The sequence below is a fragment of the Globicephala melas genome, chromosome 9, assembly GCF_963455315.2.
Source record: "Globicephala melas chromosome 9, mGloMel1.2, whole genome shotgun sequence".
Lineage (NCBI taxonomy): Eukaryota > Metazoa > Chordata > Mammalia > Artiodactyla > Delphinidae > Globicephala > Globicephala melas.
In genome coordinates, this window is record NC_083322.1 from 89958739 (window position 1) to 90448965 (window position 490227).

The 490227-nt window shown below is 41.4% G+C and overlaps 2 protein-coding genes across 21 annotated transcripts; both read right to left on the minus strand.

Moving 5' to 3' along the window:
* Positions 1 to 1017: 1017 nt before the first annotated feature.
* Positions 1018 to 112861, minus strand: LAMB4 (laminin subunit beta 4). The gene is given in 47 exon segments (XM_060305057.1): positions 1018 to 1157; positions 8405 to 8449; positions 8452 to 8554; positions 9869 to 10030; positions 12610 to 12748; positions 15681 to 15706; positions 15746 to 15928; positions 19651 to 19654; positions 20132 to 20271; positions 23268 to 23362; positions 23365 to 23425; positions 24401 to 24521; positions 24523 to 24564; positions 24566 to 24602; positions 27468 to 27619; positions 31420 to 31795; positions 36842 to 36962; positions 41389 to 41609; positions 42437 to 42459; positions 42461 to 42572; positions 42575 to 42647; position 43558; positions 44090 to 44254; positions 44697 to 44744; positions 44746 to 44867; positions 44870 to 44916; positions 46360 to 46503; positions 47976 to 48153; positions 53775 to 53898; positions 54691 to 54800; positions 57574 to 57768; positions 69064 to 69214; positions 70132 to 70212; positions 72578 to 72686; positions 75360 to 75431; positions 75434 to 75526; positions 94870 to 95058; positions 96362 to 96464; positions 96467 to 96484; positions 98030 to 98115; positions 98118 to 98243; positions 98422 to 98485; positions 99824 to 100012; positions 101340 to 101413; positions 103964 to 104099; positions 107200 to 107354; positions 112828 to 112861. Coding segments are annotated over 47 exon segments (5190 nt in total).
* Positions 112862 to 147098: 34237 nt separating this feature from the next.
* Positions 147099 to 467896, minus strand: NRCAM (neuronal cell adhesion molecule). 20 transcript variants are annotated; one of them, XM_060304818.1, is made up of 31 exons: positions 467717 to 467895; positions 398910 to 399048; positions 312552 to 312626; positions 240891 to 241094; positions 238462 to 238479; positions 235495 to 235600; positions 233398 to 233594; positions 225694 to 225816; positions 220849 to 221019; positions 220273 to 220329; positions 218355 to 218466; positions 216110 to 216294; positions 213876 to 214007; positions 204290 to 204433; positions 203003 to 203114; positions 201506 to 201672; positions 200951 to 201098; positions 199471 to 199595; positions 198997 to 199026; positions 197140 to 197241; positions 190576 to 190773; positions 190408 to 190478; positions 189179 to 189404; positions 188672 to 188787; positions 187128 to 187332; positions 177132 to 177254; positions 175682 to 175867; positions 174650 to 174685; positions 163311 to 163442; positions 162056 to 162134; positions 147099 to 151883 (listed from the first exon to the last, which is right to left on the minus strand). In XM_060304818.1, exons 4-31 carry the CDS (start codon positions 240997 to 240999, stop codon positions 151646 to 151648), a joined length of 3648 nt encoding a protein of 1215 aa, XP_060160801.1. In that variant the 5' UTR covers positions 241000 to 241094; positions 312552 to 312626; positions 398910 to 399048; positions 467717 to 467895; the 3' UTR covers positions 147099 to 151645. The 20 variants fall into 20 exon arrangements, with proteins under 20 accessions (XP_060160801.1, XP_060160804.1, XP_060160803.1 ...); XM_060304821.1 differs by having other exon boundaries at positions 175691 to 175867; positions 467717 to 467894; XM_060304820.1 differs by lacking the exon at positions 467717 to 467895 and adding an exon at positions 467080 to 467616.
* Between the last annotated feature and the right edge of the window lie 22331 nt (positions 467897 to 490227).

Below are 490227 nucleotides of genomic sequence, written 5' to 3' on the forward strand. Positions count from 1 at the left end.
ATTCCCTTAAAATAATCCCTCCAAAGGAGAGCGTTCAGTGTGCTCTGTCATACAACATACACGCAAGAAAAGTTAATACGAAATCATAGATCCATTTTGAAATGAAACAATCTGATCTTTTATACTAAACAATAGCAACATGATTGCTAGTCTTTTAAAAATGAGCAGATCTTACAGCAAAAATGCTTGCAGACAAATTATGAAAAGTAGCTCAATATTTATCTTCTTGTATATTGTTCTAGTGCCATTTGGGAAAAACAATCCTTTGCTTGAGAGAATGAATATGTAGGAGAGTGGGTGTAAAAATGAGTTATATTTTGAACTGTATGCATTTTATTCAGAACAGAATAAGAGTTTTACAGACAAAGCAAATCCAGATAGAAACTACAGAACAGTCTAGTATATCCCATCCATATTTATGCCATCCTAGTATTAGAAATATTGATTTATTTAAATTTGTTTAAATTTATTTTATTGTGGTAAGAACATTTAATGAGATTTACACTCAACGCTTAAGTGTACAATACATTAGCATTGACTATATGTATAACGTAAGGCAGATCTCTAGAACTTACTCATCTTGCTTAACTGAAACTTTACTCCCATTGATGAGAACTCCCTACTCCCCCCACCCCAGCTGCTAGTAACTTATTTAACACTTAGGTTCACTGGACTGAAATGAGTTTGAATACATACTTATTTGTAGATTTGTACTTGTTATATGTACATATGTCTGTATCTATTGTATGTCACATTTAGGCTATGAAAGGAAAGGAAGGCAAAAGGAAAGGTTTCCGAAACCAGAGATGATCCCTTTACTACTCCCTTTCTATTCCATATAAAGTGGCATTGCCTTAGCCAAGCTTCACTCCCCAGCTACACTGGGCAAGGAGAGGGCTCAGGGATGGAGGCAGAAGAGGCTGACCATCTGTGCGTCCCAACTTCAGCACTGCACCTCAGATTTGCTCATGAGAAGCCAGAAACGAAGGCACAGGTGATTTTGCACTTTAACTCCGCCTAACTGTAGCAGGTAGCATATTTATTTTCTTGCTCAATAATTTCTTTTTTAATGGCAATGACTTGATCTTCCAACTGTTTCAGCTGATCAGCTTTTTCTTGTCTACTTAGATTCAAAGCTTGGATCTTTGTTTCTAAATCTTAAAGAAGAAAATGGAGTAAATGTTTAATTAGGTCCCATTTGTTTATTTTTATTTTCATTACTCTAGGAGGTGGATCAAAAGAGATCCTGCTGCGATTTATGTCAGAGTGTTCTGCCTATGTTTTCCTCTAAGAGTTTTATAGTATTCAGTCTTACATTTAGGTCTTTAATCCATTTTGAGTTTATTTTTGTGTATAGTGTTAGAGAATGTTCTAATTTCATTCTTTTACATGTAGCTGTCCAGTTTTCCCAGCACCACTTATTGAAGAGAGTCTCTTTTCTCCATTGTATATTCTTGCCAACTTTGCCACAAATTAGGTGACCATAGGTGCGTGGGTTTATCTCTGGAGTTTCTATCCTGTTCCACTGATCTATATTTCTGGTTTTGTACCAGTACCATATTGTTTTGATTACTGTAGCTTTATAGTATAGTCTGAAGTCAGGGAACCTGATTCCTCCAGCTCCATTTCTCTTTCTCAAGATAGCTTTGGCTATTTGGGGTCTTCTGTGTGTCCATACAAATTAAAAACAGAGCTACCATATGATCCAGCAATTCCACTCCCAGGCATATATCCAGAGAAAACCATAACTTGAAAAGATACATGTACCCCAATATTCATTGCAGCACTATTTACAATAGCCAGGACATGGAAGCAACCTAAATGTCAATTGATGGATGAATGGATAAAGAAGATGTGGTACATATATATAATGGAATATTATTCAGCCATAAAAAGAACAAAATAATGCCATTTGCAGCAACGTGGATGGACCTAGAGATTGTCATGCTGAGTCAAGTAAGTCAGACAGAGAAAGACAAATAACATATGACATTGCTTATATGTGGAACTAAAAAATAGTACAAATGAACTTTTTTACAAAACAGAAATAGAGTCACCCATGTGGAAAACAAACTTACGGTTACCAAGGGGGGAAGGGGAGAAGGGATACACTGGGAGATTGGGATGCACATACACACACTACTAGGTATAAAATAGATAACTAATAAGGACCTACTGTATAGCACAGGAAACTCTACTCAATACTTTGTAATGACTTACAAGGGAAAAGAATCTACAAAAGAATGGTATATGTATATGTGTAACTGATTCACTTTGCTATACAGCAGAAACTAACATAACATTGTAAATCAACTGTACTCCAATAAAAATTAATTTAAAAAAAGTGGAGTAAATGATATCTATTTGATAGATTCCTCCTGGATACCCATGTTATACCAAACACAGGGATTTATATGTCAATTAAGGACATATTTAGTTTTCTGTTTTGATTCAATGGATAAAGCACTTATTTTCACCAGATTTCTCAAGGTTTTCACCTAAATCAGCAAATTGATATTTTTGTCTAAAGCTAGTTAGAATTCATTAGAAATGAAAAGACAGAGGACAAGCCTTGATTGGATTTGGTGAAGTGCTGTATTTTCAAAGATTTGTTCCTATATTCACTTTTTTTTAACATCTTTATTGGAGTATAATTGCTTTACAATGGTGTGTTAGTTTCTGCTTTATAACAAAGTGAATCAGTTATACATACACATATGTTCCCATATCTCTTCCCTCTTGCATCTCCCTCCCTCCCACCCTCCCTATCCCACCCCTCTAGGTGGTCACAAAGCACCAAGCTCATCTCCCTGTGCCATGTGGCTGCTTCCCACTAGCTAGCTATTTTATGTTTGGTAGTGTATATATGTCCATGCCACTCTCTCACTTTGTCACAGCTTACCCTTCCTCCTCCCCATATCCTCGAGTCCATTCTCTAGTAGGTCTGTGTCTTTATTCCTGTCTTGCCCCTAGGTTTTTTATGACCATTTTTTTCCTTAGATTCCATATATATGTGTTAGCATACGGTATTTGTTTTACTTTTTCTGACTTACTTCACTCTGTATGACGGACTCTGGGTCCATCCACCTCACTACAAACATCTCAATTTTGTTTCTTTTTATGGTTGAATAATATTCCATTGTATATATGTGCCACATCTTCTTTATCCATTCATCCGATGATGGACACTTAGGTTGCTTCCATGTCCTGGCTATTGTAAATAGAGCTGCAGTGAACATTTTGGTACATGAGTCTTTTTGAATTATGGTTTTCTCAGGGTATATGCCCAGTAGTGGGATTGCTGGGTCATATGGTAGTTCTAGTTTTAGTTTTTTAAGGAACCTCCATACTGTTCTCCATAGTGGCTGTATCAATTTACATTCCCACCGACAGTGCAAGAGTGTTCCCTTTCCTCCACAACCCCTCCAGCATTTATTGTTTCTAGATTTTTTGATGATGGCCATTCTGACTGGTGTGAGGTGATATCTCATTGTAGTTTTGATTTGCATTTCTCTAATGATTAATGATGTTGACCATTCTTTCATGTGTTTGTTGGCAATCTGTATATCTTCTTTGGAGAAATGTCTATTTAGGTCTTCTGCCCATTTCTGGATTGGGTTGTTTGTTATTTTGTTATTGAGCTGCATGAGCTGCTTGTAAATCTTGGAGATTAATCCTTTGTCAGTTGCTTCATTTGCAAATATTTTCTCCCATTCTGAGGGTTGTCTTTTGGTCTTGTTTATGGTTTCCTTTGCTGTGCAAAAGCTCTGAAGTTTCATTAGGTCCCATTTGTTTATTTTTGTTTTTATTTCCATTTCTCTAGGAGGTGGATCAAAAAGGATCTTGCTGTGATTTATGTCATAGAGTGTTCTGCCTGTTTTCCTCTAAGAGTTTGATAGTGTCTGGCCTTACATTTAGGTCTTTAATCCATTTTGAGTTTATTTTTGTGTATGGTGTTAGGGAGTGTTCTAATTTCATACTTTTACACGTACCTGTCTAGTTTTCCCAGCACCACTTACTGAAGAGGCCGTCTTTTCTCCACTGTATAGTCTTGCCTCCTTTATCAAAGATAAGGCGACCATATGTGCATGGGTTTATCTCTGGGCTTTCTATCCTGTAAGTGTCCATCACTTTAGGGCTTCCCAATCTTTCAGGAAATAGACTGAAGACACTTTTTTTAAAAGACATGTTCATTTCTTCATTCTTCTCTGCTGATATGGAAGTCCCTGAACAGTAAAAGCAAAGTGATGCTTTTCACTCTTATCCAACCATGCATCTGTCTATGAATCCATCCATGCATTTATCCATGAATCCATCCATGCATACATCCATGTGTCTATCCATGCATCCATCCACTCACTTATCCATTCTTCATCCAACAAATACCTGAGAATTATAGTAAACCCTAACCAGGAGCCCACAGAGTAGTGGATAGAAGAGGCACAGAGAGCTATAGTTAACAGTGTGAAGTGGCCTTTAGAAAAGAAACTGACCTTAGGTTGAAGTGGAACTTCTAAAGGAAGGAAGGTAAATGTTCCACTTCACTCGGTCATGTCACACCTGGATACTCAGTTGGTTTGGAATAACTGTCAGAATAGCATGTAGCATGTGTTTAGAGGAACAAGCTAGATTGCTGGAGAAATATGAAATTGTCTTGTGAACAAAAGTTGAATTAACTTTTGTGTTTACATTTCATACAGAGAAAGAAGATTCAGGGTGTGTGCTATAGCTATTTTCAAGTATTTGTGGCCAGAAAAGCAGAGTAAATGTGTTTTTGGTCATCCTGAGGACACAGAATAGAACACAGCAGGTGCAAGCTCCATGAAGGAGGATTTTTGTCTGAATACAGAGAACTTTCTAGTAGTCACAGCAGTTCAAAGACTAAGGAGCTGCTTTGGAAGGTGGTGAGCATTCTATCACCAGAAACTTTCAAATACGGGCTATCTGGGATTGAACAGGGGAGTCAGCATTGGAAGGGTATTTGTACGAAAAGAAAAATAGATCCTTGGGTTTCTACCAAGGAACTTAACAAGATCGTACTGGATACTTTCCATTTGCCCCACCAGATCCTTGACCCATCCTGCTCTGTGTCCTGGAGAGAAAGGCAGCCTCCACAGATGACATCACCTGGCTCCCTTGACCTCTGGCTTTTGTTCACACTTGGCCACTGGCCAGTTCTGAGAAGTGATCAGAGGGTGGCAAGAGCGAGCAGAATGCACCCTTGGTGAGCAGCAGGGTTCTGGCAGTCCTGCCCTCTCTCAAGTCCAGCTCCTGCAGGGTGGCCTCCTCCCTTCTGTCCTCGTACTCACAGTGCTGCTTCCCAGCACGCACACTCCTCCTTCCCATGGCTCATTCAGGTCCAGGGATGCTAATGGCTTCTCTGCTGGTCACCCAGGGCCTCCAAACCCTTGGTTGAGATTCCCTTAATTCCTGTGTTTGTTTTTTTTTTTTTTCTAGTTCCTTCCACCAAGAAATAGAGTCTATTTACCCTCTCTCCCCAAACCAGGTCCAGCTTTGCAAGTTGTTTTGACCAATATAAAGTGGAAGAAATGATGTTGCTGGACCTCAATCAAGAGCCTCGCGCCTTCTGCCCATTCTTACGGAACCCTGTAACCACCAGGCTCTAAAGCAGCCTGGAATGAAAGACCCTGTGGAGAGAGGCCCAGCAACTCTGCCAAGCCTGGGCCCTGGCAGACCTGCCAGCTGACCCATCAGACAATGCGGCTGCTTGAGTAACAGCCCAGGAGAGACCTGCACCACCCGGACAACCCCCCCACACACAGTGCACGCTTGTTGTTCTAAGCCATTACACTGGGGGAACAGTTTGTGATGCAGTAAATAGATAAGTGAGACAACTCCGCTTATAAACACACAATCCAGAATTACATCCAAGTGTGCTTTTTGTTTCTTGCTGGGATGCTGACTGACACAAAGCTCCACGGAGGGACCCTGGCTGCAGACTGGGGCCCACTCCCCACTCTCTCCGCTTTGACCTTGTCAAGTTAAGTCAGGGCTCCTTTCTGGAATCCCATGGGCATCTCTTCCTAACCACAGACCCTGTGGTTCAGCCTCTTCTTAAGTGGCAGAGTTGGGAAGATGGCCAAACCACTGTCTTAGTTTCCTATCTTGTTGAGTTGTGAAAACAGCCTTATGGTGAGAAGAAAAAAAAAGTACTAGAATGCATTACTTTTGACCTGAGAAGTCGCCTGACTCAAACTTCTCTTCCAACCTAATTTTTAGAACTGTGAAAGTTTTAGTCTATGGGGAAAAGTGGCAACAATGCAGACCCTGACATAAAATATAAGACAGAAAAGGTCCTCCCGATGTTTTTGTTCTCACAGGAAGGACCAAGGTCTGGGAATAATAGAAACTGATTTTTCATGGTATCGCCTATGGAGTGCAAGGTAAAAACAACATTTGTCTTTTTGAATCTTTCCTAGTATTTCCTTCTTTAAATTATTAAGAAAATACTGAAAGTGAAAAAAACTCACTACTTTTTACAACAATTCTGTAAATGTAAAAAGTAGTGTTTTCCTCTTCACCCTCCTTGCCCCCACAGATATCTAATGGTAACAGTTTGGTATGTATTTTTCCTGACTTTGGCCCACACTAATGTTGCGTTCTCATTTTTTTCATTTCATAACAATGATATAAATAGTTGTAGGGCCAATGACTCATTTTATAATAAAGTAGCATTTGTAAGTGAGAGTTGGTTTTTTTTGGCCCCGTCCTGCGGCATGTGGGATCTTACTTCCCCTACCAGGGATCGAACCCGTGCCTTCTGCATTGGGAGTGCAGAGTCTTAACTCCTGGACTGCCAGGGAAGTCCCTGGGTTATTTTAGCATTTTGAGAGTTACTTATATTCGAAATGAATATGGTTAATTTTAAAGTTGTGGGAGACAATAAATAAAACTGGAAGTAAAACTAGACCACTTATCATTCAATATTTCTTGATGATTTAGAGGTGGTTCAGGACATGATGATTGCCCAGAACAATCATGAGTATCAGCTGCGGAAAAAAACACTGATGACCTTTCTGATTGCACGTGTTCTATGTTTGCTACACTTTTAGTGCATCAAAATTTCCATTTTTTTCAAGAGTATGTTTCCTTTCTGGATTGCTACCTACAGACCCATGATAAATGACTTAGCACCCTAGAGTCTAGATCGTAACTCCAAAAAAGTAACTTGCAGGAGCAGAGAAAATGAGCAGCACAGCTTAGGACAGGGTTTTCCAACCTCGGCACCATTGATACTTCGGGCAGAATAATTGTTCATTATCAGGGGGATGTCCTGTGCGTTACAGGACATTTAGCAACATCCCTGGCCTCCGTCCACTAGAATGTTAGTTGCACCACTAGTTGTGACACGCAGAAATGTATTCAGACATTTTTATCCCCAGGGGAGGGGATAAAATCACCCCTGGTTGAGAAGTACCAAGTTAGGACAAGGGCATTTCAAAGTGACCATAGGCAATCTCAGTGTGTTCCAATTAATGCAGACAGAGCTCATCAGTACTTGTTGACATAAAATCAGGCACGAGGCATATTCCCTTACAGTCACAAACCCACCTCCTACTTCTCTCTCCTCGGTGGACTCAGAAGTGGTTAAACTGTGTCAACGATAAATTGAAATTGGTATATGTTCTACCAGAAAGGTGGAGTATTACGATGTTATTGTCCAACTGCGGGAGTGGGTAAAAGGATAGAGAGAACTACCACATGGTCCAGGAATCCCGGACTTGTGTATATATCTGAGAAAACCAAATCTGTTATCTCAAAGAGATATCTGTACTCCTGTGTTCACTGCAGCACTATTCACAAGAGCCAAGACGTGGAAACAACCTGAGGGTCTGTCAGTGGATGACTGGATAAGGAAAGTGTGAGAGGCATATATACACACATCAGATATATACACATGTATGTATAAATATAATTCATCATTACAAACAAGGAAATCCTGCCATTTGCAACAACATGAACGAACCTAGAGGACATTACGCTAAATGAAAGTAAGCCAGAGAAAGACAAATCTGTATGATATCACTTATATATGGAATCTAAAAAAAAAAAAGTTGAACTCATAGAATGAGTAGAATGGTGGTTGCCAGGGGTTGGGGGATGGGGAAATGGGGGGAGATGTTGGTCAGAGTACAGACTTCCAGTTATAAGATGAATGGGTTCTGGGGATCAATCAGATTGTATTGTATATGTGGGTAGATCTGAAGCATTCTCACCACATACACACAAAAAGTAAACATGTGAGGTGGTGGACGTGTTAACTGTGGTAGTCATTTCACAATGTACACGTCCATCAAATCATCACGGGGTACACTTTAAATACATACAATTCTATTTGTCAATTATACCTCAGTAAAGCTGGGAACGTCTAAAGAATAGATACCTGTTATTCTTCTTATCTTGTCCTCTGTATCTGCAGCCAGTTTGCTGCATCTCTTAGCTGTTTCACTTTCCCTAAGGTTTCCTTTGTCAGTCCTGGCGCGCTTGTCTTATGCTGAAGAATAGCTTATTGACATTGTAGCTCAACAAGCTCCTGTAACAAAGCAACACTCCCGTCATCAGAAAATATTTATAAAGCATGCACACGTGCGTGATGTTTGCCTGATAATGTTCATAAAAGGGATAAGCGGCGACCATCATCCAGTCAGTGACGCTTGAGTCACTCTGATATTTCCGACAGGGCTTTTATTTGCATGGTTTGGGTCATTTTTTTCAGGTTGAAAAAATGCTCAGCTTTAGTTAGTCACAAATAAAATGTTTCTGTTACAAAATATCAAGGCTTTTTTCACGTTAAGGCAATGATTTGTCCTGAACTATGTTAAGGTCAGAGATAATAGAGGACAGAACTGAGCCAGTTCTGCCCGTGACAAACATTTGGTTCAGTTGGGTCGAACAGCTGCAAGAGCAAGGTGAAGGTCAGAGAGAGTGGTGAAGGTTCAGAAGCAGCAAGGACACAGTATTTGGTTGGCACAAAGGTGAAAGGGGCATGAGGAAGGAAGGGAGGCAGGGAGGCAGGAGGGTATGAAGGGCTCCTCGCGTTTAGAAGGGAAATCTTCAGGGTCAGCCTGGGTGGTTGACAACTTGGAACGTTACATAGATGAATAACCACCAGACCCAGGAATGCACTATGGAAGTGGTAGAGGGTGGGCAGGAATCACCTTTCTCAACCTCTGTTCCATAGAAAATGCCCTCAACTCCCAAGTCAGTGGAAAATGTACCCAGCACGTTAGGAATTAAGAGCAAGAGAATACACCAGTTACAAGAACACTTCAACCTCTTTCTTTTGCTTAAGCTGCTATATTAATGTGACCAGCCAAAGATTTCCTGCTAAGAAAATGAGTTGATAGCTTCTTTCAGCAACCGAAATGAACAGGCCATTTTCCACAACTGTTTCATGAACTCACTCTGATTTTTGTAACTTGATCTATTCTCTTTGGTAGATGACTTTCACTTCTTTGTTTTGTGATTTAATTAGAGTAAAGGGATCAATCAGATTGTATTGTATATGTGGGCAGATCTGAATACATACAGTATAGACCCATGACATAAATTGTGAATGGTTGGAAGTTCAGGAAAAATTTGCCTAACATGTCACTAGTAATACGGGATGCGTAGATGGGGCTAAACACTCTAACGTAATCTGGCCAAAAACCTGTCTTCTTTGGAGACAGCACTCCACTTACAGAAGCATCTCCATGCCCAGCGGGGTCCCTACAAACATGCACTGCTGAGCATGGGCCAGCACTAAAGGAAATGCTGACCAATGGCACAAAAATCTGGGGTGAAGGGATTATCCTTCAAAGAAGCACGGTTGTCTGCTCTTAGTGGCAGGGGTAGGACCAGCGACCTCCTCAAGGCCCCCAGCCTGGCGCTGGGCCGATTCAGCCTGAGCTCCCACACGGACGGCCTCGTTCCTTTGCAACTTGGTCTGCAGCCCGGCAAGTCCACCCTCCAGCGCTGACTGTTGCTTTGCTGAAGCCAGCTCAGTCTCCCGGGCCTGATTTTCAGCCTGTTGTTGATTGAAAGACCAGGAAGGAGACAGTCTTTCTAAACAACAAACAAGAAAATACATGATGTAATGAGCCCTCTGAAGACAAGCTAGGTGTGAAGGGAAAGGAGATCATTCCTTTGCTTTTTCTGTTCCTTAAAAAAATGTTATAAAAAAATACTTCAGACAGACAAGAGGTTCTAGGAGAAGATGTGGCACGTATCCGTGTGCCCACCAGCTGGCTTAAGAATAAGTATTGCCAGTGAGCCAAGACCCTGGGTGTACCACCATCATCACCCCCTCCCCCGCAAAGGTCACCACTACTCTGAATCTGATATTTCTCATTCCATATACTTCTACATGCTTTGAACTCTATCGTATTTGGTATTTCTAACAATATACAGTATTTTCTACTTTTAAACTTTATGCAAATACATCATCCTGTGTATTTCTGCAGCTTGAATTTTTTAATTCAAAATTATTCTGGTACAGGTCACCTAAGTTAATTTGCATAACTCTTTTTATTCTTTTTTTATCCTTTATTTTTTAAATTCTTTACTCACTTTTACCAATTGAAAGTGTTCCATTGTTTGAATATACAAAAATTTATTCTTCTATTTTCCGATGGATGCGGGTGGCTTCTAATTTTTTTCTCCCTTATAAACAATAACGAACACCTTATACTTGTTTCTTATTTTGGCGACTATACTTGTCACGTCTAGAAGTCTGACAGGTCATTTGTTATCTCTTGTTCTTTGGTCAAACTTTCATGCCTTCTGTGATTTTTCTTAAGCGTAATAAACATTCTTATTTTGTACTGGATATCCAATAAAGGTAATACCCAAAGTCTCCTGCATTCTGACTCTGTTTACTGTTACTGATGGCCTCTTGCTTAAGGCAATTTGTTTCTTTATTGTGTGTTTTAAGGGAATCCTTTGAGGCTTGGTTTTAAGGTACATTCCTTTGGAAAGGATTTCTTATTGCCTCTGTCAGGCATCTGAGGGCCCTGACAACCCAGGAGCACTTTAAATGACATTTTCAGCTTGGTTTACCAGGGCCACACAGGTAGTACGAATTCTGGCCTCATCTCACCTGAGAGCCAGCTTGTTAATAATTCTTAGTGAAGACTCTCCCCCTCCATGCACAGGCTAATATCTTTACGGCCTCTTCCTCTCTCTGAAATAGTTTAACATTTCCTTGAGGGTTTGCCTTTTGGGGTCTCCTCTCTATGCGGGGGTCTCATCCCCTCCTTGCATGGGTTTCATTTTCTATTACTCATGGCAGCCAGGGAAACCAACAGCTTTAATACACCAGGGACTGACAGCTACCCTCCGCCTGCCATCAGGTTCATGCTTCATTATCTGTCTGGATCATGTTTTCCGGTCATTATTGGCCTCTGAAGATTTCCTCCATTTTTTACCAATGCAGCTATGCATTTAACAAATTGTTAAAACATCTAACCTTTTCAGGTTTTTTCCTACTAGATGGCTCCTTGATATACTGGTCCACCATGCTGTTAGAAATCGAAGCCCCTTCCTAGGCCCTTGGGCATAGGTGGGAGTTTTTCTAGAGCAGGAATCTTGAAGCTTTTTCTGTAAAGGGGCTGCTAGTAAATATTTTACACTTTGTGGTCCATAAAATCTCTGTTGCAACTATTCAACTCTGTGCCATTGTAGTGCAAAAGCATCCATGGACAATATGTGGCTGAATTCCAATAAAACGGTGTGACTTTGGATGCAACAGTTGGTGGGTCCCTGTGGCCCTTGGGCTGTATTTTGCCAACCCCTGTTCTAGAGTAGATGCCTAGAAGGGGAAAACCTGGAGACCGTCTTTATTTTTTGCTCCTGTATATATGCAACCTCTTCATATCTGAGCTTTTTATTTCCAGGTACATGACTTCCTGTGCTGGTGCCTTCTGCTTTTCTTTTCAGGATGCATGTACTTAGATATCTAAGACTCAGGGGAAGAACAGAGACTGAGAAGCTTGCAATCTGCTGGGAAGAGGATGTGCTGGAGAGAGATACATCACAGACTCTCAGTCTAGGTCCTGTTCTGTCCTCCAGCTGCCAGGCTTCCTCTTCTGGATCCATCCCCTGGGTGAAACCGTGGCTTTATTCCTGCCAAACAGTGGATGGAACCCTTTCTTTCAGGTAAGATAGTCTTTCAGTCTTAGGATACGCTGATGAGATTTCACGTATATTTTCTTATAAAAATCTGGCAACAATTAACTTAATTTCTTTGGTTGGTGAGCTCTCAGAAGTCCGTTACTTTCCCTGGTATCAGAAGGGATAAATACTGGCCTCACATCTACCATTAATTAGCTGCGAGACGTTAGGTAAGTGACTTAACCGCCGCGAGTCTTAGTTTCTTCATCTACAAGCTGATGGTAACAACACCTGCTTTGTCCCCCAGGCTTGGTCAACAGTGAGATGAAATAATGCCGGGATAACTCTGTAGAACGTTAATTAAACGCATAATACTATCATAATCTTATTTATCATCATAATAATTCCATCAGACAGGTAAGATGAGATATAAAAACTGTGCAGTCTTCACACTCAGTCTATTTCAGGTTAGTTTCAAGGAAGATAGAGAAATACCTGCAGTGCGTTCTTTTTTATTTTTGTCGTCTGGGCAGTCAGCTGTGTGATGGTAGAATCTGCCCGTACTTGAGTGATTTGAACTTGTTGCAACTTATTCAACATTTTGTCGAGATTTAATAGAACATTTGCTGCTTTTCTAAGATACTAACATATCAGATTAGATAAATATACAATTATTCATTTATTTCACCTTGAGAGTTCATTCGACTCAACAAAAACTTTACTGAATTATTCATAAAGTCAATTGAAATCACTCTTAAGCAAGGCAAAGTGCTGAAGTCTTCCTCTTGAGACATAGGTACATTTAGATGCCAGTAAAAGCACATACATATGCATGCACAGATACAGATTTTGCCAGGTATGGAAATCAAGGATACAGGTCTCGTTTCTTCTTAACTTGTCATAAGCAGAGAGGTTTGGGGGATAAAACTGCCAAGCTTGGAACAGAAAAAACTATCTTCGGCCAATTCCAGTTCTCTGATTTCTCAAACTTAAGTAAGTAACGCTCTTGAAATCCTGATTGGAGTAGGGGGCGGGGTAGTCAAGAGGCTCCAGAGGGAGCAGAAGAGAACGAAAGGCCCTGCGTTTTCAGGCTGTGTTTATTCAGGTTTATTTAAGCTTCGCTGACATTCCAGCTGCCCAGGGGCCCAGTCAGAGGTTACCATCACAAGCTTTCCAGGTGGTAGTCTATTTTACAGAAGTGAGCACACCTCAAGTCAACATTCACCAGATACTTAGGTCTGTGGGCTCAGAGGCACCTTTGCAAGAAGGTACAAAGTCAGGGAACTAGATCTTAGCAGAGGCATCATTAGAAATGCTTGTGTGAGAGCAAAAATAGCTAAATGGCAAAACCCCTTCCCCATCCAACCCAGCCTCTCCCCTTCCAGTGATAATCTTTCTCTCCGTTGAAAAGAAAAAAAAAAAAAAAACACAAAACTTTTTTTTTTTAAGAGCAGTTTAAGTTCACAGCACAATTGAGAGGAAGGTACAGGGATTTCCCACATACTCCCTGCCCTCACACATGCATAACCTGCCCAATTATCAACATCCTGCACCAGAGGGCCCATTTGTTACAAACGATGAACCTATACTGACACATCGTAAACACCCAAAGTCCAGTTTACTTTAAGGCTCACTCTTGGTGTTGTCCATTCTATGGGTCTGGACAAACATATAATGACATGTATTTATCATTATAGTATCAAACTGAGTATTTCCACTGTCTTAAAATTCCTGTGCTTGCCTATTCATCCTTCCCCTCAACCCCTGATCTTATTTTTACTGTGTCTCCATAGTTTTGCCTTTTCCAGAATGTCCTATAGTTGGAATCATATGGTATATTGCTCTCCCTTTCTATACTTTTTTTTCTCTACAATTACAGTGAGGGTTCTGGAGGCTTTCCTTCTCATAACTCCCCCCTCCCCCATATCTTTTTACTGAATTCTTTTTTTCCTTTAGATTTTCAATGTACTGCTCATTATAGTAAATTTAGAAAGTACCCCAATAAAAGAAGAAAGAAGAAAAAAATATCAGGGAGGGAAAATTTACCAGTAATCCTACCACCTGTTAAGATATTGGCACATGCTAGCATTTTTGTCCTAACAGTTTTTTTCTTTTCATGATTGAGATCCCCTTCTACATATAATCTGTTATATTCTTTTTTTTAATGAAGATTTCTTTTAACATCTTTATTGGGGTATAATTGCTTTACAATGGTGTGTTAGTTTCTGCTTTATAACAAAGTGAATCAGTTATACATATACATATGTTCCCATATCTCTTCCCTCTTGCGTCTCTCTCCCTCCCACCCTCCCTTATCCCACCCCTCCAGGCAGTCACAAAGCACCGAGCTGATATCCCTGTGCTCTTTTTACAAGCATTAACATTACACTGTAAGAATCTCTGCATGTTACTAAAAATCCTTCGTCAACATCATTTTTAATTGCTGCATGATTGTGTCCAGTTGCTTAATCTTCCTAGTTTGAAATATTAAAACCAGGAGGGGCTGGGCTTTCAGTGGAGTCTGATGCACTTCACTTGTAGAGGTGATGAGACAGTGAAGGCAGCTCAGGTATCAACTCTGCTTCTGGGGGTCCAAAATGGTGATGGGTGTTGATGATGGTACCATCATCCACTGACCCTATGACCTGGACTCACAGCACCCCATGATCATAAAAACATCAAGGTGGCTTTTCCTCTTTGCTTGGCTAAGTCGACAAGGGCAAAAGGAAGCAAGAGCTGTTGACTTTGTGTACCGTATGTATCATTCTACTCCTGTATTACTCCTGGGGCACTCGTGTTCATTTCTTCTCTGTCTCACCGTCATATTTTTAATGTGATATACTTTCTTTAATCTAGATTTTCGGAGTACTGATATTGTAGTAAATACAGAAAGAAACAAAAATAGGTATGCAAGACGTACAGAATGGACTTGAGGACACGGGGAGGGGGAAGGGTAAGCTGGGACGAAGTGAGAGAGTGGCATGGACATATATACACTACCAAATGTAAAATAGACAGCTAGTGGGAAGCAGCCGCATGGCACAGGGAGATCATCTCGGTGCTTTGTGACCACCTAAAGGGGTGGGAGGGAGACACAAGAGGGAGGAGGTATGGGGATACACATATATGTATAGCTGATTCACTCTGTAATACAGCAGAAACTAACACACCACTGTAAAGCAATTATACTCCAATAAAGATTTTTAAAAAAATAAATAGGTATGCAAGAAAGGAAGAATACACAGACAGTCCCACCACTTGTTAAGATATTGGCATATAATTAATACATGGCATTTATTGGTGTATATTGGTATAAGGAGGTAACAGACACTGGAAGGGCATTCAGAGACTAAGGAAAACGGGAAACCAGCATCTCTGCACAATGCCTCCCAGCTTCCCAGCTTTCTGGGGCACCTCCACAGACAGCTTAGCCCTCATTTTGGGCAATGAACTATCAGAGGGTCATTTCATTTGAACGTTATAGCTCCTTAGGCAAATATTTTTCAGATGGCCTTTTGGCAGATGGCCTGTTAAGACAAGGAGGAGAATATTAATACTGTACTTACTCAGCTGCTTTTGCCTTCACCAAAACCTTTCGGGCTCCATCTGCTGCTTTTGCCTTCACCAAAACCTTTCGGGCTCCATCTGCTGCTTTATGTAGCCTGTTCTCCTCTGTCCTGTAGTCCTCACAGAGTTGCAAAAGTTTCCGTATTTTGTCAAATTCATGGGTCAGATTTTGCGATGTTACTGGTAGGTGGATGTCAAGTACACGATTTGCAACCCTCTCTATGTCCTCTGGAGGCATGTTATCCTCCTAAATAAGAAGATGGGTTTTAGGTAATTGTGTCTCCTTATCATTCTACCTTGTAAATATCACCACAATGAATTCTAAGTTAATTTGCATTTGATGATGTGTCCCTAGAATACAGGGATTATTGTATATGTCTCACAGATGCTTCTTCATCCTCAATTTTCTCTTCTCTCTGAAAGAAATGCTGCTCATGTAAAGCTGAATTCATTCAATGCTTGTTGGAAAAACGAAAAATGACAGATTTGGAATACTGCGTGTGCTACAAAATGTCCTCACAAGAATTGCTTACTCTAAGTACAGATTCAAAAGCAATTAAAATGTTTAGATGTCATTAAGATTCAAACACAATGGCAAACTATCATATATAGGATGGATAAACAACAAGGTCCTACTGTATAGCACAGGGGACTATCTTCAATACCCTGTGATAAACCATAATGGAAAATACAAAAAAGAATGTACATATGTATAACTGAATCACTTTGCTATATAGCAGAAATTAACATTATAAATCAACTATACTTCAATTTAAAAAAAGAGATTCGGTCTTCCCTGGTGGCGCAGTGGTTGAGAGTCCGCCTGCCGATGCAGGGAACGCGGGTTCGTGCCCCGGTCCGGGAAGATCCCACATGCCGTGGAGTGGCTGGGCCCGTGAGCCATGGCCGCTGAGCCTGCACGTCCGGAGCCTGTACTCCGCAACGGGAGAGGCCGCAACAGTGAGAGGCCCGCGTACCACAATAAAAAAAAGAAAAGAAAAGAAAAAAGAGATTCAAATACCATGAATGAGACAATGGGGAAGCACTGGGTTTGGACTCAACAAAACTCTTCTCTAATCCTCCATGACATTAAAAAGGCTCACAGTTTTTGCTCACCAGCATAATTGGGTAATTATAACTGATGCTACTGCTCAAGGGCCTATTTTGAGAAGGGGATGCAACAAAACAGAGTAATTTACAGTATGATTAACGTATTATAAAGAAACTTTTAGAGAACTCCCTGGTGGTCCAGTGGTTGGCGCTCTGTGCTTCCCTGGCAGGGGTCATGGGTTCGATCTCTGATTGGGGATTGGGGAGCCCGCATGCCGCCAAGTGCAGCCCGGGGACGGGGGCGGGGGCGAAGAAACCTTTAAATACATCTATGTCCTGCTTTTCAGAAGAATAAAATTGGCCCCCTTTGAGAACTAAAGTGCGTAAGATGGACTCTTGGTATGTGGGGTAATAGCTCTTTGTCTCTCTCTGGCTCCTTATCGAGGCACAGATGCTGAGTGCCACGGGGGAAGTTAGAGATGAATCAGACACAGATCTGATCCTCAAGGGGTTCACCACCAAGTGGGGAATTATGAGTCACTTTAGATGATTACTGATCCTTTAAGAACAGAAGTGATAAACATAAGCCAGAATGATGTGGGGTTCAGAGGCAGGAGAAAATACTTCAGGAAGAACTTCAAGACAGCATTTAAACCCGGTCTTGGAGGCCCGCACAGATTACATTTGTGGAGACGTGCAGTGAGAAGAGGGGTAAGGGCATTCTCCGCCGAGGACAAGCTCAGGGTGGAACAGGTAACAGTGTGTGGATCACTCCCGGCTGGCCAGTGGGGGGCGGGGGGGTCTAAAAAAGTAACTAAAAAAGCAAAAAAGTGTCTAAAAAAGTTAAAAAAAAAAAAAAAAAAAGGAGTGGAAGTTCAGGAAGGCTGGGAGCAGATCACACATGCCCCTATATGTGAGGCTAAGGAAACTGGACTTCATTCAAGAGACAATGTGGGGACTTCCCTGGTGGTTCGGTGGTTAAGACTCCACGCTCCCAATGCAGGAGGCCGCGGTTTGATCCCTGGTCAGGAAACTAGATTCCGCATGCATGCCACAACTAAAACCCGGCACAGCTAAATAAATAAGTAAATAAATATTAAAAAAAAAAAAAAAAAAGGACAATGGGAGGCCTGGATAGCTGTTAGTATTTGAGTGACATGACCCCAGTATACATCTTCTTTGCACTCATTTCTGCCTTAGCTATTCTTGTTTAATATATAAAAGGAATATTTAACTTCCTTTTTTTTGGCCACACCCTGCGGCTTGTGGGATCTTAGCTCCCCGACCAGGGATTGAACCCAGGCCCTGGCAGTGAAAGCACAGAGTCCTAACCACTGGACCGCCAGGGAAGTCCCAAAAGGAATACTTTACTTCCTATAATGTTTTTGAAAAAAATGTGATGAGAATTTTCATGAATAAATTAACACCATATTTTAAACAGAATCACGGAGTTGGCTCTTTCTAGAAATAGTAACTTTTGTTAAAAAAAAAAGTTCTAATAAAAAGTGAATTGAATTTAACCCCGTATTCAGTCATTTCTTGGCATTTATTATGAGATTAAAAATTCATATTCAAGTGATTATAAATTCACTTTCAGGAGAAGTGACACATAACTCTGTTAATAAGGAATTCAGACCGTAAGGAAAATATTAAGATGGTAAAAGAAGACCTGAATAGTGTGGCCACCATAAATGTAATGATCATTTTATTTGGGCTTTATACCCAAGAAAAACAAAGAACTGGGTGGGTGAAGGGCACTGCTTCCTGGTGACCAAGAGTCTTGGACCCTGACCAGGAAAGTTCTTCTTATGGAATAGGATTTTTCTTGATGTCTAGTCTAATTTTTATTGTAATAATCTGAGTTTTTTTCCCCTAATTCCTTAGGCTAATTAAAGTGACATTTTTATTAGAAACTTATTTAGTAGCAATGAGAACTAGTATAGGAGTAGGCTCTGTGACCGTTGCTGGAACTGAGGACGCTGTGGCAGCTCTGATTTCATCTTAGTTTTGGCGTCTGAATTGACTTGTATCTGCAGAAAGAGCTACCGTGTTCCTCATACAGTTCCTGGATCTGTGTCTAGTTAATATCAGTCCGTCTAGCTCGCTCACTGAAAACTTGCTTTTGAACAAACAAAATGCCCAGTTGACTGATCCCACACCCAATCATTTTTACTGCTTATTTTGGTCATTTTTACTGATCATTTTTACTCTCTATTCTTTTCTAATTTTGAAAATCAGGACTAAAGCTGCTAATACAATTTCTAGAAACAGTGAGATGGAAAGAATACTTGGCCACAGGGGTCTCTTATAAATAAACAGGTTTAATAAAGTGATTGCAAAGATTGTAACCGACATCTCTACTGTCTATTAATTCATGTGGAGAATATTAAATTATTGAATTTGGAAGATGGCTATAGGAAAGAAAGCCTCCTCAGATCAATTCCACGTAGTGTTGTACCCAAACGACATTATTTACCGAGAGCGAGATTTCCCGTCAATTTCCAGCTGTACTATTTGATTTTTATCTTTAACTAATAGTTCTCTGGAGTTTAAAACAAACCTCTCCGAAAATAAGGCACAATGAAGGACACTAAGTTCATAATTATAATAATAATTCATAATAATAATGAATCCAATAGTTCCCCCTTTGGTCAGTCACAGAAAGCCAACATGAGTCTTGGAAAACAGTCAATAATATTTATCTAAAATAACCAATATTTTAGATGCCACCTCACTACAGTATTTGATACACTAACAAACAGCTGGCGTACCTTGATCTCACACACTCTGTCAGCAGAGAAAGTTGTGGAATCTGACAGAGTCTTCATGTTAGATTTTCCTTGTTTAAAAAAAAATAACTTTAAAGACCAAGTTCACTTCTTTGGAATTCTAACTAAATTCTAGGATGTATTACTAAACTAATCTTATACAGAGAGCCATATTATTTTTGATACGAAGTTAGTATTTTGGAATTGTTTCCATGAAGAAATTTAAAATCAAGGAGTATATCATGATTCTGATTTAGCCATGTCATTTCCACTTAACGTAATATGGAGTTGGTTGTGATGTTTGAGTATAAATTAAAAAAGGAAGAAAAAGGAGGAGGATGGGGAGAGAGAAGAGGAGGAAGAGTGTGGGAGGGACAGAAACTAGTCCTAATTTTTTTTTTTTTTTTGCAGTATGCGGGCCTCTCACTGTTGTGGCCATTCCCGCTGCGGAGCACAGGCTCCAGACGCGCAGGCTCAGCGGCCATGGCTCACGGGCCTAGACGCTCCGCGGCATGTGGGATCTTCCCGGACCGGGGCATGAACCCGTGTCCCCTGCATCAGCAGGCAGACTCACAACCACTGCGCCACCAGGGAAGCCCCAGTCCTAATATTAAAAAAAAAAATTACCTAACAAGAACATTTTCAGTTTCTTGATTAAAAGATTCATTTTTTCTTCTTCAGATTCACTTTGGTTTTTCATATTCCTCAGTTTCTCACTTAGCTGTAAGGCATTGTTTTTGGAGACTTCTGCCAGTTTACTTATATTTTTGATCTGGAATAAGAAAAAAACAACAATGAAGCAAACATAACAATTAGGCACATTCTGTGACGTTTCCTTACTTAGCTGGACCAAATAGAGGTCACTAAAAATATAACAGAAGTCTACATAATTAAACAATAGATTCATGTTAAAGGACTCTTTTAAAAGTTGATATTATCTGTTTTCATGACCATGTTTTCTTAATAATGTGAACTTATCTCTAAAAACATTATTAGTGATCAAAATTGTTATTTGAAAACAATTATTGGTGTAGGACTAATGACTTTTCCTGATACAAATCGAAAACACAAATTCTGTTTTAATGACATGTTAGCATTCTATCATATCAACAAATGTCACAGAAATTACTTACAGTGATCATTATGTTTACTAAGTTGAGAACATATTCTTTAATATAAGTTAAAATATTAAGTTTAAATAATAAGTTTAATATAAGTTAAAATACTCTTTTAAACATTCTTCTGATTCAGATAATGTACTTTCTTTGAGAGTAAAAACAAAGCATTCTTCCTTTTAATAAACGAGTTTGAACTCAGAGAAGGCTACAAAGATAAATTCCAGATACTGTGTACACTTGGTGGAGGAATGATAGAACTAAAATGTTTACAACCTAGAAGTGCAAATTCTTAACTGTGTGCTTTGAGATAGGTCACGGACTTTTTCTTGGAATTCCAACAAATGAGAGAAAGAGAAAAAACAAAGAGAAATAGGACAATATCATCTGCAAGTTGAGCTGTATTTAATAAATTAACTGTGACAGAAGCACGGCTAATTAGGATCAAACATAGTTAAGGAAAAAAGAAAATCTCACTTTATTTCCCCACAAAAATAGGCAGCCTAATTTAAGCAACATAGATTTTGTGGAGGATTTAATGGTAGTCACTGGCAAATGATGAAACAAAAAGAAATATTTACATGATTAAAAATATGTAATTTAATTTTTTGGAGTTGTTCCGTAATTCTCTAGAACTTTTTAAACTTTAAAATGGATAACGGTTGCTAAGAAAGATCTTAAAACTTCTCATCACAGGAAACAAAATGTAACTATGTGTGGTGATGAATGTTAACTAAATTTATTGTGCTAATCATTTTGCAATACATACATATATCAAATCATTATGTTGTATACCTAAAACGAATACAACATTCTATGTCAATTATATTTCAATAAAAAAATAAAAGGGAGAAGCAGTGAGTAAGAAGGCATAGAAGATGAGAATTCCAGAAATAAATACTCTGGACAGGAAGCACCAAATTATACACATGAAATCTCAGTGTACATTAGTCGATGCCATATTCAGAAAGAAAGAGATTGCTAAATTACTTCACTCTTAAAACATCTCTCTGCAATCCATCCTCTGTCATGACTCCTGAGAATTCTCTCATAATCTCTTCTGGCATGTTTCCCCCTTCTAATCAAGAGGAAAATAGCACATCATTTTATCAACATGACAACCCCCATTCTTTTCCAGTTCTCCATTTATGTGCTGATTAAGCCAGATTCTGCTATTATACACTTCAGGGATTATCTTTTAAAAGTAATAGCTTAACACGGGTCTTATTTAAATGGTGTGAGATTTCTGGTTTTTGAGAAGGGGCAATATAGTAGTTTAAAATTACATTAAACCATTAAGGATTGTTTTAACCACAGGGATGCAGGACCAGGATTTGCGTTTGTTCACTGCTGTATTCCCAGCATCTAGATACATGTCCAGCACGCAGTAGGAACTCAATGAATATTTGTTAAAGCAATGAAGAATAACATACAAGTGAAAAACTAGGTGGCAATATAGAACTATGACTATGTGAAAAAAATTTTTCAACATTTAGGATGTGTGGGGATGTTCTCTAACTTAATCAGAGACTTGCTCTGGAACTTGGATCCGGAGCCTGTGGAGCAAGCACGTAGTACCAGCCGGGGTTCGGATGCATGGAGGCGAGGCTCACGGAGCAAACTGGTGCTCTGCGTGTGCGCATGCGCAGGAGTGTGTCTCATCGCTGTGTTTCTCACGCCATTCCCAAGGCTGGCTCTCTATTCTCCTCTCACTTCTGAGACTCAGATGTCTTCCTTTTTGGTGAGGGGTTGGTTTCTCTTGCTTGAAAACAACAATGCTAACTGATATAATATTTACCTTATATTGGTAAAAAATTCAGCTCTTTTTTCTTCATCAAAGGCTGTATGTATACGTCCAAAAAAAAAAAGCAAACTAGGGAGCACATCATCATCTTGTTTTTAAGCTGAACACAATGTATTCACAAAACACCTAAAATTGTATTCATCCTTTCCAGATAAATATAATGTATTCACCAAAAAACCCTAAAGAAAGATAGGTAATTAAAAATTATACTCATTTATTAATATGACCAGAAAAGTAAATGAAACCATTTAAAATTATTAGAGATTCCATTATTGGGTACTTAAATATTAAAGCAACTTTATCATGTCTATCAACATAGGAAAGAGTTCAAGGCATTAAGAGTATATTCCCCTTAAAATATTTTCTAATATTAAATTAAACTCTAACATCAAAATTTGTCTATTTAGTAGAATTTCAAACACACCCTTGAATTTATGAAAAATATTCTTTACTTTGACAGCTCTATAGTTTGAAACCTTCAAGGCTAGGAGTTTACACATTTCTATGCAGTGTTTGCTATAAAGGAAACCTATCCACACAGTCTGTATATGTCCTACAAACATATACTTTGAGGTTTTTCTCTTCTTTCTCACCATATACACACATACACACTATACATATATATGAGAAAATATATGAAAAAATATATCAATATTCACAGCTACTTCTAAATCACCATTCATATCCACATCTATATTTTTATTCTATATTGTCAGGCACAAGAACATCTAACATCTAGAATCTACCCTTATCACTTAGGAGTTAAATGGAAATTTAAAAAATTCCAAATAGTTTGCTTTTTTAATTGCTACTAATTTTACAAATAAAGCATGAGAAGACATCGTTTACCTGATTTTTCAACCCTTGAACTTGGCTGTTCAAATTGCGAATCACGAACTCTGCTTCCTGAGCTTTGTGGAGGGTGTTCCTCGAGAGGGTCAGGAGCCGGGACAGCTCGGGCCACCACAGGACAAGAGCACACAGGGCGTGTTCCCTCCTCCATACACCTGACAGGAGAAAGTATCTATGCTAAAAAGCAACTTGTTGGGGCTTCCCTGGTGGTGCAGTGGTTAAGAATCCATCTGTCAACAGTGCAGGGGACACAGGTTCGATCCCTGGTCCGGGAAGATCCCACATGCTGTGGAGCAACTAAGCCCGCGTGCCACAACTACTGAGCCTGTGCTCTAGAGCCCGCGAGCCACAACTACTGACGCCCGCGTGCCACAACTACTGAAGCCCGTGCGCCTAGAGCCCGAGCTCTGCAACAAGAGAAGCCATGCAATGAGAAGCCCATGCACTGCAAAGAAGAGTAGCCCCTGCTCGCCACGACTAGAGGAGGCCTGCATGCAACAATGAACACCCAATGCAGGCAAAAATTTTTTAAAAATTAAAAAGAAAAAGCAACTTGTTGGCAGAGCTTTTTCTAACATCCTCCAGGCTCACCAAGGCAAGGCACTGCTCTATTCATATGTGTTTCTTCAATAGCTGTTCACACTTAGTACATGGATATGAGTGATTAAGTATTTCCTAGTTAACTGAATAAATATCTAACTTATTTGTTATCAGCATTTGGGCCAATCAATGTTGCTTTTACACTTATAGTTTTGGGGGAAATAGTCACATGTCTAGCATTTCCATGTTAATTTCATTATTTTTTAAAAATAAAAAGTACCTTTTACTTATGAGGCAGGAGGAGTAAATGTCCATAATCTGTACCGGTTGAGAAAAAGTAAATAGCATAAGATAATAAAATCAAGCCACAATCTTTACTCTTTTTTCTCAAACTTTGACTTAAGAAATAAAAAATAAAATATAAATATTTATATTATTTTTAGATTAAATATATATTATTTATAGATACTTTCTACACTTATAAAATATAAATTAAAAAATAAAATGTAAGACAGGGAAATACAATCAAAGAGGTCTGTATATCAAGTAGAAACCACAAACACTTTGACTATACTGTCATGAATATTTACCTTTTCATGCAATGTTTGAATATCTGGTATCTGGATCTGCTTTAATTTCTCCAATGACAAGTTTTCTTTTGAGGTTAGTGTATCTAAGATGGTAAGTAAGTCATTTCTGTTTTTTTCAGTTATCTATGATGGAAGTAGTTTCATTAGTTTTCTTTTCAGCAGATAGAGCTCTGTTAATACTTCTTGATGTTCTTTGAGGAATCTACATCAACACAAATTGAGGTAAGATAAATTTTGTGAAAACAAATGAAATTATACATGGGTTATCGAGATAATCATTCCCCAATTTGACTAGACTGTCTTGGTCTCAATGATCAATACAAAAATTCAACATCCTCTCCCTTGAATTTGCACTTAACAGGGAAGTAAAGAGTAAGGAATTGGGCTTCCCCGGTGGCGCAGTGGTTGAGAGTCCACCTGCCGATGCAGGGGACACGGGTTCGTGTCCCGGTCCGGGAAGATCTCACATGCCGTGGAGCGGCTAGGCCCATGAGCCATGGCCGCTGAGCCTGCACGTCCAGAGCCTGTGCTCTGCAACGGGCCACAGCAGTGAGAGGCCCACGTACCGCAAAAAAATAAATAAATAAAATAAATAAAGAGTAAGGAATTTGTTCTCATTCCTAATCTGGAAGAAGGTGCCCACTGAAAGAACTGAAAATCTGTCAGCTGTCACCCAAGACAGGCAGAAGAAAGCAAAAGTGCCCCATGCTGATTTTCTCAAACTTGCAGATGTCGCGTCATAGATATACATGTAATAGCTACAGAGCACTGAGGCTTAAGTTTGCAGACATGGGTTTGAATGCTGGCTTCTCCCTTTACTGTCTGGGTATGGCCTTGAGCAAATCCATTAAGTCTCTTAGATTGTGTTTCCTTATCTGTAAACTGATGATGATAATCTGTGGAGATTAAGTGAGATAATATAAAGACCCTCTGTGAAGTTCCCCAAATGTTATGTATTAATTTTGACCACCCATATGAATCCAATATGATGAAACAACTAAGTTCACCTCACTGTATAGAGCAGGAGTTGACAAAGTCATTCTACAGAAGGCCAGAGAATAAATGTTTTAGGCTTACCTGCCATCACATTGCTGTCACAACTACTCAGTGCTGCCACTGTAGAGTGACAGTAGCCACAGACACCACATAAATAAATAGGTGAGGTGGTGGTCTCCTGGTGAAACTTCATTTACAAAAACAGGCTGTGGGTAGGATTTGCGGGCAGACTGTAGTTTGCTGACCTCTGATGTTGAGGCTGATGACAACAGCTAACATGCTGAGTGCTTTCTATACGCCTGGCCTTCTCATCAGTTCTCATCCTTGATCTCCACAAAACACTGTCAGGCGGTTAGCACGACCACCACCATTTTACCAGTGAGAAATGGTGGCTCTGAGGATAGCAAGGTCTCACTGATAGTATGATGTGAAGCCAGGATTTGAAGCCAGGTAGTTGGACTCTAGAACCTGTGTTCTTAAACACTTCTCTGTATTTTCCATATTGTAATGAAAACACAAATCCCTGAAAGTAATGTGGGATGTTTTAATGTAAATGAGAGTATCTTAGGGCTTTAAACTGTTCTAGGAACCAAAGGCCCAGGGTTCTGATCTTTACTCTCATGTAGTCATAATCCAGGCATGACAACCACACTTTATCTTTTCAACATTCCTGGTTTTTACACTAATGGACTCACTATATTGTGATTTTCATTTATCATGAACCGCCTACCCCCCCCCCCCCCATCTCACACACACACAAACGAACAAAAAGCCATGTTTCTATTGCTTGGAATGATTTTCTGCCTTGATTTATCTGGCAAATTTATCTTTATTCTGAGAGGCCTTTTCTAACAGACCCAGGAAGAACTCATTCTCTCTACTCTGCTCCCGAAGTAGCTTGAAAACGTTCTGATAGAGTCTTTTCATTGTTTGGGGATTGTTTATATGTCTGTCTTCCCCCCACAAGACTGGGATGACTTCAGGGTGAGACTTACTGCCTGTCTCTGCTGTTCAGCACAGTGTCGGGCATCAACAAAAAGCCCAGTAATTGCTGTTGGACTGCAAGTTTGAGAGAATCAGCATGGGGCAGTTTTGCTCTCTTCTACCTGGCCTGGGTGGCTGCTGACGGAATTTCAGTTCTTTCAGTGGGCACCTTCTTCCAGATTAGGAATCAGAACAAATTCCTTACTCTTTATGTAGCATTTATTGAGCGTCATCAACAGTGATTTCATCAAATTTAGGCTTTCCTTTAGGGTCATTAATTGCCATCTATTTTTTTCTCTTTTAGCTCAAGATCAGATGACAAACAGGACCATAGACATAGGATGAGGAAAAGCAGACAATGTTTGTGCCTTGAGATAGGTTTCACGTATATTTTCCCTTATACCGCTCAACTAGATGGGTTTGGTGTGAATAAGTTCGGTGCTGCCTCTCCTGGTACTAACAAGCTGTCTGTCCATTTCCAAACATAACAAGGATCTCATGGGAGATCAGCAGATGAGCTAATTCAAGTTCTGCTTTAGAGTTCCATTTCTCCTCCAAGTTGATTTTGGCATAATTCCCGTTCATTTTTAAGAATTATGCAATATGAATTACAGGCTTCTAGTATGTTACATGTCTCCAAATTCCTACAAAGTTCTTAAGAGAAATTGTTCAGGTCCCTTTTGCCTCATATTCCTTTGCATTCGTGGTTGCTGGAAATGGAGTGGCTTGTACTCAGGAAGGCACAGAAACATGTCTCTCTCATTTCCTTACGGCCACAATAGAATTTCCAAGCTGCTGATTAAACGAGATCCTAGCATGGTTTGGCATCACAATACTTTGGGTTTCAGTATTTGTTTAGTATCGCAGATTGTTAGCGTTATTTTGTGCAAATGCTATCCGTCTCTGCAATGTTTTAAAAAGTTGAAATATTCCTGCACAAATAATACCTTTAAAGGGTGTGTTTTCACGTTCTAAAGTGCTCAGGTGCTGTGGCAATAGGCACAGGGAGATTCACTAATGGAATGCACTATGGATTTCATCAACTCCTGTCCAGAAACAGACATCTGAGGTGCATTTCCTCTCTTACCCATGATGCTTGCATTACGGGCACGGGAGTGCAAATCAATTTCTTCTTGAAGATCTTCAAGTAAGAGGTTCACTTTATTCCTCGTTCTTTCTTTCAGATCTTGAAATTCATACACTGTTTTCCTCTGGTCACTTAGTTGAATGATTTCTTTCCTGTAGGAGAAAATGAGAGAAAATGTAGCTAAGCTTATATTACATTCGACAGATTGTGAAAAAAACACAAGTAAAGAAATTGCCCTCGGACTTGCCTTGGTGGTGCAATGGTTAAGAATCCGCCTGCGGGGATTCCCTGGTGGCGCAGTGGTTGAGAGTCCGCCTGACGATGCAGGGGACATGGGTTCGTGCCCCGGTCCGGGAGGATCCCACGTGCCGCGGAGCGGCTGGGTCTGTGAGCCATGGCCGTTGAGCCTGCGCGTCCGGAGCCTGTGCTCCGCAAGGGGAGAAGCCACAACAGTGAGAGGCCCGCGTACTGCAAAAAAAAAAAAAAAAAAAAAAAGAATCCGCCTGCCAACGCATTGGACACTGGTTCGATCCTTGGTCTGGGAAGATCCCACATGCCACAGAGCAACTAAGCCTGTGCGCCACGACTACTGAGTCCATGCGCCACAACTACTGAGCCCACGTGCCACAACTGCTGAAGCCCTCACGCCTAGAGCCCGTACTCTGCAACGAGAAGCCACCGCAATGAGAAGCCCACGCACCGCACCAAAGAGTAGCCACTGCTCGCAGCAACTAGAGAAAGCCCACACACAGCAACAAAGACCCAACACAGCCAAAAATAAATAAATAAATAAATAAAATAATAATAATAAAAAGATTGCCCTCATTATTAGGTATCCTCATACTTAGGATGGATTTTTCCCCCCCAAATTTTCATTTGACAGTTTATGATTGTTTATGGCTTATCTCTTTCTTGTTAATTCCACTTCCTAGAGTAGTATTTCAGTGCTCATTTAAAATGGTTTCATAGCATAAAGGTTTTTGAATCTTTCAATTTCAGCTGTTTATACTCTGTCTCCCTTTACTTTGGTTTTCAAAAACACGTATTCAGACGTGGTTCATTTAAATCAGTCTAAGGGAGCCAACCTATATTAGGCTTTTAACAGAATCCCTCACACAGACAAGGATAAAAATCAGTACCTCATTTAGAATAAATCTGCTTCCAGCAAGGTTCCTTTTACTGTTACTTCTTACAGTGTCTTAAACTTTGAATTTCCACAAGTGACAGGTTTCCTTGCTGGCGAGTGTACATTTGGGTGTGTTCTTTCTACATCACCTTTGATGGTGTCACCTTTGTCCCACTTCAGTTGGCTGGGTTCAGCAAACACAGTTGGTTCAGGTGAATAATTAGAATATCCCTCATGAAGGGGAACTTGGGTACAAATCTTGAAGAGTACAGTTCAGGGAAGCTACAATACAAATTTATGGGACTAATTTATCTTGGTATGACTGCAAAGTATTAACCAATGCTTCCTAGCATTCTCTGCTCTCACTCTCCCTTCTAATCTACAGACTTTTCCTTCAAGCTCCAACTGTCAGCACTGTAATTCTTCTGGCTAATAACAATAACAGTACATACTATTATTATAGCTGGTACTCTTAAAGCACTTACTATGTGCCAGATACCATGCAAAGTGGCTTGTCTTGAGTGATTCTCACAAGAATCCCATGAAACAGAGACTTTAACCCTGCTTTTGATGAACTGAAGCTTGGAAAAGCTAAGTAACTTCTGAGGCCACACAGCAGCAGGTGGATTTGAACCACAGTAGTTTGACTTCTCAATCTATGCTTATGATATATCTTGGTTTCTCTGTCCTCCCCTTCCCCTTTGATTTGTAATTTACCCAACAAACATTTATTACTTAACTAAACCACGCCTGAAGAAAGGTACAGAGAAGGCAGCTTTGCCCAGAGGAGTCCCTCAGTGAGGCAATGGCTGAGCCGAAAAGACGTGGGAAGATGCAGAAGGAAACACATCCTCTCTCAGGAGGTCAGGGAAGGCTTCAGTGAGGGGGCGGTGTCTGGGTGCTTGTTGTAGAGAAATAGGAGTTTAGCAGGTGGACCAAGACGGGGCAGGCTTTCCTCACAGCTTCAGGCCTGGCCCCGGGACTCCGGCTCCTCCTGCTTTCTTCTCTCTGGTCCTGCTCGGGGCTCTTGCAGTATCTCTATCTACAGCATCTACTGTGGATTGGCTCCTTCTGCTTTCTCAGTTCCACTTCATCCGCCATATCCTATAACCACAAACCAGTGGTCCATGAGCCAAAACTCATTCTCAGACAAGTTTCTTTGGCCTCTACAGTGCTTTTTGAAAGCACTATTGGATTACCTGCCTCTATTTTAAAGTGGGGACATTTCCATAAAAATCTGGATGTCTGACATTGTTTAAAAAATGAGGAGATCTGGGAACCCGGGGCCACAGTCTTTACCAGGGCATAGCAGTGCCTGTCCTCACCTGCCAACTTGACTTGGCTATGTGACATCTCTGGGCCCTATAGCTTCATTTATGATGCAAGTGGCCCTTCCTCTGAAGTATCCAGGTGAGTTGTATCATCTTCCTTGTGTAACTTTTAAGCAGTTGCCATATACTTCAGGATTTTTTGTCTGGTGATAACGAACGGCCTTATATTTATGCTTGTGGGTTTTTGTATGTTTGTTTGTTTGTTTTTGGCTGCGTTGGGTCTTCGTTGCTGCGCTCAGGCTTTCTCTAGTTGCGGCGAGCCGGGTCTACCCTTTGTTGCGGTGCGTGGGCTTCTCATTGCAGTGGATTTTCTTGTTGTGGAGCACAGGCTCTAGCTGCGCAGTCTTCAGTAGTTGCAGCATGTGGGTTCAGTAGTCGTGGTGTACAGGCTTCAGTAGTTGTGGCTCGTGGGCTGTAGAGTGCAGGCTCAGTAGCTGTGGCGCAAGGGCTTAGTTGCTCCACGGCATGTGGGATCTTCCCGGACCAGGGCTTAAACACGTGTCCCCTGCATTGGCAGGTGGATTCTTAACCACTGCACCACCAGGGAAGCCCTGACAGGCAGATTCTTAATGACTGCACCACCAGGGAAGTCCCTACACTTGTGTTTCATGTAACGTAAAACTCTGCAGCTTCAACTATTCTTTAATCCAGGAGCTTTTCTGGGGGAGGAGGGATATTTTTCTATAGAACTATAATCTTTTTGGTTTCTTAGTAGATTATGTACTCCTAGAGGGGTGGAAACTATACCCCGCTCATCCTCGTTTTGCCCACAGCAGGTCAGCAAACTTTTTCTTTAAAGGGCCAGAGAGTAAATATTTTAGGCCTTGGGGGCACCATAGTGGCCCTGTCACAATCGCTCAACTCTGTCATTGTAGAGAGAAAGCAGCCACAGAGGATGTAAATAATGGGTGTGGCTGTGTTCCAATAAAACTTTATTTACAAAAAAATGTGATGGGTCAGATACTGCCTGTGGGCTACGGTTTCCTGACTCCTGGTCCAGAGCAATCACCATAATCTCTAGAAATATTTGATGAATGAAAAGAAGGACTCAATAATATATAATAAAAATGATACTGCATTTTGAAAGAATTACTGTACTCATTATATGACTCCACAGTAATGTGTGGGCTTATAAACAACTGAAGAATTTGGGAACATTTAGCATATTTCCCTGAGAGCATGGTCAAAAAAAAATTTTTGTATTAGAAACTTCCCCACTTCCAATTTTGTCTTTCAGCTCTGCTGGGTTTGGGTTTCTCAATTAACCTCATGATTGCCTTTTTGTTATAATCAATGACATCTCACAAAATCATGTCATTCTAAGTAGGTAAGAAAGAGACAACGATGATTCCCAGCCTGGTTATTAATGGAACAATGATTACTTCCCTAACATCAACAAAGGTTCATTTCTAAGTTGAAGGCTGCTAAAGTTCACAGGACTTAAGGTAAACCAGGAACTTGGCGATCTATTACTTGACTTGCACGCTAACCTTACCGAACAGAGTCATGATAATCCTTGACTTTTAAGAATTCCCCAGATGAGAAAACAGGATGTCTCCAAATCCTTTCTATTTCAGACATGTTCTCTCTGAGGCCTTTGAAGTCGGCCTCACAGATAGGCAGGGTCTCTCTTTTATCTTCCATGTTAGCAGCCAGCCTAATTAACCCTTGCACCGCTTTGGAGAGGGAAGAAATGGTGTGGTCCCATGGATCAAAGCACAAGTGACACCGAAGACAAGCAGGGAATTTCTGGCCATGACCCTGGGTGCAGTGATAACATCGTGGGCCGCTAACACCCTCTCAGCAGTGACACGTGCCCGTGTCCTGGTCACAGATGTGCTTCTGGGAATCTTTCCTGTTGCAGTCACATGCTGAAAAGGATGGGAGAAGGAGCGGAGAATGTCAGTCACCTGGCCTTTGGCTCATGACCAGCTCAAGAATAAAGTCCTCCCCTCTCCCCTGAGAATCTTCCCAACTCTCATTTCTAAGGTGAATGTTAAAAAGCAGGATAGGGCTTCCGTGGTGGCGCAGTGGTTGAGAGTCCACCTGCCAATGCAGGGGACACGGGTTTGTGCCCCGGTCCGGGAAGATCCCACATGCCGTGGAGCGGCTGGGCCCGTGAGCCATGGCCACTGAGCCTGCGTGTCCGGAGCCTGTGCTCTGCAATGGGAGAGGCCACAACAGTGAGAGGTCCGCCTACCGCAAATAAATAAATAAAAGCAGGATAATTTCAGAGATCTGTGCAATGGCCATTAAAACAGAGCATACCTCGTTTCATTCCACTGACCAATCAGCTCTCGGTTTTTTTGTTTTTTGTTTTTGGACACTCCACTGTGGCTTGCGGGATTAGTTCCCCAACCAGGGATCAAACCTGTCCCCCAGGCAGTGGAAGCGTGGAGTCCTAACCACTGGACAGCCAGGGAATTCCCAGCTCTTGTTTTTTATATGGACATTATTAGGTGTCACTTTTACTGCAAGTGTGAGTTGTTCCCATCTAGTTTCTTTACCTACGTGAGTGAAGAATATGGATCTAACGGATGACACACTTGTGACGGCTGCTACTGCCCCCCACCCCCACCCCAGGGTGGTTCAGGTGTGTCACAGATTCTCTAAGAAGGCCCATGATCACACTTTTTCTTGGTGAAACCCAGCCTGGGTGTGCTGTCTTCCATTACATAAGGAAAACTGTTCTGTTATCAAAAAAGGGGTGGGTGGGCGGATCGCTCTTTGGTATTTACCCAAAGGAGTTCAAAACATGCCCACATAAAAACCTGCACACGGGTGTTTTTAGCGACTTTATTCAGAATTGCCAACTTAGAAGTAACCAAGATGTCTATCAGTAGGTGAATGAATAAAGAAACCATGGTATATCCAGACAACTGAATATTACTCAGCACTAAAAAGAAATGAGTGTTGAGCCACAAAAAGACATGGAGGAACCTTAAATGCTTTTACTACTAAGTGAAAGAAGCCAGTCTGAAAAGGCTACATGTTGCATGATTCCTTTTCACATTCTGAAAAGGCAAAACTATGGAAACAATAAAAAGTATCAGTTGTTGCCAGGGGTAGGGTGGTGGGTAAGGATGAATAGGCAAAGCACAGAGGATTTTTAGGACAGTGGAAATACTCTGCGTGATACTATAACTATGGATACATGTCATTATTCATCTGTCTAAACCCACAGAATGGACAACACCAAGTGTCAACCCTAATGTAATATGAACCTTGGTGATTATGATGTATCAATATAGGTTCATGAATTGTAACAAGTGTACCACTCTTCTGGTGATGTTGATAATGGGGGAGGCCATGGTGGGGTCTGGGGGTATATGGAAAATATCTGTATCTTCCTCTCAATTTTGCTGTGAACCTAAAATTGCTCTTTAAAAAAGTCTTTTAAAAAATAGAGAACATTAAATTCATTTTGTCTTAACTAAAAAAAAAAAATCCGGATACTACATGCACTTCAAATGAATAGGTTTTTGATTAAGCCTGAGGACGAAGGATGGGAAGAGCTACTGAAGTTACAGCAATTTCCAAAAGGTCAGGGGATCACTAACCTATGCCATTGGCTTGACTACAAGGAACAAGTGATTTAAAAATGCATTTGGCCAGCTTGAGTGAAACTAACGCCAATTAGAAATAAAAACTGATTAACACACTAGGCTCCTCCAATAGACGTCACCTGTCTGGCACATTCCCTTTGGTCCAAAGGCCTCTGCAGAAACCCCTGGGGAGCTCTGTGCGCTTCACCAGCTGGAGGCCAAGGCTCCCCCTTATTACCTGCTCGTCCCCAGGAGCACTCGTGGGATCTGTGGCCTGAGTGGACTGTTTGCAAAGTTTCCTCTGTGAAAGATGAAAACATTTTTATAAAGTAAGATTATTAAAATATTAGAGGGGCACAGGAATAGAGGCTCTCTAAGACAGTTTTTCTAAGAGCCAACATTTCTCCCTGTTTTTTTTTTGTTTTTGTTTTTTTTGTGGTACGCGGGCCTCTCACTGCTGTGGCCTCTCCCGTCGCGGAGCACAGGCTCTGGACGTGCAGGCTCAGCGGCCATGGCTCACGGGCCCAGCCGCTCCGCGGCATGTGGGATCCTCCCAGACCAGGGCACGAACCCGTGTCCCCTGCATCGGCAGGCGGACTCTCAACCACTGCACCACCAGGGAAGCCCTCTCCCTGGTTTTTAAAGTAGCAATCCCATTTGGAAAATTGAGTATTTGAATGGGGCAAAAATCCAAAGGCATTTTTTTTAAGCCACAAAAGCACATTTATAAAGGAATGGAGAGGAGGAAAGAGAGTTACCGTATGTGGCTACATTGAGGTGACCACAATCATAAATCCATTACATCTGACATTTCTTCGGATTGATTTCTTTTGGAAACCGATTTCAAACAGAGATTCAAAGATCCCTCCTCCTAGAACCAACCCAGATTCTAAATCTGCACTGTTCGATATGGTAGCTACTAACCACATGTGCTATTTAAACGTAAATGGATTAAATGAAATAAACAATTGTTTTGCTCACATGCACGAGCCACATTGCAAGTGCTCAGTGGCTACATATGGCTGGTGGCCCCCGAACTGGACAGTGCAGATGTAGAATGTTTCCATTTCTGCAGAAAGTATCGAACAGCCCTCCTCTAAATCCTGTAACTATTGCTGAGGCATGGAATGAAAGACACTAGAACACAAACTCCATAGGTTGGGGGCCTTGCCTTATTTGTTCACTACCTAGAGTACCCAGTAGACACTCTGAATATTTTTAAATAAATAAGTGAATCTGTGATGGACCCCAAGTTATGAGAGCCACATTGAAAAAACATCCACTCTGCTGACTTCCTATGATCCATCTCCCAGCATGTACCTTAATCGAAAGTAGTTATTTTTGTCAGCATGTTTCCAAATAGCAGAAAATTGGCTACAAGTTACGATCTCAGAAATCTGTTCCATTTTAATGACTTTGAGGAATTTCAATATAGGCTAACATTCAATATAGCGTAAAGTTTTAATATAAGAGAAAAAAATGTATAGGGCTAAAACATTTCTTTTCAAAACTAGGATTAAAGTTTGTGGACTTTCAAATATAAGACATGACACCATAGAACTCCTAGAAAAGAACATAGGCAAAACATTTTCTGACATAAATCATATCAACGTTTTCTTAGGTCAGTCTCCCAAGGTAATAGAAATAAAAGCAAAAATAAATGAATGGGATCTAATCAAACTTACAAGCTTTTGCACAGCAAAGGAAACCATAAACAAAATGAAAAGACAACCTACAGACTGGGAGAAAATATCTGCAAATGATTCGACGGACAAGGGCTTCATTTCCAAAATATACAAACATCTCATACAACTCAATAACAAAAAACCAAACAATCCAATAAAAAAACCAAGCATATATATATACAATACCAAATGTCAAATAGATAGCTAGTGGGAAGCAGCCGCATAGCACAGGGAGATCAGCTCGGTGCATTGTGACCACCTAGAGGGGTGGGATAGGGAGGGTGGGAGGGAGACTCAAGAGGGAGGAGTTATGGGGATATATGTATATGTATAGCTGATTCACTTTGTTATAAAGCAGAAACTAACACACCATTGTAAACCAATTATACTCCAATAAAGATGTTAAAAAATATATATATATATTAGGATTGGGAAAAAATAAAGAAAATGCATAGATTTTTATGCATTTCTTGGAGCATTTTCATCAAATAAATTCTTGTGAAGGAAAAAAAAGAAAATGGGCAGAAGACCCAAATGGACATTTCTCCAAAGAAGACATACAGATGGCCAACAGGCACATGAAAAGATGCTCAACATCGCTAATTATTAGAGAAACACAAACCAAAACTACAATGAGATACCACCTCACACTGGTCAGAATGGCCATCATTAAAAAGTCTACAAATAACAAATGCTGGAGAGGGTGTGGAAAAAAGGGAACCCTCCTACACTGTTGGTGGGAATGTAAGCTGGTGCAGCCACTGTGGAAAACAGTATGGAGGTTCCTCAAAAAACTGAAAGTAGAGTTGCCATATGATACAGCAATCCCACTCCTGGGCATATATCCAGACAAAACTGTAATTCAAAAAAGAGGGGACTTCCCTGGCAGTCCAGTGGTTAAGACTTTGCCTTCCAATGCAGGGGGTGCGGGTTTGATCCCTGGTCAGGGAGCTAAGATCCCACGTGCCTCGGGGCCAAAAATCCAAAACATAAAGCAGAAGCAGTATTGTAAAAAATTCAGTAAAGATTTTAAAAATGGTCCACATCAAAAAAATCTTTAAAAACAAAAAAACACAAAGATACACACACCCGTATGTTCACAGCAGCACTATTCACAATAGCCAAGACACTGAAACAGCCTAGATGTCCATCGACAGATGAATGGATAAACAAGATGTAGTGTATATATACAATGGAACACTACCAGCCATAAAAGAGAATGAAATAATGCCATCTGCAGCAAAATGGGTGGACCTAGAGATTATCATACTACGCGAAGTGAGTCAGAAAGACAAATACCATATGATATCACTTACATATGGAATCTAAAATATGACACAAATGAACTTATCTACAAAACAGACTCACAGACATAGAGAACAGACTTGTGGTTGCCAAGGGGTGGGGAAGGACAGATTGGGAGTTTGGGATTAGCAGATGCAAACTATTATATATAGGCTGGATAAACAACAAGGTCCTACTGTATAGCAACAGGGAACTATATTCAATATCCTGTAACAGATCATAATGGAAAAGAAAAAAAACTAATTGGTTACACAGTTTTCATTTTATTAGTATTTTGTGGAAAATTTATTTTAAAGTTTGTGATTTTTCGACCAAACAAAGGAATTGAAAACTCAGTTGGTTCATAGCAAGCCCGTGGTAGGACCAGGCTGACTGTACTCACGTTTTCAGAATTACCAATACTCATGAATGCATCGCCCCAGGGGATCCCCATAATAATTTTCCTCACACTCACTGCAGCGTTTCCCATCATAGCCTAATCTACACGGACACTGGCCTGTAAGCTCAGTCATGGGTGAGAAACTGACAAGCTCTATGATCTAAAACAATAATGCATTTTAATACAAAACAGTTTTCCCTCCAGTGATTTAGAACATACAGCTGTGCAAAGGCCGAGGCAGGAGGATTCCCGCAGCCAGCAACCACCCCCGACAGCACCAAGGATCAGAAGTTAATGTTTTTTGCCTGAGGGCTCTTGAATATACCGCCTGCTTCCAGCTGTTCAGGGACAGGTGGCCCCAAATCAGGAAAGAGCCACAGACGCAAATGAAAACGAAACACATAATGGGAAACAGGCCACATTCACTCCCAGGTTCTGGGAGTTCTCCCCTACCAGAGGCAGACCCAAGACCTGGACTTAACCTCCATCAATTAATTTGGCAAATAATTGTTTCCATTATGCAATGTAAAGTGGAGTTTCTCCGAGTTGGGCTAATGTTTTTCTCCACAAAACATTTTTTGGAAATGAAGCTTAATCATTCAATGACAGTTATTTAACTGTGTTTTGGGGAGAGGGCTGAACGTTCCTGCATCCTCCCAACTGCGCTTTTTTTTTTTTTTTTTGGCTGCACTGCTTGTGGGATCTTAGTTCCCCGACCAGGGAGGGAACGAACCCATGCCCCCTGCAGTGTGGAAGTGAGGAGTCCTAACCACTGGATTACCAGGGAATTCCCCCAACTGGATTCTTGAAAAGCTTTTCTGAACACCAAGGAGACTGGAAAACTAACAGGAGAAAAATATAAAATCAAATCACTACTGTTGTGGTCCTAGGTTATACCTGACCAAAGCTGCTTACCCAACAACAACTCCAGAAGTAGCTGGATTCATACAGTGACTGGGTCTACTAAGCTTCTACCCATAACCACTGGCTTCTACTCAAATACAAGGAGTTATGGGAGCTTGCTGCCATATTGTCTTCGTTGGGCAATGCTGTCTTACGCTGATGCAGAATCTGCTCCTTGTAACTTGTTCCCATTGTTCTGAGTCCAGTATAAGGAAATTGCACAAAACAGGCAGCCTCCCTCTTCCCACTTACAGTCCATCTCCCAACTAGAGGTGGCCATCCTCAACTTGTATATGCTTCATTTAAGCCAAGCACCCCTAAGACTTCATCACGAAATACATGGTTCTATCCATTATCCTTGTTGTCTTCCTTTGGACACATACTAGTTTGTCAATACAATGTTTAAAATGTGATACTCAGAAATGAGAACAATGTTCCTGGAAGCCATCTGGCCCCATAGAAGACAATAGGACAACAGCCGCCCTGAAGCTGGGCACGGCACACCCAATCCCCTCTTTGGCAGCCCAGCCACACCACTGGCTCACTTGAAGCATGCAACCAAAATCCCCCAGATGTTTTTCTCACAAGCTAGCACCAACTTATTACTCCCATCCTGTATTTATGCAATGGATTTAAAAAACCCAATTGCAAAACTTTATTTTTAACCCATGGACACATCATCTTCTTGTTGCCAGCCAACAAGATAGGCTGTTAAAATATCTTGTCTCTTGTTTTGTCTTGATCACATTAACTTATAACTTTATAATATCTGCAAATTTGATAAGCATGTTTCCCCAACTCCATCTAAACTGTTGATGCAAATATTGGACAGCACATTCGGATCTCTCTGTGAGAATGCACTAGGGACCACCTACTGGCTGACAGAGACATTTATCAGTACTGGTTTAAACAGCTGGCAATCTAAATGTCCACATGTCTCTTCTATACTCCAATGAAAGTGTTTCCTGATTGTAAAGAGCAAACTTTCCCAAGGAATCCCCTATGGACCAGATGACCCCAAATGCCCTTGTCATAAGGGGGTCTTTGGTTAAACCAACACCATCTGCTTTCCAGTTTTGTAGATTTCCCTTAGCCTCCATGACTGAACTGTTGTCTCTGTCAAGTCCTGCTACAAATATGCTTCCCCAAAGGTCTAAGAAGTATGCCAGACAGTGATGTCATGAGCATTAGGAGTTCCTCATGAATGAGGAAGCCATGCAGTGTGTAGAGATCTACCAATTTGTTCCATGGTTGGTGGCTGCAGGTGTGAGGAGTGAAGAGAAGCATATAAATGAGGCACGGTCCTCTAGTGCCCAGATCTTGGTTTCTAATACCATTCTCCAATAAAAGGAACCAGCCCTCCTTAAAGAAATGGCTGATTCTAGGATGGGGCAGGAAATACACAAGATGAGCTTAGAGCACCTTGCAGTGCAGAAAGTAAGGAAGTACTTAAAAACAAACAAACAAAAAATAATATGTCAAATGCACACAGAAGCCAACTGAAAGAGCTCCCCATGACCAAAGCTGGAAAAACTTGAATAACAAAATTAAGGAGTGCTGGATTATAACTCAAAACATAGTACAAATATCCTGAGTCCACTGATATTAAAAAATGATTGAGGGACTTCACTGGTGGCACAGTGGTTATTAAAAAATGACTGAGGGACTTCCCTGGTGGCACAGTGGTTAAGAATCCACCTGCCAATGCAGGGGACATGGGTTCGATCCCTGGTCCGGGAAGATCCCACATACCCATGTGCCACAACTACTGAGCCTGCGCTCTAGAGCCCACGAATCACAACTACTGAGCCCCTGCGCCACAACTACCAAAGCCCACACGCCTACAGCTCAAGCTCCACAGCAAGAGAAGCCACTGCAAAGAGAAGCCTGCGCACCACAAAGAAGAGTAGCCACCACTCACGGCAACTAGAGAAAGCCCACGTGCAGCAATGAAGACCCAAAGCAGCCAAAAATAAATAAGTTCATTAAAAAAAATGATTGAAAAAAATGAAGAAATGGGGGACAACAGACAAAACTCCAGTGCAGAAGAATTCCAAATAATTTATGGAGATACTCTGCCCTCAAAGAGACAGAGCATAACTGTCCATTCCTTAAATGTGGACTGTGTTTAGTGACTTCCCCCCAAGGAGTACAGTATGAAAAGGAGAAGGGTTGCTTTACAGTAGAGAAATGACACACACTGCTTCAGCCAGTTGATCAAGATTCAGGTCAACAGTGATCAGTCGTGTAAATGGTATGTATCCTTGATGTGATGTGATGAGAATAGCGCTTTACCTCTACGGTCTTCTTCTCAAAACCCAAAATCCAAGTCTCATCATGAGGAAAACATCAGATAAATTTGCATTGAGGGACATTTTACAAAATACTCCTCAAAACTGTTAAGGTCATCAAAAATAAGGAAAGTCTAAGAAACTGTCACAACCAAGAGGAACTTGAGGAATCATGATGACTAAATGTAATGTGGTGTACTGGATGAGGTCTTGGAACAGAAAAAGGATATTAGGTAAAAAAACTAAGGACATCTGAATAAATTATGGACATTAGTTACTGATAATGTAGCAACACTGGTTCATTAAGGACAAATGTTCCACACTAATGTAAACATGAATAACAGAGGAAACTGGGTGTGGGGTACCTCTTCTCTATGTTCACAACTTTTCTGTAAATCTAAGTCTATTCTAATACAAACATTTATGAAGGGGAAAAAGGCCATTGTGTGCATTTGTGTGGGTATGGGTTGGAGCAGGGAGGGTTGGAGAGAGAAAGAAAAAGAGAAGGGAAAACACATTCAACATATAAGAACTACCTTCAAAAGTTGACTTGTACAAAATTTGGCCTTTGAATAAGTTGAACAGTGGAGCTGAAATTGGAGGTGAGCCATACTTATTAGTCAGGAAGATTCCAGCTTCTGAAATGAGCATTTTGATTCCAATTAAACCCTAATCCCTGTATTGTGGATTGGACTCTAAAATTTCTTGTCATTGTTTTACCCTTCTTCCTGCATCTCTACTAATGTAAAAGTGTTTCAAAGAATACATTTATAAAACCAAAAAAGCCTAATAATGACACTGTTTTCTCCATAAATAATGTTAATATTCTTTTAAAAAAATTTCATGCTCATTGTTTTGACTGAAAATCACATGTGCAGTTAAGTAGCGTTAACTGTAAATTAAACAATAAAGATTTGCTCCTAGGCTGCATTCTTTAGAAACAATTGCTGCTGGTCTGGTAACTATAAGATAAATAAGATAAATTAAATGAGAAGACATCTTATTTAACCACATGTAAAGCAATTGGTGAGCTGCAGGGAATAACAGCTTGATTTTTTTAAATGGAATTATGGATTCTGAAGGAACCCGTTAACTTTCATTCTGATTCATAATCAGTTCCGATTCATGATGGATTTCTAGGGGCCTGCCTATGCTTACACATATGAAACTGTGAAAGAGAGGGTGCTCTGTGTTTCATTCCTTGATAGATGCAGACTCTATCCCCATGTAAGTCCAATCCTATCTAAAAACACTGATTAACAGCAGTATGTAAAGAAAACATTCTTTACATATTTACAAAGCATGTCTCCCCATCACATCTCACTTTGACACCACAGGAAACTGAAAGTCTCTTGCCTGGTCACAGTGTCTACTGAGTGAGGTCCAGGGCTCACAATCCCATGGCTGACATCCTCTGCCGGGGATGACATTCCAGCATCCATCAGCACGATGGTCACAGGCCCGGCCTGTGACGTTGGGCATACAAGGGCATGTGCCGGTGTCAGGGTCACAGAGACAAGCTCCTCCACCAGGGGGACACTCAGAGGGACTCACGCCGGAAGGATGACAGGAACACCCTGGGAGCACAGAGCCGTCGTTGGGGGGTAAATCCGTGATAACGCTGGCATCAACAACCCCTGCAAACACCTTTCAAAGGCTCAAGAAAGAAACATCTTACAATAGAACAAGGAATCTAAGTAGGTTGAACCCATTCAACTGGTTTTGATCTCCCCAAAATGCAATTTCCTATGGTTCTACCTACTACTACATTCCAAGAGCTCACAATTAGGATAAATGAAAGTCTCACTTTTTCCTCACGCCACTCACCAAAGTTCCACTTATGTCAACACTCCAGAAACAAATTGACTTGGGTGAACTGAAATAATTAAAATATCTCCTAAAAATGAGGAGTATATTCCTCCTCTTTATCATGGAATTAAACCCTTGTCCTCTTCTACATCAGTGATTCTCCTATTTATACATTAAAGTCACTTGATGAGCCGGTTACAAGGCAGATACCTGGGCCCGGCTCCCAGAGATTCAATTCTGTAGGTCTGAGGCACAGCCCAGGAATCTGCATATTGATACCACACGCCCCCATCCCCAGGCGGCTCTGGTACAGTGCATGGTAGTCCACACTCTGAGAAACAAGGCTCCGAACCCACTAAGGCACGTGTTGAAGAAAACACTCACAAAAGGCAAACTAATAACACCAGTGAGTACTCTGCAGCTGCATGTGCGCTGAACCTGTTTCTGCTGCTGAGTTCAGGACATCAGCCCATCACCCCGTGGGCACTGGCACTACTGACCTAACTGAAATAAGTACGGGAGTTGCCACCACAGTTACGAGCTGCCACATCCTGCCCCCCGCCCCCCCGCCCCCCAGGGAGCTTTGCAGACTTCCTCCTACAGGTCTGATTGAGGGTCAAAGTAACCTGGCCTGCAGAGCTGGCAGCTGGGGCCTTGAGTGTTGTGCAGACATTTAAGGTCCTCCCCCGTGCCTGGGCTGCAGGACTCTGGATCAGTTACATCAATGTGCTGTTGCAGGCACAAGGTCTGCAGGGGGCTCCCGAAATTCTTGGATTTCCACAGAAACCAGCAGAGCATTCTCCACACTGCACACCAGAAAGAAGGGGAGAGGAAAAGGGAATGAGATGAGGGGTGTGTGTGCATGTGTATGTGCTTGGGGAGGGATACGGAGAGTGATATGGATAACTGGACTCCTCCGGGGTTAATGAGAGGTCACACATTTGGGATGAATAAGGAAAAGTGCTCTAAATTAAAACAAAACATTCATTTAAATTTATTACCCATTCAGAGAATAAAAAGATGATTTGGATTTTAAAAGTCCTTGGTGAAGAATGGACTCTTTCTTAAAAACTACAGACTTGTGAGTGCAGGATTCCTGGGTCATCATATAACCAGGATCACCCCAAAATGCCTCCAGACCCAAAGCTAATCTCAGCCCGTTTTCTGAGGCGGGGGCACCCTAACCCTCATCTGGTCCTAGAGGTGAAACAGCAGCAGCCTGAGATAATGTGCCTGGAAGTGAAGAGGGGTAATTGTCTTGATGTGTGGGCCCTCGAGGGTATTTTTGTACTAACCTTTATTAAGACACCTTGAGGGTGTCTCCATTAAGGATGATGGAGAAACCATTCCCATCTCTCCTACACTCTACTCTTTCAATCACCGGGCAACTGCCATTGTTTAGGTGCCCAAATCACGGGTCCAACTTCCATATTTTGGTTCATTCCATTTAGAAATGGTCTCATAGCCCAACTGTGGTCTCATTTCTTAACAACTGACCAACCAAGCCACAGTGCACATGGAGAAGAGGCTATAAGAATTAACTAGAGACACGTGTAACCTTAGAGGTAACAAATACGAAAAAAAAATGGCCATGTAATTTATCATGTTAATTATCACTGAAGAAAATAATAATGCCGTATTTTCTATTATGATTCAATCAAGTAGACTATAATTTTTTTCCTTGTTTGCACTACATGTTTATACTCATGCTTAAACTCTTCAAAATAAAATTTTTGATTGAGGGACAGACACAAATACTGAATTAATTTAGGCAGTATCTGTATAATGCCCAAACTGGTGTTTCAAAACATCTGAAAAAATCAATTATATCTGTGAAATATCAGTCAAATTGATTACTTGGAATTATATAAAGAAAGCATTTGACTGATTAATTCTTAACTTTTAAATTATGTTATATGTTTATATATACATATATCATTTAATCACATATGTATCTTACTTAATGAGCCATTATTTTATTTTAAAAAATTAATTTGATCTGAACTCATTTGGTCAGTTTTCTAGAACATTATTTAAAAACAATTATAGCTCAGTGAAATGATTTTTTGTCATTGGTTTTGAATCATTCAAATTCTTTATTCAGTAAAGTAGCAATTTACCAAATTGTGTCTTCTTACCATTAACTTATATCCTGTACCACTCATTTGTCCAAGGCAGATAAACTATGAACATGTCATCATTTTTTAGATAGCAATGTGGGATAAGAAAAAAACATCATGAACTATACTGCATACCTGCATAACCTTGAAGACAACTGCAGATTGCATCTGAGCTCCAAGGACTCTGATAACAGGAATGGGCAAAATACTGATTGCTTGGGGGAACATCTGGACACGGGCAAGGACGGCAGGACTGTCCTGAAGAAGGATTTCCATAGTAACCATTGATGCATCTGTCAAGGCAACTTTTTACTAAAATGTTACCAGGAACAGCTCACATTAGCCAATGTGGATTTGCTGTGCTTTAGGACAGCGCAACTCTCAAAATTCAATATTTTTAGAAGATGCTCATTTGCTCTGTAAAAGGGTTTTTTTGCTTCATGTTGAAAGTTCCATGGCTTAGTCATTAAACTCAATATAAAAGCACCTAATTTACATGCATATTTTAGGAATATAAAAAGCAAGGTGCCAGGCAAATGCCTGTTATTGATTACTTAGACACTGCTTGGCTCATAACAAGATTGTGAAGGATGATAAACTGATGCTCTATCTTTCTCGCCCATAGTCATCACTCTACACTTAAATACTGTTGCTTCTCTACTCAATGGTCCTTCAGATAATGTAGTGAAGTCAGAGCAAAAGAACAAAAAATAAGAGTGCATATGAATTCCGTACCTTTCACAGTTTCTCCCAGTTGTAAAACCTCTACAACTGAAGCACGACAGTGAACCCATTACAAAGGCAGGGGCGGCAGTTAGGAAATCCAAAATAGCCCTCAAGGCACCGATCACAGTAGCAGCCGGCTACCTCTCCATGGCAGGGGCATCATCCCGTTACCTGGTCACAGGACGTCCTGTTACAGTGTTCTCTGAGCTTTGAGGGTGGCAGTGACATGCTGGATAAAGCAAAGAGAAGCCTGTTGGGGTCGGAGTAGGGGCAGTGGTGTGCTGGTGAAAGAGTCACAGTTCTGATTTCACAATCTCTAATTTACTGTATCGACCCTATCAAGGTGAATAAACGGAATCTATACAGTGCTTAGAATAGAGCCTGGCATGTACAGAGAACCAGGTAAAAATATTTGTTAAATAAGAATCCACTGATTCAATCAACAGAATGTTGTGGACAACTGGTTTTTTTTTTTTTTTTGAGGTATAACTGACATACGACATTACATTAGTTTCAAGTGTACCACATAATGATTCAATATTTGTATATATTGCAAAATGGTCACCACTGTAAGTCTAGTTAACATCCATCACCATAGTTATAATTTTTTTTCTTCTGATGAGAACTTTTAAAATCTATTCTCTTAGCAACTTTCAAATATGCAATACAGTATTATTAACTATAATAGCCATGCTGTACATTACATCCCCATGACTTATTTATTCTGTAACTGGAAGTTTGTACCTTTTGACGCCCTTCACTCATTTCACTCACCGCCCCCCCCCCACGCTTGCCCTCGGCATACACCAGTCTATTGGTGCTCTATACCTATGGGCTTGTTTTTTTGTTTTTTGTTCATTTTAGATTCCACATATAAGTGAGATTATCCAGTATTTGTCTTTCTCTGACTTATTCACTTAGCATACTGCACTCAAGGCTCATCCATGTTGGCAATATCCTCTTCATTTTTATGGCTGAATAGTACTCCACTGCATGTGTATACCACATTTTCTGTAATCATTCATCTGTTGGTGGAAACTTAGATTGTTTCCATATCTTGGCTATTGTAAATAATGCTGCAATGAACATGATAGTGCAAATATCTTTTCGTGTTAGTGTTTTCATTTTCTTCAGATAAATACCCAGAAGCAAAACTGCTGGATCATATGGTAGTTCTTTTACATTTTTTGAGGAACCTCCATACTGTTTTCCATAGTGGCTGCACCAATTTACATTCCCACCAACAGTGTAGGAGGGTCCCCTTTTCTTCACATCCCAATCTCACTGTTTTAGCCTTTCCAGCCACTGGGCTTAGGCACCAGATGTTAAAGCCGGGTTTATACAGCCAACTCCATGGTGTCCTCACATCCTCACTGGACTACCATCTACCTGATACAAACTGAAAACTCCCTGAAACACGGACCATGTTTTTTTTTATCATCACTCATGTTTCTTAATAGAGCTCTGTACACAGTCAGTGCCCACTGAATGGAAGAATAAAGTATAGCGGAAAAACTTTCAGTATATTTTATCTACATAGACAAGACAATCTGAATAATGAAGCCAAATTCCTAATCCCTCCCCTTTCCAACTCCCCACAGTGATTTTCCTGCCTTTAAAACTCCAAGGTTGAGAACACGTGTGTTTCCCCCATCCGGCTTTTGCTACATACAGTGACAGCCGTGATGCCCCAAACTGTAGCTTCCTGTTGAGCACGTGTCACAGCAGTGGCCGGTCACACGAGGCTTACACTGGCACTGGCCTTCCAGTCAGCTGCAGTTGGGTCCCACTGAGCCCTGTGGGTGACAGTTGCAGGCTGCAGGGAACAAAACAAGTTAGAGGCAAAGGAAGTGACAGAGAAGCACTCCGTCCTATTAGCAGCGCTAGTTCATGTCTTTCTCATTAGTTACCTCTAATCGTTAACTCCCTCATCTGTTAACTGGGGATAACATATGATATACCTCCTGGGGATATAAGGATTGAAGACAGTCATGCCTGTGAAGTACTTAGAATAGTGTTTGGCACCTGTAAGTGCTCAATAAACACTACTTAACAAACATCACTTAGCAATGAACATTACTTAACAAGTTACTGAAAGGCTTAAAATAAATTGCTTCAATCATTAATTGTTCCAATGTAATTGTTATTTCTTCCATTCCTGATAACCATGTTGGTGCTGAACTATACCTTTCATTTCCCTTGTTCCGTATCTTTCATGAGATTGCAGGCATCCCAAAAGCCAGAGTCCTGCATGGAGAAAGCATCTGTCTGGAACTTGGGAAGCCCAGACTCTCATGGTGGCTGTCACGCTATAGCAGTGATTCTCAACTAGGGGGAGATTTTGCCCCCCAGGGGACATATGACAAAGTTTGGGGACATTTTTGGATGTCACAACTGAGGGGAGGGTGCTACTGGTATCAGGTGGGTAGAGGGGAGGGTTGGTGCTAAACATCCTACCATGCACAGGATAGCAACCCCTCCCCCAATGAACTATTACCCAGCCCTAAATTTTAAAAGTGCTGAGGGCGAGAAACCCACTCTATAGCTTAGCGAAATCTGCAAGTTACCTAATGTTTTGGACCCAACAGTCTCATTTATTAAATGAAGGTTTAGGGATGAAAGAAGGTGTTTAAAGTTCATTCCAGGTTTCCAAAGAAATATTTTAGGACCATTGTTCCAGGAATCTGGCATCCCCAAGCGACTGCCAGTCTCCTCTTTCATACAGTTCTTGTACTGCGAGTTATGATTCCAACACATGGACAGACTGCTCTGTGTACCTAATCATCGGGCAGCTGGTATCTACATTGGCTGGTAGGAGTAGATACTAAAATACATTAGATCATTTCACTCACGTTCCTAAAAGCCTTTGCAGAGATAGCGGCGATTCAGTGGAGCCCGTTAAACAGATACTCAGGGACTTCCCTGGTGGTGCAGTGGTTAAGATTCCACCTGCCAATGCAGGGACACGGGTTCGATCCCTGGTCTGGGAAGATCCCACATGCCGCGGAGCAACTAAGCCTGTGCGCCACAACTACTGAGCCCACGTGTTGCAACTACTGAAGCCCGCACGCCCTAGAACCCATGCATCACAACTACTGAGCCTGCAAGCCACAACTACTGAAGCCTGCAAGCCTAGAGCCCGTGCTCCGCAACAACAGAAGTCACCACAATGAGAAGCCCGCTCGCAGCAACGAAGACCCAACGCAGCTAAATACATAAATACATACATACATACATGCATACTAAGGCAATTTCTATTTAAATAAAAGATACCAAACAGACACTCACCCACAGCCCCGTTGTGCAGCCTGGCAGACAAACTGGCTATAAGCCTTTCACACACTCCAGGGAGCACCTGAGGTCCCATTGCCGAGGCAATTTCAACACAGTTGTGCAGGTGATATTCATCTAAATCCTGCTTGCTGCAGAAATTCTCCAATGAGTTGATTTGGGGAATAAGACGAACCTTTTGAAATAATGAGAAATAGAAGACTTACGTTCAAAACTGTCCCCTATTCAAGATTCCAGTTATAAAAAAAAAAAAAATAGATCTGTGAGAATCGTGGTTGAAAAGAGACTCAATTCCATCCTTTCAATTGCATATGACCGAAGACTTTAAGATTTTCAATTTAGTTAAGAAATCTTTAAATATTTACATTTATTGACTTATGGCAAAGAAAATAAGGTTTTACCTTTTTATTACTATATTTTTTACTTGTTAATCAATTTGTCTTAGATTTGAAGGAGTTTTAACTAGGCTACTTGTGATAGATTAAGAAATTATGGCTTACACATAGCACAGGGAGATCAGCTTGGTGCTTTGTGACCCCCTACAGGGGTGGGATAGGGAGGGTGGGAGGGAGACGCAAGAGGGAGGAGATATGGGGATATATGTATATGTATAGATAATTCACTTTGTTATAAAGCAGAAACTAACACCATTGTAAAGCAATTATACTCCAATAAAGAAAGAAATTATGGCTTAGACGTTGCATTCTGTAGTATTACTGTGGAACTCTAAAACTCTCCTTTAGAAAGTTTTATCTTTTTCAATTACATATGAACAGTGCTGTTCTACATCAAACTATCTGCCTCCTGGAGATTCACAGTACAGATTAACGTATTAAACCTCTGAGAAGTACTGCAAGAAAAACACTGTTGTTACTGAAGCATAGTTGATTTACAATGTGTTAGTTTCAGGTGTACAGCCCAGTGATTCAGTCTCCATTCTGCTACCCCCCCAACCTCTCAGCTCAGTGGTTCTCAATATGAGAGGTACTCACCCCCAGGGAGCATTTTAGAAATTCCAAGGGGTGTTTTTGGTTGTCATGGCTACTAGGTGAGGTGTGTTACTGGCATTTAGTGGGTGGGGATCAGACATGCTAGACATTCTCACAGTAAGGAAAATCATCGCATGCCTCTGACAGCTTTTGAATATTTCACTGAACATCCATGAAGGAGGATTCCGTGCTTATGATGATGAGTTGAAAACCTTACTCTGTGTTTTTAAAACACGATAAACATGTTTACAACACACCTGCTTGCATGGCTATCTCGTATGTAGTGAATCTATGTGTTTGAGCATCTCTGTACTTCAGTATGACTCCCGGTGTGTTCATGTTGGTACACGTATGTATTGAAGTACATATTATTTCCTCATAAATTACTTCCCTTTTATTGTGTTTGCACATTAACATTGATATTATTTGGAAGTTATGTGTGCAGGTAGGCTCTAATGCCTGTGAATTTCATTGCAGGGTAGGAAAGAGGGTTACAAACTAATCAATATTTGTAATAAAAAGGGAAGGTTGGGGCCGCTAGACTTCTGAGATGGCCCACAGTCTGTGGAGTGTTTCTCTCCCAGGGCCGCTCTCACTTTCCAAGACGACTCCATGCCCTGGGGCTGCTCTTGCCTTTTGAGATGGACTGCCTCCTGTCTATGGAATGTGTACCACTCTAAATAAATCTACTTCTAACCAATCACTTTGTCTCCCACTACATTCTTTCCGCAGAGACATGAAGAACCTGAGCTGCAGCAAGTCCTGAGACCAGGCGTGTGATCTCAATTACAAGAGAGTGGGTTCAAGGCGGGAGAAAAAAAAGGAAGGTTGTGTCAGATGACATTGAGAGCCACTGTCCGAGCCACACCAAATGACCTGTCACAGTTTCCAGTATCTGTCACACTGTGTTGTCATTTCCTGTGTAACTGCCTGCATCTCCCCTTTAGAGCATCAGCCCTGGCGGGGCAGGGAAGGTGTTGGTCTCGTTTACCCTGTGCCTGCCCAAGTGGTTAATTTACAGTAAATGCTTACTAAAAATTGTGCAGTAGGGCTTCCCTGGTGGCGCAGTGGTTGAGAGTCCACCTGCCGATGCAGGGGACACGGGTTTGTGACCCGGTCTGGGAAGATCCCACATGCCGCAGAGCGGCTGGGCCCGTGAGCCATGGCCGCTGAGCCTGCGCGTCCAGAGCCTGTGCTCCGCAACGGGAGAGGCCACAACAGTGAGAGGCCCGTGTACCACAAAAAAAAAAAAAAAAAAATTGTACAGTAAAGAAGTATACATACATTCCTAGTATTGTATCTTTGATACTAAAATGACTCTGCATTCTCCAAACACAAACCAAGCAGGGTGACATCTAGGAGGAAGCCAGATGGGCTAGGCTTGGTGGTGAGGGCAGGCAATCAGGGACAAATTGTTTACAGTTCTTGGTCTCAGCCGGTTTAGAGTTGGCCATTCCTGGCACCAAGACGACAGAGCAGATGACAAGAGTCCCTGTCTATCAGCGATAGGATTTTGTAATGCCATGACTCACTTCTCCTAGAAACTTTTAGGGGCTTCATGTTTACCAAGTGTCATCCAACCCACGGTTTAAAAGAAGAATGGCAGTTTTATGTTCTAGAATGCATAATTTATGTTTGACTCTCAGCACATTTTTATGGGCACACATATCATGTAATCAGGGCGACCGAAAATAAAAACCCAACCATCTCACTATGGCTGCCAAACAAAAGATACTTGTGCAGAAGGATGACAAAGCTTTCCTCTGGTCTTCTTCGTAATGCATCTCAGTCTCAGATGCAAATGTTAATCTGGCTGCAGAGAAGAATGAACTTTGAAAGGGTCAGTTCCAAACAATCAAGTATCTTCCCAAAGCAGCAAAACTGCTTTAGGCTGGAATCATAAAATGTGTAACGACTTTCTCCTACTGCCATCCTGGGTCAGGGACTCTAGGGTTCACTGCAGGTGCCCTGCCTGGATCCTCCCATCCACCAGCTGCTGTGGCACTGGCTGCTAAAAGCTCACAGCTGTCCCCTTCTCCAGAAAATTGGACCTAGCCAAGTGAGTGCGCTCTCTGGGGGTTTGGGTAGCTGATGATGATGTGGGCACACAAGGCCCCACCCCTTCGCCTCCAGGTGGAACCAACCCTGTGGTGCATTTCTTGCTCCAGGGCCCCCTGGAGACCACATCCTTGCCGGGCTCCGCCCCGCCCGCCCCCCCCCCCCCCCCCCCCCGCAAGCATGCCCTCAATAACCCAGGCCAACCTGAGTCCCTGCTTGTAGGAAATCTGACCTCAACTGCGGAGCTAGGGCCTCTTCTGGGAGTCTGGACAGTTTGACAAGATTGGGGTGCTCTCTTAATTTCTATTTTGGTTTCAGGGTTTTCATGGCTATATATAAGGAGAACGATTGCTTGATAATTGACCAAATGGACATATTTTAAGTTCATTTCAAATTATCCGTTTATATTCTGCAGCAAACATCACTGCAATGATTTTGTTTACATGCCTGTCTTCTGTGTCAGGCTGAGGACGCCTTGAGGGCAAGAACCAGATTTTACCCCCAATCCCCAGGAACCAGCACAGTGCCCGGCCCACATACCCTCAGAGAAGGGGTGATGAATGGACAATTTGGATGGATGCATCTAACACAGCATCCAGTGATTATCTCTGGAATTTACAAAGTTTAGAAATATTTAGGACATGGATTTAAAAAGAGGAGTACTTGGCTCTCATAAATTTGAGTTTCATGACTGTTATGATACAATAATAACATCGCTTGGTGATTAGGAATCCTTATTTTCTTCCTTTCCCTTTCTTTACTCTGCCTGGGTTTAGCTTTTTTTCCTGAATTAAACCTGTTGGATTTGAGTCTCGTTCTTTGGAACTCACACGTTGGTCATGAGCACAGTTCTATTTAAAGCTCCTCGGTAGAGAACATGAGTTATATGGACAGGGAAATCATGAGCGTTTACATTTCCCACTTTACATTTCTACTTTCCACTTCAATTCTATTGAATTTCAGAGAAACAATGAATAATTTTTTAGTATGTATAATGTAATATTTTAGGGCAGTATTTGGGACAGGGTACCCTGTATCTTTCTTTCCTCCCTCCCTCCCTTTCCTTCCTTCCTTTCCTATATCTTGCAACCTCACCTTTGGTAAAATCATCTTAAAACAATGGCTTTTTTTCATGTTATAAAAGCTGAACTTATTGAATAAAATCTAAGATATACCTGCCTCATACTAAATTCTATAGTAGATGTTGAAATTAAAAAGTTCTAGGGTATAAATTAAAAAGGTTCAATAGTTAAAAACTGAACTTTAAAGACACAATACACAAAATGTGGATATAGTTCATTAAATCAGGGGTTGACAAACTTCCTATAAAAGGCCAGAGAAGAAATATTTTGAGCTTTGCGGTCATAAGGTCTCTTGCAAATAGGTGTCTTTGCAGCTTGAAAGCAGTGTAGATAATATGTAAATGTATGGGCGTGGCTGTGTTCCAATGAAACTTCATAGGGCCGTAGTTTGCTTATTAAATCACAATATTAGAAGATTGTTACAAATGTTTAAAAATACAATTTTAACAAAGCAATTCCATTTTATCCACAAAAGTACTTTAGAAAAGTCCCACACAATTCTCTACAATTCTGCTAAAGGCGGAATGAAACCGGCACTTTCATAAATTATTGATGATCCTGAAAATTAACTGACATATAAATTAATTAATACCTTCCAGAAATTAATATGACACATTATTTCAAGAACCATAAAACCCTGGGTAAAGTAGGACTGTATTTTCAAATGTTTAAAAAATATACCAACTACACAGAGTAGAAAAAATAGAAGCAACTTAAATGACCACAAGTAGGGGAATAGATAAGTACATTAAGTAAATTTATTCAATGTCCAAACTCTGCCCAGGGACAGGCCTGGGCCTGAAGTTATGCACAGAGTGAGAGTTTGGAAGGAATGCCTGTGGCCCAAATTTGTGAGCCACAACTACTGAGCCTGCGTGCCACAACTACTGAAGCCCACGTGCCTAGAGCCGGTGCTCTGCAACAAGAGAAACCACCGCAATGAGAAGCCCACGCACCGCAACGAAGAGTAGCCCCCGCTCACTGCAACTAGAGAAAGCCCGAGCACAGCAACAAAGACCCAACACAGCCAAAAATAAATAAATAAATGAATTTTTAAAAAAGAAGCCACTTAAGGAAATACTATGCATGCTTCCTAAGAATGGTAAGATTACATAAGCATAATAAGAAAACACTGATGATATAATAGGAAGTGAAAAAAAGCCATGTACAATCTTGTCTAAGCACTCTGATTACAATGATATGAAAACATAATATGCAATAAATGGGAACTTGTAAGCTGATAATAATTAATGATTGTTGGAATTTCTCCCCAGACTTTCTGCAGTGCCAGGGCACAGCAGTGGCTCCAGGCAGGGATGTGTGAATCAGGCCTTCTGGCTCTGATTTCTCACTCCTCATTCACTAGCTTTGTGACTCTGTGCCTCGGTTCTGTCGTCTGTAAAATGGGAATAATGACAGTACTTAACTCATAGAGTAGATGTGAAGTCTAACTAACAGAATATGGAAAACACTTCAAACCATGGCCGGTACATACTATTCTGGACGATTTGCCATTGCTATTAGATGACCTTTATATAGAGTAGGTGATTTTTATAATGAAACAAATACTTTTCTATTTCTCATGAAACACTTCAAAGTACAAGCCTACTTTTAGAATTAGAATGGAGCTCATTTCAGAAGGAAGCACACCCAAGAGTCTGTTATACTTACAGAATCAATTCAATGTGTGAATGAGCCTGGAATTCTCCTTCCAAAGGCTGGGGAAAATAGACATCTATGGAATATTGTACATCTGGTTCTAAACAGATGGGTGTGGGAAGCGGCATGATTCTGTACTAAGAGAAATAAAGCAAAAATTCAGTGACAAAAGTACAGTTATATAAGCTAAGCGGCCATCATATTTGGTGTGTTTCACATGTGCCGTGAAGTGGGTGCCACTGTGGGATGGAGACCGGGTTGAGGTCCAGACCAGCTCAGGTGCATTGGGTGGACAGTCAGTTCACACTCAGATTCTCTGTGGCTCTTCCGTAGGGTTGTGCCAAACAGCAAACCTTTGGAAACTGGCCGTGATTTGTCATGACTACTCTGGGAAAAGGATGGAGCAAAGGTCCTTCATCCCATCTATCAGGCTAATATCAAGAGGGTCTCTGTTCTCGTCAGCCACAAATCTCCAATGCAAAATTAGTGGCCTCAAAACTAGACTCTCAGCTGTTGAGATAACTCAAGCTGAATACTGTCCTCTTATTCTCGTAGCATTTCATTTTCTCACATCTCCAGGCATCTGGGGAATGGGAAACAAACATTCAAGATCTAGGGTCAGGATATCTGGGCTGGAGCCCTGGTACTTCTACACATTAGCTATAAGACTTGGGCAAGTGCTCAGAGTGTTCTCGTTCTCAATTTCCTCCTCATCTGATGAAGACAAAACTACCTCCTTGAGTTGTTACCAAGATTCAACGCGGTATGAATGTAAAGCAGAGCATAGCACATAGTAAACACTTAATAAACATTGTGTCTCCTTTGATACATCTCTACTCTCACTTAGTTCCTGGATACAAATTCCTGATAGATGAACAACATTCTAAGAAACGTTCAACGTTTGAGGACACGCCTCCCGCATACCTGGAAGCTGCTGGTAAAGGCTGAGGCTTTGGCTGTGGGGTCTCGCGTGCACTGTGATCGCTCCCTCCGGCCAGGTTAACCACCATCTGGACAGTCCAGTCATCCGCAGACTAGACAGGCATCACGTAAGAGCACGTCCCTGCGAGGATGCATGCACCAACATATTCCTAATGGAGAGTGCATGGGATAAATTTGCAACCCACGGCCCACTCAGAAAACAGAATTTTGGAGTTGAGAGAAGAGGTTCGTTCTCAGGCTCAACTCTCTGGTGTTTGAATTGTGATCCAGATAGAAAGAATGTTGTTTCTGGCCATAGATGTAATTCCTGGGTCTAGAGAAAAACGCTGGCACTCCGACAGGTCTAATCTTTAACCTCTGTCTCCCAAAGAGTCGATTAAATCATCATGTTCCTGACTTCCTAACACCATACACAAAAATAAACTCAAAATGGATTAAAGACCTAAATGTAAGGCTAGACACTATAAAACTCTTAGAGGAAAACATAGGAAAAAACACTCTGACATAAATCACAGCAAGATCTTTGGGAACCACCTCCTAGAGTCATGGAAATAAAATAAAAAATGAACAAATGAGACCTAATGACACTTAAAAGCTTTTGCACAGCAAAGGAAACCGTAAACAAGATGAAAAGACAACCCTCAGAATGAGAGAAAACACTTGCAAATGAAGCAACTGACAAAGGATTAATCTCCAAAATGTATAACCAGATCATGTAGCTGCATATCAAAAAAACAACCCAATCCAAAACTGGGCAGAAGACCTAAATAGACATTTCTCCAAAGAAGACATACAGACTGCCAATAAACACATGAAAGGATGCTCAACATCACTGATCATTGGAGAAATGCAAATCAAATCTTCAATGAGGTATCACCTCACACCAGTCAGAATGGCCGTCATCGAAAAATCTACAAACAATAAATGCTGGAGAGGGTGTGGAGAAAAGGGAACCCTCTTGCATTGTTGGTGGGAATGCAAATTGATACAGCCACTATGGAGAATGGTATGGAGGTTCCTTAAAAAACTACAAAAAGAACTATCATATGACCCAGCAATCCCACTACTGGGCATATACCCTGAGAGAACCATAATTCAGAAAGAGTCATGAACCACAAGGTTCATTGCAGCTCTATTTACAATAGGCAGGACATGGAAGCAACCTAAATGCCCATCAACAGACGAATGGATAAATAAGATGTGGCACATATATACAATGGAATATTACTCAGCCATAAAAAAGAATGAAATTGAGTTATTTGTAATGAGGTGGATGGACCTAGAGTCTGTCATACAGAGTGAAGTAAAGTCAGAAAGAGAAGAACAAATACTGTATGCCAATGCACATATATGGAATCTAAAAAAACGGTACTGATGAACCTAGTAGCAGGGTAGGAATAAAGACGCAGATGTAGAGAATGGACTTGAGGACACAGGGAGGGGGAAGGGTAAGCTGGGACGAAGTGAGAGAGTGGCATCGACATATATACACTACCAAATGTAAAATAGATAGCTAGTGGGAAGCTGCCACATAGCACAGGGAGATCAGCTCGGTGCTTTGTGACCACCTAGAGGGGTGGGATAGGAAGGATGGGAGGGAGGCTCAAGAGGGAGGGAATACGGGGATATATGTATACTTATAGCTGATTCACTTTGTTGTACAACGGAAACTAACACAACTTTATAAAGCAATTATACTCCAATAAAGATATTTTTTAAAAAATCATGTTCCTGGATCACAGAAACAAAAAAATCCTTCACAAAAAGATATATTTCTTTCATTTTAGTTGCATATACATTATTATGTAAGTTTATATTATTTATTATATTATTAGATCTATTTATACGTATCTGTATAAATATATACATATATAGAGAGACATACACACACACATATATATAGATAGCGAGCGAGCGAGAGAGAGCATATGCTAATTACCTAAACTCTGGAAGCCTTACAATTAGGAAAAGCTTTTTAAAGCTATCAGAGATGTGTTCTCTCTATACAAAAATTAAATACATTTATGTGTATATACACATATGTAAAAAAAAAAAAAGACTTTGTCATACTCACCAGGTCAAAGTTCCCTGAAGTCCTTTGCCTTTCACGTGTAAGTGAGAAATTGAGAACAATGTCATGTTAAGAGTTTCAAGGCAGATCATCAGCTCTGGTCATACCACAGAAAGTGAGCCCTTCCAGAGTGTGGTCCCTAGAGAGACTCTGGGGGCTCTGAGGCCACCCCCAGCCATATACAATATTTTCCAGGGCAGATGGTCTGTGGGGTTTCAGATCATCAAAGAAAAGCTTATACAAAGAAAGGGTTAGGAGCCACTGCTCTAGCTCAAGTGTTTTTCTAATTTGGTTTCTCTTCCTCTTAGATATTTCTCAAAGGGGGGGAAGGCTAGAAAGGTAGCAGGCAAGAAGCGCAGGCTGCTTTTAGCTTTTCTCTTGTTTCCTGGTAAAATCCAAGTGCAAATAAATGCCTGTACTGCATCCCTGAGTCTGAATCTCTACACAGGTTTATTACATTTTTAGGAAAAAAAAGTCCCAGGAGGGCAGGATTTGCATTATTTTAGTTACTTATTGTCCTTATACAAACATTCCATCACCACTTCCCTAGAACTAGTATCTTAAATCTATAGCCCCAGCTTTAGCTTCTCTCCACAGAATAAGGCGTGTGTGCGTATGGCTGTGTTGCTTTAGTATCTTTAGGAAACCCTTTGGTTTATAACGCTCTCCAGATGTTCGACTTTTTGCAAATCCTGTTAAGATGAACACAGGCAAGACTGGAATGGAAACACTTAGCTAGAGAATGTATTTCAGTCAGCTCGGAACCACCACCGTGGAAGTGGAGTAAAGGGTACCTGAGCTTCATAGCGAATGGCAACAGCAAAATCCATGGGAATGGGGATGTTCCCCACAGCAAATCTCAAGCCGGGCCCAGCGAGAACCCTGGCAAATCCAGGTCCCATCCACGTAACAGGCACCCCAGGAACTGGCCCTCGGAGAACGACAGAAACAGCAGGCAGCTGGCCAGAGAGGAATAAACACAACTTTGCCTAGAGTGAAAGGCTGGAAGAGTTCACGGGGGAAAAAAACAAGAACAAAACCCACGGGTTTCTTTTTTTTTTCCCCACGGGTTTCTTGATGTGTATATGATCCATCTGAGTCCCGAATAAATTATTCCAACAAGGATACAGTCCAGCACACAGCGGAGAAAAACGTGCTGAATCTGCAGCTTTGGAACATATGTTACTGTATAGAAAAATCACTTGGAAAGCACTGCCACTGGCCAGTACATTATGTACTCCACGTGTCATGTACTGAGTGATTCCACATTGGTGACCTTGGCTTTTCTCAGATCTGACTGTGGAGTTCTGGCTAAAATACGGAGGGCAAGAAAATATTCCCATGCCTACACTTCATGGATTTTGCCTAATTGTGCATGACAATGATAAAACCCACCCAGATTTTTTTTTTTTTTAGATGTTTCTTCCATGCAAATATGAGAAATGATCTTCTCCCATCTGCTTGGGGGCACGTAAGTACAAAACTGCTCACACACTTGATCGATTAGCAGCCCTGCCGGTCTCATGCTGGATGTCAGCCTGGGGCCATCTGGACCCTATAGATAATACTTCCTTGATGACTTTTGCATCTGCCTCTCGACACTTCCAGCCTCCACCGGAACGCTGCCTCTTGTTACTTTCTGCCTGTATTGCTGCAACAGTCTCTTGGCTGTTCTCTCCGTGCTCGCTAGTCCAATACATACCGCACACTGCTGCCAACAAGCATTTCAAACGCTCTCTCACTGCCAAGAGCATCATGCCCAAATTACTTAGCCTGGAGTTCAAGTTGCTCTGTGATCTACCACAAACTGCTCTTCATTTGACAAATGTTCATTTAGTAACAATTCAACCCCCGCCTCTGAATCAGGAATGCATATACGAATAGGACAGATTCCCAGCCACAGAGGGGTTTAGAATCTTGCATGGGAGACAGAAAGGTAAATAAGAAATGAGACGGAGGTGTATGTAAACTCATCTCTATGCAACATTTTTCAAACTTTAAAAAAAGTACTCTGGAATTTGCAACAGACACTATAGGTACCCCCCCAACCCCGCCCACCCTGGGATCCCCCTTTCCTTGGTTTGTATACCTATCTCCCAGTTGCGTGTGTGCGTGTGTGTGGTTTCTAACAGCTCACAATTGCCCCCCTTCTCCGGAGAACTGCCCTCGCACACCCCAACTGCCTACTCCTACCCCTGGGGTAGCTCACAGCCAAAGACTACCTGATAGGAGGTTATGAAAGGCTGGCCCTGTCGTCTCAAGGGGCAGGACAAATTTATCTGCAGTTTATGTTTCTGACTTTCTCTGTGGATCAATCCAAGTTTTGTTTTACCTGAGACCACCTCTGACTCTTTCCTCTTCTCATGTTTCCTTCACTCTCTTAAAGAGTTTTCCCGAAGAACACTGCCTTCGTAAATTACATGCACCTGAATCCGGCCTTAGGCTCTGTTTCTAGGGCCGCTGACCTGAGACAGTTGGTAGCAGACAGTGTAGACTCTAAGATGGCTTCCTGGATGTGGAACATTTACTGTTCAGCTGGCAATGAGGAACCCAGTGGGTAACGTGTTGATGACCCTTGTGTAGCAGCAGAGCCGTTGCTAAAACAGTCATCTGTGGCCACCTGGGACAGGATAGAGGGCGAAGGGGAGGCACTGACTTGAGCAAGATTTCTGATACAGGGGAAAGAGTAGTTATAAGGACTGTGGACGTGGGTGGCTATTGTTGTACACCACTGACGCATTTGATGAAAGATGATGGCAGGCTCAGGGCAATCGATCAGCAACTTAGAGTCAAGGGTGAGAATCAGAAGGGCTCCCTGGCAGCATTTAAAGAAACTCATCTCCTTTAGTGAGAGGGCAGGAAGAACTAGAGACCAGGCACAAGACTTAATTGGAAGAGCTGCGGAACTTCAGGGAAGGCTGAGTTCTCAGCCTGGGTAAGTCACCTATGCCCAAGTCAGGCCCTCCCTTCACAGGGAAGCAGGGGCATCGTGAGGCATGGGTGATGCACATAAGAATCGTGAACCTTGAGGTTCTCCTGAGCACTCCTGGACTATAGAAGTAATCCACTCACACTTATTAGAAAATAGAGGCCCCCCCCTCCATCCTCACCCCCCCCCTTCATCCCTGCCACATTTGGAGACGAGGCAGAAATCTCAAATGATGCAGGTACCTTAAAAGAAAACGTGTGCATTCCTGAGGATCTGCCCCTCCTGACCACTTGCCTGATAATTAGGGTCACGTTGCAGCATGATCTGATGGGAAAGGGCTGCATCTCCGAGAAGGACCTGGTTAACACGAACAAGTAGCAACTGGGAGAGGATGGCTGGGCATGGATCGTGAGGGGTGCCAGATCAAGGGGACAGAATATGCAATCAGGTAAGGAGAGTTTGTTGGTTTGGGGTCACCGGTGATAAAGGATTTAGCAGCCTGGCAAGGGCCCTGGAGCCCTGCGAGATGCTTGGCGAAAGCTGTGGTCCAGAGTAATGAAGCGGAGCTGCCAGAACTGCTGTAGCAGGCTGGGGAGGATGGGTTATAAGGCTCAAAGAACCAGGCATGCTTGAATGGGTGTAAGACGCAAGGCTGGAAAACCCATCAGCTGACTATATTTCTTGTCCATTTTTCAAGACAGTGAGGAATGAACTGGTGAGGGGCCACCAGCATCACAGAGGATAGGGTACCCTCTGTAGGCTGGTAGCCTAAACCATTACAAAATTGAGCTCCTCAGTATCAGTGCAGTGGACAGGATCGCAGACTATCAAGGGTTGGGGAGCATTTAACTCTCAAAAGCAAGATGGGTATAATTATAATGGTCAGTGAGGTTGGAATAGGAGACAAGGGGGCCTGACCTACAGGAATCTTCTGTGGAGACGACTAATAGAACATGATGCTCCTAGTCGACAAAATATTGCCTAACATGTGTACTCCAAAGTGATCAAGTATGAACTGGCAGAAGGCTGAGTTCAGCCACCTCAACAGAAAGACATAATCCTTTCCCCAATTTATAGAGCTGAGCAAATTCTCAGACTCAGACCCCAGTGACTGAATGAGAGGCTGGGTCCCAAGGAGGAAAGACTCTTCAACACCACAGCAAGTGTTAATTCTCTCACTTCTCTCTCAAAGAGATCTATGTTTATTTACTAGTCTATTGGGGAAGCAGAAATGCCTAGATCTTTCGAGGGCTAATGGATACAGGATCTGAGTTGATACTGAGAACCATGTACCCAAAGTGTCATCATGGTCCCCGTTAGAACAGGGCATATGAGGGTCAGGTAGTAAATGGAGATCTGACTTAGGTTCTTTTCACGGTCAGTTCTCTGGGTTTACTGAACCACTGATTGTTTCCTCTAATTCTTGTATATGTATTGGAATGGACCTGCTTAGCAGTTGGCATTGATGTTAGTGCTCCTATCGTAGGAAAGGCCGAGTAAAACCTTGTGAAATGCCCACCCTCCATTGCCCTCCCCACCACCACCAAGCCAAGGTAGTAAATAAAAAGCAATATTGCAAATCAGAGGCATTCTCAAAGTGTCACTCTCAAGACTTGGTGGTGGGTCTCATATCATATCCCCATTACAAATTTTATACTAATATAACTAAGTTGTAGCCCCAATTGGCAGCTGTCCTGCTGGAAGGAGTATCATGACCAGAGCCGGTTACCACCACCCTGGTGCATGATACGCAGCTATTGAAATGCAAAATGTGTTTTCTTCCATCTCCATGAGGAAGAAGAAACAGAAGCAATTTGTATTCGCTTGGGATGGGCGGTCGAGTATATGTCGTCTTGCCCCAAGGCTATTAATTCTCCTGCTCTCTGTAACAGTATAGCCCCAAAGAATCTGGACCATCCAGATGTTCTACAAAATATGACACTGACTCCCTATACTGAAGGACAGTGAATTGGATCCCTTGGTCTAAGGCGATGTCATGTGGTGTCCCACAGTGAGAATCGGACACTCTATGGCCTTGGTCAGCACCACTCTGACAGCTCAAAGAGTGTCTAATTCGCCAATGTCGTACAACACAGCCTCCTCAGCCAAGGGATCCACTTTACAGTAAAAGAAGTGTATCAGTGGTCACGTGACTTTGGGATCCACTGTTCCTACACAAACCACGGCATCCAGAAGATGCTGACCTGAGATGGCAGTGGGATGGGGCCCCTAAAAGATGCATTAGTTTCACGAGCTTGGAAATGACACCCTGTGAGATGGGGCAGTTTTCTTCTAGATGTTATTTACTCCTTAAACCAATGGTCTTTATGTGATGCTGTGTCCCCAGCAGGGAAAAAGCATGGGTTTGGGAACCAAGTAGGAGTAGCCAAGCTCATTGTCACTCCCAGTGACCGTGAATTTCTTAGGTTTGCAGTTAAAATTGGCACTGCATGCTATAGAGATAAACAGTATAGTTCAGGTTAATAATTTAAATTTTTAATATTTCTTTAGAGTGACATTAAATAGCACATAAAAATATTTTGACAAGTTGAGAGAGACTATGGAGGAAAGTAAAAAGCTTTATACTTTACTATCTTCAAGGGCCCTTTCCCTAATTTCTGAATAAGGGGACCTGCATTTTAATTTTTATTTTGCCCTGGCCCTGCACATGGGTCCGAGCATGCCAGGAGTGAACTTGGGTCTGTGCTGTTAGTGTACTGCCTGGTCCCCTTGACTGGGCCACTCTATCACGCCACCAGCTCCTGGGATTGCTGGTCTCACCACTGCTCCCTTCTCTTGAGAACTGCCCTTGGCTGAGGTGAGCCACCTCACCTGGGCCGTGATCTCCATCTGCCCTGGCAGCCTACAGCCATGTCTGCCTGACATGAGAAGACAGCCCTAGGGCCTCAATGGGGGACAACTCTGTGGTGCAATTTCTGCTTCACAGCTTCCCCAGGGGATAAGGCAAGGCTAGACTCAGGCAAGGCCTAGCTGCCATCCTTGCCTCACTTTCCCCACTCCCCAGCCTACTGCCCTCCTCCCTGACAGGTTTCTCCTGATGAGTGCTTCCTCAGTAAAACACATGCACCCAGATCTCTGCTGTAATCTCTGATTGTAGAGAATCCAACCAAAGACAGTGACCCAGTGCGCGTGCACACACACACACACATTTATATAAAACTGAAATAAAAGTTTCACAAAAAAATGCTCGTTTTATATTCTTCTGTTGTACTAAACTGATCCAGTCAATTGATTTCATGACCTACTTACTAATAGGCATGACCTGTAGTATGAAAATTACTGACCTATGGGACTCCAGAGATAGAAACAATTAATTATATCCAGATGTCAGGGTAGGGAATGTCAGAGAAAGATAAATCTGAATTGGGTCTTAAGGGATGGCTAGAAGTTTTGCAAGTCAGTAATACAGAGGTGGTCATTTCAGGCAAGAGTCAGGAGAGGAGGCCGTGGATGCTCTGAGCAGTGTTTCTCCAAGTGCTGCCAGGGACCACTCGTATCACTTGGGGTGATCGGCAAACATGCAGATTTCTTTTCTCCCTCCAAATGATCCAAAATGTGTGGCTTTTTTTTTTTTAAAGCATTGTGCCAAACACCTCAAATATTTAAATCCAAATGAAGATCACAAAATGTAGCCATGTTTTCCTAAGTCTTTGATGGTTCCAATTTGAACCTCATTGCTCTAGAGCAATACTGCCTAACTGAACTTTCTACAATAATAAAAATGTTCTATATTTGCATTGCATTATCCAATACAATAGTCCCGTGTATAGAGTTACCTGAAAACACTTGACTAGTCTCACATTCCCTGATTCAGCATCTCAAGTGGAAGGCCCTAGCATCTGCATTCTAAACAATCTCCCTGGGCAATACTTATGCACAGTAAAATTTAGAGGTTCACTGATCATTGCCACAGCAAGCAAGGGCACTCCCTACTTTTCTCTTTCAGGTCGACTTCAGATTGAGATGCCTAGAGTCAGAGAAGGCTTCACGGGCATGTGGCATGGGAACAGAAACAAGTAGAATAAAGAGCAAAGCCTCTGTGACTTGGTGTACATGGGCCTGGAAGGAAGAACGCCATCTATGAAGCCTTCTCTTATCCTCAGTTGGAGGTGTTTCTCCTTAAGTGGAATCCGTATCACATTATGTACACCTCTTTATGATACCTACCCCACCCTGCCATGCATTCATTGTTTGTATACGTGGCTCATTTCCCCCACCATAATCTTAAGGGCAGGCTCTATGTCTAGGTATTTCCATTTTCATTCAACCAATCATTTCATCCACTCGAGAAAGTCTCTTATGAATAAAGAACTGTTTCAGCTGCTGGGTTTATGAACAAGACAGCTAACGTCAGCTTTCCTTTGCTTTTCCAACATGCCCCTTCGTGCATATGCACACAGGAGTGCTCAGTAAAGACCCCGGCATAACAAATGAACAAACAAACAAACAGGCCTAAAGTGGCCCTGACTTCAAGTGAATACTAGTTGGCTAGCTACAAGGTCTTCAGGTCTCCTCTGGCCTTCTAAAGCCATTGGAGGGAGGGCCCTGTGGAGGCGGCATCACCCTGGCACTCATGCCGGCAATGACCAACTACATCCATCTCAGATTCAAGGGCACAGTCACACACCACCCCCAGGGACATTAGCATGTCCTTTCTTCTCCAACTGGGAAGACAGCCATTCCTCAATACTGTATCTCTCCTTTCTAACATGATAAGAAAGTGTACATTCAGAGTCTGACTCTTCAACTCTCCAAAATCTTATTTTCCAGAAATTTTCATTTTGTAGAGAAATAAAGCTATTGAAGTTTTCCCCAGAGCCTCGAATTACTTTGAGCTGGCTTCTTCCTTTCCTTCATTCTACTCTTCAGGATAATAGGGCTTACACTGGCTGATCACTTACATGGGCCACGCATGGTTCTAAGTGCATTACCCGGGTTATTTGCTTATAGTACAACAGACAACGACCCTGAAGGAATGATTTACCTTACTCTGCTCATCTGCTCGAATGCTTTGCTTCTGATTTCTCTTCAGTATTATGCTTCCTTTGTCAGTTACGAAATCATCTCCTTGTTGCTGGAAATACACATCACATGTAGGCAGAGCTGTTGCTAGTACCTTAAAAAGAAACGGCTGTTTAAGTAACCAACAAAAGTTCCAATTTTACCAGAGTTCAAGAGTTTCAGACTATACTGTACTTTAAAAGGTAATCGTGATTCTCACTTAATAGCTTCAGGAAGAACACACAGAGGCAGCTTATAATTTTTTGTTTCTCTATGAAAAGGGGAAATTTTTAGTGATCCTAAAACTATGTGTTGGGTTTTCTTTTTAAGCGCTGCTCAACTAGTGCAATTCTAAACTTTGAAAACACTTCTTATTTTCTACTGGTTTTGTGGTGTTTCGAAAATTAACAATATGCATGATATACAGATTCAAAGATTATTAGATGTTGTAATTTTAACACTCTCCAGACCAATTTCTTTTAATTCTCATGGTTTGCAGAATCTGGTCTTAAACGTTCCCATGAGAGATTATACCGGGATAGCGAGATTCCACCAACCAAACTATTAAAACAGCAGAGTAGCATTCATGCAACTCCAGTTTCCTTAAAATCCTGGGTTTTATGGGACTCTGTTTTATATCATCTCCTTAGTCATTCAGCTGCCGACCCAGCTAGAATCTCCAATTGCTCGTTTCCAAATTCTCACTATACCCTAGACATCGATATTTGCTTGATGTTTCATTGTTGGTTTTACAGTCAAGGTTTTTAACTTCACAGGTGCCCTGGTGTTCATCGTGAGCAGGCAGGCTTGAGGTCAGCTGTAGTCAACTTCAGGAACCCTCATACTCTGTGGTTACTATTCAGACTCTCAGCCATGCTCTCCGACCAGCTCCTCAACCTGTGTGATGAGGACCCTTTGGACAGGCCACACTGGATTACGTTTATTTGTCCTCTTCATTTTTTTCCTCTCACCTATTGTGTTCATCTTGTAACACAAAATTATAAGCTATTTACCACTTTTATACAGAAAACATATTATGGAATTAACTTTATATTATACTACATTAAATGCCGTACCATGTTAAATTCAATCAATATTAACTTTTGTGACCACAGTTAGTTTCTATAACAAGCCAGTGTTTCCCAAACTGTGTACAAATCACCTGGGGATCTTGCTAACATGCAGACTGGATTCAATAGGTGTGGGTGGGGCCTGAGAGCCTCCAAGTCTAATGAACCCACAAGTGATGACACTATTGTTGGTCTACACACCACATTTTGAGTAGCAAGGATATTGCCATAGACTGAAGGTTTGTATCCCACTCCCCCTCTCCCCAATTCATATGTTGAAATAGAATCCGCAGTTGATGGTATTAGGAAGTGGGGTTTGGGGGAGGTGATTAGGATTAGTACCCTTATAAAAGAGGCCCAGAGAGCTCCCTTGTCATGTGAGGACTCAGTCATCTAAGAACCTGGAAGTGGGTCTCAGACATTGAATCTGCAGGCACCTTGACCTTAGACTTTCCAGTCTGCAGAACTGTGAGAAATAAGTTTATGTTGTTTATAAGCTACCCAGTCTATGGTATTTTTAGCAGCCCAGACTAAGAAAGATTAGATACATAGATAGGTAGGTAAATGATAGGTGAACAGATGGATGATAGATGACAGATAATAGGTAAACAGGTGATTGAGAGATGATAGATAGGTAGATGTAGATACAAATATAGATATCTTTCTGAAGACCCATCAAGAAAGTTAACCGTCATTCTTCTTAGCTCTCCTATTTGAATATTAAAACAATTATTTGAAAGCTAGGGTCTTGGATTCATGTCCTTTCATGTCTCCATCCCCATCTTCTCTCTTCTCCCTGAACCTTGCCCCTTTCTCCATCCCTGTCTGGACTGCATCCTGAGCCCCTCCGCCCCAGGCTCCACTTCTGCTGGATGGTGTCCGTAAGGGCACAGAGGACAATCTTCATCACGTCATGCCTTTGCTCAGAAGGTTTCAACGAGTTCTCATTGCCCCAAGAAGAAAATTTAGCCTCTTTAATAGGAGAATCTCATTTTCTCTTCCAGTACCTCTTTCCTATATAAACTTTCTGTTCTACCTGCAAATACACCTGCGTTGTTTCTCCTCTGAGCTGTTACTTAGAACTTTGCTGGTTGGACTGTCTTCTCCCCTCATCCACCAATGGAAACGCTCATGGCTTTCTAGTCTCAGGCAAATGATTCTACCCGCGTGTTAAGCCCATTCGTAAAGGATCAGTCGTGGCTCCAAAATCCTAACGCACTTATGGACTCTCCCCTTGTTCCATGGCACTGCTCCCATCCTGAGCTATCTATGAAAAATATCAGTTATGGTTAAAAACTTCTAGAGGGCAGAGACGCTAACTAATCCCTCTGTACGCCAGTCTTAGCCTGGAGCTCAGCATTATGCACCTGGCTATAAACTGGGGTTCCTGTGACCCCCTCCTTGAGTTCGATCATTTGCTAGAATGGCTCAGAGAACTCAGGGAAGCACTTATTTATATTTACTGGTTTGTTATATAATAAAGGATATGATGAAGGAGACAGATAAACACTCAGACGAAGATGTACATAGGACCGGAAGGATCCCACACACAGGAGCTTCTGTCCCTTTGTGGCTGGGATGCACCACCCTCCCAGCACACAGATACGGTCACCAACCTCGAAACTCTCTGAACCCAGTACTTTCGGGAATTGGATGGAGTCTTCAACCCACACGCAAGATGGATCATTACCTCAGCCTCCCTCACCTCTCCCCTTCCTGGACGCTGGTGGGTGGAAGCAAAAGTTTCAAGCTTCTAATCATGGCTTGGTCTTTCTGGTGACCAGCCACCATCCTGAAGCCATCCAAGAGCCCACCCAGAGTCACCTCATCAGAACAAATGACACTCTTATCACCCAGGAAAGTCCAAAGGATTTGGGAGCTCTGTGTCAGGAGCCAGGGGCCAAGATCACTATGTATATGCATATATTTTTTTCCTATTTCATGATAGTTTTAGCCTAAATATAAATATCAATATTCTTTTCCCAAAGCTTTTTTTTTTTTTTCAGTTACCATCATAAACCTGCAATACGAAAAGCAATGAAGAAGAATCTAGACATAGGATTGCTTTATCTTGACTCCACCCACCGCAGTTGTGAGTCTAGGTCAGGATAGTGCAAGCCTCCTTTTCTTGCCCTAATCTCAGTCAGTAAAAGAGCAAATTCCGGGCTTCCCTGGTGGCGCAGTGGTTGAAAGTCCGCCTGCCGATGCAGGGGACATGGGTTCGTGCCCCGGTCCGGGAAGATCCCACATGCCGCGGAGCGGCTGGGCCCGTGAGCCATGGCCGCTGAGCCTGTGCGTCCGGAGCCTGTGCTCCGCAACGGGAGAGGCCACAACAGTGAGAGGCCCGTGTACCGCAAAAAAAAAAAAAAAAAAAAAAAGCAGCAAATTCCAAGCCTCTTAAGGGGTATTTTCATCCCTCCCACCAGTCGTGTCCAGATAAGGAAGAGACCTCAGGAATAGACTTAGTCAATGCCTTCTCCCCTTGAAGTCGTTTGCCTCACATTGCCTTTTCCTTTGTCACATTCCTGCTTGTGGCTGGAGTGAAAGGCGTAAGAGTGTTATGGGAGGCTAACCTGTATTTTCTCTGATGGGTTCATATGCCTGGGTTTGCCCCCCTCATAAGACTTTGGGATAAATATTTTTAGGGAGCATCTCCCGCAGGACTGCTGACTTGTAGAGAATGAAGCAGACCAAGCGACATTTCCAATCACACACTGCTATGAACAGAACTGAGGACTGCTAATCCGAGACGAGCTTCAGGAGGCCAGTGAGCACATCTTACACTTAGCTCAGTACCGTATTCATTCATTCATTAGCAGAGATCCATGGCTTCCTACTATGCACCAGTCATAGGACTTGTCACTAGAGCAACAGTGGCGATGGGGTACACATCCTCCCTTCCCTCTTATGGTTTACAGTATTGTCAGGAAGACAGACCAGGAAATGCTCAATAAACACATTGATGGGTGTTTATCTGATGGGTACCTTGAAAGAGCAAAACTCAAGTCCATTTCATCACAACTTAATGCAATTCACACTTCTGTGCCAGGCTCTGTGCCAGAACAGGGATACAAAGATGAACAGAATGCAGACTCTGCCCTCAAGACTTCATAGAATCTGCAGTTCCATGATAGAATCGACTCTGCTGTGTTTGTGGGCAAAACCACTCTCTTCCGGGTAACTTACCCACGATCTCAAGGGTGTGTGTATTTACCCACACCGCTTCAAATGAAGTCTGTAAAGAGAGTCAATGAAATACGAACCAAAGGAGCCAGTCCCTGGAGTGGCGTGGCTTCCTCTGCCTCGCAGACGTAGAAATTCAAAGGAGCAAAGAAATAGCTGGGTGCTGGCTCAGTGTAGCTGCGACCTGTGACATGCGGACGACAATCACATTGCCCATCCTCCGGTGAGCACCTGAGGGAAAACAAACCCACCTCCTAAAAAAAGCATGGAGGAGGGACGGGTGTAAGATAAGCCTTGGGGGTGCTGGGCTAACTGCCCCTTGGGTTTGGGCCCATTCTTTGAAACCATCAATCAACCATTCTGGGGAGGATGTGGAGAAACAACGGATCTACAGGTCTGGTTTTTTGTTTGTTTTTTAAACTTTTTATTTTATATTGGAGTAGAGTTGATTAACAATGATGTGTTGGTTTCAGGTGTACAGCAAAGTGATTCAGTTATACACATACATGTATCTATTCTTTTTCAAATTCTTTTCCGATTTAGGTTGTTATGTAATATTGAGCAGAGTTCCCTGTGCTATACAGTAGGTCCTTGCTGGTTATCCATTTTAAACACAGCAGTGTGTCCATGTCAGTCCCAAACTCCCTAACTATCCGTACCCCTGACCGCACCACCACCACCTTCCCCCGCTAGTAACCATAAGTTTGTTCCCTCCATTCTACAGGTCTAGTCTTGACAAGCAAATCCAGATCAATGAAACCTTGGTTGCCACTTCTCTCCTCAGAGGCTCTCTGATCCTGCTCTAAAAACCGGGCAAAGGAGAGTGCAGGACCTCTCTTTACAGGCTGACAAAAAGTTGGAGTTTTAGGCAGGTCAGATCACACATTTGCAGGCATCTTTCATACCACCTCGGGATGACAGTTCTACTGCCTGGGTATCTCACCCGTGGAAATATCTGAAGTGAAAGAAATCAGTTGGGCTACCGTTAATGTCTCAAGATCATAGCTTTTCAATGCCCTTTGCTTGTCTTGGAAGGAACTCCTTCACCTATGACTATAAGCAGGTCCAAATGAAATGTGCTTTTGTTTATTTGATAGAAATGGAAGTGAGGAATAATGCCACAAAACTTATTCATTTTACTGACTTACACGTTGGAATAAGCACTTCAAATATCACAGTCACAGGGAGAACATCTGTGGAGGTGATTTTCCAGTCCCCAGTATCCAACCTACAAAGAGAAAATGCTCAGTTGATTCCAGCCTTCAAGACATCTGCTGCTCTGAAGGGTAATGTTAAAAGCACTGCAGTTCCATCGACGCATAGCAAACAGCCATACAGCCTGAACCATCACACAGTAGCTTGCTTGCCTACGCACTTGGTCATGATCTTCTAAAAACACACACCTCCCGTTTCTAGGACTTTAAATGAAGGGGACGGGGGTTTGTCTATGTATTGCTTTGAATGGAAATGCGATGGATAATCAAAAAGGACCTACCATATAGCACAGGGAACTCTACTTAGTATTCTGCAATAACCTAAATGAGAAAAAAATCTGAAAAAGAATAGATATATGTATATGTGTGACTGAATCACTTTGCTGTACACCTGATACTAATGCAACATTGTAAATTAACTATACTCCAATAAAAAAAAGAGAAAGAAATGCAGTGGAAATCTCACAGCTCCTCTGACAGCGTCAATGTTAGCTTCAAGCTGGGTTGTCTAAGGTCAGCCAGGAGAAATTCTTTGACTAGCAACTCTCTTCTTTGACTTGCAACTGCTTTCAGTCCCTTACCATGAAATCCCTAGGGATTTTTACTTACACACTATGGCAACGTTTGGGGCTAAAAAGAAAAATCATTCAGGCTGATTTTGACATCTTATACGAATATCACAGTTTAGTAGAATCACGTGCTTATAAATAATTGTTTTGGCTAACATACTCTCCCTGTGTGAGAGACTCAACTCTATTCAAGACTTTTGTCATCATTGCAACATCTTGACCTTTATTTGATATAAACAGCTGGTGAGATATAAACAGCTACTTCTTAAGTCTGACATTCACTGTAAATACTCAGAAAAAGACTTCCGCCTCAAATCTCCATTTAACAAACTCAGATAGAATTAACATCTTAGTAGGCACGGAACTCTCATTTGAAATTGGTTAAGTATCTGAATGCTTTTGGTTGTCATCTTGGAAAAATTTTGTGTCCACTTTACTCAAAAAGATTTATTTTAAATATCAAAAGTTGACATAATTTGTTACAAAACGCAGCAAAGGGCCTTTGATATGTTTCCCAAAACCAAACTTTAGTTTAGGCAAAAACAACGTGAACTGAGCTGCCTTATCCAGGATGGGGTTGTGAAAACCCCCTCTAGGCAGGGTACGCTGTCATGTTGGCCCCCCAGTGGACCATCCAGGGCACCATTGACACATGTGTGGTACCAAGCAGATGCCTCGGCTCAGCCATGACGGACAAGTTCCCCCATCACTGGCCCCTGCTCAGTTATTTTCCTTTTGCAGACACAATTAAGTACACAGTGGCAGTTCACAAGCCAACGAAAAAATTTAGGCCGTGTCTAAGGTTTGTCTGGAATGATCTGACCTGGTGTCTCCGTTGGTCTGTTCACCAGCTCTGCACTCTTTTTTTGTGGTGTCCACTCACGGTCATGGAGCTCGGCATGGCGCACCTTCCAACGTGAAACTTCTAGATTACTTGTCCCGTCGTACACAGAGTTCCCTCTACATATTTACTTCCTTGTTTTCTTTCCCCACCTCCTCTGCCCCATCCCCCACGTGTTTTCAGTAAAGCAACTTACAATATTAGCACAAAACTATGTCGTAACAGACATATGTTTCTTATTCATCAGCTACATTTCTTCAGACACATCAAGGTCACTGTTCTTTTATTAGGTTAAATTTTTGTTTTTTCTTTCTAAAATGTCATGGTGGGCTGCCAAGATCAGAGGACAAAGAAAAGAGCTGGGTTTTTAACTCCCTAAATGCGTGACACATTTCTTATGGAGTGAAAAATGTTTTATTTTGCTAATTTGAGACATACATGCTCATGTGGGTAGTGGAGTCTGTCAAAAATCCAAGGGTTTACTTCCCACAGGAATCTACAATACATTTAAACCTAAGGGTTGTTGTTTTTTTTTTTTAATGAGCTCATCCAAAATATTTTTAGGCATGGAGTGGTAAAGGTGGGAAAGAGACTGTGTATAAGAGACAGAAGAAAAGGCCCCATGATCTGGTGGGTTTAACAAGGGGGCCAGATAAATGCTCTTATATTCTACTGCTTGGTACTTCCAAGAGAACAGAGGATAAAACTATTGCTGTTGGTGCCTGGGTCGATTCAGTCCCAACTGGTACAAGTCACGGTGCTGGTAAATGTTTAACAACTAGCTCTCTGCAGAAACATGGGGGTTTATTTCCAGTGTTCGCTGATTCCTGTAGTGTAAATACTTTTACCACGGGAGTACCGAAATACAATAGGACAAGGAAAGCAATCAACAGGACCAAGTCTCTTCTAGGCAATGCCAGTAGAAGACTGCATCACTCCCTAAAGGCGAAATCAGAGACAAATACGTATAGTGCATTCCTCACAGTGTGGTCCAGTAGCAAGAGACTGACACAGGCATTGGCCTGTTTCCACATCACAGGTCAAGAGTGGCATAATCCTTAGGGGGTTACAGTCACAGGCTGAAAGCACAGCATACACAATTATTCTCATTTTGATTTCTCCACACTGGTAAATGTCCTTAACAGCTTACACTGAGCAAAACACGTGTCCACAAGAACACAGAGCAGCCCGCCCTGCCAAGTTCGTTGTCTGCCTGGCCGCACCATTACTGGACTGCATTTAACCCCGCACGGGAAATGCAGTGCCAGACACTTTTGCAGCCCTCGTGTGGTTCTACTGGATGGCAATTAGGAGGAGACAAGAGGTCATGCATGCTGCGGAGGTGGGCACAGCTCTGAATGATGCTGGCTGGGTCGGGCGGCTAGGGGAAGGGTTTCTGAGTGCTGCGGAGCTGGGCACAGCTCTGAATGATGCTGGCTGGGTCGGGCGACTAGGGGAAGGGTTTCTGAGTGTCACCGTTACTACCGACAGCTCCCTCTCTGGCAGATGCACCTATGATAACCCTTTCTCTCCTCTCTCTTTCTTAGCACCTCGTTACTTTTTTTTTTCCATTCCCTCTCTCCTCTTTCTCTCCCACCCACTGGCAATGCTAATCCTGCTTATGTTGTAAAGGCTAAGAAATTGTGCAACCAGAGCAAGATGTGTATTTCCCCTGCAGGAAAAGCCAATGTGCCCGGAAACAGCCCAAATGTCCGTCAACTGACGAGTAGATGAATTGTGGTATACCCATACAATGGAATATTATTTAGCAGTAAAAAGAAATGAAATACTGATATGTGCTACAACATGGATGAACCTTGAAAACATTATGGTAAGCAAAAGAAGTCAGACACAAAAGACCACATATTACATGACTCCACTTGTATGAAATGTCCAAGATAGGCAAATCTATAGAAACAGAAGCATATTAGTGCTTGCCTAGGGCTGGGGGGATAGGGAGGTGGCGGCTAAAGCATGGGGTTTCCTTTCTTTTCTTTTTTATGGTAAAATACCTATAACATAAAATTTACCATCTTCACCATTTTTAAGTGTACAGGTCAACAATGTTAAGTACACTCACACTGTTGTGCAGTCAATCTCCAGAACTCTCTTCCTCTTGCAAAACTGAAACTCTGTACCCATTAAATACCATCTCTCCCCATTCTTCCTCCCTCCCCCCAGCCCTTGGCCACCACCATTCTACATTCTGTTAATATGGATTTGAGGGCTTCCCTGGTGACGCAGTGGTTGAGAGTCCGCTTGCCGATGCAGGGGACGCGGGGTTTTGCCCCGATACGGGAAGATCCCACATGCCGCGGAGCGGCTGGGCCCGTGAGCCATGGCCGCTGAGCCTGTGCGTCCGGAGCCTGTGCTCCGCAACGGGAGAGGCCACAACAGTGAGAGGCCCACGTACCACAAAAAAAAAAAAAAAAAAAAAACACAAAAAAAATATGGATTTGACTACTCTGGATACTTCATATTAGTGGAATCATACAATACTTTTCCTTTGGGGTCTGGCTTACTTCACTTAGCATAATGTTTTCAAGGTCCATCCATGTTATAGACTGGATCAGGATTTCCTTCCTTTTTTAAGGCTGAATAATATTCCACTGTGTTTACCTACCACACTTTGTTTATCCATCCATTCACTGATGGATACTTGGGGTGCTTCCACCTTTTGACTGTTGTGAATAATGCTTCTTCACATTTCTTTCTGGGGTAATGAAAATATTCTAAAATTGACTGTAGTGATGGTTATACACTCTGAATATACTCAAAAATCACTTAATTGTACACTTCAAAAAGTGAACTGTGTGTGAATTATGTGTAACTGAAGCTCTTACAAAAGAAAAAACAAAGCAAAACAAAAAACCAACGTTTGGTCCATTTGCCGGAGGGCATAAGGTTAGTGAACCAGGGGAAATGCCAGGAGCACTAAAAGGTATAATAGGAAATTACATAATTCATTATGCTGAAATTTAATTTTGCATCAAGTCCAAAAAGAAGAGTTTTTTTTTTTTTTTTAACAGAATGATTCATCTTGCTGCTTTCTAAACATGCAAATAATCCAGTTCCTTATATGGGCAAAACCATAGAGCATGACACTATGACCAAAGGGAAATAATTAACCCAGATGCTCTGTGGAATTAGCAGCTCTGTGAGACCCCAGGCAGTCCTGAGTTTCTGTGATCCTAGAGCCAATGACCTCCCCATTTGGCCCCAGAAAACTCTGAGGTTATTTCTATTTTCCCACAGCCACTTCCCTTGCTTCTTTCTTTCCTTTTCTTTGACAGAGAACATAAGACAATACTAAAAGCAGTGTGAGAAGGAGAAAATAATTTAAAAAAATAAAAAGAAACCCCCCCACTTGAAAATTGCCTAAGAAGTCATCAACCTATGCAAAAATGTATAATGCAATTTAACAAATTTGTAGAGTAGACTCCTAGTGGAGGATTTTTTTTTTAAGTTTTCATAACTTGGCATTAAATTTCTTGGCATTTTCCCCTGTGTTTGCTCCAGCAGCGAAAATGTGAGCACCCCCTGTTGGTTCTTCATGATAAACTCAGCAAACCACCTAAAAAAGTTCTCCACTAACTTACTAAAATTTGTGGGAGGTTTGGTACACTTAAAAAAAAAAAATCCAGAGGCTGGTAGGACTCAGGTACTTACAATGACCAAATTTTAGACGTGACAGAGGCAGCTCCAAGCCTTAAATGCATTCAGGTTGGCGGCCCAGGCCCTGTTGACTTAACGCTGACAGCCCAGGGGGTTGGTGACGGTCAGTCCGTAGTTGTTGGTCTTGCATTGGTCGCACTCGGCTCCTTACACAGGCACTGGCCGGCCAAAGACCCCAAGTCAGGATCAGAGCGGCTCACACAAAGGCCACCCGAAATGGTCCCATCAGTGTCACATTCACAAGCTGGGGAGACAGACATGCATTATCTTAGTTAACTGCAAATGTGGGAACCTTGAAATATAAGCGTACCATTTTACCTTCACTATAACTATTTTAGTTTATTTAAATCAATAAATATGTTTAAATAATTAGACCGGAGAGCAAGGGCTGCTCAGAAATATCTCCCACATCTCTGGACTTGGAAAATACTGAATAATTCTGGGGAGACATATATATGTATAAAGTGACGGTAAAGGAAGAGGACCAGAAACAGTGTGCTATTATGAAAACAGCATGTTAAGAATAGATTGATGAAATAAAACAAGCAACCCTAAAATATGTATGGACCACAAACAACCTCAAATATCCAAAGTAATCTTAAGAAGAAAAAAGCTGGAGCCATCATGCTTCTTCATTTCAAACCATGTTATAGAGCTACAGTAATCAAAGGAGTACGGTACTGGCATAAAAACGGACATAACTCAGTGGAATAGAATAGAGAGCCCAGAGATAAACCCACACATGTATGGTCAATTAATTTATGACAAAGGAACCAAGAGTATAAAATGGAGAAAGGACAGTCTCTTCTATAAATGGTACTGGGAAAACTGGACAGCCACATGCAAAAGACTGAAACTGAACCATTATCTTACACCATATACAAAAATTAACTCAAAATGGTTAAAGACTTGCTTGTAAGATCTGAAACTATACAATTCCTAGAAGAAAACATATGCAGTAAACTACGTGACATTGGTCCTGGCAATGATTTTTAGATTTGACACCAAATGCAAAGGCAACAAAAGCAAAACTAACTGGGACTGAACTAAAAAGCTTCTGCACAGCAAAGGAAACCATCAACAAAATGAAAAGGCAACCTACCAAATATGATAAAATATTTGCAAATCATATATCTGGAAAGAGATTAATATCCAAGATATATAAAAAATTCATACAATTCAATAGCAAGACTCCAGCGTGGCTAACAGCACAGACCCCAGAGACGGACATGAGATGCTAAGGCTGCTGCTGCCGCCACCAAGAAGCCTGTGTGCGAGCACAGGTCACTATCCACACCCCCCTTCCGGGGAGTCTGTGCAGCCCGCCACCGCCAGGGTCCCGGAATCCAGGGACAACTTCCCCAGGAGAATGCATGGCGCGCCTCAGGCCGGTGCAACATCATGCCAGCCTCTGCCGCCGCAGGCTCGCCCTGCACTCCGTACCCCTCCCTCCCCGCGTACTGAGTGAGACAGAGTCCCTGAATCAGCGGCTCCTTTAACCCCGTCCTGTCTGAGCGAAGAACAGACGCCTCAGGTGACCTACACACAGAGGCGGTGCCAAATCCAAAGCTGAACCCTGGGAGCTGTGCAAACAAAGAAGAGAAACGGAAATCTCTCCCAGCAGCCTCAGGAGCAGCGGATTAAAGCTCCACAATCAACTTGATGTGCCCTGCATCTGTGGAATACATGAATAGACAACCAATCATCCCAAATTGAGGAGGTGGACTTTCAGAGCAAGATTTATTATTTTTTCCCTTTTTCCTCTTTCTGTGAGTGTGTATGTGTATGCTTCTGTGTGAGATTTTGTCTGTATAGCTTTGCTTTTACCATTTGTCCTAGGGTTCTATCCGTCCGGTTTTTTTTGTTTTGTTTGTTAACTTTTTTTAAAAAATATTTCTTAATAATTATTTTTTTATTTTAATAACTTTATTTTATTTTACCTTACTTTATTTTCTTTTATCCTCTTTCTTTCTACTTATTCTCCCTTTTATTCTGAACCGTGTGGATGAAAGGCTCTTGGTGCTGCAGCCAGGAGTCAGTGCTGTGCCTCTGAGGTGGGAGAGCCAACGTCAGGACACTGGTCCACAACAGACCTCCCAGCTCCACGTAATATCAAACGGCGAAACTCTCCCAGAGATCTCCATCTCAACACCAACACCCAGCTTCACTCAATGACCAGCAAGCTACAGTGCTGGACACCCTATGCCAAACAACTAGCAAGACAGGAACACAACCCCACCCATTAGCAGAGAGGCTGCCTAAAATCATAATAAGGCCACAGACACCCCAAAACACACCACCAGATGTGGACCTGCCCACCAGAAAGACAAGATCCAGCCTCATCCACCAGAACACAGGCACTAGTCCCCTCCACCAGGAAGCCTACACAACCCACTGAACCAACTTTAGCCACTGGGGACAGACACCAAAAACAATGGGAACTACAAACCTGCAGCCTGCAAAAAGGAGACCCCAAACACAGTAAGATAAGCAAAATGAGAAGACAGAGAAACACATAGCAGATGAAGGAGCAAGGTAAAAACCCACCAGACCTAACAAATGAAGAGGAAATAGGCAGTCTACCTGAAAAGAATTCAGAATAATGATAGTAAAGATGATCCAAAATCTTGGAAATAGAATAGAGAAAATGCAAGAAGCATTTAATAAGGAACTAGAAGAACTAAAGATGAAACAAGCAATGATGAACAACACAATAAATGAAATTAAAAATACTCTATATGGGATCAATACCAGAGTAACTGAGGCAGAAGAACGGATAAGTGACCTGGAAGATAAAATAGTGGAAATAACTACTGCAGAGCAGAGTAAAGAAAAAAGAATGAAAAGAATTGAGGACACTCTCAGAGACCTCTGGGACAACATTAAATGCACCAACATTCGAATTATAAGGGTTCCAGAAGAAGAGGAGGAAAAGAAAGGGACTGAGAAAATAGTTGAAGAGATTATAGTTGAAAACTTCCCTAATATGGGAAAGGAAATAGTTAATCAAGTCCAAGAAGCACAGAGAGTCCCATACAGGATAAATCCAAGGAAAAGACGCCAAGACACATGTTAATCAAACTTTCAAAAATTAAATACAAAGAAAACATATTAAAAGCAGCAAGGGAAAAACAACAAAAAACACACAGGGGAATCCCGATAAGGTTAACAGCTGATCTTTCAGCAGAAACTCTGCAAGCCAGAAGGGATTGGCAGAACATATTTAAAGTGCTGAAGGAGAAATACCTACAACCAAGATTACTCTACCCAGCAAGGTTATCAATCAGATTTGATGGAGAAATTAAAACCTTTACAGACAAGCAAAAGCTGAGAGAGTTCAGCACCACCAAACCAGCTTTAAAACAAATGCTAAAGTATCTTCTCCAGGCAAGAAACATAAGAGAAGGAAAAGATCTATAATAACAAACCCAAAACAATTAAAAAAATGGGAATAGGAACATACATATCGATAATTACCTTAAATGTAAATGGATTAAATGCCCCCACCAAAAGACACAGACTGGCTGAATGGATACAAAAACAAGACCCATCTATATGCTGTCTACAAGAACCCACTTCAGACCTAGAGACACATACAGACCGAAAGTGAGAGGATGGAAAAAGATATTCCATGAAAATGGAAACCAAAACAAAGCTGGAGTAGCAATTCTCATATCAGACAAAATAGACTTTAAACTAAAGACTATTAGAAGAGACAAAGAAGGACACTTCATAATGATCAAGGGATCGATCCAAGAAGAAGATATAACAATTGTAAATATTTATGCATCCAACAAAGGAGCACCTCAGTACATAAGGCAACTACTAACAGCCATAAAAGGGGAAATCGACAGTAACACATTCATAGTAGGGGACTTTAACACCCCACTTTCACCAATGGACAGATCATCCAAAATGAAAATAAAGAAGGAAACACAAGCTTTAAATGATACATTAAACAAGATGGACTTAATTGGTATTTATAGGACATTCCATCTAAAAACAACAGAATCCACATTTTCCTCAAGTGCTCATGGAACATTCTCCAGGATAGATCATATCTTGGGTCACAAGTCAAGCCTTGGTAAATTTAAGAAAACTGAAATTGTATCAAGTATCTTTTCTGACCACAATGCTATCAGACTAGATATCAATTACAGTAAAAGATCTGTAAAAAATACAAACACATGGAGGCTAAACAATACACTACTTAAAAATGGTTATCACTGAAGAAATCAAAGAGGAAATAAAAAAATACCTAGAAACAAATTACAATGCAGACACAATGACCCGAAACCTATGGGATGCAGCAAAAGCAGTTCTAAGAGGGAAGTTTATAGCAATACAATCCTACCTTAAGAAACAGGAAACATCTCGAATGAACAACCTAACCTTGCACCTAAAGCAATTAGAGAACGAAGAACAAAAAAACCCCAAAGTTAGCAGAAGGAAAGAAATCATAAAGATCAGATCAGAAATAAATGAAAAAGAAATGAATGAAATGATAGCAAAGATAAATAAAACTAAAAGCTGGTTGTTTGAGAAGATAAACAAAATTGATAAAGCATTAGCCAGACTCATCAAGAAAAAAAGGGAGAAGACTCAAATCAATAGAATTAGAAATGAAAAAGGAGAAGTAACAACTGACACTGCAGAAATACAAAGGATCATGAGAGATTACTACAAGCAACTCTATGCCAATAAAATGGACAACCTGGAAGAAATGGACAAATTCTTAGAAATGCACAACCTGCCAAGACTGAATCAGGAAGAAATAGAAAATATGAACAGACCAATCACAAGCACTGAAATTGAAACTGTGATTAAAAATCTTCCAACAGGGGCTTCCCTGGTGGCGCAGTGGTTGAGAGTCCGCCTGCCGATGCAGGGGACATGGGTTTGTGCTCCGGTCCGGGAAGATCCCACATGCCGCAGAGCAGCTGGGCCCGTGAGCCACGGCTTGCGGGGCCTGCGCGTCAGGAGGCTGTGCTCCGCAGCGGGAGAGGCCACGGCAGTGAGAGGTCCGCGTATTGCAAAAAAAAAAAATCTTGCAACAAACAAAAGCCCAGGACCAGATGGCTTCATAGGCGGATTCTATCAAACATTTAGAGAAGCGCTAACACCTATCCTTCTCAAACTCTTCTAAAATATAGCAGAGGGAGGAAAACTCCCAAACTCATTCTACGAGGCCACCATCACCATGATACCACAACCATACAAGGATGTCACAAAGAAAGAAAACTACAGGCCAATATCACTGATGAACATAGATGCAAAAATCCTCAACAAAATACTAGGAAACAGAATCCAACAACACATTAAAAGGATCATACACCATGATCAAGTGGGGTTTATTCCGGGAATGCAAGGATTCTTCAATATACACAAATCAATCAATGTGATAAACCATATCAACAAATTGAAGGAGAAAAACCATATGATCATCTCAATAGATGCAGAAAAAGCTTTCGACAAAATTCAACACCCATTTATGATAAAAACCCTCCAGAAAGTAGGCATAGAGGGAACTTTCCTCAACATAATAAAGGCCATATATGACAAACCCACAGCCAACATCGTCCTCAATGGTGAAAAACTGAAAGCATTTCCACTAAGATCAGGAACAAGACAAGGTTACCCACTCTCACCACTCTTTTTTTTTTTTTTTTTTTTTTTGTGGTACGCGGGCCTCTCACTGTTGTGGCCTCTCCTGCCGCGGAGCACAGGCTCCGGACGCGCAGGCTCAGCGGCCATGGCTCACGGGCCCAGCCGCTCCGCGGCATGTGGGATCTTCCCGGACCGGGGCATGAACCCGTGTCCCCTGCATCGGCAGGTGGACTCTCAACCACTGTGCCACCAGGGAAGCCCCATGATTCACTTTGTTATAAAGCAGAAACTAACACACCATTGTAAAGCAATTATACTCCAATAAAGATGTTAAATAAATGAATAAATAGCAAAACCCCACAAACAACGCAATTGAAAAAACGGGCAGAGGATCTGAACAGATATTTTTCCAAAGATGACATACAGATGGCCAACAGGTACATGAAAAGATGTTCAACATCACTCATCATCAGGGAAATGCAAATCAAAACCACAAGGATATACCACCTCACACCTGTTAGAATGGGTGTTATCAAAAAGACAAAAAATAACAAGTGTTGTCAAAGATGTAGGAAAAAGGGAACGCTTCGGCACTGGTGGTGGGAATGTAAACTGGTGCAGCCACTTTGGAAAACAGTATGGAGGTTTCTCAAAAAATTAAAAATAGAGCTACCACATGATCCAGCAATTTCACTTCTGGGTATTTATCAGAAGGGAATGAAAATACTAATTCAAAAAGACACATGCACCCCAACGTTCACCTCAGCACTATTTACAATAGCCAGGGCATGGCAGCAACCTAAGTGTCCATCAACAGATGAATGGATAAAGAAATGTGGTATATATACAAGGGAATATTATTCAGCCTAAAAGGAACAAAATCTTACCTTTTGCAACAACATGGATGAAACTTGAGGGCATTATGCTACATGAAATAAATCAGACAGAGAAAGACAAATATTGATACCGTATGATCTCACTTATATGTAGAATCTTAAGAAACCCTCCAAACCAAACTCATAAATGCAGAGAAAAGATTGCTGGTTTCCAGGGGTGGGGATGGGTGAAATGGGTCAACGGGGTCAAAAGGTACAAACTTCCAGTTATCAAATAAGTCACGGATGTAATATACAGCACAGTGATTACAGTTAATAACACTGTATTGTTTATTTGAAAGCTGCTAAGAAAATAGTTCTTAAAAGTTCTCATCACAAGGGAAAAAACTGTAACTATGTGTGATGATGGATGTTAACTAGCTTACCGTGGTGATTGTTTTGCAATGCATACAAATATGAATCATGTGGAATTCCCTGGCGGCACAGTGGTTAAGAATCCACAGCAAATGCCCTGGCCTGGGAAGACTCCACGTACCACAGAACAACAAAGCCAGTGTGCCACAACTACTGAGCCTGCTCTCTAGAGCCACAACTACTAAGCCCACGTGCCACAACTACTGAAACCCGTGCGCCTAGAGCCCATGCTCCATAACAAAGAGAAGCCACCACAATGAGAAGCCCGCACATCGCAACGAAAATCAAACCCTGCTCGCCCCAGCTAGAGAAAGCCCGCGCGCAGCAGCAAAGACCCAACGCAGCCGAAAATAAATTTATTTTAAAAATTAAAAAAGAAAAAATATGAATCATGTGAGACACCTGAAACTAATATAATGTGATATGTCAATTATATCTCAGTTTAAAAATTAGATTATTTGGGGGGTGATGAAAATGTTATGGAGCTAAGTCCATGTGGTGGGTGCAAAACACTGCCGGTGAATTGCTGTTCACTTTAAATGGTTAATTTTATGTTATGTGAATTTCACCTCCATTTTTAAAAGGCTCTAAAAAGTGAAAATAAGGTCAAGAGATAAGAGTGGGATGCTGTAATGAAATATGTATCATATATATTTGATCTCATTCACTATAAAGGCATCAACGAACATGACATAGAGGGAAAAACATCACATAAAATGTCGACCAAATCCCTGAAACATGGTTAATAAAGTAAAACTGTCCTTCCCCAGCACAGAAGAATATGTTGCAAGGGTAAGTGCTATCATTTTTTTTGATTCGTCTTGGAAGGAGCACCTACAAGAAAGAAAAAGGAATAAGAAATGTTCAAATCTTTATTTTTGGAAATCTGTTGGTGGGGCAAAAGCTTGGATGAAGAGATTCTGGAAAATGAGATAAACAGCCATCTGTAGCTAAGGTGTAACCACCTTCCCCACTTTTTTTTTTTCCCAGTAGAAACTCAAACACCTAAAAGAAGGAACGTCATATGAAAAAGGATGCTGATAGTACAAACAACTCCAGAGAGTAGAAGTTAGAAAAGGTAGAGCTTGACTGAGTATAAGGAAGGAATCTCTAACAGTTAAGGCTTCCCAATAGAGCAGTGACCCTCTCATCACTGGAGGCGTCCAGGCAGGGGCTGGCACAGCACTAGTTGTGGCTTTGGTATACAGGACAAGCGCATTGGTAGACGTTAGATGACCATCAAGGTCTCTTGTATCTTTTTGGTGCTGTGTTTCCAAGGGATTCCACTTTTAAGGAAAGAAATAAAGATGAAAAAAATAAATATCCTGATTCTAAGAAACAATTATGTAAGATTTATACATGTTCGCTTTGGACTAATAAAAACAAAACCCTCAAGTCTAAAGCAATGTTTACATAACCACCATTTAGGTTCTTAGTGAGTTTAGTGGAAAAAATCCAGTCTGGAAACACTGAAGCAAACAGTTGTCTGACAGAATCTTTTAATTTTCTTTCTTTATATATTTATTTTTGCTGCGTTAGGTCTTCACTGTTGCGCGCAGGCTTTCTCTAGTTGTGCTGAGCGGGGGCTACTCTTCATTGCAGTGTGCGTGGTTCTCATTGTGGTGGCTTCTCATCGTGGAGCATGGGCTGTAGGCATGCAGGCTTCAGTAATTGTGGCACGTGGGCTCAGTAGTGTGGCTCGCTGGTTCTAGAGTGCAGGCTCAGTAGTTGTGGCGCACGGGCTTAGTTGCTCTGTGGCATATGGGATCTTCCCGGACCAGGGTTCGAACCCATGTCCTCTGCATTGGCAGGTGGATTCTTAACCACTGAGCCACCAGGGAAGTCCTCTTTTGGTTTTCAATTGTTTGTTATTGGATTGTGACTGGTGACAAAAATCTTACTGTGGAAAACCAACACTGGGTTCTGTTAAGTTTGGGAAAAAAGCCCACAATTTTCTTCTAATCAAAGCCAGTTGCTTCTAGGAAGGAGCAACAAACTGAGTTTATTTTATAAGTAGCCAAAAGGGAAAAAGCTCAGCTTTATTTGGGAGACACTCCAAAGGGTCAGCAGTGAGTTCCAGAGTATAATTTAATTATACACAGAAATGTTCTTTGGGACATTTACTTTGAAATAACCCTATGTATGGACTTTAGAGTAGAAGTCCAATAATATGTCTTGGCGTCACGCAATTTAATTCCAGCAAACTTATACTATCAGTGGTGGAGTCTAATAAATATTTGTTTTTTCTGTGTCACATCTGACTGTGTCTTAAATCATAGAAGACTTAAAATTTGTCATCTCTTAGGCCTGGAATCTGATCATGTAAACATATAGGCTCAAACTAGGACAATTTAGAGAAAATTTATATGAGAACACTGGTCAGTCTTAACACACGTCATTTGTATACACACACACACACACACACACGTGTTTAGGTAAACTGGGAGAAACTGGGAAGTCTCATAATGGTCATTTTTACAAGCTCCTCATTTGCCTTTCCTCAAGAAATTCCTTACTTACAAAGGATGGTTTCTTAATTTCATATCAGAGGTACTAGTTTTCTTTCCTTGTTTTCCTCCAAAAGCACCATCAAGTTAATACTAAGTGGTTCTTAACGAACAAGACTCTGGTTGATGCATGTGAAATATTTGGTTTAGTTATTTCCAATCTCTTTCCAGACTCCTAAATTATCTGTTTCAAAACTGTATTTCCCTCGGACTTCTCTGGTGGTGCAGTGGTTAAGAATCCGCCTGCCAGTGCGAGGACACGGGTTCGAGCCTTAGTCTAGTCTAGAAAGATCCCACATGCCGTGGAGCAACTAAGCCCGTGCACCACAACTACTGAGCCTGTGCTCTAGAGCCCGCGTGCCTAGAGCCCATGCTCTGCAACAAGAGAAGCCACCGCAATGAGAAACCCAGGCACCGCAACTAGAGAAAGCCCGCACGCAGCAACGAAGAACCAACACAGCCAAAAATAAATTAATTTTAAAAACACCTATTTTCCTGATTCCATCTAAGAGAGAAATTTCATCTTCTTTTACAAATGCAGAGCTTTATAAACATTAATAAAGGTTGTAATGTATATGTGTGTGTGTGAGAGAGAGACAGAGTGAGAAACAGAGACACAGGGAGAGACAGAGGGAGTTTGATCACAGATTCTGGCAAAAAAAAAAATGACACTTAGGACACTGATTTAAAGAAATATATTTTCTGAGGATCCTGTATTATTTCAAACAGGTCACGTAAGGTAAACTTTTATACAATCAGCTACCTACTGAGTGATCTGAGCAAAAAAACCTTCATTTATACTTATTCCACATCATGAATATTGAACGTTTGAAATCTAGGACACTGCATGTATTTGGGTATCTACTGATTTACTTTTGCTCAAGACTTCAATTTATGTATTACGATTATATAAAGTTTGAAATTGGAGTCTCATAGCAAGTGCCGCCTGCCACCAATATAAAATAACATTATATTGACGATACAGCCTAAGAAGCAGGATTTCTGGATATCGGGAGAGGCCATCTACCATAGGTCCTGGGCATGTGAACACTGTTGCTGGTGTGTTAACAATGCAAGGCCCTGACGGCTCTTTGCTCAGGCCGTTTCTCCAGGTTGTGGTTGTAGTAAGCTACCTTGAGGGATGAGGTAACATTTTCCCCCAGAAAAAGAACGGGCTTGCTTCCACTTGCTATAAAAGCAATGAATTCTCCAAACTCAGTGCTCCTGGGCTGTGACGTAAGCTCATTAGCTGTGCAGGATCCAGATGGTATCCTCTGAGTTGCCCCATGGGCCGTGGGGACATGGGAACTCACACAGATACAAACATCTTGTTGCTTACTGTGTCATCAGCAATAAAGTCCTTTGTCTTTGATCCAGGAGTTTCATGTCTTCGCCCAGCATCCATGAAACAGTAACAAGCTAACCTGTTAGTTTGCCAGTAGGGTTAAGATCTCGGACCCAGTAACTCACACTGGGCATCTGAAGTCAGGTTGGAGTATATTTCTAAGCAACAATCTACAGCACTACTGGGGCGAGACTGAGGCAAGCGGGGTGCCCAGGGCACACAATGTAAGGAGGCACTCGCTGTCAGCCGTGTACTCACATGACTCAGAGTGACAGTGTCCTGAAATTTGGGGACCTAGGTGTTTTCTTGCCTCTCCCTAGTCTCAGTCCTGTAGGGAAAGGCAAATTAATGATGAGATACTATTTCGTTAGCAAAAATTAAGTGTGGAGGAGCTTCAGGATGGCGGAAGAGTAGACATGGAGATCACCTTCTTCCCCACAGATACACCAGAAATACATCTACACGTGGAACAACTCCTACAGAACACCTACTGAACGCTGGCAGAAGACCTCAGACCTCCCAAAAGGCAAGAAACTCCCCACGCACCTGGGTAGGGCAAAAGAAAAAAGAATAAATAGAGACAAAAGAACAGGGACAGGGCCTGCACCAGTGGGAGGGAGCCGTGAAGGAGGAAAGGTTTCCACACACTAGGAAGCCCCTTCGCGGGCGGAGACTGCGGGTGGCGGTGGGGGCAGCTTCGGGGCCGCGGAGGAGAGAACAGCAACACGGGTGCGGAAGGCAAAGCGGAGAGATTGCCGCACAGAGGATGAGGGCCGACCAGCACTCACCAGCCCGAGAAGCTTGTCTGCTCACCCGCCGGGCGAGCGGGGCTGGGAGCTGAGGCTCGGGCTTCGGTCGGAGCGCAGGGAGAGGACTGGGGTTGGCGGCGTGAACACTGCCTGCAGGGGGTTAGTGCGCCACGGCTGGCCGGGAGGGAGTCCGGGGAAAAGTCTGGACCTGCCGAAGAAGCAAGAGACATTTTCTTCCCTCTTTGTTTCCTGGTGCGCGAGGACAGGGGATTAAGAGCGCTGCTTTAAGGAGCTCCAAAGATGGGCGCAAGCCGCGGCTAAAAGCACGGACCCCAGAGACGTGCATGAGACGCTAAGGCTGCTGCTGCTGCCACCAAGAAGCCTGTGTGCGAGCACAGGTCACTATCTACACCTCCCCTCCCAGGAGCCTGTGCAGCCCGTCACGGCCAGGGCCCCGGGATCCAGGAACAGCCTCCCCAGGAGAACGCACGCCGGCCTCTGCTGTCGCAGGCTCGCCCCGCACTCCGTGCCCCTCCCTCCCTGCGGCCTGAGTGAGCCAGAGCCCCCGAATCAGCGGCTCCTTTAACCCCATCCTGTCTGAGCGAACAACAGACGCCCTCAGGCGACCTACACGCAGAGGCGGGGCCAAATCCAAAGCTGAACCCTGGGAGCTGTGTGAACAAAGAAGAGAAAGGGAAATCTCTCCCAGCAGCTTCAGGAGCAGCGGATTAAATCTCCACAATCAACTTGATGTACCCTGCATCTGTGGAATACCTGAACAGACAACCAATCATCCCAAATTGAGGAGGTGGACTTTGGGAGCAAAGCAATATATATATTTTTTGCCCTTTTTCTCTTTTTGTGAGTGTGTATGTGTATCCTTCTGTGTGTGATTTTGTCTGTATAGCTTTGCTTTTACCATTTGAACTAGGGTTTTGTCTGTCCATTTTGGTTTTTTTTAACTTCTAAAATTTTTTTTCTTAAAAATTATTTTTTATTTTAATAACTTTATTTTACTTTATTTCATTTTATTTTATCTTCTTTCTTTCTCTCGCTCTCCCTCTCTCCCTCTCTCTCTCCCTCTCTCTCTCTCTCTTCCTTTCTTTCTATTTCTTCTCCCTTTTATTCTGAGCCATGTGGATGACAGGCTCTTGGTGCTCCAGCCAGGTGTCAGGGCTGTGCTTCTGAGGTGGGAGAGCCCAGTTCAGGACACTGGTCCACAAGAGACCTCCCAGCTCCACGTAATATCAAACGGCGAAAATCTCCCAGAGATCTCCATCTCAACAGCAGCACCCAGGTTCACTCAACGACCAGAAAGCTACAGTGCAGGACACCCTATGCCAAACAACTAGCAAGACAGGAACACAACCCCACCCGATAGCAGAGAGGCTGCCTAAAATCATAATAAGTCCACAGACACCCTAAAACACACCACCAGATGTGGACCTGCCCACCAGAAAGACAAGATCAGTCTCATCCACCAGAACACAGGCACTAGTCCCCTCCACCAGGAAGCCTACACAACCCACTGAACCAAGCTTAGCCACTGGTGACAGACACCAAAAGCAACGGGAACTATGTGTTTGGAGACCCCAAACACAGTAAAATAAGCAAAATGAGAAGACAGAAAAACACAGAGCAAATGAACGAGCAAGGCAAACACCCACCAGACCTAACAAATGAACAGGAAATAGGCAGTCTACGTGAAAAGAATTCAGAATAATGATAGTAAAGATGATCCAAAATCTCGGAAATAGAGAAAATACAAGAAACATTTAACAAGGACCTAGAAGAAATAAAGAGCAAACAAACAGTGAGGAACAACACAACACATGAAATTAAAAATTCTCTAGAAGGGATCAATAGCATAATAACTGAGGCAGAAGAACGGATAAGTGACCTGCAAGATAAAATAGTGGAAATAACCACTGCAGAACAGAATAAAGAGAAAAGAATGAAAAGAACTGAGGACGGTCTCAGAGGCCTCTGGGACAACACTAAATGCACCAACATTTGAATTACAGGGGTTCCAGAAGAAGAGAAAAAGAAAGGGACTGAGAAAATATTTGAAGAGATTAAAGTTGAAAACTTCCCTAATACAGGAAAGGAAATAGTCAATCAAGTCTAGGAAGTGCAGAGTCCCATACAGGATAAATCCAAGAAGAAACACACCAAGGCACATATTAGTCAAACTCTCAAAAATTAAATACAAAGAAAAAATATTAAAAGCAGCAAGGGAAAAACAACGAATAACATACAAGGGAATCCCCATAAGGTTAACAGCTGATCTTTCAGCACAAACTCTGCGAGCCAGAAGGGAGTGGCAAGACATATTTAAAGTGATGGAAGGGAAAAACCTACAACCAAGATTACTCTACCCAGCAAGGATCTCATTCAGATTTGACAGAGAAATTAAAAGCTTTACAGACAAGCAAAAGCTAAGAGAATTCAGCACCACCAAACCAGCTTTACAACAAATGCTAAAGGAACTTCTCTAGACAGGAAACACAAGAGAAGGAAAAGACCTACAATAACAAACCCAAAACAATTATGAAAATGGTAATAGGGACATACATGTCGATAATTACCTTAAATATAAATGGATTAAATGCTCCAACCAAAAGACATAGACTGGCTGAATGGATACAAAAACAAGACCCGTATATATGCTGTCTACAAGAGACCCACTTCAGACCTAGGGACACATACAGACTGAAAGTAAGGGGACAGAAAAAGATATTCCATGAAAATGGAAGTCAAAAGCAAGATGGAGTAGCAATTCTCATATCAGACAAAATAGACTTTTAAATAAAGACTATTACAGGAGACAAAGAAGGACACTACATAATGATCAAGGGATCGATCCAAGAAGAAGATATAACAATTGTAAATATTTATGCACCCAACATAGGAGCACCTCAATACATAAGGCAAATACTAACAGCCATAAAAGGGGAAATCAACAGTAACACAGTCACAGTAGGGGACTTTTAACACCCAACTTTCACCAATGGACAGATCAGCCAAAATGAAAATAGAAGAAGGAAACACAAGCTTTAAATGATACATTAAACAAGATGGACTTAATTGATATTTATAGGACATTCCATCCAAAAACAACAGAATGCACTTTCTTCTCAAGTGGTCATGGAACATTCTCCAGGATAGATCATATCTTGGGTCACAAATCAAGCCTTGGTAAATTTAAGAAAATTGAAATTGTATCAAGTATCTTTTCCGACCACAACACTATGAGAATAGATATCAATTACAGGAAAATATCTGAAAAAATACAAACAGATGGAGGCTAAACAATACAGGACTAAATAACCAAGAGATCACTGAAGAAATCAAACAGGAAATCAGAAAATACCTAGAAACAAATGACAATGAAAACACGACGACCCAAAACCTATGGGATGCAGCAAAAGCAGTTCTAAGAGTGAAGCTCATAGCAATACAATCCTACCTTAAGAAACAAGAAACATCTCAAACAACCTAAACTTACACCTAAAGCAATGAGAGAAAGAAAAACAAAAAACCCTCAAAGTTAGCAGAAGGAAAGAAATCATAAAGATCAGATCAGAAATAAATGAAAAAGAAATAAGGAAACGACAGCAAAGGTCAATAAAAGTAAAAGCTGGTTCTTTGAGAAGATAAACAAAATTGATAAACCATTAGCCAGACTCATCAAGAAAAAAAGGGGGAAGACTCAAATCAATAGAATTAGAAATGAGAAAGGAGAAGTAACAACTGACACTGCAGAAATACAAAGGATCATGAGAGATTACTACAAGCAACTCTATGCCAACAAAATGGACAACTTGGAAGAAATAGACAAATTCTTAGAAATGCACAACTTTCTGAGTCTGAACCAGGAAGGAATAGAAAATACGAACAGACCAATCACAAGCACTGAAATGAAACTGTGATTTAAAATCTTGCAACAAACAAAAGCCCAGGACCAGATGGCTTCACAGGCAAATTCTATCAAACATTTAGAGAAGAGCTAACACCTATCCTTCTCAAACGCTTCCAAAATATACCAGAGGGAGGGACACTCCCAAACTCACTCATTCTATGAGGCCACCATCTCCCTGATACCAAAACCAGAGAAAGATGTGAGAAAGAAAACTACAGGCCAATATCACTGATGAAGATAGATGCAAAAATCCTCAACAAAATACTAGCAAACAGAATCCAACAGCACATGAAATGGATCATACACCATGATCAAGTGTGGTTTATTCCAGGAATGCAAGGATTCTTCATTATACACAAATCAATCAATGTGATACATCATATTAACAAATTGAAGGAAAAAAACCATATGATCATCCCAATAGATGCAGAGAAAGCTTCTGAGAAAATTCAACACCCATTTATGATAAAACCCTCCAGAAAGTAGGCATAGAGGGAACTTTCCTCAACATAATAAAGGCCATATATGACAAACCCACAGCCAACATCATCCTCAATGGTGAAAAACTGAAACCATTTCCACTAAGATCAGGAACAAGACAAGGTTGCCCACTCTCACCACTATTATTCAACATAGTTTTGGAAGTTTTAGCCACAGCAATCAGAGAAGAAAAAGAAATAAAAGCAATCCAAATTGGAAAAGAAGAAGTAAACCTGTCACTTTTCAGATGACATGATACTATACATAGAGAATCCTAAAGAGGCTACCAGAAGACTACTAGAGCTAATCAATGAATTTGGTAAAGTAGCAGGATACAAAATTTATGCACAGAAATCTCTAGCATTCCTATACACTAATGATGAAAAATCTGAAAGTGAAATTAAGAAAACACTCCCATTTACCACTGCAACAAAAAGAATAAAATATCTAGGAATAAACCTACCTAAGGAGACAAAAGACCTTTATGCAGAAAATTATAAGACAAAGATGAAAGAAATTAAAGATGATACAAATAGATGGAGAGATATACCATGTTCTTGGATTGGAAGAATCAACATTGTGAAAATGACTCTACTACCCAAAGCAATCTACAGATTCAATGCAATGCCTATCAAACTATCACTGGCATTTTTCACAGAACTAGAACAAAAAATTTCACAATTTGTATGGAAACACAAAAGACCCCAAGTAGCCAAAGCAATCTCGAGAAAGAAAAATGGAGCTGGAGGAATCAGGCTCCCTGACTTCAGACTATACTACAAAGCTACAGTAATCAAGACAGCATGGTACTGGCACAAAAGCAGAAATATAGATCAATGAAACAGGATAGTAAGCCCAGAGATAACCCCACGCACATATGGTCACCTTATCTTTGATAAAGGAGGCAAGAATATATAGTGGAGAAATGATAGCCTCTTCAATAAGTGGTGCTGGGAAAACTGGACAGTTACATGTCAAAGTATGAAATTAGAACACTCCCTAACACCATACTCAAAAATAAACTCAAAATGGATTAAAGACCTAAATGTAAGGCCAGACACTATCAAACTCTTAGAGGAAAACATAGGCAGAACACTATGACATAAATCACAGCAAGATCCTTTTTGACCCACCTCCTAGAGAAATAGAAATAAAAACAAAAATAAACAAATGGGACCTAATGAAACTTCAAAGCTTTTGCACAGCAAAGGAAACCATAAACAATATGAAAAGACAACCCCCAGAATGGGAGAAAATATTTGCAAATGAAGCAACTGATGAAGTATTAATCTCCAAAATTTACAAGCAGCTCATTCAGCTCAATATCAAAAAACAAACAACCCAATCCAAAAATGGGCAGAAGACCTAAACAGACATTTCTCCAAAGGAGATATACAGATTGCCAACACATGAAAGAATGCTCAACATCATCAATTATTAGAGAAATGCAAATCAAAACAATGAGATATCATCTCACACTGGTCAGAAAGGCCATCATCAAAAAATCTACAAACAACAAATGCTGGAGAGGGTGTGGAGAAAAGGGAATCCTCTTGCACTGTTCGTGGGAATGTAAATTGATACAGCCACTATGGGAAACAGTATGGAGGTTCCTTAAAAAGCTAAAAATAGAACTACCAGGGCTTCCCTGGTGGCACAGTGGTTAAGAGTCCGCCTGCAGATGCAGGGGACACGGGTTCGTGCCCCGGTCCAGAAAGATCCCGCATGCCGCGGGGCGGCTGGGCCCGTGGGCCATGGCTGCTGGACCTGCGCGTCCGGAGCCTGTGCTCCGCAACGGTAGAGGCCACAGCAGTGAGAGGTCGGCTTTCCGCAAAAAAAAATAAAATAAAATAAAATAATAAAAAAAGAACTACCATACGACTCAGCAATCCCACTACTGGGCATATACCCTGAGAAAACCATAATTCAAAAAGACTCATGTACCAAAATGTTCATTGCAGCTCTATTTACAATAGCCAGGACATGGAAGCAACCTAAGTGTCCATCGACAGATGAATGGATAAAGATGTGGCACATATATACAATGGAATATTATTCAGCCATAAAAAGAAACGAAATTGAGTTATTTGTAGTGAGGTGGATGGACTCAGAGTCTGTCATACAGAGTAAACTAAGTCAGAAAGAGAAAAACAAATACCGTATGCTAACACATATGTATAGAATCTAAGGAAAAAAGGTCATGAAAAACCTAGGGGCAAGACAAGAATAAAGACACAGACCTACTAGAGAATGGACTTGAGGATATGGGGAGGGGGAAGGGTGAGCTGTGACAAAGCGAGAGAGAGGAATGGACATATATACACTACCAAACGTAAGGTAGATAGCTAGTGGGAAGCAGCCACACAGCACAGGGAGATCAGCTCGGTGCTTTGTGACCACCTAGAGGGGTGGGATAGGGAGGGTGAGAGGGAGGGAGACACAAGAGGGAAGAGATATGGGGACATATGTATATGTATAACTGATTCACTTTGTTATAAAGTAGAAACTAACACACCATTGTAAAGCAATTATACTCCAATAAAGATGTTAAAAAAAAAATTAAGTGTGACAAAACCCACATTACCAAGAGTTAAAGTGTGACAAAACCCAGTGTTGGTCAGGAAATAAAGTAACAGGAACTCTCATACACTGTTGGTGTGGCTGTTAATTGTTATACCCACTTAAGGGACAGTTCACTATTATCTAATCAACTTGGAAAGGTTAACAGTCTATGGCCCAGTCATTCCACTCCTAGGTATGACTCTTAGGGACAGTCTCTGCATGTGCACAAGGCCACATGTACAAGAATGTTTACTGAAGCATCAAAAGAGAAATGGACAAATAGATTTTGTTACATATATAGGAAGGAAGAATTCTATGTAGAAATTAAAATGGGAGAACTAGGGGCTACATGATATGGACAAATCTCAAAAATACAATGTTGAATGAAATACTCAAGGGTACATACAGCATATCATCTATCTCAAGTTTGAAAACATGTCAACATGTATTGTTTGTGGATGAAGACATGTGAAAGTCTTAACACAAGCATGCTAATGATGATTGCCAAATATATGAGAGTTTATCCCTAGGAAGGAGGGTAGACCAAGGGGACAGGTGTGCAGCTGGGACATCCCATCCACAATGCTGTAGTGTTCTAGTAATAGCCTGAAGGTGAGAGGGTAAGATATTACATTTTCACAAAGCTAGTGGTGGCTCTGTTTTATTTATATTTTTATATATATATATATAATTCTGTATTATTTTGTCTATGAGTGAAATATTACCTTTGAAAAAGTTGACATTAAAGATAAAAGGAAAGATTTTTAAAGGTTAAAAAAAGAAAAATGAAACGAGGTAATAGCTTAGCAAAGTTGAATCATCTACAGCCAAATGCTGTAGCCAGTTTCTCTAGTTACTTCCTTGAGCTGACACTGCAGGTGCATGCGGCCTCTTCTGAAACCATCACCCCATCCTGGTTGAATTCAGAACAGTTTCCCGAATCATCAGTATCAGCCCCGGCTGCAAGACCACCAGGACGGACCTGGATTACCTGGCCCAACTTGTTCAGAGAGAGAAAAGCTCTCAGAACCGAAGCGATTTTGCAGTTCCCACCCCCAAGAGGGCAGTTTGGAGACGCCGCTGAACCCAGGGTGGGCTGACGGCCCCAGGGACACCAGCTCTGCTCAGATGAGGGGAGAGGATGGGTCAGAGGCTGGGAACTCACGAATGCACGCGTACGGATCCGAGATGGCCTTGAGGGGGTCCCTGGAGAAAAGGGGCCTGAAGCGATCGCAGTGCTGGCCCTCCGTGTTGTGCCGGCAGCCGTCACACACGTACCCTCTGCGACTCCCGCTCGCCAGGTACACCGTCTTGTCGAAGTGACAGCGGTCAGAGTGTCCGTTCCAGCGACAAGCTGAGAACCGAGTGGAGTTACGAGAGATTCGCCAAGGCCTCAGGGATGAGCACCCTCAGGATGGTGGCTCCACGCCCCATCACCCATTCTCCCCTCCTCCGCTTTCTTCAGGCACCCCGCCTTCTTTCACCAAATATACAAAGGCTTAAAATAGGTGCTTTCAAGGATCTTTCTAGTACTCCGATTCTGCTCATACACTCTCTGTAAAATGTGTTCCCGAAATGTTTAATATTTAGTTTGTTTTTTTTAAATCAAGCGAACAAATCTAAATCACGTGGGTGACCTAGAAGCCCTAGCATGCAGTATGTTTGTTGTCCTTCGGTAAAGAATACTTTGACTGACTCGGGCTTTGTAAATCTGAATTTTTTACATCATATACTCTGCAGTATGGTGCTACTGCATTCTCCAGATCGGATGCTAGAGCTGGGCCCAGCCAGCCTCTGCTTCTCTAGGGCAGAATTGCTGGAAGCGGGGCTGCAGGCTGTTTTCCTCCCATCAGGGGCTCAGCCAGAGTGTCGGAAGGAAAGGCAGTCTGTTTAGAGGGATTTGTGTGTCTTTGTGGTAATGTCTATGCTGTTCATCCTGTTGGGTTTTTCCCTGTAAAGAGCATAACCTCTGGCTACGTTTTGCTGGGTCTTATCCACTGTGACACTCACGGATGGGGCTTTCCATAAAAGCTCATCTGAGAACCTCTCCTTCGAATCCTGTTTTCCCCATATTTGGGAAAAGAAACTGGATAACAGGTTTATTTGGAAGTTCATCAAAATTCGGAGGCAGCAAACACATGACAAAACGCCCTATCTTATCAGCCTCAATAGTTTATAAAAAATACAATAGCCTGTCCAACTCCATTCTGGACCTCGTTTCTCATCTTAACTGACATATGGTTCAAGGTCACCTTCATTTGAGTGTGTGATAATTCAGGAAAACAGTGGGGATCTTTGTACCCATTCTAGGGGTCACCACATTCCTGGAGTGGCACTGTCCTCACAGATATTACCATTTCATGGCTATGCCCCCCCTCTGCAAAGGGGCCACACAACATGCATATTGTCTCGTTCTTCAAATTAATGTGAATTTTTGGTGTGAAGGTTTGAGAAGCTGGTGATTCTTCTATGTGAGATACTGGGAGACATGAGGCTATCACACATTTGGAGCTGTAAGCCACAGGGTTTCACCACCTGTGCTGCCTGCAGCTCCACAGACACAAACTAAATGTTCTCCAAAAGCAGGAAAAGCAGAGATCGTGTAAGGAGCTCACATAAGGAAACTCGGTGTATGCTGAGAGTGGAGGTCCACCCACCTCGGCAAGTGCTGTCCAGGGGGCCCACGGCTAGCCTCCAAGGAACGTCCTGGAAGAAGTCCTTGCACCTCTCACAGTTCGGGCCATCTGTACTGTGCTGACACAGATGCACCGACCATGAACCTGCATGTGTGAGGAACATAAACACAGGGCTTATCTTAGAGCTTTGAGGACGCTGGGGTTCTTTAAATGGAAAATGACATACCAGGCCACAGGGTCCCTTCTGGGTCTTAGTTTCCCATCTGTTAGTTACAATACCAGCCTTGACTATCTTTTATTATTTGCTTAACTAGCTATTAAATTTTAAAAAATTTAAGATGTTTAGTGAACACCTAAAATAAATGTTTTTGCATTTCTGAATTCTAATTTCAGGGAACACAGAACACACATTTTGCAGCCTTTGGCAAAATGAGGGCCAGGATGGGGAGTATGCGTGTGCACATGCGTGTGCACGTGCGTGTGCGTGTATGGGGTGATTTAGGAGCATCAAGGAAAAGAGGGAACTAGAAACCAGAAAGCACTAGAGAAAGGTATGTGATTCTCTTGTTTTTTTCACAAAATGCCCTCCGTGTCCACGTTCCCAGGGAAAAGTTCCATTTCCAGTGAAACACAGAGGTGTCTAGGTGGGAAGATGCAATAGCCTCAATCCAGCCTTGTCTGTTATGACCAATAGTTCAAAACTATTGAGTTAGACACACCCCCAGGACCCTGCAAAAAATGCCATTCTTCGGGGCTTCCCTGGTGGCGCAGTGGTTGAGAGTCCGCCTGCCGAGTCAGGGGACACGGGTTCGTGCCCTGGTCCGGGAAGATCCCACATGCCGCGGAGCGGCTGGGCCCGTGAGCCATGGCCGCTGAGCCTGCGCGTCCAGAGCCTGTGCTCCGCAACGGGAGAGGCCACAACAGTGAGAGGCCCACGTACGGCAAAAAAAAAAAAAAAAAAAAAAAACCATTCTTCTACTACATTACTCTTTTACGATTAGTCCCAGGAATGGAGAAGATCTGCACTGCTTAAGATAGTCATTTGTAGTGTAAGTGTTACTTGGGGTGACCATCTTCAAAGCATCAGATATCACTCAGACACCTTGGCACTGAGCACAGGCTCTCACATGATAGATCTTCAGTATGTTTTTGTGAGACAATGATGTGAACTTACAGGTCATCCCTAGCAAATCTCCATTCCCTAAAAAACCAATAAACAAAAGACAGCAGGGCTTCCCTGGTGGCGCAGTGGTTGGGAGTCCGCCTGCCAATGCAGGGGACGCGGGTTCGTGCCCCGGTCCGGGAGGATCCCACATGCCGCGGAGCGGCTGGGCCCGTGAGCCATGGCCGCTGAGCCTGCGCGTCCGGAGCCTGTGCTCCGCAACGGGAGAGGCCACAACAGTGAGAGGCCCACGTACCGCAAAAAAAAAAAAAAAAAAAAGACAGCAAAACGGACTATCTTGAAATCATAAATTATAAATTCTGCCCATTAGCTGAATGATGCCCACATGTGGCAGAATCCACAAGAACCTCTGTCCAGAGAACCGAAGGCCCCCAGAATGGCCTGACGGGCCAGGTTGAATGAAACAACATTGTTGATCCCCACATACAGAGTCTGATCTACATTCAGCACCAAGACAGTGAAGGGAAGATGGAAGAGCCAACCACGCTTTCAGGTTTGTAACTCACCATTCCGGGTGGGCTGAAAACGTCTCCGCGCAGCTTCTGTGTTGGGCCACGTTAGCTAGCATGGCCACTGCAAAAACATCTTCCCCAGCCACCATCTCATAAAGAGCATAGTAGTATTTATCAAGGGAATCATTTTGCCTCCTTCCAAGCAAAGTATCCCCGAGGGTATGGAGTTTGGTAAAGTTCATCCTCAGGTTTGTTAATGTCACAAGGTCTAGAGAAAGGAAAATAATGAAATTAACGAATCTAAGTGCATTTAGGTTGGATGGGTTCAATGCACCCTGCTTGACTGACATCTCCTTAATGTCCCCTAGACATGCAATAACAAGGAATTTCCCTAACGTGAAATTCTAGAAAAGGAGTTGGTGTGAAAAATATAAAGCAATTCATACCCTGGACGTAGGGGCTGTAAGGGTTTTCTATTTCAAAGCTGGGATCCAAAACTTCTAAAACAACCTGTAAAACAAAGGTAGGTTAATTTAGAGTATTTTACCCCAAAAACATAATTGTTAAATATACTCTTAAAGAAGAGATTCTGACCTTACAAGAAGGCTGAGCCACTGCTTCCCACCTGGTGTAAAACGCAGATTATCATTTGGGTTTGAGACAAGCTGGGACCTGGGACCGTTTGCTGCAGTGCTTGCACCTGAACACACCTCTCCTCCAGCATAAAAATACAGAGAAACTGCATGGGACTAAAAATAACTGCATGCATGCACAGTTGGGGCAAATTCTGGACCCGAAAGATACAAAGAGACCAAAAAACCCAACTGCCACTTTTGAAGAGCCTGGAGCACAAACAGGGTGTCAGGAGCAAAAGCAGGGTACTGCGCATGCCCCCTGCACGCAACACTACCTAAGAGGTGGGCAAAACACCTAAGCCACCCCTCTGGCCCGACCCCTGGACACAGCCTACCCTCACCCCCATAAGAAACAAGCTTGTCCCTCCCTCGGGGAGCGAGCAAGCAGGGGAAACTGTTGTTTGTTCTCGTTCCCCCCTGCTGCAGCAGGGGCCCCAATAAAGTCTTGCCTGAATTTCTTGTCTGGCCTCTAGTCAATTTTTATTGATGGGGGAAGGCCAAGAACCCTGGTCAGTAACAGGTTCTCATATGAATAAAAATACCAAGAATGAAAATGAAGGAAGGTTGTTAAACAGTCATTCTGGCTCTTTACGCACAAGTGGTCCATGTAGACGGAAGTGCTGATACCACTGGTGAAAGGGCTCCTCTGCTGGGTTGGGGTGGAGTGATGGGGTCACTATTCGGCAAGTCATCGTCAATTTAGATCTGGCGGGGGATTCTGGACCTGCCTTCTGCCACTCTTCCTTCTAGTCTAGCTGATAAGGTCATATCTCCCAAGCACACTCCTACCCCCTGACCCTTTGCCCATCACCAGCTTTGCTCTGAGGAAGTTCCTGGCAGATTCCACGTGGGTGGGGACTTACAGAGCACGGAGCTGAGACAACTAATCCAGGGCTGCCGCCAGCCTCTGTGGTTCCTTTACAAGGGTTAGAAAAAGATGTTCCTTCCTCTGGTGCCCAGGCTGCATTTTAGCCCTTGCTTACCTTCAGCACAGCACTCCTCTACAGGATGATTTCTTATAAGGTATTTATAATTTATCTGAATATAAGATGAATTCAGGACTCATTTCAATCCAGACACGTTCATTCTGAAACAACCAGCAGCTCAAGTTCAATTTCAGTAGACACTACCTAAATTGTTTGCATCTCAATTAACCACATTAACAAAAATATGTTTCATTTATGGCAAAGAAATCCAAGGAAGGAAATGCTACCTCACCACCAGTGGAGGGTTCAATATCCGAGTATTTGGAGTCACAAACAAGGTCTCCCACTCCGTGGGCCTGGCCAGATGTGATGTTGGGGAAGGAAGTAGCACAGTCTTTGGCAAAATACTTGAACACTCTCCAGGTGTGTCCATAGTCTGTGGAGCATTCAATTCACATTGCGGCAGGCCAAAAAGTCTAGGAGAAAAATGAGTTAAACTTGTCATACCTCACAAAAGTTGATTTTATTACTCACTCCAGATTGAATGTTTCCATTTTCAAATTCCATTTTTTAAAACTTTATTTGTATCTTTAAAAATCTATTCTACCGGGCTTCCCTGATGGCGCAGTGGTTAAGAATCCGCCTGCCAATGCGGTGAACACGGGTTCGAGCCCTGGTCCGGGAAGATCCCATATGCCATGGGGCAACTAAGCCTGTGCGCCACAACTACTGAGCCTGCTCTCTAGATCCCGCGAGCCACAACTAGGGAGCCTGCGACCCACAACTACTGAAGCCCGCGCACCTAGAGCCCATGCTCCGCAACAAAAGAAGCCACCACAGTGAGAAGCCCGCGCACCGCAATGAAGAGTAGCCCCCGCTCACCGCAACCAGAGAAAGCCCGCGCACAGCAACGAAGACCCAACACAGCCAAAAATAAATAAGTAAATAAAATACATTTACAAAACAAACAAACAAAAATATCTATTCTACCATGAAAACACCGAAATCTCTTTCTAACAAGCGGGCGAGTATTTATGAGCACATGCTTTGCCCCAGAATCGAATTCCACTTTTAAATTGTTTATGGTTCTGTGAATTATTAACTGAAGCAAGATAGCATACTCATTTTTTAAAAAGGCAGTGTAGCAGATATTTTACAGCAATTTGCATGTGGTTTTTCTTTGCCTAGAATGCTTTTCCTCTGGCAAACTCCTACACATCCTTCAAAATCCACCATGAAGTTTACCAACTCCCCAGAGCCATCTTACCCATGTCAATGAACCCCCCAACATTCTAATCATATATCTATTTCTGCACTTGTCACTTGGCATTATAATTTCAAATTTATATATGTATGTGTGTGTGTGTATATATATAATATATATATTATATATATGTTTGTATACATGACTAGACTGTGAGCTCTTTGAAGGCAAAGACTGGGTTCTTTTTAAAATTTTTAAAACATTTAGTTTTATGTTCCTTTTTTTTTGTGTGTGGTACACGGGCCTCTCACTGTTGTGGCCTCTCCCGTTGCGGAGCACAGGCTCCGGACGCGCGGGCTCAGCGGCCATGGCTCACGGGCCCAGCCGCTCCGCGGCATGTGGGATCCTCCCGGACCGGGGCACGAACCCGCGTCCCCTGCATTGGCAGGCGGACTCCCAACCACTGCGCCACCAGGGAAGCCCTGCTGTCTTTTGTTTAAACAGCTTTTTGTTCTCTGTAGGGAAGCAAGGAAGCAAAATTGTAGGTATGCCAAGCATTTGGTAAACAGATAAGGGGACAGCAGCCTACACATCTGTACCTTAAAGGTCAGAATAAGTTGACTGAACTGAAGTAATGCCTCTAGATCCAGTCTGATGCTGACATGATCAAGACCTAAAGGAAAAACCAGAAAGAAGAAAATCAGTGATTTTGAGAGACCCCTGTTTATCACGTTAATCCCTCACTGTGGCTTGTCTGTAACGAAACCCTTTGAAATCTCATGGCTGGTGATCAACACTCTTGCCTAGTCTGCTGGAGTGGTTTCCCAAGCCACCCATGCCCAGGAGAAGGTCCACGTGAGGGTAATACCCATTTTCCCCTGACTGTGCCCACATCCACCTTTTGGTGGCAATGCACACGGCCACTGTGTGGCAGCATTATGTACCACCAAGGGAGTTCCCGGACATTCCCCAGAGGTGGAAAGAGAAGGATCATTTCCATGACCTCAAATCTTGACTCAACATAAGCTAGCAGGCACAGCATGGCAAACACCCTTTCCTTCCAACAGCTGCAAGAAAGCATTTGAACTAGTTGTATTGTCACTTAGCAGAAAACCCAGCTTGGATTATTTCCCTGGGACTGAGGGTCTGTGGGCTCCTCTGTGGCCACCAATCATGTCCTTGTTCAATGGATGACATAGAAAGACAACCTCATAATATGCTTGCCCTAAATGACCTTATATATAATGACGATTCCCACACTCCCTTCTCATGATCTAGGATCTCCTAAGGGGGATATATTTAGGTGTCCAAAGAGAACACATGCACTGTAGCCCAAAGCATCCTGGCCAGGACTTTGCACTGAGATAGCTGCCATCCAGCTCTAGCACAGACACAGAGGATCAACTCCAATCCAGACGTGATAGAAGCCACTCTCGAGTGGAACTGTCCAATGGGAACATGAGTCCCACGTGTCATTTAAAATTTTCTAGCAGCCACATTTTAAAGTAAAAAGAAGCAGGAGGAATTATTTATCTTTATTAATAATAAATATAATAAACAATACTTTATTATATTTATTATAATTTATAATATATGTGATATATTGAATATTACTTATATATGTCATATGTGATATAATGTATTATTTATCATATATATTTATAATGTCATATATGATCTATATAATATACTTAATCCAATATATGAAAAATATTCTCATTTCAATATATAATCAACATTTTAAAAATTAGTAGTGCTTTATTACACATATTTTTCCCTAAATTAAGTCTTAGAAATCCAGGATGTTTTTACACTCATAGTGCATCTCAGTTTGGTTTTGCCGTGTTTTGCATGCTCAGGAGCCATGTGTGGAGCCACAGTATTGGACAGTCTAGTTCCAGAGAACAGTGGCTGCACCGTGGTGAGCTGGGGAGCAGCTTAGCATTCTAGGCTGAATGGCTTGGAGAAGGATTTGCTGCCGAGAGAGCAGCCACACTCCAGGCTCTGTGTCAAGGGCTCCTAGCTCTTTCTGGAAAGGACATCTCTCGTCCCCTGTCTAAAGTTCTTGGTTGAGAACCCATCTTCTGTGTAGTCAGCTTTGACCGAAGGGCATTCCTTCTGCAAGGAGACGTGGAACGAATGCTGGACGTGTGGGTCAAAGCAGCTGTGAAGCAAAAATGGCCGCATCCGTCAGTGTGGCAAAACCCACCAACATTCACTAAGGAGAGTCCAATGACAGACCAATCATTAGGATCCAAAATGAACCAGCATTTAATAGACACCAATCATGTCCCTGTCCAATGGGTGACATAAAAAAATAGCCTCATGTGATGCTTGCCCTAAATGATCTTACCTATTATGATTATTCCCACACTCCCCTCTCACGGTCTAGCATCCCCGAAGGGAAAGATGTTTAGGCATCTGAACACAAGAGAGGAATTGTAGCCCAAGGTGCAACACACAGAGATGTGGCAATGGAATCCTTTTCTGGGTTAAGGGCTCCAGACCAGTGTTGAAGAGGGCCCATCATTTAATATAGCCCAACCAGCTGCATTAAACACATAAGGCCCAAGGCTGGGGTGGGGAACAAGAAATCCCCGATCAGGTCCAAACTTACAGTGGTGTCTAGGAAATAAGGACGATCAGGGCCGGTGTGAGGTTCAGTATCACAGTTATTCATGAACAGGGAAGGGCATCAATCCAGGAAAGAAAGAACTGCAGTGAGTAGCCAACTCTCCTCTCAATTCAATTTTTACATTAAAATCTTTGGCTTACCGTAAGAAATAAAATGTCCTTTCTCTTTTTCCCTTCAGGAGTTGAAAAAGGAAAAAGCACATGGTATTAACTCTCAGACTTCCCCTGGGTTATTATTTCTGTTTACAGCAGTGTGTTTTATATATGGCTTAATTTACCAACACCTCATAACTTCTTTTTTTTTTTTTTAACAAAGAACAAGAGGATGCAGAGCTATGTTCCTTCCCACCACAGAAAAAGTGAAACATTCTGAGTTATGTGCTTAAAAAATACTTCGATTTCTCAAGAGGAAAATAATCTTTCTTAAAATAAAAATTAAATTTTGTTTTTTTACGGGGTTTCACATTCTCAGTGGATACTATTCCATTTCAGTATAACTCCTTGTTGTGATAGTGCCAAAATCATAGAGTGAAAGGTGCCTTACAAAAAATTTGAAGGAATAAAAAATTGGAATGGAACTTAATCATACCGTTTTCTGATTGCCACCATTTCTTTTCTCCATCTGGTTCATAACTTGGGATTGCATTCTCAGTGGTGTGGCTGTTGGGTTGGGCGTGCAGATCATATGGAAATCTGGAGTCACAGATGAGGCATTTTTGTTCCCCCTGGAAAACACATCATTAAAATTAAAAATAAAGAATCATCATTACTTATTGTTGATATGAATTTAAAAACAAGCTGTACTTACTATATTTTTCATTCAGTCTGGCTAAAAATACAAAGTAGGGGAAGTAACAAGACATCAATTTTTCCATCAATAGGCATTTAACTACAAAAATAAACAAAATTAAGATGTGACCTAGAAATTTTATAAATTTATACATTTGGGATAAAAATGCAGATTTATGTAGAACTATTAATTTTTCTCATACAAAGGGCAGAGGAACTGGAGGTTATTTTAAACTATAGGAAAATAATTAGGACATACTATTGAGTTGGTATGACTCTCTTTAGCCAAAAAAAGAATAATTAGGGACTCCCCTGGTGGCACAAGGGTTAAGAACCCACCTGCCAATGCAGGGGACATGGGTTCGAGCCCTGGTCCGGGAAGATCCCACAACTTTAGTTTAGATCCCGCAACTTTAGTTGCGGAGCAACTAAACCTGTGTCCCACAACTACTGAGCCTGCTCTCTAGAGCCCGCAAACCACAACTACTGAGCCCGCATGCCACAACTACTGAAGCCCTCGTGCCTAGAGCCTGAGCTCTGCAACAAGAGAAGCCACCACAATGAGAAGCCCACACACCGCAATGAAGAGTAGCCCCTGCTCACTGCAACTAGAGAAAGCCCATGTGTAGCAATGAAGACCCAACGCAGCCAACAATACATTAAAAAAAAAAATTCAAATAGCTATATAAAAAGAATTAGGAAGAAATTAATGAAATAATTGGCCATTAGTTTATCTGCAACCATCATCCTTTCCCTCTCAGACATTATTTTTGGCATAAAAGCTTCCAGGGCCAAAATCTTTACATCACACATGTGGATTTTATAAAAGATTTTCATTAAACTCACAACAGAGAGACCCACCCTCTTGTCTTGCAGACTAGAAGGTTTTAGTTAATTGGAACTAGTTTTGCTTGGGATGGATTTTCAAAGGTTGGCCTTTGAGTTTGCTTAATTTAATGCATCCACTTGTAGCTCTACTTACTTAAAACTCCTGGGGAAATCTCCCAAGATTTCCAAAGGACTGCCAATGGTCTGCACAGATGTTCCTGGCTAATATTTGCGGGACTCTGGAGGATCATTTTTGCAAAGCTTCCAGGAAGCAGGAGGTATTTCTTACATTTCCATATTGGAAATTGCCCACAACAGCAAATGTGCTGGTAGGTATTCAGCGAGTGTTTGATTTTATGTTTGATCATGGCTTACAAGGGCCTACACGATCTGACCGGGCCCACCTCTTTTGTTGAACAAATGCATGATGATTTTAATGACTATTTCAGCTAGAGTCTGTCAAAGTAAACCAGCCTTTCAAGAGATCTATAAAATCTTTTTAGAAGCATGGGCCACCATAAGCCTTATACTTGAAGAAAACCAAAATGCCCTTTGGAAATTAAGGACTCATACAAGCAACATCAGTTCTGCCTACAGGGAGGTTTGCCCCAGATCTGTCCTAAAAGGGCAGCAGGAACCCTGTGATTCCACTAAAAGGTGTCAAGACTTCATTTCAGTAATACTATGAAAATTATTGGGGAAAATGTCTAACTTCAAGGGCCATTTTGATTGTGGGTCATTTTTTTTTTTTCTGTAAACATTTTCGAAGCACAATCTTTGATGGAAATGGCTACAGAGGATGCTTAGTTGTGGCAACTACATATGGGAGGTCCAACTTAGGTAGCACTCTGAGTCAATGTTGACTTGAAGATTCGGAAGAGAATGTTTCACTTGATAGCTCTTTGCTAGACTATGGATGAAAAAAAATTATCTTCCATGCCAGGCAAATGTTTACGTAACCAGTACTTGTAGTCCCACCCGTAATACTTTGTCAGCCAGAAGCTATCTTGAGGTTTTTTTTCCAGTTTGAAGATGAAGATTTCTGTGATTACCTAGACCAAAGAAGCTCTGCAGTTTGATTTATTTCTATTTTTGGTGTAACTTTGCAATCCAGGAACATCAATTTCTAATTACCATCAGAGTATATTGGCTCATGACAACTTAAGCAAATGCCAATGGTGGAAGGACAAGAGGGGTGATGCCAGTGTTGGAAAGTTTCTAGTATTACAGTTGGGAGCTACTTCTTTGTCCAGAGGACCTGGACTTCGGGAAGTTACCTGAAGGGCCTTCCATCCCACCTGACCTAAAACTGAGCAAAACTATAGTGTCATTTCCTTGCACATGTAGAGGATTTGCCTTCTTATACAAGTACTTCCCAACCTTAAGGCCAGGGCTCAACATTCAGGTATTGTCTCCACTTATTTATAATCATCTTCTTTTTACTAGAAACCAATGAGAATACAAAGCCTTTCCCAGAGCCTCCGGGAGTTGCCTTAAACGAACAATACGTGGAAAAGCCTGGGCCACTAACATTAGGCTTACATCCAACTTCCTTCCTGAACATCCTCTCAGTTAAGGGGTTGACGTGATTGCCTTGGGCTTTTCAGCAGGTATGATACTCAGATGACCTTGCATGCTTGTTTCAGAGCCCAGGGAAGGAAAAAAAAGCAACTGGTCTTTTAATAAAATGGGTCTTTAAGAAAAAAAGGCACAAAAATATGTTCACTTCAGGATTTGATAGTCTCTAGGCAAGACAATTTCCAAGTAGCATGGAACTGTAGACAATTCCAAGTCTGCCCCAGCTCCATCTCCACCTGAAGCAGGGCAGTGAGAACTCACGTTCAGCATAATAGCCTTGCGGCCCTGAGGGATCTTCCATCTTCACCCAACTAGTCAATTAAGTCCACTCCATGAGAGTCACCAAGGCAGCCAAGCAGAACAGTATATTGTACAGTATTCCCTTCAAAGACTGAATCAAAAAAGGCTTTTCTGTCTAACTCTAAAGGTAACAAGAAATAGATGAAGCCCATTTTCCTTTTTCTCTGATCAGGGAAGGTTTCCCGGATGTTGAATTAAATCACTTGTGTCTCTGATGTTTGGGAAAGCGTGCTGTCTCCTCTTTACTGTTGTCTCGACGGCCCTATATGTACTTGGAAAAACCTACATCACTGACTAAATCATGTCCCCGCAAGTAAAGAATCAACCCACCTCAAGGTAGCTGAGGATGCAGTATTTCTGGGTCCCGCCCAGCCCACAGGTAGAAGCAGAGAGCTGCGCGCTTCAACCCACCAGGAGATTGCTGGTGGAGGGGCGACAACCACCTCCGTTGCATTCATCCTGAGCTTCCATGTAACTGAGCAACCCTTGATCATGACAGAAACAGGACAGAGGAGGCAGTCTAAGGGTAGCAGAAGGCTTAGAGAAGCAACTGGTTAAGTGGGAGAGTTAACAGTCTGTGTATTTTTAATACTAGTTCTGTGATTATTAAGATCCTGGTGGTGGATGCTGTTGGTGCCCTCAGCCTGATGGAAATCTCTTAGCCTGGGAGGTTAAGCCACCTGTGCTCATGTCCCCACCTGGCCCAGCCGGTAGCCAATGACTGATGGATACATATTTCCCAGCCATTGCCTCAGGCTGGGATCCACTCCGTGGTGCAAGTTATGCTCAGAAGCTCTCCTGGGCGGAGGTTGAAGCCAGACTCCTGCTGGGACCCCATCCTGCCTCCACCCCCCTCACTCTCCCTCCTCAGAGCACTCCCTCAATAAATCACTTTTGAGTCTCAGGTTCTGCTTCTGGGAGACCTGATCTGAGACAGCCTCCATTCGCTGGGAATTCTCTATGTGTTATTTTAGGGCAAATAACAAAGATGAATGCATAGACACGAGGAAGGAGAATCCTCATCCTGCCTCTTATACCTGTTGTCCAAACGTGGAGAAAATCAACTGGAGAATTTAAGAATTTCTTGGGAAATAACTTTCTCTTAAAATATATAAATTCAACTGACCCCTTTATAACCTGAATTGCTGGGTTCAGATACACCATGGACCAAATCATACCCCTTTGGGATAAAGGATGGGACAGGTGGGAGTTTCAGCCTGTATAGTACACTTAGCCATCGGTACCTGCCGTCCAACAGATCTGTCATGAAGGTTTCAGTCACAGGTGAGCTAGAGCATTAAAGGGCAGCTCTATCTCAACTGTCACCTCAGTTCTTTACTTTTCACGTGTAGCCTCTGAAATAGTATCTTTAAAGCTTGGTTTAAAAATGATTTTTAATGTTCTGCTTGTTTTAAAATGTTAAATTCTGAGTTAAGATCACTGTTAAATCTTTATACGTGAATGCGGGGTGGGTATGGTAATCCAAACTATTTCTTGCCTGCGTGGATCGCCTGCAGGGTTTACTCCGTTATGTTAAAGTCACACACTTGCATTGACAACAAGCTCATGATCCATAAAAAGAAAAATTGGTAAATTGGACCTCATCAAAATTAAAAACTTTGTGAAGAGGTAAAAAGGCAAGCTATAGACTGGGAGAATATAATTACGAATCACGTATCTGACAAAGCACTTGATCTAGAATATATAAAGGGCTCTCAAAACTCGACATTAAAAAACCAATCCAAGTAGAAAATGGCAAGCAGCATGAATAGACATTTCACTGTAGGAGACAGACAGATAGCCAGTAAGCACCTGAGAAGATGGTCAACATCATTAGCCATTAGGGAGACGCCAATCAAAACCACAATAGCACTACATACCTAACAGAATGGCTAAATAAAAAACAGTAATGACTCCAGCTGCTGGAGAGGATGGGGAAAACTGGATTACTCATACACTGCTGGTAGGAATGTAAAATGGAACAGCCACTCTGGGAAGACGTACGGTAGTTTCTTATAAAGCTAAGAATGCGCTTATCATACAACCTAGCAATTACACTCCTACGTAATTATCCCAGAGAGATTAAAATATCTACTCATAAAAAATCTGTATAGCATCTTTATAATGGCCCCAAACTGGCAACAATCCAGATGTCCTTCAGTGGGTGAATGGTTAGGTAAAGTGTGGTCTATCCTACTACTCAGCAATAAAAAGGAGGGAGTCGTTGACACATGCAACACTACGGATGGATCTTCAAGGAATGATGCTGAGTAAACAACACCAATCTCAAAAGGTTATATACTACACAATTCCATTTCTTGAATAACACAATTCTAGAGCTGGAAAACAGATTCATGGTGGCCGTGGGTGAGGGAGGGGGAGAGGTGGGTGTGGATATAAAAGAGTATTACTAGGAATCCTGGAAGTGATGGAACTGTTCTGTATCTTAACTGTGGTATGGTCTCATGAATCTATACACGTGATGAAATCGCATAGAATTAAATACACACACAAACAAGAGCATGTAAAACTGCAGAAATCTGAATAAGGTTAATGGATTATTTCAATGTCAGTTTCCTGGCTGTAATATTGTATTGTAGTTACACAAGATGCTACCATTGGGGAAAATTGGGTGAAATGGGATTTCTCTGTATTTTTTCTTTTTTTTTTTTTTTTTTTGCGGTACGCGGGCCTCTCACTGTTGTGGCCTCTCCCGTTGCGGAGCACAGGCTCTGGACGCGCAGGCTCAGTGGCCATGGCTCACGGGCCCAGCCGCTCCGCGGCATGTGGGATCTTCCCGGACCGGGGCACGAACCCGTGTCCCCTACATCGGCAGGCGGACTCTCACCCACTGCGCCACCAGGGAAGCTCTCTGTATTATTTCTTACAACTGCATGGGAACTTGCAATTATCTCAAAACAAAAAATTAAAAAAAAAAAAAACCCCAAACAACTCCCTCTCCCTTCAAAATCACCCCATCAGCCTCTGGATGGTGAATCATGTAAATCCCACACTCTAAAATAATACACACAGGACAGGTTCCAGCTGCTCCTATATACTTTTCCCTTCAGACATGAAAATTTATGCCAAGTCCTGATTTCAGCAAACAGGGGTGGGAGGGATGGGCCTAAAAGGAAAAATAATTACCATACTGTGGAATAAGCTTGGTTTCTCCTCAGTTTTTTCAACGATAAAAATATAAAGAATCTTCTATCATGGACTTGTTTTGAATGGATTTAATGGATTGCTTTCCTTCAAGCTGTCCTCCAAAAATACAGCCTATTGAAAAATAATGTTCTTTCCCTTGTGTGCACATTACCCACGTCTATTCTGCTAATATGGTCATTTTGTGATTATTATTAGGTGTTCAACATATATATAGATCACATTTCTATAGCTAAGAATGATCCACAATGTCTCCTTCCCCACAGATTACCAAAAGTCAGTTTGAATGGGGAATTTTCCACCTTCCATCTCATTGCAAAGATTATTATACTAAAACAGAGCATAATATTTCTTTCTCTTTCTTTGAGATGTGGTTAGGCCCCTCACACACTTTATTTCACTATATAATAGATGATCCTAGCTTGGTTAACCTGGATGTTTCTTTTTATTCACCCAACAATCCAAATCCAGATCTCCTTTTATTTCCTAGAATTGGCATCTAGGATAAATAACTAACCTAAAGTTTGGACTTCAACAGACAGAGGCTTTTTCAAAAAGGGCAGGTATAAAATCTCTGCTAATGCTACGTGTGGATTAGCTAAGATTCCCCTTCCAGGGCTTTATTCTTTTAGACAGGTTCCATCCTGAATTCTTTTATTGGAATTGTTGCCTTAGAGATTGAATATGTTTTTAGAACCTGACTTGGCCAAACATGTTTTAATCAAACATGTACTTTTCAGAAATAAAAGTATTCCAGGACTTTGGGAAATTGAACTATTATTCATGTAATATTCTACCAACAAATATGAACTTCTGGTCTAAAACACTTGGCAGAAAGTGGTGAAAAACCTTAAGCAGTTAAACCTTCATGCCTGAACGTAGATAGACGTAGCAATATCCTTCCTGGATTAAAGCTTTCAACTGCTGAGTTATTACATGAGCAATAGGTTGGAATTGATTTCGAGAATAATGTTTCTGTCTTTAGAAAATCAATGTATTGCTCAAAAATGACATAAAACTTGATGACAGGATCTTATTAAAAATGAATTTAGGAAAGCTGGTCATTTAAAGAAAATATACAGTAAATTTTCGGTAAAGTCAGAGTCATTTATAGATACAACCATTATTATATGATCTCAGTAATTTTGGATATTGTTATAATTTTCTTAAACACATGTGATGTTTTCATCTAGTTTAGACTTCATTTCAGAGTTTAGAGGCTATAAACACACATCCATTTATGTGGTCACACACATTATTTACTATGAGTGAGCAAACGTGCAAAGGATGCACGTTGGATAAGATTTGCATTTTGTATACAGTTCCCCAAACCTGGGGCCAATTTTATGATCCTTTCTCCTTATCTTCCTTAGTTAGAATACAAGACAGAGGGTTTAAATAGGCTTCAGTATTTATATAAATGCCTATGGTCGAACTATAAACCAGAAAATGCCCATGCAGATGAGGTGGGGCTAACCTGGTTAGTAGTTTGACCACAGGCTACCCTAGAGATTTGGGTTAGAGCAGGTCAAGCTTAGGTTTAGAAACCCAGGATCTGTTGCAGGGAGGCCTTTTCCACCCAAGCTAATTTAGTTTTGAAGGTTTTCCCTCCAGAGAGAAGGGTCTCCTGATTGAGGAGGCCTCTCTGAGGTTCTGTGGCATGGTTTAGAACTTTGGCAAGGTGTAAGTTATCCTATGGAGAGGCCGGGAAAAGATGCCATGACTGGTTGCTTCTGATTTTGAATACTGTTTTAGTCCCAAAGAGAACATCCAAAGAAGATATAGATGGGCACTTCCCTGGCCGTCCTGTGGTCAGGACTCCAGGCTTCCACTTCAGGAGGTGTGGGTTCGATCCCCAATCAGGGAACTAAGATCCCACATGCTGCGCAGTGTGGCCAAAACAAACAAACAAAACAAAAAACAAAGCAGATGTAGACAAGACTAACTCTTCTCTGACTCTTTGAGACCAGATCTAAGCTTCCTTAGTCCTGGGGGGGAAGCGCAGTCCAGTAAGTCTCCACTTCCATTGGCTGGCTTGTGGCTTGCCTCTGAGGCAGAAATTTTTCAACAAAGAACAAATGAGCCTTTACCACCTAGAGCGGTTCTTCTTTGTTCCATGACCAGCCAAGCTAACTGAGAATTTGCCTCAGGGTTTGGGAGTTGCCAAATTAAAAGAGGAGATTCTTAAAGTCTACTGCCATGAAGAAATTCAGCAGGAATATTTGAAGAGAAGGTTCTAAGCTATTTAGTTAGTACTCACCCAAAGCAGAGCTGTTATAGATACAGAAAAGCAGGATCAAAGAGAGTAATTTTTGGAAACATCTTCTCTATGACTAATATAAATGATTCTCAGCTTATTAAAGACAGCCCGGTCATGGAGAATTTGGCCGTTTAGTTCTGAGCTGCAGCTTACTCAGAAGAGGGAATTTTGCCTATAAATTCTTTATGAAACCTCATCACTGGGATAAGGGCTACATTCAAAGCAGAGCTATTTTTAAAAATTAAAATGCATTGTATGTGTAAATTAAGAATCTGAAAGTAGTTTGCTTTTTTTTAGTGTCTTATTTACCTGCTGCTGTTAATACTCCATTAAAGAGTGACAGAAATAGCTATGGGTGGATAATGGCCATGTTTGAATGGAACTTTCTAGTTGTTGACACAATTATACAACAGAAGAGTCATGCAAATATGTGTTAGTATAGAAAAAAGAGGTGGATATGTTTAAAACCTATCTCCACTAAATATTTTAGAACAATTCAATACAAGCAGAAAATGGATTTTGATAATACTCACCAAGGTGCAAAAAATAGGTCAGTTGAAATTGCATTCCTTGCAAGGATTCTTCAATATACACAAATTAATCAATGTGATACACCATATTAACAAATTGAATGAGAAAAACCATATGATCATCTCAATAGATGCAGAGAAAGCTTTCGACAAACTTCAACACCCATTTATGATAAAAACCCTGCAGAAAGTAGGCATAGAGGGAACTTTCCTCAACAAAATAAAGGCCATATATGACAAAAACACAGCCAACATTGTCCTCAATGGTGAAAAACTGGAACCATTTCCACTAAGATCAGGAACAAGACAAGGTTGCCCACTCTCACCACTATTATTCAGCATAGTTTTGGAAGTTTCAGCCACAGCAATCAGAGAAGAAGAAATAAAAGGAATCCAAATCAGAAAAGAAGTAGTAAGCTGTCACTGTTTGCAGATGACATGATACTATATATAGAGAATCCTAAAGATGTCACCAGAAAACTACTAGAGCTAATCAATGAATTTGGTAAAGTAGCAGGATACAAAATTAATGCACAGAAATCTCTTGCATTCCTATACACTAATGATGAAAAATGTGAAAATGAAATTGAGAAAACACTCCCATTTACCACTGCAACAAAAAGAATAAAATACCTAGGAATAAACCTACCTAAGGAGACAAAAGACCTGTATGCAGAAAATTATAAGACACTGAAGAAAGAATTTAAAGATGATACAAATAGATGGAGAGATATACCATGTTCTTGGATTGGAAGAATCAACATTGTGAAAATGACTCTACTACCCAAAGCAATCTACAGATTCAATGCAAGCCCTATCAAACTACCACTGGCATTTTTCTCAGAATGAGAACAAAAATTTTCACAATTTGTATAAAAACAAAAAAGACCCCAAATAGCCAAAGCAATCTTGAGAACGAAAAATGGAGCTGGAGGACTCAGGCTCCCTGACTTCACACTATATTACAAAGCTACAGTAATCAAGACAGTATGGTACTGGCACAAAAACAGAAATATAGATCAATGGAACAGGATACAAAGCCCAGAGATAAACCCATGCACATATGGTCACCATATCTTTGATAAAGGAGGTAAGAATATACAATGGAGAAAAGACAGCCTCTTCAATAAGTGGTGCTGGGAAAACGGGACAGCTACATGTAAAAGTATGAGATTAGATCACTCCCTAACACCATACTCAAAAATAAACTCAAAATGGATTAAAGACCTAAATGTAAGGCCAGACACTATCAAACCCTTAGAGGAAAACATAGGCAGAACACTCTATGACATAAATCACAGCAAGATCCCTTTTGACCCACCTCCTAGAGAAATGGAAATAAAAACAAAAATAAACAAATGGGACCTAATGAAACTTCAAAGCTTTTGCACAGCAAAGGAAACCATAAAGAAGAGTTTATGGTTTCCTTTGCTGACAACCCTCTGACAACCCTCAGAATGGGAGAAAATATTTGCAAATGAAGCAACTGACAAAGGATTAATCTCCAAAATTTACAAGCAGCTCATACAGCTCAATATCAAAAAACAAACAACCCAATATAAAGATGGGTAGAAGACCTAAATAGACATTTCTCCAAAGAAGATATACAGATTGCCAACGAACACATGAAAGGATGCTCAACATCATTAATCATTAGAGAAATGCAAATCAAAACTACAATGAGATATTATCTCAGACCGGTCAGAATGGCCATAACCAAAAAATCTACAAACAATAAATGCTGGAGAGGGTGTGGAGAAAAGGGAACCCTCTTGCTCTGTTGGTGGGAATGTAAATTGATACAGCCACTATGGCAAACAGTATGGAGGGTCCTTAAAAAACTAAAAATAGAACTACCATCCGACCCAGCAATTCCACTACTGGGCATATACCCTGAGAAAACCATAATTCAAAAAGAGTCATGTACTACAATGTTTATCGCAGCTCTACTTACAATAGCCAGGACATGGAAGCAACCTAAGTGTCCATCGACAGATGAATGGAAAAGGAAGATGTGGCGCATATATACAATGGCATATTACTCAGCCATAAAAAGAAACGAAATTGAGTTATTTGTAGTGAGGTGGATGGACCTAGAGTGTGTCATTCAGAGTGAAGTAAGTCAGAAAGAGAAAAACAAATACCGTATGCTAACACATATATAGGGAATCCAAAAAAAAGGTCATGAAGAGCCTACAGGCAAGATGGGAATAAAGATACGACCTACTAGAGAATGGAGTTGAGGACACGGGGAGGGGGAACGGTAAGCTGGGACAAAGTGAGAGAGTGGTAGCGTATATATGGACATATTTACACTAATGTCAAATAGATAGCTAGTGGGAAGCAGCCGCATAGCACAGGGAGATCAGCTCAGTGCTTTGTGTCTACCTAGAGGGGTGGGATAGGAAGGGTGGGAGGTAGATGCAAGAGGGAGGAGATATGGGAATATATGTTTATGTATAGCTGATTCACTTTGTTATAAAGCAGAAACTAACACACCATTGTAAAGCAATTATACTGCAATAAAGACGTTAAAAAAGAAGAAGAAATGCTTGTTAAACTCAAAAGCTTTTGCACAGCAAAGGAAACCATAAACAAAACAAAAAGACAACCCACGGATTGGGAGAAAATATTTGCAGATGATGTGACTGACGAGGGATTAGTCTCCAAAATTTACCAACAGCTCATGAGGCTTAATATCATCAAAACAAACAGCCCAATCAAAAAATGGGCAGAAGACCTAAATAGACATTTCTCCAAAGAAGATATACAGATGGGCAAGAGGCACATGGAAAGATGTTCAACATCGCTAATTATTAGAGAAATGCAAATCAAAACTACAATGAGGTATCACCTCACACCAGTTAGAATGGCCATCGTCAAACAATCCACAAACAATAAATGCTGGAGAGGATGTGGTGAGAAGGGAACCCTCATGACTGTTGGTGGGAATGTAAATTGATGCAGCCACTATGAAGAACAGTATGGAGGTTCCTTAAAAATCTAAAAATAGAACTACCATCTGATCCAGCAATCCCACTCCTGGGCATATACCCCGAGAAAAACATGGTCCAAAAGGATACTTGCACCCCGATGTTCACTGCAGCACTGTTTATAATAGCCAAGACCTGGAAGCAACCTAAATGTCCATCAACAGAGGAATGGATAAAGAAGATGTGATACATATATACAATGGAATATTGCTCACCCATTATAAAGAATGAAATAATGCCATTTGCAGCAACATGGATGGACCTACAGATTGTCATACAGAGTGAAGTCAGAGAAAGTGAAATATCATATGATATCCCTTATATGCAGAATCTAAAAAGAAATGATACAAATGAACTTATTTACAAAACAGAAACAGACTCACAGACTTACAGAATGAGCTTATGGTTCCCGGGGGAAGGACTGGGGAAAGGGATAGTCAGGGAGTTTGGGATTGACATGTACACACTGCTATATTCAAAACGGATAACAAACAAGGACCTACTATATAGCACAGGGAACTCTGCTCAATGTTATGTGGCAGCCTGGATGGGAGGGGAGTTTGAGGGAGAATGTATATATGTATATGTATGGCTGAGTCCCTTTGCCTTGCACCTGAAACTATCACAACGTTGTTAATTGACTATACTCCAATATAAAATAAAAAGTTAAAAAAAAAAGAAATTGCATTCTTTCCTCAGGAAATGATTAAATTCAATTCTGCTAGGTTTAAAAAAAGAAGGAGGTTGAAGTCAGTCACTGATAAAATCAATAACTGTCAACAATTTTAAGTGACTGATGCTTTTTTTTGGTACTTATTCTTCTAGTCTTTTTTTCTCCTCTTTTTAAAATTGTAGTTCATTTACGATGTTGTTTTAGTTTCAAGTGTGTCTGATGGCTCTTATACTTTTGAGACACAAAATACCCACAGTGCCCAATTCCTTAAAAAATGAGCGTATACAAGTTTTACAAATATTTGTTTTCTATTTTTTGAAGAAACAGAAGGCAATAGTTAATCTATTTTGTCCATTTTTATTTAGAAAACAATTTTAATTATATGATTAACATGTACTCATTGAAAAAATAGAAGTATCAGAAAACAAAATGAAGGAATTATTATCCGCTGAACTACCACCCAGAGAAAAGTGGTTAATATCTTGCTATATGTTCTTCCATGCTTTTTCCCTTGCATATAAATATTTTCCAAAAATGATACCGTACTGTATGCTTGTTTCAGTCTATACAACCCAGGCATCTTTCTGTACCAACAATAACATTTTTACATCAGGGAATTTCCACCCAGTGAAGGCCATTAGGACCACCTGGGGGCTTTCACAAATCCAAGCTGTGTCCCCCCGGTAGATCCAGCTATTCCTCTCTTGGTAGAGGGCCACCCCCAAGTCACTGTTGTAAGGGACCTTGATACAAATGGCAGTATACACACACCTCAGTGGTTTAGGAGGAGAGGAGGTGAGATGCTCTCCTGCACGAGTATTTATTCATTTTTTTAAGATTAAAATTTTTCTTTTTAATTTTTATTTTATATTGGAGTACAGTTGATTAACAATGTTGTATTAGTTTCAGGTGTACAGCACAGTGGCAGCAGTATTTTAAACGAGTGGATCGTATTCCTCTGAGTGTGGGGACCAGTATCTATTTAACGAAGGCCCTGTTGGTTGATGTGGACTTCCTTTCTTATATTTTCCTGTTATAAATATTTTTGCTAAATCTTTGTTCATATCCTTAATTATTCCCCAGGATATACTAAGGGGAGAGGAAATATGGGATCAAAGAGCATACGTATGCTTGTGTGTATATAAAATTTTGATGTTACTGTCAACAGCCGTATGGAAAGTTTGTCCCAATTTACACTTTCACCAACAGCCTATGGGAACAATCATTTAAAACTCTGTCAATTTAAAAAGCAAAAAATTATACCTCATCATTATTATTTTAGTGTTTTTGTTTGAAGAGCAGTGAATGTAAAATATTTTTCATGTACTTACAGATGAGAATTTTTTTCCAGTATGGTTTATTACGGTATATTGGATATAGCTCCCTGCGCTATGAATTTTTTTTTTTTTTTTTTTTTTTAACATTCTCACCTCCAGGGTTTTTCCGAGTTTTTGGTTTCTCCTACTAACCCCATATTCTCAATCCCTCTAATCTTTCATTCCCTGCCCTCTAGCATCAGTACACCATTTCCTGCTTTCTGAACCCTCTTCTCATGCTGTTTCCTTTGCCTTGAATGCCACCCTCCTAAACTTCAATGCCAGCTTCTTTATGAAGTCTTTTTAGGGTGTTTTGAAAAGCCTGATATAGGCAAATTTCCCATTCTGTCATCCAAGCTCTTTGCATCTCAAATGTCATAAGGAAATCACTCACTGAGAAATGGTCCCCCCTGCAGCATCCCCATCTGGAAATGAGCTCTATCTGTTATAAAAGTCCACAATTTGGGACTAATGACTTTACACAAAACCTTGCCAAGTCCTATAGGAGAATCCAGGATGGAGCCTTAGGAAGGTCCGTCACTAAACATTGCCCGAACCTGAGCACTTTTTCTATGTGGTGCTTTCTTGTTGCCTTTTCCTCAGTCAGAGCATGTGGCTTCGGTCAATTACCCAGCTACACTTTAGATAACATGAAATTTCCAATCCTGATATCCTGCTGGATTCAGAACTCCTGCCTGCATGCTCTTTCTGTCCAGAAACGCAGAATCATTAACCATGTGATTATCCTTTTCAGAAGAACAGGCAATATAAGCAAAGTTTGAAAGTATTATCCTCTATAACCAAAGAAAGCAAATTCAGTGAGATTATAACTTGTGTAAATAGCCTACTATTCAGGGCTTGAAATGATCTAGGCTCTCAATGGCTGAAGGTAATTAAAGTGCTGCATAGAAAATATAATGGCATTCCTGTTTCTTCCCCAATGGGGAATCCACTCACAGGGCAGATTCCAAACTGAAAGACTGCTTCCATCTACAGACCATGGGATAAAATCTCCCTCCTTTGGAAAGATGGGAGGGAGGCAGATTGCAGAATTCTACAGACTCAGATTTAGAGAGAAAGGAGGCAGAACTGTAGGGGCGACGGCAGGAGGAAAAGAAAGCATGAAATAATACCTTTTGCAGAGCATCTGGGAGGAACAAAGTTGCCTTCGTATCACAGTTCATCACATTTCTGCGATGAAAATGAACCTCTGGGAATTTTCTCAGTCCAAGGGTTATCTTCAAGCAATGATCAAGTCATGAGACGAAGAAATGCACTTCCCAGCCTAAATCAGCTGGGTTCAAGAATGACTTGCCCAAATGAAGAGGAGGAGCTAGAAGATCCAGACTGGACCAGAATAGGTGCCCTATTAATAACTGCTTACGGATTATCACCAGTTACTCAGTGAGGAAATAAATGACAGAGTCACAGGGCTTACCCATCATTCCCCTGCCTGCTGAGTGCCTCCACTTAGATCAGTGGGGCACAGCCCTGGCTACACCTTAGCAACACCTGGAGACATTACTTTTTAATGACTTCTCTTAAAGATACTTATTTATTTTATAATAAAATACCCATAACGTAAAATTTACCATCTCAACCATTTTAAAGTTTACAGTTCAGTAGTCCTAAGAAGATCTAAATAGATATTTCTCCAAAGAAGACATACAGATGGCCAAAAAGCACATAAAAAGATGCTCAACATCGCTCATTCATAGAGAAATGCAAATCAAAAGTAACGAGGTTATCACCTAGTACCCGACAGAATAACCATCATCAAAAAGTCTATAAACAATAAATGCTGGAGCGGGTGTGGAGAAAAGGGAACCCTCCTACACTGTTGGTGGGAATGTAAATTGATACAGCTACTACGGAGAACAGTATGGAGGTTCCTTAAACAACTAAAAATAGAGCTACCATATGATCCAGCAATCCCACTCCTGGACATATATCTGGAGAAAACCATAATTCGCAAATATATATGCACCGCAACGTTCATTGAAGCACTTGTTACAATAGCCAAGACATGGAAGCAACCTAAATGTCCATTGACAGATGAATGGATAAAGAAGATGTGGTACATATATACAAGGGAATATTACTCAGCCATAAAAAGAATGAAATAATGCCATTTTCAGCAACATGAATGGACCTAGAGATTATCATACTAAGTCAGATAAAGATAAAAATCATGTATCATTTATACGTGGAATCTAAAGAAAAAATGATACAAATGAACTTATCCACAAAAGAGAAATAGACTTTGAAAACAAACTTATGATTAACAAAGGAGAAACGGGGTGGCAGGGGGAGGGTTGAATTAGAAGTCTAGAATTAACATGTACATACCGCTATACATAAAATAGATTATCAGCAAGGACCTACAGGGAACTCCACTCAATATTCTGTAATAACCTATATGGGAAAAGGATCTGAAAAAGAATGGATATATGCATATGTACAACTGAATCACTTAGTTGTACACCTGAAACTGACACAACACTGTAAATCAACTACACTCCAATATAAAATAAAAATTAAATTTAAAATAACTTTAAAAAATCAGAATTATCTGGGGGGGAATATTGGCATCAGTTTTGTTTTTGTTTTGTAAGATTCCAGGTGATTCCAATATGCAGCAAAGTTTGGGACCCTCCCACTCCGCATTACCAGGGTCAATTTGCTTTAGACTAGAAACTTGAGGGTCATCCTTGATTCCTCCATGTCTCACCCTTCAAATCTAAACTGATCTTATCTGCTTAAACGGTGCTTCTCAAAGTGTGGTCCATGGATTTAATAAGGCGACCAATTCATCCCGGTTGTCCTGGGCTTTTTTGGTTTTAACATTGTAAGTCCCCAAATCCAGGGAATCCCCCTGAGTCCTGGGCCAACCCGGATGTTGGTCACCTACTGGATCAGCTGCGTCAGCATCACCTGGGGACTTGTTGCAAATGCGAATTATCAGGCCCCAGCCCAGGATCTACTGACTCAGAAATTCTCGAGACAGAGCCCAGCACTCTTGGCTTCTACAAGGCCTGCAGGTGAGTCTTATGTGTGCTCAGGCATGAGAACCACTGCCCTACGTAACTCCCAGGTCCACGCAGTGAAGATCAGAACTGCTGGTGCTCCTGGGGATGGCAGCTAACACTGAATGGGAATCTCAATGGAGGGTGTGTTCATAGCTATCTGTGTGGTCTGGGCAGGTCCTGGCTGCGGTGTTGGGGTGAGCAGAGCTATCTTACCTGGATCTGGCCCTGTCTGAATGTGCATGGTCTTCTCAGAGCTTGCTCAGTGAAGGGCTTCTTTTTCTAGCCCCTCAATATCACGAAATGATTTTCCCATTAGAACAGAAGCTTTGTAAGCCGCTTTTGGCAGCAAAGAGCTCCCTGCAGGAGGCCCCTTTTGTCTTGCCACTAACCTTAAACCAGGCACCCCCCATGTTCTACTCATCTCCGGCCCAAGCACACCTTTCAGATCTTTGGGTCACACAATACCTTGCCTAATCTGCTGGGTTTTTCCATAGATCAAAGAAGTAGAAATGAAGAATAATTAACAGATGACCAGATCTCTTCCCTAGCTTGTGAACAAACTGTGTGAACAAGATAGCATCTAGAGAAAGATCACAAGAAATCAACAAGCCTGCACACAGTAGGGGATGACTCTGACCCCCTATATCTCCATGGTTAACTGAGATTACTTCCCTTTTTCCCTTTAAAAATTTTCATGGCCAAGCGGAATCTTTTTTTTTTTTTTTTTCCCTGTACATGGGCCTCTCACTGTTGTGGCCTCTCCCGTTGCGGAGCACAAGCTCCGGACGCGCAGGCTCAGCGGCCACGGCTCACGGGCCCAGCCGCTCCACGGCACGTGGGATCTTCCCGGACCGGGGCACGAACCCATGTCCCCTGCATTGGCAGGCGGACTCTCAACCACTGCACCACCAGGGAAGCCCCCCAAGCGGAATCTTTAGAGGCGGTTCTGGGGGGACACTAAGTCCACTATCTTCCCGGACTGCCAGCATTCTCATTAAAAGCAACTTCCCTTTCTACCAACATTTGCAAGTATTGATTTTTGAGCGGCAAGCAGCCTGACCTGAGTCAGTAACAGCTTCTTATATTTTTAACACGCTTCTAGGGAGAAAACAGAAAAAAGTTTTCTTTCTTATATAAGGTCTCTCCTATGAAACGTCTTGTTTCTCTAAGTGGAGGTACCTTATCTCCATACCTCTTATTACCTCTTTTAAAGCATAAAGTGTATTTGGTTTTTTTTTTGGTGGCAGCTTTGCTGAGATAATACACATACCATAAAATTCACCCTTAAAGTGCTTTTTAAAGTATATTCACAGGGTTGTGCAACCATCACCAACCATCTACCTTTAAACATTGCAGGACCCCCAAAAGAAATCCCATACCCTTGGGCAGTCATCCCCTATCTGTCTCTTCCTGCAGCCCCTGGGAACTACGAATCTCTACTAATCTCTCTTTCTGTACATGTGCCTATTCTGCATTCTTCAAATAAATAAAATCATACAATTTGTGGTCCTTTGTGACTGGTTTCTTTCAATTAGCATGATATGTTCAAGGTCTATCCACGTTGTAGCATGAAACAGTATTGCATTCTTTTATGCTGAACATTCCATTATATGGATATACCATATTCTGTTTATCAGTTTGTAGACATTTGGGTTTTTTTCTACTTCTTGGCTACCACGAATAACGCTGCTATGAACACTTACCTACAAATTTTTGTATGGATGTGTATTTTCATTTCTCTTGGGTAGATACCTGGTAATGGAAACATTTTTTTTTTAAATTATGACCTTATCTAAACATTCCTAATAGACTGTAAGCCCTTGAAGGCAAACATTCATCTTTCAACCTCTCGAAGTACTTAGAAAAATATCAAAAACATTTGTTGACTTGAATTCATTGCAGCTTGCATTTCTTGGGTTAAAATATGTCAGTCTCTGACCTTGGCACTAAGTGACACATGGCATTTCTAGCTTTTAATTTACTGGCTATTCCACCAACTTCAGCTCCTCTGCCCTCACTTGAAGGCCTCAGCTGTGCCCTGGAGGTGCCCCTCCTGCTGGGGCTGCATTAGCCTCGGTTTCAAGATCTTTGTGTAAATTGCCAATCCTGGGTGTTCCCTGGCGCTGACCTTTTTCCTCCCTCTTCCTCCACAACCTCATTCTGTGGCTTCTAGCTCCTGATTTTCTCCATATATATATATATATATATATATATATATATATATATTGTTTTCCAGAGCCCCAGTGTGAAACTGGGGCTGTCTTTTAATCTGACGATTTAAATAGTGTAATAGGAAGCACGTGGAAGGTAAAAAGGCTATAGATGTATTACTCAGCAGTAGTGCTACCTGTTTTTATGTCATAGCTGGAAGACAGTCCTCGTCTTCATTTAGAACTGATCTTACAAGTGTACTTTGTGAAACAATCCTGAACCACATCCTGTGAAGGATTTAGAGCTTACAGGTCAGAAGAACTGGCCTGGGGCCTGAAGCATTCACCCTGTGGGGTTCTCCAGGGCCCAGTGGAATGATGGGTGGAAATGGGCTGGGGTTTCTGGCTTCCTTTCCTCCACCCAGATAATGGGACTGGCCCCAAAGGACTACCAACATTGGGGTTTAAAATCCTTCAGCTATCTCAGAAATCCCTGAGGCAGAGGTGAGTTAGTTCTGGTTAATTCAGGCTACTGAATATATTCTCCCTGAAATGGGCCAATAAAATGTGATAAACGGACTGAAATCATCCCTGATTCTCTTACTTCTCTGTGTCATCTATCAAGTGGACCCTGGACTTCCTGTTACCAACTGATTCCTTGTATTTCCCCCTCACTCAAGTTTACCTCCTAAAATTGAATCTCCTTACTTCTCAGTGAACATGGATGATGGCTGATCCTGTAATTACACTGAAATGCTTAGGCCCATAGCAGCTTGCCTGCTTCTCACGTGTGCAGTGGTTCTCACCACATTGGGTGTGCCCCGCAGAGAACATCTGGCAAGGTCTGCAGACATTTCCTTAGGTCACAGTAGGGGAGGGGGCTGCTACTGACATTTAGTAGGTAGAGGCCGGAGATGCTGCTAAATGAATATCCCAGAATGCAGTGGGCACCACCCCCAACTTCCCCTAACAAACAATTATCAGCCTCAGACACCAATAGCGCTGAGCTCTGAACCCCTGTAGTTGTCCCTAGTCAGAGCCCATCACCCCACCTTTGTTTCCCTAAGTGACTCAGCCCTGGTCTTACCCGCAGTTTCCTGTTTCCCATTTTAGGTGACTGGCCTCAAACTAGAAGAGCGTTATAGTAAGTCCGGCAGCTGTTAGAAATTCTGTTATCTGCAATCACCTATGCAGTCATTATAAACCCCCAGCTTCACATACAGCCCAGTTCCAGGCACTGTGGTCATCTCCTCCATACCTTCCTTCATCAAGCTACACATCTAATTGGTGCTGCTTTTCTGGTCGGTTTAATCAGTGCTGATATTTACGAAGCCTCATGGTGGCGTGAAATTTTTTCTCTTGCTAAATTTATCGGTGAGTTTAAGTGATCTATGTACAAGTAATCAGGATGAATCAACATAATGTTACCCCTTCTTTGGATGAAAAGCATGTCAGTATATTTACAAAGGAACTGGATGCATCCTGGTAATTGTTTCAGGAAAGCTGATAGATGATGCCGGTCTTAAAATAAGGAAGTGCTGCGATAAACAGTAAAACACATGAAACTGACAAGAACTAATTTTCTGGATGGCTGGTTGGTTTTCATTTACTGACTGTTCACTAACTTTACCTCATATGCCTTCCCTTGAAGGTTGTGCTCAGGCCCACATCTTGTCCAAGAGTTTCCTCTTTTTTGTCAAAAGAGTTTGGATAAATTAGATGAAGACACAGAAGGGCTTATCATGTCAAACTGCCCAGACTTAGGACCCACAGGTGCAAACAGTGTTCGGTAAGCAGCCTCTCCACAGAAAGGCCTGCATTCCACTCCTGCTTCTACTACTGTTCGTTTCTTTTGCAAATGGTACAGTAATATCTAACACAAATTGGGATAATTGCTATAAATTTATAACACTGTTATAATATTTTAACATTTATGTTAGTCCTTAATTCCTTGTCTGGCTCACCTCAGATGGGTTATTTTATACATTTAAAAATGACAGTTCCCATAGAAGTCTTATGCTTAACTTCCCCTTATTTGTGTAACACTTTTTTTTCACATTACATCAGGAATCATTAGCTATTTCAACTGTATTGCCTAAATGGCATCACCATGAGAAGTGCAACGCTCTAAAGCTTACTTTTCTTTCAATGACAGCAGACACCATGTTTTCCTTAACACTTATCATTTACACATACCTAGGATATTAACGTATTTTGAAGGACAGTTCTACAGAATTTGAAGTTTTCCTAAATTGTCACAAGTTAGATCGCCATGATAAAATAAATATTCCCCAAATACACAATTTAAAATTGTGCAGTTCAACACTACATCGTTTGAAGCTTTCTTCAAGGAACAGAAAAGCTCAGATCATTGGCTGCACCCCACTCTGCACTAGGCATCAACCACTCCACTGGATACTGCATTATGTCTACATGTCTTACATATAAATGTCATCGGATTAATTATCGTTCTGAAAAAGGAATGATTATCCTCTATGCTGGTCCCCCACCTACCCAACAACTTCTAAACTTGCTGCTGCCTTCCCTTAATCCAAAAAAGGCCAACTTGCTAGGGAGACCCAAGGTGAGACTTAACCGGTTTGAGAGTGTGCGTTGAGAGGCACAGGCAGCACACAGGGCGTGTAGAGCTCCACCTGAAAGTGAGACGCAATTTAAATAGAAAATGCTTTTCCCAAGGCACCTGAGGAAAAAAAGATGAGAGGTATTCCGAAACCTGCCAAAAAAGGTGATTTGCGAAGCTACTTGCCTTAGGTTTTCGAACACACACACACACCCCGTATACAGAGGGAAACAGAAATCGATTTTATGGCAAATGTTCATCTTCATTTAGGTGCCAAACTTCGGAAAGCAATGACTAGGAGTTGATACCAGGGCTACAGCAACAAACTGCAACATTCCTGCCAAATTTATAACTAAGTTCTTAGGTTACTTGTAGCTGCTGTGAAATTGAGGAAGATTCACCAAGAATCAGAGGCTTACACGTGCTCACAAAAGCAACGGAGTTGCCACGCCCGCTAGAGAAATAAATTGTTTGGGGGTGAGGGGATGCTCTAAATTTACTTGGATGAAAGGTAGGGGCCTATTCAAATAATTTTTATTTGCTACTTGCAATAATAATGGTTTACAAAGTAAACTGTGAACCTGGAAGAGAGCGGTTGATAAACGCAGATGTTTTCACCATTCACTAACTTGTGGTGTCTTTTACTTAAGCGTCCAACTTTGCCTTCAGAAACCAAGATTCTGGTGGCCTGGAGAAAAGCAGCTGTGTCTGATGAAACTTACAAAGAAAGAGTGACACAATCCATGGAATATTTTGGCTCCTAGAATTTGAGTAGTAAAGTTATCCTCTACAAATCAGACGTTAAGACAAAATTACCTAACCCATTTCACTGATTTATAGTGACGTGTGTCAAGAAGACGACTCAGCTCATTCTGAACAACAACAAAAAAAATTAAAACTCCAGAAGGCTAGCGCATGGCTGGGCCATGGTCTCTGCCGTCCTTGCCTGTAACTGCTGCCCCCAGCATAACGTGTGTTCATCCACAGGGAACCAAACGTCAGTCTTTCAGGATTTACTCAGCCTTGAAAGACTTCTCTCCATTTTTACCCTTGCGCAGAGGCTTTGGTAGTGCATGCTGTAATACAAAAGTTCTGGCAGTGACACTATTCAGTGCCTCTTATATTGGGAGTGATGGGTTTATGGCCCCATTATTTAACTGAATTTGAGTATATCAATGTCACCAAGCAAACAATGTTGTTGATATTTTCAGATACCAAAGAGGTGAAACAACCTTTTTTTTTTTTAACATCTTTATTGGAGTATAATTGCTTTACAGTGGTGTGTTAGTTTCTGCTTTATAACAAAGTGAATCAGCTATACATATACATATATCCCCATATCTCCTCCCTCTTGCGTCTCCCTCACACCCTCCCTATCCCACCCCTCTAGGTGGTCACAAAGCACTGAGCTGATCTCCCTGTGCTATGCGACTGCTTCCCACTAGCTATCTATTTTACATTTGGCAGTGTATATATGTCCATGCCACTCTCTTTGTCCCAGCTTACCCTTCCCTCCCCGTGTCCTCAAGTCCATTCTCTAGTAGGTCTGCATCTTTATTCCCATCTTGCCCCTAGGTTCTTCATGACTTTTTTTTTTGGATTCCATATATATGTGTTAGCATATGGTGTTTGTTTTTCTCTTTCTGACTTACTTCACTCTGTATGACAGACTCTAGTTCCATCCACCTCACTATAAATAACTCAATTTCGTTTCTTTTTATGGCTGAGTAATATTCCATTGTGTATATGTGCCACATCTTCTTTATCCATTCATCTGTCGATGGACATTTAGGTTGCTTCCATGTCCTGGCTATTGTAAATAGAGCTGCAATGAACATTGTAATATTCTTTTTCTACCTTCCCCATCAGTGTTGGTGTTTCCCCTGGGCTTTATCATCTGAGCATCTCCTTTCTCTTCCTGTGTGTATTCTTCAGACAGACTCACTGGGACAGTTTAATGGCTGAATCCACTTCTTTCTCTTCTCTAACCCACCTACTTCCTGAGGTTTAGCTCCATGTTTTCAACCACCGTGGACGTCTCTATCTGGACGACCCACCAGCACCTCAATCCCACAATACTCGCAGTTGAAGTCTTTTGTTCAAATCTATCCATCTTCTTCACTTCCATCTCAGTTAATGGCATCTTTCTCCACCCATTTGTTCAAGCCAGGAACCTCAGCTGTGCTTAATTTCCTTTCCCTTCCATTCTCCTGAGACACAGAGTCAAAATCTCTGAGCAGGGACTCCCTGAACGATGGATGGGGTCCACTGACAAACAGGGAAGCGGCCTTAGCTATTCCTCCGCTGTTTTTCCCCTTAGCCCAGCGTTATGGCTGCCCTGGGGCCTTGGCTTGCTGGCACTGGGATACTGCTCACGTCCTTTCAGAGGGAAGCTGTGGGGCTCAGACTGGGTCCCAGAGCATCACCCAACTGGAAGACTTAAAGGCACAGTCCATAGAGTGCTTCCTCCCTTGTTCTTGTCGGTTTGATCCTCACCATTTGTGCACCCCCAAGATCGTTAGTTAGAAAGTCTTACCTTTCACTGGCTCGTTTACTCAAAAGATCCTTTCACGAACGTTGTGGGGAGGGGCAAGGGGAGCTGGTTGTAGGGGGAGGCTAACTTATTGACTGAACTCTTTTATTTTGCTTAGAAAGACCAAATTTAGTATTTTGTTGGTCAGGTCTTAATGACAAAACAAAGTTATGTGTACCTCAGCAATTCAAAGCAGAAATTTGAAAACATTACATTGTCAGTATGACTCTTAGCTTTTCCCGAGAGGACATCATCAAATAATATTATGAAGGAAATTCCTTGATTTCCAAATGCTGTCAAGTCAGATTTTTTTTTTCCCTGCATTTTTTTCTTTCTTCTACAGACTTACGTCAATACGTTAGCTGGGGGCTGTCCTCACGCCTGTAACCCAGACTCCAGTTGCTTCCTAAATCTTATCCTTGGCCCCTTCTGGGCCATCATCCTCATCGTCACTAGAGAACAGACTTATACTCGTCACTTCTTGGCTTACAAAGCTTCATCGGTTTCCTTTTGCCATCAAGACCCGAGTTTCTTAGTGTGGCATAACAAAACATGTTCCCAAGCTGGTCCCAATGTCTCTTTCCACATTCCCTGCAGGAGCGCTATGTTCCACTCAGTCTGTCCCCAGTATGTCAGGCGCTTTTGACTTAGGCCTTTGCACGGGACACCATTCTGCCATCTCCATTTGTCCTTTAGCTTTCACCCTTTGCAAAGTCTTTTTGTCCCCTCCAGGCAGAGGTGGCTACTCCATCTCCTTCACGAGGAAATGACAGCCTTTCTATGGCGATGAAGTGTTGCTGTCTGTCTCCCCCTAATTACTCTAAGCAATGTGATGGCAAGGACCACAGCGAAGTCCTATCCTTGCTGCTCTTCCTCTGACTCCAGTAACTGAGCCGTTCACGTTTCCTGTGCCCAGAAGCCAAAGGCTCAGTTCTGGCAGGTAAACTCCTGTGTATCCTCTGATCATCATCCCCAGACTCATGGTCCAGGGCCCGAGGATCTAGTGCTAGGTGTTCTAGTGCCCACCAGGGGGCAGCACTCCTCACCCACCGAGCCGACTTTCTCTTCCCTTCCCATCCTGCAGGGTTGGGTTTCTGCCTAGGGTCCATTTCTTTCTAGCAGGTAGCCTGGCCCAATATTAGGAGTCTGTTTACCTTGAGCCCCCTCCTTTGACTGGGAACCTGGCACTTTGTTTTCTTGTTTGGGGTGAGTCCCCCTTTACGTCAGCCTCTTCCCATGGCTCTGCCACAGGGGACTGACCTTCAATATATATATATTTTTTAATTTATTTTTTTGGCTGCGTTGGGTCTTCCTTGCAGCACGCCGGCTTTCTCTAGTTGCAGTGAGCAGGGGCTACTCTTCATTGTGGCATGGTTTCTCATTGCAGTGGCTTCTCTTATTGCGGAGCACGGGCTCTAGGCACATAGGCTTCAGTAGTTGTGGCTCGCTGGCTCTAGAGCGCAGGCTCAGTAGTTGTGGCGCACAGGCTTAGTTGCTCTGCGGCATGTGGGATCTTCCCAGACCAGGGATCGAACCCATGTCCCCTGCATATTGGCAGGAGGATTCTTAACCACTGTACCACAAGGGAAGTCGCCAGATCTTCAATATTTTAACTCTCATGTATTCTCCACTGCTGGGTCTTGCCTAATCGCCACTGAGCTGACCATCAGCAGAATTTAGACGAATCTGGCCTATTCCTCTCCCCCATTCTCTAGTCCTGGAATGAACTGATTCTCCTTAAGAAGCTGCTCTCTTGGCCAGTTTTTGTAACTAAGACAGCTTGTCATCTACCCTTCTGTGATGAATTCACCTGGCCATGATCTTCTACCCCACGAGGTCTTTGGCCAAGGATATAACATATATCACACTGTATTCCCACACGCCAAGCTTAGTGCAGTGCACACAGTAGGCATTTTATTTTTGAATGGACTGATATTAAATTGCAGAAACCACCAAAAAAAATCATATGGAGAAATATGTATCAGAAAAATCTCAATTGCTAAATTTAGGTTTAGAACTTAGATTTTAAAATTTGGGGAGTGGGACTTGCCTGGTGTTGCAGTGATTAAGAATCCGCCTGCCAACGCAGGGGACACGGATTCGAGCCCTGGTCTGGGAAGATCCCACATGCTGCGGAGCAACTAAGCCCGTGCGCCACAACTACTGAGCCTGCATGCTACAACTACTGAAGCCTGTGCGCCTAGAGCCCTGCTCCGCAACGAGAAGCCACCAAAATGAGAAGCCTGTGCACCGCAATGAAGAGTAGCCCCCACTCACCACAACTAGAGAAAGCCCGCGTGCAGCAAAGACCCAGTGCAGCCAAAAATAAATAATAAATCAATTTACTAAAAAAAAATTGGGGGTCACGTGATTTGGCCTGCTTTGGGTTGGCTTTCATCAGGCCTAAGTTACCAAACAGAGTGAATGGACCTGGAAAGTAATCAAACGGAATTTCCAGGGAGTAAAGCATTCAAGACAAGAGGGACAATTTTCTTTAGTGTCACTAATTTACAACAGCTGGAAAATTCTCCTACATGTCCTAATAAGGCCCTGTGGTAATTTAAGCCAACTGTTATTTCCCTGTCAGTCACTGTCTTGCCTTTCTTCACAAAATGTAGTTTCTTTTTTTTTCCACCTCCATCTCTTAGACCTTCTTTGTTTTCTTCTCTTAGACCTTCTCATTTTCTCTTCTCGTTTCCCCTAAAGCCAATTTTAATTGCCAGGATAATGCAGGGATTTTTTTTCCCCTGTTTTACTCATTCATTTTTTTCTGGTTCATGCTTCAGTAATCATTTTCAGGTGGCTTGACGTTTATCACCTATAAAACGTGCTTAACTAGAGGAGCTTGTTTCATAGAAACAGGAGACCCTCAACCTACTTCCAGGGGGACAAAGTGGAATATTTTCTTCTTAGTTCTCAATACTCTGTCAAGTCCCAGCTGACTCGGTGTCATCTTAAATGTCTCACACATCTTCTGTTTGCCTTGTGATTCACCAAATATAACCAGTGAGGAACTGTAGATTTAAGGGGTTTGGGACTCCATGTGGTTTGGAATTCCATTGTCCTCCAAAGACGATTTATAGGATAGGAATGAAACTAAGGCAGATCTTAAATTTCACTCACCTGTCAGTATCTTACATTATCCATTTCAAACATCCTATGCAGTTTCAGTGGGTAAGTTTGTTGGTTTGTTGAAAGAACATATCTGGGATTCCTACAAGCTCATGGAGAATATCCTCATGGGAGAATAATGGTTGTGAACTAAACCAAAACTAGATGTTCATTTTTTCTACAACAGTGACAGATTAGAGAATAGATTCAACAAACGTTCCTCAAATACTTCTGTAGATCTTTAAGCTCTTTTCAGAAATGTTTTTCAAAGGTTCTTGTTATTTGTGTGTTTTTGTTTATTGCTATATTTTAAGTTGATGCCATTGTTGTTTTTAATTTTGTTCCCTAAAACAGGCCAGATGCACGTGTTGACTTCTGAAATACTGGAAAGAAAACTCCAAACACTGAAATTACATCTTTTCCATTTCAGGACTGAACAGAGAGGAAACTTGAAGTCAGTATCCACTGAACTAACTTGTTTCATTTCTTTTTACAAACCAACAACTCCCACAAAGCACCAGGGGGTAGGAGACTAGAGAGTAGCATTTGATTTTTAGGTAGAAACTGCCACAGGGGGTTTGAGTGAAATAAAAGGACTTTTCAGTTTGCTCATTTGATCGGTCTGTGATCTGTTTTATTAATCGAATACTATTTTTTCCCTTTAGTTTTTTAAATTTTTGTACAAAATATGAAACCCTAGACACTAAATATTGGTGTATATTTAAAAGTTATTCCAAACATTGGTATTCCATAAAAAGTGTTTCCTTTTGAAATATGTAAATTTAAAAGGTTTGCTTCATTCTCGGGTGATTTTACTGTATTTTGAAGGTTGTCGCCTGATATGCGTATCTCCAGTTTTAGAATGAAAATTGAAGTGACAGCACTGTTTACATTTCATAAATTTACCTTCAAATAACCACGCATAGGTGACTGTGGGCTGTTTTCCTGTAAATTGATGCCACGTTCTTAGAATATCTGCCTTCAGAATGGCTGAACTATTCACCTTTTAGGATTAAGGTTAGGGTTAGAGTGTTGTCAGACAGAAGGTATTTTCCAAAAAATAACTTGCCCAGGGGACAAAAAGGTCAGTCTATCAGGTAATCAGAAGCAGCCTCTCAGTATAGCTCTTCTTAATCAAAGGTCTTGGCTTCTCTCATTTTCTTTTCCACAAAGAAAACAGCTTTATTGCTTTTCCTGAAATATAATATACGCTCATTTACCCCGCATCACATAATATAAAGAAGTAGGAAGATGAAAATAAAAATCTCCTGGAAGCCCACAACCTTTCGGTGAAGATCCTTCCAGATTTCTCCCCACTTTTTTTTTTTTTTTGCGGTACGCGGGCCTCTCACTGTCGTGGCCTCTCTCGTTGCGGAACACAGGCTCCGGACGCGCAGGCTCAGCGGCCACGGCTCACGGGCCCAGCCGCTCCGCAGCATGTGGGATCTTCCCGGACCAGGGCACGAACCCGTGTCCCCTGCATCGGCAGGCGGACTCTCAACCACTGCGCCACCAGGGAAGCCCTGGCTTTTACATTTTAAGGTTAAAAAATAATAATATTTTGTGGCACATGACAACGATATGAAATACATATTTTAGTGTTCATAAATACAGTTTAGTTGAAACTAAATACAGTCTAGTTGAAACAGCCATGTTGACGATAGTTGATACCATCTACAGCTTCAGTGTCTACAATGACAGAGTTGAAGAGCTGTGGAAGAGAACATACCACCTGCAAAGCCAAAAATATTTACTACCCGGCTCTTTTCAGAAAAAGTTTGTCACCCATTGTCACGGTTACAATGGGTTCCCCCGAAATTCTTATGTGTATATCCTAAGCCCAAAGATGATGGTATTAGGAGGTGGGGCCTTTGGGAGGTGCTCGTGAGAGTGGAGCCCTTGTCAAGGGGATTAGTGCCTTTGTAAGAGAGACCCCACAGAGATCCCTTGCCCCTTCTATCAGGTGAGGACATGGCAGGAAGTCAGCAGTGTGGAACTGGGAAGAGGGTTTTCATCAGAACCCAATCATGCTGGCACTCTGATCTTGAACTTCCAGCCTCCAGAATTATGAAAAATAAATTTCTGTTCTCGGTAAGCCACCCAGTCTCTGGTACTCTGTGATAGCAGCCTGAATGGACTAAGACACCCATGATCTACTCTATGCCATGAATGTCTCAGCATCTCCTCCAGAACACATGCTAACTCTCCAGTCTGGGCTGGGCTGCCCCGCTGGGTGCATGTAACACCTGTACGTGTGTCTCCTGTAGCTGCTGTCATCTGTGTTGTGATAAGTGAGTCTCTCTTGCTGTCATTCCTCACCTGCAAACCCCTTGAGGACATGGACTGGATAACAAGTGTATTTGAATATCAGAGAACTCTGAGTATTTAATTATCAACCTGCTTTTATTTTTGGGGGGTTGTTGAAGGAACAATAAGACCCAAAATATTTTTAAAATAAAATGATGGGGGGAGGGATAAATTAGGAGTTTGGGATTCAAATATACACACTAGTATATGTAAAATACATCACCAACAAGGACCTACTGTATAGCACAGGGAACTCTACTCAATATCTTGTAATAAACTATCATGAAACAGTACATATATATACATACTGAATCACTTTGCTGTCTACCTGAAACAGTACTGTAAATTAACTATATTTCAATAAAAATTGTAAAAATATAAAATGACAGAAACCATTTATTTTAATCCCCCCCTGAAATGAAATGACATAGCAAGGAAGGTAGAAAGAGTGAAGACCAGCCTGTCATGGCCAAACACAGCGACTGAACTCTGAATGTGGGATGTGTCAGATGAGAGCACAGGCTTAGAAAGTCTTTGGAGGACTGACCAGCTTTAACCGACATCCCAATCTGGGCAGGTTGCACAATTTCTGGGAATACCCTTCTCATCGTTTGCCACTTATGTCCTTATCCATGGGTTTCAGGCCTCTCCAGCTTGTCTTTCCATCTCCATTCATTGGTTGGTTTTTCTGCCTTCCCCTTGCCCCATCAAGGAGCTTTCCCCAAACTCCTGGGACATCCTGTGTCACTCAGTGTGTTTGAGTTAAACACTTCACAGAGTCCAATCTTGTTTTTATCTTGGCGACTCTTTCTACTCCTCTGAACTTTCACTTTCAGAAGGCACCATTGGTGATAAGAGCCCAGGGGTCAATGAAAATATGGTTAGGAACGAGAGTTGCAGGAAACTCTAGGTACTTTGAAGGAGTTAAGCACTGCACAGTTGCAAGTGCCCCCAACACTGGCATAAATTCCTTCTTCAATCAGCTGATTCCCTTTCTCAGCTTCTGGCATGGATTTCTCACCTTGTCCTGTGACAGGATTTGTCATCTCTTGGAGTACCTAAAAATTCTGAAACCATGAGGAGTTCGATGCCACCTTAGGCTACTACAAGCCATGGCACAAATGTCAATTTCAAGAAGCCAGTGATTTTCTGTTCCCTTTGCAACTCTCATCCATCTAGCATGTTGTGGAAGCTACAGGAGGCGTTGACACTGGCAGGATTCAATTCCTATTCATCGTGTTATGGGTTGAATTGTGTCCTCTCTCTTCCCCCAAATCCATTTTTGAAGTTCTAGCCCCCAGTACATCAGAATGTGGCCTTATTTGGGAACAGTGTCATTGCAGATATAATTAGTTAAGATGAGGTCATGCTGGAGTAGGGCGGGCCCCTAATCCAATATGACTGGTGTCCTTACAAAAAGGAGAAATTTCGACATACAGAAGCATGCACAAAGGGAGAAAACTGGAGTTACGTTGCCACAAGCCAAAGAACTACCAGAAGTTGGGAGAGAGGCCTGGAGTGGATCCTTCTCTACTGCTTTCGAAGGAAGCATCATCTTGCCTACACCTTGATCTTGGACCTCTATCTCTTCTCGGGTCTCTACCTCTCAGAACTGTGAGTCAATACACTTCTGTTGTTTAAGGTGCCCTGTTTGTGGTCCCTTGTTATGGCAACCTTAACAAATACATCCCGGCATCACGCTTTGCACACTACTTCTCCCTGACCCCAATACTGGGGCTGGGGGTTTATGATCACCTAGAAGTCACTGTCTTCCGGGTTTGTTGATCTTGCTGCTTTTCCAGATTGAATGCTCCCCTGTATTAGTTTCCAGTTGCTGCTGTAACAAATCAGCACAAACTTAGTGGCTTAAAAAACCCCACAATTTCCTATTTTACATTTCTGGAGGTCAGAAATTCAGAATTAGTCTAATTGGGCCCAAGTCAAGGTGTCAGTCTGTCCGGTTCCTCCTTGTGGTTCAGTGGGGAAAATCCATTTCCTTGAGTTCAGCTTCTAGAGGTGGCTCGCTGCCGGTGGCCCCTTGCATCACTCGAATCTCATGCTTCCACTGTCACATCTCCTACTCCTCACTCTGACCCTCCTGCCTCCCTCTGTAAGGACCAAGGATTACATTGGGCTTACCCAGATAATCCAGAATTATCTCAAGATACTCAACTGAATCACATTTGCAAAGTCATTTTTACCATGTAACGTGACACATTCACCAGTTTCAGGGATTAGGACATGGACCTCTTCGGGGGCCATTATTCTCTTTCCATCCTTATCCTTTCCATTCATCTTTCAAGGTCCTCTCCTCTTCCTCAGCCCATGGTGACATCTGTCTTTGTATCGATAATTATAGCTTATATACCACTACAGGGCCTGGTCCTAGATCCCTAATTGTTGGACATGAGGTCACTCAACTTCTCTAATTGCTCTGAAGATGCCATGAGTACAGACTATTGTTTACACTCCTCTGGCTCTCCTGCAACACTGGATATTGGCCATGCACCCGCAGATGTAAAAACTGCTCGATGGAAGGATCCATTCTTCTTTGGAGTAACGAGATGCAGAGCAGCACATCCAGACCTCCAAGTTTGCTCTCTTCTTCCTCCCTTCGCTCACTCAAGACAGAGGTAGGACTAAGCTCAGCTGAGCAGAGAGCTGAGACCAGCAAATCATCATCTGCCCATGAACTTACTCCCCAGAGTAGAGCTGGTAAGCAGTTAGCATGACCTTTGTATTCTCACTGTGTCCTTCCCACCTCTGTGGAAATAATAACCACGACACAGCCGACAACCTCGAACAAGTCACCACAGTGTTTAAAGGACCTTATGAAGCACTTATAAGCGTGGGGAAAATCGAGGAGGCTTTGGTTCTGCCTTGGAACATCCAGCAGCTTCACAACCAGCGGAGCCTGACGGTTCTTAAAAACCGGCTGTCCTGAGGTTGTGCTCTATGTGCTAAAATTAGAAAAGAGTACCATGTGGGTCTCTGTTCTTACATGAATGTGGGTTCAAGCCTGGGTATCCAGACATCACGTCCTTCCCTTTCACAGCCTTTGGACCGAGCACCTACTGACTTTGTAAAACAAAAAAAAAAAACAAGCTCTCCTTATATTTTTAAATATTAGTTTTCCACAACTGAACAGACGTTTGTTTTTGGACTATTCTCCTCCCATTGGAACATCAGAGTTTTGTTGAATGTAGTTTGGGTTTAAGGAGAAATAATTCAAAGGCGGACAGAGCTAGTATTTTGGAGTCAGATACATTTGAGTTCACATGCTAGATCTCTTGTATGGATGTGTGATCTCTGGAAAGAAAAGCGGTGCTACCTCACAGGATTGATGAACTATTCAGTAGGAATGGACACTGCTTCCTAGAGCACCTGGCATTTCAAAGGCACTAAAGGCGGGTTACTTTTCTTCTCCAACCTCGCTCCAACGCAACAAATTCTTGCTAACTAAAGAGGATTAAATGCTCATATATAACGTAGGAAAACACCACAAAGAATGTTTGCATTTGGGGGACAGAACGTGAAAAAATATAAAGTAATTTGCAAAGGATTACGTCTTCGTCTGTTCAGCCTGCCGTAACAAAATACCCTAGAATGGGTGGCTTAAACAACATAAATTGATTTTTCACAGTTCTGGAGGCTGGAATTCCCAGATCAAGGTGCCAGCCAACACCGTTCCTGGTGAGACGCTGCTTCCTGCCTTTAAGGGGTTGTGTTCTCTCCGTATCCTAATGTGGGTTTGGGGCTTTAACAAAACAGTTTTGGGGCGACACCTTCAGTCCATAACAGATTGTATGATCACGCCTATACCTGACATTTCCTTTCATTTCAGGTTTTACCCTGGGGAGTTTCGGTTGTGTTAAGACCTATACAACTGCTTCCTCCCCTACTTCTCCATTTCTACCCTTGGCCGGGAAGGAGACCAGAAGCCGTGTCAACATGGCCATGCTTCCGCATTTTCCCGCAGTTCTGGGGATAAGTGGGGTCTTCTTGCAGGTCTCCGGACGCACCTGCTCTGGGAGTTGAAACTCTATGACTCATTACGGATGAAATGGGACTTCTAGTGTTACCTCCATGACTGCATGAACCAGGACTCAGCCCTTCCAAGTTTGGAGACAGAGATGCAGGGCAGGAAGGAGCGAGAGAGACAACAGCCCTTGAATCCCATATCCCCTCCCCTTCAAAGACTGCGTGGTCTCTCCCCATGTAACCCTCCCCATCTCCCTTCCTAGTTGGTTGTCAACGGGAAGCATCAAGATGCCAATTGATTTTTTTTTTTTTTTTGCGGTACGCAGGCCTCTCACTGTTGTGGCCTCTCCCGTTGCGGAGCACAGGCTCCGGACGCACAGGCTCAGCAGCCATGGCTCACGGGCCCAGCCGCTCTGCAGCATGTGGGATCTTCCCGGACCAGGGCACGAACCCGTGTCCCCTGCATCGGCAGGCGGACTCTCAACCACTGCGCCACCAGGGAAGCCCAGTTGATGCTAACTTTATTTTCATCGTGATATCCCCGTATCTCCACTCAGTACGGCGATGCCTTATTCTGAAAATGCCTTTGATCACTGTGCTGTGAAAAGCTGTCCCATGCCCGTTTTCTTGTACTTAGTATCCAGCAGTATTATTTAAAAATGTATCTTTTCTTTTTAGGGCATTGTAACCTTTTCTCCCCTTCCCTTTTAGCCAGAGAAGACAGAAAAGAGGTGTGAAGGGAAAGCCACACCGGAGCCGGGAAACGGATGCCTGTGCTGAAGGAAACACATCTAGGTCTGCCCTGGTGGTCTGGGGAGTCATTTTCATTACTAATGCCCACGGAATGCAGAGTGGTTCCCTGGGCTGACAGCTCCACTGTCTGGGAGACGGGGAAAGGAGAAGAGCAGTCATTTGAAAGGTCAAGGGTTCCCTGGTTAGCTGAGGACCAGCCTCACACCCCCAGAGACTTTCCAGTCCTCGCGTGGTCAGAGTTAAACTTGCTCACGTGGCTCCCCAGGGCTTCTGGAGCCGAGTGGGAAGGTGGTCGTTTGTGCAAGCAAGTCTCCACTAGGAGTCTCGGCAACTGGGGTTCCTGGCCACTTAATCTCTGGACGGCCAACCTCCGACTCCACGCCCTGAAACTGGCATTCTCCCAGCTACAGCCCCCTTCTGCCAGCCACCCTCTTGCCACCCAGCTGCCCTCAGACCGCTCTCCCCCCTTCCCTAACCTCCAGGACTGGCAGCCACCTCAGGCCCCTATCCTAGGGAACTGGCAGCTCTTCGGGCTTTTTCTCACCTCTGGGAACAATCCCCCCTGGTCGCTCTGGTGGTCCACTGTGACAGTAAACAAGCAGTCCTTTTGGGCCCTGTTAGATCCCAGGGCCCAAATCACTGTCATTCCAGGCAATCCCTCTAAATTCCCCAAATGGGAGCCTTCTCTTACACGGCACTGCTGGTTAAACCATCAAACGTACACAAACCCATTCGGACGTCATGATTGGGCTGTTCACCTCAAAGGGCTTCCTCTGGGGCTGCCCTCCCCCGTCCCCGCCGGCTCCTCTTCCCCTCCTGTGGGCATGGATGTCCCGACATGACACCATGACACCCGGAACAAGCCCAGGTTCTTGACCTCCTGGTGGGACTCGCCAAACGGATGGCAGGGACTCCTCCGGTCACGACGGTACAGTCCCCAGTACCGACTTACACAGAGCACTGAAGGCTTACACCCTGTCATTAATGACATGCTTGACACAGGAGTTATCAGGCCCTTTCAATACCCATGTGGCCAGTACTTAAGCCACCACTAATGCACGGAACCTCACCATGGACTGTCAGAACCACAGTGCTCAGGCAATTCCTAATAGTTTAGGATTGAGTGAGGTCATACAACAGTCCCAGGGAGAGCGCTTCAAGGACACTGACCTAGCTCATATGTTCTGTTCTTACCACGGAAAAGTCCCAGGCCCAATTTGCTTTCACTTTGGAAGGGGCTCCATGTATATTTCGAGGCTCCCAATGGGATATCTGAACAGTCCTGCAAGGCTACATAACCTCTGCTGCCAGGATTGAAACACCGTACAGTTGGAAAGTGCCGGTCTTGGCATCATTTTGATGACCTTAGGCTGAGGCTCCCTCTGAGGAAGCAGTGTGGGCAAATTTGCAAAGACCAGCTAAAGCAACAGGTGTGAGTTAAATCAACCCTCTCAGACCCAAGGCCCAGCCTCACCTGTCAAGTTTCAGGGCATCATCTGGTCTTCTAAGGGCGAAGAAATCCGAACAGTCAAACATCGATTACTCACGTTCCCCACCCCCGTCCTCACACGCAGGCAGAACACGTACTAGGTCTTTTCATGTTCTGCAGGCAACACACCCCTCCTCTCCCACTAAGGCTTTGCCCCAGATGTGCAATCACACGCGAGATCCTGCCACCTTCCATCGGGATGAAGCCCACCAGTGGGTTTGAGAAGCGGCCCAGCGGACAGTCCAGCAAGCCTCACCTTTAGTCCCCTCTGGCCTCACGCTCCGAGTCATCAGCCACACCTGACTATGCCTCCTGGGGTCTCTGGACCAAACAAGAGGCCACCTGGCTTCCTATGCGGTTTTGGACTAAGCACCTATGCGCAGTAGCAGCCCCAAATACTCCCCCTGAGTTCCAGTTTTGGGCATCCTCTTGGGCTCTTATAGAAACGGAGGCACTAACAAGCCCCACCTGACTACCCCAGACCCACGTTCCTATAACGTCCTGGGTTTGAGATGCCACCCAGCGGAAGCTCGGCACGGCTACTCATGCCTCCTTGGTAAAATGGAAATGGTACCTTCAGGAGAGGGCGATACCTGAGGTCAAAGACCTTTCCAAATTACAGAAGGATGTGGCTTCCCCCATGCTCAGCCCCTTGCCTGGGATACCTGAGGAAGTAACAGTGCCCCACCTCCCCAGCTCCGGCTATTTGGGGAGCACCTTGGGAACAACCGTCTGGGATGGATGGGGAGTCAGTGATCTTCAGGGATAGCAGCGCCACCATCGTACGGGATACAGCTGGAGGACGCGGCTCCACCTGCCTCGCCTTGGGCGCCTCGCTAGTGGAGGAGACCATCCAGCGCAGCCCAGGCGATGGAACTCAGCCCTCGGGAGGCCACACCAAGGGGCCTTTCACAGATCCACGTTTTCAGACTCTTGGGTGGTTGCTAATGGCCTTGTGGTCTGGTCTGGCTGCTGGCTAAGGGGCAGTTTTCTCACAGGAGGCAAGCCCACCTGGGGGGCCAGATATGCAAGGAACTAGCCGAGTCCCCAGTTCCTATCATTTCCGCTCACACTAATGGCGCCATATCAAAAGCCATTGTTAACAATCCGGCAGACCCCGACCCCCACCCCCACGCTCCACCCAGTACAGACGCCTCAGGGTTCTGGATTGTTCCATCAACTCGAGAAATGGGCCACACAACTTTGGGTCACTGGGGAGCTGTGCCTCAAGGGAGGGGACTCCCCTCTCCAGCAGGAGCCGCCAAGCTTGGGACAAACAAGTGCCTTTTCTGCTCCCAAACCAAACAGAGGCCATCCAGACGGGGACATACTCCCAGCGAGACAGACCACACTCCCGCTAGCAGACTGATTTCCTTGGCCCAATGCCCCCTTCTGCTGGGGCTTCCACATAGGGTGTCACAATCACCAATACTTACAAGGGACTCCTTGGCGACCCGTACCCAGAATTCCTCTTCTAGACAGGTCATCCCTTTCCTGTTTATTCCTGCTCCTTTTGGATGGACAGACATCACTGACTCTGACCAGGGCACCCGCTTTACCTCTCAGGAGAATCCACAGCGGCCTCTCCAACCTAATATTCTTCGCGTCTTCCATCCATGTTAAAGCCGCAGGCAGCTGGCCTCAGGGAGCGTTTTAATGACCTCCTTAAAGAGGCACTCCTTAAATTACTTTCAGGTATGTGGTCCCCGAGAGGGCTCAAACTCTTGCCTCGGGCATTTCTAGCCAATAACATGGCTATTGATAACCTGAGACCAGTACAAAACACACCTATATTGTAAATAAGGTTTTATTGGGACTCAGCCACACCCACTTGAAGTATCTTCCACACCTGTGGCTGATTTCCCTGCAAAGCCGAGTAGTTGGCGGCCTCAAAAGCCTCAGCTGTTTGCTATCCGGTCCTTTACAGAAAAGGTTTACCAACCCTGCTCTACTGTGTGGTGTTTGGCTTGCAGGAGGGCAAGAAGGGTAGGCAGTATGGTTGGGAGACGAGAGATAAAGAGCGGTTGCGTGTATTCAACGCACATTTTGGAAAAAACGTCATGAATTGGCTGTTGGGTTTGCTGGGTGGGGAAAGAAAAAACAATGACACCTGAGAGTTTTGCCTTAATTGAGCCCACGTGAGGCTGATTACTGAGATTGGGTGCATCGGGCAGGGAAGAGTTAGCGCATACAACAGCTCAAGACTTAAATTTTGAACAGATTAATTCTGAGATGTCAATGCCGCCTCATTTGGATGGAGAATTGAGAGCTAGGAAACAGACGCTATTAAGGCCCAGGAGAGCAAATATGAGACAGCAGGAAGGAAGAAGGACGGTAGTGAAAAGCCTGGGAGAGAAAAATAAAAGAGAAGAGGGATGCCATGAAGCACTGAGCTGAAGATGTCAACAAGCCAGGGCTTTGGAAAAGCCTCACAAGTGGCCTTGCCACACGGAGACACAAATTAGAGGGGGACTGCCTCCCAGGCCTTGCGAGGTCTGGGTGTGTATTAGAGCCGACATGCATCCTCAGATGCCTGACGAGACAGCCGTCCACCCCACGGCCGGGTAGAGCGGGAGAGATGGCTTCTGGAAGACTCTAGAAGGCAGCCGGCGTCCTGACCCCTGCATTTACCACATGGAGGTGGGAGCAGAGGCAAAGGCCCTCCACCTCCCCACTGCCTCCTTAGGCAGGCCATTCAGAGAAAAAGAGAGAACCAAGAGAGGGGTCACTTAGGCCCAGTTCCTTTTTTCTTTGAAAACCAGTGTTATATTACATCAAAGCTCAATAAAACTGTAGAAAAATGAAATAAAGTAATTTAGAAAAACAGCAATATTGATATAACTTACATTTTGTTGTCCCCGAACGAACAGACTATCAGTTACTTCCCCAGCAAAGATGGGTTTCTTCGGGATCAGAAAAGAATTGCGTTCCTGTACCCACAACCATGAAGAGCCATGAGCAAATGCCCCCGAGCACGGGAAGCAGCAGGCTTTTATAGAGGGAGTTGGGAGGGTGTGAGTAAACAAGGAGCCTTGGCTTCTCATTGGCTGAGTCGTTGCCAGGAGAGAAGAGGAGTCTTTCCTGTTTGGCTCTGCTATCAGCCCAGGGCATGAGAGCTCCCCCTTCTGGTCTCCCAGTTCAGTCTGAGGTTTCTGTTTTATAGTTTTTTACAATACGATAAAACATACCCATTTTAAGTATACAGTTTTGAGTCCTGACAAATAAACACACCCCTGTAAACACCACCATAATCAAAATATAGACCATTTCCATCATCCCTAAAAGCATCCTCAGCCCCTTTGTAGTAAATCCCTCCCCACTCCTGGCCCCAGGTAACCGCTGAGAGTCTTTCCATCAGTGTAGATTCGTTTTGCCTGTTTCTGGGTTTCATATAAATAAAACTTGCTTGGCTTCTTGCAGCAGAATGAGTTACCTGTATCAGTAGTTTATTCCTCTTTATTGTGGATTAGTATTTCACCGCTATGAATTTTGGTATGATATAACAGAATTTGTTTTTTACTTGATGATAGACATTTCGGTTATTTCAAGTTTTTTGCTATTATGAAAAGAGCCTAGTTTCTTCTTTTAATCTCAGAAGGTAAATCACTCCTATACCTACAGGTGGGAGAGGAGAGAGGCTGGCACGTAGGTTGAGTGCTGTATTTCCCACACGTTAGGATGCATTAGAATCACCCAGAGTGCTTGCTAAAGCACAGATGCTGATATCCACCCCCAGAACTTCTGACTCAGTAGACTTGGGGTGGGTCAAGAATCTGCATTTCTATCCAGTAGTGCTGACGCTGCTGTTCCAGAGACCACACTTTGAGAACCACTGATCTTGTGGGGTCTCCTAGAAAAAAACAGGAGGACAGGGAGGGGAAGTGACCTGTAAGGGGGTACTGTACTCGCCACAAGCCTCATTTATACACAGACCCCATCACTCTCAGATACACGTAAGCCTAGGGATGCTTTATCTTAACAGCTTTATTGAGGTATAACTTACCACAAATTCACTTGTTTTAAGTATATACAATTCAATACTTTTTAGTAAGTTTATCAAACTGTGACATCATCAACACTGATCCAGTTTTAGAACATTTCCATCACTCCAGTAAAATCCCTCCTGCCAATTTACAGCAATCCCCGTTCCCATTCCCAGACAAACATTAATCTACTTTCTTTCTTTGTAGTTTAGCTTTTTTGGACATTTCAGTAAATGGAATCACATAGTATGAAGTCTTTTGTGTCTGGCTTCTTAATTTAGCATAATGTTACGGAGGGTCCTCTATGTTGTTGCAGGTATTAGTACTTAAAAAAATTACCAAACAGTATTCCATTGAATTGTATGGATTTATTGCTTAATTGCACAGATAGACCACATTGTGTTTATGCATTCATCAGTTCACGGACGTCTGGGTTATTCTTTGGCTATTATGATGAATGCTGTGAACTGTTGCATACAAGTCTCTGCATGGACGATTTTTTCATTTCTTTTCCGTATATACCAGGAGTGGAATTTCTGGGTCGTAAGGTAAATTTATATGTAACATTTTAAGAAATGGCCAAACTTTTTCAAAGTGGCTGAACCACTTTATAATCCCACCGACAATGCGGGGTCCATTTTCCCTACATATATTGTTGTTTTTCATGGGAGGAATACAGGAGAATTTGAGATCAACCTGTATGAAGAAATATATTCAAAACGCTGTTCATTAAACGTTTTAAGTGCACACACAAGTGTGTGGAAACGTGTTGTTTCTCCACGCTGGTTTCAGTCTTGGCTGCACATTAGAATCATCTGGGGAGCTTTGAAAAACCCTGATGCCAAGCTAGCTCTCAGACAATTAGAACAGAGACACGATGGGGGTTGGTGGGCAGGCATAGGACGTTTAAAGCTCCCAGGTGAGTCCAATATGCAGGCTGAGTCTGCGTGCACATGCATACACACATGCACAAAGTTTGTTGATTAAAAAAAGTTTGCTGAGTCATTCACTGAGATAATTGCTAAAGAGTTACAGCTGAAGCAAGACAGTGTCTCTAGGACACACCGAATGAGACTGGAGAGATTTGATGGCTACAGAAAGAAAAAGGAATACACTGCCTGGCAACTAGTGGCTTTTGTGATGATCATCATTTACTTTTCCTGGGACTAGTTCAACTTTTTCAACCTTTTTGACCATGAAGTGGAGGAGAGAAAATGATAATAGAAGGGAGTGAATGGGGAGGGGAATCAGGTTTTGACTGTCTGTTAGTTTTCGAAGGGAGAGACTTGGTGTTTAAATGTCAATAGACAGTCCAGTTGAGCAGAAGAAGGGATAAGATAGGTAAGAATCCACAAAGGAGGAGAAGTTCCCAGATGCAGGTAGAAGGACTGATCCCCTATTTTAACGGGAGGCGTATTGCAGCAGGCATTGTGGTTTGCTAGCAGGAAGATGAGGGAATTCCCATCTCTATTTTCTTTTCTTTCTGTAGTGAATTGTGATATAAGGTCATTTTGTAGAGTGATGTGTTGCGAGGCTGCGTGGGGAGAGGGGTTAGGGCTGAATGTCTGAGGAGAGTAGAGAAGGTTTGAAAGAGCCATCGCTGAGCGTGAGAATATAAGTTCACCTGAGAAAAAGAAGCAGGGCCGTGCGGAGAGTAGAACCATTTGAAAATTTTATGATTTTATAATGACACCGACCTCTGTTCTATTTCTCAGCTCCTAGGGGCAGGTGGGAGAAAGCAGACGATACCTCCACAGGGCAAAGGGCTTTGGGGTAAAGCAGGAGTGTTTCAAAAATAATGGACCATAAAATCCATGCTGGAAAAGGGATGGAGAAAAAAATACAACCAACTTACTTAAATATAAAGAAAGACTCACAAAGTAGTGGTTCCCAGTGGGGAGAGGCAAGGGGGAGGGGCGAGACAGGGGAGGGGAGGGGGACAAAAAGAAAAGGAATAAGCTTAAGGGGACAGTGGGTTGGAGGGGAGGTTGTGGGCAGAGAGCGGGAGGCTTAGATTTTATCATTATGGAGGCACAGACGCGAAGGAGCGAGCCCGGGGCTGGATGGGTTGTCCACGTGGGTGATGGCAAATCTCACTGTCTCCACTTGCTCACCTTGTACTCACTCCTCAGCTGTCTTCAGTCTGTCACTACACTCCACCCAACGGCTTTTCCTAAGGTCTCAGATGACCTCCGTATCTTCAAATCCAAACATCTTCTGATCCTCATTTTGCTTGACTTTTCGGCAACAAGTGACACTGTAAACCACTCCCTGCTCTTGAAGTGGTCTCGCTCACTGGCTTCCAAGACAACGCACTCTCCTTATTTCTTCCCAGCTTCTCCGCCTCCTGTTTACTGGTCTCCTTTAGAGGTCCATCTGCCTCTTCCTATCCACTCCCTAAGGGAGTTTCTTAATAGGAGGTAATCCCCAGCCCTCTTGTCTATATTTTCTCCCTAGGCAATCTCATCCTGTGCCTCTTGGCTTCAATCACTATCCATCACCTTAGAAGTTTCTTTTGAGCACCAAGCCCATATATCCAATTGCTACTAGTGACTTCCACTTGGATGTCTCGGACGCTTTTCAAACTGCTTCATTTATTAACCTGAACTCATAACTTACCCCAGATCTGGTTCTCTCTTCGTGTTCCCAGCTAAGTGACCCTCACGTCAGGTTAGACAAGTCAGAAATCTAAGTGCCATCTTTGATCTCTCCCTTTCCCTCGACCTCCCTTATCTGACCTATCACTCCCGTCAATTTCCTTCCTAAATATCTTTAGAATCCACCCGCTTCGCTCCATCTCCAGTGATACGATCTGGATCCAACCTCTATCATTTCTTATCTAAACGACTGTGAAGCTTCCCAGTGGCTTTTATCAACCCCTCTGGCTCTTTTCCAGCCCATTGTGTGCACTAAATCCTATGAATTCCGCCTCCTCCCCAAACAGATCTGGTCATGTAACGCTTTACTTCAACTCCTTCAATTACTCCCCTCTTTCCACTGCCCCTTGAATAAATACAAAAACCTATCCTTTGGTGCCCAGGATCTCTGGCCCCTGCATCTGCTCTGGGCACACGGGCCTCTGCTGGGCAGCCGCTTTGTCCTGACATCTCCCCTGGGTCCTACTGTCCCCCAGATCCCAGCTCCTCAGGGAAGCCTCCCACCGCTCTGAACATCACTTGCTCTCATGGACCGGCGTTCCTTCCCCTTGCAGCGCTTATCTTGGTGGAATTAATTACACAGTCATTCAGGTGGTTATCTGATTAACGTCTGTCTTCTCACACCAGACTCCAGGCACCGCGAGAGCAGGAACCACATCTGGTTTTGCTCATCTGTACCCTCCACACTCGGCAAAATGCCTGGTGGTTGTAGGTGCTCAAACATTTTTTTTTTTTTTGGCGACGGCGATGACTGAGAATCACAGGATTTAAGCAGAAAGGGATGTTAGAAGTCATCTGCTTTCTGTCATTTCAAAGTTGAAGAAACGGAGGCCTGGCGAGGTGGGAGATGGGGGCTCACTTGTTCCACAGCTGGTTGATGGCAGAGCTGGAAGGTAAACGCTGGTCTCTTTCTACCTCAACCTGGGAACTGTTTGCTTGTTTGTTTCTTTAATATAAATCCTCTGCGAGTATTCCTTCCCTCTGCTGCTTTTTCTAAAGTGAAAAAGAAAAGCTGTCTGTGCTTAAACTGTGCTTCTTGTGCTAACCAACCACAGGACATCAACCACTGGTGGCAGACAAGATGGCACGATCGGGAGAAACGGGGGACCACTTTCGGGACCGGCCCCTCCTTCAGCCCCACCACCTGGCAGGCGAGGGGGTATCTAGGGGGAGCCAGGAGGCCCACTACTCCTCCTTCTGTCCCTGCTGATGGGCTGTCAGCCACCCAGCCACAATCAATACGAGGGAGGAGATTAACAAGGCTCGAGGTGACACAGACGTACTCCCTGGAGGTCGTGAACTCGTCAGAGGAAGCTGCTAACTGCATTTTCCCGGGTTACAGCAGGCAATCATTTTCTGCATGATCAGACCCAGTCTGACTATCAAAGGTGGTCGGCCTTGTTTCTCCAGAGGCTTCGTTTTCCTGCAGTTTCTTTTGCATTGAATAAAGTACGGGAGCCCTCTGGTGGTAATTTGTAGAAAAATCTCATGAGCAGGAGAGATTTGCTCAGTTCAGGTGAAACTTCTCAGTTCTCTGCATTTCTTTCCTTTGCCTCCACGAGCTACTTCCAATTATTTTATCAGACACTAAAAGTAAACGAGGTTACACTGGGTTATATCAATTGTCTAATTTCTTCGTCACCCTGCAAAGTCAACTGTATAAATACAGATCTTAAGGAACTGAATGATAAGAGTTTGCTAAAATTACTTAAATTATGAAAGTAAAATTAATCATTATGCTTTAAAATACAGAAATATCAATTACATTTTTTGGGAGAATTTTCACATCATAGGTCCTCAATAAAATTTGAAATTTACGAAAAAGAAAAAGGAAACCAGGGCCATTATAAATCATCTGAACAAGAAGGCATCCACAGACCAATGCTTTTTGTAGTCAGGGTTTACAACTGGCCAGCCCCCTTGCTAAACAGAGCTGTGACTGATGACGTGGCCTGAGGATGTAGATTGTGAATCTGGCCCGCGGTGTAGACTGGAGACCCTGACTTGCTGTCAGAAGTGAATGCTCTCCACGGTAAAAAGACTAATAACAAGGTCTACATAGGGTCTATTAGCATCTTACGTTGATGTATATATCATGTTGTTATCCAAGTAACTGTATAGCGAGAGGGAGCTCTGTGCCAGCGGAAGGTCTTGTGGATGGAAAGCTGGGACCAGGGGACCAAGGGCAGGTGGAGGAACAGAGGAACAAGCCAGGTCTTGGCTGTTTGCAGAGCTGGACAGGTGTGAGACACGTGAAGAATTGGGCTGTTGAGAAGCGGGTGGATGACACACCCGAGAGTGATACTCGTCAACGCCCAAACTGTGTCATCAAGCAGGAGAGGTTAAGGAATCCAGTTGCCGTGGCCGGGGACAGTGGAGGTCCAGGAGGGCAGAAGAGAGGGTGACCAAAGGCACCAGCAAACAGGCCTGCAGAGGTCAGGCTTCAGGAAAGGAAGCATTACCTGACTTCTCAGACTGTTTCTCTAAAGGCTGGTAATATCTACTTCGCCTTTGCATTACAATGTTTGATATGCCCTTCTTTTATTAGCTCTCTTTTATATTGCGTCCAGTTTTGCATTTAATTTCCTCTGCCTTTTAAAAGCAAAAAGCAAAACTTGCGCTATTTTAAAACATTAGGAGGGACTTCCCTGGCTGTCCAGTGGTTAGGACTCTGCACTTCCACTGCCAGGGGCCCAGGTTCGATCCCTGGTCGGGGAACTAAGATCCCGATCCCTGGTCGAGGAACTAAGATTCCGCAAGCCGCGCAGCATGGCCAATAGAAAAATAAAATAAAATAAAACATTAGGAAATCTAGGTTTGAAGAAGTTAAAAATCACAAAGAGATCATGACTGTTTAATAGTCACTTTTTTTTTTTCTTTGCGGTACGCGGGCCTCTCACTGTTGTGGCCTCTCCTGTTGCGGAGCACAAGCCATGGCTCACGGGCCCAGCCGCTCCGCGGCATGTGGGATCCTCCCGGACCGGGGCACGAACCCGCGTCCCCTGCATCGGCAGGCGGACTCCCAACCACTGCACCACCAGGGAAGCCCTAATAGTCACTCTTTTGACGGAAATCCAGTCACATCTGCCTATACCGTTACATATACCATTACTTGGACATTCACACTCCACTAGGAACATGATATATTACAAAAGAGAGAGGGACTTTTAAAACCACATTTAATTTTTAATACAAACTCTGTTGCACAAGTACAGAAATGACCCCTTCATGCACAAATTTAGCATCTACCATTATGGAAGAGGAAACACTGTACTTTTCTTGTCCCCGCACACACTGGCAAATTTTAAGTAACTTATCTTTGTGCTCTCGGATACCAAGGCAGCCTGTTTTGTCTTTCTGGATTTCCACTAGAAAGGTTGATCTGTGAAAAGTGCATATTGGAGATATGAAACTAGGTAGGGCCATCTTTACCTGGGATTACTTCAAACTGTGCTTAGGCAAAGCTCTGAAGATTTCTTCTAGAAACCTGCTGTCAATGTGGAAAATAGTTCACTCTTTCAGTTTCACAGCAAAAAGGGAAAATAAAAACCCAAAAGGCATTTAATTAAATGCTTTCCAATCCCATGCACTGTATTAATTAGCTAACATCTTATACAGTACAACATAAACATCGTTGGCCTGTTTATTTGTACGTAACACCTATAAGCATATAGCATCTACACTTTAAGTGTATTTACAGATTCAACAAAATATCTACATATAAAAAGCTTTACTTAAAATTAAACTTGATGCAAGTTATGAGAAACCAATTTATTGGCAAATGAAACTGAGCATTCCTTCAACCATAGGTTGTTATAGATTTTCATATTTGGAAGGAAACCATTTGATAGATATTATTTATGAATATGATAGAATATATATGCTTCTTTTTGAAACTGGAGATGTAATCCCTTTGACTGTTGGCCTTGTTAGCACTTGTCAGACTTCTTAGATTCTGCAAGGCATCCATGCAATTTGATACACATTGTTTAATGCTGCAGAGTTTCAAAAGCTGCCACATACATAGAGACTTAGAGGAAAATATATTCCTGTTGGTGTGCTGTTGTATCCTGTTAGTTTTGGAATAACTTGTTTTTGTAAAAATTTTCTACCTACCAAGTTGACATCTTTCTTACTGAATGTGACTTGTATTAATAGGACCCATAAAAGACCACAAAATCATCACTTGCTCCAGTTGGTGATAAAGCTTTCCTTTTTATACCTATGGGGGAAATCATGCCCCTTAAAATAAACTATCTTCCTAATTTTATTTTCACAGTTCCTTTTTTTTTTTTCAGTGTTGCAGTTTTCATGAACTATGCTTTTTCAAAGTTACTTTTAGACAATGATAGTAATCTAGGACTCCGAGTCGACTGTACCGAATGATACAGAAGGCAGTACGTTGTGGAATGCTTATCGTCTGAAGGCACTGCATGTGTCTTGCCCTGTGCTTTCTGGAATAATTTTGGACACTGAATTGGAGTGATCTGTTTGGTATTCTCTCGGTCTGCCACAAATGCCAAGATGCATTGCAATACGCATTGTTTATGCCTAAAAAGCACTGAAAGGAGAGAGGATGTAAAAGGTAGAACACTGTGCCGCTGTAATACCTGGACGATTAAGAAGTCTGTGGAGTAACAGGATCAAAGAGCAGGTAAGAGCGTCTCATAAGCATGAGCAAATGCACCTGTCATAATTAACGCATTTAGCAAGTAGAGACTGTACACACTGTGCCTAACAGTCTCCCCAAAAGACTAATGACAGCTAGACATAGAGTCACCAATTTCACGACAATGTCCACAAAGACACTGAAGTTCTAGAGAATACTACAGTAACACTCTTGACAATGAAAACGGAATTCATATTTAGGGGTTCAGCGGAGGAGAGTATAAACAAAGTACCAACCCATGTTTGAATAACGTACACAGGTATATTCTTTAAAGGTGAAGCATTTTTCATGCATCCTAGTGAACTGTATCCCGAAGAGGGAAGAACATGATCTGTTGATGACACTGTGTTATTTTTTATCAGTTCTCAGGAAATCAAGATAACCTATGTTGAATGAAAAAGTATGCACTTTGCACTGCAGTTCCCATTAAGATATCATTTGACTGAGTTAGGTTCTTGCTTTGATGGTTCTCATCATATGAACACACAGCAGAACACAGACTTTCTGCCTCAATGTTCAAAGTACGAGAAGGCGGACCGACAAATACTTAAGATAAACATTTGAGAAAAGTGGGATATTGGCAAAGAGCTCACAGATTAAACAAAGGAATTCATGGCGTTGACGGGAGACGGTGCCTCTGAGCTTTCATTTCCTTCGGCTGGTTCTTTCTCTTTCTTACCACTGTACTGTCCAATAAAGGAGCCGTCCTCATTGAACTGGCCATTCACCCCCTCTCCATAGTCAACTAGGCTGTCATCGCTATCTTCCTTTTTCACAGTCCTGTCTGAAGGTGTTCGACTGCCTTTTTTTAAAGGCTTGTGGTCTTCTGCATCACTGGAAAAAAGAGAAAACATTTTCATCAAGACTGGCATTTAGGGAAAAGGCTTGGTTCCCAAAGATCATGCGTGCAAATGATGAGAAAGCGTTTGGAGCCCTGAGCTCCTCTAGCCCAATCTAATCGTCAGGTGGCCTCCAAAGACCGGGACACGGTTGGAATGAAAGGCAAGTGCACAAATGGTTTAATCATGAAGTCTCCGGTAGGTGGATGGCTTTGTAGGGTGCATGTCAATATCAATGACAGATTTCTGGCTACTGATTCGGAAGCAATTCAGAAATCATCACAAGCATTACAAAAGGAAGAACTGAGAAAAGCTGAAAATCATCACTACTTTCATAGAATTAGAAAGGGGGTAAAAGCTTATGACAAGTTGAGAAGTTAGTACGTTAAACTTCATAATATCTCTGATTCCTTGGGTGTGAATGGAGAATGATTTTGGTTAAGTGTGAAGTATGGATTTTTGTTTTTCTGAGCAAGAAGCAAAATCCTGCATCTCAAATCTTTTTGTTACTGAGTACAGGCCAGACTTGTAAACTTGAACCTTACCTTTCAAGAGACCTAGACATTCCATTAAAAGGATGCAGAAGAAACAAATGAAAATAGCCTAAGAAGAAAAGCCAAATCCTCATACTGATCATATACAGTATTTTTTTTTCTGTAAGAATTTTAGTTAATGGGTAAAGATTTGTTAATTTGGAAAGAGACATGCTTTAACTTCAGAGCGCTACATTTGTACTATTAATGGCACGTCAAATGCAAAAGCGAAGATTTCCTGCCCTCACTTTTACCTTACTACTCCCTCCTCTGCAGTGTGGAATCTGAGGAGTGTAATTTTATAAAAATGTGTAGGACTCTCTCTCTATATTTGCTTATGTCTCTTTTGAACCCCTAAGCACAATATCTGGAAGTAGCAGAGTAATCACTATGTTTAAGGACATTCACTCACATGGTCAAGTAACTAGGTACGCATACTTAGTCCCTAACAAGTAACATTTGGTTTAAAAAAAAGAAAGGAAAAAAAGGCAATGACATCTTTTGTATTCTTTCAAAGAACAAATGCAAAATGGGAAACATAAACAACATTAGTAAAAAAAAAAAGATTTCATGTAAAAGACAGGTCCCATGAGCTGCAGTATCTCACCTAGGAATTTGTGTTAGGATTTAACTGCTCCCTCTTCTTTGAAGAGTAACTCTTTTTTTTTTTTTTAGCCAAGATACAAATATTTCATGATGCACAAACATTCTGGCTCTTTGGCCAATAATTTCTACTAGGGTCTCCAGTTTTTCACCAAGGAGAAAATTTCAAGACTGGAAAATAATACTGGCTTCACATGACATTGGCATACGCTACTGAAAATTACCTGTTTTAGCAATACACAAGTGCTTGTCACAAATTAAATAAATGATATTATCGTTTTGATAAACAGCTGGGGACGTATCACAGAGTCTTGGGGTGGCCTGTGTTTGGGGCACTGTAGGGAACATAGCACCCAGTCTCCAACCCACTGTAAGAATAACTTGCACATTTTTGGAATTTAATCATTAGCTTCTAGGCTGTGCTTGAATACTTCCTGTGAAATACTGCCCATGACTTGGTGAGACACTTAATTCTACTGAGGAGTTCAATAGTGAGTAGAATTTTGTCACCTGGATTCCAACTATTAGTATTATTCTGCTTTGTAGAACTAGTGTTCCAAGGTGTACACTCCAGGAAATTCTAGTCTATGGCATTTCTTTGATTCATCCATCCATCCATCCATCCATCATACATCTAATAAACGTTTACTGCGTGCCTACTCTAAGACATAATGTTCTAGTCGTTCGGGATAGAGCAGGAAACAAAACAGACTAAAGCCCTGACTTCACTGAGCTTACTTCTAGTACGGGAAAATACAGACAATCAACATATTTAAAAAATTAGTTACAGAGTGTGTCAGAAGGTGATTAGTGCTATGGAAAATATAGGGCTGAGTAAAGACAACGGAAGGTGTCAGGGGAGGGGATGGAAGACTGACATTCAAATAGGATGTCCAAAAAAGGCCCTGTTAAGAAGTGACATCTGATCAAAGACTTAAAAGGGTTGAGTTAGCCAGGTGGATAGCTGGAGGGAGAGCCATTATGACAGGAGTAACAGCAGTGCAAATACCCTGAGGTGGGGCAAGCCTGTTCTAGGAATGGCAAAGGAGCTCACAGGGAGGTGGGGGGCAGAGTGGGGGAGAGGGAGGGAGAGAGAGAGATTAAAGTAAAAGAGGTAATAGAGCTAGATCAGAGCCTTGTAGGACATTGTAAGGATTCTGTCTTTAATTCTGGATGAGATGGGAAGTCACTGGAGAGTTTTCAATGGATGACTGACATGATCTGATTTACATTTTAAAAGGATTACTGTGGGGGGGGAGGGGCACAGTGGTTAAGAATCCGCCTGCCAATGCAGGGGACACGGGTTTGAGCCCTGGTCTGGAGATCCGACATGCCACGGAGCAACTAAGCCCATGCTCCACAACTACTGAGCCTGCGCTCTAGAGCCTGCGAGTCACAACTACTGAAACCCGCACGCCTACAGCCCGTGCTCCACAACAAGAGAAGCCACCACAACGAGAAGCCCATGAACCGCATCGAAGAGTAGCCCCCGCTTACCGCAACCAGAGAGAGCCCGTGCACAGCAACGAAGACATAACGCAGCCAAAAATAAATAAATAAAATAAATAAATTTATAGGAAAAAAAAAGGATTACTGTCATCAGTGTTACGAATAGCCTACCCTAGAGGGAGGAGTTGGCAAACTACAGCAAAACTGGGCCGTGACCATTTATTATGTGTTGTCTCTGCCTGCTTCCGCACTGCAGCAGAATTGTAGAGTTGCAGCAGAAACTGTGCGGCCTGTAAAGTCGAAAATACTTATTATCGGGCCTTTTACAGAAAAGGTTTGCCAACCCCTGCTCTAGGGGGCTGGGGGAATTACAGCAATAATCCAGGAGTGAGAGGGCTATGACTTGGGCCAGAGTGGAACACTGGGCGTGGTACAAAGTGGTCATTATAGACATATTGTGAAGGTGGCACCAACAGGATTTTCTGATGGTGGTTTGAGTAGCAGGAAGGATGGAATTACGCTTACTCAGGAGCACAGCGTATTTTGGCTGAAAGATCAGTGGTTCAGCTTTGGACATGTTCAAGTTTGACACATCAGAGGAACCACTCCTTTAATCATTTTGTGAGTCTAGTATAACACTGATATCTAAAACCAACAAGAACACTCTGAGAAAGTAAAATTACACGCTCATCTCATTTATGAACACAAATGATGAAAAAAATCCCAAAGAAATCATGAGCAAATAGAATTTAGCAATCTGCTAAAAAGATAATATATCGTGACCAGGTTGGGTTGCATTCCAGGAATGCAGGCTTGTTTTAGCATTTAAACACCAATCCATATAATTCACCATTTTAGCAGAAGAAAAGAAAAATATTTTATGATCATCTCAGTAGATTTAGAAAAAAGGTATATGGTAAAATCCAACACACATTCACAAAAAAACTTTCATACACTGGGAACAGAAGTATCTTCATTAATCTGATTAAGTGTGTCTATAAGAAACTTTGAGTTAATGTCATCCTTGATGGTGAATGTTGAAAGTTTTCTGTTTGACATCAGAAATAATAATGAGGACTTCTAATCAAAACTGCATTGGAGGGACTTCCCTGGTGGTGCAGTGGTTAAGAATCTGCCTGCCAATGCAGGGGACACGGGTTCAAGCTCTGGTCCAGGAAGATCCCACGTGCCATGGAGCAACTAAGCCCATGTGCCACAACTACTGAGCCTGTGCTCTAGAGCCCACAAGCCACAACTACTGAGCCCATGTGCTGCAACTACTGAAGCCCACATGCCTAAAGTCTGTGCCCCACAATAAGAGAAGCCACCACAATGAGAAGCCCGTGCACTGCAACGAAGAGTAGCCCCCGCTCGCTGAAACTAGAGCAAGCCCGCGTGCAGCAATGAAGACCCAATGCAGCCACCCAAAAACAAACAAACAAACTGCACTGGAAGTACTAAGCAATATGATAAGGAAAAGAAATAGAAGACGTGTATTAAGAAGAAAAGAACTGTCATTATTCATAAACGATATGATTATGTATGTAAAAAATCCAAAAGAACCTACAGGCAAACATCAGAATAAAAAGAGAGTTTAGTAATATTGCTTATATTAGCATAAAAGTAAATTTTATTTAAGTACTTGCAAACAATTGGAAAATGAAATTTTAAAAATAATTCCATTTTGGCTACCGTAAAAATATGAAGTAGATAAGAACAAATTGAACAAAAATATGTGTAAGACCCCCATGAAAATGAAACTCGTGTTCAGAGCTATTAAATAAGAGGTAAATAAAAAGGAGGGATATACCATAACTATGGACAGGAAGACCCATGGTAAATATGTCAACTTTCTTTATATTGCTCTTTAGATTCAATTTATTTCCAATAAAAACACAGTAGGTTTTTATGTGGATCTTGGCAAGCTGATTCTAAGATGTATATGTACATGAAAAGGGCCAAGAATATCTTAAAACGTCTGTAGGAAGAATCACAAAGTTGGAGGACTTGACCTACCAGCTATCAAGACTCACTCAGAGCTAGTGTATTAAGACAGTGTAGTTTTGGGGCAGAGGTAGACAAATTGATCAGTGGAATAGAATACAAGGACATCTTTTTTTGGTTTTATTCCTACATCAAATTTTCATGTCATCATAACTGGAATCATTTTTAAAATCCTATTTTCCAATCATTTGCTAGTACAAAGAAATAGAATTGACTTTTATGTTAATTTTGTGTCAGGCAACATCACTAAACTCTCTTATGAATTCTAATATTTTCCTTCAGATTCATTTGGATTTTTATACACACAATCACACCAGTCATGAATAATGGCCAGGGAAGGGGCTCCCTGGAAACATCCTTTCCAGCTTAATGGCCATAGTGAATGAGAATCTACAGCAACATGGGCTGTGCTTGAAAGAAGAGAAGAAAAGGGATGCTCTACCCACAAACAGAGTCTTTCCAGAAAAAGCTGTTCAAAGGCATCTCAAGATCTTTTTAAGACTTTTTAGAAAGTGGTGTGATGTAATGTCCTAATTCAGGAATTACCATCTGGTTAAATGAGAAAAATGTATATAAGGCACCAGCACAGTGCCTGGCACGTGATTTGTACCTAAAAAATCACCACCTGCCATCCCACCTCTTCTCTCCACTCCAGACCCCACCTCAGAGAGATATTTTTTCTAAGAAATCGCTTGTATAACACACACACTTAGAACTTTCCAGATGTGATGAGCAGTGACAAGTCTCTGCTGAAGTCTGGATGAGTGCTTGCCTCTTTTCAACTCAAAGGTGAATTTCCAAATGAAAGAGAATTTTCAAATGAAAGAGTAAGTCAACTACTTTTGACATTGTGCCAAGGGAAGTTGCTTGGTCAAGTTTAAGTGTGAAAGGATAGTTTCCCAAATGAGAAGAATTTAGAAGTTACAGAAGATGATTGAATAGTCACATCCCTATTTAGCTACACAGTATTCAAAGCTTAAAAAAATTAATCTACATTTTTATAAGAATTTTTTAAGGACAGGAGGTGTCAGATGTTCTTAGCCTAGAATGTCAAAGATAGAACAAATTTCAAAATAAGTAATAAAACAGTCATAAAATAGTATATACAGCCATAAAATATATTTTTTGATACTTACATCCACGATTATCTTTATTCGTTGCTATAAGTTGTGCCATGAAAGGAATGTTCAAAGCTCAGCTCCTGCATTACTGCCTCTGGGAAGATTTCTTGTGCCACCTCCTTCAAGGCCATGCACTTGGCTTTGGCTTCCTGCCCCTGCCCCCTTGGTGCCGCAGCAGTATCCCTTCCCTTTCCTAGCACTCTTCACACTACGCTCAGATTGTTCTTTCACCTCCCTGCATCCCTCACTAGACTATAAACTAGTGAGATAACATTCTATTGGTTTTAATATCCCCATAGCCTAGCATACAGTAGGCACTCAATAAATACTGGCTGAATGAATTCATTGTAAAATAACAATAAAATAGACTGTGGGCATTTTGGAAATTCTTCAAAATTCTAACTTTAACATGTTTTTCATTTCTTCTTCATCAATTTTTTTTTTTTTTTTTTTTGCGGTACGCGGGCCTCTCACTGTTGTGGCCTCTCCCGTTGCGGAGCACAGGCTCCAGACGCACAGGCTCAGCGGCCACGGCTCACGGGCCCAGCCGCTCCGCGGCACGTGGGATCCTCCCGGACCGGGGCACGAACCCGTGTCCCCTGCATCGGCAGGCGGACTCTCAACCACTGCACCACTAGGGAAGCCCTTCATCAATTTTATGATGTGAGACAAAGCATCGGAACATACTCTTTCCTTTCCCTTACCCTAAAGAATGAATTTTCGGGAGTTCACTTTTTCTCAGCAGCACTTTGTTCAGGATTGTGCACACAGAAGGTATCCACTGAATGTCTGCTGAGTAAAATGCGGCAACGATGGATACATCTGTGATCGTTGGGTCTGATTTTCCTGTAGTCACCATCTTACCATGGCCAAACCATACTGCAGGGGTTTTTTTTGACACTGACGACCCAAACACTCCCTGTAAAAGTCTGTCACTATTTATACTGCTCACATATCAGCTTATGTCCGTGAGCAGAATAAATCTGAAGTATATAACAAATGCATCACATCTTCACAGCATCCAAGCCTTACGAGCACGGGTTAACATGCTTGCAGCGGGGTCAAGTTCATGTGACAAGCTTCCCACGCCAAGAGCCTCCATTTATGGTATGAATTCAAGTACCATGGTCATATGGCTTATGACCTACGTTCATTCTGGTTTTTAAAGGAATGGATCTGAAGAATAAAAAAATACTTACACGGTTGGCTGCATTGTTTCTCTGATTTTTCTATATGCTAGTAAGGGTGCAGATCCTACTCTCTGTATAATTAAAGAAGCAAACAAAGAAAGCTGAAGGCTTCCACCAGAGGGTGACTGCTTGGGGGTGGGTGTTGGAGTGAGGGTACAAGATTAGAGCACACGAAAAAAACGTCAAATTTGGCCACTGAAGTTCCATCCCTCTTTGCACTAGGAAATACCTGCTGGCTCAGAGCCAACCATGTAGAAATGGTTTCATCTTCGAGCCTGAGAACGAGCAAATCATCAACAGAATTCATCTACATTTAGGCGATAGCCCTGATTTTGTGTGTGTCTGTGTGTGATCAGCATATTAATTTATTTTCAGAATGAAAAAGAATAAGAATCAATAAATAATACAGAACTCAACATTTCTAGAAGGTACAAAGCGGAGAAGGGACTCTTGTGACTGAGGGAGAAGAGTGACATTTAAATGTATTATTAAAAAAATTCTGTAATAAACAGTTGGAACCATTTTCGTTCATTATGACATCTATGAAATGAAAGGTCTTTTCGTTTTTTTCAGTAGGAAAGAAGCCAAAGGGAAAAAATTCTGAGGTCATGTCAGGAAGTCACAGGACGAAGCCACCTCTGTAGCAAAGGGTGGCTGGGTGTTTTCAGAAGTGATTTCACTTGTGACACTGTCCTTATGAATTTTCAGCTTCAGTGAAAAGAAGTCACTGAGTTGTGTTTCAGGTTTAAGACACCCGTTAGAACCTTATTTCCTTTGGCAACTCCCAGATCAATGGAATAACATGGTTTTTTTTTTTCTTCATACATGAACCAATGTGTGTGTACTCAGTAAGCCCAAGGAAAAATCTTTCTCTTCTGAGAAACTCAAGGCATAAGCTAAAGACAGCCATTTGAAAATGCTTCACAAACGTCTCACATATGAATTAACACCAAGAGAAATAAATATGACCAAATAAATGTAAACACAGTAACAATGAGGCCAGTAACAACATATTTGCCGTGTACTGCTCTGAAACCCCAAATCACATTAAAACTCATTAGCAGATAGTTTGCAAAGGAGCACAGAAATCATAGAGCTAGAACTCTTTGGAGATCATCTCGTACTTCAACAACTCTGTCGTTTTATAGATGAAAAAAATGAGACAGATTAAACGCCAAATCTAAAGAAATCAAGGGTAGTGGCTGAGTTGCCAGTAAAACTAAGTCTCTTGATTGCAGATGAGTTCACAGTCAACTTCAATTTCAATCACGTTTTAATGGAGTAGGCAGCAGAGGGACTCTGAGAAAGTCATATCACATCAGATCATGGTTTCACATCACTCTAAGAGCAAGCTGACATTTGAGATGCATGGAGTAAGCAGTACATTGCCAGATTCACTTGGGCATGATAATGCAGAAGAGAAACCCATCACCATGTTTCTGTATGGAGTGCAATGGTTTGTTTTCAGTTCATGCAAATACGTGATATTTTCAGGTTATATTAAAGATCCAGCTTTAGCACTACAAATGAGGGAGTGGTGTGCATATCCTGGGTAGAATTCTAGTCACAGGAACACTAAAAATAACAAGTTATTTAGTAATTATGAGCTCCCCTGCTTTACAGGAGAAACCGTGTAGAAGAGTGAATGAAATCAGCAAAGGTTTCAACTCACCCAACCTAAGGCCTGGCAACCCTAGGCTGTGGCCATCTGCAGGCTGCTTTAATGCGCTATAAAACCTTGTGGGTGGACAGGTGGGGATGCTGATGAGGTTTTCATACCCTTTCAGTCTCAGAGTCAACATCTGACATCAAGACAACCCTCACTAGATGTTTTTCTGTATCCTAAGATACAGAATTCTGAAGAGTTTAAAAAATCAGTCATCTCCTCTGAAAAGGGGATCAGAATGAAAGCTGAGGTGCCGAGATATATAGGAAAAACACTTGTATCTGCGTGGAGACTGGCGTGAATCTAATTTTGTCAAAAAATACACAGCTTTTCTCAATCAGTTCTCATATTTCTTATCCTTGGCATTATTTTGCCCCTTGTGATATTGACATGGAAACACCAAAAATGAGCTCTAGAGACAGGTGAAAATTAAGACACATATCTTATTTGTAAATGTCATCTGGCAATCACAATAGTGACATATTTTATTTTACCTAACAGCCTTTTCTTCCAGCAAAAAATTTTTATGATCTTTTCAAAGTACCAGCAGCTAACATTATTAATAAACTCTTGCATCTGTCATCAATTTCATTCATTTCTGCTCTTGTTTTGATTACTTATTTCTTTGGATATAATGAATATCATTAGGGTTTATTTTACAAGTTGATCACTGAATAATGGATATGAAAAAAAGCCTCAGTACCGGCTCAGCGCATATTTAAAAGATTATACTTTATATAAACAAGAGGCTTATAGAAAGAAAGAACACTGTGCAAAGGCATTGATTAATAGATGTATGCTTTTGGAACACCAAGATCCCAATCTTTTAAATGAATAAATATATTTTTTGTTTTTGTTTTTGAACATATCTAAAGTAACCACTTATCTCTCTTTAAAAAGACCTATACCCCCTAGGCAAGAATATCTTTGTTTAAACAGTTTCTTTCTTCCTTTTTTTTTTTTTTAAAAGTATTTAGCACACAGGTTACATTAAATTTGTCCTTAAAGACAGAGCCAAGCCAGGAATGTTTTAGCAAAACCCTGTGAGTTAATACACTGCCTCCAGGGCTGTGATATTTCTTAATAATTAACGGCTTCTAAAACAGCCTGGTCATCATTTCATGATTAATAGGAGGGGGTACAGGTACCTGTTTTGGAAAAAAGGCTTCAAATCCAAGATGAAAAAGAGTAACATAAATTTTACAAAAGCACTGCTTAGAGAATGACAAGGATAGTTTGTTTGCTTTACAATGCAGGTTTGTAGGGTCTTTATTGTTGTTTTAACTCTTATTATCCCACACCAGCTTGTCTATGTTGATCAATTACAGCAAGGGTCTCTGGAAAATAGGACAGAGTGGAAGATATTCCATCTCCAAACCTACCACTAAGATGGAAATTTATTTTTTAATGAAAGTGAGATTATTTTAACTGTGCGGGGTGTGTAAACATTTAGACACGCAAGTGTTTCTAAACTAATTTTTGAGATAAATAGGAAATCCCAGGCAGAGTGCATTCCTGGCTGAATCCCATTCTAAGGAGACTGAGTGTGGTGTCTGTTCAAGGCAGGGAGGATGAAGGGTGGCTGAGAAGCACGGGCTCACCTGTATTCTCCAAAAGTGCCGTCATCTTCCTTCATAGGTTGGATTTCAGGATCCGCATGGGCATCTTCCTTTTCTTTAACTAAAAAAAATTCCAAAATGACATTATTATCTATTGATCCTGTGTTTCCTTATTCAACGTTCTCAGGAGTGCACTCTATGAGATATACAGCAGTGGGAAATAATTCTATACACCATAGAGTTATACAACCAGATGTATCATGTGGCTATTTATTTATTTACTTGCCACGTGGCTTGCAGATCTTAGTTCCCTGACCAGGGATTGAACCCGGGCCACGGCAGTGAAAGCCCGGAATCCTAACCACTAGGCAACCAGGGAACCCCCTATGCATATATTTTGATGTTCTAGTCTCTTGGAGGTAAATCTGTAGAATGAACATCTAATTAACATACAAAGTTGACTTCATATAAAAAGCATTTTGCGGGCTTCCCTGGTGGCGCAGTGGTTGAGAGTCCGCCTGCCGATGCAGGGGACACGGGTTCGTGCCCTGGTCCGGGAAGATCCCACATGCCGCGGAGCGGCTGGGCCCGTGAGCCATGGCCACTGAGCCTGCGCGTCTGGAGCCTGTGCTCCGCAACGGGAGAGGCCACAGCCGTGAGAGGCCCGCGTACCGCAGAAAAAAAAAAAAGCATTTTGGCACAAGTCTCTTACCTGCTAAAGGAATAAGTCTGAAGCTTCTAAGATTTCCCTCTATTTTACCAATCTATCTATTAACTATATCCATGGTTACAAATTGTTTTTGTAAATCTAATTTCTTGTAGATTTTTTCTCTGCCACTGGAGGGGAAATGGCCAGGTAAAGAAAATAGAAATTCACTGGATCCACTAAATTGAACAAAACATTAACCATATAGGGAAAGCAACAGTACACAACATGATATCAAGATCCAGTTCATGCATCACTTCCTCTGGAAAACTTGAGGTACCTTCTCCCTCTGCCTGTTGGTTTTAGGTGCTATTTCAGCACCTATGACTCGTGTAAAGCCTAAGGAAGCAGAGTCACTAAGACCGTCAGAGGACTGACTCATCTGCTCCCCCAAGTGTCTTCTGATCCTTGGCAATGTTGAGTCTTCCATTACGTACAAAGGGATCAAAAATTGTTTGAACAGAAACTCCAAATGTATGGCTCTCGGGAGGATACACTTACTGCAATCTCTGTGATTACTCTCATGATTTCTTTTTAGTTTAATGGCTCATCATGCAGCATTATACGGCAATTTCAATCTTTCTTTCTTACCTGGATATTTACCACCTTTGTTTCTTCTGATGAAGCAAACAATCAGCAAAATTAAGATCAGGAGAGCGACAGCACACATTAGACCAATGAACCAGCCCTGCGTCGCTATATCCACCTGCCGGCTTGCCATCGCTGGAAAACAAAGCAATGGCGTCAGTGTGAATGGGTTAAGGGAGCGGTGACAACTGTTGTAGTCACTTGTAGTAAAAAAAACTGCCATAGTACATAAGCTTTTCTATATTTTACATGTGGCCCCGCCTTGGAATCTGTCAGTTATCAATCAGGAGTTACATAAATACTTAACTCTGAAAAATCTTCAATAATGAAAACAATTCAAATAGAGAAATCCGACTGCTAACACCATTCAATGCTAACAAACCCTGCTGAGCATTGTGTTCATAGTTATTTTCACTATATATTTTCAACAGAAACACAGTCCCAAATCAATTAAAATTTTTATTGTTTTTGGGATAAATTGTACATTAAGTACAATGATAAGACTAGAAAACCATTTTAAACAGAACAGAAAGTATACATCTAATTGAGTATTTTTCTTTCAAAGGAACCACTCTGGGAGGCTAAAATATCATCGCAATGATGTTGCAACTTTTCCAACTGTGTTGGAAATCTTCTGTTTAAAAAGGAAACTTTCCACACGTGAAACCTGTCCACATAAGATAACCAACCTTATTATTTTCTATAACATCTCGACTTGCACCCAAAATATTACTTAGATTTGTTTTTCATCTCATTTGTTATTCATCTCATTTATAAGAGTTGGTTCTGAAAGATCTGGGGAAATTTCTGAAAAATCCTATTTACCCTCAAAGGATCAGTAAGCAATATTCAATATCGTTCAGAATCCAATCAAAAGACTCTGAGATATATCTTGATCAGTGGTATCATTATCGGAATAAGTGGCCAGTTTAGAAAGAAAATACTCATTCACATGTATACATGTACTTTAAGTCTTCCTCTATTCTGTTTTGAGACAAATAATGTGAAGCCCCTTATTCAACCAATCACAGTATGCAAATCTCCTAAGAAAAACACAGAATAATTAGCATTACCAGCATTATTCAAAAGTGTCAATCAAATGGGACAAAGTGCAGCATCAATGGCTATTCAGACAAGCCCATGAGAATTTGTTGAAAACACTTGTATGAATCTTTTTAAAAAAGGTCTTGATTTTTTTCTCTTTTGACCATAATCAAGGTAAAAGGTTTTCGTTTTTTTTAATTCAGAAGAATGCCTATATCATTTTTTTTGATTCAATTTCTTCTGAATCCATTTAACATGGTTGGGCTAGATGTATGTGACTGCTGGATGCAGAAAGAAGCATGGCGACACCTACCCCAGGTTCTGCTCTAGGCTGCAAAAACAGCACCTCATTGCCTTTCTTCTCCACCCAAAGGATAGGGAGAAAAATGAAATGCTTAAAATCAAGTGTGAAGAGAAATGTGAAAAATATGTGGATGTGTGTTGAAGAAATAAAATGAGAAGTGGAAATACAATCTCTGGAATATAAATCAAATTGCCAGTAGCCTTTCCCCAATAGCCCCTTGTGTCTCATTGGTTATCGGGGTTTTGAGTTGTATCATCATTAGATACAACTGAAACATAAGGATGGGCAGGGCTCCCCTACCATACACGTACCACAACCATCATCGGGATGAAGATGAAAACAATGATAACGAGAGCTAGCATTTTGGAACTTATTCTACACTAGGCACTGTGATGAGGGCAAAATCTCATTCAGCCTTCACAAAAATCCTGTGAGGTAGGCATGAGGAATAAACCCATGCTCAGAACGGGTAAAGACCGTGCCTGAGAGTTGGAGCTTCACCCAAGACTGCGGACTCCAAAGAACATGGTACCAGCCATTATGCGCTACTGCTATAATGCACTGATGTCCAGGCATCAACTCTGCAGAAGTCTTTACAGAGAATAAAATGTTGTAGCGACTTTCTACCTTTGAAATATTTTAAAAGTCCATCAGTACATACTCTCTGGGAACACAGTTCTGTCGATTCACACATGGTCTCTGATATGTACATTTTCTTTGAAACTGAACCAAAAATCAACTGGTGTAAGTCTATGGAGCATTTGATTGAAGTTACAGAGTCCTTGTTCTTAATATGCTTAATGATTTACAGCCCTTTAATAAATAGTATCTACATTTACATTTTTCATCTAATTGAATGCAACTGATAAGGGCAAACGGCAATAAGATCCTCAAGTATTAGCACAGACACTGTCTTAATAGACATGGTAACTGTCAAAATTGAACTGCCGGCTGGCAGTCTGCAGCTATGCAACTACGAACAAAGTAGAAATGTGTCTTGACAGCTGATAAAGGAACATCCAAGTTGACTTTGAATTTTTGCCCCTATGTCTAAAGAAAAAAGTTTCAAATACGTCACTATCCCATTTATTGAAGACTGGGCAGACACAGTATGTTAAGAGGTGCACGTGTATGCATGCTCACACACGTATACATACACACACACAAACGCACCAGAAGTTGATATAAAACAAAAATTATGTAAGTGAAAATAGCTTCTATTGATTTCCCATCCATATAAAAAGGGATCTGAAGCCCAGAATGACTATAAGAGGCTCCAAGTGTTCCCAGGACATTCCAAAATCATCTTAACTAGAGATACATATACAAACCCAAGTCATGGCCACCACTGTGCATCTCACACTCACACACATACATAATGAAGCCTGTGAGGCTTTCTCTTCTTGAATCTGAGTTTCAATGGGTGGGTAATATAGTAGGATTGGGTAGGAAAGTGACAGAGGATTGTCCCTTTATTTAAAACTTTTACAGGGCTTCCCTGGTGGCTCAGTGGTTGGGGGTCTGCCTGCCGATGCAGGGGACACGGGTTCGTGCCCCGGTCCGGGAAGATCCCACATGCCGTGGAGCAGCTGGGCCCATGAGCCATGGCCGCTGAGCCTGCGCGTCCGGAGCCTGTGCTCCGCAACAGGAGAGGCCACAACAGTGAGAGGCCCGTGTACCGCAAAACAACAACAACAACAAAAAACTTTTACAGTAAAATTATATTCATGTATTACTTGAATAAGCCATAGAGCAACACATTAAACAAACAGACAAATATAAAGAATCCGAAAACAGAAAAGAAGCCAGGGGCATGAAATTGATTTTGTTTCCTAGAGGTTAGTCTTAACAACAATCTTCTCCATCACATTGCTTGTTGTCTCATGTTTAACCTGTGCTGTGTGGGAGTAGGTCTCTGAGGAAAACGTCCTTGAGTACTTAGAATAACAGAACACAGAAGACAACAGACTCACAGACTTAGAAAACAAAGTTAAGGTTACCAAAGGGGAAAGGTGGGGAGAGGGATAAACTGGGAGACTGGGATTGATGTATACCCACTACTATATTTAAAATAGATAACCAACAAGGGCCTACTGTATAGCACAGGGAACTCTGCTCAATATTCTGGGATAACCTAAATGGGAAAAGAATCCAAAAAAGAATGAATATATGTATAACTGAATCACTCTGCTGTACACCTGAAACTAACACAACATTGTTAAACAACTATACTCCAATGTAAAATGAAAACTAAAAAGAATTTTAAAAACATGGAAGAAAAATAGTGAGATAAATGGCTATTTTTGAAGAACCCATTATGTATAAAAGTGTCCCATTAAAGTAGTTAGAAATGTTTAGAAAGGGGAAACAAGGACCTTGGCCAAAGTTTGGAGGCAGTTGACCAAAAAAACACAATCCACTAAAAAAAACACCCCAACTGTTGGGCCCAGTGAAAGCAAATCTGCTCTAAATCTTTTGTGAAAGGAGAGAAGAGACACAATGATTGAGGGAAGGAGGGGAGAAAGCAAGAAGAGGAGGTGGGGTCTTAACAAAAGTGTGGGTGAGAAGCATGACACCAGGACACCGCCTCTAGTCCCCTTTGTTTTCCAGTGTGCGCCACAGGAAAAGAAATTAAGAAATAGACCTTAAAAATCCAGACTGTCAAAGGCAGAGACGGTGTCACGCTAAGAAGATTCATAAAACAAGCACAGATGAAAGTCCAGTCTAGGTTCCTGAAATACGCAACTCAGAGAGAAGGAGATCATTCACGCAAAGAGTTAAAAAATCAGCCAGGATGGTATGTTTCCACGCCAAGTACTGGCATTCACACCTCAAAACCTAGCTGGAGGAGCGAAAAGCAAGAGCAGCAGAAGACAGTACTGTCGCCCTGGAGTTCATCCTTACAGGACAGACATGGAAACCGGAAGCACACGGAAGTTGGATTAACAGTACTTGCTCCTGGAGGTAATATGTTAACTAAAGTCACTAGGGTTTAATGGATATTCATTCTCTCACGTCAAAGGTGACGAGAAGTGGCTGTGGCCTTGTCCTATTTCTCCTTCACTGGCACACAAGAATGGCCCACCCATGATGGTTGTTCATCTTGAACTTCCTTGCCAGCTGCAGCTGTTACTTTAGGTATAATAACACCGAAGACAAAATGTTTTTCTAAAGGGTTTGCCCTCTGTGCTAGAAGAGGACCAAAAAAATATGCCACAACTTGATTTTGTGGGTGGAATCCAATTCTAGCTAGATCTGCAAGGTGGGGAGTACACGGGGGCCATGAAGGGTGCTGGAAAGATGCCCCAAGTGCGGAACAGAGTGGTCATTTTTGAGACAACCTGTTCCCCTTGGGATGTGGGCCTCTGTGGCCCTGAACAGGGGGTGTAGTGAGAGCCTCTCCTCAGTGTTGAAAGGCTGAGCTCTCTGCGTTCTAGCTGGGTGACAGGGTAGGCCCTCTACCTCTCATTACTGGTCGTTGACGTGAGGTGTGAGTGGGTAACAACACTGTCTCCTTCAAAGGATTGTTGTAAGGACCAAATGAGAAAAGCCAAGAAAACCATTCACCTAGTACAGATTAGCTCTGAATAAATGCTAGGGCTGTTATTATTAGCATTCTAGCTGTAAATGTGGGCAGAATATCTACTTGAGTTTTTAGCATTTTGAAATTAAAATCTCTCGATAATAACAAACACCTCATCACACTAGCTGTGAATGGATATTCCTCTTTTAAGTTTAGAACAGTATTTTCCTAGAACTCTGTACGCAAGTGGATATGAAAATCAAAAAAAAAAAAGGAAAAAAAGGGCTTCCCTGGTGGCGCAGTGGTTGAGAGTCCGCCTGCTGATGCAGGGGACACGGGTTCGTGCCCCGGGCCGGGAAGATCCCACATGCCGCGGAGCAGTTGGGCCCGTGAGCCATGGCCGCTGAGCCTGCGCGTCCGGAGCCTGTGCTCCGCAAAGGGAGAGGCCACAACAGTGAGAGGCCCGCGTACCGCAAAGAAAAAAAAAAAAAAGGAAAAAAATTTTTTTCCTTAAGCATTATGATTTTAGCACATGAATATTTTTATAAGGTATTTTAATATTACCTTTATTTAATAAGTTATTGACTATTACCTTTGGTTTCTTTCTGTTTTAAAAAACCACTCATGTTTGTATCTTTTCTAAATTAGAAGAAATGATATTAAAAATCATAATGCTTGGGTAAGGAAAGACACAAAAAAATACATTTTTGCCTAAAGCTTCTACAGGAAATTCAACATGCCCCCAAGAATGCATGAAGTGACTGAAGATAACATGATTTTGTGAATCACAAAATGGACACACACCACACAACCCTTCTTAAAACTGAAGCAAGTGTGGACTGTTTTCCCTCTTATGAGTAAATAGGAATATTCTTGCATCTTACAAGAACATTTTTCTTTATTTTAGAAACTTTTTTCTTTATTTTAGAAACTGTAATGTCCTTGTGTATTGTGATAATGTTCACATAACTAAAATATATACAGGCAGTCAAATATGGTACGATAATGGAATACATGCACTGAACAATTTCTTGCTCTATACCAGTTTAACGTTCTTTGCATCAGTTGTCTAATCCAAACTGCAGGGTTCTGCTGGAGTACAGTCCATTCTGGCATAAAAAATTGTGACTTTATCAGTGAGTTATTTCAGCTCTAAAGCGTTTCAAAAATTCCATCCTAACTCCGAGGGAAAGTTTAGACATGTAAATGATGTGAAAAATTAAATCACCCAAATCATGTAGGTTAAGAATCATATTTCCTTCTGCTTTTGTAATGGTTTTGGCAATCGTGTGATTAGAAGATGACGTGCTCAATTCTGGAATTCATTTGATATAAAGAGCCAAAGACAATTAAGAACCCAACTCCCCACCCAACTGGGCCGCACAGTTGACATCCCTACCCAAAACACAGCTCCACCAGCACTCCCGCCTCCAGCTGGAGCGGTGGGTGGCTTCACCTCTGACTGGGAGCCAGAACGGGCGTGGTGTGTGCCTCACCTGGGCCTGTCTCAAACATACCCTCTGAACCCACAAAGCCAGAGTCCCCGTCAGCACCAACTTGAATTTGGTATGCTGTTCCTGGCATTAGACCCTATAACCCAAAGAAGCTCCGAGAACCATTTACAGTTTCTCTCCTCCATTCTTCTTTGCCTATGGAAATTTTGCAAAAACAACACATTTGAATATTTTAAGGGAACAGAAGTGACTTAATGCTTCCAGAAAGGAAAATACACTTTATAAGTTAAAGACAAAATCTAGGGTGCTTCAGTTTACCATTTTCGATGATTATAAGTTGGGTCATGTCAAATAAATCAGTGAAAATGAAGAACTAATGAAAACGTCCTCAAAGAAAAATCGACTGGATATCAGATTGCATTTTAATTGCATATATTCCCATTGAGTTAAATCTTTTTGATACAAAGGAAGCTTCTTGATCTCAACCTTGCCTTGTGAAATTATTGAGTTTCTCTAATGATATTTCTAAAAAGAACTGTTATACATTAAATAGCTGGATCGAACTATGGAAAGGATTGTTTTTTTAAGGTTCACAAGATGAATCTTTCGGTAAACTTAAATACCTTAAAATTTATCCAAGTTATAGATTCAACCTTTCCCAAGTATTGGTTTTTCTAAACCCACAGTTTTTGTTTTTGTTTTTTTTTAATATTTATTTGCATGATAAAGGCCTAAACAGAAAGTTGGACTATATTCAACATTTTGTCACAAACGTTCACTGGCCACCCAGCTCATAACGTGCAGAGCACACTTCATTAGGGAGGGGGCACTGGGTTCTCATACACTGCTGAAAACTAAAGCTACGCCATCTCCTAGTAGATGTGGCGAGGATGTAGTAGAGCGCCTGACTTGGGAATCCATTAAACACTGGAATATAATTATTCATTATTACTCTTGTTTACGAGTCGTGGGTAAAGAACAGTTTTAGGTACCACAACCTGAAAATAACATATGCAATGGAACTTACTATGTCCCTTGTATTTAATAACACGAACCAAAGAGATTCCTAGTTACGTATAAAATATATAGGTTGATGGTTTGCTCTGATTTTTTCAGATACATCTGATCCATTTATTTGGGTCAAGTTATTTTCCAAGATGATCCACAGTACATCCTGAAAATGTTCTCAATCTCCTCAAATGCAGCCCCCAAATTAAAAACCGGGTAACAAAGTCATTTCTTACTGCCAGCTACACCATATTCAACAGAAACGTTCACATGCTCTGGTCCCTCATATTCACATACTCTGGTCCCTCATAAACGTTCACATGCTCTGGTCCCTCAGCTTATTTTTAAAGACACCCAGAGAAGACAGTGCAATTTCTAAGGTTATGCGGTTTGGCCCCTTTTATTATGGAGAATTCTAACCTTCCTTGCTTTTAATACCCACTCATGCAGTTACTGAACTAACTCTCACTGAGCACCTATGACATGCCAGGCAATGTTTCCTTGGATGTGCTAGTGTCTTTTCTCCTCTAGGCTTTCTTAAATCTGTATCTAATCTCTCTTCCTATTCTAAGTCTTTCTTTGTACAGCCCACCAGCGTGGGTACCTACGTTTTAGCTTCCGAAACTACATCTCTGATCCTGTCACTTCTCTGTTTCAAATGTGGATGGCTTACCTCTGCTTGCAGGTGGACCGCTGGGTATAACCCAAACATCCTGTGGATTTTTAAACCCCATGCTTTGGCTTATTCCCTCTCCTAAGAATTTATACACCCCACCCCCCTGACTCATCTGCCAAAATTCTATCCGTCCTTCAAGTTCAATATTACTTTCTTTGGGAAGCTTTTCCTGATCCTGTTTGGCAAAATAAATGGCTCACTCCTCTAAGCTCAGGTAACATTTTGTTCAAATTCCATCTCTTTTCACTCTTTTTTTATGTGTTGTCTTACCTGCCAGACTGTAAGCACATCAAAGGCAGAGTCTGCCTTACTGTGCTAACACACAGTGCCTTAAAAAGGCTGATGGTTTTTATGGGCCAGGTAGACATGAGCTGTTGATTGACTGAAACTTCTATATATTTGGAGATTTTTGTTTTGTTTGTTTGTTCGGTTTGGTTTGGTTCAGGCCAAATAAAGTTGTGAACTTTAAGCTTGAGTTTTACTCACTGGCCTTTTTTCTTGACCTAAGTGGTAGCTGTGCAGTGGACTCTGGTATAATGATACAGTGAGAGTCTGACCACAGAGAGGATTCATCACCAGCGCCTCAGTGCCCTCCTGTGCTCTGTCCTGTTCGACCACAGTCGGCTGCTAATTAGGTCAAGAGCCAGGTTCAGTTCCTGACTTTCCAGTTAGTTTCTCCCTATTCCTGTGCCCCAACTAGTCACCTGACAAAAGTGTCCTGATGACTGGTCCCAAGGTGAGAAAGCAGATAATAACCCACAGATAAAGCAGTGTCCATCCATCAGCAATACTGGGACCATAAGTCAAATCCATTATCTGCGTGTTTTCAATTCATTTCTATAGATGCATTCACAGGTCTATTTCCTAGAACCCCAGACCCTGAAGTTATTTAAAGGGACAAAGAAATTGAACAAAAGGAGCCAAACATCTACTGTTTCTTACACCGATATTGAGAGTTTTGACCAAACAAAGACACAGACCAAAGGAAGTGACTCCTGAAGATTTCGAGTACCTATTTCCATGCTCAAACTGAGGATAACGGTAAGGAAAAGGGTAAGCCTGGCACAATACAGCTAACTGGACTCTCCCGGCTTCTACTTCACGGTTTAGATAATCATTTTGTAATTGTATACAAAATGTACACAATGTAATTGTATATTTGGAAGCTTGGGTTTCATTCACCTCTCTTAAAATCTGTAAGAAAATTTAAAAATGTAAACTCCAAGCCATCTCTTTTCCTCTCTTCAGAAGTGAGTGAAAATCCCTAGAGGCTGATGCTTCTATAGCCAAGGATATCACACCTCTTTTCTCTCAATGGTTCATCTCTTACTTACTCTCTTTCGTGTTGCTTCAAATTAAAATATAAAAGATTAAAAAAATATATATATAAGATATATTAAAAATACTAAAATTGGGAAGGATTGTGGAGAACTTTTATCTTTCTTGTCTCCCAGAGAGTCCCTACACTCTACACAAAGAAGGAAAACAGAGAAGAGGACAGAATTCATTCCTAGATTGAAAAAAGAAATATTCTTAAGGAAGGGAAACCCAGGGAAAAATTATTCTCAAGCAGTTTAAAGTCTCATCATGGTAAAATATTATCATTTTATGTAAGCAATGTTCACTTACTGATGCACTATGAAATGAAACAATATAGAAAAGAAGGTTAGATTTAGCTTTAAAAAAAAAATTGAAACACCATTTCTCTTTTTATCTGAGTCTCACCAGATTTCAACACTGGGGGCTTAGGAACCTTCGGAGACTCTCTTTTTGCTTGTCTCTATAATCAGAAGTAATTCACAATTCAATTTAGTAACATCAAACAGTAAAACCTCAACTATATTAACTGACATTTCTTTTAGTTAGTCTGAATTCGTTAAAATCAGCGGGTGATGTTTTTTTCCAGGGGCATGCACGTCCTCTTCCAATATGACAAGTCAACGGAAAACACAAACCGCCCTGCTGCAGCTCAAGTAATCGGCTACTGCCTCTAGGCTGAGCCCCAGCGACATGGCCGCTGCACAGGGAAAGAGGCGACGCTTTCTCTGGAACGCTTCCATGAAAGGGTCTAAGGGGAACCCAGCAGTAAGTTATTGTAAGACCACCACGGATTTTAATGGATATCTAATCATCTGCAGAAAGAAGCACACTTATAAAAGAGAGGTTCCATCCTTCCACGACCTAAACATTTTGAATGTTTACAACTTTGTTCTTTCAAGGGTAAAAACACCTATAAAACATTATGAAGATGATTGAAAATGGTTACAGTTCTTATTTAATCATTCCCAAATCTACCTGATCTACATTTTAAAATTTACCAAGACTCTGAATATAAGATTTGTACGAAAAGAGAAGATACGACCAGGCCTAAGCTCCCAAGATTTGAACAACTTAGGGCAAAGCCCTTATTTCTTTCGGTCGACTTTTTCTTCATTCCAATTTGTACTTGTTTAGTCTGTCAAAGCCCAAGAAAATCCCTGGCCAGGGGTGCTCTATATGAGAACAGTGCCATGTGAGGCAGGGCGGCCTCCACTGCTCCCTAAAAAGCTGACAAATCTACCAATAGCCAAGAGTCTAAGACTGGGGGATCTTTGGGTGGAAGAAATACTACACTTCATTCCGGCACCATTCTCCCAACCAGTCCTCCTCATCCAGAGAGCTGTGAGCAATACAGGAGAACAAGAGTAATTCACTGTGATTGTCGGCTCTGCCCCAGGAGGAGACTTAAGCAGTCTGGCGAAGACAGAAATGGAATAACACAGCTGAGCAGAGCATGCGGGCTGCCTGAACACTTGGTCAGAGGGGATCCCACTGGGGAGGTTTTCAGTCCCAGGGCAGCTGGAGTACGGCTAAGCTGAAATTCCAGGTGGACAGTGTAGTGTGATGCCAGCAACGTGTGCACTGTGTCTAGCAGGAGTACAGGTAAATCAGATTAGAACAGGAAGCTCGGTTGGTCTGATTTCTGACTGGCTGTTTTTATCACAGGACTAACATTTCTGAACCCTTCATAGACGGTATGACCATCATGAGGGTCTGTGGCAAAGGTACAGTTTGGGTCCTGTCTGGTCTAGCCACGGACATAGCACTAAAAGCCAAGATTAGGATTTGGACCTGGGATAAGTCTTGAGAAAAGGTGAATTCAATGGGTGGCTTTCTCCTTGTAAAAAGGACTAGACATGAATTTTAAAGTCAAGATCTTGCAGGATCTCATCTTCCTTTTGGTGCTTCAAAGCTTATTTTAAATATGTTCTCTTTTAACCCATGCTGCACTTCCCCACGGTTAACATGGCAAATTTCACACATGTAGAAAGTCATGCAGTTGAATGATTTTACCTTTGCCTGCACCTACATCAGGTGGGAGAATACCAGCTTTCATGAAGGGAAACAGAAATAGGACACTATATAGTTAGCATGTAAAGCTACATAAAAACACTTCTTAGAATGCTAAAGCATGCAAGAAGAATGGAGTGTGCCACATCAGGTACAGGGGACAAAGGTACGTTTTTGTTCCCAAACTTACCAGCAATCAAATCCCCACATTACTTAAAGTGCTTTATTCATACTTGCCTATTATGTAAGAAGGCTTAGGAGATTTCAAACCAATTTTGGGGTAAAAATGTCAATTTCTTATGCTATGGAAGATAATCAGATAAATGATCCTTAAGCAATTCTACAATTTAGAGACATGCAAAATCTTTTACAATGCTTTTGATCATTTTCATCGAATCTCAAGTTTTTCAAAATCATTTTTAAAAGTAGTAAAGGAAGTGTTCATTCTTTTTCTAAATACATTTAATGGGGCTCTTTTGCTTTCTGTACCAGATGGCATAGCAAACTATGAAGTCCCATGCTCAAACACAAAGTAAATGCTTTATTTAATAACTGTTTTGATATCCTTGCTAGAAAACCTAAATTAGTATGTAGACTAGCAAATTATTTTCTGGTGAATCAAGATCAGAACCACAGTTACATATATTTATTTGTGTATACGTATGCATGTCTGTGTGTGCGTGTGTGTATTACACAGATGTGTATGTGTGTATATATGTAAAGTTGTAGATAGGAAAAAACATTGCCGTGAACTCTGAATTTAAGTGTGGCAAAATACTGTAATTTCCCACTCTCACCTCAATATTTTACTGTAAGTTTAAAAATTTCATAGGGACTTAAAAAACAAACATCAAATCATTATTCCAGTATGAATTAAATAGCTGCTTATATATATGTATCAGAATGAGAGGTTACAAATAAGCGTTTCTATTAATTGGGTAACATGGATACTTCCATGGTAAGAAGGAAAGAAAAAGCATAAACTTAAAGATTTTTGTCTCACGATACGTCTAGTTATATGGATTTTATACATACCCATCTTACCTTCATCCACAGTTGTTATTGCTTCCTCTGTTATTTGATTTCCTGATCCTGCTGCTGTTTGTGCATAGAAATAAAATTTATACCGAGTGCTGAAATTTAAATTTTTTAAAGTCCAGCGGGTCTTGTTGGCAGGAATTTTCAAATCCACCAGAGGGCCTAATTCATGGGTGCTGTTAACTGTCAATAAGAATATAAACAAAATAAAGTAATAAAATAAATGAACAAACCAAACGAAAACAAACACACTGACACAGAGAACAGAACAATGGTCACCAGAAGGGAAGGGGAATGGGAGGAGGTTGAAATGGGTAAAAGGGTCGACTGGATGGAAACTAAACATTTAGTGGTAGGCACGCTGTAGTGTATATGGAAGTCAAAATACAGTGTTGTACACATGAAACTTACATAATTTTATAAACCAATGTTACCTCCATTAAAAAAAAAGGACAAAGTGCATTCCCCATTCATTGCTGTAGGAATACTACCGTAAATAAATGTGTCAACCAAAAATGTTAAACCTGGACTACACTGACTTTTGTAATCCTACTCACTCTTTGTCCGACATAATTGATAACCTTACATAGTCCTATAATTGGGGGATTGGGATTGACATACACACACTACTACATATAAAATAGATAACTAATAAGGGCCTACTGTATAGCACAGGGAACATTATTCAACACTCTGTAATGGCCTACATGGGAAAAGAATCTAAAAAGAGAGTGAATATATGTATATGTATAACTGATTCACTTTGCTGTACACCTGAAACTAACACAGCATTATAAATCAACTATACTCCAATAAAACTTTTTTAAAAAGATAATCTCAAGGTCCACACTGCGATTCTAATTCAAATACATATATTAATATATGTATGTATATATGTAAATATATATACATAGATATTTAATTTTGTTTTTGCATACGTTTTAAATATAAAAAAATCAACTATGGGATAAACCATAAAAAAAAATCCTATAATATGGTGTAACAAGGGGAAATACATTTTCCATGGGCTTCTAAGCTGGGAAAATTTTCTGGTGGAATCGCAATAGTATTTCTCATGTCTTTGTTTTTGCAGGTGGAGTCATGGGTTGTTAGATAACCCTAAATCTCATCTTCAGAGGCCTTGTGCCAAAGAAACCCCTCTTCTTACCATTCGCTGGTTATACAATACATGACGCCTACATACATAATGACAGCACGCACCTAAACCCCGTGCTCAAGGTCTGTATTATTCTACACGTTATTTAATTTTCAAAAGCACATGTCATTTTTCTTTAAAAAGTATGATTTGAAGTTCCTTCTAGAATGACACTTGAAGGTATATGTATATATCCTACATCTGTAAAGAAATACCCCGTTTGTATTTTAAGATAACAGTTTCTTTCCTTCGTAAACCATATTTCCCTGTTACCTTCTCCCCGTAACTTACTTGGCTGATATTTTAAGGTGTACTCTGTCAAAACGCCATTCGGGTGGCTCGGTGGCTCCCATTCCAAAGTGAGAGAATCTAGCGTTGGATTAACAATCTTCAAAGAGGATGGAGCGCTGGGGACTTCAAATGAGACATACAGTCAACACAAAGGTTTCTGAATGTTTCAAACTGTATTAAAGTGAAATATTTCACCAGGTCCACACAACTCATCAAGATTTTTTTTTTGTTGGCTGCACCAGACGGCATGCGGGATATTAGATCCCTGACCCGGGTTCGAACCCGTGCCCCCTGCAGAAGTGTGGAGCCCTAACCACTGGACTGCCAGGGAATTCCCCAAGATTTTTGTCCTCTGTAACTCAGTTTTGTTCCTGATTCAGCTGAAAATACGTTAATAGAAACCTGTTGCGCTTTTCCTCACCATTTCCATTTAGATTCATTAAAACCATCCTCTCCAAATACATAAGGGCTTTGCCTTTATATGGACCCAAACCAATGGTTTAAAAAGAGATGGTACTTGTTTGTTTCGTGAATGGGGTCTTAATAAAAGTGAACTAGTGACTGAGTGGAACTATTCTAACCAGACTGTTGAGTAGAAGCAGCTATGTTCTTTCTGGGCTATTAAAGACTGTTTTCTCCAACAAATCAGGTGTCTCCAAACTGTCAGAACACCCTGGCTGCCGGGCTCTGGGCCTGAGCCAGCCCCCGCCCCAAGCGCAGAGAAGCTCTTATCCGGACAGCTGAGAGACGCCCGGCAGCTCGTAGTGATGGACAACAGCCCGGGTGCTGGCACACCCCTGGCTCTGGGGAAGGAGTGCAGGGTGTCAGGTTGTCCGTGGCAGAGGCTGGCAAATTACCAGCAGAAACATGCCTGGTCTTTTATCCACCTCCTCAGAGCATGATGGATGATGGCAGCCCTCCCTCACGATCGTGACCTTCTCTACCCAACCTACCATGTTCCCTAAACCCTCCTGTCCCTCTAGCCAGAAACCAGGCAGTCGAGCTGAATTTCCCCCTCTGCCTCATTTCCACCATCACCTGGGACACTAAATCCTGCTGCACCCACCCTGCTATGCCACTGCCCCCCTTCAGACCCTCGATGGCCTTTGCCTAGAACAGTCCTGGCCCATAGTTCTAAGCTTCCGCAAATCACCCCTTTGAGAATCTGATGACAGCCACAAACTCTCCCCAGAAAAATATACGCACCTTGTATATAATATTAGGGGGTTCATGGAGCTCCTTAAACCCATTCATCGACACCTGAAGAGACTACCATCCTCAGGTTAAGAGCTTCTGGCTTGAGGGTTAATATCCACAGCATTTAACACCATCCATCATTCTGGTCCTCCCTAACTGACCTTCCTCCCTTTTCTCACCGTTCTCGGCTGCCTGACTTACTGTTCCCTGAAGGAGCCATGCTGTTTCTTACCTTTGGACAGACTACTCTTCTCCTGTCTGTTCTTTAATCCCCTGGTTCTCTTTTCTATGGCACCTTCCCCTGAGCCACGTAAAGGGCCAGTGCAGGGTCTCACTAGCGAAAGCCTCTAGTGGAAGGAGCCCTAAGCCTCCAAGGAGCAACGAGGCTGAGGACAAGGCATTGTAATGAGACGGGAGGTGGACACAGACGATTCTCAGAGGCTGTTGGGTAGCTGCCAACACCATGAGCCCTTCAACCAGGAGGCAGGACAGGGTTTGTCTGTGACCTGCTTTTAACCACACCTGGGTATATACCCGGAAAAAACAAAAACACTAATTCAAAAAGATACATGCGCCCCAACGTTCACAGCAGCATTATTTACAATAGCCCAAGCATGGAAGCAACCTAAGTGTTCATCAATAGATGAATGGATAAAGAAGATGTGGTACATATCTGCAGTGGAATACTACTCAGTCATAAAAAAGACTGTAACTTACATAATATTGTATAGCAACTATACTTTAATAAAAAAGAATTGTCCTCTAAAATAAAATTGTAACCAAAATGTTTATTTAAAAAAAAAAGACCAGGGCTTCCCTGGTGGCGCAGTGGTTGAGTCTGTCTGCCAATGCAGGGGACGTGGGTTTGTGCCCCGGTCCAGGAAGATCCCACACGCTGCGAAGCGGCTAGGCCCGTGAGCCATGGCTGCTGGGCCTGCACGTCCGGAGCCTGTGCTCTGCAACAGGAGAGGCCGCAGCAGTGAGAGGGCTGTGTACCACAAAAAAAAAAAAAAAAAAAAAAAAAAGACCTAAGCAATCCACAGCAGCTATCTGGATCATTTTCAATACTGGCTTGAGGCAAAATTCAAGATAAGCAAAGGCCATGCTGGTGCCTTTCTTACTACATGGTCCTCTCTCCTCATCCACTAGGCTCCCAGGTGTCCGTGTCCTGACCCCTCCGGCCCCCGCTCCCACATCAGCTGTGTGTGGTTCTCCCTTCCTCCACCCCTTGCATGGCCCACACTTGCAATGACGCTTCCATTCTCTTCCCAACACATTCTGTCAAGACGGCCAACCTTCTAACTCAGTTCCATGCTAGCATGAACTGCAAAGGTGCACTGAGAAAGAAGTAAACTACAACCTAGAGGATTCTCTTCCTTTCTAGATGTTTTTCTTAGGTGATCACATCTAGTTCTCATGCTTTCTGGCTAAGGTAACTGAGGTTTAGAGAAATTGTATGACTCGCTTCAGGTCAGAAAGCTAATGACCCAAGTCAGCATCAAATTAGCAAGATTCTACAACCTAAGTGTCCATCAACAGATAAATGGATAAAAAAGCTGTGGTATATCTATCTATCTATCTATCTATCTATCTATCTATATATACATACATACACACACACACACAATGGAATACTACTCAGCCATAAAAAAGAATGGAATTTTGCCATTTGTAGCAACATGGATGGACTTGGAGGGTATTATACTAAGTAAAATAAGCCAGACAGCGAAAGATAAATACTGTATGATAGTGCTTATATGTGGGATCTAAAAAATACAATAAAGTAGTGATTACAACATAAAAGAAGCAGATTCACAAATGCAGAGAATGAACTAGTGGTTACCAGTGGGAGGGACTGGGAGGTACAGACTATTGGAGGTAAGACAGGTGCAAGGGGGAATCGGGAAGATGGCGGAAGAGTAAGACACGGAGATCACCTTCCTCCCCACAGATACACCAGAAATATATCTACACATGGAACAACTCCTACAGAACACCTACTGAATACTGGCAGAAGACCTCAGACCTCCCAAAAGGCAAGAAACTCCCCCACGTACCCGGGTAGAGCAAAAGAAAAAAGAATAAACAGAGACAAAAGGATAGGGACAGGACCTGCACCAGTGGGAAGGAGCCGTGAAGGAGGAAAGGTTTCCACACAGCAGGAAGCCCCTTCGCGGGCGGAGACTGCGGGTGGCGGAGTGGGGAAGCTTTGGAGCCACGGAGGAGAGCACAGCAACATGGGTGCGGAGGGCAAAGCGGAGAGATTCCCGCACAGAGGATCGGTGCCAACCGGCACTCACCAGCACGAGAGGCTTGTCTGCTCGGGCGGGTGGGGCTGGGAGCTGAGGCTCGGGCTTCGGTCGGAGCACAGGGAGAGGACTGGGGCTGGCGTCGGAAAAACAGCCTGCAGGGGATTAGTGCGCCGCGGCTAGCCGGGAGGGACTGCGGGGAAAAGTCTGGCCCTGCCGAAGAGGCAAGAGACTTTTTCTTCCCTCTTTGTTTCCTGGTGCACGAGGAGTGGGGATTAAGAGCGCTGCGTAAAGGAGCTCCAGAGACGGGCGCAAGCTGGGGCTAAAAGCGCGGACCCCAGAGACGGGCATGAGACGCTAAGGCTGCTGCTGCCGCCACCAAGAAGCCTGTGTGCGAGCACAGGTCACTCTCCACACCCCCCTTCCGGGGAGCCTGTGCAGCCCGCCACTGTCAGGGTCCCGGGATCCAGGGACAACTTCCCCGGGAGAACACACGGCGCGCCTCAGGCTGGTGCAACATCACGCCGGCCTCTGCCACTGCAGGCTCGCCCCGCACTCCGTGCCCCTCCCTCCCCCCACCTGAGTGAGCCAGAGCCCCCGAATCAGCGGCTCCTTTAACCCCGTCCTGTCTGAGTGAAGAACAGACGCCCTCTGGCGACCTACACGCAGAAGCAGGGCCAAATCCAAAGCTGAGCCCCGGGAGCTGTGTGAACAAAGAAGAGAAAGGGAAATCTCTCCCAGCAGCCTCAGGAGCAGCGGATTAAAGCTCCACAATCAACTTGATGTACCTGCATCTGTGGAATACATGAATAGACAACCAATCATCCCAAATTGAGGAGGTGGACTTTGAGAGCAAGATTTATTATTTTTTCCCCTTTTCCTCTTTTTGTGTGTATGTGTATGCTTCTTCGTGAGATTTTGTCTGTATAGCTTTGCTTTCAACATTTGTCCTAGGGTTCTATCCGTCCGTTTCTTTTTTTCCTTAAAAAATGTTTTTTCTTAATAATAGTAATAATTATTATTATTTTTTGCGGTACGTGGGCTTCTCACTGTTGTGGTCTGTCCCGTTGCGGAGCACAGGCTCCGGACGTGCAGGCTCAGCGGCCATGGCTCACGGGCCCAGCTGCTCCGCGGCACGTGGGATCTTCCCGGACCGGGGCGCGAACCCGTGTCCCCTGCATCGGCAAGCGGACTCTCAACCACTGCGCCACCAGGGAAGCCCTATTTTTTATTTTAATAACTTTATTTTATTTTATCTTACTTTATTTTATCCTCTTTCCTCTTTCTTTTCTTTCTTTCTTCCTTCCTTCCCTCCTTCCTTCCTTCCTCCCTCTCTCTCTCTCCCTCTTTCTTTCTTTCTACTTTTTCTCCCTTTTATTCTGAGCCGTGTGGATGAAAGGCTCTTGGTGCGGCAGCCAGGAGTCAGTGCTGTGCCTCTGAGGTGGGAGAGCCAACTTCAGGACACTGGTCCACAAGAGACCTCCCAGCTCCACATAATATCAAACAGCGAAAATCTCCCAGAGATCTCCATCTCAACACCAGCACCCAGCTTCACTCAACGACCAGCAAGCTACAGTGCTGGACACCCTATGCCAAACAACTAGCAAGACAGGAACACAACCCCACCCATTAGCAGAGAGGCTGCCTAAAATCATAATAAGGCCACAGACACCCCAAAACACACCACCAGACGTGGACGTGCCCACCAGAAAGACAAGATCCAGCCTCATCCACCAGAACACAGGCACTAGTCCCCTCCACCAGGAAGCCTACACAACCCATTGAACCAACTTTAGCCACTGGGGACAGACACCAAAAACAACGGGAACTATGAACCTGCAGCCTGCAAAAAGGAGACCCCAAACACAGTAAGATAAGCAAAATGACAAGACAGAGAAACACACAGCAGATGAAGGAGCAAGATAAAAACCCCCAGACCTAACAAATGAAGAGGAAATAGGCAGTCTACCTGAAAAAGAATTCAGAATAATGATAGTAAAGATGATCCAAAATCTTGGAAATAGAACAGAGAAAATGCAAGAAACATTTAACAAGGAACTAGAAGAACTAAAGATGAAACAAGCAACGATGAACAACACAATAAATGAAATTAAAAATACTCTAGATGGGATCAATAGCAGAATAACTGAGGCAGAAGAACAGATAAGTGACCTGGAAAGTGACCTGGAAGATAAAATAGTGGAAATAACTACTGCAGAGCAGAATAAAGAAAAAAGAATGAAAAGAACTGAGGACAGTCTCAGAGACCCCTGGGACAACATTAAACGCACCAACATTCGAATTAGAGGGGTTCCAGAAGAAGAGAAAAAGAAAGGGACTGAGAAAATATTTGAAGAGACTATAGTTGAAACCTTCCCTAATATGGGAAAGGAAACAGTTAATCAAGTCCAGGAAGCACAGCAAGTCCCATACAGGATAAATCCAAGGAGAAACACGGCAAGACACATATTAATCAAACTGTCAAAAATTAAATACAAAGAAAACATATTAAAAGCAGCAAGGGAAAAACAACAAATAACACACAAGGGAATCCCCATAAGGTTAACAGCTGATCTTTCAGCAGAAACTCTGCAAGCCAGAAGGGACTGGCAGGACATATTTAAAGTGATGAAGGAGAAAAACCTACAACCAAGATTACTCTACCCAGCAAGGATCTCATTCAGATTTGATGGAGAAATTAAAACCTTTACAGACAAGCAAAAGCTGAGAGAGTTCAGCACCACCAAACCAGCTTTACAACAAATGCTAAAGGACCTTCTCTAGGCAAGAAACACAAGAGAAGGAAAAGACCTACAATAACAAACCCAAAACAATTAAGAAAATGGGAATAGGAACATACATATCAATAATTACCTTAAATGTAAATGGATTAAATGCTCCCACCAAAAGACACAGACTGGCTGAATGGATACAAAAACAAGACCCATCTATATGCTGCCTACAAGAGACCCACTTCAGACCTAGAGACACATACAGACTGAAAGTGAGGGGTTGGAAAAAGATATTCCATGAAAATGGAAACCAAAAGAAAGCTGGAGTAGCAATTCTCATATCAGACAAAATAGACTTTAAAATAAAGACTATTACAGGAGACAAAGAAGGACACTACGTAATGATCAAGGGATCGATCCAAGAAGATATAACAATTGTAAATATTTATGCACCCAACATAGGAGCACTTCAATACATAAGGCAAATACTAACAGCCATAAAAGGGGGAATCGACAGTAACACATTCATAGTAGGGGACTTTAGCCCCCCACTTTCACCAATGGACAGATCATCCAAAATGAAAATAAAGAAGGAAACACAAGCTTTAAATGATACATTAAACAAGATGGACTTAATGGATATTTATAGGACATTCCATCCAAAAACAACAGAATATACATTTTTCTCAGGTGCTCATGGAACATTCTCCAGGAGAGATCATATCTTGGGTCACAAATCAAGCCTTGGTAAATTTAAGAAAACTGAAATTGTATCAAGTATCTTTTCTGACCACAGCACTATGAGACTAGATATCAATTACAGGAAAAGATCTGTAAAAAATACAAACACATGGAGGCTAAACAATACACTACTTAATAACCAGGAGATCACTGAAGAAATCAAGAGGAAATCAAAAAATACCTAGAAACAAATTACAATGGAGACATGATGACCCGAAACCTATGGGATGCAGCAAAAGCAGTTCTAGGAGGGAAGTTTATAGCAATACAATCCTACCTTACGAACAGGAAACATCTCGAATAAACAACCTAACCTTGCACCTAAAGCAGTTAGAGAACGAAGAACAGAAAAAACCCCAAAGTTAGCAGAAGGAAAGAAATCATAAAGATCAGATCAGAAATAAATGAAAAAGAAATGAATGAAATGATAGCAAAGATAAATAAAACTAAAAGCTGGTTGTTTGAGAAGATAAACAAAATTGATAAAGCATTAGCCAGACTCATCAAGAAAAAAAGGGAGAAGACTCAAATCAACAGAATTAGAAATGAAAAAGGAGAAGTAACAACTGACACTGCAGAAATACAAAGGATCATGAGAGATTACTACAAGCAACTCTATGCCAATAAAATGGACAACATGGAAGAAATGGACAAATTCTTAGAAAAGCACAACTTGCCAAGACTGAATCAGGAAGAAACAGAAAATATGAACAGACCAATCACAAGCACTGAAATGAAACTGTGATTAAAAATCTTCCAACAAACAAAAGCCCAGGACCAGATGGCTTCACAGGCGAATTCTATCAAACATTTAGAGAACAGCTAACTTCTATCCTTCTCAAACTCCTCCAAAATATAGCAGAGGGAGGAACACTCCCAAACTCATTCTACGAGGCCACCATCACCCTGACACCAAAACCAGACAAGGATGTCACAAAGAAAGAAAACTACAGGCCAATATCACTGATGAACATAGATGCAAAAATCCTCAACAAAATACTAGCAAACAGAATCCAACAGCACATTAAAAGGATCATACACCATGATCATGGGGTTTATTCCAGGAATGCAAGGATTCTTCAATATATGGAAATCAATCAATGTGATACACCATATTAACAAATTGAAGGAGAAAAACCATATGATCGTCTCAATAGATGCAGAGAAAGCTTTTGACAAAATTCAACACCCATTTATGATAAAAACCCTGCAGAAAGTACGCATAGAGGGAACTTTCCTCAACATAATAAAGGCCATATATGACAAACCCAGAGCCAACATCGTCCTCAATGGTGAAAAACTGAAACCATTTCCACTAAGATCAGGAACAAGACAAGGTTGCCCACTCTCACCACTCTTATTCAACATAGTTTTGGAAGTTTTAGCCACAGCAATCAAAGAAGAAAAGGAAATAAAAGGAATCCAAATCGGAAAAGAAGAAGTAAAGCTGTCACTGTTTGCAGATGACATGATACTATACATAGAGAATCCTAAAGATGCTACCAGAAAACTACTAGAGCTAATCAATGAATTTGGTAAAGTAGCAGGATACAAAATTAATGCACAGAAATCTCTGGCATTCCTATACACTAATGATGAAAAATCTGAAAATGAAATCAGGAAAACACTCCCATTTACCATTGCACCAAAAAGAATAAAATATCTAGGAATAAACCTACCTAAGGAGACAAAAGACCTGTATGCAGAAAATTATAAGACACTGATGAAAGAAATTAAAGATGATACAAATAGATGGAGAGATATACCATGTTCTTGGATTGGAAGAATCAACATTGTGAAAATGACTCTACTACCCAAAGCAATCTACAGATTCAATGCAATCCCTATCAAACTACCAATGGCATTTTTCACAGAACTAGAACAAAAAATTTCACAAGTTGTATGGAAACACAAAAGACCCTGAGTAGCCAAAGCAATCTTGAGAACAAAAAACGGAGCTGGAGGAATCAGGCTCCCTGACTTCAGACTATACTACAAAGCTACAGTAATCAAGACAGTATGGTACTGGCACAAAAACAGAAAGATAGATGAATGGAACAGGATAGAAAGTCCAGAGATAAACCCACACACATATGGTCACCTTATCTTTGATAAAGGAGGCAGGAATGTAGAGTGGAGAAAGGACAGCCTCTTCAATAAGTGGTGCTGGGAAAACTGGACACATGTAAAAGTATGAAATTAGATCACTCCCTAACACCATACACAAAAATAAACTCAAAATGGATTAAAGACCTAAATGTAAGGTCAGAAATTATCAAACTCTTAGAGGAAAACATAGGCAGAACACTCTATGACATAAATCACAGCAAGATCCTTTTTGACCCACCTCCCAGAGAAATGGAAATAAAAACAAAATAAACAAATGGGACCTAATGAAACTAGAGGGGTGGGATAGGGAGGGCGGGAGAGAGGGAAACGCCAAGAGGGAAGAGATATGGGAACATATGTATATGTATAACTGATTCACTTTGTTATAAAGCAGAAACTGGCACACCACTGTAAAGTAATTATACTCCAATAAAGATGTTAAAAAAAAAAAAAGACAGGCTCAAGGATGTATTTTACTACATGGGGAATATAAGCAATATTTTGTAATAACTGGAAATGGAAAGTAACATTTAAAAATTGTATAAAAATAGCGAATTCCCTGGTGGTTCAATGGTTAGGACTTGGAGTTTTCACTGTCAGGGCCCAGGTTCAATCCCTGGTCGGGGAACTAAGATTCTGCAAGCCACGCAGCTCAGCCAAAAAAGAAAAGTTGTATAAAAATTTTAAAAGTTTAAAAAAAATTAGCAAGGTTTTTGACCATGTGATTAACTGTGGAGAAAAATTTTAAGTGAAGTGAAAGGGGGTTTTAGGGAATCCTCTGAAGCCTTCCCCACACCCTCAGGCCCTAGATGAGCTGACACTCTGTCAGCTCTGTGTGTGCTGTGTTCATCTGTGGGAAAATCACATTTGGCTTCCAGAATATACTTTCTTTGGGGGCCCATCGGTCACGCAAAGTCTCTCAGGATGCACCACACGCTGCTAGGATCTCAGTGACACGCCCACCCTACCTCCTTCCGGGGTATTGAAGACCCTGTCGGGGCTGGCTGGGCCCTCCCCTTTCCCATTGACCACGCGGACATTCAGTGTGTAGTGGCTAAAGGGCTCCAGCCCAGGCAACATGCCATGAGTCTTGCTGCCCTGGAAAGTGAGGATCTTTTTCTCAATATGGCGTCTGTTTCTGGTTGATAAACTCTGTGCCTTCCAGTAGTAAATCTGAAACAGCAAGAGTAAAAGTCAGGGATGGACAACGGAGCCAACAGAATCCTCATGCTCACAAAATTAAAGTTTTATTATTATTTTTTTTCCCAGAAGGTTCCCTTGGTACACTTTAGACTAGTGGAACAACTGACAGATATCAATTCTGAGGCAAGTGAGTAGAAGGCATAGGTAATGAGGAAAATTAAGAAATTGTGATGAAGCTCGGTTATGCTATGTTGTTGGAGAAGTCTAAGTGAAATAAACCGAAGAAGTGAAACAGCATGAGACCCATACAGAAGGATTTAAGCGTCCTTTACTTGTGTAAAATATTCTAACGGCAAAAATTACTGCCCAATATTTATGTACTTTTCCAGAGTTAATACAACTTCATGTACAATATATCATTTAGTTTAATACTAAAAACCACAGTGAAGCTTTTATTATTACTATTCCTACAGTACAGAAGCGCCCCTGGGCTATCAAGAGGTAAGAAGACCCTCCACTTCAAGTCTAGGGCTTTCTCACTATGCCAAACTGCATCACTTAATTAAAAATACTTATTTTTTGGTATGAAATTGGAGACACAGATTTTGAAGAGATAAAGTGTTGATTAACTTCGGATAGAAATCCAGAACTATTGTTTACTAAGTCCTCTTAAAGTCATCTTAGGAGTTTAAAGGCACCTTCAAGAGAAATCAACATAAATACAGAATCTGGCAATCTTGGAGGAAGAAAAACCAAAAACCGCCAAGTTGAACATGATGCAGTGCAAAATCCGACCTCTAGAGGTCAGGGTTTGACCAATCAAAGCCTTGACTGCCTTGGTAGGTGTGAAAGTTCTTTGACCACCTCTCAAATCAAAACTATGAATTGGTCTTTCTGTGCTTCCCAAGAACACAGATAACTGATGTTTATAAGAATGACTGAGTTGGAACTCTATGATCTTGAACTATAAACTATTTAAAACAAAAGTCTACATTGTTTTCTGGATAGTTTTGTTTGTTCAACACATAGTTTTGTTCGTTTAAAACCACAGTCAGTGTGCTTTTAAAGCTAGGTGCATTTCATTACATCCTAGTTTTTTGAACATTAGTTTCCCCCATTTCGTGCATGCGGTAACTGTTGAGTTGGCAGAATGCAGACTATCTGTGGGAAAAATGGAGAAAGAATTTTTTTCTCCCTTTGTGTGCAGTGAGATTTCGATCCAGCTCTAGCGGGGATGCTTCAGAGGTAGGCTTCCTGAGGCAGTACACCTCATGAACTCTCAAGGCCTCCTCCGGCCAAGCAAAGGGCGTCTGGCATTGGCCGACGGACTGTTTCTGAGAAAAGAACACGAAAGGTCTCTTTCACTTGCCCGATAGCCCTGCAGGTGTCCTCGGATACTTTTCAGAGGTACCGGGTCCCAGTGCACCTCGGCTAAGGTGCTGTTTACCACGTTTACGTGCACATTCCCGGGAGCCACCATTGGGACTAGGGAAAGATGAGAAAGGGGGGTAGAAGTATCAATGTCATTTTGAATTTCATGCAAAAACTGTCACCATCTCCTAATTTTGGCTTGAAACATGCCCCAGCCTGATTCTATGTATTATCAAGGATGGAGAATAGATGGATTTTTTTTTTTTGAGCACTGTTCATTTGACTTTGTGAGAACAACATATCTTTTTAAAAAGTAATAACTTTTAACATGCTGAACCTATTTTCTATGTAGCAGGCTGTTTAAATGCAGAAATGTTGAGTGAAATCATGGCTGCCTCCCATCCTCCCTCCCAATCTCAGCACCTCTGGACATGGCCTTGACTTGCACTTTGGTAAGTCTGTTTTGCTGGGGAAAAATAGACATGAAGTAGCATCAGGCACTTACGGTCTTCTCCCGAATGTCCCAGGACCACAGCTGGCTCTGGAGCAAAGCCCGCGTCGTTCAGGGCCTGAACTTTGATCAGGTATGGGACAAAGGTCGGGGTGCCCGAGACAATGTATTTGGATACGTCTGCCACAACCATAGACGTCCATTCATCATCACCATCCTTCTGGCGCCAGCTAACTTTGTACTGAAGGCCTGGCCCATTAGATTCGAAACCATTCAAGGGCTACAAGAAAAGCCAGACCATCAGAGCTTATAAAACAGATCGGCGGTGCCATCTCTTACTGGAACGGCAAATTCAATTCCCAGACTTAAGACGGTGAGCACTGCGCCACCCAAGTACAAGCTATGAACAATTTTCTCCAGGGACCTTTTGTCCGTTTTTTTCACCTGTGATGAGATCCACAGCTTGTTTGGGATCAACATTTCAAAGGTGGTTAATCTCTATCTTGAAGTAGTAAAAACCACCTAGGCCTCTCAGATTCTGGCTCCACAGTCATGGGTAGGTGACATAAAACTTTCCAGGTATATAGTTTCCTTTATGTGCTCCTGGTTGTGTGACAGCACCTCACTGTCTATTTTACTTGGCGACTGAAATTGTGAACTACTTCTTTCTTTAAAAAAAAATAAAGAGATTGGCTTGTCATTCTATCCTGTTTCTACACGCATGTACGTATCTAAGTATATACAAACATGTATGTATCTAAGTATGGATGTATGGATCGATCTAAAATAAGTTTTAAAATCACACAAGTAAATATATATTAATTTTCCAAGTCCAGAAAATAGAGACAGGCCAAAAAGAAAAAAGTAGAAGAAGTTGACTACTGGTACCTGTCTTCTAGATGGTTCTCTATGACGGTGACAACACAAGCTAGAATTTATTGAGCGCATTCTATGTGATAGGCACCATTCTAAGTGCGTTATAAGTGCATTAACTCCTTTAATCTTACGAGGTTGGTTCACTGTTATTCCCATCACACAGATACACAGTAGAGATGGTAAAGAAATGCCTTAAAGTCACACAGTTACTAAGTGGCAAAGCTGGGATTTGTACCGTTCATTTTGGCTCCAAGGATCAAGCTTTTACCTACTACACGATTAATAAATATATGATATATGTATATATTCCAAAAAATGTGTGAAAGGGGATTTTAATACAGGTATTATTTAAAAACAACTTTTCTTTCCACTCTAAAATATAGCTGAATATTTCAGACATAGCTCACCTTCCACGTAATCACCAAATTATCCGGCTCTGATCCCAGCCCTTCCACAGCCGTGGGATTTTTATCTGGTTCTAGAAGTTAAACAGCCACATACTCGTAAACTTTGGTCTCTTGCAAACAGTGGAAAACCCTTCTATTTTATTTCATATCACAGAAGTCGTGCTTTACCTGCAGCTTTAGTCAAATACTGCTCAGATGCCTCGCTGGGCAAGCTCCTTCCCAGGCTGTTTACTGCCATCACTCGGAAGGAATAGTTGACATAGGGCGACAACTTCAGCTGGGCTGTGGTCTGAGCTCCAGGGACTTCAGTTTGGTGATGCCACAGCCCCGGCTCATGCATTGCATCTTCATATTCAATGATGAATTCTGGCCACAGCACACACACACACAACAAATCCAAGACATGAATTCAGTCACCCAATGGTAGGTTGCGAGGATAACGAACAGGACAATCTTAACAAGAGCAGCTGAACATGAATTATCTCACTTTCAAGAAAAATTCACTAGAATATTTTGATTTCAGAAGCCTAGTGTCCTCAACACTTAAGCAAATCCAATAAGAGTATGCTTTCTCTAGCATGCTGAGTTTAGCTCCTTAAAATTGTTTAGAAGTGACCCACATATTCCTAGGAAAGTTTAAACATACGAAAAGATGATTGATTTTTTCATAACAGGAGATGTTACGTGAAATACAGAGAGATACCTTCTCCCACCAAAAAGACTGGCAAAATCAAATGTTTAACACATTTTGCGAACTATGACAAAGGGAAACAATCATTCTCATACTTTGTGGGAAGTGTAAATTGGTACAACTTCTATAGGGGACAATTTAGAACATCTAACAATATTTAGATATTTAGATAACTCAGAGACCCTTTGACTCAGAAATTGTGCTTCCAGCAATTTATTTTGAATAAATGTGCTCATGAATATGTTCGAAGGCACATGAAAAAGAATCCACATGGCAGCATTGTTTGCAACTGAAACAACCTAATTGCAAACAATTGTTCATCAATAGGACACTGATGAACCTAAATGTTCATCAATAGGACACTGATTAAATAAATTATGATGCATCCACACAATGGAACATTCTGCAGCTGTAAAAAATGAATAGGGCTGCTCCACATGTACTGAAACAGAATGATTTCTAAAATATATTGTTAAGTGAAACCAAGTAGGGTTTAGAACATAATCCAGTGTGTGCTGGATACTACAGTTGTATAAAAATAAAAAGATTTACTATAACATATACATATACACATACGCTTGAAAGTACATGTGTTACCTCTTGGAGGATACACACTGTAACACTGGTGTCACCGGAGGAATTGAGAATCAGGGGTGGGAGGAAGACTTACTTTCCAGTGCATACCTACCCTCTTGTCTCTCTTAAAATTTTGTAGTATGTACATGTTTTACCCTTGTAAAAAATAAGTATTTATTTGAAACGATATATGCACCCCAATGTTCACTGCAGCACTATGTACAATAAGCCAAGATATGGAAGCAACCTAAATGTCCATCGACAGAGGAATGGATAAAGATGTTGCACATACATACAATGGAATGTTACTCAGCCATAAAAAGAATGAAATAATGCCACCTGCAGCATCATGGATGGACTAGAGATGATCATATTAAGTGAATTAAGCCAGGCAGAGAAAGACAAATATCATATGATATTGCATATATGTGGAATCTAAAAGAAAATGATACAAATGAACTTATATACAAAACAGAAATAGAGGGCTTCCCTGGTGGCACAGTGGTTGAGAGTCCGCCTGCCGATGCAGGGGACACAGGTTCGTGCCCCGGTGCTGCGGAGTGGCTAGGCCCGTGAGCCATGGCCGCTGAGCCTGCGCGTCCGGAGCCTGTGCTCCGCAACGGGAGAGGCCACAACAGTGAGAGGCCCGCGTACCGCAAAACAACAACAACAACAACAACAACAAAAAACACCGAAATAGACCCCCAGACATAGAAAACAAACTTGCGGTTACCAGAGGGGAAAGGTAGGGGGAGGGATAAATGAGGAGCTTGGGATTAACATATACACACTACTATATATAAAAGAGATAACCAACAAGGACCTACTGTATAGCAGAGGGAACTATGCTCAATATTTTGTAATAACCTATAAAGAAGAAGAATGTCAAAAAAATATATGTATAACTGAATCACTTTGTTGTAAACCTGAAACTAATACAACATTGTAAATCAACTATACTTCAATAAAAAAAAGAAATGCAAAAAATAGGTATTTAGATATTCATTATCTAAATTGCCTACTACATGCCATGTACCATGATATGAATTAAAGATACAAAGATGAACTAGAAATACGTGTTGCAATGCTCGGAAGCTCAGCACTTAGAGTTCTCCTTCTAATCTATGTTAATTTGCTGGTGATCTCCAGTTTCATAAACTGATGACCTTCACATTTATATCTTCCGCCCCTATCTCTCCCCAGAACTGCAGACTTGGATACTTAATTGCCTACTCAAGAATTCCACTTGTTTGTCTAGTACAGCATCTCAAATTGGATGTGACCAAGACTCATTCTGCTCTTCACCCCAACTGGTAGTGACAACTCAGGTCAAAACCTTGAAGTCCTTCTTGGCTTTCCCCTTCTCTTACTCTCAATAGACCTGTTGGCTGTACCTTTAAAATATATTCAAAATCTCAGCTTACCATTTCTCAGCTCCTCCATCCCTATAAGCCTATTCCAGGTCACCAAGATCTCTTGTGAGAATTATTGCATAACCTCCTAGCTCACAAGTTCCCAAACTTTCTTAGTTCATGGTGTGCTTAGTGTCTCAGTAATTTTTTTCATGGCTCCCTTAGGTCAAAAGAAATACCTAACATCTCTGTGTATTAAGGAGTTAGGTCTATATAATCTAATAAGTGTTTATGTCTTAAAATCTACTGGGCACCGCATAACTTGTCCAACCTTGTAAACAGATTTGACACCACCTTCCTCATTTCCTGTTTCACACTTATTTTCACATGGTACTTGCTTTTTATCACCACAAAGGCTTTGCGGAGATATGACACTGTCACAGTGTGATGTAGCACTATCAATACTGAAACTGTGAACTGCCTCCAGCTAGTATTTCATGGGGTGTCTGAGAGATGTCACTGTGTTTTTTAAAAACCAAAATTTTGGGGCTTCCCTGGTGGCTCAGCGGTTAAGAATCCGCCTGCCAATGCAGGGGACAGGGTTCGAGCCCTGGGCCAGGAAGATCCCACATGCCGTGGAGCAACTAAGCCCGTGTGCCACAACTACTGAGCCTGCGCTCTAGAGCCCATGAGCCACAACTACTGAGCCCATGTTCCACAACTACTGAAGCCTGCATGCCTAGAGCCCGTGCTCCGTAACAAGAGAAGCCACCGCAATGAGAAGCCTGCGCACCACAAGGAAGAGTAGCCCCTGCTCGCCACAACTAGAGAAAGCCTGTGCGCAGCAACGAAGACCCAACTCAGCCAAAAAATAAAATTAAATTAAAAAAATAAAACCCAACATTTAAAAATCAAAAACTTAATATCCGGAGGCACCTCTGAGGTTTGCTGACGTTCTGTATGGTATTTCAACGCATGGTTTGAGAACTGTAGTCCTGCCGGGTCTCCCCACTCTCCCTCTTGTTCCTCTCTAGACCATTTTCAATAGAACAGCCAGTGTGATCCATTCCTCTACTTCAGGGGTCCCCAACCCCTGGGCTGTGGACCGATACTGGTCCATGGCTTGTTAGGCTTGTTAGGCGGGCAAGTGAAGCTTCATCTGCCCCTCCCCATTGCTTGCATTACCACCTGAGCCATCGCTTGCATTACTGCCCGAACCATGGCTCACATTACCGCCTGAACCATCCCCCCTCTCCCCCTCCGTGGAAAAACGCTTCCACGAAGCTAGTCCCTGGTGCCAAAAAGACTGGGGACTGCTGCTCTACTTAAATCCCTCCAATTCCTTCCCAACCCCTACAAGGGCCTACAAGGCCCTGCACAGTGCACATCCCACTCCACCCACCAACTCTTTGCCTCTTTGACCTTCTCTCCTACTTCACTTCTTCTTGTTCATTTCACTCCAGCCAGCCACAGTGGCTTCCGAGAGACATGCTCCTGTCTCAGGGGCTTTGCTGTTTTTCTTGCTCTCCCTGGAAAGGTCTTCCTTCAGTTAACTGCATAGTGCGTTCACTACCTCTCTCCTCATGTCTTTATTGACATACTCAAACGTTACCTTCTTTTTAAAAATTTATTATTTTTTTAACTGGAGTATAGTTGATTCACAGTATTGTGTTAGTTTCAGGCGTATAGCAAAGTGATTTGGTTATACATAAATAAATGTATATAACTATATTCTTTTTCCCCATTCTTTTCTTTTATAGTTTATTACAATACATTGAATATAGCTCCCTGTGCTATACAGTAAATCCTTGTTTGGCAGTGCACATCTGTTAATCCCAAATTCCTAATTTATTCCTCCCCCATTCCCCTTTGGTAACCATAAGTTTGTTTTCTATGTCTATGAGTCTATTTTTATTTTATAAATTAGTTCATTTGCACTATTTATTAGATTCCACATATAAGGGATATCATATAATATTTGTCTTTCTCCATCTTACTTCACTTAGTATGATACTTTCTAGGTCCATCCATGTTGCTGCAAATGGCATGATTTCATTCTTTTTTATGGCTGAGTAGTATTCCACTGTATATATGTACCACATCTTCTTTATCCATTCATGTGTTGATGGACACTTAGGTTGCGCCTGTGTCTCAGCTATTGTAAACAGTGCCACTGTGAACTTCGGGATGCATGTATCTTTTTGAATTACAGCTTTCATTTTTCCTGGATATATGCCCAGGGGTTGGATTGCTGGATCATCTGGTAACTCTATTTTCAGTTTTTTAAGGAACCTCCATACTGTTTTGCATACGAATGTTACCTGCTTAAGGTAGCCTTTCCTGACCACCCTGTTTGCAATTATACCCCTGACCCTCATATTCTTTACTCTCCTTCTCCTGCTTTGTTCTTTGCATGGCCTGAACATGGACACACACATAACCATGTGTATAGACATATGTGTGTTTGACTCCTCTTGGAAGCAGATGCAGAGATAGAACTAAATGTGTAGGAGATTTATTTGGGAAAGAGTCCATGGAAGACAAAAGGGGCAGAAAGCAGGAGACGGCAGGGAAGATCTTCAGACCGTAATGCAGGTCTGACGTCTGAGAAAGGAGAGGGGAAGGAGGTGTGTGTGGAAAAAGCCTCAGACTCCAATACAGATAGATTCAGCCAGGTCAGCAAGGAGCCCCAGAGTGGAGTTCTGCAGGAGGCATGGCTGAATCTAGGACCCTCGCTGTGCTCAGTCCCTGGACTAGCTCAGGAACAGAGGGGCCTCATGGGAATGCTGCAGCTGATCCCTAGGGAGGGGGCAGCAGATGGAGCCTGTTGTTGACATTCCTTGTAGTGGGTTCTCTCTTAAAAGGAGATCTGAGTAGTGTGTGTGTGTGTGTGTGTATATGTGTATATATATATATATACACACACATATACACACACACACACACATATATACATATATATAATGACATTATACACAATAACGTAACACGTATTAATTTTATCTTGTGTCCTCAATTAAAATATAAACTTCATATGGGCAGAGAGTTTTGACTGTTTTGTTTTAGAAGAATGCCTGGTACATAATAGGTCCTCAATAAATGTCTGTTGAATGAATGAACGAACAAAAGAGTAGAAATGCCTTGAAATCTAATGGTATCATTTTAACATGGGTAAAAATTAGAGTCTCCAAGCATCCTCACCAGCTAAATCTGGCTAATGTACTGAATGAACTGGAAGATTCAGCATGAATGAATACATGTTCTGATCAAGGACCAAAAACTCCACTGAGAAAGGAACACCACCAAAGAACACAAGATAGAGAGGACGCTTTTGTTTACTTTCATTGGATCTAGTCTGCTTTACCAGCAGGTGCAACAAATCAATACGCACATCACTTCAGCAGTATCTTAGGTCATCACTGGAAAGGAATTTAGTCTTCCTGCAGTATACACCTGAAGGTAGTAATATATTACAGACTTGTGTCTACTCTCTTAAGTACCTTTTTGGTTTTAAAACTTATAAGCTTATCTATAGTCTAATTTTACTAAGCTCTTCCAGTACCTTTATAGCATGGCCCCTCACCTGATTTTATTCTCTAAGCTGATGTCATCAAGGTGAGGAGGTGACACTGGTGACTGTGCCACTTTATAGCCAGGGCTAATGGGAAGAAAGAGACCTGATGTCTACCCCCAGTTCTGTTAACAACTGTGGCTTTGAAAAGTCACTTTACTCACCAAGTCTCAATTTCCTAATAGCTAGACTGGTCCTTCTATTGTTTTCTCCTATATTAATGGGCAAAATGAATAACTTGCAATACATCTTCCTACTGTGGTAGAAATTGAAAGTGATTCTTATGGATCTTAAACACAAAATGATAGTGTACTTGCTTAATTAACATCTTCAGCAACTAATTAGTGTCCCAAACCAGAAGTCGTAACCAGGAATAACTCCAGCGCTGAATAACAGAACATAAATAACTGTTTTGATTCTATTAGCAATGAAGAAGAGAATGCCAGCAAGTATCTTTTGCAAGGAATTTCAATTACATGGGATACAGTGCTTTGAAAATAATCATTAAGTTTATCAGTGAAAAAGCAAATGACACCACATACTTGAAATAGGGCTATTGTTGTCATCGCCTGGGGTCCATGACAGCTGAACACTCCTGTCTAGTTGATCCGTCAATTCTAAGTCAAAGGGAGGATTTGGGACATCTGTAGACCAAACACACACATCATAGTTAACCGCCCAACCTTAGGAGGTTCTCCTTTACTCATGATACTATTCTTGGAGGGGACATTTAAAGACACAGCACACGTAATGGCCAGTGAGCATGCAACTGAAAGGAAATGAAAACAGCTGAGGCTGCTGGGAACACACACGCATACCCAAGAGAACCCCTCAATGAGCTCTGCTTGTTTCTCTTTGAAATGAAGCTAAATCCCTTGTCACCAAAGCCAGGGGAGGACATGTATGGTTCTCCAGCACTCTCAGTGCGTGTCTTCTCATAAACATAGAGGAGCACAAACAGGAAAAATAATACGGAAGCTGAATTTCTAATAAATGGGAAACAGAGAATGGGAAATGCTGAAAAACAAATACAGGCAGATGTACATACTATTAAAAGAAGATGCAAGTGTTCTTTCTGAAACATGCTGAATTACAGATTTGGGGGCACCTGAAGAATATTTGTATTTTTAAGGGAATTCTAAAATTGATGCCATGCAGGTAGCCCTCGGCATGCAACCTTATGTGGATGTTCAGTATAAGTCAGTCAGGCATACGGGGAGGTGTGTTTAGTCTCAGAGGACACCAGGGTACAGATGCTTGTTGGGACGAAGGTGTCTGAGGAGCATGTCTGCCTCTTCTAATGGTGCTTCTGAGATCTAGAGAGTTAAAGTTCCCCCTGGGTCTTTTCCTGACCTTGCTCTTGGCAGTAACTCTGGTTCTTGGGGGAACCAGAGGCCATAGAAAAATATAAGCACTTCTTTCCTACCAGTAAAGAAGCAGTAAATGTCTACAAAGGACAGGTCTTCTACAGCATAATCCATAATACTATGTAACATCCAGTTGAGTTTTCACCACAAAATTAATTTTTGTATTTATATGTTGAATAAACATGAGGGTTCTTTAATTAAAAAGATTTCGGGAAAAAAATTGATTTAACTTCCCGATTCAGAAAAATCATGCTACGTGAAAGTGTCCTCCTTTTTGTCTTTCTTTAGTGATTTATCTTCTGTGAACACAGTGAGTTGGTGGTTTTCTTTGATAGAAAGGTCAAATGTTGTATTAAGCATCCATTGTTTTCCTATGTAAATTTCTTGAAAATGGAATCCCCGAACAACATTTAGTTTTCCAGAACAATTTTTTTTTTTTTTTGCCGTACGCAGGCCTCTCACTGTCGTGGCCTCTCCCGTTGCGGAGCACAGGCTCCGGACGCGCAGGCTCAGCGGCCATGGCTCACGGGCCCAGCCGCTCTGCGGCATGTGGGATCTTCCCGGACCGGGGCAGGAACCCGCGTCCCCTGCATCGGCAGGCGGACTCTCAACCACTGCGCCACCAGGGAAGCTCCACAACAACTTTTAATCGATTGAAATGAAAACCTAAGTTGTGGAATGATATTTGAAATTGCTTTTTCAGTCTGTAAAATATGGACGATAGCTTTTGAAAAAGCACTATGCTGCTTTACAAGGAAATGCTGTCCAAGAGGGACTTTCAGCGAATGAAATGACTTTGCAATAACACATGAAATACTTGGAAGCGAGTGGCAATATATTCAGTGAAAAGTTCCCGAATTATAATGAAGAGATGATTTATAGCAGTAAATGGACAACACGGCAGAACACCTGACAGAGCCCTTTTCCTTAAAGAAACACAATGACATGATAGAGAAAAGAAAGTAACGGACTTCTTCTGTACGTGTGAAATTGTTTGAAAGAAAACAGAGAAAAGGACTCATATTAGTTTACCGTAAATGGGAGCTGGAGTTGGAGTGGGAGCTAGAAAGGACAGTAATATAAAGGAGTTTAATCAAAATTAGTAGTGGACAGATATAATATAGCACAAGAAGACAAAGACTGAGCATGATTAAGATTATAAAACTGAGCCTTATGCTTAGCTGTGAGACACAGCATCGATAAACATGCAGTAACAACATAGGGGGAAAACCCCTTCGATTTTAAATAAAGGTAGATCATTTCCCCCCAGTTTTCTCATAAGAATATCACTAATGTGCTTAACCACCGGTTTATTGCAGTGTTGCTACAGAGTACATTTATACTGAAATTACTGCCTCAAAGGCATCTTTCAAAGAAGAAAGATGTGCGTATTTAACTCACCTATAAAATGCTAAAACTGTAACAAGCAAACAGTTACTACTGACAATTTTTCCTTTCAACCTAAAACAGGGCAGCCAGTTGTGCTGTATGTGTTCTAGCTCTTACCGACAACGCGGAGCACAGCACTGGCCGAAACGTTGTCCAGAGTTGTGTTGGCCACACATGTGTAGGTCCCACCATCATCATCATTGACATCAGCGACCACCAAATGGTCCTTGTCAACAGTGAACCTGTAATTATCACATGCTCAAAGCGGCTGGAATGACGGTTTTACTGGCATGAAAGCAACTGTGAACTTGGTAAAAGGGAAAGATGATAAAGATTTGCAGCACATTAGAGCTAAAATCCTATACGATACATGCCACTTTGATAATGAGTAAAGTTGGCAAACATTTTGAATGAGGGAGAAGCTTGGGTTAGAAATGATGTCACGTCATTTAGTCTGATGGCTTTCAACCATGCCTCTGGAGTTATAGGAGCTTCCTTAAGACCAGAGGCATCTAGAGCTGAGCTGGGGGCAGCTCCAGTTACCCTGAACAGAGGGCTTTCCTAGGCTTCTGCTGCTACCACTCATCTGGTTCAATTTCTAACAAAGTGTGTATTTTAAAATAATTTGACATTAATTATTGTTTTTTTTAAATTGAACTATAGTTGATTTACAATGTTTCAGGTATACAGCAAAGTGATTCAGTTTTTTTAATATATATATATATATATATATATAAAATACTCTTTTTCAGATTCTTTTCCATTATAGGTTATTACTGGCTATTGAATATAGTTCCCTGTGCTATACAGTAGGCCCCTGTTGTTTATTTCATATACAGTAGTGTGTATCGTTAATCCCAAATTCCCACATAGTTCTTTTAAGGGCCATTTACAAGCAACAGGGCACCATTTGGGCACAGTTGAAAGAAGCCACAGAAACCAGCAGACAACACTCCTTCCCGTCGGGGTGATGCCTGTGCCCCTCTGCATCAGCTAAAATTCTCGTCTTTGACTCTGTGTACTTTGTCAAATCGAGAGTCTCACCTGGAAAATGCGCATGACCTTTCTTTCATACCAAGCTAAAGGAATGCAATGTGCTCAGGCTCTTTCAAATTCTTTACCTGCTTTTTTTTCTTCTCCTTCTATTCGCTTTAGGTAAAATGAAAACTCCCCATCCAAATAAAAACTAGTGTCCTGTAAAATACTGACGAAGATTCAGGCTCACTCTGATGATTAAAGAGATCGTATTTCTGCTTATTTGTAAAATGGGAACGAAAACATCTGTTGAGAGTGCACCGTACAAGTTAGAAAACAATGGATGTTGTTCAAGACCTGAAAGGTTTTTCACATCCTAAATTACGCAGGAGACCAACACAAAGACAGACAAACACTGTCAGGGTCTTATTTCTATAACTTGATACCTTTTTAGGTCCAAATATTCTATAGCACGAAGAGAAAACGTATATCTCCTTTGGAGAGAGAGCAGACTTCAGAAACTTTAAAAACATAACCATCAAGTTACTGTACAATAAACCTTTCGTTCAAGAGCAGCTTAAAGAGAGAAGGAAGAGAAAGGAAAGAAATTGTCTTCAAATACCTTCCGTCACTGGGCAGCTCCCTGTGGTCCTTTAGCCACATGACGGTGGGGATTAAAGTGTGATCGTGCTTCACTATGCATTCAAAGGACACCGTGCTCCCTCTTTGCACAACTGCATATTCAGGCTGTTTAATGATCCTCGTTGGATCTGAAATGGAAAGTTACCGTTATCCATTGCCAAAGCTGGAGAATTTAACAGAATCAAGACATAGAGAACAGACTTGTGGTTGCCAAGGGGGAAGGAGGGTGGGGGAGGGAAGGATTGGGAGTTTGGGGTTATCAGATGCAAACTGTTACATATAGAATGGATAAACAACAAGGTCCTACTGCACAGAACAGGGAACTATACTCTATAACCTGTGATAAACCATAATGGAAAAGAATATGAAAAAGAATGCATATATGTATAACTGAGTCACTTTGCTGTACAGCAGAAATTAACACAACAATGTAAATCAACTATACTTCAATAAAGTAAATTTTTTTTAAAAAAAAGCTGGAGAATTTGCTCAAAGTCTCATAATACTGAAAAAATGTTTGTCACCTCTGCCTCACCTTTGATCTCTAAGTGAATGTCATTCTTCGCCATTCCTAACTTATTCCTTGCAACACATGTATAAGTTCCCGTACTGTCCTTCTGGGCCACAGGAATTTCCAAAGTTCCATTTTCATGTAAAACATAGATATCTTCACGAAGGGCACTCCCTTTAGCGCCTTTAAACCTTCATTATGAAAATGATCACAAACAGGAATAAAAATATTACAATTTGAAGTCAGACATGAAATGCCCTGTTCAAGGTCCAACACACCACACAATCTGCACTACAGTATAAGGTCAGAGACGTCTGGAAGCTGCACAAGCATATTGCATGCCTGTAAATCAGAGGGGTTAATGCAAAGACAGATGTCAAACTGGAGAATTCAGCGATAAATGGTGCTTGAAGAATTAGGATGACAATACAAAACACTTAATTTGTAATTTTCATTATAAGAGATTCATAACTTAATAAACACATTATTAACCTATTTTATCTCTAATAAGTAATAAAATAGACACAGTGAAGACTGCTCTTTTTGACCTTTCCCCCCTACTGTGATGTCTTTGTAACTCCATCTACACGTTACAATTCTAAAGAGATTTTGACTTCAGGGTTACAAGGGTTGTATTTCTGGGAGTATAAATAGGAAAATATTCAGGGAAGGAGAAAAAGAAAGCATGCATGTAAAGTATGTCCACATTGAGCTTCCAGGTTAGTGTCAGACGGGAGAAGTGAGGATGGATGAAAAGCCGTGTGAAACTAAGCGTTAATCCGTCTCCTTTGCTAGGAAATTTTCTGCACGAGCATCCGTGTTTGGGCTTTCATCCTACACCTGGCTTTGATCTCACACCAGGAAGTGGAGCCCCACATAGTGTCTGGCACCTGATAGACAACCCATAAATGAATGTTCCAATTTTCTTTCACTCATTCTTTCTGAGCTGCTGTCTCCCCTGGCCTTGTCTCTTTCAGCTCATGCTAAAGCAAGCTGGGAGGGTGGCAGGACTTGTACCACGAGTGGTACGTGAAAAGGGATGGTCGGAAGAGGGAGTGAAAGGATACAGGGGCGCTTGGCTGGATCCAAGTCAGGACACTCAGTGGGAGAGGAACACTGGTAATAGCAATTCTGTTTTTTAAGCTTATGGACCCTGCGTCCGCCCCAAATGATATTTTATTATCAAGGAATGTCCCCCAACCCGTCCCTCTAGACACCATTCATGATGTCCCGGGTGATGTCCGTAGCACTGCAAAATACAGCCGCTTTAATTTTTTTCAAAAACATTCACATATCCCTCTGGGATGGACAAAGCGTGCTGCCAAAGAGGTCATCCATGTGACAGTATTTACCACAGAGTGAGTCGTTAATAAATATTTGTGAACACATTTAATAATTAATAGGATGATGGCTTCTGCCTTGCCTTTTCCCTGTCTGTTCTCTGACTAAAACCCCACATATTGAGAAATTTGAAGGCTTTGGCAAATGTAAATATGACAAACAGGTACGGCCACTACTTACCACTCGATGGTAGGCAGAGGAGACCCAAAGAAGGCACAGTCTAGTAAAGCCGGCCTGTTTGCAATGACTTGATAGAGTGTGTCTGCAGACGTAAGGATTCGTGGTGGCTCAGCTAAAAACGTTTTGGAAAGGTAAAGTAAATATTAAAATAAAATAAACACTTAGGCCCACCTGTATTTTATTGTATTTTTTTTCAGGCCATGACAATTCATGTTAAGGCACAGCCAATGTATCTCTCCCCTTAGCACAGTATTTTAATAACTGATTTCTTTATCTATCTCTCCAACTACACTGTGAGTTCCTTGCAGGCAGGGAATGGGACTTTTTATTGTTTCCTCCCCATAAACCAGCACAGTGTCTGGCACAAAAAATAATGGCCAAATACATTTTTGTTGGACGATCGGCCCATCAGAACCTTGGGGTAATAACCGAGGTGGGTGTGGGGGCGTGGTGGCGAACATCCAAGCCGGCAGAAAAAAAGCAGAGTGCTGATGACTCAAAACAGCACCAGAATCAAAACTGCTTCCTGTCCCTCCATCAACGTCTTAACGGCTCAGCTCTTCCTGTGATTTACTGACCTTCATTTCAAGCACGAAGGAAAAAATACCACATATTGGTTGGCTTCCTGACCCTAATTTTGTTTGAAAGGGAACCTACTCCACTTACAGAGGTGAAAGATAATTCCCCGGCATCATGAAAACAATTCTCACATAAATTCTTAACAAATTTGGTATTTTAGTAGTTTTGTCCCATATGAGAAATACAATGTTCACATAAACCCAACCCTTTCAGAATATGTTTATGTCACCGTTTTCTAAACATATTGTTATGAATTGATAAATAAATGTACATCGTGACTTAGGTCACGGCCAAACATTACGATTAATGACTCACTTTCAAAAATCAGAATCATGAAATTGTCATTCAACTTGTCAGTTTCTAAGGATGGAACAAGCAATCACATTCAGTTAGGAACAGCAGACCTATGCTGTTTTCCTTTTGAGGGGTTGGACACAATGTAACCGTCTATGAACAGAGCAGCCTCTTTGATTACCTCTACAATGAGGAATTTGCCATTGTCAAAACCATGTTATGAAAGAAAGTTAAGGCCAGACTGTAATTTCCTTTAGGGCAAGGTCTGTATCTTATCCATCTCTGTATATCCCTTACAGCTCCAAGTTCTGTGCCACTGCCTAGTAGATGCTTAATATATTTCTGCTGAATGAATGAAAAACAACAGTGGTCATTAATTTAATTTGTCATGTCTTTAATAAAGGGAGAGCTTACCCAGGACATTTACAAATGCGTTTGCCAGTAAATATCCATATTCGTTAGAGGCATTACACTGATACACCGCACTTGATCTTTCTTGAACGTTTGAAAAAATAATGGTATCGCCATCTATTTTTCTGCTGGGGTCATCAGGGGCAACTGTTTGGGTGTAAAAATAAAAAGTATATATTCATTCCTCTTTGCTTAAAAGATGTAAAGCTTGAACTCTAATTTACAGGAAGTGGAAGACTGATCTAGGTATATGCAGTAAGAAAGAGAAGACCAAGAACCCAATAGAAACCACAGTTTTCCTTCCTATAATTTAGTTATCACTTATCATCATGGGTATATGCTTGATAACCATTTAGTTTTAAATGGATTGATTCTTTTCAATATTATTTTGAGAGCCTCAGGGAAAAAAAGCAACACGTTAGGTGTAAACTGCAATACAAATTCAGAAAAACATTACCTTGTTCACGAAGAAATTATGGTTATTTTTGAGAAGGCAAATTATCAAGAGGAGACAGCAAAATCTACTCCAAAAATCGAGAAATCCTTTAGATCATCCAAACCTGTGTCTTTTAAGAGTCTCTTATTGAAACAGATTGATAAATAAATATGTAAGCAAGTATAGGGCTAATAATCAAATGTGAAAGTATGTATTTTCTTGTTTTGACAATTCCTGAGGCTGAAGTAGAAATAAATTATGTGAGATTTCCCTTAAAGGCAGCAGTTTCAGCTAAATCTCTCAAATACTTAAAAAAATGTGAAGACCAGGACTGATCCTTACTGAAGCAGAATGGAACAGGTTGGTAATATAATATATGAGAATTCAGTCCAAGGCATGCCCAACAATTTGGAAGTGCTGTGCTATTGGACAATATTTTCCTTTTTGTGAACACTAAATCTTAGGCTGTGACATTACATGGCTTTAAAAGTAAACTAAGGACTTCCCTGGTGGCGCCATGGTTGGGAATCCGCCTGCCAATGCGGGGACACGGGTTCGAGCCCCGTTCCAGGAAGATCCCACATGCTGCGGAGCGACTAAGCCCGTGCGCCACAACTACTGAGCCTGCGCTCTAGAGCCCGCAAGCCACAACTACCGAAGCCCATGCGCCTAGAGCCCGCGCTCAGCAACAGGAGAGGCCACCGCAATGAGAAGCCCGCGCACCACAACAAAGAGTAGCCCCTGCTCACTGCAACTAGAGAAAGCCTGCGTGCAGCAATGAAGATCCAACGCAGCCAAAAATAAATTTAAAAAAAAAAGTACACTGAAAGGGGTAGTGGGTGTCTGTCTCGGCATGCTGATCAAACTCAAATCTAAATAACAGCACCCATATATTCAGTATCCTGTGATAAATCATAATGGAAAAGAATATGAAAAAGAATGTATATATGTAAAACTGAATCACTTTGCTGTACAGAAGTTAACGCAACATGGTAAATCAACTATACTTCAATAAAGTAAATTAAAAAAATAAATAACAGCACCATTCCTTTTAAACTGCTCTTGCACCCTGAACCACTTAATAGCCTTTACTTTCATTCTAAACATGCTTTTTCCTTTTTTTTTTTAAAGATTTTTTTGATGTGGACTATTTTTAAAGTCTTTATTGAATTTGTTACAATATTGCTTTTTTTTTTTTTTTAATGTCTTGGTTTTTCAGCCACAAGGCATGTGGGATCTTAGCTCCCCCAACCAGGGATCGAACCCACATTCCCTGCATTGGCGAAGTCTTAAGCAGTGGACTGCCAGAGAAGTCCCCATTTTTCCTCTTTGATGGCAGGAAAAGGATGGGCACCTAAGACATATTTATCACTGCCTTTAGACTCCTTTATCACTTTAAAAAGCTTCAAATAGCGGGTTCGTCTGTGGTTTATTAATGAAAATAAATAATAAAAATAAATCAAACTATAGTTATTTATCCTTGTTTTATCACACATATTCAAAGTATCACGCCTACTTATACTGCATTAGCTTCTACTGATGTTGAACAAGTTACTCCAAACTTACTGGCTTAAAATCACACAAATTTACTATCACACAGTTCTGTATGTAGTTGTATGTCTGACACTCTGACCACAATCAGTAGCTAATTTAGGAAATCATCTTAGATGCTCCAACTAGTTCAACTAGTGATAGGTGAGCCAAGATGCTTTGAGTTGGCATTTTAGCTCACATCCGCTGTTTATGACTCTAATGATTTCAAAATGGCCTTAAGGAACATGTTCTTTCTAACCAGAAGAAAAATACAAGTTGCAATTCCTTTGACAGAGAATAGATTTCCTCAGTAAATGACAGCTGAGGACTGACACGCCACACTAGCCTAGGAAGTGGACTAGTGCTGCAGCCGGCAGCCAGGTACCCTGAGAATGTAGCATCCCTCAGGGCAGCCCGTGTTCCTTGTCCCACATCCCAAGTCTAGGACCATCGGGGGCCTTTCTGACACATAGTCTCAGCAATGTCTTTCCGCTATCTCAGCAAGGCGTGCTGGCACAGAGCAGCATTTCGGGAATCCCTTTCTCTGTCAGTTATTCTTAGCACATTTGGACCCAGCAGTTGAGCACTCAGTGCTGGGCCTCCTCAGGGGACTCCCAGTGCCCACGCCATGTCCATTCTGACTGTACCTCTGTGGAACCAGCAGGCAGTGGAGGGCCAGGAGTCCCTCCAAATTTCTTGAATACTAAGCTCTTCAAAATTACATCACCAGGGCTTCCCTGGTGGCGCAGTGGTTGAGAGTCCGCCTGCCGATGCAGGGGACGTGGGTTCGTGCCCCGGTCTGGGAAGATCTCACATGCCACAGAGCGTCTGGGCCCGTGAGCCATGGCCGCTGGGCCTGCGTGTCCGGAGCCTGTGCTCCGCAATGGGAGAGGCCACAGCAGTGAGAGGCCCGCGTACCACAAAGAAAACAAAAACAAAACAAAACAAACAAACAAAAAAATTATATCACCATGTGTTTAATGGGTATAGAGTTCTAGTTTTGCAAGATGAGAAAGTTCTGGAGATCTATTTCAAAATAGTGTGAATGTACTGTAACACTACTGAACGATATGCTTAAAAATGGTTAAGATGGTAAATTTTCTGTTATGCATGATTTTTTTTAAATTGAAGTATAGCTGATTTACACTGTTGTGCCAGTCTCTACTGTACAGCAAAGTGACTCAGTTTTACACATATATACATTCTTTTTTCAATAATCTGTTTTTATGTGTGTGTTAGTTTCTGTTGTACACCAAAGTGAATCAGCCATATGCATACATATGTCCCCATATCCCCTCCCTCTCGAGCCTCCCTCCCACCCTCCCTATCCCACCCCTCTAGGTCATCACAAAGCACCAAGCCAATCTCCCTGTGCTATGCGGCTGCTTCCCACTAGCTAACTACTTTACATTCCATTATCGTTTATCCAAGGAGATTGGATATAGTTCCCTGTGCTACACAGTAGAACCTGTTATGTGTTTTTTTTAACCACAATAAAAAGTTACCTCACCATGAACATGGAAGACTAGTTCAGTTCACAAAGCCAGTAGGACGATCTTCCCCTAGAAGGGATTCATCAAGCACAATATACACCATTTAAAAGAGCTTTTATGTAGCCCACGGTTGCATTTTTTTGTTTTGTTTTGCTATCAACTCTTTCCAGTGTTATTCTTTGCTTGCGAGGCATCTGAGTGTATCTGCCTTATTTCTGCTAAATGGTGCAGCCTCCAAATCTCTGGGGGAAGAGAAGACTTTTCTTCTCCATCTAGGCATTCTATCCCCTATAAGCGATGTCACTGAGCCCTTTCCTTTAAAAAAATATTATTAATTAATTAATTTATTTTTGGCTACATCGGGTCTTGGTTGCTGTGCACAGGCTTTCTCTAGTTGCGGTGAGCGGGGGCTACTCTTCATTGCAGCGCGGGCTTCTCACTGCGGTGGCTTCTCTTGTTGTGGAGCGGGTTCCTGCCCTGGTCCGGGAAGATCCCACGTGCCGCGGAGTGGCTGGGCCCGTGAGCCACGGCCGGTGAGCCTGTGCGTCCGGAGCCTGTGCTCCGCAACGGGAGAGGCCACAACAGTGAGAGGCCCACGTACTGCAAAAAAAAAAAAAAAAAAAAAATAGGTGGTTTTGGACAAATTCCGTATTTAATAAGTCTGTTTTTTGCTTCAAGGAAAGTTAAAAGTAACCTGGCCAGTCCTGGAGGGACAGAGCTTTGGAAGATACTGAGATTAGGTCCCAGGCTCTTTTTGAATGAATTCTTCCGGCTGTGTAAAACAGTAGGTGCCAGGTCTGAAATGCACAGTCACAAATCAGTAACACTGTATTTTGCTGGCAGTTCCCTGGTGGTCCAGTGGGTAGACTCTGCACTCCCAATGCAGGGGGCCGGGGTTCGATCCCTGTTCAGGGAACTAGACCTCGCATGCGTGCCATAACTAAAGACACAGACCTACTAGAGCATGGACTTGAGGATATGGGGAGGGGGAGGAGGAGGCTGTGACGAGGTGAGAGAGTGGCACGGACATACACACACTACCAAGCGTAAAGTGGATGGCTAGTGGGAAGCAGCCGCATAGCACAGGGAGATCAGCTCGGTGGTTTGTGACCACCCAGAGGGGTGGGATAGGGAGGGTGGGAGGGAGGGAGACGCAGGAGGGAAGAGATATGAGAATATGTGTATATGTATAACTGATTCACTTTGTTATAAAGCAGAAACTAACACACCATGGTAAAGCAATTATACTCCAATAAAGATGTTAATAAATAAATAAGAACCATCAACTACTAAAAAAAAAACTGAATTGTGAAGATCTGAGAATGTGCTACCACATGCAAGGAATTTGGAGGTTTGGTGTGAATATAATTAATGAAGATTTAAAAAAAAAAAAAAGATCCCGCATGCTGCAACTAAGACCCAGCACAGCCAAAATAAATAAATAAAATACATATTGAAAAAAACCACTGCATTTTGCTAACAGAACCCAAGTCTGACCCCTCCCCCTCCTGATCTAGCTTCTCCTTTTACAGTCCTCATGCGCTCTTGGCAGCCAGAGCCCGCAGAGGTGGGAGGAGAGAGTGGCAATGTCCTTAGGTGATTGCCCACAAGTCAGGAGCGGGGAGGCTGTGTATCTGGTACTGTGGTGCCCTGATAATGTCTCTGTTGTGTTGAAGCTGGCGGCAATGTCAGGCACCTGGTGGGGATGCTGCACGATGATACTGCAGAAGCACAGCTATTCCCTGTTCCTGCCCCTTGGCAACTGGTCCACCCAAGGTTTCTGCAGCCGCTTAAGTAGAGGGTGTCAGCAAGCCAGCCTGTGCTCCCAGCTAACTTCTGGGGTCTACTCTAGTCTCCCCTTGAATCCTCACCATGCCAATCCTGTGCCACTATAAATTTTGCTCTTTCCTGCTACCCCTGCCTCTCTGCCACCCTTCCTCCTTGCCCTGTCATTGCTGAATGCATCTGTGGGCTGCAAACTCAGCCCCAGTCTCTTGTTTCCAGAATGGTACCCAAACCTCAAAGGCAGTTCTGTTCAGAGGCATCCGAATTCATGGGCAGGGTGGACAGGGGAGAAGCACGAGGCTCTTCGAATTCTACCTACTAGGGGACAGTTTTCTTCTTCATTTACTCCTTTTCCTGGATCAAGAGAGGTACACACAGGGTGGGACAGGTAGCGTTCACTTGGAACGTAGCTGTTTAAGACTTAGTATCTACAAATGAACTTATCTATGAAACAGACTCACAGACATAGAAAACAGACTTGTGGTTGCCAAGGGAGACGGAGGTGTGGGGGAGGGAGGGATTGGGAGTTTGTGATTAGCAGATGCAAACTATTATATAGTGAATGGATAGACAACAGGGTCCTGCTGTATAACAAAGGGAACTATATTCAACATCCTATGATAAACCATAATGGAAAAGAATATGAAAAAGAATGTATATGTACAACTGAATCACTTTGCTGTACAACAGAAATTAACACAACAAAGAGACTTCCCTGGTGGCGCAGTGGTTAAGAATCCACCTGCCAACGCAGGGGACATGGGTTCAAGCCCTGGTCCAAGAAGATCCCACATGCCGCGGAGCAACTAAGCCCATGCACCACAACTATTGAGCCTGCACTCTAGAGCCCACGAGCCACAACTACTGAGCCCACGCACCACAGCTACTGAAGCCCACATGCCTAGAGCCAGTGCTCCACAACAAGAGAAGCCGCCGCAATGAGAAGCCTGCGCACCGCAACGGAGAGTAGCCCCCGCTCGCCGCAACTAGAGAAAGCCCGCGCGCAGCAACGAAGACCCAGCGCACCCAAAAGTAAAAAATATTAAAAAAAAAAGAAATTACCACAACATGGTAAATCAACTATACTTGAATACAATTTAAAACTTTTTTATATTAAACATTACAAAAATTTTTCATTAAAAATAAAAAAAAAAAGACAGTGGCTAGCCAAGAAGTCATTCAGCAGAAGTTGTAGGTGGACTATAGTGGCTGAGGGTGGGGATGGGTAACAGCGGTGGCCCTGCAGTACCATCGTGCAGACAGATGTGAGGGTCCCCCCCAGGCGCCTCAAGCCCAATGTCACCTTTCAGTTCTGAGATTCCGAACAGTAATCCATGCACTTTTAGCTTGGCTACCAGATGTGGAGAAAGACACCTTCCAGGGACACTTCTCATCACCTCGGTATAAATACACAGCACCTGCTCCCAGCACTGTGGGGCAGCCTGGCGGCCAGGGCCCCTGGCTTTGCTGCCAGGCTGCACGGTGTTTCTCTTGTTGCTCGTCCACCAGAATGACTGCTGTGAGGCACGCCAGAGGCCAAGGGGCCCTGGATCTGTAGGCACCGTGGAACTCTGATCCTACTCTGCTGAGCGTCCTGTTTTCCTTCCAGCGTGGACTTAACACATACTTTGGGGATGGAAGAAATGAACTGATTTGGAACCTGATTTGAAAGATTTTGTTCTGGACCCAATCAGATGATTCGCGGTTACAGCAGACAGCTTCCACTTGTCTCCAGGGACCGCTGTCCTGCACCCCCCGTCCCCAAAATGTAGGCTTTTCACTTTTGATCCTCCCCGCCGATATTTCACTTAAAGGGGAGTGTCTATGAGTATAATTTCAAAGCTGACTTTTTAAAGTCTAGTTGACTTACAATATGATATTAGTTTCAGGTGTAGAACATCGTGATTTGATATTCCATATAAAGTTATAAAATACTGGCTATAGTACCTGTGCTGAACATTACACCCTTGAATCTTATTTTACACCTAGAAGTTCAAAACTCATTACAGCTGCAGTTACAGGGTTCCCTGAGAGGCACCACCTGTGCCCGGTTTGGAAGGCTCACAAGCTGAGCCAATCAGGAGGAAAGATCAGCTTCCTTATTTTATCTCCCCTCGTCCTTGTGTCACTGACCCACCTACATCTCCATTTTCCCCTGCTTACGATTGCATGCTGGCTGCGGAGCTTGAGGATTTATCTTTCCAACGTTCCCTGGCTCCCTGGCTTTCCTGCTCAGAAATGATGGATGTCCCCTCCCACCTGTCAGTTTCCCTGACCTCAGGGGCGCATTTACCCTTCCATAAATTGGCACAGAGCCTCTGAGATGCAAAACACAGCGCCAACGTGCTGAGCACGCTCCAGCCTTTATTGCCATCCTGAACACATTCCTAAGAAAATCAGATACTCTACCAAAAAACTTATTTTTCAGTTCTGGGCTTTCTTCCACTTTTTCTCAGTTTTCACCTATTTGTCTCTAAGAGTGGCAACAGCTTCCCAATGCACAGTCCCAAAATACTCTCTGCAGTTTTTCGTGATCCTCATCCTAGTTAAAATTGGGAATGGAAATATCCAAACCCGATTTGCTGGCCTCCTTAGTGTCGGTGTTCTCCCAGGAACACATTTCCTTTTACGGTAAACACAGGCTGTCTGTTTCTGAGGATCCGATAAGGACTGTGTTGTGTGACACAGACTCCTAATAAACACTCATGGAACCGGGTCTCTCACCCCCTCTAGACCTGCAGTGGTAAGACCTTGATGGTGAGAAGAAGGGACGTGTCTCATTTAAAATCTGCCAGCAGCTTTCAGGTCCATCTTAGGGTGAAGACTTGCAGGAAAGCCAGTTTAATGGACCTTGTGGGTATGTAAAAGTGGAACCAATTTTTGATTCTGGCTTGGAGGCAAAATGTGGAGCTAAGCTGCTCTGCGTCATAATCCTAAAGGTTCTCTTTATTGGGGGTAAAGAATATCTTTGCAGATTATTATGCTACTGACTGGGAGAGTGAACCTGAGGCTCGGTTTGAAACAGAAACCGGTTTTCTCTCTCTCTCTCTCTCTCTCTCTCTGGGTCTAAGAGAAGGTCTGAACTTCAAGAAGGGGAAAATGTCCAAAAATTCACCTCTTAGTAGCAGCTGGTGGTAAGCGGGGCCAAGAAAAAGGAAAGGCAGTAGGCTCCCTGTGAATGGCCATGGGCCTAGGAATCCGGGAGCAGGAAGACGCATTATCCATTTTAAGTTTTCTTTGCTATAATTCCCTTATATTATGCTCAAGCCTTTAACCAAGTTTTGTAAAACTGGTCTTTGTTGTGATTTAGAAGATTGATGGAAAGCCTGTGGTCACACTTTGGGGAACTGTTCCTGGCAGCAGGGGGGCAGCCTGGACAAGCTGGCTGAGAGACAGCTGGAGTGGTCCAGGGAAGGTGGCAGAAGAGGTGACACTTGGCAGCTAGGACCATATAGGTATCGCTCAAGGATGATCTCAGCAATACGGAGGGAGGGAAAACTGGTCAAAGATGGAGCACCCGGCAGAGGACTGGGGTCAGAGGATGTGTTCTTCTTTGGGTATTAAATGGGATGGTGACCTTTCAAGACTGGAGAACGTGGGAACATCTGGGCTCTACTTAGGAATGAAAACCTCTTTACATTAAGACAGTTGTATTTCTTATTCTTGTCATATCCACTGTCTCTATTCCTAGCCTCCCCACCCATCCCCTCCGACTCCTGCGATGTTTCCACAAATCACTTGACATTTTGAACAAAGAAGATAATCTGAACTTTTCAGTGATGTTTATTTCTCACCCTGTCATTCTTCCTATGATCCATGTAAAAAACAGAGGAAATATTGCCAAGTTCCAACCAGCACATACCGTTATGTTAATAGCATAAATGGGACTTCACTGGTGGCGCAGTAGTTAAGAATCCGCCTGCCAATGCAGGGGACACGGGTTTGAGCCCTGGTCCGGGAAGATCCCACATGCCACAGAGCAACTAAGCCTGTGTGCCACAACTACTTAGCCCACGTGCCACAACTACTGAAGCCCACATGCCTAGAGCCCGTGCCTCGTAACAAAGAGAAGCCGCCACTTGCCACAACTAGAGAAAGGCTGCGCGCAGCAATGAAGACCCAACGCAGCCAAAAAAGAAAAAAAAATAGCTTAAACGATGCGTCATAATAAATTATATCTAAAGGCAGTAAAATTAAAATCTAAAGGTAATTTCGTGCCTCTGTTTAACTTATATATGGCTTCCTCCCTTAAGCCAAGTTATTTTATCACCATTTGTACCCTGTGGAGATGTCACTACGCTCCGAAAATATACTGCAATTGAAGCCACTCAAGGAAACTTACTTTCTATGGGGACTCCATTCAATAACCAGCTAATTCTGGGTTTGGGGTTGCCATTAGCTCTGCAGATCAGGGTTCCATCCTCTCCTGGGGACAGCACAAGATTTTGAGGTGCTATGATCCAGTACGGAGCCGCTTTGTGAGGAAAGGAAAAAAAACCCACAAAAAATTGAATCAAATAAGTTATTCTAGCAAACTGAACTATCTTAATAAAAAGAAGTATTTTGCAAAACATTTGTTAGTTTCAGTTTTTTTAGAGTGAATCGATTTATGCTTCAAAGAACACTTCAGATTTTCAGAAGAATGTTGAAGAAGACTCAGTGACATCTATGTATTATTTCTAGAGCCTTTTGATTCAAATATCGTCATCTTGTTTTACATTACGTTAATCAGACATCGAAGAGGTAACAGATTTCTCTAACGGTGTAGAGGAATTTACAGGTACAGATAGGGCTAAGAAACGTGAATTTAAAATCTGAGCCCTGTAGAATACATGCAATTATAAATCTGAGCCCTGTAGAATACATACAATTATAAAATTGGGAAGCAGTTTTTAAAGCTTTGCAGTTTTGGAAAGCTGCCAAGTTAGTATAGCGTGTTCTTAGAAGCCCTTCATCAGCTTTCTCTTACAAAACCACGGAACAGATACCAAAACAAGAAATTAACATTGGATACCATCAGCTCAACTACACACTGTATGAGGAGTTCCCCAATTTTTCCCCTAATGTCTTATTTCTGTCTCAGGACCCTGTCCTGGACACCACATTGCGTTTAATTGTCACATCTTCTTACTTAGTTTCCTCCGATCTGGAAGTTTCTTGCTCTTTCCTTGTTTTTCATGAACCCGAGACTTTTAAAGACAACTAGTCAGTTATTTTGTAGAACATCTTTTTTTTTTTTCTCTAAATAATCAAGAGCTTTTTGGTTATTTTTTGTAATAAGGAACATCCTCTTTTCATCATTCTCAGGACAGAAATGGAGAAAAGTGAATATATGTCAGTGTTAGTCATAAGGGTTACATATCAATGTTAATTACCAGCCCAACACTATAAGTTCTCCATCATCTCTCTTTTTCTCATGAAGAGTTTCTTCCTTGAACATCCTTCCAGACTTACAAAGGAGAACTAGTCAACTGAATTCTTTCAGGGATAAATCAAGCTTACTAAATTGATTAATCTTTGTATTTCTCCTAAGGTATGTTCTCTACTTCTTATCTGTAACTAAAATATTTTGTGAAACATTTTCAACATGCACTCATTCCTAGAGAATGTTTCTACCAGTGACTACTGAATTCTCCTACAGATCAATGGGAAGGTTTTAAGTGAACAAAAGCTCTTCCATCTAAGGTCAAATTTGGTGATTTCTGAGTGAAGAACTCCTGAATTTTTAGATTATAATCACCAACCAACCACCGCCATCAGTATCATCATAATGACTTCTTTTTATTAAAAAAAGGTTATACTCCATTTACAGTTATTATCAAATATTGGCTATATCTCCCGTGTTGTACAATAGATCCTTGTAGCTTATTTTAAACATCATAGTTTGTACCTCTTAACCCTCTACCCCTTTACTGCCTCTCCCCACTGGTAACCGCTGTTGTAGACGTCCATCATATCTGGGAGTACATGATACTGACATGGCTTATGAGTGGTTATATTAACCTTGATCACTTGGTTAGAGTGATGTCTGCCAGGTTTCTCCACTGTAAAGTTATGATTTTCCTGCTTTCCATGTTCTATTCGTTAGAAGCAAGCAAGTCCAGCCCTCACTCAAGGGGAGGACAGTTAAGCTCCATCTCCTTAAGGCACGAGGAGCAAAGAATTTGTGGACATATATTAAACCTGCCTCAGTAATTAATTTTTGGGGGGTGAGGGGAGAGGAAACACTTTGAGGCTATGCAAATATCCTGTTTCTCCTTAAAGTTCCGTCCCGTAATTTTAGCATTCATCACTAGCTCTTGCCTACAGCAGTTATAACTGTGGGATTCTAACTGTGATTTCCTATTTCCTTCATTCTTTCTACACTTATTAATTGGAATCCTCTACAAGGAAGATCCGAGGGAGTGAATTTTTAACCTGATTTAGATGCACTATAAATAGCAACGAGAAGAGATTCAAGGTGCCATGTATGTTGATATAAATTACATTATTATCGAATATAATCAAAGGCATTTGATTGAAGACTCAGGGATTCTCAATGGAGGCAAGAGCCATGTATTTTAGACAATGATATACCTTTAACTGTGACAGAAATGACATGATGGATGGCTCCTAGTGCATTTTTGGCTATACACTGGTAATTCCCAGAGTCTGCTTCTGTAACCTGAACAATCTGCAGAGTTTTCTTAAAGTTCCTATAAAATGTCCGGTTGATGGGGAGTGTTCCATCTTCTTTTATCCAGTAAATAATTGGGGTAGGCCTGATAAGATGAATAAACAATAACATTACAAGAAAAGAAGTTCACCTAGCTGCTTTTGAGGGTGATTTTCATGCGAGCTTGTCACAAACATAAAGATCAGAGATTTTACCTAGCACCACACTTTCCTGCGTCATGCTCAAAACCTTACACTTCAGTCTGTAAGTTACCATTTTCACACAAGCAGAACTGTCCTAATTTACGGCACACTGTGAACTTGGACTTCAGGGATCTGGTGAGAATGGCAGCAAGACTTACTTGACTGAAGGGACCTAATTATTTTCTTCAAAGTTCTGATCGGTGAGGCACTCTTGGAAAATTCTGCATGCAGAGACTAGAGGCACTCTTGGAAAATTCTGCATGAAGGGACTATGTCAATCAAAAGAATGACCATGAAATTAATGACACCGAGTTATCCTTTTTTTATCAGCTAGAGCTAAAAATGCCAGAGAAAGAGCTGATATACATATTTGTGCCATGAACTTTTCACACATTTCCATTTCAAATGGAAGCACCTCCCTATCTTATAACAGGCTATCTGATGAAGGGATTAGAGGAATCGTGCTCTTACTTTAGTTTCATTATTAGTGATATTTTAAAATACCAATTGACAGAAGCAGGCCCAACTCATGTGTTACTCATACCATTTCTCACCTATGTTTCTTATTAAATCATGAACTATAGAGGCAGATGAAAAGCCAGACATAGGCTTAGAGTTAAAAGGTCTGCTTCAAAATCCCAGCCTTATCCCTAAATTGCTTTCTGATCTTGGATCCCTGACCCTTTTGGGCCTCAGGTTTCTCTGTTGCCTTAAAGCGCAGAATGATGCTTGTTTTGATCTGGTGACTTGAGAAGGTTTTCATGAGGGTAAAATAAAAATCCATTCAATACATTTACTGAGACTAAATTATAGACCAAGCACCGAGTTGTGTGTTGGGAAGATAAAGATAAAAAACAGAATGGTCCACGCCCTCAGGAAGATCACAATGTATTTATCATTAGAAATGCAAGTGGAATTAATGGATTGTAGGATTTTTTTCATTTGTTTTGTCGAATAAAAATAATTGAACAGATATATTTGAGGAACTGAATTGTGAGTAGTGTGATTTCCCGACACGGCCAGCAGAAGCCTCCATGCGCCTCCGGAGGTAAAATTATTCCTGGAGGCCAATTCTGGGATTCTAGGAAGGAATGTGGACTTGGAGTCACCAGGCCAAAGACAGCACAGATCCTAACACGTGATCACAACATGTTTCCGAGATTCCAATCAATGTTTTCAGCAAATGTGCCTTATCAGTAGTACTTGCTCTGTGTCCGGCATAAGAGGGAACTACATAGAGAAGCTTGCCTTAAACATTTTCCTAATATGGGACTCCTGTCAAGGGCACATGTGTTCTGGGGGTGGCGTCAGTTTTGAGGTCTGCACAGATGAGACATCTGCAAAGAAGCTGGGCTGGTGACTGGTCACTAGGAAGCAGGGGTTGGGACAGTGTGCCAGGTAGGTTAGGTCCTGTGAGGCCATGTTTGCCTCTGCTGTTAGGAGAACAAGCCAGGGCGAGATTGCTAGAGGGATGTGAGAAACTCATGGTCAAGAGCTCCGTTGCCCTGCTCATAGCCAGCAGACCCAGAGCTGTGAACCCAGAGCCGAGCCGCCCAGCAGATGCACAAACAGGGTCAACTGAAATCAGTCAGATCTAGCCTGTTACAGCACAGCTGCCCTGCAGACCTGCAGACAAACGATCAGTGATAAACAGCTATGGGTTTTAAGGCACTAATTTTTGAGATGCTTTGTTAGACAACAGTAGCAAAATAATAACCTGAATTACATAATCAGAGCAGTCAGAAGGTGATTACTGATACTTATCTCAAAAGGAACACTATTAACAAAATATTTTAATAACATGAAATTTATATGGCCTGTTTTGGAAGGAATTATCACATTTTTCTTGATGCTTAATGGAATCAACATAAAACAATGACTCTTGTTATGATATTAACGCCTCTCTACCAATCTACTATGTTTACGTAAGAAGTGGACATCAAGACAGACAGAGTTAACTCACAGCCCTTCTGCAATGCACTCAAGTGAAAGGACATTTCCTCGTAATTCCTCTTTGCGGCTTGCATTGCCTTCTGGAGTTAAAAATGTTGGTGGCCTCTCTCTATGTGATTTAGCTGCAAATGAGAAAATCAATATGCATTCAGAGTTATGAACACGGATTTCTAGAAGCCCCGTTCACTGTCTAAGAACCTAATCCCTTTGCAAATCCATTTAGCATTTGATTGGGAAATCTGGTAAACAGACACACTCTTTGCCTTGCAAATAGCCATCACTCACTCAGCCGGAAGCAGAAAGTATTCTGGTTGCACCACAAGCACTAATAATAAGAACTTTTTTCCTCTTGTACATTTCCCTAATTTGGGTTAGGGTCCTATGAATTTCTGGTGAGTTGGCAAATTTTCAAAATGTAGACATAGAGAGGAAAATCATGTTATCAAACTATCCATCTCTTAAGATGAGTGTGCACGTCAAATGGAAAATGAGCTGTCTGGAAGATAAGGTGATGGAAGGGGTATTTTGCTTTACCCTAGGGACAACATTATAGTCAATTCCATTGACCAATCGTGAAGATAAATCGTGATGGACATCTAACATATCAAAACTGCAAAGTTTATGGAAAACAAAACAAAACACAACTAGAAAGTGACTGCAGAGGTATGGCAAATTGTGTGTCATAAATTAAGGGTGGACTTAAAGCAATTGAAATGGGTTTCCTCGACAAAAACGTAAAAAAAGGGCTCAAGTCAGAAATCTCAGGAAGATACCTACAGACTACCTTCATGTTTTATGTAGTCCTTGCCTCAATGTGGCCTTATCTCCTGATGGCCTCTCAGAAAAACTTAAAGTCGAAATCATACCGTCTTGAGGTTCTAAGAGCCCTTTACAGTGTTCAACACTTTAATGTATTATCTACTTGATGCTCATAAAAACTGAAAAGGTAACATATGAATTCTTCTCATTTCTCAGAAGAAAAGACTGAACACCAGAGAAGGTATTACTGGAGATAAATTAGAGTTTTCCTTAGATTTTACTGCTCTGAAATCACTTTGGGAATGATTTTGAGACCCATATTTTTCAGGAGGATTTTAACATAAAATAAAATAAGGTAAGATAAAATAAAATAAAATAAAATAAGGCAGGAGTTGTGATCTGTTTACTCTGGTCATTGATAGTACCTTAATGTTTTTTACTTCATATCTCAAAGGTAAAAAATTAATACAGCAGAAATTCTGCCTTATAGATAATTAAGAGGACCCCATATCCAGAACCCATAATTTTCAGGTATAGACTCTATACCTGAGAGCCATATTTCCGTTAAGGAAATCAAATTCTTTTCTTTTTAAAAGAATGAAGTTAAATCCTCTATTTTTAAAAAGATTACTTCCACTGAAGACAGTCACTCGATTTTAAACAAAACTAAGAGAAATACTATTGCTAATTATATGACGTTGATAAGGTCATGTGAAAACAGATGGAAATACGATGATTTACTATCAAAATCCACTTAATATTAATTGCAGAAAGTTTACTAAGACTTTGACGTTAGTATTTTAGCAAGTTAACGCACCTTGCCAACTCTTATTTAATTCATGAGAAAAGCTTATGAGCCAGACAAAATATGAAAAATGTAATTCTGAACATACACGAAAGATTTTTTTTCCAAATCTCGTGGAATGGTTCTTTACATGAAAACAGTTATAGTAACTTTCATTATTATACATACAACATGGAACACGTTTTAGTGACATGTTTGAAAGCTCAGAGCTAAACTTCATATGAAACATACATTGATTTTAGTGGTATTAAACATGGAACTAGGAATTTCATAAAGAAATAAGGTTAAACAGCCATGGAGGTGAAGTTAGTGAACTAAATTCTACAATGAAGGAGACATATCAGTTACAATCACCATAACTCACCACCATAAAACTCAGTGTCACTCAAATTAGCAGCTATAGTGTCATTCAATTCATCCACTGAAATAAACAGAATATTATGAAGAATGCAAAAAGTAGGGGGCAGGGGATTGTAAAAAAAAGTATTGGGCAACAAAAGCAAACATATATACCTATGCTGACCGAGTACCATCCCTACCAAGTAAAAACAGTGCTTTACATTGTATAGAACTATTTCATTAATTCACTCAGCCACCCCCCAACCAGTAATATGTGAATATATAACCGAAGCAGCAGGACTCCCAATTAAAGGCATCATGGAGCATAAAGCACTCACAAATGCTCAGAACACTAAGTAGATTCGGGAAGTTACCATGGCAACAGTAATGGTATGACAGCAAAAACTGTAAAATACAGTATTTAAGGTAGGCAAGCTCCTTATAATATTGATACATATGCCAACACTTTAGCGACTATTCACAGGTACTTTCCTGATCAGTGAACCTGTTTACTTCAAAGCTAGTAGGATTTAATAATTCATACATTTGCACACATTTGTAAACATCATGGCAAGAGAGTTTCTGGAAACTGAACTCTTACCTGAAATCACCTTCACAGAAATAGGTTGCTTCTGCTGTATGGTTTGCGTGTGATTAAATCGTGCGTAACAGATGTAGTCTTCCCGGGTATCCTCTGGGAGCACATTGGAAAAATAAAGGTCTCCATTCAGACCCTGGGAAACTCTCTCACTCTGTGGAAGTCTTTGAAAGGCTGGAGAAAGGCGGAGAGACATCTAGATCATTCCATCACAAAGTAGCCACTTTCCAAATTAGTGAGATAAATGTATCTACTAATAACTAGTTCTGTGAACTTCACTTGAATGTTTTTTTTTTCTCTAAAAAGATCTTTGAGTAAAAGCAAATAACTGTAAAAAAAAAAAAAAAAAGACACATGTATTAAAACTCCAATTGTACCTGCCAGACCCTCATTTCTCTGGAGTGGGTGTAGAGGTGAGATTAGAGTTGTCCAGTGAAGGGTTTCATGAGGCAAGCATAAACCAAAAAATGTTTTACAGAGTTTGCATGACTTTTCCTAACATTTAAGTTAATCCCTAATTGTTAATCATAGATACACACGTATCTCAGAAAGTGCATTATGGAAGCTTGTAAGGATGTTAACACGGGTTGCATCTATTGCAGTACATACACAGTCAGACACCTTATACTGTGACAGCACCTAACTGTGATGAACTAGGTCCTGGGCAAGGTGTCAGGTGGACCCGGTTCCCTGCCCTGAGCTTGGGATCTAACTGGAGAATCAGGCAGCAAACAGGCAATTAACAACAGGGTGTAATGCTGCAGACGTGCCACTCAGAGGCCCCCCACACCCAGCCTCCCTCACCTCCTCTACTTTTTCTTTTTAGTGTTACCTATCACCTTCTAACAGACAATGTACTTTACCTGTCATGCGTATGGCTTATAGCCCGTCTCCCCGCACTAGAATTTAAGTTCCAGAAGGACGGAGACCGTCATCTGCTTTGTCTACTGTTGTAGCCCTAAAAATGCACCTGGCCCCTCACAGAGGCTCCAAAGTGAAATGAATAACCATCAGCATTCTGACTTTCCAGTTTCACATTTAACAACCGACTTCTCCTCAGGCCCAAGGAACAGTCTAGCCTCAGGCGTGGAGGGGGGATTTTCTAAGGCGATGAGGAACTCAGGGAGATGGGACCAATGATCTATGTGTGAACTGACACTTGGCTGGCTAGCATGACTCAGGAAGCATCTGACTCAGTTCACTGGGAGAGTTCTTCAGCTCTGAAGTGAGAGAACCAGGAAAAATTGTACCTCCTAGTTGCCTGGGGCCAGGTGTCATGTCTCCTGGAGGATTTCTCCAGTCTGAGTCAAGCAGATATGCTCCTACAGCAGCAGGTGCCCTATCTAAAATGTCAAGAAATGCAAAATTATGGGGAAAAGCCTGCAGCTCCCTTGGGCAGGAAAAGGTAGGGAAATGTGGAGCCAGACCTTGAAAGGATGCTGGTTAGCCATGTTAGTCAAGTTCTAGGTCAAGACGGGGGTTTGGATGGTGGTTGTAAATTCATGGTTTGAAGCCATTAACCAGGGAAAAGGTTGTTTTAAAAAATAACTCCGAAAAATAATGTACATTTATTTCATGAATACAAAGAGCTAAAGATAGGGACACATTTCTTCTCTTCCATTTCTCCTGCTGTATTTTATTATGGACCGGTGTTGGGAGATCAAATGAAAGGGAATGCCATTTTATGAGGATGGTAGCACTTTGCCCAAGGAGTTCCTTGGCATTACATTGGGGACAAAAATGTATGCAGATAGGAATACCATGATAAGGTCATCTTCCCAGAAGAATGCTACACAGATCTGAATTTTTTCTCATATCCAGATGAAATTTCACTTGAAAGGTCCAGACGCTTTGCCTACAGCCTAAAATGTATGTAAATGACATGGCCAGCAGTGCAATGTGAAAAAAATAAGTTACATATTCAGATGATTCTGAGACTCTACATGTATATGCCTCTTTATTAAGTGGAAAAGTCATCAATTCTGAGTAAGAACCAATAACCAAATATTGGGTCTCATTTTGCCAGTACATTTTGATACTGTTATCCTCGACCACGTAACCCACTCATTTCCATTTGATTTGTTACTTATTCTTCCAAAATCTGTAAAAGCTGTTACGTGATCATAGGAAAAATATCTTCGCCCATTTATTCATTTATATATTGATTTTCCATTTCTTTGTGATACTTTCTCTGAGTGCTTTGATACAGAACAGTCAAAACTGGAAATGAAATGTGAGAGCTGAACTTTATCTTCAGTAATGTGCACAGCTGGTGATTTCAAAGGAAATCATGTCACTGAGAACAGAATGTATTCCCTACACATATTTTGCAACCATTCCCACCATTCTACCCAAAGGACTCTTGTCAAGGTCAACAGCGACCACCGTGTTGCCAAATGTAATACTCATTTCTCAGTCAGATTGGAAATTGATCTCTCAGCAGTATTTGAACCGGCTGATATTCTGTCTTCCTGACACTTTTTCTTCCCCTCGTCCCGGGGACACCCTCTCTTTTTGTTTTCTTCTTACCTAAGTGACTGCTTCTTCTCATCTACTTTCCTTTGCTCCCTAAGTTCTTGGCCCCTGGAGGCTCCTGGTCTCAGTCCCCAGGCTTTGCTCTTCACCACCTGCACTCCCTCCCTTCATCCTCCCCTCCAGTCCCCGGCTCTACAGAACATCTCTGCAGCACTAACATTCACACATTGTCGGCAAGAGCCCTGAGTCTTCCTTGGATTCATGTAGCTGTAGCTCTGATTCCTGCTGGAGACCCCCACAAGGATGCCTCACAAGCCTCTCATCCCAAACCCTGGTTCCTAGTCTCCCGGCAGAACCTCCACAAGGATGCCTCACAAACCTCTCATCCCAAACCCTGGTGCCTAGTCTCCCGGCAGAACCTCCACAAGGATGCCTCACAAGCCTCTCATCCCAAACCCTGGTCCCTAGTCTCCAACGTAACATGCTAAGGGGAGGTGTGGAAGGATGGGAGAGCAGAGCAACAAACAATTCCCTAAGGATAGGGATGGGGTGAACAGATGTTAAACTGCCTAATGAATGACTTCAATTCTCTGTGCCTCAGTTTCCTCATCTAAAAAGTGGTAAGAGTCTAGGCTTCTCTGGTGGCGCAGTGGTTGAGAGTCCGCCTGCCGATGCGGGGGACACGAGTTCGTGCCCCGCTCCGGGAAGATCCCACATGCCACGGAGCGGCTGGGCCCGTGAGCCATGGCCGCTGAGCCTGCGCGTCCGGAGCCTGTGCTCCGCAACGGGAGAGGCCACAACAGTGAGAGGCCCACGTACCGCAAAAAAAAAAAAAAAAAAAGTGGTAAGAGTCATCCGAAATGCTTCCTGGGACTGCTGTAGAAAATGGATGAGATAACTTATGTAAAGTCTTTAGCAAAGGGACAGGCACTTAGTAAATGTCCAATCGATATTAGCTGTTGTTACTACTATATATAAAATAGATAATCAATAAGCATCTACTGTATGGTGCAGGGAACTGTGCTCAATATTCTGTAATAACCTATATGGGAAAAGAATCTGAAAAAGAATGGATATATGTATATGTATAACTGAATCACTTTTGCTGTACACCTGAAACTAACACAGCATTGTGAAACAACTGTACTCCAATATAAAGTAAAAAATTAAATTAAAAGAAAATTAGCTGTTGTTGGGGATAAAAGAACGAAACTGAAAGAAGAGACATAACACATCCTGAACAGCTTGATTTCCTTCCCTTGATGGGCTTCTGGTGTTTCAGGAAATGGCAATTCCATTTTACTAGTTGTTCAGTCTTAGACTTTGGAGTTACCTTTGATTAGACTTTGGGGTTACCTTTGATTCCTCTGTCTCATGCCTCCACCCTGACCCCGATAAATCCTGGAGGATCTACCTTCAAATTATATCTGGAATCTGACCATTTCTTCCTTCCTCCCTCCCTGCCTCCCTTCCTTTCTTTCTTTTTTTTTTTTAATGGCCTCATGGCACGTGGGATCTTAGTTCCCTGACCAGAGGTCAAAGCCACGCCCCCTGCATTGGAAGTGTGCAATCTTAACCACTGGACCACCAGGGAAGTCCCTGGAATCTGACCATTTCTTACTTACTTGACTGCCACTACCCAAGTCCGAGTCCCCGTCAACTCTTGCCCAGATCACAGCACTGGCCTCCTAACAGAACGCCCTTCTCCCCCTTTCGTCCTCTCTGTTCTCCACACATGAACCAAAGTGAGGCTCTTACTATTTGTTTTGATTCAGGTGAAGCCACTCCTTCAATGTCTCCCTACTTCACTGAAAGCAAAAGCCAAAGCCCTTCGCACTGGAGCCCCTGGACTTTCTTGACCTTTTCTCTCACTGTCGCCCTTGGGTCAGTCAGCCCGGGCACACTGGCCTCCCTGCTGATTTTACACACACCAGGGATGCTCCTGCCCTTGGGGCTTAAACTGGTTTTTCTCTTTCCACCCAGATATTTAAGGGCCTGCTTGCTCTTTCACTCCTGTAAGTTTCTGCTCAAAACTCTGCTTATTTTTCTTCACAGCACTTACTGCCAACTGACACATGTTTTCTAAATGCATTTATTCTCCGCTTCCTTCTCTCCCCGCTTTTATTCCCATTGCATAGAATATAAATTCAGTGAGAGCAGGACCTTTGTTTGGTTTATTCAGAGAGGTGCCTGGTACATAGTAGGTGCTCAATAAAATAAAGTGACTGAATGAAAGGATATGTGATTTATTTTCCTGAGAATCTCTAAGACATTTTATAAACATCTTATGAATCACAAGAGGTAATAATTGATTGGGACAGCCAATAATCATAAGACTCTTGAAGAAAGAAAGTTCTTATTTTTAAAACTTACAATTATCCATCCAGAATATTATAGGTGGTGGTAACCCAACTGGGGGTCTGCAGGGCAGTACCAAAGACTGGCCATTTCTAAGTGTTATTCGTTCAAGTTTTTCTTTGGTCCACAACGGTGACCCTAATGAAATAAAACAATAACTTCTAAGTTATTTCTGCATTGGAAAATAAAAAGAGCACTAGAAAGAAATATAAACCAAACTTTTGGAGAAATAGTAACTCGAAATTTATATACATTAACGACAAAAAAAATTTTAAATACGGTGTTAAAAAATGACATTAGTAGTATGAATTCTGAGTCAGCAATTCCATGTCTAAGAATTTATATTAAATAAATCCTTAAGAAGATACAAACTAATTTTTCCACAAGCGTGCCCTTCATGAAAGAATGAAAAACATTTCTATGTCAAAAGATTTGTTAAAACAAATAACTGTACATGTACACCTTTGAATATCATACAGTGTTAGACATTGTATACTTATTTATAGGATTAATATAAAATATACATGATATCTAGATAAGGCAGAAACGGTTATAAAATAGTACTTCAGAATGAGCTTGTTTTCGACATGTACATACATATATGCCTGGGTAAAAATAGAAAGAATAGTAATTTCCTTGAATGAAAGGATTTGCGAGTAATTTTGAACTTTCTTTTTTGTTCATTTGTAATTGGTTTATTCTATAATGCACACATATTATATACATAATAAACATTTTAAAAAATGACAAGAACTTCAAATGGTTGCTGTCCTTTAAATACATGCTCTTGGGTTGTTGAGAGCATGTGGGTACTGACTATTGCAAAAAGAGCCACAATAATATCAAGATAGTGAGGTCACTCTATTTCCAGTGAAATTTTGAAATAAAAATGTTTAAAGAAATGCATGCATCCCAATGTTCACAGCAGCATTATTTACAATAGCCAAGACATAGAAGCAACAACCTAAGTGTCCATCGGGCAGATGCATGGATAAAGAAGATGTGGTACATATATACAATGGAAAATATTACCCAGCCATAAAAAAGAATGAAATTTTGCCATCTGCAGCAACATGGATGGACTTGGACGGCATATGATAAGTGAAATAAGTTTCTGTACAGAGAAAGACAAATACTGTATGATATCACTTATATGTGGAATCTAAAAAATACAACAAACTAGTGAATATAACAAAAAAGCAGCAGACTCACAGATACTAGTAGTTACCAGTGGGGAGAGGGATGGGGGAAGGGCAGTATAGGGGTAGGGAGTCAAGAACTACAAACTCTTATGTATAAAATAAGCTACAAGGATAGGCCCCAGTGTGGCTTCCGTGCCATCCATCTCGCGGTTGCTGCCGTAGGAGAGCTTGGCGGTGGCCCAGGCCACACATGCCCGCAGGCCCCCACTTGTCTCCTGTGGCAGCCTCCATGCAGTCACCCAGGCCCAGCCAGCTTGCCGGGGCTCTCAGTCTGCCCGTTCTCTAGTCACCGCTTACTTCGGGGTCCAGCAGATGCCGGAGACCAGGGAGACCTCGTGGAGGACCTCGCAGGGGCCGCTAGCTGCCTCCTGAGCCCACCGGGTCTTCAGAGACTCTCCGGAGAAGCTGTGTGGCTGACAGGATCTTGGTGCTCCAGCAGGGTGTCAGGCCTGTGCCTCTGAGGTGGGAGAGCCGAGTTCAGGACATTAGTCCACCAGAGACTTCCCGGCTCCACGTAATATCAGATGGCGAAAGCTCTCCCGGAGATCTCCATCTCAACGTTAAGACCCAGCTCCATTCAACAACCAGCAAGTTACAGTGCTGGACACCCTATGCCAAACAACTAGCCAGACAGGAATACAACCCCACCCATTAGGAGAGAGGCTGCCTAAAATCATAATAAGGTCAAAGACACCCTAAAACACACCACTGGATGCAGTCGTGCCTGACAGAAAGACAAGATCCAGCCTCATCCAACAGAACACCGGCACCAGTCCCCTCCACCAGGAAGCCCACACAACCCACTGAACCAACCTTAGCCACTGGGGGCAGACACCAAAACCAACAGGAACTACGAACCTGCAACCAGCGAAAAGGAGACCCCCAATACAGTAAGTTAAGCAAAATGAGAAGACAGAGAGACACACAGCAGATGAAGAAGCAAGGAAGAAACCCACCAGACCAAACAAAGGAAGAGGAAATAGGCAGTCGACATGAAAAAGAATTCAGAGTAATGACAGTAAAGATGATCCAAAATCTTGGAAATAGAATAGAGAAAATACAAGAAATGTTTAACAAGGACCTAGAAGAACTAAGAGCAAACAAACAATGATGAACAACACAATAAATGAAATTAAAAATTCTCTAGATGGGTTCAATAGCAGAATAACTGAGGCAGAAGAACGGATAAGTGACCTGGAAGATAAAATAGTGGAAATAACCACTGCAGAGCAGAATAAAGAGAAAAGAATGAAAAGAATTGAGAACAGTCTTAGAGACCTCTGGGAAAACATTAAACCCAGCACCATTCGAATTATAGGGGTCCAAGAAGAAGAAGAGAAAAAGAAAGGGACTGAGAAAAGATTTGAAGAGATTAAAGTTGAAAACTTCCCTAATATGGGAAAGGAAATAGTCATTCAAGTCTAGGAAGTGCAGAGTCCCATACAGGATAAATCCAAGAAGAAACACGCCAAGGCACATATTAATCAAACTCTCAAAAATTAAATACAAAGAAAAAATATTAAAAGCAACAAGGGAAAAACAACTAATAACATACAAGGGAAGCCCGATAAGGTTAACAGCTGATCTTTCAGCAGAAACTCTTTAAGCCAGAAGGGAGTGGCAAGACATATTTAAAGTGATGGAAGGGAAAAAACTACAACCAAGATTACTCTACCCAGCAAGGATCTCATTCAGATTTGATGGAGAAATTAAAACCTTTACAGACAAGCAAAAGCTAAGAGAATTCAGCACCACCAAACCAGCTTTACAACAAATGCTAAAGGAACTTCTCTAGGCAGGAAATACAAGAGAAGGAAGAGACCTACAATAACAAACGCCAAACAATTAACAAAATGGTAATAGGAACATACATATCGATAATTACCTTAAATGTAAATGGATTAAATGCTCCAACCAAAAGACATAGACTAGCTGAATGGATACAAAAACAAGACCCATATATATGCTGTCTACAAGAGACCCACTTCAGACCTAGGGACACATACAGACTGAAAGTGAGGAGATGGAAAAAGATATTCCACGCAAATGGAAATCAAAAGAAAGCTGGAGCAGCAATTCTCGTATCAGACAAACTAGACTTAAAAATAAAGACTATTATAAGAGACAAAGAATGACACTACATAATGATCATGGGATCAATCCAAGAAGAAGATGTAACAATTGTAAATATTTATGTACCCAACATAGGAGCACCTCAATACATAAGGGAAATGCTAACAGCCATAAAAGGGGAAATTGACAGTAATACAATCATAGTAGGGGACTTTAACAACCCACTTTCACCTTGGCCAGATCATCCAAAATGAAAATAAATAAGGAAACACAAGCTTTAAATGATACATTAAATAAGATGGACTTAATTGATATTTATAGGACATTCCATCCAAAAACAACAGAATGCACTTTCTTCTCAAGTGGTCATGGAACATTCTCCAGGATAGATCATATCTTAAGTCACAAATCAAGTCTTGGTAAATTTAAGAAAATTGAAATCGTACCAACTATCCTTTCCGACCACAATGCTATGAGACTAGATATCAACTACAGGAAAAAAATCTGTAAAAAATACAACCACATGGAGGCTAAACAATACACTACTTAATAACCAAGAGATCACTGAAGAAATAAAAGAGGAAATCAAAAAATACCTAGAAACAAATGACAATGAAAACATGACAACCCAAAACCTATGGGATGCAGTAAAAGCAATTCTAAGAGGGAAGTTTATAGCAATACAATCCTACCTCAAGAAACAAGAAGCATCTCAAATAAACAACCTAAACTTACACCTAAAGCAATTAGAGAAAGAAGAACAAAAATACCCCAAAGTTAGCACAAGGAAAGAAATCATAAAGGTCAGATCAGAAATAAATGAAAAAGAAATGAAGGAAATGATAGCAAAGATCAATAAAACTAAAAGCTGGCTGTTTGAGAAGATAAACAAAATTGATAAACCATTAGCCAGACTCATCAAGAAAAAAAGGGAGAAGACTCAAATCAATAGAATTAGAAATGAAAAAGGAGAAGTAACAACTGACACTGTAGAAATACAAAGGATCATGAGAGATTACTATAAACAACTCTAGGCCAATAAAATGGACAACCTGGAAGAAATGGACAAATTCTTAGAAAAGCACAACCTTCCAGGACTGAACCAGGAAGAAATAGAAAATACAAACAGACGAATCACATGCACTGAAATTGACACTGTGATTTAAAATCTTCTAACAAACAAAAGCCCAGGACCAGATGGCTTCACAGGCGAATACTATCAAACATTTAGAGAAGAACTAACACCTATCCTTCTCAAACTCTTCCAAAATATAGCAGAGGGAGGAACACTGCCAAACTCATTCTACGAGGCCACCATCACCCTGATACCAAAACCAGAAAAGACACTACAAAAAAAGAAAACTAAAGGCCAATATCACTAATGAACATAGATGCAAAGATCCTCAACAAAATACTAGCAAACAGAATCCAACAGCACATTAAAAGGATCATACACCACGATCATGTGGAGTTTATCCCAGGAATGCAAGGATTCTTCAATATATGCAAATCAATCAATGTAATAAACCATATTAACAAATTGAAGGAGAAAAACCATATGATCATCTCAATAGATGCAGAAAAAGCTTTTGACAAATTTCATCACCCGTGTATGATAAAAACCCTCCAGTAAGTAGGCATAGAGGGAACTTACCTCAACATAATAAAGGCCATATATGACAAACCCACAGCCAGCATCATTCTCAATGATGAAAAACTGAAACCATTTCCTCTAAGATCAGGAACAAGACAATTTTGTCCGCTCTCACCACTATTATTCAACGTTTTGGAACTTTTAGCCACAACAATCAGAAAAGAAAAAGAAATAAAAGGAATCCAAATCAGAAAAGAAGAAGTAAAGCTGTCACTGTTTGCAGATGACATGATTCTATATACAGAGAATCCTAAAGAGGCTACCAGAAAACTACTAGAGCTAATCAATAAATTTGGTAAAGTAGCAGGATACAAAGTTAACATACAGAAACCTCTAGCATTCCTATACACTAATGATGAAAAATCTGAAAGAGAAATTAAGGAAACACTCCCATTTACCACTGCAACAAAAAGAATAAAATACCTAGGAATAAACCTACCTAAGGAGGTAAAAGACCTATACTCAGACACTGATGAAAGAAATCAAAGATGACACAAACAGATGGAGAGATATACCATGTTCTTGGATTGGAAGAATCAATATTGTGAAAATGACTCCACTACCCAAAGCAATCTACAGATTCAATGCAATCCCTATCAAACTACCAATGGCATTTTCCACAGAACTAGAACAAAAAAATCTCACAATTTGTATGGAAAGACCCCGAATAGCCAAAGCAATTTGAGAAAGAAAAATGGAGCTGGTGGAATCAGGCTACCTGACTTCAGACTGTATTACAGTACAGTAATACAGTAATCCAAACAGTATGGTACTGGCACAAAAATAGAAATATAGATCAATGGAACAGGATACAAAGCCCAGAGATAAAGCCATGCACATATGGTCACCTCATTTTTGATAAAGGAGGCAAGAATATACAATGGAGAAAAGACAGCCTCTTCAATAAGTGGTCCTGGAAAACTGTACAGCTACATGTAAAAGAATGAAATTAGAACACTCCCTAACACCATAAATAAAAATAAGATCAAAATGGATTACAGACCTAAATGTAAGGCCAGACACTATAAAACTCTTAGAGGAAAACATAGGCAGAACACTCCATGACATAAATCACAGCAAGATCCTTTTTGACCCACCTCCTAGAGAAATGGAAGTAAAACCAAAAAGAAACAAATGGGACCTAATGAAACTTAAAAGCTTTTGCACAGCAAAGGAAATCATAAACAAGATGAAAAGACAACCCTCAGAATGGGAGAAAATATTTGCAAATGAAGCAACTGACAAAGGATTAATCTCCAAAATTTATGCAGCTCCATATTAAAAAAACAAACAACCCAATCCAAAAATGGCCAGAAGACCTAAGTAGACATTTCTCCAAAGAAGATAAACAGATTGCCAACAAACACATGAAAGGATGCTCAACATCACTAATCATTAGAGATATGTAAATCAAAACTATAATGAGGTATCACCTTACACCAGTCAGAATGGTATCATCAAAATATCTACAAACAATAAATGCTGGAAAGGGTGTGGAGAAAAGGGAACCCTCTTGCACTGTTGGTGGGAATGTAAATTGATACAGCCACTATGGAGAACGGTATTGAGGTTCCTTAAAAAACTAAAAATAGAACTACCATATGACCCAGCAATCCCACTACGGGGTATATACCGTGAGAAAACCATAATTCAAAAAGAGTCATGTACCATAATGTTCATTGCACCACTATTTACAATAGCCAGGACACGGAAGCAACCTAAGTGTCCATCGACAGATGAATGGGTAAAGAAGATGTGGCACATATATACAATGGAATATTACTCAGTCATAAATGGAAATGAAATTGAGTTATTTGTAGTGAGGTGGATGGACCTAGAGTCTGTCCTACAGAGTGAAGTAAGTCAGAAAGAGAAAAACAAATACCGTATGCTGACACATATATATGGAATCTAAAAAAAAAAAAAAAAAAGGTCATGAAGAACCTAGGGGCAAGATGGGAATAAAGATGCAGACCTACTAGAGAATGGACTTGAGGACACGGGGAGGGGGAAGGGTAAGCTGGGACGAAGTGAGAGAGTGGTAGTGTATATATGGACATATATACACTACCAAATGTAAAATAGATAGCTAGCGGGAAGCAGTCGCATAGCACAGGGAGATCAGCCCGGTGCTTTGTGACCACCTAGAGGGGTGGGATAAGGAGGGTGGGACGGACACGCAAGAGGGAGGAGATATGGGGATATATGTATATGTATAGCTGATTCAGTTTGTTATAAAGTAGAAACACACCAGTGTAAAGCAATTATACTCCAATAAAGATGTTAAAAAACAATAAGCTACAGGGATATATTGTACAACATGGGGGATATAGCCAATATTTTACAATATCTATGAATGGAGTATAACATTTAAAAATTGTACACCTGTAACTTTTAAAATATTGTACATCAACCGTACTTCAATTAAAAAACATTTAAAGAAATAACACTTAGACCTCAATTACCCATTTCATACTTAATTTATTTCCATCTGGCTGTTTGGAGTATGCTTAAATATAAGATTCATGAGACATTAATGATTAGATCAATTTGAGGAAAAATACACTTTCCTTACCCCTGGTGTTTTATTCTGGACTTGTACAAAAGACACATTGGATTGGCAAAGCATTAGGCTGAGGAATTGAGGTCAAGTGGAAAGGGGTGATGATTTTCAGAGTACTGGAATCAATTCCATTGCTTTCTTGTAATGGTATTTAGATGGTGTAACAGATGCTGGGGTTGGAGCTATACTTTAAAAAGGGTCCTGTTTGGTGAACAGGTCCGACTTACTGGATGGACGGATGACAATGTTATTAGAAATTGCAGCCCCGCGTTCGTTCCTGGCTGTACACTGATAAACTCCTTCATAGGTCTCTGCTTTCCCCTCGCTCATGATGTTGACTGTGAGGGTTCCCGAGCCAGACTTCATGGTGACAAGAGGGTCTTTATCTATGTCGAAATGAGTCCCATTTCGGGTCCAGGAGAAACTGCCCAACGCATAAAGGATTAAGCTTGTTTACAGCCCAGAAAAACAGGATTATTTCCTCTCTAACAAATTCCTGGCAATTTTATGGATCTCTAAATAACGATTAGATTTTAGTATTCAGTAAAAGAACAATAGGCTCCACACCTAAAATGTTTCATTGAATTATGACTTAGAAAAAAGTGCCGGCCACACATACTAAGGTACATGTCTTCATTAGAACTAACCAAAATCTGACTCAATAAAGAAATCATGCATACAGATTGCCTGTCATCTTTCAAAGAAAACATAGGAAGTAGGTCTCCGAGGCATACTCTCTTAGAGCTTTATTAGCATTTTAATTGTAAACTCCATTGTTCGTAGAATTGATAACCTGCCTATAAAGATTTGCTCTGGGCTGAAGTGTAAGAAGAAAGGCCTTCACAAGTACTAATATATGTGTGTGTTTAAAAGTGATCAGACCAGTGTCAAGTTACCAAAATGCAAAGTATGAGTTGGGAGGAGAGGAAACATGAGCTCAATGGTGTTTTAAGTGTCGGTTATTAAAAGTGATCATTGTATATCAAATATATTTTGAGAATTTTTAATTCTAGAGATGATTTTTGTAAATTTCTTAGGAAGTATTTCAAATTGTCAACTGAAAGTCTTCTTTTTCAGTTTTATTTATGTAAAAGACTGCCTTATATAAAAGTCCCAGTGCCCAAGTAATCAAATACTTGATAACTGGTCACAAGTCAACAATGGCCACGCTCTTAACAAAAGCATGAATCTCTGAACTTTCCCATGATTTCCAAGCCCTCCTGGATTTCCCTTCCCACTGCTTATCCTTATAGCAGGAGTTGTCACAACTCCTAGGGTAGGGGACAGGGGTGTTGGCTGCTGCTGGCTTATTGTAGGTAGAGGCCAGGGATGCTGCAAAGTATCCCACAATGCACAGAAAAGTTCTTGTCTCCACAGCAAAAAAATTGCCCAGCCCAAAATATCAATAGAGCTGAGATGGAGAAATCCTGCCTAACAGTTACAGGAGGTAGTAATTAAATGTTAAACTAAAAGGGGTGTCATCAAAGGACATCACATTAGGGCCTGAGTGCTCAAGGGTTTCTAATAATATGACAGAAGAGATTGCTTTGAAGCCATCCTTTGATGGAAGTTTTTGGTATACTTTGGTAATTTTTTTCTCCGGTGCCAGTCTGTGATAGATGAATAAGGCTCGTCATAGACAAACTTGGAAATAAAATATTGAGAAAATTTCCCTTCTTTATAACTTAAAAAAATACACATTATCTCTCAAAAATAATGATCTAACCCTCCAGAATTTCCAGATACTACTGGACAAGTTATGGATCATCCACTAAGGAGCTGTGGGACCTTGGATAGGTTAACCTAGCATTACTGGGCATCAGTTCCCCATCTATAAGATATACTGGTTGGACCAGATAATGTCTGCTGTCTCTCCCAACTCTAAAAGGCTGTACAGTGCGCATGCCAAGGTGCATATGGAGAATCCTGAGTGCTGAACACTGCCATGTTTGGAAAACCACTTGGGGCTATTTTATAGACTTGTAGAGAGCTAGGAGAGATCTTCGAAGTTGTCAAGTTCAACTTCTTTATTTTACATTTATCTGTAAACTGAGGCCCATAGAGGAGGAATCTACCCATGTCATAAAGCCATCAGAAGGCTCTTTCCACACCTTCCCACAATTTTTTAGCATATCACAGAAAGGTATCAGTATGGAAATGCAACCATCTGGGTTTTTAAGAAGGACCAACAGAATTTAATTAAGCAGAGAGACAAAACAATGAACCTACCAATGATACTTTAATAATATGCAGGACCTGAAATTAACTTCAACATGAATATCAATGCTTATTATCAATATTATAACAGCACAAAGCACACCCACCTTGGAGGAGGTTTCCCTTTGGCCTCACACTGGATTACAATATTCTCCCGTGGGTCAATAATGTAATCTTTTGGAGACTGTTGAGTAATGGTTGGAGGTTGTACCACTTAATGGTAGAAAGAAGAACAATGTAAAGAAATAAATCATTTAATATCATAATAGCAATCACTTTTTTCTATATCAAAATCACTTACCCTAGACTAAATATTCTCCAAATGTTTCTAGTAATTTCCACTGTGGTAACACACCCCCTCAGCAGATTTTTAGCTAGCTAAAAGACTCCTAAAATTTTGGAGTCAAGGCATAACTCCCTTTTGGTAACTTTATATGTGCTCATAAAGCCCATTTCCCCACTCTGAAAGTATGGGAAAATAATTACCAATATAAGCTTAATATTAAGATGTTTCATTTCTGATGTAACAATGAGAAATTTCTCTGATAGTTTTGATTCAAATGATGCCTTTCAATGAAATTTAAGTTATGAGGTAAATTTGCATCTTTCTTGGGAAAGAGTTACGGACTTGTAGTTCATTACTGGGCTGATGTAAATTAATACATTGGTAACAAATATATTTGAGAAGCTAACGTGAAAAAGAAGGTTAAAATTAGAGACTTGACATGTCTTATTAGAGCCAGGAGGTAGGTGGCTACTAGGAGCAAAGATAAAACAAACTTCTTTAGAAGAGAAATTGAATTGGGAAGCTCTCTGTTTTAGGAAACAATATTCTCATTTCACTCTTCAAAGTGTTATCTGATCATTTATTATCAAATTGTAGGGAGAAACTGTTCTGATCTGGAGCAACTGAATCTGAAAAAAGCTGGTACGTGGACATTTGATGTTCAGGTCACTCTAAGATTACCACGTCTTCCTTCTTGTGAAATCAGAACCACAGAGTGTAGAACAGGAAGGGACTGGAGAAATAATCCATTTCAACTTCTTTTGTTGCTCAGAGCAGCAAAATAGCTTGACTAGGAAGGCACAAAGCAGAGAAGAGAAGCGAACTCTCCTGGTGGAAGCCACTGCCTTGCACAACTCGAAGGAGAGCTGTTTACACAGACTAGTGGTTCTCAACCAGGGGCCATTTGCCCCCAGTCCTTGGGGGACATCTGACCACATCCAGAGTCCATTTTGGTTGTCACCACTGGGATGGGGGTGGTCCTGGCATCTGGTGGGTAGAGGCCAGGGATGCTGCTAAACATCTTACAATGGACAGGACATCTTTACCATGTAAAGACTTATCTGGATCATTTTTCATATTCTGGATCGTCCCTTTCCTCTCCACCTATGCTCTGTGCTTCCTTTGTGAAACTTCTTCCACCTGTCAATCAAGTATTTCCCAAAGCTTAATAATCGTCCTCAGCTTTTGTCTTTCTTTCCTGTGGTGAATTGTTGCCAGGGCTAAATTGATCATTTCCATGTTCAATGCCTTATAAATCTGTAAACATGGATCTCTTCTCTTGCTTTGTCTGCAGTCTCGGGGCTGTTCACCAGACGTCTCTTACTAAACATCCAAATAACACCTAAAATATAGATAAAAAATGAAACTCATAATTGCCATCATTTATTGTGCACCTATTAACTGCGGGATACTACTGCACAGCGTCAATTTCAACTCCTTTAGCAAGATCCATCCCTTCCTCGTCCTCCTTAGCCAGCTGCTCTTCCCAGCCTCTAGCACTGTTCACAGGACACTCATGCTTCTAGCCGGCAGTTACCAAAGCTGGTTAACAGTTTGGGCTAGTGGTTAAGAACTAGTCTATTTCTTACCAGCTGTGAGACTTCAAGCAAGTTTCTTAACTTCTGTAAGCCCTCGTTTCCACAGAGGAAAAACAGGGTTTAAAAGCAGTATCTATCTCCTAGCGTTGCTGGGAAAATTAAATAAAATAATTTGTGTAAAATTCTTAGTACATTCCAGTCCTATAATGGTTCACTGATGTTAGCTATAAACATTTTTAATTAGACCAGCTTCACTTTGGAGTGATCCTTCAGGCTTTGGGAGTAGAGAGTTTGGGATGATGGAAAGAAGCCTAGAATTTCCCACTCAGGGACTGGTGGGGATAGGTGGTGGGTAGGGGGATTTTTAGGAGTGACTCAGTCCAATTTTTTGTGCTTTTCTGTAAGTGACAGAGGTGCAAGGGTAATGGTTGCAGACCCAGAACTTCTATTCATGTGTCTGTAACAGAGCTGGCTTAGCTGCCACGCATAACTACTAAGAGTTTAGCACCTAGATGTACCTCTTTGAAGCGTGCTTAGGTCAACTGGCAACTACAAGGGCTTTGAAGTAATAAGGGGAAAAGGTGGTTTTATATAATTTTCCTGGCTAATCTAATATCAAAGAATTTTTCAAATGCCTGAAAACTACTTTTTTAGGTAGATGACAGATGTTGCCCTACTGTCAGAGGCAGCAGTTATAGATTAGAGCACGCCACTCAGAGATGATGTGAATGGGGGTGCCTGTCTTTTGCACACATCAAAACAATTCTCAAATTCTCTGGGCCATTATACTGATGACACTTAGAAACACTAGTCTACCCAGTCCTACAGGTTGAAGAAGTTTGACAGCGAACTCGGGTGAAGCATTTTCATGCACCCACCTCCTATATATACCCAAAGACATGTTTTTTATTCCAGCAAGCCTTTAACAGCATTTAGAACCAGACATTCTCTTCAAATTTAGTGAATTTTCTCACTGAGTTACATCAGATGTGAACAAAGCTCAGAAGTTAGTAGCCCAGAATACTGGTAAAAGAAAGACAGTAATACCTGAGTCTTCAGAATTCATGCAAGGAATAGATTAAACCTGCTTCTTGGAATTTAAATGCAATGATTAGCCACAGTAAACACACACACTTAAAAAGACGTTAGTCACGAAAACAAAATCGTGCGTTTTAATTCACAGCATTCATTCAAAAACAAAGACACAGTCAAATTTTCACACTGCCTGGTAATGACGGAAAGACACTTACAGTCTTCAAGAAGTTTTGCTTTTTCCCCAGCAATATCAGCAGGTGAGTGGGCAAACAGGATTAAAGAAAACCAGGTGTTAGTAATAAGAACGTTAGCACCCTGAAGATAAAAGGGGCATCTTGCCTATTTTATTTGACCTAAAAAACCAGTAGAGCAAAGACGGAGGTTGTGAAGTAGCAAGAGAAAGAAACTCCCATTAAAGGTTTTGTTTATTCCTGAAGCAGACCTTTCTACATCCACATATGGAAGAACAAAAGGGATCCTGTAGGCCAAAAAATGATTCTGCCAGGAATAGGAATGGCTAATTCCATTCCATACGTGTTGTGCTGGACAAGTAATTACATTCAATTTGAAAAACAGCTGAAATCTACAATTAATCTGAGTTGTCACAGACTGTGTTGTGTCTGATCCTATTACCCCAGACATCACTACGCACATGGTGACAATACCTAACAATGGGACATTGCTACAATGACAGCGCTCCATCCAAGCTAAATCCAACACTGATCTGAGGTTTTTAGATTTCTACGGTTAATCGCCAAGTAGGTAATTGCACTTTTCAGACTGCTAGCATGTTTCTGCTTCAGAATTCCTCAGTCACCCAGGGTTTGCTAGTACCCACCCCAAGGAGCGGCTCATGGAAAGGGGGGATAAGGAAGAGGGGCAGGGAAGAAATGACATTAGCATGCAATTCACATGACTCTGCTGTGCTGCCTGTCATTACTACTTGCAAAGGTTAATGCAGGAGCACCTGGGTTGCCTGTGACTTTCTTTTCATCATGGTTCTGCTGTTCTCCATTAGCAGCGATAATTGAGTTAGCCGTAGGTGACTGTTTCCCTCTGATTGTAAGACTGAGCAGTCAGATTAAAGGGGAACATATTTAACAGAAGAGAGAACAAAAGCATTTCTCTCAAATGCTCTTTCTTCTACACATCCATTAGGGCAAATGCTTACTTAGGCATTCCAACTCCAATGGGCTTAACCAATCATATCTCTTTTTTTTTTTTAACTGAAATTAAGGTCACTGAATGAATATCTTTTGAAAAGAAGGAGAACGTTGCATTTTCTTACACTTTAGACTAAAGATGCACAGAAAAGGGAGTCAACAAAGTATGGGGCCAATCACATCTCTTCTTAATTGTCTCCCCACTGGCAGTTGCAACCTCATTGGCAAAAAAAAAAAAAACAAAAAAAACCTGACATCCCAACAATAGAATCGCCCCGGGAAAGTGTACCTTCCTTGTACCTTGGAAAGCTCGCCAAACAGATGTTCTATTCAAGAAGCTAATGGATTTAAAGAGGTCATGCTGATTAGGGATGAAGAATAAACCAATTCTGAAGTACAGTAATAGTCCAGATTTCAAATTCTGCTTTCCGTTGCAGGAAAAGTGACCCGTTGGCCCCTAGCATTATCTTTATTTCTTACAAACAGGCCACCCAGCCCAGGGAGAGTGCAGTATATACAGTACTTTATTCAGGAAAGGGTGGGCTCCTATAGTAGCTGTTACTTGCTCCACTTTTTTTTTTTTTTTTTTTTTTTTTTTGTGGTATGTGAGCCTCTCACTGTTGTGGCCTCTCCCGTTTCGGAGCACAGGCTCCGGACGTGCAGGCTCAGCAGCCATGGCTCACGGGCCCAGCCGCTCCGCGGCATGTGGGATCTTCCCGGACCAGGGCACGAACCCGTGTCCCCTGCATCGGCAGGCGGACTCACAACCACTGTGCCACCAGGGAAGCCCACTTGCTCCATTTTAAATAGTAATTTTGCCGAAGACTTGTTTCATTCTCAACATTGACATCTTGGTTTTTTATCACCGTTTGAAAAACAAAGACCTCTCACTAGGCTTTAGATAAGATATAGTTCCTAGCTCTAAACTCATATTAAGATCCAAAACTCAAAAGTGAATTGTGCCTTGTCTGAATCCAGAGAAACGAGCCGTGGGTAGTTTGGGGATACAGAGGGGCGTGGGGTTGGCTGAGAGATGATCTTTTCACTCTTAGCATATGAAGAAAGAAGGTGGAGATGCGGGGACAGGATAAACGGGGTGTGTGGGGGGTCTCTGTGATCATTTTAAAGCGATTTCTATAGTTTTCTTGCGGGACTGCTTCTATAAAGAGTTGCCTGCTGGGAGGATCAGGGTAGCTCACAATTCACTCCTTCTCTGGTCAGCGCCCCCATGGTACACCAAAAGCACCTGAGGGGAGGGAAAGATAATGACAGGGAAGGGACAATGTGTCTGCGATTCAATGGCCATTTCTAGGGTCTGATTCTTTATAAACACAGGGTGCTGAAGGTAAAAGCCAGATTAGTTTTGATTCACTTTTCAGGATCACACGGACATCTCCTCCATCCACACGGCTCAGAGTGATGGTAAATGCCGGGGAGGGTCTGACTCCCGGGCCTAAGAGCTTTCCAACGTTAATACTTACGATCAAGAGGGACTTCCAGTGCACTAATCATCTGGCACAGGAAGAGGATCAGGGGTGCTCTGCTTGCAGATAAGTGCTTCTTTTTCGGCATCATTATTTTAAGCTGCATTAGCTGAACTCCCGCTGAGCCCCACAAGCTGAATTTCCTTTTCTTCTTTCACAAAAGATGTGTGTGCAACGTTTAAATAAGTCTCATGCAGGAAACTGAAAAAGGATAGGAGAAGAATTATAGTGCACTTTTGAAAAAAGGAGGAAACGAAGAGAGGAAGTCGGCAGCACAGAAAATCAGTTCTGTATTATACATGAACTCTAAATGGAACTCTAACTTTTAAATATTTCACTCTGAAGACTGAGAGACTCATTTATTCATAAATCAGCTAAAATTAGGTCAGAAATATTTGTAGGGATGTCAAGCAAAATCTGTCAACTTTGCCACCCTTCTGGTCTTCCCATTTTAAATATCTGCTTTATATTAGAGGCTACCATGTTCCTAATAGATCAGGAAAACTTGGCTTATAAATCAGTTAGAAGGTGTGCCTTTGAAGGGGAGGCCTAATGGCTTCTCCTTTCTAGAGATTACCACTGGGAAGGTTCAGGGCATGGTTGCCAATTTGCTTCAAACCCCAAACACTGATTTACCGGTTCAACCACCAAGAATTCTGGCCCTCTCCATCTCCTACCTAGACGGTGGCAACAGCTATGCCTGGGCTCTGAGTTCCAGGTCTTCCTCACTGCAGTCACCCTCCTAAACAGTGCTGATTAGTTTTCCTAAGGGTCTTTGGTTAAATACTGGGAGTAGCCCCATGGGACCTACCCAATTAAAGTTCAATATATCCTTAAATAAGTAATACAAAAACTTGAACGACCTGGTCTCAATTCATCCCACCAACCTCATTTCCCTCTATCGTCACGTAAGTATTCTTTTTTGCCTGATTGTCTGACTCTGCTTTGCTTTCTTGGGTCAATCCTTCAGTACGCTTTGAATTTTCCTAACTTCTTGCCTTGGTTTATTCTATTCCTTTTACCTGGAATGCCCTCTCCACCCTATGTCCTCAACAATGTCCAATGGGTTTCTTTATAGAGCGTTTACTGGGTTGGCCAAAAAGTTCGTTTGGGTTTCTGTAACATCTTATGGCAAAACCTGAACGAACTTTTTGGCCAACCCAACATGAGCTGATCACTCAAACTAGAAGGCATTTCACTCTCTGAGAATCTCTGAAATTACGTTTTATTCATCACATATAGTATACAGGTAGATACAGTGATAGACTTTTTTGGGGGTATGCATACTCTCTCCCCTACTCCTTCAGGCAAAGGTTGAGCCTCTCCCATCTTTGTATTCCTCTCCTATCACCTAAGGTAGTATGCCCTGCACATGAAAGTACCAAGAGAACATGAGCACACGGAATACAGACCTCTGTCCTACAACAGACCTCTACCTGGAATGACGGGTTTAATCACAACTTCTCATCAATAAAGAGAAGTGTGAGTGACCAATGGCTCTCTTGCGAAGGTAGGGGTGTCATTATTATAAACTAAGATTGTTCTTACAGCTTAATTACTGGTGTAATCGTGTATTTTTAAAATGTCCATCTTTCCCACTGAACTGAAAGCCTCGAAGGGTAGGGACAACATCTTTCCTGTTCCCCATTGTGTCCCCAGAGCTCATCACAGTGCCTGGCACGTGGTAGGGAGTAAATAAATATTGGTAGAAAAAAAGTGAAGGAGGGAAAGGGGAAAGGTGAGGTTGTATTCAGATAGGCACTCTGACCACAGTCTGCCTGTGGCTATATTTATATTTACGCTACTTGGTTTAAAAACCAAACTCTTGTCAATGTGATCAAATTAGTTGGCATATCATGTCTGTGTATGGAAGAGAGCTTAAATGTATAAAAGAAAAATGAAACAATGCTGACAACATGTGTTTTGCTAGCAGCTGAGTTCTGATTTGAACCGGATTATAATTATAGTTGGACATTTCTTGCTAAACAAATACAAAAAAATATGCTAAACATAGACATGATACATATATAAATATTATTTTGTGAATGAAACACCCATACTGTGTGGTTTCATTTAAGATCCAGGAAATTTGTCTTCCCATATTATAATATATAAACAATCATGACCATTAAACAGCGAGAGGCCGGTAGAAAAGCTCGCCCAACCATTTCTAACCAAAATATAATCCAGACTGTCTTTCTGTGCATGCAAAGCAGATCTATACCATTTAATCGAATTGACTTAGGTCTCTCATGATTTTTTTTTGGGTTGAAACGCTAATTGTGAATTTACACATAAGCTTCAAGGAAAATTAACATAAATGGCACAAATGGCACTAAAACAAGTCCATGGTACATACTACACATACTGAGAGAAAAGGACAGAACCAAGCACCAAGAAAACAAAAGGCATACCTGCTTGATTTGTGTGTCAAGCTAACTGAGTTTATTCAATTTAAGTGCCTAGCTTTCTGAAGAGACGCCAGAGAACTAAAACACTTTCTAAAAGATGTACTAAGAAATTGTAATGCCCGTAAGATCGTAAGCAACTACATACAATTTCCAAGTTTTTCATTCATTATTTATTTTCCTTGGATGCCTTAACGACTCATCCTTCAGAACAGAGAAAACAATGACACAACGTCGTGTAAAAGAAAGTATCATTCAACTGCTTTGCCTTTTCAGAATATAGATGGAATAAAATATTCCACATTATATCACAGTGTTATATAAAGAAAAAAATAAAAATCTTAAGAAAAACTGAAACAACACTTACTTAAAGAGACATAAGTCAATCTTCACAGTGAGAGGAGCTCATGAACTACAGGGAATGAAGATGTGGTCTCTCTTCAGAAGCTGTAAGTTCATTTAAACCAATAGCCACAAAATCATCTCCAGTGTAGATTCTGTTTGGGGAGGACAAAGCAATGGCCCAGCCCACCCTCCAAATCCTGCCCATGGAAAATCACCGACTTCTCCTATGAATGCCATCACAGGTGAATAACCCAATACCCAAGGACAGCATTAGGTCCCCGGCACTCAGTCACAGTGAAAATCAAATACAGCTACAGAAAACTGAGCTTTCTCTCTTGAAGAGCGATGGGCTTTGCAAGTCTTACAAAGAAAAACCACTGCTTCTGCCCTCGGAGTACCGATGTCAGCACCCTGCCCTGCCAGGAGCCCACCTGTCTTTTACTTTACCTTGGAAAAAGGATGGTCATTCTCTCATACATGAGAAGCGTGAACTAAAACTAAATGGTTAATGCAATTACATTAGCATGAATGAAACCCCCATTTGAAATAGCAGCATCTTGTTTAGTCAAGGCTAGAGGGCATGTTAGCACAATATAGCTTATAATTTTCAAACAATATTTGCCACAGACATTTTAAAGCATGCTTGAATGAGGCAAATGATAGGTTCATCTTCAGAATATAAATCATCCTGATACTGAAAACCACATATATTGTTAAAACAACCCAGAGTAATGATAAACAGGAAAGCCTTTTACTATTTCACTTCATTTCACTCCGTTCAAAGCAACTTTTCATGTATTACCTACAGAATCTCTTAACAGAAGGAGAAAAAAATCTCCCTCTTTTAGTAAACTTTCTATCATGAGGAAAGAAACACCATTCAAGATTTCCTTACTTCTTTTGCCTAAAATTCATATGAAACCATACAGCACATGTTGTCTCACGTTTTTACCATATATTTTAAAAGAAAAACCTAAGGTTTTGACAAAGGATTCATATTAAGCCCAAGAAACACAGCTCTCTTGTTGCTTAAGAAGTCCTGTCATTAAGAAAGAAAAGAAAATCTTTGTTTTTCTCAAGTGAAAACTGAAATTATTTGAATAAAAAAAATAGAGCAGCTCTCCACTAGAACCAGAAGGCCATGCACTACTTACCACTTCATTCTAGCCTGTCTGTACTTTTCAGCTTCCCAACATGGGTGGTTCAATGCTGATTGCACAGTGTAACACAATCTACTCTCTAAGCCAGTAAACAAAGATGCTTATGTGACTGGATGCCCTTTGGCACACTAATTATCGCTCTGGTGAGCCCTCAGCGGCTGGCCTCACTGAGTGCATAGCTAACTGGAAGTGGCATCATCTTGACTGTGAAAGGCGTTTTTCAGCAATCAACTCGGGATGGTTACTTGTTTTTTTAATTGAGGTATAGTTGATTTACAGTCTTGTGTTAGTTTCTGACGTACAGCAAACTGATTGTTATATATCAATATACATGTATGTGTGTATATGTATATTCTTTTCCATTATGGTTTATTACAGGACGTTAAATATAGTTCCCTGTGCTATACAGTAGGACCCTGTTATTTATCTATTTTTATACATAGTAGTTTGTATCTGCTAATCCCAAACTCCTAATTTATCCCTCCCCCAACCCCTTTCCCCTTTGGTAACCGCAAGTCTGTTCTCTATGTCTATGAATCTGTTTCTGTTTTGTAAATAAGTTCATTTGTGTCATATTTTAGATTCCACATATAAGTGATGTTATATATTTGTCTTTCTCTGTCTGACTTACTTCTCTCAGTATGACAGTCTCTGGGTCCATCCATGTTGCTGCAAATGGCATTATTTCACTCTTTTTTACGGCTGAGTAGTATTGGGAGGGTTACTTTTTATATTTTGTTAAACATTTACCAAAAGGAATAAGCACACTAATGCCCATTCCTAGCCCGTGCTTGTGCTGGTCAATCACTGGTTTTGAGTCTAAGACTACGGAAGGAAGATTAGAGAGAAATGGACAAGCACTTTGTATAATTAACACATGAACAAAGTCACACAAATCTACACAACTCCACTACCAGGAATGCGCCTTAGAAAAAAGGAGTTTGGGATTATGTGACTCTAGAGAGTGTAACGATCTCTTCAAATAACAAGGCAAACTTTGTGAAGCAGAGGAACATGTTTCTAATTCCCTCCCAGACCAAAGGGATGTCCCATAATAGAGATTCTGCAAGGAATCTGGTAGCTAGAACCTGGAATAGTACTGAAGGAAAGGTGAATAATTAATAGATGTTTTTTAACCAAGTAATAGATGACAGAATACATCTTGATAATAGCTCAAATCTCCAATACTCAGAGCACTCTAACTGATTATGTTACTTGGTATTCATAAAAATCACAGAAAATAGAAAAGCAGGTATTATACCCATTAAACAGATGAGGAAAAAACCAATCATGGTGGCCATTATTCACTGAGACCTTCTATGTGCCAGGAATCACTCTGAGTTTGTTCCATGTATTAATTTATCTCATCTTGCCAATAACCCCAAAAGGGAAACTCTATTTCATTTCCCAGTTTACTGGTAAGGAACCTGAGATGCGGGATGGTAAAGTCATTTGCTTAAGGACACACACAAGGTATGTGAAGTGACAGACCCAGAGCTCCAGTTCTTCCGAAAAGTTCTAGAGCTTTCAGCCTGTCACATTGCCCTTCTTCTCATATCCTCTTATTTTGCATTTAGCCAATAAGCAAACAGAATTACCAAGTTTAGTCACTGATGTTAAAAAACAAAGTGCTAATGGTTTGTGAATATCTACAGAAGATCTTCCCCGTGTGGCCCAGAGCACAACTTCAGGGGCCCCTTCACACTGGATGGCATGTGAACAGGGCCTGCTGGAACTTTACCACATGTTGACCCTGGCCTTTGAAAGGAACCACAAGCTAGGACACTGTAGGCAAGACACACTTTCAGAAAGTTAATTTTAAAAGCAGGCAATGTAGTTATGGAGAACAATACGGAGGTTTCTTAAAACAATAAAAATAGAGTCATCATATGATCCAGTAATCCTACTCCTGGGCATATATTTGGAAAAGACAAAAACTGTAATTCGAAAAGATACATGTACCCCAATGTTCACAGCAGAACTATTCACAGTAGCCAAGACGTGGAAGCAACCTAAATGTCCACTGAAAGACTAATGGATAAAGAAGATGTGGTACATATATACAAGGGAATACTACTCAGCCATAAAAAAGAATGAAATGATGCCATTTGCAGCAACATGGATGGACTAGAGATTATCATACTAAGTGAAGTAAGTCAGATAGAAACAGACAAATATCATATGATATCACTTCTATGTGGAATCTAAAAAAATGGTACAAATGGACTTATTTACAAAACAGAAATTGACTCACAGACATAGAAAACAAACTTACGGCTACCAAAGGGGAAAGGGGAGGAGGGATAAACTGGGAATTTGTGATTGACAAGTAAACACGACTATATATAAAATAGATAACTAATAAGGACCTACTGTATAGCATAGGGAACTATATTCAATATCTTATAATAACGTATAATGGAAAAGAATCTGAAAAAGAATATATATCTATATTTATCTGAATCACTTTGCTGTATACCTGAAACATTGTAAATCAACTATTCATCAATTTAAAACAAAAAGGGAACCACAAAAATTTTAAAAACTAAAACTAAAAATATTTAAAATGCCTCAAAGAAAGTAGGCAATATACATGCACATGGTACAACATTCATAAGGTACAAAAGACCACATAATTCAAAGTAAGCAGCACAACAACCCAGTTTCTCCCTTGGAAGGGTTACTAACACCAAATTTTGTGAATTATTCTAGGGATATTTCATGCATGAAGAGGTCTAAAAACACACATCACACAATATTTTAAGGACCGCTTGGATATAGAAAACAATTTTAAAGCCCTTTTGCCACTGAAGTTAGATCATCAAAAACAGCCAAGTCTTTCAATAAAATCTAGTTATTTGCAACACACGAAATTATTTGGATACGGGCTTTTTCACACCTCCTTAATTTAACACAGCAATTACAAGAAAGGAAACAGTAAAGGATGATTAACTGAGAGATCTAAAACAAAGGATAAAGCATGCTTAATGAAAAGTGCATATGGGTGAGGCTAATGGCGACCATGACCAAGGGTGGCACCTGTCCCACACTTGTCCAGCCAATTATCTGATGACAGCTGTCAGGATCGGCTTCAGGGGTGAGAGAGCTGACGAGAAAAGGAAGACTGGGCGGAGTAAGAGAGAAAGGGACTAGGGCCTCTCAAAGGAAGCCTTCCTCACCCCCACTTCTGAATCCAATCACAATTAGCTAAACAGATCAGAGAGGAGACTATTCCCTCAATGCTTGCCATGTTCACAGTCTGTCTTTCTGCGCTGACGCCATCATCCTGACCGGGGCTAGAAGAATCCGGCGTGGGTGTCTGACCAAAGGCCATGTAGAGCCTGTGAGATGACTTGGCTATTTTAGAGGGCTGGAGAGTGACCAACGAAGTGGTAGTAAATTCCTTTCTCATGGGGAGCATGAATATGAGGCAGAAAGAGAGAATGAGTCAACAGTTTGGAGCAGGAACAAAGGCCAAAGATGACACACAGGCAAGGCAGCATGAGAAACCATGAGTAAGCAGGGCATGGGAGGTGTCCCGAGCAGAATGCGGCCGTGGGCAGCAACAGGGTCAGTAGAAGCAGACAGTCACTGAGTGCCCACGGCATTGGTGGAATGCCTGGCAGGTGATGACAAGGACTTGCTCCATTTGCACTGTGATCACCAGGTCTCTCAAACTCTTGGCATCCCAAACAACGTTCCAAATCTCTGTGAGGTTCGCCAGAATAGTGCTTGCGGTTGAAAGGTCTTCTTGTCTTTCTTCCAGCGTGTGAACGCTAAAACGAGCCTTCACTAACGTGGTAGGTAGACTGTTACATCAGTGGTCCACAGGAAGCGCTCCTCCAGCATGTGTCCCTTTGTGTACTCCCTTCTCACTATGACTCCGGGCTTGGCCATGGGACATGCTTTGGCCAATGGGATTTTAGCAAGGATTATGCGAGCAGAGGTATGATGAGCATTTGCACACTGGGCTTTCCTCTTGTAATGTTCCCTCTAGGAAGCTTAGCTAGACTATGTATGGTGAGAGGAAAGAGTAGAAAGAGACCTTGGGGAGATGAAAGATCATCTTGGACTTTTTGGGCCCTACTGAGCTCCCAGCTAAAATCAGCTGAGCAAGTGACCTGCTGAACTATACGCAACAGAAGAACCATCTGAGAACTGAACAATCAGATGCCAGTCATCTGAGGGTTAACAAACGTTTAGAATTACAAAAAATAATTGTTTCAAGCCACAAAATTTGGAGGTGATTTGTTATGTAGCCACAGATACCTGAAACAATTAATTAAGATAAACTCAGATCGGCTATTTCTTGCAACCAGAAAGATGCTAATTTGCCCATTTAAGAGTTCTGATGGGGCTTCCCTGGTGGCGCAGTGGTTGACAATCTGCCTGCTAATGCAGGGGACGCGGGTTCGAGCCCTGGTCTGGGAGGATCCCACATGCCGCGGAGCAGCTAGGCCCGTGAGCCACAACTACTGAGCCTGCGCGTCTGGAGCCTGTGCCCCGCAACAAGAGAGGCCGCGATACTGAGAGGCCCGCGCACCACGATGAAGAGTGGCCCCCGCTTGTCACAGCTAGAGAAAGCCCTCTAAATAAATTAATAAACTCCTACCCCCAACAAAAAAAAAGAGTTCTGATGATTTAGATGCACAGATCTTCTTACAAGGTCATGGCTGGGACCACAGCAATCCTAAATGAATAGTCTGGTGATGTCGGTTTTCCCTCTAAAATGATGTCATTTTGTTTTTTCCTAGATATACTTCCTCGTATATATGTTGGTCCAGCCAAAGGACACAGACTTAAGTTATATTTCTCATACAAAACTTGTACTCAATAAACAGAAAACAGTTACTACTGACATCCAAGAAAACTTTTTACACTAAAATAATTGTGGATCATGTCTAATTTAGAGTCTTAGGGATTATATCAATCTATTTCTAATGCAGAAAAGCAAAAATTAAGCTAGAGGACAGGGTGAGAGGGAGCCCTGTGTAGCTCTACCTTCCCATCTTCATGAATCAGACCAGAATTTGCCGCTGCTCAATCTCGGCTTCTACCTGCACCTACGCACTCACCTACTAAACAGGGAGTTGAAGAAAAAGGGAAGGAGAAGGGGAAAGGCAGGCCTTAGAGACAGGTCTCTTACTTTATCACAAGGTCCGCTTCCCAGGTGATTTCCTTCAGATTACGAAACAGAAACAAAGTTCCAATTTTTAAAAATGGAAAGTAGGGAACTGCTCTAAAGGTGAAGTCTGAGAAATGGAAATTTCATTCTGAATATGAGCCTCGATCGTTATATATTCGGAAACATTTGTCAAGTCACCGAAACATGCTCTGGCTCTACTTATCTTCTTGTAAATGGAGATTTCTATAAATATCACCGAAAAGATGTAAGGATCAGAAACACTTTATTAAAACCTCCAGCAGAAAAGGCCACGCAGGATATTAATATTCTCCATGGGCGCTACCTTACCTACTTGTCAAGTAAACAACACATGGCAACATGGCAGCCACTTAATAGTAGATAACAGCATTCTGGAATGCCTTGGCAGGCTAGTCACTCTAGAAACATTATGTCATATGTCAAAGATAAGAAGCCGGCATTTGCAAACTGTTATTCTTGTGAAATGGTATGAGCCATTCAGGGTGGAGACGCATGGCAGGGGTCACGATCTCAATGGCCTGAGTTGGGGGGATGGGGAGAAGAGCGAGCTGGAGGGAGAATTATCCTAAACCGCTGGCAGAAATCACCCCGAGGTCTCAGCACAGTACAGTTTATATACCCCACTCCTGCAAATGTCCGGTGTGGGTGGGCAAGAGGCTCTGTTCTAGGCTGACAGAGGCTCCACCATTTTGTGAGGCAGCCATCTCAATACGTGGCTTCCAGAGTCCCCGTGTTCTCCTGCTCTTAACTGCCGCCACCCAGAGGTGACGTCACATCTTTTGCTCACCACCCATGGACCGGAGGGAGTCAATGACTCCAACCACAAGGGATTCTGGGAAATATCCAGTGCCTGTGAATATCTCTGGGGCACCACTATCTCTGCCACAGAGGGCATGCTTGGTTCACAGTAAATCTGAAGGTGCCTTTCTGGAAAGAGTTTCAGAAGTCACATGCTACAGGAGGGCCATTGCACTGTTTCCTCTCAGTGATCAGCCAGGGGGCGGGATGATGGTGGTGCGCAAGGGCTGTGTGGGCGCTGGCTGGCTGCAACCATCTCCTCTGCCTTCCGTTCAGCTGCATGTCTGAACCACTCTTTCCTGTAACTTGGGTTTCCCCCAGACATGGGCCTGGGCATGGGGGCGAGCAGGCAGAATGCCCAGATTGATCAAATCCAAAGGCTGTCCCTCCTGCCATGTCACAAATGACTATAATCTTCACAGTAACATTTCCAGATGCATTTTGCTAAGGTATCCAGGCTCTGTATAATCACAACGGGACTGTGAAAATGAGAAATGGAGTCTGACATGACATGAAGAATTGTGTTTTCCACTTGGTATCAGTGCTGGGGAAGGTGTATTATCATAAACTAAATAGCTGGAAATCCTTCATTCCAGCTAGAGGCTATTTTATATAAAGAACAAATCCCAGTCACTCGCTGATATGCATTTTCTACTACAAAGGATTTACCAGCCAAACAGGGGAGTAATTCATATTTAATTCCTGGAACATTTAATTTTCTTAAACAGGCTACGTGAAAATCTGCATTTATAAAAAAAATCAGGAAGTGATCCTTTGCTTCGAAGAGAATTTGTCAGATTTACTTCAAAGAGCGTATCCTCCTCCTGGTATTTAGAATAGAATTCAGTCTCCAGGAAGTTAAATATTAGCTCCTCAGAAGTCCTCAGGAGTCCATATTCTCCATAGAAGCAAAGCACACAAAAGCGTGAATGTTAGAAACACTGTTCTCTGCAATGTGAGATTCAATCAAGCCAACAGTCAAAGCTCTAGAATGTTCTGTTTGTGTGCCTTCTCAGGAACCACCTTTTCTATAAAAAGGTCATATTCTATTTCTATCACTACCTAAAGGGACTTCATAGAAGAAATATGGAATTTCATTGCTATGGTGTGGAAGAAATAACAACTCAAAGAGCGGGTTAGAAGCATCAACCAGAGGAAAGCATTCTTGGTCCAAGTTTCCAGCTCCCTGGAAGAATCAGAAGAGAAAAGCCTCTGGTTTTCATCAAAGTTGGTTAATAGGAACATTAAACCTAGAATTACAGCCTCTTTGCAGCTCTTCAGTTGAGTAATTCATGAACAAAATTTTTGTGGGTCAACTGAGTTCCTAAAGACAAATATTTGTGGCTTTCCAGAAAGAGAGTTGGGAAGTAAGAAGAAAAAGTGAGACAGGAGGACGAAGACATAGCAATGAAAGAAGAAATGCTGCACCTGTGAGAAATTTCCAAGTTACATTATTATTATCATCACTTTTTTGCTTGGAAATTGTGGTAATTCATAAAGAAGGTGGTCAGAAAAATACCTATGAAAAATAAAAGTTTTAAGCACATGTAAGGAATCATAACTATTTTAAGGAAAACACTTACACAGAAGCCCCTCTTCAAGGGCTCATGCTTTGACTACCTCTAAGGTCTCTTTCAGCCCTACTCGGAATTACGAGAGCTGCACCTGCTATAATGTAAGTGGAATCTAATAAAGTAGCCACCAGCAGTACAGCCGTTGAGATACCACAGCAGAAGGAAAAAAAAAAAACAAGGAGAAAAAGAGAGCTAAGCGTCAGATTCCACAAGGCTGCTGGTTATGGATCTGATAAAGGTAGGCAAGGCAGGAATGCAGAAATGAGTAATCTCTCAAAGGGCAGTAGGACGGAAGCAGGTAAGGTACGTCTGTGCCCAGTGCTTTCTCAGAGAGGAGTGGGCTTGGGGGCCCTTGGCTGATGCTGGGCAGTGGCTTCTGGGTCTGGGCGTCACTGGCTGTATCCCTGTGTCCAGGGGAGCCAAGCTGAACATCTTTTGGAGAAAGGAATTCAAAAGGCTGGCAGAGCGGCCGACAGACTGTAGGAGTGAAAGGGCTGGGTAAAGGATGCAATCAGGAAAGAGGTAACAGACAGGATACCAAGGGAGACCACCAAGAATAAGGCTGGAGACCAAGGGACCCCAGAGACATTCCCAGAGCAGAAGAGAATAGCTGGATATGGCTTTCACTGGGTATTGGGTGTGAGTGTAGGGGCTACCCAGTCATGGGCAGAAGAAACTTAAAAGTCCTTTCTCTCCCTGCCGGCTCAGCAGGCTCAGGATTAAGTTGGTAAACATCGGCCCCCCACCTTGCCCAACCTCACTAGGCCAAGAGCAGCACCTTAAATATGTCCAATTAGCCTGTCTGAGGAACGCTTTCAAAGTTTAGGTTTTTGTCTACTTCAAGAATTTCTGAAAAGGGTGTTCTAGGCCTTTGCTGGAGTACAAAACTTTAATTGTTGGCCTCCAACGTCCTGCTAAGTTTTGTAGAGGAAAAACAGATTTTGTTTTTGTTTTCAGAAGGCCTAACTACCCTTCTAGAAATTGCTCCAGCAGATCTGTCAGTACTCAATAGCAGCTCCGGGGTAACTTCTGAGTTTTATCTAAGTTGGTTATAAGCGCAGGATATATATATTCGCATTTTTTCCCTCTGTCCCTACATTTACCTAGTTCGAGAGACCTAGTTCTTATGTACAGACTTGGCAAACTGGATTAAGCTGTCAGACAGACAAATAAGAACCAGAAAACAATAGCCATGTTTGAAAGGTGTATTTTTGGTTTGCATTGAGAGGGAGGGTTTGAATGGAGACAAGTGATCCTGTATGCATTCCTGAGTATGCTAAAGGCTGGGGGAAGAGGGGAACGGGGAGTGACTGTCTAATGGGCACAGAGGTTCAGTTGTGCAAGATGAAAAAGGTTCTGGAGATGGGTGGTGCTAATGGTTGCATAACAACGTGAATGCACTTAATTCCACTGAACTGTACAAGTGGTTAAGATGGTACCTTCTATCTTATGTCTGTTTTAATACAATTTAAGAAAAAAAAATTCATTGCATACCTATTAAGTTTCAGATACTCTGGGCGGGGGACAATTCAAAAGCAAATTCGACATAATTCATGTCGCTGATGTGCTCAGATCTGGGCTTGGGAGAGGGAAGTGTGCTTTAGGAGAACGTAACCAAATGTAAAACAACGTGGTATGTTCTTCACTAGCAGCAGGAAGCAGGATGCAACCAATTCTGCTCAAGAGGGAAGAAGAAAGACTTCAGTATGAAGAGCTGAACGCTGCCTTGGAAGAATAACAAGAATGCTCCAGGCAGAGAAGGGAACCCTCTACGCTGTTGGTGGGAATGTAAGCTGGTATAGCCACTATGGAAAACAGTATGGAGGTTCCTCAAAAAACTAAAAATAGAGCTTGTATATGATCCTGCAATCCCACTCCTGGGCATATATCTGGAAAAGACAGAAACTCTAATTCAGAAAAAATACATGCACCTCTATATTCGTAGCAGCACTATTCACAATAGCAAAGACACGGAAACAACCAAATGTCCACTGACAGATGAATGGATAAAGAAGATGTGGTATATATATATATATATATATATATATATATATATATATATATATATATATATACACACACACACACACACACACACACAATGGAATACTACTCAGCCATAAAAAAAGAATGAAATAATGCCATTTGCAGCAACATGGATGGACCCAGAAATGATCATACTAAGTGAAGTAAGTCAGAAAGAGAAAGACAAATATCATACGATATCACTTACATGCGGAATGTAAAACGTGACACAAATGAACTTATTCATGAAACAGAAACAGACCCAGAGACATGGAGAACAGACTTGTGGTTGCCAAGGAGGAGGTGGATGGGGTAGGGACGGATTGCAAGTTTGGGATTAGTAGATGCAAACTATTATATACAGAATGGATAAACAAGGTCCTACCGTACATCACAGGGGACTATGTTCAGTGTCCTGTAATGAACCATAACGGTAAAGAATATGAAATATATATATATGTATAACTGAATCACTCTGCTGTACATCAGAAATGACCACAACATTGTAAATAAAATAAAATAAATTCAATAAAATAAATGTTTAAAAAAAGAGTGCCATCTTCTCATGCAAAGAATAAAATGTGCAGGAAATTTTAGAGGATTCAATTAAGTTTAACTCAATAATCTGAGAATCAGTTATGTCCAGCTCAACGGCTGCCTGACGCTAGGGTGGTCAGAGGAGATGGATGGCAAACGGGCAGGAAGGAGACTTTTGAGGGCTGTGCTCAGCAGAATGGAAAATATAAGGCTTCTGGGGCCAAGTTATAACTATTTAAAATGACAACAGTATACCTGGCCTCTTGATCCCTATCATCAGCCCAACCACTAAGGCATAAAACTAACAAACAGAGATGGCCAAGGCACGGTTGTGGCATCCAGATGGTTCTTTTTTTTTTTTTTAATTTTTGGCCAAGTTGCGCGGGGAACTTAGTTCCCCGACCGGGGATTGAACCCGAGCCCCCTGCAGGGGAAGCGCAGAGTCTTAACCACTGGACTGCCAGGGAAGTCCCCAGATGATTCCTGATACTTTATAAAGGAATGAAATTCAATAATTTTAATACAAATAAGAGAACAGCTTTGTGACCTTGGATTAGATTTCTTAGATATGATACTAAAAGTATAATCCATAAAAGGAAAAAACATGATAGATAAAAAATGACAGATTGAACATTATCAAAATTAAAAACACGTGTGTTCCAAAAGACACCGATAAGGAAATGCGAAAAGAAGCCACAGACTAGGAGAAAAATATTTACAAATCATAAAGCTAATAAAGGACTTGTATCCACAACATATAGAAAAACTCTTACAACTCAAAAGTAAGACAAACAATAAAAAAAAAATAGGCAAAAGATTTGGATAGATACTTTCCCAAAGAAAATGTACAAATGGCTAATAAACACATGAAAAGATGTTCAGTATAATTTATCATTAGGGAAATGCAACTTAGATACCAGCACACCCATTTGAATAGCTATTTTTAAAAAGACTGATCATATCAAGTGTTGGTGAGCATGTGGAGAAACTGGAATTCTCCTACGTTGCTATGAAAATGTAAAAAAGGTAACCACTTGGGAAGAGTTTGTCAATTTCTTAAAAGTTAAAATACACTTGTTATAAACCCAGCAATTCCACTCCTAGGTATTTACGTAAGAGTAATGAAAACATATGTTCTCAAAAAGACTTGTATGCAAAGGTCCCAGCAGCATTTTTGATAATAAACAAAAATCGGAAATAATCCAAATGTCCATCAATTGGTGAAAAGATAAACAAAATGAGGGATAGTCATATAATGGAAAACTACTCTGCAGTAACAAAGAATGAACTACTGATGTGTGCAGCAACATGGGTAAAAGGTCAAAATTATGCTAAGTGAAAGAAACCAGACATAAAAGACTCTATGATTCCATTCATCTGATAAAACTACAAAATCAGAACTAGATTAGTGGCTGCTGGGGGTGGGAAATGAGATCGACTGGAAACAGGCAGGAAGGAATTTTGGGGTGATGGTAGTGTTCTACAACTAGATTTGAGTGAAGCTAGCACAACGGTATAAACTTACTAAAACTCATCAAACTGCACTTAAAATGCGTAAATTTGGTGGTATGTAAACTCTACCTCAATAAAGCTATAAAAAAGAAAAATAACTTGAATACCCCGTGTTTTGCAAATCAAGACACACTTCAGAGGACACACTCATGGCTTTATTTCCCCTGGTACGTGCTCTCACATATAATGCTCATTCTAGTTCCAGTATAAGTTAAATATATCTATTTCTTTTTAAAACTTTATCATCCTAGAGTTTTATTTTCGCAACTATAAGAAAGGACGTAATACTATTACTGTGTTTTTATATCATATAATGAATTGATTTCTTTTCTTTTTTTTAAAATTGAAGTATAGTTGATTTACCATATTGTGTTAGTTTCAGGTATACAGCAAAGTGATTCAGATATACACATTCTTTTTCAGATTCTTTTCCATTATAGGTTATTACAAGATATTGAATCTAGTTCCTTGTGCTATACAGTAAATTCTTTATTGTTTCCTCACATCGGTCAGAATGGTCATAATTAAAAAGTTTACAAATAATGAATGCTGGAGAGGGTGTGGAGAAAAGGAAACTTTCCTACACTGTTGGTGGGAATACAAATTAGTGCAGCCACTATGGAAAACAGTATGGAGGTTCCTCAAAAAACTGAAAATAGAGTTGTCATATGATCCAGCAATCCCACTCCTGGGCATGTATCTGGACAAAACTATAATTCAAAAAGATACATGCACCCCTATGTTCATAGCAGCACTGTTCACAATAGACAAGACATGGAAACAACCTAAATGTCCATCGACAGATGAATGAATAAAGAAGATGCCGTATATATATACAATAGAATATTACTCAGCCACAAAAAGAATAAAATAATGCCAGTTGCAGCAACATGGATGGACTTAGAGACTATCATTCTACATGAAAGAAGTCAGAAAGAGAAAGACAAATACCGTAAGATACCACTTATATGTGGAATCTAAAATATGACACAAATGAACTTATTTACAAAACAGAAACAGACTCACAGACATAGAAAACAAACTCATGGTTACCAAAGGGGGAAGGGGAGAAGGAGGGATAAATTAGGAGTTTGGGATTAGCAGATACAAGCTACTACATATAAAAGAGATAAACCCCAATGTCCTACTGTAGAGCACAGGGAACTATATTCAGTATCTCATAATAAACTATAAGGGAAAAGAATCTGAAAAAAAAAAAAAAACCGAGTGGGGAAAAGTGATAAAGTGGAAAGAAGATGGGCTATGAGTCAGACCCTCCTTCAAATCCTGACTTTGCCACTTAGAAGCTATGTTGCATTGGTTATGGTAAATCAACTCTGTGTCTTAGTTTCCTCCCTGTAAAATGAGGTCAATTTACCTGGCTCCAGGGCTGGAGAGAGGATACGTGAGATGAATGTGGTATTTTCCAGCAACACACGCAGAGCTTAACACACCCTGAGTAAAAGGGGACTTCGTCAACGTGACAAGGCCTGTCACACACAGTCCGTGCGTCCCTTTCTAGCCCCCTTTCTTGCCCCTTGTTCTATCACAAGCTAACGAACAGACACACTGATCTCCATGCTTTGCCCTGACTGTTCCTTCTGGCTGGAACACTTTTCCCACTCTCTACTTGATACCTACCCTCCTCCTGGCCTAGATAACACCTCCTCTCCCCTGGACATTCAGTAAAGATGCCATCTTCTCGAACTGTGCTATCCCTCACCCTAAACCCTAACCTTAAACCCTAACCCCTAATCCAAAACCCTAACCCTAAACAGTAGCCACTGATCACATGAGGCTACTTAGATTTAAATTAATTAAAATGAGCTCCAATTAAAAAGTCAATTCCTCAGTCACACGAACCGCATTTCAAGTGACCCACAGCTACCTGTGGCTGCCTAGAGCAGAAGAGAACATTTTCATCATCACAGACAGTTCTGTTGGACAGAGCAGCTCTAGAGGAAAACGTCTCTGCTAACCTTCTCCCAAAGAACCCATGCATACGTTTACAAGGGTATTCATGGCTTTATGTTTTTTTGTTTGTTTGTTTTTGTTTTTGCGGTACGCGGGCCTCACTGTCGGTGGCCTCTCCCGTTGCGGAGCACAGGCTCCGGACGCGCAGGCTCAGCGGCCGTGGCTCACGGGGCCCAGCCGCTCCGCGGCATGTGGGATCTTCCCGGACCGGGGCACAAACCCGTGTCCCCTGCATCGGCAGGCGGACTCCCAACCACTGCGCCACCAGGGAAGCCCCGGCTTCATGTTTTGATTGTCGATTACTTGTTTTTCTCTGTGAGCTGTGAGCTTTCTGAACTACCACCCCATCAGAGTTTGCTAAATGGGTTCGTCTTCTGGAGGGCCCAGACCCACAAGGAAGGAACTCCTGATATCCCTGCTTTCCGGAGTTAGTCCTGAATGGTCTTGCCTTGTTTTGCCCCCCTACTCCACTTCTCAATCCAGTCCTATCCTTCTTAATTCAGTTCCTGACCTCCTTGACCTCTGACCTCTTGCCTCTTCCCACGTGTGTCTTCCCAGATGGGCTCTGGCTTGCTTCCCTCTTTTGCCTCTCTGTTGTTCTTTTGTGGGATTACATTTCTTTCTGGCCCCTCTGGGTTCCTAACCCATACAGGCAAGCCCAGCTCTAGGCCATGTGGCCAGGATTTCTTGGCCTCCAAGAAAGGGAATTAAATGATATGGCTCCCGGGTACTTATCTGATGGCAGATAAGTACTCTGTATAAAATATCTCTGTATTCACAGTGCCTTAGGCAGTGTCTGGCCCATAGTATGCACCTTACAAATATTTGCAGGAGTGAATGAGCTCTTCTTTTATCGGGGAATACACTCTTGGAGAGGAATGAGATCCAAGGGGAGAGATGCTGAGACGGAAGGAGAGGCAGTGTGGAGAAGTTTACTGAGCCGCAGAGCATGACTCGCTTTCAATTCACAGACCACACCTCCAAGAAGCCATATAAACTGCAGTTCAGAACCTGCCCTAGGATGGAGTGGGGAAAGGAGGAAGTTACCCCAGGCTCCACCCAAAGGTTCGCCCCCTGCGTTCTGGGTTGTGCGTTCCCAGGCATGGACACCTAGTGGGTCCTGCAGTGGTACTGACACAGGAACGTTGGGTGGGAGATGAGACATAGCCTGGTGTCAAGTTGCTCAGAGGCCATGCAGAGCTGGAACAAGGGATGGAGAGGCTGAGAGGCTCTGAAGGGGAGCATGAAAGATGTCTGGCACGATGTGTATAAGTTAATCTTGCAAATGATCTAGCCATCACGGCCAGGACTTGGGCATCAGAGGATGACATCAGGAGAAGACTTACAATGTGGGGTGTTGTCACACTTGATTCCTCCTGGCAAGGTTCTTGGTCCATGGTAAGCATCAATTAAAAACTGACTGGTTGACAGCGTAGAGGCATATGAGAGTCTAGTGGGGATGCTAGGTTCCCACAGGGTGAATGTGATGCAGGCAAAGTAGGTGTCGGGGTGTTAGCCCTTCAGCAGAGGAGGGCTGAAAACAAACCTGATCTACTTTATAATTTTGCCTGGAGCCAAGTCTCTTTGAAAGACTCCCCATGTCCTCTTTTGGGTTCTAAATCTCAGACTAAGAAAACCATTCTGGCATCCCTTCCAAAGTTTCATCTTGAATAAGATTTCCTATATCATTACAAAAACCACTTAAGGCCCAGCTGATGGTCATGGTACTAAGGATTAATAAACTTGGCTTCTCACCAGCTTTTCCTTGGAGCCCAAACACCGATGCCTTTGCTTTCTGAGTTGATCACAACTGCCTACACTGGGTCTGCTGTTCTCTAAGTAGACACTGGCTGTAGCTCTCTTCTGCTCCGTATCTTGTCTACACTATAAATGCCATTGCTCTGATTTGCTCTGTTCATTCACATTTTACTAACCAAGTCATTTTCAGTTAAGTTTTGGTTTTTATCTTTGGGACTCATAGAGTTGAAAGGCCCAAGGGCGGGCGGGCTTGTTTGTTTGTTTATTTATTTATTCATGCCCCTCTTTCCAGGCAGAAGGACAAAGAAGACATTCCTGTGAGAGTTGGTATATTCACCCATCTTCTGCAGGGCTCTGAAACCCTCTCAATGGCTCCTCAAATTTCAGCCCCAGCTGTTTGGGGTCTTCTTTCCCTGCAGGCCTGGAGCAGCTCCGCACAGGGGCACCTGGACAGCGGCCTCATCCTGTCCCTCATAAGGGACCCCTTGCTGCCTGCCTTGGGCATCTCCGGCTCAACAGTCCCAGGAGTCCACCCTGCATTCAGGACGCATGACCCAGCAGGGCCAGAGACTTAGTGTTGTGGGCCGCCCCCCTGAGCAATGGGAATCTCCAGCCAGTGAGTAAATGCATCCGCCTTTCATCCCCTGGCGGCCAGTTCTGACGGGCATCTTGTAAACCCCCTCACAGGTCCCTGGGGGGTCCAAGAGCCAATATAATCATGCATCCTTGTGTTGGCTTTTCCCATTTCTCGGCTTCACTTCCCCTCTTCTGCATTTCTACTCCCTGAGATGACATTTCCAAACAAACAAGTTCTGGTCTCTGACTCAGCTTCTAGGGGACCCTAGGCTAAGACAAGTGGGTGGTGGTCTTAGATTGGAGGTGCAAAGCCTCACACTCTAGATTCGTGCTCCAGGAGGACAACTGGCCCCTTGGGGTCCCCACCACCCCTACTCTAGGGCTCCTTTGTGTCTCTTATTCCAAAGGCCAACAGGGGAAACAGGAACACCTCTGCCCTGGGCACTGCTACGGCCTGCCTTGTTTCAGCGACCACATTATCCTCTTTATGCAGTGAGGAAACAGGTTCAGAGAGGCCAAATGACTCATCTGTGATCTCACAGTGACAGTTCAAGCTAGGATTTGAACCCAGTCCTGTGGCTTCAAAGCCCATAATCTTCCTATGGCAGCTCAGAGTGGACAAGTCCTTATGACTACAAGTCTTGGGCATCCTTTTTCTTCCCTGTTTATTCCCTGAAGATCTACAGGACAAGCTTTATACAAGACACACCTCTCTAGATGTGCAGCTTCGCTCTTTTGCTGCGTCACGTCTCCTGGAGACTCTGCATTGGCCTGTCCTCCGTCACCTCAGGGAGCACACGGCATCGCAGTGGCTTATTCTGACCCACACAGGGTGAAAATATTTCTGCTTCATTGCCTAGAACTGTTTTCCCTTTTCTCTTTCTCTGGGTCACATTCTTTCACCGTGAAGCCCCGTGGCTTAGCTCTTGATTCTCCTTTCACTGGAAACATAACTACGAACTCCCTTGGTGCAAATCCCTTCTCTAAGTCACAGCTGAAGACGCATTTCTCAGACATCTTCAGCTTCTCAAGCTTGGCTCCCAGCTTGACTTGGGGGCACACGCTGGAAGGAAGGTGAACATAACACAGCCCATGGGGACCCCGAAACAACTCATCTTCCAAGGCGCTCAGGGCAACTGGCTCTTTTCTATGGCCCCCTCGGGGAGCACCTTGATGCCCTGGGGCAGCGACCCCCAAATTTCCTGACTCCAGGCTCCAGGAGGAATAATCAAATCATATTATTTTGTTTGTTTGCCTCATTTCACTGTTTATTCAACATATTCACAGAAAAGAATTTCATGACTTTCTTTGCCTCTTTTTTTTTTTTTTGGTGGGAATGAGAATTGATGTCCTTTCTCCCCAAGTGTGAGGATGAGAATAACACTAACTCCAAAGGTGACAAAGAAAGAAATCCTCTGCGTGTGAACGACACAGCGGTCTGGCCCCTTTCCTAACAGGTGCAAACTGGCCGTGGAGCCAATAGCAGTCCGTTGCCCTGACTCTGAGCTTCCCCAGCAGGCACCGCCCGGCTCCCGCTTCCTGCTAGCACCATCTGGCAGGTGCTGGCGTTTCCCAGCCATGCACCTCGCTGGGTAATTGCCTCAAATCATGGGGTGTTTCTCTGAAGCCCTTACCCCCGCCACGAGCACAACTGTCACACGGAAACCACTTAGGACATGAGAAGTCATTCATCTCCACGAATGACTCACTCCGCAGAGCTGGGCTCACAGGCCTAGAGGATGACTTAATCAGAAACGCTCGTCTTCGTGTTGGGTGGATGCCATCCGCCAGGAACACATGTTAGGCAGCTGGAAGTGACCTGAGCCAGGCTTCATAGCAGCCTGGCAGCCTAAAGAGCTTCTGAACATCATTCACCTTACAATACACTCAGGCCTTCCCCTGTGCAGTCTTTCCACATTGCATCACGTGCTGTTTCCAAAACATACCCTAATGTTACCACTAAGTTTAGTGCTATGTCCGTGAAAATATAATATGGCCTAGCATCTTCTTTTCTACTTCCTGTGTAAAGCTCTCTTTTCATTTACCTAGGAAGATATATTTGATGCTGCATTATTCTATTTCTAATTATGCTGAAATTCTACACAAACTAAATTATGTGTTTTTTTTGTTTTGGGGTTTTGTGGTTTTTTTTTTTTTTTTGGTTTAATTAAAAAGATCACGCACAACTAGGACTCTTGGGGAAATCACAATGAACTTCAGGTCACTAGCTCTCACCCAAACCAGAATTATTCTACCTTTATTTGAAGTGGTCTTTCCAAAAATGGTCCAACCGTTGTAACAAACTGATGTTTCAGAGACATATCCATGCTCCATACTGAAGGATCCAGGGCTTCACTGTACCTGGCGCCAGTTGTTTAGACAGTAGCCACCTTTATTAGTCTCCTTGGCAACGCACTGCTTCTTACTGTCTCCAGAGTTAGGGCTAAAAATAAAGACCATTTCTCTGTTCCTGTAACAAACACACACAATTCTCTTTCCCTGGGTTGTCATGTTTAATCAGAAATCAGAGTCTGTTTCCAGTCTGATTCATTGGATTAAGCCCTCATTCAGCCTCTAGCTTTCTAATTCTAAGGGTCTTTAGGGAAAGAAAAAGTTATTCTCTGTCCCCAGGCAAGGCATCGTGAAAAAGCAGCAATCTCAACACCTCTCCTCCCTCCAAAAGCAAACGGTGTAAGGAACAGTACCAGACAGGTAATGAATGTTGACCTTACATTTGCTCAAGAAGTGCTGAGATATCCAGGCTGGAAGCTCCATCAGGTGCTCCCAGGGGCCACGGTGGCACCTGTGTAACCTCCGACCACCGACTGCTCATCTCAGCCCCACCTCCTGAAAGATGCTCAGACCTGAATGGGCTGTAGCCAAGGCTCACCCAGGGCTCCAGGGGATTCAGCTGTGTATAGCAGGTAAACCTATGTGACATCGCTCAGGGCACACTCCCAACCGTCCCTTCCCTTATCATCTGTAGAACCCTGTTCCTTTCCCCAGTTCTCCTGGATCCTGCAGGAAACCTTGGAGCTTTGGGATACAGGCTAATGGAATAGCCCTGAACCTGGTCGAAGGTCTCACCAGTGCCCTCACCCTTGATGCAGTGGTGAGGGCAGGTCACATTGTAGCTGGATCTCACTGTCCCTCTGTGAGACATGGATGATTCCACAGCACAGCTTGGTGGAGACCTAGCCCCAGTTTGACCTGGTTTAGCAACTAGGTGGAGTCCCCCTAATCGCTCCCCATCACCTCTTAGGAAACAGGTTCACATATGACCTCTGTTTTACACTTTCCAAATTACACAGCAGAATTTGGCTTCCTTCCTGAAATTCCTCATGTTCAAAATGGTCAGGTTTTAAACTGTTCCTTTTGTATAATAATAGTCAACATTTACTTAATGCTATTTGCAGCAACATGGATGGACCTAGAGTTGATCATACTGAGTGAGGCAAGTCAGATAGAGAAAGACAAATATCATATGACATCACTATAGGTGGAATCTAAAAATTGATACAAATGAACTAATTTACAAAACAGAAACAGACTCACAGACTTAGAAAACAAACTTATGGTGACCAAAGGGGAAAGGTAGAAGGGAGGGATAAATTAAGAGGTTGGGATTAACATATACACACTACTATATATAAAATAGATAAACGACACGGACCTACTGTATAGCACAGGAAACTATACTCAGTATTTTGTAATAACCTATAAGGGAAAATAATCTAAAAAAGAATACATATATTCTCTCTCTCTCTGTATATGCGTGTGTGTGTGTGTGTGTGTATACGTGTGTGTGTATATATATATATATATATACACACACACACATACATACATATATGGAAACTGAATCACTGTGCTGTACACCTGAAACTAACACAACATTGTACTTGGCAACCACAAGTCTATTCTCTTATGTATAAGAAGTACCAGAGTGTTCTTTATAAAGTTTCCTCACATTGTTGTTTTCAATGGGGCTTAATGATTCTCAAACCAAAGGAACCATCATAAACGTTTACAGAGAGGGAGCAAATAGGTTTAGACTCCTAGGCCATCCTGAATCAATTGGCAATGACCTCATGGTGGACTGTGGGAGGAGCCAGAGGCTGCAATCTGGCGTTACAAGGCCAGGACTGATCTGCCATAGTCGCCATTGGCATGGATGGGGGGAGGGGCAGCACAAGTTGGTCAACCTCATGTTGGCCAATCTCAACAAAGAAAAATCTCTTTAGCTGCTTGTGAAGAAGAAAATCAGGAAGACTCCCGTATATTTTTTTAAATTTATTAGTTAATTTATTTATTTTAATTTTTTTGGCTGCTTTGGGTCTTTGTTGCTGCGTGCGGGCTTTCTCTAGTTGCGGCGAGCGGGGGCTACTCTTTGCTGCGGGGCGCAGGCTTCTCATTTGCGGTGTCTTCTTTGTTGGACTCTAGGTGTGAAGGCTTCAGTAGCTGCAGCACGCAGGCTCAGTAGTTGTGGCACTCGGGTCCTCTAGCGCCTGGGCTTCAGTAGTTGCGGCTCGTGGGCTCAGTAGTTGTGGCTCACGGGCTTAGGTGCTCCACGGCATGTGGGATCTTCCTGGACCAGGGATCAAACCTGTGTCCCTCACATCGGCAGGTGGATTCTTAACTGCTATGCCACCAGGGAAGTCCCTGTATATTTTTTTAATTAATATCTCTCTTAGGTGAGGTCCTTTTATCTCTTTCATCATGTGTTATGCCAAAACACACAGAAATTGACCACTTGGGCCTTCACCTAGGGAATGGCATATAAAAATCCTGCAGTGTTCTTTCTGGTGAAATAACAGGTCACAGAAAGGCTGCATGCTGGCTCCCCTATTCAGGATGGCGTGGCCTCAACTTAACCATTTGGGGTGAAGTATAAGACATTTCCTTCTAGTCTGGTAGGACCATTTCTTTTCTTTTTATTTTAAAAATTTATTTTATTGAAGTATAGTTGATTTACAATGTTGTGTTAATTTCTACTGTACAACAAAATGATTTGGTCATACATATATATATTCTTTTTCATATTATTTTCCACTAGGTTTATTACAGGATATTGAATATAGTTCCCTGTGCTATACAGTAGGACCTTGTTGTTTATCCATCTTCTATATAATAATATATATATAATCGTTTGCATCTGCTAATCCCTAACTCCCAATCCTTCCCTCCCCCACGGCAACCACAAGTCATCCTCTATGTCTGTGATTCTGTTTCTGTTTCATAGATAAGTTCATTTGTGTCACATTTTAGATCCCACATATAAGTGATATCATATGATATCTGTCTTTCTCTTTCTGACTTACTTCACTTAGTATGATCATCTCTAGGTCCATCCATGTTGCTGCAAATGGCATTATTTCATTCTTTTTTTATGGCTGAGTAATATTCCATTTTATATATATACCACATCTTCTTTACCTATTCATCTGTCGATGGACATTTAGGTTGTCTCCATGTCTTGGCTATTGTGAATAATGCTGTTATGAACACAGGGGTGCATGTATCTTTTCGAATTATAGTTTGGGGTAGGTCCATTTCTTCAAGGTGTGTCCATGCTAGGAAGGTAGACACGAAGAAGTGCTGCTACCGTATCACTCATAGATGTAGACTTGGGTGTCGTGAAATGGTAAGGCTTGGGTATGATGGTTAAAATGAGCTGTTATAGGATTATTATGATTATCCACCACCTCCAAAAGTAAGCCAGTCATTGCATGTGGTAAATTAGTCATTGCTCTACGTAAATTTAGATAATGTTTTTCTTGAGAATCTGAGCCAAAAGAGAAAAATTCCAAATCATCCAGCAACCTCTTTGTCCCTGGGTGCACAAAGTTTTCATGAAAAGGCAACCTCCTTCACCCGCTGAGAAATACCAATTATTGTCTGCAACTCACACCGCCTTATATATTGAGAATTGATGTCCTGTCATCCCATGCATATTCATACACTATACTCCAGGCCGTGTTATCCCTAAACCCACCTCTATCCCCTTGGGATCCCATACAGAGAAAAAATTGGTGATCATCTTTGTCTGTTTTTGAACGGACATTCCTGCCAATAAGTGCAAAGGATCTGAGATTTTCCCTCATTCACAAGCTAACAAGTTAGCCTGCTACAGTTTTGAGATGTCCATAAAGGACACGAGACTCCTGGGTCAAAGACCAAGACTTTATTAGGTTCAGCAATTGTAACAGCCAGAGTATCCAGGGTATCAGCATTTCTTGCCCTGGCTCCCAAGGTTCCAGTTACTACAGGGTGATATGTACGGGGCCAGGTGACACTTGTACACTCAGCAGATTCATTACAGGAGAGGAACTCTGAGCGTAGGGAACCTGAAACTTTTATAATGGGCTGTAAGCGTGCCTGCTCTTTGCTTTAGAGGGAAACACTTTCTCTGCCTCTTCAGGGGGTTCATATACAAACATCACCAAAAGGAGAGTCTGGAACAAAGGGTAACCAGTGCCTCTGCTTCCAAGATGTGCAAGAAACCTATGGAGAATTTTCTCCCAGCAATCCTTTAATTTTGCTGTGGCAGAGAGGCACACTGTGTAGCCACAGCAATTCTCTTCCAATTGGCAACCACATGCTTTCAGTCAAGGCTACTGGCCCTGGGGCCTGAGAATCCCACAGTTTCCAAAGAGAATGTAGATGTAAATAAGGACTTTTGATTACATTTGTTCGTATAAAGGTATTCTTTTTTTTTGCGGTACCTGGGCCTCTCACTGTTGTGGCCTCTTCTGTTGCGGATCACAGGCTCTGGACACGCAGGCTCAGCGGCCATGGCTCACGGGCCTAGCCGCTCCGTGGCATGTGGGATCTTCCCAGACCGCGGCACAAACCCGTGTCCCCTGCATTGGCAGGCGGACTCTCAACCACTGCACCACCAGGGAAGCCCAAAGGTATTCTTTAAATAACCATAAAAGGTTATTTAGGTCAAATACCATATGATATCAGTTATATGTGGAATCTAAAATATAATACAAATGAACTTACTTACAAAAACAGACTCACAGACACAGAAAACAAATTTACTGTTACCAAAAGGGAAAGGGGGTGGGGGAGGGAGAAATTAGGAGTCTGGGATTAGCAGACACAAAATACTGTATATAAAATAAACAATAAGGACCTACTGTATAGCACAGGGAACTAGATTCAATATCCTGTAATAAACCAATGGAAAAGAATATGAAAAAGAATATATATATGTGTGTGTGTGTGTGTGTATATATATATATATAACTGAATCACTTTGCCCTACACCAGAAACTAACACAACATTGTAAAACAATGTTCAATTTAAAAAAGATTTTTTAATTATTGAGGGTTTCGTTACAAATACTCTAACTACATTTTAATAAGTGTGACCACTAAACATATATCCTTAAAGGGAAACATTTTCATTTTTAATGCTTTATTATTTCAATTGGAACAATGCATTTAAAGTTTAGCTTATTTGGGTTCTTTATATAAGTGACAGAAAGAGCCTTACATATAATCTCAGACAGAATGTGAATAAAGCTCATCAATGGGGAATACTAGTTCCAGTCCAGTGGCCCTCTAGCTAGAAACTGTTAATTAAAAGCTTGAGAGTAAAATAGGAAAGAACCCATTTATTCATTATGAGATAAAGTTCGTTTCATCAATGGTATAACATTATTTTCCTTAGGGCAGTTATTATACAGAATCTACTGTAGCAAAAATATAACCTGGTTAGCCGGAAATCTGTACAGATCATTAAATTCCTGCTTATAGTTGTCCCCAGTCGTATGGAATAAATTAGTGCACATCAAAATTTTGTAAAAATTGAAACTGTATATAGCCACTTTCACATTAATATTTTGAAGAAGTAAAATTAATTTATACTACATTTCTCCACTTTTTAAATTAGGAATTTTTTTCCATTTACTTTTTGAACTACTAAAGTATAAACACAACAGCCTTGCCATAAAAGATAAGGGGATGATATTGTCTTCAAAAAAGGGCTTTTGCATGAATAAAAAAAGAAGCACATTAGTCTTTGTAGAATCACCATGAGTGGAATGTAAAATGGCACTAAAAATAAATGCTAGCAGAAAGCCATGAGTTTCCCCAAAGACATGGAAAGAAGCAGTGGATTGCTGTGGCTAAATCCACTGCTTCTTCTCCTGTCTTTGGGGAAACTCATGGCTTTCTGCTAGCATTTATTTTTAGTGCCATTTTAGCCACAGCAATCAGAGAAGAAAAAGAAATAAAAGGAATCCAAATCGGAAAAGAAGAAGTAAAGCTGTCACTGTTTGCAGATGACGATGATACTATACATAGAGGATCCTAAAGATGCTACCAGAAAACTACTAGAGCTAATCAATGAATTTGGTAAAGTAGCAGAATACAAAATTAATGCACAGAAATCTCTGGCATTCCTATACACTAATGATGAAAAATCTGAAAGTGAAATTAAGAAAACACTCCCAATTACCACTGCAACAAAAAGAATAAAATGTCTAGGAATAAACCTACCTAAGGAGACAAAAGACCTGTATGCAGAAAATTATAAGACACTGATGAAAGAAATTAAAGATGATACAAATAGATGGAGAGATATACCATGTTCTTGGATTGGAAGAATCAACATTGTGAAAATGACTCTACTACCCAAAGTAATCTACAGATTCAATGCAATCCCTATCAAACTACCACTGGCATTTTTCACAGAACTAGAACAAAAAATTTCACAATTTGTATGGAAACACAAAAGACCCTGAATAGCCAAAGCAATCTTGAGAACGAAAAATGGAGCCAGAGGAATCAGGCTCCCTGACTTCAGACTATACTACAAAGCTACAGTAATCAAGACAGTATGGTACTGGCACAAAAACAGAAATATACATCAATGGAACAGGATAGAAAGCCCAGAGATAAACCCACACACATATGGTCACCTTATCTTTGATAAAGGAGGCAAGAATATACAGTGGAGAAAAGACAGCCTCTTCAATAAGTGGTGCTGAGAAAACTGGACAGGTACACGCAAAAGTATGAAATTAGAACACTCCCTAACATCATACACAAAAATAAACTCAAAATGGATTAAAGACCTAAATGTAAGGCCAGACACTAGAAAGTCTTAGAGGAAAACATAGGCAGAACACTCTATGACATAAATCACAGCAAGATCCTTTTTGACCTACCTCCTAGAGAAATAGAAATAAAAACAAAAATAAACAAATGGGACCTAAAGAAACTTAAAAGCTTTTGCACAGCAAAGGAAATCATAAACAAGACCAAAAGACAACCCTCAGAATAGGAGAAAATATTTGCAAATGAAGCAACTGACAAAGGATTAATCTCCAAGATTTACAAGCAGCTCATGCAGCTCAATATCAAAACAACAAACAACTCAATCCAAAAATGGGCAGAAGACCTAAATAGACATTTCTCCAAAGAAGATATACAGATTGCCAACAAACAGATGAAAGAATGCTCAACATCATTAATCGTTAGAGAAATGCATATCAAAACTACAATGAGATATTATCTCACACCAGTCAGAATGACCATCATCAAAAAATCTAGAAACAATAAATGCTGGAGAGGGTGTGGTGAAAAGGGAACCCTCTTGCACTGTTGGTGGGAATGTAAATTGATACAGCCACTATGGAGAACAGTATGGAGGTTCCTTAAAAAACTAAAAATAGAACTACCCTATGACCCAGCAATCCCACTACTGGGCATATACCCTGAGAAAATCATAATTCAAAAAGAGTCATGTACCAAAATGTTCATTGCAGCTCTATTTACAATAGCCAGGACATGGAGGCAACCTACGTGTCCACCATCAGATAAATGGATAAAGAAGACGTAGCACATATATACAATGGAGTATTACTCGCCATAAAAAGAAACGAAATTGAGATATTTGTGGTGAGGTGGATGGACCTAGAGTCTGTCATACAGAGTGAAGTAAGTCAGAAAGAGAAAAACAAATACCGTATTTTAACACATATATATGGAATCTAATAAAAAAAAAAAGGTCATGAAGAACCTAGGAGTAAGACGGGAATAAAGACACAGACCTACTAGAGAATGGACTTGAGGCTATGGGGAGGGGGAAAGGTAAGCTGTGACAAAGTGAGAGAGTGGCCTGGACATATATACACTACCAAACGTAAAATAGATAGCTAGTGGGAAGCATCCGCATAGCACAGGGAGGTCAGCCTGGTGGTTTGTGACCACCTAGAGGGGTGGGATAGGAAGGGTGGGATGGAGGGAGACGCAAGAGGGAAGAGATATGGGAACATATGTATAACTGATTCACTTTGTTATAAAGCAGAAACTAACACACCACTGTAAAGCAGTTATACTCCAATAAAGATGTTAAAAAATAAATAAAAATTACATCACAGAAAAAATAAAAAAATAATAATAATTAAAAAAAAAGAAGCAGTGGATTTTGTAAGTGGGGATCCTGACAAGGGGCTGGTCTGTTTATCTATTTAAATTTTATTGAAGTAGCGTTGATCTACAATGTTGTGTTAATTCCTGATGTACAGCAGAGTGATTCAGTTATACATATTTATATTCTTTTTCATATTCTTTTCCATTATGGTTTATCACAGGATACTGAGTGTAGTTCCCTGTGCTAGTTCCCTGTGCTGTACAGTAGGACCTGTTGTTTATCCATCCTATATACACTAGTTTGCACCTGCTAATCCCAAACTCCCAGTCCTTCCCTCCCAATCACCTGTCCCCCTTTTATTTGTGTTTATTTATAAGTGGGGCTTGTTTATCTGTGTGCAGTGCTCTGCAAAGACTATCCAAAAAATCTGTGAGTAAGCAAGGGTAAGAATCGAACGTTGGGCTTGTCAGTAGCCCATAAACCAACACTGCAATCATGCAGAGATGGCTGAAATTGCCTCAGTGGGAGAAAAAAACACAAGTCCAGGAAGTGTTCCATGTCTCTGAAAGGGTCCAAAAGAGGCACTTGCCTGTGGGTGATGGTGGACTAGAATTCCCACCATCTCCCTGCTTATTTTAGAGTAAAAAATAATAAGAGGGGCAAAGAGGAAATGCAATGAGTAAGTCCTTCATTTTTAAAACATATAACCACGTTAGCTATGAGACTGTCCTGAGCATATGAGTAAATTTAGCAAAAATTGGGGTGGCAGGGGGAACCTGCCTGGTGAATGCAGACATATGGGATCCAGTTCATAATCACTCATTCAGTATCTGAAACAGTCTAGAGGCATCTTCTTTTACTACACTTTTTTTTTTTTCAGCTGCACCACACATCTTTGGGGATCTTAGTTTCCCGAACAGGGCTTGAACCCAGGCCCTCAGCAGTGAAAGTGCGGCATCTTAACCATTGGACTGTTGGGAAATTCCCTACTACACTTCTTTTTTTTTTTTTTTTGCGGTACGCGGGCCTCTCACTGTTGTGGCCTCTCCCGTCGCGGAGCATAGGCTCCGGACGCGCAGGCTCAGCGGCCATGGCTCACGGGGCCCAGCCGCTCCACGGCATGTGGGATCTTCCCAGACAGGAGCACGAACCCACGTCTCCTGCATCGGCAGGCGGACTCTCAACCACTGCGCCACCAGGGAAGCCTCCCTACTACACTTCTTAAATACACTTTGTGCCAGGAACTGCTCTATTGCTTTACAAATATTAACTTATTTTAATCCTCCTAATGACCCTATGAAGTACTGTTATTATCCCCATTTACAGATGAGGAAACTAAGGCACACAGTATAAGCAACTTGCCCAATGTCACACAGCCAGTCAGTGGAAAAACCAGGACTTGAACTCCGGTAGTTTGGCTTCAGAGCAGGGCTCTGAAGGACGAGGGTGAGGTAAGGCACTGGCCTTAGGTACAAAATTTCAGGGTGCGCCAAAAAACTCAGTAATCAAGATAAATCATATCTTAAAGCAGTACTTGAAAAACTAATTAATGCAAAACACCCATTTGAAGAAATATCAGAAGTTTAAATAAAGACAAGACAGTATTACTGATTTGCTCCTTTTTGCTTCAGCCTCCAATATGGCCCGGCCATGGCTTTGCTTTAGAGTCTGTGTTTATAACGACTATGGTCTACAACCTCCTTCTGAAACATCTCTCTTTTCTTCACAGCGCTGATTTCAGTTTGTAATTGAACAAATGTAGTGTGCTTATTTTGCTAATGTCCCTCTGCCCTTTAGAAGGCAGTAAACTCTCTGAGAGCAGGGGCTTGTCTGTCTTGGGTCACTGTTTTATTCCAGACAGGCTGAAGGAGGGAGCTGATGGGGAGGGTAGGAGTGTGTGATGGGGGAGGTGGTCTGGATGTCATTCAGAAGGATGGACATGCCTCCTACAGGTTATACACTCAAACATGACACAGTTACGTATCTGAAAGGATAATGAATGCAAAGCTAAACAAAAGTGTAATGAGTAATAATACACTTCATTAGGTAAATAATCAAAGGCCTATATGCCCAAATCATAAAAGAAATTGAGCGAAAGATAAAAGAAACTGGGCTGAAAGCAAATTCGAATTTGTACCAAAATTGAAAATAGGACCCTGATGCTATTTCATCCCATAGCTACAAGATCCAGCCTTTATCACCACAGCACTTTAGGATTAGGAAAGAATAAATAAAATTTTGTAGCCACATAAAAGGGTTTGAATGTGCTAGACATCTTAGCAAGCTTTCCCAGCATAGCAATCAACCACACTCTACTTGTTGCATTCTCTGACTTTACAACTGAAAGAGACATTGGTTCTTCACTCTGTGTTTGTCAGGATTCAAAACGTTTTAGCAGACACAGCCTCTCTTATTTTCACAACGTATCATGAGCTTGGCAAATAACAGTCTTCCCTATTTTGTAAATCTTCATGATTCCCATTTTGGAAGGAGACGATTTGGTGGTTACTTGAGGGACTGTCATATGGGAAAAGGCAGCAAGATAAGAAGAGCGACACTTTGACACTCAAAAATAATTCAACAGGAAAACCAACCATTTTCCTTTCTGGTATGTTCTAGATTCTGAGGTTAGAGCTGGACTTCAGGCCCTGACATGAGAAAACTATCTGGTGATGCTCTTGTTTGGTCCTTAGTCAGAAAAGCCCAAGCACCCCCTTTCCAAAGCCCTATTCATACAGAGGTTGGCACCTTAATAATTCACAGGTAGGCAACAGGTTAAATATCAGGGTTTCACAGTTAAATCTTAAATTTAAAATTGCCATTTATTCCGAATTTCTGACATTGAGGTTTTAAATAGCCAAGTTAGCATTTTAACAGGCATATTTTTAAGATGATATGAGCATCTCTGAACACACAAGTAATAACTATACTAGTTCAAGACAGTTATCTCCACCCATGCCCAGACACTACTCACAACAGCCAGAAGGGGAAGTAAGGCAAGTGTCCATCGATGGATGAATGGATAAACAACATGGGTATATATATACATACCATGGAGAATTATTCAGTCTTAAAAAGGAAGGAAAAAAAAAAAAAAGGAAGGAAATCCTGACAGACGCTACAAAGTGGATGCATCTTGAAGACATTCTGCTAAGTGAAGTACGCCAGTCACAAAAGGACAAATGCTGCGCGATTCTACTCACGTGAGGTACTGAGAGGAGTCAAATTCTTAGAGACAGAAAGTAGAATGGTGGTTTCTAGGAGCTGGAGAGACTGGGGAATGGGGAGTTAAGTGTTTGATGGGCACAGAGTTTCAGCTGGGAAAGCTGCAAAAGTTCTGGTGATGGATGGTGACGGTGACTGTACCACAATGTGAAGGTACTTATGCCACAAAACTATACACTTAAAAATGGTTAAAATGGTAAATGTAATACTATGTCTATTTTACCACAAAAAGATGAAGCAATTGGCAGTAAGAATTTTTTTAAGTTACTCTTTCAAAGGGAACCCTTCCACACTGTTGCTGGGAATGTAAATTGGTGCAGCCACTATGGAAAACAGTACGGAGGTTCCTCAAAAAACTAAAAATAGAGTTGCCATATGATCCAGCAATCCCACTCCTGGGCACGTATCCAGGCAAAACTATAATGCAAAAAACTACATGCACCCCAATGTACATAGCAGCACTATTTACACTAGCCAAGACACGGAAACAACCTAAATGTCCATCGACAGATGAATGGATAAAGATGTGGTGTATATATGTAATGGAATACTACTCAGCCATAAAAAAGAATGAAATAATGCCGTCTGCAGCAACATGGACAGACCCTGAGACTATTATATTAACACTAAATGAAGTAAGTCAGAAAGAGAAAGACAAATGCCACATGATATCACTTATATGTGGAATCTAAGATATGATACAAATGAACCTATTTATGAAACAGAAACAGACTCACAGACATAGAGAACAGACTTGTGGTTGCCAAGGGGGAAAGGGGGGGTGGGGGAGGGAAGGATTGGGAGTTTGGAATTAGCAGATGCAATCTACTGTATATAGAAGGGATAAACAATAAGTTTCTATTGTATAGCACAGGGAACTATATTCAATATCCTGTGATAAACCATGATGGAAAAGAATATGAGAAAGAATATATATATGTATAACTGAATCACTTTGCTGTACAGCAGAAATGAACACAATATTGTAAATCAACCATACTTCAAGAAAAGAAATTTTTTAAAAATTACTCTTTCAAATGTAACATAAAACACATACTTAAAAAAGATTAGAATCTACATACTTTGATTAACAGGCAGATATGCCAGAAGAGAGGTTCCCAAAAGAAAATTCTCCTGCCAGGACATGAGGAATGACATTCATTCAAGACACACTCCTGCACAACTCCCTCCCTTTCTCTTCCATTTAAGAAAGTATATTAGAATCTAAGAAAGTGAGAGGGATATTATCTGCGGGTACCCTGAAAGAATCACCCATTTATTTTTTAAGTGATTTACAAACTCTGATACTTTATTACGGGTAAAACTGCTTGTGAGACACCTCACGTGGACCCTGGCGCACCAGTGAGCTGAAAACTCCTGGACTCAGGTCCCATCCAGCATAAGCTAGCAAGCAAAATTTAGCACACACCCCATCAATCCCTTTAGAGCATTCAGACAGTAGCTGAACTAGTAAAGTGATTGATTTTTATCCCCTCAAGTAAGAATTAAGGCAAAAAAAAAAAAAGAGAAAGCTAAAAATTTCTTGGTACTAATTTTAACTGTAGGTAATGGAAAACTCATTTACTGCTCTGAATCTGTAATTCTAAATTATCCATCATCTCTGAGCAGAGTAACATATGAGGGTCTAAAATTACTTGAGAAGGCACTGCTGCCCTCTTGTGAATATCATCTTGAAGAGCGACGTTCATCACCATTTTTAGAAGTACGGTGATGGCCTTTTAAAAAACTCCCATGGGAATCAGAGGGGTATGTTGAGTAGAATTCCTTTATTCACATTCCAATTTGTATAAGAGATGAAGTCTACATTATCTGCCATTAATTGAAATAAAAACAACAGCTACCATTGTTGGAGAAATTGCTATTTGCTGAACAAAGACATCCTCAAAGTAGGGGTTGGCGCAGGTTCATTTACCCAAAAGTTCTGAAAAACGCAAGTTCTAGTAACGAATCTGACATGCTTATACACTTCATCCCATAAGTGTGACTGTGCACGTTATACTGCAGAATTACTAATGTGTTTGATTACAGAATGCTGCTCCAGACGCTGCTGGCGCCTTTATGTAACACTTGTATATGCACTGTTATCTTTCTAAAATAAATATCCTTTAACAATCCTGAATTCTAAAACTCATCTGGCCCCAAGATTCCAGAAAAGGAATCATGAAATTGCATTCTCAGTTCAACAGATGAAGAAACTGAGGCTCAGAGCGTGGCAGTTATCTTGCCAAGGTCATACTGTGAGTAAGAGGCAGAGGCCATGAAAGAGAGTGTGTGCTTATAACGGCTGTGTGCTGTGCTTTCCATTATACCGACTACAGGGAAATAACCATCTGAATAAAGAATGGAAGGTAAAGAGATTAGATATTTGGTGTTCATCTGGGTGGGTTTCCTGGCATAAGTATAGTATGGCTTAAAAAGTTGGACACATTATTTGGGTGTGGCAATGGATTTTCCTCGTGATCATAGTTTTTAATCAATTTTATTTTGTTTTTAGTTCCTATCTTCATGAAAAAATATGAAAGTTTTCCATGCTCACACATCAAACTGGCTTAGGTTTCACAACTGTTGCAGTTTGTTTCATATGCTTTGAAACACTTATATTCTTCAAATATAAAATACATCTGTGTATATATATGGAAATATATAAAATATTTGTCCGGGAATTTGGGGTGTGGGAGATTTGTGTCCTCCCCTACAGGGAGACTGATGCACCACCATTTTTATGCTTCCTAAAGGAGATGAGTTTTATTTGTAATTTAGCAGCAGGATCAGTATGGGCAGAGGGTGTTTTAAAGTCAGGTCATTTGAGCCCCGATGCGGAAGAGAACACGGGCAGTTCACGTGATCAGCTGCACGCTCTGTCGGCTTCAGCAGCGAGAGCGCCAACACTTACTATCAAAAACAAAAGTCTTAGGTGTCATCAGGTAATTTTTATATCTATACGACTTAATAGTAAATACGATAAAATTAAGACCAGAATGAAAAGACGTCAATGGCACCCCCTGGGCTATGTGCGGGCTGGCATCCTCTCCACTGCGGTAGAGTCCAGCGTCATCCTTCCTTTGGTAACCCCCAAATAAATTGATTCTTCCTGTTGCAGCCTGAAGCTACAGCAATTCTGGCTCCTTTCACCGGAATGAAGGCCAGTCTGCAAAAGGCAGGAAGAGGCCAGGACTTCAGACGTGGGGGAGAAAGGAGACATTTAGTGTGTGGTGTAAAAGCCTCTCTTTTTTGCCGAGGAGAATTAGTGGGATGCCCACGAGCCACCACCTGAGTGTATCCTGTCAGCCCATCCTATTCAGTTGTGCCACAACTTCCTTTTTTTTACCAAAGTGAATCACTATACATATACATATATCCCCATGTCTCCTCCCTCTTGCGTCTCCCCCCCGACCCTCCCTATCCCACCCCTCTAGGTGGTCACAAAGCACCGAGCTGATCTCCCTGTGCTATGCGGCTGCTTCCCACTAGCTATCTATTTTATGTTTGGTAGTGTATATATGTCCATGCCACTCTCTCACTTTGTCCCAGCTTACCCTTCCCCCTCCCCGTGTCCTCAAGTCCATTCTCTATGTCTGCGTCATTATTCCTGTCCTGCCCCTAGGTGCTTCAGAACCATTTTTTTTAGATTCCATATATATGCGTTAGCATACGGTATTTTTCTCTTTCTGACTTACTTCACTCTGAATGACAGACTCTAGGTCCATCCGCCTCACTACAAATAACTCAATTTCGTTTCTTTTTATGGCGGAGTAATATTCCATTGTATATATGTACCACGTCTTCTTTATCCATTCATCTGTCAACATCACTAATCATTAGAGAAATGCGACTTCCTTTTAAAAAGAACTATTGAAGAGTTGTCGTATGATCCAGCAATCCCACTCCTGGGCATATATCCTGACAAAACAATAAGTTAAAAAGATACATGCACCCCTGTGTTCACAGCAGCACTATTTGCAATAGCCAGGACATGGAACCAACCTAAATGTCCATCGACAGAGGAATGGATAAAGAAGATGTGGTACATATATACAATGGAATATTACTCAGCCATAAAAAGGAATGAAATAATGCCATTTGCAGCAACACAGATGAACCTAGAGATTACCCTACTAAGCAAAGTAAGTCAGAAAGAGAAAGACAAATACCATACGATACCACTTATATGTGGAATCTAAAACATGACACAAATGAACCTATCTACAAAACACAGGCTCACAGACATAGAGAACAGACTTGTGGTTGCTAAGGGAGAGGGGAGGTGGGGGAGGGATGGAGTGGGAGGTTGGGATTAGCAGATGCAAACTAGCATATACAGAATGGATAAACAACAAGGTCCCACTGTACAGCACAGGGAACTATATTCAATATCCTGTGATAAACCATAATGGAAAAGAAATAATAAATAGATAAAAAGAACTGAAATCTCAGAATGGTAAGAGTTGGAAAAGAGCTCTCTCACAGAACAATAATGAATGCACACAACTCTGTGTCTCAATTTAATATTTTCTATTGAACTGTCTCAAAAATCACGAAGAGGTTAATCTAGAACTCCTACACTTAGTCCCTATGGTGCTCCTGGAAATAGTTTGACCCTTTTTTTTTTTTTTTTTTTGCGGTACGCGGGCCTCTCACTGTTGTGGCCTCTCCCGTTGTGGAGCACAGGCTCCGGACGCGCAGGCTCAGCGGCCATGGTTCACGGGCCCAGCCGCTCCGCGGCATGTGGGATCTTCCCGGACCGGGGCACGAACCCGTGTCCCCCGCATCGGCAGGCGGACTCTCAACCACTGCGCCACCAGGTAAGCCCGACCCTTGCCTATTTTTAACTGGACTGATGGCGATAACGATGTCTATGTATTTTATGTAATGAAATAAAGGATCTAGTGATACAGCTAGCAGCTATTATAGAGAAGACACAAATGCCACCTTAATATGATTTCTTAAATATTTAATAAGCTGTGTTTTAGTGTGGTCTGTCTGCTAACACTAGGTCAAACAAAGATAATAAAATAATGAATTAGCTTCCTTGGGAAGACAGGGAAGCAATGGGCCTATTATGCTAAAAGCTCTTAAAATGGAAGAATTAAATATACTTAAAAATTAAATGATAAAAAACGTGTCCTTCTAAAATCCCAACAGTCTTTAAAAATGGGTTCCTTGCTGAAGGGAATAAGTAATTTGCTGCCTGCTCTTTGGTATAACACAATAGATATGATAATAACTTCATGGAACCACTTAAATTATTTTTGATAAACTGCTTTAAGTGACTGCATGTTTCCATTTAAAAATATGTGAAAAACTATAAAAACACCAGTCTACATTTTCCCCTTAACCTGATGAAATCAACAAAATCAAACAAACACTTGAGCAATTTCCCTATGTCTTCAATGACAACGCGTTTAAGTATACAGTACATGGGATAATAACATAACTACGCATTTTATGAATGCCTTGATTTTTAAAAATATTTTCACCATTTTTTTATCCTGTACATCGTGAGCAATAAAGAAAAAAGAACAATGAGAGTTCTTACAGAGCTCTGAGTACAGCAGGCGAGATAAGACTGGAGACTGTACCATAAATAAATCAGTGGTCCAGGAATGGCACAGCATGCCATGAGAGTTCAGAGAAAAGCCAGTTATCTTGGGATTATGAATAAGAAAAGATTCTGGGGTAAGAGATATTTGAATTGGATCTCGGCAAGGATTTAGAAGGATGCTGGGGGGGGGGGGGTCCAGCTGGCTGCCCAGGGGCTAAGGGAGGGCTTATTATCTGCCCATCAGAAAATGCAGGTGAAAGAGCCGCTGTGGCAAATGTGAGGTGAGAGAGAGGGTATCTCTAGGGCACTTGCGAAAGATCAGTCGGGAGTGGCTGCCCAGCTTGAGGGCTGCTCTGCCCACACCAGCTATTGGTTTGATAAAGTTGGCAGTTTTGATGAATAAACTAACCTCGACATGATAATGACAGAACTGAGTTTCAGGGATTCAAGTGTCTGGAAGACTTTGTTGTGGTTTTTTTTCCCCACATCTTTATTGGAGTATAATTGCTTTACAATGCTGTGTTAGTTTCTGCTGTATAACAAAGTGAATCAGTTATACATATACATGTGTTCCCATATCTCTTCCCTCTTGCGTCTCCCTCCCTCCCACCCTCCCTATCCCACCCCTCCAGGCGGTCACAAAGCACCGAGCTGATCTCCCTGTGCAACGAAACACCAGTAAGGGGACAAATCTGGAGATTTCTTCCAGGAGCTGGAGAACTGGCCCTACAGAACAGGGAGTACCAGGGCCACCGTGGGAAAAACTAAAGTTGTGATGTCACTGCAGTCCTGCTTCTTCGACAGAACTGTTAGATAATAAGTATCTTAAATAACAAGCAGCCCTGTGTGATGATTTACTTAGTACTTTTGAGTACACCTAGCTTTTTCTAAAGAGTGGATATGCACAAACTCAGTATAACAAGAACAAAAGATATTACTATACTGTTTCTAAGGAAATGACCAAAATTAAGAGTTTTAACAGAGAAGGAAATAATTTGTTCCATGGGGCACAAGCCGGAGGACCTTACTAATGTCTGGGGTGAACGGATTGATACCTGTGTGCTTCTGTCTTATTCTCTTTCCTTTCTCTTTAAAGAAAGAAACCTTTTTTATACATTTATTTCTGGAGACATGATTACTAGAAAAAATCAGATAGTTGGTTACCTAGATAGTAACCAACCTATTTTCATTAGGAATTTTTGTTTAGCTGGAACTTATTAAGAACAAAGCTACTCTGGGGCCTTCATACCATGAATGGCATTACTGCATCTCCAAATTTCAGTATGAAATCAAATGCATTTTCTATCAAGTCACACATGGAAATTTTTCTGTACTCAAGGTTTTGTTGTTTGTTGGTAACTAGCCAAAGCAGGACATTTAGGAAAGAGATGGGTATTTTTCTTCTGCCAGAGATAAGAGCCCTGTCAGTCAAAACCTTTGAAGATTGTTCTCTTGGAGTGGAGAAGAAAGAGAGGGAGAGAATATATTACAGGTAAAGACAAATTTCTGCTTCATAACTACACAGATTCCAATGTAGGAACAATAAGTCATCCCCAGGAACAGATGCGATCTTCAACGCCAATCAGTGTGAAAAACAGTGGTTCTCGAACTCCGCTGCTCATTGGAACCACCTGAGATGATCTGAAGCTTCCCAATGCCCAGGCCACACTCCTAACCAATTACGGCAGAAGCTCTGGGGGTGGAATCTGGCAACAGAGTCAGTGTTTTTAAAACTCCCCATATGATTCCAACCGTGCAGCCAAGTTTGAGAACCAGTGTTTTAAAATGCTCATCTGTTCTCGACTCTCTAAGTATAGACTGGCCTTTTGTAATCAAATTTAAAATTGTCTGTGGAAAATGAACACAGAACAGGAGAATATTCTAAGAAAGTCAGCTTTCATAATTTCATATTACAAGTCATTACATTTCCAGTAAGAGCTAAACTTTAGTGGTGGAGGAGGTTGGCTTTAGCATTCTTTAAATCATCAGTAAAAGACGATTACATGTCTTTAATATGACCTAATACTTGAAACCCTAGGTATTACGCGAATACAATTTGGGAGAAGGTGACTAGTAACACAGAGAGGTACAGATAAAGTGCTGGGATTGCAGAGAGACGCGAGAGATCAATGCCAGTTCAGTCAAAATGCAAGGTGGTATTTGATGTGGACTTTACAGCGTTCCCTCCAGGAAGGAAAAGGAGCAGGAAGTGGAAACTGAGGGCTACACACAGGAAACAGAACAGCTCGATTTGGCAGAGGTAAAAAGAAAAAAAGGCAATGCATTTGGAAAAGGAGGTTGGGGCCACTTCTGGGAGGATCCTGCAGGTCTAAGCTTGAAGTCCTTGGTATCTGGAATGACAGTTTCTACCACGGTCTCACTTGACCTTTCCGCAGTGTGTGGCGCTGTTGTCCGCTCGCCGCTCCCCTCTCTGTGCTCCCCTCCCTCGGCATCCACAGGGTCCTTCACTTTCTAGCTCTCTGATGAGCTTTCCCAGCCCCCTTTAGACTTCTCTTCCTCCATTCATCCTATATGTGTCTCTCATTCCCCAAATTCTACCACGTTTCTTAAAGATCTCTTGTCCCAGAATTCTCCTCCAGCCTTCTCATCCCACAAAAGTGCAGTGTTTGAATGACCTTCATGTGCTTGGACTCCAAGCTGGTTGCTGGATGCTGGATGCCATCTGCTCTTCTCTCTCCTTTCCCCCACCGCCTTAAGAAGCCATCAGGTTCAGCTGAATCTCTCTCCCGCCTCTCTCTAATTTTCACCTTCTCTAGGTGGTACCACCCGCCCGGGTACCCGAAGAGCTCTAATGTCGCTTCCTGCCTCTGGCGTCAGGACCCTCCAATCCGTTCTCCACATGGCTTCTACAGCATCATTCCAAAATTCTGGTCATGTGACTCCCCTGCCCAGGTGCCTGGGGACCTCAGAGTCATGTTCAGACTCTCCACTTAGCACCTATAGCCCATAGGATCCCACACTAGCTCAGCCAACTCATGGTTTATACGGAACCGCAACGGTTAGTTTCCTGGTCTGTCCCCAGCAGAAGCTTTTCACTTGCACAGACGGGCATCTATTAGAAGGCCACCGGACTCCATGACACTCGTTTCCAAGTCTGTCTCCATGGGGAGCCTGTTAGCACCTCCCAGGGGAGGGCAGGAAACACTTCTTTTTCTGCTTTGTGTCTCATGCACTTAGCACGGCGCCTGGCACATAATTAGCACTCAGCTGAGTAAGTGAGTGGCTAATCAGGGTCGTGTGGTAGAAGGGCTCATTCATCTGTTCAATGAGTGGCTGAAGCAGCGATGTGAACAGGAGGCTGGGGTGAGACTTTGAGAGAAGAGAGAAATAGGTGCTCCTAGGAAGAGTCAGGAGTGCCGATGCAACTGACAGATGGTGTTCATTAACCTATTAAATTCGTGGGCTTGTCTGGCTCGACCATCTGAGCTTTAAGTCCACCTAATGGCTCTGTTCCTCTGTCTCCTGCCTCGGTTCAGTCATCGGAGACCAGGTTACATGGTGCCTTCCACGTGGCTGCAGAACACCACCCACCTCCCACCCCTTCCTAGTCAGGTCATTTGTTCCTTTAAAGCAACACACTCTATCACTAATCCTCCCAGGAATAGCTGTTTGCATTGAATTGAAAACCAATAGGCAGTTATTCACAAATGCCAGGACTGACTCCATGGGGGGACTATCAAGGAATATGTGATCACTTTCAATCTGTTTCTAAAAAAGGCTTTATAATGGGTTTCAAGGTGGATATTTGATCTGGTCAGTTCTTCTCCAAAAGAGATACAATGGATTCTCAGCTTGCTCAGAAAAGACAACGGATTTCCCAGGGATAACAGAGTAATTGGGAGAAGGGGAGGAGTTTACATTGTTATTAGATATCTTCTGAAATGTAGGTCTAAACTGTTCATAGGGATTGTTTGAGTGAAACCTTATTGTCCTGGTCTCCCCCAGACCAGCGCCCTGGATGCTTCATAGATAAAACTGTCTGAAAGATCAGGGGAGCTGATAACAAAACTCCTTTGTATATAGTCATCACTCACGAAATTTTGTCAGGAGTTAGTGGTATCATGAGAAGAGCAGAGAGAGAGATTTTTGTCTGTGTGTAGGCAATTCTACCAGAAACTTCATCATCCATCTCCTGGAATGCTCTCCACACAGCCACCTTAGGAAGCTCGAAACTCATTCTAATCCTGCTACAGCGGCTCCTCCCATGAAGCTCCCCTTTCAGAACTGGCTTCAGAACCAAATTAAAATCCACACATGTTCTGTTCCTTTAGAACAGGGGTCTGCAAACTTTTTCTGTAAAGGGGTCAGATAAATATTTTAGGTTTGGCGGCCACACCCTCTCTGTTGCAACAACTCGACTCTGGCCTAACTGTGTAAAAGCAGCTACAGATGATACTCAACGAATGGGCGTGGCTGAGAGCCAACAAAATGTTATTTCTCATGGACCCTGAAATTTGAATTTCATGTAATTTTCACATGTCATGAAATTTCATCCTTCTTTTGATCTTCTCCAAACATTTAAAAATGTAAAAACGCCTTTAAACTCGCAGGCCATACAAAACAGACAGAGGGCTGGATTTGCAGAAGCAGTAGTTACAGACCACTGCTTTAGAGCAATGTTCACCAGCCTTACCCACAGGTACAGTGTCGGTTCTGAATGACACTGGACCACTTCAGAGATCAAATTCAATCTCAGGAGGTGAAAAGGATGCTAGAGATTCAATGAGGTAGTTCCTCTGAGCAGGACAGTACTCACTGAGACAAAGCAATAGGGATAAAACACGAAGAGTAAAGGAGCAGGGGGCAGAGGAGGAGGGAGAAGTGGAGGAAAAAGGAAAGAAAGAAAAAGAGGAGCAGGAAATGGAGGAAAAAAACGAAAGAAAGGAGGTGGAAGAGAAAGCACTTCTTAAGTGATGAGTATATATCAAACGTTCTTCTAAAGACTTTATGTGCTTTATTTTATTTAATCCTCCCAAATCCTGTGAAGTAGGCATTACTCCCTTTTTACAAACAGCCATTCAGGGGCAGGACTGCAATTCAAAGTCAGATGTATGTCCCTCCATGACCCACACTCTTTCCACTCCACTGTGGTACCTAGACAATCAGATCTGTCATTTTTATTATTTTTAGGCACAACTTATTTAGTGAGGTTCCAGTACACTGTTTTTAAATCTTCAGAAATCCTAAATAGGAAATTTTTGTAGCCACATAAAAGAGGTTTTTCTTTTATTCAAAATCTTTACTAAGTACATTTTCTCACCTTAAGATGCATGTATTAGCAATGGTTACTCAATGGCACATGGAAAATGTACATCAGTATAGTATTTGGAGAACCATAAATAAACTAATAGAAATGTGTCTCTATATGCCAATGAGTTTAGATTCAATAAGAAATGTTTACTTTTGTCTCACTTTACCTGGATTCAAACATTTATTGTATTCCCTTATCTTTGCTTAAGAGTATAATTTATTGGAGACATGAAGCCTTTATCAGGTTGGTGAGCCGTTTAAATTACATTAGAACCTGTCCACACTGCTACCACTGCTTCTCAGGGTAAACTAGCCATTAGCTGGAGCTGGGGGGAGTTCTCCATTACTCTTTCCAAGAACAGCTGGGAAAGTGTTTTCCTTCACCAAAAAAGACACCACATAACTAACCATATGGGCCATCACTACTGACTCAGATGCAGGTGTAACTTGCCTTCTTTGGGAGGGAAGGGTTATGATTCAGATCTTGGGTCTCTGTTATTGCTTGTAATGACTTTTCTCCATTTCTGTCTGGGGTGGAGGCATGATGGGAGGTGGTGCAGATCAGCCTGCTTGGAACGAAATGCAGCAGGACCCTGCAGGGCCTTCCTGGGGAGAGACACCTCCACCTCCGTGGCCTCTGCCTTTTGTTTGTAGAAAAGCTTTAGCTTCCTAGGCCTTCTCTGAGTTCTAAAGAGTAAATGTAATCAGAGAAGCGAGAGCATGAAACAAAGGAAAACAGTCAGGCAAGACAAATGAATAATAGTTTAGCCATAAAACAAAGTCAAGGACCTTTATTTCCTCCTCAAGGGCCATAGATAACATCCCAAGGAGACGTATCCTTGAGTTGTTTTGCAGATACTTAAAACCCCCCACCAAGTAGAAGAAGTTGACTACATGATGGCCATAAGCCTGTAGCCTCCCCAGACCGGCTGGAGCCTGAGGATTGATAATGCTGACCCCTGTGAATCACTCTGTGACCTCACCATCAACCAATCACAGAATTGTGCTTGAGCTGATCAGGCCCCCCCCACCCCCCACCCCCGGCAACACACACCCCTAACCTTTCCTTTTAAGCCCCCTCCCTAAAAGCCACTTGGGAGGTTGGGGATTTTGAGCATAAGCTGCCCATTCTCCTTGCTTGGCTCCACCTTGGGTGCCTTCCAATATACGCTGTATTTCCCTCACCACAAGCCGGTGTCAGGAAATTGGCTTTGCTGTGTGTCTGGTAAGTTTGGTTTGGTAACAGGAATAGCACATGTGGTGAATTGGGCTGGGACTTCCCTGTAACAAAAGTTGTCTAGGACTCAGGGTGGTTATAGGACATAATCTCCTATTTGAAATAAAAATGCAGAAGAACCATTGGAATAATTGGAATAGTACGATGAAAGAAATTTGGCTTTCCATTAAAAATCCTACATATATTGCCAACAGCATAAATAGAAAAAGTATAGATTCTCTGCCTCTTGGTTGAGTTATATAGGTACTTGACATATGTTTGTAAGCTTCTGAAGTCTTTGTCTGACTTATCTTTGTTTCTCGTTTCAGGGCTAGCAGTGTCGCTCAGGGCTGAGCACGAAGCAGGCACTCAAGAAACGATTGCTGAATTAATTCGAGTCAACAGCTAAGTCACAGCAGTTAAGGCTTCAGAGCCTTATCTGGGAATTCCATACTAGCAGGGACTTTGACCTGTTGTAATAAAATTCTTCTGAGTGGTTCTCAAAGTGTGGTATCCAGACCACCAGTATCAGCGTCAGCTGGGAACTTGTTAGAAAAGCAAATTCTTGGGACCTACCCCCAGCTCCACCTAACCAGAAACTCTGAAGGGGGGATTAGAATCTGTATAGCAAGAAACCCTTGGCGATCCTGATATGTACTGAAGTTTGAGAACCACTGTAATAATCTAAACTAAACTAAAAATGGTATTGTGGGGTCCCTTCTTTCCTGAAGGAAGAGATGCATTTCCCACGTATGGGGCAAACGTATGATGTTAATAAACTTGGAAGGTTTAGATAACAAGTAGGGTAATACATTAAACTTGTCGAACTTTGAAGACTCCATTTCATGCCAAAGTCTCAAAGGTCAACATGAAAAGGTTATCTAAGCCACAAACCACCAGACGTCTCTGTTCCAAGTGAAAATACTACTTCATTTAACCCACTCTTTTTCAGGTTTCTGTCAGTGGAACACCATTCCTATCTGATCCCAAAGCTAAAAACCGCCTCCCTCAAACATTTAAAAAGGAATCATTTATATCCTTACAAAGTTGAATCAGCAACCATCAGTGTAGGACAAAGCAGGGTCAACAGTAGAGAGCAAAGCAGACATTTTGGCTCTTTGTGATGACAACTGTCTAAACATTTCTGATGGATTTCGTGGTGATGTTTTTCGGAACGGCATCTTCCAGAAGTTACACAATAAAGAATTAAAGTCAGAACTTGAAAAAGCTAATTAAAGAAAATGAACTGTAATCGTTTTGGGGACGCTGAATTGCATCAACATTATCCCTTTAGTCATTTCAGCACTGTGCACTATCATTATCTATTCTTTCAGGGTTCTGAAAAGGCTTTAGAATCTGCTGACTGTCACCCACTAGCTACGGATGCCACAAAGCTCTGCAACACCACTGGACCATGGCAAATGTAAAAAAGATAGTTAACTACCGCAAACAGCACTTCTGTTGCCAAATAAACAGTATTACAAAGCTGGACTTACAGTGCTCACATCTGGGTACTTTCCGAGAGCAATCTGTACATAAGCAAGAACAAAAACTCCTGGGATTAGTCACATTTCCAATGGTTCCACAAAGAAAACTGGCAAATCCAGGATCTAGTCACTTAGCTGTTGGCAGATGAAATACCCAAGATCAAAAGAAAAGAGCTGTGTTTCTGGGCAACCCCTTCTTCTATATACCTCTAATGCAACACCAAATTAATTGGTATACATGAGTGTTTTGAATTAAACCTGCCATGGAAATATTTTATTATCTCCTACATTTACTTTGGGTAAATGCTTCTTAATTTGACTCCCTTCTGAGCAATTAAAAATGCATTATCTCAAGGGAAAATAGAATTAATTTCATTATACAATTTATTTTTGAATTAGAATAGCCAGGGAGCAAGCAAATGCTCAGAAGTCATAAGTCTGATGATACATAATTAGAAAGCCAGAAATTAATACGAGTTAATGATTGGCATAGAAATGCAGAGAAAGATAAGTTGATTCCAAATAGTTCGTTATTTCTCAAATGTGTCTTTCTTGACAGTTAAACGTGGGTCACAAGGACTGGCTAGTGACAGAATCAACAGTGTTTTGGTTTAAAAAATTTTTTTTAAGCCTTTACTTTTTTTTAGAGCACTTTTAGGTTCATGACAAAATTGAAATGAAGGTACAGAGATTCCCCATGTACCCTCTGTCCCCACACGTGTACAGCCTCCCCAATTATCAGCATCCCCCGCTAAGATGATACATTTGTTACCCTTGATGTACCTGCATTGCCACATCATAGTCTCCCAAAGTCCATAGTTTATTTTAGGGTTCAACTTTTGGTGTTGTATATGATATAGGTTTGGATAAATGTACAATGACATGTATCCATTATTATAATATACAGAGTATTTTCACTGCCCTCAAAATCCTCTGTGCTCTCTCTATTCATCTCTCCCCGCCAAACCCAACCCCTGGCAACCACAGATCTTTTTACTTTCTCCGTAGTTCTGCCTTTTCCAGAATACTTGGAATCATAGTACGTAGCCTTTCCAGATTGGCTTCTTTCACTTAGTAATATGAATTTAAGGTTTCTTCATATCTTTTCATGATTTGATAGCTCATTTCTTTTTAGCCTTGAATCGTATTCCATTGACTGGATGTACCACAGTTTATTTATCCATTCACCCACTGAAGGACATCTTGGTTGCTTCCAAGTTTTGGCAGTCATGAATAAAGATTCTATAAACATCCGTGTGCAGGTTTTCGCATGGACACGTTTACAACTCCATTGGATAAATACCAAGGAGCACGACTGCTGGATCGTATGGTAAGAGTATGTTTAGTTTTGTAAGAAGCCACCAAACTGTCTTCCAAAGTGGCTGTACCATTTTGCGTTCCCACCAGCAATATATAAGAGTTTCTGTTGCTCCACAACCTCATTTGCGTTGGATGCTGTCAGTGTTCCAGAGTTCGGCCATTCTCATAGATATGTAGTGGTGTCTTATTGCTGTTGGTGGGTGTTTTTGTTTGTTTCTTTTTTCAACTGAGGTATAATTGACATACATTATATTCGTTTTAGGTGTACAACATAATGATTCGATATACGTATATATTACAAAATAAACACCACAATAAGTCTAGTTAACATCCATGACCATATATAGTTACAGAAATTTTTTCTTATAATGAAAACTTTTAATATCTACTCTCAGCAACTTACAGATATGCAAGACAGTATTATTAACTATAGTTGCCACATTGTACCTTACATTCCCACGACTTATTTATTTTTAACTGGAATTTTGTACCTTTGATTCTCTTTACCTATTTCACTCACCCTCTACCCCTACCTCTGGCAACCAACAATCTGTTCTCTGTAACCTGTAGCTTTTAAAATTTCATTTATTTATTTTTTTAAGATTCCACATGTGAGATCATACAGTATTCGTCTTTCTCTGTCTGACTTATGTCACTTAACATAGCAGAGTCAGGGTCCACCCATGTTGTTGCAAATGGCAAAATCTCATTCTTTTAATGGTGAGTAATATTCCATATTGTGTGTGTGTGTGTGTGTGTGTGTGTGTATTTTCTTTATCCATTCATCCACTGAAGGACACATAGGTTGTTCCCATACCTTTGCTATTGTACATAATGCGTCAATGAATGGGGGGGCACAGATATATTTTTGAGTTAGTGTTTTCTTTTTCTTCAGATGAATAACCAGAACTGGAATTGCTGGACTGTACGGTAGTTCTATTTGTAATTTTTTGAGGAACCCCCATACTGTTTTCCATAGTGGCTGCACCAATTTACAGTCTCACCAATAGTGCAAGGGCTCCCCTCTCTCCACCTCCCTGCCACCACTTGTTATTTCTTGTCCTTTACATAACAGCCATTCTGACAGGTGTGAGGTGATATCTCCTGATTTTGATTTGCATTTGCCTGATGATGAGTGATGTTGAGCATCTTTTCATGTACCTGTTTGGCTATCTGAATGTCTTCTGTGGAAAAATGTCTATTCAGATCCTCTGCCTGTTTTTCAATTGAATTGTTTGGGGCTTTTGCTATTGAGTTGTACAAGTTCTTTATGTATTTTGGATAAACTCCCGATAAGACACATGATTTGCAAATATTTTCTCGCATTCAGTAGGCTGACTTTTCATTTTGTTGATGCTTTGTTTTGCTGTTCAGAAGTTTTTTAATTTGATGTATTCCCACTTGTTTACTTTTGCTTTTGTTTCCTTTGCTTTCAAATCCAAAACACCATTGCCGAGACCAATGTCAAAGAGCTTACCACCTATATTTTCTCCTACAAGTTTTATGGTTTCATATTCATATTCATATTCGGTCATATTCAAGTATTTAATCCATTCTGGGTTAATTTTTGTGTATGGTATAAGATAGTGGTCCAGTTTCATTCGTCTGCATGTGGCTGTCCAGTTTTCCCAACACCATTTATTGAAGAAACTGTCCTTTCCCCTTTGTATATTCTTGGCCCCTCTGTTGTACATTAATTGACCATACATATATGGGTTTACTTCTGGGCTTTCTATTCTGTTCCATTGATCTATATGTCTGTTTTTATGCCAACACCATACTGTTTGATTCCTATAGCTTTGTAATATAGTTTGAAATCAGGGAGCATGACGCCTCCAGCTTTGTTCTTCTTTCTCAAGATTGCTTTGGCTATTTGGGGTCTTTTGTGGTTCCATAAAATCATTTTGTTTTAATTTGCATTTTCCTGATGACAAGATATGAAGCATCTTTTCATATATTTGCCATTTGTATATCTTCTTTGGTGTATCAGCAGTTTTTAAATATATTTGTTATACATGTATCTATTTATTGCACGTAAATGAGGAGAATGATCAATGTTTCTTTTGACCTTGCATGAAACTAATGCATCATCACACATTCTTAAGAGGAAAGGAGGGGAGGGGAGGAAATGAAGAGACACAACTTTATCACCCCATAAGAGGAGCTGAAACCGGATTATAATCTTTAACTAAAACATTATTTAAAAAGTATCTGAACTGTAAATAGCTGTAATTTTCTGAATGATCAATGTGGTCCTGTAAAAAGACTTGATTGGAATCAGGACATCTTTGTTCTGAACTAATGGTCTCAAACTAAAATGCTTAATGGGGCCAAGTAGTTAATGAATGAATCCACCCAGTGGAAGAATAGAGACTCAGGCACTGCCTTCTGGGCAGCGGCAGGCCTACTGCTAACAACTCCAGCACGCTGTTGTCAGGGAAATACACACCCAGTGTTGTAAGACCACCTGATTCTTTTTAAAAGGCAGAAATACAAATTTTTATATAAAATCAACTGTTTTAAAAGTGGTAGCAACTAATTTAAAAGTGCTGTGTGGTTAGAAGTCTGGGGCTGGTGTCCAAGGCCAGATGCTGTCTAGACCTTGGGCTGCTACTAAGTAGCTACGGGTCTCCTTGGGACTGGTTCCTTACCTGAAAAACACATGTCCAAGTTTCTCTTGTCACCAGGTGTCTATTCTGGTACTTTCATGTAATAAATTTCTTTAATTGTGAAGAAAATGTATCAAAAGTTAATTCTCAGTAAGTTAGAGTACTGAAATAATATCAGCATCAGAAAAGACGATCTCAAAACACTGATGCAATCTGAGTCTTGGAGAACTGATTGCTAATTCAGGAGTGTGATCTCTCTACAGAAATTAGTGTCGTTAAATATGCCACATTTACTTAAGTGAACAATTGCCAAGCAATTAGGGACATGAAAGAAGTTTCCATTTTCGAGAGACAGTGCCTCCTAGTGGTCGAGAAAACACACTGGAACCAGCCTGCTCTGGGTTCAAAGCAGGTTCCCCACTTCCTAACTGTGACTTATTCAAGGTACTTCAGGTCTGTGTGCTTCAACTTCCTCATCTGTAAAAATAGGGTATCACAGTTCCTACCTCATAGGGTTATTCGGAAGGTTAAATGAGTTAGCATAGTACTTAGAACAGTGTTTGACACAGAAAGCATCAAGAAAGAATCAGCTGTTGTCACTACTACTGGTGTAAAACATATTAACAGCTAAAACCACTAATCTCCTACACTGGTTGAACTAGCATTTTACTCTAAAATATCCTAAAGAAATTAAACCCAATCTTCATCCTATCAAGGCCAGAATCAATGGACTGCCTAAACAACTCCACTGGCAACTTGTAAATGAAGCCCTAACACGCCACAATTCACAGAAATCTAACAGGGGTCAATATAGGCACTGCGGGTTAATGCAGTGGAACAGGGGCCATTCAAAATCAAAGGATGTAAATGCCTCATCCTCGGTTTCCACCCCCTTGTGATTAATTACAGCCTTACTGTCTCCACCCGCCAGCTGTATCCTAGCTCACAGGTCTGACCCCAACCGAGGACTACAACAGTCTAATGAAAACTGTGCTTCTAATTGTCCAGCGGGTGATCCTGGCTTGGCTAAGAAAGGCTCTTTTCACTCCCCTCCTTTCTGATTAACTAGATGGCTTTATAAATCCCCTTAATAAGTTCATTTGTGTAACCCAAGGCTTGCTGCCCTTCCTTCCTGCTGCTAAGAGGGCTCAGCTGCTTATCTTTGAATGTGACCCATCAAAAGAGAATTGTTAAATTTTTTTTTAATCTGCTAAATTCACAAGTACCAGTGGTCTCACATCTCCCCCAATTTAGTAATTTTTCGGTATCATAAAGGAAGTCTAAGTGCGTGCAGCAAATCACGACACTGGCAGAAGTCTTTTCTAGTTTATTAAAAAGGCCTTTTTTAAAAAACATTTTTATTGGAGTATAATTGCTTTACAATGGTGTGTTAGTTTCTGCTGTATAACAAAGTGAATCAGCTATACATATACATATATCCCCATATCCCCACCCTCTTGCGTCTCCCTCCCACCCTCCCTATCCCACCCCTCTAGGTGGCCGCAAAGCACTGAGCTGATCTCCCTATGCTATGCAGCTGCTTCCCACTAGCTATCTATTTTACGTTTGGTAGTGTATGTATGTCCATGCCACGCTCTCACTTCGTCCCAGCTTACCCTTCCCCCTCCCCGTGTCCTCAAGTCCATTCTCTACGTCTGCATCTTTATTCCTGTCCTGCCCCTAGGTTCTTCAGAACCATTTTTTTTTTAAGATTCCATATATATGTGTTAGCATATGGTATTTGATTTTCTCTTTCTGACTTACTTCACTCTGTATGACAGACTCTAGGTCCATCCCCCTCACTACAGATAACTTAATTTCATTCCTTTTTATAACTGAGTAATATTCCATTGTATATATGTGCCACATCTTCTTTATCCATTCATCTGTTGATGGACACTTAGGTTGCTTCCATGTCCTGGCTATTGTAAATAGAGGTGTAATGAACATTGTGGTACATGACTCTTTCTGAATTATGGTTTTCTCAGGGTATATGACCAGTAGTGGGATTGCTGGGTCATAGGGTAGTTCTATTTTTAGTTTTTTAAGGAACCTCCATACTGTTCTCCATAGTGGCTGTATCAATTTACATTCCCACCTACAGCGCAAGAGGGTTCCCTTTTCTCCACACCCTCTCCAGCATTTATCGTTTGTAGATTTTTTGATGATGGCCATTCTGACTGGTGTGAGGTGACACGTCACTGTAGTTTTGATTTGCATTTCTCTAATGATTAGTGATGTTGAGCATCCTTTCATGTGTTTGTTGGCAATCTGCATATCTTCTTTGGAGAAATGTCTATTTAGGTCTTCTGCCCATTTTTGGATTGGGTTGAAAAAGCCCTTTTTTTAAAAAAAATTTTTAGTTTATTTTTGGCTGTGTTGGGTCTTTGTTGCTGCATGTGGGCTTTCTCTAGTTGTGGTGAGCAGGGGCTACTCTTCGTTGAGGTGCTTGGGCTTCTCACTGCTGTGGCTTCTCTTCTTGTGGAGCATGGGCTCTAGGCGTGCGGGCTTCAGTAGTTGCAGCATGTGGGCTCATTAGTTGCGGCACGCGGGCCCTAGAGCATGCAGGCTTCAGTAGTTGCAGCCCACAGGCTCGGTAGCTGCGGCTCACGGGCTGTAGAGTGCAGGCTCAGTAGTTGTGGTGCACGGGCTTAGGTGCCCTGCAGCATGTGGGAACCTTCCCAGACCAGGGATTGAACCGTTGTCACCTGCATTGGCAGGCGGATTCTTAACCACTGCGCCACCAGGGAAGTCCACATTAAAAAGCCCTTATGATTGTCTCATCAGCAGTGAATTTGGTAATTGCTAACAGGTCCAGTAACTAACATTCACATAGGTCTTTATCGTTTCTAAATGCTTTCCATATGCATTATCTCATTTAGTCCTCCCAACCACTCTGTGAGGTAGTACTATTATTATTCTCAGTTTACAAGCGAGAAAGCTGAGGCTCAGAGAGGTTAAGTAGCACAAGATCACATGACCATTGAGTGTTAGATATGGGCTTGATTCCAGATCTTCAGATATTAAATCGAGTACTCTTTCCATTATGACATGTGTGTCAATCATCGATTGGTTGCCTTTCAGCCCCACACCTGTCCCACTACACTTCATCCTACTGGGGCTAGGAGTTTGCAAACAGTATTTCCATGCTCCTTGACCAACTGTCTCTTCATTCGGTTTTGCTTATTGGAGGTCCTGGTGGGCAATACCAAAGCATGATAAAGACAGAAGATTATTTCTTCTGGTTCAAAATGAGGCAGTTGATGGTAGCTGCTGTAGTAGCAGTAGGGCTGCTATGATTCTGGACTGCAGCAGGCCAGAAAGGCCCAGCACTTTTTTATTGGTTCCAACCCTGTTAGAGACAATACCTCTTGAGCAGAACCAGGATCAAATGTAAGCATCTCCAACCCACTTGCAGCAGCTAGAGTGGGTTCATGGGCTCCAGCCCAGGCATGTTAGCTGCTTCTCATCTAGGTATCACCTCTTCTTCCTTTTTGCTCCTCCAACCCCTCTCCCTCTCTTTTTGGAGCTCCAGCCTTTCCAACACATTCCCTTGTTTAAAATACCTAAAGTGGCTTCCATATTCCCCTGTACTTGGCCTTATACAAATATACCTGCTAAGTGGCAACCCTTCGGGAGAGGGATGTAAAGCAGAAGACATGATGCCCACCCTGCAGAAATCTATAATCTCTCTGGGTAACAGAACATTTAAACTAAGAGTCAACAGGACAAAATATATATATTCAAGGGCTCACAATAAATGGCACGCAGACCATTGTGTGATGGGAAAGCACCTGCGTACTTCGTCACAAACCTGATTTGCTGGGGTAAGGAGAGGTATGGGTACTTGGGTACTTCCTTCAGCATGCAGTCAGGTCTGCTCTCAGCCAGTCCAGAAGCAGCCCCATGTCCAGCCCACCCTTCTGGTCTTCTGAATCACTTCCCCTTTTCTGGACTTCCTGCCCCGAAGCCATCTCTGGTGCCAAGTGGCCTGCCCCATTCCTGTTCAGTTTCCTGTTCATTAACTTCCGGCTCATTACATTAGCATCCCTGAAATCCACATCTGCATAATCATACAGAAGAATCTTTTTGTCTATAGCAAACCAGGGCCACAATCACTACCCATATATAAACTGGGACAGAATGAGCCATTACAACAGAGATTGAGAGGGAGAAAAGGGATTAAATGATTGCTAGACACTCACATTTTTCATCCCTTTTTTTTTTAACATCTTTATTGGAGTATAATTGCTTTACAAAGTTGGGTTAGTTTCTGCTGTATAACAAAGAGAATCAGCTATACATATATCCCCATATCTCCTCCCTCTTGTGTCTCCCTCCCACCCTCCCTATCCCACCCCTCTAGGTCTTAAATCTACTAATTTCGCTTTTCTCTCCCCAAACATTAAAGAATTCTATATCATTTGGGACTGAGGTATTTTTTTTCAATTGAAGTATAGTTAATTTACAATGTTGTGTTATTTTCAAGTATACAGCAAAGTGATTCAGTTATATATATATTTTTCAGATTCTTTTCCATTATAGGTAATTATAAAATACTGAGTATAGCTCCCTGTGCTATACTATATATATATAGTATATATATATATGTAGGTCCTTGTTGTTTATCTATTTTATATATAACAGTGTGTATACGTTGATCCCAAACTCCTAATTTGGGATTGAGTTTTGTTTATTTTTAAAACAATAACTACTCTCTGCTGAGGGCTTACTCTGAACCTGGTACTTCTTTCCTAAACTGTGGGATGTTTTCTCACTTTGCAGATGAGTAAAGTAAGGCCCATAGCAGTTAAGTTCTTCTCCGTTTTCCTTACTTGATACTGACACAGCCAGGACTCACAGTGTCTGATTAGGTTGTCTGACTTCTGAGTCTGTGCACTTGAAAACAACCCTAAACTGCCCATTTCCATGGATGGAGAACAGCACTTGACAACCGCCCAAGTGCCACTATGGTCGTGTCCTGCGCCAGGGGATAGCATCACGGGACAGAGCCTCTTCAGGGCACTGAGGAGAGGCTCACGGGAGGGGATCTGGAGCAGCTTAGCTCTTTTTTTATGTCCTGGGATTCTGCACATCACTCTGTTTGAACAGGGCTCCACTGAACCCGCTGAAGGAAAGCATGGAGCTAGTGCAGCCTTCCTGGAGGTGGTTTGCAAGAAGCAAGAGTTACTTCTGTTTCACAGTTATTGGTGGAAATTAGCAGTTCTTCTGATAGTCTCTGACACACTTCAAGGTTTAGAGAGGATGGAAAAAACGAGATGACTCCTCAGGGAACCATGGGTTTTCAAGTAACTGGCATCCTTTTACCCCTGTAACCAATGGGTAAGGCTGGGCCTCTGTAAAATCTTAGAGCTGTGAAAGTTTCTCTCTTGTACCTTCCAGTTATGTACCTTTTCTTACACAGGTGCTAACCTTTCTCTCTCCTTTCAGGTATTCAGTATCCTGATATCTTTCCCAAGAAAGAGCTAAAACGTGGAACCACTAAAGTATTGCATACAGATGAGACCTCAGAGGTTTCATTTCGGCAGAGATCAAAGCTTAAAGTCCCCAGCTTATGCGAGAGTATACAGGTGACTCAGGACACTAATCCTGTGTCTGATACGTGACTGAAGCAGTAGCAGCTCAATAAATATAGCGGTGAATTAAGGAAACCCAACTCTAGCAGGAGAAGTTTAAGTATTAGCCAGTAGGCTGGGAAATGCTTTTAAGAGAGAGGGGGATTATGGGAGACTCCTAGCATCCTGAAATCACTCCATCAATGCAGCATCCAGGGCAGGCCTGGGAGGTGAGGAAGATTTTTTATTGCATTGATAGGAGACACAGTGACTTCAATGTTTGTACCACAAATCACAGAAACAGCAATTGGGAGACCATTAGGAACACTGTTCTGATTCTTATGGTGTTTTTACAACTAGCAAATTAAATGAATTATTGAAAAAAGAACACTAAAAAGTAAATAATGATAATCCCTCTCCCCAAGTAATCTGTTTCCCTCTACCATTAGAGAAACTGCTGTGACTTTGGCACAATTCTTAATGTTATTTATATCTCAAGCAATGCATTACTTTAATCCAAAAGAGAACACTAGGCAAAAAAAAAGAATCACATTTCTTTGAGGACAAGGGTCTTTACTTAAAATATATGTGGCTGGGCCAGTGAAGGGCCTCCTCTGTGTCTCTGCCAGGCATTAGTCACAAGCCAAGTGCCCAATCAGTTTTTGTAAACTTATGATTCGCTTTCATCCCAACAAAGCCCATGTTTGTCACTAGGAGACTTGCTTCTTCGGCTACTGGCTAAAGCATCACTGACATACTTCAAAGATTTGGGGAACAGTTTCTATTCTTTGCGAAGAACATTTGTTCTCTCAAAAACAAATGCTAGATTTGTTCATGTGCTCCAAATAAATGAGAGGAACATTTCTTTTGATTGTTTTCCAACTCCACCTCCGCGTTGAACAATGGAAAGCCACAACACCCTCTCCTCTTGCGAGCAGAATTTGTGAGTGAGCCGAGTACTAAACCGTGACACTGTGGAACCTTGGGAAATCAGAGTGTGACACAAAAATGAGGTGGAATTTCTTTAGCTAATGACATTATCTGACAAAGGGCTGGAACTTTAAACTTTCATAAGACTGCATTCATTAATTCATTCACTGAGCAAATTAAGCACCTACTACATGCCAGGCAGTATTCTTGGTGCTGGGGTATATTAATGAGCCCAACAGACAAAAGGTTTTGCTCTCACGGACCTTATGTTCTAGTGAAGGGAGACAGATAATAACAAAATAAACAGTAAATTATATAGTTTATAAGGTAAGTACTACGGAGGAAAAAATAAAACTAGACAGGGAGATAGGGGTTCCCAGGTATGTGTGTGTGTGCATGTGTGTGTATGTGCATGCGTGTGCATATGTGTATGCGTGTGTGTGCATGTGTGTGTGTGCATACACACAGGTACACTTGCTTACCAGAGGATCAGGAAATGGCTCTCCGGAAAGTGATATTTAAGCAAAGACCTGAAGGAGGGAGCAAGCTATGGGCACACATGCAGGAAGAGTGTTCTAGACTGAGGAACTACTGTGCAAAGGCCCTGAGGTGGCCTTTGTTCAAGGCTGGCTTGTTGAAGCAACAGCAAAGGGGCCAATGTACGGAGAGCAGAGGCGGGGGAGAGGAATAAAAGTGAAGTCAGGGTAAGAGTCTGGGCTTTGCACAAACTTAATTAGGATTAAAAAAACTGAGTATTCTCTAGAATGAAACATTTGACAATGAGATCACTTTAAAAACTAAATACAAATTTAAATAAAATGCAGGTTGCAAAGCCATACTTTATTACTTTTTCAAAAATCTTTTTCTTTTTTGATTGAAGTGTAGTTGATTTTCAATGTTGTGTTAGTTTCAGGTGTACAAAGTGATTCAGTTATACATATATATATTCTTTCCCCTTATAGGTTATTACAAAATATTGAGTAAGTTCCCTGTGCTATACAGTAGGTCCTCAATGATTATCTATTTTATATACAGTAGTGTGTATATGTTAATCCCAAACTTGCCATAGTTTATTACTAATGGTCATATTTAAACAAAAAAGTATGCATTTATCATGATCATTCTCTAAAAGGCACCACTGAAATAACTATAATCTAAGTGGGTGGGAGATTTATGAGTAGATAGTTTTACTGTGTGTTGATTTCAGAATTTGTGGGGCAGGGCTCTTCTGGCCAAAAAGGATAAACCCTCTGCCTGGAATTTTACTACTTGAGTCTAATGATAAGATTTAATTGTTCCTTCTTCTATATCTTCAAGCTATTTTCCAGATCCTTCTATTAAAACACAAACACTGGGTTAGGATGGGAAGGGGGCAGGGAAAAGAGTGGGAAATCACATCTAAAGCACTGGCCAGGTCATTTCGGAGAAGCGGTAGAACTAGGTGCCTTCAAAATCCTGTGTGGATAAGACACGGCTTGGGTTCCTGTGGAAGAGCTCTGGGAGGGAAGAGGCTGGATGGGGAGTGGTGACAAGGTACAAAGAACAAGTGTTAATTGTGACTATTTTTATTCATGTGGACAAATGTCATAGCTGTGAGCAAAGCACACTGACACTAAAATTCCAAGAACTTCTTTTTCAGATAGAATCAGCCTCACAAGAGATAAGAATGGCCAAAACTACTGTAGTACTACCTTGAGGCAGGCAAGCATCCCTAACCATATTATATTGTTTGGCCTAGAATTTTTGTCTTTCTGTAGCACCCACTTATTCTACACAACATGCATGAACATGGGAGAGATATTTAGCACCGCAGGTGCAGTGTAACAACCTTGACAGCCTTTAGATTTATTATTTGATGGAATGGGCAGAAGGGTAATAGCTTTGACTCCCCTATGAGGCCTTATTTGTCATGAACACACAGTACCGTGACCAGAACTCCCAAGGCCAAGGGCGTCCCTTATTAACTAATCGAGCATTCTGGTGGGCACCTCTCTTGCCCAAGCAGAGGTGTGGTGGTGAAGCACACAGGCTCTGGAATTAGACTCACTTGGGTTCTGAACCCCTGTTCTACCATTTACTAGCTGTGTGTCCATGGGCAATGTATTTAACTTTGTACCTCAGTTTTTTTAATCTATAAAATGAGGATTTTAACAGGTTACTGTGAGGATAACATGAGATAAAACATGTAAAGTGCTTAGAACATGTCTAGCACTGAATAAGCTTCCTAAATGGTGACTATTATTAATAGTAGGACATAATGGTTTCTAGAATAGGTATCACTGGGAATATTCAATTCCACTATTAAGTTGTTACTGTCTACATACAAATTTAATCCTTCCCAAAACTTCTGTTGGCTTTTTTATAGGCATGAACAGAAAGAAAAGAAAGAAAGAAAGAAAGAACGCAAGAAAGAAAGAAAGAAAGAAAGAAAGAAAGAAAGAAAGAAAGAAAGAAAGAAAGAAAGAAAGAAAGAAAGAAAAAGAAAGAAAGAAAGAAAGAAAAGGAAGGGAGGGAGGGAAGGAGGGAGGAAGGAAGAAAGAAAATTGATATAAAAAATACTGCTTAGGGCATATTCTGATTATTCTCAGTTGTTACTATAACATTGGTAATTTTACCTTATTAAATATTGAAGAAGTACCATCACCATTGGGAAGACATTAAAATATATAATATGAAATTAAACTTGTCTTTATGGAATACAGCCAGAGAGGCTCCCAGATGTTATTTTTACAGTAAACAGCTATTTTCCATAAAGGCCCTCATATCGTACATATATGCCAACAAAACCCAGAAGCAAAGGACAATTGCAGCCCTGGGTAAGATGAGATCCTTGGAGAACATGACTTAGCTCCATGTTGCGCTAAACAAGGAGCAGCAGTAAAACAGGAAGGGGGCAAATGAATGGCAAGAGTCTTCCTTGGTTGAGGCACACAGGCCAGGACGAAATAGAAGTTAAATAAAACGGACCAGGCAAAATTTGCATCAGGTCTGGCTTTACAACCTAGAATTTCTTCATTTTCTTTTCTGATTTATTAGAACTAGGGAAGAATTGGTACCAGGCACCTGGGAGGTTATTAGCAACAAAAGGACCGGACCAGTTGAGCTACAGAAGGAAACAAGCAGGGTGCCCCCGTGGCATGAACACATGGCCACTCACTAGCCCATCCCATGTGTCTGGGATAAATGAAAGGAGTACCAAGTCAGATCTGGGATTTTTTTTCTGCTTATCCTATGCACATGAAAAGTAGAAGGGAAATTAGATAATTTTTCTATTTTTAAAAAAACTACAGTTCTTTTCCATTTGATTGGCTGAATGGACGATCAATGGACAGTGGTATGAGTTTTGATTAAGAAATACCTAGAAGTTCAAAATGAAAAATATATGAATATAAATTATGATTTGGGCATTTAAAATTATGATTCGGGGCATTAATTATGCCAGAATGTGTCCAAAAGTACACATGAATTGCCTCTGCAGCCAACGCATCACTTTCTGAGACGTGTGATTCATCTTAGCATATGCCCCAGGGTTAAACTGTCTTTCATCTAGAAATCTGAAAGAATTATTAAAATGGAAACGTTTCATGGAAATACCACCTCAGTCATTTGGCATGTATCTAACTGGTCACCCTTTCCAAATAGTTATCACAGGACAAAAAAAAAAAAAAAACCCCACCATGAACGTAACAACAGAAACAAAACAATGGAGCTCTTTTCCCTGACACTGGACTCAAATTTGTGTGTTAGTAATAATGACAAATTGTCCCATGTTATTGCTTCAAGAACTGTTTCCAGTGACCCTGGGGAATGCTGTGTACTTGCTTTCCTTCATATTTGCCCTTGGCAAAATTTTCTTTATTCAGATCATTCTCTGAGAAAGTCATTTCAGTCTGAGTTGTATACATTCTAGGCCGCTCGGTTAATAAGAGTTTTTGGCCTTGTGGTTTCTACAGGCAGTTATTCTCTTGAAGATGATTGATGGCGTTAATTCTCCTCACACGTGGTCCACGGGTAACCGGTCCCCTTCTTCAAACAAAGTGTACTCATTCTGAGGACAGCCTGGGAGGACCAGGTATCACTGCTGCCAACCCAGTTCTCTGAGTTCCAGGGATAGGACTCACCTAAGGCAGAGATGGCTCAGCTAGGATTGTACTCATGGAATCATGCGACAAAAGCTCCAAACCATGAAAGGCAAGGGGCTGCTGTTCTCTGGCATCTCTACTCACCAGGCCTGCAGCCTCTCTCCTTGTTTGGGGATCTCGGTTCTCTTGCATCTATACAGAGAGTTTCCTAACAGCTTTCCTCATCTTCAATGTGCTTTCATTTTCCTAAAACACCAATGCCGAATTAACTTTCTCGAAACAATGGTGGGCACACCTTACTTCTCACTCGGGAACTTAACAGGTTCATAACTGAACCTAAGTCAGACTCAGTACAGTATATTCACCATCAGACGTATTTCAGATGCAATAAAATCATGACGGAATCTTCCCTCTTCACCTCAAAAGCAGCCCTTCTGCATTTTCTATTCCGGTCAGTAGCACCACCATCCACCCAGTCTCTAAAGCCAAAGGTCAGGACTTGCTTTCCCTCATTCTTTGTTCCTTTGCTGAGTGGCATACAGGTCCACTCAAATACACTGTAAACGGTCCCCTCTGCTAGGATCCTAGGTCAGGCTCTCTTGCTTCTTCTCATTTCTCACCTCTTACTGGTTTCCGGCTTCCAGTTTCACCCATCTATTCTACATACAGCTGACAGAGTACTTGTTCTAAACTCAGATCTAATCATGTGACTCCCTTACTCAAAATCCTGAAGTGGAATCCCACAACCTACCCCAGACTCCTGGCTCCAACCCGCCTTCACGGCACCTCCAGCTTCTCCACCTTCAACCGTACCAAGCTCTCCAAGTGTACCCACCGCCAGGCTTCTAGTGGTATCTGCTCTCCCTGGAATGTCCCTCTCTACATCTGCCCAGAAGATGCCTACTCGCGTCTCATGTTCCTTCTCAAGGATTTTCCTGATGCCACCACGCAGAGCTGTCACATTTGCCTCTGTATCACCATATCCCTTTATACGCACATATACACACACATAAATATATATATATGTATTATTTTTACCTTTTTGGGACTAATTACACCATATTGCAATAACTGTGCTATATACCTGTCATGTATAGTATAGCCTGCCTGTTACTCTTTTTTTTTTTTTTTTGGCGGTACGCGGGCCTCTCACTGCTGTGGCCTCTCCCGTTGTGGAGCACAGGCTCCGGATGCGCAGGCTCAGCGGCCATGGCTCACGGGCCCAGCCGCTCCGTGGCATGTGGGATCTTCCCAGACCGGGGCACGAACCCGCGTCCCCTGCATCGGCAGGCGGACTCTCAACCACTGCGCCACCAGGGAAGCCCTGCCTGTTACTCTTTGAGGGTGTCTGAAACATAGTAGCTCATGGACAAGTGAATAAATGTTTATTCATTCATGAAAAAAGGAAGAAAGGAACAAACAGCTCTCCAAAGCCACTTTCAACCACATCTTAGGTCTACCTTCTGCTTTAAATTGGTTTACTTATTTTGTCCTTTGGCGATGCAAACACCATGGTTATCTCCCATCCCCCTCAAGGCTGCCATTCCCCCACTGTAACATCTACTCTTTTCAATTTAGTTTTTCTGAACTAGTCTTAGAACTATTCTTCCTTCAATGAACAGTTTAAGTTCAAAGTGGTCATAAATCTCTGTTAGCCTCTCAGTACGTAGTAGTCACCACTCCTCTGAACTCCCAGGGCACTTTCAGCCTTTCCCACACATTTAACAGTCAGTAATGCTACTCTGTGCTTTTTTTTTACGCGTAGACCTAGTACATACGTGTGTAGGTTGATTTATATTTATGCAACTAAAGAGTGTGAGTCACAGAAGGGCCAGAGTCATATCTTACAATGCAGACTACATCATCAGAACTTCTCATAGCTCCCTATACACAAGAAGCAATCAGTAATGTTTAATAATGAAGATGGTCATCCTATAGGCACTATATGTAGGTCCTATAGGTTAGTATTTTATTTGTATTAATGAAACCCAAATAACTCCAAAATAAACTTTGATTTATTGGTGAAATATTGGTGAGATTCTAGGTTCAAGTATGGGCAATGGTCCCATAAGTCATTCAGTGGTGATTCAATACCCTACTCGTGCAGAGCTATGTTTGACTCTCAGTTGAGGAAAATCTGTTTTAGAAAAGGAAGTCTTTCAATTGTTTCCCCTTTATGCAAAGATCTTTGCATGCCCCTCCTGTATGTATTGAATCAAGGCAGCTACGATTCAGTAATAAAAATAATTTGGACAGAATCAGCAAGTCCATTATAAGATAGATACTTGAAATCTACTTCCTCATTAAACTTGGGGGTTGCTCTACAGAAGAAAAATCCTAGTGTGCAAAGGTTTGTTTTCAGGAAAATGAAAATTTTATGTCATGTATTTACCATAAAGCTGCTCTGGGTGGTCAAAAACCATCAGCAACAAACGGAAAGACCCAGAGAGAAAATTCGGGGCAAAGTTCTCTCTAGGGATGACTTCTGGTTTTGGTATATAACAAGTATTCATTTCAACTCAACAAATATTTATAGAGCATGAACTCAGTACCCAGGATGGTGCCAGAGGCTGTCTAAGACGTACTTATTTTTTCCTACTCCTCTAGGTAAGAAAGCTTTTTATTATTTTGCACAAGAAACCAATTGGAAGACCTTTTTAAAATATTAAAGCATATCTATAGTTGGATTCTCTGTAAGAGGGAAATATTACATAATGAAGAAATATTTTACACATACTTTGAACTTAGACTGATATATTTTTCAGCTCATTTGAATAATCTGAATATGGTAGCTGTGTCTAGTTATATTTGTCAAATTCTATTTCTCAGATTTTTTTTTTTTTTTGCCCCAGGAAACAAAGCCATTTCGGAAACTACATTAACGCCACGTTCTCTGTGCTTACTGACAAAAAAAATAAATACAATAGAAATTGACAGGAACCATTTTCTCTGTGCCCCTTCTCCATGTAGATTGTTCTCTGCCGTCCATCCTCTCTTTTCATAACCTGTTCCTATGGCCTTTCCTTCACAAGGCTAACAGCTTCTGTCAGCAAGGCTTTTATTCAGTACTGTATCAAGAGCTTTGCAGAAAAATGTTCATCATGTTCGCTGCTTCTCTTTGTTTACCCCTTCAATTCTTGTAGAATTCAAGCTAACCAGGAAAACGCATGTCTAATCACAAATGTGAACTCCCTCTTAGGCAGTTATTTTGGTGCATTTCTCTCCTAAACATATCATATAATTAGAGGTTCTGTGAAAATCAAATAAGATGAGTTTCCCCAAATATGTCTTTCACATCAAGTATGTATTATAATGACTTAAACACGTATTTTGCGTACCTTGAGTTCCAAGAGAGGAGCTTATGTATGCCTGCCAAGGAAGTACTTAAATATTTTACTATTTTTCCACAAATATTCCTTGTAAGGCAGACATAACTAAGCATTTTAAAGTAATAGTAAATTGGGGGTTAGATGTCATTAATCAAATAAAAGAAGTCATGTATTCTATGAACCTTCCGAAGTAGACCTCTGAATGGTCTTGTCACTGCTAAGTCTAAATGGAATAAAGAATCTTCACTCAAATCCTATTCTTGAAAATATCAGAATGTCATCGTTCACCATTAATTTCATGCCAATTATTAAATAGGATATTGGTGACACCACTACTTCTCTATATAATTGTTCCATACATGAATCCTCTAATGTACAAAAATTCCTTCTTGCTCAGAATGAACTTGTTCACTTTTTTTAGAAAAAAATTTTTTTTTCTTAAATAGCCTTTCCTTTGTTAAAATGCTATAGCTGGAACCTCAAGACGCAGTGGTAACACCCACCACGCCGGCACTGCTGGATCACTTCTCTGATGCTCAAACCTTCTCGCACCATTTTAGAACATGGCTTTCTCATCATTTTTGCCATCTTGCTGAAAATTTTGGGGTCAGGAAGTTTTAAAAGTAGCAGTAGAATTCTTATGTCTCAAATAACAAGTATGAGATACTAAACAAATAAAAACTCTCAAACACAAATCTTTTTCAAACCGTCAGACAAGCAGAACCCCATCAAGATGAGACTTTTTGGAAACAAGCTACGAAAAAAAAAGTGGTTTAATGGGAATTCATAATACAGCAAGAAACGTCACAACCCTGAATGAAGCTGACTGGAAACAGAATTACCCTGGCCCGGATGATGGCAATCCCTGCCTCTGGGAAGAGTGGATTTCCAATTAAGTTGCCAAGTTCACCAAATGTCTAATGGGTTGGCCCTTTGCATAACTCTTTCTGTATTATTCAAGTGAAAATTGTACTCCATAGGTATTTTCTGCTTTTTTTTTTCTTTACAAAAACTTTGAGAAGAAGAAAAATGAAAGTCAGGGCAGGATTGCCCATAGGACAGACAGATGGCATCAAGGATTTACGTTTAGCTGGAAGACCATTCCTTCTACAAACCTCACAGTTTTATAGAGTTCCTGCTAGATTTAACATAGAACACTTCTGCCAGAGGAGAATATTCCTGTAAAAAATCTCCTCGATCTGTGGTTTTATTTACAAAGGCGCTGGTGTGAAATATACACCCGGAAGACCCATGTGCAAATGGGCCCACGTGAGCGACACACAGCCGGTGAGACGGCACATCCCGCACACCTCAGGTGCAGCCTCGGCTTGAGGAGGCATCGCAGGAACACATTAATCAACACGTCCAAGGAATGCATTAATCAACACCGCCCAGTCGGCTGGCATGCCCCATTGTTTCACCGTGCATTGCTAACAAACGCACAGCAGCAATATGAATGTGAATTTCCACCATGCTGCAAGAAACAAAACCCTTTTCAGGACTGGCCCCATGCACCATATCCCACTCGACTCGTTCAATAGAAATCATTCTCTCCTGGATGCGTGCTAGTTTATGGACTTGCTTTTTGCAACAGTCAACCAGAAACAAAGACGCTTTACAGACCAGCTAAGTTTGACAAAAGCTGTAGAAATGCCTTCTGCAGATATGAAAACTTGAATCCTTCTAAGAGCTTTTTTTTCCTTTGCCTTACAAAACGAATTGCTGTCACGAAAGACAAAATAAAACACAACAAAGCAAAGCAAAAAAAAAAAAAAAAAGTCCAAGCATCTGTGTCTGCACTCAGATGTGACGGCAACACACTGCATTCCCAGCAGGGGCCTGGGCCTGGCCTCTGATCCACACTGGGCTTCATTTTCCTCCTGGGTAGTTCCCTAGATAACGGTCCTGCCAGGATTTGGCTCCCTCCAGAAGCAGCCCCGGAAGAAATGTCCAGATGCTGGGAGGAAGGGATCTGATAAAGCACCTTCAGAACCTGGGCACACAAACCTACCTTTGTGTGTTCAGAGTTCTGTGGACCTGAGCATTTAAGGCTTTCCAGTACTGTTAACACTCAGAGCATCTCACTCAGTAGGTTAGGGGGAGCAAAATATTGATTTGATAATGAGAATGCTGAACGTAAATATCATAATTCGGAATGAATAAGGGATGCCCTTTACTATGATCATTTTGAATAAATGTGCTCCCAGGGGCAGAGTTATTTCAGTAGCGGTTTTACTGCTGGGAGCCAAGGTCACAGGGCAGTGGCTCCCCTCTCTGGTGGTCCAATTCCAGCCCTTCAGTGAGCCCCCGCACATTAAAGTTCGTGTTCCCCTGATCCAGCCTTATCTTGTCACCAGTTCTAATTCTGATGACCTAGAAAGCATTTAAAAGCTGCAAGCCAAAAGTGCAGCAGGGAAAACAAATCCGATCCAGTAAGTATCTGTTGTAAAGATAATCCCATCAGCCCTTTGGTGTATAAATGCTAAGTCGCTACACATATCCAGTACTGGGGTGACTCAGGCAATGTCCTCCTTCTAGTCCCAAAACAGGTATTTCTCCCCACTGGACCACAGTGGGAGGAGAGGGGAGGGATGCATGCAAGTTGCAGAATTCCTTCTACTGACTACCAGCACTGATTGCTACTGCCACAGGACACAATGCCACCCTTCCCATCACTCTCTCACCCACCTCCCACTATCTCCCAACAGAGGATGCTGATGTCTTTCTTCAGACGCCTTTCCACAGCTCTTCCGGAGACAACTACCAAACTGAGCAGCCCGCAGCAGTGGGAGGCAGATAGGGTGGATTTCCAGAGGAAAATGGTTGTGTCCCATAAGAATCACGAGGACAGGATGCAAGGGGCCGAAGGGACTTGATCAACAGAGGCATCTCAATCATGGATGCCGTAATGACTCAGAGATAAAGATCAGGAAGTGTATTATAACTCAACCTCCCTACAGAAACACTGTCCATGGGATTTCACATGCTTCCATCTGACTCCAGGTCACAGGGTGTTACTCAGACTCCATACAGAAATGGAAAACTGAGCAGTACCCCGGGATGGAAGGAAAGAACCTACATCCCCTCTCATTCGGCTTCCAGGAATGCTGCTCTTTGTTAGTGAGCTGTCATTCCACGAAGAAGTTTGCCGGGACCACAGGGGAGGGACGGTCCAAGCTCAGTAATATTTCTGGAGATGCTGTCACTGAGTGGAAAGCTAGAGCTTGCCCTCATCATAGGTCAGGGGAAGACGGAGGAAGTTAATAAGTATCAGAAAAGATTGTTCCGGTTTTCTAGTTGATTCAATACCCCAATTTTAACTGGTATAAAACCCTTTGCTTAGATTTACGTCCCTGTCTTGGTTTTCGGAAGTTCTGGGCTTCCCAGGGTAATTGCTTTTATTTATTTATTTATTCAGGGTAATTGCTTTTATTGATGAGCTTTTCATCTCTAGTTCCGTAGGCGAGTATTCCTTTTGTGGATGACGTTTGTCTCCTAGGTTTGTCTGGTGTCGAGTAAACACGAAATGAAACTTATAAGCCTTAAAATGATCCTGTAGGACAACATTTTGATAGATCTCTATACTGTCAAACAGTATCCAAAACAGTAGTCCCAGCTGGACTACTGTTTAAATACTGATTCTCATTTACAAATCAACTTAGTCATAAGAGGAAGTCTTTTCACTGTTACCAGTTTTACTGTTATCTACTCAGAATAGAACTACCAGTCTCCTAAGACATCTGCATCATTTAAAAAAGTTAGTACCACGAGTCCAAGGGAGAGAACAACTTTGAAATCATCAACCAAAAACAATCATTAAGTAGCTCCAATAACCTGCCAGATTCTCCCTCTTCTACACCTTGCCTAATGGGAACGTGCTTTAAGGCACAGCACGGGCATGACGCTTCTTCAGACTCATCACGGTTACAACCAGGACCCAACCTACCTAAGCGCAGCGAGAGCAGAAAACCAGTATTCAGAGTGATTTTGGGGGGTGCCCCCTGCAACTCGGGTTGCTTATAACAATTCCACCATTAACTGTCCCTACATTTCAGCTCAGGGTTTTCAAGTCAGGTAGAAGGCAGATTTTCCTTGGAGAGAACTTACACATTAGTGCTGCTGGTGAACGCGAACGCAGTTTTCACATGCAACTGGACACGGGGAGGGGTAGCACTTTCCAGACAGAGGGATGTGGGGTGTGGTGAGGCTTCGCAAACCATGGCTCTGGCTGCCCACATCTTTCGGATACCACAGCCCGCTAGCGAACATGGAAAAGCCTACTGAAAACTCTAAGTAGTTTCCAAAACGCTTTCTATTCTAATGTCAGAGGCCGAATTCTTGAATAGCCCGAGGACGTTCTGAATACAAGTGTGCTTTAGAGTTTCAGGAAGTTCCAGGGCGTCTTTGTGAGGCAAGGGAGAGACACAGGAAGGCAGTCAGTGTTTAGTTTCCACCAGATGAAATCCTCCATGAAGATAAAATGAGATATTTTTGTGGCTCTGCTAGAGCCTAACGACTAAAAGTTCACTGTAGTCATCTGACAAAAGTGCAGCCGAGAAGATAACTGAGAAGAATGTACCGAGAAAGGGAGAATTGAACTTTTTCACTTGTTGCCCTAGAAGACAGAGATCTGAAGTCAAAGAACTCTCATGCAGTGAATGGATGAGAAAATAATGCAACCAGCCAGGAAAACTCCCTGAGGAATCACCTTATGGAGCCCCACTGCTGCCACCTTACAAGGGCACCACGCACACCTTCCCAGCGGCCCCTGTGCTTGCCTTGTCTTTGTGTATATTCCCCCTTTCACTAGAAACCACCATTTACAAATAAGCTCCTGGTCTTTTGGTCTTCCTACCTCTCCTGAGTGTCACACAACATGCTATCTACAGAAGAATCTGCTATCACTTACTGCTGGTGCTGGTGTTTTATGGGTAGGCCACTTTACTTACCACTGAGACAGGAAGACAAGAGTACAGCCATTTTGGAAAAGGACCAGGGAACGGCTTTGAGCAAAATAGGCCTTGGAAGCTAAAGAACAAAGGTCCTGGGGGCCTGAGTCCCATAGACAAAAACCAGGCTGGCAGGAATAAAAGATGAACCTTATCTCTGTCACACTCACGAGTATACCTAGTTGCAACAAGACTCAACTATAAACTTTATCCTTATCCGTTCCGGTACTTTCTTGCAGAAAATTCTGCCGCGCTCCTTTCCCCGCAAAGAAGTACTCCTTATTCCTGCCAGCCACCACGGAGCCACCTGCTGCCGATCAAGAAGTTTGACAATTTGTGGAAATTATCAGTGATCATGAGACCAGCCCTCTCTATTGTTATAAAAGCAACTTGCCCCTTCTACTCAGGGAGCTGGCCTTCTTTCTTGTGCACAAACTCTCTCTTTTAGTAAAAAGCTTTGCTTGCCTAAGAGTCTTGTGGAAGCGGTACTCACTTCTATGGTACTGCTGTCCAAGGATGTGGAAAGTGTGTGCTGACACCACTGTTACTACTAATTCTTAGTTCCTAACAACTGTGGTTCAGTGTAGGCAAACTTCCACGTCCCTGCTAGAATGGAGGGGTCTCTCACGTTGTCTCACCTTGCAGGTGTATTTATTTTATGAAATACGGACACTTGTTGGAGGAGGTATGTCTAGGTATATCAAAACTTTATCAGTCATTTTCCGTTGACGAGGGAGCTTTCAATTAAAAGAGCCATTCATACAACATTCAGGCTCTTTCGGTATTGGTCAAAATTATCTAACTCAGCAATGTTGCTAATCTTTACTCATTTTCACTTTGAGAACTCTCCAAGCAGAACAAAAACGTGTGCTATTTGATTCACAAAGCAGCCTCCTTAGTTTCCAGGCTACTGATCTGGGGATTTCTGGCGTGATTTTGAAACATCACAAAAACTAGTTAGTCATATACATTTAGTTTCAGTACAACATAACGGAAGCAAATTCAACTGAGGCATGAAAAATACAAAACAACATATGGATGGATCAATTTCAGACTTCTCAAGGACAAGGGACAACATCTTGTAAGATTTTACTACCTCAAAATCTTGCCTACAATCTTCTTTTCTTAATTAAATTCCATGGGACTCTACTTGTTAAATAAAACCTATGAGATAAGAGACCTAACTGCTGAACAATCATGCTTTCATAAATTCCTTAAGGAAGCTATTATTGGGTGAGATACAGTTGTCTGAACTGTGTTCCAGATCGTCAAGTAAGATATTTTTCATCAAGTTCAATGGCCTTTGAGAAGGCATCATTGGCCTGGCAGAGTCTGTTCTAGAGCTGATAATTCAAATGATATAAATTGGACTAGGGTGGGAAAGAGATTTACAAAGCAGAAAGCCTGTATCAAAGTAACACTGAAACTTTCCAAACAGACTTTTGTATTACTTGGACAATATGTTCTCAGGAGATTTTTGATAGATGATTGAATCAAAAAGAAAACTTTCTTACAAATAATTCCTTACCGTTTTAAATCTTTCATTCCATCAGAAACCTATTGTTTACTAGCAATGCTTTTATTCTGCTATCTATTTTCTGAACTTTGTACAATTCATGATTTAGAAAAACAAAAATCGTATTACTATGAAAAGACGTGAAGAGCTGGTTTTCTTCCCTGTGTATTTGATCCATCCTCTCTGACATGCAGTATGATTCATGTTTCTGCGACCATTATCCCTACTCGCTGTCTTTCATCATACTCTCTGGATGGACAGTATTAAACATGGCGATACTATTACATAAACACAACATTTTATGGTATAATTCCCTTCTTGAACCAATTACTAATTCAAACCTTTTAAGAAGATAAGCTCCTACCTTTGAGGAAGATCTTCTTATTTGAAGGGATTGTTCTTCTTTTGACTTCTTTAAACCAAAAGTCTTGGCATTGCTCTGTGGGTGGAAGAGAGGGGAGAATGTTAACAAGACATTCGTCGTCAATCACAGCAGATTGTCCATACATTAACTCCAACTGACTCCCTGATGGGAAACTCAATTACAGGGGGAGCCCTACAAGGAAAGACAAATTATGAATAGATTTGCCAAAACACATCTCTGCTGGTTTCAATCAAAAGTGACAGCAGAGAAGTGACTAAAACTCTGGTGACCATCCCATTAATGGATCCCAATCGAGAGAGTCACGCCTGGTGCCTTTCTTCAGTTTATGGAAATAGAGGGTTTTTTGGTAATGCATGTGTATAGCGTGGCTAAAATACTTCCATATTGTGTGACTATTATTATTATTATTGAAGTATTTTATTTAGTAGAGTAGGAAATCTTCTCTGTTTGAAAGGTCCCAAGTTTTCAATGAGGGTCACAAAGAAATGATGGGTGCAGCGTAGAGCAGAGAAGACCCACCTGGGCTGTGACAAAGGGCCAGCTATGGACAGTCCAGAGCTTGACCATCTCCAAGTCTCCTCTCCTCAGCCTGAATGTTTCCTTTGCAAATATTCCAGCTGAGAAATAGCCAGCAAAGGACAGCACAGACCGGGAGGAAAACAGTCACAGCTGAGTACATTAGGTCTCTCTTCTTTTTTTTTTTTTTTGAGACAACCAGTTCAGGGACACCCATGGTTTGCTAAAAGAGGATTTGTGGCTTTTGGGACTTTGGGCTTTTGGAAACAGAAGTCATACTATCAACCTCTGAGAAATCTTTCAGAGAAGAGAAACAAGTGTCAATTCAGGAATTCCTGGCTGCACTCAAATATGAAGACAACTATCAATTGCAAAATGATTCTATTACTAAAATCAAAAGATATGTCCTCATCTCAGATGCTTTAGTTTAGGCACGTGTTACAAAATATCTTCTGTATTCAGTTGCGAAAAGCTTTATCTTAATTACATGTAAAACCACTCCATCGATTCTCACTGGATCTGCCGCAATGACATTTTATCAGGACAAAATGCTAATGTTGCAGTGGTTAGTGATCCTCGCATGGAATTAAAACCAATTTTAGGGTAAATGAGGTTTTCTTTCCTTGTCATTTAGTTCCCACTTACAAAATCTCTACAGGTGTGTAGGAAAGAGTCTACAAGGATTTGAAGCTATTTCTACAATAAAAACAATTCAACCAAATATACTGAACATTTCATATGTATCTGTCAATAGACTGGATAAATACAGATAAGAAAACGGGAATTAAATAAGACATGTTTCCTACATAAGGGATCGCAGTCCATGCACTGATGGGAAAACCAGAACTACCACCAACCACCATACAATGCAGTATCTATAGAGTATACTATGAAACCACAAAAGAACAATTGATTCTACAAGGGGGCATCAAGGAAGGCGTTCCACAGGACACAAGGCTTGAGTTAAACTTTACAGGTGGGTAGAAAGGGCATTCTGAGGGAAGGGCAGAAACAAAGGAACGGCAATGACCAAGTGGGTGGTATGTCCACACCAGCAGAGCAATGGAGCTACAGGCACAGTGATGGTGGGAGTCCGGGTATATGGCCAAGAGGGGAGGCTACTGAGGTCATACGCTACCAGAGTACAAAGGGCCTTGAGCACCAACCAACTGACAAGTCTGAACTTGAACTTGAGAACAATGCAGGCCTACTGGGGGTATTAGGCAAGAGGAAAGAACAGTTGTCAGTAGTGTAACTGCCCAAGAGAATAGAGATTGGAAAGGGAGGCTGCTTTGGGGATGTTTCAGTCACCAACATACAAGATTTTTGGCTTGTAGGGGTAACCCCTGGCTCTTCTCAAAGCCCACCCCCAAGATGAATCAGAAAACACAGATGGAACACTGATGTAGGGATAGGAACATTGATTTGGTCAAGACATGCAATGCTACTGCAAAAATAATAATAATCTAATTTCACTAACGGAATGATTTTATGACTTTTCATTATCCTAATATGAGTACACCTTTCGAGGTGGAACTTGATCAGGTCGGCATGTGGATGGGGTCTAGTTTCTCTCCCCTCCACCTAGCCATCTCTCCATCTTTCTGCATCTCTCTCCCCCAGGGCAGCTCCACTTGCTTCGGGCCCTGCCCGGGACCTGAGGCAGGTGGGGTAGCCCAGTGCCAGGCCTGACACTAAGGAAACCTGTCCTCCTGAATCCTTTCTTTCTGTTATGGGATGTGGGCCTTCATTAGTCTTCCTCTCCACATTGCAGTGTTAATGTCTGACACTGGTTTGGGCTTAAAGGAATCAGCCCTACTTAATGGGTATTGCTTCCAGGCCATTACTCACCTAGGGGAACGGAGCCTGTTGCCTCTTCTAGCCTAGAGTAACAGAGCTCTGCAGGGGGACTCAAGATCGAGGCTGCAGCTTCTAATGCCTCTGTATTTCGTCTTGCTTTGTCAATGTCCTCACTACAAGCATCTCCTTTGGGTACCACAGAGGTAGAGCAGAAGATAAGCATTATTGGGTCCTCTGGCCAAAATACACCACAATCCTTTATCTCCAAATCATCTTGGTAAGACAGTTACGCTACTCAAAAGGTAGCCTGTTCCTACCTTCTTAAAGGCTCTGCTAAAACAAATTTCTGTGTATGGCAAAATCAACAGAAACTTAGAGAGTGCTTGAGTTTGCCGAACTGACCCCTTTAAAGGCATCTTCACCCCACCTATTTGGTACCCTCACTGTGTCTGAAACACCCACACCACGTTGCTGGGGAGCTGTTGCTGAAAATCTATATCACAGCTGACCGGAGGCTACTGCTAGATATTGGGGAGAGAGTCCAGTAAAGACACAGGTCAATAAAATGAATTTTACTATAACTTTTACCTGGAAGACCTAAGAGAACTAACATGTAATAGGCTACACTGTGTCCCAGACACGCAGGTGATGCACCAGTTCTATAAGCATCATTATTGCTTTGACACAGAGGCAGAAACTGAAGCACAGAGAGGTGAAGTTAATGGCCCTCGACACACAACTGGCAAGTCATACGTTTGGAACACAAGACCACTTCTGTCTGAATTCCAAACTCGGGCTTTTTCTACTTCCTCCTGCGGCTTTTGAGAGAGGACAGGACAAACTTGGGATTGCGGATGCTACCGAGATGCAGTTAGAGGGGAGCAGGAAATTCTCAGAAAGAGTGGTCAGACTGAGTGGAAGAGCCAGAACTAAGGAGCCAGAAATAAAAGGGTCAAGAGGGGGACCACACCTTGGTCCACGGTGTCAAAACCTACAGGAAGGACCCAAATGGGGAAACTCAGCAGCTGGGAGTGGGAAGTCCCCGCAGCCCTGAGCTGGTACTACCCCCCCACCCCCATGGCCTATGCTTCCCTGCTTTCAGCGACACCTGCTGCACTAGCATTTCTATGTCCCTCTGGCAAGTACACTGTTTACTAATAATGTCTCACAAAGGGGCAAGTATGAAAATACTACTGGGTATGGTATGGAAGATGTTTTGAACACGGATTTTTAAAGAGGAGGCAAAGGAATGTGGTTCTTTTGATAAGTTTGAATCGTTTTCAGAATAATTCAATCCAGGGCAAAACACCCTAAAAAGAACACTTATTACGTAATTTCGCATAGGTATGGTTTCCCATACGCATCATGTGGGAAAATGATTTCATCCTTGCTTATGTGTATTATTGAAAGCCTCATTTTTAACCTCCCTGTGATGATGTAAGCCCTCAAGCCTTTGCAAAGACCACCAAAAGACTATGTACTAACTATTACCATGTCAGCAATTATGCCAAACATTTCTAGGGAATGAATGTTTGTTTGCTACATTCGTTACTCTTGCTTTGACAACTGTGTCAATGGCCTTTCATTGCCCTGAAACATTTAGGTCGACGGCACAGGATAATACATCATTGCGAAGGATTATTTTCCCAATAACAAAGTAACATTAAATTTTTTTAAACCAAAATACAATCAACTTATCCGATTAAATAAACCCAGTCCTAAGTCAAAAGGTCAAGGTGAGATCTGATGCCATTTAAAAGTCGCCCTCAGAAAAGATGAATAACATCTAGGTGAAAAATGTAACAAACCCAAAGGCCATGGTACACACAGTAAAACAATTAAAATAAAAACAATTCAATGGTGCGTAAGTATAATATTAAAAACTTTCTACAATTCAAGAAAGTGAATACTCGTCTTAGCCGCTCATAGAAAAATAACATCATAAAATTCCTAAGAGCTCCAAAATAAATCGAACTATTGATTGGCATTAATTTTTGGCAGGATTTGTTTGTTTATTTTCAAATGAGGATCCACAACCTTCAATACAATCAAAAATCTATGTGGCAAACGCTGTTAGGAAAAAGTATCAGCGAGCAAAAATGCTCAAAATCTCATTTAGTTTATACTCTCTGGCACAATTGTGAGGACATTAAAAATGCTTGCTCTTTAGTTGCTGTGGGGTTGATTTCTAAAAACTGGCCTTAGTGATGATAATCTACCCTTTGGGGTAGACTACATCAAAATATCAAGCATCTGACTCCTCAAGCCAATTCTGTTTTCAACTGTGACAATTATTTCCTGTTTATACTCTTAAAAAATAAATATAGTTGATAAACACTTCTGAACACCAATTCTGAAAACCTTACACGTAACGATATATTTATACACCTGCACTGGTATGTATTTATGTCTCACGCAAAAGTGTTTTGTGCTTTTATCATGAGGAAATGATAGTAATTTACCAAGTTATTTTTAATCTTTGGTCTTAACAGAACTTCAGTAGTAAATCATGGACTAACTCCCAAACTCTTCTTTTTTTTTCTTAACTTCCTGCCTTTGACATGATTCTTGGACTGAATCTGGGGCTCATTCATACTTATTAACTGGAGAGAAAAGGATAAACAAACAACCCTATTAAAATTGGCATTGATCTTTGGTTTCTCTGGGGTATGCCTGTCATCTAGCAGCCTAATTCAGCTTGGCATGGCAAAAAGCCAAAATCATCTTGAAAGCCGGTTCTCCCCGTTCCAGCAGCCTATGAAACAAAATACATTGCAAAAAGCAGAGAGTATGGTCTGAAATAAAGCAGGTTCTCCAGCTAGTACCTCAAAGAGATGGCGCCCAGAGGGGCCCACCTCTACCACAACCTGGCTGGCGGGGCTTCTGGGGACACGGAGTGCCGACTTCTAATCCCAAGTTTAGCATCAAGTTCAGCGTACTCTTGCAAGACCAATCAACTTGTTGGGACTTGGGACCAGCTCCATGACCTCTTCAATGTCAGGGTGGCGCAAGGCAGGGATCCATCCTGATGGGAGACTTGCAGGTGAACCAGTGTGCATCCGCCCTTACCATTCAGAGAAATGAAACCACTGGTCCCTTGATAAATCAAATTAAACAGATTGAAGATGGACCATCCCCAGAAGCTTTTGAGTGTTTCAAGTGACATCGTCATCTGCTACCTTGTAAACTGGTGCAAACAACCAACAGTGGGCAAATTACACTGATGCTGGATAAATGCCATCTTACCGTCTGTCAGTGCACTGGCCATCATGCTGTCACATACATTACTGGAACATTTCATGGTACCTCGGACATGGCACATTTCATGGTTTTATAGGAGGAATAACTAGAAGTAGAAACCTAGAGATCCAGTGGGAGTACTGCTAGCTGTTCACCAAAGAGCCATTGTCCCTTCTGTCACGGAGAGGGGCTGTGAGGGAGAAGCTCCTGTCCGGGGTCTACATTTCCAGCTCCCCTTGTATCTGGGCAAGACCTTGAGATGTAAGAGAGCTAACATGTATCACTTCTTTGCCCAGATGTTTAGGAAGCAAGTGTGTGTTTCCCACACCTCTTATCTCTCCACTGTTGGCTGGATGTCAATGCCCAATGTGACTTTGGAAATCACATGGCCTGGCCTGTGTCAGTGGGGGTTCCTGAAGGGTGACAGGTAGAGAGCCTTCCCTCCATGCAAATAAATGGTCTACATTACTAGCACTGGACCGTGATATGAGTTAGAAAGGAACTCTAATTCAGTGACATTTCTACAATTTAGGGGATTGTTCCAACAGCTAGCTCTGCTCTATCAGCGTCAGCATGTCATAAACACAATAGAAACTTTAAACTAAATCTGTTCCTCGTTGGTCCTTTTTCTGTGTCTATAATCTAAGAGGCGTAGGTTTAATTTTATAATATTAGTCCATGCAGAGCAGTAGAGCAAAAGTGATTAAAGGATATTAAATAAGTCCTCTTAAAGACAATTAAAGTAACAGTGTTTTACTTTGTTTAGGGAAGAAAAAGCATAAAGGAGGCTGGTTAAACTGTCAATGAATATACGAAGGTCCTAAAAATTTTATATTGCAGATAGTGAGAAACTATTTCTCAACTTCCCTAAATATAAACCAAACAAATACCAAAGATTTACATGATGGTATAAAAAATAACACTGTACCTAGACCACAGGGAAGACTGAAAATAGAGTTTTTGAAACTTATAGTTACCAGTGGGGAAAAGGGAGGGAGGGATAAACTGGGAGATTGGGATTGATATATACACACTAGTATATATAAAACAGATAAACAACAAGGACCTACTGTATAGCACAGGGAACTCTTCTCAATACTCTGTAATGGCGTATATGGGAAAATAGTCTAAAAAAGAGTGGATATATGTATGTGTATAAGTGATTCACTTTGCTGTACACCTGAAACTAACATAACATTTTAACTCAACTTTACTCCAATAAAATTTCTTTTTTTAAATGGTAGCAGCATAGTAAGTAGTGGGTTAAAACCTCAGCTTTTTCTTTTCTTTTCTTTTCTTTTTTTTTTTTTGGTGGTACGCGGGCCTCTCACTGCTGTGGCCTCTCCCACTGCGGAGCACAGGCTCTGGACGCACAGGCTCAGCGGCCATGGCTCACGAGCCCAGCCGCTCCGCGGCACGTGGGATCCTCCCGGACCGGCAGGCGGACTCTCAACCACCGCACCACCAGGGAAGCCCAAAACCTCAGCTTTTAAAATTCACCATCTCTTTGACTCATTAAAAGCAAATTAAATTTTTTGGGAGAAAAAAAAGAAAATAGAATTTTTGAGAGAATCTCTTAGTAGGCGAGGCTGGAAATCCACTTTTCTAACAGGCACCCCCAGGGGGTTTTGATGTATGTGGTCATGGGCCACACCACGAGCAATGTGGTAAAGATGGTTAGACAGTGAAATACGCCACTCTGTGAGGTTGTCACATTTCCTTCCTAGAAGAAAGCAGAACTCATCCACAGGGTGGAAAACAAACATCGGTCGACAAATATTACAGACCTCTGGGAACCCAGACAGGTAAGACATGACTCCATTCCTTAAGCAGCCCACGGTCTTAGGAGAGTGACTGTGAATGTATATCCGTATATGTGTGTGTGTGTGTGTGTGTGCGCGTGCGCACGTGCACACGCGTGCCCATATGCAGAGTAGGTTGTGAGGAACAGGAGGGAACCAAGATGATTCCAGGTTAAATTGGGCGAGATAAGCTCTCACCCTGTGGGTGGGCAGATGTCCTCCAGTGTGGCCCCTGGTACCCCGATCTCTCCCGGGCATGCTTGTCCTGGAACACAGTCTCCAGATAATGTTACCACCAACCAAGATACAGAATGAAACAGAGGCACCCAACCCTATTCAAGAAGCAAAAGCAGTTCACTTTTACATATTTTACATATCAAACTTCCATGTGAAAGTGATGGGAAGAAAAGATGCTAAGGCAAACAAAAAACAATGTCTAAAACCACAAGGCTGTATGGGGAGCTCCTGTTAATGGGTAGTTTCAGTCTGGGATGATGAAAAAGTTCTGGAGATGGATGACGGCGATGATCATACAACAATATGAGTGGACTTATTACCCCTGAACTATACACTTCAAAATGGTAAATTCTGTTACATATATTTTACCACAATAAAAAAACCACGGCTATAAGAACTAGACACAGCATAGAGAACCGTGTGGATACCAAGGGGGAAGGCGGGGTGGGATGAATTGGGAGATTGGGATTGACATATATACACTATTGATACTATGTATAAAATAGATAAACTAATGAGAACCTACTGTATAGCACAGGGAACACTACTCAATGCTCTGTGGTGACCTAAATGAGAAGGAAATCCAAAAAAAGAGGGGATATATGTATACATATAGCTGATTCACTTTGCTGTACAGTATGAACTAACACAATATTGTAAAGCAACTATACTCCAATAAAAATTAAAACAAACATGGTTATAGATTTTCCTTCTAACTCCATAAGTTAATGAATATAATAGGATAGTTTCCAGAAAAAAAATTCAAAGTACACCTTACACTCATCAATACACTCTGTGTCCTTGAAAAGTCAGGAAAACATTAATTTATTCAACAAATATATATATATTTTTTTTTGCGGTACGCTGGGCCTCTCACTGCTGTGGCCTCTCCCGTTGCGGAGCACAGGCTCTGGACACGCAGGCTCAGCGGCCATGGCTTACGGGCCCAGCTGCTCCGCGGCATGTGGGATCTTCCCGGACCAAGGCACGAACCCGTGTCCCCTGCATCGGCAGGTGGACTCTCGACCACTGCGCCACCAGGGAAGCCCTCAACAAATATTTAATAAGCAACCACTATGGCCCAGACACTGTTCTAGGTACTGAAGAGACAGTAGTGAGCACAGTAAAATCCTGCCCTCATACAGCACTTATTTCTTCATCTCCTCATACACTCAACAAATGTTTATTAAATGTCTATCACTTGCCAAGTTCTACACTGGGCACCAGAGATATAATGGTGAAAACACAGTGAAAATATCCACAAACCAGACCCTTCCTTGCCCTCATGAAGCTTCTAGGAGACTGCAGGAGACAGATATTGATTAAATAATCACAGAAATGAGTATAACATATCAACTTTGAAAAGCTGTCAGAGCAGAGATGCATGGAGCTCCTAGTGTGTGGTGATGGGAATTGGCTTCGTCAAGGAGGCTGGTCTTTCTGAAGGAAAGAATGACTGAGCTGAGTTGTGATGAACGGGGCTGGGAGGAAGTGTGGCCTGAGCAGAGCAGAGGGAAAGGGGAGTGGCCCCAGGGAGGCTGGAGAAGCAGGCAGAGGTCCGGCCGTGCGGAGCCGTGGAGATGTTTCAGTCTTTACCTAAAGGACCCTGGGAACCCATGAATGCACTTTAATGAGGCTGGGGGTGGGAAACGAATGATTTCATCAGAAATAAGATTTATTTTGCTGCTCTAACAATTTTAAAATGGCCAACTGAAAATGAGGCCAGAAACAAGTGAATTCCTATACCGTTATAAAAACAGGTGAAACTCTGAAGCTTTCAGATGAAGGGTAGTATTTAACATATCAAAGAATTATCATGATCAGATGAGAAATTAGGAACAGCACTCTTTTTTAAAAATTCTTTAGTGTTGATCAAAACACAGTCTCTCTATTCTATAATCTACTAATGAAGTTGAATTTGATTAAAAGTGAGTCACCTGAATTTGCAAGCCTGGTAAAGTAGGTTGCCTACACTTGATTAATACTGTTTCAAGTGGATACTTTGGCGGAAAAAGGGAAACCATTTGATCAAAGAAATGAAGTGTATTAAACTTCACAAAATGTGATGACTTGGGCTTCTTTCATTAACACGTAAGGTGCAAATGGGACAGTTAACTAAACACTGCACTAATTTGATTAGTATTTAAGAACTTGAACAAAGAATCAAACGCACAGCATTTCTTCCTTTAAAATATGGTTATCAGTGCTGATATACACTGTTGAACGGGAAAAAAAATTCAGACTGGCATAATGCTGTGTGCTAAGAGCAGATATATAAGGGAAAAGGAAAAAACTCTACCTTCTGTATATAGTCAGGTTTGCCATATGCTGCCTATTTTAATGTGCACGGATTTAAACATTCAATAAGTAGGCGACAGACATTTCTGCATTTCAAATTCTGGACAAAAACAGGAGGTAAGGAAGCATCAAACTCTTGATTGTGTAGTTGAGCTGGTGTGACCCCTGAACAACATAGTTCATCCCAGACTATCTCTCAAAGTTCAGGAAAGTTGTATAGACTTGACCCATATAATTTGCACAATTCACCTTTTCACCAAATTGTCATGATACAATTCAGATCTGTCAGTTCACTGTTCTGCTTAAATTACCTTAAGAATGCAATGTAGATAGCCAGAAGAATGCTCCCAAGGATGCTTTAGCCACATTTTATTATAAACTACCAAAGCCCCCTTGATTGTATAGGTGCTGGGAACTACGGCTTATTTGCAGAGGTCTCTACTACTATCACTTTTGGGGACATAGCCTTAAATTTAACCTGACTTGATTTAAAACCTAGTAATTACATTCTATCAATTTACACTTTGGTCCTACAAATTTTAAAATAATTTTTAAATTGCATGTGCAAAATTCTTCTGATTTTAAAGCAAAGTTTTAAATGCCCAATGAAGTTGCCCAGTGGTATCAAAACTCTAGTTCATATTCTTAGCAGATGTTACAAACAATAAGTCAGATTGTAAAGAAAGGGATGAAAATGCAGTAAATCAGATTTAGGAACAGTATAGAAGAATGAATGCATTTCCCATAAAAGAAAGGGAGAAAATCTTTTTTTAAAAATTAAAAGTATAATTTGTGCATCTTTTGCTGTTGTTGGCACTAAACCTATCTCACCAGAAAGATGAAATGAGAAGAGGTTTGAAAAACTTTGAAACATTCGAATAAAGACTAGACATTTCTTTTTTCTTTCTTTTTGCTATCAGTTTTCAAAGTTGGCAAGTCCTTTTTGTTTCAAATTTCTCTTTAGATGCTCTAGTTTTCTAGTCTCTTCTTGATACGGGCATGAATTCACAAGCAGTCCCCTCACTTTTACTCTTCCCCACGACTTCCTGAGTAGTTGCCATGCTCATTGAACTGAATTTGAGGTCTTTTCATAATACTGCTCTGGAAGGAGAAAGGAATGAACCACAACAGAAACAAAACTAAATGGGTTCCAAATACAACTTTGATGTCACTTCAGTGATGTTTCCATAATATTGACTAGCACCCAGGACCTCCAAATGAGGACTGTGCCTCCATTTCTCAGTTGTCTATGCAAGCACTAATTTTCAACCTTAGTTGTATTGATTTTTTGAGCCAAAGGGAACTTTCTGAGCATAAAAAGGAAACGAAACAAAAAGCAAAGGAATCAAACAGGATTTCAGTTATGGCTTGGTAGAACCCCAAATCATACCTAAGCCTACCAATATAGATTTCTCCCTAGGAGTATCTGAGTTGAGTGGCCTAATCCTGGTCAATACCAAAATGGCTTTGGGAGTCGCAGACCTCTCAGGTCTCTAAATCAGCCTCCCAACTTGAGAGTCTGAAACCCTGGTCTTACAGAAACCTGAATACTATTAGTTCCAGGTCACTGACCAAAGTTAAGTCCAAATATGAAGTTGTCCATTTAAAAAGAGGTCATCTTTCATGCAACATGCCCTGTATTAAATGAACCATTATTTCTAAATAAAGCAATCAAATTATGCATTCAATAGCTTACCAGGTGACATTACGCAAATCACTTCCTCGCTGGGTACAAAACGGAGTTAATAACCCTGACCTATTGCCTAAGGTCTCTGGGAACAATTCATTTAGGAATTGTCTAAGCGCTGTATAAATGTTACTGGCGTTATGAAAGCTTGGTTTTATTGTCATTGGAACACCACCATCCTAAAAAGGAATTCAGAGGTTTGGTCAGAGGTGAACTAACAAGGCAAGGTCTAGGCTAATACAAGTGCCCTCTGACCTTGGATCACTGAGCTTGAAAAATCACACAGATCAGAATGTAAATGAAGTTTGCATTTTCAGAGACACAGTTTTTGTTAATTTCTTTCCTATTCAAGTCCTTTGCTTTGAAAATCATTACTCTGGAAGCAAAACAACCATTCCATTTTCAATTCCCCCCCCACTTTTTGTTTTGTATTATTCTCACTGCTATCCCCAGCATCATTTGCATTAAAGCATGACACTGAAGGCATCCAAGGCCTTTCTTTCTGAATCAACTATCTGGCACACCCAGGAAACATGCCTGTCAGTAGACATGGGCTGTGCAGAAATCAAATTTCTTTCCTTTTCAGGTTTTTAAAAAATTATGTGATTCCCAGACTGTCATCACTTTTAGAGAAAGTCAGTTCCCTTTCCCCAGTTAAATTTCCATGATCCATTTTGTTTATCTGACAAAGTTACTGAGTACCTAGTCTGTACCAGGCACTGTCCCAGGTGCTGGAGAAAGCAATGAATCAACAAGGCAGAAATCCCCGCTCTCATGTAGCTTATATTCTAGTGGGTGAAGACAAGTAGAAAGCAAGATAAATAATTCAATAAACAGAATATGTTCGAATTAAAAAAGTACGGTGAGAGGATGGGAGGGCAGAGATGGGGAGGGGTTGACATTCTAAATATGATGGTCAGGGGAAAACTTGAGAAGGTGTGATCTGAGTACAGCTTTGAGGGAGGTGAGTGTGAGAGCTACTGGGGAAGGGTTTTGCAGGTAAGGCGAGAGTTCCAGGGACATGGAAGGGCCCTGAGGTATGAGTCTGCATGTCTGAGAACACCAAGAAGGTCAGGGTGGCTGAAGGGAGTGAGCAAGGGAGACAAAAGCAGGAGATGAAAGCAGAGACGGAATGGGGTACCAGATGAGCTTGGGCTGGTACATCATTGCAAGGCCTCTGGCTTTCACTCTGAGTGAACTGGAAAGCCCTTGAGAGGTTCTGAGAAGAAGAGTGACATGATCTGAGGTCCATTTGAAAGGCTAAAACAGGCTGCATTGAGAATAGGCTGCAGGGGAGCACAGGAAAGACAGGAAAAACAATGTAAAAGGCTACTGCAATAGCTCAGAGCAGATATTAGTGGCTTGATCCACTGGGGGTGGCACAGGGGTAGAGCTTCTCAGCTTCCAGTCAGTAATCACGTCCTTTTCTTCATCTAGCTGTGGTTTCTTATGTGAATTAGTTCACTCTCTGAGAAAGTAATTTTTCTTTAAAGCATTCCCTTCCATACCCTTCCTGTCAATAATAACGCTTTCCCTCCCATCACAACATCTTAGGTAGGGTCAAAACATGCCACATTTGGATGTAGTCAAGTCAGCAAGTAAACTACAGTTAAAAGATAAACTGAGGGGGCTTCCCTGGTGGCGCAGTGGTTGAGAGCCCGCCTGCCGATGCAGGGGACACGGGTTCGTGCCCCGGTCCGGGAAGATCCCACGTGCCGTGGAGCGGCTGGGCCCGTGAGCCGTGGCCGCTGAGCCTGCGCATCCGGAGCCTGTGCTCCGCAACGGGAAAGGCCATGACAGTGAGAGGCCCACGTACCTCAAAAAAAAAAAAACATAAACTGAGGCATGTTAAAATTGTTTGAGTTTATTATTTGAGAGAAAATCTATTAAAATCAGGCAACACCCAACCTAGCAGCTAAAAAGGGGCTCCAAGGAGCTGTGCAAAATGAAAGACCTTGATAGGCAGAAGGGAGCAGGAATAAGGAAGTTACACCAGGAAAACAGCAGGTTAGTTATTACAAAGTTACTTTCCTTTAGGAGTAGCAGGGTCTATCAGGCAGGTTACCTCACTAGGGCTGACCAGGTAACTCCTCATTGGCTGGTTTAAGATTCCACTTCTGTGCAAATCAAAACTACAATGAGATACCACCTCACACTGGTCAGAATGGCCATCATTAGAAAGTCTACAAATAACAAATGCTGGAGAGGGTGTGGAGAAAAGGGAACCCTCCTACACTGTTGGTGGGAATGTGAATTGGTGCAGCCACTATGGAAAACAATATGGGGGGTCCTTAAAAAACTAAAAACAGAGCTACCATATGATCCAGCAATCCCACTCCTGGGCATATATCTGGACAAAACTATAATTCAAAAAGACACATGCACCCCTACATTCATAGCAGCACTATTTACAAGACATGGAAGCAACCTAAGTGTCCATCAACAGATGAATGGATAAAGAAAATGTAGTAGATGTATATACAATGGAATACTACTCAGCCATAAAATGAAATAATGAAATAATGCCATTTGCAGCAACATGGATGGACCTAGAGATTATAATACTAAGTGAAGTAATCAGACAGAGAAAGACAAATACCATGTGATATCACTTACATGTGGACTCTAACATATGACACAAATGAACTTACCTATGAAACAGACTCACCTAGAGAACAGATTTTTGGTGGCCAAGGGGGAGGGAAGTGGGGGAGGGATGAATTGGGAGTTTGGGATTAGCAGACGCAAACTATTATATATAGACTGGATAAACAACAAGGTCCTACTGTATAACACAGGGAACTATATTCAATAGCCTGTGATAAACCATAATGGAAAACAATTTTTAAAAGAACATATATATGTTGTAAAGCAGAAACTAACACACCATTGTAAAGCAATTATACTCCAATAAAGATGTTAAAAAAAAGAACATATATAATATGTATACATATATATGTATAACTGAATCACTTTGCTGTACAGCAGAAATTAACACAACATTGTAAATCAACTATACTTCAACAAAATAAATTAAAAAAATAACAACAGGTGATACAAAAAAGATTTCATTTCTAGGAAAGCTGAAACTGCAATTAAGTCTCAGTTTGGTGACGTTAGGCTTATTTAGCATAAGTGACTCCATTTTCAGCCTGTTGTCTTTTATTTTTTTGAATTTTATTTTGTTTTTTTATACAGCAAGTTCTTATTAGTTATATTTTTTTTTATTGGAGTATAACTGCTTTACAATCATGTGTTAGTTTCTGCTTTATAACAAAGTGACTCAGCTATACATATACATATATCAGCATATCTCCTCCCTCTTGCATCTCCCTCCCACCCACCATATCCCACCCCTCCAGGTGGACACAAAGCACTGAGCTGATCTCCCTGTGCTATGCAGCTGCTTCCTACTAGCTATCTATTTTACATTTGGTAGTGTATATATGTCCATGCCACTCTCTCACTTCTTCCCAGCTTACCCTTCCCCCTCCCCGTGTCCTCAAGTCCATTCTCTATGTCTGCATCTTTATTCCTGTCCTGCCCTTAGGCTTTTCAGAAACTTTTTTTTCTTTTTTTAGGATTCCATATATGTGTGTTAGCATACGGTATTTGTTTTCCTCTTTCTGACTTACTTCACACTGTATGACAGACTCTAGGTCCACCCACCTCACTACAAATAACTCAATTTTGTTTCTTTTTATGGCTGAGTAATATTCCATTGTGTATATGTACCACATCTTCTTTATCCATTCATCTGTTGATGGACACTTAGGTTGCTTCCATGTCCTGGCTATTGTAAATAGAGCTGCAGTGAACATTGTGGTACATGACTCCTTTTGAATTATGGTTTTCTCAGGGTACATGCCCAGTAGTGGGATTGCTGGGTCATAGGGTAGTTCTATTTTTAGTTTTTTAAGGAACCTCCATACTGTTCTCCATAGTGGCTGTATCAATTTACATTCCTACCTACAGTGCAAGAGGGTTCCCTTTTCTCCACACCCTCACCAGCATTTATTGTTTGTAGATTTTTTGATTATGGCCATTCTGACTGGTGTGAGGTAATAGCTCACTGTAGTTTTGATTTGCATTTCTCTAATAATTAGTGATGTTGAGCAGCTTTTCATGTGCTTCTTGGCCATCTGTATGTCTTCTTTGGAGAAATGTCTATTTAGGTCTTCTGGCCATTTTTTGATTGGGCTGTTTGTTTTTTTAATATTGAGCTGCATGAGCTGTTTAAATATTTTGGAGATTAGTCCTTTGTCTGTTGATTAGTTTGCAAATATTTTCTCCCATTCTGAGGGTTGTCTTTTCATCTTGTTTGTACTTTCCTTTGCTTTGTAAAAGCTTTTACGTTTCATTAGGTCCCATTTGTTTATTTTTGTTTTTATTTCCATTACTCTAGGAGGTAGATCAAAAAAGATCTTGCTGTGATCTATGTCAAAGAGTGTCCTTCCTATGTTTCCCTCTAAGAGTTTTATGGTGTCTGGTCTTACATTTAGGTCTGTAATCCATTTTGAGTTTATTTTTGTGTATGGTGTTACGGAGTGTTCTGATTCCATTCTTTTACATGTAGCTGTCCAGTTTTCCCAGCCCTGCTTATTGAAGAGACTGTCTTTTCTCCATTGTATATCCTTGCCTCCTTTTTCATAGATTAGTTGACCATAGGTGCATGGGTTTATCTCTGGGCTTTCTATCCTGTTCCATTGATCTATATTTCTGTTTTTGTGCCAGTACCATATTGCCTTGATTACCGTAGCTTTGTAGTATAGTCTGAAGTTAGGGAGCCTGATTCCTCCAGCTCCGTTTTTCTTTCTCAAATGGCTTTGCCTATTCAGGGTCTTTTGTGTTTCCATACAAATTGTGAAATGTTTTGTTCTAGTTCTGTGAAAAATGCCATTGGTAGTTTGATAGGGATTACATTGAATCTGTAGATTGCTTTGGGTAGTAGAGTCATTTTTACAATATTGATTCTTCCAATCCAAGAACATGGTATATCTCTCCATCTGTTTGTGTCATCTTTGATTTCTTTCATCAGTGTCTGAGTATAGGTCTTTTACCTCCTTAGGTAGGTTTATTCCTAGGTATTTTATTCTTTTTGTTGCAATGGTGAATGCGATTGTTTCCTTAATTTCTCTTTCTGATCTTTCATTCTTAGTGTATAGAAATGCAAGAGATTTCTGTGCATTAATTTTGTATCCTGAAACTTTACCAAATTCATTGATTAGCTCTAGTAGTTTTCTGGTGGCATCTTTAGGATTTTCTATGTATAGTATCATGTCATCTGCAAACAGTGACAGCTTTACTTCTTCTTTTCAAATTTGTATTCCTTTTATTTCTCTTTCTTCTATGATTGCCGTGGCTAGGACTTCCAAAACTATTTTGAATAATAGTGGCGAGAGTGGACATCCTTGTCTTGTTCCTGATCTTAGAGGAAATGCTTTCAGTTTTTCACCATTGAGAATGAAGTTTGCTGTAGGTTTGTCATATATGGCCTTCATTATGTTTAGACAGGTTCCCTCTATGCCCACTTTCTGGAGAGTTTTTATCATAAATAGGTGTTGAATTTTGTCAAAAGCTTTTTCTGTATCTATTGTGATGATTGCTGTCTTATTTTTAACACTACTCTCCAAAAGCACAAATGGGGCTTCCCTGGTGGCCCCGTGGTTGAGAGTCCACCTGCCAATGCAGGGGACACGGGTTCGTGCCCCGGTCCGGGAAGATTCCACATGCCGCGGAGCGGCTGGGCCCGTGAGCCATGGCCGCTGAGCCTGCGTGTCCGGAGCCTGTGCTCCGCAACGGGAGAGGTCACAACAGTGAGAGGCCCGTGTACCGCAAAAAAACAACAAAAAAAAGCACAAATGACTTGATACGGTTCTACTGAAGTTCTCAGTAAAGACACCTGCCACTCTTCAACAAGTACTGCGTTGCAGTATAGACTGTGGAGTGAAAGCCTCCCTCTGAAGAAGGTGGCGGGTAAAGAGGGATTGGAGTGGGTAGAGAAGTCTGGGATGAGGCCAGTAGCTCTACAAATGTGCTTGCATTTCAAGTTTATTAAGTTCCATCAGTAATGCACAAAGACATGTTTGGAAGCAAATTGTTATTCTGTTTTCATATGCTCTTATGTGTGTATAAGCCAAAGAAATGCTCACTGCCTTTTAACTCTTGTGTGTGTAAAACTTAGTACTCCTTTTTAAAAATCTTTAGCTGGGGCTACTATAATCAGACACCATGTACCAGGCAAATCTAAGCCCTGAGCCCTGATTGCCAAGAAACAAGGACAGACACTCCCTTCTCCAAATAGAAAGGAGGTGGCTGCACTCAAGCATAACTCCATGTACTCTAGGAAGGTGATTGGCCATGCCAACAGCCAAAGAGAAGATTCTGAAATAGCCCTTGTGGGAAAAGGAGGAAACCACATCACTGTTTTCAACCAACCTAGAGGGAAAGTTCTTGGCAACTTCAGGACCTGTGGTGAAGGAGGAATGTGTAACAAGAGTTCTTGGAGTACCATGGCGTGTTCTCTAGGTAGGTGGGAGAACTCTCACTTCTTATCTGGGTCTCATTTTTTGCAGAAGAATTGAGCATGAGAATTTCTTTTTTTTTTAAATTTATTTTATTGAAGTATAGTTGATTTACTATGTTGTGTTAATTTCTACTGTACAGCAAAGTGATTCAGTTATACATATACAGGTTTCTATATATTCTTTTTCATATTCTTTTCATTATGGCTTATCACAGGATATTGAATATAGTTCCTTGTACTATACGGTAGGACTTTGTTATTTATGCCGAGAATTTCATTCTGTAAATGAAGTGATATGTGGCCTTTATAAATGGATTATTACTTTAAATAAATTATCTCTTTTATTCATTTTGGGGGACCAGAAAAAAAATACATCTTGACATTTAGAAAAACAAAGTTTTCCTGAGTTTGGGGTCCTATACTGTGTTCTAGTTCCTCCGAGTATTTGCATTGCCTGCTCCCTCATCTCCTTCAGGGTTTGATTCAATGTCATCTTCTCGATGAAACCTTCTGTGGCTGCCATGTCCCAAATGGCAACCTACATTCAACTCCCTATCTCCTTTACCTGCTTTATTTTTCTCTTTAGAACTAATCATCTAACATATTACATATTTGATTGATTGATTCTGTTTATAGTCTTGTGCACTGGAACATAGCTTCACAAGGACAGAAATTTTGTCTGCTTTGCTCATGCCATATTCCCAGTTCCTAGAAAGATGACTAATACATCAACAAATATCTACTGAATGAATGAATGAGTTCCACAGAGTGCATCAAATTAACACAGTGTTAACTTGAAATGTTATATTTAAAAGATCAGTTTTGGCTAGCACATGCATACAAAGTTTTTCTGGAAGGATACACAGGAGACTGAAACTAGCATTTACCTTGGGGGAGGGTTGAGGGGGAGAAATTTACATATTATTTCACAGCTGTGCTATTCACATCTTTAGATCATTGGAATTTTTATTGTCACTGAGATGTCTGGGTGATGTGAATTATGGGCCATTTAAAATTCTTTTTAGGTACACAAATAAGAAATGCTGGAGAGGGTGTGGAGAAAAGGGAACCCTCCTACACAGTGGTGGGAATGTTAAGTTGGTGCAGGTACTATGGAAAACAGTATGGAGGTTCCTCAAAAAAACTAAAAATAGAGTTATCATATGATCCAGCAATCCTACTCCTGGGCATATATCTGGACAAAACTCTAATTCAAAAAGATACATGCACCCCTGTGTTCATAGCAGCACTATTCACAATAGGTAAGACATGGAAACACATAAATGTCCATCAACAGATGAATGGATAAAGAAGATGTGGTACATTTATACAATGGAATACTATTCAGCCATAAAAAAGAATGAAATAATGCCATTTGTAGCAACGTGGATGGACTTAGAGATTACCATACTAAGTGAAGTCAGAAAGAGAAAGACAAATACCATATGATATCATTTATATATGGGATCTAAAATATGGCACAAATGAACATATCTATGAAACAGAAACAGACTCACAGATAGAGAACAGACTTGTGGTTGCCAAGGGGGAGAGGTGAAGGAGGGATGGATTGGGAGTTTGGGGTCAGCAGATGCAAACTATTATATATGGAATGGATAAACAATGAGGTCCTACTGTATAGCACAGGGAATTATATTCAATATACTCTGATAAATCATAATGGAAAATAATATGAAAAAGAACATATGTATATGTATAACTGAACCACTTTCCTGCAAAGCAGAAATTAACACAACATTGTAAATCAACTATACTTCAATAAATAAATAAATAACATTATTTTTGCAATGTTCAACAGTAAGAAAACTAATAAATGTCCATTTAACATTAGTTAACCACATATATGTGTAAAAGACTACACATAAAGATACCCAGTGTATTTGATGAGACATGCAAAGTTAATACACAAAGATACATTGAATAACTCTTCTACTTTTTGAGTGCTCAAAGATCTCAAACATAACAGGATTAACAAATCTGGCTTGAGAGGTATGTTGGTACCAAAGACAAGTGTAGCTAACAAGGACTTCCCAATCATCAGTACGCTCTGAACTCTGAAGAAGGAAGTAGGTGAGCGCATTCTTACAATTTTATTTACACTAATGACATGGTAGCGAGTATTTCAATGGAGGCCAAGGCTTGAAAGCATTTCCGTTCTCATTTGAATTTCAGGGCAAGGCTATTATGCAATAGAGTATCCATAATAAGATTTCCTGAGAAAAACGAAAGGAACTATGAAAAGCAGAGTATAGTCAGGAAAGTCAAAGAGAAGTAGGTTGACAAAACAGAATTAAACTCTAAGAGCATAGTTACTTAAAGAGAAGGAAAATTCAGAATGAAAAGAAGGCAGACATGGCAACTGAATGCAACTTGTTAATGGCAGAAGTAAATACTATTCTCAATACACCTCAGGGAAGCATGAGTCTTGGTAATATAAAGGGACAATTTATTGATTTGATAGTTTCTTTTCTGGAAAGGAATGTAAATATCAAATTTGAGAAAGATGCCCTGGACTCCTGTTTGAAATTAACAAAGCAATGCAAATTTCTCAAAAGAATCCAGGGACAAGGGAGCAAAGCCCTAAAGGGATGAAGACTTGTTTTGCACAGAGAAAAGGAAGGAAGCATGAACCTCATGAAATCATTTTGCCCTTCTCCCTCAATTCTTTTAACATCACTATGGGATTCTGGTACCTTTTTTCCTTTCTTCTCTTACTGGCTTGATTATTCCACTTCCCAGCCAAGGGCTTTGATTTTATTTTTAATCTACCTAACACCAGCTGTTGCCAGAGCCTTCCTATTAAAGGGCTTAGTTCAAAGAGTCTGATCATTAAAGCAAACACTGAGCACATGGAGGCAACACAGTGTTTTGGAAAGAGCGCGGGTCCGAATGCCCAAGTCAGAATCCAGCCCTGCACGTTCCTCGTTGGAGAGCTTGGAGCCCACTGCTGAATCTCACTCTTCTCATCCTTAAAATGGGTATAATAAGACCTGTCCTCTCTAGAGAGGATGCTCAGGAGGATCAAACTAGACAATGCAAACTGAAAAGCACTATAGACGAACGTTATTTTTATGGTGATTTTTATGTTATTTTACTATTCCCAATGGAAAGTATGAACAAAAAAAAAAAAGAGAAAACTGACCCAGGAAAATAGCAGAATGTCTTCCAATACACTACTACTCTATGTCTAGCTGTAAGGAAAGTCAGATATCGGGTATTTTCAGGGATGTTTTCAAGGATGCAAAACTTTGTTGCATTAGTATAATCACACCATGTTTCATCTCATGAAGGTCAAAAAACTGAGAGACATTGAATATAATCTCACAGGTGGTCTCTGAAGATACTTCATGAGCTAAAGCTAACAAATCCAATTATGGCATTTTAAAAAATGGGCTCCTAATCTAGCTTTTCTTATTCTCTTGATCTCTTTGAAATACAGGAGAACATGTGGGAAATTCTTGAGCTAGTGCAGAAAGAATGACAATAGGATTCTCTTTTTAATCAAAAAGGCAAATGGCTAAAGCTTATACCACACTTTGTGCATGGAAAGTACTGCATTACAATATAAAGAACAAGAGGAATGGAGCAGATAAGGGAGAATAAGGCCTGGCTGGAAAACTGTTTTCAGGTAATACAAGAACGGGCCCATGAGACCACTAAGAACAAATATCTATACACAGGATACCAAAATACATTAAAGTGACATTAACACATCCTGCTGCTGTACCCTGATAGAAAACAGAAACCTACCAGCACTTACTTTTCCCTGAACTGTGCCCACAGTTGACTAGCAGAAAATACTTGAACTAAATCTGTCATGCCCACACCCAAGTCTCTCTTTTAAGTGTTGAACAAGCTATGTGAAAGACACTGATTTTTGATATAAACTCCACGCACCAGATCAGCACACTAAATGAAACCAAATCAAAGAACAGAGACCAGACAGCTTGAGACCAGCCTTTACGGTTGGAATACAATTCTAAGTTTGGCTTCGGTTTTAAACAGATCATTAAAACGATACCTGAGAGGGGGAACCAAGATCAATCCATCCCAGGAAGCAGTCACACCTTGCTGCCCTCTGTACAGAAGCAAGCACAGATATTACCTTACAGAAGAAGTTATCTTACTGCTTCCCGTTTCTGTCCAGGAGCAAAACGAAAATCTCAAACAGAGCGCCCATCCCAGCCCATTTCTGCAGATAAAACACTGGCATCTGATCCCTGCTGTGGCTGGACCCTGTGCAGTAAAATGGTAAAGTCCTCTCTGCGGTGATCCAAAGCTGCTCAGACCTCCGGGGCCTCCCAGGGTGATCAGCCTGGCTTTGTGGCAATACTATGGGGGTTAAACATTTCCCCATATCCACTGAGAAGCAAAAGAAATCTGTTTAGCTGCTCAGTTATTTAGCCAAATGCACAATAGGTTACGGTTTGGTAATACCATTGTTTTAAGAAAGTAACTGCCTTGGGATTAACAGATACATACTACTATATATAAAACAGATAACCAACAAGGACCCACTGTACAGCACAGGGAACCCTACTCAATATTTTGTGACAACCTATATGGGAAAAGAATCTGAAAAAGAATGTTTATAAATATATAGATATAACTGAATCACTGTGCTGTACACCTGAAACTAACACAGCATTGTAAATCAACTATTCTTCAATAAAACTTTTTTTTTTTAAAAGAAAGTACCTGTCATATTTTCAGCTATAAGGGGAGAATGTAAGGTGTTACATAGTTTCTTCTTTTTTTGAAACCTAGTGTTAACTTGAAACATTTTAGAATTCCTCTCTGGTCACTGCTTAAATATATTCTTTCTTTACAGGACACAATAACTCCTTGAGACGAGCTTGTTTTTTCAGCATCAGGACCTACTTCACAAACATGTGTAGCCTGCCGTCCAGATGACTCCCAACAGTCATTTCTGCCTTTTTTCCTATCACGGCAGCCTAGAAACTATGTGCTTCAACTAATGTAATGTGAGATCCTAGTGAAAACAAGTATTATAACTATTTTTCTTTGTTTCCTTTTCCCTACCAACTTATTTCTCGATTTCATTCCTCCCATGGTCATTAGTATTTGCCTATCCAAGCTGTAAAAACTCTAAAAGGTTGGCTATTATTATTCTTGTAAGCCAGGTATTGTTTTTTATTAAGCCTTTATTGAATTTGTTACAATATTGCTTTTGTTTTGGTTTTTTGGCTGCGAGGCCCGTGGGATCCAAGCTTCCGGTTGAACCCACACCCCCTGCATTGGAAAGCGAAGACTTAACCACTGGACCACCAGGGAAGTCCCAAGCCAGGTATTACTGATACATAAGTACACAAATAAAAATAATAAACAGTGAGCAGGTATTTTCATTAGAGTGCTAAATCCATCAGGGTTATATTTCATGTTAAGAAGACCTAAAGAAAGTAATGGAGAGTGTTCTAAAATATAGCATGTATTTTTATAGTAAGACCTCATTGTTGGCATTGCCACAAATCCTTAAGCCACCTGTTTTGGGTAAAATTTCTAATGATTATTTTCAAGCTTCAAGGTTCTCTAGAAAAGCTTCAAGAAAAGAAGTTTAGAAGTCATTCACCAGCTATGATTCGAGATTAGAAAGTGTCCATTTACTAGATTTTCAATTACAGCGATTCACTTCCCAGGAACAAACCGAAAAATCTGTTCCCCATTTATTATAGTGATGGTCAGGAACAATGGGTGGATATATTTCTTTGAAGCTCTTTTCAGGGCTTCTTAAGACTTGCTTAGAATCGTGCTTTTCTTCACAAAAGCACAACCAACATGTAACATCATCTCCTTCAAAGCATATTGTCAGGGAAATTAACAGTAACCAGAGCCACATGACCTTGGAAACCCAACCAAGTAGGGACATCAGAGAATCCTGACGGGGTTTCTACCTCTGAACATCTGTTTCTCTGTCCTACTGAGCTTTGAATCATGCTTTAAAAAAACTTGAAGAATGTAAACTAATTTTCAGATTTCTTTTTTACTCTTTTAAAAGATAAAACAAGTAGAGGGGGAAAGTCTTTAAAGTTATTTCCTCCTAATGACATATCTGCTGCTCTGTATGTATGTTATTAATGGTACCAGCTGATAGGAAACAGAAAAGAATCAGCTCCCCAAGTCACCAATATGGCACACACTGCTGGGGACAGAAACCAGGCTAGAGAGTAGGACTGCTACTTGTTATCCTTTTGGGTATTTTCCCATCATTTCTTGGGAGTGAATGCTCAAAATTTAAACCTTCCCATTGGAAAGTAGAATGTGCCTATGTCTTTCTATTAATATGTTAACGTAACCTTTTATTTTCCTAGTGGGCTATTCCCACAGGTAGAAAAAAGGCTCACACACCAATGTGAAAGAAGGTTGTATTTTAAAGGACAGCGTAAGGACTACTTAAAATGGTGCTTTAAAGGGCAATTGTGTTCTGAACAGTCAGGGCTGAAAGGAGGAGAGACAAGTCTGATTATGCAGCTTGACTGACCGAGCCTAATCAGGATTATTTCAGCACACTGCTTCCCTACAGCCACAGACCCATTAAACGCTAAACGCTTCTGCGGGCCCACATCCCGCTCTGTCTCCCACTGTGGCCTGTTACTTCTCCACAGCGGCCTTCTCAAGACATTTTTTGGTAAACGGAGGTACTGGGTTTAACAGGCTCCTCCAAAGCCATCATCAAATCTGTCATTTTATGACAAGAGTGGGTATTGTCCCACTTTAAAACAGCATCATTGGGACTGCCCTGCAGAAGGGGGCCCTTAGAACTAATTCTTTTACCCTGCAATATATTTTTATTAAGAAAAGTGGAAGTCGACAGCTACGCCTCCTTCCACAAAAGTTGCTCTGGCTTTGAAAACGTAATTTTGCAATGTCTCATTTTAAAATCATGAGGCTATGAACTCTTATCACCCTGCTGACCACATCATTCTCAAAAAAGCTCCAATTTGGGGACCAGGTGACGGCAACTTACAGCATTGAAATGTACATTCTGCTTTCTGTTTCCTGTATCCAATCCTTCAGACTGTCCAGGGACATCTGGACATGTAACTGATTTCTGGTATGTAACTGGTTTTCTGTATGCTGTGACTTGGTACCCATTTTAATTTAAGTACATAAAATATTAGATGTGCTTTGTAACAAATATACTTCATCATTTAAACCTACAATTATGTATCTAAATTTTGATTAAAATATGTACAGTCAGAAAATTTCCGTTTTTTTAAATTGAAGTATAGTTGATTTAAAATGTTGTGTTAGTTTCTGGTATACAGCAAAGTGATTCACTTATACGTGTGTGTGTGTGTGTGTATATATATATATTCTTTTTCATTGTTATTTTCCATTATGGTTTATTACAGCATATTGGATATAGTTCCCTATGCTATACAGTGACACCTTGTTGTTTATCTATTTTATATAGAGTAATTTATATCTGCTAATCCCAAACTCCTCATCAATCCTACCCTCTTTCCCTTTTGGTAACCATAAATTTGTTTTCTACGTCTGTGAGTCTATTTCTGTTTCATAAATTAGTTCATCTGTGTCATATTTTAGATGCACATATAAGTGATACATAATATTTATCTTTCTCTGTCTGACTTACATCACTTAGTATGATAATCTCTAGGTCCATCCATGTTGCTGTAAGTGGCATTATTTCAGTCTTTTTTATGGCTTTTTCCATTATATATATACCACACCTTATTTATCCATTCATCTGTTGATAGACACTTAGGCTGCTTCCACGTCTTGGCTATTGTGAACAGTGCTGCTATGAACATAGGGGTGTGTGTATCTTTTTGAATTAGAGTTTTGTCTGGATATATGCCCAGGAGTGGAACTGCTGGATTATATGGCCACTCCATTTTTAGTTTTTTTGAGGAACCTCCATACTGTTTTCCATAGTGGCTGCACCAATTCACATTCCCATCAACAATATCGGAGGGCTCCTTTTCTCCACACCCTCTCCAGCAGTTGTTATTGGTAGACTTTTTAATGATGGCCATTCTGACTGGTGCGAAGTGATACCTCATTGTAGTTTTGATTTGCATTTCTCTAATAATTAGCAATGTTGAACATCTTTTCATGTGCCTATTGGCCATCTGCATGTCTTCTCTGGATAAATGTCTATTTAGGCCTTCTGCCCAATAAAATTGCAGTTTTTAAAAATTTATTTTCTATCCAAATCTTAAAGTCTGAAATATCACAATGCACATGTAGAATAGTCAACCTCTGTGCCTCTGTATCCTCATCTGTAAAATGCGGATAATACAGGACCCTCCTCATAAAGGTGCTATAAGAATTAAATGAGTTAATATTTGTAAATCACTTAGAACAATGCCTGGCACAGAGTAGATGTTATGTGAGTGCTTGTATTAAATAAATGAAAATAAATCATGTACCATCTATAAATGAGCGAATTATTCTTTCAAAATGGAAGAGTCCTACCCTGAATTCTTAGTTTACCTTCATCATTTTTATCTTTGTCATTATTCTGCAGGCTCTTATATCTGCCCAACTTCACATTCACTGCCAGTTTCCTGCAACATTTTATAAGTTCTCCCAGTGCAGAAATGATGGATGCTTTCCTTCTGAATTCCTTTACAGGAAGAAAAAAAAGGATGCCAATTAGCTAGTTGAATGTGAGATGAAGAATTTTGCTAAAGTAGGCCTAGAAAGCGAATGGAAAAAATGAATTAACTAAGTGTTTCTTTCTCCCACCCTGAAATTCTATGCTAGACCCACAAGCTCACAGGCGGCAGCAGGCATGTTTCTCAAAGCTGTGAATATGCATGGTGGAGACAAGTTAAGTGCCATGTCATTTGGTGGAAGTGTCACAAGAGCCATCTGTTTCTGTAAATACAGTACAGAGACCCAGGAATCCCACAGATAAATCTGCTGGCACAGCAGACTGACATCCCATTGCTTTTTCATAATTTACTGATGGGAAAAATGCCAAGATTCTAGAAAGGCACAGTGACGCTGAGTTAAGGAGGGAGATTGAGAGAAAATGTTTTTGAGGTGAATTGGTACACTTTTTTTTTTTTTTTTTTGCGGTACGCGGGCCTCTTACTGTTGTGGCCTCTCCCATTGCGGAGCACAGGCTCCGGACGCGCAGGCTCAGCGGCCATGGCTCACGGGCCCAGCCGCTTCGCGGCATGTGGGATCCTCCCGGACCGGGGCACGAACCCGTGTCCCCTGCATCGGCAGGCAGGCTCCCAACCACTGCACCACCAGGGAAGCCCTGGTACACTTTTAAATATTTCAAGAGAACAGACTCTTTCTGAGCCTATGCACTATAAAAACAACAAAGCATTCATTAATTCTCAGCTCTTTCTCTTTCTCTCAATCCCCATCTCCCTCCCACTCCTGCCTCACCTATTCAGAGTATATACAGATTTTCCAAACCACTGCTTTTAAAAAAGAACTCTAGTATTGTTACAATTAAGAATGATTTTGTAGGACTTCCCTGGTGGCACAGTGGTTAAGAATCCGCCTGCCAACGCAGGAGACACGGGTTCAATCCCTGGTCCGGGAAGATTCCACATGCCGTGGAGTAACTAAGCCTGTGTGCCACAACTACTGAAAACAGCAGGCCTAGAGCCCGTGCTCTGCAACAAGAGAAGCCACCGCAATGAGAAGCCCGCACACGGCAAGGAAGAGTAGCCCCCACTCGCTGCAACTAGAGAAAGCCCGCGCACAGCAACAAAGACCCAACGCAGCCAAAAATAAATAAATAAAAATTAAAAAAAAAAAGAATGACTTTGTAAGGGGCTTCCCTGGTAGCGCAGTGGTTAAGAATCCGCCTGCCAAGGCAGGGGACATGGGTTTGAGCCCTGGTCTGGGAAGATCCCACATGCCGCAGAGCAACTAAGCCCGTGCACCACAACTACTGAGCCTGCAAGCCACAACTACTGAGGCTGCATGCCTAGAGCCCGTGCTCTGAAACAAGAGAAGCCACTGCAATGAGAAGCCTGCGCACCGCAATGAAGAGTAGCCCCAACTCACCGTAACTAGAGAAAGCCCACACGCAGCAACAAAGACCCAACTCAGCCAAAAATAAATAAATTTATTTAAAAAAAAAAAGAATGATTTTGCAAGAAGAGTTTTTGCAAATGAAAGTGGTCAAAACGCTGGACGCCTTTAATAAGAGTACTAAACTGAACCAGAATTTCTTACACACTATATCCCTGTAGCACTTTATATAGAGTTCCTTTATGGCTACTCATACATACGTCAGGATACTATACAACACGCATTTTATTTAAAATGTATGTCTAATCTCACTGCAGTAAAGTCTTCTTAGAATTGTCTTTATATACATGAAACTTTATCAGACAATTTAAAGAACAGAATGGCAATGATGTAATCATAGCTGAAATTGATGGGGTGGGGGAGGGAGGGATTGGGAGTTTGCGATTAGCAGATGCAAACTATTACATACAGAATAGATAAACAACAAGGTCCTGCTGTATAGCACAGGGAACTATATTCTATATCCTGTGATAAACCATAATGGACAAGAATATGAAAAAGAATATATATATGTATAATTGAATCTCTTTGCTGTATAGCAGAAGTTAACACAACATTGTAAATCAACTATATTTCAAAAAAAAGAAATTGGGAAGGATTATAACAAGAACGGATAGAAATGAATAGACAAAAAGGAAGGTCATAAGGAACAGGAAATATATTAGGGGTCAAACCATATGAAATTGCCCTTTTGCAGGTCAAAAGAGGTCAGAAATCAGTAAGGAACAGGAAATATATTAGGGGTCAAACCATATGAAATTGCCCTTTTGCAGGTCAAAAGAGGTCAGAAATCAGTAATCTCACAGGATGCAACCTAATTATTTCCCTGGGATTCTCCACCTCCAGTAACATCCAAATTATTTAACACAAATATAGCCAGGGTTCCCAGAGCAAATAATTTCCATTTCCATCACTGGCTGTAAAACAAGACATTACCATTTTCTGGAAGTTTCAGGTGCTGTAAGCAATGACCTCCCAAAGAGCCACTGCATATTGCTGATGTGTGGTTGAGTGTCAAAGTAATTTTTCCTGCCTCTTCTCAATTATATATTTAAACACACACACACACACACCCCTTTTCTAGACTCAGTGTCACCCTAACACACATAAGTTCATTTTTCACAATGACTTTACTTCTGATATCTAAAACCTTATTTGAATAATACAGAAGCAATTCATTCATAAAACTAAAATAGAAAGAGGTTTGATAATTCTACTCTAACAAAATCCACCAAAATCACCCCAGCTGGAAGAGATCTTTTTAATCACACATTTTCAAACCTTTTCTGAACTGTAAAATCTACCATCTCTTCTTAAAAATAACCTTAATGAATTCTCTCATTACTGTTATTACAGTGATGCTTGTGGGACACATTAAAAATCAGGCTTCCTTAGGTTATTTTATTAGTCCAAGTACTAGATGAGTCATGAACAACTTTAAGAATCTGTTGAAAGTTATGAAACCCTAACCCAAGAAAATTCAGAAACCCCAAAATATCTATTGTTCATATAATATGAAGTTCAAGAACTCAGGAGTCCCTAAAAGATCAATGCAACTCCTTTATCTGATTTTACCTCTTCTGTTGTCACAAGTCACCCTTCTCTCATCACTCATCTTTCTTTTTCTTAGACAATACTAGAGGAAACAATAAAAAAATCTTACAATCCCACCTCCAAAGTATCAGGGTTTCCTTACAGTTCTTATCTGAGAGAGAGAGAGAGAGAGAGAGAGAGAGAGAGAGAGAGTGTGTGTGTGTGTGTGTGTGTGTGTGTGTGTGTGTAATTTCAACAAAGCTGAAATCTTGAAATTTTTAAGTTCTAAGCTAACATTATGTCACAAATATTTTCATATTGTTAATAGAATTCAGAACTATAATTTCAAGTGAACACACAACATTCCACTGAAATGCTGTGCCATAATTTCTATCACCAGTCACGAAGGTTTTTTGAAAACTTTTTCTTAAAATAAATAGAAGTGAAAACTTCTTTAAGGATGTGCCATTCTACGTTTTTTTGTTTTTTTTTTTTTTGTGGTACGCGGGTCTCTCACTGCTGTGGCCTCTCCCGCTGCGGAGCACAGGCTCCAGACGCGCAGGCTCAGCGGCCATGGCTCACGGGCCCAGCCGCTCCGCGGCATGTGGGATCTTCCCAGACAGGGGCACGAACCCGTGTCCCCTGCATCGGCAGGCGGACTCTCAACCACTGCGCCACCAGGGAAGCCCCCACGTTATTTTTTAAATGGTTGCATTGTTATTTCTAGGTCAGCCAGAAATGTATGTGGTTATCTTTGTATATTACAGTCCTGGAAATCATCTTAAAATATTTTGTCCAGTTCAATAGCTGTAAGAAATGTTAATATTCCCAAACACCAATCAACATGTATTATAAAGGGGTTTAGTGGTTAAGAACTCGAGTCAGAAAGTCCTGAATTCAAACTCTAGCTCTGTCCCTTTACTAAGTCTGTAACCTGAGGCCTTTTTGCCTCTTCAAAGTTCATTTTCTCCATGTGTAAATGGCCCTAATGGTAATAACCTAGAATCGCACAGGGAAAAATACCACAGTGCATGCAAAGCATTGTCTTATTTATTAGTAGATGCTTAATAATGTTAACTTTTAACTATCACTTCATATCTCACTTTATATCTTTATAATGATCACTTTATGTCTGCTGATTTTATAAATTATTTTAAAATTATGTCACTTTCCTCAGTCTTATTTTCTTACTATTTATCATACAAATCCTCTCCACCTTTCTTTCCTTTCTTCGTTGTAAACTGAAAAGGAAAATGGAAAACAAATATAATTATTTGGTAAAGAAAAACAGTGCAATGAAATGAACAGAATAGAAAGACAAATCTGGAAGCAATTTTGTTTACCTGTAACTCTTTTATCCAGGACTTTCCACTAGCTTTTTCCTTTCCAAGTTCATTGCATATATTCTATTTCATATATATGTATGCATGTGTGTGCATGTATATCTATCCACGCCTGTAAAGCTTACACAGTTCCTTGACTGTTTTTATTCATAACCATATCCCCAAATATACTGTATGTTCTAGTTGGCATTTCTAAAGCCCACTGCCGTACAAAGCCACCCTTTTAAAGTGAAAAAAAAATAACCGCAGAAGAAATAGGAAAACGATGAGATGTTTGCTCATCTCTGGGAAAGAACACGGGAGGTCCTCCAAGATGAGAAGAACAGGATAAGCAAAGGTGAGCGAGGGTAGACCTGGCCTGACCGGGAAAGAGCATGGATCAATACCGGGCTTTGTCATCTGTAGTCAGCATGGGAGGTGACCGGCATGATCAGATCACAGTCTCGCCTGACACGGAGGCGTGACCCACTTGGACAGCCTGTGTCTGTGAGTCACTCGTGCACACGTTCACATAGGGCTTGCTGCTAAACATCTCCCTCCCCAATGGATTTCTTTCAATCATTTCAAAACAAATACAAAACAATATCTAGTAATCAAGAGAGGATAAAATGGGATGCCCCTGATATAGTTAATATTTTAGATCAGATGAGCAATGAGAAATGAAGAGATAAATTAGAAGAAGGGGAACTGTGCCCATTTTGCTATTTATATCTTAGGACACGGTTACGTAATTAAAAAGTGTCATTTCTTGGATCCTTCTATCACTGCTTTAGGCACATGTTCATCTATTAACTAATTTAATCCTCGCAATAACATGATGACGTTATTTCCAATTACCCCCACCATTTTACAGAAGAGGACACAGAGAGTCAGAGAGGTTAAGTGACCTGCCTAAAGTCACAGAGCAAGAAAACTGTGGCTTTGGGATTGGTGAGTGTACACACCTGAGTGGTAGTGTTTAGTGTGCATTCCTTTAGACCACAGGTACCATCACAGCACAATCTGTATTAAACTTCAAATTGACCATGTCATTCAAATCATAACTCACAACTGGGCTTTATAAAGAAATCTATGCTTCTGCAACTGATGTATTTCCCTTCACAGGACAGATAGGAGATTCTCTATTTTTTTCCCCTCCAAGCAGAAAGAAAATAGAATACAAGAGAGTGGAAATGTCTCCTTTCAATTCCACACCTGGCTGGTTCATGTCCCACCAGCCTTTTAAAATTTTTTTTAGTTTTCACTGCAAAGATAAGGGGCTGGCTGGCTGCCAAATGAGGGAAAGTAACTTTGAGAATGCTCAAGAGATCACAGATTTGACTATTTTGATCCCTCTTCCATCCCTATGGGATGCGGAAAGTGTTTAGTTGCTTATCTCACCCAGAAGTCTCCAAAAATATGGGCAAGGTTTTGTCCCCTTAAAGTTAATTCCAGAGTGGTAGAGTGAAAAAATGCTCTTTACTGCTTTTCAGATTTACTTTCTCCACCAGCTGAAGCACAGAAATCTTAGTGTAGCTACAAACTGACCGCACAGTGTCCTCCCCGGCCTCAAACTATTACATATTCGTCAGAAAGATACCAGCTCACACATAGGACGATGCATGACTCCACATCCTTCTATTAATGGTCCACTGCTTCCCTTTGTTGCTAAACTCTTTTTCCTCTTTCTACTTTCCCCAAGCCACAGAAGGGGATACCACGGATGGGGATGAATATCAAGAACAAAAGTATATTTTCAATTACCTATCTTTCAATCAAAACACTAATTCTGAAAATGCCTCTCTCCCATCTATTTGATTTAAAATGACCTACACACAAATGGAACCCCATAGACCTGTTTTGTTCTGGTCTCTATATGAATTGCTTGCAGTCCATGACCTCGGCTTCGTTCAAATGTTCTCTCTCTAGTTCGAAGTTTTGCTGACCTTATTTTCTGTAGTTAATTACTCATATTTAAAAGGTGGTTTAATACCACCCAACTCATTTACATACCAGAGGCAGGCAATCCATGATGGGACTATAAGTTTCTTCCACCCTCTATGTGCCCCCTTCCCGCTGTCTAATCCAATTTTAAGCTCTCTGTGGTGGAGCATCTGTCATCTGGTATGTTTGTATCCATTTGTATGCAACCAGAAGAATGGATAGAGTGTTTTCAAAATCTAATAAGGAAAAGCATAGAAGGCTTTGAAAAGGATGCAAACTAGAGAGATAGGCTGATTTTAAATTATCTGTAGGAACTAACAGCTAAAACTATTTGCCTTTAAAACAATATGTTCATTTTTTTTTAAGTGCTAGATGCTGACTGCAAATATATTAAAAGTTACAAGATCTTCTGGACTTGCTTTCTCCACCCTCAATACTGTGCTAGCCAACCACACAGCTTCCCAGATCCTTCTAGGGTTCACTAGAAGCTTACAAAAGTTCTAAAGGATTTTTATATGAGGAAAATATCCACCTGAATGCTATGTAGGTCCACTAAACTCAAGCTCTCTCATCATCCTGATACAACTTAAAAATTTTCTAGATACATTGAAAACTCTAGTAAAGACCTAAATGTAGAATCATTTTTACCTTTTAAATGATAGCTTTCTAATCTCTTAAATAATTATAATTGGGTTTCCCTGGTGGCGCAGTGGTTGAGAGTCCGCCTGCCGATGCAGGGGACGCGGATTCGTGCCCCGGTCCGGGAGGATCCCACATGCCGCGGAGCGGCTGGGCCCGTGAGCCATGGCCGCTGGGCCTGCGCGTCCGGAGCCTGTGCTCCGCAAGGGAGAGGCCACAACAGTGAGAGGCCCGTGTACCGCAAAAAAAAAATAATAATAATTATTATAACAAATAACTATAAACCATTAAATACATTCCTTTTTAAATTAAGAGAGAATTTTAGTTTAACTAGATAAGACATAAAATCCTTAGAGGGGCTTTTCTGGTAAATTATTAATAATAAAAAGAAATAATAATAAAAATAAACATTGTATATTATACTGAAAAGCTGGTCACACATCTGATGTTTCCATAACTCATTTTTGCTGTTATGGAAAATCATAGCACATATTGCTCTCCTAAAGTGGCAGAGATTCAAGCCAACGAACAGTAAAATTCAAGGAACTGTTCATAGGCTTTAGTATTACTGACATTTTGTTCCATTAAATACCAATTTCCTAAATCCTTACGGAATGACGATTGTGTGAAATGTACCATTTTAGGGGCGGCTGGGGATAGACTGAAATTTCATAGTGGGAGAAGCCACTGAAATTATTTAGTTTACCTTTCTCATTTTATAGTTGAGAAAAACCAAAGTAGACAGAGAGGATCCGAAGCTGGGGGGTGAACAATAAAGTCTTAACCTTATTTCTAAACAAAATACAATGTTAGAAATCAGGGCCTCATTCTTGCTGTCTTTATTTATATGAACAAGAACAGGGAGACGCCAAGAAGGAAGGTTTGATTTTGACTCTACCCAGAGAACAGGATTAAACCCAATCTAGGGAAGATTTCGTGAAACAAATTAGCAGTACCTGATGAACTGAGGATGAGAAATATGGGCCGCCAGGATAGATTTTATGTTTTATAAAGAAGGAAAGATGGTAAATTCAAATAGCAAACTGATCCTTTTACTGTTTATATTGTACACAGACATAAGAGAGAACGAGTGTGAGAGTATGAAAGAGTATGGATTCCAGGTTCCGCTATGAACCTTTGTGTGCTGTGTGATGCTGGTTAGTTACTCTACCTTTCTGGATCCCAGTTTCCTCGATTATTCAATGAGGTGTCTGACTAGGTAATTACAAAGATTAAATCTAGCACAAAATTCCCAAAATCTCATGGAAAGAGTTTTGTCTCAAAATAAGGAAAACCTGCCTAAGTACTGAAGTTGTTCAAAAATGACATGCACATCATTATAATTATTCCCCAAATCTCCTTGAAAACCAACCCACTGGCTCCCTGCTATGGACTCAATGTTATGCCCGACCCTCCCAAATTCATAGGTTGAAGCCCTAATCCCCAATGTGATGGAGATGGGGCTTAAGGGAGGTAATTAGGTCATAAAGGTGGACCCTTCATGAACAGGATTAGTGCCCTTATAAGAAAAGACATAAGAGAGATCCTCTCTTTCCAGGCCATGTGAGGTCATAGCAAGCGGGAGTCTGCAAACCAGGAAGAGACTCTCACCAGAAATTCAATTGGCCAGCATCTTGCTCTTGGCGTTGCCAGCCTCCAGAACTGTGAGTGATAAATTTCTGTTGTTTAAGCCTTCCAGTCTGTGGGGACTTCCCTGGTGCTCCAGCGGTTAAGAATCCACCTTTGAATGCAGGGGACGTCAGTTCCATCACTTGTCGGGGAACTAAGATCCCACGTGGCGTGGGGCAACTAAGCCTGTGTGCCACAACAAGAGAACCTGTGTGCCGTAACTACTGAGCCCACACGCCACAACTAGAGATCCCATGCGCCGCAACTAGAGATCCCATGCACCGCAACTAGAGAAGCCCATGCACTGCAACAAAAGATCCTGCATGCCGCAACTAAGACCTGATGCAGTGAAAGAAAGAAATAAAATAAATATTTTTAAAAAAGAAGCATTATGACCTGACCTTAAAAAAAAAAAAAGCCTTCCAGTCTGTGGTATTTTGTTACAGCAGCCTGAGCTGACAAAGACAGTCCCCAAACCTATGTCATACCCTAGCAGCTGCACCAGTCCAATAAAGCAAGAACAGGGGGTGTGTGTGGGGAGCCCAGGAGTCAAAGCTGGGGAGCAGATAGAAGCAGCCCATGCCAACTGCTATGGCCTGTAGAAGCCACTGATGGACATCAACCACGAGATGGTAAGATTTTTATTTAGAAAGGTTTCTTTGATGGCAGTGTGGAGAACAGGACAGATGTGAGACACTGCTGGGGAGACTAGATGTGGTAGCTCAGAAAAGAAATTATGCAGGTGGAGAGAAAACAAGGCTGTGGAATTTATTTTAAGAGGCAGAGTCAACATGACTTAGGAAGAGTAAGAGGAATTCACAGACATCCATCCCAATCCCTTTATTTTACGGATGAGGAAACTGAGGGCTAGAATTTACTTGTTTAAGAATCTAAAACTAACTAGTGGCAGAACTGAAACTAAAATTTCAGTCTCCTACCCCCAACACTCTCCCCGCCTGCCCACACCCTGCAACAGAATACACTATTTAATACTTTAAAATGTTTTTCAGGGGAAGGAGCCATATTATCCTCCTTAGCATTCATTTTCCTCACTATGAAACAGATCTGTATAGACTAAGTATTTTGTCTTCCCTCATTAATCCATTTTCTACTCACTCCAGTCAACTAGATGGTTAATTCCATTTGGGTGATTTATACACACACACACACACACACACACACACACACACTTATTTTGAGACTTAAACATTCTTCCCTCCTACCACCTACTCAGTTGTAAACAGAGGACAAAAAGTACTCGGTTTGATATCACCTCTTACGGGGATGGTGTTTTTCTGGCCAAAATACATGAAATTTGGAAATACTAAGGGGTAGAAAGGCTGGAGTGTGAGTAAAGACAGGCTTTCTAACATCCAGAGCTGTGCCATCCAACCCAGCAGCCACTAACTACATGTGGGAACAGAGCACTTGAAATGTGGTTGGTCTGCATTGAAATGTGCTGTATGAGAGCATATATGCCGGGTTCTGAAGATTATTAGGAAAACCAGGATGTGCAGGATCTCACTAATTTTTTAATATTCATTACATGTTGAAATAACATTTTAGATACACTGGGTTACAACAGCCAGGACATGGAAGCAACCTAAATGTCCATCAACAGAGGAATGGATAAAGAAGATGCGGAACGTATATACAATGGAACATTACTCAGCCACAAAAAGGAACAAAATAGTGCCATTTGCAGAGACACGGATACACCTAGAGACTGTCATACACAGTGAAGTAAGTCAGAAAGAGAAAAACAAATATCATATAATATTGCTTATGTGTGGAATCTAGAATAATGATACAGATGAACTTACTGGCAAAGCAGAAATATAGACACAGATGTAGAGAACAAACTTATGGATACCAAGGGGAAAGCGGGGGTGGGATGAATTGGGAGATTGGGATTGAAATATATACACTACTATGCATAAAACAGAAAACTAATGAGAACCTACTGTATAGCACAGGGAATTCTACTCAGTTCTCTGTGGTGACCTAAATGGGAAGGAAATCTAAAAAAGAGGGGATATATGTATATGTATAACTGATTCACTTTGCTGTACAGCAGAAACTAACACAACACTGTAGAGCAACTATACTCCAATAAAAATTTAAAAACTAATTTCACCTGTTTCTTTTTACTTTTTTTAATGTGGCTGCTAGAAAAATTAAAATTCCACATGTGACTCAAATTAAATATCTTTTTTTTGGCTGAGTTGGGTCTTTGTTGCTGCGTGCGGACTTTCTCTAGTTATGGCGAGCAGGGGCTGCTCTTCATTGCAGTGGGTGGGCTTCTCATTGTGGTGGCTTCTCTTGTTGCGGAGTATGGGCTCTAGGCATGCGGCCTCAGTAGTTGTGGCACACGGGCCCTAGAGCACGCGGGCTTCAGTAGCTGCGGTGCGTGGGCTCGGTACTTGCTGTGCGTGGGCTCTAGGGTGTGCGGGCTTCAGTAGTTGTGGCGTGCGGGCTCAGTAGTTGTGGCTTGCGGGCTCAGTAGTTGTGGCTCGTGGGCTCTAGAGTACAGGTTCAGTAGTTGTGGCACACAGGCTTAGCTGCTCTGTGGCATATGGGATCTTCCCAGACCAGGGATCGAACCCGTGTCCCCTGCATTGGCAGGCGGATTCTTAACCACTGTGTCACCAGGGAAGTCCCTCAAATTAAATTTCTATTGGACTATGTTACTCTAGAAATGTACAACATAACTAGAGAAAGAAAATAACATTCATAAATAACATCGTAGCTGCCAGGCAGGTGGTAAAAAACGGCTGAAGAGATAAATTCTGTCTAAACTAGTCAGGAATCACGCTCCAATCCCCCAAAGCCTGAGAAAGAAAATCCCAATAAAATAAAGTCCTGGTTTCCATCTCAAATTCTAGAATGAGAACTATCTCCTGAGAGTTTGATCCAAGAGAACCTTCTAAGGTTATGAATTCCTCAACTAATCTTCAATCCTCAAACCCTGCAAGTTCGTAAGTTGAAGGAGTATTTTCCTAACTCTGAGGGATCCAGGACATATCTAACCAGGGTTCCTTTAAGCCAGAAACTCTTGCTTGTCAGGACAGAGCCTAACAGAAAGTTCTGAGCTGCTTCCAAAAATGTGAGGAATGCTTAAAAGGCTGGTGCATGAGACGCTCTCCTTGGTACTGGGACCTCTGCCTCTGGTTGAGCTCAGTCTTGGCTCTGTGCCTGCGGGCTGAACCCCTGCGCCTTATTTGCTCTGCTTGAACACCCCCATCTCCATACCCTCTTCATATTTCAATCACTGCACTCACCTTGTCCTGTGAGGGTATATTTATGCACTCATCTCTTCCACTGGACTGAGCTCCTTAAGGCTAGCAACTGCATTCTATATTCATCTTTGTACACCAAGTACAGAAGCTGGTATGAAGTAGGCACTCAATAAATAATGTTTAGCTAATACTTTTACCTGTGCTACTTAACGATCTGCTAAGTGTCCTCTGCTGGGCTGCACCAAGTGTAGGAGAGGCTTTAAGAAAGACACTTGAGATGTAATTTTTTTTTTTAGGCAGAGATGCTGTGTGTGTGCGTGTGTGTGTGTGTGTGTGTGTGTGTGTAGGAGACACAATGGAAAATTCCAGAAGAGGGAAAGAGAAAGATCAAAGACCCAGAGGGGTAGCAACAAGGTATGTTCAGAACATGACAAGCCCTGTTAAGCTGAGTTTGAGGGCTGTGAGGGAGGGGTGGGAGAAAAGCCTTATCTAATGACTAAGGAAATTGCTAACCTCAGGCAAGGAATACAAGCCTCAGAAAGATTTTATTTATGGTACTGACAGCGTAAAAGTATTTGAGGGAACAATGGGCTGTGGGGAAGAGGATCCGTGGCAAAAACAGCAATTAAATAGTTACCAGGATAATAAAGGGGGGAAGGGCACCTTGGGTTTGATTTTATGGGTAGAGTTTGTAGAAAATTAGAACTGGGAAGGAAAGTCTTTAGGAGAAGGCAAGGAGTGGGGGAGCTACCTGAGGGGAGGGATGTATTGGCAAAAGAGCATTTGGGAAAGTTCTGCTATGTGACCAGCAAAAATTCCGACACACAAAAACTAAACTACAATCTAGACGATTTTTCAGAAATTTCACAATTGGGCTGATGTAACTGAATGTTACTCTATGTCCTAGAGATTGGCCAAGGAGAGCACCAGCGCACCAGGTTATAGGCTGGTTGCATTTTATTTTATTGCTTTAAGCCTCTTGGCTCTGACTTTCTGCATATTCAAGTCACTATACTTGCTACTGCTCTTTAAGTGTGCACTCAGTTACTTGTTCTTAGTCAACGATCCCATCTGTTTTTAGATGCTGTCTGCTACCTATTTCATCCTTTTATTATTAATGGTTGGGTACCAATCCTGTGTGAACAGGAAGCACTCTCCTTTACCATAAGAACATCTCTTACTGAAATATTTCTATTTCTCTGCTTTAAGCCACAATAGCCTGTCACCCGGATCGTAACAGCAGCCTCCCAGTCCAGCTCCTGTTTCTCCTCTTATTCCCATACAGAGGCCACAGAGGTCCTTTAAAATAAAACCAGATCACACATACTGCTCAAACCCTCTAAAAGCTGCCCATGATATTCAAAATAAGCTCCCAATTCCCTGCCGCGGCTATGAGGTTCTACGCAACTGGGCTTTTGTCTGCCTGACCAAAGGCATCCCCTGCCATTTGCCCCACTGTTGACTATGCTTCACGCATAATGGCTCCTTTAGTTCCGTGGACTCAACAAGCCCTCTCCCAGTTCAGGCCTTTACACTAGCAGGTCCCTCCGCTGCAGATGCTTCCCTTGGGTCTACGTGTGCTTCAGTCCTCAACATTCAGGTTTCTGCTCAAACGTCACTTTCTCAAATGCTCACGTGTCCCACCTCCCACCATACTCTCTAACATGGCATTCCTCCTCCCATCTCCACAACTTTGCTCCACTTTCCTTCCTTCATGATATTTATTATAATCTCAAATTACTGTTCAACAATCTTGAGATGCTCATTGGTGTTCCTCCAGCATCTCCTTGGCACTCACCCTTCCAGGCACACTGATGGCTTCCTACTGTCAGCATCTGCCACTCTCCACCTGGAGGGTTTCCCTGGAGTGCTCGGCCCCTGTACAGGGCAGTCCTAAGAACCGGGAGCTGACACGTGACCTGAGTGGACACTCATCCAATGACCAATAGGAGTAGGTAGATAAATGTCCCAGCCTTCTTATCACGTGCTTGGGACAACATTGAGGCATATTCTAACCATCTCCCAAAGCTCACGATGGGACTGAGTTCCACATGCCCACAGGTAATAAGGTAACCTGCTCAGTATTATACCCCAATTGGCTTTCTCTCTTTCCTAATCTCAAGGCCCCACTCCCATCGGTGCTTCCTGGGACCAGCTCCCAAATAAATTATTTGCACTCAAATCCTCATCTCAGAGCCTTCTTTTGGGGACCCAGCTTCTTTTTATCCTTTTCTTCTCTTCTCTTCTCTTCCCTTCTTCCTCTCTCTCCCCACCCGTTACAATTGAATATCTTTGAAATTACGATCAACTTCCAGTAGATGGTTTGTCATAGTTTACTTGGTAGTGTCAAATGACAAAATTAAAACAATTTAGTAACAGGTTTGATGGCCTTTATTCAAGGGGAAACAATCCACAAACTGGGGAAGTACAGTGCCTCATAAGCAGTGGTGCACTGTTCCCAAGGGATTTGGGGCCAGAGTGGGTTTTATAGAAAGAGGTAACTCAGAAGTAAGGCATGATTGGCCAGGAGGTCGGGCATTTCCTTGTAAGGCGAGCAGGTCCTGTTCTCTAGAGTAAGGTAAGTTAGCTAAGCTGAGGTGGAGGACTGTGATTGGTGTAAGTTAGGATTCCCTGACAGGTGTTTCCTGTAAGTGCAGGCTGACTTAGGTTTAGATTTGTGACATGGGCTGGGCCCCTGGGTCAGCCTCTGTTTCCTAGGTCCCTATATATAAATTAACTTCATCAGTAACATCTTTCTTTTCATGATGTTACATAAAAGAGATTACTTGTCAATTACTTGTTGACTGGGACCCCTGGTAGACTACAGACCACGCAGAAGCTTGTCTGTTTTGATGTTTATTCTCCACTATATTCCCGGTATACTGAACAGTACCTAGCACAGAATAGATGCTTTATTACAACACTTGATCAAGTGTGGAATGGAGGGGATAATATCGCCTCCCTTTCAAAGCCACAATGCACTCCCCAGGAAGACAGGACGTCGAAGTCCTTTATAGAGCAGACTAGCTTCATCATGGGACTGCAAAGGACCAAGAGGCAATGCTGGTGGCTGCGAGAAACAACAGCACTATTGGGCTGATCAGATAAGGGCTCTCTCTACTGAGCACAGCATTTGGGATAGATTTTAGGATTGGAGTTCCTAAGACTTCATATTTGTTTCACTTTAGTATTTGACAACTCAGAAGGAGGGGTGAACCTGGGGAGGGAGATACTGGACTTACTGCCACTATGACAGGTTTAAACAACCCATTAGGGACTTCCCTGGTGGCGCAGTGGTTAAGAATCCACCTGCCAATGCAGGGGACACGGGTTCGAGCCCTGGTCCGGGAAGATCCCACATGGCGCAGAGCAACAAAGACTGTGTGCCACAACTACTGAGCCTGTGCTCTAGAGCCTGCGAGCTACAACTACTGAGCCTGTGTGCCACGACTACTGAAGCCCGTGCACCTAGAGCCCGTGCTCTGCAACAAAGTGAAACCACTGCAATGAGAAGCCCGTACACTGCAACGAAGAGTAGCCCCCGCTTGCCGCAACTAGAGAAGGCCCGCACGCAGCAACGAAGACCCAATGCAGCCAAAAATAAACAAATAAAATAAATAAATTTTAAATAAATAAATTTAAAAAATACTCTTTAAAAAAAACAACAAAAAGACAATCCATTAAAGATTTGCAGAGATGACACAGAAATTGTAGCTCAAGACTGTACAGCAGGTTATCATTTTTTGGCTTTTTAATAAGCGATTTATGGTTATTTTTGGAACCAAATGGAATATAAGCTTAAGAAAATAAAATATTTGTCTTTTTGCATCTCCAGTGCAAACACTGCCGTGCAATTATGTGGATGGTACAGACCTATTAGTCATCCATTGTGAGGGCCCTAAAAGACAATCTCACAAAAAAGCAGAGACAGCTGTGCCGTCACCCTGAGAGTGCCTTGGGGCCTCAGGGACCCCTCTCAAGCAGAGATTAGAAGACCACTCACTCTCTGGCAGTGGAATCGTTTAGTCCTTGACTGGCACTAGTAATAAGGCTGCCATTACGTGGATTATTATTATTATTATTATTTGTAAGCATGGCCTATCCCCTAAGAATTGATCTAAGACTACCTCTTTCTGCACAGGTCATCAAAAGCTTGCAAAGTTAGGTTGCCAGACAGGTAAAACTGTAAGTTTTGCTAACTTGGGACGTAAGATGTTGCATCCTATTATCAAATCCCTGGAGCCCACCAGTCCATTAAAATAATGAGACTTGTAATGTCTCTCCTGCAATATTAAGAGCATCTTAATTATTTAATCTCCAGTGAGTGGCAGACATATAAATTTTATGCATAATCTAATCAGAGAAGTACTGACCAGTGTTCTTTGTTAAAGTCAAAGAGCATTTTCTTTCAAAAGTGACCCTTCGTACGCCAGCAGCAGAACTACTCAAGAAAACAAATATGACAGAGTGCCAGATTTGCTTGGAGGCCAGAAACACTGTTCTGTGATACAGGTTTTCATATTTACAATTCTATGGAGGAAATAGATTTTTCATGTGACACTTTTGGGAGCTGCTGTAAAAAAAAAAAAAAAAAAAAACCACACGTAGAAATCATTTTTTTATATATTATAAAATTTTTTCTGACAACGTTTTACTTGACAGGTACTAACAATAAATATGAATCCCATCTGGGAGCAATGCTTAGATAGGGAAATGGTGATCAAGAGAAAATGCCCATGTTTACACACACATGTCTTCCTTCAGTAAAAAATGTACTTAACGCACTTGGTAGCGGCCCCCGTATTATAAAAATATTCCATATTTCTACAATGAAAAAATAATTGAAAGTAAAAAGAGAAAGTTGATTGGTCAAAAATATAGCTCTCCTTACATTTTATATTTATTTTTACCTAAAATAAATGTTCTTTTTATTCCCTTTACACAAATTCGTAAATATTTGGGCTCATTCAAAGAGGAGAAAGCAGTGAGGCTCAGACTATAATGAGAAGCCTGAGAACAACGGTGGCTCATTTTTTTCATGATGATCAACTCTTATTTCCCCTTGGGGGAAAAATCTGGTCCTCCCACAAACATTCTGATTTCAGTAAAGAGAATGGCTTAGTTGTTTAAATTCAAAAAACTAGAAGTCAGCCTGACTTGTTCTCTTTTCCCACACCTATTTCTCTACAGTAGTCACAGCTATAAAATGGAAGCTAAAAAAAAAAAATCCCTAACACTCACCCACACAGCTAATCCACCAGCAAATCCCATTGATTATGCTTCAAAAATATATCCCAGATCCATCAATGTCTCAGCAACTCTGCTGTTACCACCGCAGCCAAGCCACTATCATTACCTGCCTTGAAGATTGTAACAGCTTCCACTTTGGCCTCCTAGGGTCTGTCCTCCATGGAGCACCAGAGTCATCTCCTTAAAATATAAACCACATCATGCCTCCCCCGTTCTGGAAATCCTTCACTGTTTTCCATTTTCTCTTGTATGAATTTATGATCTATCCCTCGCTACCAGAATATAAACTTCTTGGAAACAAGCACCTCTTCTGTCTTATTTTCTACTATATCCTCAGCTCCCAGAACACATGGCAGCTGTGCAACAATTATTCGTTGAAAGAATGAATAAATGAACAAGTTCTTCACCATGTGTCAGGTACTGGGCAAAGCACTTTCCATGCACTGTTGCTTTTAATCCCCAGCAGCTCCATGAGGTAGGGACTGTTATGATCTCCACTGTCCAGAAGACCGCTGGGTTCATAAACTAGGAAGTGGAGAATTGTACAAACCCAGGAAGTACCAGCACTTCGCATAACTCTGTTTCCAATGTGTGATGTTACATTGGTCATTTACCGTTTTCGGGTTTCAGTTTCCTCCCATGAGGGAAAAGTATCAGGTACCTATTCCTCTCCAAGTTTTATATAAGTCAGGGAGTCCTTAAAAATAATCACAGAATCATGGAGCCGTAAGTTATTTTAGATAGTCTTCAAAGTCTAGCTCCCAATTCCACTAGATATTGCTGAATGAAATATGCAACAGTGCATAAAAACGTACACATTTAAAATAGATTTTCCAAGGAATATATAACTGGTTCACTATTAGAAAATACATTAAAACAATTCACTCTATCACAATATTAAAGGAGAAAAATCATATGCTCGTGTCATCAACTGCAGAAAAATATTCAATAAAATTCAATACTTACCCAAGAGAAAGGTTTTAGAAAATTAGAATTAGAAGGGAACTTCTTTAGCCTGATAAAAGAAATTTACCAAAACCTTAGAGTAAACATCACAGTTTATAGTGACATGTAAGAAGCACTGCCTTTAAAAGCTCAAGAACAGGGCTTCCCTGGTGACGCAGTGGTTGAGAGTCCGCCTGCCGATGCAGGGGACACGGGTTCGTGCCCCGGTCTGGGAAGATCCCACATGCCGTGGAGCGGCTGGGCCCGTGAGCCATGGCCGCTGAGCCTGCGCGTCCGGAGCCTGTTGCTCCGCAACGGGAGAGGCCACAACAGTGAGAGGCCCGCGTACCGCAAACAAACAAACAAACAAAAACCTCAAGAACAAAAAGAGGATGACCTTTATCACCACTGCTAATCAACAGTGTACTAGAAATGTATGTATCCCTCCTTCTTCTAATGGTCCAACAGCAAAATATTATGTGGCCACGGTCCAAAAATTTGTTTAACCACGAGCTGAAAAAAGATTAATTGTTAAAAAAAATTATTACAGCCTGCCAAAATATACATTTTTCAGGCCAAAGAGGAGCCTGAGGGCTTGACTTAGATTCATTTATAAATCACATGCACAACACAATGTATCAGAGATTCTGAACAAATATTCAAAGTTCTGTAGTAATGTTTTCCCCTCCCCCTGCTAAGGTGGCCCATTTAAGACGGGAAAGCATGAAGCTAAACTATTATTCCCTTGGCTAGCAAGGTCCCCCTCCACTTGAAAAGGGTAAGTACGGCGGGAATAGTACCATATCATCCATAAAAACTGCCTTGCTCTGACAGACTGTGTGTAAGAAGCTTATAAAGGAAATCTTAATAAGCCAGTTATGAACATCACAAATATTCCTTTTCCCCCACAAAATGTTCTTCGGTCATGCTTTCTTTTTAAGGGTTCAGAAGTTTCCTGCCACCTTCTTAGTATTCCTCCGTAAAATAATTTATTTTTTTCAGGGGGAGATGTTGGCTTTAGTTTCATAAGTTTCACTTGGAAGCTTTGCCAATGTCAGGTGATGTCGAATTTGCATTTACAGACAGATGCCCCTGACCCATGATGCACCGGCTCCTCCTAAAAGATGGTATCTCTTGAGCTAAGCCAGACATTTATGCCTAATGACTGCAAAACTACCAGATCTCCATTTCTTGAGCTTCAGCCTACTTCCTGAACACTGTAAGTCACTCCCTCCTGTCAAGGGAAGCTGGTTTACCCTATTAGCAAAACCAATTGAGTACCGCCTCTGGGCAGCATCAACGTACCAGATACCTCGGTTGAGAATTACTACTGCCTGAGAACAAAGTCTGAAGGCACTGCCAGAATGACGACATCCTAAAACCCCAGGAGTTGGAAGATTTTAATGGGGAAAATGACTTAACAGACGGTATGAAACTGTTTAAAAGTCATTCCAGGAGCTGTCATGTTCTTTTTAGATTTGCATAGATATGTTTATAAGCTCAGGACTTGACTGATAGCCACCAAAATTTTATTTATTGCCTGTCATATTTCATCTCATTCATCATACCTTACAAATAAGACGTAGGGTATGTTAGAGGTTTTTTTTAAAATGCTGAGATAGCTTCCCCTCCCCAATATTCCCCATTGCCCCATACCCTCCGATTAATTCATCCATCCATCCATTTCCATCTATATGTACATCCATTTAAAAATGCTTATCTAAGTTCTGTGGGTGAAAGAAACAAGGCAAACGTAAGTCTTGCCTTTAATGGAACTTACAGGCTAAAGTGGGAACAGGATGTTGACAAACAGTGCCAGGCACATTGTAAACACCACAGATATAGATGAATGGATAAAGAAGATGTGGCACATATATACAATGGAATATTACTCAGCCATAAAAGGAAACGAAATTGAGCTATTTGTAATGAGGTGGATAGACCTAGAGTGCTGGCAGAAGACCTCAGACTTCCCAAAAGGCAAGAAACTCCCCAGCTACCTAGCCGTGTGGCTTAAAGGGTCTTGGTGCTCCGGCCGGGTGTCAGGCCTGTGTCTCTGAGGTGGGAGAGCCGAGTTCAGGACACTGGCTGACCAGAGACCTCCAGGCTCCACGTAACATCAAACAGCGAAGGCAATCCCAGAGATCTCCATCTCAACGCTAAGACCCAGCTCCACTCAACGACCAGCAAGCTACAGTGCTGGACACCCTACGCCAAACAACTAGCAAGACAGGAACAAAACCCCACCCATTAGCAGAGACACTGCCTAAAATCATAAAAAGGTCACAGACAACCCAAAACACACCACCAGACTCAGTCCTGCCCACCAGGAAGACAAGATCCAGGCTCATCCACCAGAACACAGGCACCAGTACCCTCCACCAGGAAGCCTACACAACCCACTGAACACACCTTAGCCACTGGGGGCAGACAACAAAAACAACAGGAACTACGAACCTGCAGCCCACAAAAAGGAGACCCCAAACACAGTAAGTGAAGCAAAATGAGAAGACAGAAACAGCAGATGAAGAAGCAAGGTAGAAACCCACCAGACCAAACAAATGAAGAGGAAATAGGCAGTCGACATGAAAAAGAATTCAGAGTAATGATAGTAAAGATGATCCAAAATCCTGGAAATAGAACGGAGAAAATACAAGAAATGTTTAACAAGGACCTAGAAGAACTAAAGAACAAACAAACAATGATGAACAACACAATAAATGAAATTAAAAATTCTCTAGAATGAATCAATAGCAGAATAACTGAGGCAGAAGAACGGATAAGTGAGCTGGAAGAAAAAATAGTGGAAATAACTACTGCAGGGCAGAATAAAGAGAAAAGAATGAAAAGAATTGAGGACAGTCTTAGAGACCTCTGGGACAACATTAAACCCACCAACATTCGAATTATAGGGGTCCCAGAAGAAGAAGAGAAAAAGAAAGGGACTGAGAAAATATTTGAATAGATTAAAGGGGAAAACTTCCCTAATATGGGAAAGGAAATAGTCAATCAGGTCTAGGAAGTGCAGAGTCCCATACAGGATAACTCCAAGAAGAAACACACCAAGACACATATTAATCAAACTCCCAAAAATTAAATACAAAGAAAAAATATTAAAAGCAACAAGGGAAAAACAACTAATAACATACAAGGGAAGCCCGATAAGGTTAACAGCTGATCTTTCAGCAGAAACTCTTTAAGCCAGAAGGGAGTGGCAAGACATATTTAAAGTAATGGAAGGGAAAAACCTACAACCAAGATTACTCTACCCAGCAAGGATCTCATTCAGATTCGACAGAGAAATTAATACCTTTACAGACAAGCAAAAGCTAAGAGAATTCAGCACCACCAAACCAGCTTTACAACAAATGCTAAAGGAACTTCTCTAGGCAGGAAAAACAAGAGAAGGAAGATATCTACAATAACAAACCCCCCAAAATTAACAAAACGGGAATAGGAAAATACATATCAATAAGTACCTTAAATGTAAATGGATTAAATGCTCCAACCAAAAAACATAGACTGGCTGAATGGATATAAAAACAAGACCCGTATATGCTGGCTACAAGAGACCCACTTCAGACCTAGGGACACATACAGACTGAAAGTGAGGGGATGGAAATAGATATTTGACGCAAAAGGAAATCAAAAGAAAGCTGGAGCAGCAATTCTCGTATCGGACAAAATAGACTTAAAAATAAAGACTATTAAAAGAGACAAAGAAGGACACTACATAATGATCATGGGATCAATCCAAGAAGAAGATGTAACAATTGTAAATATTTATGCACCCAACATAGGAGAACCTCAATACATAAGGCAACTGCTAACAGCTATAAAAGAGGAAATCGACAGTAACACAATCATAGTAGGGGACTTTAACACCCCACTTTCACCAATGGACAGATCAGCCAAAATGAAAATAAATAAGGAAACACAAGCTTTAAATGATACATTACACAAGATGGACTTAATGGATATTTATAGGACATTCCATCCAAAAACAACAGAATACACTTTCTTCTCAAGTGGTCATGGAACATTCTCCAGGATAGATCATATCTTGGGTCACAAATCAAGTCTTGGTAAATTTAAGATAATTGAGATCGTATCAAGTATCTATTCCAAACACAATGCTATGAAACTAGATATCAACTACAGGAAAAAAATCTGTAAAAAATACAAACACATGGAGGGTAAACAATACACTACTTAATAACCAAGAGATCACTGAAGAAATCAAAGAGGAAATAAAAAAATACCTAGAAACAAATGACAATGAAAACATGACAACCCAAAACCTATGGGATGCAGCAAAAGCAGTTCTAAGAGGGAAGTTTATAGAAATACAATCCTACCTCAAGAAACAAGAAACATCTCAAATAAACAACCTAACTTTACACGTAAAGCAATTAGAGAAAGAAGAACAGAAAAACCCCAAAGTTAGCAGAAGGAAAGAAATCATAAAGATCAGATCAGAAATAAATGAAAAAGAAATGAAGAAAACAACAGGAAAGATCAATACAACTAAACGGTGGTTCTTGGAGAAGATAAACAAACTTGATAAACCATTAGTAGGACTCATCAAGAAAAAAAGGGAGAAGACTCAAATCAATAGAATTAGAATTGAAAAAGGGGAAGTAATAACTGATACTGCAGAAGTACAAAGGATCATGAGAGATTACTACAAGCAACTCTACGCCAATAAAATGGACAACCTGGAAGAAATGGACAAATTCTTAGAAAAGCACAACGTTTCAAGACTGAACCAGGAAGAAATAGAAAATATAAACAGACCACACAAGCACTGAAATTGAGACTGATTAAAAATTTTCGAACAAACAAAAGCCAAGAACCAGATGCCTTCACAGGCGAATTCTATCAAACATTGAGAGTAGAGCTAACACCTATCCTTCTCAAACTCTTCCAAAATATAGCAGAGGGAGGAACACTCCCAAACTCATTCTACGAGGCCACCATCACCTTATACCACAAGCAGACAAAGATGTCACAAAGAAAGAAAACTACAGGTCAATATCACTGATGAACATAGATACAAAAATCCTCAACAAAATACTAGCAAAGAGAATCCAACAACACATTAAAAGGACCGCACACCATGATTGAGTGGGGTTTATCCCAGGAATGCAAGGATTCTTCAATATACGCAAATCAATCAATGTGACACACCATATTAAGAAACTGAAGGAGAAAAAGCATATGATCATCTCAATAGATGCAGAAAAAGCTTTTGACAAAATTCAACACCCGTTTATGATAAAAACCCTCCAGAAAGTAGGCATAGAGGGAACTTACCTCAATATAATAAAGGCCATGTATGACAAACCCAGAGCCAACATCGTTCTCAATGGTGAAAAACTGAAACTATTTCCTCTAAGATCAGGAACAAGACAAGGCTGTCCACTCTCACCACTATTATTCAACGTAGTTTTGGAAGTTTTAGCCATAGCAATCAGAGAAGAAAAAGTAATAAAAGGAATCCAAATTGGAAAAGAAGAAGTAAAGCTGTCATTGTTTGCAGATGACATGATACTATACATAGAAAATCCTAAAGATCCTACCAGAACACTACTACAGCTATACAACGAATTGGGTAAAGTAGCAGGATACAAAATTAATGCACAGAAATCTCTTGCATTCCTATACACTAATGATGAAAAATCTGAAAAAGAAATTAAGGAAACACTCCTATTTACCACTGCAACAAAAAGAATAAAATACCTAAGATTAAACCTACCTAAGGAGTCAAAAGACCTGTATGCAGAAAACTATAAGACTCTGATGAAAGAAATCAAAGATGATACAAACAGATGGAGAGATATACCATGTTCTTGGATTGGAAGAATCAACACTGTGAAAATGACTACTACCCAAAGCAATTTACCCATTCAATGCAATCCCTATCAAACTACCATTGGCATTTTTCACAGAACTAGAACAAAAAATTTCACAATTTGTATGGAAACACAAAAGACCCCGAATAGCCAAAGCAATCTTGTGAAAGAAAAATGGAGCTGGAGGAATCAGGCTCCTGGACTTCAGACTATACTACAAAGGTACAGTAAAAAGGACAGTATGGTGCTGGCACAAAAACAGAAATATAGATCATTGGAACAGGATAGAAAGCCCAGAGATAAACCCATGCACATATGGTCACCTTATTTTTGATAAAGGAGGCAAGAATATACAATGGAGAAAAGACAGCCTCTTCTATAAGTGGTGCTGGGAAAACTGGACAGCTACATGTAAAAGAATGAAATTAAAACACTCCCTAACACCATACACAAAAATAAACAAAAAATGGATTAAAGACCTAAATGTAAGGCCAGACACAATAAAACTCTTAGAGGAAAACATAGGCAGAACACTCTACGACATCAATCACAGCAAGATCCATTTTGTCCCACCTGAGAAATGGAAATAAAACCAAAAATAAACAAATAGGATGTAATGAAAATTAAAAGGTTTTGCACAGCAAAGGAAAACATAAACAAGACAAAAAGACAACCCTCAGAATTGGAGAAAACATTTGTAAATGAAGCAACTGACAAAGGCTTAACCTCCAAAATTTACAAGCAGCTCATGCAACTCAATATCAGAAAAACAAACTACACAATCCAAAAATGGGCAGAAGACCTAAACAGACATTTCTCCAAAGAAGATACACAGATAGCCAACAAACACATGAAAGAATGCTCAACATCACTAATCATTAGAGAAATGCAAATCAAAACTATAATGAGGTATCACCGCACACGAGTCAGAATGGCCATCATCAAAAAATCTACAAACAATAAATGCTGGAGAGGGTGTGGTGAAAAGGGAACCCTCTTGCACTGTTGGTGGGAATGTAAATTGATACAGCCACTATGGAGAACAGTATGGAGGGTCCTTAGAAAGCTAAAAATAGAGCTACCATACGACCCAGCAATCCCACTACTGGGCATATACCCTGAGAAATCCATAATTCAATAAGAGTCATGTATCACAATGTTCACTGCAGCGCTATTTACAACAGCCAGGACATGGAAGCAAACTAAGTGTCCATCGACAGATGAATGGATAAAGAAGACGTAGTACATATATACAATGGAATATTACTCAGCCATAGAAAGAAACGAAATTGAGTTATTTGTAGTGAGGTGGATGGACCTAGAATCTGTCCTACAGAGTAAAATAAGTCAGAAAGAGAAAATCAAATACCATATGCTAACACATATATATGGAATCTAAAAAAAAAAAAAGTTCTGAAGAACCTAGGGGCAGGACAGGAATAAAGACACAGACGTAGAGAATGGACTTGAGGACACGGGGAAGGGTAAGCTGGGACGAAGTGAGACAGTGGCATGGACTTATATACACTACCAAATGTAAAATAGATAGCTAGTGGGAAGTAGCCGCATAGCACAGGGAGATCAGCTCGGTGCTTTGTGACCACCTAGAGGGGTGGGATAGGGAGAGTGGGAGGGAGATGCAAGAGGGAGGAGATATGGGGATATATGTATATGTATAACTGATTCACTTTGGTATAAAGCAGAAACTAACACACCATTGTAAAGTAATTACTCCAATAAACATGTTAAAAAAAAAAAACATAGGAACCAACTGAAAGAGCTCTCAAAAGCCAAAATGGAAACAATTTGAGAAATATGAAGAATAAAGCAGTATTGGATTATAATGCATAGCGTAGAGTAAATATGCATGAGTGCATACCAATATAAATAAATAATTGAATCAATTTTAAAATGAATGGAAAGAGACAAATTTCACATACAGAAAAATTGCAAGTAATTTATGTAGATACTCCATCTTCAAGGAGGTGGAGCCTACCTACCTACTTCTTAAATATGAACTCATCACAGTGACTTTCCTCCAAAGGGTACAGTATGGAAAGGTGGGGAGGGGCGGCAAAGGATCACTTTACAGTGGAGAGACTTGACAATCACTACCTCAGCAGGGTGACTGAGGTCAACATCAACCTCAACATCGAGTTCATAACGTGTACCCTGGATATGATGTGATGAAAATGGTATTCTATCATCGTGGTCTTCCGTCCCCAAACCAATAACCCCATTCAAGTAAAACATCCAACAAATACCAATAGAAGGACATTTTAGAAAACATCTACCCACTACTCCTCAAAGCTGTCAAGGTCATCAAAAACAAGGAAAGTCTGAGAAACTCAAGATGAACCTAAGGAGATACAACAACTAAATACGCGGATTCCAAATGGGCTCCTAGAACAGGAAAGCAACATTATTAGGTAAAAATCCAGGGAAATCTAAATAAGTACGAACTCCCTAATAGCGTATCGCTATTGGTTCACTAATTGTAACAAATGTACTGTACTAATGTGAGATGTTAATTATCAGGGAAACAGGGTGTGGTGTTTACGAGAATTTTCTGTACCATTTTAGCAAGTTTTCTGTAAATATGAAAGTGTTTGAATAAAAACATTTTATTTTAAAACATGGACAAAGGATTTGAACAGGCATTTTTCCAACCAAGTTACACAAATGGCAATAAGCACATAACGAGATGCCCCATCTGAACACTGAAGATGTGAATAAAAGAACGCAACAAAAATTTATAATTGCTTCAAATTTAAATATCTTCTCTAAATTCAGAGGTGATTTAATTTTGTTTTCTGTGAAAATGCACTTTCTTTGGTTATTTGTGGGGTTTGTTTTGGCCTAAAATTGTGCTTTTCCTTGTTGGATATTTAAGTAACACGTAAAGGTTTTAGGCATAATACATTGGCCCTCTGTGTCAGCAGGTGGTGCATCCATGGGTTCAACCAACCGTGGATAGAAAATATTTGAGAAAAAAATTCCAGAAAGTTCCAGAAGGCAAAACTTGAATTTGCCACACGCTGACAACTATTTACAAAGCATTCACATTGTATTAGGTATTATAAGTAATCTAGAGATGATTAAAGTAAATGGGAAGATGTGTATAGGTTATATGCAAATACCATGCCATTTTATATAGTAAAGGATTTGGCCATCCATAGGTTTGTTACCCAAGGGGGTCCTGGAAGCCATCTCTCTCGGATACTGAAAAATGACTGTACATATCAGATTCATTACTTTGTGTCACTCTGGTTACTAAAAAAACAGATAGAGGTGTATTTAAAGACAACTACATATAAAATTTATAACCCTGCCATTGAGCCACTAATGCAAAAGGCTTGTGAAATTACATATTCTGAATATTTGCTTATTTTTAAAAGTTATATAGGAACATATCTGTTTCCCAAACAGAAGTTTACCTATGTAATGCAGAGATGAAAGACCAATTCCACTGTCAGATAACCTGAATTTAAAATCTCAGCTCTGGCTCTTTAGTCAAGTTATTTAACCTCTCCAAGTCTTCATCTCCTAGAAATAAACAGCTGGATGTAGCAGAACAGTTATACTGCTGGAATTCACACCCAGATCTGTCAGATTCCAACTCACTGGATTATACCTAATATAATGATCCTTTATTGTCTTAGAATGAAGCCTGGGAGATCACTAAGTAAACCCTGGACCAAAAGACTAAAGATTTACCAACCTAGATCAAAAGGCATTCTCTTCCATATTATTTTCGTGCCCTGGAACAACTGTATCCAAGGATAAATGAGAAGAAACTAATAAAGTAATTTAGGGAGGAGATATCATAAACCAAATCCCAAATGTTAAAATAACATTTCTTTAATTCTGCGGCAGTAAGCTACCTTAACTAGGATGGGAAATAAGGAAGGCGAAAGTGGCTTTCTCAACTTTCAAAGGGCAGGGAAGTCACACAGATTATAACATTAGAGATGCCTGTAATAAAATGTGTCTTCTTGACTCCAGTCAAATATTTTGATTACTACACCCAAAAAGCAATTGTCTTGAAATACTATTCTGTTAAAACTCTTGGGTTCATATATTTAACACATAAAATTGAGTAATCACATTAGATAAAATTATATATATAGCATTTTCATTTAATATTTATACCCGATTTAAGCTTGAAGGAGGTGTTTGATTTATTATGTGGCATCTTACAAAACACCTGAGTTTTTAAGGCTGATTGATTCCAAAATTAATAACTCAAGTTCTATCTATAAGGCTCTTACATCATTCACTAAGATTTTAAAAAATAAATAAATCCATTGTTTGCTCAGTAACAGAATTATCTATATGGCAACCCATAGGAGTTTGGGGCAGGTATTTCATAGGCAGAGTTAAGCTAGATTTGGGGAATTTGCTGAAATTTTTCATATTCAATGTTTTTGCAAAGCATGATCTTATCTCTAAATTCAATTTCCTTTTCTTGTATATCTAAAAGCAGATTCTCAACGAAGAACTATGTGAAAGATCATATTTTGTAAGTGAAAATACTTGGAGGAGTAAAGAAAAGTCTTTATACAAATGCAAGGTGTCATATAGATATCCATTCATCCAAAATGGTTGGGAAATGAGAAAATCCAGTTAGATCAAATATTTTCATTTCTAAACATTACCATACAAACCACACATTGATTATCTATCAATGTCAAGCAACTATATTAAAAAGACCCAAGTACAAACACACTGTACAGTTGCACATTTTTCTTTCATGTTTTGAAGAAGTTCAGAACCTTACTGTTCCTCAGTATCACTATGATGCCTTTTAATCACCATACACAGTTTGATGAAAATGCACTCATTGTTTGAGCTTTGAGGCTGACTTGCTTCCAAACAGAGGGGGCTTAACAGGATTGTTATTTTTATCATGATTCTCACCAGGTTTCAGATGTTCTGCCTGGATCCCACTGTGGTATATTTAGCACCTGCCCTTCCTACAGCAGCCTGGACCACACGGAATCACGCTTTCACACCCCACTCACCACGGCTGAATACAGGATCTAAACCCTGAAACACAGTTCCCGAAGTATTAATTTCTACTCCCAGAAATATGGGGAAAACAGTTTTTCATGTGACTTGACTTACCAAATGAAGTTTATGAAAGCTTGTCAAAAGCCATGTGACTTGCTAAGTATACACACACACGGAGATACACAGAGAGATACACACACACACACACAAGCTCAATGTTTCTTAAATAAAGTAAGAAATATTCTCCATTGAAAAAGTGAAAGGATTTTCAGGGACTAGACGAGCAGCTTGTATTTTAAACGTCCCTCTCCAGATCACACTTCAGTGTATGTTTGGTTTGTAACAATAGCCCAGTAAATGTGACCAGACGTATATTGCACTTAGATGTTGCTAAGGAACCCTCTCCTCAGTGAAAATTAAATTTCTCCATCTGTTTGCATGACTGTATTCACTGCAGCACAGAGGGCCAGCTGATCTAACAAACACCCCACGGAACAGATTCCTCAAACCAGAAGAAAAACAAGCACAAAGTGAGCAAATACCATGAGACAACCTATAATTCTGAAAGACTCAGTCTCCAAAAGGCACCCTAGTGTTGATAAAACTGGTGGAACTTTATTTAGGGACACCCTCTCACGCGGGCAACATAGGATATAAACTTCTCAACAGTACAATGAATACGACCTGCTATAAATCCAAATGTTGAATTGTCCTGTGATGAACTAAAAAAGGGCGGCATTTAACAGATAATTTGGTCCTGATTTGGGCTGTATTTTAAAAACACCAGAAAGATAATAAACCATAAAAAAATACTAAACTGATTCCATATATTTCCCCACTTTGTAAAGCCAAATTGAAGATACTTCAGTAAAACAGAATATTGCGATACGATTAATACAACTTTAACTTTAATTGTGTAACTTATCACACATTTATAATGTAATTCATGTTAGCAAGTCCCAGAATTTTCAAAGGCTATAAGCCTATTCCAATTAATTCTAATTATCTGAGTAATTCTATATTCATAGGATTATAATTACTAGACTCTAAACTTATCTACCCACGAAACACATGAATTTTATGACACCAATTTATAATTCTTGATTATTTCCAATATTAAATTTGTAAATTCATCAAAATAGTATATAGAATGAATTACCGACAATATACTATTGGAAAAGTTTTAAAGTATTTCATGAAGTAGAGTTCACTAACAAGTCCTTGAAAGTGTTTTCCTTTAAAAGATTAACAAAATTTTCAATTAATTTATTTAAATTCTGTTCCTAAAGAGAAACCAACAGATATTTATTAACTCATTATTTTTCTCCTCTTCAAATATTTTTTGTTCCCAATAGTTTCTTAGCTATTTGTTCATACTATGCTTGCAGGATTTGTTTTCTTTCATAAAGGTAATTTTACTATGGACAAGTTTTCTTTCCCCTTAGTAGCCTAAGAAGTCCTGAGAGCAAAACATTATTGGGCCTTACATAAAATGTTTGTTAAAATGAGTTATCCATCTTTGACTTCTCCCATACCAATGAACTTATTTTCTTATGATAAAATGTATGTTTGCTAATTCACTGTAACATATAAACTTGTACGAAATTTTCCTTTTGAAGCCATAATGTTTCAGGTGTTCAGGAAACAAAAATTTAAAAGAGGGTATATAATTTTTCAAAGTCTTGAACTTGACCTCTAGCATCATTTGGAGAACACGCTATCTGATAAATAAAATAAGCAATTTTACCTGACAATTTTATAGTAATCAGAACTAAGTTGGGTTTTTTTTTCAGATTTCTTAAGATTCAAAAATTCATTCCAGCTGTCTGAAAATACTTAGAATCATTCACCCCAGTGGGACTGCTGACTTCTTTTCTGGACTGGGTGAATGATTCAATCATATTTCTCTATATCTTACCATATTTTTTTAACATAAGATTATCTGAAGGTACCTCAAAGATATAATGTGATTAACGCAAACAATTACTGGGAAGGAATTAAATATAGTACTACAATCTTGGGAAAGATCCAACCTTGAGCCAGTGTTTTCCAAAGTTCCAAGTTAAAGCTGTTCTAGACAATCTGGGTTTGGAGGACATGATTATTTACTTGGAGGGCTTTCTTTTCATCTTACTTCTTATGTCAAATGTCTTAGACACCCTCAGAAATAAAATCAGAGAGTCAGGCAGCAGAGAATGCTGTCATGTATGGATTAAAGACTTCCGCTGTTTTCTGGTCCCACTATAAAAGTATCATTTCCAAAGATAAGAGGCATGAATGGCAAAGAAAAAGCATTCTTTTAAGAGTTATTAAGTAAATATGAGAAGAATATTTGATCAAAATTTTCTTGGACAATTAATTAGCAATCAGCATGCCATTTCTACAAACATTAACAGAATCATAACTTTTTCAGATAGCCAAATATTTCATTCATTAGCCCCCCTCTTTCCTTGATATTATAATAAAGAACTCTTTCTGTGTTTTGCAAAGTAGCAGCAAAAGTAGAATGGATAAAAGTCCAACATTTGCTGCATCTATTTCTGTAACACATCTCCCACATTATACATACAAGCTTAAGCTTCCAGACTGTGGTTAATTTTAAATCTAGTCAATATGGCAGCCCACCCACGTTTCCAGGCTTAAAATATAACGTCTTTCATAACTGCTTCTTCACACCTTGCAGAATTCATACATGCTTGCCCTCATACTAAGGATATTTCTCCAACCAGCTTCTGCTTACATCATCCTCCAAAGATTTGCTTGGTTCTTTTGTACTGATGTTATCTACTGGAACTGGATTTCCTCCGCAAAAAAATGAGTAATCTGTCACATGCTACAGATGTACATGAAATAGAATTCTAGAAATGCCTTCTGCCTCCTATAAGGACAAAATTTGGTTTTTCAGATGAAAAGTAAAACCAAGGATAAGATATTCTGAGATCTTAAGCAATCTTAAGTTATAAGATGAGAATGAATTTTACCTAGTAGATGTCAGACACAAACCTGCTGGTCATAAAAACACCTTAGTGGAACAGTTACGGTAAGAAGGCCATGAAGAAAGGGGAAAATTGGGCTAAAATTTATTTTCTTGCGATGAATATTCTCCTATGTTGCTGACAGGAAAATGAATTATTTCATTTTGGGAAAATAATATTACAGTGTTTATTAAAATCCAAAACATACATATCTTTTGATTCAGCAACCTGACTTCTGGTTGTTTTGCTGAAAAAAGAGATGCAAACACTAACATGTAAAGACACCCTATATTGTACTTATGTTTAATTGAACATATTTGTGGTGGCAAAAATTGGAGAAGAAACCCGTTTTCCATAAATAAGAGAATGGCTGAATAAATTATGGTACACCATGGATGATCACACCATTATTTTTAAGCATGACTTAGAATTACTTGTTTATAATGGTGGATGGCCATTATATACACTGTAAAGCAATTCTGTTTTGATGAAACAAATTAATAAATAAATCTCCCTGTCAACTTGAACTTCTGTGCATCTTATTGAGTAAAAAGAGTTAAAAAATTACATTCAGCTGATGACGACATTAATAAATAAATAGATGTTAAAAAAGTAAAATAAGATTTATTTCCTTGGACATTTCTTGAAAAAATGGGAATAGGAACTTTGTTGCTTTAGTTCTTGGTCAAGCAGACTTTCCCTTTCTATCATTTTGCTACTACAGAGACTCTAGGGGGAAGGGGGAAAGAGGAAAGAGGAGAGGATGAGAAGGTCTTTGGCCCCCTCTATACTTCTCCAAGTGGCCTATGTGAGTAATACCCTCAGGATCCTCTGATGGTCATATTTGAAGCAAGAGGCCCTCATAAGCCTTGGGCCTGAGCCACCTGCCCTGGCCCAGTTTACTACAGACTTCTGCTTTAGTTTATCAGCACAAGCCTAGCTTTTCACAACAGAGTAGAACTTGATTCCCAAGATTCTGTTCCTTATGCTGAGATAGTCCTTGGGAATCTCACAGGATGCCAAGGCTATATTCATGCGTTCCTGCATCCCAGGCACAAAGCATCCAAGAGAATGACAGTCCCTATCGTGAACAAGGAAAACAATAATGTGGCTCTTCCACAAAGCAATTAATGTGACCAACAGACACAAAGGCCACATGGCTGGCCAGCTCACAGCACAGACTCCAGAGCATGGAGGGCGTGCTAATGCACAGATGTGTCTCCAGGGCTGCCCTGGGGGAAATGACAGGTTTCCTCTGTAGCTTCAAGAGAACCTGATGCCATTAAAGCATTCTCTAAAGTTTGGGATAAGTAAACATATTTTTTGTAAATTTTTAACAACTGCTTACTGAACATCCCCAGATGCAAGGCGCTAGGATGGCCACGGGGAATATACAGATGAGTAAGATGCTGCCCTTCATCCAGAAGCTTAGCCAGCTGGAGCTGGAGCTCCATTAATATAAGTTACACAGATGGCATGGAGGAGGTGCTGTAATAGAAGCCAGGTACTTTGGAAACGCTGGGGCAAGAGGGTTAATCCTGAATTCAGAAAAAAAGCAAAGGCTTTGAGGGCCAAGGAAACAACCATATAAACAAAAGCATTTTAAACTACAATTGAAATGGATAAACCACAAGGTTCTACTGTAGAGCACAGGGAACTATATTCAATATCCTATGATAAACCATAATGGAAAAGAATATGAAAAAGAATATACATATATATGTGTGTGTGTGTATAACTGAATCACACTGCTGTACAGTAGAAATTAACCCAACATTGTAAATCAACTATAACTCAATAAAATAATTTTTTTAAAAAACACAATTTAAATGCATCAAGAAGTCTCACTCTTTAAATAAACTTCTTAATAATTTTCTGGTAAATGTGAAAAAGCCTCTTCAGAAAGAGGCAGAAGGACACTGATGTGAACAGAACCTCTGTACTGGGATCCAGACCTGTTCAGGGGACATGGGAGCTGCTGTCTCTTACTTTCAGTTGCAGACCCGAACCTACCATGAGGTGGAGTCGCTCCTCCCACAATGGGTTCACGCTAAAGCATGGGGGCCAGAAGGGTGAAAAATGGTGACAGACCAAAGTCATTTACGGTTGCCAGTGTGCTGATGCTGTACCAGAAAATCCTGCACCAGGCAGGCAAAGGAGCCACTGAGCATGCAACTGCCTTATCCACGGTACTACGTAATAACATGAGAGCAAGGCTTGTGAACTGTAGAGCTACTGGTGACTACTGGGATGTGAGCAGACCACCTGCATTCGGACTTGAGGTGACTGAAAGGCAACTTCCAAAGTACCGCGTGGGTGGAGGATGTTTAATGACGTTCCATGGGAAGTGTCATGGCAACCACATTTATTCTAAATGGGGAACACATTTAAACTCAGATTTTAAGATGGTCATCTTCTGGCCAAGCAGGTTTTTAAATGTCTTTCCCATCAATAAAGAGGCAAAAAAGGACAGTGATGCCAGCAGAGAGGAACACAGCCACCAAAGAGAATTAAGAAACAGCCTCCCAAGGCAATAGAAATGAAAGCAAAAATAAATAAATGGGACCTAATCAAACTTAAAAGCTTTTGTACAGCAAAGGAAACCATAAACAAAACAAAAAGAGAACCTATGGAATGGGAGAATATATTTGCAAATGCTGCGAATGACAAGGGCTTAATTCAAAAATATACAAACAGCTCATACAACTCAATAACAACAAAAAAACCCAACCCAATCAAAAATGGGCAGAAGACCTAAATAGACATTTCTCCAAAGACATACAGATGGCCAACAGGCACATGAAAAGATGCTCAACATCGTCAATTAGAGAAATGCAAATCAAAACTACAATGAGGTACCACCTCACACTGGTCAGAATGGCCATCATTAAAAAGTCTACAAATAACAGGGACATTCTTGGTGGCACAGTGGGTGGGAATCCGCCTGCCAGTGCAGGGGACACGGGTTCGAGCCCTGGTCCAGGAAGATCCCACATGCTGTGGAGCAACTAAGCCTGTGCACCACTACTACTGAGCCTGTGCTCTAGAGCCCGCGAGCCACAACTACTGAAACCCGCATGCCTAGAGCCTGTGCTCCACAACAAGAGAAGCCACCGCAATGAGTAGCCTGCGGACCACAAAGAAGAGCAGCCCCTGCTCGCCGCAACTAGAGAAAAACCTGCGCACAGCAAGGAAGACCCAACGCAGCCAAAAATAAATAAATTAATTAAAAATTTATTTTTAAAAAAAGTCTCCAAGTAACAAATGCTGGAGAGGATGTGGAGGAAAGAGAAAAGAACCCTCCTACACTGTTGGTGGATATGTAAATTGGTGCAGCCACTATGGAAAACAGTATGGAGGTTCCTTAAAAAACTAAAAATAGAACTACCATATGATCCGGCAATCCCACTCCTAGGCATATATCCAAAAAAGACAAAAACTCTAATTCGAAAAGATACACGCACCCCTATGTTCATAGCAGCGCTGTTCACAATAGACAAGACACGGAAACAACCTAAATGTTCATCAACAGATAAACGGATAAAGAAGATGTGGTATATATACATAATGGAAAACTACTCAGCCATAAAAAGAATGAAATAATGCCATTTGCAGTAATATGGATGGATGTAGAGATTATCATACTAAGTGAAGTAAGTCAGGCAGAGAAAGACAAATACCATATGATATCACTTATATGTGGAATCTAACATGTGATACAAATGGACTTATTTACAGAACAGAAATAGACTCGCAGACATAGAGAACAAATTTATGGTCACCGGAGGGGAAAGGGGGTGAGGGAGGGGTAAATTAGGAGTTTGGGATTAGCAGATACAAAGTACTATATATAAAATAAATAAACAACAAGGTCCTACTGTAGAGCCCAGGGAACTATATTCAATACCCTGTAGTAAACCATAATGGAAAAGAATATGGAAAAGAATATACATATATATATATGTATAACTGAATCACTCTGCTGTACACTTGAAACTAAGACAAGATTGTAAATCAACTATACTTCAATAAAAAAAAAAGAAACAGCCCATCCAGACCAGAGAGATAGAGAATTGTTTCACATAGCCATTTTCAAAAGCAGGGAGCCAGTAGTTTGCCATGAACATTGGGGAAAAGGAAAGCCTCACATTAATGTAATCTGGTTCTTAGTACTTAAACACTATTCTTGAAAAGTGCATAGGTTAAGAGTAACCTATAACCCATGAGTAATTAGGGCTCTGAATTAAGAAGCCTCCCAGTAGAACAAAACCAAAGTGGACCATGCAGGACCTGGAGGAGAAGCTAGTCTAACCAGACTCAGTCACAGTCACTACAGGTTACCTATCACTAGACCTTGGTGAGGAGGAACTGAGAACTGGTCAAAATCTAGCACGCGGGCTTCCCTGGTGGCGCAGTGGTTGAGAGTCTGCCTGCCGATGCAGGGGACACGGGTTCGAGCCCTGGTCTGGGAGGATCCCACATGCTGCGGAGCAACTAGGCCCGTGAGCCACAACTACTGAGCCTGCGCGTGTGGAGCCTGTGCTCCGCAACGGGAGAGGCCACAACAGTGAGAGGCCGGCGCACCGCGATGAAGAGTGGCCCCCGCTTGCCACAACTAGAGAAAGCCCTCGCACAGAAACGAAGACCCAACACAGCCAAAAATAAAAATAAATAAATTAAAAGAAGGCTCAGCATTAAAAAAAAAAATCTAGCACGCATACTCAGAGTTTGTGGCAAAGAGTTAGGTATACTGCATCACTCCAATTACCAAGGCAGTGTCTCACAGCATCCCAAGCAAAGAACCTCAGTGTTTAATGTCCGGATACCTGGAGCAAGATGATAACACTACCTAAATATTGTATCAACGCTCTGTTCACAAAGGGAGCAACAGCAGGACCTCTGGATTTCTGGTGGAGTGTTCTCCTGATGAAGCACGCTTCTATGTGAGCTTGCTCAAATTAGAGCAGATATTAAGCATGTATAGAAAAATGATGTCTCCAAACTATCAAATGAGACTTCAGTTGAACAAACCTTTCCTGAGCTATGTGTAGGATGCTGTGTCAACCGCTGGGATTACACAGACGAAACAAACGCCGTGCTCCAAATGCAAGGTAAGCCCATGAGGAAAAAGATGCCATGAGACGGAACAGGTGCCCGAAGAGAAGCAGAACTCAGAACATAGTGTGGGACTGGGTAAGGTCATGGTCAGTGACCAGGGAGAGGTTGAAGAAGGTGTCTGTGAGCTCCAAGGAGAGACACATAGTGACCGCCAAGAATGACAGCTCTGCAGCTCTAGACATCAAATATTGATTGAGAGTCAGCGCAGGGACTGGTGTAGGTGTCAGGAATTAAATATACTAAGTGAAGTCAGTCAGACAAAGACAATTATCAGAAGATATCACTTACATGTGGAATCTAAAAAAATGATACAAATGAACTTATTTACAAAACAGAAACAGACTCAAAGACATAGAGAACGAACTTATGGTTACCAAAGGGGAAAGGAGGGGGAGGGATAAATTGGGAATTTGGGATTAACAGATATACACTGGTATATATAATATAGATAAACAAGGACCTACTGTATAGCACAGGGAACTATATTCAATATCTTGTAATAACCTATAGTGAAAAAGAACCTGAAAAAGAATATATATATATATATATATATATATATTTGAATCACTTTGGCCCAGGGACAGCTTATCCCTAGAGAGACTGCCGGAACCGGTTATCTTAGAATAGAGAAAAGTGGTGATTTATTGAGTATCTTCAAGACTATGATTTTTTTAATTTCTAGGCTCATTTTGAGTAGTTTTAAACCCTCAGAGGTCATACAACAAGAAAAAAGTGTGTGCATATAAAAAACAAAAACAAAAGTAAATAAACAAAAATATTATCTCTAACACCAACTATCAGAAAGCTAGAGGCAGGGAACCCAGCCACACAGCCCAGACTGCTTGTCTCAGTAGGTTTAGCTCATTTTCAGTACTGATAAAACAATGCCTCTTTTTTTGACTGTGGAGCCCCTAGCTAGTGGTACACGTAGCTATTTACACGCCTGTCTCCTCCTGGTAGACCATGAGCTGTGTGAGGGCTGTGACACAGAAAGTGACACACAGAAGTCGCTCAGCATCTGAGTGTTGAATGAATGACTCTATACAGCACCTAAAGCGCCATTCGCTCCCCCCAAATAACTAATCCCTACCTTTAAAGTCCTTCAAGGGAGAATGTGTCACAACCTCTAAGAATTCACATGTTCTTCCACATGATGCATCTTAATGAAAGGCTAATGTTAGAACATTTCCTTGCTGTATGACCTCTGAAGGCTTAAAACTATTCAAAATAAGCCTAGAAAAAAAAATGATAGTCTTGAAGATACTCATTAAGCCACCACTTTTCTCTATTCCAAGATAACCAATTCCCACAGAAAACAAGACACAAGAGATAAAGGGACCGGTGTCTCTCTGGAGACATTTTGAACTTCGCCAAACCACAGTTTATCTTGAGCCCTGATCCGATACACAATCAAAACAAGAATATCACGATTACTTAACCCCATAAATATCATTATGCTTAATAGAGTCTTCATTCCACTGTCCCCCAAACAAGTTTTTCTATGCCATTGGGTAGGCACAAGCATGTAAAGTTTAAAAAAATGTCATCTGTCCCATCTCTTGGAGAGGAAATAATGAGAACTGAAATGGCTAAAGGGCAAAAGAAGTAACAAGAGGAGAAAACACATCTGAAAGGATCTAAGAACTTACTAATGAACCCCAAAAACACTTAGAATTGACTGTGTTAACCCGATGTATTGTCGATGGTTAGTCTGATTTTGATGTTAAGCTGCTATTGCCTCAAACATTCCAGGGATTCACAGTGAACCTGAGATGGACATCTGTCGGTGTTTGGTTGCCTCATACCCAAGCCTTGTTTCTAAGGGCACCACACAGTTCTTTCAGGGTTGATTCAACTTTGGGTATAATCTGGAGCGGCTCTGAATCCAGTTCCCTGACCTCCCCTCCCCCTGCCACGGGGCAGCTACGGAACCCACACTCGATCAGTCAGATACCTGCCTGGGATTCAAGTCCTGAGCAGAGTGCCTAGGTGACTAAAACGACTGAGGTTCATCCATTTGATCACCATCCCCCTGACCAGACTGCTCTGCTGTAAGATAACATTATTCCTGCTTCCTGCTCTCTGGAGGGGAGCCGGTTCCCGCCATATTCAAGTCTGGTGACTGAGACATCCTGTAAATTCTGTGCTCTCCTAGTGGCCATCCAATAAACGGCCTTTCCTTTAGGTTAGTCAAGGCTGGGGTTTTGGTTTGTTTGTTTGTTTTTGCTACTCTAAATTTTTAATATTTTCACATTACGTTATAGTCAGCCTTTTTTGGTCTTTACTTTTTACTTTATTGTTTTTTATTGACGTATAGCTAATTTACAATGTTGTGTTAGTTACAGGTGCACAGCAGAGTGATTCAGTTAGTCATATAAACATATATTTAATCTTTTTCAGAATCTTTTCCATTATAGGTTATCACAATATACTGAACATGGTTCCCTGCGCTATACAGTAGGTCTTTGTTGTTTATCTATTTTATATACAGTAGTGTATATCTGTTAATCCCATACTCCCATTTTATCCTCAGTTTCGTTATGAGTAAGACGAATGTGGGCTAGTACTTGCTGTCCTCCTGGGAAAGGGTGAGTGTAAGGCTGCGGGAGAGGCAGGATACCTGTTCTCGTGTTACTTTAAAATCATCTGGCAGCCTGAATCTGCCAATGAGTATATGCAAACCGTGCTGGGGAACTCCTGCCTCATTCTCCTTTCCTACTTTCTTTTTCTCTGTCCCAGTTAAGGCCCAGTTAAAGATGAATGTTAGGCAGGTTCATACTGAGAAACTGGTGAGAGGACCATCCAATGTCTTTCTATAATCTGTCTTAAATCCTAGCAAAACTCAATAGTTACAACAAAGCTACTGTTGAGCAATTCTTTCCAAAATAATGTGTGACTAGGTGATCTCTCAAGTGATAGTCTGTGGGCTATCTTAGTAGCGCTAGCAGCGCACTGAAAACAGAGTTAAGAGAACAACATTAATGGAAACTGAATGGAACATACAGACTTAAACCTATCTGCATAAAATAGTCTCAAAACAGAAAATCTGAGCATCAGGAAGCTCCTAGCAGGACAAAAAAAACAAAACAAAAAAAAACTACTTAGCAAACAAGACAATTCCCAGCTGTAGCACTTTCACATTTGGGAACCTGGTTTACAGTCTTGTGAATAGAAAGACATATGAAAAGAATAATTAAAAGACATCAGAGATGAGTGTCAACAAATGCGGCTATAAATATCTTCCATGAGAATGTTGAATTTCCTTCGGGAAAGTATTAGAGAGTGGATAGTATTAGTTAGCAATGGGAGAGATCAAAATTAAGAAAATGGAGGTAATATTCCGGAAACCAAAGCAATCCCAGGAGTTTCACAGTGTTATTATGGCCTCACCACTAATCCCAGAGACTCAAGAAGTCAGAAAGGTTTTTGGACGGATGAGAATACTGCTGCCCTTCAGTCCTCCCCACAGCAAGAGTGCCAGCCTCTTTCCTTACTTACCAACATCAGAGCAATACTGTTTCAAATACTGTTGACAATAGGAAGCATTTTAAATGCTCAGAATTGCCATTCCCAGCAATATAGCAAACTACATAGTTTGAAATCCAAATAAACACCAAAATATTCTGGATAAAGTATAAAAGACAATCTTGTAAAAGAATAGCTGAGCTATAAGTAATTAAAATGGAAATATCAGAGGATAACAGAAAAGTGAAAACACTCATCATTAAAGGTTAAGCCAGAACTGAAACCAGTAACTACTTTAAAGGTATTTTTCCATCACCAATTTCTGGGAAGGAGGGGGAGGGTGGAGGTGTCAAGAGTACAGGTCTTATACAGATGGCCAACAGGCACATGAAAAGATGTTCAGCACCCCTAATTATTAGAGAAATGCAGATCAAAACTACAATGAGGTATCACTTCACACCTGTCAGAATGGCCAACATCAAAAAGTCTGTAAACAATAAATGCTGGAGAGGGTGTGGAGAAAAGGGAAGCCTCCTACACTGTTGGTGGGAATGTAAATTGGTACAGCCACTATGGAGAACAGTATGGAGGTTCCTTAAAAAACTAAAAATAGAGCTACCATATGATCCAGCAATCCTACTCCTGGGCATACATCTGAAGAAAACCGTAATTCGAAAAGATACACGCACCCCATTGTTCACTGCAGCACTATTTACAATAGCCAGGACGTGGACAACCTAAATGTCCATCACTGGATGTATGGATAAAGAAGATATGGTACACACATACAATGGAATATTACTCAACCATAAAAAGAACAAAATAATGCCATGTGCAGCAACATGGATGGACCTAGAGATTGTCAGACGGAGTGAAGTAAGTCAAAGAGAGAAAGACAAATATCATATGATATTGCTTGGATGTGGAATCTAAGAAAATGGTACCAATGAACTTATTTATAAAATAAAAATAAACTCACCAAGCAAACTTGTGGCTGCCAAAGGTGGGGGGAAGGGATAAACTAGGAGTTTGGGATTAACAGATACACACTCTTATGCTTAAAATAGATAAACAACAAGGACCTACTATATAGCACAGGGAACGATATTCAGTATCTTGTAATAACCTATAATGGAAAAGAATCTGAAAAAGAGTATATATGCATATGTATATATACACACACATATGTATATGTATAACTGAATCACTTCGCCATACCCGTGAAACTAACACAACATGGTAAATCAACTACATTTCAATTAAAAAAAAAAAAGAGTATGGGTCTTGGATCTGTATCAGGAGAAAAGTCAAAATAGAGGCAACTGCATGAAAACTGGATTCCCAAGGGCTCTGCCTTTTTTGAAGTAGAAAAAAAGTTCACCATATAAAGGGAAATGGCCAAGAAAACTGTCCCTCTTGACTCTGATGTTGAGTGAAGGATAAAAAAGCCTCCTTGAAAAGCTGTACTCATAAGCCACCAGACCCTCCCCCTCTGGGATTTCAGGTCCTAACTTACACTCTGCATGATTACCAGAAATCCAAGGCCAATGAATTAATTTAAGCCAGTCCTATTTCCCTTAAAACAAATCTAAATCTTCCACGGAGAAACACACCCTCAAACCAGACCTTACAGAATTCCCACAGATAACAATTTAAAAAAATTAGATGATATGAAAAAGCAAGACACCATGAGTGAGAGTCAGCAGAAAGAATACATGGTACAACCTGTCAAGACTTCATGTGTTGGAATTATTAGAATCAAAATATAAACTGTCTGCTATCAAAAACATTAAAGAGGAAACTGAATACATAAGCAAAGAATATGAGACGATGAAAATGAAGCTGATGTGAAAAAGAACCAAACAGAATGTTCTGAAATAAAAAAATATAATTATTCAAGTGAAAAATTTATTGTGTTGGTCAACTAGCTAATAAGACACAAAACTGGGAAAATAACCAGCTGAAACAGAAAAAAAAACTAAAAAAAGAAAAAATGTGTAAAGAAGGTTAAGCGGCGGGACTTCCCTAGTGGTCCAGTGGTAAAGAATTCGCCTTCCAATGCAGGGGACGTGGGTTCAATCCCTGGTCGGGGAACTAAGATCCCACATGCTGCGGGGCAACTAAGTCTGTGCACCTCAACTACTGAGCCCATGTGCCTCAACTAGAGAGAGAAAACCTGCACACCAAAACTAGAGAGAAGCCTGAGTGCCGTAACAAAGAGACGGTGTGCCACAATGGAAGATCCCACATGCCTCAACAAAGCTCCCATGTGCCACAACTAAGACCCAACACAGCCAAAAACATAGGAAAATAAATAATTTTTTTAAAAAAAAGTAATACTGAGGAATTGTATTGAGACAAAATTAAAAAGAAAAAAAAGGTTAAGAAGCACGAAGGGTAAAGTTAAAGGAATAACATATATAATAGGAATTCCAGAAAGAGATAATATTGAGAATGAAGGAGAAAAAATATGTAAAGATATCATGCCTAAGAGTTTTCCAGAATGGATATAATATACAAACTCCCAGCTTCAGGAAGCAGAATAAATAAAAAGTAGGATTTTTTTTAAAAAAGCACAAAAATAAATAAACTAAACATAGAATACAGTAAAACTTCAGAATTCCAAAGGCAAAGAGAGAATCTGAAGAGTAGTCAGAGAAGTCAGCCAGCATAGTGAATGAAGAGAAGGGACGGTGAAAAAGGAAGAAGGAATAGAAAAGATAAGGGAAGAATATTATGGAAGAGAAGGGAGGAAAATGGGGAAAAAAACAGCTGAAACCAAAACAGTGCTGATTAACAAACACGGGGCAGAGTGAAAGCTGAAAAAGCCTGAGGCCACTGCGAGGTAGGGGCTGCTCCTGAAATCTGATATTAAGCCTGAAAGACTAATGCAGTTCCAGATTGGTAGCATCCAGATTCCGGACAGAAAGAAGTTAATAAAATCCTCCTTACGATAGGTCTCAGGATTCCCAGGTATGAAGTTCATTCTATTACAACCTCGTAAAGAACACCACCAAACATAGAACAACTACCACGAAGGAAAGCCAGCAGCACAACAGATCCAGATGCCCAAAGATGTCAAATATTATAATGATCAGATACTAATAAAAATTATCATATCTGAAATGGTTTAAAAAATTTAAATGGTAATAAAACTCACAAAGGAATTTACAATGCAATATTACTCACCCTTAAAAAAGGAAAGAAATCCTGACATATGCTACAGCATGGATGAACCTTGATGCCATGATGCTACGTGAAATAAGCCAGACACATAAAGACAGATATTGTAGGATTTCATTTATCTAAGGTCCCTAGAAAAGTCAGGTTCATGGAGACAGAAAGTAGGACGGAGGCTGCCAGAGGCTGGGCGGTGGGGGAAATGGGGATGTTTAATGGGGACAGAGTTTCAGTTTTGCAAGGTGAAAAGAGTTCTGGATTGGCTGCACAACAATGTGAACATACTTAACTGAACTGTACACTTAAAAATGGTTAAGATGGTAAAAAAAAAAAGTTTTAGTGTATTTTACCACAACTAAAAAAATTAAAACACAAAAGGTAAAATGTTATAAAGTTGACCAGACAGATTTACAAAATAACATGAAACTTCTGAAAATGAACAATAAAATCAACTAACTTAAAAAAGTTTCTTTAACTCAATACATGATAAACATCATAAAAGACACAGCTAAAAACAGTATTATTTAAAAGAAATAGAGCTCAATAAATGATCCATAATACAGCACAGGCAAAAGAAAAATATGAAAGAGAATTTAAGTCATAGAAAATAAAATGAGAAGGTTTAAGTAAGTCTAGTTAGAGTTTCAAAGGGGAGGAATGAAAGTGAGGGAATGTTCAAAGAAGTAATAGCTACACTTTTTATATATGGGAAAACTGAGGCACAGAAAGATTAAGTGGCTTTCCCAAGGTTCCAAGCTAGCACATGGTAGAGCCCAGACCAGAATCTAGGCAATCTGTTTCCATAGTAAACGGTCCTGAACACTGAGCTATTCTCCCTCTCTTTTGTATATGGGTAATATTCCATTCTAAAAAAAAAAAGACTTGAAAAGGAGAAAAATGGTTGGCATTAATGCCCCAAGGACTAATGCCATTAAAAATGTTTCGCAAAAACCTAAATATGTTGTGTGTGCATCTATATATGTGTGTGAGTGTAACAAGAAACACGCATCAAAAAGTTAATAATCAGGGCTTCCCTGGTGGTGCAGTGGTTGAGAGTCCAACTGCCGATGCAGGGGACACGGGTTCGTGCCCCGGTCCGGGAAGATCCCACATGCCGCGGAGCGGCTGGGCCCGTGAGCCATGGCCGCTGAGCCTGCGCGTCCGGAGCCTGTGCTCCGCAACGGGAGAGGCCACCGCAGTGAGAGGCCCGCGTACCGCAAAAAAAAAAAGTTAATAATCATTTTACCTGCCTTATTTTATTTTCTTCACATTTTTCTTCATTTTCTAAATTATCTGCAGTGAATGTGTGTTACTTCTATATTCAGGAGGATAAATCAACATTAGTTAAAAATACTCCTGCCCTTGGCTTTTTTTTAAAAAAAACCATATATCCTAAATCACATGGTAAATTGCATAGGAAGTCTAATTACATCTTGCCTGGCAGATAACAGACAACTCTTGAGTGTTACTAGGTTCCAAAAAAAGGGCCTCCATTTTGTATCCGAAGGCAAAGAGTGTTTTAGATTTCAGCAAAAATTTTAAGAGCCTGGCACAGACTTGCTTCGGGCTGGTCTCAACATGCGCAGATTTATGTGGCTTTGGGGCAATGCCACCCCTATCCAAGGCAGAAAGGTACCCAGGAGGGGTCCTCTGTCCACAGCCACTAAGGTGAATAAGGAGAGACACAGGCGGAATTTGATGCAACGATCAAGAAACAGACTCACGATACAAAGAAATTAGCTGCCTGATTAGCAAGTTTAGAAAAACAGCCCCTAAAAGGGTGCGTGCGTGTCCTGCTGACACTCAGGAAAGCATGGGAGGCTGCAAAGGGGGTGCATGAAAACTGCTAAGTGTGTGAGCCCGCGGGGTCACCTAACAGTTGCATCTGTTTTGTTTTCCAGAGGAAGCGGGGAAGGAACGCATTTCTGCAAAGCAGAGCTTTCTTGAAAGTGGGGGAAAAAGCTCTACAGACAGAAAATGGTAGAGTTGTTACCCAGTAAACAAAGCACTAACTAAAAGGGCAATCCATGGAAATACTGGGTCAATCCCCTGGCATCTAAGGGCCAGCGCCCAGTCTCAGGTTTTTTGTGTTTTTTTTAATTGGGGTATAGGTGCTTTACAATGTTGTGTTGTGTTAGTTTCTGCTGTACAACAAAGTTAATCAGCTTTATGTATACATATATGCCCTCCCTCTTGGACCTCCCTCCCACCCATCAAGATCACCACAAAGCACCGAGCTGAGCTCCCTGCGCTATACAGCAGGTTCTCACTAGCTGTCTGTTTTACACAAAGCAATGCACATACGTCAATCCCAACCTCCTGATTCACCCCACCCCCTCCTCCACCATGTCCACACGTCTGTTCCCTACATCTACATCTCTATTCCTGCCCTGCAAATAGGTTCATCTGTACCATTTTTCTAGATTCCACATATATGCTTTAATATATTATATTTTTCTCTTTCTGACTTACTTCACTCTGTATGACAGTCTCTAGGTTCATCCACGTCTCTACAAATGACCCAATTTCATTCTTTTTCTGGCTGAGTAATATTCCATTTGAAGTGAGGGTGGGAACAGCAGGCTCCCCCTTCCAGTAGCCCAGGCATAGTAACACTGTTATTAACAACTTAATACACCAAAACAAAAAACATATTGACTTTCTAAAGGTAATAACTCCAAAACTGCCCACTATCAGTTTCTACAGAACAACCGGAAGAGCACCGTGGAACACACATGTTTCATAATCTGTTACCACCACTCCTCGGGTTACTAGCTTTGTGGATTGGAGCAAATCACTCACTTTTTCTTAGCTTTGGTTCCAGGCTTGTAAGATGGATATAATAACACCTGTCTCACAGAGCCCTTGTGAAGATAAGGTGAGACAGTGGATACATTGCCTAGCGCAGCGCTCCTGCAAATGCTCTGGAAATACTCTTTCCACTCCTGTCCCGTTTACTCACCCGCTGAGCCGCAAGCCACACCACACACACACACACACACACACACACACACACACACACACACACACACACACACACACGCAGAGCCTGTGCCTCCTCAGAATGATGTAGCCTAGGAAAACAGCCTTCAAAAGTCACTCCTGTGTGGCTCACGACCTCCAAAATAAAGATGAACAACTCAAGTGTATTAAAGTGAGTAGTGGGAGCTATCTTTTGCTTCAGATTTCACTTAAAAATTACAAATTACCGAATAGTAGCTGGAAAGGGAAACTGCTAATGAATATTTATGAAGTCCGCTAACCAGAAACAAAGACAAAAGCTGCCTTTTCTTGTCACATTAAAGTGAAAACAAACAAGACATGGAAGAGGTAGCTGGGGGGCCCAAAATGAAACTTTCATTTCAGGGACTAAGACAGGAATTCGAAGTCTGATAAAGTATATAGCTGGGACAGGGGGATACACAACCCCTAAGAATTCTAATGAACACAGTCCGCAGGGACTCGAATGGAATTCCATCTTGAACATCCAAGGGCAGTCATTTGGCTAATGGTGAACAGATCTAACTCTTGGCTTCCAAGCCAAAGAAGGCGGAAAAACTTAAATAAAAATTAAGAACAAGAGGTTGAGAAATGTTTCTTTTTAATGAAGTACAGTCTCATACTTTATCAACTTCAGTTTTTGCCAAAGACAACCAACCATAAGTCATCCTTGGGCCAATAACCTGGTGGAATATAGTGAATAGAGACTGAAATGTCTTGGTTACTTTATGCTGGGTATGTGTGCTTGGTTTTTATCTCTCTTTTTTTTTTTTTAATATTTATTTGGCTGTGCCGGGTCTTAGTTGCAGCATGCGGGATCTTAGTTGCACCATGCAGGATCTAGTTCCCTGACCAGGGGTCGAACCCAGGTCCCCTGCACTGGAAGCACGGAGTCTTAACCACTGGACCACCAGGGAAGTCCCTGGTTTTTACTTCTGAGTTTCACTGAAGACTGAGTGGGGCAACTGAATTTCTTATTCTGAAAAAACGAACATCATCATGATACATCACCAAGAGTCAGAACTTGGAAGTAAGTACATTTGGTTTAAGAATAGGCAAAAAAAAACAAAAAAACAAAAAACTTTTGAAGGGCACAAGCTAGGCTGGGGTAAAGGAAAGCTTTTCTTTCCATGTAAGTTTGAAGCTTTAAAACTGGACTACAGTGTATGAAACTTATGAAAAACCTGAAAGTAACTAAAAATCTATCAGATCTGCTCAAGATCTCTTCAAAGAAAAGGGAGATTTGACAGAAGAGATTTGATGGCGGCAATAGGAACAAAAATTTTAAAACCTTTTTCATGTTTGTACCTCAGAGGCTTATTAAACCGTTCTTATATTACAGTACTTCTTCCACTTTAAAGTATGTATGAATCCCTGGGCATCTTGTTAACATGTAGATTCTGATTAAGCAGGTCTGGGGTGAGGCCTGAGCTTCTGCATTTTTAGCAAGCTCCCAGGTGATGCCCACACAGCTGGTCTGTAGATAACACTTTCAGTAACAGTTTAGTAAATAAAATAGAAGCCAGAAGATTTGAGTTTCAGTGCCTGCTGTCACCTTAACACATTAAGATGTGAGGGCATGGCCCCAAGCTCAGTTTTCTTCTTTTTTTTTTTTTGCGGTACGTGGGCCTCTCACTGTTGTGGCCTCTCCCTTCGCGGAGCACTGGCTCCAGACGCGCAGGCTCAGCGGCCATGGCTCACGGGCCCAGCCGCTCCGCGGCATGTGGGATCTTCCCGGACCGGGGCACGAACCCGTGTCCCCCACATCGGCAGGCGGACTCTCAACCACTGCACCACCAGAGAGGCCCCCAGTTTTCTTCTTTGATAGATAATAGCTTACCTTGATACCTTATGGGTCATTGTGAAGTTCAAATTAAAGAACATGCAAAAGCACTTTGTGAAGTGCAAAGAACAAAGAATAGCAGTATTATTACAGTTATTAAAAAGATCATAAAGGATAAATAACTTGCTGATGAACGCAAAGTGAGAGGCAGAATTAGGCTTAAAACCTATACCATCTGGTCTTAAAGTTCTTTGAGTTTTAATGTGTTGCAACTTAAGGTAAGTTTTATTTCCATCCATGTTGCTGAAATGTATTTCCAGAATACATTTCCCTTCTTATCTTAATGCATATATTACATTAAAAATTTACATGTGGGGATGATCCCAGCATGCCTATTTCCCCAGGCAAGTGGTGGTCACACTGACTGCTGTACTGTTCCCTGATGCCCCAGGGGGCGAACATAATACTATGCACACACAGTCTACATAACACCATTGTCAAACTGGGTACAATGTATTGTAGACTCGTATAAATGCCCACCCGTGCAAGAGAATTTCAACATGGTCCTGATTACTATGGGCTGGAGTAATTGAGGAAGGCTTTGTGGATGAGGTGTGCTCAAAAGGAACGGAATGGCTTGGATAGCTTAGAAAGGCAAAGCTGACGCTGAGCAAAATCAGAGAGGAACTCGATTTCATGAGCTGCTTGTGAGAGCACACACAGTCTCAGGCTCTGTATTCGATAACCAGATCAAGACAGTCTTACGTTTGAAATTGACATGCACACACTGCTATATATAAAATAGATAACCAGGGACTTCCCTGGTGGTCCAGTGGTAAAGAATCCGCCTACCAGTGCAGGGCACGTGGGTTCAATCCCTGGTCCGGGAACAAAGATCCCACATGCCAGGGTCAACAAAGCCTGCGTGCCACAACTACAGAGTTTGCGTGCCTCAACTAGAGAGCATGCGTGCTACAATCTACAGAGCCCACGCGCCCTGGAGGCCCTGTGCCACAACTAGAGAGAGAAACACCGCACGCCACACCTAGAGAAGCCCACACGCGGCAAAGAAAATCCCGCATGCCTCAATGAAGATCCCACCTGCCGCAACTAAGACCCTACTCGGCCAAATAAATAAGTAAATAATGAGTTAAACATTGAATTCAAAAAAAGTACGATAGAAATGTGAGGCAATATAAGAAAAAATAGATAACCAACAAGGACCTACTGTATAGCACAGGGAACTCTGCTCAATATTATGTAACAACCTAAATGGAAAAAGAATTTGAAAAAGAATAGATAGATACACGCATATGTATAACTGAATCACTTTGCTGTACACCTGAAATTAACACAACATTGTTAAACAACTATACTCCAATATAAAATGTTAAAAATATATTTTAAAAATAAAATATTAAAAACATAAATTATACAGGTTATTTCACAGAGGCCATATCTCCCCAGATAATGAAACATTCTATCTCTTGAAGTAGCAAAATAAAAGTAACACCTGCTAATAATAGAAAAAAGTATCAGCCATAGTTACACCACCTTTAAAGGGCCAATGTTAACATTTTGGTGCATTTACATCCAGTCTTCTTTGATGCGTATACATTGTATATTTGCATAGAGTGTATATATACATACATATATATATATATATGAAAATATGAAACTGGAATCATATTGTTTGTACAGCTTTGTACTCTGCTCTTCTAAATTAACTTGTTAATAAAATTTTCCAGACTTCAAAAACAAAAGAAAATCTTTTTTTAAGTGTCTTTTTTTTTGTTCTTTGGGTTTTTTAAATTTATTTTTGGCTGCGTTGGGTCTTCGTTGCTATGTGCGGGCTTTCTCTAGTTGCAGTGAGCGGGGGCTACTCTTCGTTGCCGTTGCCGTGCCCGTGCTTCTCATTGCAGTGGCTTCTCTTGTTGCAGAGCACAGGCTCTAGGCATGCAGGCTTCAGTAGTTGCAGCACGCGGGCTCAGTAGATGTGGCACAGGGGCGCTAGAACATAGGCTCAGTAGTTGTGGCGCACAGGCTTAGTTGCTCTGCGGCATGTGGGATCTTCCCGGACTAGGGCTCGAACCCGTGTCCCCTGCATTGGCAGGCGGATTCTTAACTACTGCGCCACCAGGGAAGTCCCCAAAAAAGATAATCTTGTGTTAGAACACCGAGGCCATCTCCACTGCTGCGGCAGTGGGGGAGGCCAGGAATACCGGGGTAAAGGTTGTGTATGTTTTCCCTCATGAGACAGAGAGCCATTTGAAGAGTTTTAATATGGCAGTAACAGAAGGAATGAAATTGGCTATTTCAATGGGATATACCGCGGAGAGTATTGACGACATGGGATCAGTAGGAATACATGTAAAACTCATGTTTCCATTAATGGATGCATTTAATCAAGTGAAAACTTAAACAGAACCTCTATCTACCTGTGTATGCTTAAAAAATTAAAATAATCAATGAATTAAAGCAGAGCTGCTATACACATATTGTTGGCTGTCACTAGCAGAGTTAGAAATTATTATTTGGTCAGTCTTACTTAATTTGAAACCTCTAACTTCCTACTGGAGTACAATGCAAATCCCAGACATCATATAATTTTACCTATAAATTCTTCACCCAAGAATCTTTCACAGATAAGAATGCAGCACCATTACTGCTATTAGCAAAATCATATAATCATAATCCTTATACTGATAGCTAAATAATATTCACTTTGTTAAAATTTCCCCAAATAGCTCACAAATATTTGATGTTTCAGACTTTTTTGTTTTTCTCTTCCCTTTATCAATGGAATTTTAGATTAAAAATTATTTAAAATAAGACTGCTTTTAACGTGTTTGTGCATGTTTTAAAAATAAATAAATAAAGCAGAACTGCTTTAGGTCAAGGTGTGATGGGGCCCCCAGGCTGGGGGCCTCAGAGGTTGAACCCTCAGAGGTTGAACCCTTAGGTCTGCTGGGTTTCTTTTGAGAGAAGATACCATAGTGTGATGAGAATCTAAAATAGGATGCTGCGATTAGAGATCCAAAGGGAATCTGTGCAGATATAGTTCTATGAGAGAAGAACAGACCATTTTTGGCTGTGATGGAAGCCCAGGCAGGCATTTTGGCCCGGAGTCCAAGGCTCCTTCTCCCACCTCATTCTGTCTCTGCCTATGACTATTTGACAAGACATGCCAAGGAGAAAATGCAAAATCCAATATACTTACTAGTAACTGAGAAACATCTTAGTGGCTTCCTCTTATCTTTCGACTCTGAGGACTTAAAAGAACATTAAAAACCTAGTCCCCTATCTTTAATCTTATCTCTAAGCCATTAATTGATTGAAAAAGATGTTCTCCAAAGTTCCACACTTCTTGCTGGGGTTCTAAAGCCCTTCAGAGTGATTTAATACTCATGAGTGCTCATTTTAACAATGTCATGCCAAGATCCGAGTCTCAAAAGAACTCACCCTGGATATAGATAAATGGCCCAGGATGGTAGGCTTTAGTTTATTTTTATATAGAATATAAAGAGATGACATACAGTAAGATTGAAAATTGTGATAATACCTGTCAGATTTTTAAATGGACAGAAAGACACCTATTCAATGAAAAAGATTTACTAAATTATCAGAGAACCACATACGAGGTGCCTATGAACATTTTCAAAGATACCATAAAGAAATTTAGTTAAAAAGAAAATGAAAGTGGTCAAACAGTAGTTATCTTCCATTTGCAAAACAGAACATATGTGTCTGAGTTTCTAGGAAGCATCATTTCTGAAATCTGATATCAGAGAATCACAGAGTTCAGAGTTCTCTATAAATTCTCTGGGAAGCATCTCAGTGATTCAGGACTGAATGTTGTCTTGTCTTTTTTTGAAGATTTTAAAAAACATATATTTTACAAGCCCCTTCCTGTGTTTTATTGCCCAAGAACAGAGGAATTCCCTTAATACAAACCCAACTATCTTCCTCCTTTAATTTATGTCCGTTTTCTCATGTTCTGTCCTCTGTGAACATGGACAAAACACATCCAATAGTCCCCTCATAAAAGACTTCCACTTACTTGAAGCTAGAAGGCAAGTTACCTGTCAATCTTCCAATCTTAATTCCAGAGCCTTTCATTTTTTTTCCCATAGGACTTTCTATTCACCTCTTTCATGACTTCAGGTTCCCTTTAGAACCCTGCCCAGTTTCTTCATGTACTCAATAAAAGAAAACTAACAATGAGGAAGAATTATTTAAATGTACAGGTGGTGCATCTTTGATTAACCTGATCCTCTACTAAAATAAATATTGTCATAAAAATGACATTAAAATACATTCTGGGGGCTTCCCTGGTGGCGCAGTGGTTGAGAATCCGCCTGCCGATGCAGGGGACACGGGTTCGTGCCCCGGTCCAGGAAGATCCCACATGCCGCGGAGCGGCTGGGCCCGTGAGCCATGGCCGCTGAGCCTGCGCATCCGGAGCCTGTGCTCCGCAATGGGAGAGGCCACAACAGTGAGAGGCCCGAGTACCGCAAAACAAACAAACAAACAAAAAAAACATTCTGTATTGTAATCAACTGGTCGGAACTACTGCACTATTTATGGATTATCTGCAGGCAATTACAACAAAAGCTATAATTTATGAAGAGCTTCCTGTGTGCCGGGCACTGAATACTTGCTATCAAATCCTGGCAACAACTCTAAGAGGTTGGTATTGTTATCCCCATTTTTCACAGGGATGGTGTGGGCTAGACTGTCAGAGATCTTGATTATGACTCTAACGCCAGTGTCTTTTCACAGTGGTCTACAGATACATGATCACACACTCACACATGTATGCAGGGCATGGTCCAGGCATGGGGGCGGCTGCAGGTCAGGCTTCCTGGAACCAAACTCTGAGATGAGCATTTACATGTGGGGGTTTCATTGGTGAGGGCTCCTGGGCTCAACATATAGGGTAGAGTGAACAAAGCATACAAGGCACTGGGAGGAGCTGGACTGTAGTGCGGTCACAACAAAAGCCCCGGGTGATCGTACAGGCCCTACAGCCTTGTCCTGAATTGGGGCAAGGACCTTTGTGTCCCCAAATTGACCAGCCATTGAATGTACGCTGCCGCCCTGGAGCAGGGAGGAGAATCTTGCGTGAGGCAGCTCTCTTTAGCTAACAGCTAAGGGTAGCCACCAAGGAGGGACCCAGCTGTGAGCTCTCAGCAGTCAGGATCCCCAGAAGCTGGGGAAAGAGTACCTCAGTCCCGAAAGGGTCAAGGGATCTGGGTGACGCATCACAGCTCTACTACAGTGACTCTATTTTTGGATCCCCAACTTAGGATATGGTTCTGGGTACCTGTTTACGGGTTGGTAAGTTACAGAAATTATGTAGCTTTAATGTCAAAGAAATCAAACAATAAGGCAGAGGTGGGAAAAGAGACTACAAATACGGCTTTGGTTTATGGGTAGGAAATGAAAAATATCTATCTTTTGCCTTTCCGTCGCTTTCTTCACCTTTTTCTGTCTCTGTCCCTTTGCCGTGTCACATTCTCTGTATGATACACATACACTAATACGATGACTGGAAACTTTGATAGCAAAGAGGGGAAACAAAAGAGAGAGAATAATCTGAAATATTGGTAACAGATAATTATTACCAATAGTGGTAAGTGGATATCATCATTTTTGAATAGTTCTGTCAACGATAATACACATGTCCTCTGAAGGAAGATGTCACAAAGGATGAATAAACCCTATTAGTCGTTCTGCATCCTCAGTAATGTTTTTATCCATAATCTTTCCTCATAGATTTTATTTTCTAAACCATATTAAAAAGACATAATTGCCTCAGGATGGTTCTTGCCTAAAAAAAAAAAATACAAATACTTGTACTACTGATCATTGAAGAGGACGTTCTATTTCATTTTCTATTTTATAATGAGAACCATCAAAAATGTTTATAAAGTTTAAAATCAAAATTATGCATTATTTATTGTTCTCTATCCATTATGGAGAAGCTTTTTAAAAGCTAGAAAGCCAACAACTAGCTGGAATGTCTCATTAGGACATGAATTTGAAACAGATCCCCAGGGGATAACGAATCCAGCTTATATTACAGGAAAATGTGAAGAGTATAAATTCATATTATGCTGCCTTGCTATTCTATTAACGAATGCAAAAATAAATTCTCTAGTCATTTTAACATGAGCAGCAAGATATTAGCGCAGAAGCCAGAGTTCAAAAAGTTAATGATAAATCTGAATCAAGAGTAATTTCGAAAGGACTCAAACGACAAAAGGCAGGGGAGAGTGAAAATTCAAATGCAGCAGGACATTATCTGATTAGAAATCCGCTGGCATTGTCCTCCATCGAAATGGCCCACAAATTGCTGATGTCTGTGACCTCTACAGTGGGATTGAATTTGGATCCCAAAGCTGGTGGCTCAGCATTTCCTGTCCCCTCTCTTTTCAAAATCCCACACTACAAAAGGGCATAGGGTAACACGTTTTACTGCTAAGCATGATTTGAACCTGTTGGAAGACTGCCCATTCAAAAGTGTCACCCTGGCAACTCACCGATGGCTTTTACCTTCAAAGAGTTTGCCCTAAACAACCCCCTCCGGCGGAATTCTGTATTCTACCCACAGGGTAGAAGGAAGGCAGTCTTGAATATTTCAAAGTCTGAGTACTTTTAAGTGGCAACTCCAAAGCTCACATAAGCGCTATCCATTGCTTTGCTGGCATAATGGTACGTGAAATACTCATTCTGGAATCTGAGCAGGAAGCAGCCACCCAATACTGCTGTCCACAGTAAGATGAGCTCCCACGAAGCCAAACAATGGTGGTGAAAGCTGACTTGCCCTTTCCCAGCCATCACACCTTCTTCTGTTCACTGTCTACAGAAGCTTCCACACCTGTCCATCTCTGTTCATGTCGTCATTCTGCTCAAGGTGGCCAAGCTACGCAGAGGGCAAACATGTCAAGACAACGTCTCCCCATGGCTCTCACCCGTTACCAAGCGAAGGGTGATTTACCTGTTTCCCATCCACGATATACTGTCTCCACTCCTAGTTCCATAAACACAAACTGCCAAGGGTCTCCTGTTTTGAAAACATCGTATTAGTCTGTGTCTATCCCACAAAGACTATGAGTGAGACAGGAAGGCAGATAAAGAGACAGACCAAAATGGGGAGACGTATTTCTTGGGCTCTGCACATAAGCAACTGGAAACTCCTTTTGTGACTGGCAGCTCTCAGGAGAGTGAATCACGTCGTGTACCAGCACCCTGATGACTTACAGCCCACTGGTTTCACGGCAATGACTGACCATTCTGTGAATTTCAGAGAATAATTCATTGTCCTTCAGACCACCTACAACTTGCACTCGTGTGACGTCATTCTAAGATACACCAACTCAGCATTTCCATGGATTCATCTTCTATACATGAAATTCACTGGGTCTTTGACCCAAACTGAAATAGCTTCTGCTTAAAAGTGTTGTCTTTAAAATACATGAGGAGTGCCTTTTTTAATGTATGAACCCTATCTCTTATTAAAAAAGGGGAAATAAAACTGGAAAAAAAAATAGGTTTCAGAAAACTGGGCTGTGTGGCCAGTGTTTGCCATGTTAGTTAATGTGCCTAACACATTGGTACTGCAAGTACCTACTTGGAAAAAATTGACTTGATAATGCATTGAGATGATAGTCCTTTTTTAATTGGAGTTTAAACATAGGTGATTTTGATTCTCTTTCAATCCTTCCTTTTAGCAGTGGAACCAGTACAGAGAAAATAAAGGCCGCCAGAAAACAAAATCCATGCTAAAAAACTTTTAGGTACAAAAATAAAAAATAATAAAACCTTAACCAGAGCCTAAAACAGTAAAGCAAAATCTGTTGAACATAGAGTGATTAACCAAAGCATATGCCATCAGTGTGAACTGATTTACTGAATTCAATTTCCTATTTTAAGACACATAGGTAATCTCACGGTTCAATAAAGATTTGGAAGAAGAAGGAAAATACTAAAGTGGAAAGGACAGAATGAGTTCCAAGAGGCCAGGGCGCCGGCTCCAGCTGTCAACACTGAGCAAGTTACTTAATTTTGCTTCAGATGAATTGTCTTGTGTATAAAAATGGAAGTGACATTAACTGATCTTGAAAGTTTCTGGAAGGATGGTAGAGAAGTGAACTAGAAGGAGGAAAAAAGGGGCATTTTGTAATTTTCCAGCAGGTCTTAAGGAGAAAAAAAAAATCAGTAAATTAATTAAGGCCATGGTAATCGAATCAAATTCACTCAAAATAGCACTATTGTAAGTATTATTTGAATTTAAAATTTTTACCCATGACAGTCCCTCAAAGAAGGCTCTGAGTAATGTACTTCAAAAGTCTAACTCGGATAGACTTGACCTCAAACAGTGCAGCCTCTGTTACAACAATCTTCCTTAATGACATTCTGGGTTGATGCCGGGAAGACCCAAAGGCTGGGACCCTGGCACCCCCCCTCTGGAGAATGCGAGAAAGATCCTACTCAGTCTTCCATAAGCAATGCTCAGATCCTGGGCAGAAAAATGAACGTGAGGAATTGACAAGAAGCCTCGATGTATACAGAAAACGAACTAAACTTCGGAAAGCCAAGCACTTTTCTTAAATAATTTCTATAACCACTGTGAATTAAAATGGAGAATGGCACTCGTTTGTAAGTCTCCCACATTTTAGGGTTTACAAGGTTTTTCAAATACTGGTTGAAATTTCCTTTCATCAAACTCAGAAGGTCACAACATTTGTCATGAGGAAAAATCCTAATTTATCATGCCAAGAAAATAAGGCCAAAAAGTACAGATACAAACGATAATGATAGGTAATGGCAAAATAAAATGAAAATTGAGAATGTGTTGAGTTGTGTGTGTGTGTGTGTGTGTGTGTGGCCATGCCACGCAACCTGTGGGATTCTTAGTTCCCTGACCGGAGATCGAACCCATGTCTCCTGCAGTGGAAGCATGGAGTCTTCACCACTGGACCACCAGGGAAGTCCCAGGAGTTGTGTTTTAAGTGTAAGAATGAATAATAGTGAGGGCTTAAGTACAAAATCAAATTCCTATTTTTAACTATTGCCTGTAACTCCCAAGTCAATGTTGCTAGCCCTGAACCCTCCCCTAACCACCACACTTAAACTTCCAACTGCCTGGTGGATATTTCAACCTATCTTTGAAATATATATGTCCCAAATATACCTCAACGTCCTCTCCTCTCCAACAGTAAGTCCGCTTCCCTCCTAATCCCCTTGATGACATCATCATGCTTCGGTCACCCAAGTCAGAAACCTGCCAATCCCAAGTCCTAACATGTTCTTGCTTCCAATGCCCAAACTATCACCAAATCCAGAATACTCTAGCTCTTTCAAATTTCACTCTCTCTATTCCTCACTGCTTCTACTCTAATTCTAGCCCTTCCATCTCTTCCCCAGATCATTACAAAACGGATCTTCCTTCCTTCAATCTGGCTCACCTGCAACTCTTTTTCTATACTTTCTCCAGGGTAACACACCTAAAACGCCAATGACTGCCAGTTTAAAACCCCTCAGGGGAAAAGGGAACCCTCTTACACTGCTGGTGCAGCCACTATGTAAAACAGTATGGGGTTCCTTAAAACACTAAAAATACAGTTACCATATGATCCAGCATTCCCACTCCTCGCATATATCCAGAGAAAACCATACTTCGCAGAGACACATGCACCCCAATATTCATTGCAGCACCATTTACAATAGCCAGGACATGGAAGCAACCTAAATGCCCATCAACAGATGAATGAATAAAGAAGATGTGGTACATATATACAAGGGAATACTACTCAGCCATATAAAAGAATGAAATAATGCCATTTGCAGCAACATGGATGGACCTAGAGGTTATCATACTAAGTGAACTCAGACAAGGAAAGACAAATATCATACGATATCACTTATTTGTGGAATCTAAAAAAAATGATACAAATGAATGTATTTACAAAACAGAAACAGACTCACGCACACAGAAAACAATCTCATGGTTACCAAAGGGGAAAGGTGGGTGGGGAGGAATAAAGGGAGTTTGGAAATTATCAGATACACACTACTATATATAAAACGGGTAAACAACAAGGTCCTAGTGTATAGCACAGGGAACTATATTCAATATCCTATAATAAACTATAATGGAAAAGAATCTGAAAAAGAATGTATCACTGCTGTACACCAGACACTAATACAACATTGTAAATCAACCATGCCTCGATTTTTAAAAAAACCCTCAGTGCTTACACTTACACACACACACACACACACACACACACACACACACACACACCCCCCACACACACCCATACCTGTGGTTCAACAATCCTGAAAACGTATTACTTCCACATGTGGGTTTCACACACCTATCCCACCGCCCCTGCCTGCAATGCCCTCCTCAACCCCACCCTGCTCTTTACCAGGCTAACTCCTAGTCATCTTTCAAGGGCCATTTGAGGGGTCACCTTCTCTAGGAAGCCTGCTTTTACACACACAATCTTCCAGCCCCAGGCTGCCTTTGATGCCTTTTCCATTTCCATTCCTTAGTGTACTCTCGATATATTTATATCATATTGGAGTTGGTCACATTTATTTATGCATTTATCTCTGCAACTTACAGATATTCCTTGAAGGGTAGGACTTATCACCTTTGCTTTTTGAGATCCTAGCAAAGTTTACTGAATCGAAATAAAAATGAACCAAACTATAGAGGAAAACAGATTGCAGCGTATGAGGGTATTTGGAGGGTTATAAATGTTCGGAAATAGTCATTGTTTTTCTTACTTATGCAAATAATACATCATGGTTTACAAAGTGCTTTCACATAAGTTATATTGTTTGATTCTTAAAACAATTCTAGAAGGCAGGGTAAGGCAGAAATGAAGGCTGAGGGAGACCCCAAATGCATAAGAAATTTCTCCGGGAGAACAAACATTACTAATTTTTTTAAGGGGTGTGTGTGTGTGTGTGTGTGTGTGTGTGTGTGTGTGTGTTCAAGTAGGTCTTCATAGATCTTCATTTCACAGCTCCAAACTTTAAATAAATTCCTGTTCAGTCAAAATAGCCAATTGATTTCCTTCACCACTACTAAAAAAAAAAAAAAACTCCTGCAAAACAAAAACTCTCAATTCTTTACCAAGAATTATCAATAACCTATTCCCTTATTCACTCTTTTCCAAGAAGCAGATCTTGGAAGACAGAACAGCTCATTTAGACTTCTAAAGACAAAGAGAAAACTGTTTCACTCTTACCTTCAGAAGATCCACTGGGCCTGGAATCTCCTGAAAGTTTCCCTGATTTTGGAAGCCGTCCTTTTCCCGGGATGCCAATTCCCTACAGCAGCTTTGGTCAAAGTCTTCAGCACACAGGTGTGGAATATCACGAAGATTTCTGAAAAGGAAAAAAACAGAACAGTGTAAACTGTTTCGGGTTAGCTAATTCTATTAAGCTGAGATTTCGTTCAACTATCCTACTGAAACTGACAAGGGGAACTTAATACGTATTCAAGTCCATGATGAATTTTAACCAAGCCTTACTGTAGTTACAGACATCAATGTCTAAGAAACTTTAGGTAATTTCATTGCAACAGGTAATGAAAAAAGGTAACACAATTCCAGTTACATTTTGGTACAGGATAGTAGTCTGAATGACCCCTAAATAGCAAACAACTGCACACACAAATCAAAGAGGGCAAAAAGGCACTTGATCTTATTTTACTTGAATACTTCATGGGAATACATGGTGCTTCACAATCACATCAACAAACAGGCCGCAGCTGGGGAGAATCTAATACAGATTGAAAAGAACAAAAATGAAGAACGAAGTATTTGACGAAGGCTGACGATCTCAGTGAGGAGCGCAGCTATGCAATTACATTTCAGAGGTGGCTTTGAAGGTGCTGAGAAAAGAAAGCATCTGAGAATGAAGGTTTCAGAACACATCGTCGTAAGAAAACAAGCAAAAGGTTAAGGCAGAAAAGCAAAGAATGAAACTTTAATTAAACGGAAGCCAACTAATAGTGTTTGAATAGTGTGTTTATTTAATACCTCACTTTTATGAGAAAGAGTGAAAAAAAAATCACAGAAAAAAATTGTTCAGAAGACCTCTTTTAAACCAGAACTTCGGGGCGGTATACAGGGAGAAACGAGGAAAGCAGGAAGTCTAGACCTGCCTTTCCCATTCATAGTCTGACCTCAGGCTTGCTAAGTGCTTCTCAACCTTGTGGACACCTTTGCACCACCAGGAGAGCTTTTTAAAAAATATCAGTGGGGCTTCCCTGGTGGCGCAGTGGTTGAGAGTCTGCCTGCCGATGCAGGGGACACGGGTTCGTGCCCCGGTCCGGGAAGATCCCACATGCCGCGGAGCGGCTGGGCCCGGGAGCCATGGCCACTGAGCCTGCGCGTCCGGAGCCTGTGCTCCACAACGGGAGAGGCCACAACAGTGAGAGGCCCAAATCAGTGACTCAGCCCCATGCAGCCAAAGAAATCCCTGACCAATTACATCAGAAGATCAGGTAAGATGGAACCGAAGCACAGGCATTTTTTTCAAAGGAGAGAAAGTCAGAGACATTCTTTGATGACTCATTCACAGCTAAGAGTTCTGTCTTCTCTACACAATTTGAACCTGATCACTCAATTTGCTTTTAAAACAAATACGGTTTAAATTAATAGTATCCAAAATTTTCAAACCCTAAAAAATTAAACAGTTTCCCCTTTCGAATTATAGTTTTCTCCAGATATATGCCCAGGAGTGGGATTTCTAGATCATATGGTAACTCTATTTTTAGTTTTTTGAGGAATCTCCATACTGTTTTCCATAGGGTTCCCTTTTCTCCATATCCTCTCCAGCATTTATTTGCAGACTTTTTAATGATGGCCATGCTGACCAGTGTGAGGTGATACCTCACTGCAGTTTTGACTTGCATTTCTCTAATAATTAGCAACGTTGAGCATTTTTTCATGTGCCTGTTAAGACATGGAAGCAACCTAAGTGTCCACTGATGGATGGATAAAGAAGATGCGGTACAGATAGATAAATACATAGATAGGTAGGTAGACACACAATGGAATATTACTCAGCCATTAAAAAATGAACTAATGCTATTTGCAACAACATGGATGGATCTAGAGATTATCATATTAAGTGAACTAAGTCAAAGACAAATATCATATATCGCTTCTATGTGGAATCTAAAAATAGCGTACAAATGAACTTACCTACAAAACAGAAATAGAAAACAAACTTATGGTTACCAGGAGGTAAGGGCAGGAAGGATAAATTGGGAGATTGGGATGGACATATATACACTACTATGTATAAAATAGATAAGTAATAAAGACCTACTGTATAGCACAGGGAACTCTACTCAATACTCTGTAATGACCTATATGGGAAAAGAATCCAAAAAAGAGTGGATCTATGTATGTGTATAACTGATTCACTTTGCTGTACACCTGAAACTAACACGACACTGTAAATCAACTATACTCCAATAAAACATTTTTTTAAAAAGATAAATACATAAATAAATGAATAGTTCCCCAATTTTCGAGAGGAGGGAACTAGGGCTCTGAGAGATATAATGACTTCGGCAAGGTCCAAGGGAAGCAGCAACACGAGGATGGAATCAAGTTTCCAGGGAGGATAAACGCAGACCCTGAGCTGGGGCCCGACCCTATTTTGGGCTGGGCTGGGTATGACAGGACCACATGGGGCCACACTGTTGACGAGGGCCTGATGCTACTGACTTGCTAGGCACAGGAGAGCATAACCTCAGGGTTCCCACCCCTTACGGACTAATGAAGATAAAAATAATCCTAGGAGCTGAATTACTGAGCACTTTGTATGAACCCTACATGGTGCTAAGTGCTTTAATCCTCACAAGAACTCTCTGACCTAAGTACGATTATTAGCCCCAATTTATAAATGAGGAAACTGAAGCTGAGAGTGCTTTGTCTTCTCTCCAAAATGGTGGAACTGGAATTGTAACAAAGCTGTTCTCTCCCCCGACCATGTACTGCCTCCAGGGAATGCAGTAAACAGGCAGCTGGAAGCAAGGCTACTGTGCCCTGTATCTGCCCTATCTTCTCTTTGTCACAAGGCATTCTCACACTAGAAAATGGAAACAGAAGCACCCTGGAGTCTTCTCAGTGCTTTCAGATTTTCTCCGATTAAATAACTAGTTTCTGTTGTTTGGGAAAGGATGAACATTGTACGGAATGATTTTTCTTCTCCCTGCACGCACGCGCACACACACACACACACACACACACACACTCTCTCTCTCTCTCTCTCTCTCTCTCTCTCTGTCTCTCCCAAATTAGTAGAAGCTGAATGGTGAGATTTAATGCCACTATTTTGGGGACTTCAGCTCAGACAACTGTCAGAAGAGTCACCACTGAAATCCGTCCTAAATGATTCAGTCCATCATGACATGTGAATTTAAAAGCTTAACTGAAATCTCTGGAACATCATTTACAATTCCTTAGGAAAAAAATGTATGAAACATTCTTATACTCATCTTCAAAATCTTAGAGAAGTATCTTTGTTGCAGTTTGCTGGCCCAGTACATTTACATTATGTAAATGATTTCCTTTCTTTAAATAGCACCGTTATTGGCTATAATAAAATCTAATTTACGAATATTCCCCATATTAAACATGTTTTATTTAAGAGGCTAATGCAAAAGCATTACTGCTTCTGACACCTTAGGCAGATCCTAGTTACACTGTGGCAAAATCATCTTCATAGCTCAGTTAAAAAATAACGTGAAAAGCTGGTTTTCACTATACACTTCTGGGAAGAAATAAAAGAGTGACAATAAAAATGAAAACACAATTTTGAGAACTGGAAGGGGCCTGGAAGGTATATCCAATCATCTATCTGCCTACGGCCTATTCCATTTTCAGGGAACTCTGTATGGAGTCGAATCTCTTCCTCTGTAGCTTTCACTCCTCGGTCCCAGTTCTGGCCCTTGGACAGATCCAGATTCACGTCCTAGTGTAAACTTCCCCAACCTCAGCTCATCACTGCTCAGAAAAGCAGGGATCACCTGCTGTTTTAGCAGAGGTGGCCACTGATAGGACCAGGGGTAAGGACCTGCCTCAAGGGCATCCACAGAGGCTGGTGGATGACAGATGAGGTCGCTTTGCGCCAAGGTCTCTGCCCTAGAAAAGAGAAGATAATCAAATTAACTCGCTCTGGGATCTGGAGTGGATATTGGGAGTCAGAAGAGAACCTATTGAATACGCAAAGGTGAGCAGAAAGGCCAGTAGAGAGACGACAAGAGATAAGACTCATTCCCTGCAGTAGCCTCCAACCCTGATAACTTCCCACTTCCCATATCCAGACAGACATCGGTCCCTCCTCTTAAAGGTGCCCTGTTCTCTGCAGCCCCAAATGCCCAATACTTATGGACTAATACTGGGGTGCCTCATTTACCAGCCATTCTTATAGCTGCATATCAGGTTGACAATATCTCCATTATTTTTTTGTAGGTATTTTTGTTAGAACCAAGAGAAGCCTTTACTTGCACCCCATTAATATTTCACCTTTTCTTCTTACACTGGAGGGGTTTTTTGTTTGTTTGTTTTTACTTTTTTGGCCATGCCACACGGGATGTGGGAACTTAGTTCACCAACCAGGGATTGAACCCGCACCCCCTGCATTGGGAGCACAGAGTCTTACCCACTGGATCATCAGAGAAGTCCCCTATGTCACCTTTTTAGAATGGAGTTCATCATTACAACTTGCCAAAAACATCTGACGTCTCAATTCTGCCCTTCCAAAATACGTTACGGCTTTCACCTCCGTGTCATCCACAGATGAGACCAGCATGCCATTTAGAATGATGATCATGCTATGACACGATATGGAATTGGACACTATTTCACAGAGCCCACGGTGGTATAAAAAACAGTGAAAACCAAACTGTTAATAAATTAAAATGAATTTATTTTAGTCTCGAGGTCACTCTTTAAAATTAATAATTACCAATTCTCCAAACTGACTGCAAATCATCCTGAAGATATAAATAGTTACATAAACTGACACGACCAAGCTGTTCATTTTGCTGGATAAAGGTTTTAACATGTACTTGGTAGAGACTGCAAAACCCAGAAGAATTAGGCTTTAGCATCATTGGGGAAAATTAGGCCACACTTGAGATAATTGGCAACTTGAACTTTGTGGTTATAGAGTAATTACCCGTGCAGCAGACCAAGAAGTTATATTTGAGAAACATACTGTGAAAACAGAGCCAAGCTTGCCTCATCCTTCCCTGAGGCAATCATGAAAATCAGCAGAAGCTGTCATTTTAGGTATCTGGTATACCCCTGTCAAAGTGAAATTGTTCTCCAAAGATCTCAACTGCTTTGTCTAACTTTGCTTTCAGTAAGTCACATGGGATTTCTCTTTACAGTAAAAAAAATCCCACACACATCTGGGCACCTAATTTACTACAAAGGAGGCAAGAACATACAATGGAGAAAAGACAGCCTCTTCAATAAGTGGTGCTGGGAAAACTGGACAGCTACATGTAAAAGAATAAAATTAGAACACTCCCTAACACCATACACAAAAATAAACTCAAAATGGATTAAAGACCTAAATGCAAGGCCAGACACTATAAAACTCTTAGAGGAAAACATAGGCAGAACACTCTATGACATAAACCACAGAAAGATCTTTTTTGACCCACCTCCTAGAGTAATGGAAATAAAAACAAAAATAAACAAATGGGGGCTTCCCTGGTGGCGCAGTGGTTGAGAGTCCGCCTGCCGATGCAGGGGACGCGGGTTCGTGCCCTGGTCCGAGAGGATCCCACATGCCACAGAGCGGCTAGGCCCGTGAGCCATGGCCGCTGAGCCTGCGCGTCCGGAGCCTGTGCTCCACAACGGGAGAAGCCACAGCAGTGAGAGGTCCACGTACAGCAAAAAAAAAAAAAAAGAGAGACATGTACCACAATGTTCACTGTAGTACTATTTACAATAGCCAGGACATGGAACCAACCTAAATGTCCATCAACATATGAATGGATAAAGAAGATACGGTATGTGTATACAATGGAATAGTACTCAGCCATAAAAAGAAACGAAATTGAGTTATTTGTAGTGAGGTGGATGGACCTAGAGTCTGTCATACAGAGTGAAGTCAGTCAGAAAGAGAAAAACAAATACCATATGCTAACACATATATATGGAATCTAAAAAAAAAAAAAAAATGGTCATGAATAACCTAGGGGTAAGACAGGAATAAAGACATAGACCTACTAGAGAACGGACTTACTTGAGGATATGGGGAGGGGAAGGGTAAGCTGGGACAAAGTGAGGGAGTGGCATGGACATATATACACTACCAAACGTAAGACAGATAGCTAGTGGGAAGCAGCAGCATAGCACAGGGAGATCAGTTCAGTGCTTTGCGATGACCTACAGGGCTGGGATAGGGAGGGTGGGAGGGAGGCTCAAGAGGGAGGGGACATGGGGACATGTGTATGCATATGGCTGATCCACTCTGTTGTACAACAGAAACTAACACAGTACTGTGAATCAATTATACTCCAATAAAGAGATCTATTTAAAAAAAATCTCACATTAAAGGGCTTTTAAAGTTCTTGTGTCGGCTTTCCTTAGTTTTTTCTGTCTCCACCATGACTGTCAGGCTTTCAAGCTGTAGTTTCTCATGGTGGTCAGCATGCCTGCCTAGAGCAATCAAACCCATCCTCATAGCTCCAATTGGATACTTCTGGTCTTCCCAGGGCCGACTCTGCATAAAGGAACACTAGAAAGCTTCATGGGGAGGGCCTAATGGACCCGTCTTAAAGAAAGCATGACTGTATGTGTACATTTCATGTCATCTCTGTTGACCATGCAGAGGCCCTCTTGGTGTGCTGCTTTTTTTTCTCAGATGTGTTGAATTGTTAAACTGTTCACTTGACAATCACTGTCAAGGTCCACCAGGGGCCAGGTACAGCCCTGGGAGCCACAAGAAACACAAAGGTGACTTGAGACTAGACAGCTTCTGCTCAAGGACAGAGATGAGAGGCCATAATACCACCTTGGGTTGTACGGCACTCGGTGGTTTATTTTCCACAGAAGTAATCTCGCTTAATACAGAAAAATAAGTATGCTGCCTGACATTTTACAGATAAAAATAAACTAAGAGCAGGTGACTTCTCAGTGATTCATCCCAGCCAGTAAGCGGCAAAGCCAGGACTCCAGAAGCAAGCTGTGTGATTCTGAGTCGCGTTACTTCCACCAACTCACAGGTGCCATCATGGCTTACGCAGATAAAATGACTACGTAAGCAACATATATTGCATGCTTATTCCACACTGGGTATGTGTGTAACTGGCTGGTAAATATTTGATCTTCATAATAACTTTACGAGGTGGGCAATCTTATTCTCCCCAGAGGGGAAAACTAGGCACAGAAAGTGGAGTCATGGCCCTAGTCTGCAGGGCCAGTCGGTGACAGAAAGTGATAAACACCAGAACGGTGCCACCCAGAAGAAGTGTGGAGAAAGTCATTGGATCTGTTGCTAGGAAGGATGCTAAGAAAGTTCTGGAACGTTTTCTAGCATTTCCAGAACAGTGAGACTTTTCTTCTCTTGTAAATCCTGTGAGAAGACACTGGCATCAGAGATGAGAAAAAGATGGCAAATCCAAGAAAAGAAGTGTGATGCTCCCCCTCCCTCCACCACGGCTATGGTCGCGCGAGGGATCTGCGGGCGCAGACAGCTTCTAGCACGTGAATACCATCTGCTTCTTGAATACTCGCTGTGTATATTTTCTGTTATTTCAGATTCTTTGGACAGATCACACCGCTTGAGCAAAGCAGGAAGAAGAGACCCTTGGCATTCGTGACCTTCTGTTTGTGCTTGGTGACTTTACAGTGACTGCCTGGGAGGCTCGTGCTCTGACAGTTTGCTGGGACACCAGTTTGCATCACACAAAGTTGCCGCGGCTCGGCACTCACACCTCAGTGGGAACCACCGTGCTCAGGTAGGAAAGGAGGGAGCCAGTAAGAAAGAAGCCAGTAAGAAAGAAGTGCTTCAGCCTTCTTTTGACATGTGAGTGACTTCTGACATGTGAGTGCGGGCCAGATGTGGGCTAAGGGCCTCCCAGACAGTACTTCTCTTAAGCCTATAAATAATCCCATAAGGGGGCCGTTGTCATAGCAACTTTCTACATGGGCATATTGAGGCCCAGAGAAGACCAGTAATGCACCCCAAAGTCAGAGAGTTTGTCTATGTCAAATATGGGATGGCACCCGGACTGTGTGACTCTGTGCAGTGGCATGCCTCTTCTATTTCTGCTGAAGTTATTAAACAAGCAAACAAATAAACAAAAGCTTTGTGAGGAGGGGAAGACACTAGGTGAGAGAGTAAACTAGTTAATGTTGGAGAGGTAGTTCACTTTAGATGTGAGATTTATGCAAAAAAGAAACCACAGGGCACTTGGGGGAAATTCTTCCACAGAAAAAGCCAGGAGCCTCTACAAGCATTTCTATACTGTTGAATTTATTTATTTTTAAAAATTTATTTACTTATTTATTTTTGGCTGCGTTGGGTCTTCGTTGCTGCGCGCGGGCTTTCTCTAGTTGCGGTGAGCGGGGGCTACTCTTCATTGTGGTGCGTGGGCTTCTCATTGTGGTGGTTTCTCTTATGGAGCACAGGCTCTAGGTGTGTGGGCTTCAATAGTTGTAGCACGTGGGCTCAGTAGTTGTGGCTCACAAGCTCTAAGCGCAGGCTCAGTAGTTGTGGAGCATGGGCTTAGTTGCTCTGCGGCATATGGTATCTTCCCAGACCAGGGCTCAAACCCATGTCCCCTACATTGGCAGGTGTATTCTTAACCCCTGTGCCACCAGGGAAGTCCCTTGGATTTATTTTTTTAATTTATTTTATTGAAGTATAGTTGATTTACAGTGTTGTGTTAGTTTCTGGTGTACAGAGAAGTAATTCAGTTATACATATACATATATATTCTTTTGCATTATGGTTTATCACAGGATATTGAATATAGTTCCCTGTGCTATACAGTAGGACCTTGTTGTCTATCCATTCCATATATAATAGTTTGCATCTGCTAACACCAAACTCCCACTCCGTCCCTCCTCCACCTCCCCTCCCCCTTGGCAACCACAAGTCTGTTCTCTATGTCTGTGAATCTGTTTGTTTCATAGACAAGCTCATTTGCGTCACATTTTAGATTCCACATATAAATGATATACTGTGATATTTGTCTTGCTCTTTCTGACTTACTTCACTTAGTATGATCATCTCTAGGTTCATCCATGCTGCTGCAAATGGCATTATTTCATTCTTTTTCATGGCTGAGTAGTATTCCATTGTATGTATGTACCACATCTTTATCCATTTAGTTGTCGATGGACATTTAGGTCACTTCCATGTCTTAGATATTGTAAATACTGCTGCTATGAACGTAGGGGTGCATGTATCTTTTTGAATTATAGTTTTGTCCATTTCTGCCCAGGAGTGGGATTGCTGGATCATATGGCAACTCTACTTTTACTTTTTCGAGGAACCTCCAAACTGTTTTCCACAGTGGCTGCACCAATTTACATTCCCACCAACAGTGTAGGAAGGTTCCCTTTTCTCCACACCCTCTCCAGCATTTATTGTTTGTGAACATTTTAATGATGGCCATTCTGACTGATGTGAGGTGATATTTCATTGTAGTCTTGATCTGCATTTCTCTAATAATTAGTGATGTTGAGCATCTTTTCATGTGCCTATTGGCCATCTGGACGTCTTCTTTGGAGAAATGTCTATTTAGGTCTTCTGCCCATTTTTTGATTGAGTTGTTTGGTTTTTCCTTATTGAGTTGTATGAGCTGTTTGTCTACACTCTTTTTTAAAAAAAAGGGCTTCCCTGGTGGCGTAGTGGTTGAGAGTCTGCCTGCCGATGCAGGGGACATGCGTTTGTGCCCCGGTCTGGGAGGATCCCACATGCCGCGGAACGGCTGGGCCCATGAGCTATGGCCGCTGAGCCTGCACGTCTGGAGCCTGTGCTCCGCAATGGGAGAGGCCACAACAGTGAGAGGCCCACGTACTGCAAAAAAAAAAAAAAAATTAAAAAAAAATTTATTGAAGTATACTCTTCAAATTAGAGATGCCCAGAAGTCTCAGAAATCAGTCCCCATAGGGCCTGCTGTGTTCCTAGGAATTCAGAGGTGGAGGGAGGACCGTGTCAAAGGCAGGAATATACCTGGTGCAGTGCTGGGGATGTGTGTGGCCGACAGGAATACTGTGAAGGGCAGGTCAAGTGCCTGGGGCGTCCAGAGGAAGAAAAATGTTCTCCTGGCTGGGATCAGGCAGTAAATACTGACAACCTCATTGAGAAGCTGGCAGTGAAAGAGAGGGAGGAACAGAATGGTACCTCTAGGGAGCAGCAGAGATGAGAAGTGGGTTTTGGCCAGAGGAGATTTGAGGTCATTTATAGGCTGAGGAGAAATGTAATTAGGAGAAACTGAGAGAGAATGAAGCTGCAAGTGGCAAAAGCAGTGGACAGTGCCAAAGCCAAGGGCAGCGCGCAGGGACACGCACTGGGAGGCGGGGACTTGCTATCACACTGCAGCCACTTTACCTCCATCTAAGTGGTGGGTGCACTCATTTCATGTCTCCTCCCTTGTTGGAGAGAACACTCCTCAGGCTGAAGCACCTCGGGAAATGAATTTTCTAGAACCAATGGGACAAGCCCATATGCAGAAACCTGCTAATTTGCATACTGCCCCGCCCTCTTGCTAAACAATAGTTGGAGTCAGTCGAAATGAAAGGAAATGCCCACACGCCTCAACAGTAATACACATGTTTTGCAACCTTGAACTTGAATTTAATAGATCAAACAAATCTGCTTGGGTGACTGTGAGATGCAACTGAACTCGTTCCAACTTGACCAGGGCTTTATTTATTTTGCTTAACGCCAGTCATTTATGCAAATCGCTTAACAAACATGGAGTGAGTGCCCGCCTACGTGGGAACGCACCCCACTTCCAAGCTGGGACGCTAACGGTGTTTATTTTTGCCCCTCATTTTGACTGCATTGTTTTAGACAGGGTTTTATTTTATTTGGGGAGAACTTCTGCAGGTGCTTTTAATAATATGTTTTTCTAATTAAAAATGTCTTTTCATTTTCCAAAATATGAAAAGTTTTAAAATATTAAAACCAAATGTTATCTTCCACCCCAGAAATAAAAAAGTGGCAATGTTTTGGTGTATGTCTTCCAAGTGTTTTATTTTTCCTAATGCATGTGTGTGTGCATATACATTTTTCAAATTAGAAGTGGAATCATACAGGACGCACTGATTTAGTAACCTGCTGTTCTAACTTAATAATACAAAATGAACATATTCTACAAAATCATTTAATGTCTGCATGATATTCTAGCATATAAAGAAATCATTTTCATTTAACCTACTTCCAAATATTGGCCATTACTGCTCTTCCATTAGGTTGACTTTTTTATATCATTTTCTAAAGAGATACTATTTTACCAGCACTGGCTGAAAAACAATCAGTAAAACTCTTACCGTTGATATGTGGAGCATTATTAAAAGTTCCATTTCCTTCAACAGGATTTGTGATCAACTGAACTGAGAGGGTTTCAGGTTGGGTGTGGGCTCAGAGAAGCAGCAGCCCACGTTCCCACCTGGCTCCCACTGTCCCCATCACAGCCCTGCTCTGGCCAGATTTTCGATACATCTGCAGTTTGGCAATGGGTGGTCTGCTCAATTACATATGATCAGAGGCACTGGCTGACTCTTAGGTTATTATTAAAAGCTTGACTTTTCCAATGAACATATCAGAGCAGGAAAGGCGGACACATCGGTCCCCAATCCCTGACTATGTGTGGAGACAGTCCTTCGTGGGATGGAAAGAAATTTTAAGGGAAACACTGTTAATCTGACATAAAAATGATAATGTTTCTTCTTGTCTTCACATGGTCAGATTAGGCCTCAGAAAGAGACATACTATGTCTCAAGAGAAACAAAGGGCTAGGTTGTGAACTTATAACTATTTTCATTGGGGTTACTATTATTAAATATTAGACGAGAACAGCTGTAACAGCTCACGATTCTGAGTCTCATCTGTAGTAGTTCTCCACCCCCTGGCACTTAGGAATCCACAGATGATGTGTTCACTACCGCGACTGTGGCTATGGTCTCACAGGCGCACACGTATGTTAAACCTGATCAGATCGTTCATCGTAAACATGTGCAGTTTATTGTAGGTGAATTGGGCCTCAGTAAAGCTGTCACAAAATTAAGACCCCAGGCACCCCAAACTCACCCCTGAGATGCTGATTTAACTGGTCTTGAGCAGTTCTCCTAATGTGAAGCCAAAAAAGCATTGATCTAATATACAACGAATCTTCCCAGAGCTAATAAGATGCTAAATTGATATAACTGACATGAAATGGCAAGAGAATTTTTTTTTTTTTTTGCGGTACGCGGGCCTCTCACTGTTGTGGCCTCTCCCTTTGCGGAGCACAGGCTCCGGACGCGCAGGCTCAGCGGCCGTGGCTCACGGGCCCAGCCGCTCCGCGGCATGAGGGATCTTCCCGGACCGGGGCACGAACCCGTGTCCCCTGCATCGGCAGGCGGACTCTCAGCCACTGCGCCACCAGGGAAGCCCAGGAGAATACTTTTAAAGAAATGATTCTATCATCTTCAAGTACAAGACTATATATCTGCTTTTTTCAAAGTGCTACCCAGCTAAGAAATTTAGTCTTGCTTTAAGACTCTGTAATAATTAATTAATCAAATTTTAAAGAGCCTACTGCGTACTAGGGACTATTCTAGGCAGATCACAGATCATGTAGAACCGATATTGTTAAGAGGCCAACATTCTTTTAGGTGGATTTAAACTAGATTAAATCCACAAACTAGTTGAAACATTGATTTATCTAGGAAAAACTAAATACACAAGACGTCAAAATGAACCTGTTATGGCCCCAAAGGTCGATCACGGATTCTCTATGACAGCAGTTCAAATCCAGGAGGCTTTGCTCTATTTGCCAAGCCACTGAGCTGGGCACAGGCTTTTTAGCAAGAATGTGGGAAAAGCTGTCCCAGAAAATTGGAAGCTTCCTGCCAGAGGGCACCACCATCCCCTCCGGACAGCAGAGGCTCCATGCCAGGTTCCATCTATAGATCCCAATATAGCTTCACATCCATAATAAGATAGCCAAGCCCTCTTATTATGGAAAATTCATATTCAGTATTCACTCACATATGTCTTTACCCTGTTATTAACGTGAAACTTTGAAGATAATTAGTGTTGGCTCTGAGCGCAGTTTGGAACTGCACCCAGCTGGAAAGGGGCCATGGAGCACAGGGTCTCACTCCTCACCAAGGCTGAGCACGCTCGGAAAGGGATTAGAAGAGAAAGGAATGGAACCAGTCCTCATTCAGAAAGAAACAATCTCCTTGAGCTAACCGGGCTGACTGTGGGTGGTGGTGAAGACAGAGCTGTGGTTGTCACAGGCATGGTCCTTCTCAGTTCCTGGTCACCCCCAGCCTCCATAAGACACAGCAAAATGAAATCAGATAAATGAAGCACCCTGGGTCGGGGAAGGAACGAGAGGCGTGGCACGTCCGGGGAGCTGCTTGTGATGAGGCAGGAACACCTGAGCAGCTGAAAAAGGTGGACGAGGGGCAGCAGACGGTCCCAAGAGAACACGACCCCTTTAGTCAGAGAACGAATGAATGAACGCCAGGCAGGAGTTCTAGAACAAGGCTGAGGAGTGTGCAGAGTACCGACAGAAATGTAAACTGGGAAAAGGTATGGGTGCCAGGCTGCTGACTACTATCACCACTTCAGCTGAAAAGAAGCAATACTGACGTTTTTTACTCAGCAGAAATGGATGAAATATTTTATATCCCTTACAGGAAAAAAAGCAAGAGCAGCTTGTAAATTACCATCAATAACCTGCTCGATGCCTTTCACGGCTCCCTCCCTGCTAACAGCCTGCTACATTCATACTAAAAACTGCGGCTACGGGGCTTCCCTGGTGGCGCAGTGGTTGAGAGTCCACCTGCCGATGCAGGGGACACGGGTTCGTGCCCCGGTCCGGGAAGATCCCACATGCCGCGGAGCGGCTGGGCCCGTGAGCCACGGCCGCTGAGCCTGCGCTCCGCAGCGGGAGAGGCCACAACAGTGAGAGGCCCGCGTACCGCAAAAAAACAAACAAACAAAAAAAACTGGGTCTCCTCTTGACACTTCCCCCCCCCGAAGGTCCCCATCTGTCTGACACCCCCAGTTGGCCTCTGTGCAGAGTCTCTTTAGATCCATGCCTACATCACTCTTCAATTCCCTTTTCACCCCTGACGTTTCTCAGGTCACCCCAGACTCCTCCAGGTACCATGCCAGAGGACCAGGTCACTCCATCTTCATCCCAGTGCCCAGCTCAGGGGTTCAGGAACCCAGTTTTATTTTGGGGGGGGTGACATGAAGCCTTAGTCACACCCCCTTCCAATGCTCTGGGTGTTTGAACATCACATTATGAGGGATCTGTGATGGAACCTCATTACAGTGAGAAATTCAACTTTAACAAAACCTCCCCAGGCAAAAACAAGTCTCACACCCCATAGAAACTGTGAACACAAGGCCATGTTTACTTCAACTTCCTAGATAAATAATAGGCATCGACTTATGGAGGAAATCTGGATTCTTACACGATGCATATCAAAATTTCTAGTTTGCAGTACCAAACTTGAACCCCCCACATTTATATTCTGCCTATTATATCTTTCTTTTTAAAAAGCTATATTTGATTGATTTCCCACTCAATCAAGATAGGTACGTGTCCCACCCTTTGGCTTATTTCTGCCACTATCCTTGGTTGGTTTTTAAACCGCAAAATAGAGTCACAGATGTAGAAATCAAACTTACGGTTACCGGGGGGGAAAGAAAGGAGGGAGGGATAAATTGGGAGATTAGGATTGACATATACACACTAGTGTATATAAAATAGATAACTAATAAGCACCTACTGTATAGCACAGGGAACTCTACTCAATACTCTGTAATGGCCTATATGGGAAAAGAATCTAAAAAAGAGTGGATATATGCATACGTATAACTGATTCACTTTGCTGTACACCTGAAACTAACATGACATTATAAATCAATTTTACTCCAATAAAAATTTTTTTAAAAAATCATTACAAAAAGCAGAACACTAAGCCATGAAAAAACAGGCAGACTCAAGAGAACCTGTTCAGCACATAGATTTCTGACTCACGAAACTCTCAAATCCAGATTCTTATGTTGCATTTTAGTCCCACCGCTGCAACTGAGTAGCCCTTGAATTTCAAGTTAGCAAATGTCATTAAAGTATAGGTACAAAAACATCAGCCCATGTGTATAAACTAAATAGCCCAGAATCAAATTTTGATCTGTTTCCTTGTAGTATGATTTTTATCATCACACATGTATTTCACCAAATTTCTTAAAAAGAGCAACCCCATAATAGTGATTTCAGCATAACTTAATACTCATCATACAGACCCTTAAAACATCACAAGCCATTTCACATGAAGCCTGGAGGATAATTTTGGAGAAGAGATGAAGGTGAAACATGAGAGCGCTCTTTAGTAATCTGATGGGTTTCCAGGAGTAGAGAGGTTGGCAATCCTCACCGCCCACGAAACTCCCAGGGGCACTTGCAGAAATGTGTTAATGCTTGGGCCCCATTCCCAGTGACTTAATTGGTCTAGGGTGGGAACTGGGCTTTGATCAATTTTTGAAGCTCATTCTAATGTATATTACAGTCAAACCTTCCCTGGAGGTAGATGTTACCTCAATAGAAAACTAACAACTTTGTAACAAGCAGAGCTGTCCAAGGAAAGAACAGGTCACCTCATGGGGGACGAGTCTCCCTGTCATAGCAAGTGTGGATGAAGGGGTTACACGTCTGAGCCCCCCTCAGGGACAGTGGAGAAAGGGGATCTAAGATCTCTGAAACTTATTTTTTTTCTTCTGTACTAGTTCGACCTAGGGTCATTATTTAAGTGAGAGCAAGAAAAGAAAAATGCCTCATTTGCAACACCATCTTTGGAACAAAAACAGTTTGTCTTAAAATCTTTCATATTGTCCACATAAGACTTGTTAATCTGTACAATAATAGCAATTGTATTCTGTTTTAGTATTATTTTAAGGAAATTTCCTTCCACACTGAATTATTATATTCTAATTTTTGATACTTTTTTTCCAACTTTCTACTACTTCAGCCTATAAAAGATCTCTTTTTAATAGTTGGCATTTGTTTTGATTCAATTCATAAAAAAGGATTCCTCATCCTAAACGTTCTGTGAAACATCACTGGTACAGAACTATCTGTGGCTTCTTTTTTTTTCCTTTTTCATTCTTAAGCATTAACATGAAAATTTCCTCTGACCCCTTCTGAGAGATGAACTTTGGTTCTTATTTTACTTGTTTATTTTTTAAAATTTTATTTTTGGCTGTGTTGGGTCTTCATTGCTATACACGGGCTTTCTCTAGTTGCGGTGCATGGGCTTCTCATTGCGGTGGCTTCTCTTGTTTTGGAGCACCGGCTCTAGGTGCGTAGGCTTCAGTAGTTGTGGCTCGTGGGCTCTAGAGCGCAGGCTCGGCAGTTGTGGCGCATGGGCTTAGCTGCCCCGCGGCATGTGGGATGTTCCCGAACCAGGATTGAACCCGTGTCCCCTGCGTTGGCAGGTGGATTCTTTGTGTTTCTTGGCTGCGTTGGGTCTTTTTTTGTTTTTTTTTTAATTATTTTTAAAAAATTTTTTTGTACATCTTTATTGGCATATAATTGCTTTACAATGTTGTGTTAGTTTCTGCTTTATAACAAAGTGAATCAGTTATACATATACATATGTTCCCATTCTCTTCCCTCTTGCATCTCCCTCCGTCACACCCTCTCTATCCCACCCCTCCAGGCGGTCACAAAGCACTGAGCTGATCTCCCTGTGCTATGCGGCTGCTTCCCACTAGCTATCTACCTTACGTTTGGTAGTGTATATATGTCCACGCCTCTCTCTCGCTTTGTCCCAGCTTACCCTTCCCGCTCCCCATATCCTCAAGTCCATTCTCTAGTAGGTCTGTGTCTTTACTCCTGTCTTACCCCTAGGTTCTTCATGACATTTTTTTTTAATTCCATATATATGCGTTAGCATACGGTACTTGTCTTTCTCTTTCTGACTTACTTCACTCTGTATGACAGACTCTAGGTCTATCCACCTCATTACAAATAGCTCAATTTCGTTTCTTTTTATGGCTAAGTAATATTCCATTGTATATATGTGCCACATCTTCTTTATCCATTCATCCGATGATGCATTGGGTCTTCATTGCTGCTCATGGGCTTTCTCTAGTTGTGGTGAGTGGGAGCTATTCTTTGTTGCAGTGTGTGGGCTTCTCTTCTCATTGCGGTGGCTTCTCTTGTTGTGGAGCACGGGCTCCAGGTGTGTGGGCTTCAGTTGTTGCAGCACGCGGGCTCTAGGGCACACGGGCTTCAGTAGTTGCGGCACACAGGCTCAGCAGTTGTGGCTCGAGGGCTCTAGAGCGCAGGCTCAGTAGTTGTGGCGCACGCGCTTAGTTGCTCCACAGCACGTGGGATATTCCCAGACGAGGGCTCGAACCCATGTACCCTGCACTGGCAGGCAGATTCTTAACCACTGCGCAACCAGGGAAGTCCTGGCAGGTGGACTCTTAACCACTGTGCCACCAGGGAAGTCCCGGTTCTTATTTTAAAAGATGATACCTTTGGAGTTTTCCCCCCTTAAATTTATTTATATATTTACTTTTTTTTTTTAGAGTGAAAGCAGATTTACGTAGGGAGATACACACTCCACAGACAGAGTGTGGGCCATCTCAGAAGGCGAGAGGCCCAGAAATATGGGGTGGTTAGTTTTTATAGGCTGGGTAATTTCTTTCTTTTTAATTTTTAATTTAATTTTTATTTCATCCTGGAGTATAGTTGATTTACAATGTTTTATCAGTTTCAGGTGTACAGTCCCCCCTTAAATTTAGACAAGGGAACAGATGCAGAAGCAAACAGAATACAAAAAGGAAGTCCCTTCATGTCCCAAACCTTAGTTGGATTTTTTTTTTTTTCAGTTTTGCTCGTTATTGTTTCTTAAATCACTGGGATGACAATTATACATGCTCTTTTATAACTTACACTTTCAGTGTCTTGAGATCCTTCCATGCCAGTACACAAGGGTCCCGTTTTTAACAGCTACATAACACGATGTGCCTTAGTTTGTTTTCCATTTCACTGTTGACAGATATTTAATTTGAAGCCATTTTCACTATTAGAAACAAAACTGCAATGAAGAATCCTGTAAATATATTTATGTCTATATAAATTCCCCTCAAACTGGAATTTCTGGGTCAATAATTTATTTGCCTTTCAAATTTTGATTAAAAAGTATCCCAAAAGGCTGTGATTATAAGAATGTATAAGAAAACTGTTTCTCCACCTCTTTGCCAACACTAGATACCATCAACTTTAATTTTTCCAATCTCAGAGGCAAAACTCCAAAGTTTGGAGTATAAGCCAAAGTATAAATAGCAATTTTCTAGATTGGTGTTATATTTTTCTTTTAATTATGAAGCTAAAATATCACAGCAGATATCTAAAATCTACCCCCAAACCTGGATCTGTACTCAAGATTCTAAGATCCCAAAAGACCTTTGCAGACAAGATCTTCCTCTTTATCAATCCTTACCATTACAACCTTCAAAAGACTATTCAAAATTCACCTCCTCCAGGAAGCCTCCCTTGATTACTTCCCTGGATCTTACTTTTATTCTTCTACTCTGATCCCTCAACACTTACGTGTTTAGTTTGTGTTGATTCTTAAATCTCCCTTTGTATCTCCCAATAATACCAGTAAAGTAGAAACATAGGAGGCAATTAACCAACAGAAGTGAATGAAGATTTGTTAAATATTTAGTTATTCAGCCAATATCTATTTATGGGGTGCTGCATTGGACCTGGCCTGCCCCTCCCCACACTGTTCCTCTGGCTGCTTGCTCCATATACAGTCCCTGCCCCTGGGGCCATCTTGTCTCCCTACACCACCAGCTGTCTCTGTCTCCCTGGGAGGTGGGCAGGGAGGGATGGCTCTGGCTCAGCCTCTGTCACGAGCACCGTGACTGGTGCTACAGAGGCTCTGGCACCCTAGTCCACCCTAACTGTCAATGGACTACCAGCTGCCACCATTTCAGGATCCCCAGGAAGCACCATGCTGTGGGGTATAGGGTCTGGCTTCCCCACAGGCTGATCAGAGGGGCTGGGCCATCCCACCTGGAAACAGGGACTTAAAACCCATGGGGTGACCTTGGTCAATGAGAGACAGGACAGCAGAAGGAGCTGGAAGATCAATTCCTTGCCCTTCCTTCCCGTGACAGACTGTTGTGAGGTACAGTGGTTCCAAAGACCTGTCTGCAAGACAACGTAAGTCACAGAGCAGCCAGCTGTGCTTTCCTGAGAAGCTACAGGCAGCGTGGTAACAGCTTATTGTGTTTGTGTTTTGCTTCCCCTATCCCCTCACTATTGCTTTTCTGGAATTGCAGCTCCTCCCAAAGCCCTCCCACCTAACTTTCGCCTCACACTCTGTTTTCTAGAGAACTCAAGCTAAGCCAACCCTACTAGCTCCACAAACACTGCACTATACACTAGACTAGCCGGGGAAGGGGTACGAAAGACAGAAAGAAGAAACCAAACCTGCTTGGGGAAGCAAGACATCTCCACAGGTAACGATAAGTGAGAAAGACGAAGTGAAGGAAGGGAATAACCAGAATGAATGAGATAAAGGGACAATTTGTGCAGAGGATTAGGAAATGGGAACTACTTGAATACTATGCAGTATTCTTTGTACAGTAAGTCCCCTAAATACGAACCTTCAAGTTGCGAACTTTCAAAGGTGCGAACGCATTATAAACCTATTACAGTACAGTTCTATATAGCCGGTTGTGTTAGTTGGGTACCTAGGCTAACTTTGTTGGACTTACGAACACACTCTTGCAACAGAACTCATTCGTATGTAGGGAACTTACTGTATAGTGCATACAATAAATACAGGAAGTATTCACAGAGAAAAGCAAAAGCATCAGCTCTCACCTACAGCCAACTGCTCGGGAAGAGGGGGAAGGGGAAGGTGGGAGGGTGATCCCTGGAGAAGATCCCTAGTGAGCTAGGATGGTACAGCTGCAGCAGCGGGTGTATGCTGGCGAGAAAGAGGAGAGAATGCTACGAAGTGTCTCCCTGGAGCCAAGAGCTTGGTGGGGAGAAACAGGACCAGTGCCACATTCAGAGCAGAGGGCTGTGGAACACGGGGCACCGGGAGGGGTTCTGAGGGTGAAGGGCATTCCTCACTCTGCATATTCCCAGAGAAGCAATCAACATCCACTCCCTTTGTCTGGAAGGTAAAGCATATGTAGAACCTCTCCAGCTTCTCCCTACTCCCTCCTTCACACCTGAGTCATCAGCATGCAGAGTTTGGGAGAAGAAACTGAGTCTTTCTGGCCATTCTTTGGATCCACCACTGTCAACGAGAGTGCCTTTTCTGCTCTACCTCTAGTGGGACCGGGAGGGTGAGAATGTCTAAAGGGGTACAAGTACCAGGAAGCCCTTTGTGGCCACATGTCTAACCATTTCTCCAATCAGCTTTCAGTGGAATAAAGCTGGCATCACTCTGTCTCCACCTATCTGGTTTCTGTGTTGTATTTCTCAACGGGTATAAACTCAGGCTGGGAGCAGAGGACAGGAATATTACGACCTCCTAAAACCTCAAAAGGAGACTCAGACCCGCGAAGCATGATGCACACAGAAACCTGACAAAAGAGGTAATAAATGCTTCTTAAATTAAGTGGTTGCCCTGCATCCTAATTTCTGCCCACAGAAAGGAGATAAGAGAGTTCTGTGCCTTCCAGCAGTTTCTCTCATACGGCTCTTCTTATCCTCGAGGGTTTTTTTTTGCAGGGGACTGCTATATTTCTGCCATGGAGTTTCTTTTTCCTCTGAGAGACACCACAAACATTTCAGAAACGTTTCATTTGTTTTCTCCACCCCAGAAGAATGACTCTTCCAGCACAGAACGGGGCCAGCAGCGCACGAGAGCCCATCCTCTATACCAGTGTGACCCAGATATTCATCCTCGTCTCACAAGGATGACTGCAGGAGATTTAAACACCGTATTTGCCTTAAACAAAACCGCAGATGCAATTCTAGGAGCAAGACAGAGACACAGAAAAGACATCACATTTCTTTGAGAGAGTACCATCGTGTCTATTTGAATCAGTCTTTTACAGATGTTTTGAGACATTCCAGTAAAACTGACATGGTTGACAACACTAGATGGAATTGCCTCTGGGAGGAAAGAAAGTAAAGATTAAACCTTAAGCATGTGGCAAAGCAACCTGCTTTATCAGATCTATGCTTCGTTGTCCCGTCTCTGATCAGAGAGATATTTCTGTGACAGCAGGTCACATGTTCTGGCCAGAGGGCAATCATATAGGGATTTTTTTTCTTTCATTTTATATCTAATTGCCTACCCCTTTGGGAAAAAAGCGAGTAATAACCAAAAAAAAAAAAAAAAAAAAAAAGAAAAAAGAAAAAGAAAGTCTTTCTTTACTGGACAGATTAATACCCCAAGGAAAAATCTTGGGTTTGTATAATACGCTTTTCATGATTTGAATTTCATATCCATTTAGTTGAGGGCCTGGGATCTCCTCCCACAAAGCAGAGGGAAACCAGTTAAAGAGAAAGGAAACTTGAATGAAATTTCAGTCACCGCAGAGCAGTTCACACATCCTGTTAATTACTATCGCCATTCATAATTAAGGGAGTTTCCTTGTGGACCTTACTAGCTCTACTATCAAACAGCACCTCATTTTATGAACTGTGAAAGAGGCTGCGGGTTATGACATCCCCTCCCATTTCAGTACCATGCTGTTAATTTCTCGGCTCAATTAACTGACAACATCACAAACACACATCCTCCAAAGACGATTCCTAGTTTGGGGCCATCCCTTTTCAGGTGTCATTATTTGTTGTCATTGGCCATTTATTCCCATTTCCCATCTTCCCTTAAAGAGTACCTGACTGCTCAGCCATAAAAAGAATGAAATAATGCCACTTGCAGCAACATGGATGGACCTAGAGATTATCATACTAAGTGAAGCAACTCAGAAAGAGAAAGACAAATACCATATGATATCACGTATATGTGGAATCTAAAATATGACATAAACGAACTTATGTACAAAACAGACTCACAGACATAGAGAACAGATGTGTGGTTGCCAAGGGTGGGGGCAGGGATGGACTGGGAGTTTGGGATTAGCAGATGCAAACTATTATACATAGAATGGATAAACAACAAGGTCCTACTGTATAGCACAGGGAACTACATTCAATATCCTGTGACAAACCATAACAGAAAAGAATATGAAAAGGAATATACATGTATAACTGACTTTGCTGTACAGCAGAAATTAACACATTGTAAATCAGCTATACTTCAATAAAAAATAAAAAAAAAGAGTAACTGACTGAATGCCTCGTGATTCTCTGCTTTGGCCCACAACATGTTTCCCACAATTTGATCAAATAACTCTGGAGGTATTTCTAGGGAGACTTTAAGATAACACCCAACTGCAGCCTACTGTAAGCGCTAAGGAGAAAATAAATAATTTTCTGATAACTGGGGTAAATATGCTAGCAATTCAACTGAGAGTTCACAGCACAATCACCTATAAAATTTTTTTCTTTTTACTCAGACATCCAGACATCAACCCCCAAACCTGTGGGCACCAGACAAGTGACTTCTCTTCTTCTTTTACAAGTTGCAGAGGTGACACATCTGCATGTTTCTGGTTAAACACCACCAGCTGAACACTCACTCATTGCTCATCTTTCTGATATTATGGCAGCCTTGAGCCAAGAATGTGCACAGAAAGACGGGAGCAACCATCAATGTCTCACACCGAACTGCAACCACAGCCTTCTAGCACCGAAAGCTGCTGTCACTAACGCTGGGCCAGTGGGTTCATGTTGATATCAGGAGAGAAATAAAAGGATGACCCTCTGGAAGCCACATCCATAGAAGTTGTGACACACAGAACAAGAAATAACCTCCAGGTAGCTGGGAGAGGTGCAGTCACCTACTGCCTTGAGAGGGGTGGTACCAAAGATCTGCACTTCCTTGGTCTGCCCCAAAGTTCAAGGCCAGTGCAAGAGGACTTGCTGACATATTTCTGAACTAAAGCTTCGCTCACCAAACAAAAGATTTCTGTGCTTCCGTTAAGCACACACCCCCAAAGCATATTTTGAGAAGAAAGACAGGCCCACTCAAAGAATAGATGCAGGGGCTTCCCTGGTGGCGTAGTGGTTGAGAGTCCGCCTGCCGATGCAGGGGACATGGGTTCGTGCCCCGGTCCGGGAAGATCCCACATGCTGTGGAGCGGCTGGGCCCGTGAGCCATGGCCGTTGAACCTGTGCGTCCGGAGCCTGTGCTCCACAACGGGAGAGGCCACAACAGTGAGAGGCCGGCGTACCGCAAAAAAAAAAAAAAAAAAACAACAACAGAATAGATGCAGAAGGGCCTCTGCATTGGGGGCACCAATGGCTGGTGTGATCATAGGAACAGAGGTCTACTGAAGAGTATGGTAATAAGTGGAACAAGTGATGACACTCCATCTTGAAGTGTTCCACTCCTCAGCCTGAGCGATAAAACTTGAATTGGTCCAATACATTGGCTGGGAAGGGAGATTTTTATCTAGTACATATCTGGTATGTACGGTCACCCTTGTGAAAACACTCACTAATACCTAAGTACTTAAAAAGTACACCACCGTCTGCATTTTCAAGTCACAGTCAAGGTCAAAACTTAATTTCGTTGGTTAAAACATTTAATATAGAGACTGGTTCAAGATCTGGGAGTAGAAGGACGTGCACTCACTCCCTCTGGCAAGGGCACCGCCAGAGTGCTCACAACTACCTGCTGAACAATCGTCAGCAGGAAGACACTGGAACTCACCAAAAAAGACACCCCACATCCAAAGATAAAGGAGAAGCCACAAGGAGACGGTAGGAGGGGCAAGATCGCAATAAAATCAAATCCCATAACTGCTGGGTGGGTGACTCACAGACTGGAGAACACTTATACCACAGAAGTCCACCCACTGGAGTGAAGGTTCTGAGCCCCACGTCAGGCTTCCCAACCTGGGGGTCCATCAATGGGAGGAAGAATTCCCAGAGAATCAGACTTTGAAGGCTAGTGGGATTTGACTGCAGGACTTCGACAGGACTGGGGGAAACAGAGACTCCACTCTTGGAAGGCACACACAAAGTAGTGTGCGCACTGGGACCCAGGGGAAGGAGCAGTGACCCCAGGGGAGACTGAACCAGACCTACCTTCTAGTGTTGGAGGGTCTCCTGCAGAGGCAGGGGGTGGCTGTGTATCACTGTGGGGACAGGGACACTGGCAGCAGAAGTTCTGGGAAGTACTTCTTGGCGTGAGCCCTCCCAGAGTCCACCATTAGCCCCACCAAAGAGCCCGGGTAGGGTCCAGTGTTGGGTTGCCTCAGGCCAAACAACCAACAGGGAGAGAACCCAGGCCCACCCATCAGCAGAAAAGTGGATTAAGGTTTTACTGACCTCTGTCCACCAGAGCAACAGCCAGCTCTACCCACCACCAGTCACTCCCATCAGGAAACTTCCACAAGTCTCTTAGATAGCCTCATCCACCAGAGGGAAGACAGCAGAAGCAAGAAGAACTACAATCCTGCAGCCTGTGGAACAAAAACCACATTCACAGAAAGACAGACAAGATGAAAAGGAAGAGGGCTATGTACAAGATGAAGGAACAAGATAAAACCCCAGAAAAACAACTAAATGAAGTGGAAATAGGCAACTTTCCAGGAAAAGAATTCAGAATGATAGTGAAGATGATCCAGGACCTCGTTAAAAGAATGGAGGCAAAGATCGAGAAGATGCAAGAAATGTTTAACAAAGACCTAGAAAAATTAAAGAACAAACACCTAGAAGAATTAAAAAACAAACAAACAGAGATGAACAATACAATACTGAAATGAAAAATACACTAGAAGGAATCAATAGCAGAATAACTGAGGCAGAAGAACGGGTAAGTGACCTGGAAGACAGAATGGTGGAATTCACTGCCTCAGAACAGAATAAAGAAAAAAGAATGAAAAGAAATGAAGAGAGCCTAACAGACCTCTGGGACAATTAAACACAACAACATTCACATTATAGGGTCCCAGAAGGAGAAGAGAGAGAGAAAGGACCCGAGAAAATATTTGAAGAGATTACAGTTGATAACTTCCCTAACAAGGGAAAGAAAATAGCTACCAGGAAGTGCAGAGAGTCCCAGGCAGGATAAACCCAAGGAGAAACACGCCAAGACACATAGTAATCAAACTGAAAAAAATTAAAGACAAAGAAAAATTATTGAAAGCAACAAGGGAAAAACGACAAATAACATACAAGGGAATTCCGTAAGATTAGCAGCCAATCTTTCAGCAGAAACTCTGCAAGCCAGAAGGGAGTGGCAGGACATATTTAAAGTGATGAAAGGGAAAAACGTACAACCAAGATTACTCTACCCACCAAGGATCTCATTCAGATTCGATGGAGAAGTTAAAACATTTACAGACAAGCAAAAGCTAAGAGAATTCAGCACCACCAAACCAGCTTTACAACAAATGCTAAAGGAACTTCTCTAAGTGGGAAACACAAGAGAAGAAAAAGATCTCCAAAAACAAACCCATAACAATTAAGAAAATGGTAATAGGAACATACATGTTGATAATTACCTTAAAGGTGAATGGATTAAATGCTCCAACCAAAAGACACAGGCTCGCTGAATGGACACAAAAACAAAACCCATATATATGCTATCTACAAGAGACCCACTTAAGACCTAGGCACACATACAGACTGAAAGTGAGGGGATGGAAAAAGATATTCCATGCAAATGGAAACCAAAAGAAAGCTGGAGTAGCTATACTCATATTAGATAAAATAGACTTTAAAATAAAGAATGTTACAAGAGACAAGGAAGGACACTACATAATGATCAAGGGATCAATCCAAGAAGAAGATATAACAATTATAAATATATATGCACCTAACACAGGAGCACCTCAATACATAAGGCAACTGCTAACAGCTATAAAAGAGGAAGTCGACAGTAACACAGTAATAGTGGGGGACTTTAACACCTCACTTACACCAATGGACAGATCATCCAAAATAAAAATAAATAAGGAAACAGAAGCTTTAAACGACACAATAGACCAGATAGATTTAATTGTTATTTCTAGGACATTCTATCCAAAAACAACAGATTACACTTTCTTCTCAAGTGTGCACAGAACATTCTCCAGGATAGACCACATCTTGGGTCACAAATCAAGCCTCAGTGAACTTAAGAAAATTGAAATCATATCAAGCATCTTTTCTGACCACAACACTATGAGATTAGAAATGAATTACAGGGAAAAAAACATAAAAAAAAAACCCCACACACATGGAGGCTAAACAATACGCTACTAAATAACCAAGAAATCACTGAAGAAATCAAAAGAGGAAATCAAAAAATACCTAGAGACAAATGACAATAAAAACACGATCATCCAAAACCTATGGGATGCAGCAAAAGAAGTTCTAAGAGGGAGGTTTATAGCTATTTATAGCTATACAAGCCTACCTCAAGACACAAGAAAAATCTCAAATAAACAATCTAACCTCACACCTAAAGGAACTAGAGAAAGAAGAACAAACAAAACCCAAAGTTAGCAGAAGGAAAGAAATCATAAGGATCAGAGTAGAAATAAATGAAATAGAAAAAAAGAAAACAATAGCAAGATCAATAAAACTAAAAGGTTATTCTTTCAGAAGATAAACAAGATTGATAAACCATTAGCCAGACTCATCAAGAAAAAGGAGAGGACTCAAATCAATAAATTTAGAAAGGAAAGAGAAGAAGTTACAACAGACACCACAGAAATACAAAGCATCCTAAGAGACTACTACAAGTGGCTCTATGCCAATGAAATGGACAACCTGGAAGAAATGGACAAATTCTTAGAAAGGTATAACCTTCCAAGACTGAACCAGGAAGAAATAGAAAATATGAACAGACCAATCACAAGTAATGAAATTGAAACTGTGATTTAAAATCTTCCAACAAACAAAAGTCCAGGACAGGATGGCTTCACAGGTGAATTCTATCAAACATTTAGAGAAGCGCTAACACCCATCCTTTTCAAACTCTTCCAAAATATAGCAGAGGAAGGAACACTCCCAAACTCATTCTATGAGGCCACCATCACCCTGATACCAAAACCAGACAATGATATGACAAAAAAAGAAAATTACAGACCAAAATCACTGATGAATACAGATGCAAAAATCCTCAACAAAATACTAGCAAACAGAATCCAGCAGCACATTAAAAGGATCATACACCATGATCAAGTGGGATTTATCCCAGGGATGCAAGGATTCTTCAATATACGCAAATCAATCAATGTGATACACCATATTAACAAACTGAAGAAGAAAAACCACATGATCATCTCAATAGATGCAGAAAAAGCTTTTGACAAAATTCATCACCCATTTATGATAAAAACTCTCCAGGAAGTGGGCATAGAGGGAACCTACCTCAACATGATAAAGGTCATATATGGCAAACCCACAGCAAACATCATTCTCAATGGTGAAAAACTGAAAGCATTTCTTCTAAGATCAGGAACAAGAAAAGGATGTCCACTCTCACCACTATTATTCAACATAGTTTCGGAAGTCCTAGCCACGGCAATCAGAGAAGAAAAAGAAATAAAAAGAATACAAATTGGAAAAGAAGAAGTAAAACCGTCACTATTTGCAGATGACATGATACTATTCACAGAGAATCCTAAAAATGCCACCAGAAAACTACTAGAGCTAATCAATGAATTTGGTAAAGTTGCAGGTTAAAAAATTAATGCACAGAAATCTCTTGCATTCCTATACACTAATGATGAAAAATCAGAAAGAAAAATTAGGAAACATTCCCATTTACCATTGCAACAAAAAGATTAAAACACCTAGGAATAAACCTACCTAGGGAGACAAAAGACCTGTATGCAGAAAACTATAAAAGACTGATGAAAGAAATTAAAGATGATACCAACAGATGGAGAGACATACCATGTTCTTGGAAGGAAGAATCAATACTGCGAAAATGACTATATATTACCCAAGGCAATCTACAGATTCAATGCAATCCCTATCAAATTACCAATGGCATTTTTTACAGAGCTAGAACAAAAAATCTTAAAATTTGTATGGAGACACAAAAGACCCTGAATAGCCAAAACAGTCTTGAAGGAAAAAAACGGCACTGCAGGAATCAGACTCCCTGACTTCAGACTATACTACAAAGCTACAGTAATCAACACAATATAGTACTGGCACAAAAACAGAAACATAGACCAATGGAACAGGATACAGAGCCCAGAGATAAACCCACACACCTATGGTCAACTAATCTATGAGAAAAGAGGCAAGGATATACAATGGAGAAAAGACAGTCTCTTCAATAAGTGGTGTTGGGAAAACTGGACAGCTACATGTAAAAGAATGAAATTAGAACACTCCCTAACACCATACACAAAAATAAACTCAAAATGGATTAGAGACCTAAATGTAAGACCGGACAGTATAAAACTCTTACAGGAAAACATAGGAAGAACACTCTTTGACATAAATCACAGCAAGATCTTTTCTGATCCACCTCCTAGAGTAATGGAAATAAAAACAAACAAATGGGACCTAATAAAACTTCAAAGCTTTTGCACAGCAAAGGAAACCATAAACAAGCCGAAAAGACAACCCTCAGAATGGGAGAAAATATTTGCAAATGAAGCAACTGACAAAGGATTAATCTCCAAAATATATAAACAGCTCACGCAGCTCAATATTAAAAAAACAAACAACCCAATCCAAAAATGGGCAGAAGACCTAAACAGACATTTCTCCAAAGAAGACATACAGATGGCTAAGAAGCACATGAAAAGCTGCTCAACATCACTAATTATTAGAGAAATGCAAATTAAAGCTACAATGAGGTATCACCTCACACCAGTAAGAATGGGCATCATTAGAAAATCTACAAACAACAAATGCTGGAGAGGGTGTGGAGAAAAAGGAACCCTCTTGTACTGTTGGTTGGAATGTAAATTGATACAGCCACTATGGAGAACAGTATGGAGGTTCCTTAAAAAACTAAACATAGAATTACCATATGATCCAGCAATCCCACTACTGGGCATATACCCAGAGAAAACCATAATTCAAAAAGACACATGCACCCCAATGTTCATTGCAGCACTATTTACAATAGCCAGGACATGGAAGCAACCTAAATACCCATCGACAGACGAATGGATAAAGATGATGTGGTACATATATACAATGGAATATTACTCAGCCATAAAAAGGAACAAAATTGGGTCATTTGTTCAGATGTGGATGGATCTAGAGACTGTCATACAAAGTGAAGTAAGTCAGAGAAAGAAAAACAAATTTCATATATTAACGCATGTATGTGGAACCTAGATAAGTGGTACAGATGAACTGGTTTGCAGGGCAGAAGTTGAGACACAAATGTAGAGAACAAACGTATGGACACCAGCGGCGGCGGGTAGGGATGGTGGTGGGATGAATTGGGCGATTGGGATTGACATGTATACACTGATGTGTATAAAATTGATGACTAATAAGAACCTGCTGTATAGAAAAATAAATAAAATTTAAAAATTTTAAAAAAATAAAAGAAAAAAAAGATGTAATTGTGACTGATGACATAATCAGATATCAGAAAGAGTTGAATCTCTCCTCAGAAGACTGGTTTGAGATGACATAGTGCTATAAGCACATGAAATAGCAAATATAAAAGATACGACGTGATGGTCGGTGCAGGAAATAGGTTGATGGACCTTCCTTTTGGTATATTTGACTTTTGTTTCGTTTAAATGACAGGATGTGTTGGGGTTTATTATAACTTTGCTGTTTAACTGTTCACTTTATATGTTATAGAATAAAGCTCACTTCTCTGGAAAAATAAAAAAATAGAAAAAATAAAATTAAAAAAACAGGGCTTCCCTGGTGGCGCAGTGGTTGAGAGTCCGCCTGCCGATGCAGGGGACACGGGTTCGTGCCCCGGTCCAGGAAGATCCCACATGCTGCGGAGCGGCTGGGCCCGTGAGCCACGGCCGCTGAGCCTGCGCGTCCGGAGCCTGTGCTCCGCAACGGGACAGGCCACAACAGTGAGAGGACCGCGTACTGCAAAAAAAACAAAACAAAAAAAAAACAAATGTAACTAAAACCTATAAACTCCAAATCTTCCGAAGATGAACTGAGAAAGAATGTGGAAGCATTCTGTAAATGGAAAATCATTATCACTATTCTTGTTATTTTAGTTATAAAATCACTTGAAGAATAAAAAAAGCAGGACACAAAATTAACATACACTATGACTCCAATTCTTTTTTTTTTTTTTTTTTTTAATAAAAGACTTAGGAGTCATTCCCTCTGTACTGCAGATTGGGACCTGAAACTAATCAATTCACAACTCAAAGAAAATCAGTGGGGTAGTAACCACTGACAGAGTAAATCACTCTGCTCTTCAATCACCTTGCTTTCGGACCAGTCTGCACAGCTTATTATGAGAACTCCGTGGCTTTAGTTACTGTTAGCATCTTAGGAGTTCACAGAGCCTTCTGACCTGCCCTATGGAGATTAATGACATTGAATCAATCACATTCCATCCAACGGGAGGAAAAAGATCTGACGAAATGACAGCAGCCCCTCCACCGAAAACGGGAGGTAAGTTTAAGACAGGCTGTATCACACAGAGTGGACCAGCAGCAAGAACAGGTCTATGGGAAGCAGGGGTTCCAACCTCCTCTGCCGTAACAGGACCTTTTGTAGATAACGGCCACTTCACGAGCTCATATGCCTGCAGGGTCAGAGACTGCTTCTCGCTTCTCTTTTCTGAGCTGCAACAGTACCAACACAGCCTTCAAACACTTCCTTCCATCCTCAAGTCAGTGCTTCAAATAAATTGTATCTCGACTGAATGTTCTAAAGTCAAAGTCCTATGTCACTATAGTTAACATACATTTATTTAGTGCTATATGCCAGGTGCTGCAATGAGCACTTTACACGCATTGTCTCATTTCAAAGACAGCTTTGAGAGGCAGTACCATCATTATCCCCAGTGGTGCAGCCACTACGGAGAACAGTATTAAAGAACTTCCGTTCTTTAAAAAATAAAAACAGAGCTACCATATGATCCGGCAATCCCACTCCTGGGCATATATCTGGAGAAAACTTTAATTCGAAAAGATACACACACCCCAATGTTCACTGCAGCACTATTTACAATAGCTAAGACATGGAAGCCACGTAAATGTCCACTGACAGAGGAATGGATAAAGAAGATGTGGTATATATATACAATGGAATATTGCTCAGCCATAAAAGGATTGAAATAGTACCATTTGCAGCAACATGGATGGACCTAGAGATTATCATACTAAGTGAAGCCAGAGAGAGAAAGACAAATATCACATGATATCACTTATATGTGGAATCTAAAAAAGAAAAGAAAAAAGATACAAATGAAGTTATTTACAAAACAGAAATAGACCCACAGACATAGAAAACAAACTTAATGGTTACCAAAAGGGAAAGAAAGGGGGGAGGGATAAATTAGGAGTTTGGGATTGACATATACACACTACTATACATAAAATAGATAACCAACAAGGACCTACTGTATAGCACAGGAACTATACTCAATATTTTGTAATAACCTATAAGGGAAAAGCATCTGAAAAAGAATAGATATATATATATTTATGTATAACTGAATCACTTGGCTATACACCTGAAACTAACACAACATTGTAAATCAACTATACTTCAAGTAAGAAGAAACCAAGGCTGAGGGAATCTAAGCTGAGCTGGGGTCTAGCCAGGTCTGTATGCCTCTGGCCCAAACTCTCTTGTGTATGTGAAATATTTCACATGTACTGAGAAGCAGAGTACATAATACACATTGCCCAGCTTGACACAAATATACTTAAATGATACAGGTAATCCTTGACATAAAAATACATTTTAAAGTATAATGGAGTTTCTCTATCCAAAAGAAAGGGGCAATAGGGAGATGAAGATGGAAGGGAATCTATAACCCCATAAACAAAGTCCCGTAAGCACAGTGCCATCACTGAGAAGGCGCTTCCTAAAAGTACACTGGACACATAACAACATTTTCTTATTCAAATATGACAGAGAGGTCAGGAAAGATCAACTGATTAAAACAGGACTCTCAGAGGGGGCGTTATTCGGCCATGCTCTGTAGTGAAAGAGCTATCATTCAGCCCCTCCCCCTGAGCCCGGGAAGGTCCTCTCCGTTCAGCTCCCTTGTGCCCCACCCCCAGGCTTTGCCTTCAGCATCCAAGAGAGGATGCTGTTGGAGAGACTGGAGTACTGGGGACAGCATCCTTCCTCCTGCCCAGCAATCTGAATAGGGTGCAAAATAGAATGTAAGACAGTAGTTGGCTATGGACAGGAGTGCGGAGGATGGAGTTGGGAATAGGAATTCAACTAAATTGGTGATGCTCTGCTTCTTAAACTGGGCAGAGAGGATGGTGAGGCTCACTGTACCATCCCTTATCTTTTTATGTGTATGAAATAATTATATATACGTAATACACAGGGCAGAGGTAGCGGAAGGGAGAAAAAAGTTTAGGGTGAGTCGAAAAGGGGAGTAAATAATAGCATAAGAAAGATGAAAGTTAAGAAGGAAGAGACTATGAGGGGAAAAAATCGGGGTGGAGTGGGTACAGAGGGAGGCTGAGGCAAGAACACAGCCCTCAGTGGGGATCTTTTTTTTTTTTTTTTTTTTTTTTGCGGTACGCGGGCCTCTCACTGTTGTGGCCTCTCCCGTTGCAGAGCACAGGCTCCGGATGCGCAGGCTCAGCGGCCATGGCTCACGGGCCCAGCCGCTCTGCGGCATGTGGGATCTTCCCAGACCGGGGCACGAACCCGTGTCCCCTGCATCGGCAGGCGGACTCTCAACCACTGCGCCACCAGGGAAGCCCAGTGGGGATCTTTTAACAGAACTAGGAGAAAATCACCAGAGTGAGACAGGAGAAAAGGACATAAAGACATCAAAATGAGAAAATGATGAGCAAATAATGGGATCAAAATAAAAGGGAATTTCTAATGTGACTATATGCTTTGAGCTTGCTTTAAAAGGGAACTTCAGAAGTTCAAACATGAACATTCTGATTGACGAGGCTCCAACATAAAATCAAAGGGTACCTCAGCCATTGCATGAGTCAATATTCCAGATAACACACTTGTCACTTTAAGCTCTGAACCTTATTTTTGGTGGAAGTCTTGCTAAGACATGCTGAGCTTCATGGTCTTCTTAACAGAATGTAACCTTTGCTTTCTCACTCAGGGTCACCAAAGACATCAGCAATACACTCAGGGGCTACTGCTGTCTACAGCTGGACACTTCTCTCACCAGGCAGGAGTGGGAAATACCAGAGAATAAATACACTTAGTTACAGGGAAGCCATATAACTGAGACATGTCGACATTGGAGTGTAGAAATTGCCCGTCTGGAAGTCAGTCTTCAAGTTTTCTCCTACTAAACGGAGTGACAAGTCTTACATCTAATTAACTGCTGTCACCACCTCTTCTCCACATGCTTTTCCCTCCTTTCCAAGCCACCAAATGTATCCCAAATGTGCCCCAGGGCAGTTGTTCTGATTACCAATCACATGCCTCTGAAAGCCCAGCAACCTTACATCCGTGCACTCGTGTAAAAGACAAGAAGCATCATCCTTCACAGTCACAAATCTGAGGACCCCAATTTAGCCCAGTGTGGACTGACCGTGGTTAAGAGCATGTCATGCTTCCTACCAGGAACGGAGCATCAAACAGAGTGTGGGAGAAGGGAATGAGCTAGAAATTGCCACTTCAGCCCTGCCGGGGCTTCTCTGCAAAGTAGCCAAGATGGCAGCCTTTCTGTCCTCTGAGAAAGATGGGGTATTGGGAAAACTGCCTGTTCTGTGGCTTCCTGGAAGCCCCAGAGAGAATGGAGTCAGTCGCGTACACAGCTGGCATCTCAGACTGACAATTACAGCGTGTCTACTAATCATCTGAATAAAGGAAGGGTAGCCTGTCAGGCAAGAAAACAAAGAAGCGTGGAAGCAGAAGGGGACCCTTTACATAGGACGATGAAACACATCATTTTCAAACTTCTTAGCTTTTGTTGGTGGGGTTTACACTACGATTCCAGATTTTTAAAATTGAATGTACGATAGTACTATCTATAGCAAGTGTGCAATGGTTCTCAAAGGTGCCAAGGGTTTTCAATGGTTCTCAAAGCAAATAGTCATTCCAGTGAAACTGATCATGATTTATTCTAACACGAAAATATCAGGGGAAAGGGACATACCGGAAATCGATTCTCCTTTGAGACATATAATTGTTAAATCTCAAACTCATATATTATTTTTAAGCAGTAGGATGACTACAAATGTAGCATATGCACTACATTAGAGTTTTTGTTTTGTTTCACCCACAGCCTTCCTCAGTCAGGGTTCCACTTAATTCTGAGAGAATTAAGTTCTATGAAAAATGATTTGCATGATGATTTTCTCAGTCCTCTGGAGGATGGTACCTAGCTAGGGCATAGATGGTAAGATAATACATTACATTCAAAGAGTGCCTTAAGACCTTAGGGTTTGACAAAGTCCACAAACTCCCCCCCCAGATTTCATGGAAATATTTTGTAAGCATGTGCACAGGAGCAGTTTTCTGGGGTGAGGGGTCATAGCTTTCACTAGGTTCTAAAAATGATCATGACCCAAAAGGGTAAGAACCAGTATCCTAGAATATTAGCAAGATTATAAGAAAAGGTATGGTAGAAAATAACTCAGCAATGTGAAACATTCAAAGATAAAGTTGTGGGGGTTTTTTGGGTTTTTTTTTGCGGTACACGGGCCTCTCACTGTTGTGGCCTCTCCCGTTGTGGAGCACAGGCTCCGGAAGCACAGGCTCAGCGGCCATGGCTCCCGGGCCCAGCCGCTCCGCGGCATGTGGGATCTTCCCGGACCGGGGCACGAACCCGCGTCCCCTGCATCGGCAGGCGGACTCTCAACCACTGCGCCACCAGGGAAGCCCCCAAAGATAAAGTTTTATTTTCCAAATGTATATTTCATGTACCTTTCCAAATTCATTTCTGATTAGTTTTTCCCTATGCATATGGGGCTTGAGACCCCTGCACAACTCTAAAATCCTCTCCTACGACTCAGCAAAATGGGATTCTAACCCTGGACGAGGTGACATGGGCGTGTTTTTTTAAATCAGGGGGGTTTACTTGTGGCAGTTCGGGAGGCTTCTGGGTTCAAACTCATAGGGTGTTTATTATCCTCACAATTTATTAAGTGAGTCTGTCAAGATATGTAAACATATCACAGCCTCAAGTTATTGCCCCAGATTTTACAGTTCTTAGATATAGTTAAAGCATACACCCTTCCCCTAATAATCACATCAAAATTCGAGGTTATAAAATAAAACAGAGGTGCTTCCCTCGTGGCGCAGTGGTTGAGAGTCCGCCTGCCGATGCAGGGGACACGGGTTCATGCCCCGGTCTGGGAAGATCCCACATGCCGCGGAGCGGCTGGGCCCGTGAGCCATGGCTGCTGAGCCTGCGCGTCCGGAGCCTGTGCTCCGCAATGGGAGAGGCCACAACAGTGAGAGGCCCGCGTACCGCAAAAAAAAAAAAAAAAAAAGAAAAGAAAATAGTAGCCACACAAAGATGCAGAACTGTCACATCAGCCTGCCCGGTTCCACTGACGCTACTGGCAAAGCATGTGTTGTTCTCATTATCAAGACAAGTTAAATAAACTGTTGATACTGTACTTGTCCAGGCCTATCATGGGCAGAAATGGGTGGAGAGCAGACCAGGCCTCAGGGAGCAATGCAATTCCCAAGGAATGCCTCAATTTCCCTGCAAAACCGAGCAGTGCAAAGCTCTGAGCTTTCCCAGTGTCACTCCTGCCCCTACTTTTCTTTAGGATGTAGATTAGGTGGCTTAACCTGTGGTCTTCTTTATTTACGATGAAAAATTTTAAGCTGTCTACTGCACAAGGATGGCACGACTGCATTAATTATTTTCAAGAGTGAAGTGAAATCTTCAAGGAGGTATGGTGGATGACTCCAATCATGGTGATGATTCTGTGTCTCTCTAGCAAAAAGATATGTACGTCTCTGTCATCAGGACTAAACAGGAAGCAGAATGTGTACATTTCTAGTTGTATGTTCCCTTTATGAGCTGAAGCTACATGACTATTTCCCATTTTATATTCTCTTATATCTGTGCACCCATCTCCCCCGAGACTCAAGATGCCACCTGTGGACAAGGTAACATACTTTAGTCACGGTTACACCCTAGACAGAAGGTTTAAACAGAGTGAGCACTTGACACTTTTTCCTTTTCCTTTTAATTGTATGAAATATTTAACCAAATGCCCTTACAGTTGATAAAGCTTTCAAGTGCATGGTGCCCATATGGGAAGGCCATTTTACTCTGACCCAATGAAATTGGCACTGTTTTTCTTTCTCTGAGCGGAAGCCTCATTCAGGGTAGGGCTGAAGCCCTCTACCTTCAAAACCAGAAAGCCCACGAAGCGGGCACAATACCAGCTACCTGTTGATCAAAGGAGGACCGGACTTTTTCCCCATCAGCAGATTAAGACCACCTGTCATCTCGTCTAAACAAAAGGTACACAAGCTTATCTCATTAAGCAATCAAAGCAGGACATTATTGCCATAACCCAAAATAAATACTTTTGATTATTTGCTGTTTTAAAAACATCTGTAAAACAAGACTGGACTTCAAAACCCAGAGGTAGGGGCTTCCCTGGTGGCGCAGTGGTTGAGAGTCCGCCTGCTGATGCAGGGGACGCGGGTTCCTGCCCCGGTCTGGGAGGATCCCACATGCCGCAGAGCGGCTGGGCCCGTGAGCCATGGCCGCTGAGCCTGCGCGTCCGGAGCCTGTGCTCCGCGGCGGGAGAGGCCACAACAGTGAGAGGCCCGCGTACCGCAAAAAAAAAAAAAAAAAAAAAAAAACAACCAGAGGTATTGATGGCAGGGGGTGCAAAGAATATGCAAAACACTGTGGAATGTTCAAATTATATACGGATCCTGCTTACACACGGCAGTTTAATATTCCTTAAACTACACTTTTATCGCCTCAGTTATCTAATCAAAATCTGTTTCCTAGGCATATGATCTGGAGAAAACCATAATTCGAAAGGATGCATGCACCCTGATGTTCACTGCAGCACTATTTACAATTGCCAGGACATGGAAGCAACCTAAGTGTCCGTGGACACAGGAATGGATAATGAAGATGTGGTACATATATACAGTGGAATATTAGCCATAAAAAGGAATGAAATGGGGTCATCTGAAGAGACGTGGATGGACCTAGAGACTGTCATACAGAGTGAAGTAAGTCAGAAAGAGAAAAACAAATATTGTATAATATTGCTTCTATGTGGAATCCAGAAAAATGGTAGAGATGAACTTATTTGCAAAGCAAAAACATAGTCACAGATGTAGAGAACAAACTTATGGTTACCAAGTGAGGGAAGGGAGGATGGGATGAACTGGGAGATTGGAACTGACATATACACACTACTCTGTATGAAATAGATTACTAATGAGAACCTACTGTATAGCACAGGGAACTCTACTCAGTGCTCTGTGGTGACCTAAATGGGAAGGAAATCCAAAAAAGAGGGGATATATGTTCACATATAACTGATTCACTTTGCTGTACAGCAAGAAACTGACACAACATCGTAAAGCAACTATACTCCAATAAAAATTAATTTTAAGAAATCTGTTACTGCTCCCCATTGCCTACTACTATACCAACTTTGGACTAACGAAGTTTATCACAATTCGGTCCCCCCCCCACCTCCAATCTACTAATCCAATCTACTCTATATTCCCGGCACGCAAGCTCTCGTCTACTCAGGTTAACCTTCCTCACTGCTTCCCAAACTTACCCTTCTCCTGGAATTCCCACTCTCCAGCCTCCTCACTCGAAATCCTAGGGCACTTAGAGGCCCAACTACATTTCGTTTTCTTCCAGGAAGCCTTCTCTAATCATTGCCACCTCCCGGGATTACTCCCTTCCCTGAAGACCTCCAGCATCTATAGCTCCGCCCCCATGACCTAGCACTTAATTAGTGAACAGTATAGGCACCTGTAATTGCCTCAGGTGAGCTGGTCCTCTCTCCTCAACTAGATGAGTTCCTAGAAGGCAAACAGTCCCTGTGCCTCCCACAAGGCAGCTCTAGTGGATAAATCATAGATTTATCTATTAAATGTGCCTCAGCCATATTTTTACTGACAAAGAAATATATTATATTGAGGTCCGTGCTTCTCAAACTTGAGTGTATATCAGAATCACCGGAAGTTTGTTGAGCACAGATGGAGTGGCCCCGCCCCCATAGTTTCTGAGTTAGTAAACCTGGGGTGGGACCTGAGAATTTGCATGTCTAACAAGTCCCCACATGATGCTGATGGTGCGGGTCCTCCAACCACACTTTGAGAACTACTGGTACCATTCACTCAATGGAGCAGAAGATTCTAAGAGGCAGGAAAGGAAATGCAGCATCAAATCATGGGAAAGGCACGGGATCGGAAGCCAGAAGAACCGGCTTCTTGGCTTGTTCTGTTACTAGCCACTTTCTGGCCTTGCCAAGTTCATGGTTTATACTCTCTCATCTGTAAAGCTGGGATAATGCAGTTGTGATGAGGACCAAATGTGATCAAATGAGAACGATGAGGCTCAAATACATGTGAAGCACATTGTAAAGTAAGTTACTTTACAGATGCACGTGGCATATAACAGGAATTCAGTAGATATGTGTTGCCTTTAGTTACTCTTTGGCCCAAGATTTCCATTCTAAATGGAGTTTCTTGAGGTATATTTTGATTTTGTTCTTGAGTACAATTTCACAGGTTGGAGAGAAATTTTTATGAGAATTACTCATTATAAGGACCACGAATTTTACCTTTGAGAGAAATTTATTGATGATTTTCATGCCCTCTTCACTCAAAATACCTAAACTCCTCTATATTTTCTGTATAGATAAATATGTATTCAAAAAAGAGATCAGAACAATGGGATCCTTTACTCAACAGCAGATGGCCACTAGTACAGAAAGTTTGCCAATTCTCTGCCCAGAACGGAAACATTAGCTAGCAATGAAAATGATTATTTTAAAAATAAACAAGCCTGAAAAATCCTATGAAACGTAGTGAATCTGATCTTGCTCTAGATTGACTGTTTTTAACCATTTTTCTGCCATATCTCATTTTATTTGAGCAATTAATCATCAATCAAATTTTAAGATGCCCCTGTGGTCTCCCAACCTGCAAATTAGGAAAATGATATGCCTCCTTTACCCTTTTAAGATCCATGACCCTCTTCAGTACATCTAATAAAAAGGGGTCGTGGGTCATTAATGACAAATGGGCTTTGTGATGGGTGGCTATAACCAGAGAAAGGACAAGACAAAGCCAAAAGAAAGACATTCTAAAACTTCATAGAAATAGAAAGTACATAAAATCCATGTATCCTACTAACATTAGTAATTGCTCCATGCTACTACACATATAAAAAACCATTCTACTTTTTCTACACAGAGGAAAAATGGCTTTGAATATATTTTGGATAATATCACTAGAATTGCAAAAATTAGTTGATTAAATAGCCTGCATCAGTTCTGCCTAAATATATTAATAAAAGTATATAAACACTTGTGCTTTTGATCTCTTTATTTTCTCCATGACACATGCCCTAATGTGTCCTAATAAAGAGGAAAAGCATCTGGACCAACCTGCTGTCCTAACAGGGTAGAGAGCCAGGGCTCTGCACCTGTGACCTCTTGGCTTGGGAAAAGCCTACCCATTCTTGCCAACAAATCTTTCAAAGGCTGCATATAAAAAGATGCTGAGGTCTTTGGACCAAAGAAGGACAGAGGAGGAGAGAGGGTAAGAGCAATGAAAAAGGAAACAGAATTAAGTAACAAGATCCTTACGCACTGTGAGAGGCTCACCAGACAGGGGTCCCCACCCTGCAGGCAAACGTGCCATACACCAGAAATAATCGCTTTTACAGAAATTGTCCTTGATATCAATGTAAATGATTTTATGTAGTCTTCCGTAGCACGTTTTTAAAATATACATATTTATTTATTTAGGTTGTGCCAGGTCTTAGTTGCTGCACGCAGGATCTTTTCGGTTGCGGCGTGCATGCGGGATCTAGTTCTCCGACCAGGGATCGAACCCGGGTCCCCTGCACTAAGAGCACTGAGCCTAACCCATTGGGCCACCGGGGAAGTCCCTGTGAGCCTGTTTAAAATAATATAGAACACCTTACCTTTCAGATTTTGAAATTTTTCATCCTCTTTATTTCTCATCCATCTCACTTCATTTACACCTGTTATTCAGTTCCTTTTTTGGTTGGCGGAAGAGAAGAGTACAGAATGGCAGAATACATGCTATCCTTTTTTTCCCTTTTACAATCATTCTTGACAAAGACCAAGAGTAAGAAGGAAAATTAGAATTTCGACATGCCATTCTGACCTAAAATTTTATTTTTCTCTCTTTTTTTTTTGGAAAAGGGGTTCTCAGGATTATCAAGCAACTGAGTCCTCCAGACTAAAGAGGAAACTTGGTGGCTCCACGCCAGCTTTATTTTGTTCAGAGGGCCTAGTGAAACAGTCATCATGTTACAGGTGCTCAACTAACAACATTTAATTTTTTCAATTTTGAACTTTAAAACAAGACCAGGGAGTCGACGTGAAGGAGGCATCTCTTTCACTCAATATTTATTTTTCTTTTTTAAAAAAAATTAATTTATTTTATTTATTTTTGGCTGCATTGGGTTTCGTTGCTGCACACGGGCTTTCTCTAGTTGCAGCAAGCGGGGGCTACTCTTCCTTGTGGTGCGTGGGCTTCTCCTTGTGGTGGCTTCTCTTGTTGCAGAGCACGGGCTCTAGAGCGCAGGCTCGGTAGTTGTGGCACACGGGCTTAGTTGCTCCACGGCATGTGGGATCTTCTCGGACCAGGGCTCGAACCCGTGTCCCCTGCATTGGCAGGCGGATTTTTAACCACTGCGCCACCAGGGAAGTCCTCATTATCTTTATTTTTAGGGGGCATTACTATATTATTATCATTAAAATATTATTCTATAGCAAGGAGTGGCAAACTACTTCTCACAGGCCAAATCTGGCCCGTGGCTTGTTTTTCACAGGCCATTCTGTAAAAATGGCGGATTCTTAACCACTGTGCCACCAGGGAAACCCTTATTTTTCAAATACACATTGCCCACACAGAAGACCTGAATTCATTTTTACTTCCCCTCATTACAGACCTTTTATGATTCTCTCAGCATTGCAAACAATCCAAGAAGGTGCCCATCATGTTTCCTCACATAGAAACCTTCCTCCATGGCATACCCAGTTACTTTTTCATTTATTGTTTCAACCAATATTTACTAGGAACCTAATGTGTACTGGGTACTACGTGCTTGGGATACGAAATCTCTGGTCTTCTGAAGCTTACATTTCTTTTGGGGGGAAAGCAGATTAAATAAGCAAATTATGTAATATTTAAAAGGTGGTAAGTACTATGGAAAATGAAAAAAACTACAGCAAGTTAAGGGGAATCAGAAGTAAGGGGTGGGAAGTTACAGTTTCAATAGGGTAACCAAGTTAGACTCATTCAAAGAGGATACTTGAGCAAAGATGTTATAGAGATGAGAGGATGGAGGATGGACATGTAAACCCAGGGAAAGATGGTTCTGGACCTAGGACACAGCCAGTGCAAAAGCCTAAAGCAGGAACAATACCTGGAGAATCTTGTGTTTACTCTGAGAGGACTGCGTTGCTATTGGAGATGACACAATCTGACTTTTATTTTAAGAGGATCCTATGTTGGCTATGTTGAGAATAAAATGTAGCAGGCAGGGATGGAAATATAGCAGGAGGAGGCTCTTGCAGTAATCCAAACAGTGGCTTGACCCCAGGTAGAACTGGCGGTGGTGGTGAGAAGTGGTTGGATTCTGGATATATTTAGAAGGTAGAACACACAGGATTTCCTGACAGATGAGATGGGGCATATGGAAGAAAGAAAGGACTCAAGTGTACCTTCAAGGATTTGGTTTAAGCAACTAGAAGGATCACCGGAGATGAAGCAAGCCTGGGGTGGAGAGGAGCAGGACATCAGCTTGGGATGTAGTGGGTTTGAATCACTTATTTTTTTAATCTATCTAGTACCTAGGACACAAGTGAATACAATTACTCCATCATCCAAAACACTCATTTGTAAATCTCTGACAGCACGAAGCTCATCTGCCTTATTCTAGTGCCAAATAGTGGAAAACTAAAAAAATATCTACTGGGCTTCCCTGGTGGCGCAGTGGTTGGGAGTCCGCCTGCCGATGCGGGGGACGCGGGTTCGTGCCGCTGTCCGGGAAGATCCCACATGCCGCGGAGCGGCTGGGTCCGTGAGCCATGGCTGCTGAGCCTGCACGTCCAGAGCCTGTGCTCCGCAACGGGAGAGGCCACAACAGTGAGAGGTCCGCATACCGCAAAAAAAAAAAAAAAAAAAATCTGCTGAATGAGTGTAGTAGGCTGAATAATGGTCCCCCGAAAGATGTTCCCAGCCTAATCCCTGCACCTGTGACTATGTGGCATTATGTGGCAAGAGATTTTCTAGATGTGATTAAATTAATGTGATCTTGTAATACGGAGATTATCCTGGATTATCCAGGTGGACCCAATGTAATCACCAGGGTCCCTATAAGAAGAAGGCAGAAGGGTCAGAGTCAGAGAGAGAGAGAGATTGAAGATGCTACACCGATAGCTTTGAAGATGCAGGAAAGGCCGTGGGCCAAGGAATGTAGGCAGCCTCTAGACATAGGAAAAGGCAAAAAAATGATTCTTTGCTTTGCAAAAAAATGGTTCTCCCCTAGAATCTCCAGAAGGAACACGGCCCTGCTACCACCCTGATTTTAGAACTTCTGATCTACAGAACTGCAAGATAGTATATTTGTGCTGTTTTAAGCCATCACGTTTGTGGTAATTTGTTACAGCAGCGATAGGACACTAATACAATGAACAAATATCGTTTTATTCATTATTGTTTCCCCAGCTCTTAGCAGTCCTAGAGGAGGGTAGGTACTCAGTGAATACCTGTGGGTTAATTTTAATTTGATGATGCTCTATGTACAGTCACACCTCTATGCCTTGAACATGCTGGTCCTTCTGCCTAGAATGCCCGTCCTTCTGCCTAGAATGCCCTTTTGCCCCCTTTCAGTTGGGTAAACTTCTCATTTTCCAAGAGGTAGATCAAAACCCACCAGCTCTGGGAGGAATTCACCAACCCCCTTGGCAGAGTTAGCCGGGACCACCTCTGTCCCCTAATAGCATTCCGTAGCTGCTGAAGCTCTAACGCCCAACGACGCAGCGCTGTAAGGATGCGCTGTCGGTCCATCTCTCCACTGCCCTGAGGACCCACAGGTCCAGCTCATGGGCCATTTAGGTGTCCTAATGGGGATAACCCGGGCCTGGCACATACAATGTTTGCTGAATAAATAAAGTACTAATATTAGCCATCGTTTTTCACCTTCCCAAGCCACTCTGACTTATTATCTCATTTTATCTCAATAATAATCCTGAGAAGAGAGGGCAGCATTGCCTCTGTCAATGGAGAAAATGCATGACTCATCCAAAGTCACGTCATCCGCGGCAGACTGAACTCCAGGCAAAGCCTCCTGACTCTCCGCGCAGTGCTCTTTCCACCGGCTTGTGCTGCTTCCCCTGCCACGGGGTCTGACTGGACTACCAGCGTAAGCACCCGCTTTGTGACGTCCATATTGGGTTGGGGAAACTCAGACCTTGTGTGGCATGGTGGCCAAAGGCTGCAGCCACTCCTCAACAATTGGCTACTGTCTTGAGTTTTGATCCTGACTCATAAGCCCTGTCAAAAGAACAGTGTACAGGAGTAACATGAAATCCACAGGATTAAAAAAAAAAAAGAAAGCCATCACCAAAATCTGGGCAAGGTAATACTGCCAAACGTTAGCCTTAAAAGATCTCTTCAGGGCTATCCTAAGCCATGCCAAGAGGTGGAGGTTAAGGTAACTTAGCTTTAGTGAGTCGAGCTGTTTCATATACCTGGCGCTTCTCGGACTAAACCGGCAATTTGGAAGTTGGTTGCTGGCTGCAAGTTTTGGCAGATGGTTAGAAAGGGAGGGAAGGAGACAGGCAAGGGGAGGAGCTGCTAAGAAAGGTATTTAGAACCTTAGTGGATGCCCCTGGTCTCAATTGCTACATCTGTTTGGAACACTGTTTTGTGTGTGTTGTCTTTACAGAATGTTTACTGTCTCAAACATTATTGTTTGGTGGGGGGAGGGATAAATTAGGAGGCTGGGATTAACACATACACACTAGTATATACAAAATATATAACCACCAAGGACCTGCTGTATAGCACAGGGAACTCTACTCAATATTTTGTAATAACCTGTAATGGAAAAGAATCTGAAAAAGGATAGATAGATATGTACATAGATACAGAGATAGATATGTATAACTGAATCACTGTGCTGTACATCTGAAACTAACACATCATTGTAAATCAACGATACTTCAATAAAATTTTTTTAATTAAAAAAATTTTTTTAATTAAAAAATTATTCTCTGTCTCATGTCTACTAAGTCAGCTTTTCTACAAATTTTAGAAAAGAATAAGAAACATACTCTTACCATACAATCTGGCAAACACACTCCTTGATATTTACCCAAAGGAGTTGAAAGCTTATGTCCACACAAAAACCTACAGATAGCTGCTTTATGCTTAATTGCCAACGCTTGGAAAGCAACCAAGATGTCCTTCGGTAGCGAATGGATAAATAAACTGAATGGATACATCCGGACAATGGAATATTATTCAGCGCTAAAAGGAAACGAGCTATCAAGTCATGAAGAGACACGGGGGCACCTTAACTGCCTATTACTAAGTGAAAGAAACCAATCTGAAAAGGCTACGTACTGTATGGTTCCACCTATGTAACATTCTGAAAAGGCCCAAATTATGGAGACAATAAAAAGATCAGTGGTTGCTGCAGGTGGAAAGGGTGGGATGGACAGGCAGAGCCCCAAGGGTGTTTAGGGCAGTGAAAATACTCAGTACGGAACCATAATGATGAATACATGTCATTAGACATTTGTCCAAACCCACAGAAAGTACACCACCAAGTGTGAGCCCTAACGTAAATAATGGACTTGGGTGACTATGATGTGTCAAGGTAGGTCCATCCTTGGTAAAAAATATACCACTCTGATGACTGTTGTTGATAAAAGGAGAGGCCAAGCATGTATGAGAGCCAGAGGTAAACTGGAAATCTCTGTACCTTCCTCTCCATTTTGCTGTAAACCTAAAACCGCTCTTAAAAAAGTCTTTAAAAAAAAAAAAAAAAAGGAGGAGGAATGAAGAAAAGGCCAATGGCATTGATCCTCTAATACGAATTGCTTCCAATGCAACTAATGGCAATCATTGGCTATTTCCACCCAATTTTCAGACAACATAAGAATCCATTAAGTTATGCCAAATGATATGCTGCTTTTTGTTCAAAGAATTGATATAACAAGACCATCAATTTCCACCAAACAGTAAGCATATGATAAGATACATCTCTGCACCGGCACTAAGTGGCCAGCTAGAAAAATGGAGGATTCTCAAAGTTGTCAAGAACACAATGAAAGAACCTGCTGAAAATTTGTTGAGACACTTCCAGTATTCAGTGTGCACCATGAAAGGAAAATAAAAGTGTTCTCTCAGACTGCAATAACAACATGAAGAAAAAAAGAAAAGGAAAACGGAATCTGTCCATTTAGGTCCAGAGATCAAATAATAAAAATTATAATAGTGAAATAGAATCACAATAAAAGGATTTTAACCCAATCTTTCCTGAGGTACCCACGAGCAGGCCTACTCCTAACTTGGAATAAGAGTACACATGGGGGGTCCCGTTTCCTCCTACCCTACCTCAGTCCTGCAGCATGCAGGGCCTTATACTCCTGTGTACAACATCCCAGCCTGAGGTCCAAGCTTTGTCTTCCAATCCCACGCTCCCCGCCGCTCCGTGAACATGCACACAGCTACCTCCTAGCTACCCCTTGGGCCCATGGGTGTGCACCCCTAACCAGTCTGTCCTCAGAGACCCCTCCAGGTCTTGCATATGGCTCTAGCTCTCCGGACAGGGAATCCTATGGTCCATGGTACCAGGAGAGAGGTCTAGAACCTTGGTACCCAAAGTGTGGCTGGGGGACCAGCAGGGTTCTCATCATCTGGGAGCTTATTAGAAATTCAGAATCTCAGGTGCCACCCTAGACCTACTGAATCTGAAGGATTTGAATAAGATCCCCAGGTGATTCAGGTACACAGTCAAGTTTGAGAAGCAAAGTAGACATCCACTTGGCCTTTGGATCTCTCATCCTTCATGGGACAGCAGACTCAAAGAGCAGAAGAGCAGAGCCCACCAACCACGGGCCAAGGGTAGGACTCCTGGCTGCCTGAGACTAATGGCTGTAAAGCCTGCAGAGGATTTCCTTGGGATACGCACTAGTGGTCTATACATGCCATTTAGGCAGAAGAAATAGAACAGACTGCTCGGGAAGTGGCAGGATGGGTAAATTCCATGTTATTTATTATCTGGGGGAGGGGAGATGGGTAGTACTTGATCCTTGACCTACTGTTCTAATCCACACTCAATTCAATCCACATTCGAATCCCTTTATTGAGCTGGCGTCGAAGCAACCTCCGTCAGTCACATTTATTGACTGTCTAGTCAGTGTGTCTGAGGCGCTATAATTCTCTCCTAAATTAGACTATCCAGGGAACCAGGCAGTCTATTTAGTTTTAATTATCTGAATCCTTTTTGTTCCAACCCAGAGACCCATTCCGGACTGGGAGAAATGCCCAAGGAATGAGAAGGAAGATGCGGGACTGGAGCCGCCTCTCACGGTGGTCAAGTCAGAGCACCGGCCGTGAGCACAGCAGTGGGCACGGCGGTGCTAAGGAGACAAAGCTGTAAAATAGTCCTCGTTACCAGCGTCCCTCCATCCTAGGTGAGCTACAGACCTAATGGCAGAGATTCGTTACTGGTCCCTCTTCCTTGTGTAGGTTCTCTGTTTTTTTTTCCAATCCAGTGTTCATCTCATCAGCATTTCTCTACATTTCCTAATTCAGCATCATTTAATAAGTTTAAGTCTCTCCCTGCTTTCTGTTCTTTTGGTGACTCAGTTCCAATTCCTTTAACCTTCTTCTAAGAGTCTAATTTTCCAATTGTTAAAATATAGGTGCCAGACTCTCGTTCTTTAAAAGAAAAAAAATCTATTCCATAAAATTCAGTGTTAATCACTTGCCAACTCTGTACAAGGGGAACTGGCTTTTACCTAAGTACTAAGCCCTATCCTCAGTATTTTTAATTATCTCAATTAATCCTCACAACCACATTATAAGGTAGGTATTATAATCTCTACTTTACTAAAGGAGAAATTGAGGTTCCTAGGAGTTAAATAAGTTATATGAGTAGTAGAAAGCAGCTGAGATGGGCTTGAACCCATGTCTATCTACATTTAAAGTCCTTTTATCTCTATTCCACATCTCCCATGCCTAGAAAAGTGCATTTTAGAAACAAATCTATCCTTTAAATAACGCGACCATATAAGTGTCTCAGAGTTACTCCTGGGTCCATTAATTCTGATGAAGGAGGCTTCAAAGAACAGACAAGCAGTAATGATGAGGACACTTAGGAGGTTGACAAATTCTCTCCCCCAAAAGCAACTATAAAACTGGACAAAACTGTCAAACAAACCACAACCATTTCAGTGCTCTGGAAACTGACCCAAGGCAGCCAATAATTGGAGCATTTATTCCCGACAACTTACTGAACTCAGGGTCAGGAGAGTGAGTCTGAGGCAGTGTGGTTGCCTGGATCTGCTTCCATCCCATGCCCCCCACTCTCCACACCGGCTCTGACACTGAGGTAGTTCATTTAACCAGGGCAGAAAAGACTGTGGCAGAAAAGACTGTGAAAACCAGCAGCTTCACTGAACCTTCCAGAGCGGAATCTGATTGGAGCATCGGAATCTCGATTGGAGCATTCACGGTCAAAGTGGACATTCTTACTGGAAAGTGAAAGGCATACGAACAGTTTGGACAGCCTGAGGTTGAAGTCCTGTTTGGGGCAAAGAACTGGGGGACCAATCATGGATTTAACAGGGACTTCAGTAGGTGAAGCAGACATACGGGGGTTAGAAAAAGCCCTTCATATGTACTACGAAGTATATATATACCTAGTATATATATCTACTAGGCTGGTGAAGGCTGTGCAAATGCAGAGCAGAAACCAGAGGGATCCAAGCCACCCACATACCCATGGCCACTGGCGCTTGCACACCCACATGGTAGACATAAGGGGATACAGCAGAACGTAAAAGTTAGGGGAAGACTTGAAAGTGGCATGAAGTTTGAATGAATTCCCCAGGCACAGATAAATCCATCAGCAGAGAGTGGAAGCCTTATTGGCTGGAAGTGTTTGAGTACAACTTCCAAGCAATCATTGCTGACTACTAAGCTACACAGACACAAGAGCAAACACTAGGGGCTTCCCTGGTGGCGCAGTGGTTGAGAGTCCGCCTGCTGATGCAGGGGACACAGGTTCGTGCCCCGGTCCAGGAAGATCCCACGTGCCGCGGAGCGGCTGGGCCCGTGAGCCATGGCCACTGGGCCTGCGCGTCCGGAGCCTGTGCTCTGCAACGGGAGAGGCCACAGCGGTGAGAGGTCTGCGTACCGCAAAAAAAAAAAAAAAAAAAGAGCAAACACTAGGAAGCTAGGCTAAAAAAAAAATGTTTTTAAATAGAGAGAAACTGAGTGGAGACATTAGCAGTTGCACATTGCAGGGGAGACATCCCACAAATTTAATACAAATAAGTTACTGAACAAATAAACAACAGCTACAAATTCCTCAAGGGGAAAAAAGGCAGAATCCCCCATGGCTACTACATATCTAAAATGTGAGTATTCAACACAAACACTGTAAGACACGCAAAGAAAAAGAAAGTATGATCCATATACGTGGGGGGAAATTATCAATAGAAAAATGTCCCTGCACTGTCCTAAAAGTTGGGATCAGCAGACAAAGACTTCAAAGCAGCTAGTATAGGTATGTTCAAAAACTAAAGAAAACAATGTTTAAAATATAAAGGAAAACATGATGACAATTAATCAACTGATAGAGAACCTCAATAAAATAAAAGAAATTATAAAAAAAGAACCAAAGGGGAATTTTGGAGTTGAAAAGTTCAATATCTGTAATGAAAATTTCACTAGAGGCACTCACAGCAAATTGAGAAGATGGAAGAATCAATGAACATTAAAACTAGTCGATAGAAATCATTCGATCTGAAGAACAGAAATAAAGATGACGAAAAATAAGTAGAGTCTCAGAGACATGTGGGACATCAAGCATACCAACATAAGCACAGTGGTAAGTCCCAAAAGGAGAGGAAAGGGGAAAAAATAGAAGAAAAAATATTTGAAGAAATAGTAGCCAAAAACTTTCCGACTTTGATGAAACATATTAATGTGCACAGCTAATAAGTTTAATGAACCATAAATAGGATAAACACAAAGAGATCTATATCTAAGAACATCATGATCAAACTTTTGAAAATCAAAGGCAAAGAAAAGATCTTGAAAGCAGCAGGAGGGAAAAATGACTCATCGCTTGCAGTGAAACAGCGACTTAAATAATTTATGACTTCTTATCAGAAACAACAGAGGCCTGAAGGCAGCAGAATGACATAATCAAAGTACTGAAAGAAAAAAAAAATTGTCAACTGAGAATATCTCCCACAAAGTCGTTTTTCAAAAACAAAGCAAAAAAAAAAAATAGATATTTCTAGATAAACAAAGATTTTATGAAGCAATAATTATACCACTGAATGAAGGATTTATAACACATATTAATGTAATCTAAATGATGATAATAGCACAAAGGAGGGAGGAGGAAAAGGAGATATATTGAAGCAAAGTTATATATTTTACTAGAAGTAAGTTATCTTTATTCTGAAATAGGGCATAATATGATGCATGTATCTTATGCATTATGGAAATAATTCAAGAAAAAAGTAAAAGTTTCAATGGAGGAATTAAAATGATACTTTAAAAATTACTTAAAAGAATCAGTAAAGGAAAATCAGTGAAACAAATAGGAAATAAATAGAAAATAAAAAGGAAATAAATATCATACATAAACCCAAACAAATCAATAATATCGAAATTTAAGGAATGCAACTAAAGTGAAAAATATATGGGCTGCAACTAAAGCAGAAAAAAAGCTGGAGGATTTATACTACCTAATTTCAAAAGTTACTATAAGCTACAAACATTAAAACAGGATGGCATTGGCATAAGGATAGATAGATCAATGGAACACAACTGAGAGTCCAGGAATAACTCCTTACGTTTATGGTTAATTCATTTTTAACAAAGTTGCCAAGATACTTCAATGAGAAAAGGATAGTCTTTCAACAAATGATGCTAGGACAACTGGATACCCATATGCAAAATAAAATAAAGAACTTAGACCCTCAACTTATACTATGTACAAGAATTAACACAAAATAGGTCATAAATGTAATGTCAAACAATAAAACTCTTAGAAGAAAACATAGGAATAAATCTTTGTGACCCTGGGTTAGTAAATGAATTCTTAGATATGACACCAAGAGTATAACCAACAAAAGAAAAAACAGATACATTGGACTTCATCAAAAATAAAAATTGTGTGCTTCAAAGGACACCATCAACGAAGTGAAAAGTCAATCCACAAAATGGGAGAAAATATTTGTAAATCACATACTGATAAGGGACTTGTATCCAGAATATATAAATTTTAAAACTCTTATAAATCAATAAGATAAATGACTCAACTGAAAAAATTGGCAAAACACTTAAATAGACATTTCACCAAAGAAGACATATCAATGGCTAACAAACACATGAGAAGATCCTCAATATTATTAGTCATTAGGGAAACGCAAGTAAAACTACAATGAGATACCTCTACATACCCCCTAGAATGGCCATAATAAATATGTATTGACAGGTAAGGATGTCAGGAAACTGAAACCCTCATACATTGCTGATGGGAAAGTAAAATGATACAGCCATTCTAGAAAAGAGCTTGGCAGTGTCATAAATAGTCAAACATAAATATACCATACAACACAGCAATTCCACTCCTAAGTACCTCAAAGAAATGAAAACATCGCTACAAAGACTTACATGCTAATGTTCACAGAAGCATTATTCATAATTGCCTCAAACTGGAAACAATCCAAATGTCTATCCACTGCTGAACATATAAACACAATGTGGTATCTCAATACAATGGAATTCCACTGATACATGCTACCGTATGAAGGAACCTCAAAACATTTATGCTAAATGAAAGAAGCCAGATGAAAAAGATTCCTTATTGTATGATTCCATTAATATGAAAAGTCCAGAAAATGCAAATTTGTAGAGCGAGAGAGCAGATCAGTGGTTGCCTTGGAGTGAGAGAAGACTTTGCAAATGGTTTCAAGGAAATGTGGGGGGAAGTGATAAAAATATGCAAAGCTGGATGGTGGTGACAGTTGCTGTATTAGTTTCCTATGCTACATGACAAGTTACCACTAATTTAGAGGCTTAGAACAACACATATTTATTATCTCACAGTTTCTCATAGGTCAGAAGTCTAGGCACAGCTAAGCTGAGTCTATCAAGGTGTGGGTCAGTCTGCTTTCTCATCTGGAGTTTAGGGTCCCCTTTCAAACTCACTCAGTTGTTACAGAACCCAGTTCCTTGTGGCTGAAGGACTGCAGTCACTCTTCTCCATAAGTAATTCACAATATGGATAGAAGCTCCTTCAAGGACAGTGGGAGAGGTTCCCCTTCAGAGGCTCACACCTGATTACATCAGGCCAGCCAAGATCATCTCTCTTTCCATTAACTCATAACTGACTGACTTGGGACCTTGACTACGTCTGCAGAATCCCTTTACCTTAGCCATATACTGTAACCTAATTATGGGAGTGCCATCCCATCATATTCTCAGGTCCCACCCACACTTTCAGGGAGGGTATTTTACAGGGGAAAGAATCTTCCAAGCCAGTTAGAAATCTGCTTACCATAGTTACACAAGTTACCCATTTATTTTAAAATTCACGGAATTGTATACTTACTATAGGTAGATTTTATGATATGTGAATTATAGCTCAATACAACTATAAAAAACAAATCCCATGAAAACAAAATGTTGTCCATAGTACCATAATTCCAATTTTTATTTGGGCCACTTTTTTTTTCATTAAATAAACTAAACCTTAGGATTATCTTCTCTAGGAAATGATTCAAGAGAAAAAAGATCTGCATTGATTTATCATGCCCTTTATAATTTGTTACACCAGTTAATTCATAGTAACCACTTCACAGGGACACTGCAGTCAACTTTTCCCCTAGTTGGGTTTTATTCCTCTGTCAGCTTTCTTAGTAATGAATGGAGGCTCACTCAATTCAAAGACTTCAGATTTCCAAAGAGAATAGGGTTACCTCACCACAAGAGTTTCCACTCTCTGATTTCTCCACCAGGGAGTGGTTCCATTTTGAGCTTCCCTCAAACAAAGCAAAGGCAACAATGTTTGGTCACATGAAGGCTCCATTTTGCCAGCTGCATACTTCCTAAAGTTTCATTCACCCAGAGGTCAGGAACTGTGAGTTCTGGAACTCTTCCTGGTGTCCCAGGAACGTCTTTGAAGTTTGGCCGCTCATGGTATTTTGTGTGTGCTGAACCTGCTGCCTAAAACCAAATGTTTCTTAACTTCAGTCTATTCCGAGAACCTTCAGTGTCTAAATAAGAGCTTGCTCTACAAAACACACAGCAAGCCAGTGTAATTCTACTTCAGGTGCTATCTAGAGCCCACGGAGCATTACAAATTCCCCAAGGGATGCCCAACAATGTCACCTGGATGGTTATCTTGTAGGTGTGTTGTTCTTAAGTCCAAACTTAACTGTTACCATGGAAATAAAATACAAAAGGAGCTGTCCATCCTGGAAAACAAAAACTGCTGAGATCTCTCATTCAAGGGCTTTCTATTGAATGTGGAAGGAACTCTTCTACATAATTTGTTGTTTATAAAAATAAAAATCTTTCTTGGGAATGTGCCAGAGTTATTTGCCTATATAACACATGGACCACCAGTGTTTAAGCAAATTTTTAGAAGTAATAATTTACATATTTTTAAAAATTAGGGCAATTTGCCATCTGCAGTCCTATTGATGAAAATGACCACAACATTAGGTCATTTGGAGAATCTTAAAAGCTTTATTCCATTATTCGAAGGCACAGTCCCATGACTTGAATATGCTACAGACTAGACTTTCTACATTTACCTAAACAGCATCTTCAGGACATGAACTGATATCTTCTCTACACAAGGTTTCTAAGGGAAACGAAGGTTTCTCATGGAAGTTTGGGTCATAATCTATAACTCACAATATGCAGAAACTAAAATTCCATTCCTTGTTGTTTCTCAAAGCAGGATAACATAGTAGCTCTTAGGAGGTAAAACTATGGGACAGGGGTCAGACTCCTTGGGTTAGAATCCCAGTTCCACAACTTAACAGCTGTGTTATTTTGATTCATTACTTAAACTCCCTATGCCTCAGTTTCTTCATCTATAAAATGGGTTTAATAACATAAAGGAGGGGGTGGCCAAATCTGGCCCACTGTCTATTTTTCTAAAAAAAGTTTCATAGGAACATGAAAATGCCCACTCATTTACATATCATCTGTGACTGTCTGGGGAGAGACCTCCAAATTCTAAAATATTTATTACCTGGCCCTCTCCAGAGAACATTTACTGGTGTCTGACATAGAATGCTACTGTGAAGATTAAATGAGATCATTCATGTAAGGTGCTCCATATAGATGAGCAACCAATAAGTGTCAAGGATTACTGTTATTTATAAATGGTAAAAAGTTGTAAAATCATTGTGCTTTCGTTTCCTACAATTCAGGGAGGCATCTTTCTATATACCACCTCAGGAGCAGGCTGCCCGTGAAGCAATGGCTCGGGACGAACAGGCTCAGCCCCTTTCATTGACTGTGGCCGAGGTGCTGTGATGGCAGGATGTGAGCTGCAGCTGTCGGGCAGGGCAGGGAGCCTGTGGGCCACAGACAGCAGCTGCCGCGAGTCATCCGTTTCAAGTAACTGATACGCTGTCCTTCCTTGATGGAGGATCGCTTGGTCACAGGTGTGTGACACATGCATATTCATCACTGGCCCCACTCCCAACTGGAGAGGGGATTGGAGGAGTGGGAAGAGCTGAAATTATGCTTAGATGATGATCAGAGACAGCCCTTTCCATTTTCCCTGGCAGTAACTGCTTTCCCAAGATGCACTGTGCTTGTCCAGAGCTGGAAATAAGGAGCGTAGTCCTGCACATAATATTTTAAACTGTGAGTTTAGTGTAACAAAACAATTCAGAATAATAAAATGGATCTAAGGCTGATAATTTATCCTAGAACTGGCACTGCTAGCCCTGTATTAATACACTTACAAATAAACTTTGGTCGACGTCAAACGTTACAATGGTTCCCATAAATCTTTCAAACCACCTTCACTAAATTGTCTTTCAGGGCAAATATTTAAAAGACCTAAAGAGTTTATACCGAGAGAGTGATTTTCAGAAACAAACCACCGTCTGCCCTCTGCTCCTTCTAGAGCCTTGGACATTTCACTCCATCAATTTGTGCCTCACTGTCCTGCATGGAAAAGAGAAGCTGTAAGAAACTGCAGGACTAAAAACAGCCATGGTTCCAAATTACTTCCTGCTGGATGCTGGTGGGTTTTCATTAGTCTCTCCTAACTCCAGGAGGGAACCACAAATTGGCAAATGGTTTACATATTAAAATGGAATTACGGAATCACACAAATGCAGACATTTTAAAGTTCTTGGTGCTCATCCCAAGAACCTTCCTACCAAATCATCTCATTGATATGATTTAAAACAACCCGGCCCTTCCATGGATGAGGCAGCTCATTAAATGCTGTACACATGACACTAATAATTAGGGTCACTGCCATGCGGGAACTCACCATCCAAGACAGACAAGGCTGGCGCTGGTGGAAATGAGGAACTCACACCAAGCCGCCAGACGTCATGAAGGACTAGCTAAAATGGCTTCAGAGTTTCCAATTCATTCCAACTAATATTCATGTTGATTAAAAGAGCGTGGCCATCCCGCTGCCTCAACTAGACAGAAGGGCTGCCTGAGTACAGTGAGCTACAGAGTTCTCCCCAGGACCATCCTTCACCCTGTCCCACTGAAGCAGGCTGGTGGCTCACCAAGCCTTTGCGTTCCTCAGCAGGAGGAAATATCAGCCCCCATACTGTGTTTTCCAAGTCAAGAGACACCTCCCGCTTGGCAAGGCGCAGCCAGGGCACCTGCAGAGACTTCAACAAAATACGCCCGCGGAAGTTCCCAGGTGACGGCAATTTACGCGAGAAAGGCAGCCAAGTAGAAGTCCACTTGATTACAGCCAAAAAGAATAATCGAGGGCTTCCCTGGCGGTGCAGTGGTTGGGAGTCTGCCTGCCGATACAGGGGACGCGGGTTCGTGCCCCGGTCCGGGAAGATCCCACATGCCGCGGAGCGGCTGGGCCCGTGAGCCATGGCCGCTGAGCCTGCACGTCCGGAGCCTGTGCTCCGAAAAAAAAAAAGAGTAATCGACTGATTAAACTACCAACTTCATACCTTTGTCCAGTTAATCAAATGAATACTCTGCCACCACCACTCTCAATACTTCTGTGCTTTAATTCAAAGTACAGAGCCTTTCTAACTAACTGACTTATATACACATACTCCTTGGTACACGAAGTAGACATTGACAGATATAGATACAGACATATGAACATAGAGATGTGAAGGGGCTATATTTTCACCCTTTCTTTTTTGTAAGGGATAAACTTAGAAACAGGTGACCTTATTATTGCATTCTGTATTGGTTTCCTAGGGCTGCCGTCACAAAGCCACACACTGCGTGGCTTCAACCACAGACATTTATGGCCTCACAGTTCTGAAGGCTAGAAATTCAAGATCAAGGTGTCAGCAGGGTCGGTTCTTCCTGAGAGCTGTGAGGGAGAGTCTGTTCCATGCTCTCTCCTGGCTTCTGCTGCTTTGCTCGCCATCTCTGGCACTCCTTGGCTTGTAAGGTCTCTGCCTTCATTTCTACAAAGCTTTCTTCAACCATGCCTGCCTCCAAGTTTCCTCTCCTTAGAAAGCCACTACTCAGTGAACTAGGGCCCACTCTAATGACCTCATTTTAACCGTAAAGACCCCATCTCCAAATGAGGTCACATTCTGAGGTACCAAGGGTTAGGGCTTCAACATACGAATCTGACAGGGGACACCCTTTGACCACCTTCCCATTCCTAAAGCTCTGTGTCTACACCCAGGTCAATGATGACTAGTAGTTTTTCAGCTTTACTGAGGTATAATTTGACAATAAAATTGTAAGATATTTAAGTGTGTATCGTGGTGATTTGATACATGTATACATTGTGAAAGGATTCCTCCCATCTTGTTAATTAACACACCTATCACCTCACATATTTCCTTTTTTGTGTGTGAGAACATTTAAGTTCTGCTCTCTTAGATACAATGCCGTATTGCCAACTACAGTCAGCATGTTATACATTAGATCCTCAGACATCTTTTAGCTGAAAGGCTGCTCCCTTTCACCAACCTCTCCCTATTTCCCACACCCCCAGCCCCTGGCAACCACTGTTCTACTATGAGTTTGACTCCTTTTTATTAAATTAAAGATTCTACACGTAAGTCATATCGTGCAGTTATTTGTCTTTCTCTGTCTGGCTTATTTCACTTAGCATAATGCCCTGCAGGCTCATCCTGTCACAAACGGCAGGATTTCCTCCTTCCGCATGGCTGAATAATATTCCATTGTGTACATATACCACATCTTCTTCATCCATTCGTCTGTTGATGGACAGTTAGGTGGTTTCCATCTCTTGGCTATTATAAATAACTCTGCAATGAACATGAGAGTGCATATATCTCTTCGAGATCCCGTTTTCACTTCCTTTGGATAAATACCCAGAAGTGGGATTGCTGGATCATATGGTGGTGCTAATTTTAATTTTTGAGGAACCTCCATATTGTTTTCCATACTGGCTATGTGGCTGTTATTTTTAAATATCTATTTCTTGTCTGAGGTACAAAGGCACAGAGTAAATACAAACAATGATATACATATAAACGTGCTCAAAAGCCTCATTACATGTGTCTCTCTTTATAGCAAACCTCTAAGCACATGCAGTTTGTGAGCTGGATGAATTTAATATATTAAAATGGTTTCATGCTTTATTGATTTGCGGTATTGATAGTCATGGCTGACAAAAAAAATTACTGGCTGTCCTATGAATAGAATATGGCTTAGGTAAAACACGATTAGATTTCAAAGACTATTACGGACACTGAATACAACTGGAAAAAATGTATTTGCTGAATTTACACCTTTTTTATCATATGGACTCAATCTGACTTTCACATATATATTATCGTTTGTTGAAAGTTAAGAATATAGTTTGTGTTTTGAAAACAGTCCCACCATGAAGCACCAAAAAGGGTACCCATCTCACAGACTGCAGCATGAGACCACTTCATTTATTCAAAATCAAGTAGACATGGTTGTTGCTAAGGATGTATGAAACATACATATCTCTGAAGCAAATCTGGCAAAGTATCATAGTGAACAAAATGGCTACTGTCTACCTAATAAGAACACAGACCGATGTTGTCTTTCAGCACTTTCCTTTTCATCATCATTGGTCCTAGTGATGACATACACTCATGAGGTAGGGTTGATGATGAGAAAATTTATGTGGTTTATCTTCATTTTCCAGCTCAAGGAAAAGAAGAACTTAAGCAACTTATCCAAAGCCACACAGTAAAGCCAAGTTTCCTAGTCTATACAGAGTAGCCCAGTACTTTTCAAAATTTAATTAATTACAAATTTCAAGAAAAATTTTCACTCTGGTATCTCTCAAACATGGACCCACTGCTTCAAACCCAATCACTCACTATAATCCACTAACTAGTTGGGAAGGGCCATGCTATAACTCAACTCACATCTTGGAATATAAAGAAAAGTACAGGTAGGAGTACTCAATAAACAACCAAAAAAGGGAGAAAGTTCCATTTTTAAAGCTGCAGACTGAGGTCTCCTGATGTGTTTCCCACACCAGCCTTTTTCCACTTTGCATGTCAGTCCTGTATGCCTCACTTCTGATTTCTTCCCATTCAGATGGTGGAAAGCAATCTCAGAAAGTGCTCCAACTCAATCAGTGTGCACCCACCCAGACACCTCCGGAGGGGAATGAGCGTCAGCTTCGGACTTGAAGGAAAGGAAAGCCTTGTGCAAACCTGGAATCAGCAGCTGCCAGCAAAAGTAGAAAATGACAGAGGAGCTCTTTGGCGTCACAAGGATGCCGTTTAGGGCTACACAGTGGCAATTTCAAAAATGGTACCCTTCTGGATGGAGTGATTTCACCTGCCCACTCAAGTGTCTAATTGAGAACCAGGAAGCAAATTATAATCATAGAGAATCCAGGCATGAAATTATGAATGTTGGATTTTCCACGGTCTAGACTTTGTCTATGTCTTCAAACAGGGCTGGGGACAAAATTCCCCAATGTTGTCCAACCAAAGATCCACTTGATATTTTGCAATATTCATGGATTCAGTCATTCATTCTTTCATCAAACATGGGGACTCGTGCATATACACCACCATGCATGAGAAATGCAGCTGAGGTTTCTAGTGGAACAGTGCAAGGGCTGGGTTTCCACGCCTAGAAGCCTAAGGAAAGCTGATGGAAGTCTCTTATGAGCAAAGCCAAAAAATGCCTATCCTGGGTGACTATTTTGTTAGTGGCTTTCCTTTATTGGCCTCTCAATGTTATCTAGAGCCAATATAAAATATTTTCATACAACTGGGGCACTTCTCCTCACCTACCACGTGTCCACCTCTTTACTGATTTTTATTTAGCCATATTTGCTTGCGTTTCACTTGGTACCTATCATGCTCTTCATTCGTCTACTTAGACATCCTTGAAAAATCATTCCTGAATTGAACTTCGATGCGTTATAGAAGCTCACTCATCATATCACCCTTGTGCAAAGTGAAGAATCCTGTATAGCCTGAATAATCACCCCAAAATGTGCATGGCAAGTTCCCGTTTTCATGTATCTAACTTTCTCTACCCAGAGCCATCTGTATATAGAGGAACAAAGAGCTGGTGAGAAGAGATGATCTCACTGAGAATTTAACTGTGTTATGCTGAAAGAACTTTACCTTTGACTCCCAGTAAGTTCTTGTCAATGCCTTTCTTTTCAACATAAATAATGTACCATCACATTTTGTCTTTGCAGAGTGATTTACGAGTTATTTCTATTCTCCGATGTCAAGTAACTTCAATGACCTAATGTACCACAATAAAATCTTTAAAAAATATTTAGAAGTGGGTGGGGGGATAAATTAGGAGTTTGGGATTAAAATATAAGCACTACTATACATTAAATAGATAACCAACAAGGACCTACTCCTGTTTAACACTGGGAACCATACTCGGTATCTTGTAATAACCTATAATGTAAAAGAATGTAAAAAAAAGAAAATGTATGTATAACTGCATCACTTCGCTATACACCTTAAACTAACACAACACTGTAAATCAACTATATTTCAAAAAACTTTTTTTGAATATTTAGTATAGGATGCTATGGAAACTAGTCTCCATTAGCTGAGCAACTGCCGCAAACATTTTTATTCTCCGCCCATTCTCTTCTTTCAGATTTTGTTATTACTTTTCCAGCACTCTGTTCTTTACTCTCTCCTCATTACTTAAAATGCCTCTCCCTCCTTCTGCCATGGGACACTTCTCCAGGATGTCACAATTCTCATTACCCACCTGAGTCTTCCTTCCATTTGAATCCTTCACTGTCTCTGATCTCGACTCTCCCCACCCCAGTCCAAGCAAATAAATCTGACTCCCTCCCTCCCTACTGTTTACCGAGTCCCCTCAGAGCCCTAGGACAGCAATAAACCCTTGATGTATTTTACCATCCACCATGATTTTGCACCACAGTAACTGTAACTAGAAACAGAGACAGAGCCATGGAGTTTTTAAACCCTATTCCAAGTATGAAAATGCAAGTTACCTTAAAATCTATGAGACACGGCAAGTATCTATCATGATTTATGTAAAACACAACATGTGATTTAAGTTATATAATCAAATCTGAAGTAAAATCACTTGTTTTTATTACAGTATTAATTATCTCTGAATTTTTACTTTACTATTTAGTTCGTATTATCGCCCTGTCAATGTTACTGCCCTTACAGTAGAACTATTCATCTGACTGTATTACATGTTTATAAATAAGGCTTTTCACTACCATGCCACTAACCATCAGAACAAAAGACTATGTCATCAAGTCATTTTAATGGTCAAAGATATCAAAGCAAGATTTTTCTAATTGTAGTTTTTATGGAGTACCAGGAAGTGTTTCAAATTACGCCAATGAGTTTGGGATTGACATATACACACTGCTATATTTAAAATAGATAACCAACAAGGACCTACTGTATAGCACAGGGAACTCTGCTCAATACTCTGTAATAACCTATATGGGCAAAGAATTTGAAAAAGAATAGATACATGTATATGTATAACTGAATCACTCTGCTGTACACCTGAAACTCACACATTGGGAATCAACTATAATCCAATAAAGGAGAAAATTTTTAAAACCCGCAAATTACCCCAAATTATTGCATTTCAATAACCCTGACTTCCCAGTAGCTATCTCATTATTCTAGTTATACACACAGCCAACTTCTCCTTCGGAAATATTTTAAATCAGATGCTCCCAACCAAATTGAATGGGGAAACCATGTGCCGTGTTAAAAACTTCAGTAGGAAATATAACAGTGATGGTCTACCACGAGAAGCAGAAAGCTGAAATCACGCTGCATAAATACACTCATACAGGAAAAAGCACTGATTAGTCCATATTTAGGACAGATTGATCTTGTCATATACCAAAACAATCAATATCAAGACACTGTAAGGACATTTTGCAAGGGACGTTGATTGGGCATTTCTGTGTTTATTTCACTAAAGACTAGAGGGGGAAGCAGCAAAACAGTCAGAAGAGTATTTGCAATGCAATTAGGGGGGGACCAGCACATCTGAGTGTATGCCAGACGCAGGGGCCTCCCCTAATTCACACAGTCCAGCGTCTTAATGGGGCGCACAGCATCGAACTGCACTTCCTACAGTTTGAAAACTTTTGTCAGTTAACTAGATGTTTACCGAGGGCCTCGCTTCGGCACTCAACATCCCGGGTACGCCATCCAGCTCTCTGGACGCACTTCCAACACCATCTGTCACTTAAGCTTCCCCGGATTCAAAAATTTCAATTCAAACTAATCTACTCGGCACTCAAACTGAAGCTATAATTCAAACTTCGACATGAAGCTTGAATTCCTTTTCAGTGTTCTTCAACTTTGACCCAGCTCCCCCCGCCCCGCCTTCGCTGAAAAGGGCCAAGACAACAGCCCAGCAAGTGGGGCAGGCAAAACAGACCTCCTTTGTTCACTTTTGTCCTTTCAGCTCCCTATTGAGGTGAGGGACTGAAAAGCCGCACAAGGCTTTGGAAGGCAGCAGTGCACCAGCTCCAGCCATCCTTCCTCAAAGACCACAAAACTCCAGGACGAAACTCTTGGACGAAACACGGTCCATTTTTACCTTAAGGCATAATGAATGGAAGATTAGTACATTTCCCTTCCCTTTCCCTTGAGAGAGAATCTGTTAAGGGTGTTTAACAGGAGTTTATAATGCTCGTCCAAAACGAACGCTGTAAATCACACCATTCAAAAAGCCAAGGGCATTGGAAAGTGGCATGAAATTAGCTTTAAAGTTGAAATTCGGAGAAAAGATCACTCCGTGCTGAATGCATCTACTGAATTTTTTGAATGCTCTCAGCCCACTTGAGAAAGACAAATCAAATTCATTGCATATTACACAGTAGAAGACCTCCTACAGGATTCCCTCAAATGGCCTTGGGAATATATTTTCCTGGTGACAGAGGGTTTTGAACCAATACACCACGCACATCAGAAAACTGAAATATACATATGAATATGGATGTATATTCAAAATATTCTTTCCAGCTCTTCCTATCATTTAATAAGAACAATTTTTTGGACTTTTCTGGCGGTCTGGGGGTTGAGACTCCACGCTTCCTTTGAGGGGGGCTCGGGTTTGATCCCCCGTGAGGGAACTAGGATGCTGCATGCTGCGCGGCATGGCCAAAAAAATTAAAAAAAAAGAATTTTTGAAAGTATCATTTTCCTCTGACAGTAACTGTCATTTTCATTCTCATGTGAATTAAACAATGCCTTAGCATGGGACAATATGGAACAAAATCAGGGAACACCTAAGACAAGATAAGGTTTATTTGTCATTCCTGTTTTTAAACTGAATAAGCCACTTGGACAGTGTGTGCAGCAGATGAGCATTTGTAGATTCCCTTTATCACTGGCATTTCTTATATTCACTAGGTTTTCAGTCACTTGAAGGAAACCCTGTATCAGACTTTTAAAAATTACCTTTTTCTCGTTTGAAATTCCAAACTTGTAGGCCAGTAAAATAGGTCAATGAAGCTGACACCGTATCTTTTTTATTAGCTCAGCTAAGCAATTATAATTGGGTGGTGTGAGTTTATGCTGTCATCTTTGAAGATTCCGTGGCGGGGAACAATGTCCGATGCAGACTTGTAAATGACAACTTGGGCACATCCCTAAATAGTCAATGTACCATATTCCTATCTGTTCCCAGATATGAGGCAAATGTGCTCTTGGTCTGGGTTAAAATAACAATGTCAAATTTTCCGGTAAAATAAAAGCATACTAATATGTAATCTAACCTCCAAGCAAAATCACTTAGCAAAAGAGAACTACAGACATACATACTGTAATTCCACTTTTTTTTTTTTTTTTTTTGCGGTACGCGGGTCTCTCACTGTTGCGGCCTCTCCCGCTGTGGAGCACAGGCTCCGGATGCGCAGGCTCAGCGGCCATGGCTCACGGGCCCAGCCGCTCCGCGGCATGTGGGATCTTCCCGGACCGGGGCACGAACCCGTGTCCCCTGCATTGGCAGGCGGACTTCTCAACCACTGCGCCACCAGGGAAGCCCTAATTCCACATTTTTAAAAATATCACATGAATGTGTGTCACCAAGGCTGGCTTCTCCCGGACTTTGCACGAAGTATGGGGTCAATTAACACTTGTTAGGAACCACACATTTCCTTATTAATAAAAATTAAACCAGTAAATTAGAAAATATTGCGAATGGCTTATTCATAATATACACAGTATATTAATTTATACCTTTTAAAAGTAACAGCTACAGTTCTTTACACCCACAAGGATGGCTATTATCGAGAAAAGAGAAAACAAGTGTTGGTGAAGATGTGGAGATACTGAACCCTTGTGCACTGCTGCCGCAAATGTAAAACAGCACAGCTGCCATGGAAAACAGTATGGTGGTTCTTCAAAAACTTAAAGTGGAATTACTATACAATCCAGCAATCCTACTTCTGGGTATATACCTAAAAGAGTTGAAAGCAGTGATTCAAAAAAGGTATTTGTACACCCACATTCATAGCAGCAAAAAGTGGCAGGTGCCCAACTTGACAGATGAATGAATTATAAAAACATGGTGTGTCCATACAATGGAACATTCTGCAGCTTTAAAAAGGAAAAAAATTCTGACACGTGGATGAGCCTTGAAGACCTTATGCTAAGTGACTTAAGCCAGTCCAAGGACAGATACTGCATGATTCCATTCGTATGAGGTATTCAGGGTAGTCAAATTCATAGAGACAGAAAATAGAAAGGTACTCAGCAGGCGTTGGGGGACGGTGGCGGGGGGCGGGGGGGCGGACAGGGAGTTACTGTTTCAATGGGCGCAGAGTTTCAGTTTGGGAAGCTGAGAAAAGTTCTGCAGATAGACAGGGGTGAAGGCTGCATAACAATGTGAAGTACTTGATGCCACTAAACTCTACAGCTAATCATGATTACAACAGTAAAGTTGATGTTATATATATTTTGTCATAGCAAAAACAGTAACAGCCAAAAAAAAAATCACATTTTCTACAAATATATTGCATTTGCTTCCCCATTTAGAGACAACCTGATACTAAAGATGTCAGAGCTGCTATAAACCTGGAAGCAGAGCCATTCCCATGTCTTCCTCATGTAGCCCTCTCCTTCACATTTTAAGAGGGAAAATAAACATTCATCAGTTCCTTCTGGCACATTTTCTTATTCTTAGAAACTTCAGCCTCTGATGCCAATAAAGACTCTTTCAAACTAAAGGGGCTTTTCATTTGCCTGGGTGGACAAAGGGTTAAATAAAATAAACCACTGGATTCTTGCCCCTAGCATCCCTGGAGGCTAGGAGTGTCCTACCTGCTCCTCGGTCCTTACCTGGCAGAAAAATTCTGGGTTCCTTCGGGAGAAGCATGAAACAGAAAAGGGAAAATACATCTAACTGTATTTAGTAATTTCCAATCATTTGCAAATCACTTCCTTTTCAGCAACCATCTCAGCATTTGAAGGCTGACCTAAAGCAGTCTTTGGATGCAAACAGACAAAACTTCCTACAGAAGAATACTTTAGGAGCTCTGTATTCTAGCTACATTTGTTATGGGTTACCACACTTCTCAGATGGGAAACGTTCTTTGCAAATGGGGATGAGACTCCAAAGGCTGCTGGCAGAGGCAGCAAATCTGTACTGCTATGGACTGAATTGCTTCCCCCAAAATTCATATGTTGAAGCCCTAACTCTCCATGTGACTGCATTTGGAGATAGGGCTTTTAGGAGGTAATTAAGATTAAATGAGGTCATAAGGGCAGGGTCCTAATCCAACAGCATCAGCGGCCTTCTAAGAAGAAGAAGAGAAGGGAACTCTCCAAAGATACAGGCTGCGGAAAGGGTATATGAGCACACAGGGAGAAGACGGCCATCAGCCAGCCAGGAAGAGAGCTCGCACCAGAACCCAGGCTGATACCCTGATCTCAGACTTCCAGACTCCAGAACTGTAAGAACATAAATGTCTCTTCTTTGAGCTACCCAGTCTATGGTATTTTGTTATGGCAGCCTGAGCTAACTAAGACAAAGACGTTCTGATTTCAAAGTGAGAACATCAGAGGGAAAAAAAGACTGGCATCTCGGTGGTTACCCTTAGGGGAGAGTAATGACTGGTGGAAGCCACAAGAGGGCTTTCTCTGACATTCACAATGTTCTGGTCCTGGATTTGGGCACAGTTACGTGGTGTATTCAGTCTGGGCAAATTCATCAAGCTGTACATTTGTATGTGGAAAAAAAGAATCTGTGTGTGTAAGTGTGTAGCCATAAATGATAAAACTGGAATTAATCTCCCCGAGGGCAGGAACTCTGCTTTGCTCACCACTGCAACCCCAGTGCTTAGAACAGCAGGCCATGCACTCAGTAAATATCTGTGAATAAATGAACGAATGAATAAAAGTATCTCTATACCAGAAAAGCTTCCTGAGGGGTTCCGTTAAATAGGTCCTTTGTACATACACTACATAATATCTGCAGATTCTAATTATATTCAATCAATTAGGCAAGGAAAACTATCGTACATGAAAGAATTATTTGAAATGAGTCTTAAGGAAATTTCCTACAGCCCAAGTGTACACGTTCTCAGCACGTGCTCCCCCTTCTGAAGCACTCACAGCCAATGTGTTGTCACATCTGCCTCACCGCAAGTACCGTTTCCAAAGATGACTTGCTTTTCATTTACTGTGGCTACTCCAATAACAAAAATGATGTGTATTAAGGAGACTGGCCTACAGTCCAAGCACCTCATCACTACCCTGCATAAGACAGCTGGGTGACCTCTCTGAGCCCCAGTGTATTCATTTTGAAACCCAAAGATTTAGGAACAATGTTTTCTGACAGCTCTAAAATTCCTGGATTATGTGAAATGTTTAGCACCTTTCCTGTAATGAAGTAGAAAGCAAGCTGAAAGAAGACCATGAGTCAGCAGGATTAAGAAAGCAAAATGAATTCATTTTTCCAACCGGTCAGTCAATTACAATCATTCCAAAAGCTATTCCAGGAAGAGCTGATTTCACTGTCATTCACACTCTTGTTTCTTTTAGTTAACATCTTTATAAATGCGCCCCAGTCATATACTTAGGACAGCTAATGCTTTCCTAAGATTTTATACTAGGGTCTTATTCAAATTCAACATCCAATTGGAGGAGTAAAGCTGCTGCCATCAAAAGAATCTACAAAGGAGATTCAGGGCTGGGGACCTGCAACAGAAATGTTTGCCAAATGGAAATATTTGCCTTTTCTTAAAAAATAAAAAAGAAGAAGTTCTCTCAAAAATTGTGATGTGCCAGGAACCTCTCAGCCTCTCTGGAATCGCAGGTGGCTCTAGTCACTAAGAAGAGCCCAGTGACTGTGGTTGGATTGTGGGTTAACAGCCAAGTACTTAAAAGCTAGCAGGGATAAAGGAACATGTAAAGGAACTGAAGGGCAATACAGGGCAATCAAAAGGCTATTCCGCAATGCAATTCGCTGAATTACAACACTGCCTGCTACTGTGAGGTCTGCAGGGGCCACAATTAAATGGGCTTACAGTATGTCCCTGATTTCTGAGCACTGGGTGGTTTTAGGCTTCCTCTAAACTAATGATACGCCTCCAAAAGGCCACATTTTCACAGCCTTGTTTGGCCAAAAAGCTAATCCTTGCTTCCTCACTTCCTAGCTATGTGGCCTTGGGAAAGTTACTCGATGTAAGTCTCCGTCTCCTAATTTTTAACATGGGGTTGCTATGGAAACTGATATGATAGCTACATGTAACATGCACAGCGGCCCAGCACCTCTGACGCGCTCAGAAAATGTTGACTATCATTACCATTAAAGTAGAAAGTATCCAATTGCCTAAATCCACTTCAGTACTTCTGGAAGGTCTCATTTACTTCTGAGGTATTATTACAATATTTTAATAACAGGGCATGGTTAGCATAAAGCAGTGGCAGCCAAAGCAGCCTAGCCTCCTTATGTACGTTTGTATTCAGTGGCTACCTTGTTCCTTTCCGGATAGCCCCAGGGGGAGCTCCTGCCCCAGGAGAGTTGCTTCCTGCCCCATTACACTCTCCTCCGTCTCTGCTTGCTAAAGCCTCGGGCGGGGAAGGGCCCTGCCCCGGATACTCGCACCTCTGCGCCTTAACCAAGCGGGAAGGGGACGAAAAGAACGCTTCGCTCCTAGGACAGAGTGCTCCGCGCCGGATGTAGCCTCTGGCTGGAGCTGCTGGTGCGAAAACGACAGGAGAGAGGCGGGGTGGTAAAGACACGCCACCGCTCGGCGGCCCCCCTCCTCGCCGGCAGCTGCACAGGGACGGCCCCCTAGCGTGCGGGGAACAGAAGATGCTGCCGCGGGCCGGGAGCCGGGCGGGAGGGAGGCGACCCGGAGGGGAGGACAGTGGCCTGCTCACCAGCCCCTCCGGACCCAGGGAACCCTCCGGCGGTGCTTGCTGCCCAGAGTACACGGCTCTGGGAGAAAGAGCGCTCCCGGGCTCCCAAGACCACGGCACCCCGGTTCCCCCTCTGCGCACGGGCAGATGCGGGCGGGGAATGGCTGGGCTGGCTAACCGCCGCGGACCCGCGCGCTGCGGCGCCCACCCGCACGGCGTGCACGGGGCCGGAGGCAGCGCGCGGCGCAGATGGCGCTCGCCGGGAGATGGATGCGCCTGAGCCGGCAGTGACGGGCGGCTCAACACAACATCCCCGGGAGAAGCTGTTGCCAGATCCCACCGTTGGGAGCCTGGGCAGGGAAGGGGCTCTTCTGAGTCAGCCTCAAGCCGCGGCGTGCCAGTCCCAACAAGTCCCAGTCCCGCGAGGCCGGGCGGGGCGCCGGGACCCCGGGGACCTGCACCTGTAGGGCCGACAAAGACCCCGGAAATCCCCCTACCTACTGCTTTCGGGGTCTCTTCCGTCCTCCATCCCTTGTTCCCCGAGTTCTCTCCAGGCCGGAGAGAGTGGAGGTCGGACCGCCCCTGAACTCCGGCGATCCGCGCAGGTGTGAGCGCATCCGAACAAAGCCCACGCCCAGATACGTCCTCGGGGACCGGAACATGCACACGCCGGAGCGCGCTGCCCAGGCACCTGCACTACTCGCCCCGCCGGCCCTGCGGCTTGACAGCCCGCGCCCTCCGCCTCCCTGCCCGGGAAGCCGCAGTGCCGGGCCCCAGCAGCCTCTCCAGGCCCAGTTGGCCCCAAAGCCACCTCCAGGCAGGGCTTCCCGGAAAGCGGGGAGCACGGATGCACAAGTTGGCCAAGGGCTGGGGAGGTGAAGGGGGCCCGCCGGCGCCGCTGTATCTCAGCCTGGCCCGCACAGGGCTGCGGTCCCCTCCTCCCGCCCGGAGCCGGAGGGGAAGGGAGTTGGCTGCCAGGTTGCCCCTGCGGCAGGGAGACCTGGAGGAGCGCTGCGAAGCCAGGGTGTTCCGGTGTCCCGGCGACAACACAGCCGCCCCCCGCGCCCTCCTCCGCTCGAGCCGTCGCCCCCGAGCTGGACCGAGTGTCACCGCCAGCCGCGCGTGCGGAGCTACTCACGTTCTTACGCCGCGCCCACCACTCGGCCCACGCGCAGCTGCCCGCGACCCCGAGCACCGGTGTAGTCCGTCCCCGACGCAGCTGTGGCCACCAGCAGCCCCGCGCCGTCCCCTGCGCCCGCGCGGCTCAGGCTCCGACTGCGGCGCGCGTCAGCCGTCGACCCGAGCGAAGCAGGGCTGGCCCTGCGCCCGCGCGCGCCCCCGCCGCAGCGCCCTCCCCGCGCGCGCCGCTCTCCCTCCGCCCGCCCCGCCCCTTCCCCTCCGCGCCGCCCCTGCTGCTGCTGCTGCGGCGGCTGCGGCGGCGAATGGGCTCCGAGCGCCCGCGCCTCCGGGAGCTGGGTGGCCCCTCACCTGAGCGGCCGCGCCACCACCAACCACGTCATCCAGCCAGCGCGTGAGGGACGGAGGGCGGGAGCGTGCAGGGAACGAGGGTGGCTGGGGTCTGGAATTTGGCTACAAGAGATGTTCCAGAAAATGGGTGGTTTTGAAATGTCACTCTCGTGGTGCTGGTTTCTGTGTGATGTCTGTGGTCTCCCACCGCTACACCTTCTTTTAAAGCATTTAATTTCGTTGAGACTCACCAGCTGGGATGGTTGAAATTGACGTCTTTTTGTTTTGCTTTTAATTTTTTGGCAACTCTTCTTTCCAGGCAGCCCCCAGAAAGGGAAGCTTCAGCGGTCTATGCGCGGTGGGAGTTGGATCTCTGGTTCCAGAGAACAGGATTAGTTCAGATTTGATTATTTTCAGATTTGGGAGCGTTATGGAGAATTATTTGAAATGTAAAAAGAGAGTTAAGATTTTCTAAATGTGTATTTTAGCAAACACACTGGGGCCGCAAGTTTCAGGCTCTGGAGTGAGGTCTGCGCTGTATCCTAGCTGATGTCCAAGATCGTTAGCCTGATAACTCATCCTCAGTCATCTACTCTGGTCTGCAGCCTGACCTTCCAGGGCTTCTTCCCAATCATCAGGCATCACCTGACTTGATCATTTGACCATTTACTGCAGGCTCCAACTCTCCCTCCCCTCTGCTGGAGCCTTGTTTCCTTCCTTTCTCTAGTTTAATTCAGGAAGACTTTTGTGGAACCCCGCATCCCCTCTCCTCATCCCCAGGCTCCAGGCCCTGTGTTAAGGCGGGGTTCAGGAATAAAAAAGGCACAGGGTCATCCTTCAAGGCGCTGACGACTCCTCTGCTCTGCTCTGACTTCAGTGTGAACTTGCCACTTCAACCCACAGCTCCATGCATGCCGGGGAGCAGCCTTCTTTTCTGGCTCTCGCAGATGCCATCATCCTCTCCTCCCACCAGTTCCTGAAACAGTATTGGGATCTCTGGCTACTGGGTCTTTGCACAAGTTGTTTCCTCAGTCCCATTACTCTTCTGATCCGGGTCCTCAGCCCACCTCCTGGGTACCTCTCACCTCTCAGTTAATTTTCCAAATCCCCCTCTAAATTATTTTTATTAAAAAAAAAAAGAAGAATGTGATCATGATACCCTTACTTAAAAGTCTGGTCTGGTTCTCTGTTGCCTATAAAATGAACTCCAGATCTTCTGGCACATTCCCTCACAATCTTCCGGTAACTTACCTGTCTGTCCTCCAGTGAAAAGAATTTTCATAACTCTATTGTCTCTGCATGTGAGATTTCTCCCATCTAGAATATTCCTCCATCTTTTGTTCATCTGGCGAACTCTTGTTCGTCCCTCGGGGCCTCGCTCAGCTGATACCTCCTCTGTGAAGTCTTTGCCGAGTCTCTGTTTTTTACTGTAAGAGTACTTGCCACATTTGAATGATGTTTCCATGCCTGACTCCACAAAATTTCACTTTTTTTTGTTTGTTTGTTTTTTGCGGTACGCGGGCCTCTCACTGTTGTGGCCTCTCCCGTTGCGGAGCACAGGCTCCGGACGCGCAGGCTCAGCGGCCATGGCTCACAGGCCCAGCCGCTCCACGGCATGTGGGATCTTCCCGGACCGGGGCATGAACCCATGTCCCCTGCATCGGCAGGCGGACTCTCAACCACTGCGCCACCAGGGAAGACCAAAATTTCACTTCTTAATGAGGATCATCTTATTTTTGTGTGACCTCATTTCCCACCGAAAGAAATGGAGCCACGGATAATCATAACTCCATTCTCACCGCCTCATCATTCCCACCTGTGTAAAGGGCTTCAGACCCCTCCAAACCCTCCTTACCTCAGTAACCGCAAAGAGTCCTGGGTTGTCCTGCATGTCCTTCTGGCCGGTAATCGGGGGGATGGGGCTGGGTGTGGGGGGCAGTGCTCAAGGAATGCAGACATGAAGGAATCTCGGGCAAGGGACAACTTCCCCAGGGACAGTTTTCCTTATCTCTACAAGTGTAATAGCAGTACTTAATACTCAGGGTTATCGTTAGGGTCAGTTTAAAGCACTGCACAGTGTCTAGGACATAATAGGTACTCAGCAAATTCTAGTTTGAAAAGCAATTGCGTGATCAGATGTCTGTCAAGTGAATACATACTTGAATAAAAAGAACAAAGACAGAAGAGGAAAAAAGTTCTGGAGGAAACGGGAACCACAGTGACAGCACCACAGATTAAGTAATTTTGATACTGCAAAATACTTGTAACAATATAAAATGATTATATAGTTTTAACTTCCAGTTTATTCAACTGCATTGCAGCTCTGCCGGGAGAACCTAACAGCTGTTACATGAGGAGCTGAAAGGAAGGGAGCAAGAGGGGAAAGAGGAATGATCTGGAAAAGGATGAGAAGGATGCCTGAGTGGGCAACAGGACTCTCCACCTGATCTGCTTGGTGATGCAGGAGGCATTCGGATTCGGCTGATACCCACAGAGATAACGCACAACACACCTCCTTACCTTAACTGCCACCCTTTATTCCATTCCTAAGCCTCACCCTGTCCTGCACCCCAAGCTTCACTCCATCCTCAAACCCAGGTGAGGGCTGAGGATAACGTAGACTGTCTTCCCCACCACTTGCTGGTAACAGAAGTCTCCTTGTGCCCTGCGCTACTTAAGCAGTGTACATTTATTAAGTTAACCGATTCCACGGCCATCGCATGCAGTGTGTACTATTCTCCCCGTTTCAGAAAGAGAGGTTAAAAGTAAATTGCACAGGTCACACAGCTAGTGGCAGAGCTGGGATTCGAGGGTGGGCATTCTAGCTCCAGAGTCCACAGTCTAAACGACTGCACTCTGCTTCCTTTCAATGAAAGTGACGCTAAAAGTTTGTTTCGATGGATGCATCAGAACGTTTGCACGTTAGAGCAGCTACATGGGCATGTCATGGAGCCCCCCAGTGGTACCTGCGGTGAATAAGCTTTGAGCCTTTCTCCTTCCCCCCTCTTTTGCTGTCCTGTTTCTCTTTTCTCGGAATTCTCCCTCCCCTTTATTCCTCTTCCACTTTTTTTCTCCCCTCACCTTATTTTCTATCCTAGTTTTCTTATTCCCCATCCATGCCTCGGTTCTCCCAGAGGTGGCAGTGCAATTGGCCCTGCCCAAAACCCAATAGTAAGTTCACCAAAACCTAGCGTGGATCCGACCCCAGTCCTGAGCTGTGAGTCCACCAGCAGGTTATTTCCCCTCTCAGTCTGTTTCCACACCTGAAATGAAGGAGTTGGGCTAGGTAAGAACAAAAAAAAATTAACTGTGTCATTTGATGATTCTGGTGGTAACCAAGCGCATTTCTTAGACTCCTATAGGCTGAACTCTAGGTTAAAAAAGAGTGGAACTCTAAAAAAGTGTTCTGTAGTAGTATAACAAGGTTGTTCGCCAAGAGTGGCTTATACCAATGTCATCATTGTCTTAATCTACTCTGGTTGGGCAGCACGCATAAGGTTTCTGACGGGGATGTGGTGAACCAAGTAATTTTAAAGCCCTTCTATTTGAAAGAGTATTATCATCGATTATGGTCAAAAAGCATAGATGTCATGGCGGGAAAGATGGCTCCCAGTGACCGCTCCTCCTGGTGTGTATGTCCTACTATAATCCCCTCTCCTTCAGGGTAGATGGGACCTAGTGACTCACTTCTAACGAATAATATGGCAAAAGTAGCAGGATGTCACTTTTGCTGTTAGATTACAAAAAGACCCTGGCTGCTTCTTTCTTGCCATCTTTTTCTTTCCCTTGTTTGCTCAGACGAAAGCCAGCTGCCATGTTGGGGGCTGCCCTACGAGAGGCCCACGTCCAGGGATCTGAGGGAGGCCATCAGTCCAACACCTCAGGAAGACCAGACTCCTGCTTCAGCCATCTGAGTGAGCGTGGGAGCAGCTCATCCCCCAGGAGAGCCTTGAGATGACCCCAGCCCAGGCTGAGCCGTGACCGCAGCCTTGTGAGAGAGTGGCCCAGTTCGTTCATCTGCCCCTGGCTTCTCAACCCCCAGCAGTTGGGAGATAAGCAATGTTTCTAGCTTTAAGCTTCTAAATTCATCCCTGGTACAGTCAGTGAAGTGCATTTTAGAACTCTGACTTTGCATCTGACCACACACATCTACTTTTGGGATAGGAAAGGATCAAATGAATTAAACGGTAGCACATAAGATGTGCACACGGTGCCGGGTAAAGAAGGAACTGTGGAAAACAGATGAGACATCAGTGAGTTCTCTGAGGCTAATCTCAGCAGCTCCGATTTCCACACCCCGGAATCACACCTTGCTCCTACAGCCAAGCCTGAGTTGGCCATCCACGGTGCCCACTCAGACCTGCTCCTTTCTGCTCTTAGACGCCAGCCACAGTCTCAGCTGGACCACATCTCCTGTGCTTCAGAGTGGATGATGATTACCCACCACGAATAATAATAGGACGTGCCATTTCATCGATCACCTGACCAGCGAGCAGTGCTAAGTTTCCACAGATGCGAACACACTGAGCGCTGTCATGGCTCTCCTCACCATCTGCCACACGTAACCACAGAACTCTGTGTGCCTGTCTGGTGCCGCTTGGGCATGTGTCCAACAGAACCCAGAAATTTGCAACCCATTCCTTGCCCGGTGCTTAGCAACACAGCATCCCTGCACCTATGTCGAGAATGCAGTGCACAAGCAATGCGAGGAAAATGTGACCTCAGTGGTTGCCATATGTGGATTTCTTCCCTGGAAGCTGGTGAGTCACTAGGGCCTTCTGCTCGGCTCAATCCGCCCCCATTCTTGGGGCACCAAGTCGGGAGAAGGGAGGAACATTTTCAGGGATAATAAGCATGTTTCGTGGCCAACTCCTCCATCTGTTCCTCCGGCTTCTGTCTACAAGAATGTACACAGGTTCTGCCGAATGGATGTGAGACTAGCCAAGGGCAGTGTGCGATCAGCCATTGCAGATGGGGTCATCGGGGACTGGGAACTGTCACTCTGCAAACAGTGATGCTGAGAAGCACTCCTGATACGGACCCTTCATTTCTGGCCTAAGAGGGAACAGATGACAAGTGATGAATTCACTGTGGAGGAAAGAAAGGAAATGGCTTCAGATTCAATACTCTGGGGTCTCAATGAATGGTTGACTCAAAGCCTTTCTCATTTGGTGTTTCATGGGGTTTTTTTTTAGAAGAATAAAGCTGTTAGGTTAATAAACACTGACGCTGTACTTCCATTAATATTTTCTTTTAAGCCTCAATTTAGATTTTACTGTAAGGTCTTTCAGTGTTTTTAAATGTCAGATATCCATAGGACGTAAGCAAGTCCAGTACCATCCTGCCCTGGGCCTTGCACTTTAGGAAGTCCTGCTCTGGCCTCTGCAGGAGCAGATGTCACCCTGTCCTCCCCCCTTACCTCCTCTGGGTACCTAAGATCCCAGGATCCCCACAGAACCTGCAAAGGCCTCCTTCTCAGGCTCCTAAAAGAAAACTGCTCTGCCGGTATGCAAAACTGGAGGCCTGAAGAGTGTAGATCTTAAAAGTTCTCATCACAAGAAAAAAAATCTGTAATCTGTAATGTGTGGTGATGGATGTTAACGAGACTTATTCTACTGATCATTTCACGATATATACAAACATCAAGTCATTATGTTGTACACCTGAAACTAACATAATGTGAGATGTCAATTATACCTCCATGGAAAAGAAAGTACCAATGGGAGGTGATGGATGTGTTAACTAATCTTGTAATCATTTTGCAATATATCAAATCATCTCATTGTACACCTTAAACTTACAGAGGGTTATATGCCAAATATATCTTAATAAAACTGGAAGACAACAACAAAAACAAACAGCTGGAGGTATGGTAAGTGGCTGATGCAGGACTGCGCACAGAACTTAGACATGTACTTTGGGGGGTTCACCTAAGTATGCTTGAGCCCTTAAGGTTCAGGGCTAAGCCAAGGGTGGGCCAAGGGCTGGGGTCTGGGGCTGTTCTCCCTACACCACCGTATCCTGGCACAGAACTTCAAGAATTTTTAAAGTTCAAATGTGGATGTCAAGACTTTTATGAAGGGGCTTCCCTGGTGGCGCAGTGGTTGAGAGTCCGCCTGCTGATGCAGGGGACACGGGTTCGTGGCCCGGTCCAGGAAGATCCCACATGCTGCGGAGCGGCTGGGCCTGTGAGCCATGGCCGCTGAGCCTGCGCGTCCAGAGCCTGTGCTCCGCAACGGGAGAGGCCACAACAGTGAGAGGCCCACGTACAGCCAAAAAAAAAGACTTTTATGAAGGTGTTTGTCAAGGTAGGAAGATAGCTTATAACTTTTCAATATTTGGACGTCCAATTGTATTCTTTCCCCACACTGCACACCCCTCGTGAATCTATTTCTTAATGTAATGGATATACTGATGTACTAAAACATTGTTAGAATAATAAGGTTACTTCTGGATTTAAGTAATTTTGGTTTAATGGTAATTTATTTTGCACCAAATCTTAATTCTTTTTTTGAGGCAGGGGTTATTGTTACAATAAGATTTTCTTGAAATTGACTAATGTTGCTATAGTACAGAAAGCGCCTTCCTACTATTCTTCCCTAGCTTGAAAAACTCACTGGGATTTCATCCAAAGCCTACATTTAAAGGTAAATGTGTTTCTACCCTTCAATGTTTTGATTATTCAGTTTGCTTGATTGTCCAGGACTATTGTTCATCTTGTTGTCCTTGTTGTTTTATTTGTTCTAGTTATTTACCAAGAGTTACTTTGAGACAGGAAGAGGAGGCAAAAATCAAATCACTTCACTTCCTGCTTGATTCTACTTGCTAAAATTAAAGGACCACTGTATTAATAGTTTAACAACTTATGGTGTAACACATGAAAATATGCTAGAGTTTGAAATGATAATTAAGACTGAAAAATAAGGAAAATATTTATACGCTATATTTTAAGTGAAAATAGTGCAGCACGGAATGGTATGTGCACTATTATTGCAACTCTAAAATGCATACAAGAGAAGGATAATATGCAAATGAAAATAGTTCTAATAACTATTGATGAATGTTCATTGCAGCCCTGTTTACAATAGCCAAGACCTGGAAGCGACCTAAATTTCCACTGGCAGAGGAATGGATAAAGATGTGGTAGATATATATACAATGGAATACTACTCAGCCATAAAAAAATGAAATAATGCCATCTGCAGCAACATAGATGAGCCTAGAGATTATCATACTCAGTGAAGTAAGTCAGAAAGAGAAAGACAAATACCATATGATATCATTTATATGTGGAATATAAAAAAAATTATACTAATGAACTTATAGACAAAACAGAAATAGACCCATAGACACAGAAAACAAACTTACTGTTACCAAAATGGGGAGGGAGGGATAAATTAGGAGGTTGGGATTAACATATAAACACTACTTCATATAAAATAGATAACCAACTAGGACCTACTGTATAGCACAGGCAACTATACTCAATATTTTGTAATAACCTATAAGGGAAAAGAATCTGAAAAAGAATAGATATGTGTATGTATAACTGAATCACTTCGCTGTACACCTGAAACTAACACAACATTGTAAATCAACTATCTCTCAATTAAAACAAAAGCTCTGTTAAGATGACAATTATGGAGGATTTAAAAATCACTTGTCTAAAGTTTGACTAGACTTATCTATTCAACAAAACATTTATTTAAAATCTGGGGCTATTTTCTCATTTTTTCCTTGGCATCCCTTCTCTACTGTCATGCCCTAGACCAGAGTGGTACCTGGTGGGCTTCTGGACACTGCTTGCCCTTGGCACTGAAACTTGGAGCTAAGGCAGCTAATGTACTTACTCCAGAGCCCAGGGATAGTGTGTCCCATGAATACAGGACTTGGGGCAAAGGGGCCTCTGCATTCTGGTGATCTTCAAAACGTGGTCCAGAAATAGAATATGCATACTAGTCATTCAACCTTCCAACAAGACAGGCACACGTCAATAAGGCAAAGACTGTACTCGCTTAAAGAACTCCCAGACTTTGGCCCTTTGGTGATTCTCTTTAGAAGTGCATGGTATTCTGAAATAGAAAAACCTGAAGGCAGAAGTAAAAAACAAAAATGCTGAACACTTCGATAGAATTCTGCTCATCACTGCATACTGCTATGTAAATGCATAAAAGGTCTATGCAATACAGAAGGTATTTCTGATTAAAAATTGATATGATTGACTCAATCTTTTAAAATGTCCAGAGAGATTTTTGTCAATGTCACTGATCCCATTTTGGATTAATTTAATAATGATAAATAAATCTTCACAACCATATGATTTTTCCATTGTTTATCCAGTCTTACAGGTAAAAAACCTGAGCCTTGGAAAGGTTAAATAACTTCCTGAAAGATCATGTACATTGGTTTTGTTCCAGAGTTTACTACAACAGTAGTAGTAAAGAAGTTAATTATATAAAATTAAACATATACATATGTATAACAGAAATTATATATTTTGTATATAACAGAAATCACATGGTTATATACATAAGAGAAATTTTATGTGTGTATGTATGTATACGTGTGTGTGTATATATATATATATATATATATATATATATATATATAAAACTGAAGTTATTAGAATATACACAGTATATATACAAACATACATGTACTGGCTCAGGAATAAAGTTCCAAAAGAGAGATGGGAAAATCATGGATAAAATTGTAAAGCAAGAGGGCAGACAGCAGAAGCAAGAAGAACTACAATACTGCAGCCTGTGAAACAAAAACCACATTCACAGAAAGATAGACAAGATGAAAAGCCAGAGGGGTATGTACCATATGAAGGAACAAGATAAAGCCCCAGAAAAACAACTAAATGGAGTGGAGATATGCAACCTTCCAGAAAAAGAATTCAGAATAATGATAGTGAAGATGATCCAGGACCTTGGAAAAAGAATGGAGGCAAATATCGAGAAGATGCAAGAAATGTTTAACAAAGACCTAGAAGAATTAAAGAACAAACAAACAGAGATGAACAGTACAATAACTGAAAAGAAAACTACACTAGAAGGAATCAATAGCAGAATAACTAAGGCAGAAGAATGGAGAAGTGACCTGGAAGACAGAATCATGGAATTCACTACTGCGGAACAGAATAAAGAAAAAGAATGAAAAGAAATGAAGGCAGCCTAAGGGACCTCTGAGTCAAGAGTAAACGCAACAACATTCACATTATAGGGGTCCCAGAAGGCGAAGAGAGAGAGAAAGGACCCCAGAAAATATCTGAAGAGATTATAGTTGAAAACTTCCCTAACATGGGAAAGGAAATAGCCACCCAAGTCCAGGAAGCACAGAGAGTCCCATACAGGATAAATCCAAGGAGAAACACGCCGAGACACATAGTAATCAAACTGGCAATAGAAAAACTACTGAAAGCAGCAAGGGAAAAATGACAAATAATATACAAGGGAACTCCCATAAGGTTAACAGCTGATTTCTCAGCAGAAACTCTACAAGCCAGGAGAGAGTGGCATGATATACTTAAAGTGATGAAAGGGAAGAAGCTACAACCAAGATTACTCTACCTGGCAAGGATCTCATTCAGATTCAATGGAGAAATCAAAAGCTTTACAGACAAGCAAAAGCTAAGAGAATTCAGCACCACTAAACGAGCTCTACCACAAATGCTAAAGGAACTTCTCTAAGTGGGAAACACAAGAGAAGAAAAGAACCTACAAAAACAAACCCATAACAATTTATAAAATGGTAATAGGAACATACATATCGATAATTACCTTAAACGTGAATGGATTAAATGCTCCAACCAAAAGACACAGGCTTGCTCAATGGATACAAAAACAAGACCCATCTATATGCTGTCTACAAGAGACCCACTTCAGACCTAGGGACACATACAGACTGAAAGTGAGGGGATAGAAAAAGATATTCCATGCAAATGTAAATCAAAAGAAAGCTGGAGTAGCAATACTCATATCAGATAAAACAGACTTTAAAATAAAGAATGTTACAAGAGACATGAAAGGACACTACATAATGATCAAGGGATCAATCCAAGAAGAAGATATAACAATTATAAATATATATGCACCAACATAGGAGCACCTCAATACGTAAGGCAAATGCTAACAGCTATAAAAGAGGAAATCGACAATATAATAAAAAAACAATAATAGTGGGGGACTTTAACACCCCACTTATACCAATGGACAGATCATCCAAAATGAAAATAAATAAGGAGACAGAAGCTTTAAGTGACACAATAGACCAGATAGATTTAATGACTATTTAAAGGACATTCCATCCAAAAGCAGCAGATTACATATTCTTCTCAAGTGCTCATGGAACATTCTCCAGGATAGATCACATCTTGGGTCATAAATCAAGCCACAGTAAATTTAAGAAAATTGAAATCATATCAAGCATCTTTTTCTGACCACAATGCTATGAGATTAGAAATGAATTACAGGGAAAAAATGTAAAGAACACAAACACATGGAGGCTAAACAATACGTTACTAAATAACCAAGAGATCACTGAAGAAATCAAAGAGGAAGTCAAAAAATACCTAGAGACAAATGACAATGAAAACACGATGATCCAAAACCTACGGGATGCAGCAAAAGCACTTCTAAGAGGGAAGTTTATAGCAATACAAGCCTACCTCAAGAAACAAGAAAAATCTCAAATAAACAATCTAACTTTACATCTAAAGGAACTAGAGAAAGAAGAACAAACAAAACCCAAAGTTAGCAGAAGGAAAGAAATCATAAAGATCAGAGCAGAAATAAATGAAATAGAAACAATGAAAACAATAGCAAAGATCAATAAAAGTAAAAGCTGGTTCTTTGAGATGATAAACAAAATTGATAAACCATTAGCCAGACTCATCAAGAAAAAGAGGGAGAGGACTCAAATCAATAAAATTAGAAATGAACAAGGAGAAGCTACAACAGACACCTCAGAAATACAAAGCATCCTAAGAGACTACTACAAGCAACTCCATGCCAATAAAATGGACAACCTGGAAGAAATGGACAAATTCTTAGAAAAGTATAACCTTCCAAGACTGAACCAGGAAGAAATAGAAAATATGAGCAGACCAATCACAAGTAATGAAATTGAAACTGTGATTTAAAATCTTCCAACAAACAAAAGTCCAGGACCAGATGGCTTCACGGTGATTTCTATCAAACATTTAGAGAAGAGCTAACACCCAACCTTCTCAAACTCTTCCAAAAAATTGCAGAGGAAGCAACACTCCCAAACTCATTCTATGAGGCCACCATCACCCTGATACCAAAACCAGGCAAAGATACTACAAAAAAAGAAAATTACAGACCAATATCACTGATGAATATAAATACAAAAATCCTCAACAAAATACTAGCAAACAGAATCCGACAACACATTAGAAGGATCATAAACCATGATCAAGTGGGATTTATCCCAGGTATGCAAGGAGTCTTCAGTATATATAAATCAATCAATGTGATACACCATATTAACAAATTGAAGAAGAAAAACCATATGATCATCTCAATAGATGCAGAAAAAGCTTTTCACAAAATTCAACACCCATTTATGATAAAAACTCTTCAGGAAGTAGGCACAGAGGGAACATACCTCAACATAATAAAGGCCGTAAACAACAAACCCACAGCAAACATCATTCTCAATGGTGAAAAACTGAAAGCATTTCCTGTAAGATCAGGAATGAGACAAGGATGTCCACTCTCACCACTATTATTCAACATAGTTTCGGAAGTCCTAGCCACGGCAATCAGAGACGAAAAAGAAATAAAAGGAATACAAATCGGAAAAGAGGTAAAACTGTCACTGTTTGCAGATGACATGATACTATATATAGAGAATTCTAAAGATGCCACCAGAAAACTACTAGAGCTAATCAATGATTTTGGTAACGTTGCAGGATACAAAATTAATGCACAGAAATCTCTTGCATTCCTATACACTAATGATGAAAAATCTGAAAAAGAAATTAAGGAAACACTCCCATTTACCATTGCAACAAAAAGAATAAAATACCTAGGAATAAACCTACCTAGGGAGACAAAAAACGTGTATGCAGGAAACTATAAGACAATGATGAAAGAAATTAAAGATGATACCAACAGATGGAGAGATATACCATGTTCTCGGATTGGAAGAATCAATATTGTGATAATGACTATACTACCCAAAACAATCTACTGATTCAATACAATCCCTATCAAATTACCAATAGCATTTTTTACAGAACTAGAACAAAAAAATCTTAAAATTTGTATGGAGACACAAAAGACCCCGAATAGCCAAAGCAGTCTTGAGGGAAAATACCGGAGCTGGAGGAATCAGACACCCTGACTTCAGACTATACTACAAAGCTACAGTAATCAAGACAATACGGTACTGGCACAAAAACAGAAACACAGACCAATGGAACAAGATAGGAAGCCCAGAGATAAACCCACGCACGTATGGTCAACTAATCTATGACAAAGGAAGCAAGGATATACAATGGAGAAAAGACAGTCTCTTCAATAAGTGGTGCTGTGAATACTGGACAGCTACATGTAAAAGAATGAAATTAGAACACTCCCTAACACCATACACAAAAATAAACTCAAAATGGATTAGAGACCTAAATGTAAGATGGGACATTATAAAACTTTAGAGGAAAATATAGGAAGAACAGTCTTTGACATAAATCACAGCAAGATCTTTTTTGATCCACCTCTTAGAGTAATGGAAATAAATACAAAAGTAAACAAATGGGACCTAATGAAACTTCAGTGCTTTTGCACAGCAAAGGAAACCATAAACAAGACAAAAAGAGAACCCTCAGAATGGAGAAAATAATTGCAAACAAATCAATGGACAAAGGATTAATCTCCAAAATATATAAACAGCTCACGCAGCTCAATATTAAAAAAACAAACAACCCAATCCAAAAATGGGCAGAAGACCTAAACAGACATTTCTCCAGAGAAGACATACAGATGGCTAAGAAGCACATGAAAAGCTGCTCAACATCACTAATCATTAGAGAAATGCAAATCAAAACTACAATGAGGTATCACCTCATGCCGGTCAGAATGGCCATCATCAAAAAAACTAGAAACAATAAATACTGGAAAGGGTGTGGTTAAAAGGGAACCCTCCTGCACTGTTCGTGGGCATGTAAATTGATACAGCCACTATGGAGAACAGTATGGAGGTTCCTTAAAAAACTAAAAATAGAATTACCATATGACCCAGCAATCCCACTACTGGGCATATATCCTGAGAAAACCATAATTCAAAAAGAGTCATGTACCACAATATTCATTGCAGCTCTATTCACAATAGCCAGGACATGGAAGCAACCTAAATGCCCATCGACAGACAAATGGGTAAAGAAGATGTGGTACATATATACAATGGAATATTACTCAGCCACAAAAAGGAATGAAATTGGGTCATTTGTAGAGATGTGGATCGATCTAGAAACTGTCATACAGAGTAAAGTAAGTCAGAAAGAGAAAAACAAATATCGCATTTTAACGCATATATGTGGAACCTAGAAAAATGGTACAGATGAACCACTCTGCAGGGCAGAAACAGAGACAGAGGTAGAGAACAAACATACGGACACCAAGGGGGGAAAGTGGCGGGGGTTGGTGGGGGTGGTGTGATGAATTGGGCAGTCCCAATTGATTGGGATTGACATGTATACACTGATGTGTATAAAACTGATGAGTAATAATGACCTGCTGTATAAAAAAAAATTAAAAATGCTAAAAAAAAATTGTAAAGCTTCCCAGAGTGACAGCTTTGTTGTTGTTTTTATAATTAATTAGTTAATTAATTTAGGCCCTTGACCAGGGATGTAACCCGTTGCCCCCTGCAGTGGCAGTACGGAATCATAACCACTGGACTGCCAGGGAAGTCCCCAGAGGGACTGCTTTAAAGGCCAAACAACTCTCTTTGGGATGCACAAGGTCTGGTACTTTGGTGTTTCACCACTCTGCCTCACTCTTCTGTCATAATTTCTTAAATATGTCTGGCGCATATTAGGCGTTTAACCAATATTCACTCAATGAATGAATGAAATGTCAGTATAGGGAAGTCATAGGTCTCAGGAACCATGGTGTGTGTATATTAAGGGGAGGGGGACTGTATAATGGGAGGCACCATGAGGATAGTCTATTGAATAACAGTGAGTTTAAAGACACTCTAAGCATAAAGTGCAAAGAACATCTTTCCTCAGCTGCAGAGCAAGATTAAACCCCCAGATCCAGGACAACAAAAATCAATGTATTCTCTGAACACTGTTCTTCCCCTGCCTGCCAAAACTGCTGCCACGTAACCCGGACTAAACTTGAAGTACCTCCCTCTTCTCATCTCTTGATGGGCATAGTCTCTGTGCGAAGAGAGTAGACTCTGCAGTCAGGGTTTGACGTGGTAAGGACAGTCAGGCCCAGGATACATTTCTTCACAGCTAACTGGTTTCATTTCCAATTGTATGACCTGTACAGTTAGTAGCTTCTGCAACATAAGGGAAATAACAATTTGCTGCACATCTTAAACTATCTTTTTTTAGCATAAATAAAATATGTAAGGTCTACAGTTTCTATGTTCATGCTTGTTTTATTTTTAAATCAATTTTAGAAACAAGGGCATTGAAAACTGTTGAAAATGATTCGGCAGCAAATAACACGGGATGCAATAATTCACGTGCAACAAGATCATTTGACTCCAAGGTCGATAACATTATTTTTACATAAACAAGAGTGGGCATTATACATATCCTCAATTTATAACCCCAAAGTATAATACTGTTAGTAGTGTTTTTAGCAATGCATCATATGGTACAACAGAATAGAGTAATAAAAGATAATGCAGAAAAAAGAAGAGGTCGTATCAAATGAATGCACGATCCTTTCAAGGACTGGAGGGGAGGAATGTTGCACAATGTAATTCTGTGACATTGAGAAACAGAACCCTGTGATTTTAAAGCTATATAACTCAATAAAAATTACTAACTTAATGTACTTTCCCTCGGAATCTTAATTTCCCAGAACACAAAAATAATTGCTATTATTCAGTATATACTGGTGTAATATACATTCGTAGTTAGTGTTATATACATTACAAACATGTAGCTATTGAGCAACTACATACTATATTCCAGGCACTTTAACCTACATTATTCTTAGGGCCCATAACAACTCTGCATTTTTCAGGTAGGGAAACTCTCAGGGCAGTGAACTTGCCTAGGGCCTCACTTTGAGCCCATTCAAGTTTCGACAAAGACCTTCATCTTAACACAAAACCTATTACCTCCCTGGGGCTATGATCAGGGACTTGAAACTAGACCCAGAACTGCACAACAATGCACTGACCTCGTTCCATCTGCGCACTTCCAAAGTGTGTAGGATATCGCTCACTGTATTGTTTTATTTTTCTGACATCCAGATCTCCAGAGAATCGTTCAAGGACACATTCCTTTAATATACTGAAATCTCATTCAGAGTCAGGTTCACGATACAAATGGGCGTTTAACACATGTCATTTATGATGAAGTATTCCCACTTTAGAAAAATAAAAGCAAATCCCCCAGAAGTGCAAATCTTGTGCAACACTGGGAAAGAATACAAATTCCCACTATGACCAGAACCTGTTTATTGCAGCCAATACTCCCACCGCCAGTGATTCTTTGGAAAGTAGTGCAAAGAGTCCTGGGCTGGGAATTCACTGGCTCAAACCATCATATTAAACAGAGTGAAGTCAGACAAGCCTTTGGGTATTTCAGTGCTATACTTCATACATTCCTTGTGGGATAACAATGCTTGCCTTGCCAAGCCGCGAGACAGCTGTTATAATAAAATGAAGAAATACACTTGAAGGTGTTTTGGAAAGTATATAAATGCTGTAAGCAATTATAAATAAGTGCTGTATACAAATGTATGACTATAGTTTATTGTTCACTGGAGGTACAAAGGTCCCCACCCACAGATTTACTAAAATAAGTTGTGTCTTTAAGGATCTAGGCAACAAGGCAGTTGTGGCTTTAGAATGAGCAGATACGACAGTAAGAGGTAGAAAAAAGTTCACATTTCAAACAGAAGAAACCTTTCTTCTGTGCCCAGAAGGGTTGTATTTGAGTCCCTGTCAAAATATAAGACATGCAAACAGTCTGAACAGTGTTTACCTCGGGCACTAGGTGAGAGAAAATGACAGGCTTTGTAACCTGTGCGATTTTTATTGTCTGGAAAGGGTCCCACTCACACTGAGGAAAATGATCCCAGCCATGATTCTACCCACCAGCACTGGGAACAAGCCTCATTTTCGGATTTTAAAAGTAAACTGTTTCAGAAAGTACCTTTTAAAGCATATTCATTTTCCCCATCTCCTCATAATGGTGTAAGGCAGATAGGTCATTTAATTAAGCCCAACTTAGAAACATTTATTAAGGGCCTATAATCTATCTAGCAGGATGCTAGAAGCTGTGAGATAGTCGTGAGAAGCATATGACAAGTTGAGTTGGGAATGCATAATATAATTAGATAAATAAAGCAAGCTACGTTATTGCAATTATTTGTTGACTGAGAATTTTCCCTTCTCTCTCCTGCTTTATAAAGAAGCACATATACTTCTATCTACATGTTTTAAGCTTGTAATCATGACTTTTGAAGATGTTTTCAAATGACTGCAGTGCACATAAGATACTTTTTTTTTTTTTTAAAGTAGCTCTCTGGTGAAAATTACTCTAAAGAAAGTTGGAGTTGAAATATTATTCTGTGAGCTGATGATTATACTTGTGATGAGATGGATGTAGCACTATTGTTCCACACACTATTGCAGACACCTGGGATACTATATCTGAAGATCAGGACATAGTCACTCACCTATGCTCAGAAAATGATAGTGGTATAAGCCTATATCACAAAATTCTATACCATCTAACCTTCATCATATGCTTTGAAGCATGTATTTCTTTGTTATACACTATACACATATGTAAATATATATGCATTATATACTAAGCAAACAGTGTAAAGTTCCATCATTTCTACAGTTTCTGAATGTTAGCATTGGGTACTCATCACATAATTCAACAAAGGAAATGGAATTCAACACAGGAATTCAACATGTTTAGATGTATATGGATTAATTGTATCCTGATACCAAACACGTTCATTCAAACTTAGCAAAATAACAGCACCTGTGATTTACAAGCTGTGGCTTTAATGATTAAGACAGAAAAAAAAATTGTGAATTTTAAATGGCTCTTAATTCAATTAGTATTATTTTTTTTAAAAACATGTTTTTAAGACCAAATCTGAAAGACAGAGAGAGGTGCAAGTTACACTGGTTTTACTTAACTTTTTTAATTTGAGGGACTTTTAAGAATTCTTTAGATTATTCATACCACAAACACAAAAGCACAACGACTATGTTTTTGAAGTGTGGAACATTTGTTTTTGAAAATGTGGTCCAACTGTACAAAACATAATGAAACATAAGATTTTCTTTTGCAAGATTCCTAGAGTGAATCCTAAGGATTTTTATGCCAAGTGTATTTTGGCATAAAACATTTGATGACTTTTTCTTTTTAATATTCTGTTCTATTTGGCCAAGGTATGGGTTATTTGTAATTGCACTCACAGTTCTTTTAAAATTATTTTGGTATGTAATTTAATTAAAACGTACATTAAATACTATTTTAGAGCAAGGAGTGTTGGGAATACAATGTCATATAATTAATATAAGACGACATAGTTTTCCTTTCGTCTCAGGTAACTGGATGGACTTCTGGATTGCTGTTATCACTTTGTCTTCTACAAACACTGTCAGTAGTAGCACATGCTATAAGGAAGAGTGCTACAAGTCATAATTGTTAACTTACCATTTTATTCTCCTATAAGATGGGTAGTACACTTATCTTGGTGTGATCCTTGAAAACTGTCTAAAAATACAAATCAGGCATCTAAATGTGATGTAGATGAGAAAAAAATATGTGAAAGGATATTAAGGTATTTGTTATTTTAGATCTATAATTTAAGAGAGACAGCTATCCACCCATGTTCACATTACGATCTATTATTTCCCATTGATAATGAATATTTGCTTCTCTTTGGGGAAGGATACAGAGTCTGAATTTAATAGCAGGCAAGAAAAATAAGACTTTTCTCACCATCATCATCAAAACAGTGCTAGTATAAAACAGGGATAATGATAGCACCTTGTTATGAAGATTAAATGGCAATAAATTAGCTACAACTATTACTGGAACTCTCAACCATTTTGGACCATGTAATCTGTTCATATTCAATCAGACTGAAATCTTTAAAATACAACTCAGAATATATATATTGTCTAGAGGCAAGGAATGAATCTGTGTTGTTAAACATTTTCATCGAGAACGTGAGTCAACATTACAATCAATACTTTAACAGACTAAACTAATAATACATATCTGTGGAATGTGATGAATTTCAATTGACTTGTATCAGTTGAATAAAGGTTTATAATGAACAAGGCCATCAGTGTGACCCTTGAGAGACACACATTTATCAAACCCTTGGCCTAGCACATGCAAACCGTTTAGTCCGGGGCCATCTGTACTCTACGAATCTTTTTTTGGATGGTGGATAGCTCTGCCAGGAACAGAACAAACTGTTTTTTAATGTGATCTCCTTCCTTCCTATTTCCTAGTCATGAAAGAATAACTGCCATAGATTTGGTCCAGAAAAGTAAGATTAAGTGAACAGTTCAGTTGTATTTAAACTTGGCCAATAAAAAGATAAACAAGGGACAACTAATGCAAAAAGAATTCCTCTTGAGATGGAATCAAAATGGAATTTTACAAATGGTTTATGCACCCTAACTCTGGGCAAAGTATACCCTCAATTTCTTGTGGAAGAGACTCATCATCTATATTGTGTGGACAGCAGCTCATGCTTCTGAAAGGGAGCAACGTTGGTATTTTGGGTGGGAGAGTTCATTACGAGAGGCTGCTCTGTGCCCTGTGCCATGCCTAGCATTTACTATCTCTGCCTCCTGAGGTACTAAATGCCAGTAGTTTCCCCAGACAATCTCCTCTCACTCCCCCAGATTTTCAAATCCTTCCAGGGAGAGGGATAATACACTTCTAGTAGAGAACCACTGTGGTAGACAAGGACATAAGAAGTATTCACACAATTTGATGTTGGAATTATACTTCTTCACTGATTAAACCCAAGAGTTTACAGATTCAGTTTAGTAATAAACTGGATCTGAAATCTCTTTACAGCATTTCAGGAAAGGACAGTCTAGGGACGAGGTATAGAAAGAGTCATGGTTTAGAAAATGGATTCATCTACCACGTCCTAGCTGTGATATCTTGGGCAACTTTTTTTTTCTAAGAAAGGGGTAATTATGCTATTCACCTCATAGGCTTACTGGGAGGATTAAATGTGCTATAATACATGTAACCTGCTTAGCTCGGTTCCTGGTACTTAGCAAACACTCAAATGTCATGGCTGTTACGCATAAAGGTAGTAAAGTGGAAGCTTATACATTTAATGGCTGTCATTCACAAGGAGCATGAAGCTGTCAGAATAACATACATTGGAATGAACAAAGGTAAATTACGGCCGCCTCAGAAACAATTAAAAAATAAGACAAGCGGCCAATTTCCACTACTAGAAAGGTCTTATTTCTTGTTCTGCTAACTGGTAAAAGAAAAAGAAGACAGTGCACACTTTCATAAATTCACAAAGCCTGAGATGAGCTTTCATGTTTATTGTTTTGTGCCATAGTTTAAATTCATCACTGACTCCTGTTTTAAATATATGCATTTCAGGAACTTCTACACTTGAGAGTTCACAATTGCTCAGCCTATGTCAAAATATTTTTTTTATGAGTTAATATTCAGCACAGGAATCTACAATGAAGAAATATGAAAATAAGGAAAGCAAGCGAATTCCTAAATTCTGAATCTAATGAATGTATTGAGCACCTACCATATTGATCTTATCTAAAATACTAATCTATAATTAATGTTTTTACTGATTGAGGGAATTCCCTGGTGGTCCAGTGATTAGGACGTGGGCTTTCACTGCTGCGGACCTGGGTTTGATCCCTGGCTGGGGAACTAAGATCCCACAAGTCGTGCTGCGCGGCCAAAAAAAAAACAGAAAACCAAACATGTTTATATTTATTGAGACTAAATGCTAACCCAACTCAACATACTTAATCAGAAATAAATTTAAAACATTTTACGTACGAATAACGTAAGACAAAATGTTAAAATGTAATTCAGTAACTCACCAGTTACTGAGCGCCTACAACAATAAAATATCATCTAATCCAGAATCCAGGACCTGATTTTTCTAAATCAATATTATTTCCGGAGATTTAAATACCTTTATGCCAAAATAACACAGTAATGTAAATGCAATATTTAATGTATATACATATTGTTGAACAATTAGATTTGAACACTTAAAATAGGTGTTCACTGCCCAAATATACAAAAACACAGAACTATCATATAGTCACGAATTACCAGTGAGACCATTATATGCTGCAATCATTTTTCACAACCTGTAGCACCCTGTCCATACTTCATAGATTAGGTCATTGCGACATTACTAACTGGTTAATTCATAAGATGGAAAATCATGCTATCACCAGAGTTGCAATCACTGTACATATTGCTCCATACTAGGAACAATCAGAAAATGAGATTAAAAAAAAATTCCATTCACGATTGCATGAAAATTAATAAAAATACTTAGAAATAAATTTCACGAAAGGAGTGTACACTGTGTACACTGAAAACTACAGAACACTGCTTAGAAAAAAATTTTTTTTTAATCTAAATCGAGATAGTCCATGTTCATTGTATGCTTCAAAGAACAGGCACAACTGAAATACTCAATATTGTTACTATGTCAGTTCTCTCAACTTTATACATTCAGTGCATCCCTATCAGAATTCCAGCCAGCTGTGTGTGTGTGTGTGTGTGTGTGTGTGTGTGTGTGTGTGTGCATGCTGACAAGCTGATTCTAAAATTTATGTGGAAATGCAAAGGAACCGGAAAAGCCAAAATAAATTTGAAAAAGCACAAGCTGGAAGAATTATACTGTCTGATTTTAAAAGTTATTATATAGCTATAGTAACCAGGACAGTGTGGTACTGGTATAGGATTAATACATAGATCAATGGAACAGAAAAGAGAGTCCAGAAACCAACTCACGAATATAAAGATAACAAATTTCTGACAAAAGTACAAAGACAATTCAGTGGTGAGAGGATTTTTTTTTAACAAATGATGCTGGGACAACTGGTTATCCTTATGCAAAAAGAGACAGAGAGAGAGAAACTTGACCCTTATTTACATCATAAACAAAATTAACTCAAAAGAATAAATTGATAAACTGACCATCAAAATTAAAAACTCATATGTCTGCTTAAAAGACATTATGGAGAAAATGAAAAGACAATCCACAGACTGGGAGATATATATATAGCTGGCAAAAGACCGGCATCCAGAATATATAAAGAACTCTGGCAACTCGATAAAAAGACAAAGAAACCAATTTAAAAATGGGCAAAAGAGTTGAATGGATATTTCACTGCAGAAGATGTACAAATAACTAATAAGCACCTAAGAAGATGCTCAACATCAATAGTTACTGGGGGACTGCAAATCAAAACCACACTGTAATACCATTACATACCCCCTAGGATGGCTATAATCAAAAAGACAAACAATACCCAGGGCTGGAGAAGATGTATCGAAAACTGGAACTCTATGGAACTGCTGATGGGGACGTAAAATGGTATAGACACTTTGGAAAACTGGCTGTTTCTTCAAAGTTCAACACACACCTACCATACAACTGTTACAGTCACTCCACTTCCAGATATGTACTTGAGAGAAATGAAAACATACGTCCTCACAAAGGCCCGTACATGAACCTCACTGCAGCATTATTCATCATAGGTAAATACTAAAAATTCAAAAGATCATCAATTTGTGAAAAGATAAAATGTGGTCTATCCATACAGTGGACTACTACTCAGCAATAAAAAGGAGCCAACTACTGATACATGCTACAAGCTGGATGAATCTCAAAAACATGCTAAGTGAAAAAAGCTAGATGCTTTTTCACAGATTACATACTGTATGATCCCAAT

Excerpts from the sequence above, each read along its gene's own strand:
- NRCAM (XM_060304818.1), bottom strand. The coding sequence starts at position 240,999 with ATGCAGCTTAAAATAATGATGCCGAAAAAGAAGCACTTATCTGCAAGC. Across the intron at positions 216,295-218,354 it reads GAGTGCATTGCAGAAGGGCT|GCCTACCCCAATTATTTACT; the intron begins GTGAGTTAACTC and ends TCATCTTATCAG. Across the intron at positions 189,405-190,407 it reads ATTTGGTGATTACGTGGAAG|CCCTTGAATGGTTTCGAATC; the intron begins GTGAGCTATGTC and ends CTTTTCTTGTAG.